Source organism: Thrips palmi, unplaced genomic scaffold (genome assembly GCF_012932325.1).
Source record: "Thrips palmi isolate BJ-2018 unplaced genomic scaffold, TpBJ-2018v1 HiC_scaffold_4, whole genome shotgun sequence".
Classification (NCBI taxonomy): Eukaryota; Metazoa; Arthropoda; class Insecta; order Thysanoptera; family Thripidae; genus Thrips; species Thrips palmi.
In genome coordinates this window covers 2,889,425-3,409,342 of record NW_023144631.1, presented here as the reverse complement: position 1 = coordinate 3,409,342, position 519,918 = coordinate 2,889,425, and the positions used below count along the sequence as shown (strand labels likewise).

Sequence of the window (519,918 nt, the reverse complement as noted above, 5' to 3'; positions counted from 1 at the left end):
TTTCGCGGTTTCGCGACTCTGGAGCTCAAAACGCGTCAAAATATTTTGGCCGCACCCACCGGTCTTCTGGCCCACTGTGTGCCGCCGTCGTCGTTCTGTCTCTCTCACCCGCCCATGTGGAGCGCCGGTCTTCTGGTCCACTGTGTGCCGCCGTCGAGGAGGTGCGGCGCGTCGCCGCGTCTCGCCGTCCAGAGTCCCGTCGTCGCCGCGCATTTGAATAAGACGCGCTGCAAAGTTTTCTTCGAGAGAGGGAAAAAAAGCGAACAAGTTCCGGCCAAGCGGTCTTTAGTAGTAAAATGTATGTAAAATTGGTTTAAAAATTTTGAATCGGAGGATTTGGGAATCCTGGCCACAGGTTTTGAATCCAGGTGGCAGGCAGAAGGGGTAGCTAGGCGTCGCTCTTAAAAAGAAGGAAATAAACGGAAAGGAAAATCAAGACAGAGCATCGCCGGAAGGATTTATGATGACCGTGCCTGTATAGGCCTCTTCCCATTGCTGTGCTTGGCGGGGCACGGCACGGCACGCCTCGGAGTGGCCGCTCGGGCGGGCAAATTTATTGTTCGCCGTGCAAGACTGCGCGAGTGCGTCACCGGAGCGGCCCGCCGCGCCAGTAAAACAACAAAAACGAGACAAACAAAAATAAATAATATCTCCGCTGAATATTCTCCAAGGAGCCTTTTCCAGGACCAGTAAATGAATCGGCAATGTAACGGAGGCAGCTGCTGCTGTCTGAGCCGTCGGGCTGGGCCCCGGACGTCGCCCTGATGAGATGTACATACCAGCTGCGCACCGACGGGCGGCCCCGCCCCGCCCCACCCCGCCACACCCGCAAGCCGTGGCTGGAATTAGCCGAAGGGTATGGTCAATTCTTATCGATTTGTTTCGATCGCGTTGTTGTCTTTGGAGGCCAGCACACTATTCACCCCTCGGCGGCGCGGCTGAGCGGCGAGACAACTGTTTGGGCCGCCGGACTGACGCACCGACGTGCATGCGCCGCGGTCAGGTCGTTAGGCCATCTACGTGCCAATTTGACGCCAGCCCACCGCTGCCCCCTGTCCGGCCGCCAAGGCCCTGCCGGGCTGCCCAGCGCAGACCGCGGGGAACAGCTGTCGATGGCGGGGAGTGTCGATAAAAAACGAAGACTGGAATCGAGGGGGGGGGAGCAACGTATTTGAATAATTGAAAGCTCCCCGCGCTGCTCCGCGCTCCGCGCCGCCACTCCCCCCCCCCCGCTCTTTTGCGACCCCCGCCGCGCTGCTGCCCCAGTGGATGCCCTCTAGTCAGCCGTGGACCAAGGTTAATTTAATTGCACGTTCGGAAAAACACTGGCCGGGTAGCAGCAAGGCAGCAGTCACCTGTGAAAACATAAACGACAGCGCAATAGGAATTTGTTTTATGTTTTTTCAGCGTTGTTGGAGACGCAAAGGACAGCCTGGGCCGCTCTCCGAAGAAAGTTGTAAATCTGGCGGAGTGGCGGAGCGCGGCGGAGCGGTCTAGCGGCGAACTGCACAGACTGCACTGTCCCCCTCCCCGGCGCCGTCTGGTCCCCCCGCCCCCCGCCCCCTACGAGAAACGTTTGGAGAAGGCGGCGGGATTTCGGTCCGCCTGAGAATTTCATCGGGCCGCCTTGGCCGCGCCGCCTAAATGAAAATTCCTCACAGGTTATTGCACGCGGGGCCCGGCCGGCAGGCCTCGCCCCACCGCACCCCGCCACGCCCCGCCACGCCCCGCCGCGCCCTGCCCCGCCCCGCCACGCCCCGTATCAGCGCCCACCCAAACTACCACTTCGATACCGTCATGGCACCTCGGCTATTCCCATTCACGCCGACATAACGACGCAGGCCGCAGGCAGGCAGGGGCGGGGCGGGGCGGGGGCGCACCGCACTGCGGCCATGCCGACGGGGCCGACGGGGAGGCTGAGACATCGCCGAGGCATCGGCACATCGATGCATCGAGACGTCCAGACATTGAGGCTTTGGGATACCTAGACATTGAGACAGTGAGACAACGAGACATTGAGCCATGGAAGAGCTGCACTCACGTGTCGCGTCTTCACGTCCTTCCTGCTCCAGCAGGTCCTCGTCCTCGTCTTCCTCCAGGTCCCCCCCCCGCCCCGCGCGGCATCCTCTCTGCCGCCTCGGAATGCGCCGTATCCCTGCCAGGCTCCCTCACTGGGGCCGTTGTGCTGTGCGGCCGAGCCGGGCCGTGCCAGGCCGTGCGGGGGCGCGCCCTACATGATCCTCCTGGAGGCCCGGCCCCGCCCGGCGCGCTGCTGCCAGCCTGCCAGCGCAGCCAGGGCCACAGCGCTGCGGCACTGCCAACGGCCCGGCCTTTGTGAGGGCCTTTTTCGAGTCGTCCTCCAGGGGCACTCACTGGACCACTACACGCTCTACCTGACCTTGCCCCGCGGCACACCACCGCAAGACCTGGCGCGCTGCGCGCGTGTGCCTGTGTGAGTGTGCGCGTGTCAAGGAGGAGAGAACTGCCGCGAGGTCCCTGGGCGCGCAGGGCACGCACTCGTTGAAGGCGCCGAGGACTTGGCGCGATGCTCGAGCGACGCGACGGGCGGCCTGCCCTGGCCTCGGCCCTGGCCAGCACTTCTGTCCAGGGCCCTGCGAGTCTGGGAACGCTCCAGCCGGCTCCAGCCCTTCCGCGAGGAGGGCGTCAGACGGCAGCTACGCCAGCAGGCCCAGCAAGGCCCAGCAGGCCCTCGGCGCGGTCCTCAGCACCCCCCGCGCCGCCGCGCCGCGCCCTTCGACCTTTGGCCCCACCGCTCCACCTGTCCGCGGCCACGGACCGCAGACCGCAACAACTCGGGGCCGCCGCCACGCCACGCCACGCCACGCCACGCCACGCCACGCCACGCCACGCCACGCCGCGCCACGTCATCGCACGCCCTTTCACGCACACTGCCACGGCACGCCACGCCACGCCACGCCGCGCCACGCCACGCCACGCCACGCCACGCCACGCCGCGCCACGTCATCGCACGCCCTTTCACGCACACTGTCACGGCCCGCTCTTTATTACCCATTCCCGAAAGGATTCCCGGCGCGGGACGCGGCCGAGGACGCGGCCGACGCGGCTGCGGGGGCGATATGATATGAAGAGTGAAGAAGCGAAAAGAAGTTGTTTTCCTTTTATTACTTTCTCCTCTTTGTGGCCGCGGCCCCCGCGGCCGCCAAATTGCCGTCATCCCCGACGTCGTCCCCGTCGTCCGTTGCCGCCGCCACGCCCTGGCGCCACCGCGCGCCACCGGGCCGAGCGCCGGGCGCCGCCCAGTGCGGTGCCGGCCGACCAGGTCGCCCCTGGGCCCAACTCAGGGTGCCTTTAGAGCAGAGGCAAGCCGCGTGCCGAAAAAGATAACTTTATACCTTTCTATAGACCACGGGAAAGCCGCATGGCATAAAATTACCTATTTTCAGACAAGAGACCAACCGGGTCTCCTGATCGGGTTTGCTTCCCCTCAGCAAAGCATCTCGGCGACGCGCGACGTTGCCCTCGGCAGCAGCTTGTCCGACTGCCGGAGTGGCCGTGCGACTGGCTGCTGCTGGTGGGATCGGCGCCGTGGAACCCAGGCCGCGCGGTGGCACGTCACCTTCCGCGCGGACGCCGAGGCTCGGACCACTCGGACTCCGCCTTTTCTCCCTAAGTCCCGCAGAGTGGCGGACGGACGACGGCCGCGACTCGGGCAGGCTTTCCTTCCCCCCTCCCTCACTCTCTCTCGATCCCCCCGCGGCCAGGCTAGGCTGGGCCGGGCTGGGCTGGGCTTGCTGTCAGGGCTGCTCCGAACGGCTCGGCTGCAGCGATGGGATCCAGAGGCCTGACGTCCACGTCGACCACGCAGCCTCCTCTTCGCCCGCCAGCAGCAACAACAACGGCAACATCAGCAGCAACTCCCACCACCACCACTGACACCAATACCACCACCATCACCACCACCATCACCACCACCACCACCCACCACCACCACCGACACCAACAACAACAACAACAAGATCTTCTTACGGCCTCCACGGAGGCTGATGTTATGATCGATAACAGAGCGCCATGAAACATGATGCCGCCGTTTAGCAAACTGTTGGCGGCCTGACGGCGCCTGCCGGCCCCAGAGGCTGTGGCAGTCAGTTCCAGCGCCGTTACGCGGCCCGCTGCAGCCTAGTTCCGGCCTGCTCCGCTGCAGCCTGCGTGCGTGCCGCGTCTCGCGGCGGCGGGCAGCAGTTGGATTCCGAGGGCGTGTTCGTCGCTCTGTCGGGACGCGCCATGTGTGCGAGAGAGACAGAGAGACAAAAACCGCTCTCGGAATCCGTCTGAGCGGCGGTCTGCAGCAGAGCGGCCTGTCCATCCACTCGTAAAGCCCAGCCTACCAGCCGTCCGTTTTATCGGCGCCGTGATCGGCCATCGGCATCGCCCATGGGCAAAGTTGCTCTGTCTCGCCCGCACTCGGGGGGCGGCTCGGAGGGGCGGCTCGGAGGGGCGCGAAGTGCGAGAGAGAAAGGATGGCGACGGCACCACCACCCTGCCGACCGCTTGCTCCACCGTGCGCCACCGGCGTCGCCGTCCAAAACTCTAGACGCGTTTTCAGCTCCAGGGTCGTTAAACTGGACTCAAAACGAAAAAGTGACCCCACCTATGGATTGCTCTCCGAACAAGGAACCCATTGGTGGGATCACACGTCCGGTTCGGGTCCCATTTGGTGACCCTGGAGCTCAAAACGCGTCTAGAGTTTTGACCGTCGGCGCACCGGTCTTCTAGCCCACTGTGCGCTGCAGAGCCACCTTGAGCCGTCGGCCAATTTGTCGTGTCGCTGGCTCCACAAGCTTTCGCGAGCTTTCCGAAGCTTGCGCAGGCTTTCGCTGGCCGATTCAAAAACCGGCGCGCACGGAATGTTAAATTGGATGCCTTCCGGCCGGAATAATTACCCCGACAAAGGGCGTGTCTTTGAGAGGTGGCGCGCGCGCGAGAGAGAGAGAGAGAGAGAGAGAGAGAGAGAGAGAGAGAGAGAGAGAGAGAGAGAGAGAGAGAGAGAGAGAGAGAGAGAGAGAGAGAGAGAGAGGGGGGGAGTCCGAATTAGGATGGGGAAAGAGGGTGGTCATTGTGCATCGCGACCGGAACGCCAACAGCCTGCCTTTTCAAGTATTCATCACGGGGCTTCCGCTCGGAACGAAATACACACAAAAAGATTATTAAAAACCCACAAAAAAAAACGGCTGCAATCGTGAACGATGATGATGATTCAGGAGCGCAGTGCGGAGAGAGCGGCGGCCTCCAGGAAGGTACACTGGACACGCGGTCCATCGCGAGGTTATGAATGAGCCAGCCCGGGGCCCGGGCCGCCCACTGGGCGCCCAGGCTCCACCGGGGACGACGGAATGTTTTTCGACTCGTTTTCGACACACTGCCTCGCGTCATGGGGAACAGGCTGCCGCCGCTGCTGCAGGCAGACTCGCTCTGTCTCTCTCGCACCCCTCCACAACGCCCCATGAGTGCGAGAGAGACAGAGCGGCATAGCCTGCCGCTGCTCGGTCGGCTGCTCGCTTGAAATAATGCTGCCGGCCAGCGAGAGTGAGCCAAGATTATAAGGAAGCAACAAGCTGGCGAATGGCGCGCGACCTGCTGCTGGAGCTGCAGAGGAAGAAGGAGAAGGAGAAGAAGGCTTTGGCGCTGCGAGGAAGAAAAGAATTAAAAAAACACTTAATGAAATAAATTGCAGAACAAAGGGCGCACGAGCGTGATTAAAATGGGCGCGCAATGCACACACACCTACACACCTACCACACACACACGCACACACACTCGCCCTCCGTGAGTGACGTCATCGCACTGGAGTGAACGGCATTGTGCGTTATGGGCACGAGGCAGCGTGGTGTACTGGAGCCCCGGCCGGGGCCCTGGTCTGCTGCTGGGAGGTCAAGGGCGGCGCGCACGCTCTCTGTCTCTCTCTCTCTCTCGCTCTTTCACACTCACACGTTATCGGCCCATTTCTTTCTCGCTCCATCCCGTGGCGCCAGCCCTCCCTCCCTTCCCCGAACTGATGCTCCCCAGGTGGAGCCCCGACCACTCTGTGCGTGCGTGTGTGTGTGTGTGTGTGTTGCGCAGCCAAAGTACGCGAGGTAACGGTCCTGGGAGCATCCCCAGCCCCTCAGCCCCCACGTACTCCGCTGGGCGAAAGCTTGCGAAAGCTTTCGAAAGCCCCGAGGAAGCCGTGAGCCGCACGGAAAGCTGCGGAAGCAGGGCCGGCCGCGGCGGTGCACTCCAACTACAAGTCGCTCTCCGAAAGCTGCGAAAGCCTTGAAAGCGTGCGCGGATCGCGACGAGTAATTACCCACATTCGAAAAGTTAATGCGGGCGGGGGAGTGTTCCACCAATGCGCCGCTGGCACAAATGGCAGCGAAAGCCCGAAATGAGGTGGGAGGGGGGGGGGGAGACGAAGGGCGACGCAAAAGACGAGGGCCGAAGCCAGCGAAGCCAGTCGCAGCCAAGTCGTCTCGTCTTCCCGGCGGCTAAGTTGCAAAGAGGCAGAGCGGCGCCGCACCGTCGCGCAGCCGTCATCGCCAAGGACGTCTACCTCCAGACCTCCAGGGCTTCCGCGGCGTTCCGCGTCGTCGTCCTCGTGCCATTGATGCCACAAAAGACACGCAGCCCGCCAAATTTAAAGGACAAAGGGAGGCTAAAGGCGGCGGCGCGGCGGCAGAGTTTGAGAGTAAGACTCTTTCTCTTGCTGGCCGGCCGTCCCTTTCTTCCAAGGACCTGCAAGGACCTCGGCAAGGACCGAGCAGGAGGAAGCAATAGCCAGCTCCTTTGGCCCCGCCCCTCCCCCTCCCCCGCCTCTCCGCCGCGGTCGTCCACTGGGATAAATTGTGTGGACATTAGACGGAGAGGCAGACGGGCTGCGGTCAGGCAGAGATATAGGGGCCTGCCCGGGCAGGTCTGGCAGCAGCGGCAGCGGGCAGCAGCAACCCCATCCAGAGCGAGGCGCGCGGCGCGGGTTCAAATCCCGCTCAAGTCAGATGACTTTATCCGCTCTGATCGCTCCGCTGATCCCCGCCCGCCCGAGACTTCCCTCCATGTGGATGGCGCGCTGGCACGGCACCCCATTCCCGCCGGCCGGTCCGTGTGGACGACGTGGACGAGCCCAGCGGTCAGCATCGCCTGCGTCTCTCTCGCACTCACGGGCCGCCCCGCTGGTGATGCAGAGAGCGAGAGAGAGAGAGAGAGACGAGAGGAGAGGAGGAGAGAGAGCGACCGCAGGGTGCAGACCAGCGTGCGACGAGGCCGACGAGCAAGCGGCCGCGCGCCGTCGCCGGCAGGCCGGTGGCAGCAGCGAAGCCGCCAGCGACCGCTGCCTCCTCACTACGTGGCCGCTATGCGGCATGAGAACGCAGGAGCACTCGCCTGGACCTGCCAGTCGCTGGCGCGGCTGCAGGCTAGGTGTCTCGCGTGCGCCCTGTCTCTCTCGCACCGTCTAGGCCGCTCAGTGTGCGAGAGAGCCGGCAGCGGACGAACTGCTGGAATGAGCCTCACCGGCGACGACGTCGTGAGCCGGCTGCTTGACCGCGCGATCGCGGCTCTCTGCGACTGACCGAGAGTCGTCAGCTCGCCGCGTCTCTCTCGCACTCAAAAGGGCCGTCCCGTGCGGGTGCGAGGAGAGAAGAGGAGGAAGAGAGGAAGAGAGGAGAGTGAGGCGAGCAGGAGAGAGAGGCGGGGGCGCGTGCAGAGTGAGGAGAGAGAGAGGGAGGGAGAGAGCCGCAGCGCTGTGCGGAATCAGTCTTCAGGCAGCTGGAAGCGCCGCGCCCCGCCTCGCTCCAGTGGCCGATGCGCAAATACCGCCAGGGACCGCCATGGACCTCCCACCGCGCAGGCGGCCACACTGCAGGATGATTTCGCGAATAGCGCCCTGTCTCTCTCGCACCGTCTGAGGCCTTGCTCAAGGTGCGAGAGAGACGGAGACGGAGCACTGTTTGGGAATGAGCCCGCCGGGCGGACGACGCCGGAGCCCTGCTTGGCCGCGGCGATCGCGGCTCGTCTGCAGACTCATTCCGAGAGTCGTCTTCGTCGCCCTGTCTCTCTCGCACTCAAACGGCGCGTCCCGTGTAGGTGCGAGGGAGACAGAGCGACGGAAACGACTCTCGGAATGAGTCTACCGGACCCTCGCCTTCCTCGCCTTCGTCCAGGCCGTGCTTCAGGGGGAGTCGCGGCGGGCCGCGTCTCGCAGAGTTGACGGGACGTGTGGCAAGGGGCGGCAGGGCGGCTGCGCGGCGCCAAAGTTGTGTGTACACGCGTGCGTGTGTGTCGGTGAGTGTGTGTGCAGACGTACTCCAGCAGCAGTGCCTCTGTCCACAAGTTAAAGCGAGCAACTGCAGGCGGCGGTGGCGGCGGCGGGCAGGGAATACATCGCGTGAATGCCCCCTCTCAACTTTCTTCTACAGTGTGCATGCCGCCTGCGCGCCGCGCGCCCACCCCTCCGCCTCTCTGCAAAGCGCGCCCATTCCATCCAAACTGACGCGGGAAACTGTTTCACTTAATTCCCGCCATTCTTTGCCATCCATCCTGGCCGTGATATTGCCGCCACGGCCACGGTGTGCCATCCCCCTCCCCCTGCGGGGTGGGTGCGAGAGAGGCGGGGCGACGGACTCGCCGCCCTCGATGAGCCTGCAGCGCCCCGGAGCCCCCGCCGCCCCCTCCGAGACCCCCGCCGCCCCCTCCGCCACGGACGCCGCCACTTTGCACAGCCGCCTGGCCAAAGCTGCGGAGGGGCGGCGGAGCCCCTTTGGCCCTACAGAGGGGTGCGGGGCCTTGGCCGGCGATGCAGCCCGACGCACAGTGGGCCGGGAGACCGGTGGAGGCGGTCAAAATCCTGAAGCTCCAGAGTCGATAAACGGGACTCGAACCGAACGTGTGACCCCACCAATGGACTCCTCGTGCGGAGAGCAATCCATTGGTGGGGTCACACGCTCGGTTCGAGTCCTGTTGAGCGACTCTGGAGCTCAAAACGCGTGTTTGCCGCCGGCGCCGGTCTTCTGGCCCACTGTGTGACGGTGAGCCCGTCGGGTGGTTTCGATATAAGAAGGGAAAACAGAGGCAGGACTAAGAGAGTCGCCTTTATACGAGCTTCAGGAGTGCAGGGCTGTTCCTGTAGCTCTGTCTGCCTCTCTCGCACCCTGACGGGGCGCCCCATGAGTGCGGGAGAGACTCGCTCTGCGGCGGCTGCCTGCTGGGAGAGCGGCGGTGGGGGCCCTTCGGGGGGAGAGAGGCCCTTCGTTACTGAGCTGTAGCTCCTACTTCGGCCGGCCGTCGCCGCGTCGCCGCACCTAGCAGGAACCGTAGATCCCCGCGGCGCCTGGCAGCCGTGCGCTGGAGGAGGCTTTTCCAAGACTGCCTCGTCGCTCCGTCTCTGTCACTCCCCCACGGGCAGCCGCTTGGGTGTGAGAGAGACAGCGAGCGAAAGCTGTGCGGAGCGAGCCTGCTGCTACCGCCCCCCGCCCCCGCCCGGCCCGGGCCTGCGTCTCCCCTGTCGCCCCAGTCATCCGTTCAACTCCACGCATTCCACGTTATGGCCTGCAGCCGGCGTGCGAGGACGCGAGGACGGGGCGGCGAGGTGGGGCCGTGGCGCCGGGCCGCTAGGAGGCGGCGCAAGGGCGACTACACTGCGCAAACACTTTCAAACATTTAAATGTTTGTTGCGCAGCACTGGTGAAACAAAGGCATAAAAATTATGCCCTTAAAGGGCGTAAACGATTTACGCCCTTAAAGGGCATAAATCGTTAATGCCTTTCGGAAGGGCATTAAAATTTTGCTTGAAATTCCCATACCATTTACGCCCTTCCCAAGGGCATAAAACGATTTATGCCCTTGCAAGGGCGTAAAAGAGCATTTATGCCCTAAAGGGCGTAATTTTTATGCCTTTGTTTTACCAGTGAGGGCCACGATTTCCAACCGGCAGCGCGCACCGTCCCCTTTTACGTGCGTTTCTGGAGCTTTTTACGGACGGCTTTGAAAAACGGGGGCGTCGCTCCGTCTTCCCGCGGCGCAGCGAAAGCAGCCAAACCAGCCGAACCAGTCAGCGAGTCGTAAACATTTTAGGGGAAATAAAAGAAGGCCGTGAATACCGATGTGACTGTGCGGACGGCGCGGACGGCGGACGGCCAAATTTCCATAATTACCCCGCAAATACCCGCCCCCTGCGGAGCGGTTCCGGACGGTGCTTCCCTCGCGCTGTCTCTCCCCGCATCCCTGCGCGTGCGAGAGAGACGGAGCGACGTGCGGATTCAGCCTGCCGCGCATCCCGAGGGCTCGTCTACAGACAGCGCGCACCGCGCCGTCCATTGGCGCCGTCCATTGGCGCCGTCCTCGCCCCGCAGCACACCGATTCCGACTCCGTCTCTCTCGCACTCATGAGGCGTCCCTTAAAGGTGCGAGAGAGACAGAGAGGCGGAAGCGACTCTTGCAATCGGCCTGCTGCCTCGTCAGCAGCAGTCACCGCGGGATGGCCGACGGCGGAGGCACACACTTCCCAGTGCAGGCCGTGCAGGCCGTGCCACATTACCCGTGTAAAAGGCGGTCACAGGCAAGACAAACAACTTGTTGTTGTTGCTGCCGAGGGTTTATGCTTCTCCCTCCGCGGCGTGGGCGGGGCGGGGCGGGGCCGGATAGTGCCGAAGCCGTAACTGCAGCCCCGGCGCCGGAAGGCGGGGCGGCCGTGGAGGCGGCACGCGGCACGTTCCTAATGGCATAAAAAGGGTCCGGGCATACATCTTCGGCCAGGTTATGGTGCACTGCGCCTCGCCTCGCCCCGCCCCACCGGACCCTTTATGGACTCTCGTAAAGACGGGGACGGGCTTGTTGCCATAGAGGAGGGCGGGCCGAGGAGGCAGCGCAAGAAGAGCAACGGATTGTTTTCCGTTCGCCGCTGCACGCGCGCCTCGCCCCGCCCCACCCTTCCAGTCCGGCAGTTGCCACTCGCTGATAAGCACGAGGAAACTGTTCCACTCCGCCACAAGGCCAGGGCCTCGGCCTCGGCCAGGGCCGCGCACCCGGTATCTTCACCTCAAACTTGAACCCTTAAACCGCTGGGACCAAGGCTGGGACCGCAAGCCACGGCCGGACGGGACTTGCCGGGGACTTGACTAGGCGCCGCCGCGCGTGGCGTCCGGGCAGCGCGTCCTCGGTCCTCCGTCCTTGGTGCATGGCGAGGCGAGGCTAGTACACCGTCGGCGCCAATGTTCTTAAAAGGGTGGCGCACTCTGGGGGAGAACTTCAACCCCTTCCGGCCCGCGGGGCCCGCCCCTGCCGGCCCATCCAGGTCACGGGCGAGCTGGTCGCCCTGCCACGCCCCGCCCCGCCCCGCCCGCTGCTTGAGAGCGGCATGGAAAGTGGACAGCTGCGCTCGCCACGGCAGCCTTGGCAGTGCGGCGCGCTCGACTCGCTAAATACGGATGGCCGTCGGATCAGCCCAATGAGGCGGAGGGGGAGGGGGGGCGGAAGTACGCGCCCTCCAGCGGATCGGACGGGAAATGACTCCATTTCCGCGATATGCCGTCGAAGCGATACTCCGGGGGGGGGGGGGGCAACAGTGGGGGCGCATCCCCGGAGGGCCGGAGGGCGGGTCCGAGCTGTTTGCAAGGGTGCGCTAAGTGGGGCACGGAGTCCGTCGGGCTAGACTGTTGGCCCAAGTATTTATTGGTCACTGGTCGGGCTGCGCGACACGGCACGGCGTGGCGTGGCGTGCTGCGTCCCAACATGTTGCCAGGGACCCAGCGCAGCACAGCAGCGCTACCTTGCAGTGCTTGCAGTGCAGTGACTGGAGAGACTGGAGAGACACGGGAAAACGTCAGCAGGCGCTCCGGGAAAGCAAAGCAGCAAAGCCTGCGCCGCTGAGCCGTAATATAAACTGGGACCGGGCGAAGCGTGCGAAGCGCGGAGCCATCGCCGAGCTGCGGGGGAATACACTGTAGGGAGGCTGTCGGCTTGGCGACGTCAGCCTGGCACTGCAGACTCGACGCTCTGCCTCTCTCGCACTCGCGGGGCGTCGCGTCGAGGCGCGAGAGAGACAGAGGGACGAAAACGACTCAGAGTGCTGCCTGGCTGCCCCGGCCATCCCGTCGAGACCACCGCCCTGGCCGCCCTGGCCGCCGTCGAGCAAACGCGCCGCGCCAATATTTCTTTTTATTTGGCGAAATAAAGGAGAAAAAAGCGTGGGCATGGCGCGGCGCCAGCGCCGAAGGGGTGCCATCAGGCGGGGCGGGCCGGGGCGGGGCGCCCTGCGAGGGATGAAGTAATCTTGGCGCGGCTGGTGACGAGTCCGCAGTTAAAAACCCGCAGTCTGCGGCAGCTGCAGAGTGACGGGGACAGCGAACGAGGAACGAGACAGCGATAGCCCGACAACATGAACATGATGGGCTAGACCAGAATGAAGGAGGACAATTTGTACCAGTGTAGCGGGCAGGGCCGGGCAGGGCGGCCCGCGGGCCACTACATGGCGGCGACACTCGTCAGCCACAATGGCCCTTAGTTTATGGCCTCCGCCGATTACGGCGAGCTGCAGTGCAGGCCCGGTCGCGAAAAGCGCTCGAGGCGGGGCGGCGGGGCGGGGCTGCCAGTCGCCCTTTTTACGGCGCGGAAGTCGTAACGGCCACGGCCGCTCCAATTAGCAGAAAGTCTTGTCGTGGCCCGCGAGGTCCGCGAGTCGCCCGGCGGCGTGTCGCGTGTCGTGTTCCGGGGGCGACTGGGTGCAGTGGGCCAGAAGACGGTGCCGCCGGCCAAAACTCCAGACGCGTTTTGAGCTCCAGAGTCGCTATAAACAGGACTCGAACCGAACGTGTGACCGCACCAATGAATTCCTCGTTCGGAGAGCAATCCATTGGTGGGGTCACGTGTTCGGTTCGAGTTCCTGTTAGCGACTCTGTCCAGAGTTTTGACCGCCTCCACCGGTTTTCTGGCCCACGCTGTGCTGGGGCTGCTCCACGGCCTTGTCGACGCCTATCCTGCGACGCGCTGCTCGGCGCGCGGCCAAGAACACGCCGAAGAAGAAGCCACCGGCGTGCCGGCGTGCACACCAGCGTGTGCATAACTTTGGCCGATCGATGCAGCTTAAGCTGAGCTTGGACGCGGAGACGAGGCGGACGCGCAGGCCCGGGGACTCGGCGAGGCGGAAAGGACGGCCATTATATCCTCGTCGCTCCACACTCCACGTGTCCCATTAGGCCAGCGCCGCGCGCCAAGCCAAGCGCCGCGAGGAGGAGAAGGCCGTCCTCTCGGTGAATAAACAGCCCCGGCCAGCGAGGGAACGCGAGCCGCGGTACGCTCCGCCTGCCGTCCGCGTCCGCCCGGACGGCCCGGAGCGCGGCCGTCCGAACCGCCGAGCGCGCTGCGCCCAAGCCACCACGCTGCCGCCCTGCACCGCCGCCACTGGCCCGCCAGCGATCGGCGCGCGACAGAGACAGGAATAGAGCGCGCCGCTGCCCTTCCCGCCACTTCCCCGACTCCACGGCCGCGTGGATGAGCCGCCCTGCTTCGCGGCTTCGCGGCTTCGGTCGACCTGCTTCACGAGTGGCATCCACCGCATCTGCCTACCACGTCACTCCGCCATCCCCGACCTATATTCTCGTTTTCAAGGGGGTCGGCGCGCTCCACCCCGCCCCGCCCCGCCCCGCCGTGCCAGCGACCGGGCCTCACACAGTAGGCTCCTGTAGGGACAGGCACCCCGGAGAGAAGGGTGTGTGTGTCTGTGTGTGTGTGTGTGTCTGTGTGTCTGTGTGTGTGTGTGTTCGCGGGCGCAGCGGCCGTGATGAGGGCGGGCCGGGAGGGAGGTGGTGGAGGGGGCGAGGCTGCTGTAATTGAGAGCCATTGCCTGCTTCACCTATCGCTCAAGGGGTGGGCGGTGGCACCCCGCCCCGCCCCGTCCCGCCCCGTCCCGGCCCGCTGGGTGGGGCTGCACTCCACTGCAAGGGCTGAAAGAGCGCCGAGTACTTTGAAGCCCGCATCACGGCGGGGGTTCAACTCCCCCCCAGCCCTTCGCGTTTGTCGGCGAACGAGCGATGCCCGGGGCAGGCACGCCAGGGCCCGGCAGGGCAGGGCAGGGCTGGAAGGCTGATTTAGGTAATGAGGTCCGGGTGAGACAATAACAACCGTACTGGTGAAAATAAAAACGAGAAAGAAAAACCGGATTCACCGGCGGCGAGGCCCGATTTTGCCATTCGGCGGTCGGTCCCAAACGGGGAACACACGCCAACACGTGCGGCATTGCGGCCCCAAAAAAGTGACAATAGGGGCAGGGCGGGCAGAGTGATTCATCAATCCGAACACCGCCTGGCGGCGCCGCCGAGCCGCGGACACAGGGACCGAAATGGTAATGGCCCTGACGTCATCGGGCAGCACACGTACACGCGCGCGTACGTACACACACACACTCACACACACACACACACACGCGCGCGCGCGCGCGCGCACCGCGGAATATTTTTCGTGGCCGGAGCTGACCCGCTGAATGCCCCGATCCAGCCTTGGGGTGTGTTTTGCAATGTATGGATGAATTTCAAATAATTCCATCTACCGGTGTGTGGCCGTGTCTGTGTGTGTGTGCGTGGCGTGAGTGTGTGTGTGCGCGCGTGTTGACAGGTATTGTGCCCGCCCCTGAGTGAGCGCGCTTTATGAATCGGCGGTTCGTTATTTCTAACTAGTCCGAATTCAGCAGCGTCATGAAAGGAACGCCGCGACCGCCGTTTCGCCGGCGCGTTTTTGCCAGCTGCCCGTGCAAAGCGTGCAAAGGGATCCCCTTTCGTTTTTCTGTTTTCGCATTTTTTTCCCCCCGTTTTTTTTTTTGTCTTTCATTTTCCATCTGCTGGATGGGGGCCAGGCGCATGCCCGCGCCACGGACATGCCTGCGACATGCCAGGTGGCGGGGTCCCCTGTGACGCGGACGCCGCTCCCATGTCTGCTTCCTGACCGGCTGCCGTGTCTGTCTGTCTGTCCGTCCGTCCGTCCGTCCGCCCTAAGCAAACTGCTGGCCTGGCCCTCGGCTCTCATCATCTTCTCCAAAGTAAAGTTGCGCCGTGTCCTCTGGAGCCGCCGCCCAGAGGGCCGGAGGGACAGGTGTGGCGGGGGTGGGGGGATTACCGGGGGAGACAGGGGAGGGGGCCTTGGGGGGCACGGCCAGGTCCAGGGCGGCCGAAGGCGAACCTCGGCCCGGTGCACGCAGCGACGCGACGCGAAGCAAAGTGGAACACGCAGCCAAGCACGTCATCCTGCCTGCCTGGGCCGTGGACTGGACTGCACTGTAGGCCAGGCTTAGGTCAGTGCAGGCGGTCATAATCCCGGAAGTGTTTTGAGCTCCGGAGCCGTTGAGCAGGACTCGAACCTATCTTGTGACCCCGTCCACGGATTCCTCGTTCGGAGAGCAATCCAATGATGGGGTCACAAGCTAGGTTCGAATCCTGTTTAGCGACTCTGGAGCTTCAAAACGCGTCTAGAGTTTTGGCTGCCTCCACCGGTCCATTCTGGCCCACTGTGCGACGCCTCGGGTGTCTCCGCCGTCACGGCCGGCGGGGTGCCTGTGCAGTTGGTGCCGTCCGCGCCACGCCGCGCCGCGCCACACCACGCCCAGCCGATACGCCGCTCGGTGCACTGGAGGGGAGTTTGTCCGAATGGCCCCGGGAACGGCCGCCCCTCTCGCTGGACTGGAATAAGCCGAGCTGGAAAAAGTTGGCGGTGCAGTGCAGCAGCGTGCTACACGGAGCGCCACTCCGAACGGCACGGCGTGCAGGCAGTCCCGCAGTCCCGCGCCTATTCTTGGCAAGCAGTGCGCTTGTGACCTTACACCATGGGCACATTGCCTTCACTCCAGGCGTACCGCACGATGTGGTCTCTTGCGGTGCGCTCGGCGGAGACGCGAGAGAAACGGAGCGCGAAGCACTGTTCGGGAGCAGCCTCCTTTTGGTACTTGGCCGGCGTGGGGATTCGGAGGGAGCCCCAGGACACGGGGAGCAGACAGAGAGAGGCGGCGGGGCGGCGGGGCTGCGAGCTGGCAGGTGAGCAGCTTTGGCTCTCGGCAGGGGCTCGATACTCGACGACGGCATGCTGATTTGGAGTGAAGGCTCCGAACACACGGCCGGGGCGGGGCGGGCAGGGCGGGGCGTGTAGGGCGTGCAGGGCGTGCAGGGAGGGCGGGGCGGGCGGGGCTATGCCCTGCCTTGCCGCGCCGCGGGGAGTAGCCCATCTCGTTGCGAGGCATTCACCGACGGGGAGAAGAGGAGGCCGCCCGCGGTGCATCCCACGCGCTGTCTCTCTCCCTCCCTCGCAAGGGACGCGGGATGCCCCCCGAGTGCGAGGGACACAGAGCGACAAAGCAGACTCCTGGCAGCGCCTGGTTGGGTGAGGTGCCGGCCTGCCAGCCCCCTGCCGTGACCGTGCCTCGTCCCTGCGATTTGCTCGCACCGCCCCACAGGGCCCAGAGGCACCGGGGTGCAGCACAGTGGGGCACAACTCTAAACGCGTTTTGAGCTCCAGAGTCACTAAACGGGACTCGAACCGAACTTACGACCACATCGATGGATTCCTCTCCGAACGAGGAATCCATTGGTGGGGTCACACGTTCTGTTCGAGTCCTGTTAAGCGACTCTAGAGCTAAAAAACGCGTCTAGAATTTCGGCCGCCTCCACCGGTCTTCTGGCACACTGTAAGGCAGTGCTTCAGCAGTGCTTCGGGACGCGTTGCTCATAGCGACCTTGTCGGGCTCCTTCGGCCGCAGACCGCCGTGGCCGCGCGACCCCCGCCCCCAAATCCGGCGCCATCCGGCACCCCGCGCAAGTTGCCGACAATGATCTTGTCTATAACTTGGCGCTGCTTGGCGCCGCCGCAGCAGCTGCGCTGTCCCAGATCCCAGATCCGAGTCCACTCCATCACGCGCAAAAAAGAAACAATAAACAATAAAAATGGACGGAAAGTCACGCGCAGCTTTAGGTCACATCCATCTTTTATGTTTGCCAACCAAACGATTCAACGTCCACATTCATTCGGCCGCTTCGCCTCGCTGCGCTGGGGAGGGGGAGGGGGAGGCTGGCTGGCAGGATGACAGGCGCGGCGCGTCCGCAGAGCAAAGACTCGCCGGCCAAAAGTTTGGCCGCTGTGGCGAAATAAAAAGAAAGCGCAAACAATAACAATCAATGCAAAAAAGAGGAAGGGGGCAGCCCCTCAATGCCGGCGAGCCGCTGGCGTGCCGCGGGCCTGCCAGCCCGCCCCTTCCGGCCGTCCGCGCGCCGAGCTATCGCGGCCCATGCTTCGCGTGCTTCGCGCGTCACAGGGAGGAAAGGGAGAAGGGAGTGTCCTTTCAAACACGGGACTCCACTCTCCCGCCGAAAAGAGCCCTTTTTCTGGCGGGCCGATGGCTCAGCCAAAGCGCGGACGCTGTCCGCTAGTGAGCCTGAAGACATGAGGCGGCCAAAACTCCACACGCATTTCGAGCTTCAGGGTCACTAATAATGGGACTCGAACCGAACGTGTGACCCCACCAATAGATTGCTTTCTGAACGAGGAATCCATTGGTCACACGTTCAGTTCGACCCCTGTTTAGCGACTCTGGAGCACGAAACGCGTCTAGAGTTTTGGCCGCCTCTCCACCGGTCTTCAGGTCCACTGTGCCCAGGCTTGTTGGTGTGTAGGCCGCGGTCTTGGCGATACGCACACACACACACACACACACACACACACACACACACACACACACACACACACACACACACACACACACACACACACACAACGGCGTGCACCTGTCCTCCGCGGCCTTCCCCACCGGCCGCTCCCCCGGCCCCTCATCAACCCCGTGCCCGTGGCCGCCAAGGTTAGCCGAGTCTAGCTGATCACGCCGACGTGCTCGCCAAGTCAAGCGGGGCTTATCTCATTACCCCCACCGCCGGCAATCCCCGCCGCGCCCCGCCGCCCGGGCCTGACAAAGCTGCCGGCACTTAACCACAATACGGGCACTGGCTGGGGCTGCCGCGCCGCGCCACACCGCGCCGCACCGCGCGCACCGACACCAAACAAGTCGTATTTGTCTTTGCGACCCTCCTCCTCCACCGTCGCGCTGTTGCCCCAATCCGCGGGTCCCCCCACCCCCGCACGCGCGTGATGGGCGCTGCACAAGAAACCGCCACTGAACACACCGCGACGTCTGGCATTCGGTGCGTGCGTGAGTGTTTTTGTGTCTGGTTTCTATGTCTGTGTGTTGCGGGGTTGGCTCGCTGTGCGTGTGTGTACGTGTGTGCGCGCACGGAGAGCGAGGTGCCCTTTCGGTGCCCGGATCACTCTTTTCCCTCCGCCCCACCCACGCCCCCCCCCCTCCCGGAAACGGGGGGCACCGACGCGGCAACAGTGAATAATAGAATATAGGAGGGGCCTGGAGGGGCCGCAGCGGGCCGCGGGGCAACAGTGGCGGCCAGTGGAGGGCCAGCCTCTGCCACGCCGCCGCCGTGCCGCGGGCTGGACCATGGCCCCCCCCCACCCCCAAGGTGAGGTCCGAAAGCCAAACTCACGTTGCTAATCCGGCAAAAAGGAGTGTTCCCGTCGGAAGCCCCGCCCCCACCCCTCCCCCGGCATTGCCACATGCCTGTGCGGCTGAACGAACAGACCGTTCGGTTAGCCCCCCCCCTTTAGCTTTTCCCCTCGGGCATGTCGTAACTATTTCACATTTAATTACTCCCCACATCAAACTCGCCTGGACTGCTGCTGCTGCTGCGGGGCCGCGTAGGCGGATTTCGAAGGGTGCTCTCGTCGTGCTGCCTCTCTCGCACCCGTGGGGCGCCCCGTCGGGGTGCGAGAGAGGCAGGGCGACGACGCGGCACTGTGTTCGGAATCAGACTATACTGGCTCCAGCTCTGCGGCGGTGCGTTCCAGCCTCCAGCCGGCGAGACGCCGCCTCGGATGGACCTCCCCCCCCCCTCCCCCTCCCCCTCCCCGAGGCCGCACGGGGATTGCAATTAATTTCAGCATGCGCCGTTGGCCGAGCGCGCCGCGTTCTATTTTCAGTTTTGCCGATCAATCACTCCGCCAGGTCATGTGGTGGCCGCTGCCAGGACTGCCAGGACTGCCCGGCCGGACCAGCGGGCTGGTTCCGAATCGCGCTTTTGTTCGTCGCTGTCTCTCTCGCACTCACGACGCGCCCCGCACGGTTGCGAGAGAGACAGAGCGTGGCCGGGCTGCGCGCGGCGCGCGGGGCAATGGCGTGGGAAGAACGACTTCAGCGCTTTCCACTCCACCGGCCCGGGCCGAGTTTCCGACGCCGCCGGGGCGGAGGTCAAACCGGTTGTTGTGGTAAAGTCGACGAAGAATAACAACAACGAACCGAAAGGCCCAGAAAGAGCTCGTCGATAGTAACGGCCCGATTTGAAACAGCAAGTAGCAGTCTTGGAGCTGTGGCAGGCCGGACACGCGTGAGGGTGCGTTTGATTGCCCCCTTTGCTTCGGTTCGCTGCAGTTTACTGCCGCCATCCGGACCGAGGCCATCGGGAATCCGGACGAGCACAGGGCAGTTAAAATCAAAGGCGCTTGCTCGGCCGAACGGGTTCTGGTCCGAGACAGGGACAGAAGGAATGAGGGCCGGCGTGATCGCGACCTCCACGGCCAGCCGCCAGCCCCGTCGGTCCCGCGTCGCGCAGGGGAGGAGCCGGGACGCCCGGCAGGCAGGCCATACTGCGAGTGGGAGTCGTAGCCGCTTGAGGTTCTTCTCCGCCGGGATAAAGTGTCACCTTAGTAAGGACGGCCATGTCTCGTTTTGCAGTGCAGGCGGGCATGTGTCGGGCCCGAAATGGCATACGATCATGTGTGGTCTAGCCCTTAATGGTAATGGTAATGGCAGGCAGGCAGTCCGCCGGCACGCGCGCTCGGCGGGACTGCCTATGCTCTCCATTGCAGGGGCTCGACCGCCGCCTATGAAATGTGTCTTTCTTTCTTCTTTCTTTCTTTCTTTCTTTCTTTCTTTCTTTCTTTCTTTCTTTCTTTCTTTCTTTCTTTCTTTCTCTTCCTTCCTTTTTACAGTGCCTTTTCCTCCGCCCGTGCGCGTACACTGATCCCCACATGTTGGCACTCCGATCCGCGGCGACTTAGCCGACAGCGCACCACGCGTTGGTTTTACTTTTGCCATGAGTGAGCAACTCCCAGTTGAGCGTGTGCGTCGCGCGTCCCGAGACTGATTCCGACTGATTCCGAGAGTCGCTTTCGTCGCTCTGTCTCTCTCGCACTCACAGGGCGTCCCCTAGAGGTGCGAGAGAGACAGAGCGACGAAAGCTACTCTCGGAATGAGTGTGCGGCGCGCAGCGCGTATCGCCCCCACTCCGCTTTGCGGGAATCCCAGGACGCGGATTCTGTTACGGCGGAAAGTTGTCGCGGTGACGCGACGCGGGGGAGTCTTGAAAAATGAATATCACTTTGCGCTTTCCCGGCTTTCCCTTTGGATGCCCCTTGTTCGGAGCGCCTCTGAGTGGTGGTTTTGATGAAAACACTTTTGCCGCCGTTGTAATCCAACTGGAGAGGAGGCAGCGTCGCGGATGGCGTTGCCAGCTCGCCTGGCCGCCTCTTTGTCCGCGCCACTCGTCGCAGCGCGCGCCGCCAGCCCGCGCCACCCGCAACCCTTGCCGACCGACACGGCACCTCTCGCTGCAGTTTCCTGCTTTTATGCAAAAAAAAACAACAACAACAACAAAAAATACGGCAAGTTTAAATTGAAGGCGGCCGCACCGCAGCGGCGCGCTTTGCTTTGCTTCCTCCTCGAGAAGCGCCGTGTTTTGTTTGGTTGTGCTGCTGCTGCTGCTACGGTTTCAGGATGAATAGCTGATGCCCCGACCCCTCGCCCTACGCCAAGACGCAGACGCCCACCTCTGTCTTCATTGTCCGGGCGAGTTCGCCTCGCGCCCGCGCGGAAAGTCAACCGAAAAACAAAAAAAAAAAAATCTCATTCAACGAACGTTAATGAAAGCAGATGATCCATCGCATTTCACAACTGCTGTGATAGCCGAGAGGTTAGAGACGTGGGATCGAGTTACCGCAGGCGGGCGTTCGAATACCAGCGTCACAAAAGTTTTTTCGACTTAAGGGTGGTGGTTCGAGGCCATGAGAGCGGAGCCGTGTGCAACAGGCCCACATGCCGGAGGTTCGACTCCTAACAAATATTTCCATTTAATTTTACTGCCTCACACAGTGCGGTTCAAACCCGTAAACGTGAGCCCGCTCCGAGCATGGGACGTGGTGGTCCAGGGAGTAGAGGCGTCGATTCTCAGTGCTAAGGTCGGCGGTTCGACTCCCCCAACTTCTTGCGAAATTTTGACCGGGTTGGTCGAGTCCTGTTGCGTCAAGAACCCACCTCACGCCGATCTCCTCATCATGGGCCGTGGTGGCCGAGAGCGTAAAGTCGTGTGATCCCGATGGCGGGGTCCGAGGATCGAAACCCACCATTTCATTACATTTTTCGACCGACTTCCTCCCAGTGCAACTCAAACCCGTCGTCCAACACGCTGCCAGACGTACAAGCGTGATAGCGTAGTGGTCAGAGTCACATTCACCTGGCCACTCCGCTGTGGGTGTCTAAAAAGCAATCCGCTTCGGCGGGTTGGCCTCGGCACTGGAGCGATGGCGTATTTGATCCATCAATCCAGACCATCCGGTGTGTGGTTGCGGGTGGTGCCTCCTTGATTCGTCGGGGAGGCGATGATAAGTCCTTTGAAGCTGGCCTAAAACGCTGTATGTTCGGTACGGGAGCGCCGGACAGTGGGGGTACTATGGGGTACACAACCAACCCTACGAAAACAAGAAGCTCCCACCAAACCTCTTCTCTGTCTGAGTCTCTCTCTGTCTCTCTGTCGTCTCACTCTACGTCCCGCCCCTCAAAGAGCTTCACACTGGGTGTTTCGACCCAGCTGTCTGAGCTTTGGGGTCCTACTGGGTCCCCCGGCGAACGCTTGGGTCGCTGACGGGATTAACCCCAGGTACCTGATAGCACCGGTTCCCATCCCGAACACCGAAGTAAAGCAGGAGGCCTCCCCATTAAGACTGGGGAGGGGGTGTAGAGTTCAAATTTTTCTTTTCCCTTTCAAATTTCTCGGTTAATACTCGTTTGGTTTCCTTATACGGGGTAGTATACGGGCTCATTCCAAAGATAGTAATTAAAATTGTGTATGAAACAAAATATATAGACCCGAGCGAGGTGGCCGGTAGCCGTGCCGAGGTGGCCTGCACCGCCCGAGCCCGAGCTGGCCCGCCGGCCGCCCTGGACGGCCATTCCGAAGACTCTCTCGCACCCGCGCGCGCTGCCGGGGCCGGCCCGGGAGAGCGAGGGAGACGGAGAGCGTGATCACCGTATCGGGTGGCATTAGGGTGCGGGGCGCGGCGGGGCGCGGCGGCGCGACACTGAAAACACGGCCAAGACGGAGATGGATGGCTTCGTTTCGCCGGCAAGCCGGGAATGCCGCCTCGCCCGTTTACCCTTTTCTTACTCTTCTCTTACTACGCACGCCTCTTCCTCTTCTTCTTCTCCTCCTTCTTCTTTTGTTTTCCTTCCCCAGGACTTTTTTTCCCCTCGCACCGTTCGTCGTCCTGCTCGCACGCGCACCATGCACTTCGTCTTCGTTCGTCTCCGTCGTTTCCCCGACCTCCGTCCCTCTCGCTCCCTCCCGGCCGCGCCGTCGTGACGTCAAACTCCCCCCCCCCTCCCCGCCGAGCCCCGACAACAACGATAGCAGGGCATGCCGGCAACAACGAGAGCCTGCCTGGCGGCTGGGCTGGCTGCTGTGTTGCAAGGGCTTGACCCGGTTCCACGCGTGGTTCGAGTAAACGTCGAAACGTTTTTATTCTTTTCGCGACACACACACACACACAGGTGGCATTCCTGCACACTCACACGGACACACACACGAGTGGCCATAACTTGGGCAGCAATTCGCCGCGCCTTTTGGCCGCGCTGCCTCACGCGTCCCTCGCGGCTGCTTGTACAGCGTCGTGTGCACGCCACAAGAGTTTGTGAATTTTGCAAAACCGCCCGCAGCCTACCATCTTCTTTTCACCGGGCGAGGCGCATGGCCACTCCACTGCCAGCGACCGCCAGAGAGAGGGGCGCGGAAAAAAAAACCAGATTGGCAAAGTTTCTTTCTCCTAACTCATTTCGTCTCAGGTAGATCGCCCCTCCTCTCCTTGTCGGTCGACCGCGCCGCAGCCCCCCCCCCCCTGGAATTGCAAATCGCACCGCGGTTGTGTTCCGCCAATCACGGATTGGCTGCGGGGCATCAGTGTGCGGTGCGGGCGACCGGGCCAACCTGTGGCAGCCGTCAGCGACGTCACGTGGCCGTCGTCCCTCGTCCTGGAGTTTCTACTTCACGGCCGGCCGACCGGACCGACCGGTCACAGTGCCATTCCCTTGTGGTCGCCCGCCCCCCTGCGCATCGCAATACCCCAGGCGAGAGCGAGAAAGACAGAGCGACGAAAGTCAGGGGGAGGGGGGGGGGTCACGCCACGCGCGCCACTCCAGCGCCAGGGCGGCATGTGCACTGTGTGCACGCCGTCCGCCCCGTCCTCAAAAAGAAATTCAAATGATGTATAGACCGGAGAACTGGGGCATTGCTCGCGTGTGTGTGTGTGTGTGTGTGTGTGTGTGCGTGTGAAGGCAGACACAGCATGACGCTGTAGCGTGGCTTGTTATCCATCACAACGGCGTGGTGCGGGGGCCTCCTCGTTGGCGCCTGGCGGGAGCCTCCATGACGGCGGCCTCCATGACGGCGGCCTCCATGACGGCCTCCATGGCGGTGGCCGCGGCGCAGGCCTGCTTCCTTATCTGAGCGGCCAGAAGCTCGGCCAGCCACCGAGCCATGGAGCGCGCCGCCATCTGCAACAGTGTTGCCGCCATCACACGCCCCACCCCGCCCCGCGGTGACGGAGAAAATAGAAAATAGGAAAGGGGAGGCAAATAATAATGGATCCTCTTCACTGCCGCGTCGGCGCGACGCGCGGCGTGCATAAAAGGGGGGAGAGCGAGCTGCCCGTTACGGCGTTCAACGCGATACGACACTCTGTTTCTTGTAGTTGTTTTTGTTGTGGCTTTAGCAGTGTCTTTACTGCGGTTCTTGCGTTGCGTGAAAATGTGCACGCCACCGGGTCTGGCTTACGGTGGCGGTCCCATTCCGAAGGCTGGATCTGCCTGGCCTGGCCATCCTGCCTCCACTGCTGCTTCGCCTGCCTCGCCACAGGTGCCGCGCCGTGCCGAGCCGAGCCGAGCCGAAATAAATCAGGCAGGCAACCAACCCCGAGACACAAAACAGCGCGCGGATTTAAACGGCGAAACTTCATGAAAAGTCGTCGCCGGCGGCGGCGGCGCGGCGGCAGCGCCATTTAGAGCCCCGCGGCCGCACCGCCGCACCGCGCATTTTCTTTCAGCCCGCGTAAAGAATAAATTTGCGGGCGGAAACCGTAGACCCGTTGTCCTCCTCCTTCTTCTTTTTCCCCCGTCTTTGCTTTTGTTTTTCTAGGAGCCGCGGTGATAAAATTGAAACATGTGCCGCAGAGGGCGGGGCGGGCAGTGAGTGCGGCGTGCAGGGCGTGCACTATACACGCTGCACGCTACGCTCGCGCACTGTAAACCCGCGGCCCCTGCGTGCGACCCCAGGACAGCGACGCGATGGATTTGTTTTATTTGGAAAAATTAATGGGGCAGCATTTTTCCTCCTTTCCCATGACCGGGGATGCTGGCCAGTGGCCGCCTCGCCAGTATCACCGGAGTGAGCCAGGCAGCCAGACTCAATGAGCAGGAAGCGGAGCGAGACGACGGCCCTGCTTCCTTCCGTCCGTCCGCCTGGACGCCATCCTCTGCGTCTCCAACGTCGCGACGACCACCACGACCACCACCACACGACCACCACCACCACGAACACGACGACCACCACGACGACTACGACGACCACCACCACGACCACGACGACCACCACGACGACAACGACGACGCGGCGGGGCCGCGGGCGCCACCCGTCCCGGACAAACTTTGGGGGATGGCGGGGATCCCAGGCATTGGCTCTCGCTTGCGCCCAACTTGAAGAGGCGCCCTGAAAGCCATCGGGACGAGGCGGACTCGGGCAGACTCGTGCTGCGGCCCGGGGCCTCGCCGGAAGCGCTCCCCGTCGCCCGGGCAGCTGCCCTGCCGCCCTGCCCTCCCCTGAGACGGCGGCGGGGCGGCGGGGCGGCGGTCCAGGCTGACGTGCTTCGGCAAGAGTAACGGCGCACCTAATTGTTTTTCCTTCGGCCTAACTATCGGCCGATCGCCTTACAGGCCGGGCACGTCGGCCGCGTCGGCCACGACGGCCACGTCGACCACGTCGGCCACGTCGGCCGCGTCGGCCACGTCGACCGCGTCAACCATGTCGGCCACGTCGACCACGTCGGCCACGTCGGCCGCGTCGGCCACGTCGACCACGTTCGCTCGGCCGGGGCACTGCGGCTTCGGATGTCGGACCGCGCTCCACCGCCTAGCCGAGGACAGTGACGGAGGACCGCGCCATCGAGGTGTACCAGATGAGAAATTGGTGCTGAGCCGTACGGTCAACGCGCTGCCCCCACGATGCCCGGGGACGGCCCCCCGCCACCGCCACCGCCTCCGTCACAACTACCACCCATTTCAAGGCGATTTCTGCCTCATCGCGCTGCCCGCTGCGCCGCTGCGCACAGTAGCCGAGTGCGGGGCGCTGCGGTGGAAGGCGAGCTAGAGAACCCCAACCCCGGCCCAAGGCCCGGCCCGGCACGGAGAGAAGGAATTCCTCCAGGGATTCGACGTGAGCTTCGTGCGCTTGCTCGTCTCCTGGAGCTCCTGCCGAGATCCTGTTCTCCTTTTCCCTCCCTGCAGCGCCGCCTCGCCTGGCCTTGCCTCGCCGGATTCCGCCGGCGTAGCCACAACACCGACGCAGAGGCCTTCGCGGAGGAAGAGGCGCGCCGCGGGTCAACGTATCGTTTGTCATGCCGCCGCGTTCTGCCCGGTCTCCGCCCACGGCCTCCACGGCCTCGGCTGGGGCTGGCAGCGCTGCGGGAGGCGGCCGAGGCCGGGGCCGAGAAAGATGGACGCGCCGAAAGTGGAATCGCAATGTCTGACATGGCTCCGCATTGCTCCGCATTGCTCCGCATTGCTGTCGGGGGGCGAGTGAGGTTTTCACACGATCGCCTGCCCTCGCCCCGCCGCCTCGCCCTCGAATGATGATTCATCCCCGAGGAAACACCGCCAGCCTTTTGCAGTAGAGGCGGCTGTCGAGGGAGAGAGGGACAGAGGGAGAGAGGAAGGGAAGGGCGGACATTGCAATAGAAGCCAAGACAAGAAGGCATCCTCGGACTGCCGCCCCGCCGCCCCGCTGCAGGCCGATTCCGAGAGGGGGGTCTCTCGCTCGCTCTCATGGCGTCCCGTATAGGTGTGAGAGAGACAGACCGACGAGACCTGCCCCTCGGAGTCAGCCTGCTGGCGCAGTGCGCCTGCACATTGCCGCAAACCGCTTCGGTGCGGCCCCGGCACAGCCCGGGCAGGCCGGCAGCCATTCCGGGAGGCCTGGGGCTGCCACGGGCTGCCAGGGGCTGCCGGGGGCACTCCGAGAAGGACGAGAAGGAAGAGAAGGAAGAGAGACGAAAACGCCGTGCGAATCACGGGCCGCAGCACCTTGCTTTTAATTTGGACCGCGTCGGAAACGCAGCGAAGCGCGTAGCGCGCCCCACAGTGGGCCAGAAGACCGGTGGAGGCCGGAGCAGGGAGTCAGAGTCCCGGAACGGGTTTTGAGATCTACAGTCTCTAAATGGGTCTCAAACCGAACGTGATCCCACCAATGGATTGCTCTTCAAACGAGGAATCCATTGGTGGGGTCACACGCTCGGTTCGAGTTCCGTTTGACGACTCTGGAGCTCGAAACGCGTCTAGAGTTTTGGCCGCGTGCGCCGGTCTTCTGACAAATCCACTGTACGCCCTGCCCGGCAGCCAGCGGCCAGACCGGCAGCCAGCGGCCAGACCGGCAGCCAGCGGCCAGACCGGCAGCCAGCGGCCAGACCGGCAGCCAGCGGCCAGACCGGCAGCCACCGGAAAGGCGGAGCGGAACAAAACGAGAACACGTGGCAAAAAGCGCGCCCAAAAAAAGGGCGCCAAAAAAAAAATGGCGCGAAGCCGAAGCCGCGTGACAGCCGCAGCTGCCGCTCGCGATAAATATCGCGTCGGAATTGTTTCGCCACGAAACGCGAGAAGCCAAAGGGGCCGGCGCCGCTGGCGCGCAATGCATTCTGATTCGGGGCGATATATTTAATCCCGCTAGTAACAGTGGCGCGGCACGTGCCGCACTTCCGGTGTGCCAAAATTGGCGTGGTGCGCGGGCCGGGGCGGCCAGGCAGTTCCGCCGCCCAATCAGGTCAAAGTGGCGGAAAATGACGTCACGCGGACGGCGGAACGGACCGAAAAACGCTTGTTTACAGGTCACGTTTTCTTTTGTATGGCTTTTTCGTTTGACTCTCCCTAGGATCTTGGGGGAAAAGATTCTAATTTGGCACTTGTTCTGTGAAGGAGGCCGTTGTCCCCTGATGTTTTTCTTAAGGAAATGCCCGATTGTTGGGCCTACTGGCGCTCGCTGGCGGTCCGCAGTGGGCCAGAAGACCGGCGCAGGGGGTCAAAACTCCACACGCATTTTGAGCTCCAGTCGGATGGGTGTGAGGGAGACAAGGCGCTCGGAATCAGTCTACAGGAAAGCACGCCGACAAACAAAAATGTACTAACCTTAGGTACTCGAGCAGCCCATCGGAATCAATTTGTGGACAGGGTGACTGCTTCTGATGGTATCCAACGATGAAACTTAACCAACACATTTGCTTCTGTAGTGGCAGACTCATGATGAAGGTGACTGGGTGTTCATAACCTTGTATGGTATTCACAGTATTCCAAGCAAAACGCATTCAGACGCATTCCAGTGAGTATTCAAGTATTGACACACGAGCAACACGAATAAGGTCTCCAACGCACAGACCGTTATGGAAGAGTCTTCATCACAGAGAACAAAAGAAATTATAATTTTAGAGCGTAAATCAGCTGATCACAAGAAAGGCAAGCGAACATTTTAAAACTGCGAATACCGTGAGCAAAACAAAAGAAGCTCAAGAAGAGTTTTATAGAGTTATAGGCAGTCGGTTTTCTATGCGCAGTCGCGTTGCGTAGTCAAATGGGATCAGCAGTGTGTCGTGATAAAATTATGTTTGTTATTTGTGCTGTGTGATGGTGACTCTTCCTGAATCGTCGGTGCGTTGGGGACTATTCTTGTGTCAATACTTGAACACCCAGTGGAATGCGTGTTGCTTCGAATACTGTGAAAATCAAACAAGTTTATGAACACTATGTCAACTTCATCTTGAGTCTGCCACTACAGAAACCAATATTTTGGTTTACTTTCAACGTCGGATATTATCTGAAGCAGTCACCTTGTCCAAAAATTGATTCCGAGGGGTTGCTCGAGTACCTAAGGTTAGTTCATTTTAAACAAAAGACTGGTTCTGAACTGATGACGGCTTTGAACTAAAATTTGAAACCAGTCCATGTGAGAGCGGAGTTGGGTGGAAATGATTTGGACTCACCAACATACTGGTGATAAGTTTCACCACTTAGTTTTTATGTAAGCCATGAAGTCTGCTGTTCTAGTCAATGGTTTTTCTGATCAGTCTAGCCTTTGCCGCCCAATTTGATTTCAATAGTCTCGTCAAAATTATCATTGCATTTGTCTTGTTGAAAGAAACGTGACAGCTTTCCAGCTGGCTAGTGTCATGCTTAAAATAGTGTGACAAATAAACCCAGCCTGTCACATTCCCTAGAGTGTGACCAGTTACAGTTGAAGGAACGTGACAGTTTTCACATTCAAAGGAATGTGATGCCACATTTGTTGAATAACAGTTAACGTGTGACCCCACCAGTGAATTGCTTTCGGAACGAGGAATCCTTTGGTGGCGTCAAAAGTTCGGTTCGAGTCCCATTTAGCGACTCTGGAGCTCGAAAACCGTCCAGGATTTTGACCGCCTCCGCCGGTCTTCTGGCCCACTGTGCGGTCTGAGCACTGCAGAGGCGCGCCGGGCGTTGGCGCCGTTTGACGGCCGTGGAGGGCTAGTCTCGCGGCCTCCCTCCCTTCGCGCCGGGGATGAAAACTTAATGGGGCGAAAGAGAGTGGGAGAGTTTTTCCGGAGGTGAGCAAAGGCCTAGCGGGCCTAGCGAAGGCGCGGCGTAGCGGCCTGGCTTCGCGCGTAAACACGCGCTCCCGAAATCCCGAATCCAGCAGGCCGTGCTTTCTTCGTCGCTCCGCCTCTCTCGCACTCGCGGGGCGCTCCGTGGCGGCGCGAGAGAGACAGAGCGACGAAAGCGCTGTCCGGAGTCTGGCCTGTGCCGCGAGCACCAGGTGGCTGGCGCGGCAGCCCGGCCAGGCCGGCGGGCTGTTGGTTGGCTGGGTAATTAGCATCGCTCCTCGCGGCCCTCGCGGCCCTGGCCGCGCGCTCGGCTCGGGTTCGACCCCCGGCGCCGCCAGGGCCGCGCCTCGTCCATCATATCACTCCGCTCCGCCCCGCTGCTGGCTCTGGGCTCTGAGGGACGCGGAGCGGCGCGGAGCCTGGATCTAGCCAGCAGCGTCACCGAAAGAAACTCTGCTTTCGGTTCGAGTATTACTCTCTGCAGACTGGTTCCGAGAGCCGATTTCGTCGCGCTGTCTCTCTCGCGCGGAAAGGGGACGCCGTATGAGTGCGAGAGAGACAGCCAGCGACGCTCAGTCCACTGGCGCTTTCCTTCGCTTCGCGAAGAAGAGTCCCTCCCTCTCCTCAAAGAGCTGCCGGAGGAGAGAGGAGGGTCCCGCTCGCGACGCTGCGCTCTGCAGACTGACTCCGAGAGTCGTCGCGCTGCCTCTCTCGCACTCATGGGGCGTTCTCACGGGTGCGAGAGAGACGGCGCGATGGAAATCGGCTCTCAGTCCGCTGCGCGGGCCACGGTCCACGGCACCCAAAACGGACGGGTCGGGTGGGGATTCGCAGTATTGTCGTAATGCGATATCGTGAACGGCTGCGAACGGCTTCGGCGGCCCGGGCCGGGCCAAGCCCGTGGCCCGGGCTCTGGTTGCACCCCTTTCGGCCCCCTCGCCTCCTTTCGGTGCCCCTCGAGTCGATCACGGCCATGGCACAGCCATGGCACAGCCATGGCACGGGGACGGTGTAGGGTGTAGTGGCTGGTGTGCAGCCCGGCTGCCAGAAACACGGCCAGGCGCGCCTGGCGACGTGCAGCCCCGCCTCGCGTGCAGCCTCGGCAAACAAGTGGAATGGACTTGTTTTAGGCGCGTCAACATGGCGAGCCTGTTTTGCACTCTCACCCCCTCCCCCTCCTCTGAGTGCGGCTTGCCGGCGGAGCAGAGGAGCATCCTAGAAAAGGTCAGACAGCAAGCTGATTCCTTGGCTGACTCTGTCTCTCTCGGACGGGGTTCCGAAAGGGTGCGCGAGTGAGAGAGACAGAGTGTGCCCGGATTCGCTCTGCAGCCGCGCGCCCTGCCCGCCGGTCTGAACGCGATGTGAACTCGGTCGGGCGCGCAAGCCTCCCTGCCACCAACCCAGCCTCTGAAATAACGCGTCGGGCTGCCGACCCCGAGCCAGCCAGGCAGCCAGGCAGCCCATCGCACAGGGCACAGGGTGAATGCACGAGGAGTGTAAAACCCCCTCGGTTATGACTTTCGCCGCTCCGGTGAGTTCCCCCGACAGGTACACGGTGGACTTGCCAGAAGACCGGTGGAGGCGGTCAAAACCCCGGACGCGTTTTGGGCTACAGAGTCGCTAAACAGGACTCGAACCTAGCTTGTGACCCCTCCAATGGATTGCTCTCCGAACGAGGAATCCATTGGTGGGGTCACACGTTCGGTTCGAGTCATGTCTGCCTGCAGCGACGCATCGAGAGTCGGTGGCGCCGATGTTCTGGCCCACTGTGTGACAGGTACAGAGTAGGGTCACCTCGAGCTATTTCAAATGCTTTCCACAAAGTTTCTTTTTCTTTCTTTTTTTTAAAGAACAGACACAGCATATGAGCGGCCTGGGATGTCGGCTTTAACTAAAGCTACCAACCGTCCCCTCCCGCCTCGTCCGCAGACCCGGGTCCGTCCGCCCCACCCCCACCCCGCGCGGCCCGCGCGGTCACCCAAAAACAGGTGCCAAATTACTCGGCAAAGAAAAGGGCGGCTGGAAACTTGTTCTTGCGCGGGCAGTGTTTATTCGGGGAGAAGAAGGAGTAGAAGGCCCAGCCCAAGGTTGCGAGTGCCTCCGCCTCTCTAGATGTAGTGGCGGCTATCTCCGGCCGCACAAGAAGGCGAGGCTGGGCGAGGCGGGGCGAGGCCCTGCAGCGAATATCGCATTCTCGTCCCTTTTCGCGTTTCGCGGCGCCTCACTGGAGAGACTCCAGCGGCGTCCCCAGCCGCCTCCATTGTGCGGGGCGGGCCTCCAGCAGTGCTGCGATCTGCGTGAGTATTGGCCAAATTTCCCCCGGGACGGCGAGGCTGCCGCCGCGGTGCCGCGGTGTCACCGAGCGGGGTACCGCCGCCAGGCCGCCACCGCCACCGGGATGGCCTCGACGCGTCGCCGTGCTCGCCGTGCTCGCCGTGCCCTCGGCTATTCAATCAGCAATGCGCTGCCGTTTCCACCGACGTCGCCGACCTGGTCTCTCTCTCTCTCTCTCTCTCTCTCTCTCTCTCTCTCTCTCTCTCTCACACACACTCGAGGCGTTGCGCCAGCGTGCGAGAGAGACAGAGCCCACGAATCAAGTGCTGCCTCTTGGCAGCCCCTCTGCGCCGAGACGCCGCCGCCGTGATCCGCGGCGAGGTTACCGCCTCAATGGCGATCCCCCGGGACTGCCGGGGACGGGGCCGACCTGCCTGTCCGTCTGTGAGGCTGTCGGCCGCCGCGGTGCGAGCGTCACGGTGAAGACCGGCGCAGGAGGCCGAAACTCCAGAGACGCGGTTTCAGCTCCAGAGTCGCTTAACAGGACTCGAACCGAACCGAACGAGTGGCCCCACCAATGGATTTCTCGTTCGGAGAGCAATCCATTGGTGGGGTCACACGTTCAGTTCGGTTCGAGTCCTGTTAAGCGACTGTGGAGCTCAAAACGCGACTAGAGTTTTGGCCTCCTGCGCCGGTCTTCTGGTCCACTGTGCGTTCCGCAGCAGCGCGGAGCAGTAACGGCGGCCTTGTTCTCGCCCCTTGCTGCGGGCGGGGCTGGTGGGGCTGGCGGGGCTGGCGGGGCTGGCGGGGCTGGTGGGCACGTGGAACGGAGGCGGCCCGCCCAGATCAGGCAGTATTGGCAAACAGATGTATGCGCATATAAATAAAGATACGCCTTGCTGATTATGTCGATAAGGAGCAGGGAGCAGCCCTTCCTTGCGTTTGACGTGCGCCCTCCGTCCTCCGCCCCGACAAGAAGAGCCAGTGGAGCGAGCCCCACCGCCCGGGGCGCCAACCGCCAGCCCGCCCGGCCCGTCAGATGTAGTCGGCCGGAACGCGCCGGGCCAAGGCAGGGCGTCAGGGCGAAACGAAAGGTCGGAGGTCCCGGAGGTCCCCGGGCCGGTTCGGCAGGAAAAAAAGTGACGAGAGGGAGGCGAACCCCACGCCCCACGCCCGAGGCGCTGTCCCAACGATTCGAACCCCTGTGTCCTGTATCCCTTGAGCCGACTTGGCGGGGTCGAGACACGTCTCACGGCCCCACAAGAAGATTCATGCAAGTCGCGTGAGCCTGGCCGTGCGGCCGGCCTCACCTCTGGTGTTCGCTGGACGCTGGGTCGCAGACGAAGCCGGAACGGAACAGAAGAGCAGCACGTCAGTAAGTCCAAGTCCGTATCCACAACACCGTAAGTCCCGCGCGGCACTCGCGGCAGGCACTTCTTGTCGCGCACGCGCACTGCGGTGTGTCCGCCAGGCCGTCGGCCAGGCCGTCCGCCAGTACGGCGTGCTGCAGCACGCGGTGCGCGCTGGCGGCAGGGCCGGACGGTGGCCGCGGAGGGGCGGGAGGCGCCCGGACGAGCGGTGCGGACGCGGCGCCAGCAGCAGGCACACTAGTTGAACCGGAGCCGCCGAGCCGCCAGAGCCGAGCCAGGGCCGAGGGCCCGGCCCACCCTACGTTGTGCACTCTGGGGGAGGGGAGGGGGAGGCTGCGGAGGAAGGGAGGGACGGAAGCGCTCCGCCAGCTCCGCACCGCGGCCAAGATGGCGTGCCGCACGGCGTCCGCGCCGTCCTGGCAAAGGGCGTTGTCGGCGACCCCGAGCGTGCACGTGCCGCCAGAGCGCGCCAGAGCCGCCGTCTCTCTGTCTGTCGACGTCACAACTTTCCATTACAAAATGTCTTGTTCTGAATAATGAACCACCTTGACCCCCTCGCTTCCTGCCGGACGGACGACTGACGTGTTGGCTCGCCTGCCACGCCATCGCCATCACCGTGGCATCACGCCGACGAGGCCTGGCGTGGCGGGCCTGGCGGCCGCGGGGCAGCGCGCCAGCCGCACGTTCCCTGCTCCAGCCTGTTCCAGCGCGCTGGCGTCAGCGTCAGCGCCACCGAGGCGCGCGCGGTGCTAAAAGCTTTCTCAATGCGGCCACGCCGTAACGCCCCGCCGTGTCGCCCGTCGCATTAAGTTTGGAACGGCCTGGTGCGACGCCCGCACCGTGTCCTCGTGTGTGTCCACGTGCAGGCGCCCTTTCTTTCACCCTCCCACTTGGCCTGCGCAGTGTAGCGTACCCGCGTGCGCCCCGCCCCCCCGCCCCGCCCCGCCCCGCCCCGCCCTTTGCCGCCGCGTCGACCTGGCCGACCTGCTTCGCCCTTTCCCAGTACGGTGTAAAGCCACCTCCCAATCAGTCTGAATGGTCTCCACGCAGCCCACACCCTGGCCCCCTCGGTACACACACACACACACACACACACACCGCATCAATTGGCCTTCGCCGGGCCAACACGAGCCCCCGGCCGGCCGGACGCCCCGACGCCCCGGCGGCCCCCAAGGACTCCCTGCCGGCCTGCTCGGAGGCGGCCGGAGCACGCGTGCACGCGGCGCACGCAACCTTGCACGCAACCCCCCGGCCTGCAGCAGTCTTGCGGTACAAAAAGGGGTGCACGAGGATGGGCTGCCCGGCTGGCCTATCGACCGCCTAGGCTGGGCCAGGCTAGGCCAGGCCTAGTAAACCTTCCGTCCAGTGGCGCTGCCCCCCGGCCGGAGCCCCTCCGGCCAAAGTGTCCACCTGTCGGATTCCCTTCACGCTGCCTGCCCGACTGCCCGGCTGCCAGCTCGGCCTGGCCGCCAGACTGGCCGCCTCGTGTTCCCCCTGCCTGTCCATATCTCTCGCAGGCAGCCTCTGTCTGTCCGCCCCGTCCGACCGCAGCGACTTTCGCGTGGAGTCGCGTCTGCTAGTGTGGTGGCGTGCTGGCCCCGCGCCCTAGCAAGCAGCCTCCCTCCAACTGACCCTAATTCCAATGCTGCAGACCGATTCCGAGAGTCGTTTCCGTCGCTCTGTCTCCATCGCACCTTCACGGGACGCCGCCCTTGAGCGCGAGAGAGACAGAGCGACGGAAACGACTCTGCGAATCAGACTACCAGTGTACCGGGGCCGAGGCTGGGGCGCTGCAGACCGTAGGACTCTAACTGGCTCGAAAGCCGCCTACTGCCTGCAACTCCGACCGCGGCGCTGCGACGCTGCGACACCGGAAGAGAGGTTCAACTGGGAGTCGGCTAGACGTGCGACACCTTGTCAAAGCGGCGAAACTGGGTCGCCGCGTGCGCTCCGGCGCCCCGGCGCCCCGGCGCCCCGGCCCGGCCAAGCCCAGCAAGGTGGCGCCGTTTCCAACTCTACAGCGATGCAAATTCCCGGGCGCTGCGGCGACCCAGGACGGCGCGGCTGCAAGAGGCACTCCCAATAATACGGGAGTAAATCTGTAGAGCGAGTCCTCACATCGCCGCTCTGTTGGCCGAGAGATGAAAGTCGGGTATTCCCTACTGCAGGGGATCCGGCGATCGACTCCCAACTTCCGAAATATTTCGACTGGCTCTGCTACGGAGGCAGTACGGACAGGCCAACAGCGCCGAGCTGTCTGCGCCAGGCCCGCACGTGTGGGGTTCAACTCCCAAGCGGTAGGTCTACTCATCCACCCCGAGCAAGGGTAGGACAAGAGAGAAACATTCGCACTATTTAGGCCGCACTTGCCCTACGTTTGGATCCAAAGTGCACGTGCGTGGCACGCTACTTGCTGGTGTGGCGCGGCCCACAGCTTTCCGGTGCGTTCTCCGCGCGACGTCTCCAAGGCGGCCAAGGCGCGCCGTGCCGTCGCCGCCGTGGCGCCAACACGGCCGACTACCTGCTGGCGCCCAGTGCGCCGCAAGCCGCAAGCACTGGCCGCAAACTTTGCTTGTTAAGCCCGTATTTAACTGACAGCGAGTTGGCGCTTACTTGGCGGCGCCCTGCACCATCAGCCCACCGCATCGTGCGCGCCGCCCCGCCCCGCCCCGCCCCGCCCCACTTATGGCGAGAGATTGCGGGCCGTGTATGGCTCCGCCCGGCCCCGCCGCCCGCATAGTACACGCCAATGCCCGTAACTTTAACGGCTCGTTCCGATCCCGCTGCCTCCCGCTCGGGGCGACGGCGAAGGCGCACAGTGGGCCAGAAGACCAGTGGAGGCGGCCAAAACTCTGAACGCGTTTTGAGCTCCAGAGTCGCTAAATAGGCCTCGAACCGAACGTGTGACCCCACCAATGGATTGCTCTGCGAACGAGGAATCCATTGGTGGGGTCACACGCTCGGTTCGAGTCCTGTTCAGCGACTCTGGAGCTCAAAACACGTCTAGAGTTTTGGCCGCCTCCACCGGTCTTCTGGCCCACTGTGAGGCGGCCTGCTTGCTCTACCCTGGCGCTGCCGAAACGCCGCGGCCCGCTCGGCCAGGTCGTCGTCGTCGTCGGCAAGCAGCGGGACTTTTCTTTGATCAGCGCGACCGGCGTTTCCTTTGACTGCCGCCGAGGCACAACAACGAGGCCTAACTTTTCCTGCTTAAGTCATCAAACCTTGAAAATCAGAGCGTCTCGGGGGCGGGGCACGGCCAGGCCCGGCAGAGGGAGCCCCGCCGGGGGTGCCGCGTCGCGCTGGGCCACTTTTAAGCCATCGTCGAGTTTGAAGGCCGCCCCGCCGCCGTGACGGGGTGGGACAGGACAGGCCCGACAGGCCACAGGCGCCGCCCGGCCGCCCCGGTACAGCTACAGCACGCCATCGTCTTGCGGCGGGCAGCGCCGGGGGAGGCGGGGGAAGCGGAGGGGCCTGCCTGGGGGAGCGCCGGTCCGGAGGGCACACCGCGTGCAGCGTGTACGCCAAGGGGCGGACGAGGCGGCGAGGCGATGCGCCGAATAATTTAAGAACCATAAAACTCGGGGAACGCTGCGCCACCGGCGGGGCGGGGCGGGGCCGTGCGGGAGCGGTGGGTTGCAGCAGGAACCTCTGGCGGCAGGGCGGCGACCGCAACAGGGGCGAGCGTGGGCGAGGCCGTGGTGGGCGAGGCCGTGGACGTCAAGTCCCTGCACTTGGCCGTGTGCTGACGGCTCGACCGCTACTTTGTCTGGCGTTTCAGTGGTCCCGAGGCCCGGGATTCCCCGCCACGCCACGCCACGCCACGTCCGTGTCACCCGTCAGGACAAGGCGAGGCCGTCACGTTGAAATTGCAATGAGTTGGTTCGAGTCCATTTTGAATGAGGGTCGAAGTTGGCGGGCGACACGGATGTCGGCTTCCCCGTCGAGGGCCCCGTCGAGAGACCTCCAGCGAGGCGCGACGTGTCGGCGTCAGCTGCTGGAAAAGTGGACAACTAACTGATCCTCTTTTAAAGCTGCTTATCTGCTTACCTGGCGCCTAGCCTGGCTCTCTCGCTGCCTGCTCACGCTACTTCGCCGCGCCGGCTGGGGCTGGCTGCCTTGGGCTGGCTGCCTGGGGCGGCCCCCTTCCGACTTCAACTGCCGAGCGAAGCTCGTCGTTCGTCTCCGCCGTCGTCGCCTTTACGACCGCCATCAAAATAACAAAATAATACACGCGTTTACGAGTTCATCTGCTGTACGTAGTACACTGTAGTACACGCAGCGGGCCGCGCGCCACGGCCGCGGAGCCTTGAGCGTGACGACCGTGGAGCGAGGAGACTTGATGACGGACGGAGTGTAGCAAATCCGCTGGGACCGATGGGGAGGCGCGGTAAGGGAGCGCGAAGCGCGGAGCGCCGAGCGCCCGGCGGCGAGCGCGTGGGCCGTCCCGCTGCGCGTGCGTGCCCGCCGGGTTGCCTATCCCCCTCACCGCAGGCGCTTCGCGCGTCACTCGGGCCGTGGCGTGGCGGGGCGTGGCGGGGCGTGGCGGGGCGCAAAGCCGCGGGGCGCCCGTTTAGACGGGGTGGCCAATGGGCGGAATCGGCCATCAACGCCCCTCCCTCCACGACGGCCTGCCTGCCGGCCTGCCACACAGCGCGGTGCGATAGCGCTATCGTGCGTCAGAAGACTGATTCCGCACAGTCGGCGTTACTCTGTCACGCCGGCACGGGGCGCCTCATGAGTGCGAGAGAGAGAGAGAGAGAGAGAGAGAGAGAGAGACCTCCCATTCGGAACCAGCGTCCACGGCGAGGAGACGGCGTGGTGGCCGTGACGAGTGTCCGGGACATATATGCAATCGGCGGCCGGCGTCGCGGCAGCGTGACAGACAGCGTCGGCGACAGCGCGACAGCCCGGCCCGATAGGACTACGCCGGCCGGCCGCTGGGGGAGAATCCACCTTGGCGGCGGAGACTTGATTGGGGCGTGTGAGCCACGTGCGCGTGGGGGGCGAGTGCGTCACTGCCGGCCGGCGGGGCGGCGGGGCGCGCGAAAGGCCTGGCCCGCACCTCGCCCGGGCAGCCGGCCTGACACACTGCCTGAACGCCTTGCTCGCTCCATTCAACGCGTTTTGAGCTCCAGAGTCGCTAAATGGGTCTCGAACGGAACGTGTGACGCCACCGGTGGATTGCTCTCCGAACTAGGAGTCCATTGGTGGGGTCACACGTTCGGTTCGAGTCCTGTTTCGCGACTCTGGAGCGAAAACACGTCTAGAATTTTGGCCGCCTCACCGGTCTTCTGGCCCACTGTGCGGCAGCCCCGGCGTTTCGCGAACTGGTAAAGGACGACAGTGGAGGCCCCTAATGGTCTGCGCCGGACGCGTGCGTCACGTCACGGACGCACGTGCACGCGTCGGCGCGTCGTGCCCGGCACACTGGCACACGTGTGGCGTGGCGATAGCGCAGTCCTCGGCGCCCACGCTTGCGTCCTCAGGTGTCACCCGCTTGTACCGTGCGCGCTGGTGTAGGTGTGTGAGTGAGCGAGAGAGAGAGAGAGAAGGGCGGGAGGCTGTGATCACCTGTGCCGCAGTTGATTGTGCAGACGCACGCGACAGCCATTAATTGAAGGCCCTGATGGTACGCGCGCCTGCATGCCTAGCGAAAGCCGGGTGGTGGGAGGGGGGAAAAGGTGGGGGGGCGACTGCCAGGCCCGCCGCCGAGTGGTTCTATTATGAATACGTCTTTGTCGCGAGGTGAGCTGCTCGCGCGCCCTAGCCGTCGCTGCGACTCGTCACTTGCTGTGGACGCCACACCGACAGGCTCTTCGAGGGGCCCGTGGAAAGGCACACCGCCAAGAGGCACGCCGAGAGGTAAGGCAAGGCGCCGCCCCCATCGCCGCCCCCATCGCCGCCCCCGTCGCCGCCTCCACCGCCGCCCCCAAGTACCGCCCCAAATTCGTCCTCCTTAATTCCGTGGCGTTTTACGGTGCAGAATCGAGGCGGCGAGAGGTGGTGCCGCTGGGCTCGGTGGTTTGGCCCGGCCGGCTGACTCCTCGGTCTGGCCTCTCGGTCTGGCTGCTCGGTCTGGCTGCTTGCCTGGGACCGAGTCGGCCGTGATTTTGTGATTGTGTGTGCAGCCCGGCCGCTGTTCGCAGGGCTAATGCGGGGCTGGCGAGGCTGGCAGGCGCGCTGCTCGGTGGCTACAGCAGTGGTGAAAAGACACGCCCTTTCCTAACCCCCACCCCCTCCCCCTTCCGGGCGAGAAAAGCGAGAAATGGAGAGCAGTGATGCAGCCTAATTGCGCTTTGGGGAGGGAAGAGGGATTATTTACACAGCATGCGCCCGCAGAGAGAGAGAGAGAGAGAGAGAGAGAGAGAGAGAGAGAGAGAGCGGGAGGAAGACGAAGGGATAAGAGGGCCGTAACAAGGGTGCGACGGAGAGGCCCGGGCCTGTGCGGGAGAGAGAGAGAGAGAAAGGGCACGCCATTCAGAAATAAGGGGTTAGGAGGGACGCTGTTTGAAATTCCACTTAAAATATTTGAGAGTCCCCGAGCAACAGCAAAGTGAGTATCCCTTTAACACCGGCCGCGGGGAAGTGGGTCACGCCGGACTCGCCGCGCCTGCTGGCTTTGCGTGCGGTACACCAGTGGTAACCAGACACCGTGGTTAAACCATTCCTAAACCATTGGTCAACCCTTGGTAAACCCGGGTAAACCATTGGAAAGCCAGAGGTAATCCTGTGGTAAAGACGTAAACCGGGCTGCCCGGAGAGGTTGTCTATCGACAGACCAGAATCCGAGTGTTGTTGAGATAAAAATGTCATACTTCAACCACCTAAGTGTTGCCATAAAATTTTCGTATCTTCATCGTGGTTTCTCTAAGCGTCTTAACGAGATCCTGGGTGTGTTTGCGGCGTTGCTGGGTTGCTGGGTACGAACCTGCGGTGTGAGCTAATTTGCATGTCGTGCTGCTGCCGCGCGGCGCGTTGCTGCCCGGACACCGTGCGACAACACAGTCGCCCCACGCATGCAGGCCCGCAGGCCACGCAAGCCGAGACACAAGCTGGAAATGGGATTCCCAGCCGGCTGGCTCGGCTGGCTCGGCTGGCTCTGCCCACTGCGATATCCATCACGGGGCAATTCGCGAGATTATGTTTTGGATAATTCAGCGCCACGCACCAGTGCCTCGCCGCTCTGTCTCTCTCGCGCCTTTGCGGCGGTGCGGAACGCCCCACGGGTGCGAGGGAGACAGCGTCCGGCGCGCCGCACCGCACGCCGGCGAACGCTTTAGCTTCTCGTGACTAGGCACGGCCGGCCCGCCGCCCGCCGGGCGTGGGAGTCGTCGTCGTCGGGCTCTGTACACTGAGAGTCGTTTTCGTCGCTCTGCCTCTCTCGCACCTACACGGCACGCCCCCTGAGTGCGAGAGAGACAGAGCGACGAAAACGGCTGTGCTGCGTGGCGCGTGGGCGCTGCGTGCTTCGCGCTTGCGAGGGTCCGGAGGGGCCGCCCAGCGCCGCCCCGCCCCGCCCCGCCCCGCCTCGTCATTTCGTCCCTCGATGCCCACGATCCAGACAACCACCGCCGCGGCGCGCCGGCCCAGGGCTCGTCCATTTTTGCTGAGGCGGTCGCTTCCTTCTGCGAAGGCAGCCACCAAATCAGATCAGGGCGCTGCGAGCAACAAGCGGCACGGCCCAGGCCTGGCCACGCCCGGCCTGGCACACCTGCTGGAGGGCCGAGGGGGAGGGGGAGGGGGCGGCCCCCTGCTTGTTAGCCCCAGGCGCGGAGGCGCTGGAAACTTCCGCAGGTAATTGCATGATCTGTCCGGAAAAGCGGGGAAAGCCAGGCGTCTGCTGCCTGCAGTGCCCGCTGCTCGCCCCGGCCAAGGCCCCGGCCGGGCCCGGCCACCACCATCCTGGCCCAGATGGAGGACGGCCGCACCGCCTAGTGACGGCTCGTTGTGATGAAGCGGTTAGCCGGATTGGGCGACGTGCCTCCCCCCTCCCCCTTTCCGCCTCTCTCTGTGGGGAAACAATTATGAATTACGCGCACTTTGTGGAAAATGCTGCTTGATAGCGAGTGGCGCAGCCGGCCGGAAGAATCCGAGCCGGAGGCCGAGGCTGGCTGCCTGGGTGGAGTAGCGGTGGCGGGGTACGGTGTGCCGTGCAAGGAGACACCAAAAGACGCACGTGGCCTGGCCCTGTTCCCGGTGTTCTTGGTGTTCTTGGGACTTGCCGGGTTGTCTTTGTAATTGAGAGGCTGTGCGCTGCGGGGCGGGGCGGGGCGGAGCGGGGAGGTCACGGAGCAGCCCCGACGACTGATACCCGAGCGGGACCCCGCGGCGGCCCGATGTCACAACTAAGACAAACACGAGCACGCCCTCGCCCGCCCTCGCCACACTCGCACACACTTGCAATCACTCACCGACTTCCTCTTCCTCTTTCTCTCTCTCTCTCTCTCTCTCTCTCTCTCTCTCTCTCTCTCTCTCTCTCTCTCTCTCTCTCTCTCTCGCTCGCTCACACTCGCTGAGTGAGCGCCAAGGCGCGGCCTGACGAATCCCTGCTCGTCGGGCGCCGCGGCGCCGCCTGCCCGGCCAGGCATGTGAACTGATTATGCTGATACGGGCGCTGGCTGGCGGGACCAGGGGGCCGCTAAACCCTAAACCCGAACCCGCGGCAGAACTTGCTCCGTTGAATACGCAATTCGCGGAGGGCGTCCTTCCTTCGGCCCTTCCTTCAGCCCTTCATCGCCGGGAAAGACGCGAGCATTAGGGCACTTGCTTCAATTATACCGGCACCTGCCGAGCCTCGGTGCCGTCTCCCTCGCTCCTTCACGGGGCGCCCCATGAGTGCGAGAGAGACGGAGCGGTGAGAGCAGAGCCCGGTCCGGACGGGGCGGTGCACGGCTCAGGGAGATGAGAGGCCGGCTCTCCGGGAAAACAGAAATCCCACTATACACGACACACAGCCCTGGCGTCGCCTGTCTGGCCTAATCTCTCGACACGGCCAAGGATCTCCCGTTTTTCATTTCGTCTTTCCTGAGCGAGGGGTGCCGGAGGTGCGGTGCACTGAGAAAACCTTACAAACTATTTTGGACCTTAAGTAGTTTGTATAACAAAGTATTTTGAGCACACGTAAGCTTACAAAGAAAATACTTCGTAATTTACGAACTATTTCTTCGTATAACAAAGTATTTTAGTTTGTTATATGTATGCTCAAAATATTTCGTAAGGTTTTAAGAGTGTGTCTTCAGGCACGTACACTCAACAAGCAAAGAGGGAGGGTAACGAAAAGGCGAAAACTGACGCAGAATAAATCGATGGCTGGCGCCATTTTTAATGGGTCGCCAATTCCAAAACGTTATGCCCAGTGACAAAACAAAAATGGATGAGGTCGTGACTTATCGACGTTGACTGATCGAGGCGTTGTGTTCCGGTGTATAGACTCAAGGAGAGAGGGCGTGACCTGCGGAGAACTGAAGCGTTAACCACGCTTGAAGCCAAGCCTAGCGGCAGACCGAGAGTCGCTTTCGTCGCTCTGTCTCTCTCGCACTCATGGGGCGTCGCGCATGGGTGCGAGAGAGACAGAGCGACGAAAACGACCGACTCTCGGAATCAGTCTGCCAGCGCCACGCTTGAAAGGCGTAAAAGTCCGCTTCAGTTCTACCAGTGAAAGACACACGACAGGGCCCCGTCAATCAGGCCCACGAATCAGCGCTCCCCTCCCCTCTTCCCCCTGCCCGCCCCTGCCCCTGCTCCCGGGACCACCGTGTATAGTGGCAGGCCTCATCAATATGCATGCCGCGGCCCGGCTTTGGCGACAAACGTGATCGAGCGAGCGGGATTATGTGTGCCCAGGGCAGCCCGGGGCGGGGCGGGGCGGGCCCCTGCAGGCCAGGCCGGGCAGGGCCGGGGCGCCTTGGACCCGGCAACCTGGCCGGGAGCGGTCGGAGCCGGCACTCCGATTGGCTCAGGATCGGCTGGCTACCTTGCAGAGCCGAGCATAGTGCCACCCAACCCACCGAGCGACACGGACACAGATCGGCCTAAACAGACACACACACACACACACACACACACACACACCTCTGCTCAGCTCATGCGGCACTCCATGATGCATGTTGTGGCTGCGTCCACACCGGCCTGCTCCGCTGCGTTGTATGTGTAGGTGTGTATATGTGTGTGTGTGTGTCTGTGTGTGTGTGCAGCCTAATGCGGGGCCGGGTACCACGCCGACCGTGACTCTGTCGCGGTGTCACGCGGCGCACCTGAGAGGAGAGTGGAGAGAGAGAGAGAGAGAGAGAGAGAGAGAGAGAGAGAGAGAGAGAGAGAGACGTCCAAAGTGCGTGACGTCACGCCGCCTTGAACGACGCGTGACAGCGCCGCCACCTGCGGCCGGCGAAGGGAGAGGGGGGGGGGAGGGCGTGGAGAAGGGAGAGAAAAAGAGGGGAGGGGGGTCTGTATCGAAGTAAACCCGAACAAACAAGCTGAAAAACTCTTGTAAAGAGTAATAAAAAATACGAGGCGGGGGAAAAATGACGGGCGCTGCCGTCAAAATGAAAGTGACGTGCATTTGTTTCGAGGGTGGCTGGCTCGCCTCTGGCGTACGCACACGTGTGCCTCGTTCGTGGCCGTTTTCTAGATCCATACTTTCAGGTGCTTTTATTTTTGGTCTGAAACAAATGTAACAGTTTTAACTATTTAGTTAACACCACCATGAAAACCGATTTAATATTTTTGAATTTTTGAGTACAACTTGTGGCATTTAAAAAAAAACGAAAGACAGTTGGAAAGGTTTAATTCGTTGAGTTCGTAAAATGCTTTCATTTGGTGGATTGAGGGACGGGCAGGCACGCTGCCTCCGGGTCGCGGCACGTGTGGTGCTGGTGAGCCTGGCGGGGCGGTAACCAGTCGCCCGGAATAACGTGATTACAAAATGGGCGGCTCATCCTGTTACGAGTTGGACGTGCCGCAATTTGGAAAACACGTAAGGCCACTCTCTCTTGAGCAAAAGTTAGTTAGCCGACGTACTCTTCCGAGCGCCGCCCCGCCCCGCCTGGCCCCGCCGCCTCCACGCGAATCAAGTCAGGTGAACCTTGACTTTCAGCGCTGCTCCTTCGTGCGAGCCTCGCGTCTCAAGTTGGCTCCGTTGCTCTGTGCCTGCGCCTCGCGTCGATCGCCGCCAAGTGCGTGTTGGCGTGCGCGTGAGGGCCCGCCCCCGGCCCGCCCCCGGCCCCCCGGCCCGCCCCCGGCCCGCCCCCGGCCCGCCCCCGGCCCGCCCCCCCCCCGCCCACCTGGTGGTGCATCTGCAGCTGCCCGGCTTCAGATGGGGGTGGGTCCAGCGCGGCTGGGCCTTTACAATGGGGTCGTCCCGGGCCACAATGGGGGGTCCGCTTTGCAACCCCATTGTCCACGATGAAGCGCGGGGCGGCACGGCGCGACGCGGGGCCAGTGGACAAACCTACACAAACTACTTTACACGCGCTCTGTGTGTGTAATGTGTGTATGGGACTGTGCTGGTGTGTGTGTGCGTCCCGGTGTGTGTCGATACACGTCTCGTGTTTGCCATGGCACTGCGATACAGCACACATTCATCTTGTTGTGTTTACACGCCATGATTAGTTGTTGCTGCGCGTTGTACCGATGACGTCAATCGGGTCCTGGCCGGCGTCATGTAGTGCGGGGAGTCGACCTAACCTAACCTAACCTAACCGTTGCAACGGTTGCTTCCCCGGAGCCGGCTGGAGGCACACGTGAGGACCCCGCGAGGCTCCCCTTTGCTACACCCCGCCATGCCGAATGTGCCATAAATGTTGTAGACCGCGAACTCCCACCTGAGACCTTTTACCCCTCTCTCAAAAAGGCTTCCCTGATCCCCGGGGTACCTGCGGCCCCTACCGCCCCAGCACATGATGGCGCTCGGCGTGGCGGGTATGGGAGCGATGCCTCCGCGACGTATACCACTCCGGCTCGGCCCGCCGCGTTCCCACCGTGGGGCCACCGAGCCCCGGGCCCCGCTTGGGGCCCCGGCCTGCCATCGCCGCGTCGCCACCTATTTAATGAAGTTTTCTCCTCGGAGAGCTCGGCAGCGCTGCCCGTCCCAGCCCGTCCCGGCCCGGGCTTCACAGCAGGGCTGCTGTCAGTCGCTGTTTATTCTGGTTCCTCTCCCTTTAAAGTTTTCGATGGCTCCCTCGCCGCCACCGGCCGGACGGGGCCCAGGGCGGCCCGGGGCGGCCGATGACGTCACGGCGTGGACGCCTCGACCAGGCAGTGACGCAAGCGAGGCGCGGGCCCTGCGGCCCTGCCCTGCCGCTCACAGCGGGCCGGATTCAATTGGACTCCTGAGACGTCCGGCCGTACACTGAGAGAACCTTCTTGTGAGCTGTAACCCTCGCACCCCTGCAGTCAGCTGTAACCAGGCCTCCCCCCCCCCCTCTTTTCCCCCTGACCACGGATCGGTGGGCACGGCGTCGGCGGCCCGGCCTGCCCTCCCGCAGACTCCGCAGCGCCGCTGCTCCGTCATCCAATTATCGGTTTGCAGTGTTGTGAGTTTGAGCCCTGGGCAAGCCCTGGGCAAGCCCAGGGTGAGACGCGATGGGTCGCCTTTCCTTTTCCATCCGTTTTCCTTCTTTTCTCGCGGTCGAGGCGCCCGGGGCCCAGCGAGGTGTCTGCGGTCCGCCGCGGAGATGCCGCCAATAACAACATCCGCTGGGCGCCTCGCGGGCTCGCGCCTCGCGGTGGCCGCTCCGCCGCACAGTGGGCCACAAGACCGGTGGAGGCGGCCAAAACTCTAGACGCGTTTTGAGCTCCGAGGTCGCTAAACAGGACTCGAACCGAGCATGCGTGACCCAACCAAAGGATTGCTCTCCGAACAAGGAATCCATTGGTGGGGTCACCCGCTCGGTTCGAGTCCTGCTTAGCGACTCTGGAGCTCAAAACGCGTCCATACCGTATAGAATTTTGGCCGCCTCCACCGGTCCTCTGGCCCACTGTGCGCCGCGGGCCCACCCCGGCCCACCCCGGCCCACCCTGGTCCGCGCGTTTGCGGTTTGAATTAGCCCTTCGCTGATCGCCGGCCGGCTCACGCCATTAAAACTTCCCTTATTGAATGAGGGAGGAGGCGCGAGGAGTGCCCAGAGAGAGAGAGAGAGAGAGAGAGAGAGAGAGAGAGAGAGAGAGGAGAGAGAGAGAGAGACGAAAGTGGAGAAAATGAGTTATTGTGCGGCCACTTCCGCCTTTTCCCCCTCCCTCTGAGCACTCGAGAGCGAGGAGGAAGCGGGATGTGGCTGTGGCGGTGCTTGTCAGCCTCGCCGCCTCTCCGTTGTCGTGAAGGTGGCGCGTGGCGTGGCGTCCGCTCGGCAAGGCGTTCTGCAGTCAGTCGCCCCGCCCCGCCCCGCCCCGCCCCGCCCCGCCCCGCCCCGCGCCGCTCGCGGAAAGTGGGTGGTGGGTGGCGACTGATTTGGCAGCAGGAGGTCGGCCCGAGGGTCGGCCGGCCGGCCTGACAGGTGACAGCCCAATCGCTCAGCCGGAGTGGGGGCTGGGCGGGGCTGGCCGGGAAAAAAGGGTGAAATAATAAGAAAGGGGAGCAAACGGGCTGCCAAACAGAGCCGGGTAAATACGAGAAGCGCCGCCGCGCCGTGCGGCCTTTCGGCCGTTGCCTTTCGGCCATTAGCAAGCAGGCCACGCCGTGTCTCGCCTCCATGGCTTCGACCTGCCGGGATTGCGGGCTCTGCCCGACCTGTCTTCCGACCGGAGTCCTGCTCTTTTCGCCCGACGAATTAGCGGCCGACTGGCGGGGGCAGCGGCTCGGTGCGGAGCCTCGGGCCCGGGGCCTGGCCGCCTGGCCGGCTGGCCGAACCCATAGGCAAACTCAATCCAAGCCAACCTAACCTAACTAGCGCGGCAGCGGCGGCAGCCCGGGCCAAACTAACCTGGCCGAGCCCTGCCCGCGTAGTGTGTAGGGGCGCGCGGGCCGCGCGAGCCGCCCCGCCTTTCCTGTCAGGAGTGAGTGGGGTGCCGTGACACGGCCAAGCTCGGCGAAGTGGGTAAAGTGGGCGCGACAGGCGGCGGCCGGAATCGTCGTCGTCACTGCAGTGGGCGATAGTGGGCCGGGGGTAATACAGGACCACCTTTATGGCGGGGCGGGTTGGGGTGGGGCGGGGCGGGGCGGGGCGGCCGACGATTTACGCCGAGGCCAAATTGAGCGGCGGTGACAGAAAACAAGCGGAGTACAAAGTGGCCTCGTCCTCGCTCGCCACTGCACGGCCAGCCAGGAGACTCATTCCGAGGGCGCTCTGTCCCTCTCGCACTCGCGGGGCGTCCCGTCGTAGGGGTGCGAGAGAGACAGGGCGCGGAGGCGCGGTTCGGAATCAAACAGGGATTTCCGCGGCAGGGCGGTGGTGGACTCTCGTGTCGGCGGGGCCGGTCACGCGACGACAGCGCGGGCACTTCTTGTGCGCGGCGCGATACCAGCCCCGCCTGGCTTGCAGTGGCGTGCCGCGCCGCCGTTCGTGACGCGATGAAAATTTCACGGTCGCGCTGAGAGACCCAGCGTGTGTCCCGTGTCCACCTGCGGGCAGTAGTGGGCGTGTGCGAGGGAGGGGGCGTGCGCGGCGTGCGTTAGTACACGTGTGGGGCTCGCGTGTCGGCCGTGGCGGCAATGCCCGGCTGCGGTCGGGGAGGGGGCGGGGGGCTGCCCGAGGGAAAGGGGTGTGGTGTTGGCGCATTGGCGGTCGCTGGCTGGCTGCCTTTCTGATCATCCCCAGCCGCGGGCCATTCAATGGCTAATGCAGCAGTGTGTTTCTGAGGGAGCGGAGTGGAGTGGAGGCCATGCCGGTTATTGGGCTTAGGCAGCCCAGCCGAGCCCATCCCGGCCCGAGGCAAGCGGAGGCAGGCGCTCCGGCCGGAAGGGCGAGCGGCACCGCTGCGGCTCTCACTGGCTCGGCGTTCGCGGCGTTCTCGGCTTCTGCCCCAAGTTGCCAAGTCCATCAGCACCCCGGGCCGCGGCCCGCCCGCCCGTGCACGGCTCAATGCGAGCCTTTGATGATCGCGCCGCTGCCCCCTTTGTGAGAGGGCGCCCAAGTTTCCGGTGTGTGGTGCGGCGTGTTCGCGCGCTGCAACAACAAGTAGGGGCGCGCGCTGCCCGGGCCGGAGCTTCGCGGCCGCGGCCTCCATCGAGGGGGCGGGCTGCGTGGCCGTGGTTTGGCGGTGACGCATTTCGCTCCACTGGAAGGACGCGCGTCCGCAGCGACCCTCCACCGCACAGCGCGCAGAGCGTGTTGCAAACGCCGCTGCAAAGCGTGCTTCTCGAATCGCATTTCGCGGTCCGCGGGTCCCACTGCGGTTGCACCATGCTTACCAAGCCTTTCTCTGCAACCACGCCTGCTGCCTGCAGCCTTTGGTCTGGCTGCATCGCTGTCCGGCTGCCCGGCCGTCGCTTTCATGTCCCCTCGGCGATAGGCCACCGCGCCACCGCGCCCAGATACCGGGATACCGGCGTGGATACCGCGCATACCGCGGACCGTCGCGCCGGCCTCGCTGGCTGGGCCTCGCAGGGCCTCGCCGGCTGCACCGTGTGGGGGCCCCAGGCGCCATCCAGCGCCCCCTTCGCAGAGGAGCAATAATATACTCTCTTTTTAATATAATATCGTGAACGTTTCTCGATGCGCGTCTCCGGCTCCAGTCAGGCATCCATCACTCCGGCTCGCTCCGGCGCCGCGACCCCGCCTCGCTCGGTCTGCCTTATGGCCTCGATGCCGTAGCTCTGTAGCAAAGACGCTGCGCACCGATATAGCCACCGCGCTGTATAAAACAGGCTGACTGCGACCCTCCCCACGTCGCGCCACGCCACGCCGCGCCACGCCGCGCCAGAGACGGCCTTTATCCTTCGATATTCCTGGAATAGCAACACAAAGGCGCAGCGCAGGCAGGAGTGATTAAATTTCTTGTCCTCCTTGTTGTCCCCCAGCGGCCCGCTCGGCTCGCTCGGCCCGCTCGGCCCGCTCGCCCTCCACGGGCCTGTCCTGCCCGATAAGCGGCGCCGAAGCGGCCCAATTCGATTCACTGCCAATCTTCTTCTCGCTGCCGCCTGCTGCGGGCCACCGCACCACCGCCCCGCCAACGCCGCCGCCACCACCACCACCCAATAGCACCACGCGCAAATAACGAGTGTGCCCTCAAATCCATCACATTTGCGCAGCGGCCGGGGCGGCCCCCGGTGGAAAAGGTCACCAGCAGCCCTCGCTAGTGCCTCCAGCCTCTGGTGCTCCAGCAGCAGGCCGAGCAGGCCCCCATGCACGCTCTCGCGTGGCTCTTCAGCAGCGGAGCAATCCTCTTTGGGACACTTGAGTCTTCTTTTTATAAGCTTTTTTTTTCTGCTGCGCAGTAGTGCTTCGACAGTGTTTTTTTCCAACGTCTACAGCTTTGCGTCGTCGACTGCGCTGCCTGCCACTGCTAGCACTGCCACGAACAAAGCTGAAGCCGATCGGCACTGCTCGCTCACTCCCACACGTCGCTCACACACACACAGACACACACACAGACACACACACACACACACACACAGACTGCGCTCATACGCACACACACACCACTCACACACGTGTGTGATTGCATTGACAACCCGTCTGGAAGTGATAACGCGGCCATCAGTCTTCGGAAGGAAATACGTTCTCCGGGAAAGGGGGGGGGGGGGGAAGCGCACACAGTGGGACGAGGAAGGTGTTACTCTGCCGCAGCGGATAGTCCACAACTGCACGCACACACACACACGTCACACACACACACACACACACACACACACGCGCGCGCGCGCGCACACACACACTCACACACTCACACGCTCACACGCAAAGTGCAGCAAGGCGCCAGTCCTGTTGTACTCAGCATTAGCTGGCAAAGGGGCCCCTCATGCAGACAAGCGCGCACAGGGGGCTGCGGGGCGTCCTCGGCGCGGAGATTAAGTGCAGCCCCACGCCCTCTCTCTCTCTCTCTCTCTCTCTCTCTCTCTCTCTCTCTCACACACACACACACACACACACACACATCGCAATGGAGAGGGGAGGCATCGCTGTATCGGCGGCAGGGCGGCCGAGTCACGGGAATTCGGGGCCGCAGAATCGCCGAGCCAACTTTCCTGCAGACTGAGAGTCGTCTTCGGCGCTCCGTCTCGCGCGCACCTATCGGGCACGCCCCACGAGTGCGAGAGAGACAGAGCGACCAAGACGACTCTCAGTCTGCTGCTCCGCCGAAAGGCTGAGGCTGAGCCGGAGGAGCCTGCGGCTGATCCAGCGAGGAGCGACCCGCACCATTCGGAAAGTCTTGCAAAGCGGGGGCTGCGGGGGCCCACGCGCGAGGCCGCGAGGGGCGGCAAAGCAAAACGCGCCCGCGCTTGCCTTTTTCTTTTCGGTTTTACTGACGCGGGCCCGAGAGCCACCACATCACAGGCAGACCGGGCAGACCGCACACGGGCGGCGCGGACTCATTCCGAACGCCGCGCTGTCTCTCTCGCACCCGTGCACTGGGTGCACGTGTTCGGCCCCGGCCTCGCCCCGGCCTCCACCCGCATCGGACACGCGTCGGCCTGGCCCGGCCCGGCCCGGCCCCTCTTGCTGCACTCTGGCCGTCGCGATGCTTTCAAAGAGTTGCCGAGCCTCCATAACGAAGGGCACTGGGGCTGGCCGGGGCTGGCCGGGGCTCCCCTCCCCCCGATGGGCTCTCCGAATTGAAATGCTAATCCTCGGTCCCGGTCCTCGTCCACTTTCTCTCGGCCGAGGGTCAAAAGGTAGCTGCGCGCTGCGGCGTCCGTCCCGCCCCCCGCACTCTGCCTGCAGACTGAGAGTCGCTTTCGTCGCTCTGTCTCTCTCGCACCCACGACAGCGCCCCACGGGTGCGAGGGAGACAGAGCGACGAAAGCGACTCTCGGAAGCAGTCTGCTGCCCGGCCCGCTTGGCTCGGCCTCCGCCCTTTTCTGTTTTTCCTCGTTTTGTTTTCGCTGCCTGCGTGGAGAAGTGCTCCCTCCTCACTGCGGCCCTCTTTAATCCGTCGCTACAGTGTCGCGCACAATGGCCAGCACGGCCGGCACGGCCGACATGCTGGCTGGACGGCAACGAGGGGCGACAGGGCGGCAGCGTGCGGCAGCCAGCACGGTGGGCCAGAAGGCCGGTGGAGGCGGCCCAAATTCTAAACGCTTTTTGAGCTCCAGAGTCGCTAAACGGCACTCGAACCGAGCGTGTAACCCCACCAGCGGATTCCTCGTTCGGAGAGCAATCCATTGGTGGGGTCACACGTCCCGTTCGAGTTCCAGTTCTCTGGAGCTCAAAACGCGTCCGGGGCTTCGCCCGCCCCCACCGGCCCTCTGGCCCACCGTGCGTCGAGGATCGTGCGTCACCCATCGGCCTCGCTCGGACGGCCGCTTTATTTTATTCACCGCTCTGCTCCTTTCCCTCTCCGCCACTTACAAAATTTACTATAGATGCGTTCAATAAATCCCTCGCGCTTTTTGTTGTTGTTGCTGTTGCTCCTGCTGCTGCTGCTGGCTGTTTGCCCTTTTTGTTTTCACACAAAACGCCGCGGACAAAAAGCTGCTTTCATGCGCATTCGCCCAAAGCACAATGAAAGCCAAAATACCACCTAGGTACACAACGCACCGAAAGCGGCTAACGGTCCCTGCCTGTGGCTCACCGGACGGAGTTGAAAGAAAAGTGGACGGATTTTGAAATGTATGAAAACGTTAACTGGTCTCTCTCAGCAGAGTGCACTCTTCATTTATTACGGTGGAAGGCTGCACTACCAGTTCGGTGAAAACATTTTCTCCGTACAGACGAAATACGTCAAAATGTCTGTAAGGTACTACAGTGGAATTTTCAAAGGTACGTTATAAAGTCAGCTATGCACCACCATAGCATAGAGAATTTCGACCATAGTATAGAGAATCTTCACTATGCGACTTTTACAGTGTGCACCTTGCAGTGCCGTGCCGCCCCTCCCACATTAGCTATCTGTGTTTGCCGGCCCAGATCGCACGCACTAGCCCCGGGCCAGCGGTAGCCACGGCAAGGCCAGCGGCCCCAGCCATTGGTTTCCCTTTCAAGCAGGGGACGCGACGGGGGGAGTCCTCTCCTGAGACTCGCATTTGGGAATCGTCAGAAAGATAGTCTTTATCGTATGATTTCTAAGATTTCAGCACCGCATACACTGAGACTGAGAATGAAAGAGGCATGATCACGACTTAAATTTTTGGCGAGGTACTCTGTATCGACCAAAAATGGTTTCCTTACCCAAATTTGAGTGATTAAATACTCTCTGGTCATAGAGGTACCTCTCATATACCGCTCATATATCAGCTGATACTCCCTTCATCACCCAAATTTGGGTGAGAAAGGTTTCCTCGTCCAAAATTATGGGTATTGATCAAGACTTCTTCATTCTCAATGTGCGAACTGTGCTTCGGCCCTCAAAAGTCAAATCGTTAACGCAAACTCGAAGGCAGACGAGCAGCCTGCCAACAAGCTGGGCCACCAACATCCGATGCCACGAGGAAGCTGAAAAGCGAAACCGCGCCACTGAAAAATTATTCAGTTGCCAACTTGTGGCTTTTCAAGTAGTATACACAGCAGCACCACCACGCTTTGCTCTTGCAAGTGTTTCCTTAACCGTAGCGAAACGGGGATGAAAAGTAACTAACAGTGCTTTTGTTGTTCTTGGATTCGGGAAACGTTTGAGCCCCGCGTGTGTGCGGATGGATTTCCCTTAGGCTTAACGCCGCTCCGCGGGCCGCGGGCCGCGGGCACCTGTGTGTTCAGATAAGGCTTGGCAGTGCGGAGAGCGCGGCGCGGGACGCTGCGCTGCAGTCCGGCCTCCTTGGCGACATCGCGGACGCACTCACGGCCTGCTCCTTGCGCAGGGACGGTGGACGGCCGCGGCCGGGTCCCCAAAGGGGCCCCAAAACCCGGGGCCCCCGACGATGGTCCTTGGCGGTTCCCTTCGGTCGAGTCCCGTTAAAGGGACCGGAGAAAAGCATCATGGCCCCCGCGGGCTCGGGGGGGGCCCCAAAGTGAGTAAGCCGAAAGGGTGATCATGGTGTTTTTACCCTCAGCCACTGTGGGCTCCTACAAGCTTTCGGTTCAAGTCCGTAAGCGAAAAGTGGGCTTAAAATACTAGGCGTCGCCTTTAGGCTCTTGGACTGGGCCCAAAGCGAAAGACGCAAAGTGTGTCGGATTGTTTTTACCCTTAGGTCGAAACTTGACGCGCTCAAAGCGAGTCTGCGGTCAAGCCTTCCGATACAGGGCATGAAAGAGTAGGGTCTTAAAAATACTAGGGCGTCGAGGGAGGCCTTTTACGGCAACTAGATTGGACGCAGTGGCCGCCCAAAGTCAGCAAAATCAGCAAATTTCCGAGATTCGACCACTTTTTGACCAACTTGGTCGGAAAATCGTTGCGGTCAAAGCCGAAATCGATGCGGTCAACGCCTTCCCGATACAGGGCATGAAAGAGGAGGTCTTAAGAACACTAGGGCGTTGAGGGAGGCCTTTTACGGCAACTAGATTGGACACAGTAGCCGCCCAAAGTCAGCAAAATCAGCAAATTTCCGAGATTCGACCACTTTTTGACCAACTTGGTCGGAAAATCGTTGCGGTCAAAGCCAAAATCGATGCGGTCAACGCCTTCCCGATACAGGGCATGAAAGAGGATGGTCTTAAGAACACTAGGGCGTTGAGGGAGGCCTTTTACGGCAACTAGATTGGACACAGTAGCCGCCCAAAGTCAGCAAAATCAGCAAATTTCCGAGATTCGACCACTTTTTGACCAACTTGGTCGGAAAATCGTTGCGGTCAAAGCCGAAATCGATGCGGTCAACGCCTTCCCGATACAGGGCATGAAAGAGGAGGGTCTTAAGAACACTAGGGCGTTGAGGGAGGCCTTTTACGGCAACTAGATTGGACACAGTAGCCGCCCAAAGTCAGCAAAATCAGCAAATTTCCGAGATTCGACCACTTTTTGACCAACTTGGTCGGAAAATCGTTGCGGTCAAAGCCGAAATCGATGCGGTCAACGCCTTCCCGATACAGGGCATGAAAGAGGATGGTCTTAAGAACACTAGGGCGTTGAGGGAGGCCTTTTACGGCAACTAGATTGGACACAGTAGCCGCCCAAAGTCAGCAAAATCAGCAAATTTCCGAGATTCGACCACTTTTTGACCAACTTGGTCGGAAAATCGTTGCGGTCAAAGCCAAAATCGATGCGGTCAACGCCTTCCCGATACAGGGCATGAAAGAGTAGGGTCTTAAGAATACTAAGGCGTCGAGGGAGGCCGCTGCCCGCTACTAATCGGACGCAGTGGCCGCCCAAATTCAGCGAAAACGGCTACTTTCGGAGAGTCAATCACTTCTCGACCAACTTTGTGGCGTTATTGGTCCCAAACCAGAAGGCCCTGACAGACTTTTCTGCCTGTCTGCCCTGGCTAGGCCGAGCCTGGCCTGGCCGCCTCCGCCGGTCGTCTGGCCCACTGTGCGTGCCCGGGGGCGACGACGGCGGCGTGCCTGCGGCCAGGTGACGTGCGGTCCGGCACCGCCCCGGCGGCGGGGCTCCAGCCACGGAAAGTTGGCATCTTGTTAGGAAGACCCGGAGCTTATCTGGGACGTGATAACGAGAGCGTGAAGCAGCTCAGCCGAGAGCGAGGGGCGCGACGAGACGCGACGCGCGGTGACTTGGAGCGACACTTCCCGCCCGGCGCCGCCCCGCGCCGCCCCGCCACTCCGGTACTTTGCGCTTCTTTACTTTCACGGCAAAACATGATCCTTATTTTTTGTTTGGCGCCGTCCTCACGGGTCGACGGCTCGCCGCTCCTCGTAGACCTTCCTCCCCCTTCCTCCCCCTGCCGCTCGGCGTCGTGCCGCTCGGCGTCGGGGCGCGGAAGGGGCGGGGGGCGTTGCGCTGTGCGAATACAAAAAGTCGGCCGCGCTGCCGATTCGGCGCTCGAGGTAATTAGAGTTGTTTTTAATTAATTTGACCTTTCTAATCATTCTCACCTCAGCCTCACGGCGCGGCCGAGTCCTGCGAGCCCCACTGCCGCTCCGCTCCGTCTTATCTGCGGGCTGACCTCGAGTCCAGGTCCTAGGGGCGGCCCGGACCTAATCCTGCGCCCGGCCGCCCCAACGGTGCCTCGCCGCTCTGTCTCCCTCGCACTCGCACGGCGTCCCGCAGGGTGCGAGAGAGACAGAACGGCGTGACGAAAAGTCCTGCTGGTTTTCCGGCGGACGCGCGCGGCAAACAGTGGCGGTCCTTATTGCAACCGTTGGGCCGTCTGCTCGGCTGGCTCGGCTCTGCGCGCTTCGCTTCACCAGCCTCGCTATCCCCGCTGACGTCAGATCGAAATCAATAACAGCGGTCGCGGCGCGTCCGATCGTCCGATTCCAACTGCAATGTGGCTGCGCTTTAATTGCAATATGCGTTCGGCGCCGCGGGCCCGTTCCACTCGCGTGCTTTTCGATTACGAGGACAGAGAGATGAGAGAGGGGGGCAAAGAAGGGGGAGGGAGGAGAGAGAGAGAGAGAGAGAGAGAGAGAGAGAGAGAGGAGTGAGTGAGTGAGTGAGTGAGTGAGTGAGTGAGTGAGTGAGTGAGTGAGTGAGAGAGAGAGAGAGAGAGAGAGAGAGAGAGAGAGAGAGAGAGAGAGAAGGTGGCGGCAAAAGGGCCGCACGGCGCGGCCTTTTCATTTGGAAGCGACTCCGGCGGACTCCGACAGATCGAAACGAACCGTCTGCCTCGCCTCTCCTCTCCGCTGCTCCACAACTTACTCCCTGTTTGCAGTGGCCCGTCTGACCGCCTGCCGCAAGCTGCCGCTCTGTCTCTCGCAGTCATGTCGCGTCCCGTGTAGGTGCGAAAGAGACAGAGCGACGAAAACGACCCTCGGAATCAGTCCGCTGCCCGGCCGACGCGCTCGTTGGGCTTCTCCTTGTCCAGCGCACTGCTGCCTCTGGAGCCTCCCTCGCGCCGCGCTGGAGAACACGAAGAACACCACCGGCAAGGCGGGCAGTGCGTTCCGCGCGCGCCGCCGTTCGGCTGGCCGCTGCCGCACTGAGCGTTCGCCCAACTTCCAGTGGCGGCCCGTGGTGTTTTCATCAGCAGCCTGATTCCGGGAGTCGTATTCGTCGCTCTGTCTCCATCGCTCTCATGCGGCGTCCCGCATAGGTGCGAGAGAGACAGCGACGAAGACGATTATTCTCGAAATGAGGCTGCCCTGGAATCGCTCCGCTCGGCCAGGCCAGGCGCCACGCGCTGCTCCGTCGCTGGGCCTCCACTCTCTGCCGCCTCTGCCACTCTGACCTTCCCGACCCGACGCAACCGGCCCGCTGCGCCCGCTGCGGCTTGTTCGGTTTGTTTCGGGGTCATCGAAGCGCCTCGCCTCGCCGCCTCGCCGCCCGGCTCGCGCGCCCGTTTCACAACTCCTTGGCGGGCGGAAAGTTCGGAACCGTCACTCTGGGCGGCCCGGCCCGATCCGCCGCCTTCGCCCCGGACCCACCCCACCGCACCCCACCGGACCCATCAGCCCAGCCCCGCCCCTCACCCGGGGGAGCCACGCTGCGTGTGGAGAGCGAGAGCAATCGCGTGAATATTTAAAGGAACGCGTGTCATTCCGAAAAATTCGATCCAAATGGGAGGGAGAGAGAAAGAGGAGGGAGGGGCAGAGAGAGACGCGTGTACAGTGTACACAACCCGCTCACAGAACGACACGCCGAGCGGGACCGGCACCAGAGGCTGCACCGCACCGACCCGCAAGTAGCAGAAGAGGGTCGGCCCGGGAGTACAGTGGCTGTAGCAGCTGGCTGCCAGCCCCGCCAGTCCCGCCAGCTGTCAGGCTGGGCAGGTGTAATCCCGTTCAGCAACAAAGTGGCCCAGCGCCTGCCACGCGGGGATTACCTCGGTGCATGGCACACGCACACACACGCACACACAGACAGAAACACACACACGTTGCGGAGGCCGCAAGGAGGCGCCCCCTGCAGGGGCCCTGCTGCACAACGACACCGCCGAGTCCGTCCGGGCCGTCCTGCCTGCATCATTCAGCCTCCTGCCGGTCCAGCCTCGGGCCGGCTCGCCAGCCCCCTTGGCTTACTTCGGCTGCCCCGGCCCGTTGGTCACGTCACCGCGGCCCTGACAGCCACGCAGCCCCAGTGGGACGCAGAGTGCAGGCGGCCGCGACGTCATGGCGACGTCGACGCGCGCAGCGCACGCCGCGGGGCGGGGCGGGGCGGGGCGGGGCGGGGCGACCGCAGCAAAGTTGGGCTCGGATTTCGGGAGCTCCTCCGAGAGCTCCTTGGAGAGGTCGCGGGGAGTCGAGTGAAACAACCGGCGACGTTTGCGGCTTTGGAGCCCCAGCTCCATCTCCAGCTCCAGAGCGCCCGGAGGCAGGGCGGGGCGGGGCAGGGCGTCAACGCGCTCGCACCCTCAAGATAAAGTGAACTTGATTTCGGGTTGTACCGCCGCCAGAACAACCCAAGTTCGAATGCGCTCTGGTTCTGCTCTGAGTGAAGCATGTAGCCCGTTTTCGTTTTTTAACACTAGCTATATCAAATTGCTTCATCCATCGGACGTTTCCATGTACTATTCTTTTTCGTTTCTTTCCCTCCCTTTTTTTGTCTGTCCGTTGTCGCGTTTCACATTCTGGCCCCCGCTCTCCATGGCTTCCCGCGGGACGCGCTATCATCGCAGGATATCGGTTTCATTATTCATTCGATTCATTCACTCGTTTTACACTACACGGAGAGATAGACACACGCGCCGCAAACGGACCGGCCGAGAAGATAACCCGCACGCCCAGCCCCTCTGTTGCCGCCAGTCGTTTTCGTCGCTCTGTCTCTCTCGCACTCACTGGGAGCCTAGTGCGAGAGAGACAGAGCGACGAAAACGACTCTCGTTGCAGGCCTGGCCTCGGCGCGCAGGATATCTCACGCGCAGCGACTACGCCGCCTCCTCCGCCGACGGGTGCCCCTGGTGACGTGGCTGCCGTCGTACTCGGCGGAGTATGTCGTCGCCGACCTGGTGGCGGGGGTCACCCTGGGCCTCACCCTGCTGCCCCAGAGCATCGCCTACGCCCAGCTCGCCGGCGTCAGCCCGAGGGTGAGTCCGTCGCACTGTCTCTCTCGCGCTACCCGCATTTTGGATTCTTATCACTCCGCTGTCCTCACCCCAGTTCGGCCTCTACTCGGCCTTCACGGGCGGCATCGTCTACATGCTGCTGGGCACCATCAAGGAGGTGACGATCGGCCCCACGTCGCTCATGGCCATCGTCACCTTCCAGTTCACCCGGGAGCTCAACATCCACTTCGTGATCCTGCTCACCTTCCTCACCGGCCTGGTCCAGCTCATCATGGGCGTGCTGCGGCTCGGTGAGTCACGCTGACAATGCAGACCGAAATGGAAAACAGCCGGCCAGTGAGGAGGGGCGGCGCGGCGCTGAGGAAGGAGCTTTGTTTGGCCAAAACGTTCTGCCTGCTTGTCTCCTTTTCATTCAAGAGGCGCAGGCCCATTTTCTCTCCACCCCCTTTTTTGTCATTTTTCCCTCCGCCGAAAAGCAAGGACGAAAAGAATCTGTCAGGTCGAGAGGAACCTCTCTCTCTAATTTACATGGCGGTGCTCGAGGTCGCGGGGCGTCGCGGCGCGGACTCTAGCAGCGCGCAGCAGGCCGTGGAGGCCGTGTTGGCACAGGGCAGCGAGAAGCGGAATCGGAGATGTAATATGAGGCGAGTGGCAACGCCGGCTTGCACTTGGCCGTCAGCGGAACGGAGACCGACGCACAGTGGATTTGCCAGAGGACCGGCGCAGGCGGTCAAAACTCCGGCGAGCGGGGCTCACGGGACCGGCGGCCCAAAGCAGAGACACCTGAGTCAACACTCGCACGTCGTGTTGTCTTTGGCGTGGTCAGCCTCACGCGCCGTCGCGTCCATGACCCTCCGAATGCAGCCGCACTCGCGGGGGTGGATGGTGGAGCGTGGCCGCGCGTGGCCGCCACGCCACGCCCGAAACGCTAACTCGGAACGGGGGCCTCGGCTTTCAACTCCTAGGGTTTTAATTTAACTTCAACAACGTGAGCAGTGAAGAAAAAAAGGGGGCCTCGCTGTGGGGATTGGATCTCCATCGCTCTCCCGGCCGCCGCGGCCGCGATTCCTTTCCGATTGTGGCTCCTGATTCGATTGCTGGTCGCCCTGCCCCGCCCTGCCCGCAGGCTTCCTGGTGGACTTCATCTCGACGCCGGTGGTGTCGGGCTTCACGTCGGCCACGTCCTTCATCGTCATCGTGGCGCAGCTCAAGCACCTGGGCGGCCTGCGCTTCCAGGTGCGCGGCTTCCTGAACCGCCTGCACGCCCTGTGGACTCACCTGCCGGAGGTGAACCCCGGCGACGCCATCCTGGGCCTGGCCTCCATCGTGTTCCTCCTCGCCCTCAAGGTGCTTAGCTGCTTAGCTGCTGAGCTTTTGAAGCCGATTGGCGGACTATGTAAAGATGGCGGCCAACTCGCTTTAAGCGGCTTCGGGGGCCTCGCCACCGACTCTGACGGCGCGGTCTGACGGCGTGTTTGCAGCGCCTGGGGACGGTGCGGCTGGCGGCCAAGGAGCGCCCGGACGCGGCCACGTCCTGGCAGACCACGGCGGGGAGGGTCTTGTGGTTCCTCAGCATCAGCCGGAACGCGCTGTGCATCTTCCTCGCCGCGCTCGTCGCCAAGGTCCTGTCGCACTTCAGCGAGGACGAGGAGGTGCCCTTCGCCATCGTGGGTGAGTGTCTTGACGATGGAGCGGAGAGCGCCGTGGAGGTAGGCCGTCAGAACGCCACGCGCTGCACGCGTGCGCTCGCCTTGCCTACCCTGCAGGCGCTCGGCTCCACCTCGAGGCCACGAGGAGTTGGAAGAGGCAGCGGGGCAGTCGCGGGGGCTGCACCCTCATTCCGAGAGTCGTTTTCGTCGCTCTGTCTCTCTCGCACCCGTACGGCACGCCCCGCGAGTGCGAGAGAGACAGCGACGAAAGCGGCCGTCGGAATGAGGGTGCCGTGCTGCCGAGCGGCACAATGAGTCCCGCGAAAAAAGAGGGGAACGGAGGGAAGGAAGGGAAACAGACGTGGCTGCGCGGCGCTGTGCGGCGCTGTGCGGCGCTGTGCGGCGCTGTGTGCGTCGGGCGGGCGCTTTTGTCCTGGCCGTCGTCTGCTGTCGATGTGACTCGGCTTGCTGGCGCGGCGTGGCGGCGCACGGCGCACGGCGCGGCACCCTCACTACGACGGCACACTATCAGCAGCTTTCCCCCCGACCGCTCGAGCACAAAACGCACTGAGCGACGTCTTGAGTTGTCAGCCGGCGGGAAAGCCCGGCCGACGTGTCTGTCTGTGTCGCCACAAGGGCGAGCACGCCGCGTGCGGTGGGCGCGGGGCAGCGGGCGCGGCCATTAGGAAGGGGGGAGGGGTGCACCTTGACCTTGCGGGGGATGGCATGCTGGAGCCTCCAGCTTGCCTCCAGCGGAGCGCGAGAGAAAGACACTGGGCGCGATATCGATTGGGAGACTAATCCGGTTGACGTCCTGCTGCCGATTGTGGCTTGCAAAAAAAAAATACTCGGTGCGACTTGGAAACGGCGTGGCCGCGGTGGGCGGCAGAACGCACAGTGGGCTAAAACACCCTTTTAGGCGCTCAAAACCTCTTTCTTAAAATCTTTAAACGGAAAACTTTTTCACTATCGGTGGAAAATTTTCTCAGATTTAAATCGGTCTTTTTTGTTGTCAGACCAAAACTACGACCACTACAGGCCTTAAAAGTTAATATTTGTGATAATGTTTATTTTAGTAAAAAATGCAAAAAACGCCACAGCGTTTTTTGAGGCTTTGATCTAGATTTTGAACCCCCGGTGGTTCCATTTTAAAGAAAAAAGTACCCCGTTAAAAATGATACCCGAGTTATCTCCTGCGAAAATTGAAGGGTGTGGGGAATAATCGTTTATTTGATATTTTTACTTAAAAAAAAAATTTTGAGATCACTTAAAATTTAAAGCACTTTTAAGCACGTTCCACCGCGGGAAAATTATAACTATGTGTCAATTAAAGGATCAACAGAGAAAACCGCGCATATTTGCGCAAACAGTAATACCGGCTGTGAAACATTTAAAATGGAAATTTTACCTTTTCGGTAGAAAATGCGCCCCAAACAAAGGGGAAAAGAAGAAAGCATCCAGTCCCCATCCCAACCGTCCTTATTTTTTCAGTGCTATTTGGCCCCTTTTCCCAGCCCCGCGCCCTTTCTACAACAACCCCTCCAGAAAAGGCCACCCGGAAGTGCAACAGAATTGAGGGAAATGCAGATCTTCTGACTGTTTTGTTTCATTGATCCTTTTATCGCTCTTCAGAAAATAAAAATAAAGCCAAGTCTTAAAAACTGGGCCACAGTTTTTCACTTAAAGTTGGCCCCTTTGATGGCAGGCAAATGAGCCTCCCATTTTAGTTCCATGAAGAGTTAATTGATATACCATTTAAAAATTTGATTTTAGGAAATTGAAGTTTGACATTTGTTAAAAAAATCTGTAACCAGTTTTTTAACAGTATGTTTTAGGAACGCACATATAATTTTAGGATTTTTTTGACCCCTTTTAAGCGGTTTTCAATTGTTCCGTCTAAAATTAAACATTAAAAAAACCTACAATATTTTTTGCATCGATCTTTAGAAAGAGAGAGTGCCCCCGCAGACTCAGAAATATAAAACAAAAAAATACGATTATATTATATCATTTTCGGTGAACACGGCTGAGATAAGGCACACTTGCCGCCGCTTGTTTAAAATCTCATAAGTAAGACCAAAAGAGGGTCTGTCCCAATTTGGGACATATACGATCAAAAATGGCTGAAATACAGGTTTTGAGCGCCTAAGAGGGTGTTTTAGCCCAATGTGGAACGAGTCGACGGGCGATTTAGAATGGAAAAGGCGGGGCGAAGCCTGCGAAGCGAAGCATGCGGATGGGACGACTTAATGAATCGCCGAAAAGGTGAAAGGGAACAGAGCGGACTGCGGCCGAGCTGGGGCCGACCTGGGGCCGGGCCTGGGCCCTGGGGCGTGGTCGAGGTGATGGGGCTGATGGTCGTGCGCGGTGCCATCAGGAAAGCCGAATCGCTGAGCGGAGCCCCACGGATGGACGGGCTTGGCGGCCCAAAACGAGCGCAGGTCAATTGGACGGACGGACAGACAGACAGACAGACAGACAGACAGACAGACAGACAGACAGGCAGACAGGCAGGCAGGCAAGCAGGCAGGCCTGCTGGAGCAACACGCACGACGCAGCCGCCGATCTCCCGCTAACTGGCCTCACTCACCCCCTCCCACTCGCATTTGCATTCGTATTAAGAAGGCCGCACGGGCGCCCCCGCCCGCTGCCCCAGCGCCTTGCTTTGCCTCGCTAGCACGGCGCCGCCACGCCGCCACGCCACGGCAGCTGCTACAGGCAGACGCCCCCCTCGTCGGGCTGGATGGCTGGATAGCTGTATGGGTGGCAAGCAGCCGCAACGACTTGACTGTTTTTGCGCCCCGCCCCGCCCCGCCCCGCCCCCCCACCCCACCCGCCCCGCCCCCCCCCACCCCGCCCCACCCCGACCCCGCCCCCCCCCGCCCCGCCCGCCCCACCCGCCCCACCCCGCCCCACCCCCCCCCGCCCCACCCCGCCCCACCCCGCCCCGCCCCCCCCCCGCCGGCCCACCCCGCCCACCCCGCCGGCCCACACGGCAACTCGCGGGTAATCTGGAAGTGAAATTCCGCCGGAGATGGGAAAAGGGGGAAGGGGAGGGGAGGGGGAACTGCAGTTGAGCGTTCCGACAACACACTATTTATTTGCATAACTCTTTTTGCTGCTGACTGTTGATTCTTGATTGCCGCCCTTGCCGCCTGGCTTGCCCGGCGGCGTGCACGGCGTGCTCGGCGTGCCCGCAGGTGACATAGTGCCCGGTCTGCCGACGCTGGCCCTGCCGCCCTTCCACACCACCATCGGCAACCGCACCTACACCTTCCCGGACATGGTGAGCGAGCTGGGCGTGGGCATCATCATCGTGCCCCTGGTCGGCGTGCTGGGCAACGTCGCCATCGCCAAGGCCTTCGGTGAGCACGTCCTGCACCTCCCGGCCGGTGGAGGCGGCCAACGTACCGGTCGCGTCTTGAGCTCCAGAGTCGCTAATAGGACTCGAATCGAACCTGTGACCCCACCAATGGATTCCTCGTTCGGAGACTAATCCATTGGTACGGTCACACGTTCGGTTCGAGTCCCATTCAGTGACGCTAGAGCTCAAAACGCGTCTAGAGTTTTGGCCGCATCCACCGGTCTTCTGACCCTCTGAGCAACGCCTCCTATGCCGTACACACCGCCACCGGCAACGTGCAACGTATTCAAATGTGTTCACCATGGCGTTCGCCACAACAGCAGCCATCCACCACGGCGACCAGTGCATGAATCCTTGTTTTTTAGTCGGCGCGTCGTGTCGTGAGGCACCATGGAGAAATTTAATTAATCTTGTAATTGGAGTCGCTGTCTGCTCCTTTGAATGCCTCTGGATGATGAACACCTACCTCTGGGGCTCCCCCACCCCACTCCAGCCCATCACGTCACCACGTCCTCGACACTTCACTTCGTTTCGGCACCGCGCCGCACCGCGCGTCAACTGTCATGAAGCGAGTCGGCTCAGCTCCCCCCCCCCTCCTTTCCCCCTCCCCCCTCGCCCTTCCCTTTCGCACTTGGCACCCCATCCCTCGTTTTTTGCCGCCGTCAGCACACGCTCAAAAGTCCCGATCGTCTGCTTCTTGTTAATCAGATGAGGGGCGCCCGAGGGGGTAACGACTTCGGTAATTCGACTGACAGCAAATCCGTTATCCGAATGGCCAGAAAGTCTGGGGTAATCCGGGCAAATCCGGGCAAATTTTGAGGTAATCCGGGGTTAGTTCTGCGTGATCCAAAGGTAATCCGGGGTAATTCTGCGTGATCCAAAGGTAATCCAGGAATTTTTTAAATGTAATCCGGAGGTAATCCGTGGGTAAGCTGGCCGGGTAATCTTTGATCCGGCTGACACGAAATCTACCAGCCGTTACCCCCTCGGCTGTACAGCTCTCCATGCGAAGAGTGTTTCCGAACCGTGGTCTGTCGATCCGTCTCTCTCACTCAGGGGGCAGTCCACCCGGAGTGTGCGAGGAGGACAGCGACAGGGCACTGTTCGGGATCGGACTACAGACCGGAAGTACACTGCCCACACCTGGCGGAGCGAGAGAGGGACGGCAACACAGCGGGGCCCAGCGGTCCCAGCGGGGCTCGGCGGTCCGGCAGGAAATGAAAAGAAAACCTAATGGCCAATCACGTGTCACGTCGCCCCGAGTGGCTGAGCCCCAGGGCCCAAGGCCCAGGGCCCAGCCCCATTCCAGCCCTGCAGACTGTCGCCCCGTCTCTCTCGCGCTCATGGGGCGTCCCGTGAAGGTGCGAAAGAGACAGAGCGACGACTCTCGGAATCAGTCTACAGCGTCCAGCCGTCCAGCTCGCTCCAGGCGGTCCCGCGGGAGTTTGCCTGGCTATCGACAGTGGCCGCCCGCCCCCAAAAGGGCACCGCTGCTTTTTCGTGTTTTTGTTTGCTCTTGTTGTTTGTCCGTCGTCGAGCGGGTCCGAGGCAGGCCCGTTTGGGCAGGTTGCCGGTGATTGGCGCCTCGGGTCGGCCCGGGTCGGACACGGCTGCAGTGGCGCCGGCCGGCCACATTTCCTCTTGCGAGTGGTCTGCCAGGCCTTTGGCCAGGCCTGCTGGGGGCAAGGCTTATAGTGTGCGCGACGAGGGCAGCCGCTGGGACCGCCGCCGCCGTCCAGCTTCGTGATCGCTGTGACCATGGAGCCGTGCACCTGCATGTGCACCCACCGGTTCTCCTCAACGTTTCCGAAATTTTGGAAGGACACTAATGTTTTAACTTATAAAATTCTACTGCTGTACGAGGCGCCTGGAGTTTTTGTTGTTGCGTGTTTTATTTGTCATTTTTCTCAAATGCTATTATTTTTGAGGGTTTGTTTGTTTGTTTTCGGTCGGGCACTTGTTATGATTCGGATCGGACCTCAGCTTTAGAAAAAAAGACCACCAGAGTATTTCTCGCGTTTAAAAAGAAAAAGTCCAAATGTTCCAAAATATGAATAGGCATTGAAAAAATACCAAGTGGTACTTGCAAAATACCAAGCAGTACAAGGGCACAGCGAACGTGGATGGTCCCTCGAGGCTGCGAGAGGCTTGTTGTTGGTTGTCGTGCTGAAAGTGGCTTCTGCTGACCCTGAAGAGACACCTGTGGCCAGAGAGGGTGTCGCGGCGGGGCGTCTCCCGGGACTCTCCCTCTCTCCTCAAGGGCGCCAAGCACACTCCCCCACCCCCGGCCGTCGCGACGGGGTTCCGCGAACGCAGTCCGAGCGCCGGGTATTTTGTTGCCGAATCGTGACGCCAGCGAGGTGGGGAGGCTTTCCTCTCTCTCTCTTTGGAGCGGACTGGGAGCCCGTAATGGTAATGGTAATGGGAGCGCCGTGGGGGTAGGCAGCGTCAACACACTCCTACGCTCAAGCAGGCTCGGTTGCCTACCCGCCATTACCATTACCATTAAGGGCCAGACCACACATGATCGTTCTTCTGTCCAGTTGCTGAGCGTTGCGTCTGACGTCTGTTTGAATGTTCCTCGGGCCGCAGCGTCCGACCAGACGATGGACGCGACGCAGGAGATGGTGGCGCTGGCGGGCTGCAACCTGGTGGGCTCGCTGGTGCAGGCCATGCCCGTGTGCGGCGCCTTCACGCGCTCGGCCGTGTCGCACGCGTCGGGCGTGCGCACGCCCATGGTGGGGCTGTACACCACGACGCTGGTGGTGCTGGCCCTGGCCTTCCTCACGCCCTACTTCTACTTCATCCCGCGCGCCACGCTCGCCGCCGTGCTCATCTGCGCCGTGGCCTTCCTCATCGACGCGTCCATCGTGCCGCAGCTCTGGCGGACCAGCAGTGAGTACGACGCAGCCTTTCTATCCCACACAGTGGATTTGCCGGAAGACCGGTGGAGGCGGTCTGAATCCCGGACGCGTTTTGAGCTCCAGAGTCGCTGAATGGGACTCGAACCGAACGTGTGACCCCATCTATAGATTGCTCTCCGAACGAGGAATCCATTGGTGGGGTCACTCGCTCGGTTCGAGTCCTTCAAAGCGACTCAGGATCTCAAAACCCGTCTAGGGTTTTGGCCGCCTCCGACCGTCTTCTGGCCAATCCACTGTGAGGTGGCTCCGTTTTCGTTTTCGCTCCGCCTCGCTCGCTACAGGTGGCGCCTGGGGCAGCGGGGCGGCGGCTTGCAGGGAAATGTGGAAGAAGTGCGTGCCGTGGCGCGGGGCCCTCGGCCCTCGCTTCCCTAATGATGTTAATAAGGCAGTGGAGGGCCCCGACAGTGGCGTGGGCGGCCAGCGGGCCAGCGGGCTGCCCGCCATTATCATTCATCGTTACCTGGAGGGAGGCTGGGGCTTGGGCTGGGCCGGCGGACCGGGTAGGCGGCGGGTGCTGAGTGCGCAGCGCAGCCCGGCGCAGCCCGGCGAGGCCCGGCGAGGCCCAAGGCGCTACCCTCTACCCTCTGCGAGGCGCGGCACCTGTCTGCGAGACTTCTTCTCCGTCTTTGAATATGCATGCAATTCCCAAGTTGTCGCGCCGTGAGATTGCGCGGCGCGGGCCTCTTAAAGGTCGAGCCGAGCCGAGACACGGTGCATGCACAGTCTCCGCGGCTCTAACAACCCCAACAGGCACTGCACTGTGTCGCCGTGCTCATTAGGCCTCGGGCGGGGCGGGGCGGGGCGGGGACCCCGCCGCGGGGTGGGGCGGGGCGGGGCGGGGCGGCAGTCCCCGAGGAGACTGACGCCGAGCTGCCATGCCACTTCCCCGGCATGAGACTCCGCTATGCCGCTTTGTTGGCCTTCTTATTGCTGTCCTTATTATCATCATTATGGAAAGGCAAAGACCGCGCTCCCCATTCTCTGTCTCTCTCTCTCTCTTTCCGATTCGCTAATGATGACGGACTCCCCGGCAGGCCGTCCGAGACAGACCTAATTAGGGCTTGGAGTGGAGTACGGCGTTTACCGGGACGCGGCGGCCTCCAAAAGTCTCGAAAAGCCTCGACTCGATTCGATAATTTATTGGCTTTGCTTGGCTTGTTCGTCGCAGAGAGGGACCTGGTGACGCTGCTGGTGACTTTCTCCGCCTGCCTGTGCTTCGGCGTGGAGGTGGGGCTGGTGCTGGGCATGGCCCTGGACCTCACCAGGCTGCTGCACGTCTGGGCGCGCCCGCGCCTCACCATCACCATCTGCTGCGTACGTAACGTGGAGGGTCCCGGGCCAGGCGGCCAGTTGCACAGTGGGCCAGAAGACCGATGGAGGCGGCCAAAACTCTAGACACGCTTCGAGCTCCAGTCACCAAGTCACCACTCGAACCGAACGAGTGACCCAAAAAATGGATTGCTCTCCGAACGAGCACGTCCTGTTAAGCGACTCAGGAGCTCAAAGTGCGTCCGGTCTTCTGGCCCACTGGGAGTTGGAGCGCGTTTTAAATCGGACCCGAATCAAACTCATGGCGGTGGCACCCCTTGTTCCAAGGGCAATCCGAGGGGTACCTCCGTTACGAGTCGAGTCCAAGTTTTCTCCAGTGTAGCTCAAAGCGTGGCCGGATTCGCGCCTGCCTAACTACTGTCCTTGACTGTCCTCCACTGTATCACGTTCTCTCTCACCCTCTCTCTCTCCTCCGCGACTCGCGACTCTGTTGGGCTGCCTTCACTTTCAGGTGTTCTGGAATGTATGCCAATCTGGCCGCCCCGCCCCGCCCCGCCACCTTCTCGCCCGCCCTTTTTCCCCATCCCGCCCATCCCGGTCGACAGATAATTATTTATCACGGGCGCAGCAGCTGTTGCCATCAGCTTCTCATAAATAATGACGCCAATATCTAGATCCTCACTCGCCGGCGGGTTGGGGTGCAGGTGGGGCCGGGGCGGGGCACGCGCGGTGCGGTGCTGCCGCGCCAAACCGTCTCGATATATCGCAGCCATTCATAAGTCTCGCGGGACGCTCTTTCTCCTCCTCCTCCTTCTCCCTTCTCCGGTCGCGGGAGGGAAGGCGACGACGGGATGGTCTTGGCGGTAAAGTTGGTAACGCAGAAGAGCGAGAGTCTCCTCCTCGGCGTGATGGGGCGGCCTGGCCTGGCGGCCTGGCGTCTCAAGTGTCAGTGGACTGATTCCGAGACTCGTTCTCGTCGCTCTGTCTCTCTCGCACCTTTCCGGGACTCCCCATGAGTGCGAGAGAGACAGAGCGACGAAAGCGGCTCTCGGAATGAGGCTGCCGTGTTACGTCGGCCCCACGGTCGTATACGCACGGGGCGATGATCATGCCCGGGAATACGGCCGTGTGTAACAGGGTCTTGTAAGGAACGCAAAAAAAATCATCTTACAAAAAATGTTATTTTTACTTTTTTCAAGTTTTTTTTTAAGTTTAAACCTGCGAGGATCGTTGCGCGCACCGCGGTGTGCCTCGTCAGGTGGCGCGTGTCGTTTTTTCCGCCGGCCTGTATTGCTCTCACGGCGCCTCGCCCCGGCGAGCCCTCTGGGCCGGCCGAACCGGGCGGGGAGATAAAGGCGTTGTCAACTCGGCGAGGTAAATTGCAGTTGCCACAACTTGGGGATAGCAGCCGAGCAAGCCAAGCAAGCAGGCTGCTGCACAGTGGGCCAGAAGACCGGCGGAAGCGGCCAAAACTCTAGACTTGTTTTGAGCTTTAGAGTCGCTAAACACGACTCGAACCGAACGTTTGATCCCGCAACGGATTCCTCGTTCGGAGAGAAATCCATTGGCGGGGTCTTGCGTTATGGTTCGAGTCGTGTTTAGCGACTCTGGAGCTCAAAGCGCGTCCGGGATTTCGACCGCCTCCACCGGTCTTCTGGCCCACTGTGCGCCGCGCGTGCACTGGCCCGGACGACGGAGGGAGGGAGGGGCGAAATAAAGTGTCACGCTTAAATTGGCGGGGCGCGCTGGGGCTGGAGGCTGGAGGCCGCTGGAGGCCCAGGTACGTAAGCCCCGCGCACCGCGGCCGTGGCGGGCCGTGGCGGCCAAGGCGCAAGTTGGCCGAGCAACTTAAGGCCCGTAATGCCGGGCGGGTGTTACCGCGGCGTCGGGCCCGGAAACGTGTTTTGTCTCGGCCAACTTCATTATTTGCTCCGCGTGAATGGCGCCGTCCCGGGTCCCGGGCCGTCCCGGTCGGCCACTTCGACGACCCCCCCCCCCCTCCCTGTCCCCTCTCCCGGGGAGACGACGTCTTGCGCATTCACCGCGCGCGCTCGCCTAGTCGCTTCAACTAGTCAAATTTGTCGTGGAGTGGAGTGGAATCGCGCAGCCAGGCGGTGTGGACTATGGAAAAAGTGAGTGTCGATACCCCCTGCGTGGAGGTGGCGTTGGCGGCCTCCCTCGCGCGGGGTAGCGACGGGTAGGCCTCGTCTGGCTGGCACCGGGCCGGCACGGTACCATGGGCCTTTGGTTGCCTTTGGTGCAGTGGGGTGTGTGGGGGCCGCAGGAGGGTGGTGGCGAGTACATCCTGGTGCGGCCGTCGCTGGGCCTGCTCTTCCCCGGCGTGGACACGCTGCGCCAGCTCGTGGACGAGGCGGGCCTGCACGAGGGCCAGGGCACGCTGCCCGTCGTGGTGGACTGCGCGCCCATCCTCGCCATGGACTTCACCGGCGTCAAGGTGAGTTTGCCTGCCGCGCACAGTGGGCCAGAGGACCGGGGGAGGCGGCCAGAACCCCGGACGCGCTTTGAGCTCCAGCGTCGCAAAATGGGACTCGAACGGAACGTGCGACCCCACCAATGGGTTGCTCTCCGAACGAGGAGTCCATTGGTGGGGTCGCGCACGCTCGGTTCGAGTCCTGTTTAGCGACTCTGGAGCTCGAAACGCGACTAGATTCTTGGCCGCCTCCATCGGCCTTCTGGCCCACCGACCGGCCTTCTCGGCTCCGTCCAAGTTGACTGGGCCCTTGTTGCAGGCGTTCGAGGCCCTGGTGCGTGACTTCGAGAAGCGCGGCCAGCAGCTGCTCTTCCTGGAGGTGGACCCGGACGTGCGGGACCTACTGCGGCGCGCGGGGCTCTACAACTCCATCAGCTTCTGCGAGGAGGAGGACGACCTGCCCTCCATGATGTTCGGTACTGCCCCCACTCCGCCTGGCAACAGTGCCGCCCGGACTGGGCCCTGTAGACTGAATCCGAGAGTCGTTTTCGCCGCTCTGTCTCTCTCGCTCCTTCACGGAACGCCCCGAGAGAGACAGAGCGACGAAAACGACTCTCGGAATCAGTCTGCTGTATCGGCATGCTGCCGTTCAATTACGTGGGCCGTCTGTGTTTAATATGGACAGCAGGCCACGGCCAGGCCCGCCCTGCTCCGCCCTGCTGGCGGATAAACAAGCACGTCCTGGGCCCGGCCTCTGAGAGGGACGCTCCGCACCAGAGGGCCACGGCCAGGCTGGGCCAGGCCGGAGCGGACGGAACCCTGGACACGTTTCGCACTCCTCGGAACCGTGACCAAACCGAACACAGTACCGGTGGATTCCTCATTCAATGTATCGATGCTGTCGTATTTGGCGCGGGATGTGTGCGCGCCGTTCCAAACCATTCCCGAGTTTTCCTCCTGTGCCGAGCGATCCCAAACAGTGGTCCGTCCTGGCGGACTGGAGGGACGTGGCTTGGCGTGGCGTGTGCCGAGCCCCGAACGCGGCCACCTAACCCACTTAACCGCCGCATACCCCCGTGCAAGTAGTGCAAGTGGCACGGCACGGCACGGCCCGCGTCTGGCCTGGCACGGCACGGCACGGCAGGCACGGCACGCCACGGCACTCCGGGGTCGTGCGGGAACAATGGCGTCCGTGACAGACTGTCTAAGTGTTGGAGGGCGGAGTGCGCCCTCCTGGAGTGCAACCGGTTGCCGCGTTCAGCATTCAGCCAGCTTCCTGCGGCCGCAAGGTCCCCGTCGTGGCTAGCGCTGGTCCACGCGCGGGGCCGCGACGGACGCGGAGTTCACAGCGCGGCGACGTGCTGCCCTCTAGCGGCGGTGCCGCCAAGTCACTCGCGACGACGGCCGGCGCGGGGTATTGCCGGCTGGTGGAGACGCGTAGCTGGAGCCTCTGCCCATGGCTCTGCCCGTGGCTCTGCCCGTCCTCATGGCCGTCTGCCCCGTGTTCCAGGAGAGCGGCTACGCACCGCCAGCAACCAGGACGCCGACGACGCCCGCTCGTCCCTGGCGGCCTGCGAGTGGGGCGTCGACGGCAAGGTGCAGCGCGGCGACGGCGACGCCTCGTCCACCGCCACGGCGGGCGTCACCGCCAGCTCCGCGACGACGCCCGCGGGCCCGCGCTGCAGCATCTGATGTGCTTTCACGACGCCAGCTGTGTGCTCGTCTCTTGCGTGGGGGACCAACGGGCGAAAAGAAGAGACGGCACTCACACACGTTCAAGACGATTTAATACAAATTAATAAAATAAATTACAACATCACCGCGCCCCGCCGTAGCAATACTTGTCCTACTCAGCCTCTGAGTCTTCGGCTCGCACTGTAAAACACGGAGTCGCATCACAAAGGTTACACAGATACGTGGAACCTATACAAGAATAAATTACTTTATCCAGGAAACGCATTATTCCGCAAACGCAGACTCATTCCCAGAAGATAACAGTCGAGGACGAAAGGTAAGCTGCCTACGCGTTCTTCACGGGGGTCCTGCCCAGCAGCCCCGTGCTGAAGGCCTTCTTGGCCATGGCCGACGCCGGGGTTGGGGCGGCGGGGGGCGGGAGGGCGGCGGCGCGCTCAGCCTGGTCGCCGTTCTCTTGCGGCTGATGTTGCTGCTGTTGTTGTTGCTTCTGCCGTTGCTGGTCCAGGACGAGGCCCAGGGGGTCCTCCTCGCAGATGGTCGGGGTGCTGCAGTGGAAGGAGTTGCCGAGGTTGAGGCCGGCCAGGCCGTGGCCGTGGCCGAAGCCGCCGAAGCCCGACGAGCAGGGGCTGCCGACCACGCTGTCGCTGCTGCCCAGGCTGAGGCTGAGGCTGAGGTCGTCGCCGGCCTCGTCCTCCGGCACCGTGATGGGCGTGGCGCCGTCGTACAGCGACGTCCTGGACAGCGAGCGCTGGTACTGCACACGCGACACGGAGCGCACGAAGCTGTGGCGGCGCGACAGCGTGCGCGTCAGGGACAGCTTCTCGGCCAGCTCGGTGGGCGTGCGCGGTGTCTTGCGCGCCACCGGGGACAGCGGCACCTCGTCCAGCAGGTCCGTGGCGTGCTCCGAGATCACCTCCCACGCGTGCTCTGTGGACGGGACAGCGCCGGTTAGAACGACACCGCACAGTGGGCCAGAGGGCCGGTGGAGGCGGCCAAGACTCTAGACTAGGCGCGTTTTAAAGTCCAGAGTTGCTAAATGGGACTCAAACCAAACGTGTGACCCTCACCAATGGATTGGTCTCCGAACGAGGAATCCATTGGTGGGGTCAAACGTTCGGTTCGAGTCCTGTTTAGACACTCTGGAGCTCAAAACGCGTCGATAATTTTGGCTCGCGCAGGAGGCGTACGTACCGATGTCGGCCTCGGTGGCGTGCTCCGCGACCACGCAGAAGCGGATGACGTAGCGGCCGCGCACCATGGAGGGGATCATGTGCAGCTTGCCGGACTCGTTGAGCGCGGCCAGCAGCTGCTGGTTCATGCGGTCCGGGCCGCGGAGGCGGAAGCACACCAGCCCCAGCTGCGGATGCGGAAACCAGGAGCAGAGTTAACGACGCGCTTCAATCTGAATGTCCTAACTGAAGCTACTTTGCTGGCGACCCAGTGGCGGCCGGCAGAGCCAGGCCGGCAGAGCCAGGCCGAGCCGAGCGCCCGGGCGGTAGGCATTCCGCCTTCAGGCCTGCGCTGCGGGACTGCCTACCCTCGCGCGGTCAGGCGGCTTGCGCAGCGTGCGCAGCGTGCGCGGCCCGCTGTCAGGGCTAGCCAGCAGCCTCGCCACTATCGGTCCACTCGACTGGGAACGGAAATGGCAGCCACTCACCCTGACGTCGTTGCAGACTTCGAAGCGGTGGTCGTCGCGCACCAGCGCCTCGAAGCTCTTGGCCAGCTTGATGTGGTTGCGCACGTAGCGCTGCAGGCCGGCGATGCCGTAGCGCCGCAGCACGAAGAACAGCTTGAGCGCGCGGAAGCGGCGGCTCAGCGGGATGCCCCAGTGGCGGTAGTCGATGGTCTCGTCCATGTTGGAGTGCTGGAGGTACAGCGGGTCCACGATGAGGCCGGACGTGAGGCGCAGGCGGTCGCGCACCCACAGGCACGAGCAGTCGAACGACGTGAGCAGCCACTTGTTGGGGTTGGTGTTGAACGAGTCGGCGTACTGGATGCCCTGCATGTGGACGCGCAGCTCGGGGCAGATGAAGCCGTTGCCGGCGTACGCGCCGTCCACGTGCAGCCAGACGTCCGGGTGGCGGCGCACCACGGGGCCGATCTCGGTCAGGTTGTCGAACGAGCAGCACGACGTGGTGCCCAGCGTGGTGGACACGAAGAAGGGCACCAGGCCGCGCCGCACGTCCGCCTCCATGGCCTTGGCGAGCGTGGCGCCGCGCAGGGCGCTGTGCTCGTCGGGCTCCAGGATGCGCAGCCGCACCAGCGCGATGCGCGCCGCCTTCTCCACGCACGAATGCGACTCCCTGGAGCAGTAGGCCACGAGGCGCGGTAGGTACGTGCTGTCCGTGGCCGTCTCCTCGCCGGCGGCCTCGTTGTCCAGCAGGCCGTCGTCGTCAGTGTCGCTGGGGCACGGCGACGCGGGGCTCTTGGGCTGCTCGGCGCGCCGCAGCTGGCGGATGGCGTGCGCGCGCGCGGCCAGCATGCTCACCAGCACGCACTCGCTGGCCGAGCTCTGGATGACGCCGCCGCCACTGCCCTGGCTCAGGAAGTCGTCCGGGAGGCCCAGCGCCTTGCCTGCAACGACACGAAGCAGCCGTGGTGACGCGCTCTCATCGCACGGCCGGCATGTCCACCAAGTCTCGCACTCACCGAACCAGTCTGTGACGATGGTCTCCAGCTCCGTGCACGCGGGGCTGGCGGCCTGCAAAACCATCGTCACCGTTATTAGCCTCAGCGGACAGAGCGCGTTTGTCGCAGAACCAAAGTCGAACAGATGCTCACCCAGGAGAAGCCGATGCAGCCGATGGCGTCGGACAGCATGTCGCCGAGGATGGACGGGTACGAGTTTCCGGAGGGGAAGTAGGCGTGGAACCTCGGGTGCTGCCAGTGTGTGATCTGCAAACAGGAAGCGGGGCTACAGTGTTAGTGGGCGCGAGAGCGCGTGGCAGGGACTTCTGCAGGGACTTCCCCGCGAGCCTTCCTGGAGTCGGATGGAAAGTCAACATCCTGGGCTGGGCCTTACCCCGGGCATGATCTTGGAGTCCACGTCGGCGAGGATTTGGTCCCAGTCCTCGGGCTCCTGGGGCGCCTCCTTGGGCAGCAGGGGGCGGAGGTAGCCGGGCTCCACGGTGGAGGTGACGCGCCTGGAGCCGACGTCCTCCAGGTAGTTGCAGATGTACTCCACCATCTCCTGGCCGCGGACTTTGAACTCGGCCGCGTCCATGTCTTCGGCTTACTTCTTGTCGAGCCTGTCAAGGCAAACGGATGACACGAACGTCAGACGGGCAGGCAGTGCAGTGCAAGCAGTGCCGTGCCATGGCTCGCTGAGGCATGGCCCCCAACCGCTTCACTGACCGCAGCCGCGGCGCCGCGGTCCCCGAAAACGATTGTCTGTTTTCCCTTGGCGATGCGATGCCTGTCTCTCTGTCACCCAATCTCCGCGATTCGCCAACGAGCTTCGAAAGGCACCGCGGTTAGTCCGCGCCCGACCCAGCGCGGCCCAAACGGCAAAATCCTTGTTGAGGAGTGCGGTATCGAACCCGGCACCAAAAGTGCTCGCGCACCCAGCCACAGGTAGGTCGGTGCGTGCAGAGAAATACTTGAAGGCAAAGTACCGCTGAATAATTGGCGGGGTCAAGTACAGGCTGGGAAAAGAGCTCTGCTCGTCCGACGACGGACAAACAGCGCGCTCGCGGCCGCAGAACGCAGCAGAGGCAGCACACCAGCAATTTTCTCGCGATTTTCGGAGGTTTCGGGGCACTGTACGCGTCGGAGCGAAAGTGCCGAAGCGCCGCCCCGCCGTTGACAACGTGACAGTGCGGATGACACGACACTCGAAGGCGTGGCGCGGCGGGGCGGGGCGAGTCCAGTTGGGCACCGCATCGCCCCGCCAAGCAATTCGAATCTCCCGCCACATTTTCGTTTTCCACGACAGTTTACTCGAAAACGGCCGCCTCCTCTACGCGTGCGTTGGTGGTTAGGAAGCGAGAGAACTAGTGGCGCCGCACGACGTGCTAACAGCCCAGCGTCTCGTCGCTCTGTCTCTCTCGCTCTCGTGGAGCGGGCCGCCTGGGTGCGAGAGAGACAGAGCGGCGAGGCACTGCCCGGAACAGGACTGCAGGATGGGGGCGGTCGACACCACAGAGGTCACGCGCGTTGTTTTCGGCGCGGGGTTCGGGACTCGGGGGACCGTCCGGTGACGCAGGCATTTCGACGCGATTACCGCCAACCTCTTTGAGGTCCTTGCTCCAGAACGATCAATGGCCCAGAAAACCGGTGGAGGCGGTCAAAACCCCGGACGCGTTTTGAGCTCCACAGTCGCTAAATGGGACTCGAACCGACCGTGTGACCCCACCACCGGACTGCTGTCCAACGAGGAATCCGTTGGTGGGGTCACACGGTCGGTTCGAGTCGCGTTTAGCTACTCTGGAGCTCAAAACGCGTCTACCTATAGTGTTCGCCGCCGGCGCACACTGTAGGACGGGTCCTTATTGGCGGCAATAACCCTGTGCACGGTCCTGGTTGTCATGGCGGTGGTGTGACCCCAAGGCCGCGCAGTGCGGCAGTGCGGCCGCACCCAACGCAAATATTGGTCCAGCAGGCAGCATCCACGTGCCTGGACGTCGTGCCTCGGCGTCGTGCCGACCAGCCGACAGGCCGGGTTTCCTGGTTTCCTGCAGCGCTATCTCGCGGCCATCTTGACGCACTTCACTCACCTCGGAAGGAAACGAAAGAGCTCCCTGCTGCGGCCGCCGCGAAAACGCACAATCACAAAACACCAAACACAAGCACCACTTTTGTCTCCCGGGCGATCCGGCTCGGCTCGGCTCGGCTCGGCTCGGCTCCGTTCGGCTCGGCTCGAATCGGTTCCACTCGACTCGGCGCGACTCGCGGAGGACTCCTGAGCGATCCGCCGGGCGAACGTCTATAGACTGACGGGCGCGCACCTCGAAGCCACCGCTTATATCAGGAGGGCCTTTGCGCCAGCGGCCCGCCCGGCACCAGCCCGGCCCACCGCGCGCGAGCGTGCGTCTGTGTGAGCGAGAGAGAGGCTGTGTGTGTGTGTTTTGTGCACTCGGGCCCGTGTGTATCCTCCAAACTTTTCAGCATGCCTTGCAGCATCACTTTTCATAGTGTTCCAGAAAAAAAAACAAGGGGTCTGCGCTTCTTGCACTATTGTAGTACGCGTCCTGTCTACACTCACTCTCTCACTCAGATTTAGATACTAGCTTAAAAACGACTGTTTGAAGGCAATTTGTGAGCGCCTGTAAGTGGACAAAAAGCATGGTTCAATCGAGTGGAAATTCACTACACTCACACTCAATTGGACATTATTTCGGTGAGCAATTTAGAAACCAAAGTGAAAATTGACGAATGGCAGACTTGTTGTCAAGTGACGGACGTAACACACTTATACATATGAGAAATTAAGCTCAAATTTGACACTTCTTAAGCTCCACACGCTTGGAGATTAGTACTTTGCGGCTCTATCGGCGCAATGCCACGCCCACGTCTTATTAGACGCATGAAAGACGGATGACCCATGAACGAGCGAGTGCACTGTGAATGGGCGTGCCTGCGTGCTTCTGCGTCATTCGCCGCCATTCAGGATCCAGACTTTTGATTCCCTGACCGTCCGTCCGTCCGCGCTGTCAATCTGGATTACGCGTCTCGCTCCCTGGACGCGTGGCTCGCGGTTCCGCGTTCGCGTCACTTTTTTGGGGGAACCTGGAATGTGGCCGGCCAAACACCGCGGTGCAGCAGCGAGACAGAAAGACGCCAATGCGACTCATTTCTGCTTCGAGCGAGTGCCACTGCACGCAGACCGATCCCGAGAGTCGTTTTCGTCGCTCTTCGCACCTACCATGAGATGGGGACGCCCCGCATGAGTGCGAGAGAGACCGAGCGACGAAAACTCCCTCCCACTTCCTCTTTCTGTCCTTTTATCCGCGATTGACTGAGGCGAGAGGAACACAGGGCCGCACCGCAGCGTCTCCTCAAGGTCACCGAAGGGCGCCTCGCCTTTGATTTAAAGTTTTGAGGAACTTTCAAACGCCGGGGAACTCCCTGCGAGCGCGAGCACAAGACCGTCGTCTCGCACTCCGCGCCAGGCGGCGGGCATTACTTTGATTGGCAGGCGTGATCATCAGTAAGTACGCACACACACATGCACACCGGCGTGCCAGCACACACACACAGCACGCCGCCGAGCGTCCGCAAAGTGGGAAAGGCGTCGAACGCGGCGCGGCGCGGCGGTGCTTGGGGAAGTCCAGGCCGCCTGGCCGCACACAGGACGGTGATTCGGGACATTTTCGAGTGCGGCCGGTACGGCTCGGCCCCGCGGCCATGCCCCGCCTCGCCCCGCCTCGCCCCGCCTCGCCCCGCCTCGCGAGGGTGCGAGAGAGACAGAGCGACGCGACGCTCTTGCTGTTCGGAATCGGACGACGGGCGGCTGGTTCGCGCTTCGCGCCTTGCTTCGCGCTTCGCGCCGTCCCGAGGCGATAAGTGTACAGCACCGGTCACCCGAGAGGCTCTCCGGGGAAGCTCCAGCCCGCTCCGTCGTACTCCAGCGAGAGTCCCTCGAGGACGGCGGCGCCGTGAATCCCCCTGAGTCGGGCCGGGCACGGCGGCCACGGCGTGCGCGGTGGACGTCTACGTCTATTTCGGCGCGGCGAATCGGTGAATCAGTGAATCAGTGCACAGCAGCTGCCCCGGTACAGTGTAGTGATCGGCCGGTTCAGGCCGCGCTTCGCGCTTCCGTTACTCCACTGCTGTTTGTTGTCTTAATGACGCCGGCGCCACTACGAACTACGACCTGCCGAGCGCCGAGCGCCAATCGGTGGCGGAACCAGGCGGAGCCCGCGCACCGCCGCCTCTGCCAGATCCTGCAGGCGGGGCGGGGCGGGGCGGGGCGGGGCGGGGCGGGGCGGGGCGGGCAGCTGGGGCAGCGGATGTTAGGGTCGTGTAGTCGGACCGTATGGTGGCACAATAGAACCGGGCTGGGGAGATGCAAACGTCAGCCCAGGTTCAAGTCACCATTTCGACCGATTTTCATTTTTTTCGCGTGCATCATTATCTCACAATGAGTCGGCGGCTCCCCGTCTTAGTTGCCGCGGCAGTTGAACACGAACCGCCGAACGCCCGGCGTGTGTCTTAGTGGAAGGGCCCGGCCAAGTCCGGACGAGGGTCCCCGACGGCGGCAGTGCGCATCCGCCTGGCGCCTCGAGCAGCGCAAGTAGGGGCCAGTAGGGGCAGCACGGAGAGGCTCGGAGGAGCGGCCTGGCCGGACACGACGGGACTGGACGGGACTCCGCCACCGCGTCCTTTTGTCTTACTTTTTGCCGCCGGAAAATCGATTTGCGCGGAGAGGTGGCCTGGCCGGGAGGCGCCACTCATCGCCGACAACAAAACCAACCTGCTTCGCTCCACACCGCCATGCCTCCGTCAAGTGCGTCGCCATGGCCGCGGCCCGGGCGAGCACGCGCTGCAGCAATCGACATGCAATTTGGGCGCAGGGCGGAGGGCGCCGCAACCGGAGCGTGTATCTGATGTACTTGACACGGCCGTCGATGGCATCGGTACCAGGAAGCCGTTGTGGCGCGCCCCGCCCCGCCCCGCCCCGCCCCGCCCCACCGGACACCAGCACAGCAGCCGACCGGCCTGCAGAAGCGGTTCGTGACGTCACGGCGACGACGCGCATCGACGGCGTCCTCCCCGTGGGAGATGCCCGCCATCTGGGCGGCCGCCACCATTTTCTGCATACCTGGCGAGTGTAGCCGCGCCGCCGCGTCGCCGCGCCGCCGCGCGCCACGCCCCCGAGGCCCTCTCTCTCCGGTGACGTCAGGGCCCCACGGGGCCCCCTCCCGCGGGCAGTGACGTCAGGCGGGGCCGCTCGCATTGGTGGGCCCCACGCGGCGCAGCCAATGGCATCGGCCCTTGCCTACACTGTCTGGCCACTACTCGGTACTCACTACTCCATTCCCACTGTGCCGGGCACTACTCCAGCGGGGCAGCGGCCATAAATCAAATTACACGAATTACCTCGAGACTGCCGCCCGCCCCGTCATGCCTGGATGCGAGTTGGCCGTAGCCGGCTTCGTGTCCGTGTCAGCAACCAGCGAGTGGAGACGCGAAGACGGACTCCTGAGCTCGCGCACACTCCACTCCACATCTGCCGGCGCCGCGGCGCAGTGCAACGCAGGGCGAGGGGCCGCGCGGCCGCGCGCACCGCGTGCTACACGCCGTCCATGACCTTGTAAGCCCAGCCTCCGCGGCCCTGCTCCACTGCTGCTGCTCGCCTCGCTGGGCGTCTAGCACCTCTAAACCTTTCCCACACGGTTTACAAAACAGTCGCCTCTTTTAATAGGCCGCCCGCGGTAAACACGATTTCGGAAAGAGAGAGAGTGTGTGAGTGTGTGCGCGTCTGTGTGGGTCGATGCGGTGGCTAGGCTTACGCCTCGGCTTACGCTTCCACCGCTGGCGCTGGCCGGAGGGCGTAGGCATGGCGTAGGGCGCGAGGTGCGAGACAGTAAGCAGACTGACGAGTCCAAGGGGATCGCGTGCGTCGTCTCAAAGGGGCCGCCAAGCCGGACCGTCCGCCTGGAGGGACGACGAACGGGTACGGAACGGAACGCGTCCACCAGCGCGACGCTCCACGGACCGTGCGCCCGCTGCTCGAATTCGCACTCAAGGGGCTCTCAAGGGTGCGAGAGAGACAGAGCGACAACCCGATCTTCTGAATCGCACGGCTGGCCGGGGCGGGGCGCTACGCTGACCCCCCGCTCGGTTCCCATGCAGTGACTCACACGCTGCCCCGTGGGGCACGCCGGCACGCCGCGATGGTACAGCACTGTCGTCCCGCTCTCAGCTGGTGGACACACACGCGCGCGCGCGCCATTCGCATTATGTACAAGAAGGTACAGAGGATGACGTCATCCTGGTGAGCGCAGCGATGACGCAGCGGCGAGGTGACCAGCACGCCGGGGCCCTCCGCGACGTGCTCGCGGATCCGCGGCGGCCGAGGGTCCGCCTTCTTTTCTCTCCTCCGAGGAATAATTAATGCCGATGTGATCGGGTGGCGCTGCCGCTGACAACCGTGCTAATTGGCCCGGACCGGACTGCGTGGCCCCCGGTGGCCCCGCGAGGGCCGCGAGGGGAGGGGGAGTGGAGGAGCTGCGAAGCACGCCAAGCACGCCAAGCGAGAAGCTCTCGGCGCCGAACTTTGCGATGGCTTTCTGACGCGGTCCCGAGGCACTCGATCGGCGCCCCCCAATTCCGGTAGCACGCCGCCAAGCCGTCCACTCCGCCCAGGGGCCGCGGCGCGCCGTGGCGACGAGCAAGGCGCCAGCAGGGCGCCGAGCAGGACGCCGAGCAGGGCGCCGAGAAGGACGCCGAGAAGGACGCCTAGAAGGACGACGAGCAGGACGCCGAGCAGGACGCCGATGAGAAGGCCGAACAGGATACTGAGCAGAACGCCTCGATCGCCTGCCTCATTGGCTGGTTATAGTAGTGGTCTCAACGGCTCGCGAAAGCCTCTGCGAAAGCCTCTGCGAGAGCCTCTGCGAAAGCCTCTGCGAAAGCCTCTGAGAAAGCCTCTGCGAAAGCCTCTGAGAAAGCCTCTGAGAAAGCCTCTGCGAAAGCCTCGACCGACAGTAAGCCTCGGCGAAAGCGCGGCGCGGTAGGACAAAGACATCCGCCTGTATTCTCTCTCACTCCCCCGCTCCTCTCGGCTGATTGATATCGACGCTCACGTCGACCACCTCCACCGGGCGTCGCGTCGCGTCGCGTCGCGTCGGCGCGGTCCGCGACGTCGTCATCCGGAAGGATGAGGGGGAAAAGCGGCGCCGAATTTTCTCGTTCCGCCTGATTGCTTTTCATTATTATTTTTCGACGGCGCCATTCGGATAAATCCGGATCCAGCACAAACGCCCCGATCGGAATCGCCCCCCGCTCCGGCTGCTTCAGCTCAGCCGCGCCCACTGGACGTCGCGCCACGCCGCGCCACGCCGCGCCACGCCGCGCCACGCCATGCCACGCCACGCCACACCACACGTCCGAAATGTTGCATCATAATCAATCGGTAGGAGGCAGGCAGAACCGGGCGACCTCGCACCGCGCACAATGCCCCGGGACACGTTGCAGTTTTGCTGCCGCCGGCAGCCCGGTGCTTTCGTCGCTCGGCCTGGCTCGGCCCGGCCTGGCTCGGCCCGGCCTGGCTCGGCCCCTCTCGCACTCGCGGCGCGTCCCGTAGGGGTGCGAGAGAGACACGCGGAGCACCGCGCAGCGCAGCACACTGCGTCCCGGCGACAAAGTCGTCCCCCATTCTGCTGTCGCGGCGGCGTGGCGGCGTGGCGGCGTGGCGGCGAGCACTTCGGTGCGGACCAAGGACCAAGGACCAAGGTCGCCAAGGCCCTGCCGCAGATGGAGAAGGCACGAGGAGGTTGCCAGTCCCTGGAGGGTCCTTCCCCGTCGCCGGGGTGCAACACGTGCATGGCTGGGGGTGGGGTCGGGCGGGCGGAGGCGGAGAGGCAAGGAAGAAGCGGGGCGGGGCGGGGCGAGGTTGGTGGGTGTGGTAGGGCGGGAAGGGCGGGTAGGGCGGGGTCCTCCCCATTCCTGGCGAGCCGACACGCGTCCCCGCCGCTTATTACGCTAGATATTGCATTGCACGGCCCTCCTCCCCTCCATCATTCCTGCGCGCCCCCACCCCCTCCCCTTCCTCCCTCCCCTCCCTCCTCGTCCATTTCCTCTACGACTGGCATTCATACTTGCCGCCTGAATGGGCTGCACGGTACGGTGCATCGCCCAAAGGCATCGCCCAAGGCTTCGCCAGACTGGCGCCTCCGCGCCAAGCCTAGAGCGCCAAGTCTAGAGCGCCGAGCCTAGAGCGCCGAGCCTAGAGCGCCGAGCCTAGAGCGCCAAGCCTCCCACGACGGTGTCCAGCTGACTAGCGCCCGGCCGTCGACGTCCACGTCGCCCTCGGCGTCCTCGTGGGGCCGGAAATATCCGAGCCAACCAATCAGATTGCTTGATTGCTCGCCCGTGCTGGCGACGAGTACCAGCAGCTCTACGAAGGGAGGCGGCGGGGGCGTGGGGGCGGCGTGGGGGCGGACGGCCGTCGTGGAGGCGGTGCATTTGCATACGAATGGCGGGACGTTCTGTGGGCAAGTGGATGCTTTCTGTCAACAATGTGCCAGCGCGCCGCCACCGTGGCACCACCACGTCGGCGTCCACGTCGGCGGCCATGGCAGCCTGGCTGGCCACAACGCACACACACACACACTCACTCACACTCACACACTTGAGGGTTCACAACGAGAGCAGGCTTTCTGCTTTGTGATGGGACACCGCAACACAGCTGTCTAGCTGCTTCGGCTAGGCCTGTTGCCTAAGTAGGGCCCGCATGACGACGCAGAGTTCAGCCATCTCGCCCTATCGGCCCGTCATCGATCCGCGATGTAATTGCAGGCCGAAAAATGATTAGGAGCAGCCCAGCCCTTGTCTCTGTCTCTCTCAGAGTCGCGCTATCGATACAGCAACGCGTAACAGCGGAGCGGGTTGCCTATACCCGACTTTGCGGGCGCACTGGAATATAGCGCGGCTGAAAGTCGCGGTAATCACGTGAGTGTGAGCGTGACTGGAGACTGCGCCAGCGACAGTGCACCGCAGCCCGCCCCGCCCCGCCCCGCCCCACCCCGCCCCGCCCATCTGCATGTGCCGCGGTCCAATCCATTACCGCTGCAGGCTGCAGCAGCACTGCAGCAGCCTCGCTAGCAGCCCCAGCGAGCCCACTGCGCCCCGCAGCGCGGCGCTCCGGCCGGCCTGGCCGTCGACGAGGGCTTGTCCGAGGCCCTGTCCGAGGCCCTGTCCGAGGCCCTGTCCGAGGCCCTGTCCGAGGCCCTGTCCGAGGCCCTGTCCGAGGCCCTGGCCGAGGCCCTGTCCGAGGCCCTGTCCGAGGCTAGCGCGCGGACGGCGTCTCGCCCCTGTCGCCTGCCCGACGAGGAGATGAAGGAGGAGACGAGGGTGTTGCTGTCCGCGCATTGTCTCGCCCTGGTCGCCCTGGCAGCGTCCCGCGCGTCCACATGGAACAGGCACTCCTTGTCTGCGGCCGGGTACCGCACCCGGCGTCCCTGGTCCCTGCGCCTCCCCCTTCCCTCGGTGACCACCCTTTCCAGGCCTTCCCCCTTTCGCTTACCAGATCCAGCCGGATCCGGCCGCCCGGCCTCCGACTCTTCTTCGCCATTCACAGGGATGGACTCGGCCTCGGGCACCAGCGAGCGGAGTGACTTTGGCGCGCTGCTCTGCGGCAGGTTAACGTCGGCGTCGTGCGTCGCGTGGCGCACGCAATTCGCACTCCAGCCCTGCTTGGCGCCGCCCCCGCGCCAACGCGCGCACAGCCATTCCGAACAGAGTTCTCATCGCTCTGTCTCTCTCGCGCCCCGACGGCACGCCCCGCGAGTGCGAGAGAGACTGAGTGCTGTTCGGAATCGGCCTGCAGGCGGTCCTCCAGGCCGGGTCTCGCTAAACGGTTCCCCCGCACGGCCTCCTTGAAGGCGATGGAGAGTCTGATGAAGCCAGGCGTCCGGGGCTGCCTCCGTCCCGGTCCCCCTCGTGGCACTGGTACTCGTGCAGGTCCCGGCGGTCCCGGAGGAGAGAGGCCGCGGCGACGCGACGGCCCGGGCGCCGGGCACTCCACCGCGACGCGCGGCACGGCCAGGCACGGCGCTCCTGGCTGGTGGCTCTGCCTGCTCTGCGGACTGATTCCGAGGCTCGCTTTCGTCGCTCTGTCCCTCTCGCGCTCACGGCGCATCCCGTATGGGTGCGGCGCGACGAAAACGACTCTCGGAATCAGTCTGCTGGCTGCTCTGGCTGCTCTGGCTCGTGGATTGGTATGTCACGCCCAGAAGACAGGCACGGGTCAACAAGCGGCGGGGCGGGGCGGGGCGAAGCTGCCTCCATGGTCCGGAAAGAAACTCCCCCGCACCGCAGACGGCATGCCTCGGCCTCGGCGTCCCCCCACGCCGGCCACGCCACGGAAACCATTAAATGGAGCCAGTTAGTTCGAAATAAAGAATGAGAGGAAAATTATTTTTGCGATGGTGGTAGTTGTTTTTTTTTCTCACATACATTCGCGTGTAGGGTCAGGACGAGGAAGAATCGATCACTACAGGAGCGGGGAAAATCGCACATCCCTTTTTTAGACTGAACTGTCACATTCTGAAACTAGGAAATACTTTCTACTGGTTATTGGAACGTGCACACCCGTTGGCCGCATTCTTGCTTGAGACGTTTGGTGGAGTATGCGCTAACAGCGTTATCACTCATGCCATCAAGGGGTGCTTAGAAAAGTTGGACCCGCATAGCGGTGAGTTAAAAATAAAACCCTAGACTGGCTCGGCGGGCCGCGGCGCCGCTCCTCGGGGGGCAGCGCCAGGGGAGCGCTCCGAGGAGACGCAAACGACCCGTCCAATCGTCCAATCACAGGCCGCCCTTCCCTCCCCGCTGCGGCGCTGCGGGTACTTGGGTACTTCCGCGCGGCTGACGTGGGGCTCGCAGTGACGCGCGGCCCACTAGGCTGGACTCGGGGCTGGCCGGCTGACGCGCAAGTCGAGGGCCGCGCCGACCACGCGGCGCTCGTGCCACCCCCAAGGACCAGAGCGCCTGGGCGTCCAGGGCGTCCAAGGCGTCCAGGGACCCGGAGCAACAGTTGTTGCCGCGCGGTGGGGTTCGGGGCGAGCAAGCAGGGAGGGCGAGCGGGGCCTCGCCGGGGCCCTCGATGCCTTTCGGCCCTCGGTTAATCCGTGCTAAGTGGTGGACGTGGCGGAGCGGGGCGTGGTCATGGCGGCTGTGGGGCCGGCCGCCCCTGGCCGTGGCCACGCCGTGGCGGAGTGCGGACACTGCCGCCTGCAGCGGCTGGAGCCCCAGCCAGCCGGAGTTCCAGAGCCCCAGTGTCCTAGACGGCCCCGAGAGGCGGGAGGGGGCCCTCCATTGAGCAGACCAAAAGGAATTTGGGTCGAATGCCAACGGCTCCGTCGCTTCTTCATTCCCAACCTCGAACCGCGCAAACCCTGCGCTAAAGGCTAAACCCTCTCGAACCCCCCCAGGCTGGCGCAGGCCCGCGGCAGGGCCGGGCAGGGCCGCCAACCCCTCTCGGCGCCACCCCTTTCCATGCCTTAATTTCATTTTTCCGCCGGAGTCACACAATTGCAGCCCCACTGGGGGAGGGAGGGGAGGGGGCGCCGAGCTGGCGTCACACACAGCAATGCCCCCCACCCCACCCCCTTCCCCGCCCCCTTGCGGCATCCACAGCCACTCACACCGATAACCCTCCTCAGCCGCAGCCGCCATCATTTCTCACGCTCTCGATTCTCGATGCTTCCAATCAGACGCAATGTCGATGAAAGGAAAGGAGAGCGAAGCGGAATATTCTTCGGACCAGCCCACAAAGCCGCCGGCGAGCAGGTGGTCGCGTGTGTCGGGGTATGGCGGCGGTGACGTCGACTCACCGCAATTCGAGAAGACGATTGCCAACCATGGCGGCACCCTGGGCACCCTACCCGAACGCCGAACCTACGCCTCAGCCCCGGTCCACTCTGCCCACCCCACCCCGCCCCGCCCCGCCCCGCCCGCACGTGGCGAAAGGCGGGGGCGAGGGGGGACGTCGCGCATGCCTGCGTCGTCCTAGCCGCCCCTAGCCGCCCCCGACGGCGCCGACGCCCACCCGGGTGGCTGCCTGCCGCGGCGGGGCAGTCATCCTTCCTGTCCAGACCGACGCGGAGGTCTCGCACATCGGTGTCCTGGGGTCCAGGGCCGCCCCGAGTGGTGCACCCAAAAAGGCACTGGTTGGCCGCGGGCCGCCGTCGCCGCCGCAGCCACGCCGAGACGCCGAGGCGCGGAGATGAGGCAGCCCGGTGGGCGGACCGGGCGGACCGGGCGGCAGGCGCGGCAGGCCATGGGGGCGGCAGGGGGCTGCTAGCGGCCCGGCTCCAGTCTCCTTCGCGTGCCCTGGCGTGCCGGAGCAGGGAGCAGACGACGCCGCGGACTCGCCGGGGACTGGCGACTCGCGAGGCGGGCGCGGACGCGCGGACCGGCCGACGGCCAGCCTGACGAGGGGCATCGCCTCCAGCGGGACGCTCGCCGCACCCAGCACCAGGTAAAGGGACAGCGCCACGTCACGTCTTGCGTTTCCGTCCACTTCCTTGATGCAGCCAGTGGTGGAAGTATTTGGACAGACTGTCCGATTCCGAGCTTCACTTTCCCTATCGTCCCCAACCACGTCCTTTCTAGATTCCCTAAAGGAATTGTTTGCCACGCCCCAAGCAAATTTCCGGGTTTAAACCGTTTTCAGGTTGAACCAAGAATTTCCGCGGGTTTAGCAAGGACGCGGTCCCCCAACCCCGGACCCGCGACCCCCACCGCGTCCGTATGCGCGAGCGAAGCCAAGCAGTAATGGAGCAATTTTGTGGCGCCCGATTTCATTTCGTTTGATTCCATCACGCGCCGGCCGGCACTGGATAAAGAAAATGCTTGAATCATCAATTTGTATTGATCCCTCGCACACGACCCTGTGTTTTGTTTCAGCTTCGTTGCTTTCGCCATTTTGTTGGGATTTTTTTGTGTCCCTTTTTCCGGTTTAATTTCTGAATTTGGAATCAAATCCGTGGGAATTCCCTGAAGTCCCTCCTCGGCCGGGCGGCGGCTGGACGGATCGCCTCACCGCCCCCATCGTCGCCCTGGCCCTGTTGACTCTGTCCCCGGAGGAAGGACTGCAAAAGCAAGCAAATAAGTCGGGGCGCGGGCGGGGCGGGGCGGGGCGGGGCGGGGCGGGGCGGGGCGGGCTCATTGCCTCCGGTGGCTCCACCCCGCCCCGTGGCTGAGTGGCCCCACTTGACGTCGCGACACTGGCAGTGCTCACAGCGACGCTGCAGGTCGACACGAATGTGCCGCGCGCGATCAAACAGACTAACTGCAGGCGGCTTCCGAAAAGCGCCTCGTCGCTCTGTCTCTCTCGCACGCTTACGGCACGCCTCTCGAGCGCAAGGACGACAGAGCGACTGAAACGCTTTTCGGAATGAGCCTGCCCCCGTCGCCGCGTCGCGTCGCCGCGTCGCGCCGTTCCAGCCCCGGACGAGTGCAGCCAAAGTGCAACGGTGCAGCGGCCAAGAGTCGCAGTGCCGCCGGTGGCGAACAGTCTCGGCCCTTTTTCGCGGCCAAACGTCGAGACCGGACCACAGTGAGTGGAGGTGGCCAAAATTCTGGACGCGTTTTGAGCTCCAGAGTCGCTGAACAGGACTCGACAGGGGTGACAACCCACCAAATGAATTGCTCTTTGAACGACGAATCCATTGGTGGTGTCACACGTTCGGTTCGAGTCCTGTTTAGCGACTCTGGAGCTCAAAACGCGTCTTGAATTTTGCCCACCTCCACCGGTCTTCTGGCCCACTGTGCGGACTCACAGTGTTGGAGTCCGAAGGTCTGCGAAGCCCTGCCGATCGCTGATGCCGCCGTGTGCGGTGGCGCGTCGTCGGCGGGCTGCCCCATTGTGCTGCACCGTTCATCCCCCGAAGCTTTCATGACGGCTCGTTTTGGCAAGTGGACGGATAACCGCAATCCGACCGCCGGAACACTGGAAGCAGCTGGAAGGCGAGGGAGGGGAGGGGGAGGCATCCCGAACACGCTCAAACCGCGCCCATTACGTGGCTCGAGTGGCTAGAGAAGCCCAGCAAACGGGCCGCGCGCTCCTTGATGGGGTTTTAACGCACGCGCCACACGCCGCGGCCGCGGACCCAGCCAGCCAATGACGGCGCATCCGCGCTCCGCGGCCAGCCGATCCAGTCCCTCGGCGAGGCGGGCGGACGCCGGCGGACACCTGCAGACTGATTCCGAGAGTCGTTTTCGTCGCTCTGTCTCTCTCGCAGTCGGGGCGTCCCGTAGGTGCGAGAGAGACTGGCTCTCGGAATCCGTCTCCGGGCCGTCGCCCAGCAGTGCTCGGAGTGGCTCAGTCTCGCAGTGCCCGCGGCCGCGTCGTGGCCCCACACTGTAATGAGACTCGGGGTTGTTGACTGTGGCGAGGCCGGCGAGGCCAGCGAGGCGGACCAAGCGGACGTCCTCCTCGCCCCGCCTTCACCGGCGCCTCCGTCTCGCTCACGCTCACCTTTGAAATAAAGTGCAGACGCCGAGGGCCAAAGCTGAAGCGCCTCGCTTATCAAGGATCAAGGCTGAAACGCCGCCCTCGCCACGGCATGGCCACGGCGCGGGGTTCGGTTCTGGTTCCGGCCGAGCACAAAACAAGGGCGGGAGTGGGGGAGGGGGAGTCAGGGGATGCAGCACCATGACACTGCGAATTCTTCGGCATCATCTCTGCGGCCGATGGGCCGACCGCGGCCCCGGAGTCGGGCCGGGCCGGGCGCGCCCCTGGGAGGGCGGCAACCCATCAAACAGATACGTTCCTGCTCTAGTCCCAGGGTTCCAGCCAGCCGTGGAAGGAAATTACTCTGAGCCGCCGGCGGGCGGGGCGGGGCGGGGCGGGGCTGACAATGCGAGGCCCACACAGCCACAATGTCGGTGGCGTGTCGCTCGCGAAGCGGGGGCGGCAAGGCATCGGCCAGGGAGTCACAGCGTCGCCCGGAGTGAGCGAGTCTGTCTCTCTCGCAACCAAACGGGACGCCCCATAAGTCGGACAGAAACAGAGATGCCATTCGGGACGGGGCTGCTGGTCCAGAGTCCTTGGCTTCGGCGCGTCAAGGACTCACGCCCCCATTCTGCCACAGGGCCTTCCCCGTGACGAGGGACACGTGACACGCGTGACGACGGCGTGACGGCGCTGTGACGAGATGGACAGCGACGAGTTCCGCGTCCGCGGCGCGGAGATGGTGGAGTACATCTGCCGCTACCTGGAGCAGCTGCCCGAGCGGCGCGTCGTGCCCAGCGTGGAGCCCGGCTACCTCAAGCACGTCATCCCCAAGGAGGCGCCCGAGCACGGCGAGAACTGGGACGACATCATGGCGGACGTGGAGAACAAGATCATGCCAGGGGTGACGCACTGGCAGCACCCCCGCTTCCACGCCTACTTCCCCGCCGGCAACTCCTTCCCCTCCATCCTGGGCGACATGCTCTCGGACGGCATCGGCTGCATCGGCTTTTCGTGGGTGAGTCTCGCAGTTTCGCACTTGAGCTTTCGTTTGCACGTTTCAAAGTAATCAGTGTAATACATGGTGACTTCGTCCTCAGGCCGCATGTCCCGCTCTAACTGAACTGGAGACGATCGTCGTCGACTGGCTGGGTAAGCAGTTTCTAACCATCGTCAAAGCGCGACCGACCACAGACTGTTAGTTTGACGTATTTGCCGTTCTTTTTGTGTGCTTTCAGGAAAGGCCATAGGATTACCCAAAGACTTTTTAGCTCTAGCCGAAGGAAGCAAAGGAGGTGGCGTCATACAGGCAAGATTTTTTTGGCTTAACTGGGAACGGAAAGCGGTGGGTGTGTTTCATCTTCATCTCATTCTGATTGGTGCTGCGCATGCTGCAGACGTCGGCCAGCGAGTGCGTGCTGGTGTGCATGCTGGCGGCGCGCGCGCAGGCCATCAAGCGCCTCAAGCTGCAGGAGCCCGGCGCCGAGGAGGGCGTGCTGCTGGGCCGCCTCATGGCCTACTGCTCCAAGGAGTCGCACTCGTGCGTGGAGAAGGCCGCCATGATCAGCTTCGTGAAGCTGCGCATCCTGGAGCCCGACCAGCGCTGCAGCCTGCGCGGCCCCACGCTGCGCCAGGCCATGGAGGAGGACGAGGCGGCCGGCCTGGTGCCCTTCTTCGTGTCCACCACGCTGGGCACCACGTCGTGCTGCTCGTTCGACAACCTGATGGAGATCGGCCCCGTGTGCCGCCGCTTCCCCTGCGTCTGGCTGCACGTGGACGGCGCCTATGCGGGCAACTCCTTCATCTGCCCCGAGCTCAAGGTGAGTCCTGCAGACTGATTCCGAGGGTCGTCTTGCTCACTCTGTCTCTCTCGCACTCATAGGGCTTTTGATGGGTGCGAGAGAGACAGAGCGACGAAAACGACGCCCGGAATCAGCCTCCTGGCTGGCCAGCCTCGATCACGCCGTTGACGCCGTTGACGCACTCGCCTCGCAGCCGCTGCTGGACGGCATCCAGTACGCCGACTCGTTCAACACCAACCCCAACAAGTGGCTGCTCACGTCGTTCGACATCTCGTGCCTGTGGGTGCGCGACCGCCTGCGCCTCACGTCCGCCCTGGTGGTGGACCCGCTGTACCTGCAGCACGGCTACTCCGAGTCCGCCATCGACTACCGCCACTGGGGCGTGCCGCTGAGCCGCCGCTTCCGCGCGCTCAAGCTGTGGTTCGTGATGCGCAGCTACGGCATCGAGGGCCTGCGCCAGTACATCCGCCACCACATCAAGCTGGCCAAGAGCTTCGAGGCCAGGGTGCTCAAGGACCCCCGCTTCGAGGTGTGCAACGAGGTGAAGGTACGTTGTGCGCGCTGCGCGGTGGCGGCGATAGCCTGTCGGGTTGGACTTCCCTTCCCTCACTCGGCGCGCTCTGCCTGCTCTGCTCTGCCCTCCGCAGCTCGGCCTGGTCTGCTTCCGCCTCTGCGGCTCGGACCAGCTCAACATGAAGCTGCTCAGCAACATCAACGCGTCGGGCCGCCTGCACATGGTGCCCGCCACCGTGCTGGACAAGTACATCATCCGGTTCTGCGTCACGGCCCAGAACGCCACCGAGGAGGACGTGGGTAAGTCGCCGCTCGTCTGATCACAGCACCGCTGAAGCGCAGCGAGTACAATGGGTCTCTATTCGCAGAACACGCCTGGCAGGTCATCACGGAGGTGGCCTCCGTGCTGCTCGGCGAACAGAACGGGGAGCCTCAGGCAAGTGTGCTCGCCGACTTTCGCGATCGCTCTCCTGGTCGTCCTGGCCGCGAAAGTCATGGTCCTCGTGGTCTTCGGCTTGCAGGAGCAGTTGGACGACCGCAAGAGGCGGGAGACCCTGGCCTACAAGCGGTCCTTCTTCGTGCGCATGGTGTCGGACCCCAAGATCTACAACCCCAAGATCGCCAAGGCCGTGCCGGGCGGCCGGCGCCACGTGTCCTCCGAGGCCGACATCGAGGACATCGAGGAGGTCGACAACGACGAGCCCGAGGTCGAGAGCGCCAGCAACGTCACCATCCAGAAGCCCATGTGAGTGTCTGTGTTCTCTCTCTCGTTCTTCGCGGCCCACGCTAATCCGCTGTCTTTCTTTCCGCTCCAATCTCAGTGCGACTTGGATCAGCTGGCCGCTCGAGTTCCTCTTCCAGGGCGTGTTCGACGAGGCGCACCACGCCGAGGTGCCGGTCAGGTGAGCTGCTGTGGCTGCTGCTCCGCCGCTGGGCCTTCCCCGGCGAGTCCAGTCAGTGTGGTGGCGGGGTGGCGGGGGCGCCTCTGTGTGACAGTCATTGTAGTCTCTGCGACAGGTTCCGCCACCTGGACACCATGGTGCGGCTCAAGGCGCGCCGCGGCAGCTCCTCGCCGTCGCCGGAGAACGACCCGTCGCGCGACGACGCGGGCAGCGGCGGCAGCGGGGGTAGCGGCAGCGTGTCCCCGCAGCAGCAGGTGCCTCCGTCCGTGTTCGCGGCCGCCGCGCCGTTGCCGCCGTCGGCGTCCTCCCCGCGGCGGTCGCCCGCCTTCCCGAGGAAGCTGCACTTCGGCCGCTCCGCCGCCGCGCCGCAGGAGGACAAGCAGGACAAGCAGGACAAGGGCGGCACGAGTCGGTCGGGCCGCGGCTCGGCGCCGTAGTCACCAGCCAAGCCGCCCAGCCGCCCAGCGACAGCGACCCCTCCCTCGTGCTCGCGGCTTGCAGGCCGATGCCGATGCTGATGGGGCGGGGGCTGGTCCCTGGTACAGTCTGTGGCCACGACTCCGGCGCCCCGCCGCCTTCGCTGCAGTTCGCAGTATAATTCCAACGTTTCATTCCAAAATTAAATTCCATTGATAAGTAGTTCTTAGGCCTTTTCTCGAATTTTATCTTGGTATTTATAGCACTAAACAAGAGGTATAGTTTGAGTACCTCGTTTTCTTTTCCTAAAGAGCACCCAGTTTTTAGACGGTTTAGTTGATTGTTGATTCAATTTTCTTGTATAGATAGACACATGAGTATCTCTTCCTGAGAAGTATATATATAGTTCCAAATTTTTAAAAACTTTGTTGATGATTTGAGTTACTTCAAGTTAAGTGTAATTCCCACTTCTGTGAAGGTTCGAAGAAAGGAGGAGAAAGTTCCTATAACTGTATTTGTTTTATATTCAGGTAGGGAATTGAAGAAACACATTTTAAGTTGTTGTTTATTATTTATTTAGAGCATGAAACCAGGACAATAAAGGAAACAAGATGCAAGATGTGAGAAGGTTCTGTAATAACAGTGTCTACAACCTGGTTTAAGATGAGAGCACCAACATTAGCTCAAAGGGTCTGATATTAAACAGCAATAGAAAATGTAATGAGCACTAGTTCATGGCCATTCCCATCTCTCCTTTCCTCTCTTTAAAGACAAATCAGACGCAAAATTTCTCAAGCGTCACCCATTTTATACAAAGGAATGCATGCATGAATGGATTTGAAGTTCTACAAACTACGCATGAAAACAACAGACGAAAACTTAGTTGTAAAGATTGTCGGAAACACTCATTACACATCCAAGCCTGTTTGTACTTTAACACATTTGTCAATGGTTGCTTACATTTAAAACATAGCACAACATACAGTAGCGGAGAACTGCTGAAAACAGTTCCACAGAATTTACAAAGAAGAAAAAATACTTCAAGAGTTAATTCTTTAAGTACCTCAAAATGTCTTGCATTGTTAAATTCTGACCCAAAATAAACATCATGTTTTTTTAAAAATGCATTATTAAAATGATCTAATTAAAAATGTTGCAAACTGCCACAGGCTTGTGATAAGTGCAGCTCAACTATTTGCTCAACTTCTACGGGTTTTCATTTCTTCGCAAGGCATTTAAGAGGAAGATCTTCTCACTATTTGGAAGTCAGGAATAAAAGCAATTACATAGTTTATTGTTTGCAAGACTTATCAGATTTGTTTATTAATATCTTCAATGAAATTGAAATGAAAATAATTTATCACTTGTCACATGAAAGCTGTAGCTATTGCTACCACAACACGTATTGCACTTGCATCAAATTTACACAGCAAACTTAGCCAGTCACAGATACTGTCATTATTTCTGCAGCGATAAACAGTTATAGGTTTCTATGAGCAACTTACACCTCCATAGATCCGAGAATTTAAGTTCAAACAAAAGATCAATTTTGGATAACACCAAACAGAAAATTGCAGTACATTTTTAGACATCTTAGTTTTCTATCAGTATCACACAATATACACCTAACATAAATCTGATCAGGGTCCAACTTTCTTACAACTTCAAGAAGAAATTAAAGGCGAACCATATTAGATTCAATCTTTTATTCTTTTTAACAACAAAATAATAAGTTTGCATATTGATCAAAGTTTAACAGTAATGAGGTAGTCAGAAACAGTGAGTCCCTGCACTCCTGAGTTCTATGATTTGGAATAGTGGGATCAACAACATAAAATACACCACAAAGGAGATTAAGTATCCACTTTGTTAGTGATAACAAGGGTTGAAAAATTAAAAAGTAACATGTCCTAGGTGCCAACATAACAGCAATTGTTTCTAAAGACCTGTAATGTTCTTTGTTGGAATAAACCTAATTTTAAAATCTATCTGCCTCACACTAGCCTTCCAACTTACATAAATAAGACTTTTGGTATAGGAAAAACAAAATAATGTCACAAAAATGTTCAAAAAAGAAAACAATGAAATAAATTAAACAGTTGATTGATCCTACGGAACATTGACTTGGTGCCAAGTGTAGAATACAAAACGCAACATTTTATTTACAGAATGACATAATTCTTATATACAATAAAATACAAAATAAAAATACATTACAACAAACAACAATTCTCATCGCATATTGCAATGCTCAGTTAATAAAATTGTGATTTAGGCTTTTCTACAATGTCAGCTTCCTGCATCCCACAGCAAAGCACAAAGAGAAAAAAAAAGTGAGACTGGTGCAAACCTGAATTGGGTTAAGTACAATTTACGATCGTATATAATTCTGGATAGTTGGTGTTGATGTCCCACGATTCAGTCTCCGGCCACTAAAACAGCAGAAAAAGCAAAACAAAAAAATGATGTAAGAAACATTGCATGTGGACATCATAGTACAGAACTCTTGAATGAAATCAACTTACGAAAGGGAGTTATGCCGAGGGTATTCGTGAAAGACTTCATTTCCATTCTCACTGGCTAAGGGGCTCTCTCTGTAGGGAGGGCGACATGATGCTAGTTTTGACTCCAAAGCCTGAAACACAAATTATTTATATAAATAAAACACAAATAATCAAGATGAAATGTGAGCACATCTCATGAGCTCTGTTCCTCTTTCTTTAATGCAAGCTGTTGTTAAGGAAAACGTAAAGCAGAAGGGGAGAAACCCATAATAAAAGTCTAACACTGTACTATCAATTTATCAGTTGTTTCCTCATTCAACATAAGAAAAGGTGAAAAATAAGTTCACAAACACCAAGCAAAATGGGGGCAAAAAACTGTGTTGCTGTGTTTATCATGAGAATATAGATGAGCATCTAAAAAAGCCACCTTCAAAGCACAGCATAACAAAAAAAAATACTCTGGATGAAATAGCAAACGCAAAAGCTGACAGTTCAATTCTAGTAGGCAGTTGTCCTAGTTGGCACAAACGATAATTTCATTCATAGAATACATCTTTCTTTTTAAGAGCACAATCTCAGTGAGAAGCAATATTACTGAATGCCTACTGAAATCAGACTGCCTTGACAGAGAACTCTACCTGCAGTCACACAAAATGAGTGATGAGCACTGAAGTGAAGAAAGGGGCAGAAGGGAAACCAAAAGATTCAAGCTTCAGAGTACAGCAGGTGCTGCCCACCATGCCGTGATAGGTGAAGGTGAAGGGAGAAGTACAGCCATCACATTTTCCCAAAACAAACAAAGGCAAAATAAAAGAAAACGGACCTGAGGGTTTGCAGATGTGCAGATGAATCAACTGAAGACCAACCAGAGGGGACTGTGGGGTTTTATGACTAGGGTTGACCAGCACAGTCATTCTTAAAGTACATTTTTAAACTAAATCTGACTTTAGTTTTAGAAAAATGAGCATAGACAATGGCACAGTAAGTGGCAAAATCTAAAGTATAATACAAAATTACAAATTTCTTTTCTAAAAATAAATAGATTCCCATTTATTGGGACATTAACATTGGCCTAAGGGAGTATGAGAAAAAAATATACTTCAATCTGACTGTACAAATGGGATTAGTGGGACAAACGGGATAAAAAGTAGGAGTCATGGGTTTTGTGGTAGACAAGATTCAGTCCCCGAGAAGGCGCTTAGAGACAGACTGTTTCGGAGCTGCTGAAAGAATGGTCGAGGCTGAAATTTGGGAGATGTAGGGGGTGAAAAGCGAGGTCGTGTCGGTCGAGGAAGGGTATCAGGATGGGGAAAGGGACGTTCTGGTTCCACGTTGCCTGCTGCTGCACAGCAGCACTTGACCCTGCTACATCCGGGACATAACCACTTCTCAAGCTGCAGACAAACAATACGCCCCCATCATTTGCTGCTCATCAAACTTCAACCAATTCTGTGGCTATTCGAAAACACCTCCCTTATCCAAAGATCTTTTTGAGGAAGTGGCGGGAAAAAATTTAAAATTAAAGAAACCAAAGAGATTGTGGTCAAGTGAAACAAGTTCAGCTCACCGTAACCAGCTTATATGCATTATAAATATAGGCACCTATGATCTAGTCAAGTAGACAGCTCCACTTGGTGAGGTACATTGAGCTGTGTTGAAATCTGTGGCACAAATCACAATGTGCAGATAACTTTCAATGCCATAGGCAAACCATTCATTTCAATGAGCAACAAATGAACAAAATCTAAACACCAAACAAAAATTGAGTAAAGGCAAAGCTAAAAACATCATGCTGCGCCAAGAAATCATTCTATGGCAGTGCCAAAAAGCATCAAATTATCTGCACACTGAAATGTGTGTGTAATTTCTATGCCCTACTTTTAAATTTGAAAGATAGATCACAATTTGAAGCTTAAACAAAAAGCAATAGGTAGAAAATTTTGATTGTAGGTCTAGATAATTGAACCATGCTTCAAGTGAGTTCTACAAATTTCGCATAATGAAGAGAAAGATTAAAATGAGAGGGGGAAAATGACACCCAGCACCAAAAATGCACTGCACCATTGTGTGCTTCTTGTGGTAATATTTAGTCATATGAAAAATGAACATGAAATCCTGTACTTCCAAGCAATGTGAGAATAAAGTATGTTAATCATCATATTTCACGAACAGGAAGAGGACAAAGATTTAGGATGGCATTTAACCATTGTATTCAATTCTAACCACACATCCAGACATAAGTTTCTTGTAAATAGGGCTTTAAATGAAACTTGTGTATGCTTGTGGAAAATTGTGACCACTCTATATTAATGTAAAGTAACAATAATTCCAGCGCATTACAGAGCCGTGAAAGATGGAAAACAAAGAAAACTGCTGGTATATACAGTGCTCAAAATAAAACCGGGTTCTGTATAAAAAGTAGAAAACTAAAGCAGGGAATGGGCAACATGCATCTGTAGCTTACCCCAACTTTCCGTAATAGGTCACCAACAATATTCATGGCAGATATCCGTGTAGGTGGTGGAAGAGCATTGTTGTTGGTTCCAATGGCTGCAATGGCAACACAAAACACCATAGTTGAGAGACAAGATTTTATAAATAGGACATCTTGGATTGTGAGACTAAATTGTAACCCCATTTGGCAAAAGGAGAAGGGTACAAAAAATTAGGGGTGGGAACAACATGATGTATGTACACTTCTGATTGAGCTCCAGGCATAATCATCAAAATATTTAGTAAGGAACAGTATATTTACATGCTGTTTGTGCTTGTACGTCAATATGTGTGCAAGTTAATAGGTTGCAATAAGGTTTTCACTACTCTACAAAAAAAATGTATATAACAGATAGGAACAAAACATTATTGTTTTATTAAAGATGTTCATATAAAAATAAATTTATAAAATATTACTCTGCTCTACAAAACCAAAACAGCTATAACTAGCTGCAGCACACTTTGTAGCTTTCAATATTTTGAGTTCATCCTAAGCAGATACATAAGTGGGGAGAAAGACTAATGTGTTGCACAGCCATGTCCAAAATCACGCAGCACCCTTGTGCTCTGTAGAGACAAAACATAATGATCAGTGGATAAAGATTAAATGAGGTGCAAATTATGCTCTGTACTTTATTTTTTATTAATGTCTTAAGCTTAACAAGTATGCAAAGTTCATGCATGCAAACTAAATTTGAGGGGTGAATACAGAAGCATCAAGAGGCAGTCTTACATGCAGCTAAGCTAAGTTCATGCAGGATTCTGTAGAATTAAAGCGACTACTGTACTTACAATAATCATTAAGATTCTCAACATAAATCTATGATCATCTACAGAGAATTCCTTTCACACGTGAAAGTATAATCAGTCATTAAGTTGCAGAAAAATACAATAGCAATATGATAGGTACACAGATTTAATAGGAATATTTCATGATCCTTGAGAACCTTTAAGGAAAATCTGCAATTATTATTTAACTTGGTTTAATTAATTCTGATTTCTTATTGAAAGTGAACTGCAGTTGAATGGCAAGATTCTATAATCACAACCATGTATTGTGAAGAGAAGGGAGCAGCTTCAATGCAAATCACACACTATGCAATAATTCATGACATGCATAAATTCAACAGAAGGGGGAAATATTAACAAATTTCACATCAGATCAAGCCAACTTCAAGGCAGAAATAATTATGCAATCATGCAAAGCAAGACTTTGAGCAACTACACTGCCTCTAAAAAACATTTTCAAAATTATGAAATGTTTCGGGGCCTAGTGAGCTTTGGTGAAGAGGGGCGTCCAATACAATGGAACACCTTTGAGTTTCGAAAAGCACTACTTATACTCAGCTTACTTTTGATGGGTGATGGTGATGTTATTGTTTGAGTTTCCATTTCAGCTGTTACCAATTTGTTTGAGTCCACAGGTGAACTTCTTCTTCTCTCCAAAACTTTTTCATTATCATTTTTGTCTTGCCTCTTTGAGATAACTATCTCCTGCTTCATATCTACAATAAAAACAACAAATGAGCTCAATACATGATAAATACCAAGACCATGGGGGAAGGGAGGAACATCAATATGAAACTTCTTTGCTATACCTCTTGCTTCATCTTTAAGTCTTTGAACCATGGCTTGCAATGATTCCTTCTCATCCAATTCAGATTCTAGCAAGGCATTGCGTTCAATAGCTAGATTCATTTTAGTCTCAAATTCTCCTAGAGACACATACATTGCCCTGAAAAAATATGAAATTAGAAACCACTATTAGAAAAGAATGTTAAGATTTGAGGATAAAAAATTGCAGGCAAGGAGGTACTGACCTTTGCGTTCTTTCCAGGTCATCATTTTTCTGTTCAAGTTCTCTAATGTATTTTACTAACTTTTCTTCACGGCTTTGACATTGTGATAATTCCTCTTGTAGATTATTAATTTGGGTCGTGCTTTCTTTAGTAACTTGTTCCAATTTGTCCTAAAACGTTTGAATAAGCAAATAACACACGATATTGTTTAGACTAGCAACACATAACAGGTTTATCCTAATTTGGCATACCTTTAAAGTTTCATTTTCCAACTGTAATTTGTTACATCGAACCCTAAAGTCGTGAGCAATTTTCTCTGCTTGCTCCAAAGATGCTTCAAGTTCTTTCTCCAAATCTTGTGACTGTTCTCGAAAATCCTCAAGTTCGCGCTCAAGCTCCTCAGCTCTGTTTTTCCAATAGACTTCAGGATCCTCCGTACTCCTTGGCTGCGACATTTTGACTGAAATAAAATGATCAAAGAGAATTGAATGCCAGGTAAAAAGCAATGTCAAGCACATGGATACATAAAATGTCGAATGTCAATTGAATTCAAAGAAGATCCACGCATCCAGAGACAATAAAGCATAGAACAAAAACCATACTCTGCTATTAGGCCTTGAAATCTCCAGCCAAGACGGCAGCACAAGCACAGAACAAGAAGATCAGGCCACACAACAACTGATACTTGAAACTCATCAGTCACAGAAGTAGAATGGAAGGTATAAACTAAGCAGTCCAACTTCAGATATGAGAAGTGAAATTAAAGAATTATGTGAAAGTTGGGTAATGACAAACGTCATACCAGCAAAGCAGGCTGTTACTGTACTTCTGTCACAACATTGACGCGAGCCACTTGGAACGTACATAAGTAACCGCATAGAGCGAAAACCGCCCTAGTAATGAGGAAAAGCAAAGCTAAAATATTACATTGCAAGAGCGCGAGGCAGAGTAAACTCCCCCAATATTGACTTCGACACGCAAACTTAGCACTAGAAATGCGCAGCAACCAGCATTCATCACCCCGAACAAAGACACTGGTAGGACAGTTACTTCAGAACAAAGAAACTTGACGCTCTCACATAGTCTAACTGGTCGGATACTCCAGTGTTTCAATTGACATTAACGACGAAAAGATATTGCAATATTACGAACCACTACTGACTGAAAGGAATCCAAGATGGCGAACAGTGGAAAAGGAAAGAACTGAAAACACACCAAAAACACGACTGTCATTTGTTGCGTACGATGGGGTGTCCTACCACAACAGCGCTTCTAACGGAGCCCGCTTCTCCTCCGTTTAGATTCCGTTTCGGGATCAGCAGTGAAAGTTAATTGAAGAAAATTTTCACATGGAGTGTTTCATTTTCAAAAAGATCAAGAAATCCTCGGCTAAAAAGTTGATAGTCCAACTTGCGACACTGGTGGTTTAACAATGCGGCCATATATAGTTGGTAGGTCCGAAGGAGTGAGTGATTTTTGTAAACAAAAACAAGTACTTGCCGATTTTCTGCTTCACGGGCTTTGCCAAATTTAATTTTCCCCATTTTAACGATGGCGTTCAATATTAGGGCTTTGGCACGCCCATGTCTGGGACTTATGGAGCTCTCCATGGCTCCACGAACTCAGATCATGAGGTCCTTGGACTTGCCTAAAGATTACGTGAATTTGCGTTTGCGTGCCTCTTTGTCGTCGTCAGCTCGATCGGGCGTACCCGGAATCAATAGCAACGTCAACACGATTGCCTCCGTGTTGGAAAAATGGGAGAGCAAATTCACGGACGAGGGTATTTCGGAGCCCAAGGACTCAATCCGCAACATCGTCCTGCACGTCATGGGCGGACAGTTAGTGGTCATGTTTTTTCAGGTTATTTTTAAGTGCCCCACTTCCCAACTTCCTTTTATGGTCATAGATTTCCCTCTCTTCTGAGATTCAGTCTCTGAAGGGAAGTATTCCATCAATCATGCCAACTTCACTATAGCTTATAAGGGCTGACATTGAACCATTGTTTTGCTCCTTCTGTTGCCTATTGTTTGGGGGTTACATCCTCAACTTTCGTAGCTTTCGTATTGCATACGCATGTTTATTTCATCAATTTATTTTGGACTCATTTATGCTGTTGCAAGAATTTGTAATTACCCACTTCTCTGTTCTCAGGTCGTTTTCTGAACTAGATCGCCATGCTCAAGTTGAAATGACCCAAGAAGAATTACAAGAAACCGATCGGCTCTGTGAATGTAGGCTCGCAAGGTAAATACCCCTTTGCTATCTTTGCTTCGAACATATAAATAATTTTATTTGTGTATTATGGGTGGTATTTTTTTCTTTGCAGAATGCCAGTTCAATACATAATTGGTGAATGGGAATTCCGAGACATGCGGTTGAAAATGATCCCGCCTGTTTTCATCCCCAGGCCTGAGACAGAAGAACTGGTTTCTTTAGGGCTCTCTTGCTTGCCTCATGGTAATGAGTGTGACAATTGCAGTATCAGTGCAGACTGCCATGTCAATGTGTTGGAAGTTGGCTCTGGCTGTGGAGCTGTAAGTCTGGGTTTGATGAAGGGGCACCCCAAAGTAAGGAAAAATAACTTTCTCATAGTCATGCCATTTGTGGGTTTGGTTCGGCTCATTTTGGTTTTCTCTTTCCCAAAGGTTTATTGCACTGCTGTAGATCAAAGTACCACGGCGTGCAAGCTTACCCAAGAAAATGCAATTGCTCATGGATTTGCTAAGCGGGTCAATGTGATTCATGCAAAACTGGCTGAGGATGGAACTTTTAATAGACCACTTGGGCATGACACATTTGATCTTATTATAAGCAATCCACCTTATGTCCCAAGCAAAGACATGCTTGTGCTTCAACCTGAAATCAAACTGTAAGTTTTTGCATCTTTAACATTTTTTTCTTGCACTTAAAAACTTGTGGTCTAATTTTTTTTAATTTTCTCAGCTATGAAGATTTGCGAGCTCTGGATGGAGGTGTGGATGGCTTGCGCTTAATCAAACCATTGATACAAGTAGCTGGAAAGCTCTTGAGGCACAAAGCTAAATTGTTGATGGAAGTGGATCCGTCTCATCCAGAGGCTATTCAGAAATGGATTAGTGAAGAAGCACAGGCTCATCTTTGCCTCAGATATGAGGCTACTCACCAAGATTTCTCTCATAAAGCTCGTTATGTTCAGTTGGTAAAGGTGAAGAAAGCTTAAACTATGTGTTTTACCTGAAATTTCTTTTTGAAAAAAAAAAATTGTTGAATGTTTTTTAAAATAGTCCTGCTGTAAAATAAACAAATAATCTTGGTAACAATTAGAATTCCATGTATGGGATGTAAACGCAAATATCTAAAACTATGTGATTTGATAGACTGCATCATGCCATATACCCCATTATGTACTTTCACATGTAGTTCTCTATCATCTTAAGTGTCTGCTCTTGCATTAGTAATGCTTATTCTGTAGATGTGATCAACTTCTTTGTATGCTTTACCAAAGCTGATGGGTTATATTATGTGATAGTAAGTTTGTGTGTCTATATTCCTGCTGGCTCAGGTTTAAAACCGTGGAATAATTTTAGTATGACAAGATAATTTTGTGATTGACAGTATTTTGTTTGAATCTTAGGTACCTTTCCTCAAGCTTGCTCAAATTTTTGTGTTGGTGGTTGTTGGTAGTTTGCTGTGGCCTTACATGTTTAATTTGAAATCAAAGCTTGTAGAGGTTTTGAGTATTAGCACTGTTCTCCCTTTATCTGATACATCAGATGCATCTTATCATATCTTGTCATTGTGTCTTTGTGATAGTGTCAATAATTTTCCTACACTGTGTGATTTTTTTTTCAGCTTATTTCAACTGATATTTGTAATTTTCCACGAATACAGTTCATGTAATTTGTAAATTGCTGCGAGTTTTATTTTCTAGCCCAGTCCTGTCGAAAGCAGAAGTGTGTCGTTTGAAGAGGGAACGCCCACATGCCAGTTGGGTTGCCTATACTCATACACTGCAACACTGCACCCCGCGCGAACATAGGTACTTGTTGTCCTCCCCTCCCCTCCCGCTATCGCTATCTTGTTTTCCCTCCGACCATCCCATCCCATCTCCCGCACAGCGTAGCTGGCGTAGCATAGCGCAAAGGCAGCGGCAGAAAGCAGCCTCTTGGATGGAAATTGTCAAAATAGACGTCACTCATGTAAGTCGGCGGCGCCCAGCGACGCGACTATCTATTTTCAGCCCTGCTACTGATAAGGCGAGGGGTGAAGTAAGAGCCTTGCCGCCCCGCCTTCGCTGTCGCTCGCGGCTGGCTGGCGCTGGCACGGGGTTTAGGGTTTCATCAGAAAAACAAATCGCCAGACCCGTTTGGCCACATTTCGGCTCGACCCCGAGGAGGTCAAATTTGCACTCAGCCCAGCGAGATATGCAACTAAATTAGTCTCGGCAGGTCGAAGCCCCACGCGGCGAGGGCCTTCCCTCCCCGCCGGCGGCAGGCCAAGCAAGCCAAGCCAGCGATCGCTTTCAGACTTTTAGACGGTCGTTCAGCCACATTATCACGCTTTTCCTCCAACACTCCAAGTCTGCACATGCACAAGAGAGAGAGAGAGGGAGAAAGCTAACAAGATGACTAAAGCGTCAAGGACGCGAACGGAGAGTGTTATGCATGGTTATGCACCCATCGTCCCCCCAAAGTTGCCGGGGTCTCCGAGGGGCGAAACGGGAGAAACACATCCTCCCGCCTCTCAGCTGGATCCCCCTCCCCCCCCCCTCCTTCCTCCCCCTCCCCCGACCAGCAAACAGTTGCGTTGCAGCGGCTGCAGCAGCACAACCACAGCATCAGCATCTGAGCTGAGTGAGACGAGTGAGACACGAGACACTTGAGCAGCATCAGCGTCGCTGGCACTGTCACTCCAAGCTCCAGCTTCATCCCATCCTGCTCTCTGCTGCCTGTCGTGACCGGCGCATTGGTGAGTCAATTTGCGCTATCGTTCCCGAACTGTTTACAGCATTTCCCTCGGTCAATAGCTGCTGGGGTCCCCTGCCATGTGGTCTCGACCTTTAGTTTATCTGTTTTGTTGCCACGGCGCTTGTCCGGGGGTCTGCGGGTCAGGCCGCTGGTGGTGAACCCGTTGGTGCCCAGCCGGCTTTATTTCAGGCCCGTCCTCCCACCAAGACGGTCGCAAGACTCGCCGGCTCCCGGTTCCAAGCGGCTCAGTTTAGGTTAGACACCTGTTGCTGCCTGGCCAAGCCTCTTCCCCACCACGCTGCCACCACTGCCATCCGCAGTTCCTCTAATCCTGTCCTCTTTATTTCTGTCTAGAATTGAACTTACTTCGCGAGTATCATGGCATCCTCAGGAAAGTTGGGTGAGTGTCACTGATGGAGTCGTAACTTGCTGCTGGAAGTGCTTGTGTATGAACAGAATTTGTAATACTATTGTCTCTGCTCACAGCTCTTTTGAGCGTCTCTGACAAGAAGGGCCTGATTGAACTGGCGAAGGAGCTGCATGGTCTGGGACTTACCTTGGTTGCATCCGGAGGCACTGCCACTGCTGTCCGTAATGCTGGTCTTCCCGTCAAGGATGTTTCTGACATCACTGGCGCCCCAGAGATGTTGGGAGGCAGAGTCAAGACCCTGCACCCAGCTGTCCATGCGGGTGAGATTTTGTATTAGTTGGTTGCATCTGTTGCATAACTTTTCACTCCACAACCTTGAGCTCTGGTTTCTTGTTTCAGGTATTCTGTCTCGCCTTACTGACAGTGACAAGGCTGACATGTCGAAGCAGAATTATGACATGATCCGTGTTGTTGTCTGCAACTTGTACCCATTTGTGGACACAGTCTCGAAGCCTGATGTTACTATTGCCGATGCTGTTGAAAACATTGACATTGGTGGGTGAGATTTGGCTTCAATAGAGCTTTGTCCTTTTTCTGTGGTTTGTGTTATTTACACACTCTCTGTCAGGTGGTGTAACGCTTCTGCGAGCTGCTGCCAAGAACCATGATCGTGTCACCATCATCTGCGACCCCAATGACTACAACAAAGTTGTCAATGAAATGAAGAATTCACCTGATAAGGATACCACCAAGGCCACTAGGTAAACTACTATACCCAGCAACACTTGTAAAAGTAACTACTAAGTAGGTTTACTAATAGAATTTTATTTCAGGCAAACACTTGCTTTGAAGGCCTTTACTCATACTTCAGAGTACGATTTGGCAATTACTGATTATTTCCGTAAACAGTACTCTGGCGGAGTTTCTCAAATGACTCTGCGTTACGGAATGAACCCTCACCAGAAACCAGCCCAGCTCTACACGACGCTTGCTGAATTACCTCTGAAAGGTAACCTGTGTTTTTTTTTATTGTGCTAATTTCACATGTGTGGCTTTTATCTTTTTGTGCTTGTGCTACAATGTTTCTTCCTTTCAGTTGTGAATGGCTCACCTGGTTTTATCAACCTTTGTGACGCTCTGAATGGATGGCAGTTGGTGAAGGAGCTGAAGACTGCTCTTGGCCTTCCTGCAGCCACTTCCTTCAAACATGTCAGCCCAGCCGGTGCCGCTGTTGGAACTCCCCTCTCTGCAGAGCAGGTGAAGATTGAAGTTTTCCTGAAAAGTTGCTCTGTTTGACAAGTACCCTGTTTCTGACAGTTTTCTATCTTATTTTTTTAACCAGGCTAAGCTTTGCATGGTTGATGACCTGACTGGTCAACTTACACCTCTTGCGAATGCTTATGCTCGTGCACGAGGTGCTGATAGAATGTCTTCTTTTGGTGACTTCATTGCCCTCTCCGACGTCTGCGATGCTGTTACGGCAAGAATTATTTCCAGGGAAGTTTCTGATGGTATTATTGCTCCCGGATACTCAGCTGAAGCCCTGGAAATCTTGAAGAAGAAGAAGAATGGTGGTTATTGTGTTCTATCCATCGACCCCAACTTTGAGCCTCAACCCATGGAAAGAAGAATTCTCTTTGGTCTGACCATGGAGCAGATGAGGAACAATGTTAAGATTGACGGCAGCCTTTTCAAGAACATTGTCTCCAAGAACAAGGATGTAAGTGCATGAAGTGCAGAGCATTTAGTTTTCATGTCAATGTATTTTTTGTGTTTCATTCTAATCTTATTGTTTTACAGCTCCCAGAGTCAGCTATCAGGGATCTTATTGTTGCCACCATCACTCTGAAGTACACGCAGAGCAACTCTGTCTGCTATGCCCGTGATGGCCAAGTTGTTGGCATTGGTGCTGGCCAGCAGAGCCGCATTCACTGCACTCGTCTTGCCGGCGACAAGGCAGACAACTGGTGGCTGCGTCAGCACCCCACCGTCCTCAAGATGGCCTTCAAGAAGGGAGTCAAGCGTGCAGAGATCTCCAATGCTATTGACAACTTTGTCAATGGATCTGTTGGAAAGGACATGGACCGTGCCTTGTTTGAATCTCAATTTGAGACTGTTCCTGCTGAGCTTACCCCAGCAGAACGCTCTGCTTGGGCGAAGAAGTTAAATGGTGTGGCCCTTGCATCTGATGCATTCTTCCCCTTCCGTGACAACGTGGACAGAGCTCGTCTGGTAAGTTTAGAATTGATAGTTATTTTTCAAGTTCTTACTTGAGCATTTGCTTATGCCATCTTTTCCTATTGCAGAGTGGAGTGTCATACATTGGCAGTCCTGCCGGTTCCAACAACGACGAGGAAGTGACCAAGGCTTGTGACGAACATGGTATTGTCCTCTGCCACACCAACCTGAGACTTTTCCACCACTAATGTAATTTATCTGAATTTTATGGCCCCCATTCTGATGAACTAGTTCTTATTCAATTGTGATACGGATCTGTATTCAAAGTTTTACTCATTCTGTTATGAAATCTGTTATGAAATCATTTTTAAGCATGTGTACCTGATGTTTTGTTGTGCCATTTCATTTTTATACTGCATTATTAAATCACCCTTTTTTATATAAATCTTAGTTTATTTTGACTTGTACAAAAACACCCTTATCCTATTTAGTTTAATTTTTTATTTTTTTTAAAGCTGCATACTAATAAACCTCTTTGGTCCAATTAAACGCCAATTAAGTACAGATGCTATGGCAGGAGATCAATCATACAGTGTGGAGCCAACTGACCAGCCTAGCTTGTCCTTGGGGCTGCCGGTTGCGCAACGCACGCTGCCTCGGCTCGTTACATAAACGAAATGCATGTTTTGAGGAAGCCGGCCATTATCGCCTGTCTTTGCCTTCTCCGGTCCGGGCGCGGTCGGGTCGGCCAGGCTGTGGCGGTCGCTCATGCCTATCGAGCCCTTTTGGCCCTTAGACCCTGCCACCGCTGAACAGTGGGCCAGAAGACCGGTGGAGGCGGCCAAAATTTAAGACGCGTTTTGAGCTCCAGAGTCGCTAGACGGGAGTCGAACCAAACGTGTTATCCCACCAATTGATTGCTCTCCGAACGAGGAATCCGTTGGGGTCACACGTTAGGTTCGAGTCCTGTTTACCGACTCTCGAGCTCTAAACGCGTCCATCGTTTTGGCCGCCTCCATCGGTCTTCTGGCCCACTGTGCGCTGTCGGGGCAGTGACCGCGTGCACCGCGTCGCTGCACTGCTAGTCTCAGTCTCAAAGTAGTCAGTCTATCGGGTTCGCCTCGCCACGGGTGAGTGGGCTTCAAAACTAGCTTGACGAATCGGGAAGAGCAGATCGGGGACGCGCGGCGCGGGGCGCGGGGGAATTCCCACGAGGAGCAGGTGGCGTGTGAGCGGAGCGCGTAGCGCGGACTCGCGGAGCGGTTCGACGGGTGACAGCACAGCGGTCCAGCGAGTTCACCAGCGCACTTAGTGCGAGGAGTAGCGACGGCGCAGCCCCTCTGTGCGGGGGTATCGACGCTACGTGGGGACCGCCGTCTCCGTCTAGAGCAGCTCCAGCTTGCTGACGGGCGGGGGCGTGGCGCGGCTCGACGGGCTGGGTCCGTGAGGTCCGTGGCGCGCCGACGACGTCCTGGGTGCTGCCCTGGGCACGCAGCGGCAGGTCTGCACCGTGCGGATGCGGTACGACCGCGACGAGCCGTCGCGGCACAGCAGCCGGACGCGCTGTCGCTTCCAGCCGCTGTCCGAGCACCGCCAGGGGATGGACCGGGTGCCGGCCTCCTGCAACCAGAACCACCGTCAAGCTGTATCCCTCCAGTGCCTCCAGCACGGCCGCAGCCGCGGTCGCGGGACGGGACCCACCTTGGACCATGCGTCCATGACGCAGCTGACGGCGCACACCACCTCGTTGACGGGCCGCGGCGACACGCACAGCCCGTCCGAGACGTACCGCTTGGAGCGCAGCCGGCAGGACCCCGGGAAGGACTCCTCTGGACAGATTAGAAGAAGTCGCTCAGAATTAGAACAAGTTCGGCGCGGTTCGACATGCTTCCGCCTGCTCGGGTCGGGCCCGCCCCGCCCAGACCCCTTCCCTTCCCCTTCACGGTCTCCGCGGCGCACCGTGCGGCACACGCTGCGACGAGTCGTTTTACGAGCTGTTTCAGCGGCGCGGCGGCAGTCCTGGGCGGTCCAAGCGGAGTCAAAGCGCACGCCCACCCCAACTTTGTCTGCGTGCTGCAGGGCGGGCGGGACGACGCGATATTTTACAAGTCGCGCTTCGCTACTCGTGGATGTCCCGCCTCTTGCCCTTGTTGGACACGCGACGGATTCCGACGGCGTCGTTAGGCCGCGCGCCGCACATGGCCGCTGCAAGCGTTATCGTGACGATGATGTCGGCGCCCTCGGTCGCGCCCTGTTTCTCTGTGAATTACAGCGTCGCCACTAATTTTAGCGGCCACCCTTGGCGAAGCCTTGGCGAAGCCTGGGCATCTTGTTCGGGTGGAATTCGCCACGCCGCCTCGGCCTCGGGGCGTGGCTGGCGTGGCTGGCGGCGCGGGGCAGCGCGGGACTGCAGCCACGCCAGGCTTGGTCATGAGCGCCTCGCAGAAGGTCACTGTCACCGCCCTGCCGCCAAGGGTGGGCACGGCCCGCACGGCCCGCACGGCCCCGCGACCGCGGTCCACCCTTGAGGCCGCGGGCCGCGCTGCGGCAGACCGATTCCAAGAGTCGTTTTCGTCGCTCTGTCTCTCTCGCACTTGTACGGTACGCTACATGAGTGCGAGAGAGACAGAGTGATGAAAACGACTCTCGGAATGAGTCTGCAGTGTCCGTGAGGACGCGGACGACGCATTGTGCGCCGAACCGCCGAACCCTGCGGCCGGCGCGCGGCGCGCCACGCTGCCTGCTGCCGCAGCGAGGCGCAGCGAGGCCATGGGCGAGGTATGGGGTCCCCGGGGCCGTCCTGGCCGTCCCCGCCACTTCACCTTGGTTCGAGTGGAGTCATGAGGCCCGCTGCACTGTTGCTGCTGGACCGCCAGTCCCCCTGCCCCTCCCCTCCCCTTCCCCAATCCGTGTTGCTGCTCCGCAAAGCCCTTACCCGTCCTGTAAAAGGCAGCCGCCGTCGCGGCGAACATGAAGTGCTTCACGCTGCTTCGCTTCGCCGGCTTCGCCTTTGACCCTCGTCTGCAGGCCGGTTCCGAGCTCTGCTCGCCGCTCTGTCCTTCTCGCACCCTTGCGGGACGCCCCATGAGTGCGAGAGAGACAGGGCGACGAAAGCAGAGCTCGGAATGAGTCTGCTGGACGTGGCCAGTGCATGCAGATACCGCGTGGCCGAGCCAGGCCTCGAGCCAGGCCGAGCACGCCGATGACTCACCCTGCGGCCTGCACCCCTCCTCGGCCCACCGGCACTCACCTTCTGGAAAGACTGGCGGCTTGATAAACTGGTTGGGGTCCAGGCTGGCCAGGCGGCCTCCGCCGAGACTCGAACCCAGGCCTGGCGGGGAGCCGGCCGGCGGCGACAGGGGTGGCGCCAGCTTGCCGGAGGTGGACTGGGCGGTAGACAGGCTGGAGCGGAACTTGATGAGCGTCGACAGGCCGGCGGGCAGCCCCGTCAGCCCCGTCAGCCCCTGCGAGGACGGCGACGAACCCTTGGGCACGGAGTCCATGGCGTCCCTCGCGTCCGCGACGGCCAGCGCCAACAGCAGCACCAGCAGCACCGACATGGTGATCGCTAATGTCAACAGGAAGGCGATGGGTGTCATGCGGTGGGTGGGCGTCGGGCCGTCGAGCGCCGTGAAGATAGGCAGCCAGGTCACGCTCCACACTCCCGCGTTGGGTGGCGCTGCCTACCTCCCATTACCATTACCACTAAAGGCCAGACCACACATGATCGTATGCCATTTCGGACCCGACACATGCCCGCCTGCACTGCAAAACGAGACATGGCCGTCCTTACTAGGGCGACACGTTATACCGGCGGAGAAGACTGCCAACCTCCCAGGGGCTCGCCGCCACCCCGGTCAACGCCCGGCCCGACCCGACCCGGCCCCCGCCAGACTATTCCATTACACACTTTATGCGCCTTCCCTTCCGCCGCACGGCGCACGCCGAAGCTGGAGCCAGAGGCAGCCAGAGGCACCTGAAGGCCAGGGCCATCTCGGCTCGCATCCCGGCCTCAGCGCCCGGCCTGACACGACAGGGCGACCCGAGGGACCGAGGAGATGGCGGTAATTGCTATGTGTGCCGATGCAAGGGCGAGGCCTGGGCCTCTGCCGTGTCTTGGCCTCTGCAGCGCAACACAGCGGTTACACGTCACCGACCTCGTCCTCCTGGACCTCGTGCTCCTGGACCTCGTGCTCCTGGACCTCGTCCTCCTGGACCTCGTGCTCCTGGACCTCGTGTTCCTGGGCCTCGCCCTGCGGACTGATTCCCCGCGAGTCGGTTTCGTCGCTCTGTCTCTCTCGCACTCACGAGGCGTCCCGCATAGGTGCGAGAGAGACAGAGCGACGGAACCGACTCTCGGAATCAGTCTGCTGGACCTCGTCCTGGATCTCGTCCTCTTGGGCCTCGTCGTGCAGACCGAACAGCAGGGCGGGACACGGCTCCTGCCTTTTTCGCAGAGGGCTTGTTTTTTTCACGACGGGCCGGGACGGGCCGGGTCCGCTGGAGCCGTGGCTGGAACAGGAGTAGCGTACACGCCGCCCCGCGCCGCCCCACCCTGTTGCCTTCTCCGTCGCCCGCGCAGTCCTAGGGGCCCCCGGCCGGGGGCCCCGCCGCCCCGCCCCGAAGGCGGCATCCTCGTCCCGCAGAGGCCGCAGACTCGCAGACTCTGCAGAGGACCCGGTTTGGTTTCCATTCATTGGGTAGACGCAGACAGACGGCGAGACGGCTCTGCAGACGGCCGGTGCCGGTGACACTGTCTGTCTGCCTCTGCCTGCTATTTCCGTTGCGTCACCCCCTCCCCTCCCCCTTCCCCGGCCCTGCACTTCCCCTCCCTTTGCAGCCTGGAGGACCGCGTACCGCGAACCGCTCTCGCGAAGACGATCGCATTTCAGCACCGCCCCACAAGGTGCACACAATCAGTCTCAAAGTGGCAAGGCCGCCATGGCCGGCAAGGCGCCGCCCCGACTTGCTCTCCTTTGGAAAGTGTCAAGGTTACTCCCTTCCGTTGGCCGATCCGATTCGCGAGAGGACTGCCCCGTAGGTCTGTTCTAGTCTCGCCGCGCCACTGCACTTACCTAGGGGAGCAGGGGCGGCGAGGCTCTAGTGTCCAGGGGTGGTGCACTGCACTGCACACTGCACTGCCCACGGCACTCGAAGCGCAGCCAAGCCCGAAGACTCCAAGTCTGGGCGCGTTGAAGCGACTGGCTGCGCCGGGCTGGGCTGTGGAGTGGCTGGCGTGAAGGCGGGCAGGAGACTAAAGACAAGTGGCTGGTGACGGCGAGGATCGGCACGGCACGGCGGCGCACCCGGGCCGAGGCGGGCAGGCCGGGGCAGGGCCGGGGCAGGGCCAGGACGCCAGGACCAGCCAGGACATGCCGCCGCAGTACGCACCTCGTGGGGGAAGGCGAATCCTCCCCCTTCCACCCATTCCCATTTTTGCATTGTCTTATCTTGTTTGGTTTCTGTTTTCTTTTGGTGGGGGAGAGGCACAACTGATGGGCTAAAACCACTCATTTTTCATTGGAAAGGCCCACAGGTGATCAAGTAACGAAATTGTTGCACTGCTCTATTTATTTGTAAATCACCAGACATGTGACAGATTACAAAGCATGGAAGTACTAAGTTCATACATAGTGTTCAAAAGGTTTGTGGCCACTAATACTGCTGGTTGAAAGCCATCAGAGGCCATTCTAAGAATATCAATGGCACCACAAGCATACTACAAGATCACAAGACTGAAAGAAATTAAGTACATACAATATAGGGACAAGAAAAGTTTTTTCATGAATGTATAATTTCAACATTAAAAGGTGGTAAGATCTTTTCAATGAGATTGAATGATACTGAGTTCCTCAGAACGAGAAACAAACTACATTTTTGGAATATAATGGGCTAAAAGAGTTTTCTAATATACTTCATGAATTACAGTGTTGATAAAATACTAAGAGATAAAATTTTGCATATTATATGCATTAAAGAATGTACCTAGGTTTCTTTATATCATTTTCAGACTACATAAAAAAAAAAGGAACAAATGTAACTTAGAGCAACTTTTTTAAAGTTGATAATGGCAAAAAATAAAAGTCAACTGATATGGCAGCATTTCAAAAGAATACAATACTGCTCTATCAGGAATGTCCCTATGCAGTACAGAATACAGTGTGATGAAACTAAGAAAAATGAAATCTTGTCCTCCTATGTTATGAAAACAGATCCAACTTTTAAATAATGATGAACAGCAAAAAGAGATTCTTCGCACAGTTACAGAATAAGCTCTAGATCTCAGCATCAATGGACTAATAATAAATGCAGTACATGACAATCACGCCACTTGAAACATTCTTCTACCTTCATTGCTTCATTTAGATATTTTTCTAGCATCTAAGGTCAACAATTCTCTTTTTTAATCATCATTGCTACTTGCTGCTTGCTCAAGAATAACTTCAAATGCAAATGGAGAGAAAGTGTAACCAGCTCCACTGTAGAATTTGCTCTGGAACTCCACCCTAAAGTAACAAAGAAGAAATCTTGTACAACAAAATCGAGGGAAAAAGTAAATACAGTTTAAAAAGACAACTCTTACCAATGCAAACGTAGGGTGTGAAGGAATGCAGAAAGTCCCTCCATCAAAACCAAGATGCTCACAGTGAGAACGGCCCAGAATGCGAACATCAGGAAAACAGCAACACCACCAAACCAGCCTTCTCGCTGAAGACCCATGCGCATAACCATGCTCCACAAGACCTCAGAGAGCTCTGAAAGGTAAAATTCAAGAAAAATCATAAATGATGGGAAAGTGATATGACAAAATTAATTGTAACATGATTTCCCACATGCAGAACTTACGAGCATGGGCAAGAGACAGCGCCCACAAACGGAGGTAGGAAGCTGTGTGAGAGACAGATCCCAAAACGTACTCAATAGTATGGATACCAGAATGAATGAAAATTTCCTGGAGGTCCTCCTCATCATGACCTCCAGCTGGTTTGTGGGCTGGTTGCTGGGCAGGAGCGGCGTTCTGAACACCACTCTCCAGATCAGCATGAGCAGCACCTCCATTTTCCTCAACAGCATTCACATGATTGTTCAACTGCAACGGAAACCAATTAAACTGAAAGAAGAGCCAGACAAGGCGGAAAGGGCTTGACATTTAATTAACAGTCAAACACTTACTGGAAGGTGGGCTTTGCGTTGGTTACGCATGATGTACAGAGGTTTGGCCAGCAACATCCAGGGAACACACAACAGAGCTACGACAACCAGGAGCTTTTGAAGTCCTCCCTGTCCTCCATACATGTACGGATCACAATTGCCTGAGGGCTCAGCAGGTTTGAACAGAACCATGTTGATGAAAGTAATAAGGATTGATGGAGCACAGGTTGGTAGCAGCCTTTCATCTGTAATCAAAAGAAAATAATGTGAGATTTCTCGAAATGGGTTTGGATTAGTGACAAGAGATGGAAGATAACATAGTTAAAATACCTGTGGCTGTGGCTTCATAGGACACCCACTTGATGAACATCAAAAGAACCATGTACAAGAACAGGAAGCACAAGAAAATAATTTGGGGAATAAACAGGAGATAAATGTCCAGGCGCTTTCCAAAGTACCTGCAAAGATATTTGATTAATAACAGTAACAGCTATTTTAAGGAGCCAGAACTCTTAATAAACAACATTCACAGCTACATACCGGTAGTTCCAAAGACTCAGAATAACACCAAACAACATCTGGGCGACACCAAGAATGATTGACACTTTCATTTTGAAGGCATTCAGGAAAACAATTTTATTGCTGGCAAACTGTTGAAATATAACATGATATTAATGTTTAAAATTCACTTTAGCAAAAATATATGAGAATATGTAACCATAAACTTTATATACCTGCCAAACAGGATCAACTCCAACTGGGTATGGAGTTGAGGAATATGCATCCTTTGGATCAATTGTTGCATCCTTATTACGCATAAGATAGTTCATATCATACACACTGGACCAGTGAGAACCAAAGACGTTCAAAGACTTGGAGAAGACATCATTGTAAATGATACCAGTGTACATTGAGAACATGCCCATGAGAAGAAGACAGTAACGTCCACCAAAGAAAATGTTCCAGATCTAGAAGAAAAGGGATAACACTGGTTAAATTGTTGTATCATAACAGATACAATTTAAGTGAATCAATGCAAAATGTCTCCACCTCATTGTCTGTTTTCTTAGCTTGTAGTGGCTTTTCTTTGAGGACCATGTAGAGTGCAAACAAAAACATGATAAGTCCATGACCAAGATCCCCAAACATCACAGCAAACAGGAAGGGAAATGTGATGATGGCATATGGAGCTGTAATCAAGAGGAGAAGTATCACATAATATTAGTGTATGAACAAAAAGGATAACACATGAGCTCATGAAACAGAAAAATTGCCAATGATAATTACCAGGATTGACCTCCCTGTAGTTAGCAACACCATAAGCATCAACAAGGGCTTGGAAAGCTTTGGTGAACTTATTTGTGCGGTTGTAGGTTGGAGGTTCTTCAAATGTGTCCATACGATTCAAAATTGGAGGTACAGAGCTGCCACTGCGTTCCTACAAGATCATTCATTTGCATAATTACCTGCTATTACCACAAAATTATTTTAGAGTCTCAATAAAAGTAAAATGAAACCTACAGTTCCACGGCGTAGAGCAAGTTGGATGGACTCCATGTCCAGCACAGGAACCCAACATTCCGCAATCAGGCACTTTTGGGTCACATCCAAATTGAAAAGGTTCAGGGTGTGGTAAATGGCCTTGATTTTGCGCACTTTGATGAACCAACTCTTAATATTCTTTGCCGCTGCCACCAGAACTCTGTGGCGATGATCTTGAGTTTGTCCCAGCACCTACCATTGCAGGAAAATTAATGCCAGTCACTCAACTAACTTGAAACAAATTTTGGGTTCCATGAGAATGACAAAAAATGTTTAAAAAATAGCTAGGCTTACAGTGTTGAGATCCTCAATGCGAGTCATGACGCTCATAGCCATTTCCCGACGGTCTGCAGGGGTCTCCCTGCAAGGATAGAGGGAGGCCCGGAAACCCTCGCAGATTTTCCTCACACGGGTTTTGAGTTGATCTCCTTGGAAGAAGATGATGAATACTGACTTATAGACTTCATCGCCCTGCAACCAGAGGAGAGTTTTAAGACTTGTATTGATAGTTCATTGAAGCATACACATTTCTTTATTTGCAGACAAAACTTACAGTTGCAGGGTCTTCAAGAGGGGTTTCAATTTCTGCTTGTCGAAGGAAGACGTTGCCTCTGCAGGCACGCCACAGCATGCGCTCGAACGCAGGGATCCTCTCACGCAAGATAACTCCAGCAACAAAGCTGTTTACATAGTTTTAAACAGTGAAAACAAGACCAATGCACCAACAGAAACTTTCAGTCAGTTTGCAAGAAACAAATGGCTGAGTTGTCACAGAACAGTTGTCGAGAAAAGTGGTATTCAACAGACTTGATTCATTCCCTTTTCTTTTGTTTTCCCCAGAAGAAGCGAGTCAATGGTATGGTGTGATTAATGACTTTCTTGCTGAGAAACTCTTCAGCAAGAAGTAAAGTTCAGTCTGTGAGGATGTGTTGTAATGAGTTACGTTGACAATGGTGGCCATGGATCAGTTTCCCAACGTTTCAAAGGACAGACAAGAGAAGCAAGAGGGGGTTGAAAATTGATATGTGACAACCACAATATTTCAATTGTCTCAATTACCCAATTCTATCAATGTGCTTAAACACCAGATAGAAATTGAAGTTTTATCTTTATTTCCAGCATATTATCTGGATGGAACTGAGTGAATAAGTATAGGACAAGTAACAAATATTGTGAATTTCACTGTTAAGAAAGAGTTTTAAATGCATCAAAATTACAGACTAAATACAGCATTCAACAAAGGAGGCATGCAAATATACCAAGCAGCCAGCAAAAGTAGCCTTTAGTGTGATTGCAGAAATTGATTTCTTTTTAATATGGGGAAGGGAAAATCATTACTGAGTTTTACAGTTATTGGAGGTAATTACGTACCCAAGCTGGACAGGACCCTGAGCCCGAGCAGTGTCATCACCGCTTATGAGAGCTCGAGTCATCGACTCAGTGGGGCTGGTGCCGCCTTCATGCTAGTAGGGGAGGCAGTCAAGCAACACGGACGCAGAAAACGCCACACGGACAAACAAGAACAAAACAAACGTAACATTGTTAGCTCAAGGGATCAGAAGGTCAGGGATGGAACTTGGACAGCACTAACACACATGAGCATACGAAATTTCAAATTTCGTAGATGCCAATGATTGTCCCATAACAATGGCATCTTAGTTAGATCTTGAATGAACTTTATCAGGAAACAACAGATAGTAGAGACATGGGGGGTCTGATCCGCATAACAAGTCAAGGAATTTGGTAAAGGGCAAGAAAAATCAGTCCAGCATACATTACAGACTTCAAGTCAGGGAAAGGAACACAGAAACAATACGACACAGAAGCAACTTAAACAAAGACAAAAGAAATCTTCAATGCGAAGCAGTAACTTGATGGTGTTGTAGAGGACATCGTAGGGGAATAGTAAGTATTATAATAATAATAACAATAAAATATTGTACAGAAATGAGTGCTTATGTTGTGTACCTAACATTCCACTGGATAATTTCTATTTCTATGAAAAAATGCAACCACAAGGTTCATGTTTAAATCAATAAAATACACTAAGGCCTCCAGGTATTTAAAATAAAATGTTCTTTGGGAAAGAAAATATTTCAAAAGAATGTGCCAATGACAATTCTGAAACAATCTTGAAGAATATTTAGAAGGAAAATGAAGTTTCAGAGTTGGTTTGCTGCGTTGTTGAACAAACATGCATCTACCCAAAACAAAACTGAAAACCAAACATGCTTGCAAATAAAACTGGGAAATAGACAAACTCAAAGACCGCAGGCTGCTAGTACCTTATTCTGAAGAAGCTAGCAGATAGATCACCAAAGGCACTATCAGACTGGAAAAGAAAGACAACAAAATAATACTGTGGGGAATATAGTGTGCTGGAGTGCTACCGACACCAGGGAACATAAATCTACACCAAGCTTGTGCTTTAAATAATAATAACAAAGACATAATAAGAAAGCAACATGAACAGTTTACATATAATAAAGACAAAGAAGGACATAGTAATACAGTGGGCACCAGTAAAACTCAATGGGCCTCTATGATAAGTCTTACATTGAAAGTAAACAGTACTATGTATCAAGTAAAGGGGTAACATGTCTGGTATGGTAAGTAAGAAAGCATAAGAGCAGGATAGGAAATTGGGCATCATTCACATATAGGATAGTCTGAGAGGAGAAGAAAGTACATACAACTAAGGCTATACAATACTGTAGTGGTTAATGCATGCAAAAGTGCAAAGGTAACTTATGTGGCACGTGGAGCTGAAATCTCCAAGTGCACCGTTTAATAAGAAAATGTCTAACAATAAAGCAAGCTGGGCGATTGCTAATGCAGTTTGATTAAGGAGTGAAATGTGTAAACGAAATGAGTTGCTTCACCATGGCCACAGCACCACACAAAGCAGAATTCAAAGTTAGAAACTGCTGCGTAGGCACAACAATAAAAAACACACGACAATTTTTCAGGTTCTTTTGAGTTAAAACCAAAAAGGAGAAGAATTTTTCCGTAAATTAAAAAAAGGGGTTGATTTTTACCTCAGATGAGTGAGAGAAAAAATTAACAATAAGACTCCGTAAAACAACAAGACAATAAAAACCAGAGGTCCTTTGTAAGGGTAATTTAACAAGCAGAGCTCTGAGGTTTTCTAAAAGTTAAACAAACAAACAAAAAAAAATGAATAAAAAATTGTGAGATTTGACCAGCAAACAGGTTTAGCAAATGGTTGAAATTCTAGCAGAGCAACAGACACCTTCTGCCCAGCAACCGTTCTGCACTCAGCCTCAGCACCTTGGTTCTTGCAAATTGGTTAAAGCACAAAGTACATCAAAACCATTATTATTTCTGTTGCTAAAGAAATGATCACTATGAAGCTAAGGGTTAGAAGCATTAACATAAAGCTCCATGAACTTAATATAGGAATCACTGACAAAAAGAAGATAAAATCAAATTTTTGATTATTATTTTGAATGCTTTTTTTTCTTGACCTGCATTAAATCAATAAAATCTTACCTCAAAGGAAAAGAAGATCTACTCAAATTTGTTGGATAAGGTAATGTATCAAAAAATAGAAGAACAAATTCTTCAGTAAATAATGTTGAAATTAAGATACAAAAAAGTTATTTACCCCAATTTGAGAGCTGCCTGGCCACCAGCGCGCATGCCCTCTTCCCCGAGAAGTTGGACCTGCTCTTCCTCGCGGCTAGGGTCTGCCATCTGTGGGTAGGACACGAGCGAGCCCTGAGCAGCCTGTACACAAGGCGCCCGCCCACCCGCCACCACATAGGCCGTCACAACCGCTCATTCACAGTAAGGGGATTCAGGAGGATAAAGTGCAATTTTACAGCATGCTAACTAGAATTCTTAGATAAATTCAACATAGTGTAACAGAAAACTGATAAAGTAATGATAAAAAATCAGCTGAAGAAAAAAAGGCATTAACAAGCAGTGCAACAACAACAACATGTCAGTCAAAGCCACTTGATTCTACAAACTAGAACATAGAACAAGACAAAATCAGCACAGATAGAAAACAAAATTTACGTTTAGAAACTTCTGGTTTAAAGGCAAATAAATCAGAAAAGAAGTTAATCTGATATGACTTGCATCTGACTTTTGAAAGAAAAACAAAACAAAAAAAAAAACAGAGTTTTGACATGAATGAAGCCTTAAGAAAGTAGTATCTAACTTTAAGGAAGATTAAATGATTTACTTTATTTGTATGTCTGAATTTGATGAACCACCAGGCAAACATGGTGAAATCATGCCACCACAAACAAACACTAAACAATTAAGAACACATGCAAAGCCAAGGCAAAAAGAGAAGTCATACCATGCAAAAAGATCCTACCGCAGCACACCATCTTAGGTTTACTAAGAAAAAAACCCAGGACCTCAAAATAAAAATAAAAAAAGAAATAGGTATGATGTGGAGGAAGTACTACTTGCCTACCACACTACAAGTGATCACAAAAGATTAATTCTTAGGCAATATAGTTTAAGACCTTAAACAACTTAGGTCAGTTTCAAAAGCGTGGTACGAATTACGCAAATGTATTAATTCAGTTCACACCGAAATAATTGGGAATGTTAGCTAGGAGGCCACAAAAGCTGATGTTACCAGAGTACATTTCTTGAGGGGACATAAAGAGCAGATATGAGCTTTAAATTGTTTCAGTACCTCAATCAGCAATAAAAGCACAACCTTCAGGTTCGCATAGAACACTTGATTCACCTTTAAGAAGAGCAATAAGTAAAAGGACCAACTACCATCTACATACATAGTAGAAATAGATTAACTCCAATATCAACACATTCGTAAAAGTGACACCTTTGACTTGCGGATCATAACCATACCTTTCTTGTTGAGAAAAAGGTTGAGAAAAACTTGAAAGTTCTTAGCAAGTGTGAACAGTGGTGCTTCCCTTATAAGAAGAGCTAAATTCAACATAGGAAAAAAACAGAATAGGACTACAAAGTATCAAATTTCTACAAAAGAGAAACAATAAGATCAGGTGGAAGATAAATAATAAATTCTAATTAGACAAAAAGGACTGAGAAATTAAAATACCATGAAATACCATGACTTCCCATCTACTTCGAGACCTTCAAAACTTGCTAAAACATATCTATGATTTTTACGTGTTGGTTTAAGAGTCATGCAAACAATTTTTAAGGTTCTACCTTCCTTTGTATTTGCAGTTAAAAATTTCATATACAACTTACTGCTATATCAAAGTCTACAGAAAGTGGGGAAACGAGGAGTGATGATTGGATAAACCTTTGTTACACTCAGAGCGGTGGTGTACTGCCTAGTAGGGCATGCTTTCAGGTCGGGCCTTGCATAACACATTAACCAAGAAAGCAAATGTTTGCCAAAACTTAGATTCCTAATATTGTCTTGAAGACAATACATACATAATTTAATTCATCAATACGCAAAAAATGGCAAACACTTACTATCTTGATACATACAACAATGAGTAGCACATAGCTGAAAACGTAATGCATAAGAACAATGGCAATACAAAACAAAGACAATGACAAAATAAAACAATACTTTGAACACAATTCCCAAACCCTATTAAGTTTCAAAATAATTGACAGAAAATACATGACATTAATGCCCTCAATTCCCAAACCCAAGGTAAGTTTTCATTGAGTCATAATTGGTCTACTTCTTCAACCAATTATTCAGCCCCAAGGCAGAAAATTCCCATCAAATGAATACATTACAAACTCTACACCCATAACCACATTGTTACAATGGTCATTAGCAGAGTTGACTTAATGAATGAAAGATGATAGTAGTACAAGCTTCCTCATAACAAAACAGCACAAGTCTTCCACGACATACGCAAGAACTTTGCAAATTATGCTGCAGTTCAAATGCAAGTCAACACTTAAGCTTAAGTAATTAACATCACAAGAAGACTTAAAACATACACTGTCATACACTCAGCATTCCATAGAACACACAATAAATTATCAACGTACCTCATCAAAGAAGACCTGTGTTTTACGAAGAATGTGTTTCACTTCAGTGAGTTCCAGGAAGTTGCGTTTCAGAGACTCAGCATTCATGTTAACTTCTCGAAGCTCATTTTCCAGCTTCTCAAATGTTGCCTAGGACAAATATATTCAGTGAATAACAAGGAGGCTGGAGCCACAGTTAAAGTAAAGGCATCCTGGCACATTACTAGCCAATTCCTTACCTCCAAATCAATCATTTCCCTGGGCTGAGGGGCCTCGGGGTTCTCACCGGTGTCAGTCATAGGAATGTTGTCCTTCTTAATTTCCTTTTCCAAGTACCGCAACTTACGTTCCATTTCATCACAGCGCCTAACTTCATTGACAAATTTTCGTTGGAAAGCATTAACATCTGGATTTAACTGCAATGAGAAAAGAGAAAATGATGTGATGCCATGTTGGGGATAGAATAAGCTTTTAAGGTGTAAAGTTAAAATGCTGAAAAGGCTGACAAACTCAATTAGTGGGCAGGTACAGAAGTAGAATGCGAGGTTTACTGGACTTATAAAATATTATTTTATTTTTATAGAGGTTTTGTTGCCAGAAAATAGACTTGACAGGAAACCTTGACGTTCGATCTTGTGACTGAACAGTCTGCTAGTGACGTAAGCGCGTCATATGACGAACTTCATGGAGAGGTTAAGACATTTCCAATTGGCGTGGTCAAGAGGAAGGACCGACGACCTCAACATTATCTACTGATAGTGGAGAAAGGTAAGATAAAGTCAACTACTTACGTCTCGAAATTGAACCAGCCCAAGTTCGCCCAGTTCGGACACACAAGCATAGGCAGCTTCACTTTGGAGGAAAAGTTGACATAAGGTCATTTCCTCACTTCGGAAAAGGCTCCCCATCTTGGCAAGATGGATTGCACACTCAACTTCGGGATGATGGTTTCACTGCACTAGAATTTAATCCAAGATAATCCTTGGAGTACTTCGTTGGGTCGATATGACCCACTCCACTTGTGGGCTGAGCTCGAGCAGACGGGGTCATGTGATTTTCAGCCGTTCCCTTCGATAGGTCGAAACTTTTTCGAGAGGATCGAGTATTTCCAAAGCTGACAACCTGGTAAACGTAAAGTTGGAGTTTGTCAAAGATAACTCTTTACTGACACAAAGAGTAAATACATGCATGAGTTCATTTTTAAAGTACTTTTCAGAGGTTAATGGACGTAAATAATGAAGGACTTGATCTGCGCATTTGCCAATTTTTGGTTTCGAAGTGTGGTGCTCCCGTGAAGCGGGAAAATCAATTTCGTTGCCGCCACTGCCCATTTATGTCTATTTCTTGCATATCTGGTCAACATTCAAGGTCGTGATTGGTCAATTACACATATTTATTCCTTCTGCGTACATAATTGATTCTGTCAAGTTGTTTTGTTCTTCTGGAAAATTAAGTTTTGACACGCATTGTAATTAAACTTTTTGTTGCAAGAGTTCGCGCCACGCGCTGCACTACTATGCGTAGCTTCCTGCTCCGCGATGCGCGATGTTTTCCCCACGGTCGGCGATGCCCCCGGAGCCGCGCCACGCCTCCATGCTCACCGCGGCAATGAATACCCGTCTGTGCCTTTGTCTATCCTTGTCTATCTGCCCCTCGAAGAAAGGGCGGCCGGTCTTTTGATGCACTTTGAACCCGGACAATAGCTTCATCCGCGTAAGAGAGGCAGGCCACTGGAGCGGCTGCTGTTGAAAGAGGGGGTGGTGGCCGCAGCCCTGGCCCAGCCTGGCCTGGCCGCGGCAGTGGATGGCTCGAGGGCAGCATAGCCTCCATTGTCAGCTGCTGCTGCGGGTTCATTTCGGACTTGCTTATCGCCAGAAGACAATCCTGCAGCCAATTTGAGCCCGGCGCTGCTGGGGTGTTGGTAAACACAGAGCCGTCCCTCGACCGCCACACGGGCTGCGTTCGTTACCGCGCGAGGGTGGATCGAGTCGAGCGAGTCAAGTCGCGGCGGAGCCGTGAAAAATAATGCATAATGCAGTGAAAACACGAATAACGAGGTGAATATGCCACCGGCGCCTCGGCTGAATCAACACCTACAACGAGGAAAGGCCGAATATTCGGTACGTAGTTTTCGTCAACGGTGTTTTCGTAGCAGAGCAAACCCCCTATGTTTGTTTGCGTCGCCTGTCGCCACTTTCCGTGCAGTCTAAGATACAAGTACAAGGCTACAAGGTCGTCGCTGCGTGTTTTGTCACTCTTTCACCCTCCAAAGGGCACATTTCCCTTTATTTGTCGTACTGCGTCTGGTGGCCACCGAGGCGGCGGCGCAGCTCGGCCCAACCGGGCCCAACCAGGAACCACGGCTTCGGGGTGAGCCAGGCAAGCCAGGCAAGCCGCCCGCAGGCAGCAGGCAGGGAGGCCTCGGCACCCCTCCATTATACGGCCTGGCGGCCAGGCGGCCTGGCCCTCCCTTGGCGACAGTTCCCCCGTACCCCCGTACCCCATCCGTAACGACGCCGTCGACTCCCCCACACCTTCCCTTACCACGGCCACGCTCTTCCCTCTAGCACCCCGATGGCACTTTGTCACCCCCTCCCCAGCCCCCTCCCCAGCCCCCTCCCCAGCCCCCGCCCGCTCCGTCCCTACGCCGCCGGTGGCGCGGCGTGGCCCGGGCGGCGTGGCGTGCTGCTTTTGCTCCCCGACCTTGGCAGCCGTCGACCTTGCTTGCGGGGCGCGGGGCAGCGCGGGGCAGCGCGGGGCTTGCGGGTGGCCTGGCCCCTTCCCAACCCGGGAGTCAGGAGCCAGGGCCTAGCGCGCAGCAGCTCGGGAACGGACACGCGCGGCTTGGAGGCGAGAAGCGAGAAGCGCGCTGGGCTGGCAGGCCGCAGCATTCGCCACGACGCGCCACGCCAGCCACGCCAGCCACGCCAGCCACGCCACGCCGCGGCGGGTAGGGCGGTACGGCGGTACGGCAGCCAGCTGTCCCCATCCAGAGGTACTCCGCCACCCCTCCCCATCCTCATTGCCCTGGCCCTGTTTTCCTCCCTCTCCCACCGGATGCCAAGTCGATACGCTCCCTCACCTTTCCCTTTCTCTCCCCCTCGGATGTTGTCAAGGGGTGGGGGTAGGTGGGGGCGACATAGACATGCTGCGGCTCAGCCGGCTCCAAGGGGGGGAGGAGGCGTCGCTGGGGGGGTCGTCGTGGGGGCTGGCGGCAGGGCAGGGGGTTGGTGCCGCGCTGGCTGCCAGCCTGCCTGCCAGCCTGCCAGCCTGCCTGCCCGCCTGGCCCTGCGCTACGCTCCGCTCCGGTCGGGCCAGGCTGCCAGGCTGTCGACCAGTGAGTGTCTGGTCCGGGGCTCGTGCGGACACAGAGCGCCACAGGGCCCTGCCCCACCGCCAAGCCAGCCCAAGCCGCCACCGGCCCCTGCCAGAGGGAGCCCCGTTCCCCGTTGCCGTCCGGCGCGACCCGGTCCGACCCGGCCCGACAGGCCCGGCCCCCGCGAGGCGAGCGCTGCACCGCGCCCAGCTCCGCTCGCTCCGCGCTTGCTCCGCTCCGCGACCAGCCTGCGCGACGCCCTTCCCGCGCCCTCGCGCCCCCCGGGCCTCCCTCCGGGCCTCCCTCCGGGCCCCTCGCGTCGTCGCCAGCTGTACGGTTTGTCGCAGGATGTGGCGGCAGCGTGCCAGGGTGAGTAGCCGGAGCACAACAAGGATAACGACGGCGTCGTCAGAGGCGGGCTTGTCGGCGGCGTCCTTGTTGGCGGCGGGCTTGTCGGTGTCCTTGGCGGTGGGACTGTTGGCGGCGTCCTTCTCGGCGGTGGGCCTGTCGACGTCCTTGGCGACGGGCTGATCGGTTGCGCCCTTGTTGGCGGCGGGCTTGTCGGCGTCCTTGGCGGTGGGATTGTTGGCGGCATCCCCTCCTGAGGTGCCGCGTGCCTCCGCCGTGCCTGGCCGTGCGCACGCTGCCGCCCAGTCGCATCCAGCCTGTCTCTGGCCCTACGTTGGCCCGCCGGTGACGGGGAGGGGCTTAGTCGCTCTAGGAGGACTGCGTGGCGCGGCGCCGCGGTGTTTGTGTCGTGCCAAGTCAAACGCCCCGCGGCGCGACAGTCAAACAGCAGACTGGAAGAAGCGTAGACCGTTTTTTCTCGATGGGCGAACGGAACGCCGTTTCCCGTTCGCAGTGGATGCGCTCCGCGATGCGCTCTTAGTCCGGCCGACGATAGTTCGTGCAAATGCTGGAACGCGTACCCGCGTACCCGCGCGTATCGACTAATTGCTTTATTTTTAATTCGCTGTTCGATTGCGGCGGGACGCGGCTCTTGAATCAACTGTAGCCATGCACGCTAGCTGTCATGTCGCGTGGCCCGAGGTGGGGGGGGGGCTTCTACTCCTAGTCGGTCCCTTGCGGCTTGTTCCGAACTGGCCGGGCCGTCGGCCCGGACGGATTTCGGTGGGGCACTGGGAAAGGAAGGGCTGGCGGGACAGGACGACAGGACTTGGACTGAGGAGCGCCGGGAGGATAGGCAAGCTCGTCGCTCGGCCCGGACCATTACCATTACCATTAAGGGCATCGCGGACCAGCGGGGAGCCGAGCGCGCCCATTGCTGCCTGGGCCTCAGGCCGTCCAGAGTCCAGGCCGGGTCTGCGCCGCTGCGGTTGTACTAGCTGCCAATGCCCCCCTCCCTCTCCGCCACCCTCCCCCTTTCACTTCCCTCTCGCCCGCTCTCTCTCCTCTCCCACTCGCTAGCTTTTACCCCTTTCTAGATGGTGTTTCGGCGATCGGAAAGTACTATCTCGGAATGCCACTCGCCGGAACGGGGGCAAAATAAAACGGCCACGGTTTGATGACGAAACTTTTGGCGCGGCCAGAAAGTTTGCCGGGTTTGTTGTCCACGGCGGCCTGGCCTAGCCTGGCCCGGCCCGAGGCGACGGCCTACATTTACAACACAAACACACTAGGCTCCCCTCCCCTTGCCCCTGGCCTGGCGTAGCCTGGCGGTCCCGCGGCGAGGCTAACGCAGCTAACGCGACGAGACTCCAAGTCCCCCGCGTCGCGTTTCACCCCGCCAACTCGGTGAAAATCCCCGGCCGTGAACAAAAGGGGTTCGGGGTTCGGGTCGGTATTCGGGTCGCCATTCGGGTCCCTTCGGCCCCTTCATCTGCACTTGAACTCGGCCAGTCCACCGCGTCCTTCCGGTGTGCCCCGCCCCGCCCCGCCATGGCCGGTGCGCCGCCTCCGGCATGCCCCCGACTTCACCGCTTCCGGGGTTGCTCCCCGACCGGGGGCGGCCCGGGGGTGGGCCGGGGGTGGCCGCTCTGAAACGGCGAGCAGTGAATTCTGTTCTCAAGTACTTGGCTCGCGAAAAAAATATAATAAATGCGGCGGCTTTTTTTCGTTACGGCGGCGCGGTTCGGGTCAGGGATCGCAGTCAACAGGCGAGTGGAGGAGGGCGCGCTGCTTCGCCGCTTCGCTGCTTGCTGCTCGGCCTTGTCGGGCTGGCGGCGCGGCTAGGCTGCTTTGTGTTCGGCTGACTTCTTGCCGATCCGGTCATGATGCTTATCGCAACCCCCGACCCCGACCCCACGCCCCAGAGTGCAGCCCGCAGAGCCGGCCGCCGGCCGCCGAGAGGCGCGCGCCGCCGCCGTCGTCTTCGCCGTCGTATCGACGTACGTCGGCGGCCACTCGGTGACATCCGAGTGTGTGGCCGGCCGGCTGGGGCCACGTCGCCACACCGGCGTGCCGCTATCATCGGCATTCGGTATCGATTCACGGAGTGAACCGGACGGGCGGGACGAGTCGTGCCCTTAGCCCTCGGCGGGGCCCATCGGCCCTTCGCCACGCCCGGCGACCCTTTGCGGCCCTAGCCGGCCCTAGCCGGCCCTAGCCACACCGCGGCTGGCGGCGGCTAGCCACGCCGGTAGGCAAGCCAAAGGGACAAAGGGCAGCGGCACGACCCTGCCCTGCCCTGCCCTGCCCTGCCCTGCCCTGCCCTGCCCTGCCCTGGCCCGCCGTGCCCCGCCCTGCCCTGCCCTGCCCTGCCCTGCCCTGCCCTGCCCTGCCCTGGCCCGCCGTGCCCCTGCCCTGCCCTGCCCTGCCCTGCCCTGCCCTGCCCTGCCCTGCCCTGCCCTGCCCTGCCCTGCCCTGCCCTGCCTTGCCGTGCTGTGCTGTGCCCTGCCCTGCCCTGCCCTGCCCTGCCCTGCGCTGGCCTTCCACGGGTTCCACGGCCACGTGAAGCAGCTCGTCACTGTGGCACGTGCGGCGCGACGCGGGGGCGCCAGTCGCTTGTTTGGGCCGGGCCGGGACGGGCGGCCGACGAGTCGAGGGGGCGGGGAAAGGGGTGCCGGCGAGGGGGCGGCCTTTCTCTCACGGAGAGGTCAGCAACGCTTCGTTAAATCGGGAAACAACCGGCCGGCGCACTGGCGCGGCGACGTGGCCCGGAACGGAAGCAGTCGATTCGACCCACGAAGAAACTCCGTGCCCGCCACGCTTTCTACGCTGCAGGCTGAACCGAGCTCCCCAGTGGGTGCATCTTCTGCCTTTACCCGATACCTGTAGACTGATTCCGAGAGTCGTTTTCGTCGCTCTGTCTCCCTCGCACCTATACCGGGGGCTCCATGAGGCAGAGAGTCGTTTTCGTCGGCTCGGCTGCTGCCCATGCCGTGGCGCGCCGCCGTAGTGCAACCCTCTCGATTGCCGGGCCGGACCGCCGGGCCGCGGCCGCACGATCGAGTCTCCGACCCCTTCTTTCAATCTTTGAACAGTTTCCGCAGTGTACCTACCCCGCGTGGCGCAGCACGAGCCGTCTGGAAACAGTGGTTGCCCGCGCCACCACACCGCCAAACGGCCAGCCGGGCCCGGCCGGGCCGCCTTCCCCTTATCGGGTTCGGGCCTTCGGGGGCGGGGCGGCCGGGGGCGGGGCGGCCGGGGCGGCGGAACCGTATTTCGCCGTCTTTATCAGAACGTACACGATTAGCGTCACAACTGTCGCCGGAGTGGTTGCCCCGGCGCAGGTACGGCCCCGGCAGGCCGTCGGGCCGTCAGGCACCCCGGGGCGAGGGGGCCGCCCCCGGGGCCGCCTCAGCATGACTCCCCGGCCCGATCTTAGATCCCGTCGTGAACCTGTTGCTAAGGCACATGCCCCCCGCCCCCACCCCCACAGAAACAAAGGAGGGGGCCGCGGTGGCGGGGGCGGACGGCGGACACGGCACACGGAATAAATCCCCGCCGAGCTCTCCGAGAAGGTCGCGGTGGCGGCGGAGGCGGTCGAGGTGGCGGTCGAGGGCGGCACCGTGGCGGCGATCCAATCGCATGCCGACGTGCCGACGCCGTGTTTCAATTAGCGGTACCACGCCTTATTTGACACGTAAGGTGCCGTACGACGCCGCCGCACGCGAGTGTGTGTGTGTGCGCGCGCGCGCGCGTGTGTATGTGTGTTTACGCTTGCTGTATACACGCTCGTTTACACGCACGCGAGATCTCCATCGCTGCGCATTATTTTCCAGGCCTTTACCCGCACCCCACCGTCGCCACCCGCGCCAGCGGCGCCGCACCGCCACGCCCTGGTCGTGTCGTGAATGTGCCACGGTCCTCGCAGTGCAGCGGCGCGAGTGATTTGGAAAAGAGGTTTGTCACTCTGTCTCCTCGCACCCCAATGGAGATCAGCGCCATGAGTGCGACGAGGACAGAGAGACGAGGCGACCCTTGTGAATCGCTCGGCTGCGGATTTCGCCGGGGCACTGTATGGCGAAGAATGGCGACATGCTCCCTGTCCCAGCCTCCACCGCCACGGCGCCCCACTGTACTTGCTGGCTGGGGCTCATTGTGTGCGCTGAGTGCATAGCACAACTCGACGCGGCGCGGCATGGCGTGGCGGGGCAGGGCAGGCCTCACCACAGCGCTGCCTTGAGACCCCACCGTGCCGCGCCCCGCTTCTGCTGCAGCAGACTGGTTCCGAGAGTCGCCTTCGTCGCTCTGTCTCTCTCGCACTCTCGGGCGGCGTCCCCTGTAGGTGCGAGAGAGACAGAGCGACGAAAGCGGCCCTCGGAATGAGGCTGCAGGCCGCTGCAGGCTGCGCGGCCGAGCATCACGGCCAGTGGGCTGGTGGGCTGCACTGGGTGGCACTGCTTGCAGTGTCGTGTCTCGTCGAGTGGTTCTACTTTTAAGTCTCGAGAGCGGCACAACTAGCTATGACCCCTTTCTCTGCTTGCACACTGCTTCGCCTTGTTTGCAAGGAGGCCTGTCTGTCTGTCCGTCCGTCTGTCTCTGTCCGTTCGCCCTGGTCCCTAAGCCGTCTGCACGCGCCTAGCCTCGCCCCGAGCCTCGCCCAGCCCCCCGCAGGCCGTCTTCTTGGACGTGACTAATCGTGGCCGCCCCCCGCTGAGAGCCGCGGCCGGCCGCCCCGTCGGGCTGGGTCCAACTCGGTCGGACTGCTATGCTTTTAAGCCATATCCCGTTTCCTGCCAGGTGCGCCTCGGCCACGGCCCCGACCCCGGCAACGCGGGCCACCGGCCACCCCGGCCTGCCACCCCGGCCTGCCACCCCGGCCGGCCATGACAGCAAACATTAATCAAACGGACAAACAAACAAGGCGGCGATCGAGTGTAACTTTTGTGATTGGGAGCAGGGCCGCGGCAGGGCGATTCCGTGCAGTGTGTCGTCGCTCTGTCTGCCTGTCTCGCTCTCCTGCTGCCGCTGCCGCGAGGGAGTGAGGGAGACGGGCCACGGTTCGGGATGAGGCCGATGATGATTGTTCTCGACGCCGCGCGCACCGAGTTCGGTTCACTGCATCCTCCCGCGCACCACCTCGCTTCGCACCGCCCGCTGCCTGCAGACTGAAAGTTCCGAGAGTCCTTTACATCGTTCTGTCTCTCTCGCACCTGTACGTAACGCCCCATGAGTGCGACAGAGACGGAGCGACGAAAACGGCTCTCGAAATCAGCCCGCCTGACGGCGGTTGGCCTACACTATTTCGGGCGCCTCTTTGCTCTTTATGCCGTGCCGCGGCGCGCTGTTTGTTCTGCGTGGGGCGATGACGCCATTTCGAACGGAAGGGGGGGGGGAGGGGGCACTGGTAGCACCGGCAGCAGAGCGGCAGAGATTAGTGCGGGGGCGGTGATACGGCACTCGCTGATGGGGTGGTTGACCTTCACGGTAGGGTACCCGCCTCCACCGCCCTCGCCGCCCTCGCCGCGGCAAACCGTCGCCCGCCCAGGGACAACGGCGTTGCCGCCCCCGCAAACAGAGTACCTGCAGCCTGATTCCGAGAGCCGCTTTCTCCGCTCTGTCTCTCTCGCACTAATGGGGCGTCCCATTTAGGTGCGAGAGAGACAGAGCGACGAAAACGACCCCGGAGATAAGTGCGATGGATTGTCGCGAAAATCTCTGAGAAAACTTTGGCTGTGCCAGGGCGAGAGCGCCAGGTGGATTGGTAGTCCGGAGACGACGACCCCTCCAGCGAGGACCTCCGACCGAGAGGCTGGCCGGGAAGCGGACTCGTCCCAGTCGCACAGGGGACCGGGCCGACCGGGCGGTGATGGCACTGTACGAAGTTCCCAAGTCGATTTCGAATCAATAGGAAACTGGCCGGCGCTGCCGTGGCCGCGCGCGAGCCGGCCGTCGTTCCGTGACCGTCACGGGGCCGTTGCGCGGTCGTCACGACGCCGTAACGGGGGCGTTGCGGGGCGTTGCGGGGCGTTGCGGGGCGTTGCGGGGCGTTGCGGGGCGTTGCGGGGCGTTGCGGGGCGTTACGGCGCGAGGGTCCGGAACGGCCTGCAGGCTGCAGCAGGTGGTGCCCATTGTGTTGATGGACGCGCGGGGCGGCCGGGGGCGGCGCACGGCGATAGAGGGGCGATAGGCCCCCTCCACCGCCCCCAACCCCTAGCCGCCCCTGAAGACTGATTCCGAGAGTCGTTTTCGCCGCTCGTTTTCTCTCTCGCACCTTTACGGCACGCCCCGTGAGTGCGGGAGAGACAGAGTGACGAAAACTACTCTCAGAATGAGTCTGCTGGCCGGGCGGGGCCTGGCCGGCCTGGCCTGCTTCCCCCGGCCCGGCAGTGCGCCGTGCCAAATTGATGTCCGCCTGCGCCCCAGCGCTGCCCCGGGGCCCCGAGCAGCCCGCGCAGTCCCGGGCCGGCGCGGTGCGCGCGTTCAGATGGCTCAGATTTCTCTCTCAGTAAACTATCCGCACCGGGCAGCCACGCCGCGGCGCGGCATGGTCGATTTCGGCCCGGCCCGGCCCGGCCCGGCCTTGCCCGGCTCAGCGCCACCATCCGTCTCTGTAATCGGTGGGGCCGGTGGGACACTGGAAGGGGGAACCTTATTCCGGGTTCGGGGCGGAGACAAGTAGGCGAGGGGCCGCGAGGGGCCGCGGGGTGCTCGGGGTACAAAAAGGGGCTGCGCGCTAAGAGTTTTCCTGTTGATGGAGAGGATCAAGCCGGCTTCGGCTTCCGCGAGAGGGCCCGCCCAGATCACCTCGGCCCGTGACCTCCCCGCCGGCTGAGCGTCTAAGCCACTGATCGCCGAGCTGGAAGACACGCCGAAGAAAGGACGCATCGCAGGCTCACCGGGACTTGAACCACGTTTCTTTGCTTCTTGTTGCAGGCGGCGCGGCTGTAGACATGATGGCGCCAGTCCTGCTGGCGGCAGCCTGTGGCTTGCTGCTCGTGCCTGGCGTGCTGGTCCACGCCAAGCCCCTGTCGCCCAACCACCACCGCAATGGCGGCCTCGGTGGCGGCGCCGGCGGCGGCTCCGGTGGCGGCGGCCCCAACGGCAACGGGGCGCACGCCGACCCCCTGGTCGTGGAGACGCAGTCCGGGTCGGTGCGGGGCTTCTCCAAGAACGTACTGAACAGGGACGTGCACGTATTCTACGGCATCCCGTTCGCCAAGCCCCCCGTCGGCCCGCTCCGCTTCAAGAGGCCCGTGCCCATGGAGCCCTGGCAGGGTGTGCTGCCCGCCAACACCCTGCCCAACAGCTGCTTCCAGGAGCGCTACGAGTACTTCCCGGGCTTCGAGGGCGAGGAGATGTGGAACCCCAACACCAACGTGTCCGAGGACTGCCTCTACCTCAACATCTGGGTCCCCCAGCGCGTGCGGCTGCGGCACCACGGTGAGTCCTTCGTCACTCTTCGACACCGTGTTCGTGGGTTCAAATCTCGCGCCCGACATTTTGACCTCCCTTTTCCCTCCACTATCGTACACTGAAGGCAAGGACGACCAATAATCCTCGCGCTTCTGCAAATAATCAGACTGTCGCGGCTCGCCCGCGAGGTCCTTGAGGTCCTTGATAAATCGGCGCCACTCGCCGCGTGCCACCACAGTGTAGTACAGTGTAGTGACTACGCCCGCCCGCCCGTTTACCGGTGCTGTAGCCGGCGTGGCGCGGGCCGCACCGTTCGTTTGCAAAGGTTAGAATTCGAAACGTGGCAGCAAAATTAATTTTGTAGCCGACGCGCTGGAAAAGTAGGACGCCGGGATGCTCAGGAGCAGAGGGACAGCACCACCGTGGCAGGCGTGGCAGGCGTGGCGTGGCAGGGCGTCCTTCCCTGTGTCGCGGCCGCTAAATGTCAAGGGTTAAGGCGCCTCGAGCCTCGAGCCTCGGGGGGCGAGGGTGTGAGGGCGCGGCGAGCGGGGGGTGGGGGTGTGAAGGCGCGCGGGGGGCGCGCGGGGCGGGGGCTGTTCCCTCCGTCCACTCCAGGCAGGCGTGCGTAAATCGAATTAGGCCGCTGTGCGGGCCTTCCCTCGCTGCCAAGCCGTGCCTGCAGGCACCCTTCTCGCTGTTGTGCGACCTGTGCCCTTACGGTGTGCCCGGGGCAGGGCGGGGCAGGGCGGGGCAGGGCGGGGCAACTAGCCCGGTGGCATCCGCCGCATCCGGCGCCGAATGTTTAATTTACGGCCAATGCAAGAAGAAGAAGATCACTACCAGTGCTGGTGACGACGGAGACGGAGTAGAGCCACAGTAGTCACTGCACCCACAGCACAGCCAGAAACTACTTTTCAGCTTTTTTCGGTTGTCGCGGTAAAATGAATAGGTCTGTCGCGGATTTGAACCCCGACTTTTTGCCGTGGAACTGGGTGCCGCAGCCGACTCGGCCACGCGTGACCGCGTGGGCCATCTGTGGGCGGACTGGCGGATTGCTCGCGGAGTGACGTCGGCCGCGTGGGTGACGCGGGGTGCGTTGCGCAGGCACTGTGCGTAGTCTCGGCCGCGGCGGGGGAGGGGAAGGGGGGGGGGGTTAGAGGGGGAGGGGGGGGGGAGGCGGAGGCCGGGTGTCGCCGTTACGCGCTGCAACGTGACTCCGCAAAACGCGCCCACATTACCTTTGCCTTTCTTTTATGGCCCCACGCTTTTATTATTTTCGTGCGGGCCGAGCGGAGCCGAGGCACGCTGAGCCAGAAGACCGGCGGATGCGGTCAAAATAGACGCATTTTGAGCTGCAGAGTCGCTAAATGGGACTCGAACCGATAACGTGGGACCCCACCAATCAATTGCTCTCCGAACGAGGAATCCATTGGTTCGGTTCGCGAGTCCTGTCAAGCGACTCTGGAGCCCAAAACGCGTCCTGGCGGCCCACTGTAGGGCGGCGTTTCTAAGCAGCTCGCCGTCGTCCTGGCCGCCAAGCCGCGGGCACGCCGCTGTTTGGGGGAACGTGGAGACTGGCTGGCGGAAGGACGTGGAACAGGCTGAACCGGCGACGCCGTTACGACCCTCTGACAGTGTGCCGACACACGCACAGGTTTGCAGACACACACGGCGAGCGGCGAATTAGCATTTGCATAAGCAAAGCGCGAGTAAATAGCCATCGGTGCGGCTGTTGGGTTTGTTGGGCCGCGCGCCGCGCCTCCAACCCCAACTTTGTTGCAAAGTATGTGTAAATGAAGTTGTTAAGTTGGTGCGGCGGGGGCGGTGGGGTGGGGCGTAAGCCGTGCTGCGAGGGGTTGGGTCGGGCCATGGCCCTGCAGGGATTCGGCCCGGGAAACAATAACCGAGACGTGAGCGCCGGGAAGGGCCGGGAAGAGGAAGGAGCAGGTCTTCGCGGAGGGCGTGACGTGGCGGTGGTCGGGAGCCTCCCGCCAAACAATGATCCACCGCCGGGCGGGGCGGGGCGGGGCGCGGAGGGGAGGGGAGGGGCGGGGTATAAATGGATATCGACCCTCTCATTTCGGCGGCCCGACGCCGGTTCCGCTTCTTTTCCCCTTCGCACGTCGAGGACTGCTTGACGGCGTGCAGGCGCGCCCGCTCCCGCGCGCCGCACCGTGCAGCCTCTAGACGGCGGCTCAGGGAGACGCTGGCCGCTGCCGTGACGATCCCCATGCCCCCAGGCCCCCAGTGGCCGAGCGAGAGATTCAATATCAGTAGCCTGGCGACGACGGCGAGCGCCTGCGTGGTCCAGGGTAGACCGCCCGTGCGCACCCTGGTGGAGCGGGTGGCCTACCCCGCGCTCCGCAGGCGCCTTGCTGCAGCACCCGGAGCTGGCGGGGAGGACTCGGAGCGCCTGCGTGGACTCGGATAGGCCGCCCGCCCAACAAGGGTGTGCACGGGTGGCCTACCGCGCGCTCCGCAGGCGCCTTGCTGCAGCACCCGGAGCTGGCGGGGAGGACTCGGAGCGCCTGCGTGGACTCGGATAGGCCGCCCGCCCAACAAGGGTGTGCACGGGTGGCCTACCGCGCGCTCCGCAGGCGCCTTGCTGCAGCACCCGGAGCTGGCGGGGAGGACTCGGAGCGCCTGCGTGGACTCGGATAGGCCGCCCGCCCAACAAGGGTGTGCACGGGTGGCCTACCGCGCGCTCCGCAGGCGCCTTGCTGCAGCACCCGGAGCTGGCGGGGAGGACTCGGAGCGCCTGCGTGGACTCGGATAGGCCGCCCGCCCAACAAGGGTGTGCACGGGTGGCCTACCGCGCGCTCCGCAGGCGCCCTCCGGAGCCGACGGCGACGGCGAGGACCTCGGAGCGCCAGCGTGGCCGTCCGGTGGCGTGGAGCAGGCCATCCGGGTCGTGTCTCGTGTGATTGGTCTTTAATTTTTGAACGCCTTGTCCACCTCATTCCCATCTGCCTGGCGGTAGCGCGCGCACCGCGCCGCCGCGACCACCCCCTTCCCTCCCGCCCCCACCAAGTGCACTACCCGCCCGGCCTGCCGCCCCGCCGCCCCGCCGCTCTGCCCCTCTCTCCTTAGATAGACCGCCTCAAACATTGAGCACCCGGCCAATTCCGGGGCGCGGCGCAGACGGACGTGTGTGCGCGCGTGCATGAGAAAGCCAGTTGGACAAACTGTGTGCACGCCGCGCCGCGCCGCTCCGCTCTGCCGCTGTATGTGTCAGTGAGCCGCCGTGTTTCCAGTGTTGGGCCGTTGCGCGGCAAACTGATGAAGGACGATTCGGATGGAGTTCCCGTGTCAGTGTCAGTTTCAAGTCGAGTCTGCCGCGCCGGGCGGGGGGTGCGGGGGCCCCGCGGAGCAGAGGGGAGGGGGCACAGCCACGCGCCGAGCACAGCGGCGGCAGGGTCATGCTGCAGACTGATTCCGAGAGTCGCTTTCGTCGCTCTGTCTCTCTCGCACTCATGGGTCGTCCGGTATAGGTGCGAGAGAGACAGAGCGACGAAAGCGACTCTCGGACTCAGTCTGCTGGCGGCGCGCGGCGCCAGGGCATTAATAGTCGTGCTCGGCAAAAACGACGAGCGAGCACACTGGAAGAGAGTGTAGGGCACGGGGCACGGCACGGGGCGAGGCACGTGCGCTGGCCCGGGGCGCCAGGCGGCGCCAGGGAATGACCGTAAAACGCGCCTCCAGGTTCGGCTTGGGCGGGGGAAACACTTTTGGTGGGACTTGTGATGCGGGCTGTTACGTAGAACGTGGACGGCTGTTGATGTGCAGCGGGGTAAAGGGTTGGGAGGGGCAAGGCCGGCTGCGCTTGGAGCGCGGTGGGGCGGGGCGGGGCGGGGCGGGGCGGGGCGGGGCGGGGCGGGGCGGGGCGGGGCGGGGCGTCGTTGAGACGGACTGCAAGGGCTTTGCTGCGTGCGAGAGGCCGTCCCGCCGCCATCGCCGCACACTTCATGATTGTCGGTCTTTTGCCTCTTTCTTTCTTTCTTTCTCTCCCTCTCTCACTCTTCTCCGCTGCTGGAAAAAAAAATGCAGCCACCGCGACTCGGACCCGAGCCCAGAGATTCAAAGACCACAGGCTGTGTGCCGGCGATTGAGCGGGTTCTTTCACCCTCTGGCTGAGACGGTGAGACCCAGTGCTGAGTATCGACCGTAATACGGTTTGGTTCGTCGTGCGCGATTCGAAAGCGTCAGTACGCCTATTCCTTACTCTGAGATCCGGCGCCGAAAAGCGCCACTATCACCCCGGCACGACCAATACTTAAAAAACCTACAATTTTCATTTTGAATTAAAATTTTGTTTTTATGAGTGTGTGAGGGAGGAGGATAATCACCTAGGCGGAAAGGCGCTAAATGTTGTCCGCCGTTTTCTTCGGGCGGCGAGCCGGAAAAGGTTGAGAAGCGCTGACCTAACGCGACGTCACGCGTTTTCTCATGTCTTTACGACCCAGCAACAAGTAGCGGAGGGGGAGGGGCGGGGCTGCGGGGCGGGCGGGGTGCCGGGCTTGATGATGGTGCCGGCCCCGCCCCGCTCCGCCGCGTCGCCGAGCTCAAGACTGATTCCGAGAGTCGTTTTCGTCGCTCCGTCTCTGTCGCACTCATGGGGCGCTCCGGACGGGTGCGAGAGAGACGGAGCGAGCAGAACGACTCTCTGAATCGGCCTGCTTCGGCCTGCTGGCCGGGGAACTCACTTTAAGTTGAGCGAGGGAGGCCGAGAGGGGGGCGCGGGAGTTGCGAACCGTTTGCCTCTTTTCGTTCGCGCCGCCCGTCTCCCTCGCCTCACCCCGAACTTTGGCGCTTAAGCCGGCGGGGCGGGGCGGGGCGGGGCGAAGCAAGGTAAGGGAAATTGAGTGCGAACGGCACCGCGATAAGGCTAACGCAAGCTACGCCAGCGAGGCCGCTTCGTCGGTGGCACTGCCAAGAGTAAACGAGTATTTTGCTAGGGTGTACACAGACGATGTAGTTTGTTATACGAAGAATGACTTCGTTTGTTAGGTTGTGCAAGCTCGAAAGTGCTGTGTGGTGGCCAACTAGTTTCGTTGCGGGGCCTGAGGTGGATCGCAAGGCTCTGAGAGTGCGCTGGCCGGCCGGCCCACCGCGGCTCGCCCCGTGCAGTGATGTTGGCGCCGCCGGTGCCGCTGGCCCGCTGGCCCGCTGGCCCGCTGGCCCGCCAGGCGCTTCCGGACGCAACCAACAATCGATAATCAACTGTCCTTGAACCTTCCCTTCCCATTGGGCCGCCTAGCGCCGCCCTTGGGGAGATCTGGCCATGTGTCCGCTAAGCGTCTGCCTCCCCCACCCCACTTCCTACCTGGCTAACCTCCCCCTTCCCCCCCCCTCTTTTCTCCCCCGCAGTCCTTGATTGGTCGGCGCGCCGCGTTCCGGTCCTTTTACGTGTGTAACGCACAGTGTTACACCAAAAAAAAAAAAACATCGACGCTCCGATTTAGTGAGTTAGTGAATGGTTGTGGCGGGGCGGGAATGTGGTCAAAAGAGTAGAGGAAAATTCTTTTCCAATTCCGTTTAAATAAAAACAGGGAAGGGAAGAAACTTTACAGAAATTCGGCAGTGGATCAGCATTTGACGGCCAAAGTCAAATGCGTACCAGAATTATTCTTTTTGTTTCATTTTAAAACTTTTAGCGACGCAAAGTGATAATCCATCAGACACTCGTTTTGGTTGTCGAGCACAATCTCTGCAGTTGACACGCTTCTCCCTCTACGTTGTTATTTTTTTCCTTTGGTTTATCCTTGCTGTGTTCAGTTTGGCAGGCTCTGTGATGCGAGGAATCTGGACGCGTCGTAACACGGCTGCACAATACAGTATTGAGCAAGAGGGCGAGGGGGGGGGGAGGCGAGGGGGGAGGGGAGGCGAGGGGCGCGAAAGAGGGAGCGTCCGGAGAGCCGCGCCGCCGCGCCCCGTTCCAGCCGTTCCAGCCTTTCCAGTGTGTGGACACGACGTGCGCGGAATAACGAATGCACGCCACGTTGTCATGGCGACGGCTCAAAAGAGGGGGGGGGGCTGAACATGATGCATGTGCAGATGTAACGCGGCAACGCGGCTCGTGTGTGTCTATTTTCGAACCGTACGCTGCATCGATCATGCAACGACCACGTGTCTGGACGCTCTGTCTCTCTCGCGCCCGTGCGAGACGCTCCACGAGTGTGAGAGAGACAGAGTGAGCCTCGGGACCGGCCCGAAGAAAAAGGCCCCAACGGCGGGAGGGAGGACTTCGGGGCCATTTTCGGGAGTTTGTTGGGCGCACAGTTGGCCAGAACACCGGTGGAGGCGGTCAAAGTCCCGGACGCGTTTTGTTTGAGCTCCAGTGTCGCTAAATGGGGCTGGAACCGAACGTGAGACCCCACCAATGGATTGCTCTCCGAACGAGGAATCCATTAATGGGGTCACACGTTCGGTTCGAGTCCCGTTTAGCGACTGTGGAGCTCAAAACGCGTCGAGAGTTTAGACCTCTACCGGTCTTCTGGCCCACTGTGCAGCGGCGCGGTGTGTGTGGCAGTGTGGTGGCGCCAACTTTAAGGCGGCAAATTGTCGCTCCATTAGGGTGTGGGCCCACACTGTGGTCGCCGACCGAGTCGCCGACCCACCCGAGTCCCCGAGCTCCACTTGCCCCCCACGCCATCACCGTTGAATGAGCCAGATTGCCCAATCATGTCCGTATCGTTTGGCGGCGCCAGGAAAGAGGTCTGGTTCCGCCAGCCCCGCCAGCCCCGCCAGCCCCGCCAGCCCCGCCAGCCCCGCCAGCCCCGCCAGCCCCGCACGGTCGGGCCGTATATCACGCGGCCAAAGCCAACCAGACCGTCGGCGCGGCCCGGATCCGCCACGGCTCTGCCCCGGGCTTAGTCTGCCTGCGCCTCGGGTTGTCGCGTGAACACGTTAAGATGGCCACGCACACACACTCGCACACAAAAACACACACAGACACCCACACACACACTTACACGCGGGCGCGCCCTACACCATTAGCGTCGTGGCCTTGGCGGCACGGTGGCAGGGGCTCTTGGCAACGTTTGGTTCGGAGTCTTGAGGGTTTTCCTTCTAGATTTTACTTTCAGCCCGAGTCCCTCTAAAAAAAGAGAGCCTAAAAACACGAAATTGCCGTGGTGTAGCCGAAGCCTGGAGAACGTGTTGGTATCACCACTCGGCCGGCGTGGCGGCGGGCATGCTGCTGACTGCTTCCGAGAGTCGTTTGCGTCGTCCCGTCTCTCTCGCACTCATGGGGCGTCCCCTATAGCTGCGAGAGAGACGGGGCGACGAAAACGACTCTCGGAATCCTGCAGGCTTTCGGGTCGTCGTCCTTGGGGTGGTGTGGCGAGTCCGCTGACCCGGGCCGGGATTGCCCAGGACGGCGTTGTGGGCGTCGCAGCGTCGCAGCTGTTGGAGCGAAACCCCTTATCGCTACAAGTTATATTAGTATCGTTTCAGTTAGTTCTTAAGCCTGTCCCCGCCCACGTCGTTCCGAACGGCTCCGCCCGAGGTCTCTTCGTCCGAGGCGCCATAGTTTGGAAATAATGTTCGCGGGCATTTTGGCGCTAAACTCCTCTTCCCCGCTCCACTGCCCCACTGCGCATTCCGCATGTTGGCACCACTGGTAACGGTTGCACCGCACGCAGTGTACTGACTTAGAGATAGACGCAGGCAGAGTATAGCAATAAACCTTGTGGCTTGTTGATCGAAGTGGTTGGACGACGTAGCTAGTGTGTTGTTTGGACACCGGGCATGATGGTACACACTGCCCGTCTCTTTAACGGAAACATACACCTGCCTGCTCTCTTGCTTTCAGGAAAACATGCCCGCCCCGACGGCTGCCAAATCGGTACGCATTAACCCCGCCCCACTCCGCCCCGCCTCAACTAGCACGCTTTTAATTCGATTGGGCGGACCGATGCCGAACAGCGCTTTCGTGACGCTCTGTCTCTCTCGCACTCGCGGCCAAAGCGGCCGGAGCGGCGCGTTGTGGTGGGAGGGAGACGGAGCGGCGACGGAACGCGGGGCGGCGTCGGTCTGCGGGCCGCGGCGCGCGGGCTTAGCCCCACCGCGCTGACGCCCCAAACCCGAAGCATGCGATCCGACGCCCCCCTTCCCCCCGGCCGCGAATTGGAAATCGGGTTATTCTGGCCCGCGGCCCCGCTTCCCGCTTTTCCCGTGTAATTATCATCGCTTTTCCGAGCGCGTGAGCCGGCGCCGCTCGCGCACTATAAATTTCCCACAGAAAGGGAGACCGATTTCGCGTCAGTACGGGCGAAATACTCGGCCTGGACGCCGCGCCGTCCGAAAGTTTACTCTCCCTTATTTTTGGTGCCTCAACTTTTTGCATGACGCCGCGCCGTCCTCCGCCCTCTTGATCTCTCTTTTCCTTCTCGGTCCACACCGCCTCTCCTCTATCGACCCACGGCCAGCTCGACTCGCCCTGCCGTGCCCTGCCGTGCCGTGCCCTGCCGTGCCGTGCCCTGCCTTGGCCCTGCCGTGCCGGGCCCTGCCTTGGCCCTGCCGTGCCGTGCCCTGCCACGTTGCGCCGCGGAGGTGTGAGGCGGCTGGGCCCGGCCCGCCTAGGCTGCCCGTGCCCTGCAGGCCTTGCAGGCCTTGCCAGCATCCGCCCATCGACGCACCCCTAACGCACCTGCCTTCTTAGCTGCATCTCTCGCTTTCTCTCCCCCCCCTCTCTCTCTCTCTCTCTCTCTCTCTCTCTCTCTCTCTCCCTCTCTCTCCCCTTGTTTAGCTTTCGGCTTGGCTTTGTTGATTCTAATACCTATCTCTCTCTCTCTCTCTGGCAGTCCTGCCTCTGGGCCTCTCTGCCAGTAGTCCAGCGCGTCCACAAAGAGAGACGTGACGGGAATCGCGGAAGGCGGTCGGAGCGGCCAGCACGGCCAGCGCCGCCGCGCCGCCCCGCCCCGCCCCGCCCCGCCCCGCCCCCAGCCGCGTCCCAACCCAACACGCCGTCATTTACAAAGGGAGGACCTCGTGACCCCTCGACTAATACCCCGGCCGTGGCGGCGCGGCGCAGCGCCCAGCCAGTCCCAGCCGGGCAGGGCGGCACGGCGGCACGGCGGCACGGCGGCACGGCGCGCTCGGTCCGAACAGCGCCGCGCGTCTCGCTCGCACCGCCACCGGACGCGCCACGCGCCGCGAGCGCGGGACAGAGACAGCGCGACGAAAGCACTGTTCGGAATCAGCCTGCAGCCGGGCACAGCTCTCTCGCAAAGTGGATAATCGACCTCGCCGGGGATGGAGCGCGGGGGCGGGCCGGGGGAAAGGGGGAAGGGGAGGGGGGATGGCGCGCTGAAAAATAAAGTAGTCTTTGTGGATCAAGCGGGGAAAGGCAAAAATGCAGCGGCCTTTTCATTTCGTGAATGCGCCAAACTGCCTTCGCTGCGCCCTGCCGCGCCCTGTAGACTCATTCCGAAAGTCGTTTTCGTCGCACTGTCTCTGTCGCGCACCTATGCGGGACGCCCCATGAGTGCGAGCGAGACAGCGACGAAAACGACTCTCGGAATCAGTGTGCTGCCCTGCGCCCTGCACTAGCCTCAAACTTTTTTCCCCGGTGCGCACGGGATTTACGGAAAAGATATACTAAAGTACCGCGCCGGTCTAATATCTCCCTCCCCGCTCCCCCCCCCCCCCCGGGCGCCCACACCTCAGCCAAGGTTGGGAAGGGATGAGGCAAAAGAAAGAGGCGGAAAAGCAAAGTCCCCCCACCCCCACCCCCTCGTATGCCTCAACGTGCCCTAACTGTATAGTAAACAGCGGATGAATACTGGATGAATTAATTTCACCCTTTTGAAAACGGCAGCAGGGGCGGCAGCGGCACACACACAAACCGAGTTGGCGCGGCATGCGAAGCCCGCCGGCCAAGCCGAGCCGGCCGAGCTTCCCGCCAAGCTTCCCGCCGAGCTTCCCCGCCAAGCTTCCCGCCGAGCTTCCCGCCAAGCTTCCCGCCAAGCTTCCCGCCAAGCTTCCCGCCAAGCTTCCCGCCAAGCTTCCCGGTCAAGCTTCCCGCCAAAGCTTTCCCGCCGAGCTTCCCGGTCAAGCTTCCTCGCCAAGCCCAGCCCCGGAAGTGCCGTGATGGAACCACGGTAGGAATCTTGAAAAAAAAAGCGAAAAAGAAACACAGCTTGCTTGGTGAGCCCAGCCCGCCCTTTTGGCGGGAGTTTATTTATCGCCTAGCCGGCGGTGGTCGTTCCGCGTGTGTCGTGTGGTCCGACGATGGTGTGGGCGGATCAGTCAAACGAGTGGGCGGCGCAGGCGGGGCGCGCCGCAGGCGGGGCTCCATGTGGACACTCAGTGGGCATTCGGCGGACTTAAATATTTCACAGTGCATTAGGAGGGGCGTGGGACAGACAGGCAGGCAGGCAGGTAGGATCGGAATAGCCGATGCAAAACGTCGCCCCATCTCGTCTCGTCGCGCACAGCCTTCCGTCGCCCTGTCTCTCTCGCACCCCTTCGCGACGCCCCGTGAGTGCGAGAGAGACAGGGCGCGACGCGGCGCGACGGCCATCGGCGCCGGATGACGACCAAGGCGGCGACTGTCTGACCGTCGAGGGGCGTGTTGGATCATGTATGGAGTCCGCATCACAGCCAGCAAGCGAGGCGAAGCGAGGCGAGGCAAGGCGTGCAGTGGAAAGCCATATTGATCGCTCTGTCAGCCAGGGGTGCCGTCCGTCCTCGCCGTCGTCCTCGCCGTCGTCCTCGCCGTCGTCCTCGTCTCCGTGCCAGTGTGCCGTGCCAGTGCCGTGCCAGTGTGCCGTGCCGCACGCCACGCCACGACACGTGGAGCGACAATTAGACCATCCCCCCCCGTCCCGGCCCCGGCGGCGGCGGTCGTCTGGGCCCCGGCTCTGGCCCTCCACCACACACTCACACATGCACCGTAAAGAGAAATGGAAGAATCCGTAATGATTCTCCTCGAAAAACGCAAAGAAATGGATCTGCTTTTGGTGGCCACAGAAATGTCACAGGCGTTGTCAGAAAGTCGAAGGGTTCCAGATTTGATGGAGGCAAATTCAAATCTGGTCAATTTTAGAAATTTACACAAATTTGGTCATTGTTAGAAATTCACTCTATCAAATGTGGAACCCCTGAACTGTCTCTGAGGACACCAGTGCCGTTTCCGTGCTAAAAAGAAACTGCGGATCCATTTTATTCCCAGTCAATTTCAGCGATTTGAGGATCACAATCACTACCGATTCCGCCATCTCGATGCACTGTGTACACCCACTTTGACGCGCGCTGACCGTGCCTGCCTTCCACCACCTCCACGCCCCGGCGCGCCGCGGCGCCCCGTCCCGCGATCAACTACCCCTAGTCGACCTAGTGGAGTCGAGTGGAGTGGCGCCGTGAAGCGGAAGGCGCTGAAAATACCCCGCATGACGCTGTCGCGCTGCAGGCCGAGGTCTCTCTCGCTCTCATGGGGCGTCCCGCGTGGCTGTGAGAGAGACAGAGCGACGGGGCCGACCGGGACCTCCCGTCCAGCCTGCTGGCGCCGTGCTGGCGCCATGCCGACGAGCCCCTTGACGCGAGAGCCCCGCCGGCCGAGAGGCGAGGCAGGCGAGGCGAGGGGAGGTCGAGCGTGGCGGATTGGCACCGAGTCACTGCGTCACCCCGTCTCTCTCGCACTCATGCGGCGCGGGCGGCGTCCTTACGCGTGTACGAGAGAGACGGAATCATTCTGCGCGCAGCCAGGCGGTACATTGCAGCACGGTTTTAAGCTGCTGGCGCTGCTGGGACCGGGGACGGCTTTTTTCGCGAGACTCCCCGACAAGCCCGCCGGCCGCCCGTTTGAAGGGGAAAGGGGATACTGAAAACGTTTCAGCAGCCAGCTCGGGTTTCGATAAATGCGGCGATGGTGGTTGAGGGGAGGGGAGGGGGGGCCGGAGCGTGAGTGCCTCTCGCCGCTTCCCTTGAATACCGATAGCCGGCCGCGCGCCGCCACGCCGCCAACTTTGCACTCGGCCACAGTGGGCCAGAATGCCGGTGGAATCCTGGACGGGTTTTGATCTTCAGAGTCGCTAAACGGGACTCAAACCGTAAACCCAATTTTAAAGGGAGTTGTGTGTATGGCCCCGTCGTGGGTACCATGTGTCGTTTTGTCTAGTGTTGAGGGGGCAGGGGGCTGACGCGGTAATCTGGACGGATGCTGACCTGTGAATAGTGTAAAGACCCATGCTTACCGGAGGGTGTGCGGCACACTGTGCGGGGGCTGGCGGAGCTGGCCGGTGGTGCGTTCCCCCGAAGGCGAAGGTTCGCACCGCGCCGTTCGCAAACCCTCGCTCTCGAGCGTTTTGCTCGTGGAAACTCGGAGCCCCAGAGACGAAACGGAGACGTTGGCTTGGCAGGGTTGGCCGCCCTGCCCTGGGCCTGGGCTGGTGCAGGCTGGTGGGCCGGGCGGCGCCGTTGGGCGAGCTGGCGCTGGGCTGGCTGGGCTGGCTGGGCTGCGGCCCCTCGCCGGCCGTGTCTCGGACACGGGCTCAATCCAATTGAAGCCATCAATACGGATTGTGCAGCATCAGGTAACCCGGCCAGGTGGGGCGCGCTGGTCGCGGGGGGGGGGGGGCATAGCAGTGGGTGGGTCCAACAACACCACCGGCCGCACGTGTTTTCCCTGTTTCCAACAACTTCTCGAGTGGTTTAACAAGCATCCTTAGTCTGAAACCACATCGCAGACAACTGTAAAAACATCCGTCGTACGAGGATTCGAACCCAGGATCTTGGGATCTGACGATGAGTGTGCTTGTGTTGCAGCGGGCGAGCGGCGGCCGGTGCCGGTGCTGGTGTGGATCTACGGCGGCGGCTACATGAGCGGCACCTCCACGCTGGACGTGTACAACGCGGACATGGTGGCGGCCACCAGCGACGTCATCGTGGCCTCCATGCAGTACCGCGTGGGCGCCTTCGGCTTCCTGTTCCTGCCGCCGGGCGCGCGGCCCGACGCCGAGGACGCGGCGGGCAACATGGGGCTGTGGGACCAGGCGCTCGCCATCCGCTGGATCAAGGAGAACATCGCGGCCTTCGGCGGAGACCCCGACCTCATCACGCTGTTCGGCGAGAGCGCCGGCGCAGGATCGGTGAGTCGCGGCCTCGCGCCAGTCTAGTGGCGCACGGTGTGCCAGAAGACCGGAGGAGGCGGCCGAAATCCTAGACGCGTTTTGACCTCCAGAGTCGCTAAATAGGATTCGAACCGGACGTGTGACCCCACCAATGAACTGCTCTCCGAACGAGGAATCTATTGGTGGGGTCACACGTTCGGTTTCAGTCCTCTTTGGCGACTCTACAGCGCAAAACGCGTCTCGAGTTTTGGCCGCCGGCGCCCGGCCGTAGGGCATAATGGGACCGATGGGTACAGATAATCCGAACGAAGAAAAACACAAATTGGCTCACTTGATATCTCTTTTTAGTGCCTGAGAATTTTGCTAATAGTAAATAAATTTAAATAACAGCAAGACTTTTTTTTGGGGTACCACAGGCCTAAAGGAAGGGAAAAGGCGGAAAGGCAAGGCGGCAGTGGGACGACAGGGCAGAGATGACAGGCGAGAGGGTGTGAGAACAGGCACCGCCAGCACCACGCGATGGCACTCAGGGGATGTCGAGTTTGTTGGCCTACACGGCGAACACGGCGGCACCCTCCTCGACGCGGCGCGGCACGGCACGGCGGCGCGACGTGCCCTTCCCCCTCCCCTCCCCCACCCGCGTGGCCCTGACGCGTGATTTCTCCGTGGACTTGTCGAGGAAGGGCTGCCGGCGCTGGTGGGGCTGGCGGGGCTGGAAGGGCACGCGCATCCCCCGTGCCTTTTCGCGCCGAGGGCCGCGTGTATTAGTCAAGGGTGACTAGGTCAGGGGCGGGGGAGGGAGGGAGGGAGGGAGGGAGAGGGAGAAGGGCGCTGCGCTGCCGGCGCTGGGCACGGGGGACTCCCTTTACGCGTGTTCCTGCAAGGCGTCTCATCGCTTTTGTAAATGCGCGGCGCGCGGCGCCCGGCCCCGGCCCTGGCCCGGCCCCCCCGCCGCTGGGAGGTGCTTACGCCAAGGGGGCTGTTCCCTCCGGTTCCCTCGCCCGTTCCGGCACGAAAGCAGGAGGGAGGAATAGAGACACGAAAAGGCCGGAACGGCGGAAAAACGAGGAAAAAAAACGGGCCGTGGAAGATCGGTCGGGTTTGCAGTATGTTTGGCCGTCCCGCGCGGAAAGAAATATTTTGGAGTCGCAGCTGGGTGCCTGAGGTAGGCAAGGTAGGGCAGGGCCGCGATATCCCACTACACTGCAAATGCATGATAAAACAAACGAAGAGCAATAAAATAAACGCTTTAAATAAGTATTTCTACGCGGTAAACAATTAAAAAACAACAAAAGTGATTAGCCCGAGGGGGAAACGACTGAGAAATTTTGTGTACATCGGATAGGGATAACCCCGGATAACCCGCGGATTACCTCCGGATAACATCGAAAAATTTCCAGGATTACCATTGGATTACCCCGGATTACCTCAGAATTTCCCCGGATTACCTCGGATTACCTCAGAATTTCCCCGGATTACTCCGAAATTTCTGGTTATCCGGATAGCGGATAACCAATTTGCTGTACATCGGATAACCGAAGTCGTTTCCCCCTCGGATTAGCCAAAGGTCGAATTGTGCTGAACTGTTTCCTCTCTCCTTGCAGGTGAGCCTGCACCTGCTGTCGCCGGTGACGCGGGGGCTGGCGCGGCGCGGCATCCTGCAGTCGGGCACGCTGAACGCGCCCTGGTCCTTCATGACGGGCGAGAAGGCGGCCGAGGTGGCGCGCAAGCTCATCGACGACGTGGGCTGCAACGCCACCAAGCTGCCGGACGCCCCGCTCAAGGTGGGTCGTCACGCTCTGCGGGCCGGGGCGCAGAGGGCCTCCAAGAGGGCCTCCAAGACCTCGGCTGCAGAAGGAGACGCCCATAATTAGTTCCCGCCCCTCTCACCAGAGGGCGCCTCCAGGGACACGCACCACTGGGGAGGAAAAGGGGAGGGGGTGCTGGGGACGCACGTCCGCCTTAAGGCCCGGGCGTGAACGGCCTGGCCAATGTGGTCCACTTTCAATAGTCCGGGGGGTGCGTCCGCCAGCCCGCCCTAACAATGTTCCACCTCTTTCTTCCAGGTGATGTCGTGCATGCGGCAGGTGGAGGCCAAGACCCTGTCCACCATGCAGTGGAACTCGTACTGGGGCATCCTCGGATTCCCCTCGGCGCCCACCATCGACGGCGTCTTCCTGCCCAAGCACCCGCTGGACCTGCTGCGCGAGGCCGAGTTCGACCAGGACACCGAGATCATGATCGGTTCCAACCAGGACGAAGGTGAGCCGCCGTCACTCTGTCTCCCTCGCACTCGCGGCGCGTCGTCGGCGTGCCGCGGGGGAAGCGAGACGCTGTTCGGAATCAGACGCCATGCGCGCCAAAAACTGCGATCCATTTGATCCTTCGAGGCCTGTCGTCGGCACTACGCACTGCGCACCGCCGCGTACTGTACCTCCCCTCCCGTTCGCATTCGCTTCTCTCAACGCGATCCAAGCGGCTCCGGGAGTGCCGCCTGTCTCGGCGTGCAACGCGGTGCGCCGCGCAGGGTAGGCAACCCAACGGGCGGCCCCCTGCTTGCCCCGGCTCTGGCAGGCTCCACCCAGCAGCCCCCGGGCCCCGGCCGAGCGGCCGAGCGGCCTCGGCTTCGACCACATGCAGTGCGGTGCGGCGCACGTTGGTGCCGTGCAGGTCACCGCCAGCCCTGCCAGCCCTGCCAGCCCTGCCAGGCCGCCGCCGAGCATGTTACTTTTTTTACGGCCGACTTCCGACCGCCACTTTGCGAGGGCTGAGCCCGGCCTAGTCCGGCCTAGCTCGACTCGGCAGGACGAAAAGAACACGACCATCATCTGGTTGCGCCGGGTGCCGGGCGCTGTGCCGGGGCGCTGTGCCGGGGCCCTTGCCGTGGACGATTTAATATTCTTTGCAATAACACAATTGCGGCGGCCGTCGCCGTCGCTGCCAGCGTCAGGACATTTCTCCGCCCCCAGAGCCCCAGGCGCCGCCGACGCCGCTGCATTTTTTCATTTTTCCCAGCGAGGCGGAAGCAATTGGCGCTGCGCTGATAGTCTCTTTCTCCCCTTTCATCTTTCTCCTTTTCGTTCCAGGCACCTACTTCATACTGTACGACTTCATGGAGTCCTTCGACAAGGACACGTCCAGCTTCTTGGCCCGCGACAAGTTCATCGAGATCGTCAACACCATCTTCAAGAACATGAACCGGCTGGAGAGGGAGGCCATCATATTCCAGGTACACTGCCAAGTCCGCGTTCGATAGCCGAGGCTGTCCGAAAGCTCCAAGCCCGTCCGATTTTATCCTTTCCATTCTATCGCCACACCAACACCTCCGATTCGTGTCGAGTCCCCCCTAATCTTTCAGCCCCGCCGAGTGGAGCGATGGGGGAACTCCTTTCACAGTCTCGTGAGGGATGTTCGTGTCACCTCGCGGCACTTGGCGCATCGAGCGCCCCGCCCCGCCCCGCCCCGCCCCGCCCCGCCCCGCCCCGCCCCGCCCGCGCCGTCATTCAAAGCACCACATGCTACTATCGGAATGCGAGGTGTCTAAAGCCGGGAGATTATACCGAGTGCTTGCGACCGCCTCTCCGGCCAGACTCTCCCGACTCTGTCGCCCGCCTCCCAGATTCTCCAGCCTCTCCAGGCTGACTCCCTCCAGCCTCTCCAGACGTGCGGCGCGGCGAGGCGTGGAGACACCAAGAAGCGCCTCGCCTCGCCGCACCTCGCCAGTCCCGTGAGGTTACCTTCGATCAATATCACGCCGAGCCTCGCCGCCTCGCCGGCCTCGCCGCACTACCAGTGGCGTGCCCTGCCCCGCCGTGCCCCGCCGTGCCCCGCCGTGCCCGACCTCCCTCCCTGAGGACGCACTCGACTGCAAGGCGCGCGAGGCGCGCGAGGCACGCCAGGCGTGTGGAGGCAACGCAATTAATTCAAGTCAGCGCAGATTGATTTGCGCAGCACATTCGGCTCGATTAAGCTCACTAGTCGTGAAATGACAACTCACGGACAGGTGTGGCGGAGAGAGTGCTAAGTTCCTTACCGGGCGTTCGTTACGGTGCAGCACTCGAGCTCGCAACGCCGCGTTCTTTTTCGTTCTTTTTTATTTTTAAGAAAACTACTTAGCCACCTTCTTCCCAGGGAAGTCACCAAAAGGCCATCCCAGCCGGGGAAGTCTGCTCCAAAACTAGCTCTAAAACTCCCAGAACTCCGTCAATTATTAAAAAAAATCTTTCTATTTAACACAAGACGAAAAAGAAGTCAACAAAATGACGAAGTGTTTCCCTCCCTGGAGATGTCGCCGTCTCTCATTGGAAGGGCTGGGCGAGCAGGTGAGCGGGGCGGGGCGGGGCGGGGCGGGGCGATGCGGGGCGGGGCGGGGCGGGGCGGGGCGGGGCGGGGCGGGGCGCCGTAAGTTATTATCTCGCAGGGCCGTGATTCCGGCCGGGCTTGTCTGCGCCGCTGCGCCGTGAGGCCGTGCGGCCGTGAGGCGCCGAGGCACTTGTGGGAGGAGGTAACAACGTGGCGGGACCGCTTGCTCCACCATTTTATCCGGAACCATAACTCCCCGGACGCGCCACGCCGCCACGCCACTCCCCCTCCCAGCCGGCCGCAGCTCCCTTTCCTGCGAAACTCCTTCCGCCACTGCCGCCCGATTTCGAGAGGAGTCCGCCAGACTCGGCCAGACTGCTCGGCTCGGCTCGCCCAACTTTGGAGCGACGTGCTCATCACGCGGGGCGGGGCCAAGCGCGCCAAGCGCGGGGCTGCTGGCTTCCGGGCTGGCTTCGCACCGCTCCGCACCATCCCGTCGACCGCCACCCCGTCAACTGCTATCCCATCGACCACCACTTCCCCGTCGCACAGTGGGCTTGAAGACCGGTGGAGGCGCCCAAAACTCTAGACGCGTTTTGAGCTCCAGAGTCGCTAAACTGGACTCGAACCGAACGTGTGACCCCACTAAGGGATTCCTCGCTCGGAGAGCAATCGAGTGGTGGGGTCACGCGTTCGGTTCGAGTCCCATTTAGCGACTCTGGACCTCAAAACGCGTCAAGAGCTTCAGGCGCCTCCGCCGGTCTTCTGGCCCACTGTGCGTCGACTGACACTCCTTGCCCCTCCGTGTCGGTGCGTTTGCAGCCACCACTTCCGCGCCGCAAATCGGAAGTCGGAGACTGTGACCCTTCTCTTTTATCCTGCAGCCTGATTCTGAGAGACTTTTTCGCCGCGCTGTCTCTCTCGCACTCATGGGGCGTCCCGTATAGATGTGAGAGAGGCAGAGCGACGAAAACGACTCTCGGAATCAGCCTGTCGCCCATCCCCTCAACCCATCCCTCTTCCCGGCCCGACCCCAGCCCCAGTCTCGAGGAGCTCCATCTCCTCATCCCCCCTCACCCCAAACCCGTGGTTCCCCTCGGTGGCCGCGGGCGCCTTTGGTTCAAAGGCATCACAGAGAAGCCCGCTGCCGCCGCGGCATAGCAAGACGAAGCAGGGCGTGTCCCCACCCTCTAGCCAACGGACAAAAATTCCAGCACTCTGGTAAAACAATGGCATAAAAATTGCACCCTTTAGGTCATAAACACTCTTCTACGCTTTTAAAGGCGTAAATCGTTGATGCCCTTGGGAAGGGCGAGAATGGTTTAGGGCTTTTGAGCAAAATTTTAATGCCCTTCCAAAGGGCATTGACGATTCACGCCGCTCCAGGGGCGCAAAATCGTTTTAATCCCTTTGTTACACCAGTGGCAACAAAAAAATGACTTTACTGCGGACGAAGGCTCAATGCAAGTCCCAAGTGCCTTCCTAGCAATTTTAAAATTGATTTGTTTTTTCAAATGGCTTTTGTGTTGTAAGATTGAGGAAGCAGCAGGCTGATTCCGAGCCCCCCCCCCTTCTCCTCCCCCGCGAGAGTGAGACAGACAGACAGACAGACAGACAGACAGACAGACAGCGCATCCTCCTCTGAATCAGCCTGGCTATAGAGCCGGGCTGGAGTCGGGCTGGAGCCGCGCAAAGCTTGGTCAGGCCGGAGCGGCACTGGCAAATCTCTGCGTCGCCAAACTTTGCCAGCGCGGCGGCAGTGTGGCGGCGGTGCGGTGAGGAGGCTGCGCGCGAGCATGGAAACACATTTGGGATGCGGCTACTTTTCCCCCGAGCGCGTAGCGGCGTAGCCATGGCGTAGCGCCGCGCGGCAGCCCTGCGTCAGCATGGCCCCCGAGTTTTCCGCGCCGAGTGTGTTGTTTTACCCAGCCAGCCGAGACGACCCACAGTGGGCCAGAAGACCGGTGCAGGCGGCCAAAATTCAGGACGCGTTTTGAGCTCCAGAGTCGCTAAATGGGACTCGAAACGAACGTGTGACCCCACCAATGGATTGCTCTCCGGACGAGAAATCCGTTGGTGGGGTCACACGTTCGGTTCGAGTCCTGTTTAGCGGCTCTGGAGCTCAAAACGCGTCTAGAGTTTTGGCCGGCTCTACCGTCTTTTGGCCCACTGCGGCCCCTACTGCGCTGCTTTCAAACTTAAAGAAGCAGACTGGCGCGCCGAGACTGCTTGTGACACTGTTCTGTCTCGTGTTGCAGTACACGGACTGGGAGAACATGTCCGACGGCTACCTGAACCAGAAGATGATCGGCGAGGTGGTGGGCGACTACTTCTTCATCTGCCCCACCAACAAGTTCGCCAACATGTTCGCGGATCACGGCATGAGTGTGTACTACTACTACTTTACGCAGGTCAGTATTATTGATTAGCAGTGTTTTGTCTTTTTTCCTCGCGGGCCAGGGGCGGGGAGTGTTTAAATCTATTGAGCAAATACGGAAAGTACGAAACTGGTCGAGGCGGGTCGAGGTGAACACGTGCCGGATAAATCAATCATTCAAAAGAAACAATAAACAATAGTTACGGGGAAAAAGCGAGAAAAAACAACAGAAGGATAAATAAAAAGTAGGAAGAGAAGTAAGAAGAAAGTTGGAAACTCATCGCGTACGTCAAAATGTAAAGTTTGCTTCGTTCCGGTCACGCCGTCGCTGCCGTAGCGTGCGGCCAGTGCGGGGTGGCAGGGCGTGGCGTGGGGGTGGGGTGGGGGCGTCCCTGCCCTGTCCTCTCGGCGCCACGACGACTCCCCCCCACCCCCTGGTCCCAGTGGCCTTGACGGGGTGGGGCCGTCGGGGAGCAGCGTAGCGTAGAGTAGCGTAGCGTAGCTTCGGAGCTGTTTTCAATTTACAAAGCGCACACCGGGCCCCGGGCCTGCCCTGCTAGCCTGCCCTTCCTTGGCCGGGGCGGGGCGGGGCGGGGCGGGCTGGGCTCGTAAATTACAGTGGCCTCCGCCGTGGCCGCCTTGGCCGTCACGGCAGCGGCGCCACGACGACACCGCCGTTGTTTCCCCGGATTGGATCGGTTCGGAGATTGGGATCGCGCGGCGCATTGCAAAGCATTGCCGAGCATTGCCAAGCGTTGCATCGCTTTGCGCCCTTGGAAATAATCCACCGGCCTGCTGGCGGGCCGGGGTGGCCGGGGCGGGGGGGAGGCCATCGGCCAGAGAGTAACATCCGCCGAAGGGTGCGCCGGGACGAGCCTTGGAGTGCGCCGGGCCCGGCCAGAGGGCCGATGGGGCCCCACGGGGGGTGGCGGGGGGCGGCGGGGGGGAACTGGGGTCAGCGAGAAGACGGCGGTCTCGTATCTGATGGCAGCGGGTCAAAGGTCAAAGGTGGGCAGTGGTTGCTGTCCGACCCGGGGTCCGACCAGCCGACCGGGCGGTAGGGCCATTTGGGGTAGCCCCCCACTCGTCCTTGGTTGTAACGACGGTGCCGAGGGCGCCCCACCCCGCCCCACCCCGCCCTCCGCGCCCCGCCGAGGACACCCCACCCCACCGCACCCTGGCCTCCTCGTTAGCGGCAATATTGTCGGAAACGCAACGGGCAAAGTGACTTGGGGTCGCCGCGCGGCGCAGCCATGAGCTGCTGTGGCCGGAACTGGGACCCCGCGCCTTGCCCCGCCCCGCGACCCTTGCGAGTCGGTCCCTTCGTCCTGCCGCAGGCTGCTCCCGAGTCGCTCCGTCCCTCTCGCACTCGTTGGGCAGTCCAGGAGGTGCGAGAGAGACGGAAAATACTGTTCGGAGTCAGCCGGTGGCGACGCGGCCCTCGGCCAGCCCTTTCATTGGGGCTGCTGCCGTGCTGGCCCCGCTGGCCCCGCTGCTCGGCCACGTGCGAGTGCGACCGCAGCGCCCGGAGCCCTTCCGTCTCGGCAGACTCGGCAGACTCGGCACGGGGCCGCGGGTTGAAAACAACGCCTCTCATGACAGCCATCGCGGCGTTCGCGGCGCCCCGGGGCCCCGGGCCGGCTGCGGGCTGGGCTCACTCCGTAGAGTCGCTCTGTCTCTGTCGCACTCCCGCACTACTCGGCGGCGGTGGGAGAAAGACAGAGCTGCCAAGCGCCTCTTCGCAACAAGCGGACGAGCCAGCGGACGCGGTCAGCAGCGCGGTGCTGGTCGCATAGCGCCTGGGCGTCACAGGGCACCGCGATTCCACGAAACTGGCGCTCCGTTCAGAGAGCCGATGTAGGAGGCGAACTGTACCCGTCGGCGCAGAGTACCCCCGGGTGCACAACGCCTAGGGCCATAGAACCCTGGGGTACATGACGACTAGGTTCAATGTACCCAGGGGTACAATGCGCCTAGGTGCCAGGCGAATTGTACCCCGGGTACAATGCGGCTAGGCGAAATGTACCCCGGGGTACATTTTGCCTAGGCTTATTGTATCCCCCGCCGGCCGGAGGAGGATGCACGTCGCCTGGGCGCAATGCATCCCCCCCCCCCCCCGGATACAAAGAGCCTAGGCGAGGAGTATCCCCTCGGCCGGCCGGAGGGGGATACAAAAAGCCTAGGCGCAATGCATCCTCCCCCGGATACAAAAATCGAAAAAAAAAAGAAGAAAAAAGGGGGCCCTTCTCCCACCTCCGCACACAGGTCGGAGGGCCGCCTGCAACTTCGGTGGATCGGGGGAACCGGTGCTTTACAGGCGGCGACCCCAGGGGTTCTCGTCTGTATATGGGCCGGGCTTGAAGGGCGGGTTTGACAGTCTCTCTCTGCCTTGAGAGCCTTTGCTTTTCGCGGGGTGGTCTGTACCAATGTACACCCGCTGTCCGGCGCTCTCTACCAAACATACAGCTTGTTTAAGGGCCAGCTTCAAAGGACTTATCATCTCCTCCCGACGAATCAGGAGGACCCACCCGCGACCAATTACGGGTGGCTGGATTGACGGATCAAATACTCCGTCGCTCCAGTGCCGAGGCCAACCCGCCGAAGCGCAGTTGCTTTTTAGACACCCCAGCGGAGTGGCCAGGTGAATGTGACTCTGACCACTACGCTATCAAGCTTGTACGTCTGGCGTCGTGTTGGACGACGGGTTTGAGTTGCAGTGGAAGGAAGCCAGTCGAAAAATGTAATGAAATGATGGGAGTCGATCCCAGGACTCTACTGCCGGGCCGCACGACTTTTGCCGCTCGCCCACCACGGCCCATGACGAATGGAGCGGCGTGAGGCGGGCTCTTGACGCGACAGGAATGGACCGACCCGGTCAAAATTTCACAAGAAGTTTGGGGAGTCGAACCGCCGACCTCAGCACGGAGAAGCGACGCCTCTACTCCCTAGACCACCACAGCACATGCAGTTTGTTGGCTGAAGTCACGGTTGTCAACCACACTGGGCGAGGCAGTAAAAATAAATGTTAAAGTTCCTATAGGAATCGAACCCCCGACGTGTGGGACTGTTCTACACGGCTCCGCTCTGATGGCCTCAAACCCGTTCCACAAAAGAAAGGAAATCGAAAAAAAATTTTGAGATGCCGGTATTCGAACACCGCAAATGTTACAGACGTTCGATCGCATTTGCACAGTGCGGTGTTCGAATACCGGCATCTCAATTTTTTTTTTCGATTTCCTTTCTTTTGTGGAACGGTTTGAGGCCATCAGAGCGGAGCCGCGTAGTGCGTAGAACAGTCCCACACGTCGGGGGTTCGATTCCTGTAGGGACATTAACATTTAATTTTACTGCCTCGCCCAGTGTGGTTGAAAACCGTGACTGCAGCCAACAAACTGCATGTGCTGTGGTGGTCTAGGGAGTAGAGGCGTCGCTTCTCCGTGCTGAGGTCGGCGGTTCGACTCCCCAAACTTCTTGTGAAATTTTGACCGGGTCGGTCCATTCCTGTCGCGTCAAGAGCCCGCCTCACGCCGCTCCATTCGTCATGGGCCGTGGTGGGCGAGCGGCAAAAGTCGTGCGGCCCGGCAGTAGAGTCCTGGGATCGACTCCCATCATTTCATTACATTTTTCGACTGGCTTCCTTCCACTGCAACTCAAACCCGTCGTCCAACACGACGCCAGACGTACAAGCTTGATAGCGTAGTGGTCAGAGTCACATTCACCTGGCCACTCCGCTGGGGTGTCTAAAAAGCAACTGCGCTTCGGCGGGTTGGCCTCGGCACTGGAGCGACGGAGTATTTGATCCGTCAATCCAGCCACCCGTAATTGGTCGCGGGTGGGTCCTCCTGATTCGTCGGGAGGAGATGATAAGTCCTTTGAAGCTGGCCCTTAAACAAGCTGTATGTTTGGTAGAGAGCGCCGGACAGCGGGTGTACATTTGGTACAGACCACCCCGCGAAAAGCAAAGGCTCTCAAGGCAGAGAGAGACTGTCAAACCCGCCCTTCAAGCCCGGCCCATATACAGACGAGAACCCCTGGGGTCGCCGCCTGTAAAGCACCGGTTCCCCCGATCCACCGAAGTTGCAGGCGGCCCTCCGACCTGTGTGCGGAGGTGGGAGAAGGGCCCCCCTTTTTTCTTCTTTTCTTTCTCGATTTTTGTATCCGGGGGGAGGATGCATTGCGCCTAGGCTTTTTGTATCTCCCTCCGGCCGGCCGAGGGGATACTCCTCGCCTAGGCTCTTTGTATCCGGGGGGATGCATTGCGCCTAGGCGACGTGCATCCTCCTCCGGCCGGCGGGGGATACAATAAGCCTAGGCAAAATGTACCCCGGGGTACATTTCGCCTAGCCGCATTGTACCCGGGGTACAATTCGCCTGGCACCTAGGCGAATTGTACCCCTGGGTACATTGAACCTAGTCGTCATGTACCCCAGGGTACTTTGGCCCTAGGCGTTGTGTACCCGGGGGTACTCTGGGTCGGGGGGGTACACTTACACGCCGACACCGACTTTGCGTTCATCTGCTCGGGACCACTTTTAAATGCCAGGTTTCCGCTGGCGCAACCTGGACCAAGTAGATCGAGGGAAAGCTGCCTCCACAAACTTTTAAACGCGTTAGACTTTGTTTCAGTCATAGAGTAACCGAAAAATTCCATCGCCACTTTTTGCCTGGTTTATAAATTTTCTGCGGTTTCTCCCCTCGTGCTCCGCCCTGCCCGCCCGTGCTCCCCCCGGCGACCGCCCCGGCGACCGCCATCGTCGCGGGGCACGCACCGTCGCCGCGGTCAAGTGGCACGACCAGGCTGGACCAGCAGACTGATTCCGCGAGTCGTTTTCGTTGCTCTTTCTCTCTCGCACATGTACGGGACGGCCCATGAGTGCGAGAGAGACAGAGCGATGCAAACGACTCTCGGAATCAGTCTGCAGGCTGGCCAGCGCAATCAAGATTCTGTTCGATTGTTTCGTTTCGCTTCGTTCTGTTGGCCGGCATGGCTCTGCCAGTGTCTCGGTCAACGCCCCGCGCGAGACTAAACGCGCTGCTCCCCGATGGGGCGCACGTCCCCGGCAGCCGTAAGGCAGCGCTCCGCTGCGTCCCAAACGAGGCGAAAAAGAAGGAAGAAGGGTGAGGTCGCGGAGAGGGAGCGAGCGAGGCACAAGCCGATGGCGGATGTGTTACTCTGCGGGTGTTCGGTCGCGAACGTCTCATCCCGTCGTCAACAATAGGGACTTGCACAGTGGGCCAGAGGACCGGTGGAGGCGGTCAGAATCCCGGACGCAAGCTTTAGAGTCGGTAAATGGGTCTCGAACCGAACGTGTGACCCCACCAATGGATTGCTCTCCGGACGAGGAATCCATTGGTGGGGTCACACGTTCGCGTCGTGTCTTGCTTAGCGACTCAGGAGCTCAGAGCGCGTCTCTGGCCCACTGCATGGTGAGGGTTGCCACGGAGGAGCCGTGAGGCCTGGAAGCTGCGAGGCCTGCACCATTGCAGCGCGGCGCGCCTTCCTGCCTTCGGCTTGTCGCTCGATACAAATCGTGCTCAAGCAGTCTTGTCCCGTCCCTTCCCCGACCCTTCCCCAAATTGAGCCCCCCTCCCCTCATCACCCCCGCCACCTGGCTACTGCGCTGCGGGGCCTCAGCCGCCCAGCAAAGACTCCACTGACGACGTGTGCGTGTGTGTGTGTTGCAGCGCACCAGCACCAACCTGTGGGCCGACTGGATGGGCGTCATCCACGGCTCCGAGATCGAGTACGTGTTCGGGCTGCCGCTCAACATGAGCCTCATGTACAACGCCCGGGAGCGCGACCTCAGCCTGCGCATCACCCAGGCCTACTCGCGGTTCGCGCTCACCGGGTAAGCATCTTAACAACGCTTTACCGCGCTTTGTGGTTGTTGTTGTTGTTGTTGTTGTTGTTGTTGACGGTGACAATCGTCTGTTGCAGCAAACCCGTGATGGACGACGTGTACTGGCCGACGTACTCGCGCGACAAGCAGGAGTACTTCATCTTCAACGCGGAGACGAGCGGCGTGGGCAGGGGGCCGCGCGCCAAGGCCTGCGCCTTCTGGAACGACTTCCTGCCGCGGCTAAGGAACACCTCGGGTAAGAGGGCGGTGTCGCGTGGCGCACGCGTGGTGCAGCTGCAATCAATAAGTATCGATTGCGGGCCATTAGCGCGGCCTGATTATCGGGGGATAAGACTGAGGCCCCCGCCGAGGCCGCGCCGAGGCCCTGCGGACTGATTCAGAGAGTCGTTTTCGTCGCTCTGCTTTCTCTCTCGCACTCACGCGCACCCCGTATCGGTGCGAGAGAGACAGAGCGACGAAAACGACTCTCTGAATCGGTCTGCTGAGGGCGGCATTAGGGCGGCATTAGTCGTTAGAAACCAGCAGACGATCGATACGCGTTATGCTATGCCTGGCATTGAAAAGGAATTGATTGCTGTCAGCGAGACTCGAACCAGGCCCTTTGTCCGCAGCGTGCACGGCCTGCGACGACGCCCCGACGCTCTCGGCCAACTCGACTTCGGCGCTGAGCGGCGGCGGGCCGCAGCGGGGGGAGCCGCGCTGGGCGCTGGTCCCGCTGCTGCTGGCGCTGGTGCAGCTGCAGCTCTAAGATGGGCCACTTGTTGAAGAGCTGCGCGACGGACTGCAAGTCCAGGGCAGCGCGGGCCGGGGCGGGGCCGGGCTCCACTCGCCAGGCCCCGAGGCCCGCAAGGCCCCAACCCTTTACCCTGAGCACGGCCGGGCGCCCGGAGACAGCGCTTCATGTCTACGACGGCCGTCTCGCAGGGCCACTCGCAGGGCGAGTGCGGCGTGTTGTTGTTGTTTATTGTTGATGTTGCCTCCCGGGCGGGGAGGTCCAAGCCCAGCAGGGCCAAGCCCAGCAGGGCTTGCCAAGTCCCCGGGCAGCGCGGCGGCCAACCGCTGGACGGCGCCGTACCGCCTGCCCGGCTCGGCGTGCGGACTCGCACGCTCTTTTTATACGTCACAAATTTAAGGGTTTGTTAAGCAAAAAAAAAGTTTATGAAAAAGGGTTCTGATGTGTGTCTCTCACTCTGTTGTTGTTGTCTGCCACCAACGGCCTCTTGTCTTGTGCTGCGTTGGTGGCCCTCTTCTACTGCCTGTCATCTATCTAGCGTCAATGTCGCTTGTGTGTTCCAGACAACACGTGTATCTTAGTGAAAAGCTGGCTTCACTCGTGCCTCGCTGCGGCTAAAGGGACTGCGGGGCTGGGCGTTGTGGCAGTGTCCCCCAAAGTCCGATGATGCTCTTCTTTAATAGCTTTTGACTGATTGGATGACTACGTTGATTCCCTCGGCGGCCAACCCCTAGCTCTTAGATATTCCTGCAGAAATTATTTGATGTCATGCGAACGGCAAGTACCCTTTGTTCGAAATTGAAAAGGAGCACTGCGCCGCGTCAAGCACTCCGGACGCCATCAGTAACCGGCCAGTCCTGCTGCGGCGTTCGGCTCAGGGAACGCTGCTTCGGGCCTGTCCGGGCCTTCCTCTGGGTAGTATGCGCTTCAAAAGGTTCCTCTCGCTAAAATACTGCCACTCGTCCATGCTCCTGCTGCAAGCGTAGCCACGCCGGGGAACGAATGGTGTCGTCTTAGAAGGCTGTGGCATGTTTTGTACTCTTATACTTGTCATGTTTTCTTGTCTCATAAGTTGCGGGATCGGACCCGGCTGGCGGCAAGGAGCTTTCGGATTATTTTTTCTTCTTCAATAATTTGGCACTGGGAGGCAGCCACACTGAGATAGATGTCGATTCCCGGCGACTGTGTTTACAGGCCCCGGCCCGCCAGCCGCGTCCTGTGGCCTGGCCGACGGCCTGGCAAACCTGTGCAGTCTTGCCGGGAGAACGAGCACACCAAGTGAAATGTGACCTGGGTCGCCTGGGCGCGTTTTGTTCTCCCGGCCCGGCCCCCAGCATTTTTGTGTCAGCAGTGCTACAGACCAAGTATTGGCACCGGGCGATTTTTGGTCGCCTTTCACATAGCGCAGTACACTGCAAAAAAATCAAACAAGTGATCAATCATTTTTCAACATACCAACAATTTGTTTTCATAGACGATTTGCAGTGTACTTGCGAGACCGTGGCTGCATGTTGCGTCCGCAGGTTTACGCTCGTAGGTTTATTTTACTAACCACCCTGTTCGCACAAGCAAGGGATCAAACTGTGAAACATCGTCCGAGGAGACCAGACTCCCGTCCCCAACGTGACACTCACGTGACACTGGTGACACTGGTGACACTGGTGACACTGGTGACACGCCCCGCGGGGGACGAGAATCCTTCCTCTACCGGTGTGCTTTAGCCCGTGCGCCACACTTTTGCGCGTTACACTTTTGTGCGTGCACTATGCAGTGCGTCTTTTCGCGCGCTTTTCGCGCATGTGAATCTGGACACTGTTGCCAACCAAACTCGTCGCTACCTCGACGTGCCCGTAATGAAGCCTCCTCATCTTCACTTCCGAGCAACTTTATTTGTTTGTAGAATCTGTGCGTGTATGTGTGTGTGTGTGTGTGTGTGTGTGTGTGTGCGAGTGAGGAAGTGGCCAACAGGTTGGTACCACTGCTGATGAAAGGGACAGTTGTGGGCTGGACAGTAACTATGCGTGCCCCGCATTCTTATATAAGTATTGTGATATATTGCGAAATGTTTGGCGCACTGCTTTTGTGTAGACGAAACACTGTCGCTACTTATAGATTACGTATTGGACTTGCGCGGCGCATGCTCCGTCTCTTCCTTCGTAGCAACGTGTGTCGAAACATATCATTTTGCAAGTAAACATGCAACCAAGTGTAGTATACAAATACCGCCTTTGTAAGGTTATATTCTGTATTATATTTGTACCATAGCACAGTTCAATTTTCCTTTAGTGATTTGACGGGCCAAGTTGGGAAGACTTATTTTACACCGACATTTTCTTGATGAACTGGGTTGAAGTCGGATAACTTATCTGAGGGAGGGGGAGGGGGGATTTCCAGCAAGCTGACTTGCATTCTGATTGGTCGATCATGACTGGAATTGGAATGGCAAATGTAGTAGGTCTACTGCTCTAGAGACTCGATTAAACATATCATTTTTTGTAAAAACCAAAAAGAATTATAATAATCTTTAAGTTTGACACGTTGTGAGGTGGCCACACTCTTTGATCTCTTTGCTCTGGTCTTGTGAGCTTACCTCTTCCCCGTAGATATTAACAGCCTACGATACGGTCTAAGCCGTTCCTTTGCGCTACCATGTGTAGCTCTTGTAACAGGTACATATCACGTCAACATATCATATTACATGGGCAAGATACTAGCTGTACTATTGTACAATTCACTTTCTCAGATGTGATGATCACTGCGATTTGGTAATTAATAGAGATAGGGAGTGTGTCTGTGTGATTTAGCTGGTGACCGTTTGTGCTTTTGTGTGCCCGGACCGAGCCCGCCAAGCCCCTGTGGATCGGTAGGCGCCTCTCCCGTCACAGGCAGTGGGTGAAGAAGGAAATTAAGTGGGACCAAACTTGGTACGAGCTCTGGGCCTCCTTCACCCTGTTGATGAACTAACTTTGGGCAACAAAACCACGACTGTCGATTGGTGCCTTTAAGAACCGGTCCGTCTAAACTTTTCCCACCTCTGACGGCGCACTGCTGTCGGATGAATCTGACAAACATTAAGCTGTTTCGGCTATTATTAAAAGCACCCACAAAAATATGGCTTCTTCGGATCGGTCCGCGGCTTTTTGAGCAGCTCGCCTCGCCTTTGGTAGTCCTTTGTCGATGTGCTTTCTCTGGGCGTGCGGAATGGTGATCAGAGCTGCGATGCTCGCCAATAACTGTCGGATACTTTGATATAGACTTTAGGCCTAGTACAGTGCTCAGTATAGACAATCTTGTACCTGTAGGCCCCCGTAGCCTTCACGACTCACGCACCCCTTGCGTCCCTTGCGCCCTCGCGGCCCGCCGACCGAACAGGGAAGGCCATCCTTTAGCCCCTATCGCGTGTCCCAAAGGAGCCACACGCAGTTCCACGTCTCGGCCTAAAAAAAATCCTGCAGTCGGTCTTATTATTCTGAGTACAAATTTTGTCTCGTTGGGGCACGAATAAAATTTAAAACATCCAGGAAGGCGAAATTTATTTTTATGCTTCAGTTTGAAATTCAGATGCGTATACCCGCTCAAGCCAAGTATTTGCACGTCCATGTGGCGTTCCTTTTGCAGTAGAAGAATCTGTAGTTAATTTTAAAAAATTATTGGAAAATTCTAAAATATTGTTGCCACGAGATTTGCATTGTGTTTTCTTCAGGGGGTGCGTGGTGTCTGTAGTACGTGGGGGGCACCCTTAGTACCTCGCGAATGGGTGCGACATTTCAAAATGAATAACACTTTATATGCGTCTTTACCCAAAGGCAAGATAACGTGAATCTGAAATACTATTTTTCAACTTTTGCACTCGTAATGATTATTACTGTATTTAATTGAATGTAGGGAGATGATTTTCTTTGCTTTGTACACTTTTTACGGTGAACTTTTTTTTGTGGATCAATGTAATGTAAACTTTTCAGCAAGCAGGAACACCACTGTCCTAATTGTGTAGAGTGACAACACTGTTTCGTACCTGTCAATGTTTCAATGTGAATCGTCCTGCAACGTATTTCTAACTGTGCCGGGAGCTCCGTTATAAAAGCTTCATTGTTTTCCCCCGCTGTAAACGAACGGAGCGTTCCTCTGCCGCCTCGCTTCAAGAGACGCTTGACGATCAAAGCTAGCAGTGCAATAAGTTTAGTATAAATGTCATGTCAAAAATGGGCAAATAATGCTTCGTGTGTTCAGTCTGTATACCAAATACCTATCGTTTGTGCTTTAATGTGAAAAAAATGAAATTTACATATCATGAAATACATATCAATTGTATAGTGGCCTACTAGCCGGCTCGTTTATTTCCAGCCCGTCCCGTCCGCCCCGATTCTCCGGAAACGTTATTCGAGCGCGGCTTTTTATCGGCCGAGGGGTAAAACACGAAAACAGCCATCAGCATCGGTGGCCATCCGCGATCGTTAAAGCAAGAAGCGACATGGAATTAGTAAAAACTTGACCATCCGGCGAATCTGCTCGCCGGCAGCACGGGGCGTTAGATGGGGAACGGCATTTATTTCACATTGCTCAATTCAAAGGCAAACGTTGAGTTTGTCGTTGTTTGTATACAAAGGTGGGCCCAGCGACCGGTCGTTCTGCCATCACCATGATGACCTCTTTCCCAGAGACATTGGGGACTATAGACCTCGATTAGATACATTTATCAAACTTCTGGTTCAGTTCATAGAAAACCGTCGAGATGTTGTTGTTGTTAATAAATAGATTGGAAGGTCTGTCGCGGCCGTGACCTGGCACTGCACTGCCAAAGCCTTCCTCTTGTCTGGACCGGATAGCCGGCCGGCTGGGCTGGGCCATGGCTGGGCACTGCTGATGGCTATCCGCGCCTGCCAACTCAATCCGCACGTCGCCGTCGTCGCTCTGTCTCTCTCGCACTCGCGGGGCACCCCGACGAGGTGCGAGAGAGGCAGAGCGCTTTGCGGCAGCCGTCGGCCACCCCAGGGGCCTAATGGTAGTGGCTGCAGTGGCGCGCTCGGCCCGGCTCGGCCCGGCTCGGCCCGGCTCGGCCACACCGGCCAGACGGTCGCGCCGATTCTGGGAACCGCGGCAGTGGAGCAGCGGTGTCAGACGATTAGGGGGCGGTAGGGCGGCCACCAAATACAACTCTGTTTTTCTCGCCAAACTGAAATTGTTTTATTTTTCTCCTCTTAGATCGATACGACATATACGAAAAGAAAACTAATTATTTTTTTTAAAATCCCAAGATCAGCCGGGTTTGTATAAGAACATAACATTTACAACTACACATATTTACACTGTTGGCGCGCCTGTTGGCTCACTCAGTCGTGGACGCGCCAAACCCTCCAACACGGAGCATATCACAGGCGGGGGTGCTTAAGGTCTACATCAGCCTACAGGTAGGCCCTACAGCCGCACAGGGGAGCCACTGGGATGGGCGCGAAGCCCGACCGGCTCAGGCGCACGGCGAAGCTCGCCAAGCTGGCGAAGCTGGCGAAGCTCACCGTACTTTTTGGCACATTAAACAATCTACACCGACACTTAACCTAGCAGCTCTACTATTCAGTACAAGATTGGATCGACCTCTGACTCTTTCTTTCTTGAAGGGACACTGTGTCCCCCCGTGGTTTCGAGGTCTCGGATTCGGCACGGCGTGCCACGGCGTGGTGGCAACCAGGAGCATGGAGTGCTGACTAGACTTGGGACCTCTGGCGGGCCGCTCCTGCGCCGTCCGCGGCGACCAGCGCCGCGCTCCGGCGAGCCCTGCCCCGGCCCTGCCCTTCGGGTGGCCCTTGGGGTGGCCCTTGGGGCGGCACGGTGGCCGACAGCGGGGTACGAGGCGTCTGCGGGGCTTAGCCGTAGCACGCGATGTTGCCGGAGTAGTAGCCGTGGGTAGCTGCGGAAAGAAGGCGAGGTCAGCTTTCGAGTCGGCGCCAAAAAACATATTTCCAATGACAGCAGCAGCGGCAGTGACACTTACAGCAGAGGCCGGGGTACTTGGAGGAGGGCTTGGTGCCGTAGCGGGGGCAGGCGGGGGCGCCGGTGGCGTAGGGGGCGGTGCCGGCGACGTTGCCGCCCGGGCCGTAGTTGCAGACGTACACCTTGGTGTAGCCGCGGGACTGGTCGTGGTAGTAGGCGTAGCCGCAGCCCACCAGGTGCGAGTCGCCCCACACGAGCTGCGAGTAGTGGCCGGTGGCGGCGCTGGAGGAGCGGAAGCTGTAGCTGCGCACCTCGTTGAACCAGTTGCTGATCTGCTTGGCGAACTCGGGGGTGCCGCCCAGGGCGTTGGGCCGCGGGTAGGTCCACGAGGTGGCGATGTTCTGGCCCACGTAGAAGCGCGCTGCAACAGAACACAGGCGAGAGTGAGTCGGCTGCTGTCTGCGGTGCGGGCACTGCCTTTGGTTATCGCCGTGGATCGACTCTCGTGTCGAGTCTCGAGTCTCGGTACTTACAGACATGCCGCGAGTGGTCGTGGCCGGGCAGGCAAGAGTCGGCCCAGCGCTGCGCGACGGAGGCTAGCTCCTCGTCCCAGGTCTGCGGAGCGAAAACGACAAACGTGAGCAACCTTTGAATGGGCGCGCTAAGCCGGTGGGGGCCGCAGCCGCGGGCGCAGGGCAGGGGTGCTCACCATCTCCATCATGTTGGCAGCGCCGGGCTGGCCGGCCACGCGGCCCAGGGCGACGCTCTGCCGCAGCCGGTTGTGGGTGTCGAGGATGATCTGCTTGTCGGAGCAGCTGACTCCGCGACTGATGAGCTGCTTGCCGCCCTGCGAGCACGCCGCCGCCGTGGCCAGCACGCTCAGCGCCACGGCCGCCAGCAGCACGCCGCGCCGGCCGGCGCACGCCGCCCTCAAGGTCGTCATCGCGGTGTTCATGGCGTCTGCAAAGGAGCCGGCCAGTTAGCGGGGAGGACTCGGGTGACCCGGACAGGGCCAGGACGCCGCAGGGCTGTCTGTGTGGCACCCACCTGTAGTTCGATATCCACGCACGGTCGCACTGTCGATGTACTTGCTGTCACTGCACGTGAAACTTGCGCACTGTCACTGATTCACTGATCACTAGACACTTGGCACACTATCACTGACTGACTGCTGGGGATGCTGCCGACTGCCGCGCTCGCCTTGTGCTCGAGCCGTCGCCACTGCGGTCAGCTGCCCAACTGATGACCGTCCCAGCCTCCGGACGGTTTTTATACCTCGCCGGACCGCGCGGGGAGGCGGGGCGCGGCGGCGGGGCGGCCTGGGGGGCAGGGCAGGACAGTTGCCGGCCCGCACGCCGGCGAGGGAGGGGGCTGTGTCTCCGTGTGTGAGTGAGTGTTTTGCTGGCCGGTCAGTCGCCGTTCACGATAAGAGGTACGGCTCGACCCGCGCGGCGCTAGGTCATGCCGGTGCCCGGTGTCATTTGCCTCCGAATCGTCTGTTAATGAGAAATGTTAATTAATTTCGCCGAGTCGCGTCGCGCGGAGACTTCAACGCTGCTCGGCCGAGCGCCTGCCGGGTAGGCAACCAGTGGCGTGGAACGCACGCCTGCGCGGCGGTGCGGCCCACCCCGCAGGCGCTCTTTGCTCCCCTCTTAACGCTCTTTACTCGCGGCAGCGAATGTTTGGGAAGATGGGGAAGTGGGACCTACGCCCACTTCTACCTACCCCGGTGCGGCTTACACCTTCAGGGAGGGCTGAGGAACCATGACCCCTGGTAAGCGACAAGCGTGCCGACCGGGACCATGCATGCGGCAGTGTGTCTGACGACAGGGAACAAGAAACGGAAAGAATAGTTGGTACGCCGGCACAGTGAGAGGATGGGGCATTTTGGTTAGTTTAATGAACGCTATTCGAACGCCCTCCCCCTCGCGTTGGGGTCGACGACTCGGGGCGCGTCGACTAGAGTCGGCCGGGCCGGGCAGATCCAATTGGAAGCTCGTTGCTGGCTGTGTAGTGTGGCGGCGGGTGGATAGTGCCTGCCTATCGCTGCGGTCGGAGCCGGGCCAGCCGGCCAGCCGGGCCAGTCGGGCGGACGGGGCGCAATGTTTACCGCCTAATTTTCTCAATCGCCGCCCGCTGCACCCTATCACGCAGCCATCGGCGCCGCGGCCGGGGCGGAACCGGGTGGAACGGGGCGAGGCGTGGCGGGGCGTGGCGGGGCGAAATTGGCATTTTTTGCTCTCCTCTGCGGCCACGGGCCTCGCCGGCCCCACGGGCCTCAGGGGAAGCCCCCGCGGCGGCGGCAACAGGGTGAGGGGGGCGTGGCGCGGACAGGGTGTGGCCGCGGAGCCCAGGGCGGCCGCCACATCCACAACATCCAACTGGCGCGCAGCCGCTGCTGGCGCCACCCGCGGCATGGCGGCCTGGCCTCGGGCCCGGCGGGCCGGATGGGGTGGCATCCTGCTGGAGGCTGCGGTCTTGTTTCTCGTTCTCGAGCGCCACGTCTCTCTCGCACCCCTGCGCGGCGCCCCACCAGTGTGAGAGAGAGAGAGCGACGGGGCGCTGCCGTGTCCCCGGGGCACGCGGCACGCGTCGACGCGCAGCCCGGCCAGGCGCCGCCGCCGCGGAGGCTTGTTGTCTAAGGGTAAGCGGAGATCATGTTGACCCAGGGCGCGCGCCGTCGTCGCCGTCGTCGCGGGGATGTTGACGGAGGGTCCCAGACGGTGACCCCGCCGACCCCGCCAGCCCCGGGCGGCGGGCTGCGGGCTTGATGCTCTATCGCGCGCATAGGCCGACCTTCCGCGAACGAGATAGGCATGCCGCTCGGCGGGGTCGGCCGAGGGCGAGCCGACGGCCACTCGGTCACTCAAAGAGTAGTTTCGTCGCTCTGTCTCTGCCGCACTCATGCGGCGCCCCGTGCGAGTGCGAGGGAGACAGAGTGACGGGCCGGCTGCGGCACCCCACGGGGCAAGTACCAGTCGCACCGGCGTCATTTTCACCCCGACACCTTCCTCAAGGTTGCGGGTAATCCATCTGGTGCTCGCGATGCAGCAGGCTGATGCCTCTGTCTCCCTCCAGCCCACGGGGCGTTCCTCAGAGGGTGCGAGAGGGACAGCGGCGACAGTGCGGAATCAGACTGCAGCGTAATCCAGCGATTACAAGTAGAGCGGCCGGATGTGGCTCGCGGCACGCGTCAGCCTGGGCCTGCCTGGGCCCCGCAGTCCCGCACACTCGGAAGCGCCGAGAGGGGGGGGGAGGTGTCCAGTGTAGGCGGGCGGCGGTTGTAGCGACTCGGCTTAATTATGATCGAGTCTGCCGGCCGATGTTGGCCGTGTTTGTTTACGGCGCGCGTGTTCGTGTGGCGGATGAACGATGAACTCCGCGAGCTGGCCCGGGCTGGCCCGGCTGTCTCTCTCACGCCCTGCGCAGCGCTCTGTAAGTGCGAGGGAGACCGAACGACGGCGTCGCCGTGCACTTGGCCGCCTTTTTTACGAGGGTCACTCCGATGCGGGAACCTTCCCAATTCTCGAGGCGGCTCACGCGGGCGAGGGCCTGCCCTGCCGGGCCGGGCCTGGAAGGGAAGGGACGAGGACGAGGACGGCACTGCGAGGCGGCTGGAGAGGGCGCGCCAAAGCAAGCCCCAAGCCCCAAGCCCCAAGCCCGACGGCCCGATGCGAGAGAAGCGTTAACTTTGTCGAGTTAAAAGTTTGTTCCCGAGACGCCAAAGGCAGGGCAGGGCAGCCCGACGTGCCTCCAAGCCTTGAACGAGGCCGCTGGCGCGCGGGGCCGCGGGGCGCACAAAGAAACAGTCCAGCCGGAATAATCGACGCGGCCCTTCGGCCCTCCGCGCTCCGCAGTCTCATTCCGAGAGTCCCTCTCGTCGCGCCGTCTCTCTCGCACTCGTGGGGCGTCCTCCATAGGTGCGAGAGAGACAGAGCGACGAAAGCGACTCTCGGAATGAGACTGCCGTGCCGCTCGTCCGCGTGGGCCGGCCGGGCCTCTTGCCGGACTCCCCACTTTACAGTGCGGTTACACGGGCGCGAAGCAACTCGCGCGAAAACGCTTGGCGCCCGCTTGGCGTCATCGCGCAGTGTCGCGGCGGGCCCGAGAGGGCCCCTTTGTGGAACGTCACGGCGTTCCCTGCAGACCGATTCCGAGAGTCCTTTTCGTCGCGCCGTCTCTACACCTCCACGGGGTGCGACAGAGACAGAGCTACGAGGGCGAATCTAGGAATCAGTGTGCTGGCAGCGCTTGGCAGTGACGGCGCGCGAGCACGTAGAAACCAGTGTAGTAGCCAGAAGCCAAGACTAGCGGAAGCCCAGCGGGCAGCGGGCACGCGCGGCGCTTCAAACCTCAGCCTACTCACGCTGCAAGCGCGGCGCGGCGGAGCGTGTTTCACTGTTTGACTACACGGCCTGACTGGGCACTGACAAGCCGCGCGCGCGCGCGCGCGCGTGTGTGTGTGTGTGTGTGTGTGTGTGTGTGTGTGTGTGTGAGTGTGTGAGTGTGACGGTGTGCCGCGGCGTGTCTGTGTGGTGTGGGAGTGCCGCGGCGCGGCGGCCAGACTGTCGAAAAGAAAGGTCAGGGATCCGCGCGCGCCGCACAATCACACAATGCACGGCCGGCTGTCTCTCTCGCACTCACGGGGCGTTCCTCAGCGGCGCGAGGGAGACACAGCGCCGCTCGGAACCAACTAAACCTGCAGGAAGCGCGCGCGCAGTTTTACTATTGTGATGACATGGTCGTTTTTCAAGCCGTTCGTTTTCGGGCTGCCGTGAGGGGCGGACACGCGGACAGCGTGTGTGTACACTGTATACATCATCGGCCTGCTGTCGGAACGTCTTGTGGCGCCGTGCGTCAAAGCGTGAGCGCGGTGCGTCCCGCGGCGCCGTGCAGTCCTGGCCGTCCTGGCCGCCGTCGGGTCGGGCCCAATGGTCCGGGCGGGGCAATGTCAGGGCCACGGACACTCTGCCCGCGCCGACCGGCTCCGCGCCACGCAGCCACGCAGCCACGCACCGCCGCCATGTCGTCTTGCCTCGTCGGGGACCTCCCGGCCCGGTGACAACCGGCTCCACCCCCCTCTTTCCCCTTTTCTTTCCGGTCCAGCCATTAAGGTCCCAGCAGGAGCAGCGGTGCCAAACGCCAAACGCCCAACGCGGGTACCAGCGCGCCTCACCGACCGCCAACAGCCGTTTGGCCACAGAATAGGAAACAGTTAAAAAGAGGAAGAAAAAGATTTTGAGCGCTCGCGTTTTAAGCCTTTCAAGCTGGCACCTTGCTCGATTTATGGGTTCGGCGGCCCGTTTTATAGGAGCACTGCTCCTTGCCCCTTCGGTGCGTGCCCCGTGGCCGATCGAGGTGTAGTTGGCCGTGTCGCCGTGTCCCTCCGGTCCCTCCCTTCGGCGCCCCCGTTGTAATTTTCTGGTTTGTGGTCACGCCGCCGCCGCGCCGGCGCGCCGGCCCACCACTGTAGGCTGGGGCCGAGCCGCGCCTCGTTCGCTCTGTCTCTCTCGCGCCCCTGCGGTCCCCGCGGCACGCCGCGTGAGTGCGAGGGAGACGGCGGCGCGGTTCGGAGGCCTGCGGCCTGCGGGCACGACCCGCCACTGGCACGCCGCCAGCGCGACACCGCGACACTGGACAGTGGACACGCCAGGACACGCCAGGACACGCCAGGACGGGCCGGTCGCCAGGCCAGGCCAGGCGACTCACGCGGGCCGGGTCGCCTGGTCGGTCGGGTCACCTGGCCGGCGTCGCACGGGTCGTCACCTCGCCAGCAGCAGCCAGCGGCACCTCTCCAGACCCCGCGACGCCGGCCCCCTCCAAGAGGGCCTGCCGAGGCTGGCCAGCCGTCAGGTGCGGATCCAGGGTCCAGGGTGTTTGTGAGGAGCAATTACACCCTCCTTGAGTAAGCCCATAGTGGGCTAGAAGACCGGTGGAGGCGGCCGAAACTCTAGACGCGTTTTAAGCTCCAGAGTCGCTAAATGAGCCTCGAACCGAGCGTGTGACCCCACCGGTCGATTCCTCGTTCGGAGAGCAATCCATTGGTGGGGTCACACGCTCAGTTCGAGTCCTGTTTAGCGACTCTGGAGCTCACAACGCGTCTGGTATTTTGACCGCCTGCGCCTGCGCCGGTCTTCTGGCCCACTGTGCGAGGTCACGGTGCTCTGACAGCGCCCTGCAGGATCTTGATTGCCTCTCATTTCGCCGTCTGCATTGATGCATTGTTCCGGGGCTCCATTCATCGCCGCCTTCCGCGTCTCGTCTCGTCTGCAGACTCAATCCGAGAGTTGTTCTCGTCGCCCCGACTCTCTCGCGCCCATACGCGATGCCCTGTGAGTGCGAGGGAGACAGAGCGACGAAAACGACTCTCGGAATTAGTCTGCTGGCGGCGGTAACGAGCCATTCTCAGCGGTGACTGTCGCCGGAGCAGCACGCGCTCCGAACAGCGCTCTCGGCGCGCTCTGTCCCTCTCGCGCTCACGGGGCGTTCCGTTGGGAACCGTGCGAGAGCGAGAGAGACAGAGCGATGGAGAGTCATCAGCTGCTGCCCGGCGCCGGTTGGGAAACCCTGCTACCGCGACGCGCCGGGCCGCGTGCGATATAGTGCGATTGTGCGGTGGTGGTGCCGTTGGTGGTGGTGGCGGCGGCGGCGGTGGTGGTGGTGGTCTTCGTAGTGGGGGTGGTGGTGCGGTGGCAGCGGCATATCAAGGCTCCATTGATTCTCGCGAAATCAAACTCGCGGCCGGGCTTACGGCGATTAGAATGAGGAAGCGGTCCGGTCCGGCCCACCTGCAGGCCGATTCCGAAAAGCGCGTCTCTCCGTCTCTCTCCCTCGCGCGCGGAACGCCGGAACGGCCCGCGAGAGCGAGGGAGAGGCCGCGAGAGGATTGAGACGGGAATCGGGAATCGAACGGGGATCAGGCGGGGGAGCGCTTAGCGCCCAGACAGGCCAAACAAACACGACACCGACATCGCGTTCTCCGGTTCCCACACGCCGTGTCAACGCACTGCGCCACGTGGTGGTGTCGGTGTGTCTGTTCTGTTACCTCCAAGGTGCCACAGCCCCGCCACAGCCGCGCCACGCGCCAAGGGACGGACGACCAGACCGCCGAGCCGCCAAACCGAGTATACGGTGCGCTGGTACATAGTTAAATGTTCTCCAGTAAATTAAGTATTTTTTAGAAGCCGCGATAGCAGCTATCTCGGCCACGCAGATGACCAACGGGAAGTCGCGCTACTTGGGATTTCCAGCTCTAATTTCTGCCGAAGTGATATTGCCCGCACCTGCCAACACGACGGCTTCACCTTGCGGTACATTGTCAGCGCCACGCTGTAGGGAGAGCATATCGTCCGCAGCTTGCCGGCACCTCGTCGTCGGCACCTCGTCGGCACCGGAAGCGGCCAATCACCTGGCGGTCGTCATCATTCCGGTTCAATTAAAATACACCGGCTGTGCGATGCATCAACTTCAATTACCGCCCCTCCGGTCGCTCCAGTGGCTCCAGTGCCTCCACAATAACACAGTGGGAGTGCGGCTTCCGCCGTGACCCCGGCCGACCCCGCCTCGCGCGGCAGCGGCGCAGACTATCGCACGTCGGGGAGGCGCGTGCGCGCGCGTGCGGCAGGACGGCGCGGGACAGCGACTCCACAACGCGTTTCATCGTTCTGTCTCTCTCGCACCCCTGCGGAACGCGCAACGAGCGCGACAGAGACAGAGCGATGAAATCTCTGTTCGGAATCAGCCTTCTGGACGTGCCTGCCGTTCATTAATCACGTGACGGCCAGCTTGGAGGAGGAAGGCACGTTCGGCTCGAGCCCCAGTGACTCTGGCTGGAGCTTAAAACGCGTCCGGGATTTCGACCGCCTTCACCGGTCTTCTGGGCGATTGCGCGGTGCTCGCGGCCAGCCCCGCGGAAAGCAGCTCGGACTTTGGTTCGGATCGCCGCGCTGCGGGTCGCGCAGGTGCACCGGCCGCGACCCGCCTGCAGACTGGATTCCGAGAGTCGTTTTCGTCGCCCTGTCTCTCTCCCATCTATACGGGACGCCCCCATAAATGCGAGAGTGACTGAGCGACGAAAACGACTCTCGGAATCAGTCTGCCGGCCGCGCTGCCCACCGCGATGCATCACCGCCATCGCCAACCCTTCCCCCACCAGGCCGTCGGCGCCACGGTGTCTACGCCGGCCGGGCCGGCCGCTGGGCCCCAAGGGGTTAGCCTTGGCCGTGTCCGGCCCTGGCCGCCAACTGCACTGGACTGGACCGAGTTCACCCCGGTCACCGGGGGGCCGGGGCCAGGCCAGCAGACTCATTCCGAGAGTTGTTGTCATCGCTCTGTCCCTCTCACACTCATGGGGCGCCCCGCGTGAGTGCGAGAGAGACAGAGCGGTGACAGCAGTGAGCGGAATCAGTCTGCAGGCCAGGCCAATGGTGGGGTTGACTTGCTTCGCTTGCTTGGTCGGCTTGGTCCGGCAGCAGGGCCCGGCAGGGCGTCTCGGACCAGTCGGCCGCCGGCCTGCCCGGCAGCTCCACCGCCACCACCTCCCCGACGGTGTGCTGCCGTGCTGGCGCGCGGCTGCATCCGGCGCTGCATGTGCATTTTGCAGCAGGGGGCCGCGCCCCGCCGGCCCGCCTTGCTGCTGCCGGTTTGGAAGTCCACCGCCGTCGCTGTTGTTTTTGTGTTTTTGTCCGGCCGCTTCTTTTTCGCCGCCGTGTTGCAAAGTTTGTGGCACAGTGTTGCCGATGCAGCCGGCAGGAAGTCCTTTCGGCGCGCGTTGAGTCGGTGAGTGAAGTGCATCCGGCTGTCCCTTGCTCCCGACGGCCCCAAGCTGTTTTCCAGCCGCTCAGCGTGGCTCACTTGTCATTCATCTGCCGGACGGCCGCCCGGACTGGCAGACTGATTCCGAGAGTCGCTTTCGTCGCTCTGTCTCTCTCGCTCTCATGGGGCGTGCCCTACAGGTGCGAGAGAGACAGAGCGACGAAAACGACTCTCGGAATCAGTCTGGAGGTCGGCGCGGCGTGGGAAGCGGTGTGGTGGCGCGGAGGTGGCGGCGCAGTGTGAACGCAGCGGTCCAAGACCGTCCAAGACCACTCCACTCCACTATCGCCGCACCGCGCGGCGCCCCGAGCGCGGAGCGCGGAGTGCGGAGCGCAGCCCCGGCGTCAAAACAACGGATTGGCGCTTCGCGCTTCGCGTCGCGGCCGCGACACCTCGGCCGCCCCGTCCCCGTCCCGCCGGGGGCGACAGCGCGACAGCGCGACAGCGGCAGCGACCGGGCCGTTAGTTTCAGGGCGGCAGTGCGCGTCGCGTTCAACCAGGTCCAGCCGCGGGTTCAGCGGGTCACACAGTTCGAGTCCCATTCAGCGACTCTAGAACTCAAAACGCGTCTAGAGTTTTGGCCGCCTCCGCCGGTCTTCTGGCCCACTGTGCAGCGAGGCCCTACCCGCCGCATCCCGCATCCCCTCAGTTCGGCCTTCGGTCTTAGTCCGTCGGCCTTAGCCCGCTGGCGTTCCTTCAAGGCCAACCACCGCCGTGCCTCGCAGTGCCTCGGCTGCCGCTGGAAGCAGAGCGACGACGTCGCCCAGGTCACTCCGGTCCTGCCTGCCTGCTGCCTGGGCTGCCCTGCTGCCAATTTCAGCCGCGGCACGAGACTGGTTGGCGACAAAAAATAATCCGCACCACTGATAACGGCTGGCGTGTTACGTGACGGCAGGGCGGCAGGGACGGCGACGCCTTGGGTCAGTCAGTTGTTTTCGTCGCCCTGTGTCTCTCGCTCTCATCGGGCGTTCCGTATGGGTGCGAGAGGGACAGAGCGATGGAAGGACTCTCGGAGTCAGGCGGATCCAGAGGGAGGGTCGCACTTTGCCCGAAGTTAGGCTGCGGCGTCGTTTCTGGATCCGCCCCTGGCCGCCTTGCGCAGGACGGGGTGAAGGACACGCGGCGGAAAAAGGCCACGACGACGACGGGCCCCTCCTGGATGGCAACCGACGGGGCGTGGCGGTCCGGCAGTGTCCGACAGCCCCCTCCCCCTCCCCCGTTCCTCTCTTCCTGGACGTCCCGGACCGCGCGGGCGTCGACCTTGTCGACACTTGCACTCGGGGTTCAAGGTCACGCCCCTGCATGCCAAGTCCCGCGGTGCTCCATCAACAGGTTCGCTCGCTCAGGCAAGAAGAGTGTCCTCGTTGCGCCGAGGGTGTCGTATCGCGTTTCGTCAAGGAAAGAGTCCGCTGCCATTGAATGTAAATGTCAACCAATTGAGCACTTTTCTGAACTGGTACTCACCGTGAATGTCATGGGACGTACTTTTCGTCGCGAGCGCATCCGACGGTGGTGCAATTTTTTCGTTTCCGCCTGGAGACAAGTATTGTCCGATGCCTCCTGCAAATTGCACTGTGATTGGACGATTTTTTTTTATCGCCTGACGACCGCGAAATTGTAGCACCGTCGACGCCGCGCTTCAAATTGCATACGTAATTTGTGGCAGAAAAGAAGTCCCATGTGACGTTTAGTAGTTCAGGCAGTCTCCCGAAAATCACGTCACTCCTGTACGAGCCAGAGGCAGTGAGCACGTTCCATTTCCAAATGACTCACACGGTGCTTGTTTTTGGACAAGCCGTTGCTTTCCGCCCCGGCTTCCCTACAAGAGTTTCGGCTGCATCGCTTTGCGTCATCTGTTTCTGTGGGATTCCCTGTGCTGCTGTACCGCTATTGCTGCGCCCGGTCGAAGTGGCTGAGCGGCGCTGAGCAGCCGGCCTGGTCAAATGGGACTTGCCTGCCGGCTGCCGGCGGGCGGTGTGTTTGTCGGTGAGTCACGAGTCACTGCTTTTTGTCTGCTTTTGTCACTTACAGCCGTTGCCGTTGTTCGCCTGGCCGGTGAGTCATGTGCGTGTTTGTTTTGAACGACTCGACACCCGATACAAATGACTTACCGCCTAGTGTATAGGCAGCGATTTTTCGAGCGCGTCGGCGAGGGGGGATAGAAAAGAAGAAAATGGCTGACGATTTGATCCAATCCGATACATGATGTCTTCCTTTCTCCCTCGCGTCCCTGTTGGGAGATGACCTCACTGTGGCGAAGCCTGGTGAATAATGTATAGCAGGCCCAGCCAGCGGGGCAGCCACAATACGGGAAGAATATATCTCCTCTGGTGGTTATAAAATTGATGGAAACAAGAGAAAAAAGTTGTCGCAGAGCGACTTGTCTGTCTACTCGGCTGGCCCTCCTTTTAAAGTAACAAGCGTGTCATAAATCGGAAACGTCTTTTGCATTCATTCTGTTTTTTATGCCTACGCGGGTTTGGTCCCTTCTTTGTGTGCGGCTTAGCCAGACCTACTTCGCTGCTTCTGAGTCATAGGGGTCATCCACAGCCAACAAAAGCCACCTTGATTCCAAATTATGTCGATATATCTCTCTATTAACAGACCAACGTTCGTAACCCCTATGTACTGATGGGTCTAGATATGCCACTGCAAAAGAGGGCCGCCGGCGGACGCTGGCGGACGCCGGGCGCGCTGGGGGCAGACGGCAGATGGACGGCAGACGCACGGAACGCGCGGCAGTGCGGTGAGACCGAGACCACCGAGACCGAGGTGAGACTGCCGTCAGACTCGTCAGACCCCACAGGGCCCGGCCCGCGGCCCTCCGCCCCCCCGCGCCCCCCTCCACGCTATCGCTTCCACCTGCTTCCACGGATTGGCGGAGATTTCCACCGATGGCCGCGCTGCCTCGCTGCCGCGCTGATGCACAGCAGAACACACACACACGTACAAACACACACACACGCACGCACGCACACGCACGCGCGCGCGCACACACACACACACACACACACACACACACGTACTCACACACACACACACACACGCGCGGAGGGTCGTCCGTGGGACACACCCGCCAACAAGACTGTGTTTGCTTTCGGCGGGATTTTTGCAGCTTCAGTCGCGAGTTCAGTCGCTTTTTCTACTTCATTTTTTCAAGAAAGTGAACGGGTTGATTGGGACTGAACCGGACTGAACGCACTGTGAAAATTATGCCTGCCTGTCACTTGATGGCAAATTGCAAGGCTTATTTTGCCTTGCAAGAATGTGACCCAGTGAAATAAATACCGTAGTGAACCCGGTGACGAGCTCCTAGCTGAGAGTGAAGGAGTGAAATTCTCCCGGACCTTCTGACTGGGCTGACCCTCCACGGCGTTTCTGAGAACGCGGTGGCGCCCTGCCCCGCCCCGCCCCGCCCCTCCCCGTTGTTTTCCGCGCTTCCTGGCACCACTACTGGACTTTCGGTGCGACGGTCCAACAACCTCCCCCGCCTGACGTGCCTGCCCATGCCTGCCTTGCAGCAGCCTGAGTCGTCTTCTTCGCTCTGCCTCTCTCGCACTCAAGGGACGTGCCGCACAGGTGCGACAGGGACAGGTCGATGAAAACGACTCTCGGAATGAGGCTGTAGTGCCGCGCTGCCGCGCTCCGCCACCGGCGAAAGTCGTGTTAATGACCACGCGCGGAGTTGACTCCGTGACCCTGCAGACTGATTCCGAGATTAGTTTTTCGTCGCTCTGTCTCTCTCGCACCTATACGGGACGCCCCGTGAGTGCGAGAGAGACACAGCGGCGAGAACGACTCTCGGATTCGGCCGGCCCGGGCAATGCCTGCCGCGGGCGGCGCCACAGTGCCAGTAACCGAAGCGGCAACAACAACAACAGCATCGCACTTGTTTGGCTCTCGATTTCGCGGAGAGGCGATAAGGTGTCCGCCGTCAGCGGGTCAGCGCCTCGGCGGGGTCACCACCACCGATTCAACAATGGTTTGACTGCTTTGCAGGATGCGGTACTGCTTGGCTCACGGACAGTGGCGAAGGGGGTCACGCGGCGCCCCCCTCACTGCTCACAGGCCCGGGCCGACCGGCACGGCAGCGCCAGCGTGCGCCAGCGCACCGCCCAGGGGTTACTCCACGCCGTGCGGCCTCCGCGACGGTGACCTCTCCGTCAGGCTGCCGCCCCCGCGGCCATCCGCGGCCGTGGGCGGCAGGGAGCGCGACGAACCGTCCAGCACCCCCACGGCACGGCCTCCACGGCCCCACGGCTCCGCTTGCCTCCGCTTGGCTCTGCTTGGTGTTGTGGGTGCTCTTTACCGGCTCGGTTTCCATTCCCGATTCTCGGTATCGCGGTGCCGCCGTGCTGTGTTCTGTTGGTTCCAGTTGCCCGCGGCCCCGGCGCGGCCCCGGCGCGGCCCCGGCCGCCTGGCCGACGAGGAGGTCAACGTTGTCGCGCGTCCATGCCAGGCCATGCCACAAGCCAGGCCCAGGACATGACCTGCACGTCCGCTGCGAGCGGTGGCGGCAGCACCGCGACAGGACCCGCCGGACCCCCCGCAGTCCGACGGTGGTTCTCCGGGTCACGCGCAACAGGTCTAGGGGGGAGGGGGGCTGGAGGAGCCTGGAGAGCACCCAGCTCAGACTGCGTGGCACCGAAGCCGCACCGGTCGCCACGCCACGCCGTCGCGCGCGCGGGTTGACGAGAAGGGCGACGACGTGGACGTGCTGGCGCGGCCGTGCACCACGTCGGTGACGTCACCGCTGCCCTGATGCTCACCAAGCCGCACATTGGGCCAGAAGATAGGCCGGACACGCGCAGGCGGCCCAAATTCTTGACGCGTTTTGAGCTCCAGAGTCACTGAATGAGACTCGAACCGATCGTGTATCCCTGCCAATGGATTGCTCTCCGAACGAGGAATCCATTGGTGGGGTCAAACGTTTGGTTCGAGTCCTGTTTAGCGACTCTCGAGCTAAAAACACGCCTAGAGTTTTAACCGCCAGTCAGTCCTGCCGTTCTTCTGGCGCGCACTGTGCGCCGCCCCACGGAACGGACAGCGCCGCGCGAATCACCTGAACGTCCTTCATTGTCTCCTCTTTGAGCAGCGTCTCGCGGCGACTCCAAGTGACTGCCGCCGTCGCCTCTGCCTTCGCGGAGGGGCGCAGAGCGCAGAGGTGGTCTTGACGTCACCAGATCACTGTCCTGCCGGCTCCTAGAACGGCGACGAGGACCAGAGCCGCCCGGCGAGAACCTGAACCAGTGTGCCGGAGATTTATTTGGAAAACCGTATTTTAATCTTGTCTCGGTGGGCTGTGTCCGCGGCGCGGCTGTGGCCTACAGGCTATGCTGTAGGGCGCGCGAGCGCGAACCCTGCCACATCGCCGCTTGCTTGAGCGACGATAATTTTTCATGGCTTCGCATAAAAAGTCATTGCCTAGTTTGTTAATTATTTTTTCGGCCCCGGCGACTCGCGAATGAGATTGTCTTCGCAGAACACGGTCTCCTCCGGTGAGTAGTTTAGATTGACGGTTGCGGTGGGCTGCGACTCGCTGCGACCCGACCGACGGAGCAGAGGACAAGTCGTTCTGGCCGCCGCCGCCGCCGATCGGGGAGAAGATCCCACCCCGCCCGATTTTCGCTCATCTAAAATACAGGCCGCGGGGCAGGGCGGCTGGGCGGGCGGCACGGCGCGGGTCGGGTTCACACGGGAGCTGCCAGCACCTCGTTCGGCTTCGGCGTGGTCCCCGACGGTCCCATTGGTCCCATCCACCCGAAACAGGTCGGGGCGGTGGCCGGCGGTGGCGGTACCCCTGCCCCCCTTCCCCCTGCCCTGCAACGACGCGTCCGCGGCGGCACCACGGCGTCCTCGTCGCGCCCGGCCGACCTGCCGCCCCTCCCGGACACCCCGGACGCTCCGGACGCGGCCTCGGCGGGCTGGTCCGCGGCCAGTCCAGTCCATGGCTCGGTCCATGGCTCGGTCCATGGCTCGGTCCTCGGGCAGCCTCCGTCCCCGCCAAGTCTTATCCTTCCACTAATACAATTGACCTTTTGGCGGGACTAGTCGGGGACACTCATACCGCCACTGCCTCGGACAACTGGGGCCCGGTGGGCCTGACTCGGTGGCTGGAGGCCCCTTGGGGTTTCCTTTTTCCCCTGGAGGCTCTCTTCAGCAGCCTGCTTCAATCACCTTTTTTTGCAGCATGGAGGCAGTTTTCCACATCAGGCGGTCTGTATTTTTCAATCGATCTTGTCTGCTGGGCGCACCACTCCACCAGTGTCCCTTTTGTTAATTGGGACGTGTGTTTGTTTTTTGTGGCAGGGTGAATGAAATAATGAGCAGACCTATCTTTGGCCAGGGAAACCACAATGGTGTGAACCGTCGCCACCGATAGCTCACCAGCGACGGGATTCGCGCCCCGAGAGTGCCAAAGACATTAGTCGGGGCGAGACCTTGCGGATTGCGGACGCGGCGGACGCCTTTGCCGCCTTCTGCTGCCCTATCTGAGGGGGTGGCCTGGCGCTGCCAGTGGCCCGGCCCGGCCCGGCCCGCTGTTGGCTCAACGTTTTTTGGCCGCGGCCTCACTTCTATCGGCAAACGTATTTTGGGCCGCGGCGGTTAGGGTTAGGCCTGACGCCTTCCAGCCGCTTCCCGCCCACCGGCCGATCCTCCCGCAGAGAACAGTGTGGCCTCACCGCTCTGTCCCCCTCGCACTCACGCGGCGTGCCGTGGCCTGGCCGTGGCCTGGCCGTGGCCGTGGAGGAGCGAGAGTCTGTCCCGCACGAACACGCGAACCCATCAGTCTGCCGGCCGCCATTTCGCCGCCCGGAATACGTCGATGCCCGTGTCTTGTTGTCAACTCGTTTTCGTCTCTCCGCGGGCATAGTCACTTTTTTTTTCGTTGTCAAATAAAATGTTTTACTTTATTTCCCTTCTTTTTTTCTTCCTTATCACCGCCGCACCGGGCTCACTCCACTTGGCGCTTTTTTAGCTTGTTTCTGGAATCGGTCGTCTGAGAGGATTAGAGCAATATCGCCGCCACTGACTCATCCGCCCCCGCGGCCCCCGCGGCCTTGTTGCTTTTCGCAAGGTGTGGCGCTCAAGATATCCGCGGACGCTGCCACGCTGCCGGCATGGCCGCCGAGGAGCATCGCTGCCGAGCCGAGCCACGGGGAAAAAGAGAGGCGAAAAATAAAACGCCCAAGGGACTTCCACTGCTTTAGTCTAGCAATAACGCCTAATGCACAGTCCAATTCCACAAACCTGCTCGCCGGCCGGTCTTTTTCCACCGCCACGATTTGCAAGACGAAAAAAAAAGAAGAGAGGAGAGGAAGAGAGGCGCAGACTTGGGGAGGAATGTCATCAAGCTGACGCGCTGACGCGCTGACGCCGCGTCACTCGGCGGCACGGCGGCCGTAAATTTGATTGACGCCTGATCGGCGTGTCCACGACTGTCCGCGACTGTCCGCGCGTCCCATCGGCATACATTAGCCCGCTGCTGTCCGCGGCTCGTCGGTGACATTTAATCGCCGAGAGAAAGGCGGCTCGCCAGGGACTTGCGCCAAACGACGAAAAGCGCGTTAGGCTAGGTTAGGCCTGGGCGTCCTTGGGCACCGCGGCACCGCGGGGGCATCGCGACGTCCAAGAGGAAGATTTGGCCACCCGGCCCCGGCGTGACGCCCCGCCCGCGCCCGCCAGCGCTCTATGACAAATTCGACGTGAGGAGAGGAGTACACTGCCGGCAAAGTTTTCCACGCGTTTGGCAGGCGACGCCAAGGCAACGCCAGGGCAACGCCCCGCAGCTTCCGTTTCCTACAGCCGCCCTCCAACCACCCCCGCAGCCAACTGCAGCAGAGCGAGACAAGCTGGCAAACACGGCGGTCATCAAGCTGCAAGCGGCAAACACCCCGGCAGCGACGAGCTTCAGCCAGGCCGCCGAAACTGGAAGTGACTAAAGGTTCATGGGACCGTTGAACTGCCGCAGCACCGCGCAGCTCGCCGTGGGCGCCGAGCTGGACAAGGCGGCCGAGCTGCACTCTGAGACGAGTCGTTTTCGTCGCTGTCTCTCTCTCGCATTAGTATGGGACGCCCATGAGTGCGAGCGAGACAGAGCGACGAAAACGACTCTCGGAATGAGTCTGCTGGCCGAGCAGTACAGAGACAACGACCCCCGCGGCCGCCGGCACAGCGCAGCCAGCGGGTAGCGGGGCACGGCGGCACGGCGGCGCGGCCGGCACGGACACCGGTTGCACCCGCAGTCCGCGCCGCCCCGACCGCCCTGGCGGGCCCTGGCCCCAGCCCCAGCCCCAGCCGCGGGCCGCCTCGCGAGTCCGCCCCCACCCTCCCTCCGGGCGCTCACACGGCTTCCCACGATGATGTGACTGGGCGGCGACAGCGACAGCCAAGACAGCGACAAGGCAGTGTAGTGGAATTAGCCATCGTCCAGCCGATGGACTCCGGCGGCGCCTATCGGCCCCATCGACGGGGAGGGGCAGGCCGGGCAGGGGCGGTGGACGCGGATGGACGGCGGAGGCCGTGGGGGTCGCCTCAGTCGTCTCCGGGGGCCCGCCTCGGCCCGCGTGTCCAGGACGAGGCCTCTCGGCGTGCGGCGTACGGCGTAGTACGTAGTCCGTGGCTGGAGCAGCGCGGGGGGCGGAGGGGAAGAGGGGAGGGGGAGGGGCTTGGCTGTCACGCAGCGAAGGCGCCCCTGCAAGCCCGGCAAGCCCGGCGGGGAGGGCCGAGGGCTAGCGCGGCGCGCGTGGCTTGGCGGGGCTTGGCGGGGCTCTGCAGAGCGATTCCGAACAGCGCTTTCGGCGCTCTGTTTCTCTCCCTCTCTCCCTTGCACGCACTCACGCGGCGTCGCGGCGAGGCGCGAGAGAGACAGCGACGAGGCACCGTTCGGAGTCAGTCTACTGCGTCGTGGCGGCGCGTGGCGCGGGCCTCGGGCGCCTCGCAAAGCCCGCAAACGCCGGAGAGAGACAGACAGAGAGAGAAGAGGGGCACGACCAGCACGTTCGCCGGGAAGCGTGGGGAAAATGTAAGCAAGGAGTGAAATGGCCACCTGGTGCGCGTTGCGGCGCGTAGCGCGTGCACCCTGAAACGCCCCCAGTCGCACCTGCAGGCATGCTTGCAGGCATGTCTGGTGGGCTCGCGAACCCCCGAACCCCGCAGTCCTAGACACTGACGGGCATTTTCTCCGACTTCTCAGGGCGCGGCCCGCACGCATGGAGGCGACCCTGCGTCGCGTCCCCACCCAGTCAGACTTTGGCGAACAAACTAACCATCCAAAGTTTCACCGCCGCCCCCGGGCCTGCAGGCGAGGCGCGAGGCATAGGCAAGGTTGACAACCCGTGTGAGTTCGTGTTGGTCGGCTAGTCCATGGCTTGTCGACCGCCTGGACCTGTGCCCGTGCCCGCCCCGTGCCCGCCCGTGCCCGCCCCTGGCCCAATACTCAATGCGCGCCGTGCCGCGGCCGTGCTTGGCTGGGTTCGACTCCCGATGGGTGCGCGCTGCGCGGCGCTGCGCGGTGCCAGGGGCAGAAAGTTGGAGCCGCGCGAGCCGCGCTGGAGCGGCCAGGGTAGGGACCCAGGGCGGCGGCAGGGTACATCTGCCGGCGAATAAGAATTCATGTGGCGCTGCTGGCGCTGCTGGCGCGTGGAGCCGACCCTGAGAGGCGGGGAATAAGGCCTGTGCACGAACGGCCGCTGCTCCCCTCCCCTCCCCTCCCCTTCCCTCCCCTTCCTCGTCTGGCTGGCCCGGCCGGCCCGGCCCCTCTGCCCACCCTTTCCCGGGGATGGGGATGTGGGGCCGGGTGGGGCCTGGTGGGGCCCGAGTAAGGGTACGGTAGTTTCAAGGTGGAAGGAGTAGTAGCGCGGCTCCGCGGCGAACGAGTTGCCTCCGGGACAGGGAGGACGGGGTGCGGGCGCTGCGGGGGGTGCGGGCCGGCCGGGGGTGGTGGAGGAGACAGGAGAGTCGTTCCCCACGGCGCACGGTAAAAGTTATTGGCCGACCCAAACTAGGGGGGGGTGGGCTGAAGGGGGAAAGAGTACTTAAGCGATGGCCTTAATTGGAGAGAGTGGAGAAGAGGACGGATGGAGGGGAGGGAGGAGCTACGCATCTGCGCCGCCACGGGCAAGGAATGTCGGAAACCGAAGGGGGAGGGGAGGGGGACTTTGTGATTTTATAGTACGCTACGCACGCTACACGCTACGCGACCTCGGGCTGCGTGGGCTGCGGCGTCGGGAGGGGGCAGACGGGAGGGGGAGGGGTACTGAGGGTTGGGGTTGTTGCGGTGGTGGTCTTGGTTGGAGCTTGGTGGGGGGGCCGCCCCTCCTCGGGGGGTTGGGTTGGGGTTTGTTGGGGTGGCCGTGACCCGCAATGACCTTGATCGACTGCTCAGCATCCCTGCTGCTCCACCACGGCTCCACCCACCCCCAACTACCCCACCTCCTCCTCCTATACCCACCCCTGCCCCCCTGCCTGCCCTCAGTCAATTTATCAATTGATCTACTCGGCAACGTCGCCGACCCGACAGGCAGAGGAGGTATCCGATTGAGAAGGCTTTTGGCGCCTTTCGTTGAGGGATCCAAACTTTCGATCGCCAACCAGATCCCTTGAGGAACCACCTGGAAAGACTTGACTGGGTGGGTTCGGACCCCTTAAATGCATAGAAAGTAGAGAGCTCAAACGAGCGAACACTGCCTGTCCGAATAGAAAGGACAGGAGGGGTAAAAATCGGTCCAGACACAATCAACAAACCAGATGACTCTAAGGTCTCAAAAATTTCAGAGTGCCGGCCAAGGTCAACTGCGCCTCAATCAGCTACCGGAAACGGTTTGTGCTGACAGCTTAGTAAAAGCGTCGAGAGACATACTGCCCGCGCGAGAGAGTGTCTGAGCGGAGCATCGCAAACACAGTGCCACTCTGAGGTTCATCACACTGTCCAGCAGCACGGTTTGGATGGCAGTAAACAGGGTAGATGTCGGGTGACCTGAAATGTCTTTGGGCGACAGCGCCCGGAAGATACACCACCGCTTTAACACGTCACAGGGAAGACGTGGGGAAGGTAGGCCACCCATTCGACATGTGACGGTTGTCATCCCAACCAACCGAGCCAACCTGTTGAATGGGTGGCCTACCTTCGCGGAGCTATTGTTCAGAGGAGTACTGAACACTGAACACTTTTCCTTACAGGCTCGACACAGACCCATAAGACCTCGCCTTGAACTGGTAGTACCGAAGTACTTAACTTTTTTTTGTCGTGTTAATGGCTTTTCCTGTGGCACCAGTTGAGCCCAAATGAACAGACAAGGATGTGAGGAGGAAATACCCCGTTTATTCTTCAAATTATACAATTAAACCATATAGATGACTAGATTAGCAAGTTCACAATGCTAAGTACCTAAAAGTAGACACTGCAACACATGAACTGAGTTGTACAGAGCAGAACAGAATTATTTTCGATAGTTGATTCTTTCATCTAGATACACTGATTATCTATTTTTAACATGTACCATACATTTAAAATGAGAATGCAGCAAAGCTTCACATACTTAGAGAGTAACATGGCAAGGAAAAGGTTGCACCCACTTTGACTAGGAAATCTCCCTGAAGATAAAATGTTTATTTTTTAAAGGAGTTTGGGGAGCCTAAGCTTTCAGAGGGGAATAAGTACACAAATCCCTGTGTAACAAGTAAATGAAAAGCAGTTCAGTAAATTCTGAACTAAACTAAATACTATTGTATCTAATGCAATGAGGAATGGACCTCAAGGATGCAGTAATATTGGTCCCATTACAACTACACTTCAATACTAGCGAAACAGCTACATGGAGGCTACACATGAAATAAAATGTTTGGTTACTTCCAACATAAGCTTACAATTATATAGATAGGGAAACAGCTTAAACAGAAAAATAATACACAATTAGATCATCCGCATAGGAGTTTTGGCTAAGAATTAAATATACTTTTCATATAATTATTTGTAGGTACTAGGCCACTAAGTTAGCAGCTGGTACTAGGCTACTAAGTCAGCAGCTATCACTTAAAAGCCACAATTTCTTAATGTTTTGTGCCAACATTACTGCATTAAAAAAGGTTTGAATATGGCAGTTATCAACCCTTTGAGGTTTTGTTTATGTTTTCCACAATTTGATTTAAAAACAGCTGAACATAATCATCCACTCATACTTTTGGCACTATTTGGCACAACAGATCAAAATGACTCATTTTCTGCTAGGATATCCAGAGTAACATGACAGGCCAATACCTGAAGCTTTGTTTAAAGTTTAAAACAAACTATGACCTAACAGACAAAATGGATTGATACATACCAAAATTCATTGGAATGAAAATTGAAACAATGTTGCAACAGGTAAGCAAATCAAAATGTTTTCAACCTGCCTAACAACATTTTAAGGCTTTGTTCGAATATTAATTTCATTAAATATACGGTTGGAAAGAATTTTTAAACCTTAGTTAGTTATTGGCAATGGGTGTTTTGAAAAAGAAATCTAACTGATCAAAGCAATAAAAAAACAAGCAAACTAAGATTTAAAAAAAACAACAACACACAGTTGTAAACAGTTGTAAATGCAGTTACAAAGAAATGACAAGATTATGCTCACTCATGAACAAGCAACCTAAATAAATATTTCAGTCATTCAGTAAACTAAAACTTCACACCCATCAGTAAATTCTGCTTCTTGGGAACAAGAAACTTGCTGATGGATCAAACTGATTCCGGTATCGGCATGCCACCAAAGCTGCTATTACCTGTCACAAAACAAATTGAGATCAATCAATGAAATTAGACTGTTATTACTGGAAATTTCAAATTATTTATTCTAGTATATTTCAGTAAAGACGTAGGACAAACACACCAAGGCCTCTTAGAAGAAGGTTCGTTTTAAAGGAAAGCACTGGGATTAGCACGAGGATCCTTCTGGTTGCGATAGCGGACAGTCAACCAAACCCCAACAAACTGTAGCATTTAACAGAGCAGGAAACCATCACCATGTTAGAAAACACCACACAAACAAGCCCCTGGACAGTTATAGTACAGTAAAACAATAAAAAAAGCTGATGAGTATTGACCGCATTAACCTTCTGATAACTTCAGTTACATTTCTCATCCGAAAAATAAAAATTAGGATAAAGCCAACACAAAAAGAACAGAAACCTCAATGTTTTCTTTGTTTTACACTTCATGACACAAAGAGCACAGAGATGCCAAGAAGGGATTCCCTCACCAGTACCTGCAATGCATACAGGCATGGCATGCTTGATATAATACATAACATTTACCTCTGTGAAGCTGAAGAAAAGTCCAATACCGCCACACAATTTGAATGCGTGGTCTATAGTAGTTTGAAGTTTGTCAATACATGGTTGCTATAAAGAAAGACCATAATTATTACAAAAAAGAAACTTCAATTTCTCAAAATCTAATAGGCACATGTAAATAGAGAAATTTATGAGCTTCACCATGTGGGGCTGAGGGCAATTCTTTGGAGCAGAGGTCGTATTGAGAGATTTTTCGAAGTCACAACAAGAAAATGTTTCCTCCACTTTCTTCTTGAAATCTTCAGATACCCCGTCCCATCCCTATAACAAAATAAATATTAAACAATATCATAAAAAAGAAATTTTTTTTTTTTTAAATTTAAGAAAAAAGGTGCTCAATACAGACCGATTTAGCCCAGCTTCTTTGCTGTTCCTTGTTGACAGCAAGGCAAGCACAAGCTACACTGAATTGGACGAGGAAAAGCATGAACAATATCACCATGTACTGCATCATTATTAAGGAGAAAATATTACAGTAAACGTGCATTAACTCTCAATGATACCTTGGTGGTATGGTGCAGTAGATCAAGTAGACCAGATCCGGACGCAACATAAGACAATGGCCTATCGAAATAACGTTGGCAAGAATATAAGATTGTTTTTTGATTGGTCGAGGGACAGTGCCATTGGCTCTTCGTGTTGCATCTGGATCAGGTCTACTACTGCCACCAAGGCAACATAGAGTATCAATACACTTTGAGAAAATAAATAAAATGAGCTTGGTTCAAAGTTTTATAAAAGGATACAAAGAAGAGCACAACTTGGTGATGCTTCACAGCACCAATAAGACCAAGTATGGAAATCAAGATTAGGAATACACCACACGCCAAAATACCACCGATAATAGGCAGATCAACAACTTGGGCGCATGTTCGGCCATACAAAGCTACTCCAATCAGAAGAAATGCTACAAGCTGCAAAACAAACAGAAATTATATTATATACAATTCATCTTGAAATACAATGTTTAACATCACTAAACCAGGCCTTCCAAGGATTTATCTTTGCTCCAGCTCCTTAGACACATCTCACACAAAGGGCTCTATATTAGATATGTACCCTCCAACCTCAGAAAACCAAGAAACAAGGTCCACACCCAATCTTTGGAGCAAAACACCAGAGTATGTTCAACGTAACCTCAACTTTCTATCACCTTCAACGGCAAACTAAAGACATCGGTAAATAAGTGGAAGAGTTATCTCGAACGCATCTTTAACTGAATTATTAACTGATGATGTAAATCTTGTCGATGACAGTGACAAAGAAAACTTTAAGCCCACAGGACGGTAAATGGTCAACTTACAATGTAAAGAATGTTAAGGGCAACAAGTGCCCTTTTCGAGCACGTAAACCCTCCACACATGGCTAATTTAAAGGGAACAATAGTATCAAAGTAAGTTGAAGTCAAGCTTTAATGCAGCGGCAATAGTTCAATCTTTAACACTAAAAGACTCGAGATGAACGACGCGTTGACGTCGGACAAACAGACAAGTAATCACGTTTCAGTTATTGGCAGATCGACAACGTTTTGACAGAAGACTGCAAATAATCATCTCTATTATTGGCAGGAGCAGCAGACGACAGCAGACGACGGCGACGTGCACAACAAACAACAAACTATCTTATCGGGAGGCTGGAATATCTGTTGCTACGCCCTACACACGCCGTGTAATCAGTCTGAGATATTTTTAGAGTCAAGTAGGGTAGTTGAGATTTTTGTCGCAAGTCTTTTGGTGATGGATCCGGAAGACAGGTCTCTAGATGATTGTGACGGCCCGATTGCAAGTTTTCGAGGTGCCACGTTACAAATACAAGCAGAAAATGCAGCCGAAGATGTTGCCTCTTTGTCCGTCTCAATCTCGCAGACTTCCCAGAACGAGCGAGGTTGGTCTAATGCTGTTGTAAACGATGGTGACCCAGTATCACCATCCGAAATCAAATCAGGTTCGTTCAATGTACAATTCTTTTATCGTCCAATGCCTGTGAACAGATTGTTTACATTTTGTTTGAACACCTTCACACCACAACAGAATTGAAGCGAAAATTTAATTTTGAATTGTTTTTCTTTCATGAACAGATGTAGCTGCATTGCCTTGGTCTGAGGACCACATTAAAAATTTATTTTCTTCTCGTGAAGGATTGGTAGACCAAGCAGTCCAGGACAGTATTTCTGCATTCGTACAGCCAGATTTAGATGGTGAAGTTTTAGGATCATGGATAATGACTGAGTATGTTGTTGTTTTTCATTTTCATTTCTTTTTGATATTCCTGCATATTTGTAATAATGAACATTTATGTCAACACTGACATACTCTTTGTCCCTTGACAGGATAAACATCTGGGATGCTGAAAAAGAGAGACTAGTCCTATTGACTAATAAATCTCTTCTAGTCATTAAGTTTGACTTCATTGCATTAAAACCTCTGGAAGTTAGACGAACATTACTAGAGCAGATTGACACTCTTGTGGTAGGAGATCTTGCTTATCCACCAGCATCACTTGTGCCGTAAGTCTGAAAAAAGCATGTAGACTGTGATGTTTGGCTTGCATACTTGTTATTCCTTGCATGACATTCCACTCCTTATATGTTGAATTATCTATGGCTCTGTAGGCGTATGAATGGTCTGGCATCCGGTGTCTCCACCATTGTGAAAGGGTGTCTGCTTCATTGGTCCCGTCCGTCAGAATTATGTCACACTGCCTTGGATGTTTCGCAGTTTGAGCCCAGGTACCCATCTCCTTTGTTGAGGCTCCTGTAATATGTTTATCTCACTAACCAAACATGAAAGTATATGTACTTAAAAATAATTTCTGTTTGAGAACAGATGTGTTTGTTGTCTTTGTGCTCGGCTCATGTGTGTTATATATTGACTGTTAAGACAGCATGCCTCTTTGTTTGTGAACTACTAACTATTATTTTTCATTTCAGGAAATTTGTTTAAACTAACTCTCATCTAATTTAATAGGGACGCAGTTTTACAATATGTTTAATTGTTGACAGACCACGGAATATGCAAGGACTGCGTGTAATGTGGAACAATGGAGAACCTATTACATTTTCAAAAAAGTGGAATCCTTTCAACAATGACATTCCCTACCTCACTTTTGCCTCTCATCCTTTATTATGGCACAAAGGTAACTATATGATTTTTATTTTGTCGCATGTTGCTATAATGAAGTTAGATCCATATTTATACAACTTTTCTTTATTTTTTTTTCATGTCCAGAATCAATTCAAGTTGAGGGAAGGAAAGTTAAAGAACTGCCTTTCAGCTATAATGTCGAAACTTTATCTGAAAGCCTGATGGCTACTATGGAGAAACTAGGCAAGCCCACAAAAAGTATTATTCAACATAAACCAATTCTGCTCCATAACTATTTGTCTCTTGGCTCATTGATTCACAACAGAAATTCTTTAGGCTTTTTTAAAGTGCGTGGTCGGTTTAGCTTTTGAATACCTCTCTTGCATACCCACCCACTCTGTATAGTTAACACATTTTTTGTTACCATTTATTATTATTTGACTTGTGGAGACACTGCTCTACCGATGTGTATGTTATTTCTTTTTACGCTTATTCATTTTTCAGTATACTTCTGTGATACAGCTAGTTTTCTATGGGGTCATAGAACCTTTAGACATTTCCTCACTTTTTCCAACTACTGTAATATGATCTTTTAATGGGGGTAACACCTGAATTTGACAATCTAAAACTAATCATTGAAGTTCCTGTCTCTTTATCATTGTCTTCCTGTTCTAATGTAAGATCAGCATTGCCAAAGAAGAGTTTATGTGGTTGCTTTTTTTTCTATCCTACTATTCCTACATTTCAAACTTTTATAATTGTTAAATTATTGTTGTCAAATTTGAGCTGCTATATTTTAAAAGCATACAAAAATGTGTCAAAATTTTATGAGGCATTTATGGGAAGTGTTTGTTGTTATTACTGTTTGTTTCTTCTCTTTCTCTCTCTCTCTCTCTTTTCCATTTGATAACAATAGGAGAATGTATTGCCACTTGTAATCTCCTTTTCCAAATAATTGCTCTCATTCATGCTAATCAAGTAAGTTATCATAAAGGGTGTGGGTCTGAGTGTGGGTCGACTGGGTGGGAGTATTTGTCATGGGTACCTGGTTAATGAGCACCTTGGATCAGGCCACTTCTCATCTCTCTCTTCTTGCCTAGCTTTCCTGTGATAAAAATTTGTTAATAAATCAATACATGTTGTATCCTTTGAAATATTTCACAGCACCCAACAAACCTCACAATAGAATGAAGTTAAGAATTGTTCAACAACTGTGAAAAAAAAACTCAAGACAAATGTTGATACATAGACAGCTTTATTTATTTCAGAACAAGTTTTAGATGGCTAACAGTCTTGTTGTATTAACATCATCAGCAAATCTAGCTTAATGCAGTATGTATGAATCACAAAACTTATCCATTCAAACCCGGTTTGGTGGGTGGCAGGGTATAATGCCCTGAGGATAAGGTACATTCATTCAGTCCCACTTACATACCTGGGAGAATCTCTCCTAGAAACAGCTTCACATCACATGAAATGTATCCCTGGGAACAAGACATAATATTTTGCATGGCACACAAACGGTGATGTATTGTAATATTAATGACTTAAACTCTAATTTTCTTTTTTTTTTTAAAGGAGGGGGAAGGGGTCTTGTACCACCAGGATTTATTAGGTACTTTGTTGCGTCTTCTGATAACTGCTACCTAGGAGACACAATACTCATTAGGTTAAAATCTAAACAATGTGTATTCAATGTTAGGGTATTAGTTTTATCCAACATTATCTAAAACTATGTAGAAATTTTTCAGATTCAATCATAGACCATGAAATTATTAAGAAAGGTGTCAAACGAATGTTACTGACTTTTGTATACCGTACCTACAACTGAAACAAGGGGACGGCAACACAATAAGAAAAGACAACAAGTTTCCTAGCTAAATGTTTTGCAAAGACGCAAATACCACATAACTGGTCCAATAAATGCCTTTTAAATTAGGAAAGTGATAATCTACAATTTCCCTGAACACAAAAGTGTCCCAAAACTATTATATAGTTTGTATGTTGCCAGACTTCAGGCGTTAGGAAAAATTTTCACAATCTGATACCATTCAGTGAAATATATCAGCCATTGAAATACAAAAAGATGGCACAAAGACCAGGACGAAGTTGATAAGAATGGATTTTGAAGAATTCTTCTGTTTCACAAAAACTGAAATCGCATCGCACTCAGAAAGGTCAAGTTCTCTCTCCAGTAGTGTTAAAATATTGAGGAAAAGTGTGAACATGGTAAAGAATCTATTTCCTCTCTGAAGGAGGAAAGTCATAGGCACAAAGTTTTAACCAAAGCAGTATCTGACATAGTTTTAGAGATGTGAGATGTATCCAACTGGTAGCATAAACAAAGCAAGTTAATCATTGAGATGTGAGTGATGTAACAATCCTATTAAAGAGACTGAGGTTCCTAAAGACAGATAACCAAAAGGAGTGGATTTTCAGACAGAAGCAAATCAGCAGAGGTTAGTCATGAAAATTAGTTGAGTATTCACACAGCTATTCTACTAGTTCAACTTCTACCATAGTCAAAAATGCCTATTAGTTTTGGAAAATGAAAGAATTTTATGGCTAAAAGAAGATATATTTGAGAAATGTATACATGTTTGAAGTAAAACCGGATACATTTTATTCTAAATTAACTTATAATCCTTTGACGTTAGTTTTCTGCAGCTGTCTGTTGATGATCACCGATAACACATGATTTAAGCAAGCAAAATATGCAACATTAAAACGATGGGAAGGGAAACCTGCATTAAATGTTTGAACTAACATAACTGGCCCTCAAAACTTGCACATTTCAGGTACTTTAAATTCTTGATCTTTCCAGTGATGTTTGGGAGACAGAAAAACAAAAATTAAAACTTTCAAAATTTTAGAATACAACAACATAAAAAAAAGAAAAGAAACAATTACTTAAACTTTTCAACCACATTACCATAAGCACATGTTTGATGTGAAAATGGCTGGGACTTGGTTGATCTATGCCTTCCCCATAGGCTACTTTTCACTGGGCAACAGTAAAATACACTCAAACCCTCTAATGGCAACACACACACACACATATATATACACAGACATACAAAAGCGCACACATCAACAAACACAGGCACTGTATCTAGGTGGCAACGTCTTCAAGGTCTAAAATTTCTCCAACAAATGTTGAGATATCAGTGACACGTTCAGCATGAGTCTTGCAGAATGGATGCTCCAAAAGCTGATTGTAGTTGGGCCGAGCAGTGTAGGTTTTCTGCAGACTGAAAAGAAGAGGATTGGCTAAAAAAACAACCCATACTCGAAATGAAGGGGACGAAGTTCATTTGACCTACCACTGCTCAATAAAGTCTTCAAATTCACAGGTAAATCTGCCTGATGGCAGTCGGGGTGGGTCATCCTTTACAACCTGTTTCAATTGTTCAAATGGTGTGCCCCATGTAGTATATGGGAACTTGCCAGTTGCAAGTTCCAGAAGGGAAATTCCCAAGCTCCACACATCAGACCGTATGTCATAATGTGATGGATTACCAGATGGATCAATACGTTCAGGCTGGATCAAGGGAAGTTCATTAAATATGGATACTAGAAACTCAAAACACAATTTTACCATGAAAATCATCATTATGTTTGACAAATACTTACAGCCATGTATGGTTTGCAGCCAGCATCAATTGTCTTAGCTACAGAGTCTACTAGGTATCCAGAAATGCCAAAATCACACATTTTCACCTCTCCTCGTCTATTGATGAGGATGTTGGAGGGTTTAACATCTCGATGAATGACTCTTAATCGAGAGTATAAATAATGAAGGGCGTTCACAACCTGAGGTGTTGGATAAAGAAAGGACAGTATAACTACACATCTGCCAACCACACCAAGTCCACATAATTCATTGAGAATCAAAAGTATCTTACAGCAACTGTAATTTTGCCCAAAATATCTTCTGGGATACTTCTTTGATGACCAAATGCCCTTGTGTAAAATTTGTCAAGGCTCATGTCCATAACTTCCATGCATATCCACACATCACCCTCACGAAACAGGGCTCCATAGAACTGTACAGTATATGGGCAGTCTGAAGATCGCATTGAGATATCGAGGTCCATGAGAAGGCGTTTCTGCTCTTGGGTGTTGACAGTTGCTGCAATACGCTGAAACAAACAATTAATTTGTAATTTTTTTACACTGGTATTTGAAGAACAGGAAATAATAGAATTTTACTTGCAGAAAGCTAAAACCAAAGTGCAAGTTACCAACAAAGAGACTACTTTTTATTTAATAATAACTTAAATAAAATCAAAACCTAGCATAACAACACATAGATACAAAATAAAAGCTACCTAAAGGATAATGTATAAAAAAGGGGCATTAACAAAAATGAAATACCTAATAATACACAATGGTATGCACAGGAAAATATTAAGGCTAAAATTACAGAATACCTAAAAGAAAAATTGGGAAGTGATGACAGTCAAATACAGTGCCAGCACAGCAGAGTGCAACAACAATTATTATGGTATATTAGCATAACAACTCAGAGAAACTGTACTGGGACAACACAAGGCAAATGCATTGGAAGACAAAAATATAAAACACATAGCAATACTTCTAGGAAGCTGCTGTAGAAGAGTCCTGGCTTCATATATAAAACTATCAGACAATCTTCTAAAAGTTAACATGCTTCAACAGTTGGGATGCTCAACTCTCAACTCTTCAACACTTTTATAGACACTAATGACACCAAGTCAATCGCTTTCAGTTCTAATGGAGTTGTATTACTGATTATTATGGTACAGAGCAGTGGAGAAGCTTAAGCTGCTCTTTACTGGATGCAATCTGAATCTTTGCCATGCAAATTTACCGAGCTCTTGCAGTCCCCCGCCGAATGCAGCAGGTTCTCAAAGTTAACTAATAATTCATGTTGTTCCTGCATACTTAATGTAGCTGATATCCTCTAGCAGCATAACAAACCAGAATGTATGATAAATATTCTTTTAAGAGCAACCACAGCCCAAAAGAAAAGATTGAGAGAGTCTGCATTAATAAATGAATGAAGAAAGAATAAATTTATCATTTTTAAAACAGATATGCACCTGTCGTTGTAAATGCAACTGCTACCACCAGAGAAATTAAGTAATTCCAAATATAAGGAATATAGGAAGAGAAATATGAACGAAATTCTAGTGATAAATTAATTGTTAATATAAAAAAAACAAAGTGAGACTTACTTTCACAGCCATGATAGTTTGGCTTGGTATGTGCCGCATCTTTTCAACAATACCATAAGCCCCACGACCTAGATCACATATTTTTTCCAAATCATCAGCTTCCACGACAAATGTTTTGTCACCTATAGTTATGGTAGTCTTTTTATCAAGATTCCGAGGAGGAGTTCTGCAAACAATAGAATAAATGAGCATAAAAAACTATCATAAAATAAAATTATTATACTCAGTTCAGTCATTTCAATCAGTTCAATTATTTGAAGGACTTACACAGGAACTGTTTCTTCTGCTGGCACCAAAATCTTCAGACCTCGCTTACGGCCTGAAAAAGGAAACAGTCCATCTCAACACAATGGAAGGTTTGTACAAGCTCGAAACTTTGCTACCAAGATTGCCACCTTAGCTGGTCCCTACAGTTCCTAGCAGTTGCAAATGTTAGCACAGGGAGTAGGGCTGGACAGGGTTTTCCAGGGATAGCTTCTAAACCACTAAAGTTAAATAATAATAATAATAAGTCAGGCAATTGTAGCTTGAGCAGAAATCTGCAAACAGAGTGATAAATATGCCCGCTATTTCTGACAATTTAGAAGCTTTCACCATTTCCTAAGCCCCCAAAAAGACAATAAAGAACTTCTCCAGACTGCACTCACTCATGCCAGCAGACACATTAGTGAAGGTAGTGATGCTGGCAGAATGGTTTGGCGCTTGCCATACCTTTTAGGAGCCAGCCAGCCAAAATTGAATGGGAGAGCAACATTGATATCACACATGGTACTGCTACAAACTTGTGTCCCAAACGCTGCTCTCACTCACCTGCCATTTTGAAGGTAGATGCAGTACTCTCTTAGGTTCAGTCAGAAATATGTCATCTCTGTGAGTTGAAGTACTGTGAGAAATACTCAATAGGACTATAGGTGCAGAGCAGTCCAACGCACTGTTGGATAATACCTGCAATGACAAGAAAAACAAAGGAAATAAATTGACAATATATACGAAGGCCAACACATAAAGGCATAATTGATTAGAGATATAATGCGAGTTTAGCAATGAAAACAAACTTCAATGGGAATGAATGAAATTTAGGTTAGGCCTACTACACCAAGGTCAGGCTATCACCTGAAAATAGCCAGGTTCGTCAATTCAAACTCATTATTATCTTCCTTGTCACACTAACAGCATCCTGTGCCACACGAGAGCGAAAAAGACCAGAAAACGTACATGAATAGTCACAAACGAAGGTAGAGAATTGGCCTGCAGGAGTCGACTTAGTGTTGATTTTTACACCACCCCAACACACCGACGCCAGCCAATCACAGCTCACAACTTGCTACTCGTATGAAAAATTTTATGGTTCTCGAGAAATTTTTCATATTGCACTCAACCTCGGCGTTCGTCATTTGGTTTACGGACGAGAACCTGGTGTAAGCATGGACCCCTCGGAATGATACCTTATTTCCGCGTTTAGGTCTCAACTGAAAAAGGAACATCTTCAAGACGTGTTCGTACCGGTACCGGACGTGGCTAAGTGATATATTGTGTGCAGAAAGAGTTGATATCACGACCTGCCGCGATGGGAAACGTTCAAGCAGCCAGTGCACCCCCTCCCCCCACCATGCCGCCGCCGCCTCCGGGCATGCCTCCTCCTCCTTCCACAGAACCTGAAAAATCGGAAAATGCCAATTTCCAATCCCCAGTACCCCTTTTGCAAGACACTTCGTCAGGGAGAAATCCTGGAACGATGGAGGACCTCCACAAGCAGTGCAAAGGTATGTTGACAATGCTTAGATCCCTCCGAGGTTGAGGTTAAGCGAACTCTGGAATGTATGCATCTTACATCTTATCTCATTCTAAATAATCGCTTTGTCTTCGCGTCAAAATTACTTCACAGAATCGTTTAATAAAATTTCATACGGATATTTTGCACAGTTTCTCTTTCTGTAGCGAGCATTATGTCCACAACATTGGATGAATGAATGAAGTCAGCTGTTCAACGGCCTTATTTGTGTTACATTGAATGTTGCTAATTGCCACTATCATTTCCATGTGTTTCAGATGTTTTTCCCACTAATTTTGAAGGAGCTAAATTGATGGTGAACAAGGGACTTAGTAATCACTTCCAAGTCTCCCACACCATTAACTTGAGTTCAGAAACTCCCTCAGGGTATCGTTTTGGTGCAACATATGTGGGCACCAAACAATTTACGTCAAATGAAGCTTTTCCTATTTTATTGGGGGACATTGATCCCAGTGGAGACCTAAATGCCAATATTATTCATCAATTCACTCCTAAACTCAAAACTAAATTTGCTACACAGGTAAGTTAGCTTATTTTCGGAGGTTTGTCCTATCTATAAATAGAATTAACAAAACTCATTTGGAAAAAAAATTCTAGGTCAAGAAAAGTAAGTTTAATGCAGTCCAGATGACTGCTGACTATAAGGGATCCGATTACACATTCACAGCAACTGCTGCCAACCCAGATATCATTAATGAATCAGGTAAGGCTGAATACTACAAACCTTTTCTTTACGTGTTTATAATCCTACCTTAACCATTTGATGTTTGTTTGTATTAGGTGTCCTTGTTGGTCATTATCTGCAATCTGTGTCAAAGAATGCAGATTTAGGTGCTGAATTGGCTTACCAGTATGGTCCTCAAGTGCCAGGTGGTGAGATTGCTGTTCTGTCTGTAGCTGGAAGATACTCAGGTATTAATATATATTATTTTCGTTATTTGGTGATAAAATGTTTTTGAATTGATTGATTGATAGATGATGATCTTATGCCTGCTGCAATTCCAGGGAAAGACTTTATTGTAAGTGGCACTGCTGGTACTTCAGCCTTGCATGTGTGTTACTACCAGAAAGCCAGTGAACAGCTTGCTCTTGGAGTTGAGTTTGACACAAATTTCCGAATGATGGAGTCCACAGCATCCATTGGGTACCAAATTGATGTACCTAAAGCTGATTTGTCATTTAAAGGTACAGCTACAATATCTTATTTAAAATTATATTATTATTATTCTGTTCTTTGCTGTATCATTTGATTGTATCATAGTTCTGGTTCTTCTGTAAAATTATTTTTCAATATTTCAGGCATGGTCGACAGCAATTGGACTATTGGAGGTGTTATTGAGAAGAAGTTGATGCCACTACCATTTTCTTTTGCACTAAGTGGTATGCTCAATCACAACAATAGCCAGTTCAAGCTTGGCTGTGGTCTCATGGTTGGTTGAAGAAGCAAATGTATTTGTATATTTCCTGTTCATTTACATTTAGCATATATTTGGCATTTGGTTGTGTTCTTGGCTTTGGCATGTAATTGATACTTGTAAAAATGTTATCAGAGCATTAGGCATGTTATCAAACCTAATTTCTTGCAGTGGGGCCTCCCGACTAGTCGAAGTTCTGTTCTAGAATATCATTTTGTTCAGCATATGCCCTCAGCCATTTGCCACCTTATGCATTTATTAGCCCATTCCCTTCATCAGATGCCTAAAGGTTCAGTCCTCATTAACTTTGTTCTTGATTTGGGTAAGTAGTTTAATTTTGTAGCAAGTAGTATTTGAGAGCAAAGTTATGAAACTCCTCTACGCTGTTAGTACCATCGACTCAGTTTTCATATGATCATGATGATTTTGTGCCATCTCAAAACAGACGTGAAATATTGCTTTTTTAGTAGATTACGTCATTTAGCGACCACAAGGATTCACCTTATTGATACAGCAAGATTTCACTCAATCTTCACTTTAGTTGCTTGTTATTGTTGGACAAGATTTATGAACCCATTTCAATTTGTACAAATTATAAATTAAATGTTTCAAATGATGCAATATGTCTCTCTCTATCCTGTCAAACCTTTACAGAAAGTAACCGCTCTATGTTTGTGTTTTCCTAATGCATGTTTGTGTTTCTAGTCATAATTCTCTGTTCTGAATGAATGAGAAGCCTTTGCATCATGAAGACAGACAACAAAGGCAGTTATTTTGGAAAAATGAATTTTATAAAGAGTTTTTTGTGTCTGGCAAGAGTTATATATTGAGGACGGTTTAATGAACATCTTAGGTAGCAAAACGCTGAAGGTAGATCTAGTTACATACTTACGTTAATAAATCTTTAGGTCAGAACTATTGGTTTAGGACGTCTTTGTCTAGAATGGTTGTGCTAGCAACTGTGCAAGTCCTCTGAGGTATAACATGCAATGAAAGAGTAAATTTGTCCTGTTTCTGTTTAAGTGGGTTGGAATAAAAAAAGTATGAAATTTATTTAGCTGTTACTGTGTTCTGTTAGCTTCTCCCCTAAGATGTTTATGCTGATATGGAATAATGATGTGAAATTGTGACAGGTATTCAAAAATATAAAAATCAGAAGCAATAAATTTACTATCAGAAAATAAACTGAAAAAATAATGTAGAATATCTTCCTTGGGTTGTATGAAGGAGCAAAGCCTACATCAATACAGACAATAGAAACATGAAGAGCCAAGTACAATACCATGTCAGAAAAATCTGCACAGATAGGTAACTTAAGTAAATGGGACAACAATGCAAAATGAGAATCTCAATATTTGCTTGAATAGCAATGGCTGAGGAGTGCAGTGCATTGTACAATCATGGGGTCATGCATCTCAACAAGACAAAAATAATTACGACCTCATGTAACAAAATTAAGAAGCAGCTGCAGAGAATTTTTCTGAAATGCAATATACTTGGAGAACAGGCGCACACTTGCAAATGTAATAACATTCTAAGGAATATTTTCAAATGCATAGAACCCAATCACTTCCAATCCAGATAATCCAACATTTAACACAGTCAGAAATAATAAATAACAAGAAAATAATAGAATCTCCAAACATTATGAAACGAAAGATACTTGAGTATTTCAACTTCAACAACTCTCTCTTCACACTACAAGTCAATTGAATGAATTTTTGTCAATGGCCAAGAACATGTGAAGCATAAAGAAGCCGGTGAGTTTCCTTTGCCATCAAAGTTTAAAAAGAGGAAGATGTGACTGACAAAAGCAATGGATGAAAGGTTCCTAGGTCCCTGAACCTCAGTGATTTTCACTCTTTTTACCACATTACAGCAAACTTGCGATGGAACATGTTCAAACTCCCCACAAGAACTAGTAAATCACAATTATATCTGTCAAAAATCCATCCTCCGGTAAAAAAAAAAAAAAGTATGAAATATCACAAAGAACAGGACTTACTAGCTACACTAATGTGACTGATAAAACCCTGAGGTAAATGGCATTACATCCTGAGGCCCAGATACAGTTTATCCCTATAAATAAATTGTTGTGTTAAAAATAGGAACACAATAGCTCCACTTGAAAAGACTACCATCCCACAATATTATGTAGCTAATTATAAAATATTGTAATTTGGTAAAATTACAATTTGGTAAAATTACAATTTGGCGGCCTTTTTATTTATATGCAAGGCTCATTGCATTGGACGAAATGCCTACAGCAATATGAATTCTAACAAAGAACAACAAATCTCAAATGTTTCTGGAGATGAATTACAAACTAGATTACAAAATACAAAACAATCATATTGTAGCAAATAATCACCACAATACTTAAATTTTACTTGGGTCAGTGCATCTTTATCGAAAGAGCAGTATTTGTAAGAAAGATAAGTAAAAATTTGACATGGTACGGACATCTGAACTTAAGAGAAACAAAATAAAGATTATTCACACTTTAAGGTGAAATGGGCATTGTAGCACGACCATTGGTGCAAATACATGTAACCAATACATTAAAAACAAATAATTCAACAAGAATCGATAATATCCTTTAAGGAACCTGGTTTCACTTTTTTTTCCAAACATCATTGTTTGTTGTGTTTTTCATATAAACTTTTTAAATGTAACTTTAACAGACATGATATACAAGGAGTCACTTTGTTCATACAGAATGCAAACAATGACATAGTATTAACAGGATATTGCTTGATCATAAAAAATGAGAAAGGGGAAGAAAATACAATTCACCTATGACTCTGTATAGTGAGATTAGGAATACTTAAACAGGCACACAGACTGATGTCAAATACACTTTTTTCCTTTATCAGCAGTTTTGTAAATTACTCGTTCATTTCTCTCCAAAGCAAAACAATACCCTGCATCACAGGCTTAAACAGTGGGCAACATCACAACCTTCAAAGCTTTAAAATTTTGGCCTCACTTTATAAATATCCAGTGGCACATTAACATTAAAGAAACTATGAAGATGGTTTAACAGGGATGTAACCCGTTCGGAACTTTGGTAAACAAAGGCCAAACTTGCTCTCAATGCCCTGGAATATTGGGAGAGCAACTTGATATCCTCCAACATGGTCAGGATTAGTTGATTTAACTTCATCTGCAATTCCTACGGCAGGCACATTGAGTTCAGAGCCAGCAGGTCGCCTGGAAAGAATAAAAAATTGCATTTAATTACTTTTATTAAGACAAAGGGTTTTTGATCTAGAAACATTATTAAGGATATCAGTTAAAAAATACTTACGTGCCACCAAAATCAACATAGAATAATCTTTGGAGAATTTCATAGGTGAGCAATGTCACACCAAACTGAGGGGATGAACGACACACTCGTGCTGAGGATAGAACAACAATATAGATGAGTTCTGCTCTTAAAACATAACGAATGACAGACAGCTGTAAATATTCCATCTAAACTCACCCACTGATCCCTTCCAGAAAGCTCTAGGGCCTTCTTCTTTCATGATTTTGCCAAATGCATCAATCACACCATTGTAAGTGGTCTGGCCCTGCCTCGCCACCACCTGTTAACATTGTGCAATGTGAGGCATGTGCCAAAGCACTAAAGGTAAATAATAATAAATAAGCACCTTACAAAATAATTACAATACCTGGAGACGAGTTTTTATGACATCAGCTGGTGTAACAAGAGATGCTGCAGGTATGCCTGCTATAGCACCAGCAAGAAGTAGAGTGAGGGGGTGGTTGTAACCATTTTCATCAGCAAGCTTGGCTTTAACATGTGCATAAGCAGGGAAGTAGATAGCACTGAATGGGATGTCTCTCAAAAAACATGCTTTAGAACCCTACGTAAAAGAAAAACAAGACTTAGCTTTGATGCACTAAAAATAAAAGGATTACACTCAATACCAAGAACAATATTTTAAAAATTAGAAAGGCACTTCATTAATTTTTGTTTACAAACCTTGTATAATCCAAAGAAGCCCAGCTCCCTGACCACCGACCAAGCACTCAATCTTGTTGAATTGGCTATCTCTCCAGCCACTTGCAGACGGATTTTCACAATTTCAAGAGGATTTGTGAAAATTACCTGGGATCCTCCAGCCTAAATATAAAAGACATAAGTTACCAGTTCAAAAGCCATGTTAATTTAAAATTATTCGTATTGGTGGGAACTTACACAACCACCTGACAGAATCTCTCCCCAAAGTGGAATGTTGCCTTTTTTATCAGTGAATTTGTCTCGCACTAAGTCATTTACCTGGAAAAAAAATATTGTCACAAGTGGAAAAAAAAATTTAGAAAACTGATTTTTTTTTTAATGCGCAGCTTACCGTGAGCTTAATAGCTTTTTCTGGAGCCACTCCCATAAGCTGGGGGACAAGACCCCTATAGAGTCCAGTTACACCCTCATGACGTATGACTTTCTTGAAACAATCAATTGAGTTTCTATACATCAACTCCCCAACAAAAGAACCTGATCTCTGATTTTGCATTCTAGTTTTTACTAAATCAATAGGGTAAACAGCAGTAGCTCCAACCGCTGTATCAAAAGAAGAAAAAAGTGATATGAAACAGAAATTAGGTTGACTGCACAAAAGAAAGCAAAACAAGACAAACCTCCAGCAATAGATCCCAGTGTAAAACGATAGGCACTCTCCAAAACTTGGGTAACTGCTCCTCGCTCTTCAGGGCTCTAAATATCAAAGGTCAAATATTTATATAAAAAGATGTGATGGTAACTTGTAATGGGAAAACAGATTAGAAATACTTACTGAAACAGCCTTGATCTCTGCTAAACGATTTGTGATTTGCTTGAAGTATTGTTCAGGTGCAATTGACTGAAGGTCGCTGTAAACTATACGGCTGGAGAGACAAACACAAAAAAATTATTTTAGCAGAATTAATAAGATATGATATGATAAGACACTTATATTTTCAATGGATTGGTCACAAGATAATAGAAGCACAAACCCAAACCAACTATGATGATCCTCATGAGGAACAGCTATGCTGCATTCCAAATGACAGCAAAGAATGCTCACATGACATGAATACATCGAAATCTAATAGATGAAAACAAAGAAACTGGCGGACATAATAACTCACCTTGTCTGATGAAGCAGATGGCAAAGGACAAAGAGAATGTCAACCTCGAGGGGAGTGATTTGCGACATCATTTGAGCCGAATGAAGGAATTCCTCTGTAGATAAAAATTCATAGTGCATCTTCAAACAAGTAGTAGATTACTCAAAGGGTATTCCAATGTAGGGCAATAACATACCTTTGGTCACTTCTTGGTTTCGGTTTCCATTTGTTGCATTGAGGTAGATACGTTTGATAAGTTCCATGTTGTTGAGAAGAGAGTTAAAGGCCATGAAATAGGGGAAGCTCACCCGGTGTCCACCAGATCCTCCGGATGCAGCCTGAATAAAAAGACATTACTTATTTTATTTTGATCATGATTCATGCAAATGGTTTCAAAAAAATTTCTGTTACGAAACTTACAGCAACAAGGTTGGCCTTGACATCCTTTGTGAGCAAATGGCTCTTGATAGACACCATAATATCTTGGAAGTCCATTGCTGAGATGAATCCAGAACCATCCTTGTCAGATTTTCGGAAAGCTTCCATAGCATATACCTCATGGAAATCCTAAAATAGATGTTGGATAAGATCCTTCTCTTTACATAAATTTTCAATAAACCTGATTGACAAATAACTCACATGAAGAAATTGACTGAATTCAGAATAAGAGATGAGTCTCTTCTTGTCTTTTCCAAAGTAGAGCTTAATGAAATTTCCATCAAAGTTGAATGGCATGCGCTGATGAAGGGTTGTTTTACGAACCACTTCGACAAATTCATCTGTAACCAACATTATACATACAATACATGTATCATTCACAAAAGCAAACAATTTGAACCATGAATATTTCACAACATCCAGACAGCACCAACTCACCAAATGAGACCATTCCATTTCCATTTGTATCAAATAGTTGGAAGGCAGTTTTGTACAAAGCATCAGGGACACACAAAAGCCCCTCGAAGGCTTGGAATTCCGGGAATGATATGAGTCTAGACAAGAGGAAAAATAAACACATGTAAGATACTTTCCAAGGTGATATCTGTGACTAGATTTATCTTGCAATGCAGCAGCAGGCAGGAATCTTACCCATCTTTGCTGGTATCAACAATGCCACCTAATAATTTAACAGATTCTTCGTTGAAGTCCTTATCAGGGATGAAGCCTAAGAACCGCTGAATAAAGTCACCAGCTCGCATATACTTGACCCCATCAACTTCTTCGGACGCATACTGCAAAGAATGAAAAAGGCCACAAGGTGAGTGTAGCATTGACTTAAATCTTTCATTCCCCATTACTTTTGATTTTGCTTGTTTCAATTCTTTTTTTAATTGAAGAAACGTACCTTGTTGAAGATATCCTGTAGCTGATCTGTGCTGGCGCGTTTCAAGTAACCCGCACTCTGGAATAAAAAGACCAAATTTAAACAGGTTAATTAAGTTCTCTTTTTTGTCTACAGAAAACCACACCACAATTCACGAAATAAATCGAAGCTGGAAAACGATTGTTAATGCGCGAATGCTGCACATCGGGGAGTGTACAGCTGGATCAGGGAAACAGAACAGGGTGGCGTCGGCAAAGCCTGGCAAGGCGGAGAGGAGCGGCTGGGCAGGGAAGTCCCGTGTCCCGTCGAGGCGTGGGAAAGGGGAGGGGGTAGGCGTGGCTCGGGATGAGCGGGGATAGTGAAATCTGAGCACGACTACAGATTCCGAAGTAGGCGAGCTACCTCACACTGCCCCGCACCCACAGGATGTGTTGGCGCGCTTTGCATGATTTGCATCGTGTTACCTGAAGAGTAGGCAAAAATGACGAAGAACACACCGGTGTGCGGCGGGCTGCAGCACACAGTACCATCCTGCCTGCTAGGCAATCACTCAACCATTGTGGCGAGAAGCTGCCTCGGAGGCAGAGTGATACACAAGCCCCGCGCTGTACACCGGTGTGCTCGGGCACCTTTTGCCTGCTTTTCTGGCAACACTGGCTCTGACTCACAAATGTTACAGGACACACCGAGGAGCATAACTGACTGAGTGCACTCCATTCCAGGTCGTTATTAGTCAAACAAGCACGAAAACAGCCAAATCAACGAGCGGAGTCCTACTAAAAGTACAAAGTTTCATGACAAGGGCCGCGAACTAAGGGTGAGCGTGAGCTAAGCCAGCGTTACGTGGTGAGCAGCCCCGGCCTCGCCTGCTGGTGACTCATCAAGTCACGCATCAAAGTTAAGGTTTGATTTCGATTATGTTTTTTTAACAGGCGAGGCCAAAGCTGCCCCGAGAAGGGCGCACGCGCACACCGCCACACCGAGGGGAAGTCTCGTTCCGCTCCGTACCTCGGGCTCGTGGTGTGGGGGGGTCATGGTGGCGCCGGGAACCCTGCCTCTGCTGCTGGGGGGTTGCTTGGGGTCGGTCCGCACCGCACCGTCCGCACCCTCGAGGCGTCGCGTCTGCCTCCACGTCACGCCATCTCACTCTCACTCGGGCGTCGCGACGTCGCGGCGTGCTGGCAGAGAGCGCACCGTCGTCAGCCAAGTACACTGTAGGTACCCATCTCCCTCCCTCCCCTGGCTCGCCCGGCTGCGCCCGGCTTCAGCGATTCACACATGCTCCGCGCTCCGCCGTAACCAGAGCGAAAACACAGAGGGCGTTCGTTCGAGTGGCGTACAGCGTGCTGCCGGTGCTGCCGGACGAGACGACCTTGGCAAGCGCAGCGACAAGCCCACCGTGCCCTGCAGACTGATTCCGACAGTCGTTAACGCCGCTCTGTCTCGCTCGCACGTATACGGGACGCCCCACGAGCGCGAGAGAGACAGAGCGACCAAACCGACTCTCGGAATCAGGCTGCAGGGCTCCCATCTCGTGCCAGGCCGCGAGGCCCTACCCGCCAAATGAGCCTTGAATCTTGTGCAATTCGCACGACTAGACACCACACCTGGCGGCGCCTGTAGACTGAGTCTGCTGGCCGAGATATGACTTGACGCCGAGCCTTGGCGGTCGCTTGGCGGGAACCTGCAGACGAATTTCGACGAGTCATTTTGCCGGTCGCTCGCTCTCTCTCGCATGATGGGACGTCCCTTAGGGATGCGAGAGAGATAGCTTCGGAATGGCTCGGCTGAGTGGCGGCTGGTGGTTTCCGCGGGCTCACAAGGGTTCACCCGGGAAATTCACCCATGGTTCACCGCGCGGCCTAGGATTGAGGACCATCCCGGCGTCATGCCCTGCGCTCGCTGCGCTGGAGTGGAGCTCTGCCATGGGCTCTGCTGGACGGACGTCAGACCTAAGCCAATGGGCAGGCAGGCGAGGCTGGCAATCCTAGGCACGCCGGGCGAAAAGCAAAACGACTCGACCTTCAAAGATAAAAGGCAGGGCGCGACTAGAGAGACCCAGGGCCGCTCGGCGCTCAGGGCCCGGCACTCGGCCCTGCAGGGCGAGCAAAGGGAGCGACGACATCCCACTGCAAATATTTTGGACCTGACGCTCGAAACGGGAGGTAAGCCCATCCACGTCACCACCCGCGAAATCTCGGTGAAAGTACCACCAGAGAGAGAGAGAGAGAGTCGGGCCAGAAAAAGAAAAACAAGAGCGCCGTTTATGTCATGCCGTTTCCATTTTATCGAGGGGAATGCGATGACCCAACAGACCTCCTTCGCGCGCGTGTTCCACCACAAGAAATCGCCAGGCCTTTACGAAAACACGGCCGCCCACCGCCAGAGATACTGTTGCCTCGGAGTACGCGCCAAGCCGCTTTTATTTTTTGATGAAATGAACATTCATGATTGGAAAAACATGGCGCCTCCTGTCCGCTCCGCGACAGCAAGGACAGCCTGCGAGGTAGGCAACGCTGGCGCAGTCGGGCAGCCAAGCGAACGGGTTGCCTACCCTCGCTTCTTCGCTGTAAAGCTTTACTTCGCTGCAGACAGAGACAGAGACAGGTGTCGTCGGCACCCGGCCGCGGGAGACAATGGGACCGTTTGACCTTTATCGCTCCAGAGCCACCGTGGACCAGCATCCAATTAAAGCATAGAAAAAGAGAAGCTTTTTTCGGTTTGTTTCTAGGGGAGTTCGTCGGAGCGCGGGCCGCAGCAAACGTGACGTCCGTGACGTCAGGGACAGCGCGAGACGAGGCGCGCGGCGGGGCGGGGCGGGGCGGGGCGGGGCGGCCTCGATAAGATATTACGCACAGCGACTATCACGCTGAGGCTGTCTTAGCCGCGAGTCTGAAGCCGCCACGCCCCGCCGCGACCACGCAGTCCTTGGGCCTTCCCTCCCTCGGGCCCTGCAAGGGTGAGGGCAGAAACAGCCCAGGGGACAGCAGCACCTCAGCAGCTGCCTTGCCCGTCACAAAGATGTCCAGTGCCGCTTTAGTTTCGGCGGGCGCCATTTTCTACGAGGCCGACCTTGAGGCCGCGACCTTGGCCGCGCGATAATAGTGCGGGTGGCGGCGATGGGGTGCGACGGCATTCGCTCGGCATTCTAGTCGAGATGTCTGGGTCTCAGAGCGCCTCTAGCCGCCAGCCCGCCAGCCAGCCAGCCAGCCAGCCAGCCAGCCCGCCAGCCAGCCAGGCCGCGGGGGCCTTGAGCTGCTTCAGCGTTCGGCGCCACGGCGTTCGACGCGGACCTCGCCCCCCGCCCCGCGCCCCCGCGGTCACCGACTTCTTGGCACCGCGGCCCGGACCGCACCCGCCTCACTAAAATTACACCGAAACGCGCAGGGCGTGAGCACCCTGTGCGTGGAGACGCGGCTGGCAGACGGAGTCCGGCAGTCAGTCCGCTAGACAGACAGTGTCGGCCAGACCAGGCCAGAAACGCCCCCTCGTGTGACGGACTGGTCGACCGGTCGCGGTCAGTGACAGTCTGGCCGGGTGCACGCACATCACATCACCCCCGGCCTCCGCCCCCCACCCCTTGGATAGTCTGCGGCGTGGCCCAGCCGGACACACCTCCACAACCTCCACCGCCGCCGACGCAGCGTTTGGCTGGCCGGGCTGGCCGGGCTGGCCTGGGCAGCGGTCAATGGCAGCCAACAACCTGGCTTCACTTCCTACACCTGTGCGTCTCAGGGGGAGGAAGGGAGGGAGGAGGGGGTTGGGTTCATTGACGGCAGCGGGAACAACAAGGCCCTGCCTAGCGAGCACTTGGCAATGCAATGCAGTGCGCCAGCTGCGGCGCACACTGATTCCGAGAGTCGGTTTCGTCGCTCTGTCTCTCTCGCGCTCATGGGGCGTCACGTACAGGTGCGAGAGAGACGGAGCGACGTAAACGACTCTCTGAAGCGGTCTGCAGCTGCAGGGCACCGTCGCATCGCACTCGAACCTCATTCATTCAGCCTGGTCAGAACGATCGGATCGGACAAAACTTGGAGCCTGGAGCCTCCCTCTACGCACAGTATATGCATTAATCACTGAAAATTTGTGAATTGATTCTGTTATTCCCATTCAAGTCGAAAAATTTAACAACAGAAAACAAAATTAAATCCATGAGTTGGATAAAATGTCAGCACATGTTCTAGATTTTTTTCTTGCACAGTGTTTGAACCTATCTCCACATGATATTGAGCCCCATTTTAATTCAACAACATTCTAAAAAAGTCTGGAAACAAGACCAAATTTCACTGCTCAAAAATGGTAATTTACAAAAAGAAACAAACAAAAAAAAACCAACATGTTTTTGGTCTAGAAATATGAATGATTTTAGCCCAGCGCCACACATCTGCTCAGTCTTGAGAAAGCACAATAGCAATCAAGGTCATGTCCCACTGAGCAGAGCCTTTGAGTGACAGAGGGCACTGGCAACAACACACAGGCTGCGGGCATCAGATTATAAAGTAGCTTTTCTAAGGCTTGCCTCAAATGCGCTCAAATGCTTCCCAATCTTTGAGCCGGATGCACTTTGTTAAGTCAAAATATAGTGAATAGATAGTTTTTACAGCATTTCCATCAATATGGGGAAAGAAAACAAAATTAAGCAACACAGTAGTTGCTACATCATGTCTTGCACAAGTACTTACGAAATTCATTCTGAAGAATTTAGTGTTGTTTCACAGACACAGTGGCAGTCGTCTGCATGCACATACAAGAACAACCTCACACACACAAACAGGTCCTACCGCGCCCGCCACCGGCACCAGACTGAATGAGAGAGTCTGTGGTGACCTAGACCTACCCGTGACAAGATACTACTTCCCACTCCACGGCTGTTCACTTCTTCCCATAGTTTCATCTCCATCTCAATAGATATGCCGGCCCGTAACTGCTGGTCACACTGACATCAGATCTCTTGTAGCCACTGATTGGGCTAGATATCCCCCACTACCACTAGCATAGCAGGGGCAAGCAAAGAAGTCATTTGGTGTTGCTGCAGCTGCTATCAAGGGGGCAGGGTGCTTTGGTCTGCCTCTTTATCACACATCGTTTCCTTTCTCTTTCTACAGTGGTATAAATGGAATTGTTGAGAGGAGATGAACTTTGCTGCTATGGCATTGAGGCAAGGCAAACAGTCACAGCGCTCAAACAGACATGTGTTGGTCTTGTCCGCTTTCCAACTATTTTCATTCAAAATCATAATTTTAGTGCATGGCTACCTCAGGCTATCATATGGGATTCCCTCAGCTATCAAAAATGGTCTCCCTAGTGCTGAGTGTTGAGAAAAAGACTCAAAACTGTCCTATGACCTCTTTAAAAACAAAATTAATCTACTGCAAAGCTTGCATTTAAATAACACCATAGCACTAAAAAGTTAAAACAGATTAAAATTCTTTGACAAAACAAAGTGGTAAACAATTACTCAGCTCAGTGGAGAAGGCAAGGTTGCCAGAAATGTCAAATAGACAGGAAACATTTGCCCAAAGAAAAATGGTTAACCTTAAAAGTGTGATAATTACACACCAATTAGCGGCCTTAAACAGCATGCCGAGGGAATGACAACACTGGCACGCTGCACGTATGGATTTGCGGTTGACGAGAGGGCCCTCCGCGACACTGGCTTGTCTTATCTGCGCGACGTGCGCGCGGTTTGGCCGTAATCCAGAGCCAGATGCTGGCAGGAGCAGGGGCGCCTAACCTCTCCATTTATTCCATCGCCACTGGGGCGGCCGTGCGACCGATTCGTTCGGGGCGACACGCGCGTCGCGCGCAGAAATTTAAGCTCCAGGATACGAACCCGTTGACAGCCGAGGGCCACCGAGACCGCTAGGACAACAAGTAGGGATCAGCTGACGGGGCGGAGGCGGACTGGGGGCAGGGTACCCTGGGTGTGTTGCGCGCAGCAAGCGCAGCAGGGACGAGTCGAGGACGAGACGGCGGCGACTGGCAAAGCCATTGCCGCAAAACATTGACGGTCAAGCCCGGCTGCTGTCCGCGCCCACGCGCCTCGGCGCCCCAGTGCCCCCCTTCCTCGGCCAGCTATTCATAGACGGCAGACGGCCCCGCGGGGGGTAGCAGCGTAGCAGGTGTCAAAGACACGGGGTGGCCAGGGAGTACGCCCTGCAGGGCCGTCGCGCCACTGTCAGGCCCCGTGGCCGCGCTGATAAGGCAATCGGCCAGATAGCCGTCCGAGTCCTCGCAGGGCTTACCTCCAGACAGTGCCCCTCCGTCAACAGGAAGCCCTTGAGCCACTGGGAGACGTTCATTCCTGGACCGCTGCTTCGGGTCTGCAAAGGAAAGCGGGACGGGACATTCCCCGCGCTGGTTAGCATGACGTCGCCCAGACGCGGTGCCTTCGCGGCCGCGGGGCGTCGGCGGACACCCCCAAGGGCGCCACGACGACCCCCAGCGCACCGAGACCACCCAATTACCTGTTTGTTGATCCCAACCTGCAGACGGCTGCCACAGTCAGCCATGCCATACCCTTTGGCGCACACGGGCAGCAGACGGTTACGTCATGCGCGTGGCGCGAGCGGTCACAGATGGTCACAGGACTCACCGCCTTGTGTCGGCAGGACGACGCGGGCAGCGGCGCCAAATTCGAAACGGGCGTCTCCGTGTCCTTGGCGCCCTTGGCGGACGTCCCCGGTCCAGGGAGCCCTGCAAATCGAGAGGCGGTCGCACATGAAGGCCAAATCGAGCGTGGCGTGGCAGGGGCGCCTTTCAGGACAACACTTCAGCCACTACACCGCCAACCAGGCTTAAGGCAGCGTAGCGTGGCGCGTAGCCCCCTGCGAAGCGACGGAACAACGCGGCGATACTCCACGCGTGGACGTACGCTACTCCAGGCGCGAGGCGCGGGGTAGCGACGCGGGGAGGCGGGAACATCAACAGCGACTTGGACCACTACGTCGCGACGGCCTGCCTTTCATGGCTGTACTTGCTACGCGTCTCGTCGGGTCGTCTCCCTCAAGGTCTGCCCCGCCCTGCAAACTCATTCCGAGAGTCGTTTTCGTCGCTCTGTCTCTCTCACACTCACGGGGCGTGCCGCAAGGGTGCGAGAGAGACAGAGACGAAGACGACTCTCGGAATCAGTCCGCTGGCCCGCATAGCGCGGCAAAGCACGTCCTTAGTCCTTCCTTCCGGCACCGGGCCGGGTTACCGCCACCGCCAACCCCTGAAGCACGCGAAGCACCCACCACCCTTCGCACTTGCATAAATGCAGCCAGAAGGCGCATTCCATTCATTGCGCCCTGCAGACTGATTCCTAGAGTCGTATTCGTCGCTCGTCTTTGTCGCACTCACGGGGGTGAGAGAGACGGAGCGACGAAAACGACTCTCGGACAGTCTGCAGGTGTCCGCGGCCGGACATGCGTTCCGTTGCAGCCGTTCCGACGCGCGAGTTCCACCGGACTCCACCCCGCCCGGCCCGGCCCTCCCATTAGCCGCTCCAAATTGGACGGAATCGCCAAAGTGCTTCGAGGACGACTCCGCCACGCTCCGCCGCGTCCTCCCTGACCGCCCACTCGAACAGCTTGCGCTGCTGTGGGGAAGGACCCTCCGAGCGGACGACTCCAATTTTTCGAGAGCTTCGCCAGGACGCTGTCCGTCCACCGAGGCGGCCGCGATGGCTCGTTTCGTCACTCCGTCTCTGTCGCACTCACGGGGCGCTCCGTAGGGGGTGCGAGGGAGACAGCCTTCGTGCTTCGTCTTCGCAGTGAGGCGGCCCGCCCGCGCCCACCCCCAAGACGCCGCAGCCAGCGCCGCGTCGAGATCAAGGAAGCCGCCATGGCGAAGCTTGCTGCGGGATTCTGAGAGTCGCTTTCGTCGCTCTGTCTCCCTCGCACCTATACGGGACGCCCCACGAGTGCGAGAGAGACAGAGCGACGGAAACGCCTCTCGGAATCAGTGTGCCGGCCACGGCCCGGCCACGGCCCGGCCACGGCCATGCACGCTAACGAACGGGCCGCCGTCTAATTCGCGAGCAGGGCTTTACTTGTTGCGACTCGAGCGTCCCTATTTCGCTAATTAATTCGCCCCCCACACCACGGCCGCCGCGCCGCCGCGCCACTGGTGAAACGCGTTAACCTCATTACGCGCCACTTTTCCAGTTTCCCGCCCACTGCCCACCACTGCCCCTCCTCCCCGCCACTCTACAAACACGATTAGCGGATCAGACCGCCGCCCGCCCCGCCCCGCCCCGCCCCGCCCCGCCCCGCCCCGCCCCCCATTTCCTTCCCCCGCGGCCAGCGGCCGGCAGCGGCGAGCAGCGGCCAGGGAGGCGAGCATCCCTCTTGAAACCCAGATTATTAGATTGCTGCCTGCAGACTCGTTCCGAGAGTCGTTTTCGTCGCTCTGTCCCTCTCGCGTTCGTACGGGACGCCCGACGAGTGCGACAGAGAGAGCGAGAGCGATGGAAACGATTCTTGGAATTCTCGGAAACATCAGGCAGCAGACCACTCGGCACTCATCGCGAACGCTCTCCGCGCAGTGCGTTCTGCGTGGGCGTGCGGAGCGAAGGGGCGGAATCAGGAGCCACGGCCAGGGGGCGGGTGCAGCAACGGACCACATGGAGCGGTCGCACCGGCCCGCACCCTGACATTTCCTGGACCACTTTTGCTGCAGCCCACCGGGTAGGGTAGCTCTATCATTTCCATGTTTGTTTATTTGTTTCTGCACGCTGTTCCGGTAGGCAGTGTTCCCCAGGGGGCGGGAAAGGAATTCCCCCCACGCGGGGGGGGGGGGGGGGGGGACGGGGCTGGCTCCGCGGACGGGTGCTGTCAACCGATTCCGAGATCGAGTCGTTTTCGTCACTGTCTCTCTCGCACTCACGGGACGTCCCGTATCGGTGCGAGACAGACAGCGACGAAAAGGAAGCAGTCTGCTGAGGAGTCACTTCCCCTGACCCATCCGGAACGCCTGACGTCACGCATCACGGACGATCCACTGCTACTGCTCTCACTGCTGCTGCTGCTACTACTACTGCAGCGGCAACCCCCCACCACCGCCACCGCCCCCGCACCACAACAAAGCAGCCGACCATGACTCATCAATATTCGTATCGAGGCTCTGTCTCTCTCTAATCCCCCCACCTGAACACGGTGGACACGCGTGCGGCATTTGCCGCGCGCCGATGCACACGCTCGCACTGCACGCATCCATTCATCCATCCACTCCAATAAAAACAAACACTCGACACGTCACCGATGGACGACAGAGACGGACGGTCCGCCCCAAAAAACGCCGCATCACGCCGCGCCGCCCGGCTCGCCGACGGCGCTCGCCGTCAACACCAGCAGGGTGGCTCCTCCTCACCTTGACGTAGTGCTCGGCGTCGATGAAGATGGCCCCCATGTTGACGGGCTCGAGGAGGAAGGAGGAGGCCGTGAGACTCGACGGCGAGGGTCTGCCCTGCCTGCCGTGCTGCCGTGCCTGCCGGCCGGTCGAGCGGACACTGCGGCGCGGTGCGCAGTGGCGGCGTGCGACCCACAGGGCCGGCAACGCAACAGCGCGACAGCGCGACAGGAACGACCAAGTTCGCCAAGTTCCGCGGCTCCGGGACCGACTGACCGACTCCGACGACTCAAACCTCAACACTTCGCACTTTCGGTTGTACTGCTCTTGTGATCGACAAAATACTACGCAGAGACTTTCTCACAAAACATGTCAATGAGAAACAATACGAGCGATAGAAAAGCTGATGACAAAAACAGCCATGCCCTGAATTTGCACCTCGGTCCGCCTAATACTTTCCCGCCAAAGTGGCAATCTTCGCCGCTTCCGGGAGATTCTGTTTGCATCTTGGGCCTCTCGGCGGGCTAGCGACCCCCAGCCAGCCCTGCCGCGGCGCCACTCGCATTTGCGGGGCCATTTTTATGTAAATGCGTAAATACACAGACTTTAACAACTGGAGCACAGGGTGCACCCCCTGCCCGGGCCTCCCCCTCCCCACCACGTCGAACGCGGCCTGCGACCCTTGCACTTTTCAATAACGATGATAACGGCCGCCAAAGTCCCCGCTGTCGCCGCCAGGGCACCGCCAGGGCCCCGCAGAGCATCACAGGGCCCCCGCCCCGCCGCCCCGCCGCCCCGCCGCCCCGCCCCCCCCGCCGCCCGCCGCCGCGTGTCAGGTGGTGGTGCCCCCTCCCCTCCCCTCCCCTCCCCTCCCACCCCACGCGCCCATTAAAGCCCATTTCCTCCCTGGAGCCTCCCTGGCGCTCCCTGGTCCAGGGCAGCACGCAGCACGCCCCCCTGGGCCTGGCCGGCACCTGGCACGTCGCCGCCGCGCGTCCCTGCACGCCGCCCCGTCGCTCGGCGGGCTGATTTCGAAGGGTTGTCGCACTCACGGAGCGTGCCGTCGAGGTGCGAGAGAGACAGAGCGGCGAACGACTCTGAACGGCCCGCCTGCTCGGCCTGCTCGGCCTCCGGGGCTGGCGGTGACGTCACGTCACGCCAATCGCAATGCATCTGGGCCACGAGCCTGGACAAGCCGCCGACGGCAGGCTGATTCCGATCCGAACCCAGCTTCTCGTCGCTCTGTCTCTCTCGCACTCATGGGGGCGTTCCGCAGGGGTGCGAGAGAGACAGAGCGACGGAATGAGCCTACTGGCGGCGAGCAGCAGCTGAAACGGGAAGCTAACCGGAGAAGCGACCTCGCCGGCCGACCGCGCACTTTACGCGCTGGCGCCGCCGGCCTCCACAAGTGGATGGCGTGGCGTGGCACGGCGGCACGTACGCGGCATCGTCTTTCCTGCATTGCCGCCCTGGTCTCGCCCCGCGTGTAAAACGGCCGCATCGCCATGCCGTCCGTGTCGTCGGCGTCCTCCTCCGCGCCCCGATAGTGGCCGCGAGGCGCCGGCGGCACAGGTGGGCGAGCTGCCGGCTGATTCCGAGCGTCGTTTTCGTCGCTCTGTCTCTCTTGCACCAACAAGGGGACACCCCATGAGTGCGAGAGAGACAGAGCGACGAAAACGACTCTCGGAATGAGCCTGCTGGTCGCCCGGGGTGAGGCTGGCGAGGTCCTCGAGGTGGAGGTGGTCGAACGGCACGGCGACGGTCACTCCATCGGCGAGATGGACCTGCGCGGCTCGGCGTCTCTCTGTCTCTTTCGCACTCAAGGGGTGTCCGGCAGAGGCGGCGAGAGAGACATCAAGACGATACACTGCGCGATATCGATAGAGACTCGAAGAACAGCAAAACTAGGGTTTGTTGGTGGGACTGTAAGTGGAGCTACGGATTTTTCATTCACGAGTCGCCCGCCGAAGCGACGCGGGCAGCAGCGAATTCGTCCCCTACCCGATCGGCAGTCGCAATACCGGGATATAATATCAGCAGCTGCCTTCAATATCAATTACCTTGCACCGGGGCGCGTTCAAATTATTGGTCACGACGAGAGTGAAGGGGGAAGAGGAGCGCCTCGAGGAGGGGTGGACGCTGCACGCCCGCCCTCCCCTCCCCTCCCTCGGTTCCTCTCCCCCTCCCCTCCCCTCCCCTCCCCCGGCGCAACCCGGGCTGGCCACGCCTCGCGGGGGGCGTCGCGCGGCGGGCGGGGCCGCGGGGCCGCGGGGCCCCCAGCGTCGCGGGGCTGCAGGACGCGGCAGGGCAGGCACGGCGCCCCCTATAAAACCCGCGGTTGGGCGCGCGGAGGCCCATTGCTGTCGGCGGGAGGCCCAGAGCTTGAGGGCAGCCACCGAGTGTTCGCAAGAGCCACCAGGAGTCACCAGGAGCCGAAAGAGTCACCGGCACATCCAGGAGCCATCAAGAGGCACCCCCAAAGTCGCGGAGCTACCGAAAGGCGACCGCACCGCACACAGCTACAACAGGTAGGTCACTGCCACTGCAGCCCCCCTCTCGAGTCAAGGCAAATTTAAAAAAAACTGAAGGAAATCAAGCCACAGCTGCATCTACAGAAGTGGGTTTTCCTGGAAAAATACTCTTGCCAACTGCCTGGAGCTCGGCATAATGTTTTCATTAAAACGATGGAATTTGCTGGGCCTCGGCAAGAGTATCGGATAGTGATGGTTTCTCCAGCCTCAACGAGTGCGAGTGCTAAACTGGGCTGGACTAGGTGACTTGGCAAACCTGCAGACTGACTCGTTCTTCGTCGCTCTGTCGCCCATGAGTGCGAGAGAGACAGAGCGACGAAAAAGCCTCTCGGAATCAGTCTGCAGCGAGCCAACGGCCTCCTAATTGCCGCAAGTTGATGGTGGCGAGACGGTCCGGGGCGAGGCAGAGCGGCAGGGCGCCGGGCGAGGGGCAGGGACGGCGAATGGTAATTGGCGAGCAGTGGCCCTGCATTTAAAGGGCTTAAAGGGCGAGAGCGGATTATCTCACGCAGGTACTCAGGCACTTCCCTGTGCCGAGCCGGGCCGGGCTATGTTCGGTTTGGGGCTGTCGAGGACCCCAGCATCCGCCGCGGTCCCGGGCGAAGCTGGCTTCAAAATTCACTTAGTTCAAATTGGTGCGACCCTATTTGTCTCACAGTGAAATGATTGAGTGTAATTCAGTTCATGTGGTCCGAGCATAATGGAAGCAGAATTTCTTCTCAGTGCAAATCTTTTTCTCTTTTTAAAAAAGTTACATTCGTTAGTGATACCCGTGTTCGTATTACGCTTCCGCAATTTTCCTCAAAATCCAAAAGAATTAATCGGAAGAAGCGTGGCTATTGTTTCGTCTTTTTTCGTCGGTCAGGGGTAGCTGTGCGAGCGGCAGTTGCCGACGCCGAAACGGCGTGTGACCAATTGCGACCAAGTCAAAGACTCTGTCAGCGCGCCCGACCAGCGCAGGATGCCGTGCCGCGGCGCGCGGGTGCGCCGCGGGTTTGCCTACCCTGCGATTCACAGGCGCTCCACGGCGGGCCGAGGACTCCACTCCACTAAGCGTTCACGGGACTTAAGCCGCGCCGTTGTTGATCGTGGCAGCAGGCTGATTCCAAACAGTGCTTTCGCCACACATTTGATCGGGCGCTCCGCGCTGGTGCGAGAGAGACGGAGCGACGAGGTGCTGCTGTTCGGAGCCACTCCCCGAGCAGACAATGACCGAGGGCGGGGAGATGGAAGGTGAATTAACCGCTCCGTGCCTTGTCGCCGAGTCCTCGTCTCTCCGGGATTGGGCGCGGATTAATCACTCTCGGCTTTGCCTCAGACTGCTCAAACGTATGCATGTAGGCCGGCGCGGCTGCGGTGGGGGTCACGGCAGGGGCGACCTGGCGTCGGCGCTGCCGGTGCACCGTGGGTCAGAAGACCGGTGGAGGCGGCCAAAACTCTAGACGCGTTTGGAGCTCCAGAGTCCCTGAGCAGGACTGGAACCGAGCGTGTGGGCCCACCAATGGATTCCTCGTTGACAGATAGCAATCCATTGGTGAGGTCGCACGTTCGGTTCGGGTCCCATTTAGCGACTCTGGAGCGCAAAACGCGTCCGAGATTTTGACCGCCTCCACCGGTCTTCCGGCCCACTGTGCGGTGGCGACGCTCCCGCGCCCATCCGTCGTCCTCAAGTCGACGCGGGCCCGCTCCACACCGCTCCGCACTCCGTTACAGGACGTTAGGCCCGCGTTATGTCCCTCCTGGGCGCCCCACGCCGTGCCGTCGCCGTGCCCTCGCCGTGCGCGTGGTCCCCGGGGAGTTCCACAGGTGGCGGCGGAACCACGGCCACGCACTACATGATGGCCACGGCGGCCGCGCGCGAGACGGCCTGAGACATACGGCGGGTCGGGAACCTCCAACCGGGACGCGGCGCGGGGCGACACGGCGACACACAGTGGACCAGAAGACCGGCGCAGGCGGCCGAAATTCCAGGCGCGTTTTGAGCTCCAGAGTCACTAAGTAGGACTTGAACCGAACGTGTGACCTCACCAATGGATTGCTCTCTGAACGAGGAATCCATTCGTGGGGTCACACGCTTGGTTCGAATCCAATTTAGCGACTCTGGAGCTCAAAACGCGCCTGGAGTTTTGGCCGCCTGCGCCGGCCTTCTGGCCCACTGTGCGGCCCCGGGCTCGGTCGCTTTCAGGTCGCCGCGACCGGGCGCTGCGTTCGACTCTCCACTCCCCCGCCCAGAACGCCCAGCGAGAACGAGAGCATTCCGTGAGAATGCCTGAGGACTAACGAGGGATACTAACGCGCCCCTGTCATCAAGCACATCCAGGCAACTCGACGCCACCAGACTGATTCCGAGAGTCGTTTTCGTCGCTCTCTCTCTCTCTCTCTCTTTTGCGGGTCACCCATAAGTGCGAGAGAGAAAGAGCGACGAAAACGACTCTCGGAATCAGTCTGCAGTCAGCGCCCCGTGGTGCGTGGGCGGCATGGGCACGGACTCGCCGCGCCGGGCCCGTTCGCAAATCTAGGATCTGGGTGTGCCATCCCGTCGCCCATGAGAGACCTCGTCGCCGACCTGTCGCCAATCCCTTCCCGAACACTGACTGGTTTCATCGCTTGTCTCTCTCGCACTCGTGGGGCGTCCCGTATGGGTGCGAGAGAGACAGCGGTAGGAATGAGCCTGCTGGGGGCGCGACCCCTGCGCCCGAACGGACTCTGACCGGTACGCGCACAGGGTCCGGTGGGAGTCACCCCCGCGGCCGGTGCTGGCGGCGCTCTGGTCCCGGGAGTCCGTCGACCAGCCCTGCGGCCAGCCCGGCCAGCCCGTCCCTCGTGCCGAGCTTTGGCTGCTGCGACTGTACATGATTTACTTGATCCCGCTGGCGGCGTTCGGCGGTCGGTCGGCAGCCGCGTGAACGCGAGCGTGAATGTGGCCACTTGGGCGGCGCGGGGGCGCTTGGCGTTGGTCACCGCGGTGGTAGCCTCAAGGCCTCAAGGCCGGCCGCAGTCCGCCGCCAGCAGTCCACCGCGGCCGTCAAATCAAGCCATAATTTATGCATAGCTTTTTCATTAACGCCGGTGGACGGGCGGGGCGGGGCCGCCCGGTCACCGAGGTACACCGCCAGCAGACTGATTCCGAGAGTCGTTTTCGCCGCCCTGTCTCTCTCGCACTCATGGGGCATCCCGTATGGGTGTGAGAGAGACAAAGAGAACGACTCTCGGAATGAGTCTGCAGGGGCCCGGCCGGGGCAGGCTGGGAGGGAAATGCTCACGCCGTGTTCGTCATGTTGGCAGGATGCAGTACGGCAATCTTCTGCTGTTGGCGGCCCTGGCCTGCTGCCTGGGCGGCCTGGGCGCGCTGGCGCAGCGCGTCCCCAGCCAAGACCAGGTGACCAAGGCCCTGCTCGACCTGGACCGCATCTACTCCAAACGGTGAGCACGACGACCCGGGACCGCCAGTGGCACCGCCAGGACCCAGGCGGGCCGGGCGTCCCGTCCGAGGCCCTCGCTGCCGCTCCCCCTGCCCGCCAGGCCCACCCCAGCCTGGCCACCACACGTCAAGTCGCCATCCTCGCTATGCAAAACAGATGGGGCTGGGCCCAGCTGGGCCTCCCTGCAGACTGATTCCGAGAGTCGTTTTTGTCGCTCTGTCTCTCTCGCACCTACACGGTCGTCCCATGAGCGCCGAGGAGACAGAGCGACGAAATCGACTCTCGGAATCAGTCTGCAGGCCGGACGCGAGCTGCGGGTTCGACTCCCCTCTATCCGCCACCGGCTTTTCCCCCCGGCATGCGGCCACATGACACAGAGTCAGACAGAGTCAGAGAGAAAGAGAGACGAAGCGAGACGAATTGAGCAGCGAGACGGCAGTCCTTCATTCATGCCTCCAGCATTCACGACACGGCCTCAATAACACGCATGTTCTGTCTTTTTCCACCCCGCAGCTTACAGTCAGACGGCTTCAGGTGAGTGCGTCTCTCTCGCTCTGCGCCGCTCTGCGCCCACTTTGACTGTTTGCCCCCGTTCCGAGCGCTGCACGTCCCCGCCGTCTGAGGCGACGCAAAACGCCGGGGCGGAGCCACGCGGCTGTAATGCACTGTAAGGCTGTAAATCCATTCCGTGCCGCGGCCGAATGGTTGCAGCGGTTACGAGCGCGTTGCGTTCCGCAGCTCAGCGGCGTGGCGCCGACGCTGTGTCCATGCATCGCCTGTGTTCGGAACGCGGGGCAACACGCACTGCACGTCGCACCGCCTGTGTCTGTCTGTCTGTACGCACGGACTCGCTCACCCAGCGCCTGTCTGTCCGTCTGTCTGGGATGAAATTGCCGATTGTTAGACTACAGGGTTCGGCCATAGAGACCCGAGCCCCCCCCCCTCTCCCTCCCTCATTTTCAAGAAATCACTCCAGCCCTGAAGAGAAATGAATCTCAGTATAAGCACCCACGCCCAGATTACCGAGAAAACCAACCGCAAGTATTTCTGAGCTGTGATCGAACCCTGCGGTTTCTCGATTGGCAATTTATTCGGACAGGCATTCCGACCGGCGAGACTTGTGGGCATTCCTGTATGTATCTCTGTCTGTTTGAGTGGTAACTGACTGGAACACTGCGCCGCACCGAATCTCTCTGCACGTCTGTACTTCCTGTACCTCCTGTACTTCCTGTACTTCCTGTACTTCCTACACTTCCTGCACCTTCCACCACTTGATGTGCTTCCTGTACTCCCGGCACTTCATGTACTTCCTGTACTCCCTGCACTTCATGTACTTCCTGTAATCCATGCACTTCATGTACTCCCCGTACTTCCCGTACTTCCTTCACTTGTCCTTCACTGCATGCCGCACTGTCATGTCCGTGTCATCGTCGTCTGTTTGCTCGTCACTGGTCATTTTGTAAAACGTTCAGGAGGAGTAGAAGGAGGGATTTGAAAGTCTCTGTATCGAGAACGCGCGTGTATTGGTTCCCGCCCTGGCTCGGTGCACGGTGCACGCCTCGGTGCACGCGGACGAGGGAGTTATGTCCTTTAATTTTGGCTCTGGCCAAGCGAGCCGACCACTGCAACAGCTGCGGATGCGACCGCGCGCAACCCACGCACCCCACGCACCCCACGCGGAGGAAAAGAAGAGAAAAAGAGAAGGCGGCGACGAAACCAAAGCTAGCGTCGCATTTCAAAAGGCGGCGGTGACGTTTAGCGGTGGCGGCGTTTCGAATGCTCGAATGCGAGCGCCGTGATTGGCTGACTGATTCCGAGAGTCGCTCTTTCTCCCTCGCACTCATGGGGCGTCCCCGTGCAGGTGCGAGAGAGACAGGGCGACGAAAACGACTCTCAGTCTGCAGTTCGGACCGACGCCCACGCAGCGCTATTCCGGGAGTCCGGTGTTACAACCGGAAACGCAAAGTGTCCCTGTCTCGCGTTGCTCGCCGTGCTCGCTGTGGGCGTCACCGTTCAACCCAATTTCACCATTTGACCCCATGCCGCGCAGCGACGCGGCGACGCGGTGACGCAGCGGTGAACCTTGCCCTGCCCACGACCAAAACTTTGGGATGCAAACGCAATTAGACCGCGGTAATGAATTAACTAGAAAGACGAGAGGAAAAAGGGGAACAAAACACAGCGAAAAGTGAACAAACGCGCAAAGCGGCAAACCCCTTCTGTTCCAGCGGCGAACGCCGTCGTTGTGTTGTTTCGGGGGCACTTTGGATTTCCCGCAGTGATTTTGGCGTCCTGATTTCGATGCCGGTGTTCGCCTGCGTGCCCCGTTCGCCCCGCCCTCCGTCGCCATGACCGTCATCACCGTGTTGCACTGTGTTCGCAGCGACCCCGGACTCAAGGCGGGCGACGATCTGCTCAAGCTGAAGCAGGCCTACAAGCTGCTCATGCTGCAAGACCTCGACAACCGGTACAAGATGATCAACAGGCCGAGGTAAGTTTCCACAAACCATTTCCTTTTTTCAATTTTTTTTTTCAAAATCAGAGCGCGAGCGGATGGGGATGGGGCCACCCCCGCCTGGCGGAACACGGCACAGCCAGCTGGATCCGGTGGCGCCGAAATAAACTCATGCACATCGTTAGTTTAATTAGAAGGCTTTACGCGCAATGAATGGCCTGGAGGCAACCTGGAGGCTGCCGCTGGAGGGGCGGCAGGGCAGGGTCGGGTCCCCGGCGGCTGGGGCACCATCGGCGGGGCGTTCACCGCCCCGCCCCGCCCCGCCGAGACGACGTGACGACGCCCCTCTATGTTGCAGGTACGGCAAGCGGTCCGAGGCCCGCCTGCTTGACCTGGGGCCCGTCCCGGTGACCAGCGGGGACGAGGCGGCGCAGGCAAGTATGAAAATGAGAAACAGAAGCACCGGGGGGTTCCGGCCAGGCTCCGGCCAAGGCTCCAGCCACCAATCCCTCCAGGCGGAATCCGAAACGGTGTGCTCTGTCTCTCTCACACTCGTGGGTGTGCGAGAGAGACAGCAGCGATGCGCCGTCTCAGAATCAGCCCGCCGACGCGTGCGGCTTCACGACGCCGTGACTCGGTGATGTGTGGACCATGTGGACCGCGGAGGCCGAGCTGCCCGTCAGCCCGCCGTCGTGGCGGCCGAGCGTTGACCCGCGAGTGCACGGCCAGCCCCGCCCCGCCCCGCCCCGCCTTCTGACGACGGCGGTTTTCATCGGAAACTTTCCGCCGTGGGTCGGATTAACAGCTTTGGGCGGGGTTGGCCGGGTGGCCGGTGTTGGCGGCTGTTGGCCGTGCGGCGCCGTGCGGCGAGGCGAAGCGGCGAAGCAGCGGAACGACTCTTGCCGCCGCTTTTCAATGCAGTTTTGGCGGATGGAAAAGCGAGGCAAAGCCAGGCCAGGCCCCAGGCCAGCCGTGTCGGCGTGTCGCAAGTGCCTCGTAACCCCGCCCTCTTATTGGCGAGTCGGTCCGCGCTTCACTCCCACGGCCCCACGGCCCCTCCCTCTGTCCCGCCACCGGCCCGCCACCGGCCCGCCTCAATAATTGTTTTAATAATAACAAATTTACTGCCCGCCGACGCGATCGGTGCCGGTTTACTGCGGTTTACGGCCGCGCGGGTTGGTCCCTCGCGCCCCGCCGCGGGTTTGGTCGCCGCCAAAGCCGCCCCGGAGGACCGCGGGCAAGAAGAGGCGTTCGTGGAAGTTGGGGAAGAGCTGCACAAAACGCGAAACAGAAGGGAACCCAAATCCAGGCGGAGAGCGCCTTGGAGGTAGGCAACGCGCGGCGGGCAGCGCAGTGGTGTGAGGCGGGTAGGCTATCCTCAGTTCCGCGGGCGCTCGCCGTGTGGAGCTCAAGGTGGAGCGTGGAGTGTGGAGCGGTGTGGTGTTCCCACACTGTGGCGGTGGCGTGCCGGGTGCGCTTTCTCGGGACGGGACGCCGACCGCATCTCACGACGCCCCGCCGCATTCAGAGTCTCTTTCAGCGAACCCGCGGCACGGAACAGTCCCTCGATGTAGGTCGAGGGTGCCTCCATCGAACATAGAGCATGGGCGGCCTCGAAGTTCACCTGGGGACACTCGCTGGGAAGGAGGACACTTGCTGTATCCTTGTGATGCATGCATCCAGGCTCTATACTATTTATATATTTTCTTTCACGAGCCAATGACATTTTATGTTTTAAAGAAAGGTCTTTTTACATTTCTAGCCTTAGAAAGGGGCCAGAAAGTAAACATTTGAAGTCAGGCTGTATGAATTTTTCCACTGTCCCGATACTGGCACTCTGTCAACAAAGTCGGTCGCCTTTCTGATATCAGTCGAATAGTGACATATCGTGTTGGATCAATTATCACATTCTTGCTATCATCGCCTATCTGAGCAGGGTTCTCAGAGCAGGGTGCTTGAAAGGAGGGCGAAGTCGGGCAAACCCATTACACGCCACTCGGACTCGCCGTTCCCAAAACACGCTTTGAGGGCGAACTGGCGAACTGCGCTGCTAAAATCACTAACGGCGAGGGCATGGTTCGATGGTTCGAATCTCACCGTCCCTCGTCCCAACGAGAGACGTGCCGCGACTCGTTTCTGCTGCACGTCGACACTTTGGAGGAGACCAATAAATTTTAATTGGTGTCTGCCAGTGCAAAGGGTGCTTGCTCGGCCAGCGTGGCCAATCAGAGAGCGGCGGCCCGGACGCGGCGCGCGGCGCGGCCAGCCGAGCGGGGTGGGTCGCGGGTCAAAAGAAAGTCCAGGTACCCGTGGCTGGTACGGCGCGGCGTTCATTAAATGAAGCTGCAGTCCCGGTGCGCGGTGCGCGGCGCCATCTGGCCTTCGGGGCCTCCAGGGCCTCCAGGGCCTCCAGCAGCGCGAAGCCCTTGTCACCGCCCCCGCACCGCTCGCTTGCTGGCCTGGCTGCAGAGTGATTTCATCTGTCTCTCTTTCTTCCACCTCACCGGAACGTTTGAGTGCGAGAGAGAAGGAGAGAAGAGGCTGTCAGTCTTCTGGCCCGCACAGTGGGCCAGAAGACCGGTGGAGGCGGCCAAAACTCTAGACGCGTTTTGAGCTCCAGAGTCACTAAATGGGACTCGAACCAAACGTGTGACCCCACCAATGGATTTCTCGTTCGGAGAGCAATCCATTGGTGGGGTCACACGCTAGATTCGAGTCCCATTCAGCGACTCTGGAGCTCAGGGCGCGTCTAGAATTTTAGCCGCCTCCACCGGACGTCTGGCCCACTGCGCCCGTGCGGCCCGGACTCACCTTTGCAGCTGGCCGCCGCCTTGTCGACCTTATCGTGGGAGCGCCACGCCGCCCCCGCCGACTGGAAAGATTTATATTGGCGGTTATGCGCAGGCACCCCGCTACCGCGGTTGCCGCCAGGTTGCCGCGCGCCGCGCCGATCCCTCAGAGCCGAGGCCCTCCTTTGAGGAGCCGCCGCATCGCGTCGCGGAGCGCCGAGGCTCGCGCACGCCACACAAAAGCAGGATGCCGTCGGATCTTTTGTTGCGGCCGAGGGACGGGGGCGGCGCGGGGCGGGGGCCGGGCGGGGGGCGTGGTGGGGTGTAAACAGATCTAGACATGACATTTAATTTACCCTCACGGCGGCACGGCGGCACGGCGCGTCGGCGGCGAGCCTGAAACGCGTGCACGACAGTGTCATTAATGGTGTACGCGGCGTATGGCGGTAAGCCCTTCCCCCTCCCCGAATCTGTTGGCAGCATATGAACTGTTCCAGCTTCGTGTTGAGAGGGTCAGAGTCATTACCAACAGCGTGTCATTCTACGACGCGCCTCTGTCTCTTTCTTAAAAAATAAAAATCCCGTTATTCAGTAAAGCAAGGTCGAGTGGAATTCCCTGGACTTGGCCTTGGCGCAGAAAAGAACTTGCGCAGCGCCCCATCGCCGAGTCTGGATTCTCATCGTCTTTTCTTCTCCTGTCCACCAGATGGAGCGGGTAGAAAACCTGATGTGGCCCCGGTACGCGGACCGCAGGTGAACAAGTCGTAGAGGGTGTCCCCGGGACGCTGTCTCGCTGTCCAGCAGTCCCGCCTCCCCGGCGCCGTGGCTGTCCTAGCTGCCCGCGGCCCGCGGCCCGCCACGCCATCTCATCTCACAGCATCTCCGCTCCGCACCGCACCAGCACCACCAGGACGTCAGCACAGCGCACTCCACTCGTAGGCCGTGGCCGTGCGCGTCCCCGTTTTCCCGTCTCTCCTTTTCGTTTTCCATCTCCGGACTGGTGCCTCCTCTTTCTCTTTTAATAAACCTCCACCGCAGTCGGGATCCAAGCTGCGGCGGCAGCTTGCTGCGGCTTTGGTGTTCGGTGGCCAGAGCCTTGGCCGAAGCGCGCCACGCGCCGCGGTCCACCCCAGCGACCCTAGCGACCCCAGCCAAGGCGGTACTGGCCCTGGCACCTCTCTAGCGCGCTGGCGCCACGGCAGTCCTGGCTTCGTGTTCACATGGCCGAGCCTCGCCAATCCTAGAGTGAACCACGACGCCCGTCCCTCCCATGTATAGTGAAAAAAATGTATACTTGTTATTTATTGAGCAGATTAAACTGATGGAAGATGGAGAATTGGGTTGTCTCGTTAATTGGTTTGAGAGGAGAGTGACAAAGTCATCAGTCGCATAGTAATGATGTTTTATTTCATTCCCAGTACACTTTCAATCCTAGTTTCAAATTAATTGCCAGTAAAACCTATGAATCAGACAAGCCGCACTGACAAAAAACATTTCTTAAATATGCTACTGTAAAAAAAGTATATTTTATATCACAGCCAAAGACGACAGACATGCAAAAAACGCTTCATTCAAAGTTGGAATGAAGCAAATCTCACAGATTGGTGGAACAGAAATAGGGGAAAGGGGGTCGCAAAATTCCATGAATGTGTAGAACTTCTGCAGAGTTTGGCCCTCCTTCGTACATAGCATGCAGAAGCTATACATACTTCATTCTTATGTCAATTCAGAATTTCAGTTTGCTTCGCAGTCATACAGTAATAATGTTGCTAAAGTATTACACATAAATTGCATGTGGTAGGATACATTTCAAAATGCAGCCAACATATCAAAACAGGTTGTGACACAAATTAAAACAGAAATCAGAGATTTTTTTTTACATAAACCTGACTTGATCATGAATGAAATATGAAACACTTAGAGTGGTTAGTAAAAATTTGTAGTGAGAAAACTTGGTCAGAAAAAGTATGACAGCATTTAAAATGATTTGAAAATTACTTTACACACAACTACATCATCAAATAATCATAATAATATGTACATAGTGTTTACATTGGTATTCAGTAATAGTTATCAACAGAACAAAATCTAAAACACACAACACAAATTTACAGAAAGCCCACCTCATTTATCCCAAGAACTTCATTATGCTCTTGATCACATATCACATTCCAATAATTCATTTCAACAGCAAGAGCAAGTACTTCATAAAACATTCTAAAATAAAGCTCTGGAAAAGTGCATCAGAAACATTAGATATTGACTGCCAAGTTATTTATCACAGCACCACACCTACTACAAAACAACTATTTAAAGGGCACTCCAGAACTAAATTCATGAGAGACATTTTGTGCAAAAACTTTTATTTAAAACTAACCGTAGTTAAAACATCAAAGATGTGTCTCCTATTTAAACTATAACAGAAAGAAGCCCAAATGGGTGTACATACTTCACAGTTGTTTTTAAGCCAAGTTACAACCAATCAGAGGCAACCACCTAGTGACTTCTAGTCTTTGGATAAAAGGTACGCATTGCTTCAGGCTGATATTCTCAGTTTTAATTTATTGGCGTACACCCACATAGTTGATAGAATCTGTTTGGTTTCAATTTTCAAAACTATTTAACTTCTATATCACAAAACTACAGATGTCCAGTTGCAATCATGTGTGAAGTTGCAAATTTGTCTTCAGTAGCCCTCATATGGGTGGGTGTCATGCGCCCTATAAAGGAGGGAAAGAAAAGAGTTACAGGGTGTCAAAACATGGGTCAAGCACAAGGACAAACAAAGAGAGAAAAATGCACTCTCTATGCAAGACTCTTAAAATTTAAATGATACAGAAGACTTGAATACACATGTCCACTGACCTGCCAGGCCCCGAGGGCAGCCGAGGTCACTGCATGCTACCATATTTCCGGCTGGGAGACCAAACATTGCCTTCACCATCAACTCCAAAATCTCTATTGAGTGAGTTCACAACAGCTTCTCTCAATCGTTCTCTGAATGTTTTGTATTCCATGTCCCCTACACCATGGCCAAAATCAAAATCGGCAACTTCCACAGTAAATCTAGAAAGGTTTGAAAATACATAATTAGAGAGCAAACCTCATTACTACTTAAAAAAAAAACTACTAGTATAAAATTATAATCCAACAAACCTCTTGCGTCTTTGAACATAGTAGGCCACTCCAAACACAATCAGAATGACTGCAACTAAACTGCAGACGACAGGGACAACAATTACTGACAGCTGGGCATGCTTCTGGACTGTAAAAGGATTGAAACTATAAGTTATCAAAGAATACGAGACACGAATGGTCACAGCTAAATAAATGTGAGCTTGCCTTTGTACAATATAACACTGATAGGTTTCACCACTTTGGAAACATCATTGCTGATGATGACAACCACTGTGTAATTTGTATAAGAGAAATATCCAGAGATATTGAACTGACACATCTCAGTAATAGTAGCCACTTCAGGACACTCCTCATTGCCTAGAAATTGAAAAAGGAAAACATAGATAATGAATAACAGAAAAAAGAAAAGTGGGCAACAAATCACTCAACATGACAAAATGACTTACCAGTAACATTGTAATCTGCAGCTGCCTTATAATAGCAATAACTGAAGTTTCCAGAACCACGACACATGACTTGCAGATCAAGCAGATTATAGGGCTGCAACCAGTCTGTGCCTTTGAATGTTATATTTTGAATTGGAGCTGCATTTGAAACAAGAATAATATTTATCAACAATTTTGTAAAACTAAAAGAAGTTTACGGAAGACTATCTAAAAATAACTCCCACCTTTTACATTAATCTGGTGATGGAAATAACCATAAGTCATTTTGGGGTCAGGAGGAATTATTGAAGAATTCAGGCAAACATATGGAACGTGGATATGGGACAAATTCCTGGGAGCTTGTCCCGGGAGAATGCTCACTTCATTTGAATTGAGAGATGTATTGAGAATGCTTTTCGATGTTGAAGGAAGAGTTGTTGAAGAGGATGAAGTGACAACTGTGGTTGTGCTTGGGGCAGGAGTTGTTGTGGTGGTTGTGGTTGTAGTGGTGGTTGTAGTGCTGGTAGAAGTGGTAGTTGTTATGGGTTCAAATGATACAGCAACCAAGGCTTCAACACTGTGATTGACCCCAACAGTTCCATATGTGTAGTTAAAAGTGAAATCACTAGATTCCCCATAAAATGTACAATCTATAAACCTGAAAAGTAAAGAAAGAGGGAATGAGTAAACAGGTCCAATCATTCAAACAATTAAGACTGACATGCTCTTACCAATATGTTGTGACCTGAGTGGCATTCATCAAGTAATTCCTATCAGCTTCTGAAAGGACTATTTCATGTTCAACTTGAGTGGCATTTGACACAAAGTTATGCAAAATTGGCTTATCTTGAACAAGTTCCATCTTCCCATTCAAGAAACCTGTAGATGAGATAAAAATTAAAAAGTGAACAAAATGAGCAAGAAGGAAAGGAGAGCCTGAAGAAAAACATACCAGTTATATTAAATGATGTTCGCCTGCTCCCAATCTCCATCCAGAAGAGGTATTTGAATTCATCAACATCAACTTCAACCTCATATTCTCCAGGATAATATTTGTGTGGATAGCTAACATGCCACGCCGACTTGGGCTGATGTGTCTCATCCTAATATGGAACAAAATATGATTACAACTTAATAGGTACATTTGACAGTTAATTCAGACAAGACATTTATCTATTTACAGTCCATGTGTGCGGTGTGAGTGTGTTGTCTCTCCAGTTGAAACGAAATTTTCCTTCAGGGCGGCTTCCATCCGAAGCAAATAGCTCTGCTTGGAAGGTAATCGATCCTCCTTGAACGATTGGCCCATTTTGAGTTATCTCAACAACATAATTTCCCGCCACTGCAATGAGATACATTAAGAGCCCATTAATAACAGTAGGTCACAACGGCTTTAGACTGAAACATCTTCAAAATTATCTTCCTTTGTCCTTCCTTATCAAAAGCAAAGACTGGTCCCAGTAATACAGTGAACCATTCATTCATATTCAACAATCACTAACTTTCTGAAAATAAGACAATGACATAAGGCCAAACCCTTCTTGCAGAATAGAGTCTCCTCCTAGAGCAAACACGCCTATTCCACAAGTTTATGATCGCATAACCTCAACTAATAGATAAAATAAGCCAAATTTAATTCCCACAGTGAAATGTGAGCACCAACTTCAGATAAGACTAAAACTAAGGTAGAGATCCGAAGATTAGGACACAACAGAGTTATTAAACACTCATCAAGGGTCATAATATGATTTTTGAAAAGGATGGAAGAGTGGTACGGTGACAGATACTCACCCTCAAAAGCAAGGTGGCACAGAATCGCCGAGACCACAAGCGTAAACCTTGAGGATGACATAGGTGCTAAGCGATCTCTCGCATTACAGTCAATGAAGAGGATTAGACACGAATACAACACTTTTTACCCCAATTAAACGACATTCCCACTGCCGTCACGGACGGCGGACGCCTAAACAATAACAAAACATGGAGCAGAAAGGCTGTGCGATCGACTGTAGTTCCGTAAAGCGGCGGTAGAGGCGCTGCGTCTGCTTAGCTCAGCTGTTGGGGGATTTTGGGTTGGGATAACAAAGGGGCCGTGGCCGTGGGCTTAAAGCGGCCTTTAGTGTTTCCACAATTTCCATCAATTGTCTCAAACCCATCGCTGCGCTTCTCGTGCAGCCATTCCTGCGATCTCTGTAACATTCAGTCAGTGTCAACCATTTATTGAACAACGTAGCCTGAGCTTGCGACTCGAAATGGTGCTAACCTCTGAAACGCCGCCAGTGCCAGTTTGCGTTGTCAAAAACAGGGAATGAAAAAATAGTAGGACTCTCCTATTTAAGGTCTTAAAACATTTATAGTTTCGTGAAAGTTTGCAATATTTGCCGTTCTGCAGTGTTTCCAGGCTTTTAGATGAGTTGTCAGTACTGTCAGTATTTTATCTGGTACACATAAACTGGTGGGGATACCTTTGATTGCTTTGGTGTCTTTAGAAAAACCCTCACCACAATTACTAGTGAGAATTAATTTTGTTTTCCCCTTGTCTTTCTGTTGTAGGTTCTTTGCACAGTCATTGCTGAGCATAAATCTTCACAATGTCAGCAAAGGATAAGGACAATAAACCGCTGCGGCGGTTGAAGCAGTTTTTTGGAATTAAAGGAATTGGTACTCGCCTAATTCATTCTTCAGTCATATTTCTCAGTCCTATTAAAAAACTGAAGCTGACCTAAAAAGACTATTTTCTCATGTTTCAGCAACTTTAAAAAGTCGTCAGGATTTCATATTAGCTGCTGATGTGGAAGCTCAGCTGCGCAAAGACAATAATATGAACCAAAGGATAAGAGTCCTCAGAGATTTGTGTGAAGCTGTCAAGGAGAACAGTGTTGAATATGTAAGTCTTTACATACAATTACCTAAAGTCCTACTTTTCATCCTCTAATACTTCTGGTTTTCAGGGTGATATGGAGAAACTAAGGTTGCTAATTGAAGATTTATTTTACCCCGATACACCTCGTGAATATCGGCAACAAGGCTATGCTTTCTATCGGTGCCTCATTGCTGGTCAATATGATAGATTACATAAAATGAGATTACATATTTTTGACATAATCAGAAACAATGATAAAAACAATGATGTACAGGAAGATGTTGCTAGCAGGTTTGTTATTGGTGCTATATTTTATTTTGGTGTTTACAGTCATTTGAATATTGTTTGAATCTTTGGGTCTGTGCAGATTGGATTTGCTGAATGCATTGACAGACAATGGCAAAGTTATTGAACATCTTGAAGAAAAAATGGGTCACTTTTTATTATCTTGGATGCCATCTGTTGTATCTGCCAGCAAAACTGAAGAGTTTTTAGGTCTTCTGGTGAATGTTGTTAAATACAATGCTGCCTACATGGATGATGATGTCATCATGTTACTCGTGCAGTATGTACCCTCTGTGTCTGAAATATTTTCACCTAAGGTGTTTTTCTACGAACTTGTGTGAATGTATGTGTTACAATTACAATTTCGTTTTTCGCAGGCATGTGTGCTTTCTGTGTTGCTGGGTCTGCTCTAGAAATGTTGTGATGGGATGCCTTCAAGTGCTAGACACTGTGGTCCGATATTCAAATCTTCCTTCGGAGTCATTGCTAGATTTTGTTAGTGCCTTATGTCGTACTGTAAACATTGAAGCTTACTGTCAGGAAAGCTGGAAGGTATTGTACTATTCCATTGCACTATTCTTTGATCTTGTTGGCAATTTGCAAATTCTAAATATTTTCTTTGTAAATTCTCTTCTTTTTCTTTAGATAATGAGGAATCTTCTTGGTACTCACATGGGCCATGCAGCTCTTTACACAATGTGTAGCATTCTCCAGAATAAGGAATATCAGGGGGATTCTGGTCTCATGCGAGGAGCTGTCTTCTACATAAACATGGGTTTGTGGGGCAATAAACGAGTCCCCACATTAGTGTGCACAGAGACATCAGTTCTCCCATCATTACTCCAGGTACTTTCATGAATTATCCTCTTATTTGTCCTTATTTTCGTCATTTTTATCTTTTCCTTCTGTTTATATCTCATTTTTGAAATTTTTACTAAGGCTGCATCTGCTGGAAAGTCAGTAGTTGTGTATGAGGTCATGCTAAGTTGTCAGCGTCTGGTAAACAAATATGGTGTAGAGCTTCAGGATCCTGCTTGGGATTTGTTGCTCTCAATTCTTGAAGCTGTTGTGAAATACATAGGTGAGACTCGGTTCCACTGTATGAAATTCCAGAATATCTCATTATAACTGGCAAAAAATTATCTGGCTCTTTTTTTCTTTTCTTATCAAACTTTTCAGAGGCTGCAGAGGTGTCACCGCAACCATCTTCCTACAATACAGCACTAGTAGGCAAGCACTTACATGAAACCCTATGCACTGTAGAAACTTTATATGAACTTGGTCAGTTCCAAGGCTCTGCACGACGTGTGTTTGAATTGATTGAGAGGTGTTCCCCTCACAGACCTGTAAGTAGAACTTAAGTGGAGATTACTTTAATACTATTGTAATATTTATGTGTATTTAACGGTATGTATTTTCAGGAAAGCTCAGTAATGAGATTGGTAACATATCTTGCAAGTTCGGTTGAACCTACACGCCACAAATGGCTCGCAAAACTGCATGCACTTCTCGAAAAGTTTTTCCGATCTGAAACAAGAACAAACATTCGTGTCAAAGTGCTTCGTGTTCTTGACAAAGTCATTCAAACTAACAGGTATATTTGTGAAGAACAGTGCTGTATAAATGTGCATGTATTTCCATGGATTTAAGAGAAGTAAGAGGTCGATTTTGTGCTTGTTTTTAGAGCTGCCTATGAAGATGAACTGATTGAGCAAGCCGTTGTTCCATTCCTTGCTCATATTGATCAAGACCAAGATGTGGCAGTAAGGAACGCAGGTGCTGCCCTTCTCATAGATCTTTGTCTGCAGTGTGACACAAAAAGATGTCTTGAGCTTTTGGACATTTTGGAAAAGGTGAGCCAAGTACTGCCTATTACTAAGTAATTTTATAGGTTGGAGACTTTCTTTTTCTAATCTGTTTATAATCTTATTTTTCATGCACACAATAGCTTCTGAACCGTCCATTTGAAGCAGGAAATGACCTTGAAATAGCTGATACACTCACTGTTGCAAAAGGCGTTGTCCACATATTTGTTGCTAAAATGTATCAATTACCTTCAGCCCATGCTATTCACGCTTACAAAATACTTGTGAATCACCTGGATTCCTATTACCGGTCTCCTCCGGTATTAGAGAACCACTCCTCTATTCGTCATGTAGTAAGTCTAATCCTAAGTTTACCAACAATAACCTTCATACATTTTTGTGTATGTTGCCTCATGACGGAATGTTTTCCAGATCTTTGAATGCTTTCTGAGTATTCGGGCTAACTCTGCCTACCAACTGGGTTACCCTGGTGGAATGAAAGCGGAGCTGGGCAAGCCGCTGATTTTCAGCCCCTACCTTGGAGTGGATCACAAGCATGGTGAAAGGACGGGAGGAGCGTCCTCTCCGCCTCCGGTGAGCCCGGCCCCAACAGCCCATGTGCCATGCGTGTTCACAGCATTGTCCTTGACTCATGCCTGTAAGGCAGTCATCAGCGGACTGAAAAATGAGAGAGGTAATTACTTTCCTTATTTTTTGAATGTTGTTGTAAATTTTTCCTAGACTTAGTTTTAGTATGGTATTGAAATGACTTTGTTTTTACAGATTGGAAAGTTCTTCATCTTATTTTGACACAAGTGCCTGAAGTAATGAAAAATAAGGCATTGATCCTATCTCGTCATGCTAATGACATTGACCTGATGGCAGCATCCCTATGCTCCATAGTGAGCACAATGGTAAGAATTTTTGTATGTGCTTTTCTATTTTTCCCGTTGAGGACTGCTTAAATAAACTGTCTGATTTTTCTGTGTTGCAGCTAAATGACAGAAACTTGCCTGATTCACTCCGTAACACACCCGGTCAGAGATTCCAGAGATCTGAGTTCCTCAGCTTCCTGTACCCAGTTTTAGCATCTCTGGCTTCATATCATAATCATCTGGAGCCAAATTATCAACGCCGGCTTATATGCTCTCTTGAATGTGGTTGGTGCACTGTTTGTCATTTTTATGGAAAGTTTCTTTTTCATTCCAGGTTCCTCTTTTACTTTTACTAATACGGTAAATTCCAGGTCTTCAATCTCGATGTGCTGCTCAAGTTGTCTCAGCTTTAACTACATGTACACTGGAAATGAAAGATGCAATGTACAAACTGCTCCCTGAAGTCTTATTGAACCTCTCCAAAATATCAGACACAGTTACAATTGCTCTGCCTATTCTTTCATTCTTATCAAGTATGTCATCTATGTTAGTTGGTACAAATTGTTCTATACCTAAGATGCTCTATCTTTACCCTCAATTTTTCTTCTTGTTTTCTAGCATTGACCAGGCTTCCTAAAGTTTTTGCAAGTTTTGTTGGTGACCAGTACATGTCAGTGCTAGCCATCTCATTGCCTTACAGCAATCCATTTAAGTATAACCACTTCATTGTGTCTTTGGCTCATCATGTCATAGCAGTGTGGTTCTTGAAATGTAGGCTGCCATTCAGGAAGGACTTTGTCAAGTTTATCACCACGGTAAAAGAAATAATGAACTTGCAATTATCTAGCAATATTTAATAAAAATACATTATTTTTCTAATTTTCATTCCTTTTAATGATGGTTTAATCACTGCAGGGGTTGAAAGCAAATGTATCACGCATGCCATTAGATGAAGGACCAATGTTGAGGCAAGATCCTTTAAAGTTAGATCTCTTGAATGAGGATTCATCCAGTAGAAAACGAAGTTCATCTTTGACTGAACAGGTAATGATAGAGCTTTCAAAAAATGTCTCTTACTTTCATGACATGAATAACATTTTTTGTATCCTTGATTCTTGTCTTTAGGGAAGTCGAAGGCGCACAACTGGATCGAGATTGGATACTCGCCAGCTGGATTTAAAACCAGCTGATGAATCACTTACATTATTTCACATGGAGCTTACTGAAACTTGTATTGATTTAATGGCCAGATATACATTCTCAACATGTGCGGCTATGCCTAAAAGGTTATTTTCAATATCATTATTACTGTAGCTTCGAGTAAGTGAAAAATCTACCTTTATGGAGTGACATTACTGTTTTCATGTCCTAGATTGCCAGCAGTGCAGAGTCTACTCAGTGGCGGCCAGTCGATGACGTGGCTCGTTGGTAACAGACTGATTACTGTTACCACAAGTGGTTGCAACCAGAAGGTGAAGCGTGATGGGCTGTGCGATAAATGCCTCTCATCATGTCGTGTTGAATCTGGTAAAATTTTTGTTGAATCATATAGCGCAAACTATGCCCTTCTTCTAGGCTTTCTTTACAGTTGTTTCTTGTATTTTCTGAGTGGGTAATTTTTGTTTCTATTCCAAGATCCTGCTACCCCCACGGAAAGTTCAACCAATGACTTGTCGGGCAGCAGTTCCACAAGGGCTGACCAACAAGGCAAAGCTTCTCTTCAGCGAAGTAATAGTGTTGATGTAAGTTGTCATTGAAACTACACTTTTGAACCGAAGCCTGATATTTGTCTCTCTAATTAAATTTTCTGCATGTAGGTCACAGCAACTTTGAGCCGAGATGAAAAGTCCTCAGGAAGTGCGGCAGCTTCCTCATCTGCGGGCGGCTCAATCCGCAACTTGCCTCTTCTTGTTCAGGTTCCACAAGGCAGCTCAAATAACTTGGCACCTAATGTTAACTCTCCTACTGATGAGCAGAGGAGACTTTCTGGTTCTCTTGAAACTATGGACACAGAATCAAGTAAACTGGACCAGCTAATTCAAGGTATGGAAACCAATAAATTTTCCTCTAGGACTCAAATAAGAAACATACTACAGTAACTGTTTTATCCTTTCTCCTTTAAAAAAAATCGAACAGGGGTTGAACGCATTGAGCTACAGGACAAATTGCAGTGTGCTTGTTGGTGCAATGGTTGGGCTGAAATATATGTTCGCAGACCCACAGGTATTTCTATTCATTCCATAGATTGTTTCTGTCTCTTTATTTTATCTTGTTTTGACCATGTTTGAATTGTCTTACATTGACTTTGCTTTCTAGGTGATATGTCATGGGTCATGAGAATTCAGAACCAAAATAGTTCTTTGGATATGTCAGATGTACCAACAATATTTTTGCCTTCATTAATTAAACGTGATAGTTCTGGAGCTGCCTTTCTGGGTCAGCCTGACAAAATTGGAATAGATGTAAGTTTTTGTTGGACAATTTTAGCCTCTTTTTAAAATAAAGCTATTATGACTATAATTTGCTTTTATCTACATTTTAGGAATCAGCTATGCCTCCCACTGATGAAAACCCTAGCAGTAATGTGCCAACAACCCAGCCTGTCTTGTCAGAACCTGTGAACATCCCAGCTTCCCCTGTGCGCAGAAGCCCATCTAGACAGAGTTCTCGAGATAGCTTAGATGAAGAAGAGGAAGAGGAGGGAGACCCAGAGACTGAGATAGATGGCATGTTTTTACTTTGTGCCTTTATATATAGAATTTAAATTTAAGTCAAAATGTGAATGTGTTTTTTTAATTTTTTAACAGATGGCAGTGGGCGTGCAAGAAACCCAGTACGCAGGTCTAATTCAAGTCCAGAAATGAGTGCTGGATGGAGAAATCCGTTTTTGTCATCTTCTGCAGCTGATAGAGAGAAAATGGAAAAAATGACTAAACCATCATATTCTAAGGATTTGAGGTTTGTTGTGTGCTTCAGCTGGCTTCAAACTTTTGATCTGTCACATTTTACATTTTAATTGTAATGATTCATGATCCTCTAGGGCCAATTGTGAAGCTATACCTGAGGAGATTGCTGGATTAGGAACCACTCCACCATCCACCTCTCCCATCGTCCCTCGCTTCCCAATCAATGAAGCGAGTCAGAAAACTTTACCTCAGACAAGTGCAGTGACTATTTCAGACAATGATGTCCGATCTTCTCCAGTTCCAATTGGCTCTCAATTGACAGTATGTACCCTAATGCATCTTGTGTAGCAAATATTTCCTTTTGTTTTGACTTCTTGTAAAAGTTGTGCTCTTCTCCACAGATTGCTTCCAATGTTTCTTCTAATGCCTTGACTGTTATATCAAACCCGACTACTGTGTCATCACCATTGGTAAACTCTTCGAAAGCTGAGGCCTCATCACAGCCTGCTAGCGCGGCTGGCGCGGGTGGAATTCATTCAACTCCACCCCTTCTTCTCCCTTCGACCCTGGCCACAAAGCCCCCCTTATCTCCGACACAAACACGACATGCCAATGACCCTGAATCAAAATCTAAAACTGCTAACACAGCTAGCCCAGGCGTTGCTGCCAAGGAGAAAGTTTTGACAAGTGGCAGGTTGTCTAGCGGAAGTGGCAGCAGTAGTGTTGGAGGAAGTACTTCAAGCCTGGACAGTAAAGCAAATACTGATCAATTGCAGTTGCAGCTAGACAGACGCGTTCAACAAACATCTGCTCCAGCTTCACCAACTACTTCTCATGCTCATCATCTGAGTGCAAGTGCTGAAAGGGTAAATTTTCTTTGTGGCTGTTTAATATGGTCTTTATGTTTCCTTATGGCGTTTGAATGATAATGAGAACCCCTTTTATTTTGCGCAGATAAATCGGGATGATGGTAGTCTGCGACAGGATCCAGCTGCTTTGCCACCCTTGTCATTTAAAAGAGATAGGGGGCACACTATCTCCGTAATGAGTCCAGTACGGAAGCCTAAGCTTGATTTAGATGCAAAACGTAATAAAGCAAATGCAAACTCCCCAAGAACAAAAGAGAATTCACAGCGTTCAAGTGTCAATCCAAAGTATGATTTGAACCTAAACCATTTGTTATTTTACATGAAAACCTCATTTAATATTGACTTTTTTTCCCAGTTTGATTTTCCTTCAGCTGTTTCACTCATCTTACTTTGGCAACACAACGGAGAAACCTCTTCTTGTTTCAAATAGTGCTATGCTTCAACGATCTATCAAAGTGCTGGATCTCACTCCTCCTTATGAAACTCATCAGGTATTACTTCTGTAACTTTCACTTTAAAGAAAAAAATAATGGACAACTTACACTTACTTTTGCTATCTTTGGTGGCTAACAAACCTTGTGTTTTAAAAATAATTCAGGTTGGTGTGTTGTATGTAAGCAGTGGTCAAGTCAACAATGAACAGGAAATCTTAAGAAATACAACTGGGTCCCTAAGATACACTGAATTTTTACAAGTAAGATCATGTGTTCTAAAACTAATGCCTAACATGTTTTCTGTTGTTGATTTTTAGTTTAATTGATAAACAAAAATTCTAATGCTGACTCTTTCCATACTATGTACAGAGATTAGGGTCTCTTATCAGCTTGGAAGACCCTGACCCTCATCTATTTCTTGGTGGTCTGGACCCAAATATAGATGGCAAATTTGCTTACTTTTGGCAGGACGATGTGACACAAGTGAGTTTCATTATTCTCATGCGGAGTTTACTAATGACAGGTGATCAGAAGTGTTTAATTGAAATGAGTGAAATTTGCAGGTGTTATTTCATGTTGCTACTCTGATGCCTACCAAGGACAAAGATCCTTCATGTAATGACAAGAAGCGTCACATTGGAAACAATTATGTTACAATAGTTTTCAATGAAAGTGGTGAAGACTTCAGTATACAAACTATTAAGGTAAATATATTGCTTTCATATACATATTAATCATAACTGAAGCTATGCTCCTTGTGTAATATATTAAGACTATACTTTTAATAAATCAAATTTTCAGGGTCAGTTTAGCTACGCATGTGTAGAAATTCAGCCCCTGGACCATGGATCAAATCAAGTAACTTTGCGAACTCGAGATGAGCTGGCTGAGTTAGGTTTGACTGGTGAACCTAGAGTTGTATCAGATTTAAATCTTGGAATTCTTGCCAGGCAACTTGCTCTTCATGCTAATGTAAGTTTTCTTCCCCAAGTTTCCTTTCTTGAAACAGTGAAACTACATTGCTTAATCTTCATTTATTTTTATTCAGCTTGCATCTAAAAGTCTTCGAGGAAAGTGTAGTGGCAATATCTATGCCTCCAACTGGCTAGAAAGACTCCGGGCTATCAAAAGAATGCGAGCAAAGATTCTTCAAAATCTTTCAGATGAAAACAGTGGCTCAGCCAACCCAACTAATGGTACCAGCTCATCTGTTGAATCGAGCAGCCGCGTACACCGTACTCTGCCCGATGATTTTACTGACTACACATAGACATAATCTATCAAACAACTCGCTTTAATATTTTTGTATGATCTGCAAGTTCCCTTGAATATGATGAATGATTTATCTTTCTTTTGCTGCCCTTCTAGTCACAATGGTATTGTTCCCTTGAACTTAGGTTGAACCTGAAATTATGTACCCTCACACACATGATATTGGTGTATATTCATATGTATAGTATATGTAAATTTTATTCAAATCAGAGCTACTGATACTTGTTATTAATTTGCTTTTTGTAGATTATTGTTATTAACTATGTGATCATCTATGTACAAAACATGCTGTTTTCATTTGTTAAAACTTATTGTGGAGTGTTTGTCTCGGTGAGACCTTAAAATTGGCTAGAAACAACCCCTGTTAGTAAAACCCATGGAACTCTATTTATTAATCTAAACTTGAATTATGCCATGCCTCTATTTGCAAGCAAGATATCTCATGGGCATAAATATTATAAAAGACTGATAATTGAAGCCTTTCTGAAATCATATAGAAAAGGCAGTTATTGACTTTTGCTGTGATTTGTCCCATTCTCCCCTTTACAATGAACCAATTGGAGTAAAGCTTAGATATTATTGGAGAGTATGCTTCCACCAAACCTATCGCCTAGATATCACAAAACATGAATTTTTTTTAACAAAGAATGTCTCTGATTATGGGCAAAATCTATTTTTGTTTTGTTGGATGGACTTTGTGAGTAGTATTATTTACCTGTTAATGTTAAAATGTCAAATTTCACATTATATCTCCTTTATAGCATGGAAAGTAAGATAAAATTTCAACGCACCATGTTTAGGAAGCCAAATAAATACATGTTCAATACATGAATATTGTACGTAGGCCTTGCGGGGATGGTGTTTCGTATGCTCCTAATACTTTTCCAGTTTCCTTTTTCAAATAGGTTTTTGGCAGGAATTTGTTATATTTATGTAAATACTACTGTGATGCTGCAGCTCAGCTACGTTACAGGAAATGTGATTTTAGAACCTCTCCCTCAAGGATGGCGTTGCTAGTAAATTTACTACTCCTTCAAAAATTTATGTAAGCGTGAATTTATAGTAGAATGCTGAATGGAGATAAGTGTGCTTCATGGCCTTTTTGAACAAAGCTCAAGGAATTCGATGAGGTATAATTCCTCTAAACAGAGTAGGAGATCTCATTCATGTGTGTAAATGTGTGTCTGGTTTATGTTGTATGTGTTCATTGTAATTATTATTTACTTTACTATTGATATGAGATGTAATCATTGAGCCAATTCAATTTACCAAGGTCCAGCATACAATGTTTTATTCACATTCTTTTTTTCAATAAAATCATTTATTGAAATGGAGTGTCATGTCATTCAAAAATCTGTTTGCTCTTCATCCAGCACTCCTTTTTGGTTCAAGACCTGCTTAGCGATGATGATGAGCCCTATGTCGTGACAAAGAAAAGTGACTTACCAACACCCCGAGAGCGAAGCAGCAAAGTAGCAGCAAAGTGCAGGGCCGAGTGCGCCAAGTGAGATGAGCTGCAGGCGGGAATGAGGAGTGGGGGGAGCCCAGCTGATGGCCGGCCGCCGGCCAGGCCCGGCGGGAGGGAAGCGGGAAGGGGGCAGATGTGATGTAGTGGGGAGGGGAGGGGAAGTAAACAAAACAGAGTTGGTGGCTAGAACGGAATGCCAAGCTCAACTTCAGTAGTGGTTGGGTGCGCTTCAGCGGCAGTAGTGAGTTGGAAAGATTGCGAAGCCCAAATCCGCCTAGCCTGATAAGGCGGCCGGGCCGTGTGCTTTAAAGTGCGCGCCGCGGCGAGTCAATCAGTAAATCGCACCCAACTTTCGATCCGAAGACAGAAGACGAAGGCGCCTACCTGCTTGGCGCGGCTTGGAGCTGTCACATCGACCGGCACCCGCATTTTGCCAACACTCGGTAGCCGTTTCCACGAGTTGTGTGTTGCAGACTGACGCCTTTGGTAAGCGCTCTTGTTCCCCATGGTTTTCGCGCACACTGATACAGTGGAGTGGACGCCAGCCTCGAACGAGTGTTTGGCAGACAAGGAAATCACGTTTCCGGCCTTGTAATCATGTTCTCCTTTCACGAGTAATCGCGTTCTCCTTTCTTGAAAGAAGTTGACGTGCATGACTTAGAAGGGACTCTGAGGCCACTGCGCGTGCGGCAACAGTCACACTGACTTGTCCAGAGAGCCCAGAGTCACACAAACACACTCAAGCACAGCATCTCACAGCGTCAGCGCCGCATTCCCTCTGCGCTGTGCGGCTGTTGCGGCTGCTGCTGGCGATGCAGGTGATGCAGATGCAGCACGGTCCCCTCTGGTCCCATGCATGCGTGCCCACGTTGCCGCACTTCTCGCTTCCAGAGAGTTCCCGGACGTTCCCGGCCGGCGCGCGCAGGGCCGCGCAGGGCCGCGCAGGGGCGGTCAAGGGAAGTGGAGGGGGCAGGGAAGGGCCAGGCTGGACACAAGACGACACACTCAGCCACGAGCGACTGTCTCTGTCGCACTCAGGGGCACTCCGCAAGAGTGCGAGAGAGACAGCGCAAATAATGACGGTCAGCACACACCGGAAGGTTTCCGGAGCGGCCGTGTTTAGGCCCCGCCGAGGTCAGTGTCGTTGGCATTCGAATCGCACTTGAGGTTTTACTCGAGCTGTGCGGGTCCTCCTTGGACGGTGGCCAGCAGCCAATCCCCCCCCCCCCTTTTCCCTCTCAGAGGAGGAGAGCCGTGGGACCGCGGCGGCGTCGCCGTTTCACACCTTTCCGTTTTTCGCGCGTCGCCGTGGCGGCTGATTACTTTTCTATTTTCATTCGAATCAACAACGGCGATCGCGACTAACGAGCGATGTGCGTGCGAGTGTGAGTGAGAGAGAGAGGGCGCGCGGGCTGGAGGCGTGGTCCACGCGTGGTCCGGGCACAGCATCGCGGCATCGCGCCCGGCGTGGCGGTCTCGGTTTCTGATTCGGCAATGTTTACCGCGGCGGTCAACGACCTGCCAAGACTCGCGAAAGCTTTCCAAGACGAAGCCGAAGCTGACGCTCCGCTCGCTGCACCACCTCGTTGGTTAGATACCCGCCCACCCCCTTTCTCGCCGCTCTGTCCCAGTCACACTCATGGGGCGGCCCGTAGGGGTGCGAGGGAGTCAGAGCGACGCGGCAAGCCTTCCCTTTTCCCGCCGCCGCCGGCGGTCCGCGCGCTTTCCCGCGGGAACGTGACAACAACTTACTCGCACGGCGACGGCGGGGTGGATTTGGCACGGCCGGCGGGCATAAATAGTAGCGGTGCCGGTACCGGGTGTACCCGCCCTGCCCTGCCGCTGCCTGCCACGGCGGGCTTGGTGGGCGGCCAGGCGGCGAGCCCGCGTCGGCCCGCTTCATCGGCCAGCTCGTGCAGCTCGTGCAGACGGCGTGCACGGCGTCGTGGCCGAGGGCGGCGGCACGGCGGCACACGGGAATGCGCGCATCTGCAGGCTGATTCCGAACCCCGGGCAGCGCTCTCGCACTCTCCTTAGGGGTCGCGACAGAGATAGCGCGGTGAGCCACTCAATCCGCAGCGACGGAGACACAAGTCCTACCGCTAGGCCAAGGCTAGGCCGCGCCCGCGTGGACTGTGCCCCGTCCATCGGGCTCGCCCAAATCTAGCGCTCTTTGGTTTGAAAGAAGAGCCAGCCCACGTCGCCTGGTCTTTGGTCTAGCAGACGACCCGAGCCGACCCGTGGCCGAGTCCCGAGGGCTGCAGGCTGAATCCGAGAGTCGTTTTCATCGCTCTGTCTCTCCCGCACTCATGGGGCGTCCCGTCTAGGTGCGAGAGAGACAGAGCGACGAAATCGACTCTCGGAATCAGTGTGCCGGCCCCGTGTGAAAGTGAGCCGTGCACTGTATCGCCGTATCGCTACACTGTACGCGGCGCGACGCGGCGTGGGTGCGAGCAGCGCAGCGCAGCGCAGCACCTCAAGCTCAAGGCCGAGGACCTTCATCCCGGCGTACTGCCGTACGAGTCATACTACGGCGTCAGATCGCCACTCGGCGAGCACGTGGAGTGGCCGTGGAGCGTGGGGCGGCGGGGCGGCGGCGGGGCGGCCCGTGCACTATCGGCGTCTGTAGACTCGTTCCGAACGGCGGCGTTTCGTTGGTCGTTCCCTCTCGCACTCATGGGCTGTCCCATTCAAGTGCAAGAGGGACAGAGAGAGCCTGCAGAGCGCTCGCTAGAGTGGCAATGCGATACGACCGTCTGTGCCGGCTGCTCTCTGTCTGCGCTGGGGAACGCCCACTGAAGCACCCAGGCTGCCCTGGATGTTCTCGCCCGCGCGCGTGAACTGCGAACGGGTCGTTCCGCGCAAAATGCAGGTCCCACCGAGATTTGAACTCGGATCGCTGGATTCAGAGTCCAGAGTGCTAACCATTACACCATGGAACCGCTGTCGTGGGTGGGTGGTCCGGGGAAGTACACGTGCTTGGCGCGAGGAGGGCTCCCCCACCATTCGCGCGCACCCCCGCGCCGGCGTCGCGTCCCAACCCGCCCCGCCCCGCCCTGCCCCGCTGCGCACGACCGCGAGGCGACGCGGTGCAACCGCAGCACGCCGCGCCGTGTGGGACTTGACGGTCTTGACACTTGGAGCGGCAGCGTCGCATTTGCGCGCCATTGTGCGCCAAGTGTAATTTGGGGTAGTTAGCTCGCTGCCGGGCCCCGGGCAGCACTGGCACTGCACTGCTCAGTCGGGGACACTGCACGCGTTTCAACTTGAACGCCCGATTTGCTCTGTTGCAGGACGCGGCTAGAATGCTGTTCGCACGGACCGCCCGCGGGCTAGTCGCCGGCCCCGCCTCGTCCACGGAGGCCTCCTCGCCGCTGGTGCCGCTGGCGCTGGTCCTGTGCCGCGGGAAGGCTACGGCCGCGCAGCCCCGGCCCCGGCACGAGCAGGACGAGGACGTCGCCGGCCAGAGGGCGGCGGGGACGGCCGCCCGCGCCTCGTCGCAGTACGAGGACCTGCTCGCCCAGCTGCAGGAGCGCGAGGTCCGCATCCCCGTGCCGTGGGGCCACATCGCCGGTGAGGACGCCGAGAAGGGCTTGGGGCTGGCCGGCCTTGCAGGCCTTGGCCAGCACACTGACTCCTAGAGATTCTGTCTCTCTCGCGCCTGTGCGGCACGCCCCATGAGTGCGAGAGAGACAGAGCGACGAAAACGTTCCTCGGAATCAGCCGGCAGACCAACCATGGCAGTGCCCTTAAACAGGCTGAAAGCCTCGGCTAGCGCCAGCGACGCCCACCACGCCACTCCCCGCCTGCTACTGCCTGCTACTGCCTGCTACTGCCACAGTTACAGTGCCCTGAATGACCCGGCCGTCCGTCGTCCTCGTCCGCGCGCAGGACAGCCGTCCTGCTGCAGGCTGACTCCGAACAGCGGCCTGGTCGTCGCTCTGTCTCCCTCGCACTCGCGGGTAATGTGGAGGGGTGCGAGAGAGACAGAGCACGGCATCGCTCGTGCTCGAGCAGCGGCAGCACAGCGCGCCCAGCCCAGCCCGGCCCGGCCCGGCAGGGCCATCAGCATGATGGGCGTGACAGCAGCTGATTCAAAGTCCCGTTCCCTTCCCTTCCCTGCCAGTCTGGAGCAGTCTCAAGCCCCGGCCGGGCCACTCAAGCACATGTCCGTCCGGGCCGAGGTCCAGCAGCCCAGCTGCCCAGCAGCACAGGAATGGCCCGGCTCGCCCAGGCCTCGGCCAGCCCGGCGGTGGCGGTGCTTGAGCCTAGGGACCCTTCTTTCTGCTCACGTCCAGCTCCCCTCTCTCTCCCCTTTGTAGCGCTGCCCGGCTTTCCCTCTGACTCTGACCTAAAGTCATTAGGGATTGCCTTTAAAACGTGGCTGTGCCATGTTGGCGGGGCGAGGCGGGGCGAGGCGGGGCGGGGCGGAGGCGGGTGCGGCACCGAGACATGGCCGCGGCTACGACGCCGACCGCCGGGCCGGGCCGGGCCGGGCCGGGGCTGCTCGCCTGATCCGCTTGTTCCGCCCGCGAAGGGCGGCGGGCTGGTTCTGAAAAGCGCTTTCGTCGCTCTCTCTTTCTCTCTCTCTCTCTCTCTCTCCTCTCTCTCTCTCTCTCTCTCTCTCTCTGTCTCTCTCTCTGTCTCTCTCGCGCGCTCGTAGGGCGTTCCGCTGCGGTACGAGAGACGGGGCGACGGAGCGCTGCGCGAGATGAAACTGCAGCAGAAGGACTGCGGCCAGGCAATCCTTTCCTTCCTTTCCGCCCCGGAATACGCAAACACTGTAATGGCACGGTGGGGATTATACGCGCTGCTTGGCCGCGCGGTGAAGTGGGCGTCGCGGAACGGAGCGCCATCTGCCAAATTAAATATTGATTGAATGAAGGAATGAATGAACGAATGGCTTCATGAATGCACGAATGACGTCCCGGCGGCGTATTCCAGGCCACGCGCGCCGCGCTATTTCCGAAGTGTCGACAAACAGCGCGGGAGGGATGCCGTACTGCCGTCTGCCATTTGCCGTGTTACGCAATATTTGGACGCTATGCAGCGCGGGAGATCGCTTTCGCACGGGGCGCCACCATTCGGTTACATCAGAGGCGCGAACACAAACAGTGAGCGACAACTAGCCCGCCCCGCGCGTCTCGTGTTTTGGTGTCTTTTGCCGTCGCCCGCCCACGCAGCACGCGCAGCACGCGGCCGACCGGCCGACCCTCATTTAGTGTCTATTTCTTCCTTCCCCGCGGAAGCACGGCGGAGATGAGGAGCCAGGGCCGGTGCGAAAACAAGCCCACAGTGGGCCAGCAGAAGACCGGCGCCGGCGTCCAAAACTCCAGACGCGTTTTGAGCTCTAGAGTCGCTGACTCGAACTGAACGCGTGACCCCACCAATGGATTCCCCGTTCGGAGAGCAATCCATTGGTGGGGTCACGCGTACGATTCGAGTCCCATTTAGCGACTCAAGAGTTTTGGCCGCCAGCGTGGGTCTTCAGGCCCACTGTAAAGCCGTGGGGCCAGAATGTCCACAAACTGCACGGGCTGGCTCCCGTTGTCATTGCCATGGGTGCCTCACCGCCCCTCCCCTCTCCCCCCTCCCCTCCCGTCCCGCGGCCAGTAACATCGCAGCGCGCCGTGCAGGAAATTAGTAATTGTTTCTTCTTATCGCCGCGTGGCGCTGCGCATGGGTAATGAATGGCGTGGCGGCGTCGGCCTTTGTGGCCTTTCTCCGATCGGCACGCCGCGGCCGCGTGGCGACAAGCGTGGCGAGCGCGCCGATACCAACCTTTTCGCGCGGACCGTTGAACCTTTGAACCGCTGCGGGCTCATTCCGAGAGTCGTCTTCGTCGCTCTGTCTCCCTCGCACTCGTGGGGCGTCCCGTATGGGTACGAGAGAGACGGAGCGACGGAAACGACTCTCGGAATCTGTCTACTGGTTTTCGAGCGGCGCGGCTGTCCGCGGCGCCGCATCATCGGGGCCAGCAACTGTCCAAACAGTTTTCGGGTGTGGCAGCAGCGGCGGCAGCCGTGGCGGATCGCCGAGCGCGACCTTTGGCAGAGGCCGCCGTCGTGGGAGCAGCGGCGCGCGGCGGCCGTGTTCGCGGGTGGCGATCTACGCCGTCATCTGCTTATTCCTTGGTCGCAATTAATCTCTGTCCGGACAGCGCGCTCCATCGCGCCGTCTCTCTCGCACTCGCGGAGGTCCCCGGCGTGGGGGCGCTAGAGCGGCCGAGCGACGAAGCACTGTTCGGAATCGGTGACTCGGCCGAGGAAGCCGATGGCGCGGCGATGAGGCCGCGGAAGCAGGGCGGAATGAAGCTCGGTGAACTTTTGGCGGCCTCTTTCGGAAATCTAGATCGCTGTGCAGGTCCAAGAGGTCCGACACCACGGTACGGGTGGGTGACTATGGTGACTGCGGTGCCGCCGGCCAACCCTCGTCGCTCTGTCTCTCTCGCTCCCGGGACGCCCCGTGAGTGCGAGAGAGACGGAGCGTTGAGAGCAGTGCTCGGTATCAGCCCGCTGCGCTGCTTGCGCTGCTCTGGAGGTAATCCTCCGGGGCCGGGGGTTGGCTGAGGGAGGGCGTCCTTGTCTTTGTCGGCGGCACGTCCAGGCTCGGCCGTCGGCGTCGGGGTGCGTTGTGGGCTGCGGCCGCTGCGCGGTCTTCGCAGTCTGCGTGGGAGGCGTGGGCGTTTTCAAGCCGCTTAGCCATGAGCCATGCAGGGCCAGGGAGGTGTTTTAGTATGTAGCTGGATTAGCCGGTCTGGCGCGCAGGACGCTTCGCACTTTACACGCCCCCGCATACCCGCAGCACGCAGGCCGCCAGCCGAGCCGCCAGCCGAGCCGCCAGCGCCACTGCCCGGGGACGTCGGCGTCGGCGACCGTGAACTGGACCGTGAAATCTGGAATTTTTGTTCGGCCGGGCTTTTTATTATTAGCGAGCCCGGGGCGCTCAGAGCTGGTGCAAGGCGCGCTGCAGTGCGGTGGCTGCGGGCAGTGCTGGCTGCACTCATTTGGTATGCAGGCGCCGAGCCACCGCGGCGACGGGGAAAAAGTCATCGGCGGCGGTCCAGCCGCCCAGCCGCGCCGCGCCGAGCCACCGTCCTTGACTTTGACCTTCCAGTGGCTGTGGCGCCGGCCAGTGAGCGACGCCGCCCGGCGCCTAGCCCGCGAGGTGGTCGTCGTGTGCATCGGCGCGACGCGAGAGGCGCGAGAGGCGCGAGCGAGAGAGCCGAGGCGACGCACTGGCCGCGCGGCTTGTATGGCTTTGTGACGTCACCACCAAGGTCAAGCCAATCAAGCTCATCCCGGCCGCCCTCGCCGAGGCCCAGCCCGAGGCCCAGCCTATGGCAACGCGACACCAGGCCGCGCCCGTCGCCCTGCGTCGCCCTGCGTCGCCCTGCCCGTCCTTTGCAGCGTTGCCGTCCCCGCGCCGCAGTCCGATGGGCTGGAATAAAACACGAGTAGCTGGTACTGGAACCCGACCCGAACTCTCTGATTGCAGGCAAGTGGTGGGGCCGCACCGACCGGCGCCCCCTGGTGGCGCTGCACGGCTGGGGCGACAACGCCGGCTCCTTTGAGCGCCTGGCCGGCTCGCTCCGCGGCGTGCCCGTGCTGGCCCTGGACCTGCCCGGCCACGGCCTCTCCTCCCGGGTGCCCCGCGGCGTGGCCCCCGCGGACCGCGGTCTCTTGCTGACCACCCTGAGGCGCGTGCAGCGCGCGCTGGGCCTCACCACCGTGTCCCTGGTCGGCCACTCTCTCGGGGACGCCGTCGCCCTCATCTACGCCGCCACCTACCCCACCGACGTGGACATGTAAGGCACTCTCCGCGGCCAGTGCAGCCGCTTTGTTGAGGTTTGCCCGCCGAGTGATTCCGTAGTCTCTCTCGCACTCATGGGGCGTTCCGCTTCGATGCGGGAGCGGCGCGCCGCGGCGCACGTTGAGCTGCCTACCCTCCCGGCGCTGCATCTCGCCGCGCGGCGGCGCGACCGCCTGTCCGCCTGCCCGCCGCCACTAGCCTCTTGTATGTCGTTATCGGAGTCGGGCCTAGGGCCTACGTGGAGCGGCGGGTCGTCGGTGGTGCACGCCCCACGCCTACGCCCCACGCCCCCGAGGCAGCGGTCCGTCGCTCTCTCTCTCTCTCGCCCCGTACGGAGCGCCCTATGAGTGCGAGAGAGAGAGACGCCTCCCACTCGGATTCAGTCCACTGTGACGCAAGGCCGTTTCGCTCTCTGACGCGGTGCTCTGTCCTCCCCCGCTCCACAGGTACGTCAGCCTGGACACGCTGGTGCCCGCCCCTGCGGACGCCGACGCCGAGCTGAAGGCGAGCGGCCCCCTGGTGGACGAGCTACTGGACGCGGAGGAGAGGATGGGGAAGGCGTCCAACGACGTGCCCCGCGCGCAGCTCCTCGACGACCTGCTGGCCGGCCGCGGGGGCTCGCTGAACCGGCACGCAGCGGAGGTGAGTTACTGCGCTGCTGCGTTACTGCGGCGGCAAGGCGAATCGTAAATCCGGAAAATCGTAAATCCGGAATCGGTCGCCGCCGCGCCGCGCCGCACAGGGTGGCGAGTAGTGGCTCTGTCTCTCTCGCACTCATGGGGGGTTTCGTCGGGCGCGAGAGAGACAGAGCGACGGGAGCGCTGTGTGGAATGAGCCGGCTGGACGCGACGGCGAGGGCTAATGGGACGCCTGTTGCAGACGCTGCTGCGCCGCGGCGCCGAGGGCTCTGGCGCCTCGATGCAGGCCACGGTGGACCCGCGGGTGATGCGCGCGCCCCTGCTGCCCGCCGCGCTGGCCCTGGCGTGCGCGCGGAGTGTGCGCTGCCCCGCGCTCGCCGTGCTGCCCCAGTGGCGGGGCCCGCGCGCCCTCTCCGCCGACGAGGAGCTTCGGGAGCGCTTCCTCGCCGACCTGCGCATGGCGTCCAAGACCGTGACCACGGTGACCGTCAACGGCACGCACCACGTGCACCTCAACAGCCCCGAGGTGGTGGTGCCCGCCCTCAACGAGTTCCTGGACCAGCACCGCCAGGCCGACGCCAAGGACCACAGCGTGCAGCTCGCGTCCTTCTTCGTCTGAACCCCCTCTGCGCCCTGCGCCCTGCACCGCCAGCAGGCTGATTCCGAGCACTGTTTGTCACTCTGTCTCTCTCGTACCCTTGTGGTACGCCCCATGAGTGCGAGAGAGACAGAGCGACGAAAGCAGAGCTCGGAATTAGTCTGCAGAGGCTGACAAAATGGACGTGTGTGGAGATTTTTCTTTTTATTTCGTGTGTATGAGGCGGGCGCTGCGTCTGCATGGAAAGTTTTCCTCTTTCGAAGGGGAGGGGATGAGGAAGGTCGGCCGGGAGGGATCAGTGTTTAAGGGGTTTGTCGTTGGGCTGGAGTGATGCTGTGATACTTTTAGTTTCTTTCTTTTCTGCGGCCTTGGCTGCCGCGTGTCTGACTGTGAGGTCGTGCGACAAACTCTCTGTACCAAATTCTTTTTTTTTCTCTGGCGCCTTTTCAGTCGTTGTCGCAGAGCCAACAGACAACAGAGTCTATTTAGTTTATCTTATAAGCCTGTTAAGGATACCTATATGTACGTAAACAACACCTCATACATATTCTCAGAATTCTGTGAATGTAGTCGTATAAGTGCGTTATTATTTGTGATGAAAGTGGATTGTGATAATTGACTGACGTGGCTATGCAAATGAATGTTAAGTCAACTGCACAAACTGCAGATGCGAAAATGTGTAAGATAATCGAGGTTTTTTTAAAATGCTTTTTTTAACTTGCAAGCGTGAACAGTGTGCACTCCTGATTTCTATTATGATTTCAATAATGTAAATAGTCTTGTTTTGTTTGCAGTCGGTCGCCATATTTCTGGCCTAAGATGCTATTATTTTTTTTTTTAAACATTTGGTAAGGCATGTGTGTACATATACGTAAACTAATCGTGTTGTGTCTTTTAATTATAGACGATTACCGTCGCTGTCTCTGACTTTATTCTATTTACAAGATCCTAGATCCTAGACCGGCGACACTACCGCGCGCCGTTGGGCTCGCCGGCGCCGACGCGCTCGTGGAAGACGTGCGAGGGCACGTGGTCGATGAACTGCGGCACGGAGGGGTAGGCCGGGCCGGCCTGCTGCAGGGGGAAGCCGCCGGGCCTGGGAGGACAGAAGCAGCAGAACGGGAAACGTCAAAACGTGAGGCAGCAGGCGGTTCGGCGGCACGTTTTCTGGGGGCCAATGCGATTGGCAGACATGCATCTCGCCGTGAAGCGAAACTTGGTGAAATTGTTCGGGTTCCACTCGGAGTGGGTAACAATGTTCCAGCTCGGCCCGGCCGCCGCCCCCGCAGCCGCGGCACCCCCCCCCCCCCCCCCCCCGCCTGCCGCCAAATCAAATTTGAATGCGACCGGGCCGCGCCGAGCCGCGCCGACTCACACACGGAGTTAGAGAGCGAGTCAGCACGCCCGTCAAGTCTGCTGATTGCAAGCTGACGAGGGAGGAGCGGACGCAGCGCGAGAAGAAAGTCAAAAAATTGGAACCAGGTTGGGGGAAGGAGAGAAAACGTGGGCGCCGGACTTACCCGGGCTAGGCTAGGCTAGGCTAGGCTAGCAGGAAGCGCTAGGGCGGCGGCAGCGCGGCAGCTCAGGCCGGGAGAATGCTACCGCTGCAACAGGACAGAGACAGACAGAGAAGATGAAGGCGAAGTAGCGGACCGCTCAGGTGGGAGAGAGACGGAAGTAGCAGCAAGTGCGCAGGGGCGGCCGCGGCGGCAGTCTCATTCGAACAGCGCCTTCGCCACTCTGTCTTGCTTGCACTCATGGGGCGTTTCTTAAGGGTGCGAGAGAGACGAAGCGAGGTGTGCTCGACGTCGGTGCGGTCTAGTCGGTGCGAGCTGAGGCAAGCGGTGAGGTGCGGCGAGGCGGTCGCAAAACGCTCCGGCTGCTCGTCATGCGAGACTGCAATTTGGCGATCCGAGAACAATGCGACGGTGTCTGGGTCAGTGTGTTGCGGAGGCATCGACCGGCCGCCCAGCCCAAGGCCCAGCCGGCCCAGCGCTCTGTCTCTCTCGCCCTCACGGAGGCGTCCCGGTAGAGAGACACACCAACGAAAGGCTGCGTGGAATGCGTCTGCAGCGCAGTGCCCCACGCAGGCTGCGCAGGCCGGGCTGCAGTACGCATTCCTTGTCGTGGCCGGGGACGGCGGGGCTGGCCGGGTACAGTAGACAAGCCTGACGCACTTGACGCCGCGCCCGTTCGCGACCACTTCTTTAGAACGCAGGCAAATCACCACTTTTACACATTTAGTTCAAGGGACTTGCGGTGGAGTCGAAGTGCTTCCGCCGCGGCAGAGTCATTTTTCCCTCCCTGAAAATTTCAGGACGTCTGGAGAGTCTGACGCAGGGGCTCGGCCCCATTCCATTCCCCGGAGGGGAGGGGGGGGGGCCTTCTCCACCGCGCCGCGCAATGTGTGCAACTGCTTGGAAAGCGCTTGGTAAGGTCAACCGCACCACCGCCACGGCCTGGCCACGGCCTGGCAGCGCGCAGTGCACAGTGCGGCGGCGACGGGGCGACGCGGCGACGCGGCGCAGCGAAACGCAATTATGGAATTCCCGGCTCCGGCCGTCTCAGCGCTCTCCACACACACAAACACACACACACACACTAGCCAATATTACCAACTGTCACGCTCACACACACGCGCCCACGCGCGCACACACTCACACGCTCCCTCTCTCACACACACAGGCACACACGCGGCCTAAACTGCGCGCCTCTCTCTCTTTTTCCCCGCGGGCCTCGCCTCGCCTCAGTGCCGAGCCTTCCAAAGTGCGCGGCCGGGCCAGCCCTCTCGGTGCCATGCTCGCCTTCACTAGAGGCACAGTGGGCGAGCAGACCGGTGGAGGCGGCCGAAACTCCACACGCGTTTTGAGCTCCAGAGTCGCTGAACAGGACTCGAACCGAGCATGTGACCCCACTAATGGACCCGTCGTTCGGAGAGCAATCCATTGGTGGGGTCACACGGTCGGTTCGATTCCTTTTCAGCGACTCTGGAGCTCAAAACGCGTCCGGGTTTTGACCGCCTCCACCGGTCCTCTGGCAAATCCACCGTGCGGCGGCAGGCGGCTCTCCCTCTGCCTCCCACACGCGCTGACCCGCTGGAAGCCAGCCGAGCCGAACCGCTGGGCATCCAGCGCCGCCGAGAATATACAGTGTGGGGTGGCAGGGCAAACAGAGACCGGACCCGCAACCCGCACTGCATACGGATTTTACACCGAGACAATGGCGGTGCCGGCGGCGGCTGGAGGGCGGAGGGCGAGCGGGAGCGCAGGGGAGAGCGAATGGAGGCCCTCCATGTCCATGACGGAAGCGGCGAGGCGGCCGTGAAGGGGGAGGGGAGGGGAGACTGTCGGCGCGTCCGGACGATATTAACTAGTCGCCCGGGCGATTCAGAAGTCCGTCGCTCTGTCTCCCTCGCACCCTCACGGAGAGCCCCATGAGTGCGACAGAGACAGAGCGACGGAACGACTCTCCCGAATCGCTCGGCCGCCCTTTTGGCCCTTTCGGTTTCGGCCTCATGGCGGCGCGGTGCCTCGTTGTTTGCGCGGCCGGCGGTGTCGCCGCGGGGGGCGGGGCGGGGCCGCGCCTTGTGCGTGCGCTGATCCGAATGGCCGTTCGAATTGGAATCGAACCGACTCGCATGGAGATGGCAGGCGTGGTCTGGAGGCACGACGCGTGGGCCGGAGTCGTGATCCGCCATCCGCCGCCGTGACCTGTAGACTGATTCCGAGTGTCGCTTTCGTCGCTCTGTCTCTCTCGCACCTACACGGAACGCCCCATGAGTGCGAGAGAGACAGAGCGACGACTCTCGGAACCACGGCGCGGCGGTGGCGGTCCTGTGGCGGCACCGTCCCGTCTCGTCTGCCAGTCCGGCCCTCTGTGTCTCTGGCCCTAGCCGCAGGCACCGTCATTCCGACCTGGCCACTGGATTGGTGGTGTGACGTCATGCTCGCGTCACTCCGCGCCACACGTCACGTCCACGTCACGGCCACGTCACGGCCGTCGAGTCGCGGCACCGCGGCCAAACCGCGGCCAAACTTGTGGGGGCGTTTTCAGTGCGCGGCTAAAGTATTCCCGGCGCTGCGAAACTTGTCCAGATCATTAAGGCGTCCCCCGGAGGCACCAGAGGTCGAGTATGGGATTACCGCCTCGCCGCCGCCGGCGATTTCTCATACCGTCCCGCGGGGAACCTTGAAGGGGGCGGTACAGCGCCGTAACCCCCACGGTGCGCGGAGCTTGGCGCGGAGCGCGGACAACCCCCCGCGCCGTCCAACTTTCTCCACAACAAGTGCGTCGTGATGCCGGTGCCGCGGAAGCGCTGGCCCGGGCCGAGGAGGCCGCGGAGGCCAACAAGGCCAACAAGGCCCCGGTCGTGCCGATGAGGGAACGAGGCTTGGTGCTCGCCGCCAACGCCAACTTTTATTGCCATGTTTCCTTCTCCAAGTTAACGAGCGCAGTGCTTTACCTCCTGAAGTTGTACATGGACGCCATGATGAGCGCCACCTTGCTCATGAGCAGCGCCTTGCCGCCGATCATGGCCATGAACTGGAAGCCCAGCGGCACCATCAGGGACATGAGGATCATGAAGCCCGTCACGAGCACCGGGAACACCTTTCGGTAGTGGTGGCGGCGCCGGCCTGAAAAAAAAAGCAACAACAAAATTTTCGATTGATTTAATTTTGTTTGACGGTGCATGTGTCAAAAAATATTATTGTACTCACCCTCCTCGACGGCGACGCCGTACCCGATCCGGAGGTCGTGCGTGGTGAACAAGGAGGCCACCTTCGACAACACCCTAGGCAGGAGGGGGCGGTCCGAGGCGGTCTCGGACACGGCCTCGACGTCGTCCTCGGGGAAGTCCGAGTCGCGTTCAGCTCGGCTCGACCTGCGGACCGACACCATCAACTCCCGCCAAATGGAGCGGACATGACCGGCCGCGCGGCCGCGGCCCGCCCCCGCAGCCAGGCTCCCCACGCCACGACGGGGGACGCGGGGACGCGGGCCGGCCCGATGGCGGAGTGACGTTCAGAAAGACGCGGGGGCGAGGGGCGAGGCTGACTGGGCCGGACGCTACGGGATGGAGTTCCTCTCCGTTCACGGAGTTCGCCCTTCAGCGCGGCTAGTGGCAACACTCATATTTCAAGCGGCGCGCCCCGCGCGGGAACTGAAGTGAAGGCTCCCTATAAAGCCGGCTGCTCGGCTCGAGGCTCGACTCGGCCTAGACGGCTTTCTAGACAAAAAGGGGGGAGATTTCTTGGGTGAAAACCTCCTTATTTGCATGAGGCTGGCCAAAACTTGCGCCACGATGTTAATAGTTGGGGGGATCTGTTTATTGTTTTATTTTTTATGGAGAGGGGAACGCTTAACGGAAGCTTTCGCGCTCGTCGGTCCCTCCATCCGTTCATCCACTGCACCCTGCACAGTGGGCCAGAACCGGCCAGAACGCGTCGTGTGAAACGCGTCCGGGATTTAGGCCGCCTCCGCCGGTCTTCTGGCCCACTGTGCCCTGTTTGCGGCCGGCCGTCAGGCCGTCGGTCCGTCGCTCGCTCCGTCTGCCGCCGCCAAAATGTGCATTCCTTTCCTTTTCTCTGCCCGGATCATCCCGTCGCGATGGCGTCGCCGCCTCGCTGCTCGTTGCGCCGCTGGGTCAATATTTGCTGCTTGAGCGGTCCGGGTCGGGCCGCGCTCCCATTCCGCGGTGTTGCTCTTCCCGCCGGGAATAAGGGTGACAGACTGATTCCGAGAGTCGTCTTCGTCGCTCTGTCTCTCTCGCACTCATGGGGCACCCCGCGTAGGTGCGAGAGAGACAGAGCGACGAAAACGACTCTGGGAATGAGACTGCTGAGTGCCGCGGGCGGGGGCAGCCGGCTGATGCCGCGCTATCTCACTCCGGCGAGGCGCCCCGCCAGTGCGAGAGAGACGAAGCTTCGGCGAATCATTCGGCGGACCGCGGCGCTTGGCTGTGATTGGCCGCGCACAGAGCGTCGCAGCGTCGCGTCCAAGCGAATGATCCGCGACCTCCCGGCTGGAGGCCCGGCGGCTCGGCGGCGGTGCGCGTGGCCAGGCCGCCAGGCGTGGCGCGCCCGGCTGGACCAAAAGCGCCCGCGGACTCGAGGGTAGGCAACCGGCCTGGCGGCGCGCGGGGAAGCCGAGCGGTCTGCCTATCTCCCTTTACCATTACCATCAAGGGCCAGACCACACATGGTCGTGTGCCATTTCGGGCCAACTCCTCTCCTGACCTGGTGCCGCTACGCCGGACGAGGCTGACGCCGTACGCGATGGGGATGGAGTCCGCGGCCACCAGGGAGTCGACGGCGGCCAGCAGGCGGCGGCGCAGGCACTCTCGGATGCGCGGCAGCACGTGACGCGCGTCCTGGCCGTCCTGGCCGTCGTCGGGGAGGTCCTCCTCGCGGTCAAGGCCCTGCCGGCATGCCACCAGGACGCGGAGCGACGCGCGGGCCAGGTCTTCAGGCCGCGGCCACCAGCTGGACGCTGTAACAGAGCAACAATGCAGCGAGGGTACGCACCAGGATTACGAGTACGACGGGCTGGCATCAATTCTTTACTGTTCTGGTCGTGGCTGCTGCCCTGGATGCCGTTGTCGTCGTCGACGTGGTGCTGCCGCTCCTCCCTGTGCGACCTTCGGAGGTACTTCTGCAAGGGAGAACCAGGATGATTGACGATACGCGTCATCCGAATGGGCGGCGCGATGAAATGCTGACCTGCATCACGTCCTGGAGCTCCGCCAGCAGGCTCCGGATCTTCTTCCCGTCTCCCTTTCTGACGAGTGGCGTGGTCGGCGTGGCCGTCGCGGCCGGCGCGGCGGTGGCGGCTTCCTCCTTCGCGGCCCCTTCCTTGTCCTGCACGGCGTTCTCCGCCGGCACCGCACTCTCCTCCCGAGTCACCTCCTTCTCCGCGGCGTCCAGGTCCTCGGCCCGCTTCGCCTCCTCGACGCGCCACCTGCTCTCCTGCTCCTGGAGGATCTTCTCGTCCTGCGCGCGCTTCCACTGCAGCACGGCGGCGTCCTCACGGCCGTCGCGGCCCAGCCGCTGCAGCCAGTGCCCGTCACCTTTGGTGGGGCTCCAGTCGTTGTCCTTCGAGACTCCCTTGTCGGAGGAAGTTTCTGAGAGAAAAAAAAACCATCTCAACCTATTGAGATAACTCAAACACTCTCGCTGAAAAGTCTGACTCTGGGAACTGGAGGATCGTTGGTTCGAGTTTTTGAGGCGCCCGCCAGCTTTTCGCTCATCGCGGCGCGTCCCGGTGCAAGTCATTGACACGTGGGGAGCTGGTGCCAGATTCCCCATCCCATCCTCATCCCCAGGGCCGCGCCGACCGCCAGATTTGATGATAAATTGGCGCGTCGCACCGCGGAAATCGATTTACATGCCGGCGGCGCGGTGGCCGGGCCGGGCCAAGCTGGGCTCAAAGACAACGCACACACCACACCAGACTGACACCGAAGCGTCGCTCTGTCTCTGTCGCACCCGTACGGCCGCACGGCTGCGAGAGAGTGACGAAGCGATTCTTCGGCCTGGCGCTCTACTCGATGGAGACGCGGCGGGCGCAGCGCCGGCCGCGTGGGCGGGCCGACGACGGCCAACTTAACGCTCGGCTCGTCCTGGTGGGCGGGGGCGGCGGGGGCGGCGGGGGCCTCGGGGGCGAACTGATCGACTGATTCCGCGCAATCGCCGCGCGGTCTCTCTCGCACGCACGGGGCGTCCCGTCGGTGCGAGAGAGACGCGACGCGGGATCGGTCTGCGTGGCTTACGGGTGACGCTGCCGCCGCTGCCCCAGTCCGGCGAGTCGGACGTCACGGAGGAGGAGAAAGCGTGCAGCGCGGTGGCCGGCGACGGGTGCGGCCAGTGCGACCGGGACCTGCAATCAGAGGGAGGCCGTCACCCATGTCCGCGACGTCCGCGTGCGGCACACTCACTCCGCGCGGGACGTCACTCGACCTCTCTCCCTCTCACTCATGGAGAGTGCCGAATGGGTGCGAGAGAGAAAGTCCGATCAGTGCATCACGCACGGCCTGCTTTCCTGGCGGCGCCGGGCGGCGCACTCTCGCCGAAACGGAAAACGACATCGACGCACGGCGGCGTGACGTCACGTCACGTGCCCCGCCACGCGAGTCGCCTCGCCTACCTCCGCTGGTTCATCTGGTTGAGGCTCTGGGCGTGCACCACCATCACCGCCTCCGTGGTGGTGGCGGTGGCGGGCCGCGCGGCCCCGGACTCCGGCGGCGGCACGTCCACGATGCGCCCGGCGGCGGGGGCGGCGCAGGACAGGCAGGCCAGCAGCACGCCGAAGACGGACGGGGCGGCGGCACCGGTGAGCATGTTGTCGCGGAGCGTCCTGCTGGAACGTCGGGAAGTGGGAGAAACAAAAAACTTAGGAAAATGAATAAATAACGTGACTTGCCCCGGCCGGTGAAAAATGGATCGGCGTCCGGGGGCAGGTTCGCGTCCCGACGGAGTTTGAGGGATTGTTTGTTTCTCGCTTGGCGACGCAGCCGTGACGCGGCGACCGGTCTAGTCCTCCCGGCCTGTCGGCGTGTGCGGGTGACACGACTCGATATCCCGTGACAAGCAATACAACGACTTTCCCTCCGTTTAGTTTCCACGGCGCGGTGCTCTGTGTCTCCCTGCCTTCCCCTCGTTCCCGAATCATTTTTCAGATTCGTGTACACGTACCGGGTAAACATAAAGAAACGCAAGAAACAAGAAGAACGTCCCAAAGTAATAGCAAACAAACAAAACGACACTTGATCTGCAAATTCCTATTCCTGGCCCTCTTTCTGCCCGGTCTTGGGGGTGGGCTTTTCCTCAGCGCGGCGGGAGGGCTTTAGATCGCCGATTTCTTGGGAAAGCGTTGCCGCGCTGCGCGCGCCCCCACCCCCCACCCCCAGGCCAGGGGATGCCCCGAGTCGAACGCGGTATTCCCTGCTGCCTCGCCGTGCACATCCATATTCACATTCCGGTACGCGTCAGCAGCTGTCGCTCCGCTGTCGTCGCGGGGGCGGGCGAGGGGGCGGGGATCCCCGGAAGCACAGAGGCTCGGCGACATGGTGACGAAGCGAACAGTGAATCCAATAAAATGCCTCCGGTGAAAGAAGATTGCTTCAGTGAGCGGCATGGCGTACCTCCCGTGTGAAAGTCCAACACTTGCGCGCACTCCGGGGAACACTTGTGGCCGCACGCGGTGCGCGGGGCAGGATGAGGACGACGCGGGGCTCGACCGGCCGATCGTGGGAGTGCACTGGCCGGCGGCCGGATGCACCCCAGAGTCTTATAGCCGTACCGGTACCGACCACACGTCGTTCCGAAGAGTCACTCCGCCGTTCTGTCTCTGTCGCACGCACGGCGCGTCCTGTTGGGGGCGCGAGAGAGACAGGACGACTCTGGGGCATCGCTCAGCAGTGGAGCGACCACCACGCCGCGCTGGGCAAGGAGCCCCGCCCCCGAGGCAGCGTCCCGGAGCGGGGACCGGGACGGGGACGCGGCCGGGAACCGCGCTCCATCAAAGAAGGGGCCCACGTTCACTGGGGCCGGCTCGTTTACGCAACGTCAACAACGCATTGAAAATTAAATTCATTCAATTGGTAATGTTAATCACGCAGGCGGCGCTGCGCTGTGCTGCCACCCGTGGTCCCGCAGACCGATTCCGAGAGTCGTTTTCGTCGCTCTGTCTCTCTCGCACCCACACGGGGCGCCCTATCAGTGCGAGAGAGACAGAGCGACGAATCGGTCCTGGTGGTGGTCCTGGTGCTGGGTGGCGCTGGGGGTCGCGACCTCGGCCTCGGGTAATGGCAACGCACCTCGGCGGCGTCGCGGCGTCGCGGCGTCCAGCCCTCCCGGTGTCCGGGGCGCTCTGGGGCACCTTGTAGGCGACGAGGCGAACGGCGCGCGGACCGTTACTCCCCGGGGACCGTCCCGGCCCTCGGCCCTCGGCCCTCGGCCCTCGGTCCGCGGAAACATGAAAGGGAAGCTTTTTCAGGGGCCGCGACTACAGAAAGGCTGAATGCGAACGGGGCTTCGTCGCTCTCGTCCATCCCGCCCCTCTACGCGACGCCTGGTGAGTGCGAGAGAGACCGAGAGAACGAGAACCCTGCTCGGAGTCAGCCTGCGGGTGCGCGCGGCGGTATGAAAGGGACCCGAAGGGGCCGCACGAGACACGGAGGCCATTCAGCGGACTGCCTTTTCGAATTTTTGTCTCTTGGCGTTTCGCGCTTCGCGTCGCGTGGGCTGCTTCTTGACTACCTCGTGGCTGCCGGTGGCTGCCCCGCGACCCAGTGAATGGCTTCGCGTCCCTTCGGCCATCCCATCTGCAGGCTGGTTGCGAGAGTCGTTTTCGTCGCTCTGTCTCTCTCGCACCCGTACGGGACGCCCCATGAGTGTGAGCGAGACAGAGCGACGAAAACGATCCTCGTAATCAGTCTGGTGGCCCTGCGGAGCGGGATTCCGCGCATCGCCATCGTCGCTCTGTCTCTCTCGCTCCGAAAAGGATCTGCGTGCGGCTGGCCTCTGTTCCGAAAAGATCATTTCACCTTCATCAGCATGCGCTGTTTTCTCGCCGTGTTGACCCAGCCGCGGGCCGCGGGCCGCGGGCCCCCGCACTGCTGATTGCCCCGATGACGTCGCGCTCCGCCCACGCCATGCTCGTCGCCATGCTGCAGGCCGATTCCGAGAGTCGCTCTGTCTCTCTCGCACTCATGGGGCGTGCCGTATAGGTGCGAGGGAGACAGAGCAACTCAGTCTGCCGTTGTCTCGAGCCGCCGCATCGACAGCTCCAGTAATGAACTGGAATCGGGGGCGACCCTTTCGTCCTCTCCAGTGCAGCTGGTTCCGGCACGGTGGTGCTTTATTTAGCGTCGCTCTGCCTTTCTCGCATTCATGGGGCGTCCTGGAGGGGTGCGAGAGAGGCGGAGCGGCGAGGCACAGTTGCGTAGGGCCCTGGAAGGCCGCGTCACGCCCCCGCAGTGCCCTGCCCGGCCCGAGGCCCAAGGCCCGGCCCACACTGACCTGGCCCAAGCACTTGATGCAAAATGGCGGGACAGGCCGATGAAAGGAAGACGCCAGCGGGCCTACAGTGGAGTGTACCAGGAGGCTCTACGAACAACAAACAAAGCGGAACAAAAGAGACTTCAGGGATGAGAGGCAATTAAAGCGAGATCACGTCCTTTAACTACTTCCAATTGTTCCAGTCATTAAAAGGGTGCGGAACGGTCGGAGACGGAGAGGGAAAAGGGAGGGGGTGGGGGTGCTGCGGCCCCCGGCATGGGCGGGTAGTGGCTGGTTCAACCGCTGGCGCTGACGCTTGACACTTGCAGACCGATTCCGAGAGCCGATTTCGTCGCCCTGTCCCTCACCCATACAGGACGCCCTGTGAGTGCGAGAGGGACAGAGCGACGAAAACGACTCTCGGAATCAGTCTGCCATGCTGACGCTGGCCGCCAGGTGCTGAGTTGGAGGCGCGTTTCGCTGATGCCGATCCTCTGGAATAGCCGCGCTTCGCCGCTTGGCGCTCAACGCGCAGCAATGCCCACCCAGGCCTTTCCCCGCAGTGGAGTGGCGGAGTCAAGCGGACAGCCGCGGCCACGCGCCGCCACGCCACGCCACGCCACGCCACACCCCCGCCAGCCCAGCGCATTCCCTGCACATTTCCCTCGGCCGGTTGTCGACCTACAAACCCCAGCCGTCCCGTCAGCTCAACTCCTGCTGGGCGCGCCGAGCACCCCGCGGAGTGCCTGCCCTGCCCTGCCCTGCCCTGCCCTGCCCTGCCCTGCCCTGCCCTGCCCTGCCCTGCCCTGCCCTGCCCTGCCCTGCCCTGCCCTGCCCTGCCCTGCCTTGCCCTGCCCTGCCCTGCCCTGCCCTGCCCTGCCCTGCCCTTGCCTGCCCTGCCCTGCCCTGCCTGCCTGCCCTGCCCTGCCCTGCCTGCCCTCCCGCCCTGCCCTGCCTGCCCTGCCCTGCCTGCCCTGCCCTGCCTGCCCGCCTGCCCTGCCCTGCCTAATGCCCTGCCTGCCCTGCCCTGCTTTTCCCTGCTGCCCTGCCTGCCTGGCCTGCCTCCTGCGGCTGCGTGCCTGCCGTGCCGCCCGCCCCTTGCCGCTGCCCAGCGTCTGCCCTCCAGGAACGATTTGCTTAGCCCTGCACTTGCCCCGCTCTCCCTCGCACTTTCCCGAGCTACAAGGGTCCAAGGTGAAAGCGCTGGGCGTGACGCTCGACTAAATAGCAGAGTTCACCAGAGCATTTAAAAAGTGGTCAATGTTTTTGAAAGTGTGGATGCCGGCACTGCTCGAGGCTGGGTGGCTGGGTGACCGGGAGCCCCTTGACCGCATTCCCACGTCCCCTCCAGGAAACGATTTCATTAGCAAGCAAATTAGCCCGCTTCGCCTGTTTTGCGCCGAGCTACGCCAAGTGAAGGCGACTCGTTCGTCGAATGGACTGTTTGTTGTCCACCCGGAGAAAACCGTCGCGGGTTGAAGACAATATGAAATCATGGACTGTCTCAACTGTTTGTTTTTCTAGGTTACCAATTAGGGACGCTTGAAAATGAGGGCCCTGGAGAGACTCGAACCAGGGTAAATCAGTCCATGTTACAACTTAGGGATGAAGGTTACTGCATTACTTGCATGCTTTTTTTAACAAGCGTGTTGAATTGGAGCAAATCTTTGGTTTGGTTAGTTGCAGCCCTTTTATTTTTAGGAAAAGCGGATGTATTAAAGAAAAACAAGACAAAACCAAAGTAAAAGTTTTTATAGATAATTTATTGAATAAATAGAAAAATATTTACACAGTCTTACACAACCCGGAAATTCACAATATAAAAGTTGTTTGTACTTTTTTTACACACGTATCACAACGCAAGACGGTTTAATTTACAGAGAAACGGCACAGTAGCACAGTGCTACACTTTCATTTCATTTCTAAACGACCCGTCGACACTTCACTGCTTGACGACGGGCTCGTGGCGCGCGTCGCGACGCTGGTGCTTGCTGACGATCACGCCGGAGGGCACGCCGTCGACGCTGACGGTGGCGCCGGTCGGCGACACGGACCACGACGCGGACCCGCTTCTGGGCGCCGCGTCGGCGAGGTTGAGCGCGGCGAACCTGCCAGCCCAGCCCAGGGGCAGGGCGCTGACGGCCGCCCTGGCCAGCCCGAGGCCGTCCTTGGCCACGCCGACGCCGACCTGGCGGGGCGTGCTCAGGGCCGCGCCGGCCGCACGGAAGCCCGCGTTGGCCGCGTCCAGGCCCGCGCCGTTGGCCTCCGCCGCGATGCCGTCGATGGCCTGCTGCGCCCAGGACGACCCGGGCACGTCCTGCTGGAAGGGCTGCTGGAGGGGCTGCTGGAAGGACTGCGGGTTACCAAGCGAAAAGCCGGTCTGCGACTGGAAGCCCTGGGGACTCCCTTGGGGGAAGTCGCTCTGGGACTGGAAGCTCTGGGAGTTGCCTTGCGGGAAGCCGGTCTGGGACTGGAAGCCCCCGTAGCCCCCATAGCCCTGCTGAGCCGGGTAGGCAGGGTAGCCGGGGTAGCCTGGGTAGCCCTGGGGTTGGCGCTGAGGGTAGCCTCGCTGGTAGTCCTGGAAGCCCTGGTACGCCGCCCTCAGGCTGCCCAGACCCGAGCCCAGGCCGGAGAGCGCGCTGCGTGCGGTGCCCAAGGCAGTGCCCGCCCCCGTGGAGGTGGCCGTGCCCATGGCCTTCTTCACCTTGTCGATGGCCGACGAGACGGCGGCCTGCGCGGCGTCCATCGCGCCCTGCGACATCTGCTGGCCGCGCGACACTCCGCTGGACGCAGCCGCGAGGATGGCGTCGCGCGCGGCCGTCTGGGCGTCCATGACGGAGCCCTGCACGGCCTGCTGGAGGCTGTCCACCTGGCCGCGGACCTGGCCCGCCGCGTCCAGCACCGTGCCCTTGACGGCGTCCCTCACGCCCTGCACCACCTGCGCGCTCTGCCCCGTGACGTCCTCGACAGTGCTGCGCACCTGGCCGGCGACGTCCTGCACCTGGCCCTGCAGCTGCCCCGCCACGCCCTGCACGGAGCCCTTCACCCGGCCGGCGACGTCCTGCACGCGCTGCACTGCGGCAGCCTGGGCGTTCTGCGCCGCGGCGGCGCCGTCCGACGCCGTGCTGGTCACCAAGTCCCTCGCCGCGCCCGCCGCGCCCTGCACCGACTGCACGGCCTGGATGGTCCTGCTGGCCGCGGCCTGCAGCGCGTCGCGAGTGGCGGCCCTGGCCTCGGCCCTGGCCTTGGCGTCCTCCGCCGCGGAGTGGCCCACCGCCGGCGCGAGCTCGTGCGCAGCGTGCTGCAGCCTGTGCGTGGTGGACTGCGCCAGGTCCTGCGCCGTGCCCAGCGCCCCGCTAGCCAGGTTGGACACTGAGGACACTCCGGACTGAACGCCGCCCTGAACGCCCTGGAACGCGTCCTGGACCACGTCGGCGGCGGTGTTGGCGCCGTGCTGCACGCCCGAGGCCACGTTGTTGTACGCGCCCTGCACGGCGTGGGCCGCGCTGGCAGTGCCTGACTGCACTCCCGCCACCGCGCTCTGCACCGCACCCTGGGCCGCGTCGACCGCTGACGCCGCACCGTGCTGAACGCCGTGGACGGCATCCTGGACCACGCCGGACGCAGTCGCCGCGCCGTGCTGGACGCCCGAGGTCAGGTCGTGGTAGACGTCCTGCGCGGCGTGCGACACGGTGGCCGCACCGTGCTTCACGCCCGACACGACGCTCTGCACCGCCTGCTCCACCGCGCCGGCCGCGTCCGTCAGGATGCCCCGGCCCTGCTCGGCGTCCCTAGCATAGTCACCGCCCATCGCGTACCGCGACAGGTCCAAGCCCATGGAGGCCCTCCTGCTGCCCGCACCGCGCTCCCGCTTCTCCGGGATCTGCGATGCCGCGTCCACGGAGCGCTGCGCCTTGGTGGTCGACGCCGCGGCGACCGGCTCGGAGGCCCGCCCGGCGTAGAAGGGGTCCGTGAAGCTGACGCTGAACTGTCGCTGGCCGCCGTCCTGCGCGGCGCCGCGCGACCTGCTGGCCACCACTCCGCCGGGAGGCAGCAGGAACTGGAGGCTGGCCGCCCTGTCCTGCGCCCGCAGTGCCGCGGTCGCCGCCTCCTCGGTCTGCCTGATGGCCTTGTCCGCCATGCGCAGCCCCGTGGACGCGGCCCGTTGGCCCACGCCGATGGTGCCCCTCGCGGCGCCCAGCCCCGCGTCCACCGCCCTGGCCGTCAGGTCCGTGGCCCGCTGCACCGCGGCGTGGGCGGCCCCCACCCCGGAGTCCGCGACGCGCTGCGAGGCCGACGCGGCCGACCTCATGAACTGCGCGCCCTCGGACACGAAGTCGGCGGGGAAGGCCTCGTTGAGCACCACGGTGGCCTGGTGGCCCTGGTACGGCTCCTGGTAGGCGGTGGGGTTGGCGCCGAACACCGAGCCCGCCATGGAGCTGAAGGCCCCCGTCGGCGACTCGAGGATGGAGGCGGCCGTCTGCACGGGGGCCACGACGATGCCGGCGTAGCGGGGCGCGGGGGCCGAGGCCGAAGCGCTCAGAACGCCACCTGCAGCTGGCGCGCGAGCAGACGCTGGAACATACGTTGTTGCGCTACGGTGAGAATGAAGCTTGCCGTCCAGGACTTGAACGGAGCGGGTGCCGAACGAGATGGACAGGTTCCTCTACACTGCAACGTACTCACCTCTAGCTCGGGCACGCTGTCGCAGGGAGAGGTTGCCTCTAGCGCCGACGCAGTCTTCTGAAAACGAAAGACGCGGATGTCAACATTTCGACGAATTACAGTGAAAATGTGCTGACGAAGACAATTTCAGGCAGACTTCAAACCTCAAACGAGACAACCCTGCGGCAAGGCTGAGAGGAGACTTACGTTGGTTGCCGCGGAGGTCGGCGGTCGGCAGGGGCCCTGGCAGGGGCCCGGCGATGGTGAGGACGGACACGGGGACGGTGCCGGCGGGGGGCGTCGCGGCGGAGACGCCCTGCTGGGCGGCCCTGGACGCCAGCGCCGCGCTCGCTGCAACATTATCAAATCAGCCGCCGCCATACAGAGGCAATCAGCAGGCGGAGCGCGGAGCATTGCCGGCTGGGCTGCCGGAGGAGAGGAGCAGAGACCCTGCAGAGCGACTCCGAACGCCACCTTCGTCGCTCTGTCCTTCCCGCACTCATGGGGCGTTCCGTTTCGGCGCGAGGGAGACGGAAGTCGGCAGAGGCCGGGCAGGGGGTTGACCCCGCCCCGCCACGCCACGCCACGCCCCGCCGGGGTCACCGCGGTCAGGAGGAAACGGCGTCGATGCCAGAGAGCGGCAAATTTTAATCATTCGAAAAATAAACGTTTGAAAGAAATAAAGGAAATGAGGTGCAGTGCAGAGCACAAGCAAGAGCAGCCGACTTAAAACGCGGCACGCGCGCCTCCCGCCTTGAAGGATCGTCCATTCAGAGCAGTATAATCCTTTCGCCCTCGGACGTGGCCAAGGACGTGGCTCAGGCCGAGGCCGCGGCCGCGGCAGCAACGCCACTTCCGGCTCCGCGGAGTCGAGTCCGTACCGAGAGACCCGGTACTCGGCGCAGCGTCGCGGAGCGGCCGGATATTGGAATTCATAGTGGGCCAGAGTGGTGTATTCAACTTGAGTGGCTGCCGGCGAGGCGGGGCGAGCGCGCCGCCCGGTCAGACCGACAACCCCGTCAAGGGCCCTGGGCTGCCCTCGTCGCTCTGTCTCTCTCGCACCAAAAGGGGACGCCCGAGGAGTGCGAGAGAGACAGCGCGACGAGAACTGCTGCCCTGGTCAAGGACTTCCCCGAGCGCCGCCGCCGCTACCGCCCCCTCGGCCGCGCTGTTGCAACCTTGCAGAGAAGCTCCTGCAGGACGATTCCGTGAGGGCGCTTCGTGGCTCCGTCTCTCTCGCACCCATGGGGCGCCCCGTCAAGGTGCGGGGCAGACAGAGCGACGACGCACCGTTCCGAAATTAACCTGCTGGGGTCGAATGGGATTCTCGTCGCCGAGTGCACGTCCATAAACGGACGGGGCGGGGACGGGGCAGGGACGGCCTTTTAGCACAAGGCCCGGGCGTTGACTCTGCCGAAGGCTGAGAGAGACGCGCCGGGAAGCGCCTGGACTACTAATGAGCGCGAGAGAGACAGACAACAAGTGCGCATCGCTGAGACTCTGCTTCAGAGTTGTCACATAAGTGGCCGAAAATGACCACACCACGATGCGTGGGTGGCGAAAGGGGTGCCGCCCTGTCGCAGCCTCCCAGGTGACGGTGCCTCCTCGGCCAGTCTCTCTCGCACATCTGCGGTCCGCCGTGCGACTCGAGAGAGACAGAGCGACGAGAGCAGTGTGGTGTTCGGACTCGGCCCGCTGCGTGCCACTCACCTTGTCCGAGGGGTGTCGAGGCGGCCACGGACACGCCGGGCGACACGCCGGGCGACACGCCGGGCGACACGCCGGGCGACACGACGGGCGACACGACGGAGATCGAGGCGGCGGCCGGCGGCGGCTGCTCCTTCATCACGGAAACCACGGGGGTCCTGAGCGCGGCTGAACCGGAGAGAAAACATTTATTAGCATTCAACACCAGAAAAATAATGATGCATGCCATTTTCCGCTTTCCGGCCAAGGGAAGGGGCGGCACAAACGGGCCGTGGACCGGGCTCCTTTGAGCGCGCTGCGCGCTGCCATGGCGGCCCCACTGGGGGCCCCACTGGCGGCCCGTCGCCCCCGTGGGCTGCTTCCGAACAGCGCTCCGTCGCCGTCTCCCTCGCACCCCCTGAGACTGCCGGGGCACCCCTCAGAGAGCGAGAGGAACAGCAGACGGATTCCGAGAGTCTTTTTCGTCGCTCTGTCTCTCTCGCACCGATGGGGTACGCCGCGTGAGTGCGAGAGGGACAGAGCGACGAAAACGACTCTCGGAATGAGCGAATCAGCCCGGCGATCCGAGGGAAGTCCGCAAGGCAAGTCGGCCGGCCGATCGGGGAAATAAAACGCGCCCCGTGACGTCACCGGCCTCGGGACTTTTCAACTAAACTCGAGTAAACTTCGTTTTGCTGTCGCCGAAGCGTGACGTTGCGCCCACCGGCCGGCCGGCCGGCCTGACACTGTAAAGGTACTTATTGCAGCCGCTGCGGACTGGAGGCGTGGCACAGTGAGCCAGAGCACCGGTGGAGGCGGCCGAAACTCTTGACGCGTTTCGAGCTCCGGAGCCGCTGAACAGGACCCGAACCGAACGTGTGACGGTTCGGAGAGCAATCCATTGGTGGGGTCACACGTTCAGTTCGAGTCCCATTCAGCGACCCTGGAGCTCAAAACGCGTCCGGAATTTTGACCGCCTCCACCGGTCTTCTGGCCCGCTGTGCGTGTCGGCGTGTCGGCGTGGCGTACCTCTGGCGGTCCCTGAGCGCGCCCGCAGCGCCGTGGCTAGCCCGACGAGGCAGCGCTGCTCGCGCGTCTGGCCGGGGTCGCGGCCCACCACCGTCGTGGTGACGGGCATGCCCACGGCCTCGCCGCGGCTCAGCGCGCGCCCCACACGCGGCCGCTCCTCGGGGGTGGGATCTGCAAGCAAACAACAAACAACGTACAACACACTCCCCCCAGTCTCACTGACTGATTGAAATCTTTTCCCGTTTCGCGCGACAGTTGACCGCCCCCCTCATCCCCCCCCCCCCCCTCCTCTCTCTCTCTCTCTCTCTCTCTCTCTCTCTCTCTCTCTCTCTCTCTCTCTCGCTCGCTCGCCCCGTTACTGGGGCAATTCCTTACTGCAGAACACATATCGTTACTCCGGGGCAAGGTACACGGCGTGAGGGTGGGGTACATGTCGTTAAAGGGCGAGGGCAGTGCTGTGCACACAGACTAGCGTGCAAACACACACACAGACACAGACACACTAACACACGCACACACACACACACAGCAAAGGCACACACATTGGCTGCACCGCATGTGCATGAAGGGCAACCACCGGGGTCGACGCCGAGTCCACACCACTGTCGTCACAAATTCATCGCTCGCCAAAAAAAAAAAAAGACGGCAGCATAAATACACTAGTTAACAAAGCCGCGCCGAACTGACCGTGCTCGAGGACGCAGAAGCAGCCGCTCTCGTAGTAAGTGTCCAGGCCGTTGATTTCACTGCAGATGTCCTTGCAGAGGCCCTTCTTGAGGTCGTCCATGTCGGGCGGCGGCGCTGTGGACGCCAAGAGACCGGCATTTCAAATTCTCTCTCAAAATCGGGCGACAAAATATCACCGTGTTCCAACGAAGGTCACGTTTGTTGGAGCGTGAATCGGGCCATGTGTCCGTTGGAAGATGACGTCACGCGACACTGAACGTCTCGTGAACGGATCACGTCAAGTGCGACAAGAAATAACCTTTAACATTAAATTAAGATGACACCAAAGGGAACTATTTTGTCCAGTTGAGGATTACTGCGAACAGTGTCAGTTATCGCGCTCCTTTTGTATTCCTTCTGTCGGCGGCCTGCACCGCTCGCTGCAAAGGGCGGAGGGTGGTCCCAGGGGCTGGACGGCCGGACAGCAGACTGAGAGTCGTTTTCGTCGCGCTGTCCCTCTCGCACTCATGGGGCGTCCTCTGTAGGTGCGCGAGAGGCAGGGCGACGACAACGACTCTCGGATTCAGTCTGCTGCTGGGCGGTCCGTTTGGAAAGCACGCGATACGCGTCGCGGTGCGTCGCGCTGCCGTGGCGCCGCCAAGACGCTCCGGTCTCCAAATCCGGACTAGCCGGAGAAAGTACGGTGCCTTTGACTGACCTGGCGTGCCGGCCGCGACGCTGGCGAGGCTGGCGACGCACACGACGGCCAGCAGGACGGCCTGGGCCCCGGGGGGCGTGCCGAAGGGCGTGGCGCGCGCTGAGGGCTGCATGCTCGAGCACACACTGGCTGCACACACACGCACGCACTCACACACACACGCGGCCGCGCTCCACTACACACGCGCGACGGCTTCGCGTTTGGACTAAGGAGCCCCGCGGGCCGCACCGCCACTTATAACCGCGGGCGGGGCGGGGTGGGGCGGGGCGGGGCCGCCGCCGTCGTCTAGCTCAGCGCGGTCAGAACGCCCAGAAGCCAGAAATGCTCAGTCAAGCCCGCGAAGCCCGGCCGGCGTGCGCAGTGTAGCGAAGCGTGGCACCTTCTTCTGGGAGGCCATAGAGGCCCTGGAGTACCCGGAGTCCCTGGAATTCCTGCAGTCCGTGGAGTTTCTTTTGGTCCCTTGTTGCTGGAGTTCCTGCAGCCCATATAGTTTGTTTTGTCCCTTGTTCCTGGAGCCCTGGAGTTTCTGCAGTCCGTGGAGTTTCTTTTGGTTCCTACTCCCTGGAGTTCCTGGTGAAATCCGATCAGCTCACGCCCACGGCTAGCACGCTCTGTCTGCTCGTCCGTCTGGCTCGAGGCTGGAACGTTGGTTCGAGTCTGGTGGGAAAGTTTGAAGTTCTTATTTCACTCCCCACGGCCAGCCCGCCTGCCTAGGGCCGCGAAGTAACGTGTGTCAGCTGTTTGTCCCAGAAGCCTTTCGCCCTCATATATTGGTCCCCTTTCCCCCCCCTCGCACACACATGCACGCATAATGTCGCCCGCAGAGGCACCGGGCACAGGTGGCTCAGGCAAGCCAAAAGTCAATAAGCTCGGATCAGCCTGGAGCCGTAAATGCAATTTCCCACCAATGCATGCCAGGGGGAGGGGGGGAGTCTGTTTTTCGGGCAGAGAAGTGGGCGGAAAAGAGAGAGAGAAACAGAGAGAGGGGGCCCGGCCGGGGCACTAGGCAGAGCACGATTTCCCACACCGTTCTCGTTGTTGCAAAACGCTTTCCTTTGAACTGCATGTGCTCGTGGGCTAGCTGTATTCTTTCTTGTTTCTTTGTGTCGGTGCTGGCAGGAAAAGGTAGAAGGCAATCAAACAAATATTTAAAATTCGTTTATTTTATTGTGACTTTTTTTTTAACTTGGAAAATGAGTGTTGGAGAAATCAGAAAAATGAGACATAATGTCAAGACATTAACACAATTTCGTTTAAAATATTATGCAGCTAGGATTTTTTTTAATTTTACAAACATAACGATGAATCGACCTAAATGCTACGACAGTATACTGCAGAGACACGTTTAGAATTATAAAACAACAATGGAGTGGGTGTTTTGTAAACGATGAGGACACATTTATTTTGTACTTAAAATACACCCATCAGCACTACGAGAAACTTTCAAACTTACAGTCACCATGCTCTAGGAGAGGGGAAAGAACATGAAGAACCTCTACACGCTGCAGTATTGCCAAGACTGTCTGGCTTGGGCGCGTCTCCGCACGCTTTATCTTTGGTATTCTCGCAGAAGTCAAACTAGTAGTAAAAATAGACAAGTTTTTCGTTCCGACGAAACACAATAACCACTAACAAACTTAAGACATTTATTAATAATAATCATCATCATTATTTTAAATTAAAACAAAAAAGGAACGTGAAGCTAGTTTAAGTGAAGGATGGCACTGTGACACTGTGATAGTGACGCTACTGGAAATTGAAGTTGTACTCAAATAAATAAACCTAATTGACTTAAATCTCGTTAAATAAAATAAAACGACGCACGCCGAAAACAGCTTGGGCAGCGCCGGCCCCGCCAGGGAAGTCCAGGACCGCTGCGAGTGGCGGAGATGCAGCGGCAGAAGGGAGGTGTCTGTCTGTCTGTCTGCCTGTCTGTTTGTCTGTCTGCCTGTCTGTCTGTCTGTCTGTCTGTCTGTCTGTCCGTCTGTCTGTCTGTCTGTCTGCCTGCCTGTCTGTCTGCCTGTCTGTCTGTCTGTCTGTCTGTCTGTCCGTCTGTCCGTCTGTCCGTCTGTCTGTCCGCCGGTGTCCACTGGAGAGGCCGCCGCGGTCCGGCTGGAAGCGCGAGGCGCGATGGCGGAAGATGAAGCTCTGGCGCGGCTGCGGTGACGATGCGGTGATCTGGAACAAAGCGACAAAAAGTGTGACAGCGTTACGTAACGACACGGGCGGCGGCCACGGCGGCCACGGCCAACATCGCCTTGCTTGCCCAGCAGACTGATTCCGAGGGTCGTTTTCGTCGCTCTGTCTCACTCACACTCACGGGGCGTCCCGTATAGGTGCGAGAGAGACAGACGCGACTCTCGGAATGTGCCGCGGCGCATTCGTCTCACCTTCAGTTTCACAGCTCGGCGTCGCAGAAGAAGTCGGCGCTCAGCATCTCCTCCTCCGTCTCCATCCGCTTGACGAAGACCGTGACGGCGTTGTCGTAGCGGCCGCTGGACACGAGCCGCACGTTGAGGGCGCCGCACAGGATGCTCATGGGCCGGCCTGGTGGAGTGGTGGCAAAGGGGCCGGTCAGCGGCGCGAATCACGCGGGTTCGAATCCCACCAACTTCACTATTTTTTTTTGTTCTGTTTTGTTGTAAAATTACCTGCGCTTGTATCCAGTCCACACACCGATCCGAAGACGGTCTCCGGGCCCGCCAGCTCCGTCGCCATGCCGAGCCCCGCCACCTGCACGTAGTCCTCCAGGCCCCGCTTTTCGCACTGGAAGAAGAGGGGGCACGTTTACTGAGCGTAAGTGGCCGTTGTCGACGCGGCCCACGCGACGCCATGCACACTGGGGCAGTTAAGCGAAGCGTCATTGGCTCTCCCTCCCCTCCCCACTCGTCGACGCAATACGCACCCTGCACAGTACTCTGTGAAAAGGAGTCAAGGCCAACTCGACTTGTTATTAGGTTGACTTTCGTGGTTTTTATCATGTCGACTAAGAGTCAAGTCCTATGAAGCCTTCTCGAATATTAAGTCAAGAGAACTCAAACTAGTTTATGTCGATTTGAATGGACTCTTTCTCTCTATTTTTACAGTGTCCGCCGGCCAAAAAGGGAAGCAGAATAAACGCGAGTGGCGAAGGAAACAATAGGGCAAAATGAGCTTACCTTGTGGATGGTGCCCGTCTCCGGCTCCATGTTGGGGTGCTTCTCGTTGACGCCGACCTGCAGCTGCAGGATGCGCACCACAGACGGGTAGATGGTGGTCACGGAGCAGTTCCTCCGCTTGCCGAAGTTCCTGAGCGTCACCACCTCGCTGTCCCCCAGCATCACGCTGCACGCTGCGAGCACACGGCCACGTCAGGCACAGTGAATTTGCCGGAAGACCGGCGGAGGCGGCCGAAACTCTAGACGCGTTTTGAGCTCCAGAGTCGCCAAATGGGACTCGAACCGAACGTGCGACCCCACCAATGGATTCCTCGTTTGGAGAGCAATCCATTGGTGGGGTCACACGTTTGATTCGAATCCCAATTGGCGGCTCTGAGGCTCAAAAAGCGTCGAGAGTTTCGGCCGCCTCCACTGGTCTTCTGGCCCACTGTGTGTGGTGGGGTGGAGTGGAGCCCATTCGATTGAGTCGGGGGCGAGGCGCGCCCCGTCCGTTTAGGGACGCGAAGGAAGCCCCTCTGCCGGAGGAGGCGGCGCTGGGCGAGCCCTTCGAAAAGCCTGCCGGCCTGCCGGGCCCTGACACGTGTACGTGCCGGAGCCGCCAGCACACATTTCGACGCACGGCCACGCAGCAGCAGGACAAACGGACGTGCCTCAAACCCCGCATCAAACCGACCGATGGCGAAAGAGAAAAAGAAGCTGGTACTTCGGAAAACCAGGAAAGAAAATCAACAAAATCAACAAATATTTGGTTGATTTTTTTTCATAAGAACCACAATTAATTAATTGTTTTAAGTCGATTTAAATATATTTTTGCAGTGCGTGGGAGCCAGTGCCGATTTCAGGGCTTTCCCTTGAAAACCAGAGGGAACGCCGAGAGTGGAGTACGCTCACGTGTGGGATTCCGGACGTGCCGCACGGAGACGGCGAACCTGGCGGGCGTGGGCAGCAGGTAGGAGACCTGCGCCGCGTTCTGCGACGACTCGAAGGCCTGCGTGTGCTCCACGCCGCACAGCGTGGTGTGCCGCTCGCTGTCCGGCTTGGGGTGGTCCTGCGCCATGGGCAGGTACTGATTCTGGTAGTCCCAGCCGTCCGTCACCTGACAAAAAAAAAAACAGAAATCAATTTTGAGTTGATCTTGATTTTTCCTAGCGCGCTTCGGAAACCGACCGGCGTCTTGGTTTTTGAGAGGAGACCTCTCACGCCATCTCCCTGAAACAGCGTCACACTCGTTCTTGTTTCGTTTTGAAATAGATAAAGGCGTGTGAGCGACGTCGTCGGACGTGCGAGACCCTCTGAGCGCGCGGCGGCGGGGCGGCGGCAGAGCACCGCAAAGCGTGCCCCGACTAGAGGCGGCAGCCCCTCTGCGACACATGCCATTCCACCAAGACAATTAGCCAAGCCACGCCGCCACGCCGCCCTTACAGGCTTACAGCGCGGGCCGCCTCTCTTTGACGCGCCTCGCCGCCTCGCGGGCAGACAGTCCGAAAAGGCACGCCGACGCGCCCCCGAGCGCCGCGTGAGAGCGAAGGAGAGACAGAGCGACGAAAGCGCTGTTCGGTATGGTCCCCGCAGCCTCGCGGGATGATCGCCGTAAAACGTGCCGCGGCGTAGCGTCACGGAGGACACGCGGTTGCCACATTTGATTCCAGGGGTTTGTCGCCCACGCATGCCGCCGCACGACTGACGCGTGTGGCGCGGTTTACGAGACGCACGCCCACGGGGTCTTGATCTCGACACTCTGTCCTTCGGACTGGCGCCGCACAGTGGGCCAGAAGACCGGTGGCGGCGGCCAAAACTCTAGACGCGTTTTCACCGCCAGAGTCGGTAAAAGGGGCCCAAACCGAACGTGCGACCCCACCAATGGATTCCTCGTTCGGAGAGCAAATCATTTATGGGGTCTCACTGTCAGTTCCATTCCTCTTTAGCGACTCTGGAGCTTAAAACGCGTCTAGAATTATGGCCACCTCCACCGTTCTTCTGGCCCACTGTGCGGCGCGGCGTGAGGACCAGGGCGCCTGCCAAGCGGAGGGTAGGCCGCCCGCCGCGCTCGCCTGTGTGGCGGGCCGGACGAGGACAAGGAGTGGGCGGCGGCGGGGCCCGCCGGCCTGCCCCTGCATGCTGCAGGCTGGTGCTGGTCCGGAACACTGCATTCTCTGTCTGGCCCTCGGTCTGGCCGGTCGTGCCGCGTGCCGCAGGGGTGCGAGAGAGACTGAGCGACGCAGCAGTGTCTCGCGGTCCAGAGCGCCTGCAAAGCGGAGGGTAGGCCGGCCGCCACGCTCGCGTGCGTTACGGGCTCGGCCAGGACGCCTAAAAGGCCATGCTCACCGAGACCATGCCGCCGGTGGAGCAGGGCACGTCCAGGGTGAGCCGCAGCTGGACGCGCTGGTTGGCGGGCGCCAGGAACATGGCCCCGCACACCTTGGTGGGGTCGCCCTCGTAGTCCAGGTAGAAGTCGCCCTCCTCCGTGTAGACGAAGGTGCATTCTGGAACAGAGTTACGGACCGGTAATGGCCTCGCTGGCTCACCCGGGGACCGTTCCGAAACGGCGCTCTGTCGCTCTGTCTCTCTCGCACCCATAGCGCGCTGCGTTGGGGCGCGAGAGAGGCAGAGCGACGAAGCAGCGCGTCGGACTCAGCTTGCCGCCGTTGTCACGTCCTGCCCAGGAGCGCCCCGTGGTCCCGCCACGGCTGCTACCAGGCCCGCGCCGCGCGCCGCCTGACGGCTAATTTCCTGCCGAGGGCGGGGCGGGGTGAGGTGGGGTGGGGTGGGGTGGGGCGGGGCGCCACACGGCCACTTTTACAATGAGGCAGGTGTTGACGGGGCGCGGCGAGGCAGCCCGCGTTAATCTGCACGCTAATCCAGCGAGTGGTTTGTAGGGTGGAGACGGGTCTGGGTCTGGTCGGCCTGATGACCGGCCGGGGTGGTGCCCGCCCTGCCCGGGTGCAGGTGGCGGTCGTGATGGGTCGGGCCTCCTTGGCTTGCGCGCCCCGAGCCCATCCACAAGTGATTCCGAATATCGTTCCGTCGCCCTGTCTCTCTCGCAGCCCTACGGAGCGCCACACGAGTGCGAGAGAGACAGGGCGACGATGGCTGCAGCAGTCTGCACGGCGCTGCTGGCGGCCTTGCGGTGCGGTGCCATCCTCCTCGAGGCCCTGCTCGTCGTCGGCGTGCACATAGGGCGGCGGTGGCGCGGTGGCCACGTAATTGCTCCGGACTCCCAATCTGCATCGCCATTCAGCGAATTCAGTCCGTCAAGACAGTCTGGAGTGGGGCTGCGCCGGGCTGCGCCCATGCTGCGCCCCGCGGCCCTCGGCTAGTCTCAAACAGTGCCGCACCTTCGTCGCCCGCCATCCACGCCATGCAGGCCACAGAGACGCACCACCGCCGCGGTCGCCGACATGGCGGCACCGTGCTGCTGAGGCCCGCAAGTGCTGGGGTCTGATTATTCCGAACAAAGCGCTCCGTCGCTCTGTCTCTCTCGCACCCAGCTGCACGCCCCGTGAGTGCGAGAGAGACAGAGCACGGTTCGGAATGAGCCTACAGGTCGCGGCCCAAATCAGCGGCGTCAGTGAGACTTGGCCGCCAAACGGCGTAGCGTTCTGGCCGCAGCGCCGCAAGACGACATCGTTAACGCGGACTTAGCAGTGGCGGCCCGGCGCCATTAAGCTTGTTTTACAGCTGCCGGTGGGAGAGCGAGCACGGCAGGGCACGGCACGGCACGGCGCCAACGTGAATCAGATTCGTCTCAACTTGGCACGGCCGCCCCATTCCCACGCGCCGCCATAACGGCCGAGTTTAAGGCACCGCCTTGCTTTACTACTTTTAATGACGGCAGCCTCCCTGCCCGCCGCGAACCGCCGCGAACCGCGCGAACGCACCGACGGAGCGAGCCGCCCTGACGGCCGCAGCAGGCCGGAGCGATCTTGGAAGGCCCGTTCGCGTCGCTCTGCCCGTGTCGCACTCACAGGGTGCCCCGTAGGGGCGCGAGAGGGACGGGGCGAAGAAAACGACCCCTCGGAATCGGTCTGCCGGCAGCAGGGCGGTCAGGGCACACCCTCCAATGAAGTGAACTTGCCGTGTCCTTATCCGTGCCGCCAGGCTGCGCCAGGCCGCCGAGCCACCCCACCCTAAGTGGCTGTTCGTCCGCGCTTGACGGCGTCCAGCAGGGTCCAGCGCGCACCGGAGTCGCGTGACGGCGTGACGCGTCGTGGCGGAGATTCGCCCCACGCCCCGCCCCGCCGCCCCCGCGACCCTCGCCGACGAGGAACACGATCGACATGGTGGGGCGCCGGATTATCCGGGATCGTCTGTCGGAGCCCACGGCCTTTGCGGCGCCTTCCCGGACGGCACGGCCCGGCACGGCGCCGCGGTGCCCGCTGCGAGCGAAATTGAACAAGGCATGCGGCCGGCTTTTGTTTCCTTTGCCGCGTTACGAGGCGGGGCGGGGCGGGGCGGAGTGGGGCGGGGGGCGGGGCGGGGTGGGGCGGGGGGGCGGGGCGGGGGGCGGGGCGGGTGGGGCGGGGCGGGGCGGGGCGGGGGGGCGGGGGGGGTGGGGCGGGGCGGGGTGGGGCGGGGCGGGGGGGCGGGGGGGGGGGGCGGGACGCAGACGTAACGCGCAACGACGGCCCTTGGCCGCCCTTGGCCATGTCGGCCGATCGGCGGCCCTGACCGCCAGACTAGATCACTACATCAGGCACTGGGCGTTAGCGTTAGCGCTGCGATAGCCGTCCCGCCCACAAATGGACGGCCGCTGCCGCTTGATTCCGAAAGGATCTTAACGTCGCTGTGTCTCTCTCACACTCATGGACCGTCGTTAGGGGTGCGAAAGAGACACGGCGACGAAACGATCTCTCGGAATCAGGCAGCTGGGCCCCAGCCGCAGCCCTTCACGCCGGCGGGAAGCCTGCGGGCTGGCCCATCCCGCTCTGTCTCCCTCCCACCCTTAAGAAGCGGACCACGAGGGCGAGAAAGTCGCAGCGAGCGACGGAAAGACGTCGGGGCACATTGGCCCGCTCCGCCCCGCCCCGCACCTGTTGATCAGAAGGCGCTGCACCGCTCTGCTCTGCCCGAGCAACGTGTTGATGACGGCCCCGGGGCGGGACTTTGATGTTGCATTATGGCCTTTCGGCGTCCCAACGAAGCTCCCGCTGGCGGCACGAACAAGGACGTAAAGGAAAATGATTTGGACCCCGAAGAGGAATGCACGTTGTCGATTCTGTAGCCTCGGGGCGAGGCGCCCCGGCACGGCACACACACGTCCGCGCCAGGCCAGGGCCGCCAGCAGACCGATTCCCAGAGCCGTTGTCGTCGCCCTGTCTCTGTCGCACTCATGGGGCGTCCCGTGTGGGTGCGAGAGAGGCTCTCGGAGTCGGTGTACAGGGCGGTGCGCGGTGCGGGCGCGCTAACTCGGGTGAAAACTCGTTGTCGTTTTATTTCTTCGTGTCCTCGCGGTCCGTCGCGGTCCCTCCGCTGGACGGGGTGCCGCGGTGCTTTTACAGCCCCGGGCTGCACCGACCGCGCCACCGCCCAACGCGACCAACCGACCGCGCCACATAAAAGTGCGGGGCGGTAACAAGCTGAGCGCGCTGAGCGGTGGCGGCCTTGAGTGCCTCGAGGGCCTCGAGCGGCGATGGGCAGCCCTAGAAGGCCACACCGCGGGCAGCAGCAGACTCATTCCGAGAGTCGCTTTCGTCGCTCTGTCTCTCTCGCAGTTTTACGGGACGCCTCATGCGTGCGAGACAGACAGAGCGACGAAAACGACCCTCGGAATCAGTCTGCTGGGGTGCCTCAGGGAGGGCGCCGGCGCCACGCCGCGCCACGGCCTGCACCCACCGCGGCCCCGATCGGTCCTATTTTGACATTGCAGCAACTTAACTTTTTGTTTGACTTTTATCAGAGTTTGTCGTTTCATTTTGTTCGTGACTGTATTTGTTGTTACTGAACAATGAACTAATCCAAGGTTTCAGAACCTACACTGAAGCCACAAACTCGCAGCTTGCAAACCTGATATTGTATTCCAATCGCATTAGTTTCAAACGTTGGCCCGCGCTTTGCCACACGGTGGGTCTCTAGCAAGGGTGTGCGTGTGATACTTGCGTGTGTATGTGTGTGCGTCTGTAAGTGTGTTTGTGTGTGAGTGCGCGTGTTTCGGGAAGTCTGCCCGCGACAAGAAGCTCCAACCGCCAAACTCCTCCGCGGTGGCGGTGGCTGCGGTGGCCGCCCGCAGTCCGCGGTCACATCCACCAGGCCAGGTTCTCGTTCAGGAGGCGGCGGTGACCGCGTCGCGGAGCCAAAGTGCCGCGCAAAATGCCTCAAAGCAACTACCCTCACAGAAGATTTCAAAAGAATAATAATTTGAAAGATTATTTTCTCGTGACGGGTGATTATATCTGTTTTCTTTCCTTCTCATTTATTTATCTTTGATGTCAACAGACATGATGCGGACGGTTTGCAGAGTGGGCGACGCTGTGGTCAAATCAGGCTGCTCGTCCATGCGGACTGGTGCAGTGTGCACGCGGGGCAACGCGCGGTGCAACGCGCTGCACAGCGTGGCCGCCCACGTCGGCGGTAACTGGTGTCGAGTCAGACGCAGTCAGACGCCGCGCCGTGCAGCCCTTTGCAGTGCACGCACGGCCGTGGCGGCGCGGGGCCAAAAACACCTGGCGTTGCCGGGCCGCACGCTAACCGCAGCCGGTACTCGAACCCGGTGATAGCGCCCAGCGAAAGGGGGTTCAAGTGTCGCTAAACAGGACTCGAACCGAACGTGTGGCCCCCACCAATGGATTCCTCGTTCGGAAAGCAGTTTATTGGTGGGGTCGAATCGAGTCTCATTCGGAGACTCTGGAGCTTAAAACCTCCGGGATTTTGACCGCCTACACCGGTCTTCTGGCCCACTGTGCGAAGCTTTCCGTGGATCGAATGCCCTTCGAGCCCCTCTTTGTTTCTTGCGTAGAATCTAAACATCCCTAAGTACCCATGTTGGGTTACGCGGGCGGCACGGGAATAACGAGGGTCATGACCTACTCCCCCCCGGAAAGGGCAAAAAGAGTGACGTCACCCTCGCCCTAAATGCAAATCCTGGTAAACGCGATGCGCGCCAGATGTTTCGTGCCTCTGTCTCTTTCCATCTTTTAAATTGTTTTCGTTTGCACATTTTAGTTCCCGGTCTGACGACGGTCCCGTTCTGCTTCCTCCCCGCACTGTTTCCGTCGTGTCCTGGTTTCCGCACCGCGCCCCCGCCCGGCCGTGTTGGCCTTTCCACCCGGCACCGCCCGGCACCGCCCCAACGATCATGTTCATTAAAAACTTTGAGTGTTTCGATAGTTGTTGGGTCTGCAGCGTCGCGGGCCTCGCTGCCTCGCCCACTGCGGCATGGCCGGGGCTGGGCCGGGGCTGGGCCGGGGCTTGCACGTCCCCCGTAGATAATTGGACGAAGGACGAACTTCAGGTCTCGCAGCCACTTGCGGTGCGGCCCGCCGCCGTTTTTGAACCCTCCAAAGTGTGCACCGTGTGGGCCGAGTGCCCCGCCGCCCTGCGGACGTCGCTCTGTCTCCCTCGCACTCTCGGGGCGGCCCGTGCAGGTGCGAGAGAGACGAAACGACTCTCGGAATCAGTCTGCTGCTCGGTGAGGGGGCGGCTTTTTGGGGCAGGCGAGGCAGGAGCACTCATGGCGGCTGCGGTGCTTCGGCTCCTCCCCTCAGGCTGCCTCGCCCTCTTGGCGGGGACCGACTTACCAGCACACTGATATTCCGAGCGCCGTCCTCGTCGCCCCCTCTCCATCGCACTCACGGGGCGTCCCGTATGGGCGCGAGAGAGACAGAGCGACGAAAGCGACTCTCGGAATATCAGTGTGCAGGCTGACTCACTCACCTGTGATGGGGATGGCGCCCGATGTCCGCTTGGCCCGGCCCCGTCCGCTCAGGGCGCCCCCTTCGGCCCCGTCGGCCGCCTCGGCCCCTTCCGGGAAAAAGGGCATCCGGGGCGACGCGGCGAGTGCCTGCAAGCAGAGCGAAGCAAGATAACAGTAACAATGCCGTGTCCCGTGCCTTGTCTTTCTGGCGGCGCCGCCGGGCGCTGCAGGCCGAGCCTTGTTCTTCTCCGCCGACAGGGAGTCGTGCGCGGCCAAGACGTAATGGATACAGATACTGCGGGGCGGGGCGGGGTGAGGTGGGGCGGGGCGCGGTGAGGTGGGGCGGGGCGGGGTGAGGTGGGGCGGGGCGGGGCGGGGTTCACCAAAGAATCACGAGCGCCTTTTCGACACCCTCGTCGACACCTCTCCCATCATCGTTTGACTTCGATTCCGTCTTTGTCCCGACGCGGTGGAGCGGCTCACTGTTTTGCGCGGGGCGGCCATAAACTTTCACCTTTCTAAAAGTGGCGTTGCATTATTGTGTTGTCACCGCTCAAACTGGACTCGCGCGCGGACGAGGTTCCGCGAGTCGCCGCGAGATGGCGCTGCGCGCCCGAGCCGCCCAAGCTCGCGGTGGCGACCTAGGTTAGCGTAGTAATAGTTTGTAAGCAATTCCTCCGTCCATCGGCCGGTGAGCTGCTACCCAAGCCCCAGAAAATGACTGCATCACGGGGAAACTTGTGAAGCGCGTGATAGAGTCGACATACCTCTAACACTGTAAAAAAAAAAAAAAAAACTGAATGTGTTCCTTTGACTTCTACGAACTAATCCTCCGCCCTCATGCCTTCAACACTAGAACGTGTAGTACATTCCATTCGCGGAGAGCTTTCGGCTGTTTCGAGGGGCGAGTGCCTGGAACGGCCGTACGGCCTACCACGGATTGTAAATTGTCTTTTGCGTGAAAAAGGACTACTACTTTGAAGAAAACGGAAAGAAAAGAAAACTACACGATTCTGATTTGCGTTAATTTAGACTGCCCTGTGGCGTTCGATTTCCAGTGTTTATTTTCGCTCTTGAAGCAGCCCTTTCGATTAAGTCGATCTGTTATGCTGTTTAACTTTAGAGCTACACAGCGAGCTGCCCGCCTCCCTTTATCCGCCGAGTCTTTCTCTCTCCGAGACTCCAGGGGGTCCGCAGGGTCACGTCATGGCGTGCTGCACGAGCACGTGCCGGACACGTGAGGTCTCCGAGCGGTGCGCGAACTGAATTGAATGGGGTCTGTATACATTTGAAAAATGGATGAGGCCTGAGCCGGGCCGGAGCTGACGCACGTACATGCCGCTGTAAAACATTGCATAATTCACGCCCCCAGGCTCAGCAGTGTTCAGCGGCAGCGTCCTGCTCAAGACCCATCGTGACCCAAGCAGCTTCCAGTGGCTTTCATCCCAGTGGTCCGCGTGGAAAAAAGTCCCAAACCTAAGCGCCTTTGTTGCTGGACGGGATGGGACATATTTGATGCCGCAGACCCCAAAGTTTCCACCGCTGCTGGGAAACAAAACTCTGAGTCCGGGGGACACGTTTACCCGCCCTTCCTGGCCCCTCCCCCTCGGCCACTGCCGTGGTAGACTGGAGCGGCTTCCGCGGCGTGCCTTTGGACCGCCCGGCTAATCTGCCCGGCCGGCACCAGGGCGGTGGCGGCCTGGCCACCCAGCAGACTGGCCCCGCTCTGTCTCTCTCACACCTACACGGGACGCACCATGAGTGCGAGAGGGACAGATCGACGAAAACGACTCTCAGTCTGCTGGGCCAACCAGGGCCACCTCAACCTCCACACCGACGGCAACCCGATAGGGCTCCCGACCCCATCCGCCATTCGGCCGTCATCGGCCGTCCCAGCCTAATTGGCTCACTTTAGAGGGAGAGGGTGGCGGCTGTGCGAGGCTGGGCGAGGCTGGGCGAGGCTGGGCGAGGCTGGGCGAGGCTGGGCGAGGCTGGGCGAGGCTGGGCGAGGCTGGGCGAGGCTGGGCGAGGCTGGGCGAGGCTGGGCGAGGCTGGGCGAGGCTGGGCGAGGCTGGGCGAGGCTGGGCGAGGCTGGGCGAGGCTGGGCGAGGCTGGGCGAGGCTGGGCGAGGCTGGGCGAGGCTGGGCGAGGCTGGGCGAGGCTGGGCGAGGCTGGGCGAGGCTGGGCGAGGCTGGGCGAGGCTGGGCGAGGCTGGGCGAGGCTGGGCGAGGCTGGGCGAGGCTGGGCGAGGCTGGGCGAGGCGGCGAGGCTGGGCGAGGCTGGGCGAGGCTGGGCGAGGCTGGGCGAGGCTGGGCGAGGCTGGGCGAGGCTGGGCGAGGCTGGGCGAGGCTGGGCGAGGCTGGGCGAGGCTGGGCGAGGCTGGGCGAGGCTGGGCGAGGCTGGGCGAGGCTGGGCGAGGCTGGGCGAGGCTGGGCGAGGCTGGGCGAGGCTGGGCGAGGCTGGGCGAGGCTGGGCGAGGCTGGGCGAGGCTGGGCGAGGCTGGGCGAGGCTGGGCCGCTGGAGCGTGCTGGAGGCGGCCGGGGGAGGATGGCGGATGGCTTGCTTGACACGGCGTTCTGGGTCAGCCGTGCAGGTAACCCGCGCCTAATAGGCAAGCCTTCCTCCTTCCCCTCCCCCTCCCCTCCCCATTCCGTCGGCGGCATTCGGAATCGGCGGCGCGGCGTACTTGGCGCACTCGGGGGCGGCGGTGCAGAACGAGGGGCTCGACGAGGGCGCCGCGGATGAGGCGGCACCTCGGCACTCGACGCCGCGCCGCGCCCACACTGCAAGGCCCTCGACCGGCAATCAGCACGCCGACGCCCCCTTCACACCACCTACGGGAACGACGGCGACGACGGCGACGTGCACTGTACGACGCCGTCCTCGCCGTTCGTCTTTGGCCCGCCGTGGCGTGGCGCTGGGCGATGACGTCCGGTCCCTGCGCGACGCGGAACCAATCGGCCTGATGAGCGACCCCCCCCCCTCCCTTCCCCTTCCCCTCCCCTCCTCCTCCCCTCCCCTTCCCCAGCCACCCACACCTATGCCGCACAGATGAGCTATCGCTTGCACTCGGGGTGAGGCCGACGCACACTGCGAGGCCCTGGGGGCACCCTGGCTGGGCCTGCTGCAGAATGATTCCGAAGGCGGTCGTTTCGTCGCTTTGCGTTGTGCGAGAGAGACAGAGCGAGGAAACGTCTCTTTCGGAATCGTTCGCCTCCTCTGCAAAACGCAAATGTGTGCATGGCACACACTTTTGAACAGCGCGCCTGACTGAGACTGCATAGGTCCTAGGACCGCTGTTCGAAAGTGTGAGCCCGACAAGCACACAGTTTAAAATGTGTGCATGCACTAGCGTTTTGCAGTGTAGCTTCTCACCCGTGTGAGTACACTGTTGGTACCCGACAACCCGTTCCTGATTGTTTTGGAAGCGAAGCGGTGCGGCTGTGGACACGGGTTTTCTTTTCCTCGCCGCCCGCCGCCGCGGAGGGCGCGAGTAGAGCGAGAGGGTGGGCCGTCGACCAAGAGCAACAAGACGCGGCGAGTCCGTTCCGTTCCGTTCCGCACGTGTTGTCTTTGTCTTCGGGGCCGCGGCGTTGGCCAAATTCGAAGCGAGGGGAAACATTTGCCGCCGCGGAATAACACGACGGGCGGGGCGGTGTCCTTTGAAGGACGAAATGAAGAGGCCCGCGTTAGTCGAACTTGTCCGCAGGGTCGTGCCACTCGTCCTCAAAATGGCATTTCTCCCTCTCTTTTTCGGATTCCGCTCCTCGGCGTCATTTGGAGCCGAGTCTCCTCCAGCGCCATTCTTCCGCACTGAAAGTCACGCGTTCGCTGTGTGCACCACACGCACGCACACAAACGCACACACACATACACACACACACGTGCGCACAGTGAGTCCCCTGCATGTGGTGGTTGCCAGGCACTCCGGCCCCATCCAGGCCATCCACGGCGACTTGGCCCCCGCGACCCCTGCCTGCGGCACTACCTTGCGCCAGTGTGCCAGCGCGTGTCGAGACGGCCGGGGCGGCCGGGGCGGCCGGGCCATCATCACCTTTGTGCGATGACGCACGAAATTGTCTGAGGTGTCGCGGGTAAAGAGGGGGCAGGCAGGGCCGGCACGCTTTGATGGTGATTCGGGGAGGGGGGGGAGTCGTGACTCCTCGGGGGTAGAAATGGAACAAGTCCGCGGATGTAGTATGCGTGGCTCGACGCGGGGCGAGGCGGCTCGGGTCATACGCACAGTGGGCCAGCAGGCCGGTGGAGGCGGCAAACACTCTAGACGCGCTTTGAGCTCCAGAGTCGCTAAACAGGACTCGAACCGAACGTGTGACCCCACCAATGAATGGATGCTGGCGAGTCAGAGTCACGCGCCGGCCGTCGGCACTGCGCTTGATCGCCGTCCACCACAAGACCGCCAAGACCGCCACGACCGCCACCTCCGTCATCGAGGAATTCAGCGCTTTGCTGAGGGCAGAGGGGCGGGTGGGGGTCGCGCCCCCGCTACCCTGCGCGGCAACAGGTGGCTAGGGGGTCTAGAGGGCTAGGGCCGGCTAGGGCAGGTGGCGCGGCCAAGCGATTGCGGTCGTTGTGGTTCGAGGGGAGAGCGCGGCAAGGCGGCGGAGGCGCTTCTTCGACACGAGCCGCGCCGCCGGGATCCAGTCCAGCTTCTCGCTCCGTCTCTCTCGCACTCGTGGAGCGTGCCATTGGAGTGCGAGAGAGACGGAGCGAAGCAGTGCGCGCGGCGGAAGCGCTCGGCAGAGCAGAAAAAGGCACGTTCAATGCGCGGTGTCCCTGCGGCCGCGTGCTCTCGATGTGCGGCCCCCGATTCGAAAGGCCAGGGTTCGAGGTTCGACTCCATCCGATTGTCTCTCCTTTCGCGCCCCGCGAATATTTTCCCGTCCGCGTTGTTTCCTTTCAGTGCCCACCCGTCCGCCCCCGCCCCTTCCCTTGCTGTGCCGGTCTCTCATTCCCCCCGCCGCGGCTGCCGCGGGCAAGTTGTACTTAATACCGGTGCCGGTAGCAAAATAGACCGCGAGATGGGTTTCGCTTCGGCGTGGGCGCGCGGCGCGCACCGACTCGCTCTTGATCGAGTTCGTCCAGTCCTTTTCGGAGGGCGTGGTGACGTGTTCAGCCCTCGGGGGCTGCACACTGATTTCGAGAGTCGTTTTCGTCGCTCTGTCTCTCTCGCACCTATACGGCACGCCCTACGAGTGCGAGAGAGACGGGGCGACGAAACCGACTTTCGGAATCAGCCTGCTGGGTGGCTAGCCGCGGGGGCCGGCCGGGGTGAGCGGCCTGTCCGAGTCCCATCGCGATCATTCGAATCCTTGAATCCCCTCCCCTTTGCCACCCCGCCGGGCCCCGGGCTGGACCAGCGCTTTAATCCAGGTCTAATGAAAATGAAAAAGAAATACCTCGCCGCGCGGGCCGCGGGGCGGCTGGGCTTTGGACAGTCAATGAGGCGCTGCGGGGGTGTGGCCATAGAATTACCAGAATTACTGATCCGATGCCAAGTCGGATTAGCCGCCGAAAAGCCGTTTCATTCGCCACTCTGGATGGCCAATTCCACTATGCACGCCTCGCCTCGCCACGCCTCGCGACGCCACGCCACGCCGCCGCGCCGGCTTTGACGCCCCCGTCGCCTCTTCGGGGAAAAGGCATCGCCGCCACCGCGCGGATCCGTAGCCGACCTGAAATGGAGTGGCTGAGTGGCTGGCTGATTTAGTGGTTCTCCGAAAGGGAGGCGCTGTCTGCCTCGCGTTCAGCCGGTCGGAAAAATGTGTTGTGCTTTCCAGAAGAATATTTGTCAATATTGGTCAACCAAGAGGCAAGGTCAACTAATAGACACCCGTTCAAATCAATCATTAATGGAAAGCAATATCGCCGGTCGATTTCGTAACCGCGCGCGAAACACTCTGAAGAATGAAGCGGCGTGCGGCTGTCGACCGCAAGAGGCTTCAAGTTCCTGCCGGCGGCGCCGTGCAGACTCATTCCGAGAGTCGTTTTCGTCGCTCTGTCTTTCGCGCACTCGTGGGGCGCGCCGTATAGGTGCGAGAGAGACAGAGCGGCGAGAACGACTCTCGGAATCAGTCTGCAGGGAGCGCTCGTTGAAGAGCGCGAGGCAGACGTGCATTATTTGACAGCCTCGCGCTCCGCGTCGAGTAGCGAGAAAATGAGCCCGTCTCGCCTCGCCTCGTCTCGCCGCGTTCGACGTCTAGTCCGCCGTGCGGAAGATGAAGAGGCCGTGCCGGCGTGCCGGGCGGGCGGCGCGAGGCTACGCGAGGCAAGGCGAGGCCGCGAGGCGATGGATGGCGGAGAGGCCAGGCCAGGCCGAGCCGAGGTCGAGCCGAGGCCGCACAGTGGGCCAGAAGATCGGTGGAGGCGGCCAAAACTCTGGACGTGTTTTGAGCTCCAGGGTCGCTAAATGGGACTCGAAACGAACGTGTGACCCCATCAATGGAATGCTCTCCGAACGAGGAATCCATTGGTGGGGTCACACGTTCGTTTCGAGTCCCATTTAGCGACTGTGGAGCTCGTGGAATTTCGGCCGCCTCCGCCGGTCTTCTAGCCCACTGTGGACCGGGCTGCTGGCGGTCGACTTGTTGCTGCGGCCTAGGCCCCGCCCCAGGCGCCCCAGGCCGCCCCAGGCCCACCCCGCGGGGCAGCGCGGCCCGAGGGCTGCATCCGGACGCGGTCGCCCTGTCTCTGTCGCTCCACTGCGAGAGAGAGGCGGAGCGGCGAGACGGCTGTTCGACGTCAGCCTGCTGGAGCGGGAAACTAAACTCAGCGTGCGGACGACGCCAGGCGGGCGAGCGGCAGAGGTGCAGCTCGTTAAGCGAGTTCACTCGGCTGAGAGCGTTAGCAACTATTTATACAAGGCTCCGCCCGCGCCCCGGCACCCGGCAACGGCGACGGCGTGCTTCGACGCCCACACGCAGCGCGGCGCGGCGCGGCACGGCACTTCTTCCATGCCATCACCTAGATAGAGGCTATCAGGCAATGTTCACGCGGCACGGTACGTCAGCAGGCGAAACCGCACGAGAGGGAAACGAAGAATTTTCGTATTTTATCAAACGGAACGTCCCTGTGCTGGCTCGGCTCTCGAGACTTCCCCGGGCCTTCATTCTTGTATGTGAGCCAAATGGCCGTGAAATTCGACACGACTTGATTTAACCAACATCCGACGGCCGGAGCCGGAATATATTCTGATCCCTCGTCCAGCGTCGCGGCGCGGACGGCAGTACTGTGGTGCAGAGCGCGCGTTGGGGTCGGACCGGACCGGGCTGGACCCTGGGCAGCTGGGGCAGCTCGCGCGTCTCGCAGTGGAGAGTGGAGTGGACCGTTCTGCTTTGTAGGGGAGTTTGGAATGCCTCGTCTGAGGGTTAAGCGCACATACACCCGCAATCGCACATACTCACACAAACAAACACACACGCACGCACACACACACAGAGCCCGCCATTCCATTTTCTGCTCCTCCATAACTGGACGGCACCCGGCTCAACGTCATCCGTGGCTTCGTCTTGTATGCGCAGCGGCTTGCCCCCGCCCCTCCCTTTCCGCCACCAGCCGACTTCCCCCTCCCCCTCCCCACATCTCCCTTATTCCATTATGCACACGGCACTGGGAGAGGAGCCGACATCCAGGGCTCGCTTGCATCGCGCCGAGTGCAGCTGGAGCACTGCAGACTGATTCCGAGAGTCGTTTCCGTCGCTCCGTCTCTCTCGCACTCGTGGGGCGTCCCGCATAGGTGCAAGAGAGACGGAGCGACGAAGACGACTCTCGGCTGGAACGGCCAAGGAAACGGCCCTGCGGCCTGTGGACGACGTCGCTGACACCGACCTGCCTCAAGTTGGACGTGCCGACGCTGCCGACGCTGCCGACGCGGGCCGCGCTCTGGCCGGCTCTCGGCACGCTGGGCTTGGCGATGGAGGCCGTCAGGTACAGCAGCACGGTCAGCAGCACGCTCAGGTGAGACACGGCCGCCATCCTGCAAAACGAAAACAAAAACAAAGAGTCAGTCTGCCGAGTAGTGATCCAAGGCTTATCGCCCCGTCTTCGTCGCGCCCTCGCAGTGTGCCCCATGAGTGCTCCGCGGTCGGTGGTGGGGCCCTAGCCCGTAGTGGTAATGGTAATCGCCTGCCGGGCGGGCCGTCCCGTCGCACAGCCGTGCGCTGCGGAGCGCGCTGGTTGCCTATGGCGAGGTTCGCGGGCGGCGGGCGGTCCCAGAGCCAGAGTCCCATCGCCCATGTTACGTAGCGTGTCCAGCGCTTGTCTGTCTGTCTGTCTGTCTGTCTGTCTGTCTGTCTCTCTCACCCATGAGATAAATAGCACGAAATATATTCGAAATTGCGCAACCTTACGCCGTCTCCGCCGAGAGAAAACGACATATCGCCGCCACATGATTGAAGTTTGCCCAGTGATGATTGAAGAAGGGGAAAAGTGGCGGCGGGGAGGCCTCCATCTCGAGTGAGGAGCGATCGGCTACTGTTTGCACACTGGCTGCCCGGCCAGGGTGGGCCAGGGCCGGAAGAGGCCGGAAGTGAGCTCAGCGTGAGCGGGGTGGGGAACGACACGTCTCTATTGCCGAGGGGGAGGGGGAGGGGAGCAGACCATTGGCTGTCCGCCCTGCTCCAGCCCGAATGACCTCAAAGGCAACACGGCAGCCACATACGCGACTTATAACCCACTTCCAGTGGCGTGGCTGGCGAAGCGGGTGACGCAGGCGAAGCCGAGTTTCCCGCCCGAACTAAAACTTTGGCGCGAGTGCTTTTGCCTTTTGGCGCCTTTGTGGTGAACGCTTTGTTGTCACTCCGGTGAGTGAGCGCGAGTGTTTCGCCGCCGCTTCGCCGAACTGGCGGCGCAGCGCGGACTGATTCCGAGAGTCGTTTTCGTCGCTCTGTCTCTCTCGCACCTGCGCCGGACGCGCCATGAGTGCGAGCGAGACAGAGCGACGAAAGCGACTCTCGGAATCCGTCTGCTGGGGCGCTGCGTGGGACGGCCGGACGGCATTCCATTTGGCTGGCCAAATCTAGCGGGGGGGGGGGACGACGCCTTTTGTGCGGCCGGCGTCTCAGGTGCCCCTCAGCGGGCGGGGCGGGGCGGGGCGGGGCGTGGTGGCGAGTACAGGGCGCGGAGTTATTCACGCCGAAGACAAAGGGCTGCATCCTGCCCACTGTAGCAGGACAGAGAGAGAGGGGGGGGGGGGGGGGGCAGGCACGCGAGGACGCGATAACGCGCTCATCCTGCACGCGCTTCCGCCTGGTTCCGCCTTGGCAGCCCGATTCCGAGAGTCGCTTGCGTCGCTCTGTCTCTCTCACACTCATGGCGCGTCCCTACAGGTGCGCGCGAGACAGAGCGGCAAACCGACTCTCGGAAGCAGGCCGCTGGCTCTGCTTGCCCGGTCGCCCCGAGTGCCGAGTGCCAAGCACCGAGGACGCAGTGCAAGCGTCCACGGCGAGGACCTGGTTCGCGGGGCCGCGCGTCGAGTCCCTCAGGAAGTACAAAGGGCTCCTCGCGGACCTCCACGCGGCCCTCTGCAAGTCCCCTCCCTCCCCAGGTCCGCACGCGCCGCGCCGAGTGAGGGGGAGGAGGGCCCACGGGGTTTCTGGTCACGCTCTCGGGGGGCTGCCGCAAGGGCCGTCGCAAGGGCTGCCGCGTGCCGGCCCGCGGCGAGGGCTCAAGATTAATGTTTGTCTCGGCGCGATGAGGAAGAACCGTGTAGGGATGGCGTGGCCGCGCTCGCTGAGGTATTGCTCTCCCAGGAGTTCGGCTCGGGTCCGATTCGCGGACATTTCCTGATATTTAGTGGTCACTGGCTCCGGAATGCGAGTCCTGTCATGACGTTTGGATCAATGACCCATTTCCCTGAAGACGTGCCCTTACTGATATGGATATACTACGTGGCCAAGTCACTTACGTACTCGCAAATTACGCCAATATTTTTAAAATCTAAATTACAGATGGTTATGCGATTTTCGAAATGTTGTGTTCGACGAAAGGCTGCGGAATCTCCCACTCCAGCGGCACCCTTTCGACGAGGGGGCCGCGGCGCAAAAACAAGAGAGGCGCAAAAACGTGCAGGCAGCTGCGGGACGGAGGCATCTGCTGCGTTTATTTGTCGGCCTAGCGGCGCTGCTAGCGCTAGCAGTGGAGTGGAGGAGCAAGGGGCGCGACGGCGGCAGCTGCAGAGCACTGAAGAGCCGAGGAGGAAAAGTCGGGGTGCGCGGAGTTCCAGAACTTGCGTCCGAACCTATCACCAGTTTTTCCCCTTGTCTGTTCGAGGAACCGTCTTCTTTTTTCCCTCTCCCACTTCGTGGACTTGGGCTGTCTCGGCGGGGCTACCGGTGCTCGCCTCGTAAACATCAAACATGCTAAGCCTCGTCGTGGTTGTCGTCGTGCTGTTGCCAGGCGATGCCTGGCGTGCCAGGTGAGGAGGCGGCGTTTATCTTTATGTTGTTTGCTAGCGGAGCAGTGTGGCAGTGACGCCCGGCCCTACAGTGCCCTGCACAAACAACAACAAGAGGGCGACGCAGTGCAGCGCAGCGCAGTGCGCCTACAATGTGCGCATCGCCTCGCCTTCCACTTCGATTCCTCGTCGGCGCCAGGTAATAACACGCGCCAGGCGCAAGGGCCGGGATAAAAGCGATGACAGTTTCGCAGCGGCAATAATTTTATGATGTTGCGGGGAGGGCCACGCCGTGTGGTCCACTAATTGAAGCACGCCCGGATTTGCGATGCTCCGCCCCGCCCCGCCCCGCCCCCGCAGTGCGGGGTGGCGGCCTCCACGGCCTCGGCGACAGCGCGTAATCAACAGCTTGTCCTGCTCTGCACGCCGACCAGCCCCGCCGGCCCCGCCAGCCCCACCCTCGTTAGGGCTTGCCACAGCTTGCGCAGCCCCTCACCGGTTCGGATTTCCCGCGTTTTATGGAAGAGCAGAATGCCGAAATGCCGGGTCTCTAATGAGTTCTCCGATATCAGGAGACAGATGGAGGGGCAGGGGGCTGCATGGCGCCTGGTGCCGTGCTGGTGCCGCGCCGCCGCCGCCGCGGCCCTTAGCCGGAGGGTGAAAGGCTGTGCCCGCTCAGCGTCGCTCCCACTCCTCGTCCCCACGGACGGCCTTTGCCGAAGCAGAGTAAAGCCCACCTGGAATCACGCGAGTCGGCCTGGGGAGGGCGAGGATGGCTGGCCCGCCTCCGCGGGGCCCGAAGGGTGGAGTCTCGGGTGGAGTGGACAACTGGCCGGCGCCCTACGGCGGCCCCATCGCTCCCGCGGACACTGACGGCGACGGTGGCGGCGGCACGGCTTGGGTAATCACAGCGCGACCAAAGGCGAGGAGGTTCTCCGTTGTCCTCCGCCGGGATTCGAAGCCGGGTCAAGCCGGGTCAGTGGCTCGCCGCCGTCGTCGTCAGCGTGTCACCGCAGTTGGCGCCTTTTTGTGCTTCCTCGCGTGCGGAGGGCGCCGGCCCCGCTCCAGCCCCGCGGCCGCGCGTTCCCGAGGGACCTCCGGCAGGTGTCGTCGCCGTCATCGGTGTCCGCGACACTGCGTGACACGCGCCCCGCGGCCTTGCAGGACTTCCCCGTCGCGGTCCCGCTGCGCGCTCGCACGCTCGGTTCGGCTTCGCCAGGCTCGACGTGGCTCGGTAAGGGAGGCGGCAGCAGGCAGTGTCCTGGCTCCGCTCCGCGCGCGACGCGTCTAACGCGACATCGCTCCGGCCTGGGCGTCTTCGCTCTCTCCCACGCGCCGAGCCGTCTGCACAGTCATTCCACGCAGAGCGCGCAGAGCGGCCGACTGTCCTTCTCTCTCGCACCTGCACGGGACTGATGAGTGCGACGGAGAGAGGGACGGGCCTCTCACGGAATCAGTCTTCTGCACCGCCACGCGAAAGCTTCTTCGGGGAACCGCGCGTCGCGGGACCCAGACCAAGGACCCCCCGCGCGGCCGCGGCAGGCTCGTGTCATCATCGTAGGCGGTTCCGAGAAGGGCCCCCGGCACCGCCTGGCACCGAGAAGGCTAGCCCCGGCCAGCCCGCTAGCATGACCGGCCATACAACCCGCCTAGCCACCCGCCCCAACCAGGGCCGGACTGGCTAAGTCAGGGCCCCGGTCGCAGTGTGACGTCAAGGGCCCCCTTTTCCGATATGCGTCCATTGTTTTAAATTTACTAGCCAGGGGAGGGTACGCCGTGTTTGGTGACTTTGGGCGGCCACTGTGTCCAATCTAGTTGACGTAAAAGGCCTCCCTCGACGCCCTAGTATTCTTATGACCCTACTCTTTCATGCCCTGTATCGGGAAGACGTTGACCACAACGATTTTGCCTTTGACCGCAACGATTTTGGGACCAAAGTTGGTCAAAAAGTGGTCGAGTCTCGAAAATTTGCTGATTTGCTGACTTTGGGCGGCCACTGTGTCCAATCTAGTAGCCGCAAAAGGCTTCCCTTGACGTTCTAGTATTCTTAAGACCCCACTCTTTCATGCCCTGTATCGGGAAGTCGTTGACCACAACGATTTTGCCTTTGACCGCAACGATTTTGGGACCAAAGTTGGTCAAAAAGTGGTCGAGTCTCGGAAATTTGCTGATTTGCTGACTTTGGGCGGCCACTGTGTCCAATCTAGTAGCCGCAAAAGGCTTCCCTTGACGTTCTAGTATTCTTAAGACCCCACTCTTTCATGCCCTGTATCGGGAAGACGTTGACCACAACGATTTTGCCTTTGACCGCAACGATTTTGGGACCAAAGTTGGTCAAAAAGTGGTCGAATCTCGGAAATTTGCTGATTTTGCTGACTTTGGGCGGCCACTGTGTCCAATCTAGTTGACGTAAAAGGCCTCCCTCGACGTTCTAGTATTCTTAAGACCCCACTCTTTCATGCCCGTCTCGGGAAGACGTTGACCACAACGATTTTGCCTTTGACCGCAACGATTTTGGGACCAAAGTTGGACAAAAATGCGCTTGATTTGCCGAAATCATGCGTAAAATCGGCAGAAATTTCGTGGAATACCAACCAACAAAATCTCGCGGAATCCGGCATAATTTTGACGCAAAATTCTGCGAAATCTTGAGAAATATTCAAATGGGTACCCCTTTGATTTAAGTACGTAAATAGTTAAAGACCGTGACTTTGCCGCGGCCAAGAAGGCCCCGCGGTGGAAAGGCCCCGTGGCCCGCGGCCGAAAGGCCCCGCGCTTCGCGCGAGGCCCCGGGCGCGATCGCGCCCCCGCGGCCCGGGCCAGTCCGGGCCTGGCCCCAACAACCCGCCCCAACAACCCGCCCCGCGGGGCCGCACGCCGCGCCGCGCCAACCCCACTTACCGCGAAACGATACGACACAGTGACACACTCACACACTCTCTCTCCCTCTCTCGCACACACACACACACACTAACGCGCACACCCACGCGCGCACTCACACGGATAGGCCGGTCGGCGAAAGGGACAGGCCACATAACAGAGCGGTTCGATTAGCACCGGCCGACGGGCTGCCAGGCCGCCCTGGCCAGGCAGGGGCCAGGCCAGGCAGGGCAGCGGTTCGGTTCGGTTCGGTTCGGTCGCACGGTGACACCGACACCACACTGTAGTGACACACTTTCTGGCCGGCCGTCTGCGTGCCGACCCTTCCCCACTTCCGGCTAACTTCCGGTTATTCCGGGGCAAAAGTAAAAGCAGAGCCGCGGTGGCGTACCCAGTACACTGATCCCCCACGGCGTTCCGTCGCTCTGCCTCTCCCGCGCTTTTTCTGGGCGCCCCTTGAGTGCGAGAGAGACGAAGTGCGGGGCGCGTAGTGGCATATCTCCTATCCAGCGCGAGGCTTCCGTGTCTCGATGCCCCAGTGCGAGCGAATCCACTCTTTGAAAGTCCCCTTGCTATTTTTGGATTAGATTTGTGACTGCTATCCGGTGAACGTGATCGCCCGCTTATCAATGATCTGCGGCGGCAGATAAAATTCGTCCTTTCGTAATCGTTATTTGCTGTGAGAGCAACGCAGCAAACACAACCGATCTCACAGCTGGCATTATTTTGCTTTTGATTCCCACAAGACCTAATGACCATGCGGCTCTGCGGTGATTCATTTGTGATCCAAGCTTTTGCAAGTCAACACTGTTTTGCACACAGCGCTTCGTCGATCTGTTCTTCTAGACGGAACGCCCCGTGAGTGCGAGCGATACAGGCCGACGAGAGACTTGTCGGAAACCGCTCCCATGATCTAATCGTCCCAGTCTCTCTTTTCCGGTGAGCAGGACCACGCCAACAGCGACGCACCCTGTCTCTTCAATTTTACATGCTCTTCCTGCTCGAACGCTGCACCTCTCGGCGGGCAAAGGAAGGCAACGCCATAGGCAACGACTCCCGGGGTGCAGCGACAGCGGCCTACCCCGGACCGCCCCGACAGCCCCAGGCATCAGGCAACCCCAACGACGCGGACGCGCAGGACACTGCTTTGGGGCCCGAGGAGAAGCAGCCGTCACTATCAGATCACTTTATGTCACTTTTTTTGTTCATCGCGACGTCGAAATGGTCCCCGATGTTGACTGTATCGTGCCGATTTGGTGTCACTTTGACACGAAGACGACGTGCTGCCTAGGTTCGCGGCGACGCCACGCCGTGTCGGCCACGCCGTGTCGGCCACGGCCGAGGGCATCACTCTGCCTCACCTGTGGCGGCTTGCGGGTCTTGCAGGTGCTCGCGGTTCGGCTCGGCGGGGCGCCCCTGGAAAGTTGGCGTTGGCGGGCAGCAGCGCCAGGCAGGGACACTGGCGGAGGGCGGAGGGCCGAGTCCGGGAGGGGCGTAGCGAGAGTAGGAGTAGCACTGAGAGTGCCGGTGGACCGTCTCTCTGTTCGACCCTCCCGCGGGGCGCTCTGCAACCGACTGAGGAGAGGACTGCGCTGGAGTAGGGAGCAGGGGCCCGCCTGGCGGCAGTGGCGGCCCGCCTGGCCGGCCGGGGGTAGGAGCTGATGCCTGCTTGGCGCTCTCGGCGCACGCCGCCCCTGAGCGGCTCGCGGGGGCGGCCGGCCCGGCCAGCATAGGCTCATACCGAGCGGGGGGTCCCGTCGGCCTGTCTCTTTCGCACCCATGGGTGAGAGAGAGAGAGGGGGGGGGGTCGTCCCGCTCGGAATCAGTCGGCGGGGACAGGATGACTTGGCGGGGGATGTTCCCCCGGAGGCCTGGGGTCACTGATTCCGTGAGAGGCCGCCTCTCTCTCTCTGTCATCGGGCGTTCCTTGTAGGTGCCAGAGAGATAGGCGCAGTGCAGCAGGTCCGCTTGACTGGGGGTTGCCGCATGTATGGGACCGGCCAGGGAGACTGATCCATTGGTGGGGAGTCGACAGGGAAGTCCAGTCCGAGCGTGAGTTCTCGCTGTGACACTTCAGCCTCCACAGAGACCCGGGAACTTTGTGCAAATGCTGCAAGTTCAATTTCTGGAGAGGCCGACTTAGCGCCTGAGAAGCAACGCCATGCCAGCCCGCCCAGCACGTATGTGTCGCGGGACTGCCTGCCCAGTCAGGGGTTCCTTCTTGATCGAATCATCAACCGACTTTTGCTTTTCACTTCCCGAAAATGAACTTTCACGCAGATTAAAAAGCCTTTCTCTAGTTTAGGGTCACTTTTTCAGACTGATGTAGAAGAAACACAACATTTGAGATAAATACTCATTTATTTGGGCGAGCAAAAAAATAGGTTTCAGGTGGCACCCATATTACAACACCCCATGAAACTTCAGAGCATGGTCTCCATTGAAGCAAATAATAGGCCACACGACTTACAAACTAAATACAATAGGAAAAAACACTGGCAGGGTACAAATACTAAACAGGTATGCTCTGTTTGACACTTTCAGTAATTTGTTCAGTTAACACAGTAAACATAATTGGGGTATGACTAGACACAGTAGAGAGTCAGGAAAATACACCATGCCACAGAAAATTCAAAATAATTGTGATGCAATAATAACAGACTTGGGAATGGCAATGTTCTTACTAGTACATGAGGAGGAATCACAAAAGATACAATCTTCTGGAAAGTATTGATAAACATTAACATGGACCAACATCTAAAATACTAACAAAATTCTTATTTAAGGATATGTCACTGATTATCTTTAGAACAGAAAAATAAAATTACTTCATACATATTAAGTTTCGGTAAGTTACAATCACACAGGGAACAATTTATATTAATACTCAAGTAAAGCCATGGAAAGAAAGAAAGAAACAAACAAACAAAAAAAATTCTGGATTTTATAAGTCTTTGAATAAATGAATACTTCTAAATGAATCAATGAATAGAGAATCTTTCCTCAGTGAGGCAGTTAGACCTTACTTTCCAGTAAAATCACAGAACACAATTTAAACACATGTGCATTAGGGCAGACAGAGGCATGTATTGTAATTGATGGAAATTCAAAGTAGCATTGGATTTCCTAAAGACTTAGAGGCCCAGTTAGAATACCAGGTCATTGACACCTTCACCATTAAACCACACCACACATAGTAGTTAGGTAAGAAAACTTGAATGGAAACCTCTTAGCCTTTCCATACAATACCATAATGAAAATTTTACCAGAATTCAAGAGAGAATATTATAATATAAATGCACCCAGATTAAAACTGATTGAACATTGAAAATTTAGTAGAGACTTGTTTTCTTCATAATGCGTAAAAATTCTTCTTGGCTTATTTTGTGATCACCATCACGGTCCGCCTCCTCAATCATTTCCTGAAAATTTAATTCATCAGTAGAGAAGATCTTAACAATCAAATTTGTAAAAACATGTAGCAGTTGTACTCCTTACATGAAGTTCTTCATCAGTTAAATTTTCGCCCAATTCTGTTGCTACTCTTTTCAAATTTTCAAATGTAATTTTCCCTGTTTCATCATCATCAAAAAGTCTGAAAGCTTTCATGATTTCTTCCTTAGTGTCTTTTTCAGCCATTTTGGTTGTCATCAAGTTCAAAAACTCTTCAAAAGACAGTTTGCCTAAGCAAATAAAAAAAAATTGAAAGTCAAGATGTGTGACACGAATACTGATTAATTCTGAAAGCTTAACGGTATTGTACCTGTGTCGTCTTTATCAACTTCAGCAACCATTTTCTTGATTTCCTCTTTTTTAGGTTCAAACCCAAGTGCCCTCATGGCAACCTGTGGAAGAAGTACAGACAAAATTAATGAAAAATAAAAAAAAATTAATGGGCTTTTGTTAAAAAAGAAAACAAGTTACCTTCAGTTCTTTCGTTTCAATTTTTCCTTTGCCTTCAGTGTCAAAGAGATCAAATGCTTCTTTGATGTCAGCTCGCTGTTCAGCACTCAAATCAAATTTGGGCCCACCTGACTTCTTTCTTGTACCCATTGTCACTGCTGGACCTGAAAAATCTTAAAGAAAACAAATTGACGAACACAAAACATGGAAAGGATTAAATTCTTAAGATAATATCTGCTATAATACAGAATGGACAGAGATAGAGCAACTAATATGGCAATGAGCACTTCTTACTCAAATATGGGCTATAGATGAGGTTAGATGAATGGGAAGCGTTTCCCAATGCTCGTGACAATTCTTCTTTGCAAAACTGTTCAAGTCAGTCAGGAAGAACACCGTGCTGGTAGAAATCTCTATCAAACGAGTACCTCAGTTCATCCAAATGGAGTTAAGAGACTGACATCTGTGCATCTAGTGCAAGAGCAGAAACAACCCTTCCCACCCTTCCCTTCAGAAAAAACAAAACATATGTTTGGCGCCACTGTCGCGTCGCTATGGTTCTAACTAGAGAGCCGGGAGTGGGGGAGAGTCTGATATCTCGACGTTCATTGGCTGAGGTCCGCTGAGGCCGGAGTAGGGCCGGAGCAGCAGATAAAATGCAGTCTGTGTGCGTATAACCGACCCGAAGCGCCGTAGCGGCGATCGGAAAAGCCCAAAGTTTAACCTCGACAGTCATGGAAAGCAATCCATCCTAAAAGCGTTGCACATCATTGGTCGATAGGGGCAAACTAACCTTCCCAGTGAGCACGCACAGGCCGCATCGGAACGCAGCCAATCAGCGTCGGCCCTCCACCACCTCGTTTGACGATTCTCTCTTACTCTAGGCTCTCTAGTCTCCAGTTCGAACGAGGAATGCTCTCTAGCGCCCCTAGCGGCCAAAACTGGCAACAGCCGTCCCACGGCCTGAAAGGCGGGACGGCACGACCGTCAAAAATCCACCCAAATCTCGCTGGCTCCAAATCCCACAAACCAAACCAAACCATTTTTTTTTTTTTAGAAAAACCAAACTTACAGCAAAATTTGCAGGTTTAAGCAGGAGCGTCTTGTCAATCGACAACCGTCTACTTGAGACGCCACCTTCGAAACAGTCCTTTTGAGCAAGGAATGAATGGATGAAACCGAACTAGAACGGCGCTTGTTTTGGGAAATGCCGCGGCAATGGTACGGATCGAGTTCCTCCTGGAGACTCAAATTTGGCAGTCGCCTTCATGGGCTTCAACAGTGTGGCTGACTGAGACCTTTAGCCGTGGGCCTTCCCTCTACCTTCCGGCGCGAACACGGCGAGAAGTATGAGTGTATGAAGTATGAGTAAGCAAGTGTCATAGAGCTGAGCAACCTCCAGCGCGTTTCATTAGTAAAATCCATTGTTTTCTACCACGCAGGGTCACTTGAAACGCAGGGCGGAACACGGAGTAGGGAGAGAGCGATTTGCTGTTATTGGCCCACCACCGATTACCAGGAAACGTGGGCCTCTCCCAAGTAGGGCAGGTAATTAGAAAGATTGTGACGGTCTGGTAAGGCTTACAATGCTTGAAAATGGGTCTGGCAAATAAATAAAGCATGAAGATGTAAACAGTCTATGTTAATTCTTATTTCAAATATCTTATACAAAAGAATAAATACTACTTTATACAGGGAAATGAAAGTTGTTACATTCGACCCTTGCACAGAAAATAGTGTTTACATACAATCTTCCAATTGAATATGAGCTCGGTCAGGGCTGTCAAACGAGCGAAGACAGGTGGAAGGTAAAACACACTTCAGAAAAACGTGTATATATATTTTTTGACAAGAAATTACAAATGGCCTAAGGCCTATACGCTCTCAAACGCACACGCGTGCACACACGCACGTACGCACACACGCACTCACATTAACTCACGCACATTCACTCACAACACAACCCTTCACATCCATTCAGTTGCAAAACAAGCAGCAAAGAGATTTATCTTTGACACAGCTTCACTCTTGGCTTGAGTTAAGTTTTCTTCCAGTCAGCGTAAATGCAGAACTGAAATAAATTAAATAATCAGGAATTTTTTGTTTTCCATATCTTGAGAATATGTCTGTATAGTACGCTGCCCATGAGAAACATCTTATGCACACTGCATTGCATGCGACTTTAAAGCACAACACATTGAAATAATGGAACATAGACAGCAGAAACTTTGAAAACGATTGAAGAAATAAAAATAAATAATCACAAGGAAGGAAACATTGTTCTTTCATCTAGGGCTTGCATTGGGAAAATGAGAAACTTCTGCCTTTATAAATTTCATTCTACAATCTAAATTAATTTTTATATAACAATATTTATAATATAAACTGGGAATTTAAATTACATGTACAGGAAGGAAAAACTTCATTTTAGTCCTTGCAAAACATACCATTACTCAATCATTAATAATAGTAAATATAATAATTATAATAAAAAAAATACTTTGGCTTAGCATCTAGAAATAGGGCAATGACACATGCTCAAAGTGAAGAGCGTTGCAACAGAATGGTAGCAAACAGCAGGGGGTGTGTAGTCATAGGAAAACAGTAGTTACTCCCAAAATACATATTTTAAGAATGCAAGGTCACATACAGAATAATGACAACAAAAAACTAGCAGCAAAGGCAACTTCAAACATCAGTGAGTTTCTTGTCGTAAGTAGTGAGAAAATGGAAGACATTGTTATCAATCTAAATAGTTGAACCAAGTGTCTAAGTCCTTTAAGAGAAGACTTCTATCTGCAAAGGTTTTGATGATCATGCACTGTGGATGAAAGTTGAATGCATTAAGGTAAAAAAGTAAACATGTAGTCAGTAGGAAACTTCAGCCAAAATCTGGTGTGACATACTAAGAGAGCTTTAGGTAAAGACAACAGCTGGTTGCTTCAATTTGGTGACTAACATGAGAGGTCATAACTAAACAATCTTAAAATGTGGCTTGAACTTTTGGCACACTTAAACAACATTCTATAGACAACATGTGTTGCACTAATTTCAATGAGAGAGAAATGATAAGAAACAGCATTCAATGGGGTAGTTAGTTTTTTCTTCTTCTTCTTGTGTCTAAGCTGAACAGTTTTCCATTGAGTCCTGACTACTACTATCCTGACAATAGACCCCCTGATGTTCAAAAAGCACCACCCAGAATGACAGCTGATAATTCTTGCAGTCTCCTCTTTTTCCACATACAGCAAAGAATTAAATAAAAATAGCATGATAAACTAAAAACAAACAAAAAATTATAAGAATAAAACAACAACACATTTATGGACGATATCATGGGTAAAACAATATGGTTTTCCACAACACTTAACACCAAGGCAAGCACCAACTGTCAACTGTTGAAGAAAAATATTTCAGGCAGCTGGTACAATGCCTGGTTCTAGGAGTGTGAGCCACCAGCAGAGCAAGGCTGGCTGTCAATAACTTGGAACACAGAATCACAGTCACATTTGTATTGTGTTCAAACACAGATTCATGACTCTAGCAAACATTTCCTTTGTCTAAAGGGGTTTCTTTCTCTATAAAGAAAACAAAAGGAAGAAGAAAAGGCAGGAGGAAAAGAAGGAAACTGTTCCAAGTGAAGAAGAGGGCAGGGAAGAGAGATAGCAGCTGCCTGCCTATGAACACCAAAAATTGAGTACAAACTTAACAAAAGCAGATAAAAACCTAGCAACTTATAAAATGGTCGACTTGAAGGGTGGTTGTTTCCTCGAGATTGTTTCCAAATTTAACGTCTTTCAAAAGTAAAATCAAATTCAAGCCCAAACGTTAAAAAAAAAAAAAAGAATAACACAGGTTTTACACAGACAATTACATTTGATTGGTCTTGTTCAGATTGCTCTCAGATATCAATAATTTTAATATGCCCCAATTTCTTTTCAGCTCATCATATCAATATCAAGGCAGGGACTTAAAGAATTGTCAATTGGCAAAACAACAGAAAATGCTAAATAATTTTAAAGCCACACATTCCTTAACAAGTTCTAAAATGGTAGAATGCAAAATAATTCTTTAATAGGAAATCTCAATTCAGATTTTGAAAAGAAAAGCCACCGCCATCTTAAAATGAATTGGTACACAGCAAATACCACAAAAGCCCCGTATCGGACATGGTCCTAAGGCAACATACCTTACAGCAAAAGGTCATTCACTCACAATACCACATGTTCCTAGTTTATCGGGTAGAACTGTGACATCATTGAAATTTGAAAGATGCAGATTTCAGCACCGAACCAGAGGATTCCATCTTCCTCCAATCAGCCAGGAATTATTGGGAGACAAAACTTCTTCCAATATATCCCTGATGAAATGGAAGTGTTACTTAATGGAAATGTCACTGGGATACCATCATAAGAATAATGAAAAAAACAAACAAAAAAACAATCATACATATATACGCAGTGCATGAGGAAAGGTTTTCTAATAATTTAAACGAATGACTTGTTCATGAATTCATAACTTCTATATCATATCAAAACAATCTCAGAGATCATTAAAGAAAAAGTGACATTCTTCAATGTTCTGAACCCTCTTCTAAGGATGAAATTATGCTCTTACTTTTTTGAATGACGTTAAGAAATCTAGAAGACAAAGAATAACCTTCACCTTCATCAATTACCACTAAATGAAATGATCATATCACATTGCACTTTACTAAAGTCTCATATTGGAAAAAACAAAAACAAACAAAAACAGTCTACCCAATTAACTGGGGCCAAACCAGGCCGTGGGCAAGCCTGGCTCCTTTAATTTCACAAAGGTTGAGCCTGAGGAAAGTAACTAACATTGAACTCAAGGTTCCACTTGCACTTTAATGAAGGCTCTAATCATAAGTAAGGAAATTTGAGCAGTGAAAATCTCTCTCTTCATGCAATTCAATCAGACAACAAAGATGACTGCACCATTGACACACTCACTCGCACAGGCACTCACTCAATCATTCACACAATCATGCCTATATAATCAGACACACACACACTCACACACAAAAACAACACACCAGAAATGAAAAAGCAATTTTTATAAGAAATTCCGTTAATACACAAAGATATCTACAAAAGATAAAACATCAAGACGGATGAAAGAAATATTTTGGAAAGAGACAGGGACATGATGCACAATTGAACACAAGCTGCAATCACTAAAATTTAGGAGATTAAGAGTTAATTTGAAGGTTTCTGTCCAGATAGGACTCTGATATAGTGCAATAGTACCAAGAGAAAATAAACTCAGTAACCACAAATAGATTTATTGCAGAGTGGCCTTTATTCTCCCATTCACATCCATGCCACGCCGGCGGTAATTTGCCACTTATCTATCAACTGCTACTTGGATCATTCAGTGCATTCAGGTACAACTCATTTTTCTTTAGATAAAGTTCAGCTTTTCTTTCTTTTTTTATATAAAAAAGGAGGAAGAGGATATAAAAGGCCAACCTATGGCATTATTTTACAGAAAATTGGTTAGGCCTTGATGGTAGTAACAACAAAGTATGCAGATAAACCTGCATTGCAACACATTATTGCGTTTTTTTTTTTTTAATTTTTGTGTTAAATATTTTATATGAACCGTGAGTGAATGACCCTCTGCGTCTTAGTCATTGTCCGTGGGCGCCTGTCTTTCCAGGCATTATTTACAAATATGGCAGTAGAAATCGGTTTTGACATCACATGCAGAAAAAACTCAGATATAAAATTGCTCAAAAGTGATACCTTTATCAAATTGAGCTGGAATACTAAATGCAATACAGTTACAATGTGTACATTTAATCAGAACAACTCTTAGACTGTCTCAAGGGCTGCACATTTTCATCATATTTCATACCATATTTTGAAAATCGTTTCATTTATAAGCTAAAGGTGGTGTACGATGTGATGGAGCATAAGCTGGACACAACGACGAGCCACTCTGTTCCTGCCACAACTAATGAGCAGTCTCTTGGCGACGGCAACTGGCAGGGCGGCTGGGCGGCAGGGCCACAGGTGGCGAATGCTAGCATGCTAGCAGCAGATTGCCGTTGCCGTCACTAATAGGCCAGCAAAAGTATGGACACCCGTCGGCGTATGAAGTACTTGCACAATGCCCTTGGGCCTTGCGCCTTGCAGAGTGCCGCACTCCATGCCGTTGGGGTGCTAGTCACTACACCAAGTTGTATTCCTTTAGGTTTGACTGGAGAATTGTGTCCTTCACTGCAGCAAACACAAATCTGATGTTCTCAGTATCTGAAAACAACATAGAAAGACAAAGACATTAATGCACTGAATTTATTTATTTCACTCACTTAAAAAATAAAACTACATTTATTTTGATTTGAAATTTATTCAAGGGAAGCAAATTATGAGAAACAAGGTGAATTTGGTGATTCACAACTACACCTTATATTTTTAATTTATATATCACTTACCAGTTTTAGCCCACCACCTCAAGTGCTTTGCAGCATTCTCCATGCACAAACCATGCAAAGAACCACCCTAAAAACCAGACTTTCCCCATGCAAGTATAGACCATACAAGTCATTTGAAATGAGAATAGCATTTTAAAATTCACTACTGTAAAAGCAAGCATCCCTTCTAAAGGGAGAGTTAAGCTTAAGAAGTGCTTTTAGTAGACATAAGGCTTTACAAAAATATCTTGAAAATGTTAAGCAGACACAGCTAACAGAAAGAAATTAAGATGGTTTCCCACAAGAAAAGAAAGAGAACGACTGAACACACACAGTACATTAGCCAAGATGCAAAGACATCGTTACTTCAGAGCTCTCAAAAACCCGTACCGCAGGTACCTCGGTTAGCCGGGTACAAACCGGTCAACGGTTATTCCTGGGTCACCGGGTTGCCCGGGAAAACCCGGGGGGATCGGAAGAACTGTGCCGTGCGAGGTGGGCAACACGAAAATGCCGGTGGGTTCGCGTGGCAAAACGGCGCTGTTCCATCGACCCCCCAGGTGGACCTGGGTACCCGAGTGGCAAGTGGTCCGGGAAAAACCTTTGACCGGTTCCTCCTACCCAGCTAGACGAGTTCTCGGATTGCCCGGCCTGGGTAGCTGGGTCAAAATGAGAGCAAACAAGCAATGTTCTTATCCTTATGGTTATATAAAACTAAACCAATTTCTCAAAGAGCTTTTTTGCACACACATCAAAGGGTAGCAACACAAAACACTTTCTGGACAACTCGTCACATCCATGTCAGCTAAGATCAACTTCTTTCCTCCAATAATAAAAATTAGAAGAGTAAGTTTATAATTATGACATGACTAAAGATAAAAGTCAAATTTAAAACAGTATTGAAAGACCAACAGAGCAAGTATCAATTTTGCAGAAAAGCAAGCAGACCAATTACATTTCACTGACTGAAACAATCATGCTAAATTGAATTCCTTTAAGGCGTTCTGCATGATCGTGTCTTTCACAGCACAGAATACAAGCTTAATATTTTCTGTGTCTATTGATTGAAATAGGGAAATCAAAAGGCTCTTTTCAGAGCCAGAAGAGAAAGAGGCAGTTGTAGTCCAGTAAGGACATCCAGAAGAAGAGGCAGGCATGCAAAAGAAACAAAACACACACTTTAAGTCTGGAACAGAAGCCCAGAGAATCAAAGTCTTGCTATTGACTTAATAAACTTTGTCTGATGTAATGACATTTGGTATCAAAAGCAGCAAGAAAAGGTAAGAAGCATTAAGAAGCAATAAAGCTTTTTTTTAAAGAATTTTTGCTGGGCCAGCACACAAAAAAAGCAGGAAGAAACCTAATTTTTGGTCTCTCAAGAGGAAATACAAAACAAGGCTACACGATAACACTAACCCACATGCAGAGATACAGATAAGTTTTAAAAAGTATACCTGTGGCACATGTGAAGTGTGAGTAAATTATTTTTTCTGTGTCAGGATTGAGTTCAACAAACATTCGAAGAATGTACTCTCTAGCTGCAATAGCGTCTTTCTGGGGTCCTATAAAAGCAGAAATAGTGAACAGGTGAGAGAGGTTATAGATTCATGGGGAACATCAGTGCTGGAGGAGATTTCATAAGTGGCATGGACAGTTCAATAATAAATTATGATAGTGAGACAGTGCAACAGTGGTTTGGGGCAGGAAATTTCATGATAGGATTCAAGCTTAAGAGTCAACTTCATGGTCTTTCTTGTTGCTATCACACTACAATTTGGAAAGCCTCTAACTGGCATGGTAAAAGAATTATTTTGAACATTATTAGTTTTACTTCAAGAGAACTACTACAAGGTCAGGACAATTATTGGGCTAGCTTGGTTATATGGCTGTTAAAAGCCCGACCTGTAGCGCAGGTGAAGTGAGAATAACACATGCGATCTGGGTCCGGATTAAGGGCAAGATATCCCTTAAGAATAAATTCTCTTGCAGCAACATGGTCACCTTTTGGGCCTGACCAATGGTAAGGATTACACAAATTAGTATCAATTAGAAGCTTGACAAAAATAGACAGAGTAAATCAGATTATGGTCCACTATCAGAGAATGCCCCTTTTCAAGTACAATATAAGGACAATATGAAAATTTTCTTAACAAAGATAATTACAATTATTTATCATTTTGTAAACAGCACAACTCTAAAAAAAAGAGCAGAATTCGAATGAAGGAGACTTACCATCATATTCAGGGAAATAGTCCACTAAATGTGACTGCAGAATTTTTTCTTCCAAAAGATCCTTCTTGTTTAAAAACAGAATGACTGATGAATGTTGAAACCATGGATATGTGATGATGGTCTTGAATAAGGCCTTACTTTCTTCCATTCGATTCTACAGAGATCAAGAAAATTAGAATTAATTGCTATGAACACACTGCACAACAAGGGCACAAGACAAGATAACAATAAGATCCATACCTCATTTTCAGATTCAAACAAGATTTGATCATATTCACTCAGAGCAACCAGGAAGATAATGGATGTAACATTTTCAAAACAGTGAATCCATTTTCTTCTTTCTGAGCGCTGGCCTCCAACATCCACCATCCTAAACAAAAAATATACAAAACTTTAAAACAAAAGTACCAAGTTTAATCTATGCCTGCTCCTCTTGGGGTGTAAAGATAATATGAAGTGAAAGAAAAATAAGGTTAAACTATGCTATCTAAAGAAGGAGTACAAAGCATAAATTAAATGAGGAAAACTACAAGCCATTAACAAACAACCACCAAATGACGAAACAATGCATGCAAGGTAGAAGCTCCAGTAAAAAGATAATGCAACAATGCAACAATGGTTTTAGAATGTTTTTAAGGGGATTGATTTATTCCCTCAGATGTTTGTAGGGTGATGTGTAAATAATCGGACGAAACATGTGAACTTGGTATTCAACTTGCTAAGGGACATAGTCAACCAGTAACATGTGTTCTAGCACTGTGATAGGATTTCTTGTCAATTCAGAGGCAAGGTTGTGCAATTATAATAAGACCTATTACCTAAATATAATAGAATCCAAATCAAATGGATATTCAAGAATACCCGTGGTTGGGACTCGAGCACGTAGAATGTCTTGCTCAGTTGGGAGAAAATCTGACTTTTCAATTCTTGCCAAGTCATCGAGGTAGCTGTAAGCAGTGTCCTCATGCTTACACAATTTAACTTTTACGATATTACAGAAATCAAAGACAAACAAAAATGAAAAAAAGGCAAAAAGCAATCATAGGTCTCCACAAACGCAGAAGTTGCAAAGCCATGCTGTTTGAGAAAGAGTAAGAGCAGAAAGTTTCCTGTTAACAACATGAGAAAAAATGTCAACACTTTACCATGCAAGCAAACAAGATGATTGAAAATGCAGAAATAATATATGATCATCATAAGCAACCAGTTAGACAAATCATGATGACAAATGGTGAAATTGACATTAGAGAAAAGCAAAAAAACACAAGCCCCCATGCAAAACAAAAATTAAGATCAATGAAGAATCAGCATTCCATGGACGTCGAATGATGTTAGCAGGCCCCTTACCTAAAACGGATTTCTTCAAGATCGAAGGGATATTCTATGATGCCCGTAGTGGGGACTCGAACACGTAGAATATCCTGTTCATTGGGGAGGTAGTTTGAATCCGCTACACGGTCAATCTCGTTCAGGTAGCTACAATGAGAGACAAAAGACTTATCAGGAAACCATATAAAACAAAATAGAACAGAAGATTAAAAGTAGTAAAATAATAACTGACAAAAGAAAAGACCAAAAAAAAAAAAAAGACATAACAGCCTGATCTTGCCCCAAGGAAGTCTCAATCAAAGAGCTTCTCTTTAAATTTAGAATGTCTGTGTTCTGATGCAGGTAAAGCAAATGTTTTATGGGTGTCATAAACGTATTTTACCACTAAATTAACTCACGGGAAAGAAAGCCCAGAACGTAATTTAAATTTCCTTAATGACGTTTACCCTTGGAGCCAAGAAAAGGATGCAAACGTATGTTTAGACCTCCAACTTTATGAAAGGGAGGTAGATTGTTATAAACTACACAAACCATTCATAGCATATCATAGCAGCACACTTTTACCATTACACATAAGATACACGTATTATCAAGTGAGCCTGAGCCACCATCATGTCAGATCTTGATTGCACAAGACAAAAACAATCTATAAACAAAAATGTGTCAACCCCACATGGGGTTTGAGTGATAATTTTTTTAAAGTAGAGAAAGGGAGGAACTTAAACTGGAATAAGCAACAATTGAAAATTTAACATTAAATTGAGGCAGTTCTGCAGTATAAATAAACTCAAAAATATACAGACACATGTGCACAATTATATCAATGTACCAGATGATCCAGATCAGCCATATATTTTACAGGGCATGCAGTTCCACAAGCCAGGGGGACAGGGGAAAATAAAGCAGGCGTACTTGGCAGAACTACAAACTTACAAAAATACAAAGCTGATCTGAATTCCCTGGTGAAGCAACTTTGAACCCAAAATGAGTAATTAATTGAATCTAATTTAGGGAAGTTAATCTCAAAACAGTAAAGCTACAGAATATTGAATAGGTCAAAATTCAAATTTCTATTTCTTTCATATTATTTGTGTCTTAAGAAACCATAAACTCGATTTATAAACATTGAATGAACAAAATTTGTCAGACTATTATTTCAAGGCTATCATTAACAGAACTTGGAGAAAAAGACTTCAATGATTTTGAATTTATACATCTATCTAATGTGTAATGGATGCAATAACATTTTTGAGGCATGAGGACAAAACAACAAATAAAAGTAATAATTAAATATAAATGAAATGATGGCATTGACTTAAATGCTGAAATTGCCAAGTGCATAGTACAAAAGTTCACCAGGTTAGGCTGAACATTGCAAAGAAAAGACAATGAAAATTATTGAACACATCTGGATGACATTGTTGGTTTCAGCTTGAGGAATCTTCTCAACCCACAAACACTTTGAATGGGCATCTTCACTGTAGATTGAAGCCCAAATTCACACTTCACTTAAAACACTTCACTGCACTGAGGAGGCTTTGGCATGAGGCACTTGAAAAACTCCTTTACTCACTATTTGGCAGAGTCTGTAAGCTGATACTCTCTCCTGCGGTCATAGCACTCCTGGACACCTGGATCTGCCCATAGGTCTTTGATAGCTTCCACATACGGACTCTCAAACGTAGTTACTGTCTCAAAATCTACGACACGAACTAATTCCGCTTTATCCTAAAAAAAAAAAAAGAAAGAAAGGTAAGATTATTAATAAGAGAAATGAAGGTCACAGGAAATTTTGATCTGATGAAAATTTGTCATTCTTACCATGTTGTCACCATTTGCAAAACTGATTTTGAGCAGAGGCATAGCCCGTATCATGCACTGCATTGCCATGAATATATTCTGATAGACTAGCTTGATAAAGCCTTTTTTATCTTCATCTGAGTAGCCGGAGCCATGGATAATTCTCATCTGTTTGATGAAAGTTGACTTCCCTGACTCACCAGTACCTGTAAACAAAGATAAGAACACTAAAATAAGGGCTGCAAATTGGAGACACCACCAATCAGAAAGTCAAAATGTCACTTAAAAGTTGTTTCTTTCTTAGATTTTTATTTTTAAGGAGTTTTGACCCAATTTATTTATGCTTTACAGCCGTGCAGCGGCACTTCGCGACACACATAGAGTCAGAGTTCATTTTGATACAACCCGCTTTGCTGTTATCATTTACGGATTTATGGAGCCACCTCAACAGCGACCATTGTGTGTGCCAGGGCTGCCCAGGGCTGCCCAAGGCTGCCGCGTCCACAGCCGGCCCTAGAGACCCGGCCCCCCGGCCCGGCTGGCCCGGCCGGCCACGCGCCGCATCGCATCGCATCTCTCTCCCTCGCTCAGCGCGGCGGCAGCGGCCGCGTGCAAACCGCGACCCGTGAGGGAGAGAGAGGCGAGAGAGACCAGCAACGCGGCCCGGCCGGCTTTGGCACGGGCAGGCCGGGCAGGCACAGCCCGATCCGGACAGACGCAGCCTAGAGCCCTCCGCGGTATCGATCCCTGCGCGAGGGGGAGGGGGAGGGAAGGGGCGTGGCGCGGGGGTGGGAAGGGGTGGGAGGGGGTGGGGCAAGGAGAGGAGAGGAGGGAGGTGAATGAACGGGGAGAGACAATGCGAGGGGAAAGGCGGAAGGGCCCAAGGGCCGAAGCCCAAGGGCCGAAGGGCGGAACAGCGGAAGGGCCGAAGGAAGGAAGGAAGGAAGGTGCATGCGACACGGGGCGGCCTGCCGGCCTGCCTGCCTGCCGGCCTGCCTGCCTGCCCTGCCAGGGGCGGCAGGCGGCACGGCAGGGCCGGCCAGCACCCGCACCGGAAACACAAGCGCAGCGCGGCCCCGCGGAGAGCGCCGAGTGGAGGAAAGCCGGGAGGAAAGCTCATTGAAGGGATAGGACGGCAAGTCAAGGCGACAAGGTGCGCCCCTCGGCCGCTGGGCCCCTCAAGCCGCGGCCCCGCGGCGGGCCGGTCAATGCCAATGCCGGCCAGTTCAGTGCAGGCCGTTTTCGCCGCTCTGTCTCTCTCGGACTCATTGGGCGTCCCGTATGGGTGCGAGAGAGACAGAGCGACGGAAGACCTCTGCAGGGCGACAGCACACTCCGCCGCACTCAGGCCGACGCTGGGCTCTAGGCCGCGCTAGGCCGCGCCGGCATGGGCCTGCAGGAACAAGCCGAGGCGCGGCAAGGATCAAATTAGAAGCCACGAGTTGATATTTTACCCTCGAGTTTCCCCCTCCCCTCCTCTCCCCTCTCCTCCCACCGGACCCCCTGGCCGCCCCTGGCGCCCCGGGGACCTAGCCTCGGAGGCTCGATAGCGGCATAACGCGGTGCTGTCGAGCGATTCAGAAGAGTCGTTTCGCCGCTCTGTCCCTGTCGCACTCGTGTGGCTCTCCATAAGGGTGCGAGGGAGACAGAGCGACAAACCGCTGCTCTGAATCGCTCGGCTGGGCTGCGCGACGCTGCGCGGTGCTGCGCGGTGCGGGAGTAGCGGCGGTGGCCAGTAGTGGCCCAGTGGATGAATGAACGGTGGCGGTTCTGAATGAGGGGAGTGGCGGGGAGGGGGAACGGAATCTGGCAGGGGCGTGGCGGCGCGGCGGCGTGGCGCGGGGGGAGCGGCGCGCGGCGTTGAGGGGCGCCAACACCTCGCCAAGGGTACGAACAGTGCGGGCAGTACGAACAGGGCGGGGACCTCGGCATGGGATGCGGACGCAGGGCACGCAGGGCGCGCAGGGTGCTGCAGAAGGGACTAGGGGGAGGGGCACACGTGAGGCAGCGCCAAGACGGCCCGGCCAAGAGCGGGTCAGAGGTCAGGCCGGCACGCCGCGGCACACCCTTGCGGAAGCTCGGACCCACTCGGACCGCGCCGCCGACCTGGCCATGCTCTGGGCCATACTAGGCCATGCTCTAGGCCAGGCCGCCAAGCCCGTGCAGCGTGCAGGTGCCGCGAGACCGCGGCGTGCACGCCCCGCCCCGCCACGCCCCGGCACGACCCAGCACGACGGGGCGGGGGCGGCCGCTGCCGTAGGCTGCCGTGGGCCGGGGAGCAATCGAAATGGTTTACAGAGAAAAGAGAGCGCCCCGATGTGCCCCGCCCTCGCTAACATGTCACCCAGCCGCGGCGCGGTTAGCAACGCCTCGCGAACCGGCACCGCCGCACCCGCCGCGCCCCGGCGGCATGCCCGGGCCCAGGCCAAGCTCCTCCCCTTCTCGTCCGAAACTGAGGGCATCTGTCAATTTTGCTAAATACCGCCGAGGGGATCGGACGCGTACCGCGTACGGACGCGGGGTAGTGCCCCCCCCCCTTTTTTCCCCCGGGCCGCTTGACGGACTCCCCCGCCGCGGAAGTGCACGCGACAAAGAACAGCGCCGACCGCGTTAAATTTGCCCACACTTTTCCGAAATGGGCCGAGGTCACCGGGAAACACCTGCGCGGCGGGGCAGGGCGGGGCGGGGCAGGGCGGGGTGGGTAGGCGGCACGGGGGAGGGGTTGGACTGAGGTCACAGAAGACCGCTAAGTGCGGCCGGCAGAGCGCGGGACGAGTCGAGCAAAGCAGCGCAATGCCGGGCCAAAGCCCAGACGGACCGAGCCGGACCGCGCCGAGCCGAGCCGGGGTCGCCTATGGCCCCCGTCGAGGGCAGCGCCGCGGACAGCGACACACCAGGGCCACACCGGGGGCCAGGGGGAGCGAAGCGAGCGGACAACCGAAGCAAGCGAAGCCCCACCTCCACCTGGCTGCGCGCTGCCGCGGAGCCGTGCTGCAAAAGCCGCTTGTTGCACACAAACCCGCGAGGCGTACCACGCGGAAGGCTGTGCGGGACCGCGATATCAAATAAAAGTACAAATCAAATCCAGAGGCAGAGGCACGGCATTCCCCTTCAGGTGCGGCACAGCAGGCGCAGGGTGGGGTGACAGCCTAGGCGGAGGCCCAGCCATGCCAGCCATGCCCTGACAGCGGGAAGGTGGTCGGGTGACCCATCTCACATCCACTTGGCAGGCTCCAGTGGTCAGTGGGCTCTACTTCAATTGGCATATAAAGACTGTCCCAGCTGAGCCTTGGCCTGCCTCTGCTGGGCTGCCCCAGGCTTGCTTGCCAAGGCCTGCCATGGGTTGGCGTGGTCCAATCAAACAGGCACAGCAACACCCTCCCTGGCCAGACACACAGTGAACCTGACAGGAGTACAACTTTAAGTGACAGGTTAGCTCCGTTGGCGAAATCCTATCTCAACTACTGACCGATGGACTGTGCGCTTCAGTTGGAAATGAATGGGAAATGAATGGGGAGACAGAGGACAGGAGGGATGAGAATGCAGGAGGAACAGCACCTTTGATCCAAGGATGAATTCTTTAAGCATATTTTACCCACCTTAGATCAAAGGACTGAACTTTCAAAATTGATTTCGAGTGAGGATAGCATTCAAAGAAACAGCAAGGCAGCAGTATCACAGACCGGAGGTTGGGGCAGAGACTTGTGGAGTTGAGTGAAGGCGTTAAATATTACGCGCAAACCATGTAAAGCAGTCCACACTGGTGCATAAATTGCACAAAACTACAGGATAAAACTTTTACACCCAATATGTCTATAATTAAAAGTTGTCATTATTAGTTATGTGTTTAAAATGATTATTTATATCACTAATACTTCAAAGGACGTGCAAACTTCCATTTAAAAATAAAGTCATAAAGTTTTGACTGTCTGAATTTAAATACTGTATAAATCTACCATAACTCTACTAACAAAGATGGACAAATTCACTTGTTTAAAAGGAAGTTTGTGGTTAATGGGTGTAAGAGTTTTTAGTAAAAACTAAGGTACTAAGACATTGATGAGGACCAGCTTTACATTAGATCAGGAATAAATTTAAACACAAGGTGAAAATAAAAGAGGCAACGCACATGAAATTTAAATCGAAAAGAACCTAAAAATCAATGATACATGAAAACGATAAATTTAAGGTTAAGTTTACAAAGATTTTGTCAACAATCTTGATCATATAATACAAGCAACAACAAACTATAATTTCAGAAAGATTTGAGGAGTTGAGGGAAGTCTCAAAAATTCTGACAAGAACCATATAAAATCCAACCTAAAAAGTTTCTACTAAGCCTTCAGAAATCTATCCTTTGGGCAGGGCCCAAGTAACCACGTAAATTTCTCAACTTAAGATGCTTATCCACGCGCAGGACAGCAGTTTCCAATCATTGAATCATTGCTAGCAATTTTAAAAACATGATCGGCGAAAAATAGAGGCTATGTGGCCCTTTCTCGGAATGGTAGGCTTATATTGCCGTCATTTGACAAGGCGATTTCTTTGCAGTAGAACGCTTCAGAGTTGCACAGTACTTACCCAGTAATAGTAACTTGAGTTCTCTTCTTGCCTCTCTTTTGTCCCTTTTTAGTTGTTTTTCGATTTCTTGATTTATCCTTTTCTGTTCTTTGGCCTCCTCCGACAGACAGCACGCCATGTTGTGTCTGAGGGTTGCTCAGCCTATGTTATACTGGCCCCAGAGTATCTTCGGCCCGTGCTTCTCTCTCGCACTCAGGCAATGCCCATTCCCCCACCACCGGACTCGGGGCCGAAGATACAGCGGGACGACTATAGCTGAGCGGGGCCCCGTTTCTTTGCGGTCTGTAGGGCGTCTGCTCACGCGCAGGAGACCCCTAAACAGTAAAACAAACCAGTAATTAGTTTCGCTGCGGCCGCCAATCGGGGGAAACACAATCACAGGCACTGGAAACACGGCAAACCGACACATTTAGGGTCGGCCGCCAATACACTGCGCTGCCTTAGCGCCGCTGCGCCGCCTCCCTCACTGGGTGTGGTAGTCCTGTTACAGACCAGACGACGCAAAGTACGTCTGCTATCGCGGTGTATACGCCTCTCTACAAGGACTCCAAACGGCTCGGCCCCGCCACGGGACGGGAACCGCGGCACACACTTCAACAGCGTATGATCCCATTAAACAAATTCGATTTGAGAGCCCCCGCACCAGACAATACTGGGGCGAAATAACAAGATTAAATACAGAACGAGTGTCGAGATACTGGGAGCAGCGACAAAACATGGATCAGACAGCGTTGACGATACGCTTTTTAGGGCAGTTACAGAGAAACGTTTTTCGTCATGAAACACAGTGAAACTTACGTAAGAGTTTATCCATTGGATGGACGTTCCTATGCATCTGTATCTCAAAAATAAGTAAATAAAACTTCACATTAAAGATGACACGGCAACCGCCTACAATCAAGATGGCGTCTGTGCAATGGTGAATCCCATCATGCACCGTATCGAAAACAAGCTACGGTCTCTCCCCGCGCCACCCGCGCCAATGTTTCAATGGCGCGCGGATTCGCGCGGATTGCGAGGCACGCGATTCCGCGAACGCGTCTCTCCAACGCGCCAACGCCCCCGCGAATCCGTCCCTCCGTCCAACCGAGGACCCGCAGGCCGGGACCGCACCCAACTCCGAGTTCGGCTGCTCGCGGCGTGCGCCCAGGGAAATCCCAGACCATCCACGATCCACACCACTGTGGCTGGAGGCGTTGCGCGTTGGCTCCTGCCCATTCGTGTTGGCCAGCCTCTGACACTCCGACACCAGCCGGGCGCACTGTCCTCGTCCTCCACTCCACCCGCGAGACCCCAGCCCGCTAATTAGCGGCCGCTCAGCAACAGACCGATGACTCCGAACAGTGATTTCGTCGCGGCGTCTCTCTCGCACTCGCGGAGCGACCCGTGGGTGGACCCGTGCAGCGCGACCAAATGCACCGTTCGGAATGGCGCGCCTGGATGTCCTCTGGCCGGTGCGCGCCGTGCGTTGCGTGTGCCGTCCAGCTCACCTGCAGAGCGCTGCAGTGCGCTACAGTCGGGGCGCGATACAGTGCGGCGACACTGGGATGCAGTCGCGCGTCGAGACAAATCCTGCGTGCCGCGTCTCGCCTCTGGCCGGTTCGCGAGCAGCGGGCTCGGCGATGAGCTGGGCACCGTGGGCACCAGGGGCTCCTGGGGCACCAGGGCGACCAGGGCGCGCGGAGAGGCGGTGGCGCGATAGCGAGTGCTGCAGCCCCGTGCCGACTGGGCCGACTGTCGCAGAGGGAAGAGGGAAGCACCTGGCCACCTGCCGGTGCGACACCTGTACGGCAGGCAACGCCAGGCGACGCCAGGCCAGGGGCGGGTCGCCAGTGGCGGGCTGCAGGGGGGAGGGGGACGTGTAGGCTTCACCCCGGCCAGGTCGGCCAGGTCGGGGGTTTAGTCCAACCCTCCCCTTCCCCTCCGAACGCTGCCACTGGCCGCGGCACGGCCTTGCCCCTTGCCCCCAGAACCACACGACTATATGTGCCCCAGAATCGGTCGGAGCAAGCCAGGCAAGCCAGGCTGGGCCGGACAGGACGAGTCGGCCTGGCCAACCGAGGCGTGGTGCCCGCCTCGCCTCGCCCGCCCCGCCCCGCCTCGCCCTGTGCCAGTGTGCCGCTCCGCCGCTCCGCTCGCCTGTTAGCCCTTCAGCCCTTGCAGAGCTTCCCTTGCTCGGCTGGCTGCGGCTGGCTGCCCTTGGACGAGATAGTTCGTGTTGTATGCGGCGGCTCGAGAGCCCGGACTTCCCTGTCTCAACTTCCGTCATCCTAGTGAATCCTCTGCTTAATTCTTTTGTACTGTTGTAAAAAGGTTTACAAAAATTCCTCTCACATTAATTAACCTTGACTGGGGTGAGAAAATATTCATTAACCAATCATATGTGTAACTTGATTGTTTATTTTAAATTATATCTTTCTCATTCTGTACATAGTTATGTATAATAATTATACAATACATTTACACACAGTAGAACCCTGTACAAGCAACAAACAGTCCATAACCTGAAGTGCCTTAGGAAGAATAACTAGCATTTTAGCCTATCGCTACACACAGCATCCTCATTCCATATAAACATAGAAATAACAGTGAAAGATAGCTATAAATGCACACAGAGTAAGGAGGCACGCTTCCACAAAGTTCTACTGCATTCATGTATTCAATTGTATATATTTATATATAATACACAAGAAAATTGTGACACTCCAAATTTTCACACTTCACAAAATTTCCCATAAATTCCTTCCTAATGAGCATTGTATAATAATTAGATCTTGCAGTCATGAACTCAAATCTACAATAAGGGTTTGCCGACTGGTGTCTAATTGAGAGAACTTTAAAAGACATCATGGCACAATCAGAAGCACTGTCAATGATTTGGGGAAGCTCAATGGTGAATTGAGGAAAATTTACCACCTCTGCTTGTGAATATCCCACAAACTTCACATGCTAAGGCCAGCCTTCATTACTGAAGAAGCTTGACAAAAATTCCTCTCAACACCACCAATGATACACTAAATAGAACATGAATAGATGAACTAAGACTAAATAGGAAGACATGAGATATCTTTTTTTTTCTCTCTAAATGTATCATTAAATAAAACACACAAGTTTGTGTTAGCATGAGCCTGAAGCAAAATAAACTATGCACAATAGATCACACATACGGAACAACACCCATTCAAAACAAAGGTCCTGAGCAAAGGATTCCAGAAGTCCTAAAATTAATTAACAAAACTGACTTAGCCATCATGCAAGAAGTGAGACAAATATCAAATGATTCCAAAGGCTGAGCTAACAAGATATTCAGAAAGTAAAATTCCAGACATTTAGATAAAAGTCTTTCTACTGAACTAAAATTGAATTGCAGCTTTGGAGGCTGGTTAGTTGTTTGCTAGGCTAAAAAAGCAAATTATTGTACACACACTCATATGAATTCACAGATGGAAGGGGTAACGGGAGAAGTAGTGGACAAAGAAGGAAGACCATGGAAGATGTAAAGAATAAGAAGAAACATTCCCACATGAAAAACAATCTTCAAGCAAACTGGAGCAAGTAGATTGATACTAAGAGAAACATTACGCAGATGCTCACAATATTTTGAAGGATCAACAATATATCAAATCACAACAGTCACAATTTCACAATTTTTAAAATCTCAGCAGACAGCAGGAAAAATATTTACAAGGGGAAAAATAAAATACTTCAGAGAATTTAAAAATACAATTATGAATTTAACATTTTAAAAACGTGTTTGGACTGAAAAAGAACAACACAAGGCTCCTTCTCTTTAACAAGATGACTCCTCATCAACAAAATACAGAATAAAAAAGTTAGCAGGCATACTTCAAGTTAAAATTCATTACTATAAACTCTTCATTTAGTATCCAAAATATGTTGAGTTCCTTTCTTTTAGATTTATCAGACTGAAGCAAGTCACAGACATCATCTTTCAAGTTTGGCCCTTCTTAACAGTCTTCATTGTCAATGTTCTAACAAAGAAAATAATGAGAAGAAAATTGTTAAGCCTGGTCATGATGTATTAGAATAAATACAAAAGACTTAAATTGTACGCCTATAAGATAACATTTATGCTAGGCCGTGAGTGGGGAAGACAATGTTGTAAAGGTTTAACCAGCGGCTTCATCAAAGGATTAGGTAAGTGACTTACATATCAATTTATCGTTAAATCTACAAACATACAACTTATATCATCCACACGATCATTTGTACATTCACATACATAATTACACACACAGACACATACAAACATACAAGCACAGCAATAATCACTCATTAAACACATATAAATCACCTTTATCCAATATACTCACATATTTGTTTTACAGCACATTTCACATGACTAAATACATATGGGCATTGGCATGCTTGTCCTTTTCAGAATGTTTAAAAAAATATACTTTTGATTCCCATCAAAAGAGTTACTGTTAAGTCCCATCCTTGAATTTGATATTGTCCTAAACTTAAGAAAAAAGCATTAGATTTTATTAAATACATTGTTAGAAAATGTTAGCTTTTACTTGAAGGACTGTGATGATTCGAGTACTAAGTGTAGATTAACACTTTTAAGATACTATATGATGGTAACATGAAAATGAAAAGAGCTTTTACAGAACAGAATCTGTAAGTGGAATAAATACTGCCAATCTTATTAATACCATAGGGACATACACAATTGTTGTGATGCATTACAAAGAAATACTGCAACAGACATTGAATATTTATCCCTCCCAATTTAGCACAAAACAATTGCATTAATTCCACACTTCTTGATTTAATGGTTGACTAAGAAATGCCATGCAGAAGTTTTAATAATTCTTTGAACAATAAAAATAGAAATGCAACATCTATAAGACAGAAATCACACTTTGACAATATTTTGATACAATATGCTTTAACATTGGGGAAGCAATGAGCAATATAAAGTTTCTTGAAAACAGGGAAACAACAAATGAGAAGAAAGGCATCATCTAATCAGTTAATGGCACCAGTACGCTTCACCAGTACGTATCACATTATCATCAAGTACTAAGGCCACCAGTGTATATCCTTTGATATAATTCTTGACATGCTGAGGCCTTCACAAGAGCCAGTAAAACCAGAGCTGATTTTTTTTTGTTACAAAAGACATGAATTCTAATGTCATTTAGTAAAAACTTTTGATACAAAATGTATATACAAATAATTTTATATACTGTAGCATCACTTGATACAAAAATTCACACAAATGAAACCCTTTGTGACTGATTTGATGGAATTGTATGACTTCATAGGATACCAGTTGTGCACAAAGGGCCACAACTCCATGTTGCCAATCAAAACTACTGATATGTGAAGAACGGTTTATCAATTATACACACTATGGCTCCTCTGTAGTTAAAGAGTGTTCACCAAAGGTATGCTTATTTCAGCACAGAAAGGCAGTTTAAAGCAGTCCATTGATCAATCAAAATTCTCAAATTCCAACAAACCATTGGCATGACAATGACAATTTAGGGGCAAGTACACTCCCAAGCACACCACACTCATGTTGCTAGACAACCTGGTTTGCATGAAATGAAAAATAACAAATGTCTAAAGCTTCAACAAAATACACAAGTGATTTTGCTGCATCGCAGAATAAGTCGCTAGAGGCTTCACAAGGGTCGAGTGAAATTTGCTGGGAACATTCCTTTATCACCTGTGCCTTCTTTGATACCCATAAGCCAACCTTCCTCCTAAAACACACAAAAATTTATTTTTTTTAAATTAATAAATCATGGATTGGAGCATAGAGGCAGAGAGCATGGGGAAAATACAAATGATCTTACCTGCTCTTCAGGGTCATCATATTCAACAACTCTGATGATTTCCCCAACATCGAATGACAGTTCATCCACATCCTCACGAGTATATTTGTAGGTAGCCTTGACCCTGTAGAGAACACCAGGTGGCAAGTTGTCCGTTGTGGCCCCTGCAGAAGTAACAAAGGGAAAAAAAATTAAGATTTGCACAGGGCCGGTGGAGGAAGAGTAAGTTTACATGGCAGTATGCAAAATAATATTGAAGACAAAATCATGCTTAGAAATAACCATGCTAATTGAAGTAGGAGAATCAAACTCAAAAAACACCACAGATGTATTAGACAAAACTTGGGGCAAAAAAAAAAGGTATGCGTAAGAGAAGAACTTTTTAAAACAGTATGGCAAATGGGACATATAAAAAAAAATCCCTTCACTTAAGTTCCTGTATTTTTGCCCTCTCTGTTAGCTACCCACGCACTTACCAACAGGAATATCATAGAGCTCCTCAACAGGCTTGTTGTTAGCATTGTTGTTGGGTACTTTGCCATTGGTTGGACTGGTTGGAGTGGAAGAATTGGCATTGGTGGAATTTGCAGTAGGGGCAGATGTAATCGAGTTGTTTGCAACAGGTGTTTCATTTGCATCAGGGCTTGACGGACTTGGTGAGGTTGGGGACGCAGGGATGGAGTTGTTGTTTTGTTTTTTTGAGTCGCCATTTATATGCGGCACTGCATCATTTGAGGACAATGTGGCCAGTTTGGAAGCTGTGAAGGAAGGTGAGGATTGGTTAGTAGTTGGAGTCACGCTTTCGACGGGCACAGGTGTACTGCCCGCTGAAACACACAAACACAGCACACTCAGCACACTCAGAGAGCCAGATCACTTCATTACAGGCATAACTCTACACTCTTTTTTAATTGAAATACTATGACCTTTGCAGGGTGCAAAGTATTCAAAATATTTCCAGTAAAACCACAAATAAGTTTGTTAAAGCCATAGTAGATGCAACTGATAGTATTTTTTATACTGAACAGAATGCAAAACCATCTCAAAACACATTTGCAAAATAGTGAATGGAGCGTAAGTAAAATCTCAAAGGCAGTTTGAAAATGTTAACATTAGTATTGAAAAGAAAATACTTTTCATTAAGATTTTTAAAAGTGGAGAACTTTCAGTCAAATGCTAACAACCAGAGAGACATATTCAATTTTTTTTTTGAAGATCTTACCAGAGTGTGGTACTGATGTTATACTTGAATTCATGCTGCAAGAGAAAAGAGAATATTGTAAAAATTCATGAAGTACAAGTTTTGGTATTTATAAGAAAAAGATTTACTGGGCTTACTTGTTGATAATGGGAGACTTGGGAGACGCATTATTTTTCTTCAAGGTGTATGATCCTCGCTGACATTCGGTGGCCAATTTGTCTACGACAGCCTCAAGCTCTGTGTAAACCTGTCATAGGAAAAAGAAGAATAATGACGTTAAATAATAGACCAAAGAAAGATAAAGAAACAAGTACAGATAGGACTCTGAAGCACCATATTTGTTATTCAGAGAAAACAAAATATCTTACCTTAGACGTTTCAGAGTGGAACAATTGTTCTGCGGCAAATAATGTTTGAAGATTTGTGACAAGGAAAAGTGCTCGTGAGTCATACAATGCTGGTAATTCATCATGTAGTTCAGAGTTTAACATTTCGTAAGTCCTCTTGGCTTCATCGAGTGAATCACGTGCCTTGCTGATCTTATTTTCATCTCGCTTCTTAGTTCCACTTGCTGCAGCTGCCTGAAGAGACTGGTAGTTGTGTCGTTGACTGTCAAAATCCACAAGTTTGCGTCCACGTTTGTCAATTTTCTTCTGCAAAGTAAAATCAAGTTTAGAGAACATTGAGGACAAATCAAGATCACATTAACTTAAGTTTCACAGATAAGCTCTGATTACATACTCTCATCTCTGGAAATTGACTCTGATATGTGTTGAGTGGGATGAGAACTTGGTCGCCTAGTTTATGGTTAAAGTCTTGCCATAGCATCTCAATATTTTGAGCCTGTACGTAAAGGAGGTCGTGCCCTGTCCAACCACTCTCATATATTTCACAAAGCGAATCCAAGAGGGATTTGCTGGCAGTTTGGACAGCTGAAATGTGAGAGAAAATTATTTTTCTATTAATCTATTCTTAATGGACAGCTGTTCTATATTTTAGAAGGGAGGAGGAAACTAACCACGAACACAGCGAATGTAGTTGTTGAACTCCTTTTGCAGCCTGTTGGCAGCATTCTGTTGTCGTGTGAAGTTTTGAAGATGTTCCTCAAAGATTTCATCTGAAGTTCTGTCTACTTTGCCCAGGTTTTGTAAAATCTGAAATGAAACAGTAACAAACAAAGATTAGATTTAAATCAGGGATCAGGCGTTGGCATCCTACAGAAAATGACGAACACAAAATGCTCGCAAACACATCCACTGATAAACACAATTTCCGAAAAAAAGGAAGGGAAAATAGGATATCATCATTTCTCTCTTTGCGAAACATAGTAACAGGCTAGCACTTCAGGCAGTGGTGAGGAATGGAAAAGCAGGTAGATAGTGAGATGCGTTGTCATGTCATTTGATACCGTCAAAGCTCATTTCACGTTCCCATTCCATCCCCCGAAGTAAGGTCGCGAACTCTTCTCTCTCTCTCTCTCTCCCTCTCTCCACTGAGTGCACAGCATAGCAGCACGCACCAGGCATCATTCATGTACACTGCACACCGGTACGGAGATAGGGGAGGAAGCGGAGGAAGGAGAGGAAGGGGGGAGGGCGGCTAAGGCCAAGGCCCGCCGCCAAGGAGCAGACCAGACCGGCTGGTTAGGAGACTTGTGGCCTCTAGCTCTAGACGACGTCCGTGGTGGCAGAGGGGCGGGTAGGAGAGGGCTGAGAGGAGGTGCTACTTTGGTCTAATCGGCCAGCTCCTAAACCGGCCGCGGCCTGCCGCGGGGAAAGAAGAAGGAAAGAGAGAGAGGGAGAGGGATTGGGGGGGGGGGGCACAACACTAAGCCGGCAGCCGGCACAGCGAGTCGTTGTCCGCAGGCTCCGCCAAGGGCTCCGCAGGGAAGCCCCGTCCTGCGGCCTGCGGCGACTGACTCCATTCAAAGGTGCAGCTCGCCGGATAAATGACATAAATAACCAATACCCCAGTGAGCGTGACGCGCCAAAGTTGACGCTCGGACACGGCCGGCTGCCGGCTCGCCCTTGTCGTTGTTGTTGTTCCGAGTGATGTGGGCCGGCGGGGCGCGGGGCGGGGGTTCGGAGTTGGGAGCCATCAGCCCGGAGGGTAGGGCTGGAGTCACCGGAGCCTCCAGCCAGCAGACTGATTCCGAGAGTCGTTTGCGCCGCGCTGTCTCTCTCGCCCTCACGGGGCGTCCCGCATAGGTGCGAGAGAGACAGAGCGACGAAAACGACTCTCGGAAGCAGTCTGCTGGAGACTGGAGCCGGGCTTTTACGGCCCCGGCCGACTGGCTTCGGACTGGCTTGACCGACTGGGCGACTCGCATCGGAATTCAAACCGCAAGCGCGCAAGGACATTAGCGGGCCGCGCAATGAAAAGGCTCCAGCGAGGGGGGGGGGGAGGGCTACTTGAAGGCGGCGTGGCGGGCGACAAACCTAGACGACGATGCGTCGGGGGCGGGAGGGTCTCTAGGGCGGGACGGGGACGGGCGCTGGCCCTGGCTCGCATGGGCAGAGCCAGGGCAGCGCAAGGGCAGCGCCGCTGTAGTGCCTGCATGCGGTCAGTCGGCCGGGCCGGGCCGGGCCGGGTCCGCGCGGTGGACGGCACCAACCTGACCTACATCCGCGGCGCAGGTCTCACCGGGGCGGGGAGGGGCGGGGCGCGAACTTGGACACATGACTCTGCCGGGGCCGGGCTCGAGACAATGATACGCACAGGAGCACGGCCGGGGTCAACGTGGGAAAGTTGAGAAAAGAAGAAGAAAACAACAACGCGCAAGTGAGGGCATTCAACTCGCGCCGAAAAGGAGAGGAACGGCGTAAAGCCTTGGGCAGTTTAGCTGCCGGCCGACATTGCCCCCTTCTCCTGCCGACTCCTGGCACCCTGGGCGCAAGGGCACGTGAGCAGAAGGCAGATTCCGAGAGTCGTTTTCGTCGCCTTCTCTCTCTCTCTCTCTCTCACGCTCCCATGGGGCGGCCCTTACCGGTGCGAGAGAGACAGAGCGACGAAGACGACTCTCGGAATCAGCCTGCCGGCCAGCATGGCCAACGACGCGCGCCTGCAGGCTGCAGGCCGCCGCTAGGCAACCCGCCCTGGCCCGCCCGCCTCGCCGGCCCGGCCGGCCCGACCCGACCCGTCCCGCGAGATCCGGTCCGGCCCGGGGCATCAGCCTCCCGCCCCGGACGGCCGGCCGGACGGCCCGGACTCCGGGCCCCGGAGGCTGAGGCTCAGGCCCAGGATGGGCCCGGTCCAGCATTCCCGCAGCCGCCGCACACCGCCATCGCCGAGCCTGCCAGCCTGCCGGGCCCCGCGCATGAATATGAAAATGTCCCAGCCCAGCGGGGGGACGGGACGGGACGGCCTTCGGCGTGCCGTCGGCGTGCCGGGCCGCGGGGTCAACGACCGGCAAACCGCCAAACGCTGCAGCCGTGGCCACCGTGGCCCCGCGGCGCGCACGCACTGCCGCCCCGTGTGCCCCCGGCACTACAGGATGCTGGAGGGTCGCCCCGACGCCGTGGCGCGCCACCAACACCAACCAGACCTAGTGCTACCAGTGCGCGCGCCATGACCGGAGGCCGCGATGATGCACGGGGCCAGTCCAGTCCGCGGACAGGCCGGGCGGGGCGGGGCGGGGCGGGACGCATGCGTGTTTGTTTTCATTTCCGCGCCCACCCCGCCCCGCCCCGGTCTGCCTGCACCTTTATATACCATTGCAGGTCGCTTTCACCTGTCTCCGCCACACGCCCCGCCAAGCAGGGCACGCCGGGCACGCCGGCCGGCCTGACCCTCGAGTGGCACGTGAGTCGGGCGCAGCGAGCGGCGAGTTGCAGAGACCAGGAAAAGCCAGCAACATCAACAACAACAACAACAACAACAACCACCACCGCCGCGCCCTTTCACGCCGAGCAGCGCTCGGTCACGGTCATCCAGGGAGGGTGCATCATCGCTGGGAAGGCGAGGCGCGGAGCGCGAGGCGGTTATGACATCTCCAGTGCACTGCCCCCACCCCCACACGCAGACACGCGCAGACACAAGCCGAGTGCACTTACATCCAGTAGTGCAGTTAGATCACACCTCCACGAGAAAGAGCACACACCCAAAGCAGGCCGGATGCAAGCGCCAAACCCGCGGCAAGCACGCGTCCAGGTCCTTCAGAGGGGTGAATCGTCGTTCTGTCCCTCTCGCTCCCTCACGGAGAGCCGCCTGAGTGCGACAGAGACAGAGCGACGCAACGCCTCTCCAGAATCGCTGGGCAGGGCCGGCAGGGCCTGAGCTGAGGCGGTCTGGGGAGTCGTCGGACGGCCGGCCGAAGGGGCCGCGGTGGCAAGCGGCTCGGCTCAGCTCGCGGGTTCCAAAAACAAGGATCCACTTTCGGCGAACATCTTCATACTGGAGGGGCGCCCATCTGCAGAGGCAGACGCAGCGATCTGCGTGGACTGAGCGAGAAGCCAAGATGCGGACCGACTCCCCGTCCAGCTCAGGCCCCGGGCACCGAGTGGGGTTCGTTACTCTGACCGAAAAACTAAAATGCTCCTGGGCGCCACAACAATTTTGACATGACTTGAGAGACCAGTTTCGAACCCGAGCCGCGAGCTAGTCGGGCCGGCAAAACGAGTGCGATTATTCACAGTGGCATCCTCAAAGGCATCATCCTGGTCCGAGCGGGCTGTGCGCCCCATTCCGGGAATCGCTCTCGCCGCTCTGTCCCTCTCGCACTCCATGGGGCGTGCCGTACAGGTGCGAGAGAGACGGAGCGACGAAAACGACTCTCGGCATGGGCCTGCAGGAGCCAGGACCGCCAGTACGTACCATGGGGGGAAGACGCTGCACGCGTCGCTGGGTCCCCACTCCCCAGCGTGTACACTACAACGACAAACACACCAATCACACTGAGATAAAGCCCGGCCGACTGCCTGCAAAAACGCCTCTACCCCCTTCAGACCCTCAGGTGCAAAAGAGCAGTCTAGTCTCAAGAGTACATGAAAAGAAATGGGTCTGGCAGACCCGGCGGCAGTCCTGCGTCCGGGACTGCCAGGCGGAAGAGCCTCCGATTCCACCAGTCTCGTCGCAAGATTGCAACATGTCAAACTAAAACAAAGAGTGGTCAACATGTGTCGCAAATTACTTGCTGACGCCACCACCTCACGGTCTTCCACCGTGGCAGCCTGAAGGGCCATTTGTGAGATGAGAATGGGACGGGACGGCCAACCCTGGCTCGGCGCGGTGCGCGCTACACTGGCGCGGACTCCGCCTAAAGGCCAACATCGTGCCCCTCTCCACCCTGAAGGCCCAGCTGGCCCAGCAGAGACTGCCAACGAGGCGACAAGAGAGTCGCACCTTTATTTTAAGAACATAGTTTGTCTTTTTTTTTCTAAAGGATAGTTTAAAAGACAAAAAAAAACACCTTCGTTTAAATGTGACAAGAAACCCCCCGAAAAAACAAAACCCGCAACATGCAATGGCTGGCTGGAGCCGTTGCGCTTACAACACGGGCCTCCTGGCCTCCATCACCACGGCGGCGCCTCGCCTCCGCGCGCAGGCCTCACCTGCAACAAGACAAGCCGCGCGTTAGCCCAGCGTCCAAGCCGCTCCAGCGTTCACCACTCGCATCGCCCAGTCGCCGCAGGGGCGTGGCACGCCGGGGCGGGGCGGGGCGGGGCGGGGCGGGGCGGGGCGGGGCGGGGCGCCTCCCCCGCGGCAAACGGTCACGTTCCCACCGGCGAGTTGACTTCCCACGGACTGTCCCTTAAACTCCATAAGGCGGCCCGGGCCGCTCCGCGCTCCGCCCGCTCCAGATGGCCGCGATAGGCCGCGGCGGGCCCAGGCTCCAGGGACTCCAGGGACTCCAGGGAGCCGCTCGGCGTTAAAAGCAGACTGCAGCGGCGAGGCGCCATTGTCTAAACGGTTTTCCTGGCGCCTCCGTGTACCAATTTGCAGCTCCCTGCGCTCCAATTCTTCACGCAGGCGACTTCTTGCTCGGCCCAAAGAAACGAAAACGACGACAAACGAATAACGGCAATTAAAGCACGGTCACACCACACCGCGCACAGTGCCCCAGCGGCCCACCGGGCGACGCGGCGACGCACGCGGACTCGCGTCCTTGAGTCCTCGCCGCGTTTCGGGTTTCCCAACACAATGCCATCGATGACCCGCCCCGCCCCGCCGCACAAGAGGCGCCCATCCGTCCGCAAATAGCAGCGACGGCGCCCGCAATTTGCGGCATGGGAAAAATAAGATTGGCGTCGTCGACAGCAACCGGCTGATGCTGCCGCCGCTGCAGTCCGCAGAGTCCTGTCCCTCTCGCACCCGTGCGGAACGCCCCCGCACGCGGAGCGAGGGAGAGAGAGACGCCACATCGGATTGCGCAATGCGCCCGCCTCTCCGTTTAGTGCGTGTGGTTTGGGCGGCGGCGCGATGGGACACGTCCCGGCCGGGAAGGACTTTCACGTTCACGTCGCGCTCCAGACGAACAACGGCGGCGGCAACGCCAGGCAATGCCAGGCAATGCGCACCGACGGCGGCAACATTTATCCGCGTTTCGTTTCAACCCCACCCGCCCCGCCGCGACATGTCGACGAACCGGCGCGCCCCACCGAAACCGCAGCCGGCCGCCCCGCCCCGCCAGCGCGCCAGTGAGACACAGAGGCACAGCCCGGCAGCGCGGCCGAGAGGGAAAGTCCTGCGCGACGCAGCGCCACCACACTCAGCATTCCGCAACGGGATGCTCATTCGTCGCTCTGTCTCTCTCGCACTCATGGCCGTCCAGCAGGGGTGCGAGAGAGACAGGGCGACGAAGCCAGGGTGGCGGCAGCGGCGGACGATTAGCCGCAGCCCGTTCAGAAGCCGGCATCGGCAAAGCGTTCCGCGCCGATTCGTCGCGCGAGTGCGTCAGAGTGTTGACTCCGCAGCGGGCCGCGGAAGGCGCCACCACGCCGTCACTGGGAGTGGTCCCGTCCCGGGGCCCGGCAGCGAGATGGCATCGGGGACCAGCGTCGCAGAGCGGAGCGGGGCGGAGCGCGCCCACCCGGCCGGCTCCATGTTAGGCGTCGCCTGGCGTCGCCGGCCCGGACCACCGCCTGACGGACGGCTCGACGAGCGGCACTGCGTCTCTCGCACCGCCACCGACCGCGATCGCCACACGAGTGCGAGAGAGACAGCGCGACGAAAGCTCCGTGCGGTCCACCTTATCATCGCCGATCCGCGTGTGCGGTGCACTGCAGTGACACAACCGGAGCGGCGGGCCTCAACGCGTGCGGCCATTTTGGGGCCTCTCCCCCCCCCCCTTGGCCAGCCTTGAGGCCGGCCCGCGCGCTCCACACGCATATTACTAGAAAATGGACCGAGCACGGCCAATGGCGGCGCCGCCCGGCTGGGATCGCCGACTTCATCAATGTTATTGCCACAACTCAATTACACGTTGTGGAGTAGAGTGGAGTGGAGTGGAGGGGCAGCGTGCTGTGCCATGCCGGCCATGCCCCACACAACAATCTGGCGGCGGCCGCGCGAGCGTGTGGGCGAGAGGAGAGAGGCCTGGCCGGGCGGAGCGCCTGCGAGGCAGGCCGGCCCGCCGCGCGCGCGAGTTCGCCGGGTCGGCCCACGCTGCAGGCGGCCGCCAGGGGCGGGGTAGGCCAGCCCGCCGCGCTCCGCCGTGCGACGGGCGGGTCGGCCGCCTCCGTGGCAGGGGCCCGGCGGGCGGGGGGAAGGGGTGGGGGGTGGGGTCGCAGTCCCTGCCATCATCGCCCTCCGCTCGTTCTGCCGGAAGTGAGCGCACCGTTTCGCAAGGCGAGACGCGGGGCGCGGGGAGCCAACGCCGGGCCGCGTCGTTACCTTACGACGGCGACGCGGCGACGCCCCCGTGACGACACGCACGCGCCGCGGAGAGGAAAAGAGGCGCCCCGTGGCGCGCGTCGAAGACCGATAGCGGCACGGCTTGCAGGGCCTGCAGACTGAGAGTCGTTTTCGTCGCTCTGTCTTTCTCGCCGCGACGCGAGGGCCGACGGCAGCCGAGGGCAGCCGAGGGCAGCCCAGGAGGGCGGCATGGGTGTCGAGCGAGGCGCAAGGCGCGCAAGGCGTCGAGTCGAGCCTCGAGGTGGCGAGGGAGCTAATAAGCACCTGCCGCCTGCAGCCGCGCGGCCGGAATCGAGCAAGGATTAGAAAGCCGACTAATTGACGGGAAGGGCGAAGCATGGCAAAGCAGGGCGGAGCGCGAAGGGCGATATTTAATCGCGGGCAACACGTGCAGCTCCTACACAGGAAAAGCTCGCGTCGCCGCTCGGCCGGCCGGCCGGTGTCCCCGGCGTGGTGTCCGCGGCCTGCAGCCTCCTCCCCTTTCCTTCCTGACCGGGCCGCCGGGCCGCCAGGCTCATGCGCACCAACACACATACAGTGGACTTTCCCTGGCCGCAGCATGCCGCGGCATCGAAACACCGGCGGCGGCATACCGCGGCACCGCACCGCAAGCCGGCCGGCCGAGCTAGGGTGTCCACCCGGCGGCGGCGGTCGCGTCGTCGCAGCAGGGTGGCCGCTCTACACCGACGGCAGCATTATTCTAAATCTGCCTTGGCGCGCCCCGCGCAAAGGGCCATTAAGCCGCCCACGCCACCGGCAGCGCTGCTGCACTGCGAGCACCGGCCAGCACCCTGCCTGCAACAATGCCGACTGCGAACAATGTCCCCGCTGCCCGCTGGCCCCGCCCAGGCCGTGTCGCCGACTTGTCTCGGCAGCGCGTCGTCGCGTCACGCTTTCCTGCCGCAGCGTGTCACTTCCGCCAGTTCAAACAGCGCGCGGCGCCGCGCGGCGCAGCAGCCGGCACCGACAGCAGCACGCACTGCATCGAGCACTGCATGCAGGCGGCAAGGCGGAGTCGGCCAGCCGGAAGGGAAGGGCGCCCCGTGGGCCTCGTGGGCCCCGTGCACCTTGCTTCTTGCTCCGCCCTGCTTCCTCCGTCCGCGTCGTCGGCGTCCTTGAGGACCGGCGAGGCGTGGCGGGGCGTGGCGGGGCGTGGCGGGGCGCGGTGGGCGTGGCGGTCGCGCAGGAAGCCCCGCAAGGCGCGTGGCGGCGAGGCGGCGGCGTGCATACATGCATGCATCAATGCGACGGCGGCCACGGCGGCCACGCGGCCACCTCGGTTACTCCGATTGCGCCACGTGCCCTCTCCTCTCTGTCTCTCTCGCTCCTCTACGGGCCGCCCCAAGAGTGCGAGGGAGACAGAGCGATGAAAGTCAGCCTGCTGGCCGCGGCGACAGCGCCGCCGTCACCGGGACTCGAACCCGGCGCGCCTATTTCCACCCTCAATGACCCTTAACGACCCAGGCGGGCCCACGTCCGTCCGCCCGACGACGAAGACGACGTCGGTGACGTCACCGCGGGACAATGACCACATTGGCCGCCTGCCGTGTGCCGTGGCCGCCGTGGCCGCCGTGGCCTGCCTGCCGCCTCTCACCGCCGTCCCGATCGGGCGCGGCGCGGCCTCCAGCCGGCCAGCATCCCCGACGCGTCCCTGGCGCGTCATGGCCCGGCCCGCGGCCCGGCCGAGCAATCTGCACATGTTTCAAATGTCGATACTTCTTCTGAGCGCGAAGAAAACCCTAATGCAGAGTCGAAAAAAGTTCTCAGGACCGAGAAACCCCCCTGCTCCTCCAGGTCACCGCTTCCTTTCCATATGCAAAAGACAACAGCGACGTGGAGCGAGAGGCAAAGAAGGCTGCGGCGGGGCGGCGGGGCCGCGGCGAGAAAGTGTAATCAACAAACGCACGACCGACCGGCTCGATATGTATTCGAATTACTCACGGGCAGCAGTGGGGTGGCCGCCGTGCCGCCGTGGCCGCCGTCAAGAAACAAGGCCGTCATTACCATGCATCCGCGCGCCGAGCGGAGCCGAGCAGCCGTTCGTCGATTCCGAACAGCGCTTTCGTCGCTCTGTCTCTCTCTCTCGCACTCGCGCGGCTGCAGCGTGAGCTCGCAAAGAAGGCCCCGATCCCCGTGCGCTTATTGCCGCATGAAATAGAGAGGAGCCAGGCAGGCAGCCAGGCCGCTGGACGCGGGGGCGCCGCGGCCGCGAGACACAAGACGCAACGTGAACGCGGCGGCGTGGGCGCGGCGTGGCGGCGTTGCGGCACCGGCAGGCCGATTCCGAACACCAACACCGCTTTCGTCGCTGCCTCTCTCTCGCACTCACTGGGCGACTCGTAGGGGTGCGAGGGAGACAGAGCGACGACAGCGCTTAATGTTCGGAATCCGGCTGCGCAGCCGGCCCGCGCACGACGCCCTGCCTCGCGGTTGGCGTCCTCCTCCACGGAGGGCTAAGCGATCCGCACTCCACAGTTCGCAGGGCCGCGCCGCCCCGACGGGTACGGGTTGGTGCAACCGCCAAGCCATCAGTCTCCGGCTAGGCGGCGACCCGCTGCGTGAGCAAACGCCGGCAAACGCAGTACAGCGGTCCAAGGGGCAAAAATAAAAAAAAATAAAAAACAGGCACGCGGCGCGCCGGCCGGTGTTCGAACCCACGACTCGAGGCTCGACGTGCCTCATGAACTTTTCCCGACGCCGTCAGCCAATCAATCAGCGCGATAACAAGGCGGTGGTTTGCAGTGGAGGGGCGAGGGGAAGGCGGCGGCAGGCTGAGATGAGTAGTCGTCGCCCCGCCCCGCCCCGCCCCGCACCGCGCTTTTGCAGGTGGGCGCCGTGCGAAAGGCCGGCGGCTGGAGTGGAGGCTGGGCTGGAGACACGTGGGCCGCGCCGCTCCACGCCGGGCGGCTGGAGAAGGCGCTGGAGAAGGCGATGCAGCCGTCGATGCAGCCCAGGGCCGCGGCCTGTTCGAACGTCCTGGTCGAAAGCACGGAGAGCGCCCTCCACGTAAGCCCCTCGCAGCCCAGCCCCGGCAGTGTCTCAGCGCAGGGCAGGTGCTGTGCTGCCCGCTGTACTGGCCCCCACGCACGAAAAAAAGGAAATATTTCCACGCGTGTGTTGTTCGTGCGCGCGCGTGCGTGTGGGCGGACCAGTACCCCGCCAAATCCCGCGCCGAGCGGACTGCGAGAGGACTCGAGAGGCCGGGCCTGCCTGTCACAGCCTTCACCCTTTCCCCCTTTCACCGGCCGCGCCGTCGGCCGTCGGGTCAACATCGCCAGCGCTTTGCCAGAACAGCGACACAACGGCGAAAGAGGAGAAAAACGAAACCCACCGTGCCGCGTCTATTAAGGCCAGGTGAACACTTGCAGTGGCGTCTGCAGTGGCGCAATGGCTCCGTACCGCGCCGCCTGGCCTAGCAGCATTCACGAAAACATGACTGCAACGCCGGTACGCCAGGCAACGACGGCGAGGCGACGCCCAGGGCGCCCAGGGCCGGCCGAGTGGCCAGCCAAGCGGCCCGTTACGGCATTTCAATTTGGCCTTCCCCGGGCACTGGCACTGGGGCGGCCACCACGCTGGGCACCACGGCGGGGCTCGCAGCGCGGGCATCGCGTCCAGGAAGTTCATCCTGCCGCATGGCAGCGACAGTGGCGTCGCTCTGGCTCCGTGATCGCGCGCGGACCGAGCGAGAGGGAAAGGCGCGGCGCCTCAACACCGATTCCGGACAGTGCTGCGTCGCTCCGTCTCTCTCGCACCCTGGCGGTGCGTTCCACGAGTGCGAGAGAGACGGCAGCACTCCTGTTTCGGCATCAGCCTGCACCACACGCGGGGCAGGCCGGGCAGGCCGGGCAGGCCGGGCAGGCCGGGCAGGCCGTGATGAATGCCCCATTCTCATTCACTTGCGCCACGACAGGCGCTTCGCGACTTCGCGACCGCCTTGCGCCATTGTGCGCTGCAACCCGCAGCCTCCAACGTCGCGGGGACGTCGCGGTCAAGCCAGAGCATCGGGCGGTGCACGGTGCAGTATGCGGCGATGGTGCACCAGACGGCGTACAACGGCCTCGCCTGGCACGGCACTGGCACGGCACTGGCACGGCACCCACTAGGCCCTTGGCACGGGGCTTGGCGTAACGGTGACGCCGGCGAGGCGACTTCCGTCAGGTCGCCGCCGTCAGGTCGTCGCCGCCTTTTGCGGGCTCGCCTTCGACGCCGCCGTCCAGCACGCGGCGCCGCCTGCACCTCAAGGACGCCGTCGGCGGTCGACGCGGTGGTGCGCGGGCCCGGGGGCGGCGAGTCGTCTGTCAGCCTCCACGGCTTGCTCCACGGCGTCGGCGTCAGCCCGCGGGCGCCGTCAGCACCGCGGCCGGTGCCGCGAGGCGGCGGGGCGCGGGGGCGGGGCGGAGGAGGTCGCTGGTCGTCTGGCCGGGGCCCTCCCCGGGCCCTGGGGGTCGAGAATAGCCCCGTGGCGTCCCCGCCGGGGGGTTGAGCCCGGCTAGGCCGGCTGGCCGGCCCGGGTACCCTTGTCCCGACGCCCCGACGCGCCGGGCTCCGCCGCAGCGACAAATTTAAACGCTTCCGACAACCCTTTTTCTTTTTCGCGACGCAAAAGAGAGAAAAGCAGTCCGGCGCGTCGCGGCAGACGCCCCAAGTACGCGACGCCGCGTGCCTGCGGGCCTTGCGAGGGCCCTTCGCGTCGCACCGCACCGCACGCCGCGCCAGCCAAGGGACGACCGGCCCCGCCGCCAGCGGAGCACGCCGTCGATACATGCCAGTCGACAGGTACCGCAGTCTAAATCCGATCCGAACACCCGCAAAAACGAAGATTCTCACTCACTCGCCCCACACCCTCAATATGATCGGTGAGGCTGCTGCGTGCCCACACTGCCCACTCCCCCCCCCTTTCTGAAATGCCGCACTCGTTTTCCCTGGGCATTCGGCCAGTGTTTCGCGGCGCGGCGGCAAGCGCCGCTTCTTCGGCCAGACACCGCCAAAAATAAAGAGACCGAGGAAAACCCTGCGGCCGAACCGCGACTGCGCGGCAACGAGGAAAAGTGGTCGCGGGGCCGTTTCGAACCCGACTCGGTGAAAAGAAGGAAAACTGCAAACAGTCCACGATCCCCAGCGAATCGAGACCGTCAGTCTCCGGCTATCAAGCATCCCGTCCATCAGTACACGCCACCGGTATTGTGAGCGTGTGTGTGTGTGTGTGTGTGTGTGTGTGTGTGTGTGGTGTGCAACACAATGCCGGCACGCGTTGCATTATGTTGCCTTTTCTACGGACGCTGCTCTGATTGCCGTACCGCCCATGCGTATCTGTGTGTGTGTGTGTGTGTGTGTGCGTGTGCAAGTTGAGGCATTGGCAGCGCCGCGTGCTCCACCGCGACTCCGCCCTCCAAGTCTCTATTTATAAGAGGCAGGTGGGCGCAAGGGGGAGGCGTCTTCCTCCCATTTCCCTGCACCAGGGGCGCGGGGCGGCGGGGCGGGGCGCGGGGCGGCGGAGCGGGTGGCGTAATGTGCAGTCTGACCTGCCCTAAAACAATCGCCTTGGGGGCCTTGGCGATGGCCGCCGCCGCCCTGCCGCCGCGGTGACAGGCACGGGGGAGGAGAGGGGAAGGGGGCGCCATGCTCTCCTTTGCAGCCCCAGCGTGCCCAGCACACACACACACACACACGCACACACAGCCCGTCTCGCACGCGGCCTTGCTTATTAGTCAGTGGGTCCTCACGGCTGCAGACTGATCCCCGGACAGTGGCGGTGTCGTCGCTCTGTCTCCGTCGCGCTCACGGGGCGTACCACCGCGTACCGCAGGGGGTGCGAGAGAGACAGAGCGGCCCCAGATAAAGCCGCGCGCCTTAGCGACGAGCCGCCGCGCCAAAATAGTGGGCGGGTACTACACCGCCTGCTCGGTGCACTAGCAGCAGCACTAGCAGCACTGGCTGGCGAGCTGGCGTACTCGGCGGCCCTGCTGCAAGTGTACCCGTACAGTAATGACGGCCGTGTCACGGCAGGCAGCCCAGCAGGCAGGCAGGCCGGCGACACGGCCGCCAACACCTGACAGAGCCCTAGCCTGCTGGCCCGGCGTAGCCTGGCGTAGCCTGGCGCGGTGCGCGAGGCCCGGGGCATTAGCATTTCATTGACGATAACTTGATGAAGCGCGCTGGCCGCAGTGCACCGCGGTGCTGGCCGCCGAGCCAAGTGGGCCACTAGCACCACGGCCCGTCGGACGGCCTGGCCTAGCCCTTCCAGTCACCTGGCGTCGCGTCGCGTCACGCCGAGGCGCGCTGCACTGCGACCGCGGCAAGGTCCGCGGCCGTAATCGTCATCGCCTCACCTGCAACAGAAAAGGAGGCGCCATGAAAGCGACCGCATGACCGCCATTGCCGCATTGTCCGGCGAGCCGTCCGCCCGTCCGTCCGTCCGGCCCGAACAGCGCTCTGTCGCTCCGCCCTGCGACGGGCCTGCGACGGGCCTGCGACGGGCCTGCGACGGGCCTGCCCCGCGAGAGCGAGGGAGACAGCGCTGTTCCTGCCGACGGCACGGCGGCCCGGCCCGGACCAGCCCGTCGTGCGGCGCGACTAGCGCGACGTGCTGTGGGACGATCTATTCGCCGTGGGCGCCGCGGCGCCGACCTTGAAAAGGCGAAGCAGCGAGCAGCACACCGTGCGCCGGCCGAGCCGAGCCGAGCGCCGCACGCGACCGAGTCCGGCCGGGCCGCCTAGCCTGGCCGGGCCGCGCCGAGCCGACCCGAGCCGAGTCAGGACGCGCAGGATCGGAGGCACTGGGCCGCCGCGAAGCGCCGGGCCGCCAAAGTCGCAGTTACCGTCCGCTCCACATCACCTCGCTCCGCTTCCTCCTCGATGGCCCTGCCCGCCGTCCAGCCACCGGCCGCACCGCGCTACACTGCGCTTCCGCCTCACCGCGCGTCACAGACGTCACAGTCACACCTCGCAGGGCCGCGCGGCCGTGACGGCCCCGTGACGGCCCCGTGACGGCCCCGTGACGGCGAGGGCCGCCAGGACCGCCAGGCACGTGACCGCGGCGCCAGCGATGCACTGGGCCGCGTGGCCGCGGACGGGGCGCCGTGGGAACCGCCGGCATCGAGGAGCGCACACTGCAGCCTGCAGGCCGAGAAGCCAGCCTGACCCAGCCCGACGACCGCAAGTGGCTCATGAGCGGCTTAGCGAGGGAAAGAAAGAAAGGACGGCTGCAGCGCGAGTAGCGACGAGCAGCGCAAACCCGCAGCCTTTCCCCGGATAACACAGCAACACAGCGGCCACACGCCGAGGGCGCCCTGCCTCGCCGTGCCTCGCCTTCGCGCACAATTAAGCACGGCCGCGCCATTCATTCCCGCACTGGAAATAAACAACAGCCGAGAAAAACAACAAAAAGACGGAGTGAATGCGGAGACAATACGAATGGACGAATATACGAGGCAAAACGAGAAGCGAGGCGGCGTGGGAACGAAACGGGGCGCCACGCCGCAATTAGTGCGATCGGAAAAGGCGGGCCGGTTGACGCAAACGGGAAGGAAGACCGGCAAAAAGCACAACGCGGCGCGGCTAAAGAGCGCGTGCCGCAAGGCGAGGCGAGGCAAACCATCTGCCGCGCAAGCCGAAGGTAGGCCAGATAAGATTCCGCCTCGCCTCGCCGTGTGTACAGTGTAAAGCGTGCAGCGCCGCGGCCTGCCGGGCCTGCCTCACGTCCGGCCGCGGTGCGCGGTGAGGACCCGCCGACGGCCGACGGCGCCGACCCGGGCGGGAAGCGCACTTGCATACGCCGACCGCCGGGATGGACGGCAGGAGCACGCGTCTGCCCTCCAACAAGATGAACACAGACATGAACACAGCGAACCGCGCCATCGAGCTGCATTTTCAAACCCTCAACCTGCTTTTCCAAACCTTCGAGCTGCGTCCCGTGCCAGGACCATGGTCCAGCCCGGACGCAGAACTGCCCCCAAACGCGTCCTTGATTTCGATTTCCACCAGGGAGATCGACAACGATGAATGCGCTGCGCAGCGCCGGCCGGCCGCGGGGCGGGGGCAGGACGCGGTGTTACTGCACCGGCATGCATGGCGTCATACGTATCATCGACCGACACGGCGGACATGGCGCTCGAGAGGCATCGCGCACCTCCCAGCGCCGAGCCGCCAACGCCGCGCCGAAGACGATAATGTTGAATCGTTTTATCGCCTCGCCACCGCGGTGCACCGCCACGCCCCGCCGACCACGCGCCTTGCATAAGTTGCGATGAGTCACTCATCTCCTGCTCGCTCCAAATCGACCAGGCAAGCCGGCCGGCGGCCTGGAGAGCTGGAGCGGAGCGCAGCCCGGCGAAGCGGGTTCGAACACCGCGCTTCCCGTTGCTTCACTTTTCAATTATTCCCCTCTTTTCCGGCTGCGCGCTCGCGGTGCGGGCGCCGTGGCGCCGCGCCCCGGACCCGCACGCGATAACACGCGCACTTCCGCGGTTAAGAACAGTTAGTCGCCAATTGGGTCACGGCCGCCCCGCCGCGCCAGGCAAGGCAGGCAACGCAGGCAACGCACTCGGCGTTCGGCACAAGGCGTCACGCGCACAAGGCGTCATACCGCCTCTAAATCACACTCGTCATGGCGGCATGGGGGCACTAAACACACTCGAGCAGCGCCTGCCGCGCCGCCCGCGTCACACACGTGACACGATGCGGGCGGGGGACGGGAAGGGGCGTGTAGCGGAGGCCCGGGCGACGCGACGCGACGCGACATGCAGGCCAGCGCCGCGTAGCACTGCGCGTTGTCGCGAAACGATACTCTCGAAACAAAGGAAAAGAAAAGTCAGTACGCTGCCTGGGGGACTCTACGGTCCACCCAACGTTCCGTCGCTGTCTCTCTCGCGCACGTACACACTCCCGGTGAGTGCGAGAAAACAGAGACGAGACCACCTGCAGCTCCGGGGGGAAGTCGGAGCCGAAGTGACAAGCGTTGTTGTGGGTGCGATGGTGCGCGGGGGCGTTCCGAACGTGGCCCAGGGACCTGGGCCTGGCCCTGCCACCCACCACCGCGTGTCCCCGTAGCTCTAGTGGCCGTCGGCTCGGTCGGCGCCAAGCCCGCGATGCCTGATGCGGCCTGATGCCCGAGGCTCGGGGACCCAAGGGGACCGAAGGGGACCGGACCACCCGCAGTGGCCGCGTGCCGTGTACGGCGTGGGAGTGAAGGGGAGACAACACGGCCCCACCATCGAAGGAGCAAGGTCTCTCGCGATACTGCGATACGTACCGCGATACCGCCATCCACTTTCGGTTTCACGGCTTCACAGTTTCACAGCCCAGAGTGCCCGAGAGGAGGGCGAAGAGGTCAGCCAAGACGGCGCCTCAAAATGGGGGCCGGGCCGACCGGGCCGGGCTGGCCGTCGTGGGGGCGCGGCGCGGTCGTATCGAAGCCCCACAACAGCGGTCACCGCCAGCCCAGCGCCAGGCCATAGGGCAGCGCCATCCTCCCAGGCGGGCCGAGCCGAGGCCGCGAGACCGGGGACCGGCCAGCTTGCCGGCCAGGGACCGCAAGTCCACCGAGTCCAACTCACTCAGGCCGCAATTATCACCTGTCCGGGCGCACACCGCGCCGCCTATTGGCAGTTAGCGAGCGCCTCACAACCGGAGTGGCGGCGGCGCGGTCCTTCCCCGTAGATGGTGCAGACGGTGCAGACGGCCCGCGTGAGGCCCGCCAGCGCCGCCAGCCGCCGCGCCCAACCGGAGCAGACGTGGGCGGCTGGAGCGGCGGGACCCGGGCCGCCCTGCCACGCCACACCTGTTCGCTGGCCGGTCCGGGTCCATTCGCGCCGTGGCGGACCACGCCGGCCGCACGCCGCGGGGGTCGGCGTCAGCGTCAGCGCTGGTTCGGGTTCAAATACCAGCGCGTTCGCGCGCCGTTTTTCCCCCCGCACTGCATCCTGGAGGAGCGAACGGGCAAACAGGTGGTGGCGGCCTGGCCGAGGGCCTGGCGGTCCGCCGCGCGCCGCCACCCACGACGCCGTGGTGCGGCGCCCGCGGTCTGCCGCCCGCCCCGGCCATAAGGCGAGGAGTCCGTCCACCCTCGGTTCATTCACTGGCGGCGCCCCGCGGCCCCCGCGCCCCGCCGCACGCTACGCCCATGGCAGCGCCGCCTAGTTGCGACACATAAACGAATGCAACACATGTGCTTAACCCCCTCCCCCCCCCCCCCCTCCGCGAGCCACGCCGTCCCGCCATGACCTTACATTCTCCCACTGCGCTGCGGTCCACGCCGCGCGGGCCGGGCCGTCAGGCCGTGCCCCCCTCCTTCAGCGTTGTCCAGCGGTCCACCGGGCCGGCGGTGGGCAAGGTCACTGGGCCGCTGGGCGTCCTTTTATAGGCACGCGACCCTTGCCCTTCGCGGGGCCCTTCGCGGGGCCCTTCGCGGGGCCCTTCGCGGCGTCGGTGTGAGTGCGCGACGCCCCGCCGTACTTGTCGCCGTTGCAGCATCCCGCGGTACATCGTTACGTCACGGCGACGCAAGCTTGCAGGCAGCACAGCGCGCCGCCGCCACTCACTGCGAGGCGCCGACGAAAAGACAAAAACAACAGCCTGAAAAGCGTTTCCAACAACAACGACAACAATCGCTTTGGCGTCCGACGCGCGCGGCCACCGAAACCGCCATCGACGGTCACGTGACGCCTGTCCGGCTGACTGACTCCGCGGAACGGGAAGGCCACGCCGGCGGATCGTTCCAGCCAACTCGCCGGCGGCGTCAGCACCGTCAGCAGCGACGAGGCAGCGCGGCGAGCGTCAACCCCGTCGCCACACCGCAGAGTCCGGCAGAGGCCCCCGCGGGGGTAGGCCATCGCCTCCAGGACCAGTTCGTCCACGACGCTGCGGGCCCCGCAGGTGCACGCCAGAGCATTAGCATAGCGCGCCGCATCGCGCTGGATCCCACAGTGGCTCGTCGCCCAGCCTCTCCCACACCCCTGCGGGAGAGGGGCAGAGCGACGACAGAGGACGCAATGAGCCACCCAGGAGAGCGGCCGGGCCGGTCGCCAATGAGTGGCGTATGGATTATGGACGGCGCGGCGGCAGCGCCTCGCCTACACTGTCACACTCACTGCGCGACTGTACAGCGCACAGCGCGCAAGAGGCGGCGCGCCGGCTAGGCGATTACAGGGAGGATGCGGATACTTTGCAGCAGCGCGCCGAGGACGGCCCGACGGCCCCACGGCCCGACGCCCAGACAGCCGGACCCACACGGATGTGCGCGGACGGGCGGGCGGCGGTTCGGCAGGCAGTGCACCCACAAGCGTACTTGTACTGTACAGATGTGTGATGTGTGTTGGCCTGGCCAAGTTTTTCTTTCCTCTTTCCTCGGCGCGGCGCGGGCAGGCGGGCAGGCAGGCAGGCAGGCAGCCGCGCGTGGCCGCTCGTGTTGCTCCATGCGTGATGCGTGAGTGCAGCCGGGCCGGCAGGGCGGTGCGGGCGGTGCAGCGCGATGCCGAGCCGATGCCCCGAAAGGCCGACAGGCCGACACCGACACCATAACAGCACTTGCCGGACGCCTCCCCGGCGGAAAACGTGCCGAAACCGCGCGCCGCCGCCGCAAGCAGACCGATTCCGAACATCATTTTCGTCTGTCTCTCTCGCACCCGCGGGGGGCGCCACGTGCAGGTGCGAGAGAGACAGGGCCGTGTTCGAAGCCGCGCGCGCATTGCTAGCAGCTTGCCACACGGCGCGGCCCGCTCCGCAATTACTCGCGTGCTTTCCTTCCCCTACACTGTGGCGGCGCGGCGCTGTTCGCCCACACCCTCCACGACGCGCGCCGTTTATCCAATTGGCGGACAGGGCGCATCGCGCGCCAATCAGGGTTTATGCAAAAAATAATTAAGAATTTCCCTGACTTTTCCCTGACTTCCCTGACGCGAAATTGCGAATTTCCCTGACATTTGACCGCATCGAAACATTGATTGAGTTGAACTCGAACGACCGGTGTCTCGCGCTCTCCTCAGCGGTTGTCCAGCAAACAGGTCCAGTGTCGCAGTAAGTATATTTTTCCCTGACATTTTGCTGTATTTTGCGAAATTCCCTGACATTTCCCTGATTTCCCTGACCTCATTTTTTTCCCTGACTTTTCCCTGATTTCAAGGTTTTCAAGGTTCGTATAAACCCTGCCAATTAAAAGCGCCAGCGATTGGGCGGCTCTGTCTCTCTCGCACTCGGCCCGACGGAGTGCGACAGAGACAGAGCGACTCGCTAAGCGGGGCTCGTTGAGCGAACGGCCGGGAAGGACGCGAAGCAGAAGCAGCAGCTCGATTCCGGAAGTGTCCACGTCGCGCTGTCTCTCTCGCACCCCTAGCACGTTCAGTGCGGCTGGGTACACCTCAAGTTTCCGGCCAGGCGGATGGGTACATCAAGAAACGACGCAGCCCCTTTCGCTGCTATGGGTACACATTGTGTACCCAGCCTAACTCAGCCAATTTCGGCCCGATTTCGACGGGACAGGTCTCGTTCAACTCGGACGGTCAGTGCGAAGCGCGGTGCGGTGGGTTCACATTGTGTACCCGCCGTGTACCCACCGTGTACCCAGCCTAACTCGGCCAATTTCGGTCCGATTTCAACGGGACAGGTGTCGTTCAACTCGGACGGTCAGTGCGGTGCGAGATGCGGTGGGTACACATTGTGTACCCACCATGTGTACCCACAGTGTACCCACCATTTCGGGCCGCAGACCCAGGTTGCGACCACTCGTTGGAAAGGTCTCATCAAGACAAGTTCAATGCGACCATAAAAAAATTTTCTTGGACGACCCCCCTTTTTCCAATATATCGATTTCAAAACTGTATACTGGAAAAAGGGGGGTCGTCCAAGAAAATTTTTTTATGGTCGCATTGAACTTGTCTTGATGAGACCTTTCCAACGAGTGGTCGCAACCTGGGTCTGCGGCCCGAAATGGTGGGTACACTGTGGGTACACATGGTGGGTACACAATGTGTACCCACCGCATCTCGCACCGCACTGACCGTCCGAGTTGAACGACACCTGTCCCGTTGAAATCGGACCGAAATTGGCCGAGTTAGGCTGGGTACACGGTGGGTACACGGCGGGTACACAATGTGAACCCACCGCACCGCGCTTCGCACTGACCGTCCGAGTTGAACGAGACCTGTCCCGTCGAAATCGGGCCGAAATTGGCTGAGTTAGGCTGGGTACACAATGTGTACCCATACCAGCGAAAGGGGCTGCGTCGTTTCTTGATGTACCCATCCGCCTGGCCGGAAACTTGAGGTGTACCCAGCCGCACTGAACGTGCTAGGCGACGCTGAGAGTGCGAGAGAGACGAGCGGCGAGCCCTCGGCGCGGGCGTGGGGCGGCGGGGGCGTGTGACGCAACGGGTCGCTGGTCGGCTGGTCGCGGCGGCCGGCGACAACAAGGAAGCCAGTGGGACGCCAACGAGTCGAGTAAAGTACTAATTTTTCAGCGTGCGGCTCTGCGACTGCGACCAAGGGGAATGCGCGCGCCGAGTCGCCTTTCCAACCGTCGCTCCGTCTCTCTCGCACTCATGGGGCGTCCCCGGGGGGCGAGAGAGACGAAGGCACAGAAGGGCGGGGCGCCGCGAGTTTGGCGGTGGGCGACCCGGACCCGCCTTCGGTGGGTGGACGCGGCACGTTCACGTCCACGGCGGCGGTCTCGCGGTCTCCAGCGGCAGGCTGGGCAGGCACACGCATGCATAGGCTGGCGCCCCCCGCCGCCTCGCCACCTTCTCCACTCCATGCCGGCATCGCCATGCCGCCACCGAGTGCGACTCGAATCGACTCGGCCGCGAGCCAAAGCAGCCAGAGCAGCCAGAGCCCGCGCGGACCGCCAGCCATTCCCATTCCATCGCGGAGGCCCAGCCGCCCGGCCCGGCCCGCCCGGCCACCCACGCGCCGCCACCGAGAGCACCGTGCAGCCGAGCCATTGCGAGGGATCCTTTCGTCCCTCTGTCTCCCTCGCACACCGACGGAACGCGCCACGAGTGCGACAGAGACAGAGCGACGAAACGATCCTGCAGTAGCACCGTGTAGGTACACTGAATAGACGGTCCAGTTTCGCTGGCCGGCGGCCCCGGGCCGGACTGCGGCTAGGCAAGGCTTGGCTACGGGCTAGCCGGTGTGCCACCGCGGCCCAGTAAGCCCACAGAGCGCGCCACTAACGAGATTACATCAACCGGCAGGACGAGGCGGTGGAGCGGGGCGGGGCAGGCGGCAGGGGTATCTGATCAGCGCAGACACTGACAGACAGACACAGACACACACGCACACGCGGGCACGCCCGCGAGCCGCGTGCGTTTTGGCAGTCAGCGACGCGTCGCGCGTCCCGCGCCTCAGCCTCAGACGCAACACTGTGACAGCGAGCACGGGGGAAAAGGGGCGGGGGCCGCTCCTCGATTCCCGTCCCGCTGCTCCCCGCCACGTAATACTTGCACTTGGTGGCGTGCCCTGCAGGGGGCCGTAGGGGACGCGACGCAGGCAGAGAAGTGCAACGCTAATCAGAAGGCCCACAAGTGCGGCGTCGTGCTGGCCGGCCGTCTGTTGCTTCGCGGTGCGCCGCCCCCGCACCGCCCCCGCACCGCTCCCGCACCGCCCCCGCTCCGCCCCCCGCCCCCGTGTCCCTTTCAGGGCCTTTAGGGGAAAACACGACGACGCCAGCAGCAGGGAAACGAGGCCGGCCGGGGATCCGCCGTCCAGTCCACTGCGAGCCACCCTTCCCCAAAGGAAAGAATTGATGGCCGTGTATCGACACCTCGCTGTAAAAGCGCCGGGCCACGAATTAAGGCCAGCAGCGGTGCTGGCAGGGCCAGGCAGGCAGCCAGGCAGGCAGGCAGCCAGGGCAGCGGGCTGCAGGGCGACCCACATGCACCCCCCGCCGCCCCCGACACACTTCCACACGTCCCCGCCGATGGCGCCCCGCTGTTTGGCGCCCTTTGGTCCTTTGGCCGCGGCAGTGGCCCCCACTGCCCTAGCCCTAGAGATCCGATCCTCGGGTTCTAGGGCCCCACCGGGGCCCCCGCCTCGTCGCCCGAAATAAAAACGTGTCGTCATCACGCACGCACACACACACACCAACTCAAACACGCGTACAGAAAGACAAGCGTGGCGCGGCCGTCCAAACCACCCAACGGGGACATAAAAGACAACAACCCAGCGCTTCTCCGCGGCGCCGGGCGGGGCGTGGCGGGGCGGGGCGGGGCGTGGCGCGCACCGCGTCGCGACGCCCCAAAGTCTTTGGAACAACACGGCGGCAGGCGCGAGGCGCGGGGCGCGGCCACACCGGCATACGCTACGCCGCGCCGGCCGCGCCCGGTCGCCCATACCAACGCGGAGAGAACGGGACAGGTGTGTGGAAGGGGGAGGGCGCACGGAAAAACGAGAATAAGGAGTGGTTTTCCTGGTCGAGTAGGCGGGATGGGACGGCGGCGCCGGAATGCTGGGGCATGGCCGGCGTGGCCGTATGGCCGAGGTTGGAGGAGAGGAGCCATCCCCGCCGGATAACTGTACGCACCCCGGCGTGAGCGTGCGGCTCGTGCCGGCAAAACGGAGGGGGGGGGGGGGGCAGCGGATGCAGTGGGTCGCGGGGGTCACGTCCACCGCCGCGACGCGCCGCGCCCCTCCCTCCCAAGCGCGTGAGGCTTCCTCCTGCTGGACACGACCACGCTCCGGATGTTGACCGCCGCGGTCCCCGTCTGGCCGCGAGTGCGGAGTGCGGTCGCCTCGAGTACCAGTGTCCCGCAGTGCCTCTGGCGCCGTCCGCGGCCGCCCGCTACTCTGCCACACCCGCGCCGCTTCCGCCCGGCGCCGCCAAGGAGACCAGGGACCCGGGGCTACCCGCGGCCCGGGGGCAGCCTGCCAAATCGACGCGCACGTCGTCCCGCGGCCCCGCGCCGCCCCGCGCCGCCCCGTCGCGGGTAAAGAAAGTCCACCCGGCTGGCCGTTCCCCTGGCCGGCCACGCCGTGTCCTGGCGAGCAGTGTCGCGGCAGCGCGGCGGTCTCAATAAACGCCCGCTTGGCGCAGCTCGGCGCAGCCGGGCCGAAACCGAAAGCCGATGCCAGCCGTGCAGCGGCAATGCGTGCACACTGGTCAGAGTGGCTCGGTGGAGCTCGGTGCCAGCGCGGCCATTAACCGACAAAACGCCCCGACGGCGCCAAATCACCAATCGAGCCAGGGCCGAGAGTCGTTTTCGTCGCTCCGTCTCCCTCACACTCGTGGGGCGTCCCGAGAGAGGCAGCGACTCTCGGAATCAGTCTGCAGGACTAGGACGGCGACGACGCCTTCATCCGCGGCCATTACGCCGCCATCAGTCACCGCGGCCCGCGGGGCGGCAGGCCGACGGGACGGGCCGACGGGTACCCTCTCGCACGCCAACGGGAGCGAGAGAGACAGAGCGACGCAGCCTGCCTGCCTTCGCAGAAAGGGCAATCCGAGCCGCCAACACACATGGCGGCGCATATTGCCGAGGCATAATAATTAGGCTGGAGTGGAGGGGCGACTTCGACGACGGGCTCCTTACCGGGCAACCGAATGCATCCCACGCACGCCGCACGCCAGGCTCGGCGTCCGCGGCGACAGCTCACCTGTAACAGGGCAGGAAGGACGGCGTTGAGTTCGAGCAAGGCGGGGCCAGGCGGAGCAAGGGCATGGCACATGGGTAGGACACTGCTGGGTGCCGGCCGGGCGCCCCGAGGTGTGCGACGGAGCGCGCGCTGGCGGCCGACCTTGGCGGCGGGGGACATGGACACCTCGACGCGCGCACCTGACACGCCACCGAGTGGACCCGGATTCGTTCCCACGGCGTCGTCGTCCACCGCGCGGCGCCCACACAACCCGGCCACGCCGCGCCGTCTTTAATCGGTTATCATTTGAAAGGACACGCGGCCTCGTCCCTCGGCCCGCCAAATGACGGCGTCGCGAGTGACCCGCCGCCGAGGGCCGGAGCGGCACCACGGCCCGTTTCCGGCCGGAGTCCCACGCGAGGGCCGCGGGGAGGGGAGGGGAGGGAGACGGGGACACGACATTCATTTGTCGCATGCAACCGCACACGCGACCGCCGCCATTTTCGTTTCATTCCAAGTGTCCGTCCCTATCCGAGCATCCGCGGGCCGGCCCGCTGGGATTGTCTGGCGGCAGGGCCGCGCGGCGCGGACGGACAGAGACAGAGGGGCGCGGGGTAGGGCGAGGCGGGGCGCCGGTCGCGGGTCGGGCTGGGTCCACTATTTGCGGACGCGACACTTATAGCCGCACCGGCTGCTCCCTGAGACCCAAGACGTCCAAGACGTCCAAGACGCGCGGGGGCCGTCGCCAAAGCCGCCCTTAAGGCCCTTGGTCGCCTTTGCGCGCCTTTGTGGCCCGGCCCTTGGGTGCCCTTGGCTCCAACCACTGCTCCTTCCACGCGGCGACGGCGCCAGTCCCCCAAAAAGGGCTCGCAGTGCCGCACCGGCCCGGCCCTTCGTTTAGTGCAGTGTCGACAGAGTGGGCCGTCGCGGCCAGAGAGAAGGGCCGAAGGGAAGGGCCCTGCCGAGGGACAGAAAGAGGCCACTGCCACTCCACCCTAAGCCCTTGGCGGCGGCCCTCGGCGCCCTCGGCCCTTGGGTCTGGCCGGCTATTTCAGGACGCTGGTGCGTGTGGTGGCCGGCGGGGACGCGTCAGGGGGCTGCTGTCAATCGGGGCGCCGCGACGCGCCGCGACGCGCCGCGACGCACCGCGCGGATTGCACGTGCAGTCAAGCCAGCCAGCGCCGCCTGCCGCCGTCACGGTGGAGTCTTGACCTATTCACATGGCGGCCCCGGCGGCCCCGCGCGCCACGGGCCGCACCGCCCAGCCAGGGCACGCAACATAGCGCCGCACCGCTGCGCCGCTGCGCCCCGCCGCGCGCCACCGCGCCACGCCCTGCGGCAGGCCTGCCAGGCCCCGATGCAGCACGGCCAGCGCAGCAGCGCAGCCGGGCCGCGAAACCGGTTCCCCCAGAACAAGAGGCGGCGGCCGGCGCAGCAGGATGCACCACGCAGCGCGAGGAATGCGTCTAGCCCGTGCAGCGCAGCGCGCAGCGGCAGAGTGGAGTGGCTCGGGCAAGCGGCCGCATTGGCGGGTAAACACTCCAGCCTGCCGGCCTGCCCTGCCGGGTCCGGACTGGCCAGGCGACCAGTTACGCCCCCCCGGCGACGTGGCCGAGTCCTCGGCGCGGCCCCCCGCGGACGCTCGGCCACGCTCGGCGCGACCAAAGCAGTGTCCGGACCACGCCGCCACGCCCCGCGCGGCACTATGGCCCATGGGAAGCACGGACAGCTGCCGAGCGGCCACGACCGCGACGCAAGTACAGACATCAGCCAGCATCAGCACACCCGTTCCGTGAAGCCGGGACGGCCCGGACGGCCCGGCCGGGACGCTCCGACGCCCTCCCCGCGGTCGCCTCGCTGTTTGGACTTCCCTCGCCTCGCCCCGCCGCGCCGCGCGCCCCCGAATGTATCGTCGGCCGGCCGTGCAAAGCACCAAGCACTCTGCTCGGCGGGGCCATGGCGGGGCGACGACGCCGGCCGAGGCACGACCGCCACAGTGTGGCCATCCACATCGCCACCAGCGGGGAAACGCGGCGGCCTAAGTGGCCTGCTCTGCGAGTGGGAAAGGTCTTCTGGGTAAACACACACGTCCGCGCGGCGCGGCGCAGCGCTATTCGCAGTGCGGTAGCGCCTTTGGAGAAAGACACACATCATCCTCGCGGCGTGAAAAACAGAACGCCGCGCAGCAAGCGATTCCGAGGGGTCGGTCGCTCTCGCTTCCACGCGGGGCGCTACGTGAATGCGAGAGACAGAGAGGAGACCCATCCGCTCGGAATCAGTCTGCGGAGGCTTTCAGCGAGCGGGAGCTCCACTGCTCCACGCGATGGAGCACAGCAGGACAGGCCGCCGAGCCGCTGAGGCTGCTGAGCGACGCCGGAGGATCGCTTCGCTTCGCCTCGTCCCGCTCGTCGCCGTCGAGGTCGAGAGGGAAGGGAAGTCCGAGGCAGCCGGCGCGATCGCCACTCACAGTCCAGACAATAAAAATGACCGCTTATTTTCATCCAGATTTTCTTTCGAAAGTTCACCTTCACCGTCACTCTGAGGCCCGCGTCGAGGAGGCAGTGCCATTTCAATTCGAGTAACGACCCGTCTGGGCCCGGGGGCCTGCCTCTCTAGGTCCGGCCAGGCCGGCGGCAGCACAGCCCATAGGCCCATTGAACCGAGAGCCGGGCGAGCCGGGCCCGGCTTGTTCCAACCAAATTAGAATATTATCTCAAGTGATCGGTAAGAGGTAAAAGCGGGCCGGGCCAGCGTCGGCCGGGACGCACCGGGACGCACCGGGACGCACCGCGGGAGAAAGAGAGAGAGGGGAGAGGCCGCGGCACGGAGAGAGAAGAGGAGAGGGCGCCGCGCTGCGCCAACGCCGACCAATCAGGCGCCCATTCAAAACATTTCCAACCTGTCGCCGCAGGTACCGGTGTTCGAGCCCGGCCCGGCCCGGCTGGGGGAGGCGCGGGGCGTCGCGCGGGGCGCGCAAAGTCAGCCCGGATTAGGATTCGCGTGAGAAACGCAGCGGCGGCGCCGCGGCCTTCGCGCTTCGCGCCCAATTCCAATTCGATCCAATCCGCACTTGTCCGGGCCACCGAGGGGACGAACCGCGTTCAGCCAGACTGCTGCAAACTGATTCCGAGAGTCGTTTTCGTCGCTCTGTCCCTCTCGCACCTGTAAGGAGCCTGCGCGAGAGAGACACACGGCGGCGCCGCCGCCCCAGCGGTGTCATTCACACAAGAGTCGGAGCCTGAAGCCCGGCGGAGCCTGGCGGATGCAGCCATTGGCGTAATTACACGTGCGCTACCTGTAGGCCCCCACCCCACCCCTCCCCACCCCGCCCCCCGCGCGCCGCGCCGCCGGCGGAAAGTCGGCCATCAGTGATGCGCGATTCGTTCAATTACCTTCCGGGAGACGAGAGGATGAGTTGCAGCAGGAAAACGAGCGGGGGAGGGCGGATTTTCCACCAGAGATTACTGACCCACTTGCCACACTTTGCTTTTTGAATTAAATATCCTCTCTTAAGAAAACTATGTACATGCACCAATTACTATCCCATCTGAGAAGACAAAGTCGAGCAGCTCAAAGAGATGAGGGACCTGAGAATGCCAGCCTGAAAGCAAGTGTGCCACCTTCAACTTTGGCAATCAGCCATCGGTTTCAGGCATACAGAGGGAAGATATACTTAGGACTGTACAGCTCCGACAGCCTACAACCACTGCGTGTCTATGTTCCTGCTAGCCATATTAAAAAAATTCACGACTCAAAAGTCCTCTTTGACTTCATTGATCAAAAAAGTTGGGAAAATGCAACATTTTTCAGCTACCTGAGTCCCTCCTCAAAGAACTATTTGGAGGGCAGGTAGAGGTATACTAAAGTGAAATCCCACATCCCAATTGAAAATGTTGAAAAGTAACACACTGAAATTTACAAGAAAGAAAAATAAATAGATGTATGCAACAGGGTTGAGGAATCCATAAGTACCCTCAACACGTTCAGCTGAGATTACTTTGCAAGGTTTCAAGAGGGCAACAGGCAGACCCTCAACTTGAAAAGATGCCCCAAAATTTACAAATGTTGATGCAACCAGACATAATGCACTGGAAAACATACTTACATAAAATTTTCTACATGAAATGACATAAACATAACCAAACCATGCTGCTTAGGCAACTTGGTATACTTGGTGTTCTGCACAGCACAGGTAGACTTGTCTTCTCAACTAGCTTGTTCAGCCGCAATCTTAGCACGGTCACAATACCGAAACCATATGTGAACCACAAAATTACTTGTTGTTCAATGAGAACCGGACACACCACAGCTGAGCTCCGCGCTCCGCCTCTCACCCACTTTCTCCAGGCAACCTAACCGTCTTGACAGCTGAGTTTGAGGTTCTGCATGGAATGTGTAAAAAACCAGCCGTAACTCCGATTTACCTTTTCTTTCGCTCTCCCAGCATGTTTCTGCACCGATCTTGCAATTAAAGTACTCTTACTCTCAGCCATCTTGAGCACACGCAAAGTACACCAACTTGTCCTCACTCAAATCCGTTTCTCTACTGCCCCCAAACAAGCAAGAGCAAGAGCGACTGCAGACGGAGGTTGGTTGAAAACACAGACATCCGACAACGTCGAGACCAGGGGCGCATCGCTGTAGTTCGCACTGTGGTCGACGAGAGCGCTGCATCCGCTAGAGGGAAGTAACTAACCTCGCTTTCTTCCTCGATACCGTGAAAGAACTCATTTTTTCGTGGAGCTTCTCATACTTGAAACTTTAAATTTTAATTCTGTAACCATCTTGTTTTCATTCTTACCTCTAAAATTGCTTTAGGGATGCGGAAACAAATGCAGCTGGCAGTGACTGCAGCGCCTCTGGTGTCAGAAGTTGGCACTTTTCAAACTCAAGCTCCGTTGTAGTATCCCTAAAGTAACAACTAGAAAAATATCAACACAAATTTTATTGTCATGTTGACAATATTTAAAGGACTACAAAATTTGAAGATTTAATTAAATTTCTTATTTCACTCCAAAAGTTTTATTCATAATTACTACGTTAGCCTGGCGACGGTGTTGAACTGGTTTTAAATCATGTGTATGTTGGACAGCTTGACAACTGTCAAAACCGCGCCGCCTTAGTCAAATCACATAACTGACTAAAACAAAGTCCACTCGAAGATATTTAACCTGTCTCTAGGGTGGACATTTAAAGTGGAATTTCTTCCTGTATCCGTGTATATTTTTGTTTGAAAACCGAAACACTGCAAGCTAACATGCCCAGCGATAGCCAAGACGTGACAAACCAGAGATGGGCCCACCTACGCAAAGTCCTGGAGCGTTCCGGCCCATTTTGCCATCCTGACTTTGAACCGTCTACTGAAACCCTGAGTTTTCTTATGAGCTCCTGTAAAATCCTTGTGATTGGAGCTGGAGGCTTGGGTTGCGAGCTCTTGAAAGACCTTGCACTCATGGGCTTCCGGGAAATACATGTCATTGACATGGATACAATTGATCTATCAAATCTCAACCGCCAATTTCTTTTCCGTCGCAATGACATTGGCCAGTCTAAGGCTGAGGTGGCAGCTCGATTTGTTAATGCAAGAGTTCCTGGATGTAATGTCACTCCTCACTTCAAAAAAATTCAAGATTTTGATGAGTCGTTCTATCGCCAGTTTCATATTGTCGTATGTGGATTGGATTCCATTGTCGCTCGACGATGGATCAATGCTCTATTAGTTTCCATGCTTACTTATGACAATGAAGGTGCCCTAGACCAATCAAGTATCATCCCTATGGTTGATGGTGGTACTGAAGGTTTCAAGGGCAATGCCAGGGTTATTCTACCTGGTATTACAGCCTGTATCGAATGTACTTTAGATTTATATCCGCCTCAGGTAAAAACAATTGTAAGATCTATATATTAGTTCTTCCTTCATGTATGTTCCTAATCATGTTTTGCTCTTATGCTCTTCAGATTACTTATCCTTTGTGTACAATTGCTAACACACCACGTTTGCCCGAACATTGTATTGAATATGTCAAGCTGATCCAGTGGCCGAAAGAGAATCCATGGGATGTGTCAATTGATGGTGATGACCCCATGCACATCAATTGGATTTTTGAAAAAGCCTCTGAAAGAGCTTCACAGTTTGGAATTCAGGTGTGTATGCATTGAAACTGAACATTCAGCTTGAAAGCCTCACATGCGGCATTAAACCCATTTATTAAAACCGTTATTTTTCTGCTACAGGGGGTCACCTATCGATTAGTTCAAGGTGTTGTAAAGAACATTATTCCAGCAGTGGCTTCCACCAATGCTGTAATTGCTGCTGCTTGTGCCACAGAGGTGTTTAAAATAGCAACAAGCTGTTGTGTACCTCTAAATAATTACATGGTCCTGAATGTGGTTGATGGTATCTACACATATACTTATGAAGCCGAGAGGTATTTCTTTAAGAAAGCTCCTTCACTTAGTAAAATTGAATCTTGAGTTCATGAAAATTGATACTTATACTTTTTGTTTGTCATGCAACAGAAAAGAAGATTGCCTCATTTGTAGCCAAAAACCAAAGGTTTTGGAAATTGTTGACGCAAATGCCAAGTTGCAGGAAGTTCTAGACATACTTTGTGCTGACCCAGCTTTCCAAATGAAAGCTCCTGGGATCACTACATCAGCTGGTGGAAAAGTTCGCACACTGTACATGTCAAAAGTTGCCAGTATTGAGAAGCAGACCCGTGATAACTTGAAGAAATCTCTTGATGAATTGGGACTGTTTGATGGTTGTGAACTTTTTGTTGCTGATGACACTACACCAAATACTGTTACAATCAAGCTGTCTTTCACTAACACCTGTGTTGAAATGCAAGAATTGTAAAACAGCGAATGAAATTGTAAACTTGGGGAGAAAGAAGAATTTAACTTAATTGTGATATTTATAGTAAAAGTGAGGAATAAATTAATGTAAACTGTGCTTTTAATTTCCATTATTGATTTGTACTTTACCGAAAGATTGTTCAGTAACTACTGTCTCAGCTTTATAATAAGAAAAAAATACAACTCACAAATGGTACAACAAACAAAACAAACATTTTTGTACAAAAATATAAAACTTCCTTGAACAAAAAAAAAAATTAAAAAATGAGGAAACTTGTTGATAGGTACACATGAGCACTACTTATACTGGGAACAAACCACTCACAGAAATCTTAACTAAATTAGAATTAACAATGAGAGAGAGTTACACCCTATTTCCTATCTTAAGTACATCACAGTTCAATTTTTCTCTTTTTACGGTCACTTTCTCTCACTTGAGGTCCAAATTCTTCTCCTCCCTAGAAAAAGAGACAAATAAGTTAAAATACAAACTGGTGAAGTTCAGTGAACCAGAATAAACTGAGAGTGATTACATTACCTCTATGAAAGCTCGTCCAGGATATGCCTTGTTCTCTATCAAAACTTGGGCACACTTTTCTTGTTCAACAATAAAATTTTTAGCATCCCATGCCTGAGCACCATCTTTAAATAAAAAGATGGCTCTGTCATCCCCAATCAAGTACCTGTGAATTAAAAGATGACCAAGTTACACAGTTCTTATTCTGTGGGTATCAATCCTGTTTTAAATGATATAAAAAGAAGCAAATTGTTATAATGACCTTTCAGCTTGAATATGACTGTTCCATAAGCCTGTCTGCCACAATTTGGTAATTTCTTCAGTTTCATGACGAGGAGTTCCCTCTGCGGTGTGGACAAACATCATCAGGGTCTTACCCTTCTTACTGATTTTTAACAGCTGCTCTGGGTCACTCATATCAATCTGGAAGAAAGGAGAGCTTGTTATACTGCATTGGGAGAGTGTTGCATTATAAATTTCACATCTCACTTACGCCGCTTAAATCCATTTTCGGAGAGGGGCGAAGGTGCTCAGGCAATTCATCAGGTGGTAAGGGCTCCTCATCCTCCTGGAACATAATCCAATTAGAGTATAAGAATTGCTGTAGTTTAGAAAATAAAACAGACCTGTTTGGAGCAGGTTGTCTTTACCTCCCACTGGTCCAGTAACCTTTCCATGTCAGCATCACTGAAGTCACGAATATCCTTCTTGGCCCATTCTGGCTTCTTATCGGGCTCAGCTTTCTTTCCATAAACAGACACACAAAGAAACAGCGCCAGACAAGTAAACACAAAAATCTTCTCCATTGCCGCACAATGAGCACGGAAAAAATATATTGGAAAATGACAACCGGCGCGTCGATCTGTCAGTGTCAGCAGCTTAGGATTCTGACAATAACGCAGACGAATCGCGCTATTCGCACGCCGAGATTGCCATGGAATCTGAACCTGAATGAAGATCTTTGAAAGCACACTGTTGACATTGACCCCCTGTTTACAACTGTCATGTGTTAGAGCTTGCCTTTTTTTGTTCTATTACATAACTTTACTCTTTAGAAAGAAGTCATGTTCTTCTAACAAAAATGTGACGCAGTCCTACAATGGTAAATAAGTGGAATGTAGTGTTTTTATTTTTTAAACTTTTTAAGGGCGTCTGTACCAGTCTGTACCTATGTGCGTCATTGCAGTAACAAATGCAGTGTTGTTATTTGGTTAGATTCATTGTCAAAACAATTATTTTCCCTTTCCAACATATGTTGTTTAAGGTTTTTGAATTATTTTTACTTGTGTATACTATAGCAAAGGGTTATGTACCTGACAGATGAAATTCTCAAGGTTGGAACCAGTTGTAACAGTGAAACCAGTCAATTCATGTTTGTCAGCTATTTTTTCCCCCTTTCATTATGCTCAAGAGTTATTCTACTCGGCCTTGCATCCTTGAAATCATGGTAATAAAGATTAATTTATCTTGTGCCCTGCTGTTTCCGAACAGGTGCTTCAAACAATGGCTCCTGAGACTACCAATTGGCAAGATTTGCGCAGCTTGGCCACACTTCTGAGAGATAATGGTGATCGTGTACTAAGTGGCAACAGCAAATTAAGACTCACATCTGCTCTCTTATCAAAGTTGAATGCAGCATTCTCAAGCATTTCTCTCCTTGGTTCCAATGGAGATTTTCAAGTGAGTACATTTTGCAGCATAGTGTGTTTTGTCCTTTGTAATTTGTTTAAATTTTCCTGATTTTTCACTTATATATGGACTGGTGCTTTAAATTTTGTGATTCTTTATTTATAATGCAGGTTACTTCTGCACATGCCTCCCAACCTCCCACAACTGCCCAGCTACACTTCTTGCATGATTTTGTACAAAAGACTGTTGGACTGACTCTAACAGGCAATGGAATATGCAAAAGAGACTTGGTTAATGCTCACCCAACAATTGACTTGAGTCGATTCAAATCACTTCGTCATCTTGAACTGCGAAGCTGCATTCTTTCCCATGGCTCTGTACCAAACCAAACGCTTGAGGGCCTCTCAACTCTGCGATCACAGTTGGAGGCCCTAGTGCTAGTACAAGTTTATCATTCAGAGGATCTTCTTTGGGAAGTTCTTGCAGGTGGAGCAGTATCCTCTGGCCCAGGTGTGTTTTTTTTTGCTGTGTCCTTTTAATGTAATTTTCTTAGTAAAATCTGGTAGGTGAGCATACAATGTTAAATGTATCTGCTTTTACCCCCTTTTCAGATGTTCATTGGATAAAGATGTCCCAGCTTGTAATAAGTTACTGTAGACTGAGATCTTTTGGAAATGGTTTGCCTTTGGCATGTAACTTGCAATGGCTAGATGTCAGCCACAATGAGATTGCTGATGCTGAAGCTGTGAGCTCTAGTCTGGCTGCCTTACCTAAATTATGTTATTTGAATCTAAGCTATAATCGTTTGACTAAAGTGCCTGTACCGTCATATGGTCCTCCTTGTCCAATTCAAATTTTACTTTTATCACACAATTATGTTGAAAATTTAAATGGTGAGTCAAAATTAAAATAGTTGGGTTGAGAATGAGGTTTGAAGAGGCCTAGAACTTAGTTTACAAACCACTATGTTCATCCTTTCAGGAATAGAGCGTTGGACTGGCTTAAGGGAGTTAAATCTCGAAGTTAATCAACTGCAAGACCATTCAAGTTTGCAACCTCTTCGCACCTTGTACCAATTGCAACATATTCGACTTGGTGGCAATCCAATTAGCTATCACAAACGTCATCGCTTACGTGCAGCGTCTTACATGCCTCCGAGGGCAGTTTTTCCCAAGGTGAGAGAATTGTTGGTGAGGATATCATAGTCCTGAGATGTTCTCAATAATGTTGCCTTTGGAACTGAAATTTTCTTCTTCAATTTTTCTTAGCACAATTATCGCCGAGATGCTGTCAAAATCAGCCCAGTAAGTTGTTTTTATATGCATTTTCTGTTGGGTTTATTTAAAATTTTATTTCATGTTCTGTTGCTTTTAAAATTGTTTGATCAAATAATCATGGGTAATTTTTGTTTAAGATATGCCACAAATTGTTACAGTTCATGATTGATGGTCAGAAACTCTCAGAAGCTGAATTACAAGCTGTTAGGGATGGTCCACTCCCTACAAATCTGAGTTCCAATTCAAGCAGAAGTGAACATGTCTCAATTGATCTGTCAACTGAATCCAGTAAGTTTACACTATTTTAAAGTGTGCCATCTGGAAGTTTGACTGTCATTTCCCTCATATTTATAACATTTTTTTTTCCAGACAAGATTCTTGAAAGCTCTGTAGTTTCTGGCTCAGAAATTGAAAGGTCAACCCGAAAGAGTCGGAAAGTAAGAGAAGTCAAAATTGAAGACTTTGACTTTGACACCCTTGATGAATTGCCTGACAAAAGCTTCACTTCAAATCAAATGACAGGTTCCATTGGTAAATATTTTGTTCCTTACTGTAACCATTATTTGTTGCATTTTTGAGATAAACAAAACAAAAAATATTTTGATTTGTCCCATTGTCTTTTTAGAATCATCTGGCGAGCATTTACAAACCAAGAAGCAGTTAGAAACGGTTAAAGCTCACTTTAAAGAGGACTGGTTGAGGGCACAAGGTGGCTTTGCTGTACAGGAGCTCATGGGACTGCAGCCCTCCTCAGCAGTTCCAGTAGGCAGTGTAGCCAGCATTTCAAGTTCCACCAGACCTTTGTTCAATTCAACACCTCTAGGCTCCCCCAAACCATCAGCTCTATATCCAGGTCACCTTGATGAGTTGGTGAGAAAGCTTCAAAGACAACTGAAATCCTTTTTAATCTCAGTTGACTTTATCGTCTACATGTTGTCTATTATATGCTGATGTGAATTGCAGGGGATTTTTGAGAGCATCATCCTAAGAAAGAGTCCTGATACTAGAGATAATAGTGGTGCAGGTCAAACAACACCATCTATGCAGTACCATACTGCTAATGACTCAGACACTGTGCTCTACGTATCTACTGGAAATGAGGAGACACTATTACCCGAGAATGGCCAGAATGGCCTTGCAGAAGCAGGCTATGATGCCGATCTTGATGAGAAACATGAACAAGAAGACGATGATGTGGCTAAACTTCAAGATTCTGAAGACTTTGATGGTAAGGGGCTGTTTTTTTAAATTTTGTTTATTTATGTTGAAGAAATCGAGAATATGTTAACAAATTTAATTTAATAATCTTATTTTGATCATTTAGCGGGGGAACATTCAACCTATTTAGTGACTAGAATTAACATGCCTCACAGAGATTTATTTCTTGTTACTACACCAAGGTAATCTTTGAATACATTATGGATAAGTTTACCTTATCAGTGAGTTGTTTTTAAATGTCTTCTTTCAATGGCTTTAGGTACATTAAGGAGATTGATGCAAATTCTGGAAGTGTCATTCAGCATTGGCGGCTTAACAGCCTAGAAAGTTGTGTTTTGCTGAGTGCTGTACCTTGTCAAGTTCAACTTACTTTCAACACAGCTGTACCATCTAAAAAAACGCGTGTTTATGAAATGGATTCAGATGAGGCACAGAAAGGACTTCTGCCATCTTTGAAAGCCATCCTTGAGACCAGATCACTAAGTGCTTTGAATGTGGCTGCATTTCGTTGTATGAAATGCTCTGGAGAGTTCTCTGTTGAGCTGAACTCACGTAAAGGTCTGTTCCTTTTTCAAATGTTGGCATACACACAGAACATGTTTATTTCTCATAAATTTTTTGAAAAAATGTGTACTAAAGTATTTTTGTGTGCATGTTTTTTTGTTGTTTTTTTTCAGCTACAAAAGTATGCCCAACATGTGGATCTACTTTGGTGTTTGAGTTGGATGAAGCTCCACTTCCTACCCTTGGCTCATCCCAAGGCGGTCCCAAATCCCAAATTGAATCGGCCGTTGTTACACCTTCTGCACCTGTTCCACAGCCATCATCGGAGCTCCTACATTCACCCTCTGATTCTAGTATAGGTATGTAATGACCTTCAAAAGTATCTTGTTTAACAAGCCAAAAGGAAAACAAACTAACTCTATCTATTTTGCACTAATACATGTACATTTATGTATATTAAAACAATAATTTTGGAAAATGCTTTTTGAATACAGTATAACTTAGATGACTGCAGTATTAATACAGTTTAGACAAGTAGTTATAACTTAATTTCCATTTTATCTTGTGCTATGCCCTTATTCAAATATCTCCTTCACATGGTGCATGAGGAAAATGTGCATGTTTTAGAAAATGTGGGTGTGAATTCACGAGCATCAAGACTCCAGGTGTTTGCAGAAGTCCATCCTTCCCCCTCCATAGCGCCCAGTAAGATTTAATAGCACATTTTCTATCTGAAACTTAACATTCTTTTAAAAATGTCTTGCTTCTCTTTGATATTTTTCATTTGATCTGAAGCTACCGCTTGACATTCATTGGCCAGATTTTGCACCTTAGTGGTTTCTGGTTACACATCTTTCATTGCATGTTTTTTTTTTGTCATTTTATTTTATGATATCATCTAAACTCTAACCAAATTTTCATGTAAATCGTCTTATGAAAGTGATTGCTGTTAGTATCCTCTACCTGCTCTTTATTTCAGGATCAGCTGTTTCCTTGGAATCTCCAGGAAGTGTCATTCAGCCATTGACTGACTACCCAGCTACTGTCAATCAAAGCCTACGTAGGTGTGAAAGTGATATTGACATTATAAGCAACCCTAGTCAAAGCAGTATTGAAATTTTGGATGACGTGAGCCGGTATGTTTCAGCATTTTTTTAAAATGACTATCTATTGTTGTTTATCTTCTGTGAAAATGGGTTTCATTACCTTGCTTCTGCCTCCCAGTACTAGTGGCACTCCAGGCCGCAAACGCTCGTCAGAGGAAAGACAAGTAGTTGCTATCCCAAGTCTTGTCACTGTTCCTGAGGTATCAAGTACACTCAGTCCCCTCCCTGCGGGCCTTACTGAAAGCAGCTCATCTGGTCTGAATCTATTGACAAGTCTTAATCATTTAAAAGTTATAGAAAATGCATTTTTAATTGCTGACCATTTCTATTTTGCAGGATCGATTACTGACAGTGTTTGCACTGCCTATGAGAATAACACAGGTACAGGAGGGATGGGTCTGCGCCGAGGAGGTCAAGGACTTGCAAAGTCAGTTCTTAAGGAGGAGTTCAGTAGAGAAAATTCACCTCGGTATAAAGAGGAGCCTGAGCAACAGGAGCCTTCACCACAACCCACGTCATTATCTAATGTATTAGACAGTATGTATCATCTTCTTATATTGGTATGAGACATATTCAACAGTTGCTAAAAATAGTATTTCTATTTTAGATTTGTTGCAAACTATGAGCTCAAAGATTTCTGCATCAGAATCTTTGGAAAGAAAAACCAGAAAGAAAAATGCTGTTCCTGATAGCATCATCCAATATAACTATGTTGATTTCTCTGCTGTGGATCATCGGTTGAAGCTCCACCTCCATTTATCTATATTGGATGCAGATGAACGGGAGGTGCTACAGCTGCTATTAAGGGTGAGCAAATCTGTCAATCCACACCATTGTTAGAAATATAAAATAATAAATGTCTAATTTGGTTATCTTCTGTTCTCTACAAAGGGAGAGGTTGTGACCGGAGTTCCTGAAAATCGCTATCCAGGAATCCTTCTCATCTCATCTCAGAAGGTTTACATAATGAAAATCACTGGACCAGAGGAGGGTGATGCAGTGGACCGTTGGATTTCCAGAGTTGTTGCTGTTCCTCTGGAAAAGCTTCTGTCAATTACAGCCTTGCCATGGGGCTTGGGGATATCTCTGACTCTTCAGGGTGCATCAACAAACAACCTGGTTATGGTGCTGAGAGATCAACAGTATACTCATAGCTTTTTTACTTTTCTAAAAGGTAACTTGTTCATTCTGTATTATTTAAAAAAAAAACTTGCACTTGCACTTGTAGCTTCATCGATGCATTTGTTGTTTTCTGTCACTTTTAGGTTTGTCTAAAGAACCACATTGGAAGATTGAAAATGTTGCTCCAGAGAAACACTCCTTATGTGCAACAGGAGCCTTGCAAGATATGATTAAGAACATTTTGCCTGAGGCAGATTTATCAATAAAACTCGCTGCATTGCTTTGTTCATGTCATATTTCCAAGGATGAAGGTTTGTACTGCCTCCTAACCAGTGGAAACTCGCACTTTGACCTAAGTGAACTCTGATGTGTTCTATATCTTAATGTATCCTATTGCAGAGGATGAGAATTACCCTGGGAGTTTGCTGCTGGTTACAACAACAAGTCTTTTGTTGACTTCTGACAATTTGCATTGGCTCATGCCTCCTGAATACGCAAGTGCCAATGAAGTTGCTGCTGAATGTATTGGCAAACAATCAATCAGCAACCTTATCCAAGTGGTATGTTATCTGGTTTCCTTAAATGTAGTTGTTCACAAGTATTCAAAGATTTGTGCTGAATGTTTTCCTGTTTTATTTTTGTAGGAATCTGATGGAGCTGCTATGTGGCTCCAATTTTTGGATGAGGCAGCAGGGGGAGAAGAAACATGGAAACTCAACCTTCAGTCTGAAGATGTTCTTGAACAAATTGTAGCAGCTATACGCTCACCATGGGAAGAACTTTTTTCAGTGCCTCTGCATGTAGTCCAAGTTAATAAAACATAATTTTTATTCTAATTTCTACAAGAGTAAGAATCAGATGCCAACTTTTATTCGATTTAACTAAAGACAGTAGTTTAAATCATCTGCCTTACCCTTAACTGATATATTCAATATTTTTGAAGGATTCTACTTGTTAACAATCAAAAGTCATTCTTATTTATTCATCTGTGATATTTATATATTCATCATTAGTATTTTATTCGGGAAAGGAAAAGAACAATCTTTATAAGTTGTGCTATGGCTGTGGCTGATAAATGACAATTTGTGAGAAGTCGCTCTTGTACTCATGCTGTACTCAGGCTGCCTTTGTTTTTGTGCACTTATTTGAAAGATCAGCCAAAATAACAATGCAATAATAGTATGAATACTTGTTTAATAACATGTTGAGATATTTTTCTGTAAGATTTTATGCATCTCAGGGCTACATCTATTTCCTATGCAAGCATGAGGTGTAGCGACCTATGTTTTGATCGTACTGTTTATACTTGCTTTAACTTTCTGTTCTTCTACTCAAAGGAATAGAATAGGGTCTGTTATTGTTAATAAATTTACTTGTTGAAGTTAACTTTTAAATGATTGGTTCAGGAACCAAGTTTTTACATGCTATCTAAACACACCAACTGTGGTGTGCCAAACATTTTGTAACTTATAATGTTTACACAGTTTTATGTATCTCCATATACCGTTCAGAAATGCTGAAAACAATAAAGAAATATATTTTAATTTAAATCCTTTTTGTTGATTCTGTGATTTAATCCATGACGACGCGGTGCACTGGAAAGTGGTCAGAGAAATGAAAAAAATGGAGGGGAAAGGGGATTTGGAGCGCCAATGCAAAAGGCTGGCTCTCTACAGCAGCAGTAGCCACTCTGGCTGCGGACTCTGCAGTGCCTTTGTCACTCTGTCTCTCTCGCGTCCCTCAGGTGTACTTGCGAGAAAGAGAGAGAGAGCGACGAAAGCGCTGTTCGGAATGGGCTGAATGGGCCCACGGTGCGTCTGCGCGTCTGCGCTGCGAGGCTGCGGATTGTGGGTGGAGGGGGTGATCCATCTTGTCCGTCAGCGCCCATTAGCGCCACCGCACAATTTGCTACCCCCTGCCGGCAGATTCCGGATTCCGAACACTCCCTCTCTCTCGCACTGACGGGCCGTGCCGTGAGGGTGTGAGGAAGACCGAGAGACGAAAGCAGTGTTCGAGTCAGTCTGCTGGCTATCCCGGCCCGCCACCCCTCGCTTCCCTCCACCTACACCTTCGCAGGGAAGGACAGTCCCGTGCCCTGGGGTGTGGGATGGGTCGGTCTAAAATTTGTTAAAATTTGCCAAACGGGCAGAGTAAGCGCCCCCACAGATCACTGAATTTTAAGCGCAGCTTGAAAAGCCGCAACCATCGCTTATCCAGAGTTTCCCTCGCTGGGTGGTAACCTCCAGGCCTCCAGGGTGTCCTTCGCGCGCCCTGCGCCCCGCTGCGCTGCATTCACAGTGCTGCTGCCTGCTGCTGCGTGCTGTGACCCACAGCTTGACGGGCGACACGCTCGGAGCTACTCCTCGCCAACTCGCATAGCCTGCATCGCTCTGCCTCTCTCGTACCCATACGGCGCGCCCCGTGAGTGCGAGGGAGACAGAGCGACGCGGGAGCGGGAGCACCGTCCGGAATCATCTGAGGTGCTGGTCCGCGTCCACGCCCCAGCGGGGCATCGGGGCTCTCCTCCCGCGAGACGGGACGGCCGCAGTACGAACAGTGTCTCGTCGCTCTGAGCCTCCCCCGTGGGAATGGGCCTGGCCCGGCCCGGCAGCCCAAGGGTAGCGGGGTTTAGCCCGGGCCGCGTTCGGGGGACCGGGTGCGGTCGCGGTCAGGGGCCGCGGTCAGGGGCCGCGGTCAGTGCGTTTAGCGTGCAGCCTGCAGCCTCCACACCACAAAAACGAACAGCACACCTACCTGCCCGGCCTGGAGCGCGACGACGACCATCAGATAACGGACACGCCGGCGCCCTGCACCTCACATCATCACCCGACCGCGGCCGGGGCCAGGCGTCACAAAAAGGGGCACGAAAGGTGAAAAGTACTCGAGCGCAGCGGCGGCGGCGCCACACAGAGGCCGGTCTGCCGTGCGGCATCGAACATCGAACCCCGATCAAGCGACATCCAGCCCCGAGCGGCCGCTTCGATCTTCGATTCGAGATCTCGATAACCGCGACGACAAGGCAGCGGCAGGTGCGGCGGGCCGCGCGGGGCAGTGGCAGGCAGTGGCCGCGTCGCCATCGCCCACTTTTACATCTCAATTTTGGGGCGCGCCGGGGAAGACGGCCTGTCGGCTGGTTCAGAACCGACCTCTCCTGTCGCTGTCTCTCTCGCACTCAGACGGAACGCCCAATGAGTGCGAGGGAGACAGAGCGACTGTTCAAAGTCAACCGGCTGGACCTGAACCGCGCGGGCGGAGGTCGGGCCGGCGCCCCTTCGACGGCGGCCCCGGCCTCGACGGCGTCCTAACGTCCAACTCGCTACTCTCCGCACTCTCCAGGAGGAAGAACGAAAGGGGGGGGAGGGGCGATTTGTTCGACGAGACGAGGGTGGGCAGGTGGGCATCGCGAGTGGAGCGAGGCATCAGCGGCATCAGCCGTGCGACGCGCTGCGAGGCACGACGCGTTACAAGGCAGACAGCCTCCCCACGGGGGATGGCATGGCATGGCGTGGGATGGGGGTTTCGACAGACACCTCAATGGCACGGGGACGCGACTCGCTGCGATGCGACACGCACGGCAAAAACTGTCCCGGTTTGTCCGTTTGCCGTAGGGGTATTGGTGAAGCGACTGTTGTAGGATGCATCCCGGGAAGACCTATGGGAAAGTCGAGAGTCGACAGCGGCTTCACCTAATGCCCTTGACTCAGGTCCTTACCTTTCAAACCACGAAAAAGTATTGCAACCGCTTCGTTTCAGTGGAGCGAGGCGGATGCGGAGTTCCGCGACTGGGTGTGTTTTCTTTCAAGAGCCGCCCGACCACAAGAGCCGCCGACCCACGCACATCGAAGACTTTTTGCAATCAAATCTAACTTAACTCTGCCGCTGTTTGTTTGCGCCTCCAAATTTCCCTCTCCGTCGGCGACCGACCGGCGACCGGCCGGTCGACCGCCTGCCGGCGTGGCGCGTAGGCAACCCGCGCAAACGCCGCGCGCTCGTGTTGCCTACCGGGCGCGGCGGCTGGCGAGGCTGGCGAGGCTGGTAGGCTGGCGGCCGCGGCCGCGCCTCAGCGAGCAGCCTCGGCCTCGGCCAACTTTGGCAGCGCCGTGCCGCGTGCCTTGCCGTGCCCGAGGCCGTGCCGTGCGGAGTGCGGACGGAGTCGCCGCCTTTGACGCTGACGCTGACGGGGACCTACGGGGACCTCCGAGGCAACGACGGCCCACTTTGCCTGGCGGCCGCACGGCGGTGGCGGCGCGGCCCTGGGTGTCTGGCGGCCCGGCCCGCCCCGGGATATGTGTCAATTTGGACCTCAGGGCCGGGCCTTGCCCCACCTCACCCCGCCCGCCCGACAGTCTGACACACTGGTTCCAGTCGCCTCGTCGCCGGGTCGGGACCGCACGGTTTACAATACAAAGCCAATCATCGCCTGCTAAAGGAAGTCGCTCGGAATAAGAGAAGCCGGAGGCAGCCCCCTCCCCCCCCCCCTTCCGCGGGAGGAGAATGTCGATATAATGAGAGAGAAGCGAGGAGCGCGGCGGAGAGGCGGAGTGCCCCGACGTCCCGCGTCCTGATAACGCCGAAAAATGTACACAGAAAACTGGAGGAAAATGCACAATAATACGGGAGAGGGAGGGGCGGAGAGAAAAAAGGAGACGAACAAGCACCCATGGGAGAGCAATACATCATCCAAGGTTGGACAGTCGGCCCCCAGCACAGGCAGGACGGCGTAGTCCTAACAGGCGTGGCGCGGCGCGGCGCAGACAACAAGCAGAAGTCCTCGCGTTGGGGTGACGGAGACGGCCGCCGCGCCTGCGTCGCCGTCGGGGGTGCGACAGAGCGCGCGGCCGGCCGCCACCCATTGGCGGGGAGGTCCCCGGCCGGGCCGCCATTGGCCGCGCCGCTCCCCCCTCCACGCCCCCGAGGGACGCGCCGGGCCACGCCCCCCTGGCGGCTCCTCCCAGGACTCCCCGGCGGCATGGCCAGCTGAGCGCTGCGCTGCGCTGGGCCTTGGTTGCCTTGGTCCTCAGTCCTGTGCGAGTGGCCCGCGCGAGCCACGTCCACGCCACGCCATTCGCGGTCACGACGACGCCACGCCGTCGAACGTCGAGAACGCGACGCCGCGACGCGCCGCAAAGCGCCGCGACGCCAGGGGGCGACACCGGGACACGGGACGGACGCGTCCTCGCCGCGGTGCCGCGCAGTGACAGTGTCAGTGTGAGGGACGTGTCAGGGACGTGTCAGGGACGCGCCGGGGACGGGCCGGGCTGACGGACTGCGGCATGCGGTGACATGTGACGCGCCCGCGGACGCGCCTGGCCTCCCGACGGCCGGACTGGCCCGCCAAGATGATGACCATGAACATGTATGGATGCCCGCCCCCCGAATGGGGACACACGCCCCCCGTGGGGTCCATGGGGGCGGGGGCGTGCCTGGGCCATGACGGCTACGGCGACGTGCCGCCCCACGGCTACCTGGGCGCCACGGCCGCCTACTACCCGCACCAGTACTACCCGGAGTACTCGCAGCAGCAGCAACAGCAGCAGCAACAGCAGCAGCCCGGGGTGGGCGTCATCACGACGGACGACGGGCTGAGCTACACCAACCTGGACTACGGCCCCTACGCGCCGCAGCACCACGACGTGGCGTCGCACGCCAGCCACGCCAGCCACGCCAGCCACCCCCATCACCCCCAGCAGCACGCGCAGCACGCGCAGCATGCCCAGCACGCCCAGCACGCCCAGCACAGCCCCACGGGGGCCGTGGCGGCGCTGCCGGCGCCCCTCAAGGTGGAGCAGCCCCAGCACATGTTCGGCGGGCCGCAGGAGGACCTGTACGACCCGCTGGTCCCCGTGGGGGGCGTGCCGGGCGTACCGCTGGGGCATGTCGGCCACCACCACCACCTGCACCACCACAACCTCCACCGGGACGACGCCGGCGTGTACGGCGTGCCCCGGACCGAGTCGCAGTACCTGGTGCAGCGGTCGCCCGCCTCGCCGCACCACTTCAAGGAGGAGTTCTCCCTGGCCGAGCCGCACCACGGCACGGCGGCGTGCCAGCCCCAGCAGGGCAGCGCCACGGTGCAGGGCCAGCAGGGTCAGCAGGGACAGCAGCAGGGACAGCAGGGCCAGGGCGCCGGTCTGATCCTGGGAGGCGAGGCGCCGTACTCCCACCTCCACCTCACCCCTCACCACCACCACCCCCATCACCACCACAATGTGCACCACCAGCTGCAGCATCAGGGGCAGATGCAGCAGCAGCAACAGCAGCAGCAGCCCCAGCCGTCTCAGCAGAGCGCCCCGGTGCCCACGTACAAGTGGATGCAAGTCAAGAGGAACGTCCCCAAGCCGTCAGGTGAGGCGCCCTCATCCCCTTTCCCCTTCCCTCACAGCGACCCTCGTTTCATTAGGCAATTAGCACCCCGGCGCCGAGATTACCGCCGGGATTTTGGCTGTCAGCTCGGGCTGTCCCGCCGGGAGGCGGCCGGGCGGGCTGGCAGCAGCGCCACGGCGGGGCCGATGGCCGGTACTACACCCTGCAGATGCACCGACCGCCATGCCGCCCAGGATGGCATGGATATCCAGCCGGATTTAGATTACGCCCGTCTGGCCGACCCGTCCGGCCCGGGCTTTAGATTGACGCGTTTCGAAACGCCTGCGCGGTGATAATCGCTTGCGAATCGGAGCGAATCACTGTTTACAAAGTCGGCCGTTTTGCCGCAGTCTCTGCAGTGCGCGGCGCGCTGTCGCGCTGTAAGTAGAGGCGCTGATAGTGGCGCGTCGCGGCCACGCCGTCGGCCGTCGCCGCGACGCCAGGAGGATTTCTCTATCGGACGGAGCGCCGACGCGACGCGTGCCCGCCGCCTGCTGCCCGCCGCGGTACTCCGTTCGGAACCACCGCTCTACTTTTCCAGCTGGCTGTACAGTGTAGCGACCGTTTCCTCTGTTTGCGGACGCAGCGCCGTAGCGCCGGCCAGCTTATCAGGGCGACACCTCCAGAACACCCCCTGCAAGGCGCCGCAGGTCCACAACATGCTGATTCCGAACAGTGCTATGCAGACTCTCTTTCTCTCACACTCGAAGCGCGCCGCAGCGTGCGAGAGAGACAGCGACGAAGCACCGTTCGGAATGGGCTTGCTGGGGATGGGATGGGATGGGATGCGGTCTGGAGACCGCCGGACCGCGGAGGAGCGTCTTATCGGGTCACACCACCTCGCCAAACGCCGAACGAAGGGCGCCTCGAGGCACCCAAGGATGCAGCAGTGCAGCACCGTCTCGAACCTAGAGCCCTAGAGTCCTCGAACGGACGCGGCCACGCCACTGCTCGTTCTCTGTTTTCCGTGCCAGCCACCAGGGTCTTGGTGCGGCTGCGGCGGTGCTGGAAGGTCCTCGTCGTGGACAAGGAGGCCGGCCCGGTGGTCGCAGCACGCAGCTCGTGGCGTCGAGGGCCGCGGCGGACGGCATGCCCTGCACGACGGGACGGGCTGACGGCAGGACGGGCAGGACGGGTAGGACCCGGCGGGGCGAGTCCGAAGAGCATGTCGTCGCTCTGTCTCTCACGCACCGCCACGGCGCGTTCTCTGAGTGCGACGGAGACGGGGCGACGCAACGACTCTCCGGAATCAGTGTGCAGGCAGCCCAAGGCAGCCCAAGGCAGCCCAAGGCAGACCAAGGCAGCCCAAAGCCCGGCCAGAGATAAGGGCGAGTGAAGCCGTCGGCACGATTCCCTCTCGCTCGTCTGCGGCAGGGCAGGCGGGGCACGGCACGGCACGGCACGGCACGGCACGGCACGGCACGGCAGGGCCGAGGGGGACGGGAAGGGACGGGGCGCAGACGGCCGGCTTGACTCGCGCCGCGCGCCCAATGAATGAATTAACCAACGACTCGACTCGACGAACGGAGAATCGGATCAGGGCGGTATCGCTGTCCGGAAAGGCACCGGTCGAAACTGATGAATTTCCAACCTGCGCTCGCGCGGCAGCCCCGTCCGCCGTCCGCCGATTACGCGCAATCGGCGTGTCGACTAATTGTCCGAAGCGGTTCGTGAATGAGAGCCTCGAGCCGAGGCGACGAAGGAGCGGCAATTTTACAGAAATCGCAGGGAAACGTTGCGTCGCCCCGAACCAACCGCATCGCAGTGCAGGCCCTGCAGGCGGGGAGGGGAGTCGTTGGACTCCACTCCGACTCCGGGTGCGGCGGTGCGGCGTGCCCGCGTGCCCCGGCGTGCCGTGTGGGATAGCGCTCCCCGGGCAAACGCCACGCCAGGATCAGATGACTTTCCCCTAGGTGTGCGTGTGTGTGTGTTGGTGTTAGCTTAATCGGGGTGCATGAAGCAGGGGTGGATTTCTGTGGTGGGAGATAGAATTCGGGCGGGGCCCGCCAGGGCCGCCAGAGCCGCTGCAGCAGGGGTAGGGGGACTGGCGGGGTGGCGGGGTGGGCTTGGGGTGCAAAACTCGCTCAAGTTACGCATGCGGTGTGGGAGTCGGGGAGTCTATGAGCCGCCAAAGTTTGGCTGACGCGGCCGCAGGGCGTCGCAGGCCCAGGGGGCGCTGGTGGCTTTGCCTCATTTTTATATTGGCCTCCGCGCGTGCCAGCCACCCCCTGCACCCCCTGCACCCCTCCCATCCGGGGCCGGTTCCGCCCGTTCCGCGGCGAGGTGCCCGACACCGTCATCCTGCCGGCACACTGATTCGGAGAGTCGTTTTCGTCGCGCTGTCTCTCTCGCACCTATACGGGACACCCCTTGAGTGCGAGAGAGACAGCGCGACGAGGCCGCCTGCCTGCCTGCTATAGACTAGACGCGCCGGCGTGGCGCCTGCTTCCTTACCTGGAACCCAGCCTTGTTTGTTTTTCCAACATTTCCCCCTTTTTAATTTTATTTTTTTCTCCCCTTTGGACAGATCATTTCTTTGTCACTTTGTCGACGCGGGGGCCGGGCCTTTGCCGGGCTCTAACAGCCTTAGCTTGTAATGCTGGATTACTGAATGTACCGCCGCGACTCCAGTGCACCGACACCGACAGGCCGACAGGCCGAACCTCGGGGACGGTCTGAGTGGACAGTGGACGCGCCTGGAGCCGGACATCGCGAACCGTCCATTGATCGGAACCCTTTTCTGCTCCGGTCGTCGCCTCTGCACGCCTTGTTGCACGCACGCTGATGCATCCAGAGGGGCGGGGGGTTGTGTGTCGGGGGGTTGGGGAAGGGGGGGGGTGACGCCGTAATGATAATGTCAATATAAGCAGCGTGGCGTGGCGGGCGGGTCGCCCCGGGCGGAGCAGCGGAGCAGCGGAGCCGAGCAATGTTGCGGTGAAGTTTTATTCCCTGAGTAGAGATCCGTGTCACTACACGATACGGCTCGGCTACCCGCCTCGGGAAGGGGGAAGGGGGCGGGGGAGAGCAGCGGCGGCGGGACATTTTGAATATTAAAAACTCATCTTGACACATGGAGGACATCTCCGTGAGGGAGCGGCTGTAAATCCGACGAACTTCATAAGGTCAAAAAAATCTGGTTGCGAGCAGCAGGGCATGCTTGCAACCAGCTGGTCGGACCTCGTCTGTAAATAATACGGTATCACACTGTATCCAGTCACCTGCCGAGCAAAACTTTTTAAAAATGTAAAAACAACTCCTTGCATAACACTGTATCCAATCAACTGTTCAATATTTGTCTTTTGTGTCTTTTGCGTCTGCATATAGCGCCCTGACAGTCCAAACTTCGATTCCCTATTTTTGTTCAGAAAATTGAGACCTATGAAGGCCCGGACAGCCCTGCCAGCGCGGTCTCGTGCCCCGTATAGGTGCGAGAGAGACAGAGCGAAGAAAAGCGACTCGCGGAATCACGCGGACGTCACGTCCGACTCAAAGTGGTGCTTGCCCCGCGCTGGCTTTATGGGCAGCGGGCATGGCAAGGTCGTCAAGGCCGACACACATTCTGAGCCACCACGTGGTCGCAGGATCAGTGGCGTCCGGAGGGGTGGAACGGAAGAGGGTAACCTCGCCAAGGCCACATGCAACCATGGGCCTTCCCCCCGATGGTGTTCTGGGGTTCGGCAATTCGCAGACTCAACCAGCAAAATGTTTGGCAACACCTCCCTGACGAACGGGGCTCACGCCTGCGGGGCTGCGCAGGAGGTTAGGTTAGGTTGACTATGTACTGTAGTGACAACGCAGCACGACGCACGTCTAGCCGGCAGCCAGCGCCGCAGCCAGCACGAAGCGGGGCGCGGAAACCCGACTCGTGCGTCGCGATGCTCATATGCCTCGATGCCCCGCGGGCCTCAGCGCCGGAGTCCCCTCGTCGCCTCGTCCTCGTTTTGGGTGGTCTCCCCCTCCCCCCTCGCCCGTGTCTCCAGCAGGCAGCAGGCTGCGTGGCCAGGCGAGAGAGTCACCATGCCATGGGGCACCACGACGCCGCGACGGCGACGGCGGCCTCGCGTGGCGTCGCGCGTCGCCTCCCGGAGTCCCGGAGTTTCCAGAAGTGGCGCCGTTTGCCGCGGTCCTCCACCCTCACCTACAGTGGCGTCGCGCGTCGCCTCCCGGAGTCCCGGAGTTTCCAGAAGTGGCGCCGTTTGCCGCGGTCCTCCACCCTCACCTACAGTGGCGTCGCGCGTCGCCTCCCGGAGTCCCGGAGTTTCCAGAAGTGGCGCCGTTTGCCGCGGTCCTCCACCCTCACCTACAGTGGCGTCGCGCGTCGCCTCCCGGAGTCCCGGAGTTTCCAGAAGTGGCGCCGTTTGCCGCGGTCCTCCACCCTCACCTACAGTGGCGTCGCGCCTCGACAGGACAGGACACGGCAGGGCGCGGCGCGGCACGGCACGCCACGTTCTAATCAATCACTCTCCATTAGCCCGGCCAGCCTGCTGGTGGGGCTCCTTGTTCCTTGTTCGCGGCAATTAACAGTGCGGTTCACACTTTGGCAGCGCAAACAGACACGCCCGCCGCCACGCACCGCCACGCCAGGATTATTAAATCAAAAAGTTTGACCGTCGCCAAAAGGGGCGGGAAAAAATCACGCTAACGCGTGTCCAACCCTCAAGGGCCAACGGGGGGAGTTCTAAGAAACGGGTGTGACGGCTGGGGTGGTTGCCGTTTGGGCCGCCGTCACCTTGATAGGTCTCAAAAAGTGCCCCCCGCCGATCCTTAGCCCCGCGCCACTGGTGTGTGCGTGTGCGTGTGTGTGCATGCATGTGCATTTGCGCGTGTGTGCCTACATGTCGGTACGGCCGGTAAGATGGAGCGGCCCGGCATTAATTTGCTTTGTTATTCGCGCTGATTTTCCATTCCCCATTTTCCCCGCGCATAATCGCCGCCAGTGCTGACTTCTGCTGACAACCCGGCAGAACAGTAAGCAAATAAGCAGCCGCGGAAAAGTATAATAAGAGGACGAATATTTTTTTCTCTCTCTCTCTTTCTCTCTCTCTTACTTTTTTAAAAGAACCACGTCGTGATTCCACGCGCACGCCCGAACCGCCCGCGCCACCCCGTCACGCCCGCCTGCCCCAAAGCACGCCACGCCAGGCCACGCCACGCCACGCCTGCCTCCCTGCGTGCGTGTCGCGGCCGTGCTGCCGGAGTGCTACGCTTATTTAGATTTTTCCGCGAGATCTCTATCGGTGCCTCGGAAACATTTCAATAATGATGTCCTGGCCGGTACTCCGGTTCGGTCCGGGGGGCCCTCATACTCCGCCTCACTCCCTCAGGGCCTTCAGAGCCTACAGGGCCTTCAGCCGTCATCCCCCGGAGCGCCGCCGACACCTCCCCGGCGCCGCGACGCCCCCCCCCCCACTCCACCCTCACCTTCCGTGTCCAGGCCACCCCCGCAGCCCGCGCAGCCCTCTGACCCCGTCACTCCAATCCTGAAACCTCACCGCAACACCCGTTTGTTTATCGCTATCGCCCGCCACATCACCGAGTCGCTACTCTCGAAAAGAAAGCGGCAAATAAGACCGATGGGGAGCCGAACGGCCGGACGGCCCAACGACGGAAACGCGGTCGGCATCGGCGGCCTCGAGGGTTATTGGCGGGCCGGCGGTCGCGGTGCTGCTGTGCCTGCCGTGCCTGACGGGGTCACGCGGAAGGCCGAGTAGGACCGGAGGCTCGATTGCCCACTCCGGCTTCATCGGCTCTCGGCTAGCCGCGGCTCCAGGAGAGCTGAACGCCGGAGCGCGCTGGGGTAGTCGCGCAGGGTTGCGCTGCTTCAGTTTCAAGTTGCAAGTCCGGCTTCGCGGCCGTGGACTGCTTTCCTAAAAAAGTTCAGCTCGCAGATTTGAACCCGCCGTCACAGCGAATGATGATGCACGACGCGGTAAAAATAATTCAACACTTTTAGTTTATGTTGACTGGGGTATGGTTTCTTATACATTCAAACCAACCACTTTGATCCAATTTGTTTGACGTGTGAGGATTTTGACAGTGTGGCGTCTGCGAGGTGTGCGAGGTGTGGGCGGTACGTGTCGGACTGCTGGCGTGCGGCGCGGCGGCGCGGCGGGGCGCGTGCTGCGGTGCCGCCCCGGGCCGTCGAGGCCGTCGAGGCCGTCGAGGCCGTCACGGCGGAGTGGAGGGACGTGCCCGCCGTGCCGCCGTGCGCCGCGGCCGTCGATTTCCGCCCTCTTCACGACCTGAGGAAATTGAAGTCGAAATAAAGGACGTGACGCGCGGGGCGGGGCGGGGCGGGGCGGGGCGGGGCGGGGCGGGGCGGGGCGGGGCGGGCGCGCGTGGGGTGCCGCGCCACCATAAAGCTTACTCAATTTCCAGGGCAAAATGGTGCAAAACACTGTTTGCCCGTGTTATTACTGCGCGTGGCGCCGACCGTGGAATCGCTCTCCCTTCCTCTCCGTCGGGCACGTCGGGCACGTCGAGCACGCGGACGTCTCCATCGCGAGGCATTCCGGGTGGGGGGCCTGGAGGCCTGGAGGACCCGGATCGGCCCATGCCAAACCGAATCAGACTAATTGTTGATCGCTTGGCCTGATTTGAAATCGATATTGACTCGGCCGGCCGCTTCCCCGCCGCGCCCCGCCCCGCCCTGCCCTGTCTCGGCCGGGCCGGCGCCAGCGAGGTTCACACGGACCGGGACATGGCCCCTTTCCTTGTGGTTGTCACCTTCTTGCGGTCAGCTCGCCCCACCCCGCCCCGCCTCGCCCCGCCCCGCGGCGACGAAGGCAACAGAAAAACAAAAGTCACGTTCATCAGTATTCCCGATAACGCGGCCCCGTCGTCCAGGAATTCGATTAATCGAACCGAGAATGAAATATAAGGACAATCATAACGCCGCTCGGTCCTCAGTCCTCGGCCGCGCGCTGGCCGACTTGATGCAGAGTGAGAGAGAGGGAGAGAGCGAGGGGAAATCAAATGTGTGGGTCGAGTCCGAAGTTAATGTGCTGCAGGTAATCAATGTGACCGGCGCGGTGGCGCCCCGCCCCCGCCCCCACCCCCACCCCCGCCCCCGCGGAAGTCGAGGGGTGCGTTGCGTGGCCGCGTGGCCGCGGGGAGAGGGGCGGGGTGGAAGGCCGCGGGCGCGAGGCGCCGAGGCTAGCCGGCTAGCCGAGGCGGTGGCTGGCGGTGGCCGCAAGACGTCTCATGCCCTGTGTTGTGTTTGTGTGCGCAGGCGGCATGGCCGGCGCGGCCGGCGTGGCTCGCGGCGGCGCGGCCAGTGTTAGCAGTCTTAGCTACTTGCTGACGGACGCCGGACCGGACCACAGCCACGGTGATTCTTCTTGATTTTGCAGAACTCCGCTTTCGGCACCTTCTAGCCCTAGTCTATTTGTAGGGGCCGCACTAAGTTGGGGACAGCTGGTAAACCGATTCAGCAGGGAATGCCCAGTCGATGGTTCGCGATTGGACACAGTCGGTTTTCGTTTTCGCGGACAGACAATGGGACCCGTTTAGCGGCTGGCCAGGGAGCTCTCTCTCACCTTTGAACCCGCCACGCCTCAAGGCAGTGGAGCAGGTCGATCAGGGACTTGCACTGCTTCGACCGCGCGGCTGGAACGAAATGCACAAGTCGCGCGCTGCAGGCTTCGGGTTAGTCTGGCCTGCCTGCCTGCATGCTGCCCACTGCCTCCGATTGTAAATTGCAGTCCATTATTATTTTTCAGTTCCTCGTCGCGTCATTACGAGTCAAATAATCGGGCGCCATCAGGGCGTGCCGGCGGGGCGGGGCGGGGCAGTGCCAGTGGCGCCCCACGGCGCAGCTCGGCCGCGACCGTAACAATTCGCCGACACAAGAAAAATTATTATTGTGGATTTGCCACGACGTGGACGGCCATTAAAGTTCTGCGGACGTCGGACGAAGTGCTTTCGCTTCCCGCCGCGCGGTTCGATTTAGATCGGAGCATTTTCGCGAAGATTTCTAAGAAAAGGGCAGAGAGGGGGTGGGAACTTACTTCTCAGAAATACAAATTGAAGCTTGTTTAAAAATTAAATGCGCATAGGACAGTGCCGAAAGAACGGGTTAGAAGAAAATATAAGCGGCTGCATGTATCACCTCGGTATGAAGTTTTCTCAGGCTTACGTAAATATCGCATGAAGTTCAGCGAAAACGACAATAAAATTAGAGGAACTTTTTGTCCGGTGGGTCGCGACGCCCCGCTGGCCTGCCTCAACACAAACGGGGACAAATCGGTGGCGCCCCGACGCGCCACGCCACGCTAATGAAAGTGAAGTGAGGTGCTTACTGCTTATCCAGACATGCCAATTTGTCCATCAAGATAAGGCCAGGCCCGACCCGGCCGCCGCCGCGCCGCCACGCCGCGACCGGGGGGTGCCGCTGCCGCCTACGTCGACTACATCGACCTGGTGGGCCTGGTGGGCCTGCATGGGTGGCTTGCGTGGTTAATTTTGGAACCCCATCGTGCCCACTCCGCGTTCGCGTACTAGTAAATTTCAAATAACCCTCATCCCTATGCTATTTATTCAATGCCCGCACGGTATAAATAAAAATCACTGTTTCCAGCTATAGGGTACACGTGCAAAATGAACTGTGTGTGAGCTGAATCACTGCTGAACCCCTTCACCCAAAAAAATGTCTCAATGAAAGAGAGAAAAATCAAATAGACGTTTCTTTCGATTCCATGCATTCACGTCCATCCGTTTCATTTAATCGACAATGTTGCATTCATTCAAAGAGCGAGTGAATGGTTGCGAGAGCGGAGGCGTCGTGGACGAACGCGAGAGGCTTTTTGAAAACTCGTTCCGTTGAGTGTTTCCCAGCGTTGCCTGCCAACACGAGTATAGATAAGCATTGCGCTGGCCAGCGTGCACCGCCACCCGCTCCACGTGTGTGTGTGTGTGTGTGCCACTTGCCCCAGCCACTGTAGTGCATTCAAGCCCCAATTACTCCGCGGCTTCCCCTACCGCGGCGGGCAGCGAGGCAGCAGGCCCCGCCCCGCGCTGCCCTGCGCTGCCCTGCGCGCGCATCCTAGGCCCCTCCCTCCACACTCCGCAGGACTCCGCAGGACGATGACGACCGCCTCCAGGAAGCCTTGTTTTCTGCTCCTCCGGGACTCGCGGGATGGCTGGCCCGCGACGGTCCTGGCGGCCCGGTTGCATTGGCCCTTCTCTCAGGTTTGACGTAGGGTCTCGGACGGAAAGCCCTGAGCCCAGGGCTGTCTGCACTGCACTGCCAGGCCAGGCTCACAGCGGGCGAGTTAGGAGAGCGGTTTCTTGCTCTGTCTCTCTCACATCGTTATGGAGAGCCCCATGAGAACGACGGAGATAGAGCGACGAAGTCTCTTTCCCTGGACTGGCACCACCGAATCGCCGAATGAATGGCAACAGGTCCGCAGCCGTTGACCGGCGTGCCCGGCGGGCTCTGGCGCTTGTTGAGCCTAGCCTCGCGCCAAGCCTCGTTAGCATATTCTCACCATGAATCTTGTCGCCACCTCGAACCGCCCCGGCCCGCGCCAAGCCCCAGCCCCCCGCAGTCGCGCGGGTAAAAGACACATTAGAGCCAACGGCCCGCCCCGCCCCGCCCCGGCCCGGCCAACCCCACCCCGCCGCGCCCGCCGTGCCGACATGATGCGTCCGGCGGAACGCGTCCCGCTGGACGCGTTATTATTGCAATTGCAATCAATCGAACGACGCCACTTCGCCAGTGCTGCGCTGCAGCACGGTCTCGGTGGCGAGTCTGGCTGGGGAGGGAGGGGGAGTCGCGAGTGTCACGCTCCATCTGTGCGCCGCCGAGCCGCTGCTGCCGGGGCCTGCGAGCGATTCCGCTGAGCGCTCTGTCTCTCTCGCACCCCTGCGGGCCACCTTCTGAGTGCGAGAGGGACAGAGCGAGCCTCCTCGGCCGGGCGTAGCCGGGCGTGCCCGCGCCAGCAGCCGGCGCGTTAGGGACCTTAGGGCGCCCAATCGATTCGGATTACCAGCCTTAAGCGGCGGCCTACAGTGGCCTACACGCGTCTTGCCGGCACTGCCAGCCCCGCAGGAAGGGGAAGACAAATCTCTGCGAGTCCCAGAATCCGACAAGTGCAATGCAATCGTTTTGAATCGACATTCAAACAAAGTTTACTTGTAGTCTTTCTTACAGATTATTTTTAAAATGTGAATGATGCCTCCGCTGCTGCCGCTGTCGCGTCCGAGCCCGCGCTAGGTGGATGGGGTAACTAATCTTCCCCCTCCCCCTGCCCCATCGCTTCCCCCATGCCTCCCCTCCGCGGTCTGGAATTGCGCTATTGTGCGCCCAGACGCCTTTGTGTTGCGTCGGCCAATGGGGTTGCCGCCTGGACCAGCATGGCCGTGGGCCGAGGCTAGCCGTGGCCGAGGCCGTGGGCTTGCGCGATAAACTCGTCAAAATGGAGCGGCAAACAACCGCCGACTCTCGCCTCTTCCCTTTGAGCCGAGCGGAGCGCTCCCTCCGCGCTGACAAGCGAGCGTTCAGTTTGAACGCGTTCCCAAATACCTTCCGAAATGCTCATCTCAATCGTCGCGCATCTGCCCGGTCCCGGTCTTCTATCTCGCGCTTTCTCTAAGAATTTCGATCGGACTTCTTCAAAATCCCGAAGATCATGTGAAATTCTTCGCGCCGTTCTTCAAAATCCTCTAAATTTCATTGCGAAATTCGTCGATTTTTGTCTGCATCCAAGTTCAGTTAAACTACTCCTTCATCTGCATTAAAAAAATTAGCGCACCAACGTTTGAGGTTAAACATTCCCCTCGCACGCCACGCCGGCCGCGTTCGCATCGCTTATTCATCACCAGGTCCTCATCGTCTTCATGGCGTGGCGCGGCGCGGCTGAGGTGTGGGAAAGAACGCCCCTCCCTCCTCCTTCGCCCTTCTGCTTCGGTATTGATATTCATGATTTTGTTTTCTTTGTTCCCTTTTTCCTGTCGTCCGCATCGTCCGCGCGCGTCGACGGGAGGGGATTTCGCTCAGCCAATCCGCCGTGACGGGTGGGACGGTCGACACGACGGGGACACCAGAGAAAGCTATGGGGTTGGAACGGGCGGGACGCGGAAAAATGCGATTTTAAAATTCTTTGAAGCGGCGAGGCCTGCCGGTCAGGCCAGGCCAGGGTCTTGAGACACCGACAAGCGCGACCACCAGATCACACCAGATCCCGATGTGAGACGATACGTCGAAATAGAGCATTCTAGTCGTCGCCGATCTAAGAACAAAAAGAAGAACAAAACCGGAAGCCGGGTAGACACGGAGAAGGTATCAAGTCCGGTTCCAACGTGACATGTCGACAAATATTTATATTTCCTGTGTCAAAAAGTGTTTGAAACAAACGAAAGTGCTTTTGAAGGAGATACGCCACAGAAAACTCAGTCCACTCATAGAAGTCTGAGAGGTTATGTTGCCGGCGCCAGTTCCGGCTTTGTTCTTCTCCTTGTTCTTCGATCGGCGACGACTAGAATACTCTATTCCGGTCGTCACGCGAGGTCCAGGCGTTCGAAAGCTCGTCTCGGAGACTTCTATCAGGCGGACCGACGCTGCACGGTTGAGGCTTCCAGGCCCGCCAGGTCGGTGACAGCGGCTCGCGCCAAGTCCTGGACGTCCCGGAGTCCGGAGTCCAGTTCCACGGAGAGCCTGGCGGGATGGCCTCTCCAGGCCGTCCTGTCCTGTTGTCCCAGCAGCCAGCCCAGCCAGGACCCTGCCAGACTCCGCCTGACCAACGGACTGGAACGTGTTTATTTCTCTCTAAAAGTTTGCGAAGTGAGATGTCAGCCCCTTCCTCCCTCGGAGGCTGGTAGCTAGGCTGCTCGGCTGCTGGGCTACTGAGGGCTGCGCTGCGCTGCCAGCGGCAAGATGGATGGGCTGGCGCGGCTAGCGAGGCGCGCCGCGCTACGCCCGCCACGCTACGCCCGCCACGCCGCGCGGGCTGCGGAAGGAGGAGGGTGGGGGTGGGGGTGGGAGGGGGTTGGCTGGCTTTGGCTGCTTTGACGGGCGAGGCGGGCGAGGCGAGGTAGCGGCGGTAGCGGCGAGGGTGTTTCACAGTGACCACACGGCAGCAGTGCAGCGCCTGCCAGGCTGCCAGCGCGCCACGCCAAAACAATCCCAGAGTATTGCGACATTGCTGAGTGGCACCCCCAGCCTCTTTAGCTCCACGGCCAGACTTCGGCGGCGCAGCTCTGTCTCTCTCGCACCTTCACGGAACGCGCCTGGCGTGCGAGGAAGACAGAGAGACGAAGGCGGATTGTTTCGCCGTCCGGATCGTTCGGCCTGGCGCGCGATTTTGCGTCCCGTCCATTGGGCAACGCTCCGGCGTCCGCCCCGTTCCGTCCGCCCCGTTCCGTCCGCCCCCGGCGCGGCGCGGCCGCCGGCAGTCTGCTGACAGTTTGACAGGCCCGCCGCCCCGCAGGACCACCAGGTCCGCGGGGACCGGCAGCCCCACGGCCGCCCTGCCCCGCCACCCACCGCCCAGTCACCGCGGCGTCGCGCTGCAGCGGGCGGTGAGGCCACGTCCCTGTCCCCGGCCATGTCGACCAGGTGCTGCGCGACGCGCGACCCCCCGCCGGTCCGGCGCCTCACGGCGTTGTTTGGTTTCCCCAGTTTTCCCTCGCGAGATAAGCATCGTCCTGCTGCACGGCATTCACGGCACGGCATGCACGGCGTTTCGTCGCACGCTTCTGTCTCTGTCGCACTCACGGGGTGTCCCGCAGGCGTGCGAGGGAGACAGAGCATCGGAACGACACTTGGGAATGGCTCGGCTGCACGGCCCGGTGGCTCCATTCCTTCAAATTCGATTAATTGGGCGGGCCGCCCCACGCCGTCGTCAAGTCGGGTCGCTGACGCGCTGACGTCCAAGAATGTCTCGCCTGGCTTGGCCTCATGGCTTGGCCAGCCTGGCTGGCTTGGCGACGGCTGCACTGCAAGTCGACGCTCCTTCCGAGCCCATGGCTGCCCATGGCTGCCCATGGCACTTCGGCGTTGCAGCGTGGCCGACAGGACCACTCCCACTAGAGTCGGGCGGGGCGGGGCGGGGCGGGGCGGGGCGGGGCGTTCCGCGGGTGCCGGGTGCTCCGCGAGGCGAGGCGCGGCGCGGCGGCGTGGCGGCGTGGCGCGGCAGGAGGACGAGGCTCTTCTTTAAAAAGGCCCCTGTATACGTGTCTAACGCTTGATCGATGAGCTGTACCCGGCTGCTGCCAGCCTGCCCGGCCTGCCCGGCATGCCCAGCCTGCCTAGGGTGTTATCGGCGTCCGTGTGTCCGCGACGACGTGCGCGCGTGTGTGCGTGAGTGTGTGCAGGGGACGACGTCAGCTACACCGTGGCTTTGCCAGTCGCGCCGTCTAAAAGCCGAGAATTTCCTTGACGTGCCGAACACACGCACACACACAAATTGTGTGAATGAATGGGGAGGCTGCGTACGCATTAGCCGAACCATGAACCATGCATGCTGTTCGCTTCAGAATTGGTGGCTCTGTAAATTTAGACATTTGCTGCGCGTTTTTTGTAACCATTTCGCTTCTGCTTGCTGCTCGCAGAGAAAGAAGCTGTTGCTGGTTCATTTTATCAGATTCACGATACGATATACATCTAAAATCCATTTTGCTCTACGCGCAGAAAGTGCACGGCCCCAGGGCGAGCCAAGGCAAGCCCGCCGCTAAATCCGCTCTGGGATTGGCAATGGCGGACCCTGCCAAGGCCTCCAAGGCCTCCAAGGCCTCCAAGGCCCTGCGGACGAGAGGGCTGGAAAGGCTGAAGGGCTTTCCCCGGGGCGGGCGAGGCTGATGGCGAGGCTCATGGCGAGGCTAGCCGAGGGGCCCACAGTGGGTGGGCGTGGCGCCGGGGCGCCGGTGGGCCCCCACCCCGCCAGTGTGCCGCACTCTGCCACTCCACTCTGCTCTGCCATTGCGGCTGCCGGGCTGGGCTGCCGCGGCCCGGATCTAGATTGGAATCTCTGCCGATTGAAAGCCGAAGGCGGGCCGGCGGGCTGGCTGCACTCTCCGGGCGGATCCGGCCACTCTCCGCCCCTCCACCTTCCCGGCCCCGCGGCCCCGCGGCCCCGCGGCCCCGCCCCCGGGATTGGCTCCGAGGCCCGCGAAGGGCGCCTCGCTGCACACTCGTTCCTTCTCTCTCGCACTCGTGGGAGTCCCGCTCAGACGCGAGGGAGAGAGACAGACCGACGGCCGCACTGGGGAAACCCTGCAACGCTCATTGATGCAAAAACGAATCACGGAAAAATCTTTCAATTCGTTTAGCACGACGACGTGCCAATGGCCGCCATCTCCGCCACATGCAAATGCAGTGTACCACGCAGCAGCGGAGTCGCCATCGCGGTCGCCTCGCTCTCGGAGGAGACCCGGTGTTGGATGGCCCGGGGCCCGGGCCGCCACGCGTGGGGGAGGAAGGGAGGAATCAATTGGCCCGATGCGCCCCTCCGACGCCTCCGACCTCCGATTGGCCGCAATGATCGGGTTGACGCGTTGACGCGCCGCGGTGATGTCATCGCGCGGCGGCGTGGCCCATTGATTCAAGGGGTGATGACTCGCCTGTCAACACGGCCGTGTCTGGCCGCACGGCCCGCACGCACAGAGCGCACCCCGCCCAGCCCGGCCAATCACTGCGACGCCCCCAGTAATTACACTGTCAAATTCACACAAAATAAACGTACGGGTTCCAATTTTGGGGGGCCAAAATTGAGCCGAACGAAACGTCATTTCGTGAATAAGTTTTTGTCCAATCGCAGAAAATTTTGTTCCGAAAACAAACGTTTAGTTGGCAGTGCAAAAAATTCACGACAGAAGGTCGTGACGTGCGACTCCTTGTCTTCGTGAGCTGAGACGTGCGGACGGTGGGCGCGGGTCTGGGGCGGGGTCGCACTGGCCCGGGACTGGCCGGTGAGGCTGACACGCGGTCCAGCTTGTAACTCTTTCCCCTTGCTGCCCTGCAGGCTGATTCCGAACTCGTCCCTCTGTCTCCGTCGCACCCCTCAGGGACACCTCACGAGTGCGAGAGAGGCGGAGCGACCGAATCCCTGTCCGGAAGCAGACCGCTGCTGTCAGGACAAGCAGAGCACACTGCTGGACGACATGTCGTGCACGGCCTCGGGCGCCTCGGGGGATGGAAGGCTGCGAAGGGCTGGCGCTGCTGGCGAGCAAAGCACCGGTGTCGTCCCGCGTCCGCGCTAAGCCCCGGTGACATGCAGGGCGTCCCTTGCGGTGGTCGAAGGCCTCCCTCGCCCGAACGCTGGCACTACCGCACCAGCCAAGTAGAGAGCTCAAATTGATTTGCCTTGCTACCGACACAAGCAACGCTCAATCCGACGGGACCGCTTGCGTGCAACCGCAACTTTTGCTGAACTTGAACCAAATAAGCCAGACGTCCCTTTTCTCCATCATTGTGGCCCCAGGCAGGCCAGGCAGGCCGCAGGTGCACTTGTCGCCACGGGAGACGCGAGGACAAGGATGCTGTCAGCCGGGACGGGCCGGGACGGGCTGCCTCTGGCTCCCTCGGGACCTCCGCGCCTCGTACCGTTGCATTCCGACGCGTCCTTCGTCCTTCAAGGCCCGGCTTCCGCGAACGCCCACCTGCACGCGGAGAGCCTCGCAGAGCCTCGCAGAGCCTCCAAGGGGTGGCCGTGTTGTTGACCTCCGCGGCCTGGATGGAGCAGAGGGCAGCAGACTGTGTGCCTCTCTCTTGCACTCATAGGATGTCCCGTTGGTGCACCGGGGATGTTTGGCTGTGAATGGGCGGACGTTGACGTCTGTGTCGATGAGGACGAGGACGAGCACCGCAAGCAGGACAGGGCTTGGATGGCTTGGCCTGGATGCCGGGCGGCCGCGTCCGTCCGTCCCGTCAGTCTCCGCGTACTCTGAAGGCTGAATCCTGAATCGCTGCCCGCTGGCTTGACGGTGCTTGACGGCCACGCCGCGGGGTGCCCCCAGTGACACCGACGCTCGCCCCGAGGTGCCCCGGCCAGGTCGACGGGGTGGTTCGGTTTGACGCCTGCCAGTCCAAGCAGTCCGCCGCAGTGACACGTCGATAGATACAATGAGAGGCACAGCCCGCGCACAGCCCGCGCCACAGCCAACGAAAGCTCAATTTGAGAGGGAGCGCGCCGCTTGGGGCACTTGGGACCGCCAACGCCAACCACCCCAGCCACGGCGTGCAGCCTGCTCGCAGCCTGCTCCCAGCTCGCACCCCTCCGAGTGGCACTCTCTGTCCATTTCCCCTTCCCTCCCCCTTCCCTCTTCGAAAAAGGCTCCTGGTCAAGTTTGATAGCAATCGCAGGAGGGAAGGGAGTCCACCACGCTCGAGTCCCGTCCGGGCGCCCGCTCGCCGCTCGGCCCGACCAGACAGCCGTCAAGATGTTGTGATACGCTCCAGTGAGGCAAGGGGATGGGGGCTACACGCACTCCACTATCCCCTCCTCCTTCCTCTCTAGCCACGCCTCGAGCAGCCTCGGGATCAGCCTCGATCAGCCTCGAGCGACTTGGCAATTTGGGAGTCTGAGGAGCGGAGTTTGACTCATTCGAAATTTAACGATCAGAAGTTGACTTCAGCGCCATCGCAGAACCTGGATGAGCAGCGCAAGCGTAGTTCCATTCGTTCGTTCATTCATTCATTCGTTCTTTCATGCATCCGTCCGTCCATTCATTCACGCGGCAACGCGTGCTACACTTGCGTGTGAGAAAAACGGAAAGTCATTGCCTTCGGGCGCTGCGCTGCGGCAGCACAGGCAGCACGTGTGTGGTGCGCCAGTGGCACGCGCGTGCTCTACCACCCGCGGTCGCGGCACTCGCGGCACTCGCGCGGTGGTGGCGATAAGTACGGGGTACCGGCGTGTTGCGGGCTGAAAGGCCCTGATGATTCAATATGTATACGAAGTACGAAGTAAGCAGGAACGTGGATGTGGGTGGAGTGGAGTTTGACTCGCTGGAAAATGAGGGGGTACCGGGGGTGGGAAGCTACCAACTTGAAGCGTGCGAGCGTTTCTTTTGACCCTGAAACACATCCTCTTCTGTTGCAGCTCCGAAGGTGGCTGCGGAGGCGCTGCGAGAACTGAGCTGTGGCGGTGCGGGCGGTGCGGGCGGTGCTGGCGGCGTCGCTGCGGGTGTGGGCGTGAGCTTCGCGGGGGTGGGCGGCGCCTCGCTGTCCGCGGGGGCGTCCCCGGCCGGCGTCGGCCCCGCGCTGTCGCTCAGCCCACTGAGCCCCGCCCCTAGCTGCTCCGCCGCGGCGCTGCTCGCCAACTCGGGCCGCACCAACTTCACCAACAAGCAGCTCACCGAGCTGGAGAAGGAGTTCCACTTCAACAAGTACCTGACGCGAGCGCGGCGCATCGAGATCGCCTCGGCACTGCAACTCAACGAGACGCAGGTCAAGATCTGGTTCCAGAACCGCAGGATGAAGCAGAAGAAGCGGCTCAAGGAGGGCCTGGTGCCGCCGGACATGGCCATCTCCGCGACCGCGACGTCCGCGACGTCGACGGGCAGCAGCGGCAGCTCGGCGTCGTCCCCGGGGGGCGGCCCCGGCGCCAGCCACACCTCCGCAGGTTCGGCGGGGGGCGGCGACGACAGTCAGGACAGTCAGGGGCCTCTCGGGCTGCACAGCCCCCCGCTGTAGGGGTGGCGCCCTCGTGCGCCCTCGCTCGTGTGAACAGACATTCCTAACGTGCTCAATCCACCTTCCGGCTGAGTTTGTTGTGTGTAGTCATAGATTGGCGCTATCCCTTCTCCCTCGTATCGCAGCTGGCGACCCTCTAGTCTGCTTCGGCAAAGTGTATAGATACCCAGCAGCTGGCTTTATGTTAAGATAAGTCCGAGTCTTCGTCGTGTTGTGAACAGTGCTCGCCCGAACCGTCTTGTAAATAAATGAAATGGACGAGTGGGGACAATTGCTTCATGTTCTTTCCTTTGTTTTGCCCTATGCTCAATCTTGAGACTAAGTGTATGTCATGCAAACTTTGTCTGATTTTTTGTCCACTGTTCTTAACGTCAACAACATAATGGTCAAGAATTTTTTTGTTTGAAAACTCGGTTGTGATAATTGACGCTGTTGGTGTCATAATTAAGCTTGGTTACGTTTGCCTAGTTGTTAATTCCTGTGTAAATATACTACATTTAGACTAACACACTCTTTCAGCGTGAAGGGTGTCCCTCCACGTTTCGTAGTTATTTATTTTATGAAACATTGTAACTCCCGCGTGTACCTTCCATATCATATTCCGTGTAAAATTTTCTGTTAAAAACAATTTTTACTTATCCTAAAATGTTTGTGGTCTGATCGGAAAGGCTTTGGAAATAACGACGCTCTAGAATTTAGCTCTCTAAAAATTATAATTGTGGCATTTCATGGCTTTAGACCATCCGTACATTTGTTAAAGAGTCAACATGTTCCCTCAAAAATGGATGCCGTGTGCTATCACGTGTATGTGTGTACAAACTCGAAAATAAATGCGATACTGCAAACGTCTGCTCGTCTCATGTGACTTCCCTTCGTCCGTGACGAACATTGTCACCACAGAAAGGGGAGGAAAACAATGAGTCACTGTGTGCCGGCACAGAGACCCTCTCTAGCACAGCAGGCACCGGAACCGGACTTGTTTTGTGTTCGGACCCGAAAAGGAAGAGGTACGGATCCAGGATTTTCAGGGGTAAAGCAGTGCTTTTTGCCTACTCACGGGGCGACGTAGTGCTGGTTGCCGGCCTTCCAGGCGTCTTGCCTAGCATCTAAAGAGGGTCCAAGTATCCCGCCCCCTTTTCTTATCTCGGGATCCCCCCGAAACGCAAAGGATCATTTGTGAGACAAAGTTATTATTGCATATTGCAAGCCACGATGAGTTATCTAGTGATCCACGGGCCCGAAAAGTGGTCACTTCTCGCGATCTTCCAGAACTCCCCTTACAAGCATAAAAATCCCCCCCTCCCTCCCCCCCCAAAAAAAATCACGACTTGTGCCTTTTGTGCACACTGGTTTGAACTGAAGGCAGCGGGCTTTGAGCAACACGATTATATACGATTAGAGGGATTAGAGAGGCGAGCGGCAGCCGCCGCCACGTGTATTTTTCATACGACACTCTGCCGCGGGGAGTAGCGGGGAGTATCGACTCGACACTAGAACCGTTCAATCGTTTTCATACGGTACGGTAGTTCTTATGCATGAACTGTCTATTCCGTGAAGTTTTCCTTATAATTTACGCCTTTAGGATAGTATGTGGCATTTGGTTATTTTGCAGTTGTTAAGTGACAGGGAACATTTTCATTGAATACCGATCTGTTCATGATCTAACCTAAGTTTCCAACTGGGATGTAAACAACGATCATTAACTATTTGTTTTCGTGTTGTGTGATCTTTGGATGACGCTCAAGAAATCATGGAATCTGAATATTCTTCACGAGTATTTTCCGTTAGTGAAATGATAATCGAGGTAATCTCTGTGACTAAATCCATGCCTTTCTCCACCCATGCCTTTCTGAACCATCGGATTTGTTTTTCATGAAATTTATTATTACAATTATTATTGAGCGAGAGGCCTTTATTTTCCAGGTTGAAGATGGGCCAGAAAGTACATTAAATAGTAGTTTAGATCCTAAGCGACCGTCCGTTGTCGTACTGTGTCCAAGAATGTTTTGTCGGATGGCTCAAAAAATTGCCAAAACAAGGATGCTATTCTCACTAGTATGAATGATGCTGCCATTGAAGAAGAAGATTGTGATATCATATTTGAAGAGTGTACAGTTCCAATGGACACTGAGAACTCTGGACGAGACGAAAAGGAGGGAAGCGCCACATCCGACCCACTCAAGCCCAATATAAAATTAAAGAAAACTCAAGTTTCAAAAACCAGCACATGCATTAAGGCTGTTGAGCCTGGGAACATAAGAGCTTCTAAGGAGAAGAATAATGTTCAAAAGAGACAATTGAGTCAGTTTCAAGAAATGAAGAGATGAATATAAACATTTCTGAACTAAATCCTTCTACTCTTCAGGATGAAGGTGACGCTTCATTCTCACATTCCATCGAGCAGTCTAAAGTCTCAAAGCGAACTAGAAAACCCACTCAGGTAAGGACAAATTTTGGCAGTGCACCATCCTTTTCAAAATGTGTTCTCCTCCTCTGTCTGTAAGAGTTGCCATCCATCAAATTTACTCATTGATCAAATTTCTATACTTCTTTGAACATTTTTGGAGGGAAACAAATTATCACCTCAAGAACAGGACATTATGTAGTTTCTGCAGGCATATGAGGAATGAATAAGAAAGGGAAGGATGCCTCAAACCTTTTAATTAATTAGAATTTTTATTCACAGTTTACAAAAATTTAACAGAAATTTTGGAATTTGAGGGGGAAAAGTTCATTATTTATACAATCTTTATCGCCTGCTTTTACTTTTGTATTCAGGAGAAGGAGAAATGGAAGGAGGTCTCCGTTTCTGATGGCGTGTTGGGGATTGATATCTCGATTCGTGTCTATCACTTTCTTTTTTCCTCTGGTTAGGTTTGTTGGTATCCCTCTCTTTCCTTGACCTGTAGTCAGTTCGACTTTCTCTCTCACGATGCTTTATTTGATCTGCAATGAAAGGTGGTGGACTCTAACACTCATTCAAACAGTTAAAACAATAAAATCCATTTTAGGTAATTTGCAAGTATTACCTGATTCACGTGAAGTATTAGGAGCCAGGTCCATTTCATCATATGGGTCAGGTGAAGCCTCTCTTTGTTTCTGAAATACTTTGTTGCCTTTCTTCTCAGGGGATTGAGCAGGTCTCTGTCTGTCCTTTTCCCTTTTCGAAAACTTTTTATCAGATTTATCATGAGATTTATTTAAGTAATCATTTTCATCTCTACCATCACGTTCTCTTTTTGGTGATCGGCTTCTATTTTTCTTTTCGTAACGATCAGTTTGTCTTTCTCTCAACTGAAGTTGGGAGTTATTTTCCTGCCTTGTGTGCCATTTCTCACGTAGAGGTGATGATCTGCTTCTGCTGTATTTGCCATGAGAATCTTGTCTGTCCTCTCCTTGATGTTGAGAATGTCTTCCTTCTTTATCAATCTGCATTTTCTTATATGGAGAGGGTGATTGACTTGTGTTATCTCTGTCATGTTGTCCATTTTGTCTTCCTCTTGATTGTGGTTGGGCATACTTGTCTTCCTTTATGTCTGATTTCCTGTGAGGAGATTGCGGTTTGCCGTTCTTGTCCCGCTGTTTAACACCTTCCTTTTCCCCTTCATCTCTTGTTTCCATTCTCCTATGAGCCGAAGCTCTCTTGATACTTTTATCAAATGTCTCTTCTTCGCCCAGAGAGTGTTCCTTTTCTTTCTTTTTTTCCCTTTCACTTCTAGCTTGCTGTTGCAAACCTGAATCTTTAGTAGATTGCTTCTTGTGTTTTGATTTCTCCTTCTTTTTTGATTTTCCTTTTGAATCTCCTTCCGAATCACTGCTGCTGCTGTCACTACTGCTGCTGCTGTCACTGCTGCTGCTGCTGCTGCTACTTGAGGAACTGGAACTGCTAGAGCTGCTGCTGCTTGAGTCACTCGAGTCGGAATCACTGTCTGAATCACTCTCTCCTTCAGATTTCTTCTTTTTGTTGGCTGCAGTTGGTTTGATGCCCCTGAAACAAGACAGATGAGTACAAGGTACATCCCTATACCAGGTTGTTCAGTTCAAACTTGCAATTTTCTAAGGGTGCTGTCCCCCCACTCACTCACAACTCCTTGCGAGTGTTGCGGCCATGCTTGGGGCTGGGGGGCAAGCATGCTAACAAAAATGCTCTGCTGAACTGAATCATCTGGTATTCTGTTCAACTGAGAAATGTTTTTGGCAAAACTGTACTTACAGTGCCTCCATCTGGGCTTGTTCTTCTTTCATTTTCATCCTTTTGTTTAGCTGAGAAGTCCGAGATGTACGATGTACATACTTTCTCTTGTTTTTACATTCATATGTCCAATGGCCGAACTCCAAACATTTTTGACACCGAACTCCTTGAGGATACGGATTTCTATACAATAACATAGATAAGAAATTGTTAGGAATATTTTAGCACAATAAATCCACTGTAAGAATCTACAATGTTACAACATATATCAAATATCAATTCTTTAAATATTATAACACCTACAAGGTTTTTGTTATATTTTTTCACTTTAATTTCCATTGAAAACCTGAAGTTTGGTGCTGAAGTTCAGAGCTCCATACATAACCTACGTAGTTGTTGTTAACTCAGAAAGCGAACTTACTCTTTTTTTCCAATCGCACCGGACACAGCTCCTTTGGCCATTGATAACATTTTGTCACAGGATCAAAAGAAACAAATAAAAGAACGTTTTCTTTGCGTAGTCAGTCGGCTCAGTTCTAACCTAAACTGTCTGACGCCAACATCGCCCTGCGCCTTCCTTCCTTCCCTTCCCTTCGCCTTTGCCTTCTGCTGCGCGTCTGGTCACGTTTTGCCAACAGTGTAACATGTTTCAACTTTTTATTTCCAATTTTTTTGTGCTGGTTTTGGATTGATTTTTGTTTGCTTGCCCTAAAAATATTCTTTGACCAGTTATTTAACGTACTGTCAGATGTGAAAGAAAGTATTTGGCGTTGTAGCAGGGAATGGGTCTGTGAGGATAGAGATGGGGGGATGGTGAACCTGGTGAACCGTGTGGGCGGTTGTTTTTGAACTAAACTGTCTGATGATGTGATACCTGTGATGCCAAAGAATTATTGATTGTATATGTTGTTACAGAAAATGGCTGAGTACATTTGCAGGCTTTGCGAGCTTAACTCTTACAACCTAATAAAAATATTTAGCGCACAAGGAAATCAGTTGAAGTTAGCTGACAAGATTCACTTCCACTTGGCCATTAAGGTAAGCCTCCTTTGATGATATCCTTTTAGCTTGAGAGTGCTTTTATTGTTGTTGGTTTTAATTACCCATTGCTTTACCTCCTTTAAAAAAAAAACAGGTGACACGCACTGATAAACTGCCTTTGGCCATATGTGCCCTATGTGTTAATGCTTTAAATGTCTGCAATGATCTTTACCAAAAAAGTCTCAGTGCCGATAGTAACTTGCGCAAGATTTTCCTGAATGAAAATCAAACCACAGTAATTTTCTTTTCTCTTAATTTGTGGTTTTAGTAGCAAGGATCATTGTATCTGATTTTGAATTGTTCTCATTTTCAGCTTCAGTCTGTAGAGTCTCTAGAAAAACTACAGCCAAAGACATTTAGCAATGCCATTCCTTCTTCAAGCAAAGATTCTGACCTAAGTATGCTAAATTTTTTACGGCACAACAGCTTATGATTGTTTTCCGCTAGTGTGTTTTCCTCATTTCATTTTAATGTTATCTCTTTCAGGTGAAACACAAATCATAGATGCTCCATTAGTACAAAGTAATTTGCCTGTTCCTAAAAGTAAGAGTAAAGGGAATAAGAAAGCTAGCTCTGAAACTAAAGCAGCCGAAATCCCTGCACATTCTAAGGAAAAAATTAAAAAACCTGAGCTGCCAAAAATATTAGTAAGTAACTTTTTCCAAGAAGTCAAGACGTTGTATGCAAATTGTCATACTGTCATTTTATTGTACTTTCTATTTTTTTACATTCTATTTAAAGTGCATGGCTGTCTTGTTTGTTACATAGGATAACAGCGGTGATTCAGTCGAAGCTGATGCGGCCACAGTACTTTCTGAAGATGAAGAAGAAAATTTATGGGGCCAGGATGATGACGAAAATAACAGTACAAAAGAGTCTACTTACACATGTGACTTATGTCCAGAAGTTTTCGGAAAACGTGCAGAACTCTCCATACACAGGTAAATATATTTTGTCAATTTTTTTGAAGGAAACTATTGTTTCAATCTATCACTTAATAACAAAAATTACTTGCAGGAAAACTCATCCCCCTGAGGAAAGGTTAAGATGCCACTGTGGAAAAGTTATGCCAAATGATGGAAGTTTTCAAACTCATCAGAAGACGCATACATTCACTGCACATCCATGCCACATATGTGGTAAAATTCTAGCAAGTACCTCTGGATTGCGAGCTCACATACTAGCCCATGGAAACCCAAAGTTCTGTTGTGAGATTTGTGGAAAGTCAACTCATACTTTGTAAGTTATGATTTGGATCCATTATTATGATATGATTAATATGATAATGATCCACTAATTAAGATGGACTCATAAAAGACAAACTTTAGCTTGTCAGTCTTGATTATTTACACAACTCTTCATTAAATTCTTGTAATTTATTCCATTGTTATCTTCCACTTCAGAGCTAAGCTTCAGTCACACAAGGCTTCACATTCTGATGAAAGACCTTTCTCATGTGAAGTATGTGGCCAATCATTTAAGCTAAAGTGTACTCTGAAGCAGCATGCTTTCACTCACAATGAAAGAAGACAGTTTGTTTGTGAAATCTGTGGACATGCTGTCAACCGACAAAGTCACCTAAAGAATCATATGAGATCACATCAAGCCAAAGATTACAAGTAAGAAAAGGTAATTTGTATGTATAATATGTTTCTTCCCATGCTTGACTTTTGTTATTTTTCTGCTTGCAGACTGAAGCTTTTACACTCATGCAGCAAATGTTCACTTAAGTTCAGTACCAAGAATATGTTAAAGAAGCACTGTTTCAGAGTCCATGGAGAAGGAGAATGGGGAGAGTTACCTGAATGCCCAATAGATTTAGTGTGTACTATTTGCAGCGTCAAGTTTCCAACCCCATCTGAGTATGGAGCACACATAAAAGCGTGTGCAAAAGGATATAAATGTGGGTTTTGTGACCGCGTTTTAGCCAGTCAGAGATCACTTCAAATTCATTTACGGGGTCATACAGGAGAGTGCCCATTTTCTTGCAAGTTTTGTGATAAATTGTTCAAATCTGAAATGTCTAGAGATTTGCATCAAAGGGTTCATACAGGAGAAAGGCCTTACCAGTGCCCAAAGTGTGACAAGGCTTTCAGATCCATTACAAATTTATATCAACACAAGGCAACCCATGATCCAGTCAGGAAATATTTATGTCCCCATTGTCAGTATAAGACCCATCGACCTGCAGCATTGAGGGTGCACCTCAGAGTTCATACAGGTGAAAAGCCGTACTCTTGTGATACTTGTGGAAAGTCCTATAAATCCTCTTGGGATTTGAAACTACACTCTGAAACTCACTTGGGAATTAGGCGACCAAGGCGAATTAGAGAAAAGCAGAAAACTAAAATTCAAAATTTAGTGCTGACAGAGTCCTCCGAAAGTGTAGACTTAATTGATGCTGCATGTGCTAATGAGAATGCTGTAAAGGCTCTTCTTCTTGCTGATAATGTATAATGCATGTCCGAGCATTTGATTTTCTCTTTTTAATTAATTAAAGTGAATCTAGCTTAGGGGAGATATCTGCTCCCAGCCTATATGGGTTTACTATCAGACAGCTGTTCATTGTCCTTTAATTTGTACATTTTTGTACAGCGTAGTTCTCTTTTGTTGATGTGTTTGTCAGACTTAAGTGAAAAATAAAACACGTTTAACAGTACATGTTTTATAATTAATTAACAAAACAGAATGCTTTCAAAAAGAGAGTTGAAGGAATTTCTTAGAAAAACGAATGTTTGAGGGCGTTTAAGGGTGAATCAAGAACTTCTGTACATCTACTACAAATGTCTGAGCCTTCGATTACGCCATAACGACGACAACGTACACACAAATGAATATTTTCAGGAGACAAGTGCACCTGAAACTCATCATCATCTGAAGATGAAGGCTCCATGACAACAGAACCAACTTGGAGTATTTCTGTCAGCTGTGAGCTATGTTTAGGCTGACCATCAAATAATGGCTGAAAACAACAATTATAAATCACGTTAAAAAAAAAAAACACACAAAAAAAAACATGGGTTAGTTGGACCTGATAAAAAATAAATTTCAGACTAACTGTCTACTAATACATACCTTCAAAACATTAAAATTTGTCTCAGAGCAATGAACAAGAGCACTCTGTAACCAGGTATTTTTACCTTCTGAGGTTTTGGTCACAGCACTTCTAAGGTCAAAAGCAGTTTTGGCGCAAGATTCCGTTGATGGCTTTAGCCAATCCATTTCAAGTTGTATGGGATTCTTTGAACGGTATTCAAAAAATCTTTTACCTATGAAAGAATTGCTTATGTTATTATCTGATCTATAAGCGTTCGAAACAAATAATGATTGTGTTACCTGCATGAATAGGGTGATATTTATATGTCTCTTCAACCAACAGTGGAGTTATTGGAGCCACCAGCTCCAGTAATGTCTCCAGAACATGATAAATTACATATTGACAAGCTCGTCTTCTTTCAGATTCAGCCATGTCGCAAAATAATCTATAACAAATCATGTTTATTTCTGAGAGCATTAATAGTGCATTGAAGTTAAACTGGTCATATCACAGAAATTCTTGAACAAACCTGTCTTTAGTTAGTGTGAAATAAAGATTTGAGACATCATTAACAACAAAATGATTGATGGTGGAACATACTAAGTTGTACCTATGAGTTGAATACAGCTCATTTACCTGAATTGCAAGCATATTTGTTAAAGAATGCAAAAAAATCTTCAGTTATTAGCTTAACATAGAAACTTACATCCTTTTTCAATGTTGTGATAGCATGAAGCATGTATTGGTCTAGGAGCCACAAACTTTGGCTTGATAAATTAACAGTACGTTCAACAGGAAAATCATTAAGCACTCCCAGTGCATATCTGAAAGTACCTCTTAATTTGTGAATTATGTCAGCTGATAACTTGATTAAACTCACACTGATGGGAATGTTGGCATGCTGAACACTGTGAGCTGCAGCCCACCACCTGAAATCACAACAATACCTTAGTTGGTGTTGACAATATAGTTTTACAAGGTGGAACATAATTGCACCTGCCTTAGAGAATCAACTCCAAACGCTGGTTCCTTTTGCAGATTTTTCCCTCCAGAAGTGATAATGCAGGGGTCTATTACATTACCAATGGATTTGGACATTTTAAGACCATTTTCATCAACTACAAAGCCATGAGTAAATATTTTTCTGCAACAAAATACCCATTCATTAAGCGACCTGAAAAATACAGATTAAGTACTAAACAACTTTTTCCAATTGAAGCTCACCGATATGGAGCTTTTCCAGTCAGAGCAACAGATGTTAACATGGATGACTGGAACCATCCAACAAGCTGGTCACTGCCTTCAAGATATAAGTCAGCAGTACGGCCCTCTAAAACAGCTGACCACGACAATCCACTATCAAACCAAATATCCAGTATGTCTGCACAGCGATCAACTTCAGATGCATCAATGCCTAATTTAGCTGCCAGAGATGGAGGACATATGTCCTCAATTGGAAGAGTCCACCAGAAGTCAGAGCCATGGTTCTTAACAAGGTTACAATAGTGGTCAATCAATTCTCTAAAAAAAGAAGAAAAAGCCAAGAAAAAAACAAAACAAACAGAATTAAATATTTGGTGAAGTTCACAAATTGCATTGATATGAATTATGCTTACTTTGAAATTATGGGCTTTTTACAATCTCGTTTGAAAAGTGCAGGAATGGGTACACCCCAAACTCTTTGTCTTGAGATGCACCAAAATGGTCTCTCTCTTACTAACTTTGAAATGGCTTTACTGTGACTGTGGTCAGGAGCATATTCTATGGTCTTCAAAGCTGCCTGCAACAGGGATTGAGAACAATACTGAGATGAAAAACATTAGTTTTGAAAGTAATCAGAAACAGGGGGAAAGGAAAACTTACAAGAGCATCCTCCTTCACAGCAGAACAATTAAAGAACCATTGTTCACTGGCAAGCATAAAGACTGGTTTGTTGGTTCGCCAGTCATAAGGATAGCTATGTACAAGCTCTTCAGTACAAATTATATCATTCTTCAACAAACCCATAACTGCATCAACACCATTCCCCATAATACTTTTGCCCACAAGGTCAGCTCCTGCAGTTTCAACATAGTTTCCTTCTTTGTCCACCAATGAAACCTATGAAGAACCAATCAGTAAATGACATTCTCATCTGCTTCAATAAAGAGAACTAGGGTGTAAAATTCAATTTTCACAAACCAGCTTAAGATCATTTTCAACAGCTACAATGTAATCTTCACGGCCATGAGATGGTGCACAGTGCACTAGTCCAGTGCCTTTCTCATCTGTCACGTGATCTGCATGTAAAAACTTGTGAACTTCTTGTCTAAAGAGTGGATGGCTATATGTTGCTCTCTTCAAACTTCGCCCTAAAATTGTACGAGGACAATAAAAAATATACATTCAATTTACAGTCTAAGATCATAAATAGTTACTTAGACTTTGAGCATTGAAACTGAAATTACCAGGAATATTTTGAACAGTCTTAATTTGTTTTGAAAGACTTGCTTCTAATACAGGCACTAGTTTTGTGGCTACAATATAATGACCATCTAGATTTTCTATGTTAACAATGCTGTAATCCATATCAGATTTATATGTCACAGCCTCATTGGCAGGAAGCGTCCATGGCGTTGTAGTCCATACTAGTGCATACAGATCACCTTCTAAGTCAACGTTAAAGGGCTTGGTGAGTAGTTTAACACGTACTGTAACACTTGTACTTTTATGTTCCTTATTGTATTGCAGTTCTGCCTCAGCCAATGCAGTCCTGAAAATATCAAGGAAAAATAAAATAAGCAACAGTCAACTTCTCTTTATCTTACGACTGGTGTATGAATCACTTCGAGGGAATATTCTAGTTACTTTGATGATGGAGACCAATAGATGGGTTTCATGTCCCTATAAACAAAACCCTGAAAAAAAATATTTTTTTAAAAAATGAAACTTGATGAATAAGGAAAGCAGTTGGGAAACCATTCAAAAATTACCATACTTTTTCATAGAGAGAATAAAATTGTTTCAATTGGTTCTGCACATAAGGCTTTGTGAAGGTGAAGTAGCATCCATTGTCCCAATCACCTAATATACCCCAGGATTGAAAAACTTTTTTTTGAGTTTCTATAGCATCTGATGCAAACAAACGAGCTGAAAACAAAGAAAAACAGGAAAAACATGGGTGGGTAAGATCTGAATCGCGGTTTTAAGGAGGTTTTGGCCTCTGTAATTTCACACCTATCTGTGCCAGTTAACTTCTGACCTGTTCTGCGGATGTCAACTGGATTCTCTATCTTTGAAGAGCCTTTCTGTGACAAAGCTTTGAGTTCAATCGGAAGTCCATGGCAATCCCATCCAGGCACATAATGTATACGACGGCCCTGAAGCAGCTCATTACGCATCACAATGTCTTTAAGAATCTGAGACAAAAAATGCAAACATGTTACAATAAGATAATCGAAAATTGATTAAATGAACAATATTGTTCCCTTATCCATTAACTATACCTTGTTAACAGCATGCCCTACGTGTGGAGCCCCATTCGCATATGGGGGTCCATCGTGGAGCACAAATTCTTCCCCTTTCAAATTATCACGTTGCCAATTGTAAAGACTGGAAAATCCGCAGTTCTAGAAAAAGAACGTCAGTCTAGAGCAAAGCAACTTAAAAATCAGTAGAACATCAAAGTACAGCAAGTCAACTTGATTTGTCTGAAAATACCTTCAAAATATCAGCATCATGTTTGGCCCTTTGCCGGGGATCTAACCAAAGAGGGAACTCAGTTTTCGGTAGAAGAACTGTAGACTTGAACTTGGCAGCGCCTTTCTTTTCACCTTTTTCTGGTGCTGTACTTAAACTTCTCTTTAAAGGTAAAATGCTTGCTATTCTCTTGTGAATATAAACTGTCCGGCCTAAAAAGCATCGTGAGTTTGGAACTTGACAAGCCATCAGAGCAGACATACTTGCTTCGGCGCTGGGAGGAAAAATAAACCGGATGAGGCCTCCCGCTAGCAGACGACACAATCAGTCTACTCAACTCTCGGACAATAAAAAAAATTACTTTCCGCTAACTAACTAATAATTTCTGAATGTTTCCATTGCACTAAGGCACGCGTATCTTTACTTTCAAGCATTTCTTGTTAAAATGTTTTAATACATGGGCAGAATAGACTATAAATCGATATGGTCGTTTGAAGTAGGTTGGTATTCCCATAAAGGACAAACCCAAACAAGCGCGCTAATTTGCGAATTCTCTATTCAGACAATGAATGAAGAAAGATGGATAGAAAAAGAAAGAGAGAAGGGAAGGGTTGGTTACAATTAAGACGAAAGTAAAAAGTATTAACTCTTTATTCAAGGAAAAGGAAAAAGAAACTAAAGAATAAAAGTGAAAAATAAAAATAGACTATTAATCAAATGCTGTCAGTTCAAAAGACAGACCAGAGCATATTGTCTAGCTAGCCAGATCATTACATTGATAAATACAAGAGCAAGGAGTTACATACATAGTGCAAAGTTACAGCAACAAACCAGAAGTTAATGTAAGATTCCAGCGGCAAGTATTTCCTGGCTATACTTTACAAACATTTGTTTACTAATGCAGGGAATACCCAATGTTTTGCTAAAGACTACAACATCGTCATAAGTCTTTCCTTCGCTAACAAAGAATTTGACAAAGCGCCTGTTCACCTCATAGTCAGGATCGTCATGTGGGTTGGAATCCGTGTCCCCTTCAGGACTTGATGTCACCTGACTCAGGACAACTCCACATGCAGTGCAATACATGATGAGTTTGCAAGCAAGCCCAGACAACTTCTCCGTTTTCATTTGTACATTCTTCTTTCCGCACGAAGAGCAAGCAAAGCTGGTGCACACATTGTTCCAGAAACTCTTGTGAATCATGACATAACCACTACTAGATTGTTCAGATGTAGTAGACGTCTCCTTAAATTGTCGCACTGCTGAGGGAGCAAAGACGTCCTCGAAACTCTCTTGCTCTGACGCTGACAAAGCTCCAAATTTCCGGACGGCTATTCGATTCCGAACGGGTCGAGAGGATATTGCAGCAGCAGCCCCGGCGTCGTTGGAAGGGGATGACGACGGCGCAGACGACGACGCAGACTTTCTGGGACGTCCTCTAGGCATTCTAAAGTTCAATTGTAGACGGACTGTTCTAATAGTGGCAGAAAAATAAGGCAATGCGACTCTTCACTTAGCAAGCTCTGTCGACGAAAACCGGCGAGTGACAGAAAACAACAAAGACAAAACCCGAAACAATCAACAATAATCAACAACAAAACGACGACAACAACAACAAACAGGCTGGCCAGCACAAAAGACATTAAAACAAAAATAATACGGGGAAAGAAAGAGACTCTTTTACGGAGCTAAAAATTTCCAAAATTTCAACTCCGCTAAATAATTTTGACGCCATCACTGAATCACTAGACATATTTGCGAAGAAAACAATGTTTCGTTATGTTTTCTACGTTTTTCAGACTGCGTGGCCCTGTTCTTGGAGCATTCAGATTCATATTGGTATTCTTAGCTCCAGCTCCAAATGAAAACAAAAAACAACGATGTATGATGTGTTGCTTCTCAATTGGTAAAATAGTGCCTGTCGGCCGACATTCCGAGTGCTACCGCACTCTTTTTCTGAAAACGTGAATTAGTTTGTGCAGAAATCGAGTAATTAGTGTTCGACCATGGAGACGCCCCAAAGAGGGAAAAGTGATGACACGCAGACGACCGAGACGCCCCATTCCGCGGATGTCGTGTACCACAACAGAGATGAATACTTTGCAGCTTTGCAAAAATGGATTCACGACGCTCAAGTATGGCAGAACTCTATGGCATGCATGCCATACTTTCTTCTGTCACATCCCGAGCTCTTTGGAATTCCCCCACTTCCGCCTGCCAGCTCTGCCAGCTCTAGCTATGCAGCTGACCCATCAAGACGCCCTGCTCCTGGACCCAGTCCCACCTTTGCCTGGGGAGCCCCAGGCGCACCAAATCGCTCCCCTGCAAATTTGCTTGGAGGTATTGCCAGCACTTAATTGAGTGGAGTCACATATCAAGCCTTCGACATTATTTTGGATTAGTAATAATGCTAGTCGTCGTAGTCTAGTCTTTGCTCTCCTGTCCAACGCTTCTGAGAGTGTCGGAGATTTTTTGTATCGTCTAGTTGTATTTGATGATTCCATAGCATCTCTAAATTTCAGGGATACGATACAAAGTGCCTCCATACTGGAAACGTTTGTGTGCAGAAATCGTTGACTCTGGCATTACCTTCATACTAAAGCTGATCATTACATTTGTATTTGTCCACATCTTTAAGCTCATGTAAGTAATGTCTGTAAAGGCACACATCATCCATGACACTATGACTGTATCAATAATACTTTAAAATTCTTTTTCAGTGACCTGGACAAATACAGCATAGAAATGCTCCAACAGAATGTGCAAAGCTTAACTTATAAAGTGGCTTTAGAGATGACTTCACAGCTTCTTGTTCTTGAGTTGGTGAACCGTGTTGTTGTCTGCCTTTTAGAAGTAAGTATTTGTAATCAATTCTAACTAAAATCAAATGGACGTGCCTCAATTTTATGGGACTAAAGCACAACCACGTTTCCTTTTTTTTTCAGGCATATTGGTTGCGAGGTGGAGAAGGCGGACGTGTAGGGGGCTCTACACCTGGAAAAAATTTATTTGGCCTGAGAGTTGTGTTATGTTACCATGCTAGTCCTATTCCTGGCCAGCCTAATGAAATTGTTGCAGTTACTCCCGGAACAGATCTAGGCTGGGGATGGTCTCTCATTCGCGCACTATCAAAAAACTTATTTCTCACATTAATATATCCCCTTTGTTTTGCATTTTTCTTTTTCAAATTTAACCGTTTAGGATATGATGTACTGTCACATTCTATTGTTGTGGAAAATGTAGATCATAATAACAATCGGAGGTGATTCCATGTTATAACTCTGAAGGTTATTCTTCCTCAAATTAGGTAACCAAATGCAGGAACACCTAAAAGGAAACTGACTGACTTCTCAGGTATTTCTGTGAAAAGCTTTGAGCTTCGAGGACGTTACTAGTATTTATTTTAATGCCAATGTTTCTATAAAGTTATACACATGTATCTATTTTTTATTAACTACTATTGACATTGGACATGTTTTTTTGCAGAATGTGTAGGTGTTGCCTCATTCATTACACCTACTAATGATGAATTCTAGTCTTAACAGAAAATATGCTTAAGGAGTAAAACATTTAAGCCTGGTTTCATTCACACTCAGCCAGTTCTGGATGGGGTCTTATTATTTATCATCAATGCATAAATAAATGGTGTCTGTGATAATGTGTTGCTCCTGTTTTTAAAACTTTTAGCATCTGCGGTTTTACAGAGATGGGACAGCCTTGAGAGAAAAAAATACCAACAATCCATATACTAGTGGTTTACCAACAGTTAGACTGCTAGTTTATTTCTTAATTGAATGAATCAGATACAATTTATAGCCAAAGAGTACAAAATGAGCTTAAGTTGATACACATTTTGAGTTCACAGTATGAAATCACATACAAGGTCATCCTATTTTGAAATAAATCAAAAGAGCTCTGAATAACAAGGTCAATTAGAAAGGTGGGGTAAATTACAAATTGGCAGCAGATACATGTACATTAAGACAAATGGAATTGGTCAGAGTGGGAAACAATTGCATGTTAAGTTGCCAGACAACATATGCTGGGAGTAAAACCAAACAATTTAAACCAAAAAACCAAACAAGCAGTGCAGCTTGCATTGTCAAAAGAGTTCATACTTAGGAGAATAAGGTTGGATTGATGGCTTACATTTAGCCTTCGCAATGTCCTATGATATTTATTAACATCACAAAGTAAGAACTAATTACAGGTAGGACACTAAAAGCATTAGTGCAGTTTTACCAGTCCATTTGAGAATCACATAAGAATCTTAGAATAGCAATTCATCAAAAGTTGTTGAATAAATTCATTAAAAAATGACCACTTGTGGTTCTCTTTTAATAAAGCTCAACTGATCAGAGAAAAACTTGGTACAGTATTTACAAAAATACATAAACTTTTTCTGTTCTCTGTAATAAGGCAAAAATGAAGATCTTTCCTTAACTTCATAAAGTATCCTCAAGTAATACTGGTTTTAACAGATTAATCAAAGACTACAAATCAAGATTGTATCACCCGTACAGAGGAAAGTTTATAAAAAATGAAAGGAGAAATACAATCAATGTATCACAAACATTTTAAGCAGCTTGTTGAGCTGTTTGAATTAAGAAATTTGGAGATAAATCGTTTCCCACATGATTTGAACAGTAATTTCATCCCATAAAAACAGCCACATTAATTTAAAATTTAAATAAATTAATAAATATATTACATAAAATGTTGAGAGAAGCTACCTCATTCGGCTGGAAATTTGAAAAAACAACCAGAAGTACTTAACAAACCAATGGATTCCACAAGAAGTACCTAAGCACAGTTTGCTTCCAGCAGTTAATTATAAAAAGAAATAAAAACCCATGTTTCTGACAAGCTACTCAAATACAAACTGAATTGGAAACTTATGCAGGAACCCATCACTCTCTCATAAGATGGTTGCTACAGGTAGAATAGGAGTTTGGCCTACCTTCTGAAAAAGTCCAAAAATAAATGCACTAAATTGTTAGGATGGTCTAGATGGTCTAGGAAAAAAAAACGGCTTAACTACTTACCTTGTGAATATGACAAGCACTAGTAAAAGTGTCTTCATCTAAGCTCCAGCTTCCATCTCGAGCACAAGGAAAATGGACTTGAAGAGAACAGCCATGATGGATGCATCCAATATTAGCCCCATCAGAAAGACATTGGCTGCATTTCTGTATTAAAGCACAGATATTAACATACATTGAATGGTCAGAAAACAATGTGTCTTAGAGATGTACTTAAAATCTCATGACTTCTTACAGTGCGAACGGCCACCCATACTGCTTCCTGAACGCCAGCTAATCTTGAGCCAATGAGGTTGATAGATGGTGACCAAACAGCACAATATTCATGAAAATAAACCATGAATTGGGACTGTTCTCCAGGTAGAGGAGGTATTGGAAGAAGGCCTAGCACTCCAGTTTGCCCAAGTCCAATACGCTTATTCTGTAATCAGGATAATTTTGAAAAACATTTTAAAAATACAAAAAAAAAATATATTAAGGGATAACAGAAAGTACTTTTACTGACTAAGTACCTTTTTATCCTTTTTGTCACCTCCTCGGCGATCTAAATCAGCATCTAAATCCAAAGAGCGTTCTAGCTCTGCGTCATGATGTATAAGGTAAGGGCCAAATAAGTCCCCAAGACCATCAATATGACAGCCTTTCTTACAGAAAACACAAACCCAACGTGGGTCCGAGGAATGGGATTCATATCTAGTTACTAATGAATTGCTACAGAGACCAGTACTTGAGAGTTTACCTTCAAGAGGAAAAACAAAGTAAGATAAATGATCAAAATTGAAGTCTTTTGCAGGTGTTTTTAAAGTACATGTACTCACCTTCAGTCAAATGAATTTTTCGAATACGGGTTGAGGCTGATTTTTTCTTGCTGTCATTCTCCTCATCATCTTGTCTAGCTGGAGCATTAACTACCACTAAAGAAATGGGGGCATCTTTAGTGCCTTCAATGTGAACAACTGGCCCTCGGACCCGACTTGAACTGGCATTACTTCCACTATCACAAGATGCCTCTTTCACATACTTCCCTTTACTTGAGCCGCCTTTCTTCAATTTTTTATTCTTACTGTCATCCCATGGTTTGTCTTTAGCAGGTTTCTTTTTCCTCTTCTTCTTTGGGGTGGTTTCTGTAGATGATGCCCCAGCAACACCATTTTGTTTGCCCTTTCCTTTCTTTGAGCTGGACCCCTTGCTTTCTAGAACTGCTGCAACATTTGGTGTGCCTTGCAGACTATTAGAAATTACAGGTGGCTTTGATTCCTTGCTAGTGTTTCCAGTATCAGCTATTCCAGCAAACAGGGCTTCAAGTTGAGATTCAACATCAAGTGCATCTTGTTTAGCAGCTGAAGTGGAAGCAGGAGTACCAATATTACCTTGACTTCCTTGGCCCCCAATCTTTCCAGATGAGGAAGCATTGGTGTCCCTAACTTTTTCATGGTTTGATGAGTTCATGATCACAGAACTATTTACATATCCTACAGGCTCTTCTTTCAGCTTCTTGAGTGGGGGCTCCCTCACAATTGAATATGGTGGTGGCAACTTTTGCTCAGCTTTAACTATCCGAGGTTCCATTTTCAAAGCCAAGTCTGCGCTTCCTTCCACCTTGGGATTAGGATTAGCAGCAATATTTGAATCTTTTTGGATAATATCTTGTTTGATGTTAGTTAAAGTGGTCGGAACAGACACATCTGATCCTTTATTGCTAAGTGATGGGGCTGAATTTGCGATAACACTAGAGGTTCTTGAATGAATTTCGCCATTAAATGCTGATGACACAATGGCACTCGAGATCACACTCTGATTCTGGTTAGTTTGTTGAACAACCGATGGAACAACCTTACTGTGCTCTCCTTCCAGAGTCCTTGGAGCTCTTGACAAATCCATCGATCCACTTGAAACAATTGTGGGCATCATAGTAGTCTCATTGCTTTGGAATTTGGAAGGTTGCCCAGGGGCTTGGTTCATATTGAAATTCATTATAAAATTCTGTCTTAAATTATCAGCTAAAGATGATTGAGAATTTTGACTAATGACACTTGAAGGCACATGGCTACCAGCGCCATTTTGTGCTGTATTGACAAACTTTGAAGGTTTTGGAGGTGAAGCAGCAGCTGGATTAAGAGGTTGCATTTCCGATTGCGGTAGCATTCCATGAACAGTTTGTGAAGTTCCAGTAGGAACACTTTTACCTGAAAGCAGAAGTAAAGTGTTGAAAACAAGGCACAACTTCTTAACAGGTAACTAGAAAAATTTTAATGCAGAAACTCTGACCTTGCTGATTCCAACTGGAAAAGCTGTTCATAGTAACAGGCGCTCCAGTTTGATGTGTAGGGAACTGACCAGACATTTTAATTTCGCTCACTACTTAAAGTGTAGATCTTAAATCAATTTGGGTGAGACAATCTCTCAAGAAACAAAATCTTTCATGATTTAAGACTGCTCACTAATTCCACATATTTGTAAAATTTCTGACAAATTATTTGTTGTGCAAAATGTCAATTTCTTGCAAACACAACCATCTAGGGGAAAAAAAGAAAATTATTTAAAATTAAAAAAAAAAAAAAAACTTGCTTGTAACAATGTTTTTAACAATTTTGAGATTAAGAAACCCCAAATGCCTGAATTTTGACTCTTAATGAAAAATACTAAAGTAAAAAATAAAGTACAGCATGAAAGTAAAAAATTATGTTAATGCCAATAAATATGGATAATAAAATATTTTTAAGCTTAGATGATTGTGGTTTTAGATCTCAACAGGGCAATGTTGTTAACATTCCTTTACTTCTGTCTATTCGTGCTATTGAAAAGTTTTATGATGACATAATTTCAAATCTCTTAACTACGAGAAATCAAGGTAGGAGACCAAAGTGGATGACACTCTCCACACAGTCAAAATTAAGGAGGTTATGTCAACGCATTAATGGTTTCCTACAGATGATCCTAACCTTCACACAAGGTTCAAATATGTGTTAGAAGTACGATATCATGAAAACTTAAAGTTACGACTGCACCACAGACAGAGCGCACCGAACTCAGTACACGGCCAGAATTCATAGGCGCTGACTGGTTCTAATGTGGCAGCAAAGTAATGCAAACACACCCCAAGAGGACAGTATCACGTTTTCACTGAACGCTCAAAAAGTATTCGTCGAAATTCTCAAGAGACGAGGTCGAAATCATGGTGCAAGTTTGAAGGCAGGCGTCACGAAGGAACGAAGCTATGTCACGTTATATCACTTAAGACATGTAAGAACAGACGCCGGTGCGCGGCCCAGGCAGATAGATGGCTGCTGTTTCACCAGGCCACCCCAAACATGCTGGACTTAAATCAATGACGAAACCTAGAAATTTTGTTACTTGGTAAAAATGTCACCTACGGCGTTTCAGCAACCTCATTGGCTCATTCCCCTTCCAGATGCGAACCGCGTTCTTGTCTAATCGCTGAAATGTAGCCTACAGTGCTGAAGTAGGAGCAGGAGCAGGAGAGTGGAAGGATGTCCTTCCTAAGTACACAGGAAAGAAAGGTGTTTCAAAATGGCAGGACGCTAGCCCAGCCCAGATTGACGCCGCATTGTTACAAACAGTACAAGAGGAAATGAAAGCGGCAGCAGCCTCGTCCCACCTCTGCGGTTTAAAAAAAAACGCTCTAAGAGTTTACGAAAAAATCTTTAAGTGGCATAATAACTCATTTTCCTCGGTCTGGCAGTTAAAAGGTGTGCGTGCGCCTGTCCTAGCACGGACATAAGGACACTAAGTACCGGTCTAGTGAGAGAGAGAGAAAGAGAGTGGCGGCAAGCAGCGACAAGGCGTAGCGTACTCCCCCTCCCCCCTCCTCCAACCTCTCTTTATCCCTTTCTCAATGATCCTTTCACTGCGCCTGTGACCCCAAGGGTGAAGGGTGGTGGTGTGCGGGTTGCCTGCCTACCCGGGAGGGAAATGCGCCAGGATGCTTTGTGAGGAGGTGCATGTAGGGGGATTCCCACCCAACCACCCCTACCCCTCCTGCGCTTGCAACCGATAACCGACCCGCCTATTTGCGAGAAGCGGCTAGCGAGGATCAGTTCTCGGGTGATAAACAGGACTCCCCTGGGAAAACACGGGACATAAATAAGAATGCCAAGTACCACAGAAGAAATCTTGTTTCATACAGAAATTACAAAATCCTGATGAAATTTTATCTTAATGTAACACCAATTAGTTAAGGTAATGTAACTATAACACTGACAATTTGTAAAAAAAAAAATCTTTGAAAGAAAAAACATTTTTTTAAAAAACTTAACTTAAAATTCAATACCCAAACCAAAGAGAAAATATTAATTCAAAGAAACTGCAGCTCAGTAAAGCTAATGGAATTTACAAGCCAACAGAAAGTTGAGAAAAGTAACAAACATAAGGGCCCAGGAACAACAAACCTGCCAATGATGGCAGACAATGAGATTAGATTTTTTAAGAGAAAGACCTTATAAATAGATAACTTGTTAAAGCAATTAGTAATGGCCTCATGTATAAAAATATAAATTGTAAATACTGCTTCTAACAGACATCAACATCAGTTCAACATATTCTGCTTATCTAATTTCTACTTCACAGTCTTATTGAAAACTTATAGATTAGGACAATGTACAGTAAACAGAGAGCAGGTTCACATTTGTATTGCCTAATGAACTTCAACTGCAAATGAACTGAAGCTAATGGTTCCCAAATGAGTCTTCAATACTAAAGGATCCACCCACTTCATTACAGAAATACCTCATGAAATAGACCAACACTCTGACTATGGTGAAGAATTTGATGATTTTCTAACAAAGACATTGAATTGGACAACACAGGCACTATAAGAGAAGGAATGTCACAAAAATTGATAGATAGACATTAGTGAAAGGGTTACGAGATTCAAGCACAGAAGTTAAGATGAGAAAAAATATACTCAAAATCCTGGCAAGGCAATTCGATTAATGCCTTCCAGTTATTCTTTTTTTGATTGCCATAGTTAGATTAAATCATCTTTCCTTTCAGGCAGTACTGATACACGGTAATTATTATTTTAAAATATCAAAACAGTTATTCTCTAAAACTTTAACAACAAAAAAGGGTGAAAATGCACGTAGATTGATTAAAACTAGTCTGATTTTACTGGAATTTTAATTAAGTTTCCACTCTGTGTCATAAGTTGTATTCTGGTTTTAAAACTCTAAAGTTCATCTTTAGACACTTGAGGAGGATTTCTCATATACTTGACAAGATCTTCTTTCTGAAAATAAAGGTGAAAGCGCCATCAGAAAGGTTTGAAGCCAAGTTGTAATTAAGATGCAGTTAGGGCTTGTATAGAATTACTTACAGTTCTACCACCATTGTAATCAGCTTGTCCTTTGTTGTAGTAATGATAATATTTCAAAGTGGGATATCCTGAAACTCCTGCAAATTTACAAACTTCAGCATGCTCAGTGCAATCCAAAGCAGCTAAAGTAATTTGTGGCTCATCCTCAAAAATTTGAGCTGCCTCTTGATATAAAGGCTTCAGATTTTTACAGTGGCCACACCCTGAAAGAAATGGTGTGCATAAATTTACAAAGGCTAATGTTTTCTTGGCAAGTGGGTTTGTTCTGAGATGTTTGCTTTTCCTGTGTGATTCATACTTACATGGTGCATAATACATCACCAGAGCATGTCTTTTCTTTTTCAAAACTTGCTTAAATGTGTCAGTGGTTAAGTGGATTACTTCACTAGGCACTGAGGACCAAGGTTTCTCCTCCTCTGGAACTGGAGGTGGCTTAGTAGGGTCTCTCATCAAAGTAAGAATGCGCTCAGCATCACGGACATTGGCATCAAATTTAAAATCTCCTTCATGGAAAAGCTTTACTGTAGGGTACCCTTGCACTTTAAACCTCTTTCCCAGACTTTGTTCCACTGTTGCATCTACAGCAGCCAGTTTTCCAGGGATCTTGATGGGAGCAAAAGCACTGAAGTTAATGAAATGAAAACAAAACTAAAGTATCACATTTGCAATGAGCAATACCTTTTGATTAATCATATTCGTGCTGCTTTCTCATATTCTGGCTTCATTCTTTTACAATGCCCACACCATGGGGCATAAAACATAACTAATACAGTTTGCTCTTCCTGATTTTTTTTATTTTTTTTTGGTCAAATTAAAAAGAAGAAAACAAAGAGACTATAAGTTTGACATTTAAAAAAAAAAAAAAAAGCAATCAAAAATTTTGCTATTAACTTGCCTGAATAAAAGTGTCAAAATCGTCAACAGTAAGATGCACTACATCTGATGGAGTTGCAGACCAAGGCTCTTCCTTTGGTTTCTCCTTTTCTTTGCGAGATGCTTCTGATGGGTCACGCATAAATGCAACAATGTCATTCTTCTTATTAGGCCCTTCATAAGGAAACATCATGCGTCCGTTCCTTAAAAATAAATAGAGAAGTAGATAAGATAATTAATCAATGACAGGTCAAGCGCATATTAATTAATTTACTTACTTGAAATACAGAAGTGTTGGGAAGGCAGATATATTGAACTGGTGCCTCACCCCGTTGTTCTCCGGCCGATCAACATCAATTGCAGCCAAGATGGCTTCATCTTTCAGTTCTCTTGCTGCATCAGCATAGTGGGGTTTCATTTGCTTGCAAAACCCACACCAAGGGGCATAGAATAGCACCATGGTCGGACGTATCTCCTTCTTCAGCAGCCGCAAAAGTTGCTGATAACACAAGGACAAGGGCAAGGATGCCGTGAATAAGGCACACACACTTTGAGCTCTAAACGAGGACGAGACACCCGGACGAAAGAGCGACCGTCCTCGAATCATCCCGCGCTACGTAGGGCGCGTGCCTTGCCAACCTACTCCAAACAAATTATTTACATTTGTTGGCGGGATACTTATAACAGCTTCGTTTCTTATCATATACATAAATAGAAGCATGAAATTTAGTTATTTTTAAACGCGGAAATACTACAAAAACCCTTGATGCAAGTTAGCTGAAAGTTGTCCAGCCTGCAGAGGATCAACAAACGAAACTAACCTAAAAATGTTGACCTAGTGAAGAAAACTGTGAAGTGATAAGTGAGATATTTATGAAGTTACGAAGAAAATGGGAGACATGTCGATCATGGGCGACGCACAAGCGGCCTCGCAAGTGCTGGTTGCCGCGCGTGTTCGACCCTTGCTTCCCTCGGACCGCTCCAACGGGCTCGTGTGTGTACAAGCCCTACCCCAAGCTCAGCAAATCATACTTGGCAATCAGTGCTTCCAGTTCCCAGTTGACTACGCTTTCCCCATGGAAGCACAACAGAGTCAAATCTTTGAAACGGTAGTCCAGCCACTCATGGATAGGCTTCTTCAAGGATATGATACCTCTGTGGTGACATATGGACACTCCGCCACTGGAAAGACTTACACGATGCTTGGTCCAGGAGTTGGATTTAACATCAGTGAATCAGAATATGGAATCATACCTCGTGCAACAAGATACATATTTTCAAAGATAAAGCAGGGACCACCAAAGAAGTTTCAAGTAAAAGTGAGCTTTGTGAATGTTCAGAATGAAATGCTACGAGACCTCTTGACGTATGGTCAGTGTCATCAAGAGCTGTTGCTCCTTGAAAGTGATGCAGGGTATCCTGTCATTACTGGTTTACAGGAAATAGAGTGCGAAACAATAGAAGTTTTATACAACTACCTGCAAGTAGGCATGCAAAACAGACAATTGGAATGGAACAATGCTAGGCATGCTGGTCGGCCTGCTCAAGCTCATTCCATCTTCACCCTTTCTCTAGAACAACAATGGGTGACACCAGAAGGAACAATGGAGCAACGCTTATCGATTGCACGATTTGCTGACCTAGCAAGTTCTGAGAAATTATATTTCAGAGGTATGGGTGGACATGTTGTGGGAGAAACTATACACATGGATCCAGGACTACTAGCTTTAAACAAAGTTATTCAATCAATGAACCAGTCAAGTGAGTGGATGTGTTATGATTCAGTCAAAGAAGTATATCGACAGTCAACTCTAACTAGAATACTTAAGGAATCATTTGGAGGACGCTCTTTTTCTCTTGTTGTATGCTGCATCTCTCCTGCATTGCCAAATTTTGATGAAACACTTGGCACACTACAATTTCTTGAAAAACTTTCACGAATAAGAAATAACCCGGTGATGAATGCTTTGACAGTAAAAGTCACACCCAATAATGACATGACAAAGCAAAATGGACATGCCAATTTCACATCAGGAGAAGGAAATGGAGCCGATACATTCGGACTTGAATTTGCAACAACACAATGGATAAAACTAGTAGATAGTGCAGAAGGACTTTTTAACAAATTAGTAAAGAGTAATACTTTGTCAAAACAAGAGAGGGAAGAAATAGTGGAATGGTTGTGCTTGAAGCATGAATGTGAAGAATGCGTAGCAAGTGATGATGATGATGCAGCCAGCATAGCAGGAAATGATGGAAGACTCCTCGAGAAAATAGATGAAGTAACAGAAACAGAAGAAAAGACAGATTCATCAAAGGAAGCTAAGATCTCTACAGATGATAGAGAAGAGGAGCTGAAGTATGATTCAGAAACAGAAAGTGATATTGACTCTCAGAGACCTGACTTTGTGGAAAAATTAGATAATTATATAATCCAATTCAAGAGGAAAACTGATGAAGATGTAAAAACTAAGCAAGATAAGTACAGAGAAGAAGAAGAAAATGGAATACATGGGCACACACCAGCTGATAACATTGGCCAGCATCCCGTCAGAAGTTGTCTTCCCAATAATGGCAGGAGAAGGAGTATTCATCCAGGAACTCAATTACCACTCATGGCTCTCGGATTTAATTCTAGCCCAAGTTTAGATACAGCAAATATTGCAGTAGACAGTGAAGATGTTGATGGAGAAAAGACCGAGGCCCTGAATGACCAAAGTTCCGAATTCATTCAAGATTCTTCCCAAAAACAAAAGGAAGGTAGTGGGTTTGAAGATGGCATGAAGCAAGGAGAAATGGAACCTCAACAAGAACTGAAACTATTAATCACTGCAAATGAAGCAAGGCAAAATCTCATCAAACAATTGGTAGTTGACATTAAATTGATTAAAAATCGAATTGGAGATATGCAAGCAACAATTCTCGAGAAAGAGCAATTTATACAAGATATACAAGACAATGCTGCTACATGTGCCAATGCTAAACTTCGTTTCCAAGAGAAGAAGACCAAGCTTCAGGGGGAATACTTCAAAACATGCCAACAAAGAGCGGAATTGGAAAATGCTCTTTGTCAAAGAACTGGTCCAAGTGAGGAAAATTCAAAGTGTAAAAGAGATGTGGAAAAGTATGAAAAAAGAGCTAAGGACTATAAACAGCGGATGAAAAGCATAGACATTATCAATCAAATTGCAGGGGATAGTGCAAAAAAAGTATTTGAACTTGAAACAAGCTTGCAAACATCAACACGTCAATTAGAGAGGTTAACTCAAAGAAGCATCAGAAGGGAAGAATCTCTGCAAAAATTGCAAGAAGAATGGACACAAAACCAAGAAAAAATTAAGGATCTACAAGAAAAATGCAACGCTCAGGTTCCCAAAACAGATGAACATGGAAGAAATGTCAGTACTGGTGGAAGCCAAGAAGGAGATTTGTGGTGGATTAAAGAAGAGGAGGAACGTCAAGTCAGTATGCGAGAATCTTCCCAGAGGCTTCAGGAGCAGCTGGATAAAGCTGTATTTAAGAGAGAGAAAATCTCTGTAGAGAAGCAAAGAACACAAACTCGTAATATTTTAGAAGTAAGTGCTCGAATATCACATCTTTCTCAGGTCCTCAAGGAAAAATCAACAGACCTAGAGAAAATTAAGGATGAAGATGAGAAAGAAGCGTTGAGACTAGAAATTCACAATTTAAGATCAACTAGGGATTGTTTGATTGAACAACGTTGTGCTTTAGATGACAAGTTCAAGAAGGAGAACTCATTATCAACATTGGAAGAGCGCAAGCTTTTGGAATGTGATGAAGCCATAGAAGCAATAGATGCTGCAATTGAGTACAAAAATGAATTAATCTGTGGCAGAAAAGGTGGATTTGAAGTGGGGGGACGAGAGGAGGGAGAGGAGTTACTAATGGAGAGATTGAACAAATTGTCAGAGATGGAAATGAGAATGCTTCTGTACAAGTATTTCCGAAAAGTTATTGACCTCCGTGAAAGCGGCCGAAAGTTAGAGGTTCAATTAGTGGAAAGAGAAATGCAAACTGAAAAACAAATGTGGGATATTCAAACACTAACTCATGCCCTTCAACAGGATCGCCTTGCAGCAGAAAGGCAGATCATTTTGCTTCAAAGGCAACATCAAGAAAAGCTTCATCTTATGTTAAGAACGTTTGCAGAAGAGTCGAGTGGTGGAGGAGGAGCAAGTTCAGGAACAGATACATTGGGTAATCAGCATGCAGGCTTGGAAGAACAATCATCACTGAAAACTGAGAATAGAAGACTGCATAGAAGATTGCAAGACCTAGAGTCGACTTTACAAAAACTGCAGGGAGCCCGTAAAGCCAATGTAGATCAAGCTGATCATCCACATAAAGATGCTCGGGGGCGAAGTATTAGTCCTGAGCCTATACGTCCTGAACCTATTCCAAACAAGAACCTAAAGCAGTTACGGGCTGCTGCTACTGCATTAACAACCAAAGTCACTCGCCAGAAGAACAAACTTATCATACAGCAACAGAAACCACCACAACCAAGTCGCGCCAAGCCACCTAGTAACTGACTTACTGTATAAAAAATGTTTTTATCTTATTTTTGTACACACTGTAATTTTAAATATTATTTATTCCATGAATGATAAATGTAGAATGTGTGTATATTTGTGATATTAGATGACCAATCAATGCAGCCTTAATAGTTATTTGCTGCTGCGTTATTTTTTAACAAAATGACTGCTGAAGAATTGCTTGTAGCAAACTTAATTAATTTCATCAAGTAATAGAATTTTTTTTTCTAAAAGTTTCTTTGAGTGTAAAATTAACTATGCATGATAAAAGTAAGACTGTGTTTCTAAATAAATTTGATTTAAACTATGTCTTTTGTTTTGTTTGAAGTGTCCTAAGTCTGGAGTCCATATTTTAACTATATGAAATTATCATAAAAAATACACATGAATTAAACAGCCATGAATCCAGAGTCGCAACAGAGAAAGAATTATCTATCAACTAACATTGAAAGGTTGAAGGTTTTTGATGACACTTACATCGGGATGTTCTATATGCCTGACATCATTAGCAGAGTCTTCTTCCTCCCACGGTGCATCTCCACTGGGATCCCTCATAAAACTGACCATTGACTGCACAGTCATTTTGCGGTCGTAGTCCTTGTGAAACTCACCATTTTTGTAGTGTTTCAACGCAATAGGATCTGGAGTAGCTTTTAATTTTTTGCACAATTTCTTAGCTTCTCTGAAAAAGAGAGAAAGTTAAACCATTAGCATACAAAACTCAGATTTAAATATGTACAATAAAGTGAGCAAGAAGGAACTAACCCCGAGCAGTCAATAAGAACCATTGTGCCCTGCCCACGAACTGATGCAGCAGCATCTTTAAACAGACGCACTGTTGCATCTCCTGCTTTCAATGAACTAACAAAGAGCACTAGTACATTATTTTTAGTGCGGAGCAACTTTTTAAAGTCCTTGATGTCAGACAGTTCTTCTAGGTTTTTTGGAGCAATTCCGCCTCGTTGCTGAGCAGCAAGGAATGTAAAACAGCAGGTGATTGTCTGGAAGAAAAAGTTGAAATGATCGAATAAGTGTGCTTCTTAGCAAAAAAAATGAGAAAGATACAACCAAATTTCAACAAAATAATCAGAAGAGTTCAGATTTATTCATTGGGCAGACAGTTTCACTTGCAACACTACACTTGTAAAATGTACACAACTTGTTTCTTGTGAGCACTTGAATGTACTGTGATTTCCTTGAGCAAGTTACCTGATTCGCTTGTCCAAATTGCAAGATACTTACTTGTAATTTCGTAAAAGTAAGGACAATTAATTGATATAAAACAATAAACATGCAATATGAGTACAGGTTATGTAGGTACAAACAAAACAAAATGAACGAAAACAAAAGATGACCATTACGATTTTAAAAGATATAAATGAAATATCGAACGGAAAGCTGTTTCCTCGTGTAGTTGCTCTATTAATGCAAAAAGTGACAAGACCGGTGCGGCGCCTGAACAAGTGACGTTTCATCAACCTCTGTACTGCAGATAACTTGTTGTCCTATGCATTATAAAACCACGCGGATTATGTCAACTTACGATGAAAAACGAGCTTGTAAGCTTCATGGTTCTTCAATTTAAAGAACGTTTCAAAATTTCGAATAATTTCAGTGCACTGCGGCACCAAAACTGGCGATTCTGCTCTGCTTTGCCCTCCTTCTTCCTTCCTTCGTCTGCTGCAGCAATAAAGATGAGAAATTGCGTGTTTTGGAAAGAGTTTCGTGAAAAGAAGAAATAAAAGGCGGTGGTAGTGGGTCTAAATTTCTCATCCTGTCACGTTGTTACTTGTTGTTGTTGTTGTAACTGAACTAAACTGAACCTTAACCTTCGAAAGCTTCAACCAGTTTTGTTTTGTATTTGTTGTACCATTGTTCTAAGTAAATCCAAGAAGAGGTGTAGACTGTTATTGTTTCCTCTATAACGCCAAAGATGGCCGAGGAAAAGTTAACTCCATTGGAAGAGGAGGCATTGAAACGCAAGGAGAGATTAAAGGCTCTGAAACGCAAGCGTGAAAACGGTGGTGAAGCTTCAGAAGAAACACCGGCTGTCAACCCTACTCCTCTACCCAAGTAATACTTAGCAACAGCGCATTTCCAATGAAATTTTCATTTCGCATTGTCATGTTTGTTACTATAAAGAGAATCTTGCAATATTTGTTTTCAGACCCAAATTTCGAAGCTACAAGCCGCAGGATGAGCAACTTAAAGAGAGTGTCATGCCTACTGCCAAACCCGCAGATGTTTCAGATGAAGTGAAAGAACAGCTTGAAGCTGCAGACAGTAGAGTTGTAATGGATGACCTGGTGAGTACACACCACTTCAGATTATCAACCCGTTTTTCTTGTATATCATTTTATGTTGGTCCATATGCATTGAATTCCTTGTTTTATTTTTCAGGACATCACCAAATTAGCTCCACGGAAGCCTGATTGGGATCTGAAACGAGATGTAGCCAAGAAGTTGGAAAAACTAGAGAAGAGGACTCAGCGGGCTATTGCTGAACTTATTCGAGACAGACTACGATTAGAGCAAGGGGATGACCTTGCATCCGCTGTGAATGTTGGGGCCCGAGCACAACTACAAGAGAATAATGAAGATGACTAATCTGCATTAGAGTTTAATGTATTTTATGTATTTTGTCTCCAAAACACTTTCATTGTAGACTATTATATTTGTACTTATGTTTACCTGCAATCCTGTTTCAAAGATTTTAAGTTTCATTTTCATGGTTTTTCCAACTCCTGTTAAGTCATCTTTTTATGAATGACTTTGTGTTGTTTTCTGCTGTGACCTCATAGGAACGTTTTTTAATGGACCAAAATGAAACTTTTACTTCAGGTCATGTCTCAAATTTAGTAATTTTTATTGGCTTTCTCATCAAACTACAAATGCCTGTTTACTCATTACATAATTTCTGACAAATTTAAGTACAAAACAACAAAAATATGTAAATTGTGGTACCATTTGAATGCTTGTTTTGTACCTCGGCAAGCAAAAGCTACCCTTAAATACTTCAACAATTTTTTTAAAAAAAGTTTTTACTTATCTACTTAACGATATTTCTTATTATCAATAAGTGTATCCCCACGTGCTGTAGCTCTTGATGTAAAAAAAAGGCAGGGTGGGGAACCCCAACTAGAAAAAATTTCATACCAACCGGTAGCATTTTTTGTCAGCAACATCAATATTATTTTGACACTAAAGGTTACCCATGAGAATTTTTTCAATCAATTTTAAAAGGACTGGTTGTGTTTTTGACATAATTAGTTGGTGTGAAAATCTTCCTCATCATGGTAAACTGCCTTTTATTTATTTTTTACACCATGAATTATAGGGCCCTGGTGCTTGCGCACAAAATAATTGGATTACAGAACATTTCATAAAACTACATCTTTGGTATAAAATTATGAGTGGTCAAACATCATGCCACTGAATCTTTCTCAATATTCTATTGCTAAAGTTACATTGGTCTGGAAATCAAATGTACCACAATAAAACAAATATTATAGGTTTCTCAACTAATTGCTGTAGATCGGATCAATTGGGCTCAATGTGCACTCTCCCTACAACAAGTAACCAATAAATGTGATTCTCATTCCCTTTTAGCTCAGTCAATCAAAAATGGCACGCAAATGTTGTCTGTGGCGGATTTGATAAATGCATAGAGCTACCAAGAGTTGCCTTTTCTACAAAACTTAACCGATAATATGCTCAACCAGCAAGAAATAAATACACTAGCTTATTACAAACAAATATCACTTTGATTCAAACTACAGCCCTGTTTTCGATTCGATCTCACTCCAAGGGTCAAGGAGCTCTGATATAGGGCTGGAGGAGGGTGGGCATGGGCACGGCCTCCCCAGGGCCTCCCCTCCACTCAAGTCTGCAGGCGCCAGCGCCAGCTAGGTGCCTTCAGGTCCTTCAGGCTGGGGAGTGGTGCCGTCCTGCAGCCTGTAGCGCCTGCGAGGTAGGCCACCTACCAGACCCGCTGCACGCCTCGCCTCGCCTGGTCGTCAGTTTGGTCGGCCGGTTTACCGGGTGTCTTGTGTGACTGTGGAGGGGCGACTCCAAGTGTGGTGGTGGTTTCATCGGCGCGGCCTGGGCCCGCCTATCTGTACATGGCCACGGCGGTGGCGGCGAGCAGGGAGGCCACGAGGGTGACTGAGGCGCCGGACCGCGGCGCCGCGGAGTCCTCCTCCAGGTTGAGCTCGCCGGCGTTGTACCACACGTTGCGGCCGCCCAGGGGCTGCACGGGGCGCGCGTTGTGCGTCAGGAAGCCGTGCTGGGTGCGCAGCCGGCGGAACGTCTCGAGCTGCAACAACAATCGAACAACAACAATCAATGGCAAGCGCAGGCAAGCCAAGGCAAGCGCCGCGGGGGCAGGCAACCCATTCGACTCGTTGGTTGCCTCGCTTCGCTTGGCGTGCTTCGCGATGCTTCGCGCACGGCGCGCATCACGTCCAATGGATTGGCCGCGCTTTCTACAAACTAGAGCGACGACGACGACGGCCGCCGCGGACGAGCTCGCCGTGAAGAACGACGCGGACAAGCGGGCACTGCGCAGCACCGCCCACACCGAGAAGGCGTACCTGGCTGTGGGACAATCGGATGGGGTGCTTGAAGTCGATCCAGGTGACGACCTCCAGACAGGGGGGCGTCGTGAGCGACCCGTAGTACGTGAAGTAGTGCGAGCGGGCGCAGGGGATGAGCGAGGCCAGGGTGAGCTGGCGCCGAAGGCTGAACTTGGTGAGGGGCGTCTCGATCTGCGGCAGGTAGTCCACCATCTCGGAGTAGACGGCGTTGTCGGAGGGCATCACCTGCGGAGGGTGGAGGGAGAGCACTCCGTTAGTCTCAAGGCTGACATGTCGCGTACAGCCTCACAGCACATAAGAAGCGGATCAGCGATTTAGCTGCCGTCGGGGATCGAACCCGCCAACCGCGGCATCGCGACCCACGCAACGCGGAGGGAAGGCGGGCTGGCAGCCAGCTGACGCTGACGCGCCGCCGCTATGGCCTGGATGTCACGCTCCGCGCTCCGCCGTGGCTCGGCTGGCTCGGCTAGCTCCCCGTCAGCTGATCGCGTTAGGTAAGATTATAGAAGTACGGAGTACAGTAGAGGGGCTCGTGTACGTGCAAGCCTTAAGGTCTGAGCAGTGGCCTCGGCATTGCTGGCTTCGGTAGAGCAGGGCGTGGCGGGGCGGGGCGTGGCAGAGGGTGCAAAAGGCCCTCCTCTGCTTCCCTCGCTCCACCAGCCCGGATTTGACTCTACCGGGACACCAGTGCGACATGACCCCAGCGCGGTCCAGCCAGGTCCAGGTCGCTCCAGCCGGGAGGGAGAGCCACCGCCGTGCCGCCGTGCGCTCACCTCGTAGAAGAAGGCCATCACGGCGAGCCCGTCGGACTGCAGCTGGGCCATCTCGGGGGAGCCGTAGTTCTTCTTGTAGAACACCATGTGCAGCTCCATGGGGTAGCTGTGTGCGGAGAGGGCGGATAGGTTAGGACAGGCACCGGCAGTGGCACGGCAAGCCGGGAGCGGCGTTGTGTTGGCGTACCTGTGGTTGTTGATGAGGTCCTCGCTGCCGAAGGAGTCGTTGGTGCCCCAGTGCCAGTGCAGCTGGGAGAAGACGTACTTTCCCTTGAGCGGCCCGCCCGAGATGGTGGCGGGCTCGGACATGTTGAGCTTGAGCAGCACTGTCGCAAAGATCAACGGTCAATTTGAAAACTTCAACTTCTTCGACATTTTGCATTTGGCACTGAACGACTGGGAAGGGGGAAGTTACCAGTGTGGCCGTTGTTGGTGATGGTGGAGGACAGGGGCGGCGTCTCGAAGCCCTCGTAGCGAATGGGCGGCAGGTGCACCCTGGTCACGTGGTGCTCGTCGATGTCGATGGGCGACTGGTACTTGCCGCGGCACGTCTTGTACGTGTCGGCCCAGTGGTCGGGGCCTGCAGCATGCAACCACTTCGTCAAGCAGGCCAGCAGGCCAAACCTCCCAGTGTCGAGAGCGTTGCCGACCCGAGTCTGCCTGCTAGGCAACATCTAGAGACAGCAAAGCCCGGAAATTGTCTAGCAGGCAGACGCTGCCGTTGGCAACCCTTTCGACTCTGGTGCATCGTGGGAGGTGGCCACGACACTGGACTCGTCGCGCTGGCTCACCGTGGTTCCCTTCGTAGGAGAAGTCGTCGAAAGGCTCCAGGACTCCTCCTGCAACAGCGGGAAATCCCTCAGTACAAGCAGCAAAGCGATCCGCGGACATTGTCATTGTCACCGCGCGCCTGGCGCTTCCGCTTCCATTTTGGTGTGGCTGGCCTGGCTGGCCTCCTTCCTTCCTCTTCGGCGGAAGCCTCGCCCCGCGCCCCGCACCCCGCACGGCCGGGACGCAGGACGCACCGCGACGCACCGCGCCGACGGCGCCCGACGGCCTCTACCGACGCGACCCGGCCATATCTGTTCGGAAAGCGAGCCTTGGCGGGGGAGAGGGGAGCCCCGGGGTCATAGGACAGCACAGGCACCAGCGGCGCCACTCGGCACCACTCGGCACCACTCGGCCGCGCTGCTGGACTGGATCCGTTCGTTCAGTGCCATTTGTTCCCCTCGGTCGCTAAGTGAACGCCCACGAGGCACTACACTAGTACGCCGTCGCGGAGGCTGGAGCAGGGCAAGCAGGGGAAGGGGAGGGGGAGGGGGAGGGATTTGAGGATGCGCGGAGCGGAGGCTCTGGGAATGAGGTAGGATTTCCGACGACGCTGGGAGCTCCCAAGCAAGGGTGGGCCATCGCGCATACTAGGTCCCCCCCCCACTTCTTTCCACTCCCCCCCCCTCACCTCTCGCCGTGGTTCTGCCACCCGTCTTCGCACAAAGGGGCCATAAAGCGCCCGACGTGGACATTGACTGCGAAATTTACATGACGTTCAGGCCTGCAGGCTTGCAGGTGTATGTGATGACGGGCTCTGATAGCATTATGTGACGCGGACGCGACAGGGACGGGACGGGACGGGGTGACAGGGCCAGGCAGCGGCAGGCGGTAGCCGCGGGCCCCGTCCTTTCGCGGCGGCAAAAGCGTGAGGTAATGGCACGGGGCAGTTTAACTTGACGCGCGAGGGCATGCAACAAGTCACCCGCAGTGATGGCAGCCAATGGCAGCAGCCGCAACAATTACAACAACAATGGTGCCGGGCAAGTGTTGGTGCGTGCCTCTGAGGACGCGGGCCATGCGGGCCGAGCGCCTGCGGATCGCCGGGTAGGCTGCCCTGCACGACACGCGTGCGCCGCACGCCGACGAGTTGCCTACGCCGCAGGCGCCCATAGCCCAGGCGACCGCCGGCAAGCCGGGACGAGCACGACAGGGCCGTTGTTTCGGTTAAACCTACGCGCCCAGAAGGGAGGTGTCTTACCTCTATCCGGCAACGAAACCAATTGTTGCGGCGTTTGCAAGCAAGGGCGTGCCGAAGACGTCCCGCTCCGCTTTGCACCTCGCCGAGTTCGCGGTGCCCGAGATAAAGTTAAAGCGCGGAGTCCTGCCGCGCAGCACGACCGACTCTGAAACAGTCTGTCTCTCTCGCACCTCTAAGGGACACCCTATAAGTGCGAGAGAGAGTGCCAGAGACACCGACTCGGAATCCCTGGTGCCGCTCGGACCGCGGCTAAGGTCTGCGGCCGGCTCCGCTCGGGGCCGAGCAGGCCGAGCAGGCCGAGCCTGACGATAGGCCGGCCGACAATTATTTTCGCCAGCGATTTTCGCCTCGCTAAGGCGGGCCGGGCCGGGCCGGGCCGGGCCAGAGCAGGCCGGGCAGGATGAGGCGGGGCGTGGCGTGGCCGGGAGCACGCCAGCGACGCCAGCGACGCCAGCACACCAGTAGCGTAGCCCGTCGGTCCCGCGTCGTCTAGAGGGGCGTCGTTTGTCGCTGTCTCTGTCGCACTCGGGGGGCTCTCCGTAAGGGTGCGAGAGAGACAGCGGCAAACCGCTGCTCTGAATCACACGGCAGCGGCGAGCAGTGGCGAGCGGCAGGGGGAAAGTGGAGGCAGCGGACGGGACGGACAGACGGAGCCACCAAGACGGATCCTTTTGCGAAATTCTGGAATCACGCAATGAGCGTCGATAGGCATCAAGGCGCTTCTAAGGGCCAAGGCAGCCAAGGCAGCAGCATTCGCGGCGTGAATCGCAGCCCGCAACGCTCTGCTCTGCGGCCCGGCCCGCCGAATGGCCCCTTGGGCCTTGGGCTGGGCGCAAACCCGAGTGAGGAGGAAGGAATCGAAAACGCAGGGAACAGTTTCCTTCAATGCTTCTGGTTGAGGGGCGTCCCGTCAGGTGCGAGGGAGACAGAGCGACACGCAGTGCTCGGAACCATGAGCCTGCTGACGGGCACGTGGGGGGCGATGACTGCCTGCGTCCCGGACGGATGGCTCGGCAGCCCCGGCAGCCCCGGCAGGCCCGGCAGGCCCGGCGCGACGCGGACCAATGTCAGCAATGTCACACGCGATGCGCTGAGCTGCCGTGCCTCTGCAATGCCGCCGGCCATGCCTCTGCGGCGCTCTGCGGTGGCATGCCTGCCGGCGATGACACCGAGGCTGCAGCACCGAGCCAGGCTCCATCCTGGCTCAGCTGGACGGCAGCTTTGAATAAATGTACAGACTTTGGAAGGCCGGTGTGAGAAAGTCGTCGGGGCACGTGAGGCTGCCGCGGGGCCGCGCCGCCCGCCGCGGCCACGCCCCGCCACGCCGCGAGCACGCGGTGCGCGCCATGCCGGGAAATTAATTAGATCGACGAGGCATTCCGAGATGAGCGGGACGGCGACGTGCGAAGGCCCGTCTGGCTCACGAGTCGGGGGGGGGGGGGGGGGGGGAGGGCGTCGCGACGCCCAGCCCCAGCCCCAGCCGGACGCCACCGGTTTGGCTCGACGCGCTTTGGGCCATTGAAGGGTCGATGCCGTGTCTTCTGGACCTCGCCGCCGTCGGACTCGCCCCGACGCCGCTCCAGGACCTGGCCTGGCGGCCCGACGCCTTCTTTTCAGCCTCGTTCGCTTTGGGCGTGTCGGTTTGGCGGTGTGGTGGTTCGGCCGGCCTCGCGAATCCACCCGCCGCACGGCCACGGCGCGGCATCGCGGTCAAAAGTTCCACGCTGGTTCGACGGTTCGACGCTCTAGGATTTAAGATCCGACGTGAACGTCATCTGTCAGGAAGATTTATGCGAGCAGGCGGAGCGGCCGAGTGATTCCGAACGACCGTTTCGTCGTGCTGTCTCTCTCGCACTCGTGGGGCGGTCCGTGCGGGTGCGAGAGAGAGAGAGAGAGCACGCCGCGGCCGCCGCGCCAGTGACGAGCGGCAGGCGGGAGCAGCGGCTCGCTAACAACAGGCCTAACAGAGTTATGCCTCGGCTTTACGGCGCCCCGCTCCATTCAGAAACATCATTTCGTTGCTCCGTCTCTCTCGCACCGCCCCCTGACGCCTCACGAGTGCGAGAGAGACGGATGACAGCACAGCCCTTCGGAATCAGAGGCGGCCGTAAGTGTACCTATAAGCAGGCGAAGCAGGTGAGATGGATTTCTCGATGGCCCTCTTGCGACGGCGTTCTCCCGCCGTCAGGGCTGATCGCTCTGTCTCTGTCGCACTCACGGGGGGCATCAGGGCTCGGGATCAGTCATCGGCCGCGTCACCGAGACTGAGACGGCCCTCGGCCTCGGCCCTCGGCCCTGCACGGTGTGATGTCTGGACGTTAATTAGCAGGGCGTAGCAGGGCTGCTTTCTCGCAGTGGCGTGGCGCGGCGTGGCGCGGCCCGTGGGGTGGGTCAGGGATCCGACTCCCCAACGCGCTGCTCGCACGCGCCGCGCCGCGCCTCCGTTTTAAATGCCGTGACGTTGGCCAATGCTCCACTCGACGGGCAATCCACTCACCGCCGCAATTACGAATTACGAATTGCAGCGAGCATCGCGGTTACCTCCGCGGGGTGTGGGTACACTGTACCTCGGGCCGCGGCAACAGCGGCCGGCCTGCCGCGGGTCAAGCGGGCGCGGTGCTGCTGCCTCGCGGTCAGTCTAGGCCATTCGGCAGCTCTGTCTCTCTCGCACTCGTGGGGCGGTCCGACTGGTTCGAAGGGGTGCGAGAGAGACAGAGCGACGGGGCGCGGTTCGAAAGCGGCCGCAGCCTTGGCGGAATTCTGTTGCCGCGAGCATGAGCCATGGCAGGGCCCCCGCGCGGAGAAAGGCGGGGGCACCAGGATGACACGTGGGGCACGGGGCCCGCTGCCTGGCCAGGCACCCGTCGTCCGTCCGACTTTAACGGTGTTCATCACGCCTCCCATCACGGCCAGAACCTCCTTCACGATGAACTGATTAACGGTGGCGGGTCCTGCCGGGTGCTGCCGGCTTAGGTGGACCAGTGACACACTGCCCGAAGGACGGCGTGTCTGTCCAGGCAGCCCCTCGCCGTGGAAATGGAAGACCGGTCGGCAGCCGGACGGTTCAGAAGATCGCTCTGTCTCTCTCACACCCTTACGGACAGCCCCATGGGTGCGAGAGAGACAGTCGCACATTGTAGACGAGGAAAAGCGCCACCATCTCACCGGCGGCCGGATTAGGAAACGCTACGCTCCGCCAGCGCCATAAAACGCGGCTGCTAAGCGGAGCAAACAACAGGACGCGGCAATGTCATGCTCTGGGAACATTCAAGATGTCAATACGGGGAGGCGTATGTGACAGCGAGTAGTTTAGGACTGCAACGTAACAGCGCGCTGCTGACACACTGTCGCGTTCATCTTTTCATCGGGAGCCTTGGGGACGCGCAGCGCGCGGCGCGGAGTAGAAGACGAGTGGCTCCCGGAAGCGCAGCCACGTGGCGGACTTGAACAGGACGAAGGCTGGCCGAAGTGCGCGCGCCAGGCCGCTGCAGCAGGACGATTCCGACCACCTCTTCGTCGCTCTGTCTCTCTCTCTCGCACTCACGGGCTGCTCCGCATCGTCCGCATGAGTGCGAGAGAGACAGAGCGCGGCCAAGGCGGGCGGCGCCCCGGCTGCACGTACGAGCTACGCGCACTTTAGTCGCCAAAGCACACTCATGAGCGATGCCGCTTGCCTCGCCTAGCCGCACCGACACAAAGAGACGCGATTCGAAGTTTGGTCCAGCCGTGCCTCAATGATTCAACGCGTCAATGCCAGCGCGTGCAGACGCGTCCCGGCGCCACCCGGTGCCCTCCGTCTCTGTCGCACTCGCGGGGCGTCCCGTCACGGTGCGAGAGAGAGGCAGCGCCGTCCGGGACTAGCCTCCAGGCAAGCAGGTAGCCAGTGGCCGTGCGCTGATTGATAACGTGGTCCCCCCCCCCCCACACACAGAGCCGTGCGGGCGCGACTTGACTCGCTGACTTGTTCAATACATCGGCGACGCCCAAACCCGAACTTTCCGCGAGTCGTCGTCGGGGTGCCTCTCCTCTCGGTGCCGATCACGCCCCGCCCAATGACGGCCAGCCCACGGCCCACGTGGTGGTCGCGGACACGCCGAGCGCCACGCCGAGCGCCACGCCCCGTCGCGACGCGGACCTCGGACTCGATAAAACAAATCCAAATCCCGCCGGCGGCGCCGCGCGGCGCGCTGCCGGACACACGGCGTCCTTCGCCGCCGCAGAAGCACAAAATTTTAACGATTTCATAATCGCGACGGGATGCCGATTCTGAACAGCGCTTTCGTCGCTCTCTGTCTCTCTCGCACTCACGCGGCGCCTCCGGATGAACAGTGAGAAAGGTCCAGGCCTCGGCGGCCACCGCGTCTGCCTGCAGGGAGATGGATGGCTCCGGTGGCGGTGGTCCAGGAGGCGGTCGCGGTCGCGGTGGTCATCCTTGGCCGGCTCCATCCCTGACCGTTGCACTATGCACTACGAGGCCCTCTTAGCTCCACCACCACGTTCCATACTTCTTTGGAACGCGGTCCCGAAAGTGAACTCGAATTTACGTCGAGAAGGTCGCTCGACGGCCGTTCTTTGTTCATGCAGTCTTTACGGAGAGGGTGGGGTGGAAACTAGGAAACTAGAACAGGCGATGATGACCTGGCTCGTTGCTGGTACTCAGCGAGCCGGCCCCGGGCCCTGGCCCTGGCCGGCCCTGGCGAGCGGCGACAGTCAGTCAGACTTCTCAGACCGAGTCCCTGAGTCACTGCGCTGCACGCACGGGCTGTCACTCCGAGGGCAGTGCTCCTGCAGACTGATTCCAAAGAGTCGCTTGGTCGCTCCGTCTCTGCCGCGCCCATGACGCGTCCCGAAGGGGTGCGAGAGAGACGGAGTGACGAGACGACTTGCAATCAGTCTGCAGGGCCCGTGGCCGCGCCCAGCGCCCAGGGCACGGCCGGCACGGGGCACCGCAGGGGGTGGGTCCGAGCCTTTTAGCGCGAAATTGGAGGCGAGAGACGCGCGTCCGAATAGCAATTGGCGCCCATTGGCCAGTCGGGAGTCGGGTCGGCGCCGAGGCGGCTAGAGGCAACGACCCGCCCTGCCGCCCTGCCGCCCTGCCGCCGCCTGACAAAATAATTACTTAATGGGCATGGTATGGCCTATGGCCTGCTTTATGTGGGTACTGCGACCAGACTGCCATGGGTGTGGCGGCGGAACGGAAAGCCATTTCGGAGAGGACGGTGTCCGTCCGTCTGTCCGTCCGTCTGTCCGTCCGTCTGTCCGTCCGTCCGTCTGTCCGTCCGTCTGTCCGTCCGTCCGTCTGTCCGTTCGTCTGCGTGCGATGGCTAGGGCGGGGCTCGACGCGGCGAGGCAGGTCAGGGCGCTAGTGCCGGAAGGTGCGGGGCTTGTTTTCACTTGACCGCACTGGAAATCCGGCCGCTGCTGGACCGGGACCACTAGCAGAATGATTTGGAGAGTCTGTCCTTCGCTCTGCCTCTGTCGCACTCGAGGGCGTTCCGCAAGGGCGCGAGAAAGACAGCGGCGGAACGACTGCTGGACCGCCCACGATAATCCGATCGGACCGGCGACCACCACAGTCAGATTCCGTCGCTCTCGCTCCTGCACGGGACGAAGCTCCACGAGTGCGAGAGGGATAGAGCGACGAAACCGCACTGTCTGGAATGAGCCTGGCAGCGCCACCCGCATCGCGTGCCGCCTGCCACCGCCCGCCCCGCCCCGCCCCGCCCCGCCCCGCCCCGCCCACGCGTGCTTATTGCCCGCCAGTCTCATAACGACTCGTGCCTAACCTGTATCCATTAGGAAGAAAGTGGCTATGCACACACACGCACGCGCACGCACACACACGCACTCAGACGGATTGGCGAGGGGGCCACCCGATCAATCTCCGCGTTGGCGCTTGCCGTGTTGGCCGCGCTGAATGTTTGAAAGGGTCGCGGGGCGGGAAAGGCAAGGCGGGGACGCCGGGGCCGGGAAGGCGCCTCATTCCGCGCGGCGACAGTGCCCCCTCTCTCTCTGTCTCTCTCGCACTCCCACGGCTCGCTGCACGAGTGCGACAGAGACAGAGACACGAAATTGGCTCTTCGGAACCAGGCGGCCGTATGTCGCGTGGCCGTCCGCCGATGGCAGGGACGACAAAAAAGCGATGCAGGATGCCGAACAGCACTCTGTCTCTCTCGCACCGGCACGGGACGCCCCACGAGTGCGAGAGGGACCGCGACGGAGCCACTGGCTCGTCCACCTCCTCACGGCCGGGGCCCTCCCGCGATGAATAGTGCAGCGAGGCTACCGGCTTGGCCACGCTGCAGCGGGACGGTTCCGAATAAATTGATTGGCCCCGCGGGTGCGAGAGAGACAGAGAGACGTGCGGTTCGGACGCAGCCTGCAGCACACCTCCGAGGCGCGCGTGCTCGTCCGGCTCGTCGCGCACTCGGGCACTCGGCCATGCAGATCGCGAGCGACACGAAGAGCCAGGAGGCCGGGTAGGAGGCCGGGCCGCCGCCCTTGGCGGACTCTGTTCTCTGGTCCCCGTGAACCAATAGCCCATACCGGCCGACACTCCGCTCTTACTTTCGTTGCCCTTTTTTGAGGTGAACCGTTCCGCGGTACCTCCGCGCTGACCGCGGTACATGCCGCCAGCACTGCGCTGCAGTAGCACTCGCTGCTCGGCGGGGCGGGGCGGGGCGGGCGGACCGCAGGCCAGGGCCGGGGCGCGGGCGCTAGCGGCCCACCGCAAAGTACGAAGCGCTGCGCTGTCCGTGTCCAAGACAACAGACAACACGGCCTGTTTTATTGAGACGGAAATGACGGCTCGCGCGGCGCGCGCCCAGGATTGCGCCCAACAACGGGCTTCGGCTGGCCGGCCACACGCGATGCCGCTGTGTGACGGGAGGGATTCTTTCACAAAACCTGCGAAGCGACAAAACTCGACAAACCTCGGACACACGCTGTTGCACCCCTGGGAGGTAGGCCGCCACCACCGCCAGGCAGCACGCCGGTGTAACGGGGTGCCTACCCTGACAGGCGCTTCAGTGTCCAACGCGCGCGCGCGCGCGTGTGCGTGTGTGTGCGTGCGTGTGTGTGCGTACGTGTGTGCGATGGTGAGGGTGGAACAGAATGACGCAGTTTGCTAATGAGCAACATTACTCACTCAAACAAAGAGCACAGTCGCGGCAAGCCACTGGCGAAAATAATTACCTCACAGCCCCCCCCCCTTTCCGCTCACTAACACACTCACACTCTCACACCTCTGCATACATGCATGCACCTCCACACACCAACACGTAGGCGCCGCTTAAAAATAAACACGCGCTCAGGTCTCTATCACGCTAGTGCCTCGTTACTCGCCTCGTGATGTGGGTGACTGGGGCGGAGGGAGAGAGAGAGACAGAGGCGGGCAGACACACCAAGGGAGAAAGCCAATGCGCGCCTGCAAATGGCAGGGCAGTCCCGCTGCCCGTCGTGCCGTCCACCTAGGCTAGGCGGCGGCGGCCTTGACCTTGTCCGGGTTACGTGTGTCGTGTGTCGTGTGTCCGGCGGACTGGACTGGCCCGTCCGCGGCGGCACGCTTTCCGAGGATCCGATGCGATGGACACGGGGCGCCGCCACGCCGCTACTGTGCTGGCTTCGGCTTGGCGCCGCTCTGCCTGGCTTTGCGAAGTCCTCCGCTATCCTTCCCTGTTGCGCCACGGCGGCACGGCACGCCACGGCACGGCAGGGCACGGCACGGCGTCGTCCTCGTTTTATTGCCAACTTAATTGCCATCTTTCCCCGCGGTAGTGCAACAACGCGGCAACTCGCCGCCCGGCCCGGCCCTGCCCGGCCCGGCCCCCGCCACTGCCGCACTGCCCCCAGCCGCCCCAGCCCCGCCGCGCGTTGAGATTTCCGCCCGCCTCGCTTTGGCCGGTGGCGCGCGTGCGTCCCGCGTGCGTCCCGCGTGCGTCCCGCGTGCCTCCTGCAGCCGCTTCCAGGACAGCAATGAGGTAATTTGAATATTAAGCAGGCGCATGATGCGTACCGCGGTGCGATGGTGCGATGGTGCGGCCGCCTGGCTGCGCTTCGCACCGCTTCGCACCTCCTCGTCGTCGTGGGAGTCTGCGAGTCGCGGCTCGGCGCGGAGGTGTCAAGTCGTCTGTCAGTGACCAAGGCCCCACAGACCGCAAGCAGCACAAGCGGCACAAGCAGTGCAGGCAGCAGGCAGACGGACCGGGGAGGGGAGGGGGCGGATTCCGAACATGTCATTCTCTCACTCGGGCGGTTCTCGTAGGTGCGAGAGAGACGAAGCAACGGTTTTCAGTGTGCTGGCTGCTGTGTGAAATGGGCTGACCCAACACCGATGGGACCCCCAGCCGCAGCCGTAGCGCGACCCCAGGGCGGCCTTGCAACCCCTCAAGACGGACCCCTCCGCCACCGCGACCTCCCCGCCGACCCCGCGCCGCGAGCCAGCTCGCCTCCGCGATGCTTTATGCACATCGCAGTAAATCTTGCAGAGCCTCCTCAGTCTGTCTTTGCTGTGCCGTGCGTGACCGGCCAGTGTCCACTCGGAGCCCACTCGGCGTCCACTCGGAAGCTCGCCGCCGATTTCCGCATGATGACCCGCCGGTCCCCGGGCGAGCCACTCGAGGGCTGGACGTGGGACGGTGGACTGGAATGGGAAGGCAAAGCGTCCGGGCGTGTGTCGCGTCGCGTGTCACGCCGAAGGAAGTGGCAAGGCGAGGCGAGGCGCCGCGAAGGTAGGCCGCCAGCGCCGCCACGCAGCACGCCGGCGCGGCGGGGTGCCTCTCCGGGCAGGCGCTTCAGTCCTTCCTGTGACTCGGGCGCTCAGACGTGTGTGCACGCGAGTGTGTGTAAAGGGGGGGGGGGCACGGGTACTTGACTCCGGGCGACTCTCCTTCAATGCCTTTTCGGAACTGGCCGACGCGCCAGGATGCTCGGGATGTTCGTTGAGAGCGTTGTCCGAGTGGAGCGTGGCGGAGCGCTGACCCGGTGACGCCCCGACCCATCGGCCGACCGGCCGGCCATCGCGCGTGTCGCGTCAGCAGCATTTCGTCGGAAAGAAGGGCAGCGGAAACTGGAAGGGCACTGGAAGGGGGAGGAAAGCCCCGCAGCCCCGCAGCCCGGCAGTCCCGCACACATATGAAAGTTCTTTTCGGTGACGCACAACGCACAATGCGCGGGTCGAGTCGGGTCGGTCCGGTGCCTTTCTCGCCGTCGAATCGACTGTACATCACGCACGAGGGCAGGGGGAGGGGAGGGGGCAGCATCCTGTGACGGCACTTCTGGGGAAGTCGCGGGGCGCTGGCCCTGTGACCTGGCCCTGTGACTCCGCGGCTCGGAGGGCGCGTCACGTGGTGCATCATCGGCGAGGGTCCGAATCACGCGAAAGCGATGAGCGGCGCGGCGGCTGTGGTGACGAGGGGCGATCGGGGCGATCGGGGCGCCGGAGGCGAGTGACTGACAGATGGAGTGAGTCAGGAGTCAGGAGGCGAGACACTGGCCCGCTGTCCTGACGCCTTTTCGTGCGGCCGCGCGAAAAACGGAGATAAGCAGAGCAGAAAAAAGGAAGAAAAAGAAAAGACGGCTTTCTTTTTTTTGCCTCGATTCTTTCATCTCTGTTGGGGCCGGCCGGCCGGCTCTCTTCTTCCAGTGTACTACGGGCTGCAACAGCACGGCGGCATGACCACGCCAACACACTCGCGGTGCGCCGGCGCCATCACCGCACATTTGGCGTCGTTTGGCGGTTTTTGCGCCATTTCGTCCCACGGTGTCGCATCGCAATCGCATCGTGGCCCGCGGTCCTGGTCTAGCCAGCCCGGGCTAGCCAAGCTGGACTAGCCAAGGGCAGGGCATCCCCGCGGTCAGCGAAGTCGCGAGGGCCCTGCAGTGCCGAGGCCGCGTCCCGATGCACGCATCCCATGCAGCCCTCCCACGGCGGCGCGTCGCCAGCGCGGAATCCGTCGCGTCAACGCGATCCAAGCGCCATCCATCCGCGGCCCGCTGTGGAAGACAGGAAGACACGAGGCACGCCGACGAGCGCGGCGCCGATCCGCGGCCCTGCAAAGGTTTCGGAGCGACCCACCGCCGCGTCGCGCGGAGTGGGAGGACAACTAAAAACAGTGGCGCGATGCGAGGACATGAACCTGGTCTGCCGAGCCTGCTGCCGGGCCTGATGGCGGCACGCGGCAGATGTGTCGCACCTGATGAACCCGGCAGTACAGGCAGTACACTGGTATGGCGCTTCACGGCCAAGGGCGAGGACGAGGGCGAGGACGAGGGCGGTGGCGGCAATTACGGGCACTGGGAGAAGGCGCCGGGGGACCTCGCTCTGGGGGATCTTGGCCTGCTCGCCGCACGGCGGCACGGCGGCACGACGCCGACAGGACGACCGGCAGACTCACCCTGCACGGCGAGGAGGCAGGCGGCGGCCACGGCCAGCGACGTCCAGGCGTGGACGGACCCGACGGACGGCATGGTGGGTGTCTGCTGGAGCTGGACAAGCTGGACAGGCTGGACTAGCTAGCGGTGCTGCTGGCGGCCCGGCGGAGCTGAGCGGCGAAAGTGGCTTCGACGACGGCGTCCTTGGTGCCGACGGCGTTGTCGCTGCGGCGGTGGCGGCGTGTGACTGACGCACCCCCTCGTCGCCGTCCTCGCTGTCCCTCCCGTGCCTGGCCTACGGCGGCCTACCCTTCCCTGTCCGGCCGTGCCGCGTCCGCGCGTCCCGTCTCGAGCGTCCGCGGTGGGCGAAAGCGAAGCACGGACTGCCGCGCTGCCTCGCCTGCCTCGCCTGCCGGGAACATGAACACGCTGGGTGGTGTCTATGGGGCGAGTAGAGGGAGAGGAAGAGGAGGGGAAGGCGGCGCGGAGCGTGTCGTCTGCTACTGTCCGCGGGGCGCGGGAGGGGAAGGGGGGAGGGGGGCGTCATCACTGCCCATACACGCAACCCCGCCTCTCCAGCGCGACCCAGTGCCAAATTCCAAATTTATTCCTGGCATTGCCGGCGTGGGTACGCCTCATGATGCCTCATTGGCGATTTAAATGCGATGCATTCTCGGAAAAACAAATTCCGAATGTGCGTGACGGAATGACCGCCTGCTGGTCCTCGCAATCGCTGCTCGCGCCGCGAGTTATCAGCGATTCCCGACCCGGGCAACAGGTGGGGCCCTCGGCCCTCTGGGTCCTCGCCCCCACGCCCCCACGGGACGCCGCCCAGACGGCAACGAAAGCACAGCGCCCTCCGCCGGGCCCGCGCCTCCAGTTCGCTAATTCGCTTTTTCTTCTCCAGTGTGCTGGGCTGGCGCGCCAACACCGACTTGACAGGCATGACACGGAACAGGAAGGCCGCGCGGGCCTGGCGTGCCGTCAGCAGCAGCAGCGGCGGCGGCGCATCTTCTATTCGCAGGACCAGTTTTTTCCGCGACACCGCCACCACCGCGAGCCGCGAGCACAGCGAACACGCCGCCAACAGTCCATTCAAATGCCGGAGCGCCCCTCGCGGGCCTCGTGGACCTGGAGCTGGACCTGGAGCTGGAACCATCCGCAGAGATAGAACCAGACCTGGAGCTGCTCTACGGAGCACGGCCCGCGACTCTGATGCGCTCTGCTGCACCTCGCTGAGGTTGACGCTGACCCTCGCGCGGCGGTGCTGCAGTTAGCACCTGAGCCTCATCCTTGCGGGCTTGTTGCTCGTCGTCGGACAGGGCGGCTGCGGCCTGCAGCAGAGCCACGGAGAGTCTCTCTCGCACCCTTGCGCGGGTCGCACCGTGAGTGCGAGAGAGACAGCGCGACGACAGCGCCGTTCGGAATCAGTCCCCTCTTCTGGGGACGCCATGGACAGCTGCCGGCCCCGCGCCCCGGCAGGCAGTCTGAGACGTGTATGACTGTGCACTCCGACGCCCCTTTTCCTTTCATCGGCGCTTTTTGCATTGCCCCTACACTACACTACACTACACACTGCCGCTTCGCCGTGCTTCGCCCACTTTTCCCTTTTCGCTGCAGCATTTCGTCGCCGGCCCGGCGCGGCATGTATGGCGGTTGCGAAAGAGGACCTCGCGTCTCGCGTCCCGCGTCCCGCCCCGCGTCGAGAAAGTGTCAATGGCGTCAGTTTTGAAAATGGTGCGCTCGGGAGGAGAGCGGCCTTCGTTCGGACAGGGAGGGTGCCGAGCCGAGGAACGCCTCGAAACAAGAGCAAAGCCGGTCACTCGCCACTCCAGGGCCAGTGGGGCAGGGAGGCGCCCTTCTCCCCGCCCCGCCCCGCCACCTCATTACCGGCCGATGAGCCCCCCTTTGTCCTGAGCCACGGCCCTCGGTCTGTTGACCGCCCGGCCCAAGCCCTCAACAGTGCTTCGTCCGCGCCGGGCATGCCACTTTAACAAGCGTTCACTCATCTCTCATCCGCGACAACCGCGTTACCCACGCGGCTTAGTTCTTTTCCACTTCTTCTAATCCAGCACTATATTTGTTTTTGACCGCATAATGCAAAGTCGACATGGATGGGTTGCCAGGTGTAAACGGACGGCCGAGAGGGTACTACACTGTACAGTCGTCGCCGCTCGTCGCGGTGTCCGACACTTATGGCCGCCGTTTTGACTCCCATCATCGGCTGTTTTTTCCACTGCCTTCGATCCCATGGTTTGAAACCGCTCTGTAAGGCAAACCTGAGTGGTGGGTTTGCCTCTGTGCGGGATGCCAGGAACACACTGCACGTCGCCGCGCGCGGGCCGACCCTGCAACCGCGCCGGGTTTTTTAATCCCATCATCCATCCCGTGACTTTTTAAACGCGGTGGTTTCCGCCTTGAAACCTCCCCTTCAGGATAATGCCGTTCAGAAAGTCACGTCAGGATTAGTCTCTGTGCGGGTGCCTATCAGTCCCCTTCACACACCCCCGTGGCCGGGGCCCGGGAAACCCCTATCAGACGAGACCCCCTCCATTCCACCTGAGAGCAGCAGTTGCCCCGAACTCGTTGCAGCTGGCCTTGGCCTTGCCCGCTGTGAGAAAGCAAGTGTAGCGGCCTTCCGAATGGATGGCCTGCGCAATGCCTGCCTGCAGGTGTACCCTCCACTTGACCCGGGGAGGAGCTCGCAGGGCCCGCGGGTTTTTGGCCGTCATGAGAGAGCGCCGCCCCGAACCGTTGTGTTTACGCCTTGGGCCTTGCCGATAAAAATGACGCCTTCAATGGATGGCCTGCGCAATGCCTGCCTGCAGGTGTATCATAGTTTACTTGACGTGCAGGATGCTCGCAGGGCCCGCGGGTTATTTTTGGACTCGTCATGACGAGAGCGCCGCCCGAATCTGACCAGGTGTGTTTACGCGACGGGCCGAAGTTGCCGATAAATATGACTCCTTTTTCTGGTTATTCCTAGTGGCACTGGTTTCTTTCGCGTGTCGATGGTGCCGGCCCTCCTCGGCAGGCCGCGGCGGCGTGCGCGGCACGCGTGCTCGCGCTCCGCTCCGCGCGTCACGAGGACCAGCAGCCAGCGGGCGGAGCGGGCGGAGCGGAGTGATTAAGTCGGCGAGTGTTATCGGCAGAGGCGGGGGCAACGGCTGCGGCTCAGCCTGAGCCAGTCGGCTAAGCCAGTGCCGTGGAATCCCACCTGCTCCAGTGAACCCCACCCACAGGCAGGGCGCGGGCAGGGCAGGGCTCCGGCGCGTGGATCTAGTCCGACGAGGGCGGGGCGTGGCGGGGCGCGTCCGCCTTCGTCAAGGTCGTCAGGGATGGCATTCTCCATTCCTCGGCCATTCTTCGCCACGCACCGAGTGATTGTGTAGTTACGCCTGGGGGGCGCGGCGAGGCGCGAGGCGAAGGCAGATCACACCAGCAGCCGGACCGAGCCGGACCTGCTCCAGATGATAATGACGGCGACGACGTCTTGTCGGCGTCCGCGTCACTGGCAGCAACTCATTCCGAGAGTCGCTCCGTCTCTCTCGCACCCATACGTTCCGCCCCATGAGTGCGAGAGAGACGGAGCGACGAAAACGACTCTCGGAATCAGTCTGCAGAGCGAAGCAGCCCACGAGGCACGCTCAAGCCCAGAATTTGGTTTAGCTGGTTTAGCGCGCGAGGGCGGGGAGGCTCCGTGGGGCCGCGGGGTCATGCCTGTCCACTAGTTCCCGGCCACTCTAGAAAACCCGGCGGACCGCTCTGTCTCTCTCGCACTCATCGTGCGCCCCGAATAGGTGCGAGAGAGACAGAGCGACGGGACGCTGCTCGGAACGAACCCACTGGCTCCAAGTCGCTTTGCCAGATTTAATTAATGAAGCGACCCGGCCCGCTTCTGGTGTCCCTGCTTCAGTCGGCCACGTGGGACTCGCAGAGCTAACTTCGTGGTCCGTCAGTCAATCGCACTATTCGCATTTCAAACAAAATGCCCCCGTTGTACTCCGTGCCCTGGCGACCTTTAATCCCCTTTTCAATGGCTACTGGCATGACCCTTGCTGCGCTCTCCGCTGAAGTCCCCCGACGACACGGCTCGGCCAATTTACAGAGTGCCAGTCGGGTCCAGCGCAACGGCGGAACGGTGAACGCGGGCAGAGGAAGAGCGCATGGCGCTATCGGGACGCGCCATCGCCATCGCAGTGACAGTCAGTCCAGTCCGGCCACAGTGGGGGAAACAAACCGAAATCCGGGTGCCGGGGGGAAGGGGGCGCACAGAGCTGTGTGTGTGGCGTAGCTAATTCTCCGCCCTCTTTTGTGGGACCTGAACGGACCTGAATGTAGTGTAGGTAACACACAGAGCAATCCGCCTAAAGGTAGGTGAAAAGTGCTGCATGCCCCCACCCCCTTGACGGCAAATTATGAGTACTCGCCTGGAGGAGGGGGATTAGCGTAGGAGGCTGAGGCAAAAGGGGGGAGGGGGGGGGGAAATTAACGAGGCAATTCGGAAAGCGGATACCACGCTGCCGGGGGAACCGGTTCCAACCGACTACATGGAGGACGCGTTGGACCTCGGTAGTCGGTTCGCTCGCACATTTGCGCAGCGCATCTCTGAGTGAGGGGGCTGTGGAGCTGCGGGGCTGCGGGGACTCGTCGAGGGACCCATCATCGCTGTTGTTGTGGTCAGGTCAATCGACGCCCGCGGCCAATCGGTATTCGGTGACGCGCGGCACCTGCAGACTGATTCCGAGAGTCGTTTTCAGCGCGATGAAAACGACCCTCGGAATCAGTCCTCCGTACCGACCTACCCGTGCGGGCAGCTCTCTGTGAATGGCCGCCGGTCGGGTCGAAAAGACTCAAGCACAGCGTGTTCGACCAGGCTGCCCTCAACGCCCCGAATATCGGACTGTGGTTCCGAATACGGCGTGGGCCGAGGCGCCGCCCTGAGTGCACGGCACTGCGCGGCACTGCGCGGCACTGCGAGGCACTCGGGGGTCGTTAGGAACAAACGGCACGTCGCAAATCACGGTGGAGGCCTATCGGGGCCCGCCACGGCCCGCCGGCGTGTGTCCCCCGGCGACGCCCACACCGCCACCGGTGTCTCCTGCCAAGTGCGCGGCACGCCGCAAGCCACTTAAACTGCATCATTTTGATCACGACACGTTCACCAAATTTTACCTTAATTCATTTCCATACCGACCGCGCCTAATTTTCGTGGAGCTTCCTGCCCCGGCGGCGGCGGTGGCGACGCGAACTTTATTTGCCTCCAGAGGAAGAGGAGAGGATCCTCGAACCGCCGCGACAACAACACACCACACGAGGCCGCGACCGTGATGCACACTCGCGGATCAAAACCTCCAGCATCGACCTTTATTTTTTTTGCTTCGCTTATGCGCCGTCGCATGTACTAGTGACTGCCCGACTCGGACACACACCGCGAATACATTCGTCAATTCTTTTTTGTATTCCTCCGCGCGTCTGCCTGGCGGGCGGCCTGGCGGGCATGCCGGGCATGAGAGCTCGCGTCGCGTTGGCCGCACATTAATACCACCCGTCCATCGCCCATTGACAGGACGGGAGGACGAGGACGGCCGATCAAACGTGCCGGCGGCGCGGCGCGGCACGGCGCGGGGCATTCAGTGAGGCTCGCTGAGGCTACTGCCGGCCACGCGCTGTGCGTCATGTGCGCCGCGCCGTACTGGGCACGCCGAGACCAGACAGCGCTTCCGGCCGCCGCCGTGCACCCCGCCATCCTGGCGGGCCTCTGCCGGACACGGACACCCCCGCCGTGCGGTAGGCAACCCTATACACACGACGGGCCGGCGGCGGGGTGGCAACCCTACTGCACGACGGGCCGGGCGGCGGGGTGGCAACCCTACTGCACGACGGGCCGGCGGCGGGGTGGCAACCTCAGCCGCCGGCCGTGTTGGCGTGACTGTCGTGACGCGCGAGGGTCCGAAGGAATGCCAGCCGGGTGCCGGCGTCCCGGATGGCGCGGGTCCCGGAGCCCTGGCGTCGCCCTCACGCCCGGCCCGCGTCCTGCGTCACGGCGACCTCCATGGAGGCGGCGCCACACAAAGCGAAGGCAATGCGAAGCAACGCGCCCCGCCCAAGCAGCCAGGCTACCGGGCGACACGCCGAATTTGTTCCCCAACTGGTTCCCAATCAGTCGGTTTCGCGATGATGACGGCCGAGGCGGTGCTTGCTTTCGGTCACACCGAGGGGCTGAACCGGCCAATGCGACGCCGCCGAGTCGACCATCAAATTTTGAGTTTGATCTGTACAAGCAGCGCTCTCCCCTGCCCAGGCTGGCTGAGGTAGGCCAACCGCACGACACCGCTGCATCGTGGCTGAGTGTTGCCTGCCCGAGTCTGTCGTCACCTCCACCTCCCCCTACGTCGGCATCTATGCCCGTTTCTGCTGCATCTCGGCGGGGACTAATTTCCGCCAATTCCTGGCGTGGTCCTGAACTGCGCGCGAAAAGCTCGACGTGGTCACGTGGTCGCACGCCACGCGGCACGCGGCCTTCGCCGAGAATGACCACGACGACCACGACGACCACGACGACCACGCTGCCTCCAGCAACTCGTTGTTCGCAGTTGCCGAGCTCCGTCGCCCCTGCCGTCGTCTGATTCCGAGCAGCGCCTCGTGGCTCCTTCTCTCTCGCATCCCTGCGGGAGGCCGCACGAGTGCGACAGAGACAGAGCACGCCGACGCAGACTGCCAACTGCGAACACCGCCGGCGCCGGCCGGCCGGTCCCTTTCCCATGTGCGCGGCGGGCGGCTCGGCTCGGGGAATCAGCTCGTTACTTAAAAATGGTGTGAAGAGAGGCGCCGTCGCCGAGTCGCACTGCCAGTCACTCATTCCCGCGTCACAAACGTGACGAGCGGCAAGTCAGTGACGTCACGCGGCGTGGGCGGCCGGCGCGGCGGCGGCGGGGCGCATCGCGGTGTAAAGGAAGGCGACTGGACATGCAGGGTGTGCTGCAGGGTGTGCTCGGGATACGCCGCGCCTCTCGCAGTGGCTGCAACGGAAATGAGGCAGCCGCCACGATTAGGATCACCGGAGTGGCGGAACCTCCCGCTTACACGGATGAGGTCGCCGACTCGTGCGCGCGCGGGACGTGGCGGGACGCGGGTTCAAATCCTTCCTCAAATTCCGCGCGGCGCGAGGCAGCCTCGCCGCGCACGCCGCGGACTCGGACTGACTGCATTGCAAGGGCAGACGTCACTTGCCGAGACGCATCTTCTCGTCCGCTCGTCCGGCATCACGCGCCGCGGAGCCTTTCCTGGAAACCGATACCGGAGCGCGTTGCTGGAGCTGGACGAGCGGGACGAGCTGGACAAGAGCCACGCGCTGCTGGCTCCTCACACGGGGCGCACACACGCGCGGCCAAGCCAAACCCGCGCGCCTTTGTATCCCAGTGCAACGGGTTTTCAAATTTACCGTGTTTATGTAGTAAACGGTGATGGATTCGTTGGACGGTCCGCGGAGACTCTTTCGCTGATTGGGTTCACTGACCACCAGTTCGGCGGGTCTGTCTTGTCACACACACGGGCTCGCACTCTCACACACGGGCAGAGCGACCGGCCTGCACGTTGGTAAACAGTCGTTAGTAGGGAAGTGACACTCGCTGACGTCATGGGTCGGCGCGGGTCGTGCTATCCTCGGAAGACGAGGAAGCGACTATTATTCTGCCGCAGCTAGCAGGCGACCGAGCGCCGAGTCTGGGACGCAGTGGACGCACCGGGATGTCTCCGTTTGTGCGCCTTGGCACCTGGCCGCGGCGACGCGGAGAGAAGGGCAGGGCGCCTCCCGGGCCATGGCGCCATCCGCCGTCCGTCGCCCGGCACCGTCCGATTTTCCAGGCAAACTCCAGGCACCCCAGCGAACTCAAGTCGCGAGGGATGTGCCCCGTGCCGACGCGCCTTCCTGCTCTGCGCTGCCGTCGGGTGGGCGGCCTACCCTCCCGGCTGGAGGCTGCTCGCCGTTCCCCGGCCAGTGGCAGCAGTGGCGGTGTCGAATGTGATGCCTAACGCCGGGCGCGCCGGCGCGGGCCTGGCCGTCCCTTGGCCCGTCGCAAGCAGCATTCAAACAGAATGCGCGCGCGCGCGCTTTCGTCCACCGCCTGGTAGCAGGAGCGCAACGACCCGAGCGACTTCCCCCACCACTCTTGCCAACCCAAGGCAAACGTCGGTAGGACGATCAGAATTTCAGTTCGCTTTGCCTTTTTACGGACATGTTAAAGTCATTGAGCACATCCAGCCATTTGGTTTGGGTACTATAGTGCCTCATTTCCAAATTGATGCCCTGGATCCAACGCGTTCTCTCATTCATCGTGAGTTTGAATCGCGGCGGTTTGAATGGCCGCCGGGCTCCGGACGCTACTGGCCTCTAGCGGCAGTAGGGAGAACCTCGTCGATAACTTGCGAAAGTTGTTTCGTTTGTGGAGGGGGCATTTAAGCTTTCAGTCTAACGCGAAGGATTCTGGGAGCAGTGTCTAAGCAGCTCGGAGTCCATTTTTCCGTCGAAACATATCCGTACTTACTCCGCTTCAAGCGCAATTTATGTGAAAAAATTACGCGGATTTTCAAGTGTTTCAGTGTGATGTGCGCGGTCAGTGATGTGTGTACATACCGTGTGTTTGTGTGTGAACTCTTTGTTTTACCCTGAGGTGTGCTTGTGTAGTATTTCAAGAAAACATTTGAAGTGAGCCAGGTGTTGACAAGGCTTATTTTATGTGGTTTACGCCTAGCCCACTTGATTAAAATAGACTTATGCACAGCTTTGTGTGGTGACCGGCCTTGATAAAGGCGGTACTTGTGGGGCGCCGCCAGCCCAGTGGAAATCAGCGAGCTGTCGTGGCGGATTACTTCATTTTTAGTGTGATGTCAAGAAAAGGATTTAATCTTCTGTATTATGCAGCGGGCAACGGAGTGTTCAGGTATGTGACATACTTAAAAAAAATATTTACGTAAATAAATGTTTGACAAAAACCCTACGTATACGTTAAGTTTATTATGGGCGAAATTCTCCGAAGCACGGACGAGTTTGAGTATAAACAAACCGTCTCATTGAATGAAAACAGAAGTCCCATTCATTGGGGATCCTGTCATTCACTTGTCATTTTGACAGGAAATCGTGACAGGATGAATTGCAATGATTTTGTCGTATTTTATGGCTATTTTTCATTTCGTATCGAAAAATTTGTATAGTTTCAACATAAATTGTTTTGTGTACTAAGTCAAACCATATTGCAGACAGACTAACCTTAAAGTCTCTTGAGCAACAAATTGTGTTTTTCTACTTTATCAAACTAAAATATTTCATAAAATTTGTTCCAAATTTCCAAATATTTTTTTTTAAATTTGCACTGGTGTTGATTTTGTAATATTTTTTTTAAGTCAGTTGGTTTGACAGTTGAGTCCTAACCTCACTCTTCTGCTTCACTTTATTTTGGTGTTGGTCTTGAAGGTGCTAAACAAATTAGCGTATACCATAATTTCCTTTATGAGTGCATTGGGCAACCAGAAGATCATTTAGTTCAATGGAGCTTTGACAGATGTCTGTCACAGAGGCCTCATTGTCCCCTTTATTGTGGTGCAAGTCAGGGGTCATAAATCCATTGTAGGGATGGTTTATGACTCCTTTGCAAGTCCACTGTTCCAAAAACTATCCCCAATTTTGTTTTTGCTAAAAAATTATTTTAAGTTATTGTTAGTGTTCTCAGTTTTATTAGTTTAATTGAGAGACTTATTGAAATGTGTTTTGTTTATCGCATTTCTTTGCTAAAATCTTATCAATGGGGTTTATGTTCTTACTTGAAAGTTTCTTTTTAAAGCCAGTTTTAATTTTTTTTTCCTTTTTCTTTTTGTTTCAGAGGGGAGCAGGAATAGGCTGGGGTGCTCTCACCTTATGTTCCGGTGGAGTGATGGTGTTGGGTGCCGCTCTCAAGCACCTGCCGAATCATGGCAGGTAAGCCTGAGCGTGGGCCACCCGGGCAACAATCTCCTGCGCCGCCCTCTTCACAAACTCAAGCTCCCCTGCAAAATGTGATTGTGTATGTTTCGGAAAATTTTCCACAAACATACATGACTCAACAAAATGTTGAATGCAGGGAAGCTTACTCAAGCCACCTCAATGGGTCAGGATACATCAATCCCGATCCATCTACAACCTCCATGAAGAACAGCGCTCAGGCTTTGAAACATGGCAAGACTCAAGAATTCCTCTCCAATGGCTTCCTTCCAGTTCAAAACAATGGGGCCTACTTTTCAACTAACAACAATGGAGATAGTGACATGGGCCAGAACAACTCATTTAGCTCATGTCAGATGGCTTCCAACATGATTAACGATTTCACCTATGCCAATACTGGTCATACCATCAGTAACCATGGGTTTGATAGTTCGAAGTGTTCTCCTCATGTTTTGGATCATCAAATTAATCTGCAACAACAAAATGCTGCCTGCTCTGCAAATGGAACATCGTCTCATATGGTGATAGGAAATGGAGATGGGATGGGTGTGTATACTATTGCCCAACCTCAGAATGCACCAATTACTGGCATACCATCTTTTGCATCTAATCAAATGGATCCAAAACAGGGGCATGATCCCAGTAATTTTGACAATTTTAGCATGGTCATGGGCGATTCAAATGGCAATGGCGTCCCTAGGTGTGAGTCTGTGCGGTCAGAAACTGCAGAATCCAGCTGCAGCAGTTTAAGCTCTGCGGAATGTCAGCCGGAGAACCCTGGGCTCGTTCAGCCAAATCAAGTCCAGGGCCAGTTGGATTTAAACCATCAGCATGATTTCCAGAATGCTCATAATGTGACAGGGTTCATGCCTCAAAATAACACACTATCTTCTCAAATTTTCTCCACCAATGGCCAGCAAGTGATGGTAAATTCGAGCATGGGGCAGCATGCGGTCCAGCAGGGACCCAACCAACAATACATTCCACCTGGAGAGCACCACATTCAAATAGTGCAGGGAAATCCATCGACTGGGGGAAGTCATACGCAGTTTCTTCAATCTGGAGGCAATAGGATTGTCGTAGCAGGCAATGATCCAACTAATTGTTCTGCAACCCAAATGACCCCAGCCAACCAAGGCCATCCTCAACTTATCGCCACATCTGGATCGAACCAGCTACAGCTGTTCCCTCAAAACATGAATCAAATTCAAGTCGTGTCAAGTCAAGTCCCAGGACTGCAGCGGGGGATGATGCAGGGCGTGAAGCCAGTGCAGCAGCTTTTACCGTCTGCCATGGGTGGAGCTGATCGGACATTGGTTCCTCTGCAAAATCACTCCCATGTGGTGACGACGGTGGCCAATTCAGCAGTGAATCCAGTGACGACAAGTGTGCATCAATCAGTGCAGTTTGTGACGACGGTTGCTGGCAACCAAAAAGTGATGTCATTAGGGTCCAATCATTGTGTAGTGCCTTCCCGGGGGAGTGATGAAGCAGTGATGGAGAGTGGTGAAGTGAGTGTGATGAAGATGCAACCACATTGTTCAAACCCCCAAGTGAACCAAATTCAAGGGCCACAAGTGGAAACAGTGGTTGTGCCCAACTCTGGATCTTTACCTCATCATTCTGTGCTTGTGCCATTCGGATGGAAACGCCTCCAGAACAATGGGACTGTCTTCTACATCAGGTGAGTCCCTCTCAGCAACTTGTTGCATTAGCATTAGTCTTAATTTGCCTGCCCTGGACATGGGTGAATTGTCCCAACAAGAGTGGGAAAACCGCACCCGCTGTTGGTACACTTGGCTGAGAATGAAAGGGAAAATGATGTATTTCCCTCTTGGCTCATATCTCGGCTGCCGCGAGCCGAGTCGAGCAGAGCCGAGTCGAGTGCAGCCGGGCCGTGGCCAGCCTGGCTGAGTGGTGACGAGCCGAGCCGAGCCGAGCCGGTCCTGGAACCTGTTAGGCCGCTTGGCTGCTCGGCTGCTTGGCTACATGTAGCATTGCCAGCCCAAATTGACGCTGGGCGTAGGGCCTAGGGCCTAGGGCGCAGGGACGGCGGGGCTCCGCAGGGCCCGCGTCGCACCCTCACCGCTCCCTGGTCGCCCTGGTGCGCTCCTCTCCACTCCTCTCCTCTCTCACTCCCCCAACAAGTGGTTGCCGCAGGATGACGGATCGCGAGGCATGTCGCATGTGGTGTGTATGTGTGTATTGTGTGGGGGCGGGCAGGCCGGGCAGGCCGGGCCGGCCGGCTTCCCCTCGGTTGCACCACACACTAATACACACGCACACACATTCACCGCGCATTACCGGTAGACACGTGAGACCGGATCGGCTCCGCCTTGCTCGGCGTTGCTCTGCAGAGACAAGTGTCGCCCTCTTTAGTGGGGTTGCGTGGGAACCGGTCCAGGCCTCGAGGCGTCCGGGGCGGTCCGGCCCAGCCCGGCGGGATGGGAAACGAAACGAAACGAAAGGAGAGGGTGGACATGGACAGCGTTAACAAGGCCGGGGAGGAAGCCGGGGCTCGGGCCGCTCCGGCACGATGAAGACGAAGACCGTCTCGGACACGTGAGCGTCACGGTCGGGCGCGCCCCGAGTAGTGCGTACGCGGCGTGCGCGGGGCCATCAGTATGCGTTTTGGGAATCTCCCCCTCCCCGGCCGCGAATTAACACACCTGCCCCTGTTTCGGAAGTGAGAGTTCTCATCATCTCCGAGGGGAGCGGGGTCGGCCGCGGCCTGGCCGCTGGCTGCGCGCCGCGCCGCGCGGTGTCGATGTTGTTGTTGTTTTACCCGTCGGAAGCATTCGGGAGCATGGAAGCATCCCCGGAGCGTCGCGCCCCGCCCCGCCCCGCCCCGCCCCGTCTGGCAACCCGCTCGCTGCATATTTTACAATCCGGCGGCCAGGCGAGCTGGCTGGCAGCGCGGACGGACGGACGGACGCTGGGGTAGTTTTGAGGGGATCGGGCGCGCCCCGCTGCGGTAGCTGCGGTGCCCCGCGGCTCAACACGGCTCCACCGACCGCGGAAGGCATTTTACTGGCACGCGGTAGGCGCGGCTGCGCGGCTCGGTGAATGGCGTGCGTGTGTCTGTGTGTGTGTGAGTACGCGCGCACTGCGCAGTGTGTCCTGCCTGTCCATGTCCCCGTTGTGCCCGATTGTGCGGGGCCGGGCTGCGCGACTGCACCGCGGCACACGTTGGCACGACACGCTCTGAACGGCTCATGACTCGGACATGACGTTTGTGTGTGTGTGGGGGGGGGGGCATTTGTGCCGCGCCTCCTCGCTACGCTTGCCACGCTGCGGTGCGCTGCGCACGTCGCTGCGCTGCTGCGCTGCTCGGCCTTGGCTGACCCCTCCCTGGCCGGTACCCTGGCCGGTGCTTGGAGTGGTCTAAATGTGTTGTTGGGAGCCTCCCCGGCCTGGCCCTGGCGGCCTGGCGGCGGCGCGGCGGCGCGGCGGGGCCCAACCCCAAGGCTGCGGGGCAATACAGGCGGTCGATGGCTGCGGCCCGATAAGGGAAGGGCTCTGGGCCCCACAGCGCCCACAGGCCAGGGCCCTGTAGGCCAGGGCCCTGTAGGCCAGGGCCCTGTAGGCCAGGGCCCCGCAGGGCTACACCGGGCCAGTGATAAGGGCGGTGAGCTTCGCAGGGCGGCGCACGGCGGCACAGGGCCAGCCGGCCTTGATAAACGGGCCGAGGGCTGGCTGACTGAAGGGCTGACCGGGGCTGGCTGACTGCAGTGTTGCAGTGCTGCACCGGCTCGCCCTCCCTGGCCGGACTGCCGGACCGTTACCCGCCCCATCATGCCTCAATTATCTCGCCGCCACCCCTCCGCCTCCTTCCTCTATTTTTTCTCTCCCCACAGTTAGTTACACTGTAAACGCGGTGCAGGCGCGGTGCAGCGCTACGTGTGTGCAGTGCGCACCTCTGCTCGCCCCGCCGCGCCCGCCGCCCACCCAGGCACACCCAGGCACACCCAGGCACCCACCGACCCGCAGTCCCGCGTCGCGTCCGCGCGTCCGCCGTGGCCAGCTGACCGGCCAGTGACATGACATCTGGCGACGCGCGTGTCAGCGTCAACGCGGATGGGTGGGCTGATTCCAAACCGCGGCTTCGTCGCGCCGTCTCTCTCGCACCCCGACGGGCCGCCCCGTGAGGCGCGAGAGAGACAGGGCGACGAATGGGTTCGGAATCAGACCGGGGCAACGAACGCGACGGCGAGTACAGTGCGTATCAGAAAACGGAATGAAAGGGGGCTCTATTTTTTGTCGGTGTTCGCCGAGTCCGAACGCACCGTGTCCGGAGCCGAGGGTGCCCCCGAGGGTGCCGTACCGCCGCACTGCCGGCCCTGGCCGGCCCGGCCGCACAGGTGTGTCGCAGGTACAAGGGGGCCATTGTCTCACTATCCTATCCCCGCCCCGCCCCGCCCGCTTGATTTACTGCGCAATGCCCACCATGCTCACCGACCCTGCCATTGAGCCTATCGCAATGATGGTCCGGTCGCCGCGCCCCCGCCAGGCCTTCAGGCCTTCAGGCCGCCGTCACCGCAGGACGCTGGACGAGGACGGTGGGCGCTCGATCCCGGACGGACTGGACGGGACGGATGGTTTCCCGTGAAGACGGCAGGAGTGAGGTTGAAGGTTCGTGCCCCGCGGGGGGTGCGGGGGCGGAGGCTCCCCGCTGGCAGAGTCCGCCGCGTCCCGGCGCGGCCATGCAGAAAGGCTGCAGTGTGCCGGTGTCCGAGTGTGCGGAGCAAAGCTTATCGATTCGTGGGTCGGAAAGGCCGGAAAGGGCGGACAGGGCCCGAGGGCAAGCAGGGCGCCTCCGCCCCGCTGGCGCCGACTCACGAGGACGACGATGACGTCCTCCTGGACCTGGAGGGCCGCTTCGCGCGCTCCGCGCCGTGCCCGTGTTGGAGGCGCGGCGGCTCGCGCGCTTCGGAGGGCACTGCCCGCCGCCTAGCTGCAGGCCGAGTCCCAACCGCGCTTTTGTCGTGGCGCTGTCCCTCTCGCACTCGTGGGGCGTCCCGCGCAGGTGCGAGAGAGACGGCGCGTCGAACACGGTGTTCGGACCGGGCCGGCCGGTGATGGATAGGGCCTAATGAGGCTGGCGGTGCGCGGTGCGCTGCCTTCCTGGACTGCGCGGCACCCGTTTGGCGTGGGGCCCGCAGCCCGCCGCAGCAGCCGCAGCCACGTTCCAATCTGGTCCAGCCCAGCCCGGTCTACTTGTTGCGCGGACTTCGGAATGCTTGGCGCCTCGGCTCCGGGTGGCTCCGGGCCTTCGGCGTGGCGTGGCGCTAGGTGCGAGCCAGGGCGCGAGCCGTGGGCATCGGCGCGGGCTGGGCTGCAGGATACACCTGGATACACCCCCCCCCCTCTGTGCAGGGCGGATGTGAGTGACGCCGCGCCAAATGCAGAGTCATGCCCGGTGGCGAGGGCAGCCTGCCGTGGTTCCTTCCTCGCGCCGCCGTCTTGTCGCTGTCCTGCCTGACGTTCCCGACGTACTCCACCGCGCCGCGCCGCGCCGCGTCTTGTGTACTTGTGTAACGAGTAATTGCGTCACGCTTTTGGCGCCGCGTCGCGTCGCCGGCCGATCGGTGCGCGCAGCGCGTCACAGCCAACGTGACGACGACGGCGACGTGTGACGACGCCGCGCCGCCACTCGATAGCGGGCCGCCCGAGGCACCTCAGGCAGGCGACGCGGGCAACCCGATCGCGGCGCCGCGCCACTCGCGCCACTTAGCCGCCTGACGAGCTAAGCCTCGAGGCTTGTGCAAGCCGCCAAGCCCGGCAAGCGGCGAGCCACTGGCAAGCCAAGCCCCCATTACCCTGGCCGGCTGTTCGATGCCTCGACGCTCCGCGCGCTCCGCCAGGATCTCGGCGTTGTCGTAGTCAGGCCCGTGGCGCGGCGGCGCGGCGGCGCGGCGATGGTATCGGTTGGTTCCGCCTCTCGCTGGTCTGGTCGGCCTGGCGGGCCGGCGGGGCGGGGCTCGCGGGGCCGGCGGCCGCAGCGCTTCGGAATCGAAGTTTGCGCGCGGGACGACCATTTTGTCTCGAGGATCCGCGCGCTCTCGCCTCGCTTCCCTCGCCGCCGCTCGCCGCTACGGCCCCGTTCCCCCTTCCCTCCCTGGCGGTCCTGGCGGCCGGCCGCTCGCTGCGACAGTGTATATACGCGAGTGCACCTGCCCGTCCCTCCCCGCCCCGCCCCGCCCCGCCGCGCCCTGCCACCTTGCACCTGCTCCGGCGCTGACTGCGCTGACCCGCCCCGCCCCGCCCCGCCTCGGAGTACTGTAGCATCCCGTGGCGTCGCTGTGTTCGCCATACGCCCCGTGCTCGGTGCTCGGCAGCGGACTGATTCCGTGTGAGGGCTCTCTCTCGCACTCGTGGGACGTCCCGTAAGAGTGCGAGAGAGACAGGCAGGCGGCCGATTTGAATCACGGCCCGGACATCCTCCCTCGGCGGCGTCCTGGCTGCTGCCTGTCGTGCCGAGCCCCGGCAGGCTGGCCGGCAGGCCGCCTTCCACCGTCGTGGGAGCCGAATGGTTTCCGGAGACGATTTGCCTCGGGATTTGGTTTCGCGGGCCCGCCGGATTCGCCGCGGCCGCGGGGCTGTCATCGTGTGCCCGTTTCCCGACGCCCCCTCTCCCTTTTGGCGCTCATGCAAATGACTCATTGGCTTTGGACGGTCAAGTTAGCGACTTGCCTTCCCGTTCCTCCTTTTGCACGGCCCGAGGGGCGGCCGAGCGCGCACCGCGCTTAGTTTGAATTTACGACGGTCTGCAAAGACGGTGTGTAGTCTTTGCCCCCCGCCACACCACCACCGCCGCCACCCTCGGGGCCGACAACGCCGGACGCAACGCGGGCCGCAACGGCCGGGCCGCTGGAGTGGTGTGGTCGTCCAGCCGTCCAGCGTGGCGGGAAGGGCATCGTCTTCCTCTCCGCCTCGGCGGCAAGGCGCAAGGCGGTGCACTTTGCTCGCCGGACTGTACCGGCGGCGCATCTGGGCCTGCTGCACGGCCTGCTGCACCGCCTGCGCACTCGCACACACACACACACTCACCCACGGACGGACACACGCACACACACACACACGCTCGCGCTGCCCAACTGCCGCCGCTCGGCGTTCGAAAGGGGAGATGCAACGCCACGCCGGTACTACGGCCGGTACCCCTTTGTTTTGCGTGCGGCGCCCTGCCGCGCCCTGCCGCCCGCCTCGGTCCGGAGGATCGTTTCGTCGCCCTGTCTCTCTCGCACCCGCACGGGAAGACCCGCGAGTGCGACAGAGACGGAGCGACGTGCCATGGTTTGGCTGGGCAGTGGTGCATGCCCGCCCGGTTGTGCCCACACTCCTCCTCCCCTCCCCCCCCGGGGGGGCGTATGGCGCTTCTTTCTTGTGCTTGCTCCGCGCCTCCAGGGCCTCCAGGGCCTCCAGGGCGGCGGGCTTTTGCCGCGCTGCGCTGCGTGGTGGCGGTCGGTTTATGGGAGCAGATTTATTGCGGCGTGGCGGAGGGTTAGCCGAGGGCCGGGCGGGGCGGGCGGCGCTGGGCGGCAGGCACACTGCAGGCGCGGCATGCAGCACCGTGTTCTGCAGGCCGATCGCTTCCCCGATTCGCGGCGCGGCGCGGCGAAAAGGCAGAAAAACCGACGGGGATTTCGATCGGAGTGCCGCTCGGCTAGCGCTCACACACGCACGCCTCGCTCGCTCACAGAGTCACACCGACGCGCCCGCAGACACACTCGAACGCGCACTGCTACTCCGTCCACACAGGTGCACAAATATTCCATCACATCGGATTGATACAGCAATTTGCCGGGGCCCGATTTGGCGCGATCTGGCGTGCGAGCGAGGCCGTCGCGCGGTTCGGGGCGGTGAGCTGCACACACAAACACATACAGAAAGACATTCACACAGACACACACACACAGTCACGCAGAGAAGGGGTGCGGGCGCGAATCGAGAATAAAAAGAAAATGGCGAGTGAAAATGATTTGCCACTATTGGCTCGTGTTTGGCGCGGCGTTATGGCTGGCCGCGTCCGCCGCGTCCGCTCCGAAAGCAACCCCATTATCTCCCCTAAGTGGACCGTTCATAAATAACTGGACAACACACACACTCTCACACTCACACACCGGCGCGCGCAAAGTGCACTCGGCCTACCGTGCCTCTGAATGCACGCCAAAGGCAATTGTGTGTGTGTGTGCGCGCGAGCGTGTGGGTGCGCGAGTGAGTGAGAGGTTGCGCCTGATTGTCCCGACCGGTCGGCCGTTCGGTCGGCGGGGCGCGGGGCCGATCAACCAACTCGCCGGTATGCATATGGCGTCTGCCCGGCCGAGTCTGGCCGAGTCGGCTTGCCCGGCCCGACATGCCCGCCGGAAGGCCGAACACCGAGAACACCGGCATGCAATTATTGCTTGCGATTATTCAACGAGTTTCCATGACGTCCTTACGTACCGTGGTGGTGGTACGTACGTACGTACGGCGCGTCTCGAGGGAGGCCGGCGGGCTGGCTGGCCCTGCAGGCTGGCTGGCTGGCTGGCCGGCTGGCTGGCCGGCTGAGGAGGCAAAGCGATGGCCTACAAGGCACGGCGATTTTGTTTTCGCCGCCAGCAGACCGTGAAGTGTTGCGCCCCAGGCGGACGGCGGACGTCGGCGACGTGGCCTTACAGTGTGCGTGGCGTGCGTGCTCATCACGCATGCCTGTTCGCGCCCCTGCCCTGTCACGAGCGTCACGCGCGCCAGAGGCGGCCGGCAGGCTCTGTCTCCCTCGCACTCGTGGGGCGCCCCGTATGGGGTGCGAGAGAGACAGCGACGGGAAGCAGTGTCCGGCCAGAGATGGGAATGTCGGCGCAAATGGGCCGAATGCTGCCTTCGCGCAGTGCTTGCTCGCGATGCTGGCCGTTTTCTTCCTCTTCGCGGCGCCCCGCCCCGCCCCGCCCCGATGCGCTTTTGCTCCGCCCGACTCGGCCCGACCGACCCGGCCCCGCCAGCCTCGCCTCTGCCAAGAACAGCGAGCATAATCGGCCATCCCGCCACAATCGCCAAGATCAACAAAAATGAAATGTGAGCAGCGTGAGCCGAGCGGCGGGCGGCGGGCGGCCGTAACGACTCGTCCAATCATTAAGTGACCGGCTTGACTCCTGTCAGGTGAAGCTGGGTGAAGCGGCGCGGCCTTGGGCGCCTTGGGCCTTCGGCGGCAGCCTTCGGGCTTCTCGGTCCGCGGGAAGCTCTGGGCGCGTCAGCGGCGTCGTCGCGTCAGCGTGGGGAAGGCCGCCGGAGCTTCCGCGCTGGAGTGGAGTGAGGAGCTTCCCCGGCGAGCTTGGCCACTGTCGAGCTTTTCCGGCCCCCAAACTTGATTGGCGCGGGACTTCCCCGACGACCAACTTGGTGCGGCCGTGCTTCGTGATGGAGCTTCTCGATGAAGCCGTCCGATGCCATTTGGCCGGGCCGGGCCGCCGCCGCTGCGATTGGGGCGCTGGCTAATTAATTTACGAGTATCATTTCCCGAGGGCACTCGCAGGGCGGGGCGGGGCGGGGCGGGCAGGGCCGAGGCTGCGGGACCACACCCAGGCTGCATGGAGCCATCGCTCACCTGCCACCAGTCTGATTCCGGACAGTACCTTAAATCGCCGTGTCTCTCTCGCTCGCACCCCCTGCGTAACGCCCTGCGAGTGCGAGAGAGAGAGACAGAGCCAAGGAGCCTGCTGGCCCCGGGCCGCCATCTGGAACCCGGTGGGCCGGTACCAGTGTACCAGTGCGGGTACCGGCGGTACTCGGATTATGGCGCGGCCGCCCGCATGCCGCCTCGCCGTGCCGCGCCGCGCCTCCACTGCGAGAGCCTGGCCGCGTCGCGCCCCGCGTTGGCCACACCGTTCACACCTTCGCCGGGAGCCCGGTAATGGGCGGCCGTGGCGTCGCTTTGAAATTCCGATTGGATTGTTTATTCTAAGCGGGAGAGGTAGGAGGCTCGACTCGCCGACGACTAAAATGGGTAATTTGACGCGGTGTGCCCCTCCCCCCCCCTCCGCGCCGCCGACGCCAACCTGATGCGCAGTTGTTGTTTTTGTTTGTTTACGCGAGTCGCTAATGGCCTTGGTGAGCTCGGAGGGCCCCACACCGGCCCGGCCCCCGTCCGTATGGCCGTGTGCCGTCGCCCTGCCTGTGCCTGCCGATGGGTCCACCGCGGTAAAAATAGGCCGTCGTCAATGGGAAAGCGCAGAGCGCACGACGCGGCGTCACGTTCTGTGCGTCTGTGTGTGTGTCTGCGTCTGTGTGTGTGCGTTTGTGCGCCCCGTCGCACCTTCCGAGCTCCTGCAGGTAGGCAACCCGCAGCCTCCGTGCCTCCGCCACCGCCAGTAGACTCGACTTCCGAGGGGCGTTTTCGTCGCTCTGTCCCTCTCGGGGACGGCCCATGATGAGCGCGAGAGGGACAGAGCGACGACGGCGACCCTCGGAATCGAGTCTCCAGAAGCACACGACGAACTCGGCGACACAACGCCGCCGTTGGAGTCTCTGCAGTCCGCACGCAGGCAGTGAGTGGTACAAACGAGTACACCGCGAGGGGTGTGGGGCGAGCCTGAGCGAGCCTGGCCGGCCGGCGTGCTGTACTACACGGCGTGCTGTACTACACCGCGCCGCCACGCCGCCGAGGCGCACTCGAAACCTGTTCCCCGTCGTGGCCGCTGGGCCGCCCACACTCTGTGCTCCGCCGCGTTTCAAATGTCAGCGGCGAACATTACCTTTCCCGCCCCGCGCCTCTCCGCCCCGCCCCGCCCCGCCCCTCTCCGCGGCTCCGGCAGGCAGGCTCGTTGTGAAACCGCCGCGCCGCGCCGCGCCTCGCCGTGTCGCTGACCGGGCCGCTCGCGCCTTGCCAGCAGCAGACTGATGCCGAGAGTCGTCGCTCTGTCTCTCTCGCACCTGTGCGGGACGCTCCGCGAGTGCGAGAGAGACGGAGCGACGGCTCTCGGCATCAGTGTGCTGCTTGCGCCTTTGCCTCCCTGCGCGAGTCTGATTCCGAACGGCGCTTACCTGTATTCGTCACTCGCACCTCGACGATGCCGCGCCCCGTGAGTGCGACAGAGACAGAGCGGCGAAAAGCGCGGCGCTGTTCGGTGTTCGGAGTGGGCCCGCTGGCCGCCCCACCGTGGGCCAGAAGACCGGTGGAGGCGGCCAAAACTCTAGACGCGTTTTGAGCTCCAGAGTCGCTAAACAGGCCTCGAACTGATTGGTGACCCCTCCAATGGATTCCTCGTTCGGAGAGCAATCCATTGGTGGGGTCACACGCTCGGTTCGAGTCCCATTTAGCGACTCTGGAGCTCAAAACGCGTCTAGAGTTTTGGCCGCCTCCACCGATCTTCTGGCCCACTGTGCGCCCCTCGGCCTCGCCCTCGCCCCGGCAACGAGACAATGCGGCGCTGATACGGCCCGGGCTGGCGGGGCTGGCGGGCTGGCCGGGTGGGCAAGGGGCTGATTGCTCTGATTGATCCGTCGTGATTGAGGCACCGGCTCGGTTTGGTTTGGCTTGCCTGGCCCTGCCTGGGCCTGCCTGGGCCTGCCTCGGTGTGCTTTATACGGCCAGCGCCAGGAATTCACGTCAATAATTCGGATTTGGGGGCCGGCCGGCCCGGACCCGGAGGGGGCTCATGCCGAACTGCTCTGCCTCCGTCTCTCTCGCACCCCGGCCGGACGCCCGCTGGGTGCGAGAGAGACGGAGCGGCCGTCCGCCCGGAATGAGCGCGCTGGGTGTTATTGGCGTTTCGCCTCCTGGCCGCCACCGCCGTGTCGGGCCGTGTCGGTGTGGGGTCGCGCGGCTCGCTTCGATTAATTCCCGCGATTGGGTCGGTGGACGCGGCGGACGCGAGTTCGGTCGGCGCGTTTAGGCCGTGTTTGACGACGCGGTCGCCCGAAGGCCCGAAGGCCCGAAGGCCCGAAGGCCCGAAGGCCGGGAGGGAGGAGGACGTGCGTGCGCTTGACGTGACGCGCGCTGCAGCCGGCCCATTCCGAGCTCTGTTTTCGTCGCGCTGTCTCTCTCGCGCTCACGGCGGCGTCCCACAACGGTGCGAGAGAGACAGCGCGGGGAACGCGGCGGGCTGTGGGGACGACGACGGCGACGCGGGATCGAATTTCACCGCTCTGACAGGAGGGCAGCACGCGGTGCGATGCGGCGGCGTGTGGGATGCAGGCGATGCAGGCGCGCTGACCTTTAGGGCGCCGCGATCGCTCTGCCCCGCCGCGCTCCGCCTCGCTCGCGTTGCCTCGCGTTGCCGTGGCGACCGCGGAGAGTCGTTCTCGTCGCGCTGTCTCTCTCGCACTCGTGGGGCGCCCCGTACAGGAGCGAGAGAGACAGAGCGGCGAAAGCGACTCTCGGAATGGGTCTGCTGGCTATAAAGCACCGCGCCGCCGCGCTGCCGCTGCAGTGCGACGCCCTGATTGCCTATTTGTTTTGCCTTTCGCCGGGTGGCGGCGTTGGCGGCCACAGCGCCGCCGTCAAGTGCACCGCCGAGGTGGCGCTCGGCGCACTCGCCACTCTGTCTCTCTCGCACTCGTGGGTCGTCCTGTAAGGGTGCGAGGGAGACGCCAGTGTGCCCCCAGCGCGATGCTGGGCGCGGCGCTCGCGGTGTTGCGGCGCCGCGTTCGACTTTTGGACCGCCGAGGCGCGGCCGAGGCGCCGAGGGGGGCGTTGGCGTTTCTTTTTCTCCCTCTTTATTTTTGATGTTGTTTATGGCGCCATTAAGGGCACGCCCGCCTGCCTGCCTGCCTGCCTGCCTGCCTGTCGTGTGCACTCGTAGCCCGACAATTACCGCGCGAGCAGCCAGCGAGCAGCCCACAGCCAAGGCTTTAGGTCCCGAAGGTGCTTTAGCCGGGGCGTCGCGGCGTCGCGGCCGCAGCCCAGCGGAGCGGAGTCGCAAGGCCAATGCCATCGCCAACGTCATCGCCTGCATGCTCATTCCGGGCACTCCGTCTCTCTCTTTCTCGCACTCATCAAGGGCACTTCCTGGGGGTGCGAGCGAGAGAGAGAGAGAGAGAATCGCGCTGTTGGGATTCCCTGCGCCGCTGCCGGATCAGCCGGCACCATGGCGGCCCACGCGGGGGGCGTTTTCCCACGGAGCGCGCAAAGCACACACACACACGCACACACACACACGCACACACACACACGCACACACACACACACACGCACTGGACAGCACGAAGAGAGAGACAGACACACACGAGCCCGAGCAATAAGTCTGTTTGGCAGCGGTGGTGCCGCGAGAGCGCGCGGTGCGGCGCGCTGCGCGTTTCGTGATTCATTTCGGGTGACACCGATTCACGCACACACACAAACACACACACACACACACACACACAGACACACACACTCGCACATGTACGAGCGGAAATGCGAGGAGAGGCGCGCGGCGTGCGCGAGTGTGTGTGCTCTGCAGCTTTGTGTGCCCTGCCCCTTCCCCTTGTCCCTCTCTCTCTCTCCCTCTCGCTCGACGCGCACACACACAGAGTAAAAGAGAAAGGTGAACACGACACAGAAGTGCTTCATCCGCCACAGCATTCTGGCAATCGGGAGCCAGGACGCTTTCATGTGTGTGTGCGTGCGTGTGTGCCGTGGGCCGCGTTGACACTCGACCCCCCCCCCCCCCCTCCCCGCCGAGGCGCACCGCGCTGCGCGCTGCGCTCGCTCGCTTTCTCCTCACATGAAACCTCAATGAGGCATTTTTATGGCCGAGGAATGAGCGGGAGGGCCGGCGCGGCCCGCTACGCGACACATAAAGGTGTGACGAGCCGAGCCGGGCCCGGCCCGGCCGGGGCTGCATCGGTGTGGGGCGGGGCCGCGGAGCCGAGCCGAGGCGAAGCGAGCACACTGCAGGAATGCATTGCACGGTGCAGCGCGGAGCCAAGCCGAGGGATGTGTGTCGAGCACCGCATTGCCCGCCAAACCGTGCCGCGCCGACCGCGAACCGCGCCCTGCGTCCGTCGCTCTGTCCCTGTTGCTCTCGCGGCGCTTGCCCCAGGGGAGCGAGAGAGAGGGAAAGGGAGGGACGAAACGGTCCGCTCGGCGAGCCTCGTCTAGCGGTGGAGCGGACCGAAGCGCCCGACGATCGGCGGGTAGGCAACGCGGGCACGCGGCTGCCCCGCGGGGTGGCCTACCTCGCGGGCGGCCGGCCTGCCCCGGCTCTCTGGCTCGCCCTGCGCTGGCGGTGGGCCAGGCCGGCCAGGCCGGAGTGGAGCTAGATGCCTGCCGTCGCCGTGTCTCTCGCTCGCTCTACAGCGGTGCGCGGAATCAGTCGGCTGACTGGCGGCTGCATGGTCGTCATCGCGGAGTGCGGACGGACGGCGGAAGACAGCGCGGTGGGGTTTACGGCGAGGACCCGTTTATCGTGCCCGCTTGCCGTTCTCGCTCCGCGCGATGGCCCTTTTCGTCGTCCTGCGCTAGGTGCCCGTCACAGTCGTCCTGGTCCTGCACCGCGGAGCTCGGCCGGACAGTCGGTGGCTCCGAGGCGGCGGGCCCTCGCTGCTACGCCGCCACGCCGGAGACGGATTCCGAGGTTCGTCGCTCCGTCTCTCTCGCACCGACACGGGGCGCCCCACGAGTGCGAGAGAGACGGAGCGCGCTCCAGCTTGGCGCTCGGTTTTCGCGCCGCGCCTTTTCACCTTTTGCGTTGGCAGCGTGCGGAGCGGCAGCGCGCGGCGGGGCGCCGCCGTCCTCCTGTCAGAGGCAGAGGCCGCGCCAGGCCGCGCCAGGCAGGGCTGTCCGGCCTGAGCGAAAAGAGCGAGAGAGAGAAGGATGATCTGTCAGGCGTGATGGCGCGTCGTCCCGCGCGCGTTTCTTGTTCTGTCTTGCGCGCCTTCTCTTTTTGGAAGGGGCGGTCTTTTGCTCTGTGTGTCTGTTGCTTTGTGCCCCACCCCCCTCCCTCCCATTGGCACCTCGCGACGGCGGGGCGGGGCGGGGCGGGGCGGCGGCAGGGAGATTGACAGGCAAGGATAAGCCACTGCGGCGCGGCGGCGCAGCGGCGCTCACTGCAGTGCATTGCAGCCTGATGAATACTGCACCAGCGCAGCGCGCGGCAGCGTGCGCCTCTTTTGTTTCTTTTTCTCATCCCCTTTCCTGGTTCTCTTTTTTTTCGAGCCAGGGTCTATTTGGTTTTGTTGGCGATATTGTGCCCCAGCGCGCCTGCCGTGCATCGCGCGCATCGCGCTCCGCCGCCTCGTCTCCCTCGGTGTCATCAGCGCGCGGCGACGGCGATGGCGTGCGCTGCCGAAGCACGTCCGCTCTCCTGATTTTGCCGCCCTGGAAAAAGTTTGGCTGGCCGTGGCGCACGACGCACGCGGGTTGCTGTCAGTTTCCTCGTCGCTGTGTCTCTCTCTTTCGCGCGCGGGCGAAAAAGTGAGACGGATCGGCGAGGCGCGCTCTGTTCGGAAGGAGGCTGCTGTGCTGTGACTGTGCGGCCCGGTCGGGCCCGGCGCGTCGATGGTCGCTGACCCGCCGCGGCGCGCGGTGACCAGGCGGATTCTGCGGCGGTGACGGCCGGCCGGCCTGGAGGCTCCATGCGGCTCCAGGCTGCTGGCTCCAGCTAGGCGCCGCGCACCCGCCGCCTCCTGCCTCCTCACGCCTCAGCAACGCCACGGCCACGCCGGCCGGCCGGGCTCGAGAAGCAAGGCGCGAAGCGCGAAGCGTGATGTCGGGCTCATTCAACTCGCGGCCCGACGGCCCGACCGTCACATCCAGCCAGTGCGGCCATGCCGCCAGTGCCGCCATGCCGGACTCGGCAGACTCGGCGTGGCGTGACCTGGCAATAACGTGGGCCGGGAATGCTCGGCTGGCGGCGCTGGCGGCGCCGCGCCGTGACAACGCCGAGGAGGACATGGAGAGGAAGGAGCTGTTGCCCGCTAAATGGGTGCTTTGTTACGGCCTGCATGGCGGCGCGGCGGGGCCGGGCGGCGGGGCGGGCGGCAGGCACACGGGGAAATTGCGCCTAAGTGGGGCGCCGCTCTTCGACGACATCCGCGAGGACGACGACGACGACGGCGTCCTCGTTGGGCGGGGTGCTCGTTCGGCAGCGGCCGTCTCTCTCTCTGACGCGGCCCGCTCGCTGACGGCCACGTCGGCCACGACGACCACGTCGGATCCGCCCCGACAACGCCGCCGTCGTCGTCGTCGTCGTCGTCGACCTTTTTCCTCGGGACCATTCCATTCGCGATGGACAATGCCGATTCGCCCTGTCCGTCTGATTGCACACGGCCCCGTCGGCCCCGTCGGCCCCGTCGGCCCCGCATGCACCGTCACATGTGACTGATTCGTAATAACGCGATGTGCTCGTGTGTGTGTGTGATGCGTGCGTGTGTGTGTTTGGCTGACGTCTCCACTCCATCCTGTGGCGACTGTGCACGCTAACGCTGTGGCGCTGGAGAGAGAGAGAGAGAGGGAGAGAGAGGACTACACTGCCGGAATGGAGCAGGCATCGCGCCCCGGCCGCCCCGCCGAGCGTGTGGGTTGTGTTTGATTATTGAGGTGCCGAAAAGCGAAGCGTGCTGCTCGGCCGTCCGATTGCCAGCACGTGTGTTTCGTGGCGCTGTTGTGTGTGTGTGTGCGTGTGTGAGTGGAAGGGGCTTTGGTTAGGAAGGTGTGCGCTGCGTGTCTCTCTTTTTTCTGCGGGCGCGTCCGCGGCGTCGACGCGGCGTCCGCGCGCAGCCAGGATCGTAGAGGCGAATGTCGGCGCGGCTCCAGCGCGGCGAGTGGAGGTACTGGAGGTGCGGTGCCGCGGAGCCGCGTCGTCGTGGCGGTGATTGAGGCTGTTCACCCCGCGCCGTACCGCGCCGTGCCGCGCCGTGCCGTGCCGCGCCGTGTTGACGTTGATTATGCAGTGCGCTTTTGTTTTGCTCCGCGTTTCGCTCGTCGTGTCGGTGTGCGTGTCCGCAGAGGAGTCCGCAGGTGTGGCTGCGTTCTAGGCGGCCGTCGTGGCGACCCGGCGAGGTGGTGGCCCTCCGCGAGGTGGTGGCCCTCCGCGAGGTGGTGGCCCTCCGCGAGGTGGTGGCCCTCCGCGAGGTGGTGGCCCTCCGCGAGGTGGTGGCCCTCCGCGAGGTGGTGGCACCGCCGCGGCGGTGGCCCTGGCGCGGCCCCTGCACCTCGCCGCCGGCCGCGAGGTGGCCGAGGTGAGCGGAGCGGACGGATGGCGACGGCCCCAAAAAGACGAGGCGATGAGAGCGCGCCTCGGCCTGACCTTGGCTCCAACAAGACACGTGCTTTTGCTCCTTTTTACCGGCGTCCCCCGCCGCGCCCCGCCGCGCCTCGCCGCGCTCCATTCCGCAAACACGATTAGCCCACACCGGGCCGGCGGGCCCGGCTCGCCCGGCGTCGTTTGAATTGGTGATAAATTGAGATGTTGTTGGGCGCGAATTGGTGTTTTTCGCCGCTGTCGTGTCGCGGTGGCGCTCTAGCGCGCCCGCCGCGGCGCCGACGACGTGCAGTGTGCATTTAATAAAGGCGAGTCCACCATTTTGTTCCAGAGGCGTTTTGTTTTTTTCGTTTGACTTTTTTTTGGTCGCCTGACGCAGTGACTCGCTCTGCTCTGCGCGGCCGCCATTACGCTAAGCAGACACTTTGGTTGCGAGGCAAAATGCACGCTATGGTAATTGTTTGGCGACCAGTTTAGCTACTGTAATCATGAGTCATTTCTCAGCGTGTGCTCCGGGCACACCCTTTGGACGGGCAGGGCACGGCGGCGGCGGGCCACGGCACGGCACGCCACGCCACGGCCCGATGCTGAGCCCGCGATAAGCACGGGCACAACAAGGGAAGATGGTTATCGGTGCCGAGCCGACGCCGCGGCGCGCCGCCGTGCCGCCGTGTGAAACTATAAGTACTCGCCTTGTTGGCATGGGAACGGCTCGGCGGAAGGCGATGCACGGGGGCCAGGCTTATGGCAGCCTATGGCAGCTGGGTCTATAACAGCTTGGTCTATGGCAGCTAGGCCTGTGGCAGCTCTATGACAGTTAGGTCTATGACAGGTCTAGGACAGTTTGGTCTATGACGGTTAGGTTTATGACAGTTAGGTCTGACAGCTAGGTCTATGGCAGCTAGACTCATGGCAGCCTATGGCAGCCCGAAGGAGCGTCAAAGTCAAAGGCAGCGACATGAAAGCGGTGACCCAGGAGAGCCAGGAGACCCGGGACGACGGGGGCCTCCAGGAAGGCGAGGCGTAGCGCGCGGGGCCCCTCCGGCCGGCCGGCGGCAGTGTGTGAAGGCGGCGTCGGCTGGCCGCGGCGGCGTGGCGGCACGCAGTGACACGTGCCTCCATGTAACGGGCAACCAAGGGAACAGGGCGCGCCGGCGTTTATTTCGGTCGCGGAGGGTGGCCCGTGGCGGCCGGTTCGCTCTGTCTCTCTCGCACCCCTGCGGCACGGCCGGCGAGTGCGACAGGGACAGAGATGGCCGCGCGCCGCGCCGCTGGGGGGACCCGTGTGGGGACCGGGCGCGGGATGGGCGATGGGCCGCGCGCCGCCCGCCGCGTGTCGCGTCGCGTCGCCTTGCGTCACGCGTTACGTCACGAACCGGTCAGCGACGCGTCCCTCGTGCCGCCGTTCCGCCGTGCCGCCGTGGAAAGGAAGAAAGGATAGGCGCGGGAAAAGCGGCGTTTTTCAATTTTTCCTCCCGGGTTGTTTGTTTTCCTTTCACGACGTTGGCGCTGCTCTGTGTGTGTCTGTCTGTGTGCGCTCCTCCGTCCGACCATTAAGCCGCGATTTCGCCATGCTCCACGTGCAATAATGGCTGACTCACTGCCGCTGCCGCCGGCCCGCCGGTCAAGGGGTTGAGTCACGCGGCAGGGAGACGTCGCAGAGACACGCCGCCGGTCGGACGGACGGACGGACAGACAGACAGACAGACAGGCGGGCGCAAACAGAAGGTGCGAATTTAATCGTCTTCTCGTCCTTCACGCCCAGTGGCCCCGGTGGCCGGGCCGGCTGAGCTCGCCTCGGCTTGCCTCGCCCTCGCTCGAGGGCCTAACGAGTGTGCTCGCCCCGCGCGGCCCTTGTCCGCGGCCCTGGCCCTGGCTGGCCGGCCGCGAGGTTCTTGTCCGCGGCGGGGATGCCGCACAAGGCGGACAAGGCGGGGGCGGCGCCAGGTTGACTGACCTGTCCGTGGCCGCGATGCTACGCGGTGCTACGTGGAACGCGGTGCCGTCTCGTCCGTCTCGTCTCGTCCGATCGATGGTCGCGTCTGGAGATGCGCGGATTTGATTCCCCGCGGGGCGACCCCATCGCGCTGTCTCTCTCGCACCGCTATAGGACGCGCCGTGAGTGCGAGAGAGACAGCTGGCGGGCTAAGCGGCCCATAAAACTCGGCTGGCCCGGTTCGCGTGCCGCCCTGCCGCCGCGCCGCCGACCGCGACTGTTATTTCGGGAGCGGGGTGATTGGGCTAACGAGGAATCGACTTTTGTTTCTCTCTGTGTTTCTGCTTTGCTTGGCGTTGCGCGTTGCGTCATGCCGACGTACTGACGGCCTTCCTGTCCTTGTTGCAGCCCCAGCAGCACCGTCCTGACGAGCCTGGAGCAGGTCCGCGAGTACCTGCTGACCCTCGGCACCTGCAAGTGCGGCCTGGACTGCCCGCTCAGGCCCGAGTCCGTCTTCAACTTCGACCCCAAGGTGAGTGGACGGCTGGACGGCGACACTGTTTTCTCGCTCGCACCCTTTCGGCGTTCCCGTGAGTGCGAGAGGGACTCGAGGGGGGACGGAGCGACGGCTTGCGGTGGCGTCGCGTCGCGTCGCGTCGCGTCGGATCTCCGGCGGGACCGGGCCACCTGCTCCGTCCAATACGTCGGTCTCGGTCTCGGCCGGGGCATTGACTTGGCGGGGGCGGCTGTGGGGTGGCGCTGTCTCTGACAAAGACTCTGCCTGCCCGCCTGCCTGCCTGCCTGCCTGCCCGTCGGCCCCTCCCGGAGGCTCGGCGCTCGGGCTCCGTTAGGCCCCACCTCCTTTATAATAAAGCATATGGCTTTCCAGGCCTTCCAGACGCCCGGCCATTGTCGGGGCGCTGTGCCGCGCCGCGCGCTGCGCGCCCCGAGCGGCTCCAGCACCCCGCCCTTGCTTGTTTGATGCGGCGGGGCGGGGCGGGGCGGGGCGGCGACGGGGTGGCGCTGAATCGCCTTGATTCTGCCCCCGTGCGTCTCAAGCACGCGCTCTCCGTTGTGTGCCCAGTGTGCGCGCGGGGGTGCTCTTTCACCTCTTTTCGCGGGGTGTGTTGTTAGCGCGCGCTCACTCACACACACACACACACACACACACATACATACACACACACCCGCGCAGGTTTACGCTCACTGACTCACACACACACACGCACGCACGCTAACGTAAACACAAGGCAGGCGGTGCGGGCACACTGCCGGCGGCGGAGGGTGGACCGTCGACTCTACAAGCTGCTCTGTTGTCGCCCCCCGTTCCAGTGTTCCCTGTTGATGCCTGCAAATGTGACGGCCGAGGGTCCTCTCCGGTCCTCTGCTACTTTCATTGTCCGTGGATGAATGCCGGCGCGGTCCGCCGGGCCGGGGCCCTGCCATGCACACTGCCACTGGAGCTTAGCGCATTGTGCTGCACGTGCCGGGGCCTTATTTGCCGGCTGATTCAGAACAGTGGCCCGTCGCTCTGTCTCGCTCGCACTCCTCGGCGACGCCCTGGATGACTGCGAGCGGGACAGAGACGGACAGACGCATCAGACCGCCGTCCCCTGCCGCTGTCGCACTGTTAGGCCCCTGTCGTAGCGCCTGCGAGGTAGGCCGCCCACCCGCCCCGCGGCACACCGCTGTGGAGACGGTGGCCTACCTCGCCCCTGCGAAGACGCCGGGTAGGCCACCGTCTCCACAGCGGTGTGCCGCGGGGCTGGTGGGCGGCCTACCTCGCAGGCGCTACAGAGGCGTCCGTACGCTCAAAGTGCGTCGAAAGGTGCTCTCCGTGTGGGACTTTGTAGCGCTTCGTAGCCGCAGACAGGGACGCCGACGACGTGACTTGGCGGCTGTGGCCGTGGCTGCGCTGGGCTGCGAGCGGACAGCCCGGCTGGGTAGGCATCCCGCTCCTCTGGCGTGCGCGGCGGCCGGCACCGGCCGCTTGGCAGGCGCTCCCGCGCGACCGCACTAGCTGCCTATGGCTGCTCCCCGCTCCTCCCCACGCCGCCGCCGCCGCCGAGTAGTGCCAGTGCGCTGCCCTCACCCTCACCTGGCTGGCGCGGCTGGCGGTGGCGCGTGCTGTTCGGCCTGCTTATCCATCCATCTATCCACCTATCCATCCAGCCGCGGGGCGGGGCGGCGGGGCGGGGCGAGCAAGCAGGAAGGCGGCGCGATTATCATGTGGGAGTTGGCTGTTGGTTTCACTTTCCGCGGCTGGCCGGCCCTGCCGCCCTGCCGGCCCCCTCACTGCGCCCAAAGTGATTCATTGCGCCGATTAGCTCGCGGCACACGGCGTGGGGGTGGCTGCCCCTCGGCCAGCCCAGCGCCTACCAGCGCCCCGGCCGGCTGGGCTGGCCGATGCAAAGCATGCCGAGCAAAGCGTGCACGCCGAGCCAAGCGAGCCGTCGAGACGGTCAAGGGCTGCCGGCCGGGCCGCGGAGCACCGGCCGTTCTGTCTCTCTCGCACGTATACGGGACGACCCGCGAGTGCGAGAGCGAGGAGCGCGACCCTCGGAACGCGTCTGCAGGGCCAAGGCGCCGCCAGCGAGGCGACCCGTTTGGCCTCCAACAACACACGCACACGTCACACACGGCCGCCTCCTCCTCCTTCTCCTCGGCTCGGCCCGGCGGCCCGGCCGTGCGTCTCTCACGCACGGGCACGCGCGTGCGGCAACACACAGACACACACACACACTGACGCGGCGCGCTGGCGGCGTGATTGGCGTCGCCAAGTCGCACTTTGCCGCACTTTATTGCCGCCGCGTCGCGTCGCGCCTTCCAGCGCCTTCCAGCGGCGTGGCTTCCAGTCACTTCCAGTGGCCGGGGCCCATTACCCTAATTAAAGCGAGTCGTTGGCGTCATTACGTGAGCAGCTGGCCGGCAGACCGATCCCGAGAGTCGCTCGCGTCGCCCTGTCGTCTCTCTCGCACTCGTGGGGCGTCCCGTATAGGTGTGAGAGAGACAGAGCGACGAAGACTCTCGGAATGAGTCCGCTGCGTTGCCTGCATTCGGCTGGCCGCCACCGGCCGGCCAGGTGCCGGCCGGCCTTCGTTTGGTATTCCGGGCGGGGCGGGGCGGCGGCACCACCCTGGCTGCCCCGCGGTGTGACGGTCATAATGGTCATTATTGTGTTATTTAGTGCGCCCGCACGGCGGTAGCACAACCACAGCCGGCTCACTCCGACCGGCGCTTTCGCTCGCCGCCCTGTCTGTCTCTCTCGCTCACGGGCCGTCCCGTTTGGGGGCGAGAGAGACGGGGCGACGGTCGGCGTCATTTCCTCGTTTCCTCCAGGTTGATGCGATTACTTGGCGCTGCGAGGTGTGGTTCTGCCCTCCTTTTCCTTTTTGACTGTTCCCTTTGGAGGTCTTTAATACGGTGGCGGCTGGTCCGGCCGGCCGCCGCGGTGGGGTGGGTTGAAGCTGGCCAAAGGGGGCGGATTGGATTGATCTTTTTTTTTCTTTTCTGTTCGTTTTACCTTTTCCTGAAGGAGGAAATGATGCGGTGCCGGCGGGGTGCCGGCGGTGCGGCGATAGGGAGGGAAAGGGGGGGGGGGGGCGTAATACGATCGGCGCGGAGTGAGCCACGCCGCGCCTACACCGCTACTAATGAGGGGCAGGGGGCTGGTTATCAAGGCATCGCAGCCGGCAGGGCCAGCTCCGCGGCCACGTTCTCGGCCGCCTCCCGGCTCCCAGACTGGAGACGCGCACTGGGCTGATTTGTTTGCTTGGTCTGTTTTGCAGGTGGCTGGCCGGCCCAGCCCGACGCCCGTCGCCTCCGCCGAGGACGTGTGCAGCCACAAGCGGAAGCTCGTCGAGTCCCTCGGCGTGGCGTCCAACAGCGGCAGCGGCGGCGGCCCTGGCGACGCCGCCCCCGGCGCTCCTGCTGGCCAGGACGCCGCCGTCCCGGCCGGCCCCGCCGACGCGCCTGCAGGCCAGGACGCCAAGGCCTACCTGCAGTGCCCCGCCGTGCCCTCCCCCGCTGGATCGGGGGGCGGCGTCGCGGCGCCCTGCGGCCTGGAGGCGCTGCAGGCCGACGGCGTGGAGGCCAAGAGCAAGGAGAACGGTAAGTCGCCTGTCGGTGTTCGCGCCACCCTTAGACAGCGTTTCTCTTTGGTTCCTCTACCTGGCGGTGCCAACCGCATTTGATGTCGCGATACATGTCTGGCGACGAGCATTTCTCCAGGCAAAGAGCGTTTATTCAGGGGATTGGGTCGCGGTAATTTCTAGCCGTCATTTCGAGGGGTGAGCACTGTAAGATTTAGTGTACAACGAATGTGGGGATGTGCAAGATTTCTGCTATATTTGTCACTCTTGTTGCCTACTTACAGGGGTTTGTTGCCTACTTACAGGCGTTTTCGCCTGCAGAATGTGGGAATGTGTTCAAATTTTGTACACAACGAATGTGGGAAGTTATTCCCCGCCATTTATTGTTCGCGAGTCGGAAAAGTTTGCGAACCGCTGCATTAGCAGTTCCAGGGCGTTGGTGCCTCGCGCTGCTGGCTGGCTGCTCGGGCGGGGCGGCGGCGGGCGCGTCATGTGCGGACACCCTGCAGCCCCGCCCCTCCGCGGCTTGTCCGGTGGCGCGCCGTACCGCCGCCTCCACATCCGAACGCGGTGGCGCGGTGGCGCTCCAAGCCGAGGAGCCGGCGAGGGCGAGCTGGCTGTACAGCACGACGGGCACAGCCACCCCACCGCCCCGCCCGACCGTCCGTCCGCCCGTCAGGCGAGGCGAGGCGAGGCGAGGCGGGCGGGGCGAGTGTGTTTCATGTCGTTTCGGGGGAAGCGGAGAAGCCGAGAGAAGAACCGGGACGAGACGAGAGCGGTAGTGAAGGAAATCGACCCGGTGGCCGTGCGCGGCCGATCGCCCCGCCCCGCCCCCGCGCGCCGCCCCGCTCGCCACCCCCTTGTCCTTGTCGCGTTCAAGCTTTGCCGCACGCCGTGACGCGACACGCCGAGCACGCCGCCGCGCCGCCACACGACGCCTGGAAGCAGAAGCAGCCCACTTGTCGAGCCCTTCCCTCCCCTTTCCCTCTCCCTCTCCCTTGCTCTTTCTCGCGCGCTCTCTCTTTCTCTCTCTCTCCCCGAGGCGCTTTTGGCACCGCGGATTGCCGCGACCGCGGGCTGGGCCCCACCTGGGGTCGGTGGTCGGCGCTTTGGAGGATGCGCCACTTGCCGGCGGCCTTTGCCCCGCCGCGGCGCGGTGCGGTGCGCGTCGTCGGAGTGGCGTACTCTTGGCGCCCCCGCTCCCTGTCCTCCGGCTCCTGCTCTGCCCCCGGCTCTGCCCCTGGCTCTGGCCCCGGCCCCGCGCGGGACGCAACAGAACAACGGGGGCGCGGCGGTCAACGTCCGCGGTGGCGGCGTCGGCGGCGGCGTCGTGTCTGCCTTGGGGCATTATCGCGCGGGGGCTTGCTCGGCTTGGCGTCCTCGGCGTCCCTCCGCGTCCCTCGGCGTGACCGACCGGCACCCCCCGCGGCCTTGCGGGCCTGGCGGGCCGGGCGGGCCTTTGGGCGTGTAGCGCGGTTTGCACAAGCCGCGTCTATTTTGGCCCTCTCGTCGACTTGTTCGCCGCCCTTTCTGTTCGTGTTCGCTCGCCCCCTCCCTCTCGCCCTGCCGCCCTGCCGTTCTGCGGCCTGGACGGCGTCCTCTTTTCCCAGCCAACCCTCTCTCCGCTGCTTCTCTTCGTTTCCCGCGCCGCTTCGCCCCGCTTCTCGCCAGTCAACGAGTCCTTGTCCCCTTCCACCCTTCACTCGCACCCCCTCGCCCTCCACCCCACACTCTCCTCGCTGCGCCTCGCCTTGCTGTTCGGTGTCTGCCCGGTGTTGGTGCTCACGGTGTTTGTGTGGCCCCGCGCCCCGCCGCGCCCCGCCGGGCTCCACTTGACTCGCTCCGCTCGCTGAGACGAGATCAATAATTCCTCCCAGGAGAGCGCCGCCCCGCCCCGCCCGCGCCGCCCGCCACGCCCCTCGCGCACCCCCTTTGTGGCCAGGCCGCTGCCCCGCCGCTGCCCCGCCGCTCATCGCCTTGATTCCTTTCTTCTCCTACCCCGCGGGCCCCGGCCTGCCCCGGCCTGGCCCCCGGGCCCGGTGCCACGGTGCCGCAGGGGCGGGCAGCAGGCCGCAGTATCGTGGGCCGGGGGGTGGCCGCTCGGCTAAGGTCTGCTCGGCGTGCTCGGCGCCGGCCGGTCGAGGGGCCGGTGACCTCGAGTGATCCGCGGCGAGGCCGGCGTGGCGTGCCCGGGGCGGCGCTGCAGTCTGTAGACGACCGCCTGGACTGCCGCGGCGGGGCGGGGCGGGGCCGGGCCGGGCGGTAACGAGGTTTAGAGGGTCCATTGGAGAGGTCCGGCAGAGAGGCCCAATCTGGAGAGACGGCCCGGCGGGGCCTCGGCCGGGAGGGTGCGGCCGGCGACCCCCCGGACCGGATTGCGGATTGCGGCGCGGCGTCCCCGGCGTCCCCTCCCTCGGCCTCGGCGGCCTCCCTTGCCTCGCGTAGCGTCGCGCCCTCGTTGGGAAAAGGGAGACCGCGCGTGGAAATATCCACTCGGCGTGTTTGCCTCGGCGCCCCGAAGCGAAGCGCTCGCCGCGCCAAAGCGCCCCCCCGGGGCCTCGCAGTGCCGCGGAGTGCCTCTCCCTCCCCCTCCCTGTATCGGCCCATCGGCCCGCCTCCATTCCGCTGGATTTGGCAGCCGAACGGTGCCGGCGATGCCTCGAGGGTGGCCCGGCCAAGCCCCGGCCAAGCCCGGCCAAGCCACGGCCGGGGAATCAGTTTGGCCCTTGACGGGGGCCCTCTGAATAACGACCTCGGCCGGCGGACGCTGGCGGACGCTGGCGGACGCGCTGTGCGTCGTGAGGGTCGCCGTCCCTTTTCCTCGCCTTCCTTTGAGGCGCCCCCGCTCCGCCCGCTCGCTCACCCCCGCGGTCACGCCGGTGCCGATAACAAGCGCCGCCTTTTGAAATCCCGGCCGTCCGTCCCGGTGACGTGTCATGTCATGTCGCCCCTCGCTCGGCGGCCCCCTCGCCACGCCTCGCCACGCCCGCGGCCCCAGCTTTATTGAGCGGCGGTGACGTGACTTGACGCCGCCAAGGGCCGACGGGGCCGAAGGGCGGGAGCAGCCGAGCAAGCCGAGCAGCGGTAGGTGGTCTGCGACGGGCCATCCCCATCCACCCCCTTGTTCCACTCCGCGTGATGGCGTCCCAGTGTGGCGGCGCGCTGACGGCGCTGACGGCGCTGACGGCGTGCTTTGGCCGTGGACATGACGGCGCCGCGGGCTTCGCAGCACGCATGCCCGGTCGGCCACCTGACCCGTACCGTACCTGACCCGTACCGTAACTGACCCGCAGGCCAACTGGCACTCGGGGGGTTAATTTTGTAGTGGCCAAGCGAAGGTGCTCTGCCGAGGGTGCCCCGCGACGCCGCCACGCCCGGGGCCCTGCTGGGGCTTCTTCTGAGGAAGTGAGGGGACCGGACTGAGCTCCACGCGCTCTTGTGAGTGTGCGTGTAAGTGAATGTGGAGGGGGACAAGGAGGGACACGGGGTCATCTCTGCGTTCTGGGTGGTTTCGTCGCAGTCCACGAACTTCGCTCCATTCTGCGGTGATGTGGGCGGAGCCTCTGCAGACTTTGCTCCGGACGCCGCGAGTTGGCGTGCCTCCGCCTCTCTGACGCCTGTCCGGGTTCCTGGCAGTTCCTGGTCCGTACTGCCGTCTGTCCGAGGCGTTGATGGGCAACGCAGCAACGCACTGTCCGAGCGAGGCGCTCGTCGCGGTGCGCGGAATGCCGGGAAGGCAGTCTAAAATTGGCGCTATCGCATCGCGGTCGCCGTTCGTTGGGGAAGTGGTCGATTGTGCGAGGTGGGGTCGCCTGGTCGGCCTGGTCGGCCTGGTCGCCAGCGCCCTGAGTGCCGGCTATCCCGATGACGGCGGGACTGCGGCTCTGGCTGAAGGGGCCCCACCCTCGGCCCCGGGCTCGCCCCAGCCCAGCCCGGCTTTGGGGAGTTGAGTCTCGCCCGGAGTCTGGAGTTGGAGCCGCGTGAAATGTGGCATTTTATCGAGTCACGGACCCCCGATACCCCCGGGACGCCCCGGAGGCCCTGGAGGGCCGGACTGGCGTAGTCTGGAGGAGACTGGGTTGTGCGACTTCCAGTGCCTCGCCGGGCTGGGCTTCGCTGGGCCGGGTGGGGTTGGGGTTGGGGGTGAGGCGGGTGACCCGCAGTCGAGCAGCGCAGCGAGCGCAGCGCGGCGCGCCGTGGCCCAGGTCGCGGTGGAGCGCGAGGGACGCGGTGGGGGGCGTGGCGTTGCCCTCGGCGTGGCGTGGCCCTCCGCGCCTGCGAGGTGATGACGCAGTGTGGCGTGCACCAGGGTGTCCTTGTCTTTCCTTTGGAAGGCGGGCCCGGCTGGACGGCCGGCTGCAAGCAGGCTGCAAGGGGTCCGAGCCAGGCGCAGCGACGCGTGAAGATGGGCGTCGCGATAGACGCAGGACGTGCAGGCGGTGCAGGCGGCCGGTGGCTTGCACTGGGTCTGGGGAGCAGCCCTGCCGAGCCGTTCCGGAGGACCACCTGTCTCTCTCGCACTCCGACGGGTCGCCCCACGAGTGCGACAGAGACGGTTGCGTCGAATGGGTCCCTCGGAATGGCTGGGCCGGGCTGGGCCGGGCTCGGCAGTGGGTTGAGCTGCCGAGTGCCCCCCCGGCCGGTGCTTAGCGAAAGTGATGGGGCTTCGTCGGCTTGGCCGGCCGCGCCTCGCCACGCCCCTTTCTGGCTGCGTGCGCCGCGTGTGAACACGCTGTGAAGTGAAGCCCGGCCGCGTGGCGTGGCGTGGCGCGACCGCCGGATTGCAGACCGGCACGCGGACTCGCGGTCCGCGCCGGAAAAATCAATGTCGTGTCGCGGGGACCGGCTGGACGCGGGCCGCGCGGTGGCGGCAGCGGCCGAGCGAGCCTGGCCGAGGTCCTTGCTTGAGGCCATGTCTCGCCATGTCTCGCCGTCTCGACGGCTCCCACACGAATTTGCTCCCTTTTGACTGACCCCGCATCGCTCGCCCCGCCGTGCAGTAGACTGATTCCGAGCGGGAGGCCTCTCCCTCTCTCTCTCGCACTCATGGGGGCTGGGAGAGAGACTGACCGACGGGACACCCCGTCCGGAGTCATCCTGCAGACGCGGCTTTTGGCTTTGCCTGGCCTTGCCTGGCTTTGCCCCCGGGGAGGCAATAACACACTCGTCTCGAGTTTCGCCGGACCCGGTGACGTCGTGACATCGCCCCGGGCGGCAGCACGGCAGCACGAAGGGGACGCTGCCCCTCTTGGCCGCGACGCCCCGCGACGCCCCGCTACGCGCCGCCAGCCGGGCGGAAGGGATTGGCTGCGTTGACAGGCGGTGGGACCCGGGGGCCCTCGGCAGTCATTTCGGTTTGACGATGACGTTTTGGCACTTGTTGCAGACGACGCAGTGGCCGTCCGGCCGTTCGAGGCCATGTCGGAGGTGAGCGGGGGCGCTGGCGTCTCCGTGCAGGTGAGTAGACGAAGTGCTGCCCCTCGTCGCGGTGCCCGTCGTGCCCGTCTCGGCGTCCTGACTGAAGCGGCGCGTGTCGTGTTGCAGGACTGGGGCGAGGCGGCGTCGCAGGTCGAGGCCCTGAGTGCTGGCCACTCGCTTATGAGGCCGCTGCAAGTCCAACAGCAAGTCCAACAGCAAGTCCAACAGCAAGTCCAACAGCAGGTCCAACAGCAGGTCCAACAGCAAGTCCAACAGCAGACCCAACAGCAAGTCCAACAGCAGGCCCAACAGCAAGTTCAACAGCAGGTCCAACACCAAGTGCAGCACCAAGTCCAACAGCAAGTCCAACACCAAGTCCACCAAGTCCACCAAGTCCAGCAGCAGGTCCAACAGCAAGTCCAGCAGCAGGTCCAGCAGCAGGTCCAACAGCAAGTCCAGCAGCAACTTCAGCCACCCCAGCTGCACCCGCTGGCCGCGACGCGCGTCCCCGCACCTCCGCGTCAGCTGACGGGCCTCGTGGCGGCGCCCGCCACGCCCATCCAGATGGCGGCGCGACAGAACCCGCACGCGCAGGCCGCGCTCAGCCAGCTGCAGCAGCAGCCCCACTACGCGCAGGCGGCGCAGGCGGCCCAGCACCCCTTCCAGCAGGCGCCGCCCCTGGTGCCGCCCCTAGTGCCTCCCCTGGTGCCGCCCCTAGTGCCCCAGCACGCATTCCAGCAGCAGCGGCAGCACCCCATGCAGTACCAGGCGTATCAGCAACAGCCGCGCCAGGAGCAAGCCAAGCCACCCCAGCCCCAAGCGCAGGTCAAATTGCAGTCCATGGGGCAACCTCTCGGCCACCAGACCCAAATGCAACCGCAGATGCACCCCCAAATGCACATGCAGATGCAATCCCGCATGCAACCTCAGCCGCAGATGCACGCGCAAGTGCAACCACATGTTCAACCGCAGATGCTGCCCCATGTGCAGTCGCAGATGCAGCCCCAACCGCCAATGCCGCCGTTGGAACATCGTCGGGCCTCTGTGGAGGTGGCCGAAGGCAGCCGGCCGCCGAGCCAGCACAGTGCGGCCCACGCCGCCATGCCCAGACACGTGCATCAACACCAGCAGCAGCAGCTTCGGCAGCTCCAGCATAAACCGCCACCTCAGGTTGCACCAACGCAGCAGGTAGCCCAACATCAGCAATTTCAACTGGCGGCGCAGCAGCAACCACCTCAGCAGACTCACCAACCGCCTCAACAAAATCAGCAGCCTCACCCACACCAGCAGCAACTTCAGCGCCATCAAGTCCAGAAACAGCATCCGCCCCCCTTGCATCTGAACCAGCAAACACAGTTGCCTGTGCCACCCCTGCAGATGCAGCAGCAGCCTCAGCGACACCACCAGCGCCTGGTCGGACAACCTGGCGTCCAGCAGACCCTCAAAACCTACCAGGGCCAAGAGGATGCGGTGAAGCAAGCCCCGGCTGCTCCTCATGCTGTTCATGGCGCTCCAGCGGCTGCCCGCCCGAGGGCTTCCTCGACTGGTCCATCACCGGCCCCGTCGCCCGCCCCCATGGTTGTTCCATCGCCTGCTCCGTCGCCCGCCCCCACGTTTGTTCCATCGCCTGCTGCACCGGCCACTCCGTCGCCCGCTCCATCGGCCACTGCGTCGGCTTCTCCTTCAGCTACTCCATCAACCACCGCATCGGCTGTTCCACAGGTCACGCACAACGCTGTGGTCACGACCCAGGTCGCACAAAAAGTCACGCCGCAAGTAGCACACAAGATCACGCCCAGGGTGGCTCTTCCCCAGGCCGTGCCTCAGGTTCCATCCCAGACCCCTCCACAGCCCGTGTCTAAGACTGCTCCTCAGGTCACACCTCAGGCCGTGTCTAAGGCTGCACCCCAGGTCGCATCTCAGGCCACACCCCAAATCGCTACTCAGGTCGCACCTCAGACCACATCTAAGGTAGCACGTCAGACCGCACCTCAGGCCACGCCTCAGGTCGCACCTAAGGTCGCACCTCAATCCACACCTCAGGTCGCACCCCAGACCACACCTCAAGCCACTCCTCAAGCCACACCTCAGGTCGCTCCTAAGGTCGCTCCTAAGGCCACACCTCAGGTCGCACCTCAGGTCGCACCTCAGGCCACACCTCAGGCTGCACCTCAGGCCACACCTCAGGCCACACCTCAAGTGACACCTCAGGTCGCGCCCAAGGCCGCCCCGCCGGTCGTCCCCCCGCTGCACCACAACCCGGCGCCGAAGCCTGCCCCGCCACAGGACCAGACTGCGGCATCCTCGAAGCAGCCACAGCAGAGGCCCCCACAAGTGCAGAGGGCGGCTGTCCAGCAAAATGCGGTGGCGCCGGCCACGCCGCAGCCTGTACCAGCGCAGCAGAAGACCCAACAGCGGCCCGCTCCGCAGCTGCCCCAGGCGGGGAGCGCGACGTGGCAGCAGCAAAAGCTCCTGCAGCAACATCAGGCGCGCTTGCAGGCTCAGCAGAGGCCGTCGCCGACGTCCGCGACGCCCCCCGCACTCAGTGTAACGTTGGCCCAGCCCAAGCCGACGCCGACGCCGCCCCTGCAGCGCACCGCGCCGCAGCCGGCGACGCCGCCGTCGACGGCCAGCCCGGAGGAGCGCGTGCCGCCCTTGCAGCAGCACATGCCCGCCGTGTCCCCGCAGTCGTCGTCGCCGTCCTGGATGGAGGACGTGCCTTCCCCGCCGTCGCGGCGCCGCAACGGTCGCGGGTTCAGCGCCAAGGTGTACGGCAACCGCAAGCTGCGCGCCGCGGGGCCCGCCACGCCCTACGCGGAGCAGCAGCGGCGGGGGGCGCAAGGGGCGCCGTGCCCCAACGTGGACGTGCGCCACCTGCGCCAGCTACCCCAGCTGGAGACGCCGCGGCCGTCCTTCCTGGAGGACCCCAGCGGCTACCTTGCGCAGCAAACGGCCATGCTGCACAACACCATTTCTCAGCAAGCGGTCACCAGTCCACAGCCGACGCCGCCACCACAGGCGAGTCCGCAGCCCAGCCTGGCAAAGACGCCCAGCCCGGCAGCCAGCACGTTCCAGGTGCCGACGCCCAACACCTCGCCGCATTCCACCACCATGAACAATCTTGTCTCACCCGAGCAGAACAAGCGACCAAACTCGGTGCGTATTGACACATTTGGTCTTTCTTTTTCATTTCTTGTCATCTTGGTTCTAATTTATTTAATTCGTGTTGCGTTAGGTGGATCCTGTATCGTCGTCTACGTTTTCCGATTCACGGGAGGCTCTGTCTGGGGGCTCATCACCCCAAGCCGAGCACACCGTGAGGGGAGCAGGCCTGCAGGGCATGCCGACACCACAGCCCAGCCCAGATGGGACTACATCGGCCGAATCTCCCCCTGAAATTGTGAAACGGAAAGACAGCAGTGTGTCTGAAAGAGAGCTGCTTAAGGCTCCTTTGAACAAACCTATTCAGGGCGGCACGGTGAGCACGAGTAATGGTATGAGTAAAGCAACTCACCAGCCAGATCCTGTGATGAGCCTTCCATCGTCAAGACCCTCTTCCTCTCAGGTATTTTTAAACTGTGGTGTCCCTCTCAGATAGTTTCTACACGAGAGTACAATTTAATCTAATTTTGGTACATTTTGTTTACAGTCTCCTTGTATCACTGTAAGCAGTAGTAATACTGTCCAGTCAAAAGCTGCTGTGTCCATCAAGTAGGTTATCAATTCGTATTACCTTTATGTATTTAAAAAAAAATTAAAATCAATTAATTTTTTTGTTGGCATTGTTTGCATAGGTCTGTCCACAAAAGTCCCAAGAGACAAATGCCCAATTCTCAGAATCAGCAGAATGTTCAGATCACGCCCGCTCGTGCGATTTTGCCAAACTCGCAGCACAGTACGACTATTATTCCAATAACCATAAGTCAAGCAGTGCAAAGTCTTGCCTCCAAAGGCGCACCAAGTCAGGCTCAAGTCACTGCTATGGCAAGCAGTCACACTGCGAGCAGCAACACTATCACATCCGTTGTGGCAGGCCGCTCTCCAACAGCAGTGACAACCGTGACCGTTTCTGCATCATCCTCCCCACCAAGCACAACATCTCAGGTTCGTGTTTTGACCTAGGCTACATTTGCACTTTAGCATCCATCAGAACATGATGCGCCACGTGACTGCACTCTGGAATCGTAACTTTTAAAAAATAATAATGCTTGTGATCTTTTTTAGGCAACACAATCTACTGCCACAGTTCAACTTACGAAAACTCCCATGGAAGTCGTGCAGAACCTCGTCAATAATATACAGTTCACATTGCAACCACACCAAATGCAGCAAGTTCAGTTGCAGCTGCAACAGCAAGCTCTTCAGCTAGTCCAGCAATCCCAAGAACAGGCACAAGGCTCTCAACAGCAGCCTGGACCACAACAGCTGGTATTGCAGCAAATTTCCAACCCATCACAACATGTTTTGCAACAGGTCCAACAGCAGGCAGTTCAGCAAGCTCAACAACAGGCTCAGCAGAAAGCCCAACTTCAGGCCCAGCAGCAGGCTCAACAACAGGCCCATCGGCAAGCCCAGCAGCAAGCAGCGCATCAAGCGCAACAACAAGCAGTCGAACAAACCCAACAGCAAACACCTCAACACGTCCAACAGCAACAACAATCCTTACAACAGCAGCAAACGCAACAAGCTGTTCAACAAGCCCACCAGCAGGCTCGTCAACATGTCCAACAGCAGGCCCAACAGCAGGCCCAACAGCAGGCCCAACAGCAGGCCCAACAGCAGGCCCAACAGCAAGCCCAACAGCAAGCCCAACAGCAAGCCCAACAGCAAGCCCAACAGCAAGCCCAACAGCAAGCCCAACAACAGGCCCAACAGCAAGCCCAACAGCAAGCCCAACAACAGGCCCAACAGCAAGCCCAACAGCAAGCCCAACAGCAAGCCCAACAGCAAGCCCAACAGCAAGCCCAACAGCAAGCCCAACAACAGGCCCAACAGCAAGCCCAACAGCAAGCCCAACAACAAGCCCAACAACAGGCCCAACATCAAGCTCAACAACAGGCCCAACAACAGGCCCAACAGCAAGCCCAACAACAAGCTCAACAACAGGCCCAGCAGCAGGCCCAGCAGCAAGCTCAACAGCAAGTTCAGCAGCAAGCTCAAAAGGTAATATATTCCAGTCGCACATTTGTAACCCTTTCCAGGGTTAATAAATTCAAAAAGAATAGTTCACTACGATTTGGACCCTAAACTCTTCAAAAAATATTGATAGTTCGCTTGGTTTTTGGATTAAAAATTGTTTTGTCCACAGGCACTACAGCAAGCCCAACAGCAGGCCCAACAGCAAGCTCAACAACTGGCCCAACAGCAAGCCCAACAGCAGGCCCAACAACAGGCCCAACAACAGGCCCAACAACAGGCCCAACAACTCGCTCAGCAGGCCCAACAAGCTGCCCAACAAGTTCAACAGGCCCAACAGCAAGCTCTTCAACAAGCTCAGCAGCTGGTTCAGCAGCAAGCCCTCCGACAGGTGCAACAACAGGCACAGAAGCAGGAACAACAGCAACTGACGACAGCCCAGCACCTACAGCTTGCTCAAGCTGCTCAACAACAGCAGCTCACTCCTGCTCAGCAGCAGCAACTAGCGCAAGCTCAGCAACAAGTTGTGAAGCAAGCTTTGCATCACGCTCAACAGGTGGTGTTGCAACAACAGGCTCAGCAGCAAGCTCAACAGCAAGCCCAGCAGCAGGCACAGCAGCAAGCTCAGCAGCAGGCCCAACAACAGGCATTGCAGCAAGCTTTGCAGCAAGCTCAACAGCAGGCTCTTCAAGCTCAGCAGCAGGCTTTGCAAGTGCAACAGCAAGAAAGTGTTTCTCAGCAGCAACACCAGGTCCAGTTGCAGATTCAGACTCAACCTCAACAGGGACAGCAAGGTCAACAGCAGGTCAGTACTATCCACTTACTATTTCATTGTATTATTCGGACTTTGGTTTTATGCAAATGTTTGTTGTGCGTGTTTAATCATGGACTTCAAGACATGGACCCTAATTTTCTGAACTTTGTTGGGGTAGTCAATTCTCCATTCTACTTGAACACATTAACGTCGAGAGTTTACACTTTCTTCAGCATTATACAGTATCTGTTTACTTAATACCTAAGAGTCGTACCCACGAACCTTTCCTCTACTTTGGTCAGTGTTGCATTGGGTTCATTCTGGCGCAGACAACCCGTGAATATTAAAGTATTGCCGTAACTTCTCCCATGGATCCCTGACTTGATATATCACACTTGGTTTTTAACTCTAGCACACACGTGGCACAAATAATGTTAAGTTGATGTATGTCCAAGTCCTTTTGACAGCTTGAGTTGGCACTGGTTTTTGTATGAATGGTTGTTGTGGCTCAGGCTGCTGTGGTGGTGAAGCCCACTGCGCCTGCTGGGTTGTCCGCCACGCTGGCTACGCAGCCTGCACACCATATCCTGGTGTCAAGCGGCGGGCAGCTGCTAGTGGCGTCCTCAGCTAAACCAGCCATGCCGCCGCTGTCCGTGAGTCCCCTCGTCACTAGTGTCACAGCAGCTATGACGCAGGTACCGTCGCTGGTGGGAGGCTGAGGCCATTCAGACGGTCTGGAAATGTGCAACCTTTCCCCTTGCAATTTGCGAAAGGAATTTGAGCTCAAGCTATTTTAACATAATTTGTATACTTTCTGAAAAGTTGCACATGTACCATTTTCCAGACTTTGTCAATCATGACAATGACCTTTTCTCCCCCTTGCTCACTGCCTTGGTCTGCAATGTTCGCATTGGTTCTCGCTTGCTCGCTTAGCTCACCAACTCTTTGTCATGTGTTAGATCACCACTTAACTAACACTATTCAGACTAACTTCGTTATTGTTCGTGTAGAGTAATTTTGTGATAGGGATCTAGTCCTCTGTTGTTTTATTTTAAATGTATATAGATGCATGGGAACTATACGAGAGCTAACACTGGTGCGCCGCTGCTATCTCTTCTAGCTCGAGCACTTCCAGTCCTGAAGAACTCCCGTTATATTCCCTAATAAATAACAAAATTATAAATTTTTGAATCAATTTATCCATTTATTTTGCCTGTTAGACTTGCATGGGTCTCAATCAATGTTAAGATTTTATTACCAAATTCTCCAGGTAATTTTGTTTTGTTTTTGTGTCTTAGATGAAATAAGTGTTTCAATAGTGTTCTATTATGTGTTTGGTGAATGGAAGTGTATATTTTCACCACACAAACCCATTTGCCTTCGGCCTGTATGGGCCGCTGCCCGCCGACAGGGTTGCATCCAGAGAAGCCTATCGCCCCCCTTGAACTTGAATTTGGTTGGCCAGTCCCGGATGCATCCGTGTCAGCGGTATAGCACAACGACGGAACTGTACGGCGTCCTTGGGCTCCTTAATCTCCTGATACCTCTTTATCATCCCATTAATTTGGCATGCACTTAATAAACACTTGATCACAATGAGTAAAATTGGGGCTACATTGACATCCTCCCTTCCTAGACAGACAACACTATTTACCTCCAAAATGTGAGGAGGCGTTCTGTCTGTCTTCTTTCTTTTTGCAGTCAGGGCGGAAGGGTTGGTTGTTTGTTACCTCACAAACCATCTCATTTGGAGTCTGTATAATATTCATTTACCATTCCCAGGGTTTACCATCCCTTCAGTGCACGCAAGAATACTGCTTTAAACTATGGTCTTCACATAATTGTGGTTTCTTTTGGATCATAAGCTTTTCCAGTTCATTAAAACCTTTAAAATGCTTGTCATCCCATCCAAACACTTCATACGGTGATCCGTTGTCCCGCTATTCATGATTACATTGACCTGAATCAATATGTTCATTTTATACTGTCATAATTCAACATCAGTCAATTTTTTTTCTTTTTTTTAAATGTTTGTAAAAGCATGTGACTTAGTTGTGACAACTGTGGGCAGTGTTTAGTTATCTTTTAATTTTAAATACGTTACACACCATCAGAATTTCTTGTTTAATTATTTCTTTCATATCTAAGAAGCTCACAATAGATTTTATAGATATTTGTTGTAGTTTAGTACAACCTAGAAAATTTTCACTATAACTCACAAAGGAACTGAGCACCTTGTGCTCTTACTAAATATCAAAGATTAATTTTTTCTTTGGGTGGAAATTTGAATGTTTTAACTTTGTTTTGCAGGTGATTCCTGCTGTGGGCATGATGCAACAAGCACAGACAATGCAGTTGGGACCGATGGTCATCAATGCTTTGAATGCCCTTCAAGGCCCTCTTGTCCTTCCTGGAATGGGAGGGGTCATTGGGGTTGACGGCTTGACCCAGAATGTTCAGATTCCTCAACTGACACTATCAAACCTCATCCAGGTAAATACCATATTTCTCTTGCACTGATCCCTTTTGCCAATTTTCCTCTACTGGTTGTTAAAACAACACTTTTTTTCTTTGCAGGGAGATGCACGAAATTTTTTAAGTCAACACCAAACTGCTGCCTTACTTTCACCACCTGATGCAGCATTGAAAAAGAAAAGCAACAACAATAACAAGAAGCGCAAGACACCTCAGACTGTTGCAGTTCAGATAACAAGCCAACAACAGGCACATCAACCTCAAAATATAGCTCCAGCATTCAGCTCACCATCATCGGTCAGTAACCTCCGTTTTCTTGTTGTTGTAAATTTAAACCTCAAGACACATACATTAATTTCTTTCTCTCATTTATATTTTATCAGGCTCATTTTGGTGGAACACCTGTCCTCACTCTTGTACCGGGGAAGAGCCCTTGTGCACCTCCACAAATAGTGGTTAATCATGCGCCCGCTGCAGCCCACAGTCCAAATACGCAACCACCTCAGCAGTCGCCTTCTCAACAGTCCCCTCAACAGCAACAAGCGGCCCAGCCTCTATCATCCCCTGGACATATTAACTTGTTGCAGCCAATGAGTGTGGTAACAGCACCGTTGCAACAGTTCATTGTGCCTGGCTTGGTGATGGCAACGGATGGCTCAGGAAATACAACTCTGATTCAAGATCCTGTCGGAAGTTTATCCAACATCCAGAATATTCCTAATGTTCAGACAATATCCAACTTGCAGAACATGCAAAATGTTGGAGTTCAGTTACAGGTATTGTCTAGCAAATTTTGCTGCCTCTGACTACTTTTTGCAATCCTTTGCCAGCAGGACAATTTTTTTTAAATTTGTAATCTTGTTTCACAGCTTCAGAATGTTAATGGCCAAAATGTGCTGACTCCAGTCCAAACTCCTGTCCAAGTTCAAGGAACACCAGGGCTGGTCTTCCAGCGTAATGCAGGTGGTGGTGCACCTAAACTTACAACGGCACAGTTCATTAGCTCGCCAACAAGCCCGGCACAGTTTATTATTCCTACTTCGAGTACAGGTTGGTCAATCATTTATTAGTTGAAGTTTTCTCTTGTTGCCTCTTCTTCTACAGTGTACTCATTTTCTGTTAAAAGGTGGTACTCAATTTCTCATTCCCACATCTTCATCTCAAGGTTAGTGATAATATCACTGCACTGTTGCACTGCTTTGTAGCCTTCTAATTTTGCTGTGGTGTTTGGTTGTTCAGGGACCCAACTCCTCGCAACAAGTTCTCCTGGAGGTGGCACGCAATTCTTGACTACTGCAGCAGCCTTTGGAGGCCAACTCAGTGGTCAGCTCAGCCCACTTCTTGCTAGTCTGAGTCCGAATGGACAGCTCCAGGGGCAACACTTTGTATGTGAAACTTTTTTTTTTTTTTTGTGATGAGTCAATTCTCTTGTATTGATTAGTCAGGTGGGAACTTAACCTTTTACTACTATTTTTTTCAGACACTTAGCACTGCAAATGGTCAGACTATTCAGTTGCCTACTGGTCAACTTGGTCCTCAGACGTTGGTGGTGCCGTGCTCTGCAGCGGGCCAGCGTCAGCAGCCCCAACCAAAACAACAGGAGATTCAAATTGCTGTTAGCCTTGGGCAGCTGCAGCAGCATACTGACCAACAGGTAAGAAATCTATTGTTTCTACGCAACCTGCATGTGTTTTACAAGTGAGGAAGACAAACACGCATACCCCTATCAAAACCCCTGTATCTGTTTGGAGTGGTTTTGTTCAAGTCAATATATCTGAAAAGGGTTTTTTTCCTCCCCCTCCCTTTCTGAGTGTGTGTGTTTGTGTGTGTTCCTTTGTTCACCATTCTAAGAAATATTTTGACTTCTTCTTCTCTCTGTTTGTAAAAGTCTTTTAACCAATTTGATTGGGTTTTAAGTCCTGTGTGCACTTGAACACTTTTATGCATGGCAAAACGTTTTCCAAGTGTTTTTGAAGTGTTATTGCATGGTGTGCTGAAATCACCCTGTGTACTTCCAGAAACACAACCAAGCACAACTGCAAGCACGTCAGCAGCATCCAAACAGCAACGTCACCAACAACATTCGCAAGGGTTTACCTATAACAGTTGCTGGCAGCGCAAGCAACACCTCAGTCAGCAAGGTGGGATTAAGCACTTTGACAGCAAAACAAGCCGTCTCAGTTCAGGCAGTCCAGCGGCAACATGTATCAGCAGGGACCAATCTCCCCTCCACGTCCATCACTACCACCTCTACCTCTGCATCCTCCTCTTCCCCTGTGGCTATCATCACTAACTTGTCTGTGGGCTCGACCTGTCGGGAGGTGGGTGTGCAGTGGCTGTGCGTGCACACACATTCACTCTCTTTTGGTTTCTTCTTTACCTCCTGTCTTTTTTGATGCATGCGTGGCATTTTTGGTTGAAAAATTTAGGCTTACTATCTTAAAACTTCAGCATGAAATGGTATGGGGTTGTGGCTTCAGTGACATAACAAATGTGCTGTTTTTTTGTTGTTTTTTTAAATTCAAAACCCTAAAGATCCTTTTATGTTCTTGACTTTTTTTATTATTATTTGCTTTCTTTAGTTGATCAAATCGTCCTTAATACCCAATCAGCTAATTGTTTCAACAACAGCTAATATGTTTCATAGTTACATTAATATTATAATGTCCCTGCTGGCTTCCTAAGGAAATAAAAACAAAACAGTTGTGCATTTTTCAATATAAATTTTCAAGTTGCATGAGATGTTGAACTTACAAATTTCAAGTCAATATTTTGTATTTGTTTATTGTCTGTATGGTGTGACTTAAGGTCTCTGTTGTTTTCTCAGGTGGTGGCTTCACCAACAACTTCCGTAACATCTCGGACAACGAGTTCAGCAACTGCAAGTCCTCCTGACACCACTACCTTAAGCCCGGTGGCTGGAGGAGGTGCCACTCCGCAGCACAGCCCGAACGCTGACACCACCACCTCGTCCGTGGATGACGTCACCTCTGCTGGTGCATCGCCAGCAACATCCCCTGCCAGCACTACACATCAGGTCAGCTGCAGCCCCACTATCCTTCACATGAATTTTAAGCAAAAATTTTTCGTGTCTAATTTATGTTTTTCTATTTCTTTTAGATTACAACACCTTCGTCCCTTGCCATGGTTCACTGTGTGTCAAGCAGTATCGCTGAATCGGAACCCAATGATGCTGATTGGAATGCCTCAGAGAAGCAAAAGCCACACAGTGCATCCTCCCCTTCAACCATTGGGCCCGATAGCTACCTATGTGATTCAAAGCCTGTTGGTAGTGACATCTTTGTGGAGTCTTCCAGCAATTTACTGGCTCCACAAAACCAACAACAAGCACAACATCAGCATGTTATGTACACATATGGAGATGTCGGTCTTAATCGAGGTTCTTTGAAGAGAAAGCACTCAATTGGTGAGGATACATATGCCATCAGCAGTCATTCCAAGACTCATTCCCAAATGAACCAGCAGAACCAGCAACTGCGGAAGGCTGATAACATTGGCGGTGGTGAGTTTTATCTTATCTTAATCTGACCATAATTTTCACATTGCACTCATAAGTGGTGAAGCCTTTGGCATTGTGAGGAATTTGAGTTGTTATATCTTGGCAGTAGGGTACTAAACCAAAGCAAAACAGGTCTAGTTAATAGAAGAAAAGAACTTTTATGGTTTCATTAAATATTAGCTGCAGTGCTCTATTAAATATTTGCTCTGCTCACTCATTTGTTCTGTTCACTCATGTTAAAAGATAAGCTGAAGATTTCCTCTGTTAAAGAAAATATGGTTTAAAGCATGCTAAGATATCCATTCTCTTTTCCTGTGGTGGCAGGTTTTGACAAGAATCTTCCTTTTACATTATTTTTTTGCACAAAAAGTTGTATAGTTAGAGCTGGATAGATCAATCAATTAACTTTGTTGAAAATCTGATTTACCCGTAGTGCATTTGATTTGTTTTTCTCCTAAATAAGCATGCATTAGTCAAATATTTTAGATCTTAGAAGGCTTTCTGGAATATTATGGTCAGCTGCACTACTGCCATGATGTTTTTGATTTGTGAAAACAAAATGCCTGAAGTTCATAAAATTTGACAAACTTAGTTGATTTTATGTCATGCTATGACTCATTTTCATTTGCAATGGTTTCCATTTGGTTTCAATGCATGTTACGTTGTTGTATTTGATAAAATATTAGGTTTTTTTTCTTACTGTTTACTACATGATTTTGCATGAACTTCGTTTTCTATCCCCTTTCATTTGAAACCTTTGTTTTGGTACATTCCTTATCCTATGATTTGGTGAATCTGAAAACCCCTTCCTACTTCGCCTTTATAACTAAATGGAAATTTCATCTTTGTATCTTCCCTTCCACTCTATTTCAAATGTCAGCCTCCCTGTCCCTCCTTTATTATCCGTCACACTGCACTTCACACCATCTTCATTTCGTCATGCAGTATTCATAATAATAGTGAATTGATGAGTAATGAAGGAGTACCCCTTTGACCCCTCCCAGCCGAAAGCAGCGTGGCTGAAGGCGATCTCGTCTGGGGCCCCGCTCGGGGCTTCCCCGCTTGGCCCGGTCAGGTGGTCGCGAGTCCTGCCGGCATGACTGCCAGTCCCACGCCCACTGCCTCCGCCCCAGCCTCCGCCCCAGCCTCTGCCTCGCGCACGGCGGGCACGCTGACTCCTGGTACGGAGACCCCGGGCCACGTTTGGGTCCGTTGGTTCAGCGGCAATGGCTGCGGTGGTGGTGGCGGCGGCGGCGGCGGCGGCGGCGACTCGAACCGTGCTGTGTCGCTCGTTCCCAGAGAAAGCCTCAAGTCGCTGTCTGAAGGTTTGGAGGCCCACCACCGAGCCATCAAGAAATTCCGGAAGTGAGTTGAAGAAGTGGGATATCGTGACGCTCCCAGGACCCCTCCCAGGGCTCCCACAGGGGCAAAGGGGGACTTTCTCGCTTTGGTCCAAATATTTTTCCTCAGGCAAAATTCGGACATGGTTACACTGGTTGTTCCTTTTTTATTTCACCAGGGACTGTTTTTAGTTACATTTGTGTTCATCCATGCAGTTGATAATGTAGTCTTGGCATCCAGGTTAACTGCAGTGACTTTAAATAACAACTTCACTTCCCTTTGTCAACTTTTGGTGGTTAAGAAATTTCCGATTAATTGCAACAATTTTAACATCTCACACATGCTTAACCCCAATTCTGAGTTAATTTTTTGGGCATCTCCCATCCATGAAACAAACTGAAAAGAGTCTTTTTATGGACAACATTGAAATCTCCAGTTTTTCCAACAATAACAACAGAGTTTTTATTCCTTAATCCAAGGGATTGGTGTATCCTGGGTCTGGATTTTCCTTATATTTTTATTTTTTATCCTTGCTTGGCTGATTCTTTTCTTTTTTATTTTTTATTTTTAATGATTAAAAAAAAAAGGATAATTGGATGGATGTAGATAGTGGTTGTAGTTGAGTGAATGATTTCCAATTGCTCATTTTGGTGCTTTACAGTAGATATTTTATCCAGTAGAAGTACTGTAGTATTACTTATGTTTTATTGTCTAAACTGATTCATAATTCGAAAAATGTTTCATTGTTTTGTAAGCTGATTCAAATTTTGAATTGCTTTACAGAGGTCGGAAAATGAATACTCAGCTGGAAAATGCAATCCAAGAAGCTATGGCTCAGCTGGACAAAATGTCAGAACAAACCACACAAGATGTTGAATGTAAAGATCCTGCAGAATCAAGAGTGGTCACAGAAAAGCATATAGTGGTTCAAAAGCAGTCACAAAAACACAAGGGAAATTCAAATGCTGTCAAACAAAGGCAACTTCAGAGTGCATCTCAAAGTACCCCTGCATCGAAATCTCAGGCAGACTCAACTCCAGAAGTCTCAGTTCCCTCTTCAAATTTACGATCATTCTCAAGTTCTCCAGCCCATTCAACAAGACTTCGTCGTAGTAATCGTTAAATCATCATCCACTTAACGTCCCTTTTAAAATTGTGCATTTCTGTCTGCCATTGACGGAATGAAAGTGAGAAAAAAAAATCTGAGAAGAATAACTTGTTGTACCTGAAGGATTGCATAATTTATGTAGACTACTTTTATGGTTCTAAGTAGTATATCTCACAATCCCCTGTTAAGTTTTAGACAGATGTTTATGAATCAGGTAAAGTACATCACCCTGAAATTTTCCATTGTTTTAAACTATTCTTTATGTGTTTGTAATTGGAAGCACATGTTTATTTGTGATGTTCTTCTAATAATACTCTAGTCATATCATTTTATTGTGCTAATTGTGTTGAAGCATATTTTTTTATTATTTGTGCACTTTCTGACCAGTGTGAGTGACTTCCAGTCCCACCATGGTGAAAGCCATCACCATGATTGTGATTTAAAAAATAAAACAGACAAGAATGAAATGCGGTTTTATGATTGACTGTATGTATGTACTAATGCAATTTATGAACTGGCCATTGGCTTTTTTGTTGTTAGCAAAACCACCTCCGGATATTGGGAAACAATTATGTGAGACTTCTCTTCAGACCTGCATCCACTGTGGAAGCCTCATGTCAAGACTTTCATTCGTTGATGCAATATCTAGTTCCTAATTAAACCCCAGATGGCTTGTTTAATTTAAATCTAGCATTATGTGATATAATTAGTAGGACCGTACTTGTTTTTTTTTACTGTACAGACAAGCGTACATATTTGAAGTTTGTGTAAATATTCTTATCATATATGATCAGTGTTTATATGTAAATATACATATTACATACATATTTATGAGGCTACATAGAGACATTTGTGCTTTTGTAAATAAATCTATATATGTGCATAAATATTATTTACTGTAGATGTCAATTTATATGTGCAACTATATGATTGTTATTTTCTTGATATGTGCATGTTGGTTCAGAGAAAATGTTACTTATTAAAATTGTGGAGTTTTGGATATGGGTATGTTTTTGAATCCTCTTGTAGTTTTAGAATTGTTCAATGTTTACCTATCATTCAAATTTTGTTTCTATTGTAAGTGTAAAGAAAAGTATTCTTTAAGGTTTGTTTTGCCTGCTCAGGTTAATCCACCATTTCAAATCATTTCTGAAACCTTAGAAAGATCTGTCATTAATGTTGCAAGTGTATGGAATGACAAGTTGTGATTATATATTTTAATATAGTTATATATATATATACTTGAAAGTATATCCTTCCAAATTGTCACTGTTTTCTTGTTTTCTGTTACAATCCTTGTTCTTGTAAAGACATTCTGTACCAATGATGTAACACAATTTTCTGTGTTCTTTAAATGTCTCATTCCATTTAAGATGCTCTGCCAGAGAGAACCCATTTTTCAGGTGTTCGTTTCATTCATAATCTCATTTACTTTGATAGTATTACAAATAGAGTGCACTGCGTTTTACATTTTAAACAGGTCTTTCTTTCAAAATGATAGGTTCAAATTAAAATTGTTTTTACCATTCTTTAACTATTGAAGGTGGTTCCCAGTTTTTATTCTAAATTATTACATCACTGGCATTGATGGTTGGTATCACCGCCTTGCTCTGGCAGAGCCCTTAAGGAAATAATATGGACAATGGCTTATGTGATGTATGTGATAGTTGAAGTTGTGTTCAACCAAAGCTGATGAGGGAGGGACAATTCTGTACTGTTCTGTTGTTAATCATTTTGTCAAAAATAATATGGGACTGTAATAGGCTTGATGTTGTCGCACTTAAAAAGAGCAATCTACACTGCCTTTTGAATAAATTGTAACTGTTTCACCCCTCATTCTGTGTTGAGGGTAACAAGTCTATTTTCGAATCCTTTGTGTCTGTCTTCTGCATTTTAGTGATGATTTTGTCACCACCACTACTTCATTATGTTTGTAACACAGCTAGCTTACAAAATAACAAGAACACAACATAAATGTTCAGGCAGTATGTTAATTAATTGTTAAGTATGGTTGAGAAAGAAGAAATTCTTGTGCAATTTTTTTGTGCTTCCCTGTAGTATTGTTGCTTCTTGTTCAGCTCTTAAGAGTTTGTTGATGTCTTAAGGGCATTTCCATACCATAGTAACGTATTTAATAAAGCTGTTATCCTTACCAGCATGTGATAAAATGCAATCTGTACTTCGAAGCAAAACAAAATTTCTTAAGTATCACCACTATTTGGTGAGATATTGAGGCTCCGCAATTCTTCCTTGAATTTTTAAGTTTTTTTACCATGTATTAACCAAAATTTTGTGCAATGTCTTATTACGTGTCACTTTTGAGGAAAAGATCTGCACTTGTTAGTGTGAATAGTATCCTTGCAGTTCTTTTCAGTTCAATTGCAGCCATGAAAGTGCACTTCAAAGAGTGCAGAAGTCAGCCATACTTATGGCTATAAGCCAAAGATTACTGTCGCAAAGTGTTAACCATCTTGTAAAGATACGCTCTGATTTCTGTGCAATGGTTAACTATCGCTTCTCATGTTTGTTAAGCATTTTGTAGGTAGAAGAAAAAATTGTATCAAGTTACAGCATATTATATTTATTTTGAATATTTGTGCTACACATGTTGTGCTTCTACCAGTGCTGATAGCTTGTATGATGTAAATGTGTATGTATGTATTGCTGTCCTAAAGCTTTAGTTGCACAAAGTATTTGTACCATTGTTGTTTTACATCTGGTAGTAATATATTTAAATTTACCCCTGTAAATAAAATGATACCTATTCATGGGTTTGTTTCAATCAAAATGCCCATTCCAACTCAGATTGCTTAAATAAAAAACAAACAACAACAAAATAAAAAATAAAAGCAGATGCACAGTAGAACATGAAAATTACGAGATGACTGTCTTGCATTTGCCATGTGCCTGCCTAGTGCCTACAATGTAGAGTCATACAGGAGAAAGGAGGTTCGCACATTGGTGAGTTTAGAGATGGACTGTCGGATTGTAGTGTCCATGAATCATTATCAGATCACACAAAATAAGAGCACAACAATCTAGTCTTGCCTAAAAATGTGAAGTTTTTATTTTTTTCACGAAATAAACCAGGGAAGTACATACAATGGACAGACCTTTCAGTGAAGATAAATTATGCTTAGTTTTCAAATTAACCCCTGTGCAATAAGTACTGATTGGTTTCCTACTAGAAGACATTTTAACATGTGAAGTGATTACTTTAAAATATTTGTAAACAGTGCAGTTCCTACTTCACTAAAATAGAGACCAGAATAGATTTTTGAAACTTTTCAATAAAATGAACTACAAGCATGACTAGAGGAAATCAAATTGGTGTATTAGAACCAGCCAGCCAATGGTCATGGTGTCCTTCCTAACTAAGCAAATGAACAGGTACACTTCATTTGACATTAATTTAACTTGCTCAGTTTTCACTAAATTAGACTAAAACAATAACAGCCCGAGACAATTTTCACTTCCACCTTGAGCTATCACACGCTTCAAGACCCTGCATGATGGCACTTGACAAGGAGAGGCAATAGTTTCACATAATTCAAAGATATGCCTGACAACTCTCAGCAATTTGTCCTGACTAGCAGAAAGTTCCGATACTAGAAGATACAACTTCAATCTTAGATATATTTGAGCACAATTGGAAGATGCCTGCATCTTTGCCATTCCACTATGGCCCAGGAACCCTGAATAGCATTCAATTTTCAACTTGTAAATTGTATGTGCATGTATTGCATAAGTACAGGAAAATAACCTTATGTACATCTTAATTCATATTTCCTTACAAGAATTAAAATAGAATGTTTTTTTTTTAGCCCAACTGGCAGCACAGTGATTGGAAGTCAGAATCTACAAAAAAATTCATAATAGGCAAATTTATTAAGGATAAAACTCTGCAAAGCACTTTTGTAACAATTTTGAACACAGTTAGGTGATGGTCTCATGACACTTAGTGGTTGAATCATCTTTAGAGACAAGACTGACCAGGGAGCTAGTCTGAACTATATCCATCGGTGTAGCATATTTTTCATCCCCTGCAAGCAAATGATATGATAAAATGTGAAAACAAATCTTAACAGCCTAAGTTTCAAAAGTTGAATAAGAGCTAATTTTCAGACTACATTAATACAACCAACAGCAAATTAATACAAGTAACAAAAACATAAAATTAAAATTGGCTAGAAAAAAGGTAACTACAGGTGTAAATAAATGCAAAAAAAGCAAGAGTGTAAGTCATGGCATATTTATGACTATCATAGCCGAAGATATAGGAATCTTCATAAGAATGTGGGCATCCACAGCTAACTGAATACTATAACAATACCATAATTTCTAAGCCATTGTAGCATACAAGTTCATAAAAACAAATCAACACAGGTAAAATCTAAATAATATTTTTAATAAAGAGCCGAAGTTTGGCATGGCAGTCTTCTTAGTGTATCAATAATCCATGGTGCAGAGTTAGAGAGAACTGCGGTGGTCCAATTCACTAGAGCAAACAAAGATGCAAGCACTGTTAGTGACAAACCAAAACCATGAACACACTAATTCTATTGGTTAGCACATACAAAGCTGTAGTTGCATAGTGAAATAGTTGGACGAACAAGTATTTAAGACAACAAGATGAAATGTAGTGAGGCAGTCAATTTCATCACTAGGTCTGAGTGCAGGGAGGCTTTACTCATAAGGCTTTAGACAGTGTCTGGGAATTACCCTTGAAGGCATAGGGGAAGGCGTTCACAAACGAACAGAGTGGGAGGAAACAGGAATTCAGGACACAAGAGGCATTTCAAGGTTGAAAACCTGAAGGCCAGATCTGGAAGAAACAAGGTAGCTGTTTAGGGACACATGCCATGGTCTCACTAAAACCAAACACGAGCACATTATGAAAACACATGCTCAAAGTTGCACAAGGTGAAGCGTATTGGTGATCTATTAAAAAATAGCTTTGTCCTATGTTCAGTGCATAAGCCTTGAGTAAATAATTGAAATTCACTATACCAGATTTAAAGGTGGTAACTATTACAGCTTAATTTCACTGAAATAGGATGTCAACATATCATTGTCTGACACATGGATGATCTAAGATGTACAGAACATGAAATGAACAAAATAAAATTAGGGTACTTACATGTGTTCTGGGTGGTTCTTCAGGCTGTCAACCAGCAGTGCAGGCTTGATCTGACCAGTACAGATTTTGTGGACGGCTGTGAAGAGTGGGAACCTGGAACAAACAAATGATTATTACTGTTACAAAACACAAACTCCCTGTCAGCTGCCAAGTAGAAGCCTACATACTTGTCCTCCATGTTTTTCGCCTTCAGCATTACGTTAACTTCCTCAGCAGTGATGGGACCTTGGAGCTTCTGTCCATTGAGCATCTCAGCCTCCAAATCCACAATGGACTGAAATAAAAGCAAATTAGTGATGTGCAAAATTTAAGCAGAGTCAAAAATCATAGAGAACAAGAATTACCTTGCCAGTCTTGACGAAAGCTTCTGACACTTTCCTGTTGCGGCCACCATAGCAAGTTGTAATCAAGTCTGCAACACCACAGCTCTCGAAGAAAGTGCTAAGTTTGGAGCCAGGGAAGAAAGTGTCGACAAACTTGATCATCTCCATGAGACCCAATCTGATAACTGCTGCCTTGGTATTATCTCCAAGACCCAGGCCATCAGTAAAACCAGCAGCACAGGCAACAATGTTCTGAGAGAAAAAAAAAAAAGGGGGGTATTAAAAGATTACTTTTAGAAAAAAAAAGGCTGGCCAAAAGGGCAACGGCACAACACCTACCTTGAGAGCACCGCAAATTTCAACTGTGTTTCTGTCATCAACAACCACTACCCTAAAGAAGTCAGCTTGGCACAATTCCTTCAGGACAGGAGCCATGGCCTTGTCATTGCAGCCTGCAATAAAATTTGACATAGTTTACGGCTGAAAATGAGACTTTATGTGCTTCAAAAGAAGAAAATCACACTGTACCAATGGTGGTTTCACAGAAGTTGCCATCAGCAACTTCACCAGCTAAGTTGGCACCCATTAAGACTGCCATCTGGATTCCTAGCAAGCGGGTGATGATGTTGGAGATGAGGTCAATGCCACCACCCTCTGGTCGGTCAAAGCCCTGCCAAAAAGAAACAAAAATTTTAAACACTTAATAAATGTGAGATTGGATAGGCAAACTTGAAGAATTTAGCTCACCTTAATCAAAGAAAGTCCCATGCATGTTGGCTTCACTTTTCCTACAAGGCTCTGGCATAATCGAGGAATAAACTGGTGAGGTACAACAAAAATTAAGATGTCCGCATCATCAGCAGCTTCAACAAGGTCAGGAACAGCCACCTAAAACAGGAAAAAAAAGCACAGACTATAGTAAACTTGTGGCACACCAGTCATTCTCTCACGAACGAGACCGGTCATTCAAGATCGCTATCACGCAGTCAAGCTTATCTACCCAAGGCAATCAAGGGGAAGCAGATGTTTGTTTAAGATGTAAAATTTCCACTCCAAAGCAGCAGCGTATGCTCTTCAACCGTTCCATGTGTAGAGACAAGGCAAGCGAACACGAACGCTTATCGCCCAGAAGAGTGAAAGCATCGCTAGAGTTTACCCATCAATGTCAAATGGGTCCCGACGGCGGGTCAACTTTTTCGGGCGTATCTGGCCGGAGCCTATCAGGAGCGCCCCGACCCGACACTGCTGCGGCCGGCTGGTGGGGGCTCTAGGGGGGCCAGCCGCCCCAGCCGCCCCAGCCGCCCCAGCGCCAGCGCGTGACAGCGGCTTACCACACATCACCACAGACTAAAGACTCATGACCGCTCATGGCAGTGGCGGGGATGGGCGGGAACTCATGACAGGCCATGCGAGGCAACACCACCAACGCGCTGGCCCTCGTAGGTGCGCCTCGCGGCCAGCTCCTCAAGACACTCCCGCCCCACCTCGCCTTTCAAAAGGCGAGAACAGTGACCTCAGTGAACGGGGCAGCATGGGAGCCACAATCAATGGAAAAATCGTTCCCCATTCAATGCCTAGCCGGATGCCATCGGCGAGGCGCAGACACAATCCGCGTCCCCATCCACCCGAGCGATTCGGAAGAGTCGTTTCGCCGATCCGTCTCTCTCGCACCCATGGGGCTCTGTAAGGGTGCGAGAGAGACAGCGACCGAATCGCTCGACAAGCCCCCCGGGGCACGGCCGTTGGGCTGTTGGGCATTGGGCGCGGTGACAGGCCGGGCCGGGCCGCCCAGACAGACAGAATCAACGGATCAACGCGAAGCCAATCGCCTGGGACTGCCCGAGGCTGGGGAGGGGAGACTCGCTAATGGGGGGAGATACCACAGCTGCGGGAATCATCTTCAAAAGCCGACACTGTCAGGCAGGTGGGATATTGGGGTGACATTCTCTCCGTACAGCCCAAACGTAACCATAAGTCAAATGCTACTTACCACATTTTCAGGAAGTTTGTGTCCAGGCAGGTACTTGACATTCTCATGGGTAGTGTTGATAATCTCTGTCAGCTTCTTGCCATCAATCATTTCTTCATAAACGTACATGGTGACACGATCAACAAAGGTTGGTGACTTCTTGGCATTGGCTCCAACAATCTTGGCAATGGCAGATCCCCTGAAAGAAGAACGGCAATCATAAATGACAGCTAGATAGACTCGCCAATGGACAGTCAAGGGCTTCTGTTACATTGATACCATGTGGTGGTAGTTCAAGCAGAATCTTAGGAAAGGTGTGGCCAACTAGACACAGCACAAGCGTTATTGATCCAAAGAAAAAGAATGAACAGCAAAGACTAACATTACTAACAATGTCAGCTGTTGCACTGTAGCTGCCACCCTGCATGGTGTGGGGGTGGGGGGTGTATTATTGGGGTCCCATTTGACCTTCAATAAGATAGGTGACAAATAAGGTACAAGACAGGGGATATGTTGAAACAAGCTGAGAATCTCTTTTCAGAAGAGTATGAGGGAGCATTTCCTTCACTCAGACAGCAGGTTGTTACATCAAGTTATCAAGAACATTTATCAATCGTGTCGTCTGTAACCGGGAGCCAAACTGATGCTAGGGTTAAGAACAAGGTATAATTAGATTCTGTCAAAGCTCAAGGACAGCGACGACACCAGATGAAGGAGCAACTCAAACTGTTGGCTAAAGTCCACGCAAGCACCCATTCAATTGTATAGCAGTGCCACGAAACTCAAGAGCTGGGATAGTAAAAAAGAGCAGTCCAAACGAAACCTCAGGTCTATGGACAGTTGTCACCACTTACCAATTGCCGGAGCCGACGATGCACACTTTCTTGGGGGTTGACATGTTGACGGAAGTGCGAACACGAAAAGATAAAAGGTTCTTGAGATGAAAGTAACCGTCGAGTTGCGGATGATCAAAGTGCTCTGTGCCCCGGAACGAACGCCACAGAAGTGTCTGCTGTTCGTACCAGTCACAAAATATATGGTGGGGGCGAAAAACAAGTGACTGCCCATCAGCTGACTGGTCGAGTGCTTTCAGAAATGCTCACGTACTTTATAACTGAAAGAAAACGATTTTAAGACTTTAAAATTCAATATTTCACCAAAACAAATTTTAAAGTAATTTATTAACACATCTTAAACTATTTTGGAAGCTAAGCGGACCTCTAAACTTAAAAGCCGAGACACCAGTACAGTCACGCAAAGTAGGAATGTCTGCTCGTGTCTGCTACCTGTCAGCTTTGTTTACAACTTTTGAAGTTGATACGTGAAGGATAGAGCTCTCTTGCAAGGCTTCCGTAATTTTTGATTCCTTCTTAATCATTTTAAAGCAACGATTTTCTATGTGAAACTATGATTTCGGTCTCAGATGATTTATGTGTCACACTAATTGAATGTAAGTTAACTGTTACAGCGGCTTCCTTAAATGTTCTCCTATGTTAAAGCGCTTGCTTTATTTAATTTACTCATTTCTTTCCTTTAGTGGCCTCAGAATATGTGAAAGGACCATCACCTGTACTATCTCAGGAAAAACATTGTGTTGCTGTGAAAAATGCTTCACTCTTTGGTAAAATACTCCCCATTGTTGAAGCTTTCGTGCGAGGCCCAAGTGATAATTCAACCATTTCAGTCTTATCTGATAATTTAAACAGTCTATCGTAAGTATTTCACTCTCCCCTAAACTCATAACATTTTATTAAAAAATTTTGCTCATTTCATGACTGCTAAATTGTTCTGGTCTGGTCCATCTTCAAAGGTTATCAAGCAATTCAGCGGAGAAATGTGTAACATTCTTGAAAAGATTGAAGAGTGAAATTCATACTGATCCTTCCGCACACCATTTGTACTTCCCTTCTGTCTCTGATGTGAAATGGCGGGTAGATATCACCATATCATCCAGGTTTGTACATGTACTTCAAAACAGTTGTAAAATAATGTTACATGACAATACACTTAACAATATTATTTACTTTTTTCTAGCACTTTGTCTAGAGTGTTGGAACCAAACATTGTCATGGAGCTAGATCTTAGTGACGGGCAAAAAGTTACATTTGAGCTGTCTGTCTCAAAGTTTCATAAACTGAGATACACTGTTGCTTCTATTCTCAAAGAAATGGATGCCATGAACAATAGAATGAGCGCTGTCAAAATTTAGTGATACCGATACCCTGTGATGTTTGTATATTTTTCTACCGAGTAAAAACTTCTAGCTTTTGCATTATGGGACCTTTTTTCTCTCTCTCCCCCTCTTTGAATCAGTGTGAACAGCTTGCTACAATAAAACCTAGGATTGGATTCAAAGCAAAATAGCACGAGGAATTAAAAATATATTTATTTCCATCACAGACACAATGCAAAATTCATAGAAGAGCTCACAAGAAGAAAGCTCGTCAGTCGGTAACAGGTTTAGCCAGTCAATTGCTTATTTATTTGAAATCTAAAGGAATGTTGCAGGACAAGAATGCATTTGTTGCCAAGTAGAGGGCACATTAATACAGATGATAGCAATTTTTTAAATATATATAACCATAGTTTAGGAATCTTCTTGGCACAATTTGGCACTCACACAAACTGCAAATTCTTTAGTTCATCGCTGGTTCATCTCATCAAAAACATTGCACATTTTTTAACAGTATTCTAGTACAACTGGCAAATTGCACACACATCAAAGTCAAATTAATTAGTACTAAAAACTTCAGTTATTGCTTTGATACGTAATAAGACCAATACATCTTAACTTTCATACAACATTTCATAGTAATTTCATTATACAGTTCAAAAGTCCATGATATACTGCACCTTTGACAAAAAAAAGTAACAGAAAGGTCAAAAGGTCAGGCTCGCCTAATTTAACTCTCACAGGTTTGAAATAGATGACCAATCTTGCAAAATAGTAGATTTTGAGACATAATAAAATGAACACATACAACAAAAAAATAAGATAAAATAACAATGATTCATAAACAAACTATACATGAACACACAAAATATTGGTAGAGTAATCTTTCTTAGTAATTATTAAAAAAAAAAAACAGTAATAAAAAGTATGAGTTTAAAACTATATGTTTAAGACAAATATATACAAAAATAAATAGCCTATGTACAAAATAATTATAATGCACATCTCTATAGTTATTGCATAGATGGTCTCCAGTAACTCCTCTTTCCAGTTGATCAGTGTGTCTGTGCTAAAAACCTTAAAGAAAATATCATGAGGGTTGTTCTGACCACTAAGATTAAAGTGGAATGAAAACAACTAAGCATATCACAAGTAAATAATTCATTAACCTATTTAAAAATCAAATCGTAACTACACAACAAATGTAATGAGGACCATCAAGGGCTGGAGAAAATAGCACATGAAAATTGTAATCCAGGATCTACAAATGCTCTGCACTCACAGGCGTTTTGAGGCAACTTGTGTTCAAAGAAATCTTAATTTGTAACCAGAATATATACAGATGAAGCAAGTGACTAGTCTCCTGAGCTCACGGGCAGCAACTGCATTTTTGAGAAGCTCCTCTATCCTCAAAGCAAGTGACCAACCTCTCTGGTTATTGTCCCCTATTATCAGTCAAAAGTCCACATTAAGACACCAAGAAATGCAATGTACTCTAACTTCTTTCTTCATGAAAAATATGGTTTACTTTTCAGAAAAAAAAAGTGGAATGTTCAGGCTGAAGCCTTGATCACAAAACAAAGAAATACTTAAGGTTTGCTCAGATCATGTTTTTGACTACATCATCACTAGCACTTGAGCTTCCGCTGCCACTGATGGTACTGCTATTACTACTGTTGCTGCTACTGCTACTTGGTTCAACATTTGGTATGTTAAGAATAGTTGTGCTTGCTGTGCTTGCAGCACTAGAAGATCCAGCCCCAGATACACTACTATTTTTATCAACCAGTTGATGATAATGAGGTTTCCATGATGATGCAGGTCTGCTGTAGTCTAAGTGATCGTACTCAATTTCTATGAACAGAAGATTAAGAAACAAGATTACATATTTTTATCACTTGCAGCATTATAAAATAATATCCAATCCACCTCTGAGAAGAAACAAACCTGCTTCCTTTTTCTGAGTTATTTCATCATACAAATGCTCAACTGGCTTATCATCAACAGCTTGATACATGTTCAAATTAGGATTGCCCATGTCAGCACCCCAATTTTTGGCAGAAACAGGATGCTGGAATTCAAGCCCATACGCACCTGAAAACAAAATAAAAACATTTATCAAAAATTTCTTCCATAATAATGAGAACAGAGAATGCAACTAAGAGAAGGAAGTAAGTATACCCTTTGAACACAAGTCATCATCATCCTCTGTGCTACAACCCGCTCTTTGTCTCTCTATATTGAGGTTGTTTTTACTTCCCAAATTATTATGAATCATTTTATGCATGTTGTTAAGCGGCAGTAGGGACCCATCATCCGACCCAATACCAACAGTGGTGCCATTGCCTGCAGCCCTTCCTGTGTATGAATAGGCTGGATTGTCAAAGTGGTGACGGTCTGTTTGAAAGCGCAAAGGTTCCGAATCAGCCATGCTTGCTTTGGACAACACATATTTCAAACAATCGAAGACACAGTAAAACCAAAAACATACCTGGAGAAACACCTGGGTCAGCATGATATTGCACATGAGCCAATTCTGTCTTGAGGCTATTGACGCGACGTCTGTAGTACAGCCACAGAAGGAGAAAGACAGCAGAAAAGAGAGTTGCAACAATTGCTCCAGCCACAATACCAGAGTTACTTGACTGTGCTTTCCCTTCAACGTCATTTGCTACACCCAAGGATCCAGACACTGCTTCTCCCAACTCACAATTTTTACCTGAAAATCAAACCAAACTTTCTTAGTTAAGAGGTGGGAAAGTAAAGGAGGAAATAAAACCACTCTCAAGATAGTGGCAAAAATTAAGGGGAAGAAAAAGGAAGTGTTTCTCATTACCAGACAAACCTTTGCGGCAAACACAGCCACGAATGGGATGGCAGTCATATTTGTCCTCATTTCCACATTCACAAATATTCATGCAGTTTATTCCATATAATCCATCTGGGCAAGCTGAAAAAATGATAACAGGCAAAATAAAGCCAAGTTGAAAAAAAATAAGATTTCTTTGGGATTTACTAATTGTACTGGAAGTGTCTCCAACCCTACCTTCATAGCATTTAGGTCCAGTCCAGCCAGGTTCACAGTGGCAAAATCCATCATTGCTACGACAATGACCTCCATTCTGACATTTGCAAGTTTGGCCACAGTGCAATCCAAAGAAACCGCTGGCACATGGACTACCACACTTTTCTCCAGTCCAGCCAGGAAGGCACTGACAGTCACCTGGGAGGGAAAGCAGGAAAACAATTGCAGAATAATCAACCTGTGCTTTTTGAATGACGGGGAAAATGGCAATTTCTCTGGATATTCTGCAAATAAATACCTGTTACATAATGACATTTGGCATTTTTCTTGCAGTCACATTCTTCCTTGCAATCCTGGCCATATTTATCATCATCACAAGGGACTTCACACGATAAACCTTGGAAACCAGGCTTACAGTGATACTCCCCTGTTATGTGGTTACAAGCAGGGTTACCATTTACACCTGCAAAGCAAACATAAAATTTCGTATAATAATGATTTGTGCTACAATGAGGGGGGTTTAGACATGAGATACAAATTTTGCTAACCATATGCCCATGGAGGACACTCTTCTTTACAGCCTATTCCATAACGACCAGAGTTACAAGGTGTGCTGCATCGGTCTCCTTGCCATCCTCGGGCACAAATACATGCCCCACTAATGGCATCGCAGGTGCTGTTATTGGCACAATCGCATTCTTGAGAGCAGTCTTCTCCATAATACCCTTCCTTGCATTTTGTTGCACACCTCATTCCTCTCCAAGTAGTTTTGCAGAGACACTGACCCGTTTTGTGGTCACAACCGATTGTATTTTCGTGATCGCAATCACACTCAAACTGGCAGCCAAGACCATAGCGCCCCTCCTCACATTTTCGTTCACAAAGTTTGCCAGAAAATCCTGGTGGGCAAGTGCAGGTCCCTGTAAAACCAAGACAAAATCATAAGTACATGAAGTTGGTCACAAAATAATAATGCACCAAAGAGGGAATCATTCTCACCAGTAACTGGGTGACACACCCCTCCATTTGCACACTTGCAAGGTTCATTGCAATTAGAGCCATAGGATGTACCATTGCAGGGCCGTTCGCATTGAATTCCCTCCCACCCTGAGAGCAGAAAAAGGATAATAAGTATCTCATGCCTTCCATTTCACATAGGCATAGCCACAGCAAAGGAGCTCATCTTTTACCTGGATTGCAGAAGCACTGGCCATTCTCGTGGTTGCACAAAGCCCCATTGCAGTTACATTTTTGGGCGCAATCCTCTCCAAACTTTCCAGGAGGACAGTGAGATTCACATTCTTTTCCTTGATAGCCTAGCCAAACAAATCTCGATTATTAAACCTATGTGATCCAGAAATGAAAGTCGACCCAGACTAAACAGACCACTTACCTGCTGCACATATGCACGACCCATCAACTGGAGAGCAAAGGGCATTATTTTTGCAGTTACACTTCTGCTTGCATCCCACGCCAAATGTGAGCATCGGGCAAGGACGGGCGCACGAGCGAACATCCCAGCCAGCTTTGCAATTGCAAGCACCAGTGTGAGGATCACAGCTAAAAGAAAAAAGAAAAATGGATGTTAACATTTTTATCAAGTTGCATGCACTTTGTAATTTATTTGTAAGAATAATGTTACCTTTCCGTGTTGTTTAGCTCACAGTTGCAGACACCAGTGCAATTTTCACCATAGGTCCATTCAGGACAAGCGCGCTCTGAGCAATCAAAGCCTTTCCAGCCCTGCCGGCACTTGCAGGTGCCATTAATTGGAGAACATGTCCCACCATTTTTGCAGTCACACTTTTTGGAGCACTGAACTCCATAGAAGCCTTCAGGACATCGATCTAAGCACTGTAAAAAATAATAATTCAATTTTAATAAGTAAAATAAAATAAGTCTGGTCAAGAAAGTGCAAAGCCTTTTTAGTTACCTTATCCCCGCGGAAACCAGCTTGACATTCACATGCCCCAGTAATGTGATGACAAGGTGCACCATTATAGCAGTCACAAACTTTGGAGCAATTTACTCCCCAGAAACTAAAGCCACATCTGTTAGCACAGACATCACCCTAAAAAATGAAAATAAAATTTAAAACATGCAGCAGGGTTGTACAAGTAGCAATTTGAAAGAAAAAAATTTTCTTAAGTAGGTAAATGAAGCAGAGAGAACTTACAGTCCACCCAGGAGTACAATAGCATTTTCCTGTGGTAGGGTTACATGTTCCACCATTTTGACAACGACATTCGGAGGAGCACTCATTTCCATGTTTCCCTTCAGGGCACTGGCTCTCACACCTGAAACAAGAGAGATGAATCCATTCGTCCCTTGTTGTTAGTTTACCATCTGAATAAATATCTGGGAACATTAAATCCATACTTACAAAGGACCCATCCACCCGGAGGCACACTTGCATCCTCCTGAAATATGATGACAAGCTCCACCGTTTTGGCATTTACAAGTTTCTTCACAGTCCTGGCCGTATTTGCCAGCAGGACATTCCAGAGAGCAATGTTCTCCATGCCAGCCCGGCTTGCAGCTGCATTGGCCCGAAAATGGGTCGCATACAGCTTGGTTCACACATTGACAGCGATGCTCACAGTTTGGACCATAGCGATTGTCAGGGCAAGCTGTAATTGCAAGAATGATTTTAAAAATTGATTTAATTACAAAATTAGCAAACAATCAATCTTCAAAAGGACTTACTCTGGTTGCAAGTTGGTCCACCATAATTGTCCTCACACTGGCATTTGTTGGGTTCCACACACTTTCCATGAATGCATGGTGCCTCGCACTCGGCAATGCAGCGATTCCCACTCTGGATGTAGCCCTCACAGCATTCCTCAACAGGTCTCGTTTTGGACAATGTCTAGAATAAACAAAGAGAAATCCGTAAGAATCACAGCAGCATCACAATACTTACAAATGTTAACAAACAATTTCCACAAAAGAATTGCTTTATAGCATCAAAATCAACCAAAATATTGATACAAACTTGAGTAGTGTAGTGAGTTTGGAATTCCATCTTGTACTTGGAGCATCGCGGGGGTAAATTTAGGCACCATGTGAAGATCTTCTTTTGTACAGGTATTTGTTTGGATACTCTGACAGTCTGGTTGTATCTGAAACACCAAAGCAGAAAATCAGTGACCATTTTTTTTTAAATTTTCAAATACAAACATCTAAACGTAAGATGTGAAACTTACGCCGCTTGGCGGGTGCAGATGTGGGGTCCCTCCAGCGCGGCGTCAGCGTGCTGCACTGACAGCGTGACCAGCAGCAGCACCACCACCAGCGCCACGGGCACGGCCCGCACGGCCACCCGGTCCATGGTGAGCCTGAGGACGAAGACGAACAGCGGCAAATTAGTTTCATTAATTACAGCGCCTCATTTTCATTTCCAGGCTAGTCACAGCGTCGCAGCATCGCAGCCGCAGTTGGCAGCGACTTCCGGGAGCCCCGCGCGGCCCCAGCACGCCCCTGGCCCTGGCCTTCCGAACAATCGTGGCGGCACGGCGGAGAAAGCCAAAGCCAAAGCCGGCGCCGCGCCGAGCAGTGGCTCCTTCAGAACGGTGCTCCGTCTCTGTCTCTCTCGCACCTAGACGGCACGCCCCACGCGTGTGAGAGAGACAGAGCGACGAAAGCGCTGTACGAGATCAGCCTACTACCGCCCCAGTGCAGGAACCCCGTCGGGTCAGGGCGCCCAGCCGAGCTAATGACGCGACATCGCCCTCACTGTCGGGGGCGCCGAAACCAACGCCTACCCGCGACCCCTGGTTCGAATCCCGCCCCCCACTTTCCACTGCCGCTTTTTGTGGCTGTTTTCACGGCCGCGCCATTGCCTGCCGTATCCGCCAATTCAGCCAATCACCGAGCGCACCGCGCATCCTCCTCCACGCACGCAGCTACGCAGCCGAAACGCCGAGGCAGGCCGGCAGGCCGACACGCGGCGAAGACCCACCAGGGAGCACTTCGAGCCGACTAATGGGAGAAAGGCGTGTGCAGCGATGCACCCGAAAAAAGGGGGAGGGGCTGCCCTCGCCTCCGCCCTGCACGAGTCCTGCCCTACTGCCACCAGCCGGACCTGACGTAACGCGTAATTCAAGGGCAACGGCCTCGACGGCCACACTGTGCCCGGCTGCTTGGGGTCCGAAGGGCAGGGCGAGCAGGGCAGGGCGTGCGGGGCGCAGGCGTCGGCGCCGCGCCACGGGACCACGGACGGCGCAGTGCCGGCGGCAGAGGACGCCGGGTCACGGGTGAAAGCGAGAGGATCTCTCTGGAAGCGCTAATGGCATTTATTCGAGCAGGGGGCGCCGTGGCGTGCCGTGCCGCGCCCTGCCGCCACGCACGTTACCGACTTATTGGGAAAGTAAAAGCCCCGCAATGCATCATGTGGCGGAGCACGGCGTGGTGCGGTAATGGCGGGGCGTGTCCAGGACCACCCCACGCGGCAGCTCTCGCTTGCCCGTCCTTGCAGTGCAAAGCACTTTCCCCGATCAGGCGCGACACTGCCGCCAGTCAGTCAGTGCGCCGTCCGAGAGTCCCGTCTGTCCGCCCGCCCCGCCGGCCGCCAAGCGCGCGGTCCAGGAGTCACCAGGGCACTGCGGCTTTTCAAACTCCCACGCGCCGCCCGGTCTCGTGCCCCAGTTCGCCCCGCGCCCCGCGCCCCGCGGAAAGCCGCGCTCTCCAAATCCGCGGCGCGCGGCGGCCCCCCGAGCCGGCGAGGGCGACGAGAGGGCCGCCTGTCGTTCCTGAGGGCTAGCCGTGCCTGCGGCTGTCCGCCTGGCCACGCCCACCACACTGCATGTGTGCCGCGACACCTGCACGGCCACAGTGCGGCCGCGTGCCGATCAAGTGCCTGCCGGCGGACGGCGATAAGATAGCGAGGCCAAACAGCCTGTGCCGGCAGTGCCGGCGGCCGAGCGCCTGCGAGGCTCGGGGTAGGCCAGCCCGCCACGCCGCGCCGCGTTGCGGGGCGGCCCAGCCTGGACCTCGCAGGCGCCCGGAGCACGGAGCACAGGGCCGGACAGCGGCAGGGCGGCACACCCACCCACGCGCCGCCCGCAGTGCCGTGCCGCGCCGAGCGGGGAAAACCCTACTACCTCCACCCCACGGCAGGGCCCGTCCCAATCGACGACATCAATGAAACGAGAACCAGGGCGCCCGCACCGCGCAAGCCAGGCCGAAGGACGGACGCGAGCACGACCTGTCCAATTGAAAAACAAACCGTCCCCGCGGTGTGGCGGCGCGGCGGCGCCACTGGGACATCGCGGACCCGGCGGGCCCCGCGGACAACAGGAATAATACGGCGCAGGAAGGCGCGGCGGCGATAGCGCTGCATTGGCTGCATTGTGGCGGCTTGGGCTCGCCGGCTCGCCTTGCGGGAAAGCCGGCCTAATCTGCATCGGAAGTTTGTGATACTCGAGCCTGCGCCTGCGCCTGGGCCGCCGGCCGGCCGCACCCCGCCGCGGTGGTGCTTTGGGCCGAAAAGGTGGACGCGGGCGCGCTGTTGACTCGCAGCGCCCACAAATAGCAGCAGCAGCAGTGCACGCCAAGCGAAGCGCGAAGCACGCGAAGGAGTCCGTCGAGGCGACCAGCAGAAGCCCGCTGTGGTGCCCAACCCGTTTCCCTCACTTCTTGTCCCTCGCGAACCTCCATACTTGCACATCCGGCGGCCCACGCGCACACACTGGCCGCACCAAAATGGCGCACTGCTTGTTGACGGAGCGGCCAGGCGCGGTTCTCTCACACACCGACGGAAATGACTGCCTCACTGACTAGTCAGTCGGATGGGTGAGTGAGTAAGCGCGCCGAAATAGCGGCAACGACCAATAACTGCACGGCGCGGCGCGCGCGGGGCCCTGGGCGGCCCTAGAGGCCCTTGGCCATCCAGCCGAGTCGAGTCCGCCGAGTCGGCCAGGCGGAAAAACAGGGACGCGGGCCTCGGCGTCCGCGACCGCCTTGCACCGCCGGGACCAACGGCGCCGCCTTCAAGCAGTGCAGTGCCACGCGTGTTTATTGGCGCCGTGAAGCGCAGCGCCACGGCACTGCAAACCCATATGGCAGCGCCGGAGAAAATATAGGGGGGGGGAGCTTTGGGGCTTTCGACGGGGCGTGGGCGCGGCGAAGTCAGTCGGTGGGTCGGAGAGACAGCGAGAGACACGGGGAGAGAGAGAGGGACAGAGAGGGCGGAGCAGGGCAGTGCGCTCGACAGAGCTGGCGGGCAGGCGGCAGGCGACGGCCAGAGCCCAAACAAACACGGCTGTGTCTTCGAGGCAGCCCCGCCCCGCGAGCCCCGACAATGTGTGCAAGGAGAAAACGCCAACCCACCGGCCGGCGGAGAGAGAGAACGAGTCAATTTATCGAATGCAAAGGCCTGCTTTATGTTGTATACACACGCTCGGGAACCCCACCCCGTGCCGTCACTGTAAACTCTGCCAAGCACACTTCACCCCGCTGCTGCTAAAACTTTCAGCGCCGGGCTCGTAAACAGTGCTCCGGAAGTCCTTTGTTACTCAGAGGAGCTAGTTTAGTTTCGACGTCACCGACATATCCTGGTAACCGCCCAAAACGGGTCGGCCAGGACCGCCGCGTCGTCGTCCAGCCCAGGTCCTCATGGAAGGACGACCCTTCTTATCGCCGTGCTCCGTACTCGGAGGAGGCGAAGCTCCCTCAGTCTCCAGGTGTGGCCGCGCCGCCGAAACAGTTAGGCGGCCGCTTAGGCCAAGGCTCGGGCCGGGCCCCCTGAGGCCCCCTGAGGCCCCCCGAGGCCCCCTGAGGCCCCCCGAGGCCCCCGACCCCACGGGCCACGGCACGGCGGCCACCGTTTCGACGGCAGCCCGTTGACCCCGCGCGAAGCGCCACGCCGAGTCCGACAGTCCGACGCGCGTCCGTGAATCGGGCGCCTGGGCGACGCCGAGCCACGCCACGGCGACGCGGTGCTCGACGCGGTGCGGTACCTCTCGGAACGGCCGCGACGACGGTGCGAAACTTTGTGCAAATACCCCCCCCCCCTTCCGGCCTTCCCTTTCTGACGCAGTGGAACCTTTCCAAAAAGTGCAAAAAACAAACCGGCGCGGCGGCGGCGCGCACATGCACGCCGCTTTCGTGTTTGCAAGCCGCCCGTCTCTTTTTATACCCGGCCGCTGTGCAAATTCGGCACCAACTGGTCCTACACCGAGACAGGCACCCAGACGCACACGTCAGCGAACCGGCAACAATACTACATGCCGCGGCACGCAGCACTGGGGGAGGAGGGGGGGGGGCGTACGCGATAACCAACTTGGAATTCCCCCTCCACGGCCCGCCCCCTGTCCCCTCGCCGAGACGCGGAGCGAAGCGACAGGCCCGACAGGGGAGCAGTCCACGAGTGGCACAGGATTACCCCCCCCCCCCCCCCCCAACACACCGCGACGAGAAGCCTTCTAAACTGCAGCAGCGCGGCAGGCCGGCCCCGGCAAAGAGCCCCCGGCGAACCACCGCCAGCGCCGGGGCGGGAGAACGACGACGAAGAAAACGACAAATCGCGCGGGAAAAGCGAGAAAAGCCGCCCGGCGACAAAGTTGGACTGCCTTGCCTTACCTAGAGCCTCGCGGTGGAGGTGACGTCACATGGGGAGCGGCGGCAGCGGGCGACAGCGCCACCTTTGTTCCCTGCAGTGTGGGTCCTTCGGGCCTTCGGCTGCCGTCGGCGTCTTGCAGCGCGGCCTGCAACCGGGGCACGGTGCACGGTCAATTTACATGTCCTTCGGGGGAGCGTCTGTCTACCGGGGCCGGGGCCGCACGGCCGCACCAGAGCCTATGCCGCACTCCATCGGCAACACTGCAAAGCACCGCTGTCTTTGTCACACCCACTCCGCGATGCCCCGTGAGTGGAGTGCGAGAGAGACAGCCACGAAAACACACTGTCGCTCGATAACCCGTCCAGATGTGCCTCTACGGTCGTTTCAGCCGCCGTCGCCATGACAACAGATCAGCACAGCTGCAAACCTAAGTGCGTTTCAGCAGCCGTGGTCCCCATGGCAACCAGCCCGGCCGTACTTCAGGATCGTTTCAGCGGCCGTTGCCATGACAACCGCAGCTGTGGCTGCATCATTTCAGCGCGTCGTAAAGAGAATCCCCCTCCCAACTCCCGCTCCTCGAGGCGCGTTCTGCGCTCGTGGCTGGCTGGCTGGCTGGCGCAGCACGCCACAGGACTAAAGATACGCCTGCGAAGGACAAAACGAAAAGGAAAAGAATGCGGAAAAAAAGCCCGTGCGCCAGGAGGATGACGCCACCGAAGAGAGACGAGACAACAAAGAAGGGGAAAAATAAACTCGTTTGGGAGGGGAAGAAGATCGACTACCACTGAGCGCCCCATCGCCTCATCGCCCTGGACCCCAGAGCAGCGGAGGGGGTAGCCCAGCTTACTGCGAACTTTCTCGCATCACCATTACTCCTTTATAGAAAAAGTCTGAATAATTAATTAATGGAGAGTCACTGAATGAATCACTCATAAACATAGTGGTGGCGTTTGCCGTAAAATCGTGCCAGTCCGGAGTCGCGTGGACACCAAAACGCCGCGGAGGCAGGGCAGGCCGGTCGGGCCGGTTCGGGCCCTGCCATAATGCGGCAACAAACTCGCACGCCAAGTTCCCAGAACTTGGGGACGCACACTGCAGCACGGAGTCCGCGTCGGCCGGCTTGATTGCAGCCCCGCGAGCCGGACAGGCAGGCCGGCCGGACACGTCGCCGTCATCGGCCGCCGTAATGGTGGGCCTCCCCCACCATCTGGAGCACGGCGAGCGCAGCACGCCCCGAAACGTGCTGATAACACTGCCCGGCGGTGGACGGTGCCGGCCGGCACGGCGCTCGCGGACCGGCCGGGCCAGACCGCGGCCCCGCGGCGGGGAACGGGCGGGCAAGGTCGCGGGGCGGGGCGGCCGGCCGGCGACGACGACGAGGTGCTCGACGGCGAGGTGCTCGTCAGCGCCGCCGCCGCGGACGAGCGCGGCTTCGCCAGCCACTTTGGAGGCCTGCTCTCGCCTTCCGGGTGGGACGCCATGTCGGCCACGTCGGCCACGTCGCGGTGACTCGGCCACGCGGAGGCGCCAAGCACGCCGCTCCGCTCATCGGCATGCCCGGCCGTGGGAAACAACGGAACGACACGGAATGCGCACTGGCGGACGCCGCAGAAGCGGGCCAGGGGCGCCCAGCGGCCAGGGGCCACGCCGACGATAATAACAACGATCTGAGGTCACGTGGCCAAGCGGGCAGCGACAACGGAGCGGGCGCTGCCGGCCTGCGGTTCGGCAGGCACCTTTCAGCGCCTGCGAGGTCGGCCACCATCGCGCGCCGCTGCACACCGGCGTGGAGACGGTGGCCTACCTCGCCCGGGGGCAAAGTAGGCCACCCTCTCGTCAATGGTGTCTCGCGGCGCCGAAGGCGGCAAGCCAGCGGTGGGAGAGGGCGGCTGCCAAAACCCCAAGCCCCACAGGTAGGCGCGTGGGAGTACTGCCGGGTACCGCACTAGAAAACTCAAACCCGCTCCGTTCCGTTTCCGCTCCGCCAGCAGATGAGCCGTCACGCCTTTATCTGTCTCAATTAGGAGAAAGCGCGCGGCAGCCACGCCACGCCACGCCGCGGCAGGAGGTCAACGAGAGCACGGCGGAGACCGAGCCTCGTTTTCGTCGCTCTGTCTCCCTCGCACGCAGACGGGCCGCCCCACGAGTGCGAGAGAGAGAGAGAGAGAATGCTGACTGACCGCGGCCGCGATAACACCGGGGCGTGAATCGTGAATCACACCCGCGGACGCAGTGGAGCAGCTTCCGCAGAATGTTGACGACGGCGTGCTGCCGGCGGGGAGGGCAGGGCAGGGCAGGGCAGACGCCGCCAGTCCGCGGACGGCGAGCGAGAGTCGCGGCGTGAGTCACCACCGCGTCGACCAGGCCGCCGCGGCGGACGCGTTTCGGATCTCGTCTTTTTCCAGTCCACAGTTCGCGCTCCGCGGAACGCGCCACGCCGCGGGCACGCGGCAGGACGCGCAGGTGGCGACGCCGGTGGAGGGGGCTCCGTCGGCGCGCCTTCGCTCTGCCTACACCGACCAGGCCGGTCCGGCCCAGCGCGCCGTCCATCAGAGACCTGCCAGTGCGCCGCGCCCCACATCAAGCACGAACAAGAGAACGCTTGCGCGCCCCGGGGCGCCCCAAAGTTTGCCAACAACAGACGGGATGGTTGCGGCCGGGCCTGCCGCCGGGTCTGCCTCCAGCCGCCCCTTGCCCAACGCGATGCTCGGGGGGACATGCGGGGCGGCGGGCAGGGCGGCCGGAAGGTGCCGCTATCACTGCACACTGGGCGGTGCACGCGGACACGGCGTGCACGACGTCCGTCGTCGTCACGCGCGCCGCGCGCCGCGCGCCGCGCCGGGGAATAGGCCGGACGACACTCCGCTGCATTCCGCTGACCGCAGTGTGCCGAGCGAGCTGGCGACGACGACCAAGGAGCGCGAGAGACAGAGCGACGAAAGCCACTGCCACCGCGGGCCACGCCACCACCGACACCGTCCAGATGACCACGACCAGGGCGAGATGGCCGTGCCAATAGATTAGCATGGCCACGTTCCCATTCCCCACACGTCCAGTCGGCCACGGCGATTGCTGCACCGCGTGGACGCACTTTCACCCCCCCCCTTTCCCCCTGACTCTCTGCCTGTCGCAAATTCGCGCGCGAATCAAGGCCTACTCCATACACAAATTGCCGTGCTGGCCTAGGCGAGGCGAGGCGCTCTCGCATCGCCACGCAGCAAGCAGAGAGGCCGGACAGGCCTAGCCAGCCGTCTCATTCTGTCTCTCTCGCACCCCGACGGACCGCCCCATGAGTGCGAGAGAGACAGAGCGACGAAAGCAGAGCTCGGAATCAGACGGCAGGCAGCCAGGCGGGCAGGCCGGACCCTCCGACTCTACTAGCAGAGTCTGCCTTCATTCATAATGGACACGCTGGCTGGCCTGGCTCAAGCTAGAGCCTGGCCTGGCAGGCCACCATCCCAGCCGTACCGCACTGCATCGCAAAGGCAGCCGACCAAGAAGGCCACGAGGCAAAAAAAATGAGGATGCGGAAAAAAAATATCAAAATATTCCGTCAAATTTGGTGCAAAGGTATAGATATGACAACATTTTTTTGACGCCGTTTTAACCTTTAGGGTCTTTCCACACGCAAACGCACACGCAGACACACATAACTAGTTAGTTGGCCGCTCCGTCCCCCCCCCCTCCCTCTCCCTTCCCGCAGAAGAGCCCAAGGCCGATGCAGCTCGGCCAGACTCCAGCGCTGCGTTCCAGCGCGGCAGCACCAGCAGCCACTCCACTGCAAGTCACACTCACACCTGCATCGTGCACACACACAGACACACGCACGCAAGCCCGTCCCGTCAGCACACGAGTCCGCATGCGAGTCACCTGCGCCGCACCATTCGCATATCCTCCGCCGTGCGAGATGCACGTCCAAAAAAGAGACAAGTTAGGTGAAAACCAAACTCCCTCATTGGCTGCGGCATGACGGCGGCGGCCCTTGGCGGACTGGACGGGAACCTACCAATCGCCGCGCAACCAGCAGCAGTGACGAAAAGACGCGCCATCGCAAAACCATCAATCCATTCCTTCCATTGTACGATTCCGCCATCCTTCGAGACGCGCGTCGTCGTGCCCCTGCCGAGCGATTCCGAACTCGACGCTCCGTCTCTCTCGCACCGCTTCGAGACGCCCACCGCGTGCGAGAGAGACAGAATCAGACCGCCGCCGCTGCGCGCTGCACTTCCCCGCCGCAGTCCGATGGCAGTGCGCAGTCCGCGGCAGTCCGCTTGCGCAAAAGGCGGCAAGGGAAGCGTCCGTCGAAACGAGAATGACAAAAAACAAGCGGAGCGCGTTACGCAAAATTGGCGCCGATCCACCGTCATTCAATTCCCCCGAGCGCAACGGCGCGGCGGCCGAGCCTCGCCGGCGAGCCCATCCAGTGCTGCTTCAAGGTCCGCGACGACGCCGTGCCGCCGTGCCGCGGGCGACGCCTCGCCCCTTTGGTTCCCTCTCCTCAGTGGCGCGGGCCGTCCTTGAGGGCGCTCGTCACGGTGGTCGGGCCTGCCCTGCTGCGCCCCGCCGTCGCCGTCCTGGCCGGGTGGCCCTGTCACCACCGCGCGGCGCGGGGTGGCTGCGCTAGCTGCGCTGCGCCGCGGCCGGGGTGCATGGCGGCGACGATGACGACGGCGGCGACGCGTGCACGCCCCTTGCGCCACCACGGGCAGGAGGGCGTTGACGTCCTCTGCGCTGCGGATGCCCCCGCCCCGCCGCGCCCCGCCCCTTCTCCGCTCGCGGCTCGGCGTCTCTGAGAAGTGCCCCGCCAGCGACTCGACTCGACTCGACGCGGGGCGGGGCGCGGCGCGGCGGCTCGAGTCGCGATAGCAAGCATGAGCCCGGGCCGCGGACTGTGGCTGAGCGAACAGGACACCGCGGGACAAAAGCGAGCGCATGGGGACACACGCACCCAGCCGGGACGAGTCGGACGAGCACGGCGTCGACGGCCACCCGAGGCTGCAGCGGCCTGGCCGGTGGCGGTAATGTGCTCGCCCCGGATGTGCACCGTCGACGTAAACATCCTTCGGGCGCACATTTCGCACCGGCCGGCAAAACACGAGCATGCGCATCCCGGCGGGCACTCTTTGTGCCGCTGTCGCGCTGTCGCGTCGTCCGAGTTGCAGTGTGGTTGCGCGCCAGAGGAAGTCGGCTCCAGCGACCACTCCACTGCCGGCTGGCTGGCCTGGCCGGCTGATTCGTGCGGTGGAGGGAGCGGCGCGGCGGAGCGCGGATTGAGTGACAATCATGAGGCAGAGGCCAGTGCGGGCCGCGGGCACGGCGGCGGCGGCGCAGCGTGGCGAGCACTGGGACGGGGCGGACGGGGCTGGGGGCACAACAATTGGACCCCCACCCTCTCTCTCTCTCTCTTCACTTGGGGTTCCCCTTTCAATTCAAGGAGCCCCGGCCGGCCGGCTTCTTTCTCCGAGACGGGCGAGACGGGCGAGACGACCGAGACGACGGCACGGCGGCGTGGGACCCGCGGCCGCGGCCACCGCGGCGGGATGCATGTAGCCTAGCCGCCGCGCCGACCGCCCGCGCCCCGCGCCCGCCGGTTCGCAGGTTCGAGTCTCGCCAGGGTCGGGCCGTTTTGCTGATCGTTATTGTGCGGGGCACGGGCCTTTGTGGTGTGGCGGCGCGGCGGCCAGCCAGGCCCGCGCACACCTTTGTGGAGGCAGCGCGCGCGGTGAGAGCCACGCCTGGCCACGCCACGCCACGCCCGGCACATTGTTCGCGTCGAGAGTGGCGCTATCGGTTTGGCGTGCGACGTTCCCGACGACGCGCCGGATGTAAACCGTCCCGACAGACTCACAAAGGGGTGTGCCCGCCACCACCGAGTACCTACAGTGCACGTACCACCACCGCAAGTCCCTCCGCACGCCTCAGGCACGCAGACCCCTCCCCTCCGGTCCCTCCCTGCGGCCGTACGCACTCTAGCTTGGCGGCCAAGGTGAGGCGCGGCGCGACGGCGCGACACTGTGCGGTGTCAGCTGTCCGAAACCGACGCGGAAGCGCGCCGAAGACAGCCAGCCAGTCAGCAGGCCAGCCAGTGCCAGCCAGTGAGGCTAGTCAGACCGCGCGTCATCATTGCCGCAACAGTAATGAGCAAGAGGCAGGCCGCTTGACGCGCGCTGTGCAGCGCTGTGCGCCCCGCTCCAAATACCCATCGCAGTTAGCAGCTTCCAGGAAGGCCGCCGCCAGTGTGTATACACCGACGGGATGGGCTATAAACGACAGGAACTCGCGCTAGCGCAGTAGAAACAACACCATCTAGTCTCACGGCTCACAGATAAGCTCGGCAACCGTAAACTCGACGGGGATTCGAACCGCCGACCGCCACCGCCGCCACGCGGGGCTCGAATGGCCGTCACCACGCATTCCAGCGCAATCCGACACCAGGACCAAAGTGCAGCCGGGCCGCTAGCAAAGGTCGAACGCGAAAGCACAACGGGGGTTGCCAACGGTCGGCGATTGATTCTCATTTTTGGCGCGGCAGCGTTCCCGAGCGTTCCGCGCTCTCCGCCCTCCCTCTGCTCGGCACTGCACTGCACTACACCCCAGTCATTAAAGCGCGCCCGATGCACCGCAACAGCTGAGCCAGCACAACACACGCACACACACACAGACAGGCTCACACACACGGGGGAGCGGAGCATGCGGGTCGCGGTGCTGCAGTGCGCGCTGTGCAGGGTCGCGGCTGGCGGGGCTGGCGGGCGTCGCGGCGCACCGAGCAGCTGCCCGTCGCGTGACGTACCGCGTCCCGCCGCGCTGCGCCGCGTCCCACCGCGTCCCTCTCATGTTCTCCGTCCCGTCCCCCTGTAGTAGACTAGGTCGTTTCCATCGCTCATCTCTCTCGCACTTACGATGCGTCCCGTATGGGTGCGAGAGAGACAGAGCGACGCAAGCAACTGCACTGCAAGCCCTGTATACTGCCTTCGTCATCGCCGGCTCGTCCGTCGGCCACACAGTGTAGTGCATGCCGCACACCGCACACGAAATGCCAGCCAGCGGCGGGCCGAACCCGAGCAGTGCCTCGTCCGCCATCTCACTCGCACCCAGCGGATGTGGGCGTGAGTGCAAGAGAGACAGACAAAGCGACGAAAGCACCGCTGGAATCAGTTTGCAGGCACATTTCGGCCTCCCTCACACGCAGACGGGACGCCCCCACGAGTGCGAGTGAGAGAGACAGAGGCCGCCCCGTGTGATTGGCTACTGCAACACCTGTCCATCCAGTGGCGTGTCGCGCGGCCGCAGCCCGCGGCCGCTCTTGGCGTCGGATCAGTTTTCGGCCCGCTTTTGGTCCAGACTCCAGGCATTGCTCCAGCGTGCTCCAGCGCGCTCCAGCCGCGAGTTGCTGCTTGCTCCAGCGCGCCGGCCATCAGGCCCGTTCGTTCGGCCCGCCGGGCAGTGCCACTGAGCAGTGCGCATGTCAGTGTGTGAGTGTGTGATGTGTGTGTGTGTGTGGTGTGTGTGTGTGTGTGTGTGTGTGTGTGATTGCACGCGACGGGTATCGCAATTCATCGCCGCCCCGCGCCGCCCGGCCGGCCCCAAGCTTTTTCCAGCAGTGCGCCAGCCCAGCCAGCCACTTTTGGAGCGTGGACACGACACGGTCCGCACGCGCACGCCTGCAATAAGCCTTCTTCGGGCGGACGCGCGCGCGCGCGCACACACACACACGCACACACGCACACACGCACACACACACACACCACACACACACACACACACACACACACACACACACACACACACGGGCAGTACGGCACACGCCCACCCACACAGACGCGCACAAAAACACCCGCCCCGGCCCTTGCAAGCGCGCCGCGACGTCGCTTCAGGCTTGTCGCCGTCGATCCTTATTTCGACTCGGGCTAACCAAAGGCCTGCCCGCCTCCAGGAAGACTCCGGGCCCGGGGCAGGCCCGGGCAGGCCCCCACTTTCACCTCCAAACAACAACAAAACAACTCCTTTGGCTGCATTCGTCTTTCATCGCCGCGTCCCCGGCGTGGCCGCGTGGCGGAGGCAGAGAAATTCGTCGTCGTGACATATGGCTCGGCGGGCGGCGCGTGCTACAAAGAGAGAGAGAGGGAGATAGACAAGCTCGCGACCTGTGCTAGAGAGAGAGAGGGAGAGAAGCTTGCGACCTAGACCGAGGAAGAAACGCGGCCGCCGTGAAAGCATGCAGAGGAAACAAACAAACGCGAGAAAACTGAGGCAGTGAGTCACTGATAAGGATAAGAAGGTCGCTATCAAATGCCCGATATACACGAGACTCGCGCAGGGAGCGCAGCGGCAGCGGAATCGCCAGGGCTGCCTCGCCTCCGCGCCAAACAAGCACCCCGACGCGCGGGACAGAGACCGCCCCGTTCGGAATCAGCCCGCAGGGATTCCCTGACAGAGAGGCTCGGGTGGACGAAACAGCGACGGCGCGTGGGAGGACGGCGGCGGACTTTGTCGCAACGGCCGCCGCGGTTCATGCACTCGGTGCACGGTGTGCACACATACCGCCGCGGTGCACGCGGTGCCAGGGTGGCGGCGTGGCGGCTGCAGCGCCCCGGGACGCAACCTCGGCGACCCCGCGCCCCGGGCAGACAGACCAGCGCCTCGTGCTATATACAACAGGCAAGCAGGGTGGCTGGCGCTAGCTGGCGCGGCCCCAACGACACCCCGTCTCTCTCGCACCTCCCGCGGAACGCCCGTGAGTGCGAGAGAGACGGAGCGACGAAAGCACGGTGTTGCTCGGAATCAGCCCGCAGGGGCAGCCCGTGGATAATCCGAGTCCATTGGCGGCTTGTTGCCGGCTTGTTTGCCAAAACAATAACACGCCGAGCGGGAAGTCCGAGTCCGGGGCGCGGGTGGCTGGGCTGGCTCGCCGAGTGTACAACAAAGTGTACTACCACACAGTGGCGCCCGCCTTGCCTGCGGAGGAGGCTTTCGGTTTTCCCTCGCCGGGTCGCGGCGGCTGCGGGTTTGAACCCCGTCTGGGCTAGGCAGTCTCGGCGACAGGGCGGCGTCCGGGACTGCCTACCCGCCGGGCGGCAGGGCGTGGAGCAGGCGGGAATGCCCGAGTGACGAGGCTAGACCGACGGCCAGCCCGACGCGACGGGGGGCGACGGAACCCGATTGAGGTTGCATCACATTAGCCAGCCATCAGGTCGCTCCACTCAGTCCACTCCGCAACCAGGTTGCAAAGGAGGAGGGGGCGGGGCTGGCCGAGGGGCTGGCGGACCTGGCGGCGGCCACTTCGGAACAAAAACCGTCGGCCGGCCGGTCGGCGCAGGGAGTAGGGACTGGAGGGACTGGCCCAAGTAAAGTCCGGTCCGGCGGCAGTAAAATTGGCGCTAAAATGAAACGGCCGATGGTTCGTAATTATCGCATTGCACCACGCCAGGCGCGGCCCGGCCAGGGCCCGGCGCGCTGGATCCGGGTGGGGCAAGAAAAGGGCTCCCGTGACGTCCGCGACGTCCATGACGGCGTGCTCGGCCTCCGCTGACGCGCCGCCGAGTCTCCACCGGCGGGTGATAACCGCAATCTCTTTTGGCGACCACGCGAGACTTCTGGCGGTACGGTGACGTCGTCGCCCAGTTCGGCGCGGAGGGGCCGGCCGGCCGGGCCGCGAAGCCGCGCCGGGGGTCAAGGCATGGCCGGCGCGACCACCGCGCTGTACTACTCGCCGTCGCCAAACGCGGAGCGGACAGCGATCGACGTTGCAGTGGGGCAGTGGCGCGCGCATCCCGCCCCGGCCGCAGAACGCCCCGCGGAACCCCCGGCAACTTCCCGTTCCTGCAGAGGCACTTGAGGCCTTCGGTCAGGGAAGCCCGGGCAGCGATAAGGAACCCGTCCAGGAAAGGAGAAGAACGCCCCGGCGGGGCCGCACTGCCGCACTCCGTCCAGGCTCTGCTGCTCTGCCCGACCTGACGCACATCGCTCGCTCGCTCGCTCGGAGAGGAACCGGTTGGGCCTTTGTGTTCGTCACGTCACTTCCACGTCGGCGAGGCGAGACGCGCTGGACTGCCGTTAGCGCGCGGGCGGCCGGAGCAACCAAAACGCCGTCGTGTGCGACGACGCGTTGTCGGCGCCGTCCTGCTGACATGACATGACGCTGCAGACCGCACCCGCACCACTTTCCCCGGGGCGTGGCCGTGGCGTGGCGTGCCGCGGCGTGGAGTGGCGTGGCGTAGCGTGGCTAACCGCCACTGTTTCGCAGCAGAGTAATGTCCCCGCTGCAGCAACGCGCAGCAACGCGCAGCAACGCGCAGCAACACCAGGCCGCCCATACCACGCAGCCACCCTGGCGTGGCGGCCCGCGCGCCCCGCGCCTCCGACGAGCGCCACAAGCACGAGCCAGACGGCCAGACGCGGCGCGGCGGCGGGGCTCTCGACGCGCACGCCATTTCTGGAGCGTGTAACGACACACTAATTAAAGGGCCGCATGCTGCCCACTGGAAACACGACGCCGGCGGCGTCATCGCGGCGCGGTATTGATCCGGAGGCTGGCGACGACGGCCTGCACGGCCTGCTGCGCCGCGAGCCACACGAGTGGGGTCGAGGGGGTGTCGCTGGACAGAGGACAGCCTCAGCGTGAGAGAGCCGCGCGGACTCCACCAGGACTCCACGCGCCATCGCGTGCCGCGTGCAGCCGCGTGCCACCAGGGGGTCATCGTGTCGCCCGGGTTTCACCGGGACCATTGTATTGTCAACTCGGTTTCGTAATAGCGATGCAGGCGTCCGAACGCGACGCGCCGCGACGCGCAACCCGAAGCTGCCTCTGGGCGTCGTATGACGTCGTACATCGTAAAGCACCCGCTTTGCCTTTGCCGCACTTTCTCCGTTCCAAGGGCCCAGGCCCTGGGCCCGGGGGCCGAACGGCCGACCGAAGGGCTGACGAAAATAAAGTAAAGGCATCCGTCCATCGAGACGGCCTCGGCGCGTCCCGCAGGGGTGCGAGAGAGACAGAGCGACGCGGCCCTGTTTGGAATGGGCCTGCGGTGCCTGCAGCGCGGCGGCTCGGCGTGTTTGAACGCCGGCCGAGCTTTCACCCCGCGGCGCGCCTCGGCGTGCGCCTCGCGCTCCCGGAGGACGAGGACGACCTCCGCGAGGGCACGTCGGCGTCCAGGGAGTCCAGGGGGCGCGGCAGCGCGGCACTGCCGGAGCGCGCGCCGGGCGGCCGGGCGGAGCGGCTCAAGGTCCCGGTGTCCTACTCGCGTGGCATTACGTGAGGAAATGCAGTGCGGGGGCGGGAGGCGGCGGGAGGCGGCGGGAGGCGGGGGGAGGCGGGGCCGGCAGGGGCTGCATAAGACGCTGGCCAGCCGAGCGGAAAGCCTACTTGCTGGAGTGGCCGAAGGGTCGGTTCGCCGTTCTGTCTCCCTCGCTCGCCTACGGCACTGCGGCACGCCCCATGAATGCGACAGAGACAGCGACGAAACGATCCTCCGCCTGCGGGCGGGAAACTTCCCGAACTCGAACTGAGGAGCGGCAGAGCGGCCGAGACCGTGGCAACACCCCGCCGGACCCGCCGGCCGCCACGACGACCCCGTCCACCCCGTCCCGGCCCATGGAATGCTTTACTCGCGTTTGATGTCAGAGACTGAGAGGTCGTTCGAGCTGTCCTCGCTGGAGTCGTTGACGGCCTGGAGCGCCAGGCACCGGTAATTTGCGCCGGGCCGTGCCGTGCTGCCGCGCAACGCGAGGCATGCAGGGGAAGCACCCCGTCGACGGGGACCGCCAGGACAGCAAGGACGCGGCGTCGTTACAGTGGTGCAACGAGCAACGATGCAGCCAAGGACCCGCAAGGACCCGCAAGGACCGCCACCCGATGGCCGGAGCGGAACCAACGCGATCATGGCCTCGATCACCAGGATCTGGATCGGGGCGCCGTTTCGCACGGGGGCGTCGTGGGCCAGGTCAGGACGGGGACGGCGGGGACCGTCCCCAAGCGGCGGTCGCGAAGTGGAGTCCATGTTCCCCCAGTACGCACTCAGCACACCACAGAGGCATATGCGGGATCAATACACTGCTAATGAGCGCGACCGAGGGCCATGGCCCGAAAGAGTGTAAACCCACTCAGCTGCCACCTCTGTTTCACTTGGCAGTACAGTAGCGGTATCTCAGATGGTGGCTATGCACACTGAGTTGCACATTCCTTAGAAATCTGACACCATGCAACTCTGCACTCAGTCGAATTCGATGTACATGCAAAGTAGTTCACAGCATTAATGGGAATGGGATGATGACATTGGCAGTTTTGATCGTTTTAAGGACAAATGTCAGAGGAGGCACTGGAAGTAAGATACACTATAAATTAGATCGTTTCAAGGACCACATTATAAATCTTAAGAGAAAGCAACATTTTGAATCTTTAAAAAATTACTGACGAAATAGATCTAAATATGTAAATTTTGGAACACTCACATCTTAAATTTTAATGGCCCATCAGATATGCCATCAGAAATATACCTGGTGAAGTAATAGACCATTCTTTCAAGGTAAGAGGAAACCCCTCATGAGAGCAATCAGGACACCTGGAGAGGCAGCCAACCTCAAACAGGTAGCTCGTGGCACTAAGACACGTACCTCTCGATTCAGCGTTCAAACGATGGTAATCCAAACAAGCTGAGGTTCAGCCAACCCGCGGCCCGCCACGCACACACACACACACACACACGCACTCGCGGTCCACACAGACTCCCTGGGCGCAGGCGGATCGAAGTCACAATCAAAACAAAGCAGCAAGTGACGTTCGCATTTCAGCCCGGTCTCGAAATCACGGTGGCCGTCCGGGGCGGAGCAGCCTTCAAGGCAGACTGATTCCGCCGAGCAGCCAGCCAGCTCTCTCTCCTCTCCTCGCCCCTCGCTCGAGAGACGCGGCGGCCGGTAGCGCTGCCTGGCGGCAACAGGCGGTTTCACTCCCGTGCCGCCCCGCCCCCACTCCCAGGACTTCATTCGGGTGCCATCTTCTCCAGCTGTTTCTGAATGAAGTCCGTGGTGGGCTTGAGAGACTCATTTGTCACTCCGCTCGAATCCACGTTATTTTCATTCAAGTCGGAGGGCGTTCGTGGAGATGGAAACCTATCTGCTCTCCGAACACCCAAGAAAAACTGAGTGACAGGGAAGTGGCAACCCTAGCCAGTTCCCTTGTCCAAAACCGTGTCAGTGGCGCCATCTAGTGGCCTTCGCTCGAAGCAAGGTGGGGATCGCGTTTTTGAAACCAGGAAAACAACAGCTTGTTCTCCTTCCGAATGTTGTAGATCCGTCACGTAGATTCAGAAATAGGGGATTTCTGTCATGAGGTGATGTATCGAGGCAAACAGCGCTCGCCCCTTCGTCACGAGGAAAATGCTGAAAGAGAAGTGAAGAAGAGCAAGAAGTTCTGAGATTACACCTGCTGCGCATGCGCAGTGCGCAGAGTGGAGGAGGACGTGCGCGCCATCAGTTCAATTTGAGGCTTTTCGTTCGTTTTTTGTTAGCAACCGTATGCTGGGCCTTTGGCGACCAGATTTACTTGACACTATATTTTTCAATGGTTTGATATGAAGGTCGCTCATGGTTGAAATAATTCAGCAAATACCGGTCGCGCCTCATGCCTTTTTCAAATGCCAGGACGAATAAAATAGCAGACGGTTATTGACAGGGAAATCCGAAAGGCCACCGGTTGATTACAAACAGAGTGTTCTCGCCGATTCAGCAGAATTTCTGCAGAGCGACAAGGCACAAAGCGGATCAATTTAATTGCTTCCTGCGACCCTTTCCAGTGGGCCACGGTGTCTGCCCACCGCCCGGGCGAGTTTGAAAAGCGACAATAAACTCCGAAACATTGGCAGCATTGTCGGCCAGGAAGTGGCTGTAGCTGCGGCGGCGGCGGCACTACTACCGCTGCAGTCGCTCGCTGCGTACACACATCATCCCAAGCTCCGTTCAATTCAAGTTTCCAACCATGGCTGACAAAGATGAAGCTGAAAAGACTATCGCCGAGGAATCGGTCGTCGTCAAGTACAAATTGGCCGGCGATATCGTGAACCGTAAGTACTCTTGCCGTTGGTCCGGGCAGTCCGCTCTTTGGCCCATATGGGCGCTGCCGCTGCGCCTCGGCCGGCTTGGTGCCGCGGGCCGCGGCGCGGTGGCGGTGGCCCTCGGCAAACGCCGCGGCCCCGACACGGCTGCCATGTGGACGATGGTGTCGGCCGCGGGGCTGCGGGTCGCGCCTTGCACTCGGTGGCAATGCGACGGCCGTGTGAGCAACCCTCCCTGCGTGTGCCTTGGGGCGGTTTGCCCGGCCCGGGCCGCGGCCACGGCGCAGGGTGTTTACGTGTTGCCGCCAGCCTAACCTAGACGGGTCGTGGGGACCGCGGTCCGTCTGGTGTTTCGCAATATTGTCCTCCTGGCCCTCGCAGCGCCGCTGCTCGACAGGCGCGGTAGTTTCTGATCGCGGCACGTTCGGCTGCTGACACCGCGGGCAGACTGTCTGTCATCAATGGTCGCTCTGGTGCACCCATCTGTGACCCCATTCAGAATGCTGCAGGAGGTCCGCTTCCTTAAGACCAATCTCAGAAACTCCACGTTCTCCCACATTGAATTTAATTTTTCTAGCTCTGATAATGACAGCATTCCATTGTTTGCTTGGCAATTTTTATTTTCAACTAAAGTTACGTCATGATTTGCCCTTTTCTTTAAGCTACGTGCCCTGTCTCGTAGACTGAAGTTGCATTTAATTGCTCCTATCAAACAAATTGGACTGTGAATTATATTTAAAAAGGGGATTCAAATGGGATTTATTGCACACACTCCTTAATTTTCATTTGCTTTCAACTGTATGATAATATTTGTTGTTTTCACATTTCAGGAGCCTTGGCCCTTGTTCTTGGACAATGCGTCGCCGGGGCAAACGTACGAGAAATCTGCCAGGCAGGTGACCAGTTCATCATAGATGAGACCAGCAAGGCTGCCAAGAAAGAGAAAGATATCAAGAAGGGAGTTGCATTCCCAACTTCCCTTTCTATCAATAATTGTATATGTCACTTCTCACCTACTCCAAAAGACCCTGATGTTTTACTCAAAGAAGGAGATGTGGTCAAAGTGTATGTATCAAATTTTTTCCCATAACAATTTTTAAAAGGAAATAGCAGCTTGAGTTTTTTTTAGTAAGTGTGAACACTTGAATTTCACTTTATCTTTTCTCTTCAGGGATATTGGAGCCCACATAGATGGTTTTATTGCTGTTGTTGCACACACCATTACTGTTGGTCTAGTATCTGGCCTCAAGGCCTCCGGAAGGCAAGCTGATGTTATCCTTGCTGCCCATTATGCATCTGAAGTAGCATTGCGACTTCTGCGGCCTGGCAATGAGGTACTATTTTGTATGCTTTGTTTGGAAAAAGGTCACCCTTGTTTCCTCTAAATTTCTGTCATGTGTCTTATCAATTTTTTATAATTTTTAAATTTTCTTTTAGACCTACACTATTACTCAAGCTGTCCAGAAAGTCTGTGAAGACTTCAAATGCAAACCAGTTGAGGGAATGCTGAGTCATCAGCTGAAACAGTTCAGAATTGATGGTGAAAAAACTGTTATTCAGAACCCAAATGAGGCACAAAAGAAAGAACATGAGAAATTTACTCTTGAAGTTCACGAAGTTTATGCTATGGATGTGCTTGTCAGCACAGGAGAGGGTGTGGTAAGTCTTTATTATATTTTTTTTCAGCTAACTCTCGCTTTCAGTAATAAAATACAATGACTTAATTTTGTTCTCTTCCCTTTTTCCCATTGTAGGGCAGAGAGGCCAATTCAAGGGTAACAATCTATAAGAAGACAGATGAGTCATATCAACTCAAGATGAAGGCTTCTCGTGCATTCTATAGTGATGTTATTCATAAACATGGAACCATGCCCTTTAATCTCCGCTATTTTGAAGATGAAACCAAGGCAAAGCTTGGAGCTGTTGAATGTGTCAATCACAAACTAATTGAACCGTTCCAAGTTTTGTATGACAGGCCAGGTACAGCTACACTGATTTTTTTGTCTTTTCAGTTTTCTTCCCTGACCATGAGGTATAATGTCCATTTATTATAATTTCTCTTTCAGGTCAATATGTGGCTCAATTCAAGTTCACAGTTCTTCTGATGCCATCTGGCACCATAAAAATCACGGGTCTTCCCTTGGATACTGACTTATATTCTTCTGAATATCAAGTAACTGACCCTGAATTACAGGTTGGTACTTGTTAAATTGGTCATCGCTGTTTAATTTTATGAATATTTGCAGTTTAGCACTATAACGTAAATTGTTTTTTTAGGAACTTTTACTGCAGTCAACGAACCCCAAAATTGCCAGGAAGAAGAATAAGAAGAAATCCAAGCAGATGCAACAGGAAGCATTGCAACAACAGCAAGCTCAAGATGAACCTATGGATGTCGATGGTTAATTTTGACAGTTTTTACAAGTGCTGGGATGAACTGATACTTTAATAAAATTCATGTTCACAATTGTCATTTTTGCAGTATGACACCCTCTGCATGAACTTCATTACACTTCATGTTTGTGTGGCTCATAACTTTTTCACTGTTTTAACATGGCCTGAAGACACCTGTAACGTGCCCCATTCTCTTTCTGAGGTGTATCACAAATTCTACTACTTTTTAGGGACTCTTTTGTACATTGCACTTTTTCCATGATATTCTTAGTATTTGTCTTGCCGCTTGTGATAATTCCTGTGTCCATGTTGGTGTGATCCATCAGTGTCCTTGTTTCTTAGTATTTCTGATAAAGAACCAGCTGAAAGCATTTACTTCAAGCTTTGTTATAAAACTGTTACTAAAATTGGTTAAAACGTGATTACTACTCCCACACTGTTGTTCATCTTTAAATTTTTAATCGTCGATTTTTATTGTAGACGTAAGCATGGAAGAGCTGTGCTCTTAAAGG

At 56.3% G+C, this 519,918-nt stretch overlaps 44 protein-coding genes and 1 non-coding gene across 96 annotated transcripts; 21 read left to right on the top strand and 24 right to left on the bottom strand.

Moving 5' to 3' along the window:
• The first annotated feature begins 28,181 nt into the window (after positions 1–28,181).
• LOC117649420 (sodium-independent sulfate anion transporter-like) lies at positions 28,182–71,385 on the top strand. 4 transcript variants are annotated; one of them, XM_034392202.1, is made up of 11 exons: positions 28,182–28,492; positions 57,768–57,945; positions 58,019–58,214; positions 59,051–59,271; positions 59,406–59,595; positions 62,774–62,938; positions 65,530–65,832; positions 67,030–67,175; positions 69,415–69,585; positions 69,881–70,037; positions 71,072–71,385. In XM_034392202.1, exons 1-11 carry the CDS (start codon positions 28,317–28,319, stop codon positions 71,251–71,253), a joined length of 2,085 nt encoding a protein of 694 aa, XP_034248093.1. In that variant the 5' UTR covers positions 28,182–28,316; the 3' UTR covers positions 71,254–71,385. The 4 variants fall into 4 exon arrangements, with proteins under 4 accessions (XP_034248093.1, XP_034248096.1, XP_034248094.1 ...); XM_034392203.1 differs by having other exon boundaries at positions 28,416–28,492; positions 57,749–57,945; XM_034392204.1 differs by lacking the exon at positions 28,182–28,492 and adding an exon at positions 38,597–38,705.
• LOC117649422 (aromatic-L-amino-acid decarboxylase-like) lies at positions 71,327–79,419 on the bottom strand. Of its 2 annotated transcripts, none has more exons than XM_034392208.1 (7): positions 79,297–79,419; positions 74,279–74,504; positions 74,038–74,151; positions 73,906–73,957; positions 72,914–73,830; positions 72,448–72,613; positions 71,327–72,183 (listed from the first exon to the last, which is right to left on the bottom strand). In XM_034392208.1, the coding sequence occupies exons 2-7, from the start codon at positions 74,477–74,479 to the stop codon at positions 71,582–71,584; spliced, it is 2,052 nt and encodes a 683-aa protein (XP_034248099.1). In that variant the 5' UTR covers positions 74,480–74,504; positions 79,297–79,419; the 3' UTR covers positions 71,327–71,581. The 2 variants fall into 2 exon arrangements, with proteins under 2 accessions (XP_034248099.1, XP_034248097.1); XM_034392206.1 differs by lacking the exon at positions 79,297–79,419 and adding an exon at positions 75,972–76,178.
• Positions 79,420–86,302: 6,883 nt separating this feature from the next.
• On the top strand, positions 86,303–92,035 carry LOC117649515 (tyrosine decarboxylase). The gene is made up of 11 exons (XM_034392385.1): positions 86,303–86,404; positions 89,022–89,399; positions 89,482–89,533; positions 89,620–89,690; positions 89,779–90,201; positions 90,377–90,730; positions 90,831–90,996; positions 91,065–91,132; positions 91,218–91,441; positions 91,518–91,598; positions 91,714–92,035. The coding sequence occupies exons 2-11, from the start codon at positions 89,085–89,087 to the stop codon at positions 92,033–92,035; spliced, it is 2,076 nt and encodes a 691-aa protein (XP_034248276.1). The 5' UTR covers positions 86,303–86,404; positions 89,022–89,084.
• Positions 92,036–92,566: 531 nt separating this feature from the next.
• LOC117649026 (nuclear distribution protein nudE homolog 1) lies at positions 92,567–100,111 on the bottom strand. Of its 6 annotated transcripts, none has more exons than XM_034391389.1 (8): positions 99,964–100,111; positions 99,063–99,271; positions 98,833–98,981; positions 98,611–98,747; positions 98,365–98,517; positions 96,984–97,069; positions 94,541–94,650; positions 92,567–94,447 (listed from the first exon to the last, which is right to left on the bottom strand). In XM_034391389.1, exons 2-8 carry the CDS (start codon positions 99,264–99,266, stop codon positions 94,387–94,389), a joined length of 900 nt encoding a protein of 299 aa, XP_034247280.1. In that variant the 5' UTR covers positions 99,267–99,271; positions 99,964–100,111; the 3' UTR covers positions 92,567–94,386. The 6 variants fall into 6 exon arrangements, 1 of the variants encoding a protein (XP_034247280.1); XR_004587953.1 differs by lacking the exon at positions 92,567–94,447 and adding an exon at positions 95,343–95,913; XR_004587957.1 differs by lacking the exon at positions 92,567–94,447 and adding an exon at positions 95,158–95,248.
• A 146-nt stretch (positions 100,112–100,257) lies between these two features.
• LOC117649025 (MTRF1L release factor glutamine methyltransferase) lies at positions 100,258–102,701 on the top strand. Its single transcript, XM_034391388.1, has 5 exons — positions 100,258–100,652; positions 100,966–101,058; positions 101,141–101,381; positions 101,460–101,683; positions 101,758–102,701. The coding sequence occupies exons 1-5, from the start codon at positions 100,363–100,365 to the stop codon at positions 102,011–102,013; spliced, it is 1,104 nt and encodes a 367-aa protein (XP_034247279.1). The 5' UTR covers positions 100,258–100,362; the 3' UTR covers positions 102,014–102,701.
• A 903-nt stretch (positions 102,702–103,604) lies between these two features.
• LOC117649024 (bifunctional purine biosynthesis protein PURH) lies at positions 103,605–106,753 on the top strand. 2 transcript variants are annotated; one of them, XM_034391387.1, is made up of 10 exons: positions 103,605–103,761; positions 104,115–104,160; positions 104,247–104,450; positions 104,530–104,685; positions 104,759–104,891; positions 104,964–105,139; positions 105,227–105,387; positions 105,473–105,850; positions 105,931–106,362; positions 106,437–106,753. In XM_034391387.1, exons 2-10 carry the CDS (start codon positions 104,139–104,141, stop codon positions 106,554–106,556), a joined length of 1,782 nt encoding a protein of 593 aa, XP_034247278.1. In that variant the 5' UTR covers positions 103,605–103,761; positions 104,115–104,138; the 3' UTR covers positions 106,557–106,753. The 2 variants fall into 2 exon arrangements, with proteins under 2 accessions (XP_034247278.1, XP_034247277.1); XM_034391386.1 differs by lacking the exon at positions 103,605–103,761 and adding an exon at positions 103,899–104,014.
• Positions 106,754–107,691: 938 nt separating this feature from the next.
• On the bottom strand, positions 107,692–109,868 carry LOC117649514 (sclerostin domain-containing protein 1-like). Its single transcript, XM_034392384.1, has 3 exons — positions 109,559–109,868; positions 108,010–108,137; positions 107,692–107,928 (listed from the first exon to the last, which is right to left on the bottom strand). The coding sequence occupies exons 1-3, from the start codon at positions 109,866–109,868 to the stop codon at positions 107,692–107,694; spliced, it is 675 nt and encodes a 224-aa protein (XP_034248275.1).
• A 1,993-nt stretch (positions 109,869–111,861) lies between these two features.
• LOC117649838 (V-type proton ATPase 116 kDa subunit a) lies at positions 111,862–122,044 on the bottom strand. Of its 4 annotated transcripts, none has more exons than XM_034392968.1 (16): positions 121,770–122,044; positions 121,218–121,394; positions 121,000–121,128; positions 118,631–118,752; positions 115,556–115,682; positions 115,297–115,473; positions 114,982–115,194; positions 114,748–114,898; positions 114,511–114,650; positions 114,195–114,428; positions 114,001–114,110; positions 113,791–113,918; positions 113,482–113,705; positions 113,155–113,398; positions 112,892–113,063; positions 111,862–112,814 (listed from the first exon to the last, which is right to left on the bottom strand). In XM_034392968.1, exons 1-16 carry the CDS (start codon positions 121,884–121,886, stop codon positions 112,712–112,714), a joined length of 2,568 nt encoding a protein of 855 aa, XP_034248859.1. In that variant the 5' UTR covers positions 121,887–122,044; the 3' UTR covers positions 111,862–112,711. The 4 variants fall into 4 exon arrangements, with proteins under 4 accessions (XP_034248859.1, XP_034248861.1, XP_034248862.1 ...); XM_034392970.1 differs by having other exon boundaries at positions 118,631–118,719; XM_034392971.1 differs by lacking the exon at positions 118,631–118,752 and adding an exon at positions 117,288–117,334.
• Positions 122,045–131,718: 9,674 nt separating this feature from the next.
• On the top strand, positions 131,719–162,725 carry LOC117649513 (acetylcholinesterase; the record flags this gene model as incomplete). Its single annotated transcript, XM_034392383.1, has 10 exons — positions 131,719–132,082; positions 139,869–139,901; positions 144,824–145,146; positions 146,733–146,912; positions 147,195–147,390; positions 148,215–148,357; positions 151,689–151,841; positions 157,493–157,656; positions 157,746–157,903; positions 158,280–162,725. Coding segments are annotated over 10 exons (1,851 nt in total), but the record flags the coding sequence as incomplete, so codon positions are not given.
• An 835-nt stretch (positions 162,726–163,560) lies between these two features.
• Positions 163,561–165,559, bottom strand: LOC117649249 (scoloptoxin SSD976-like). The gene is made up of 5 exons (XM_034391823.1): positions 165,377–165,559; positions 165,039–165,289; positions 164,863–164,944; positions 164,391–164,750; positions 163,561–164,306 (listed from the first exon to the last, which is right to left on the bottom strand). The coding sequence occupies exons 2-5, from the start codon at positions 165,282–165,284 to the stop codon at positions 164,263–164,265; spliced, it is 732 nt and encodes a 243-aa protein (XP_034247714.1). The 5' UTR covers positions 165,285–165,289; positions 165,377–165,559; the 3' UTR covers positions 163,561–164,262.
• An 18,885-nt stretch (positions 165,560–184,444) lies between these two features.
• On the bottom strand, positions 184,445–187,979 carry LOC117649819 (tetraspanin-31). Of its 2 annotated transcripts, XM_034392913.1 has the most exons (7): positions 187,782–187,979; positions 187,225–187,392; positions 186,825–186,923; positions 186,620–186,739; positions 186,440–186,526; positions 186,016–186,116; positions 184,445–185,908 (listed from the first exon to the last, which is right to left on the bottom strand). In XM_034392913.1, exons 1-6 carry the CDS (start codon positions 187,839–187,841, stop codon positions 186,042–186,044), a joined length of 609 nt encoding a protein of 202 aa, XP_034248804.1. In that variant the 5' UTR covers positions 187,842–187,979; the 3' UTR covers positions 184,445–185,908; positions 186,016–186,041. The 2 variants fall into 2 exon arrangements, with proteins under 2 accessions (XP_034248804.1, XP_034248803.1); XM_034392912.1 differs by lacking the exon at positions 186,016–186,116.
• An 89-nt stretch (positions 187,980–188,068) lies between these two features.
• On the top strand, positions 188,069–190,705 carry LOC117649818 (tumor protein p63-regulated gene 1-like protein). Of its 2 annotated transcripts, XM_034392910.1 has the most exons (6): positions 188,069–188,422; positions 188,556–188,706; positions 188,808–188,984; positions 189,090–189,206; positions 189,480–189,613; positions 189,706–190,705. In XM_034392910.1, the coding sequence occupies exons 1-6, from the start codon at positions 188,215–188,217 to the stop codon at positions 189,930–189,932; spliced, it is 1,014 nt and encodes a 337-aa protein (XP_034248801.1). In that variant the 5' UTR covers positions 188,069–188,214; the 3' UTR covers positions 189,933–190,705. The 2 variants fall into 2 exon arrangements, with proteins under 2 accessions (XP_034248801.1, XP_034248802.1); XM_034392911.1 differs by lacking the exon at positions 189,090–189,206.
• A 94-nt stretch (positions 190,706–190,799) lies between these two features.
• Positions 190,800–196,100, bottom strand: LOC117649816 (dual specificity mitogen-activated protein kinase kinase 6). Of its 3 annotated transcripts, none has more exons than XM_034392906.1 (9): positions 195,996–196,100; positions 195,591–195,725; positions 195,048–195,099; positions 194,781–194,946; positions 194,414–194,506; positions 193,467–193,703; positions 193,195–193,374; positions 192,885–193,102; positions 190,800–192,812 (listed from the first exon to the last, which is right to left on the bottom strand). In XM_034392906.1, the coding sequence occupies exons 2-9, from the start codon at positions 195,595–195,597 to the stop codon at positions 192,674–192,676; spliced, it is 1,092 nt and encodes a 363-aa protein (XP_034248797.1). In that variant the 5' UTR covers positions 195,598–195,725; positions 195,996–196,100; the 3' UTR covers positions 190,800–192,673. The 3 variants fall into 3 exon arrangements, with proteins under 3 accessions (XP_034248797.1, XP_034248799.1, XP_034248798.1); XM_034392907.1 differs by having other exon boundaries at positions 192,674–192,812; positions 195,894–196,041; XM_034392908.1 differs by lacking the exon at positions 194,414–194,506.
• A 247-nt stretch (positions 196,101–196,347) lies between these two features.
• On the top strand, positions 196,348–199,040 carry LOC117649817 (mitochondrial import receptor subunit TOM40 homolog 1-like). The gene is made up of 6 exons (XM_034392909.1): positions 196,348–196,543; positions 196,830–197,092; positions 197,170–197,275; positions 197,353–197,484; positions 197,578–197,757; positions 197,872–199,040. Exons 1-6 carry the CDS (start codon positions 196,348–196,350, stop codon positions 198,009–198,011), a joined length of 1,017 nt encoding a protein of 338 aa, XP_034248800.1. The 3' UTR covers positions 198,012–199,040.
• Positions 199,041–199,139: 99 nt separating this feature from the next.
• Positions 199,140–213,927, bottom strand: LOC117649815 (calcium-binding mitochondrial carrier protein Aralar1). 9 transcript variants are annotated; one of them, XM_034392904.1, is made up of 19 exons: positions 213,778–213,927; positions 211,022–211,122; positions 210,672–210,749; positions 204,448–204,504; positions 204,192–204,334; positions 203,979–204,094; positions 203,742–203,881; positions 203,523–203,669; positions 203,299–203,440; positions 203,124–203,217; positions 202,790–202,880; positions 202,635–202,710; positions 202,349–202,557; positions 202,195–202,275; positions 201,979–202,119; positions 201,665–201,859; positions 201,475–201,577; positions 201,298–201,388; positions 199,140–201,200 (listed from the first exon to the last, which is right to left on the bottom strand). In XM_034392904.1, the coding sequence occupies exons 3-19, from the start codon at positions 210,726–210,728 to the stop codon at positions 201,014–201,016; spliced, it is 2,070 nt and encodes a 689-aa protein (XP_034248795.1). In that variant the 5' UTR covers positions 210,729–210,749; positions 211,022–211,122; positions 213,778–213,927; the 3' UTR covers positions 199,140–201,013. The 9 variants fall into 9 exon arrangements, with proteins under 9 accessions (XP_034248795.1, XP_034248787.1, XP_034248788.1 ...); XM_034392896.1 differs by lacking the exon at positions 213,778–213,927 and adding an exon at positions 213,555–213,597; XM_034392897.1 differs by lacking the exons at positions 210,672–210,749; positions 213,778–213,927 and adding an exon at positions 213,555–213,597.
• A 2,198-nt stretch (positions 213,928–216,125) lies between these two features.
• LOC117649248 lies at positions 216,126–226,289 on the top strand. The gene is made up of 6 exons (XM_034391822.1): positions 216,126–216,284; positions 219,573–219,710; positions 220,223–220,243; positions 222,093–222,200; positions 222,523–222,598; positions 225,660–226,289. The coding sequence occupies exons 2-6, from the start codon at positions 219,574–219,576 to the stop codon at positions 225,708–225,710; spliced, it is 393 nt and encodes a 130-aa protein (XP_034247713.1). The 5' UTR covers positions 216,126–216,284; position 219,573; the 3' UTR covers positions 225,711–226,289.
• Positions 226,290–226,455: 166 nt separating this feature from the next.
• LOC117649121 lies at positions 226,456–230,519 on the bottom strand. Its single transcript, XM_034391575.1, has 10 exons — positions 230,308–230,519; positions 229,698–229,858; positions 229,469–229,619; positions 229,248–229,395; positions 228,762–229,174; positions 228,538–228,675; positions 228,296–228,448; positions 228,110–228,218; positions 227,819–228,019; positions 226,456–227,673 (listed from the first exon to the last, which is right to left on the bottom strand). The coding sequence occupies exons 1-9, from the start codon at positions 230,366–230,368 to the stop codon at positions 227,845–227,847; spliced, it is 1,509 nt and encodes a 502-aa protein (XP_034247466.1). The 5' UTR covers positions 230,369–230,519; the 3' UTR covers positions 226,456–227,673; positions 227,819–227,844.
• A 40-nt stretch (positions 230,520–230,559) lies between these two features.
• On the top strand, positions 230,560–241,060 carry LOC117649120 (tuberin). Of its 2 annotated transcripts, none has more exons than XM_034391573.1 (35): positions 230,560–230,718; positions 231,070–231,177; positions 231,267–231,403; positions 231,468–231,670; positions 231,747–231,944; positions 232,042–232,216; positions 232,310–232,510; positions 232,604–232,745; positions 232,844–233,010; positions 233,086–233,258; positions 233,349–233,517; positions 233,613–233,822; positions 233,902–234,163; positions 234,253–234,383; positions 234,464–234,629; positions 234,716–234,877; positions 234,963–235,159; positions 235,260–235,388; positions 235,470–235,630; positions 235,717–235,871; positions 235,980–236,086; positions 236,162–236,387; positions 236,481–236,567; positions 236,661–236,806; positions 236,887–237,070; positions 237,152–237,302; positions 237,385–237,571; positions 237,652–238,116; positions 238,205–238,404; positions 238,475–238,610; positions 238,718–238,813; positions 238,923–239,036; positions 239,117–239,257; positions 239,355–239,525; positions 239,602–241,060. In XM_034391573.1, exons 2-35 carry the CDS (start codon positions 231,108–231,110, stop codon positions 239,821–239,823), a joined length of 5,841 nt encoding a protein of 1,946 aa, XP_034247464.1. In that variant the 5' UTR covers positions 230,560–230,718; positions 231,070–231,107; the 3' UTR covers positions 239,824–241,060. The 2 variants fall into 2 exon arrangements, with proteins under 2 accessions (XP_034247464.1, XP_034247465.1); XM_034391574.1 differs by having other exon boundaries at positions 230,572–230,971.
• Positions 241,061–241,426: 366 nt separating this feature from the next.
• On the top strand, positions 241,427–251,268 carry LOC117649722 (probable serine hydrolase). The gene is made up of 5 exons (XM_034392704.1): positions 241,427–241,779; positions 244,587–244,866; positions 248,791–249,100; positions 249,552–249,747; positions 249,985–251,268. Exons 2-5 carry the CDS (start codon positions 244,599–244,601, stop codon positions 250,360–250,362), a joined length of 1,152 nt encoding a protein of 383 aa, XP_034248595.1. The 5' UTR covers positions 241,427–241,779; positions 244,587–244,598; the 3' UTR covers positions 250,363–251,268.
• On the bottom strand, positions 244,164–244,235 carry Trnaq-cug. Its single transcript has one exon. It is a non-coding gene; the product is annotated as a tRNA-Gln (tRNA).
• A 3,531-nt stretch (positions 251,269–254,799) lies between the features above and the next one.
• On the bottom strand, positions 254,800–258,554 carry LOC117649512 (the record flags this gene model as incomplete). Its single annotated transcript, XM_034392382.1, has 7 exons — positions 254,800–254,975; positions 255,060–255,217; positions 256,566–256,830; positions 256,905–256,992; positions 257,061–257,461; positions 258,110–258,216; positions 258,484–258,554. Coding segments are annotated over 7 exons (1,266 nt in total), but the record flags the coding sequence as incomplete, so codon positions are not given.
• A 4,376-nt stretch (positions 258,555–262,930) lies between these two features.
• On the bottom strand, positions 262,931–270,249 carry LOC117649510 (perilipin-4-like). The gene is made up of 8 exons (XM_034392380.1): positions 270,103–270,249; positions 269,406–269,519; positions 268,719–268,889; positions 267,714–267,878; positions 266,211–266,354; positions 266,025–266,081; positions 263,572–265,913; positions 262,931–262,969 (listed from the first exon to the last, which is right to left on the bottom strand). Exons 1-8 carry the CDS (start codon positions 270,212–270,214, stop codon positions 262,931–262,933), a joined length of 3,144 nt encoding a protein of 1,047 aa, XP_034248271.1. The 5' UTR covers positions 270,215–270,249.
• A 1,000-nt stretch (positions 270,250–271,249) lies between these two features.
• Positions 271,250–295,966, bottom strand: LOC117649991 (corticotropin-releasing factor-binding protein). Of its 2 annotated transcripts, none has more exons than XM_034393226.1 (9): positions 295,762–295,966; positions 288,955–289,102; positions 281,130–281,256; positions 275,586–275,743; positions 274,152–274,356; positions 273,261–273,433; positions 272,754–272,868; positions 272,493–272,649; positions 271,250–272,280 (listed from the first exon to the last, which is right to left on the bottom strand). In XM_034393226.1, exons 2-8 carry the CDS (start codon positions 289,099–289,101, stop codon positions 272,501–272,503), a joined length of 1,074 nt encoding a protein of 357 aa, XP_034249117.1. In that variant the 5' UTR covers position 289,102; positions 295,762–295,966; the 3' UTR covers positions 271,250–272,280; positions 272,493–272,500. The 2 variants fall into 2 exon arrangements, with proteins under 2 accessions (XP_034249117.1, XP_034249116.1); XM_034393225.1 differs by lacking the exon at positions 295,762–295,966 and adding an exon at positions 292,258–292,639.
• A 776-nt stretch (positions 295,967–296,742) lies between these two features.
• LOC117649993 (caltractin-like) lies at positions 296,743–299,189 on the bottom strand. 2 transcript variants are annotated; one of them, XM_034393231.1, is made up of 5 exons: positions 299,097–299,189; positions 298,325–298,476; positions 298,164–298,245; positions 297,899–298,083; positions 296,743–297,822 (listed from the first exon to the last, which is right to left on the bottom strand). In XM_034393231.1, the coding sequence occupies exons 1-5, from the start codon at positions 299,122–299,124 to the stop codon at positions 297,733–297,735; spliced, it is 537 nt and encodes a 178-aa protein (XP_034249122.1). In that variant the 5' UTR covers positions 299,125–299,189; the 3' UTR covers positions 296,743–297,732. The 2 variants fall into 2 exon arrangements, with proteins under 2 accessions (XP_034249122.1, XP_034249123.1); XM_034393232.1 differs by lacking the exon at positions 299,097–299,189 and adding an exon at positions 298,598–298,828.
• A 743-nt stretch (positions 299,190–299,932) lies between these two features.
• Positions 299,933–315,641, bottom strand: LOC117649992 (guanine nucleotide-binding protein G(q) subunit alpha). Of its 3 annotated transcripts, XM_034393230.1 has the most exons (10): positions 315,486–315,641; positions 314,688–315,001; positions 310,128–310,312; positions 309,880–310,034; positions 308,325–308,453; positions 307,796–307,924; positions 307,218–307,347; positions 306,978–307,131; positions 306,200–306,307; positions 299,933–304,584 (listed from the first exon to the last, which is right to left on the bottom strand). In XM_034393230.1, exons 2-10 carry the CDS (start codon positions 314,803–314,805, stop codon positions 304,502–304,504), a joined length of 1,191 nt encoding a protein of 396 aa, XP_034249121.1. In that variant the 5' UTR covers positions 314,806–315,001; positions 315,486–315,641; the 3' UTR covers positions 299,933–304,501. The 3 variants fall into 3 exon arrangements, with proteins under 3 accessions (XP_034249121.1, XP_034249118.1, XP_034249119.1); XM_034393227.1 differs by lacking the exon at positions 307,796–307,924; XM_034393228.1 differs by lacking the exons at positions 307,796–307,924; positions 315,486–315,641 and adding an exon at positions 315,093–315,215.
• Positions 315,642–317,067: 1,426 nt separating this feature from the next.
• Positions 317,068–350,705, bottom strand: LOC117650066 (myc box-dependent-interacting protein 1). 4 transcript variants are annotated; one of them, XM_034393352.1, is made up of 10 exons: positions 350,539–350,705; positions 326,511–326,564; positions 322,717–322,852; positions 322,440–322,630; positions 322,067–322,351; positions 321,836–321,945; positions 321,720–321,754; positions 320,974–321,324; positions 320,519–320,661; positions 317,068–320,425 (listed from the first exon to the last, which is right to left on the bottom strand). In XM_034393352.1, the coding sequence occupies exons 1-10, from the start codon at positions 350,605–350,607 to the stop codon at positions 320,345–320,347; spliced, it is 1,455 nt and encodes a 484-aa protein (XP_034249243.1). In that variant the 5' UTR covers positions 350,608–350,705; the 3' UTR covers positions 317,068–320,344. The 4 variants fall into 4 exon arrangements, with proteins under 4 accessions (XP_034249243.1, XP_034249245.1, XP_034249246.1 ...); XM_034393354.1 differs by having other exon boundaries at positions 320,974–321,255; XM_034393355.1 differs by lacking the exon at positions 320,974–321,324.
• A 508-nt stretch (positions 350,706–351,213) lies between these two features.
• LOC117650068 (NEDD8-activating enzyme E1 catalytic subunit) lies at positions 351,214–353,076 on the top strand. Its single transcript, XM_034393356.1, has 4 exons — positions 351,214–351,992; positions 352,073–352,258; positions 352,349–352,542; positions 352,634–353,076. Exons 1-4 carry the CDS (start codon positions 351,372–351,374, stop codon positions 352,971–352,973), a joined length of 1,341 nt encoding a protein of 446 aa, XP_034249247.1. The 5' UTR covers positions 351,214–351,371; the 3' UTR covers positions 352,974–353,076.
• LOC117650069 (LDLR chaperone boca) lies at positions 353,055–354,396 on the bottom strand. Its single transcript, XM_034393357.1, has 5 exons — positions 354,140–354,396; positions 353,983–354,057; positions 353,752–353,912; positions 353,511–353,655; positions 353,055–353,430 (listed from the first exon to the last, which is right to left on the bottom strand). Exons 1-5 carry the CDS (start codon positions 354,293–354,295, stop codon positions 353,365–353,367), a joined length of 603 nt encoding a protein of 200 aa, XP_034249248.1. The 5' UTR covers positions 354,296–354,396; the 3' UTR covers positions 353,055–353,364.
• Positions 354,397–354,436: 40 nt separating this feature from the next.
• Positions 354,437–361,900, top strand: LOC117650065 (serine/threonine-protein kinase 11-interacting protein). 3 transcript variants are annotated; one of them, XM_034393349.1, is made up of 22 exons: positions 354,437–354,591; positions 354,981–355,169; positions 355,289–355,628; positions 355,730–356,011; positions 356,100–356,293; positions 356,387–356,422; positions 356,533–356,683; positions 356,765–356,926; positions 357,021–357,265; positions 357,359–357,623; positions 357,720–357,795; positions 357,873–358,171; positions 358,291–358,476; positions 358,745–358,822; positions 359,097–359,253; positions 359,342–359,478; positions 359,560–359,760; positions 359,831–360,030; positions 360,115–360,397; positions 360,489–360,656; positions 360,745–360,905; positions 360,990–361,900. In XM_034393349.1, exons 1-22 carry the CDS (start codon positions 354,589–354,591, stop codon positions 361,167–361,169), a joined length of 3,993 nt encoding a protein of 1,330 aa, XP_034249240.1. In that variant the 5' UTR covers positions 354,437–354,588; the 3' UTR covers positions 361,170–361,900. The 3 variants fall into 3 exon arrangements, with proteins under 3 accessions (XP_034249240.1, XP_034249241.1, XP_034249242.1); XM_034393350.1 differs by having other exon boundaries at positions 354,438–354,591; positions 356,554–356,683; XM_034393351.1 differs by lacking the exon at positions 358,745–358,822 and having other exon boundaries at positions 354,438–354,591.
• A 3,850-nt stretch (positions 361,901–365,750) lies between these two features.
• Positions 365,751–384,220, top strand: LOC117649508 (homeotic protein labial-like; the record flags this gene model as incomplete). The annotated part of the gene is made up of 4 exons (XM_034392377.1): positions 365,751–365,978; positions 366,432–366,690; positions 383,748–383,871; positions 383,920–384,220. Coding segments are annotated over exons 1-4 (912 nt in total), but the record flags the coding sequence as incomplete, so codon positions are not given.
• Positions 384,221–385,699: 1,479 nt separating this feature from the next.
• LOC117649781 (zinc finger protein 2 homolog) lies at positions 385,700–392,232 on the top strand. 3 transcript variants are annotated; one of them, XM_034392838.1, is made up of 11 exons: positions 385,700–385,857; positions 385,953–386,144; positions 386,264–386,780; positions 389,448–389,570; positions 389,668–389,808; positions 389,887–389,971; positions 390,060–390,220; positions 390,342–390,514; positions 390,591–390,812; positions 390,977–391,192; positions 391,265–392,232. In XM_034392838.1, the coding sequence occupies exons 3-11, from the start codon at positions 386,664–386,666 to the stop codon at positions 392,028–392,030; spliced, it is 2,004 nt and encodes a 667-aa protein (XP_034248729.1). In that variant the 5' UTR covers positions 385,700–385,857; positions 385,953–386,144; positions 386,264–386,663; the 3' UTR covers positions 392,031–392,232. The 3 variants fall into 3 exon arrangements, with proteins under 3 accessions (XP_034248729.1, XP_034248730.1, XP_034248728.1); XM_034392839.1 differs by having other exon boundaries at positions 385,736–385,857; positions 385,928–386,144; XM_034392837.1 differs by having other exon boundaries at positions 385,753–386,144.
• On the bottom strand, positions 386,995–389,003 carry LOC117649783 (pre-mRNA-splicing factor CWC22 homolog). Of its 2 annotated transcripts, none has more exons than XM_034392842.1 (4): positions 388,954–389,003; positions 388,554–388,715; positions 387,370–388,328; positions 386,995–387,286 (listed from the first exon to the last, which is right to left on the bottom strand). In XM_034392842.1, exons 1-4 carry the CDS (start codon positions 389,001–389,003, stop codon positions 387,090–387,092), a joined length of 1,368 nt encoding a protein of 455 aa, XP_034248733.1. In that variant the 3' UTR covers positions 386,995–387,089. The 2 variants fall into 2 exon arrangements, with proteins under 2 accessions (XP_034248733.1, XP_034248734.1); XM_034392843.1 differs by having other exon boundaries at positions 388,836–388,964.
• On the bottom strand, positions 392,223–396,588 carry LOC117649779 (isoleucine--tRNA ligase, mitochondrial). Its single transcript, XM_034392831.1, has 16 exons — positions 396,310–396,588; positions 396,096–396,218; positions 395,852–396,008; positions 395,588–395,739; positions 395,458–395,507; positions 395,058–395,362; positions 394,792–394,961; positions 394,474–394,710; positions 394,227–394,390; positions 393,835–394,131; positions 393,611–393,754; positions 393,317–393,539; positions 393,140–393,246; positions 392,910–393,055; positions 392,649–392,842; positions 392,223–392,535 (listed from the first exon to the last, which is right to left on the bottom strand). The coding sequence occupies exons 1-16, from the start codon at positions 396,547–396,549 to the stop codon at positions 392,293–392,295; spliced, it is 2,952 nt and encodes a 983-aa protein (XP_034248722.1). The 5' UTR covers positions 396,550–396,588; the 3' UTR covers positions 392,223–392,292.
• Positions 396,589–398,093: 1,505 nt separating this feature from the next.
• On the top strand, positions 398,094–399,946 carry LOC117649788 (protein FAM8A1). 2 transcript variants are annotated; one of them, XM_034392851.1, is made up of 5 exons: positions 398,094–398,170; positions 398,262–398,628; positions 398,811–398,931; positions 399,009–399,141; positions 399,234–399,946. In XM_034392851.1, exons 2-5 carry the CDS (start codon positions 398,295–398,297, stop codon positions 399,552–399,554), a joined length of 909 nt encoding a protein of 302 aa, XP_034248742.1. In that variant the 5' UTR covers positions 398,094–398,170; positions 398,262–398,294; the 3' UTR covers positions 399,555–399,946. The 2 variants fall into 2 exon arrangements, with proteins under 2 accessions (XP_034248742.1, XP_034248741.1); XM_034392850.1 differs by having other exon boundaries at positions 398,108–398,194.
• Positions 399,947–400,034: 88 nt separating this feature from the next.
• On the bottom strand, positions 400,035–405,088 carry LOC117649780 (uncharacterized protein CG5098). 4 transcript variants are annotated; one of them, XM_034392833.1, is made up of 8 exons: positions 404,950–405,088; positions 404,705–404,830; positions 403,599–403,846; positions 402,149–403,516; positions 401,843–402,069; positions 401,566–401,751; positions 401,334–401,477; positions 400,035–401,251 (listed from the first exon to the last, which is right to left on the bottom strand). In XM_034392833.1, the coding sequence occupies exons 3-8, from the start codon at positions 403,672–403,674 to the stop codon at positions 401,207–401,209; spliced, it is 2,046 nt and encodes a 681-aa protein (XP_034248724.1). In that variant the 5' UTR covers positions 403,675–403,846; positions 404,705–404,830; positions 404,950–405,088; the 3' UTR covers positions 400,035–401,206. The 4 variants fall into 4 exon arrangements, with proteins under 4 accessions (XP_034248724.1, XP_034248725.1, XP_034248726.1 ...); XM_034392834.1 differs by having other exon boundaries at positions 405,013–405,031; XM_034392835.1 differs by lacking the exons at positions 404,705–404,830; positions 404,950–405,088 and adding an exon at positions 404,428–404,657.
• A 360-nt stretch (positions 405,089–405,448) lies between these two features.
• LOC117649782 (protein disulfide-isomerase A5-like) lies at positions 405,449–413,795 on the bottom strand. Its single transcript, XM_034392840.1, is given in 10 exon segments — positions 405,449–406,578; positions 406,666–406,868; positions 406,968–407,268; positions 407,344–407,360; positions 407,363–407,447; positions 407,561–407,741; positions 407,817–408,037; positions 412,572–412,776; positions 412,860–413,095; positions 413,638–413,795. Coding segments are annotated over 10 exon segments (1,536 nt in total). The 5' UTR covers positions 413,665–413,795; the 3' UTR covers positions 405,449–406,518.
• LOC117649776 (kinesin-like protein costa) lies at positions 408,073–412,401 on the top strand. Its single transcript, XM_034392827.1, has one exon. The coding sequence runs from the start codon at positions 408,429–408,431 to the stop codon at positions 412,089–412,091; it is 3,663 nt and encodes a 1,220-aa protein (XP_034248718.1). The 5' UTR covers positions 408,073–408,428; the 3' UTR covers positions 412,092–412,401.
• Positions 413,796–413,863: 68 nt separating the features above from the next.
• On the top strand, positions 413,864–415,694 carry LOC117649790 (coiled-coil domain-containing protein 12). Its single transcript, XM_034392853.1, has 3 exons — positions 413,864–414,167; positions 414,262–414,400; positions 414,495–415,694. Exons 1-3 carry the CDS (start codon positions 414,028–414,030, stop codon positions 414,699–414,701), a joined length of 486 nt encoding a protein of 161 aa, XP_034248744.1. The 5' UTR covers positions 413,864–414,027; the 3' UTR covers positions 414,702–415,694.
• Positions 414,931–430,239, bottom strand: LOC117649787 (carbonic anhydrase 7-like). Its single transcript, XM_034392849.1, has 7 exons — positions 429,886–430,239; positions 418,254–418,301; positions 417,878–418,042; positions 417,650–417,788; positions 417,463–417,568; positions 416,687–416,914; positions 414,931–416,409 (listed from the first exon to the last, which is right to left on the bottom strand). The coding sequence occupies exons 1-7, from the start codon at positions 429,956–429,958 to the stop codon at positions 416,206–416,208; spliced, it is 963 nt and encodes a 320-aa protein (XP_034248740.1). The 5' UTR covers positions 429,959–430,239; the 3' UTR covers positions 414,931–416,205.
• A 32,686-nt stretch (positions 430,240–462,925) lies between these two features.
• On the top strand, positions 462,926–471,031 carry LOC117649507 (extensin-like; the record flags this gene model as incomplete). The annotated part of the gene is made up of 3 exons (XM_034392376.1): positions 462,926–463,043; positions 468,411–468,481; positions 468,569–471,031. Coding segments are annotated over exons 2-3 (2,502 nt in total), but the record flags the coding sequence as incomplete, so codon positions are not given.
• A 200-nt stretch (positions 471,032–471,231) lies between these two features.
• LOC117649775 (mediator of RNA polymerase II transcription subunit 15-like) lies at positions 471,232–485,544 on the top strand. 6 transcript variants are annotated; one of them, XM_034392822.1, is made up of 19 exons: positions 471,232–471,598; positions 471,678–472,007; positions 472,092–472,153; positions 472,237–472,546; positions 472,667–473,605; positions 473,751–474,383; positions 474,845–474,985; positions 476,643–476,825; positions 476,910–477,104; positions 477,191–477,583; positions 477,677–477,857; positions 477,934–477,972; positions 478,047–478,192; positions 478,288–478,461; positions 478,826–479,128; positions 479,635–479,844; positions 479,928–480,330; positions 481,332–481,692; positions 482,452–485,544. In XM_034392822.1, the coding sequence occupies exons 1-19, from the start codon at positions 471,398–471,400 to the stop codon at positions 482,789–482,791; spliced, it is 5,544 nt and encodes a 1,847-aa protein (XP_034248713.1). In that variant the 5' UTR covers positions 471,232–471,397; the 3' UTR covers positions 482,792–485,544. The 6 variants fall into 6 exon arrangements, with proteins under 6 accessions (XP_034248713.1, XP_034248714.1, XP_034248712.1 ...); XM_034392823.1 differs by having other exon boundaries at positions 474,845–475,027; positions 478,826–478,948; XM_034392821.1 differs by having other exon boundaries at positions 474,845–475,027.
• Positions 485,545–485,820: 276 nt separating this feature from the next.
• On the bottom strand, positions 485,821–491,251 carry LOC117649786 (glycerol-3-phosphate dehydrogenase [NAD(+)], cytoplasmic). Of its 3 annotated transcripts, XM_034392845.1 has the most exons (10): positions 491,063–491,248; positions 490,230–490,407; positions 488,987–489,127; positions 488,768–488,909; positions 488,579–488,691; positions 488,261–488,491; positions 488,084–488,190; positions 487,917–488,009; positions 487,787–487,823; positions 485,821–486,819 (listed from the first exon to the last, which is right to left on the bottom strand). In XM_034392845.1, exons 1-9 carry the CDS (start codon positions 491,104–491,106, stop codon positions 487,808–487,810), a joined length of 1,065 nt encoding a protein of 354 aa, XP_034248736.1. In that variant the 5' UTR covers positions 491,107–491,248; the 3' UTR covers positions 485,821–486,819; positions 487,787–487,807. The 3 variants fall into 3 exon arrangements, with proteins under 3 accessions (XP_034248736.1, XP_034248738.1, XP_034248739.1); XM_034392847.1 differs by lacking the exon at positions 487,787–487,823; XM_034392848.1 differs by lacking the exon at positions 487,787–487,823 and having other exon boundaries at positions 486,646–487,274; positions 491,063–491,251.
• Positions 491,252–491,390: 139 nt separating this feature from the next.
• On the top strand, positions 491,391–492,483 carry LOC117649789 (COMM domain-containing protein 5-like). Its single transcript, XM_034392852.1, has 4 exons — positions 491,391–491,658; positions 491,746–491,920; positions 492,019–492,162; positions 492,243–492,483. The coding sequence occupies exons 1-4, from the start codon at positions 491,616–491,618 to the stop codon at positions 492,415–492,417; spliced, it is 537 nt and encodes a 178-aa protein (XP_034248743.1). The 5' UTR covers positions 491,391–491,615; the 3' UTR covers positions 492,418–492,483.
• Positions 492,484–492,578: 95 nt separating this feature from the next.
• On the bottom strand, positions 492,579–515,843 carry LOC117649778 (protein draper). 3 transcript variants are annotated; one of them, XM_034392828.1, is made up of 20 exons: positions 515,577–515,841; positions 502,988–503,112; positions 498,613–498,744; positions 498,402–498,528; positions 498,113–498,275; positions 497,790–498,036; positions 497,583–497,703; positions 497,340–497,477; positions 497,049–497,260; positions 496,800–496,966; positions 496,597–496,722; positions 496,406–496,513; positions 495,955–496,326; positions 495,705–495,869; positions 495,428–495,604; positions 495,218–495,331; positions 494,873–495,100; positions 494,563–494,778; positions 494,329–494,475; positions 492,579–494,235 (listed from the first exon to the last, which is right to left on the bottom strand). In XM_034392828.1, exons 3-20 carry the CDS (start codon positions 498,735–498,737, stop codon positions 493,982–493,984), a joined length of 3,207 nt encoding a protein of 1,068 aa, XP_034248719.1. In that variant the 5' UTR covers positions 498,738–498,744; positions 502,988–503,112; positions 515,577–515,841; the 3' UTR covers positions 492,579–493,981. The 3 variants fall into 3 exon arrangements, with proteins under 3 accessions (XP_034248719.1, XP_034248721.1, XP_034248720.1); XM_034392830.1 differs by lacking the exon at positions 494,563–494,778 and having other exon boundaries at positions 515,577–515,843; XM_034392829.1 differs by lacking the exon at positions 502,988–503,112.
• Positions 515,844–516,844: 1,001 nt separating this feature from the next.
• LOC117649785 (proliferation-associated protein 2G4) lies at positions 516,845–519,485 on the top strand. Its single transcript, XM_034392844.1, has 7 exons — positions 516,845–517,021; positions 517,843–518,077; positions 518,184–518,346; positions 518,450–518,671; positions 518,767–518,992; positions 519,079–519,206; positions 519,290–519,485. The coding sequence occupies exons 1-7, from the start codon at positions 516,937–516,939 to the stop codon at positions 519,416–519,418; spliced, it is 1,188 nt and encodes a 395-aa protein (XP_034248735.1). The 5' UTR covers positions 516,845–516,936; the 3' UTR covers positions 519,419–519,485.
• Positions 519,486–519,918: the final 433 nt, after the last annotated feature.

What these genes read in the sequence shown, in the direction of transcription:
- LOC117649420 (XM_034392202.1), top strand. Translation starts at nt 28,317, where the DNA reads ATGCGTGTTGCTTCGAATACTGTGAAAATCAAACAAGTTTATGAACAC. An exon ending in GGGTTGCTCGAGTACCTAAG is followed by an intron (nt 28,493 to 57,767) that starts GTTAGTTCATTT and finishes CTCGGCGCGCAG; the next exon opens with GATATCTCACGCGCAGCGAC. An exon ending in TCGCCGGCGTCAGCCCGAGG is followed by an intron (nt 57,946 to 58,018) that starts GTGAGTCCGTCG and finishes TCCTCACCCCAG; the next exon opens with TTCGGCCTCTACTCGGCCTT.
- LOC117649422 (XM_034392208.1), bottom strand. Translation starts at nt 74,479, where the DNA reads ATGGACGCGGCCGAGTTCAAAGTCCGCGGCCAGGAGATGGTGGAGTAC. An exon ending in ACTCCAAGATCATGCCCGGG is followed by an intron (nt 74,152 to 74,278) that starts GTAAGGCCCAGC and finishes TCCTGTTTGCAG; the next exon opens with ATCACACACTGGCAGCACCC. An exon ending in CGCCACCGAGGCCGACATCG is followed by an intron (nt 72,184 to 72,447) that starts GTACGTACGCCT and finishes TCCCGTCCACAG; the next exon opens with AGCACGCGTGGGAGGTGATC.
- LOC117649515 (XM_034392385.1), top strand. Translation starts at nt 89,085, where the DNA reads ATGGACAGCGACGAGTTCCGCGTCCGCGGCGCGGAGATGGTGGAGTAC. An exon ending in GATCGTCGTCGACTGGCTGG is followed by an intron (nt 89,534 to 89,619) that starts GTAAGCAGTTTC and finishes GTGTGCTTTCAG; the next exon opens with GAAAGGCCATAGGATTACCC. An exon ending in CACGCCGAGGTGCCGGTCAG is followed by an intron (nt 91,599 to 91,713) that starts GTGAGCTGCTGT and finishes TCTCTGCGACAG; the next exon opens with GTTCCGCCACCTGGACACCA.
- LOC117649026 (XM_034391389.1), bottom strand. Translation starts at nt 99,266, where the DNA reads ATGTCGCAGCCAAGGAGTACGGAGGATCCTGAAGTCTATTGGAAAAAC. An exon ending in ATCACCATCACCCATCAAAA is followed by an intron (nt 97,070 to 98,364) that starts GTAAGCTGAGTA and finishes TTGCCATTGCAG; the next exon opens with CCATTGGAACCAACAACAAT. An exon ending in ACCTATTACGGAAAGTTGGG is followed by an intron (nt 94,651 to 96,983) that starts GTAAGCTACAGA and finishes TTTGTGTTTCAG; the next exon opens with GCTTTGGAGTCAAAACTAGC.
- LOC117649025 (XM_034391388.1), top strand. Translation starts at nt 100,363, where the DNA reads ATGGCGTTCAATATTAGGGCTTTGGCACGCCCATGTCTGGGACTTATG. An exon ending in CTGCACGTCATGGGCGGACA is followed by an intron (nt 100,653 to 100,965) that starts GTTAGTGGTCAT and finishes CTCTGTTCTCAG; the next exon opens with GTCGTTTTCTGAACTAGATC. An exon ending in CTTCAACCTGAAATCAAACT is followed by an intron (nt 101,684 to 101,757) that starts GTAAGTTTTTGC and finishes TAATTTTCTCAG; the next exon opens with CTATGAAGATTTGCGAGCTC.
- LOC117649024 (XM_034391387.1), top strand. Translation starts at nt 104,139, where the DNA reads ATGGCATCCTCAGGAAAGTTGG. An exon ending in TGTTGAAAACATTGACATTG is followed by an intron (nt 104,686 to 104,758) that starts GTGGGTGAGATT and finishes ACTCTCTGTCAG; the next exon opens with GTGGTGTAACGCTTCTGCGA. An exon ending in ACGTGGACAGAGCTCGTCTG is followed by an intron (nt 106,363 to 106,436) that starts GTAAGTTTAGAA and finishes TTCCTATTGCAG; the next exon opens with AGTGGAGTGTCATACATTGG.
- LOC117649514 (XM_034392384.1), bottom strand. Translation starts at nt 109,868, where the DNA reads ATGTCGGTGCTGCTGGTGCTGCTGTTGGCGCTGGCCGTCGCGGACGCG. An exon ending in GCCGCCAGTCTTTCCAGAAG is followed by an intron (nt 108,138 to 109,558) that starts GTGAGTGCCGGT and finishes TAATCTGTCCAG; the next exon opens with AGGAGTCCTTCCCGGGGTCC. An exon ending in TCATGGACGCATGGTCCAAG is followed by an intron (nt 107,929 to 108,009) that starts GTGGGTCCCGTC and finishes TTCTGGTTGCAG; the next exon opens with GAGGCCGGCACCCGGTCCAT.
- LOC117649838 (XM_034392968.1), bottom strand. Translation starts at nt 121,886, where the DNA reads ATGGGGAGCCTTTTCCGAAGTGAGGAAATGACCTTATGTCAACTTTTC. An exon ending in CACAGGTCTTCTTTGATGAG is followed by an intron (nt 118,753 to 120,999) that starts GTACGTTGATAA and finishes CCTTGTGTACAG; the next exon opens with GCTGCTCAGGGCTCGCTCGT. An exon ending in CTATGAAGCCACAGCCACAG is followed by an intron (nt 113,706 to 113,790) that starts GTATTTTAACTA and finishes TTTTGATTACAG; the next exon opens with ATGAAAGGCTGCTACCAACC.
- LOC117649249 (XM_034391823.1), bottom strand. Translation starts at nt 165,284, where the DNA reads ATGAACACCGCGATGACGACCTTGAGGGCGGCGTGCGCCGGCCGGCGC. An exon ending in CTGCCAACATGATGGAGATG is followed by an intron (nt 164,945 to 165,038) that starts GTGAGCACCCCT and finishes TTCGCTCCGCAG; the next exon opens with ACCTGGGACGAGGAGCTAGC. An exon ending in CGACCACTCGCGGCATGTCT is followed by an intron (nt 164,751 to 164,862) that starts GTAAGTACCGAG and finishes GTTCTGTTGCAG; the next exon opens with CGCGCTTCTACGTGGGCCAG.
- LOC117649819 (XM_034392912.1), bottom strand. Translation starts at nt 187,841, where the DNA reads ATGTGTGGAGGGTTTACGTGCTCGAAAAGGGCACTTGTTGCCCTTAAC. An exon ending in CCCTTAACATTCTTTACATT is followed by an intron (nt 187,393 to 187,781) that starts GTAAGTTGACCA and finishes TTTGTTTTGCAG; the next exon opens with CTTGTAGCATTTCTTCTGAT. An exon ending in TTTTCTTCAGCTTCACAGAG is followed by an intron (nt 185,909 to 186,439) that starts GTAAATGTTATG and finishes GTTTTGTGACAG; the next exon opens with GTAATAGCAGCTTTGGTGGC.
- LOC117649818 (XM_034392910.1), top strand. Translation starts at nt 188,215, where the DNA reads ATGGATCCGGAAGACAGGTCTCTAGATGATTGTGACGGCCCGATTGCA. An exon ending in CCACCAGCATCACTTGTGCC is followed by an intron (nt 188,985 to 189,089) that starts GTAAGTCTGAAA and finishes ATGGCTCTGTAG; the next exon opens with GCGTATGAATGGTCTGGCAT. An exon ending in TCCTTTATTATGGCACAAAG is followed by an intron (nt 189,614 to 189,705) that starts GTAACTATATGA and finishes TTTCATGTCCAG; the next exon opens with AATCAATTCAAGTTGAGGGA.
- LOC117649816 (XM_034392906.1), bottom strand. An exon ending in AAACTATCATGGCTGTGAAA is followed by an intron (nt 194,507 to 194,780) that starts GTAAGTCTCACT and finishes TTATGCTGCTAG; the next exon opens with AGGATATCAGCTACATTAAG. An exon ending in TGGGCAAAATTACAGTTGCT is followed by an intron (nt 193,375 to 193,466) that starts GTAAGATACTTT and finishes CCAACACCTCAG; the next exon opens with GTTGTGAACGCCCTTCATTA.
- LOC117649817 (XM_034392909.1), top strand. Translation starts at nt 196,348, where the DNA reads ATGGGAAACGTTCAAGCAGCCAGTGCACCCCCTCCCCCCACCATGCCG. An exon ending in AAACTAAATTTGCTACACAG is followed by an intron (nt 197,093 to 197,169) that starts GTAAGTTAGCTT and finishes AAAAAATTCTAG; the next exon opens with GTCAAGAAAAGTAAGTTTAA. An exon ending in AGCTGATTTGTCATTTAAAG is followed by an intron (nt 197,758 to 197,871) that starts GTACAGCTACAA and finishes TCAATATTTCAG; the next exon opens with GCATGGTCGACAGCAATTGG.
- LOC117649815 (XM_034392896.1), bottom strand. Translation starts at nt 213,582, where the DNA reads ATGCCGCACGCGTGTCCACCGTGTTCAG. An exon ending in AGATTCTGTCAGGTGGTTGT is followed by an intron (nt 202,120 to 202,194) that starts GTAAGTTCCCAC and finishes TTTTATATTTAG; the next exon opens with GCTGGAGGATCCCAGGTAAT. An exon ending in GCTTCTTTGGATTATACAAG is followed by an intron (nt 201,860 to 201,978) that starts GTTTGTAAACAA and finishes TCTTTTACGTAG; the next exon opens with GGTTCTAAAGCATGTTTTTT.
- LOC117649248 (XM_034391822.1), top strand. Translation starts at nt 219,574, where the DNA reads ATGCAGTACGGCAATCTTCTGCTGTTGGCGGCCCTGGCCTGCTGCCTG. An exon ending in GACCGCATCTACTCCAAACG is followed by an intron (nt 219,711 to 220,222) that starts GTGAGCACGACG and finishes TCCACCCCGCAG; the next exon opens with CTTACAGTCAGACGGCTTCA. An exon ending in TTACAGTCAGACGGCTTCAG is followed by an intron (nt 220,244 to 222,092) that starts GTGAGTGCGTCT and finishes CTGTGTTCGCAG; the next exon opens with CGACCCCGGACTCAAGGCGG.
- LOC117649121 (XM_034391575.1), bottom strand. Translation starts at nt 230,368, where the DNA reads ATGTCATCCTCAAGGTTTACGCTTGTGGTCTCGGCGATTCTGTGCCAC. An exon ending in AACATCATTTAATATAACTG is followed by an intron (nt 229,396 to 229,468) that starts GTATGTTTTTCT and finishes TCTCATCTACAG; the next exon opens with GTTTCTTGAATGGGAAGATG. An exon ending in TATGTTCAAAGACGCAAGAG is followed by an intron (nt 228,020 to 228,109) that starts GTTTGTTGGATT and finishes AAACCTTTCTAG; the next exon opens with ATTTACTGTGGAAGTTGCCG.
- LOC117649120 (XM_034391573.1), top strand. Translation starts at nt 231,108, where the DNA reads ATGTCAGCAAAGGATAAGGACAATAAACCGCTGCGGCGGTTGAAGCAG. An exon ending in AGCGAAGTAATAGTGTTGAT is followed by an intron (nt 236,087 to 236,161) that starts GTAAGTTGTCAT and finishes TTCTGCATGTAG; the next exon opens with GTCACAGCAACTTTGAGCCG. An exon ending in TGAGTGCAAGTGCTGAAAGG is followed by an intron (nt 238,117 to 238,204) that starts GTAAATTTTCTT and finishes TATTTTGCGCAG; the next exon opens with ATAAATCGGGATGATGGTAG.
- LOC117649722 (XM_034392704.1), top strand. Translation starts at nt 244,599, where the DNA reads ATGCTGTTCGCACGGACCGCCCGCGGGCTAGTCGCCGGCCCCGCCTCG. An exon ending in GCCGTGGGGCCACATCGCCG is followed by an intron (nt 244,867 to 248,790) that starts GTGAGGACGCCG and finishes CTCTGATTGCAG; the next exon opens with GCAAGTGGTGGGGCCGCACC. An exon ending in TGAACCGGCACGCAGCGGAG is followed by an intron (nt 249,748 to 249,984) that starts GTGAGTTACTGC and finishes CGCCTGTTGCAG; the next exon opens with ACGCTGCTGCGCCGCGGCGC.
- LOC117649510 (XM_034392380.1), bottom strand. Translation starts at nt 270,214, where the DNA reads ATGCAGCCCTCAGCGCGCGCCACGCCCTTCGGCACGCCCCCCGGGGCC. An exon ending in CTCGACACCCCTCGGACAAG is followed by an intron (nt 266,355 to 267,713) that starts GTGAGTGGCACG and finishes ATAATGTTGCAG; the next exon opens with CGAGCGCGGCGCTGGCGTCC. An exon ending in CGGGCCTGGACGCGGCCAAC is followed by an intron (nt 262,970 to 263,571) that starts GCGGGCTTCCGT and finishes TGTTAAAAAAAG; the next exon opens with CATGCAAGTAATGCAGTAAC.
- LOC117649991 (XM_034393226.1), bottom strand. Translation starts at nt 289,101, where the DNA reads ATGGCGGCCGTGTCTCACCTGAGCGTGCTGCTGACCGTGCTGCTGTAC. An exon ending in CCACCGGCGGCATGGTCTCG is followed by an intron (nt 274,357 to 275,585) that starts GTGAGCATGGCC and finishes TTTTTTTGTCAG; the next exon opens with GTGACGGACGGCTGGGACTA. An exon ending in AGACGGGCACCATCCACAAG is followed by an intron (nt 272,869 to 273,260) that starts GTAAGCTCATTT and finishes CTCTTCTTCCAG; the next exon opens with TGCGAAAAGCGGGGCCTGGA.
- LOC117649993 (XM_034393231.1), bottom strand. Translation starts at nt 299,124, where the DNA reads ATGCGGCCTGTGCGTGCTCACTGGGAAG. An exon ending in TTGAAACGAAAGAACTGAAG is followed by an intron (nt 298,246 to 298,324) that starts GTAACTTGTTTT and finishes CTTCTTCCACAG; the next exon opens with GTTGCCATGAGGGCACTTGG. An exon ending in AGTTGATAAAGACGACACAG is followed by an intron (nt 298,084 to 298,163) that starts GTACAATACCGT and finishes TTATTTGCTTAG; the next exon opens with GCAAACTGTCTTTTGAAGAG.
- LOC117649992 (XM_034393230.1), bottom strand. Translation starts at nt 314,805, where the DNA reads ATGGCGTGCTGTCTGTCGGAGGAGGCCAAAGAACAGAAAAGGATAAAT. An exon ending in ACTCAAGTTACTATTACTGG is followed by an intron (nt 310,313 to 314,687) that starts GTAAGTACTGTG and finishes CTTTGTTTACAG; the next exon opens with GTACTGGTGAGTCAGGGAAG. An exon ending in CTATTTCCCTGAATATGATG is followed by an intron (nt 306,308 to 306,977) that starts GTAAGTCTCCTT and finishes CTGCTTTTATAG; the next exon opens with GACCCCAGAAAGACGCTATT.
- LOC117650066 (XM_034393352.1), bottom strand. Translation starts at nt 350,607, where the DNA reads ATGGCTGAGAGTAAGAGTACTTTAATTGCAAGATCGGTGCAGAAACAT. An exon ending in CTGGGAGAGCGAAAGAAAAG is followed by an intron (nt 326,565 to 350,538) that starts GTAAATCGGAGT and finishes TTGTCGTTGTAG; the next exon opens with TGTACACGCTGGGGAGTGGG. An exon ending in TGCAGCGTCTTCCCCCCATG is followed by an intron (nt 322,853 to 326,510) that starts GTACGTACTGGC and finishes GTTTCATTTCAG; the next exon opens with ATTTTACAAAACCTGGGCAA.
- LOC117650068 (XM_034393356.1), top strand. Translation starts at nt 351,372, where the DNA reads ATGCCCAGCGATAGCCAAGACGTGACAAACCAGAGATGGGCCCACCTA. An exon ending in CTTCACAGTTTGGAATTCAG is followed by an intron (nt 352,259 to 352,348) that starts GTGTGTATGCAT and finishes TTTCTGCTACAG; the next exon opens with GGGGTCACCTATCGATTAGT. An exon ending in TATACTTATGAAGCCGAGAG is followed by an intron (nt 352,543 to 352,633) that starts GTATTTCTTTAA and finishes GTCATGCAACAG; the next exon opens with AAAAGAAGATTGCCTCATTT.
- LOC117650069 (XM_034393357.1), bottom strand. Translation starts at nt 354,295, where the DNA reads ATGGAGAAGATTTTTGTGTTTACTTGTCTGGCGCTGTTTCTTTGTGTG. An exon ending in CGAAAATGGATTTAAGCGGC is followed by an intron (nt 353,913 to 353,982) that starts GTAAGTGAGATG and finishes CCTTTCTTCCAG; the next exon opens with ATTGATATGAGTGACCCAGA. An exon ending in CTGGACGAGCTTTCATAGAG is followed by an intron (nt 353,431 to 353,510) that starts GTAATGTAATCA and finishes CTCTTTTTCTAG; the next exon opens with GGAGGAGAAGAATTTGGACC.
- LOC117650065 (XM_034393349.1), top strand. An exon ending in AGCAGTATCCTCTGGCCCAG is followed by an intron (nt 355,629 to 355,729) that starts GTGTGTTTTTTT and finishes CCCCCTTTTCAG; the next exon opens with ATGTTCATTGGATAAAGATG. An exon ending in CAGGTCACCTTGATGAGTTG is followed by an intron (nt 357,266 to 357,358) that starts GTGAGAAAGCTT and finishes TGTGAATTGCAG; the next exon opens with GGGATTTTTGAGAGCATCAT.
- LOC117649781 (XM_034392838.1), top strand. Translation starts at nt 386,664, where the DNA reads ATGAATATAAACATTTCTGAACTAAATCCTTCTACTCTTCAGGATGAA. An exon ending in TGAATGAAAATCAAACCACA is followed by an intron (nt 389,809 to 389,886) that starts GTAATTTTCTTT and finishes TCTCATTTTCAG; the next exon opens with CTTCAGTCTGTAGAGTCTCT. An exon ending in GGAAAGTCAACTCATACTTT is followed by an intron (nt 390,813 to 390,976) that starts GTAAGTTATGAT and finishes CTTCCACTTCAG; the next exon opens with AGCTAAGCTTCAGTCACACA.
- LOC117649783 (XM_034392842.1), bottom strand. Translation starts at nt 389,003, where the DNA reads ATGTTATCAATGGCCAAAGGAGCTGTGTCCGGTGCGATTGGAAAAAAA. An exon ending in CAAGCCCAGATGGAGGCACT is followed by an intron (nt 388,329 to 388,553) that starts GTAAGTACAGTT and finishes GTCTTGTTTCAG; the next exon opens with GGGCATCAAACCAACTGCAG. An exon ending in TAATACTTCACGTGAATCAG is followed by an intron (nt 387,287 to 387,369) that starts GTAATACTTGCA and finishes CTTTCATTGCAG; the next exon opens with ATCAAATAAAGCATCGTGAG.
- LOC117649779 (XM_034392831.1), bottom strand. Translation starts at nt 396,549, where the DNA reads ATGTCTGCTCTGATGGCTTGTCAAGTTCCAAACTCACGATGCTTTTTA. An exon ending in TTTATTCTCTCTATGAAAAA is followed by an intron (nt 395,508 to 395,587) that starts GTATGGTAATTT and finishes ATTTTTTTTCAG; the next exon opens with GGTTTTGTTTATAGGGACAT. An exon ending in GACTGTTCAAAATATTCCTG is followed by an intron (nt 394,962 to 395,057) that starts GTAATTTCAGTT and finishes GTACAATTTTAG; the next exon opens with GGCGAAGTTTGAAGAGAGCA.
- LOC117649788 (XM_034392851.1), top strand. Translation starts at nt 398,295, where the DNA reads ATGGAGACGCCCCAAAGAGGGAAAAGTGATGACACGCAGACGACCGAG. An exon ending in CCCTGCAAATTTGCTTGGAG is followed by an intron (nt 398,629 to 398,810) that starts GTATTGCCAGCA and finishes TCTAAATTTCAG; the next exon opens with GGATACGATACAAAGTGCCT. An exon ending in TTGTTGTCTGCCTTTTAGAA is followed by an intron (nt 399,142 to 399,233) that starts GTAAGTATTTGT and finishes TTTTTTTTTCAG; the next exon opens with GCATATTGGTTGCGAGGTGG.
- LOC117649780 (XM_034392833.1), bottom strand. Translation starts at nt 403,674, where the DNA reads ATGTCTGGTCAGTTCCCTACACATCAAACTGGAGCGCCTGTTACTATG. An exon ending in AAAAATTCATTTGACTGAAG is followed by an intron (nt 402,070 to 402,148) that starts GTGAGTACATGT and finishes TTCCTCTTGAAG; the next exon opens with GTAAACTCTCAAGTACTGGT. An exon ending in GTGACAAAAAGGATAAAAAG is followed by an intron (nt 401,752 to 401,842) that starts GTACTTAGTCAG and finishes TCCTGATTACAG; the next exon opens with AATAAGCGTATTGGACTTGG.
- LOC117649776 (XM_034392827.1), top strand. Translation starts at nt 408,429, where the DNA reads ATGGGAGACATGTCGATCATGGGCGACGCACAAGCGGCCTCGCAAGTG.
- LOC117649790 (XM_034392853.1), top strand. Translation starts at nt 414,028, where the DNA reads ATGGCCGAGGAAAAGTTAACTCCATTGGAAGAGGAGGCATTGAAACGC. An exon ending in AACCCTACTCCTCTACCCAA is followed by an intron (nt 414,168 to 414,261) that starts GTAATACTTAGC and finishes ATTTGTTTTCAG; the next exon opens with ACCCAAATTTCGAAGCTACA. An exon ending in GAGTTGTAATGGATGACCTG is followed by an intron (nt 414,401 to 414,494) that starts GTGAGTACACAC and finishes TTTATTTTTCAG; the next exon opens with GACATCACCAAATTAGCTCC.
- LOC117649787 (XM_034392849.1), bottom strand. Translation starts at nt 429,958, where the DNA reads ATGCCGTCCGTCGGGTCCGTCCACGCCTGGACGTCGCTGGCCGTGGCC. An exon ending in CTGCCTCCTCGCCGTGCAGG is followed by an intron (nt 418,302 to 429,885) that starts GTGAGTCTGCCG and finishes CCGCTGTTGCAG; the next exon opens with GAGGAGTCCTGGAGCCTTTC. An exon ending in TCCGATTGTCCCACAGCCAG is followed by an intron (nt 416,410 to 416,686) that starts GTACGCCTTCTC and finishes TTGTTGTTGCAG; the next exon opens with CTCGAGACGTTCCGCCGGCT.
- LOC117649775 (XM_034392821.1), top strand. Translation starts at nt 471,398, where the DNA reads ATGCTGCACAACACCATTTCTCAGCAAGCGGTCACCAGTCCACAGCCG. An exon ending in CACCAAGCACAACATCTCAG is followed by an intron (nt 472,547 to 472,666) that starts GTTCGTGTTTTG and finishes GATCTTTTTTAG; the next exon opens with GCAACACAATCTACTGCCAC. An exon ending in TTCAGCAGCAAGCTCAAAAG is followed by an intron (nt 473,606 to 473,750) that starts GTAATATATTCC and finishes TTTTGTCCACAG; the next exon opens with GCACTACAGCAAGCCCAACA.
- LOC117649786 (XM_034392848.1), bottom strand. Translation starts at nt 491,106, where the DNA reads ATGTCAACCCCCAAGAAAGTGTGCATCGTCGGCTCCGGCAATTG. An exon ending in ACAAACTTCCTGAAAATGTG is followed by an intron (nt 489,128 to 490,229) that starts GTAAGTAGCATT and finishes TTCCTGTTTTAG; the next exon opens with GTGGCTGTTCCTGACCTTGT. An exon ending in AAGAACCACCCAGAACACAT is followed by an intron (nt 487,275 to 487,916) that starts GTAAGTACCCTA and finishes TGTTTGCTCTAG; the next exon opens with TGAATTGGACCACCGCAGTT.
- LOC117649789 (XM_034392852.1), top strand. Translation starts at nt 491,616, where the DNA reads ATGATTTCGGTCTCAGATGATTTATGTGTCACACTAATTGAAT. An exon ending in ATGTGTCACACTAATTGAAT is followed by an intron (nt 491,659 to 491,745) that starts GTAAGTTAACTG and finishes TCTTTCCTTTAG; the next exon opens with TGGCCTCAGAATATGTGAAA. An exon ending in GATATCACCATATCATCCAG is followed by an intron (nt 492,163 to 492,242) that starts GTTTGTACATGT and finishes ACTTTTTTCTAG; the next exon opens with CACTTTGTCTAGAGTGTTGG.
- LOC117649778 (XM_034392828.1), bottom strand. Translation starts at nt 498,737, where the DNA reads ATGGACCGGGTGGCCGTGCGGGCCGTGCCCGTGGCGCTGGTGGTGGTG. An exon ending in ATCTGCACCCGCCAAGCGGC is followed by an intron (nt 498,529 to 498,612) that starts GTAAGTTTCACA and finishes TTGGTGTTTCAG; the next exon opens with ATACAACCAGACTGTCAGAG. An exon ending in GTGTCCTCCATGGGCATATG is followed by an intron (nt 495,870 to 495,954) that starts GTTAGCAAAATT and finishes TTTGCTTTGCAG; the next exon opens with GTGTAAATGGTAACCCTGCT.
- LOC117649785 (XM_034392844.1), top strand. Translation starts at nt 516,937, where the DNA reads ATGGCTGACAAAGATGAAGCTGAAAAGACTATCGCCGAGGAATCGGTC. An exon ending in GAAGGAGATGTGGTCAAAGT is followed by an intron (nt 518,078 to 518,183) that starts GTATGTATCAAA and finishes TTTTCTCTTCAG; the next exon opens with GGATATTGGAGCCCACATAG. An exon ending in TAACTGACCCTGAATTACAG is followed by an intron (nt 519,207 to 519,289) that starts GTTGGTACTTGT and finishes TTGTTTTTTTAG; the next exon opens with GAACTTTTACTGCAGTCAAC.